Source organism: Stegodyphus dumicola, chromosome 2 (genome assembly GCF_044657685.1).
Source record: "Stegodyphus dumicola isolate Sdum_Otavi_A_Nest chromosome 2, ASM4465768v1".
Lineage (NCBI taxonomy): Eukaryota > Metazoa > Arthropoda > Arachnida > Araneae > Eresidae > Stegodyphus > Stegodyphus dumicola.
The window spans coordinates 184,789,680-185,361,710 of record NC_140769.1 but is presented as its reverse complement, the minus strand read 5'-3'; the positions used below and the strand labels follow the sequence as shown (position 1 = coordinate 185,361,710).

Here is a 572,031-nt window from a genome sequence, read left to right as displayed (position 1 = left end):
GCAATTCGGCTTTTACCGTTTATCTCAGGAGTTTACCCATGAGGCGTTGACTTTGGTTTTTAAGTTAACACAAGCGCTTCCGCTTTTCTAATAAGCGAAATAGTGAAGTACACGAGTACTGACTTAGAGGCTGATTTTAATTGAAAGCCTGTTATGCTGAAATGAAGAATACGATTTATCGGAGACAGTCAAGCGTCTGGCATGAGGGTCTCATCTACAAATTAATTAACTTCAATATTGACAGAGAGCTCATCGTTTCGTACATCACTAGGAGAAAATTTACAGTGTCTATAGGTAAAGATTTGTCTAACACAAAGGAGATCAACGCTAGGGTCCCCCCAGGGACCCGTACTTATTGTATCTGTTATTGGACCCGTACTTTACCTACTCTATGTAGCTGACTTCCCTAGGGAACCACCTAGACAGGAATAATGTCTTAGGATGCTACGCTGACGACACAGCATTAGCTGTAAAGTCCGCAAAAGCAAATCCCGCCATAAGAAAGCTTCAAAAAATTATGCCGGAGATAGAAGCTTGGTGCACCAGATGGAGGATTTCTATTAACGCCCAGAAATCTCAATTATTAACTACCAGAAGAAAGCATACTAAAACACCTCTTAAAAGAAAGCTTCATCTGTTCAATGAGCAAGTCCCACAGATCAATAAGACCAAGTATTTGGGCGTTGTGATAAATAATACACTAGATTGGAATGATCATGTCACAAATGTGCGTTAAAAAGCATATGGTGTGATTAAAGGCCTTAAACCACTCTTAAGCAAATATTCTAACTTGGGCTTACGAAGAAAATGCCTTATTTATATTATGAATATTAGGCCAATAATTTCCTACACATCCCCAGCATGGATCCCGACCAAGAAGAAAGATCTACATAGACTCCAGGTAATTCAAAATACGGTTTTTCGGACTATTACGCATGCCCGCTATTTCGTTAGAAATGACTCTCTGCACAGAGACTTAAAAGTAGACCCAACTGAGGTGCATTTACATAAATTTTAAATAGGAATTTCTATATGAAAGCGTTCAACTGCTGTCACCTACAGGAATTAAATACTCTTAATTTTGTCATCTTAAATGAAGACTGCGACATTCGACCACTTGCGGCCCACCTCACGAAAGACTCCAACTTTCCTTACTTAACACGACGTGTGATACCGTATCATTTCCAAACTTGTAAATAGCTGTACATAGGACTTATTTGCATTTTCATTATGAGTATCTGTTAATTATTTAAATTTTTTTTGTATATTTCCTGAATTATGTTTTTATCTTTGCGCACTCATTAGGATTCTATTTTACCTACCTTGCTATCCATGATCAACTTTGGTTTCTGACCGCGCAGTGTGTCGGCCCTCCTTATCCTGTAGAGACATTAGGATTTTTTCTTTTGGAAGCCATAGAGATGAAAAATATGCAACCGCCTTCGCCGGGAATCGAACCACGGACCTCTGAAATACCGGCTCAGTGTGCAGAACCACTACACCACGAAGGCTCGCTAGGAAAGTGGAAGAAATACCTTATATACTCCCCTTTTTAGAGGGCGACTAGGGTTTTAGGGAACCTAGTCGCCAAATCCTGGGTGCGGAGAATCATCATCCACAACCCTTTTTTAGTTCGGGCGCCACTTGTAGAGACATTAGGATTTTTTTTTTGGAAGCCATAGAGATGAAAAATATGCAACCGCCTTCGCCGGGAATCGAACCACGGACCTCTGAAATACCGGCTCAGTGTGCAGAACCACTACACCACGAAGGCTCGCTAGGAAAGTGGAAGAAATACCTTATAATCCTACCTGCTTTTCTCCCTTCGGAGTTACCATGTCCAGATAGGTGTACGTGATGCGTCTTATGGCAGTATATTATCGAGTCGGAAAAACTGCACTTTGGGCAGTACTCTGGCAATATCGCAACAGTCAGTCAGTCAGTCAGCCAGCCAGTCACCTGGGAGGTTACCCTCCCACGTACTGACCCCGAGAGAAACATCTTGATTGAAACTAAATATGATAAGCATGTAAGTTTATAAAAACAAAGTTCGTAAGTGCAAAATGGGAGATCAGCTTGTACTTCAGTAGGGAATTAAATTAATCCTATTCGTCAACAAACTTCATAAGCGGCATTGCTGCATGGAATCCGGGGGCGAACTTCTTTGCCGTGGAGTGGGATAAGCTCTAGTGCCTTTTTTATGATAGAGACTCACAAAATTAGTGCGCCCGCATCCGCCCCAGTATGGCCATAATATCGCGCAAGGCGCGACGTGTCCGGCTCATGAAACAAAGCCCAGATGGCACATGACTTTAGGAGACGCCGGACGTAGAGAAGTGGAGGTTTAAGATGGGTATAAGGGAACAACAAGGAGTCACAATTCTAAGAAGGCAAGAATATAAAGAAGAGCAACCAAACGAAGCAGAGAGGAAAACTGAAGGTGCATGTTTGTGTTGTGCGAAAATGGCAGAGACAAATCATGACACATAAAACAAAATTAAATATGGAAAATAATTGACATAGTTAAAATACAAATATAGGATACAAAATACCAGAGATCTATATAAATTGACAGAAGCAGTAAAATGTATAAATGAGAAAATAATAAAATCATGAAATCATAAATCTCAAACGATAAATACATGATTAATATTGAAATTAGGTAGGGAAATTTCAGTGACGCGTGAGGTGTGCCGCAAGGGTCTAATATCAGAGTTCCCTTCAAGTACCTCGTAGTTGAAGACATTTAGCTGGCTAAAGTGAGTGCAATCTAGGGCTTTCTTAAAGAAATTGGTGTTTATTCTATGCAGAAACTTGTCAACGGTCTCAGTCTGAAGATCACTATGGAAGGTGTTGTTAGAAACAGAGTAATGTACACGCGTCATCATCCTAAGTAGCTTATTTTGTGTAATTTGACGTTTATGCAGATCTCTACTACTGGCTGAAGCCCAGGTGGGCGACGCATAGTCAGAAAGAGGTCTGATGATGGCGATGTAGATATGCCGCTTCCTCCGAAATTAAGTTTAGAATCAGAAGTAAGTAGAGGCGTGATACTTTGTGTCAGTCTGATCCTTTTCACCTAACACAGTTTATATGCTCTTTCCATTTAAAATTCGATGTGTATTTAACTCCAAGATAAACAGCCAAGCTAAACGTGTATTTAACTCCAAGATAAACGGCCTTGTCTACAATCGGCACTATTTTACCGTGTAAATTTTATTACTATTTTACCGTGTTCGGCATTCTTTAACCGTATTATTTTCCGATGTTTATTTAACTCCAAGATAAACGGCCAAGATTAACGTGTATTTAACTCCAAGATAAACGGCCTTGTCTACAATCCGCATTTTTTTATCGAATAATTTGAGCTGAGTGGTAACTGGCGTCTGTGAGCGCTTTTTTCTAATAATTAGGAGATTAGACTTAATAGCATTTATAACAATTCTGCACTTAAAGCACTGCTCAAATTGAGGCATGATCTTTTGAGGTTTTGCGATAGGAAGATTTGGGCATGCAGACTTGACAGCGATCGCTGTATCGTCTGCGTAGCATCCGATAAAATAATTATAATTCATATTCATAGTGGGCAGATCAGCCACATAAAACAGATATAAAACAAACGGCCGGAGTACAGTCGCTTAAAAAAGTATTCGAACATCCGAAAACAGAAAAATTTCAAAACTTATAAAAAAATTTACATTATTATTAACAACATTATTGCAAATTTTTTCAGTAACTATATAAGAATTCTTACAATTTTTTTTTTTTTTTTTTCATGTAAGAAAAAGTTACTCAAATTTTTTTCATTAACTATGAAAAAGTTAGTGTGAATAAATTCAAAAGAAATTTAGATATGTGTTAAATTTTTGCCTAACATAGTTTACTCTATTATTTTCAATTTTCTTTTACCTAATTATATAAGAAAAAGCTAATGTGAAATAAATTCAAAAAGAAAACATACGTATGTTAAGTCTTCGACTTACAAAGTTGGCCCTATTTTTTTTTTTAAATTTTTGTTATTACCCTAACTTTATAAGAAAAGTTAATATGACAACGAGAAAAGACGTGGGTATTATTAAAAAGTTTTGACTGACAAAATTGGCCCTATTTTTTGTTCAATTATTCTCTTTTCCCTTAATAATCTTGCCATTTTATGGCAACCCTAAAACTGCTTTGCGGGGAAGCTATCTCACCGCGTCTGTACATTTCATAACAATACCATTGTTCTATAAGAGTCAAAAGTGGTTTTAAGACAAATGGGTGGTATCTGAGTATGAGTGTGCATTTAACTACATAATTAATATCCATTTATTGTTTTAAAATGGTTTATACTAATGTTAAGTTCCCAATATCTAACATGTTAAAAAACAAGTCAATTTTGCTTGGTTTAAGGTTAGTTCCTAGGGTCCAATTTAATGTGTTAAGAAATTACCGAGGAAATGTTAAATTGATAAAAACAACTTATTTGTACATAGAAAACAAACAACTGAAATTTTCAACTTCAGGTTATATTTTGTGATTATGCATATGATCAATGTGCATAAACTATTTTAAAATATAGTATTAAAAACTTAAAATTTACAGAGTTTAAGAATTTATAAAAAAAAATTATTATGCAGTATAATATGATGTTTTGGACAATATATATTAAATTGTAATTTATCAATCTAAATAAAATCTTGATTAAAATATCTAGTGGTGAGCTATTAAAATATTAACAAAGGTCACACACTTTATTTTATAAAATTTAAATACCAAATTATAATTAAATGTTTTAATTTTTACAAAAACAGAAAACAAATACGTAACTGAGCATTAAAAAATTGAAATAAGAAATATCACGGAAATTACATAAAATAGCAAATAAATTTCATGATATGCACAATTGGTGCCAGAAGTTGCCACTCACTATTTTCTTCTCTCACCTCAGTTTATTATTTGGAAGGTTTTAACATCTTTAGAAATTTCAAGACGCTTTCAACTCGAGTAATTGCTAAGCAGGTTCATTTCTATTGTAGAACTGATGGTAATGAAAAAGGAGATTTCCTCACACGGAAAGAACAACTTACTAAGTGCATTAAATTTAACTTTCTAAAGCTTTTGAATTTAATTTGTAGACTTTTCATGCAGAGTAATTACAAGTATGTAATTGAAGAACTTGGAATGCTGTTTGAGCAAATCCACCTGTGATTCCAGGTTCTCAAAAACATATAGTTGTCACAAAATTCAAAATTTTTACAGGTCATGAATTTAAAGGTTTAAATAAATCAAAAAAGCTGAGACTGATGTACAGTTTGAATAATTCTTATTAATATCGAGGGTTATCTGATATATGTTCTTCAAAAAGCCAGGAATAAAAACTTTTTTCAATTTTTTTTTAACTGAAGAAGGAGTTAATTCTTAAAACCAACACAAGATTTTATGTTAAGCTGCTATTTTTGCCTTACTTTAATTTTACAGTTTTTTTGTCAGTTATGTATAACACACTTTTATCTGCTCTTGAATGTCAGAAACTATACTTTTTCTAAACCATGGGTTGTATCAAAATAAATTACTTTGGAAGTAGATTTAAGCAAAATAAGTAGTAGTCATTAAGTATATATTACAGAAATATAAATTCTGATAGGAAGTCCTAGAATCGGAAATCCATAACTTTAAAATACATAATTACAAATGTTTGATATATGCATATTTGGTTATATGGTACCTTCCCCAGACTGTTTGATAGAGTACTCTGGTTGATGTCTTTGTGTAATATTTAAACGACACATAACAATTTCACTGGCATGTCGGTTTCCACAGCCACAGTAATCTTGTTTGCAAATCGGATATAATATTGGGTACAAATACTTTGTTTTTCATTTACCATTTTATGGAAAACATCAGACCAGATAAGCTGAGCAAAATATGTCCAAAATCATATTTGTTAGGATATAAACCTAACTAGCAGTGTTTAGCAGTCTTACCACTCATGGGCTCTTTGTTGGATGATTATGAAGTGCATTATATCTATTTTATAATATATTATAAAGATCTTTACATTTTACATTCCTCATGTTATGTTACTGACATTTTTTCTAAAAATAAAAAATCTAATTGTTACACTCATTAATCCCTCACACATGTTATGTTTGTAAAAGTATTGCACCTAGTCTTCTGTGGGAAAATATTATTTTGGAAATCAAATATAAATAAAGTACTTTAATGGAACTGAGATTCAAATATAAAAATTGAAAGACTTTCCTAACATATTATGTATGTTTCTTATGTGTTGAAATTGGGAGAGAATTCCAGATTTTATTAGATAAAAAAGACAATTTAAAAATTACATATTAACCTTGTAAGGATCTTAAGTTTTACTAACGTTTATTTTATTTTAAATCTTTACTATCACTTCTTATTTTCTACTTCCGGCAAGAATTATAAGCGTTAAGGTTTTTATGCAAAGTTTGTCTGGCGAACGCCAAGTATTTAAGTTGTGGCTTTTTTGCCAAGCGAGAGAGAGGAAGCAGTGAGTCGAAGCAGGCCGCTTACCTTAGAAGTTACGCAGTTGCTGTTTCCCTTCCAGGCCAGAGGTTTTAATCCTCTTGATAAATTTAAACGTATTGTAGTGTTCACAGTTCTCTGTACTACATACGCTTCCTGTTAATATAAGGCCAATCTTCCACGTTTATTATTCTAAAGTTAAATTAGAGTTTAGTTTTATTTTTATACTTTTTACGTTTTGACCCCAAGTAGCGGGTCGGTGTATTCCGAAGTACGGAAGTCATTGTACATAGAGAAAAATAAAGGGTTTTGTATACCCTTCTTGTGTATCCTGTTTACTTCCCACAGTTTTGAACATAGCTATAGTAAGCTCTCTGTTCCGAGTCAGGTCCTCGCATGTTCCCGAAGAAGGTTAGAAGGAACATTGACCCTGATAGTGGCGCCCAACGAAGAAGAATAACCATGGCCGTGTTTCAAGAAGAATCTGTGCTGCCTGCAGAAACGGCTCAGAATCCAGAAATGCCAGCTGCCGCCCTGGAAGGATTTGGTTACATCGTCCAGACCATGCGCGCTTCGATGAAACCAGAAGCAACATTTAATGGAAACTCACCGGTAACCAGTTTTTTGGAAAAATTGGATGACCACTTCATGCTCTACCCCGTGCACGAGTTTCAAAATATTACCTTAGCTACCAGCGCTTTGAGGGGCCAAGCGCTTAACTGGTTCAAATGTATAGGCAGAAGTCTCTTGGGTCAAGCAGGAAGTCCCACCTATACTTACGAGAATTTCAAGACTGACCTACTAAAAGCCTTCCCTGTTGTAAGGGATCGTGCGAAATTAGAAACGGAACTTTTCAGTATATATCAACAAAGAATCGAAAACCTCTCAAGCTTTATTTTAAGAAAAATTCACGTCTTCATGCTCTTGTATGGAAACCGTCCGGATCCTGAAATAATTCAAGTGATTTTGCCGAGGTTACTGCCCCAAGTGCAAGACTTTATTGAATTGAGAAATCCGACTACACTGGAAAAGTTATTTGAGCTAGCAATCCAGTTTGAAAGTAGAAGAACGGCGGACGTTGAAAGAAGACGTCAATATCAACAGCGAAACCAATTTGGTGCGCCAAGACTACAGCAAACTCAAGCACACGGCTACGGAGGCAAAGCGAATCAGTGGGCAAGGAAACCCGAGCATTCAAAAACAGCCGGCGAACGTCGACAGTTCAATAGCAACCCAGGAAAAAAGTTTCAAGGCCAGTGGAAAAAGAAGGAAAGCATGGAAACAAAAAAGGATTTAAACTAAAACGGATTTCTGCTGACGGGAGGGTGCGGAAATCCGAAGGCCACGAAAACCCCTCTTCCTACAAGTTAAATACAGTAATGGTGAAAAATCTGACTCTTCCGAAGATTGAAGTGTTGGTGAATAATATCCCAGCCACCGCACTCCTGGATACAGGCGCGCAGTGTTCCTGTGTGGCAGAAGATTTTTTTAGGAAGTATTTTCGGAAATACCGCATATATAATTCGGATAATACGACAGTGTTAGCGGCGCAAGGAGAACTATGTAAGTGCATAGGTAAAGTACCTCTGTATATCCGTATCAAGGACGAACAAGTAAAGGTGATGTTTTTTATAGTAAAGAATCTGCAAGCACATATAATCTTACTGATAGATTTTCTTTCAGACGCACAAGCAACACTGGATTTTAATGAAGCGTCCCTTAAGCTGACAATGAAACCAGTTCGTGTAGAAAAGGCTGAACCGCCAAGGTTAAATCTTGACCACCTGCCTAATGACGAGCAAGGAAGAATCCGACAAGTGGTAAGTGAATTTGCTTCGTTATTTAGTGATATTCCAGGATTTACTCAGGTTACTAACCATAGTATTGACACCGGGGATTCAATGCCAGTTCGTCAAAAACCATACCGGTATGATAAGAAAAAGGAAAAAATTATAGAATAGCATATTACCCATATGCTATGTAAAAAGATCATAACGCCCATCTCAAGTAGTTATGCTAGCCCGGTGGTTTTATGTAAGAAAAATAACGACTATCCTTTGACGCATCCAAAAAGGTGGAGATTCGCTATTGATTACCGTAAATTAAATTCCATAACTAAATATCCGGTATATCCGTTACCGATCAATGAAGAAATTCTAAGGAACATAACATCAACCAAATACATGACGACTTTAGATTTAACGACTGGTTATTTTCAAATAGGGGTTAAGCCTGAGGACATGCCTAAGACTGCTTTTATAACCAAGTCTGGCACTTATGCATTTTTGCGTATGCCGTTTGGCCTTTCAGGGGCGCCGGGCACATTTCAGCGATGCATGGACATTGTGTTAAGACCTGTTCTTGGAAAGTCCACATTTATCTATTTAGACGATATCATTATTACTAGTGATAATCTCGACCAACATGTACAGGATTTAAGACAGGTGTTTTCTTTATTAAATGAGGCCGGTCTAAAAGTTAATGTCGAAAAGTGCAAATTTGCAGCCCCTGAATTAAAATATTTAGGTTACAAAATATCTCAAAAATGAATCGAGACAGACGAATCAAAAATAATCGCTGTACAAAAGTATCCGACTCCAAACACGGCAAAGAAGGTCTCTTCTTTTCTAGGACTTTGTTCATATTATAGGTCCTTTATAAAAAATTTTGCGGCTATCGCTGAGCCATTGTTAAAATTAAAAAGGAAAAAGGCAAGATTCTCGTGGACGGCCGAAGCCAATAGTGCTTTCGAAAAATTAAAACAAGCATTAACGCAAGCCCCTGTGTTGAAATTTCCTGAAAACGATGAGAATTTAGAAATTTCAGCGGATGCTTCGGATTATGCGGTAGGAGCGGTACTTTCGCAAAATCAGCAGCCCGTGGCATTTTTAAGCCGAACTTTAAATCAAACACAAAGAAACTATTCCGCGACCGAGAGAGAGGCACTTGCAGTTCTGTTATCAGTGCAAATGTTCCGAGTCTATTTTGGAAAGGCGCCGATAACAGTGTACTCTGATCATGCGGCGGTAACTAGATTGTACTCAGGGAAAAATTTATCCCCAAGGTTAATAAGATGGGCACTCAAGCTGCAAGAATATAATCTGGTAATCAAGCATACCCCCGGAAAGGAAAATATCGTAGCAGATGCCCTATCAAGAATTAAAATAGATGAACAAGGTAATACCGTAAAGGTGGCAATGCTCACAGCATGTACAATAAATTCCCGAGAAACTGTAATAACCGAACTGGGTAAGGATCTGAGTTTGGAAGCATTTATGAGTATTTAAAGGATCCTGAAAATTTTAGCCACCAAGATATTGTGGCGATAAGAAATAGGGCGGCCCATTACAAACTAATAGATGGTCTATTATTCTATACAAAAACTACGAATTCCAACAACGAATTTCGACCTGTTATCCCAGCTAGTCTTAGATTAAATATACTGCAGGAGCTCCATGACAGCCCTTTAGCTTCTCATGCTGGTATTCGAAAAACTATCCCACGCGTACGCGAGGCAGTCTACTTTCCTGAACTGCAAAGGTTAACAAGGGCGTATGTCCAGTCCTGCCCAACATGTCAAGCAGTTAATTATATTAATTTCCGCCCGGCCGAGTTTCTAAATAGTTCTAAATCCGAATTTCCAAATGAAATAATTGGCATCGATTTATTGGGCCCTTTCCCAAAAAGTCAGTTAAATAAAAGTCGCTATCTCCTTGTTATGGTTGATCATTTTAGTAAATGGACCGAAATTGTTCCCTTAAAACGAGTCTCCGCGAAATTAGTTACTGATTCTATTTTAAATAAATATATTTTAAAATACGGGGCGCCCCTAAAAGTTATATCGGATAATGGTCCTCAACTTGTAAGTAATATATTTGAAGACTTGTGCCAAAAACTGGGCATACGTCATTTAAAAATGGTCCCGTATCGGCCGCAATCAAATATAGCGGAACGGGTCAATAGAAATATAGTGAAAATTATCCGTAGTTATGTTAAAAATTTTCATAAAAGCTGGGATAAGTATGTCAATGAATTAGCTCTCGCCCTTAGGACCGCAAAACATGATACAACGGGCAAAACTCCTGCTGAGTTATTTCTAGGCAGTAAGATTATAACGCCGTTAGATAAATTATTTTATGTGCAACAAAGAGCCCCAGAATTTAAAATGGGTGACATAGAAAAACTAATTAAGGAAGCAAAGAAGAATACTGAAGTAGCACAAAGAAAACAGAAGCTCTATTATGAATTGAAACGACGGGGAGTAACTTATAAAGTAGGGGATGAAGTTTTAAAAATTAAGCATTCACTTTCTTCAGCACCAGAAGATAAAACTGCCAAATTTTTTCCACGATTTGAAGGACCATATGTTATAGAAAAAATAACTCACGCTGTAGTAATGTTAAAAGCCAGAAATGGTGAAACCTGCACCGCAAACAGTGATCAAATCAAACCCTACTTTGATCGTAAGAAAATGCAAATATTTTCAGATCTTTTGCAGGATCCGGCACGGCATACACCGCAGGCACAAGCTCCAGAGGTGGAAAAACGACAAGTACAAGCGCAAGCCATTAAGAGGCAGGAGCAAGTGAAAAGAAAATTTCCCCGCGGAAAAATTGAAGGGAGAAAGAAAAAGAAGCCGTTCCACCGTCCAGAAAAGAGAGTTCACGAACACCCCCAGAATGAAGAAGGGAGAAGGACGACGGATGTGAAGAGAACCAGGAGAAATGACGGCAACTATAACACGGCTCTAAAACGGAAGATCTACTCATCCGACAGGACTCTCCGCAGCAAATGTCGCCGAACTGCGGAAGGGCCATCAGCGGCGGAGGAAAAGTTACAAGGAAAATTTGAACGGCCAGCAACGAGGTCCAAGCAGGAACACGACAGAAGTTTCCCGGTTCCGCCAAGACCAGCTGCCATCAAACGGCCAAGATCACAAGCAGAGGAGAAAAAGAAGGTATTCAAGGGTGACCGAACTGGTGAAAAACGAAAGCTTCCAGAGGAAGGCACTGAAGGGCGAGCCCGGAAAGAAGGAGGATAAATCAAACGACTATCTGCAATACCTTTAAGGACTGGGCCCAGAAAAGGATGTCCGAATATCACAAAGATAAGTAAAATTTTATGTTACTTTGCAAACTTAACTTAATCTTTCATTCTTACTGCAAGTGGCAGATTTCAAGAAGTTTTACCTCATGCGAGGTCTACCTTTATCGCCAAAAGGGCGAGAAATGAGTTGTTACCGATTTTGGTATTATGTTTTTCAATTACTCGCGCGTAAAACTAAAGTTGATGTATAATAGCGTTGTGTAAAGACTTAAATATCGTAAAAAGTTATTGTATAAATTTTATTTAAATCATTCTAGCAAGAAAGAAGTTTTAGTCTGAAAGACTTTTTGAAATGTAGTATTTCAATGTAGAAAGAATTGGCACTTGCTTTGAAAAGAATAGAAGTTAACAATATACTACTAATGTATGTTTTCAAATGTGTAAAATTAACGGCATGTTAATATGTTCTTATATACAATGTGAACTGTAATTTTAAATGTTAAGAAATACCGTGATATGGTAAAAGTGAAAGTAATGTTAAAATTTTTTTTATTCGTGTGACTGTAAACAGACTAAATCATGGTGAATATGTGTTAAAGGTTGAATGATGTAGTTAGGCTCTCTGACGCTACACTTCAGAGTTACACACTTTCAGAATAGTACCTCAGGGCTTAGAGTTGAAATTAGGGTGTGTTAAGAGGTCTTGTTATGTTGAATTTTAACACGTTAGTGTTTTGATTGTAGGAGGAAGTGTGGAACACGTAGACAGAAACACATTCGTGTTTGGTGTTCTTTTACAACACATGTCAGAGAGCACGGGGAGAGATAATTAAAATAGTCATGAATGAAATAAGAATGTTCAGTAAAATATAATTATACATGTTACTTGCCATTTCATTGTGTAACATTTCATTAAACTAGTTTTCCTTCCAGATCTCTGGAAGGAACCAGATTTGAATAAGAGCTCCTGTTTGGATGCAGTACAGATGAAAAAAAGTGTGTATCCTGGGAGCTGCTATTGTAAAAACAAATTTCTTTCTTTTAAATTTCTAGTTTCTAGCGAAAAATATTTGTAAAAGATTGGCCTCGCGTTAGATTCTAGAGCTAAAAGTTTTCAACAAGGTCGTTTTAGACCTCAGTTTCAAACTAATTAACTCTGTCGGGAAGTATGTAAGGATCTTAAGTTTTACTAACGTTTATTTTATTTTAAATCTTTACTATCACTTCTTATTTTCTACTTCCGGCCAGAATTATAAGCGTTAAGGTTTTTATGCAAAGTTTGTCTGGCGAACGCCAAGTATTTAAGTTGTGGCTTTTTTGCCAAGCGAGAGAGAGGAAGCAGTGAGTCGAAGCAAGCCGCTTACCTTAGAAGTTACGCAGTTGCTGTTTGCCTTCCAGGCCAGAGGTTTTAATCCTCTTGATAAATTTAAACGTATTGTAGTGTTCACAGTTCTCTGTACTACATACGCTTCCTGTCAATATAAGGCCAATCTTCCACGTTTATTATTCTAAAGTTAAATTAGAGTTTAGTTTTATTTTTATACTTTTTACGTTTTGACCCCAAGTAGCGGGTCGGTGTATTCCGAAGTACGGAAGTCATTGTAAATAGAGAAAAATAAAGGGTTTTGTATACCCTTCTTGTGTATCCTGTTTACTTCCCACAGTTTTGAACATAGCTTTAGTAAGCTCTCTGTTCCGAGTCAGGTCCTTGCATGTTCCCGAAGAAGGTTAGAAGGAACATTGACCCTGATAACCTTTTCAAAAATACAGTATTATTTGAGATTTTTACTATCAATTTATTCAATGTGTTCATTTCTTAGAAAACAAACACACACAAAAATGCAATACATTTTAGGAAAAGTAAAGAAATTATAATTTGTTAGTATTTAGGAATCTACTGATATATATATATATAAATATGTGCTTTGTTGGCTAAATTTGGGTACCTAATATAAATTACAGAAAAAGCAACATATCTTCTGCACGGACAAACTTTAAAAAGCCTTTTTCATGTGCATTTTTACTTGGTGATAAAAAACTAAATGCTCTCTGTAATTTTCAGTGCTACAAAGTGAAGCGAAATGTCCAATTTACGTATATAATTTTTTCGATACAACACCGTACACCTTTTTTTTTCCAGAGACAGGCTAGAAATTTTATTATACGTATCACGTGAGAATTCACCAAATTTTCCATATTCACTCCGTTGTCTTTTATTGAAATAAAAGTTAAAAATTATTATAAATCAAAGCGAAAAAGACGTCATCGAAAGATACTAAGAGAGGAATCTCAACGGAAAATAAATCCAAAACAAAACCTTTAATTGCTGGTATAAAAATTGGTCGCCAAAAACAGTCTCCGACGGTGGCTTATTCTGATTGGTTGAATTTCTTCAGTTCCCGGCGGGTTTTAGCCTGCCCGCCCGTGTATTGAACACGGCCGATGCTATTCACACCATCGGTGCGATTCACTCTTCCCCTTAATTGCTCGAAACAGCGTTCTATCTATAGATAACAAGTTGCTCATTTACAAATCTATGTTACGTCCCATTCTGAGTTATGCCTGCCCGGTATGGGCATACTCTTGTAAATCACTTAAAAAAAGACTGCAAGCAGCCCAGAATGGGGCAATTAGACAAATTTGCAATGCCCTCTGGTATGTTAGGAATAGACAGCTCTACAAGGAGCTAAAACTTGAGGAACTCAAGGATTATTACAGCCGCCTATCGCGCAATTTTTATGACAAGCAGGAGGCTATTGACAATCCTGCGATAACTAAGTATAACTATGATTTAAATAATCCTATGAATATTAAGCGGCCGCGGGCCATTATGTGTGTTAACCTACCTTAATTTCTGTGTGTAATGACTGATTATTATTATACATATGTAATCTACAAATTTCTGTACTGTTATTGTATTATATATTATTTTTTTAGTATCATGAATGTTGTCAGTTTAGCGGCACCAAAGTAGCGCACTTACCTCTTTTTTTTTTTTTTTGGCCATGTTTATCTATGTTCTCTTTCCAGCTGTACCACTCGACAGCCTCTGTGCTTGACTGGCTTTCTATCCAGATTATTGCTTTAAGTTATCGTTAGGAGATATGCTGTTAAAAATTATGTACCATTACCTGATAATTATGTATATCCACAACATTTTAAGATATGTTCGTTAATGCATTCAGTTATAATTCACATAAATTCGAAACTATAGTATAATTTGTTCGATGAGGGGTAGGGTTAGTGATACCCAGGTACCCTGGTGTCTGGCACCACTTTAGAAGCAGACCATCGATGCGATTATCTGCTTGAGCCATTCACACAGTAAAAATCCTTTCCTTATTTCAATATAACGGATATTGAAACTTGTAGGAAGAACAAAGCTAAATTTTCAGAATGAACAAAATACTTTTATTTGAATTTTAGAGCAGAACAAAAAAATAAATGCAGCAGCTTTTAACTATTAAAATTTTTAAACTCTTAACTGCTATAAAAGTATTTTGTTCATTCTGAAAATTTAGCTTTGTTCTTCCTACAAGGTTCAATATCCGTTATATTGAAATAAGGAAAGGATTTTTACTGGCGCAGTCGACAGGATCGGGGTTTCCCCGCATATAATTACGAACCAAAATAACTCAGATGAGAGCTCAATTTACCTTGTAAACGTAAAATAATTAATTAACAGATTATGAAAAGTTAATTATTGTTTCCGTCATGGAATCTTAGTTTATTTACTTGTCAAAGTAATGAATACGCCAGTGTTCAAATGTAATTTCGTTTGACTCGCCAGAGTAGGTGCACATTAAGTATTGATTCCACTGATTGATTTTCGTGCCGAATAAAATTAAATTCATTGTGAATTATATTTAAATAGAAAAAGAAAAGAGAAAAAAAATTGCCTTTTATAAAACTAAGAGTCTATTGACTGAATAAAATCGAGACATGGCTTTTATGGGACGTGGAAAAAAAGAGGATTTACTGGTTTTAGCTGCTGAATTAGAAATTCAAGTAGATCAAAGTATGAAAATCGTGGCGATAAAAAATGAAATAATTCGAAGTGATACATATGATGAAGCATTTGCTAAAGAAGTGTTTTTAACGATTATTGAAGAGAGCAAAAGAAAAGAAGAGGAACAGCGAAGAAAGGAGACAGAAGAGATTGAGGAACAGCGAAGAAAGGAGAAAGAAGAGCTTGAGGAAAGGCGAAGGAAAGAAGAGATTGAGGAACAGCGAAGAAAGGAGAAAGAAGAGCTTGAGGAAAGGCGAAGGAAAGAAGAGATTGAGGAACAACGAAGGAAAGAAGAATTAGAAGCACGGCAGAAAAGAGAGCAAATAGAGTTTGAATTGAGGAAACTCGAAATTGAATCTCGTGTTCGACTAACACAAACTCCACCAACAAATGAAAATGGACATCATAATTTTGATTTAATTAAGCTTATCAGGTTCAATGTTCCGTCTTACCTTCTTCGGGAACATGCAAGGACCTGACTCGGAACAGAGAGCTTACTAAAGCTATGTTCAAAACTGTGGGAAGTAAACAGGATACACAAGAAGGGTATACAAAACCCTTTATTTTTCTCTATTTACAATGACTTCCGTACTTCGGAATACACCGACCCGCTACTTGGGGTCAAAACGTAAAAAGTATAAAAATAAAACTAAACTCTAATTTAACTTTAGAATAATAAACGTGGAAGATTGGCCTTATATTAACAGGAAGCGTATGTAGTACAGAGAACTGTGAACACTACAATACGTTTAAATTTATCAAGAGGATTAAAACCTCTGGCCTGGAAGGCAAACAGCAACTGCGTAACTTCTAAGGTAAGCGGCTTGCTTCGACTCACTGCTTCCTCTCTCTCGCTTGGCAAAAAAGCCACAACTTAAATACTTGGCGTTCGCCAGACAAACTTTGCATAAAAACCTTAACGCTTATAATTCTGGCCGGAAGTAGAAAATAAGAAGTGATAGTAAAGATTTAAAATAAAATAAACGTTAGTAAAACTTAAGATCCTTACATACTTCCCGACAGAGTTAATTAGTTTGAAACTGAGGTCTAAAACGACCTTGTTGAAAACTTTTAGCTCTAGAATCTAACGCGAGGCCAATCTTTTACAAATATTTTTCGCTAGAAACTAGAAATTTAAAAGAAAGAAATTTGTTTTTACAATAGCAGCTCCCAGGATACACACTTTTTTTCATCTGTACTGCATCCAAACAGGAGCTCTTATTCAAATCTGGTTCCTTCCAGAGATCTGGAAGGAAAACTAGTTTAATGAAATGTTACACAATGAAATGGCAAGTAACATGTATAATTATATTTTACTGAACATTCTTATTTCATTCATGACTATTTTAATTATCTCTCCCCGTGCTCTCTGACATGTGTTGTAAAAGAACACCAAACACGAATGTGTTTCTGTCTACGTGTTCCACACTTCCTCCTACAATCAAAACACTAACGTGTTAAAATTCAACATAACAAGACCTCTTAACACACCCTAATTTCAACTCTAAGCCCTGAGGTACTATTCTGAAAGTGTGTAACTCTGAAGTGTAGCGTCAGAGAGCCTAACTACATCATTCAACCTTTAACACATATTCACCATGATTTAGTCTGTTTACAGTCACACGAATAAAAAAAATTTTAACATTACTTTCACTTTTACCATATCACGGTATTTCTTAACATTTAAAATTACAGTTCACATTGTATATAAGAACATATTAACATGCCGTTAATTTTACACATTTGAAAACATACATTAGTAGTATATTGTTAACTTCTATTCTTTTCAAAGCAAGTGCCAATTCTTTCTACATTGAAATACTACATTTCAAAAAGTCTTTCAGACTAAAACTTCTTTCTTGCTAGAATGATTTAAATAAAATTTATACAATAACTTTTTACGATATTTAAGTCTTTACACAACGCTATTATACATCAACTTTAGTTTTACGCGCGAGTAATTGAAAAACATAATACCAAAATCGGTAACAACTCATTTCTCGCCCTTTTGGCGATAAAGGTAGACCTCGCATGAGGTAAAACTTCTTGAAATCTGCCACTTGCAGTAAGAATGAAAGATTAACTTAAGTTTGCAAAGTAACATAAAATTTTACTTATCTTTGTGATATTCAGACATTCTTTTCTGGGCCCAGTCATGAAAGGTCGTGCAGATTGTTGTTTGATTTATCCCCTTCTTGTACGGGCTCGCCCTTCAGTGCCTTCCTCTAGATGCTTTCTTTTTTCTCCAGTTCGGTTACCCTTGAATACCTTCTTTTTCGCTTCTGCCTGTGGTCTTGGTCGTTTGATGGCAGCTGGTCTTGGCGGAACCGGGAAACTTCTTTCGTGTTCCTGCTTGGACCTCGTTGCTGGCCGTTCAAATTTTCCTTGTAACTTTTCCTCCGCCGCTGATGGCCCTTCCGCAGTTCGGCGACATTTGCTGCGGAGAGTCCTGTCGGATGAGTAGATCTTCCGTTTTAGAGCCGGGTTATAGTTGCCGTCATTTCTCCTGGCTCTCTTTCCATACGTCGTTCTTCTCCCTTCTTCATTCTGGGGGTGTTCGTGAGCCCTCTTTTCTGGACGGTGGAACGGCTTCTTTTTCTTGCTACCTTCAATTTTTCCGCGGGGAAACTTTCTTTTCACTTGCTCCTGCCTCTTAATGGCTTGCCCTTGTACTTGTCGTTTTTCCACCTCTGGAGATTGTGCCTGCGGTGTATGCCGTGCCGGATCCTGCAAAAGATCTTTGAAAATTTTCATTTTATTACGATCATAGTAGGGTTTGATTTGATCAATGTTTGCGGAGCAGGTTTCACCATTTCTAGCTTTTAACACTACTACAGCCTGAGTTATTTTTTCTATGACATATGGTCCTTCAAATCGTGGAAAAAATTTGGCAGGTTTATCTTCTGGTGCTGAAGAAAGTGAATGCTTAATTTTTAAAACTTCATCCCCTACTTTATAAGTTACTCCCCGTCGTTTCAAGTCATAATATAGTTTTTGTTTTCTCTGTGCTACTTCAGTATTCTTCTTTGCTTCCTTAATTAGTTTTTCTATGTCACCCATTTTAAATTCTGGGGCTCTTTGTTGCACATAAAATCTAACGGCGTTATAATCTTTCTGCCTAAAAATAACTCAGCAGGAGTTTTGCCCGTTGTATCATGTTTTGCGGTCCTAAGGGCGAAAGCAAATTCATTGACATAGTTATCCCAGCTTTTATGAAAATTTTTAACATAACTACGGATAATTTTCACTATATTTCTATTGACCCGTTCCGCTATATTTGATTGCGGCCGATACGAGACCATTTTTAAATGACGTATGCCCAGTTTTTGGCACATGTCTTCAAATATATTACTTACAAATTGAGGACCATTATCTGATATAACTTTTAGGGGCGCCCCGTATTTTAAAATATATTTATTTAAAACAGAATCAGTAAATAATTTCGCGGAGGCTCGTTTTAAGGGAACAATTTCGGTCCATTTACTAAAATGATCAACCATAACAAGGAGATAGCGACTTTTATTTAACTGACTTTTTGGGAAAGGGCCCAATAAATCGATGCCAATTATTTCATTTGGAAATTCGGATTTAATACTATTTATAAACCCGGCCGGGCGGAAATTAATATAATTAACTGCTTGACATGTTGGGCAGGACTGGACATACGCCCTTGTTAACCTTTGCAGTTCAGGAAAGTAGACTGCCTCGCGTACGCGTGGGATAGTTTTTCGAATACCAGCATGAGAAGCTAAAGGGCTGTCATGGAGCTCCTGCAGGATATTTAATCTAAGACTAGCTGGGATAACAGGTCGAAATTCGTTGTTGGAATTCGTAGTTTTTGTATAGAATAATAGACCATCGATTAGTTCGTAATGGGCCGCCCTATTTCTTATCGCCACAATATCTTGGTGGCTAAAATTTTCAGGATCCTTTAAATACTCATAAATGCTTCCAAACTCAGGATCCTTACCCAGTTCGGTTATTACAGTTTCTCGGGAATTTTTTGTACATGCTGTGAGCATTGCCACCTTTACGGTATTACCTTGTTCATCTATTTTAATTCTGGATAGGGCATCTGCTACGATATTTTGCTTTCCGGGGGTATGCTTGATTACCAGATTATATTATTGTAGCTTGAGTGCCCATCTTATTAACCTTGGGGATAAATTTTTCCCTGAGTACAATCTAGTTACCGCCGCATGATCAGAGTACACTGTTATCGGCGCCTTTCCAAAATAGACTCGGAACATTTGCACTGCTAACAGAACTGCAAGTGTCTCTCTCTCGGTCGCGGAATAGTTTCTTTGTGTTTGATTTAAAGTTCGGCTAAAAAATGCCACGTGCTGCTGATTTTGCGAAAGTACCGCTCCTACCGCATAATCCGAAGCATCCGCTGAAATTTCTAAATTCTCATCCTTTTCAGGAAATTTCAACACAGGGGCTTGCGTTAATGCTTGTTTTAATTTTTCGAAAACACTATTGGCTTCGGCCGTCCACGAGAATCTTGCCTTTTTCCTTTTTAATTTTAACAATGGTTCAGCAATACCTGCAAAATTTTTTATAAAGGACCTATAATATGAACAAAGTCCTAGAAAAGAAGAGAGCTTCTTCGCCGTGTTTGGAGTCGGATACTTTTGTACAGCGATTATTTTTGATTCGTCTGTCTCTATTCCTTTCTGAGATATCTTGTAACCTAAATATTTTAATTCAGGGGCTGCAAATTTGCACTTTTCGACATTAACTTTTAGACCGGCCTCATTTAATAAAGAAAACACCTGTCTTAAATCCTGTACATGTTGGTCGAGATTATCACTAGTAATAATGATATCGTCTAAATAGATAAATGTGGACTTTCCAAGAACAGGTCTTAACACAATGTCCATGCATCGCTGAAATGTTGCCGGCGCCCCTGAAAGGCCAAACGGCATACGCAAAAATGCATAAGTGCCAGACTTGGTTATAAAAGCAGTCTTAGGCACGTCCTCAGGCCTAACCCCTATTTGAAAATAACCAGTCGTTAAATCTAAAGTCGTCATATATTTGGTGGATGTTATGTTCCTTAGAATTTCTTCAATTATAGGTAACGGATATACCGGATATTTAGTTACGGAGTTTAATTTACGGTAATCAATTGCGAATCTCCACCTTTTTGGATGTGTCAAAGGATAGTCATTATTTTTCTTACATAAAACCACCGGGCTAGCATAACTACTTGAGATGGGCGTTATGATCTTTTTACGTAGCATATCGGTGATATGCCATTCTATAATTTTTTCCTTATTCTTATCATACCGGTATGCTTTGTGGCGAACTGGCATTGAATCTCCGGTGTCAATACTATGGTTAGTAACCTGAGTAAATCCTGGAATATCACTAAATAACGAAGCAAATTCACTTACCACTTGTCGGATTCTTCCTTGCTCGTCATTAGGCAGGTGGTCAAGATTTAACATCGGCGGTTCAGCCTTTTCTGCACGAACTGGTTTCATCGTCAGCTTAAGGAACGCTTCATTAAAATCCAGCGTTGCTTGTGCCTCTGAAAGAAAATCTATTCCTAAGATTATATGTGCTTGCAGATTCTTTACTATAAAAAACATCACCGTTACTTCGTCCTTGATACGGACATACAGCGGTACTTTACCTATACACTTACATTTTTCTCCTTGCGCCGCTAACACTGTCGTATTATCCGAATTATATATGCGGTATTTCCGAAAATACTTCCTAAAAAAATCTTCTGCCACACAGGAACACTGCGCGCCTGTATCCAGGAGTGCGGTGGCTGGGATATTATTCACCAACACTTCAATCTTCGGAAGAGTCAAATTTTTCACCATTACTGTATTTAACTTGAAGGAAGAGGGGTTTTCTTGGCCTTCGGATTTCCGCACCCTCCCGTCAGCAGAAATCCGTTTTAGTTTAAATCCTTTTTTGTTTCCATGCTTTCCTTCTTTTTCCACTGGCCTTGAAACTTTTTTCCTGGGTTGCTATTGAACTGTCGACGTTCGCCGGCTGTTTTTGAATGCTCGGGTTTCCTTGCCCACTGATTCGCTTTGCCTCCGTAGCCGTGTGCTTGAGTTTGCTGTAGTCTTGGCGCACCAAATTGGTTTCGCTGTTGATATTGACGTCTTCTTTCAACGTCCGCCGTTCTTCTACTTTCAAACTGGATTGCTAGCTCAAATAACTTTTCCAGTGTAGTCGGATTTCTTAATTCAATAAAGTCTTGCACTTGGGGCAGTAACCTCGGCAAAATCACTTGAATTATCTCAGGATCCGGACGGTTTCCATAAAAGAGTTTGAAGACGTGAATTTTTCTTAAAATAAAGCTTGAGAGGTTTTCGATTCTTTGTTGATATATACTAAAAAGTTCCGTTTCTAATTTCGCACGATCTCTTACAACAGGGAAGGCTTTTAGTAGGGCAGTCTTGAAATTATCGTAAGTATAGGTGGGACTTCCTGCTTCACTTAAACCAGTTAAGAGACTTCTGCCTATACACTTAAAGCAGTTAAGCGCTTGGCCCCTCAAAGCGCTGGTAGCTAAGGTAACTTTTTAAAATTCGTGCACGGGGTAGAGCATGAAGTGGTCATCCAATTTTTCCAAAAACTGGTTACCGGTGAGTTTCCTTAAATGTTGCTTCTGGTTTCATCGAATCGCGCATGGTCTGGACGATGTAACCAAATCCTACCAGGGCGGCAGCTGGCATTTCTGTATTCTGAGCCGCTTCTGCCGGCAGCACAGGTTCTTCTTGAAACTCGGCCATGGTTATTCTTCTCCGTTGGGCGCCACTATCAGTTCAATGTTCCGTCTTACCTTCTTCGGGAACATGCAAGGACCTGACTCGGAACAGAGAGCTTACTAAAGCTATGTTCACTAACTGTGGGAAGTGGACAGGATACACAAGAAGGGTATACAAAACCCTTTATTTTTCTCTATTTACAATAACTTCCGTACTTCGGAATACACAGACCCGCTACTTGTGGTCTAACGTAAAAATATAAAAATAAAACTAAACTCTAATTTCACTTTAAAATAATAAACGTGGAAGATTGGCCTTATATTAACAGGAAGCGTATGTGGTACAGAGAACTGTGAACACTACAATACGTTTAAAAATTATCAAGAGGATTAAAACCTCTGGCCTGGAAGGCAACCAGCAACTGAGTAGAACTTCTAAGGTAAGCGGCCTGCTTCGACTCACTGCTTCCTCTCTCTTGCTTGGCAAAAAAGCCACAACTTAAATACTTGGCGTTCGCCAGACAAACTTTGCATAAAAACCTTAACGCTTATAATTCTGGCCGGAAGTAGAAAATAAGAAGTGATAGTAAAAATTTAAAATAAAATAAACGTTAGTAAAACTTAAGATCCTTACAAGCTTATTCCCAAATTCAATTTAAGACACGATGATATTGTGATTTATTTATCTTTATTTGAAAGACAAGCTAAAGGGACAAAGATTGATTCTAAAGATTGGGTTTCATGTTTATTGACTTTAATGCCATCTGAAATCATTCAATTAATTGGTAGGGAATCTGAAGAAAACTTTGAAGATTATGAGTACATTAAGGCCATTTTATTGAAGAGATTTAAATTAAATCCTGAAAGCTTTAGAAAAAAATTTGTGATGCACCAAAAGAGCGCTGAAAAATCATGGAGAGATTTTTGCTACGAAATTACAAGTTATTTTGATGAATGGATCAATGGTCTTGAAATCACAAATTTTGCTGCGTTAAAAGACTTGATTATTACTGACCAAATTAAGAAAAGAGTACCCTATGAAGTAAGAGACCATCTTCTTGACGACTGGGCGAAGTTCGTTTCTCCAACCAAATTAGCTGATAAACGTGACGAATATGACAGTGTTCGTAATATCTCAAAACGGACTGGTGGTAATCCATCAGCAGACAGAACTAATAAAAAATGGCAACCTCATTCTCCACTTCCAGAAAGGGCTTTCAGAAATAAATCGCTGTCCGCTGAAAACACGCCAAGAGTGTACCCATCCCGTAAGAGTGACGAACCACAAAAGCCTAGTTTCAAACTAACTTGCTATAATTGTGGAAAAGAAGGTCATACATCTAAGTTATGTACCAAAAATCGAATACCAAGAAGTGCTTCTGCAACAGCACAAAACAACTTAACACAAGCACCCCTTACAGAAAAAGAAAAACCAGAAGTGGTAACTGCCAAGATCTCTATTCCTGTCTCAAAATCAGTGGACGTGTCTAGAAACATAGATGAATTAAAACTTGTCAAAGTTAAATGTGGAGATATTATTCTAAATGGAATCATAGACATGGGAGCACAAATTTCAGTAGTCCGTGAGAAATTGGTTGACAACATACCTTGCGAAGGAGAAAGTAAAATAGAGATATCTTCTGCTTTTGGTGAAAACGAAATTACTCCACTAAAGATTTTCCAGATGAAAATTGACGATGATTTTCACGGTAGAGTGTCCATTACGTGTGCTGTTTCAAAAAAGCTAGTTACCGACTTGCTATTGAGTTCTTCAGCTGATGAAACACTCTATGGAAATATCGAACTGTGGAACTGTGATCGTCATTGGGATGCATCCCCCTTAGAGTACAAAGAGACAGATGATAAACCCTTACCAGTTGAAGAAAATACTACAAATTTGGCTTTTGTTAATCAGCTTTCCCAAGAAAACATAGAGTCTCGGAAAATAACGAATAGAGTAAGACTAGAATTCAAGACACATCAAGAACAAGACGAAACTCTGAAAAAATGCTTCGAATGGGCAAATAAAAATCAAAATTCATTCATTCTTTCGATGATGGCATATTACTTCATTCCGAATATATCTGTGGTGAAAACATTAAGCAAGTTGTGTTGTTACCTTTAGTGTGTATGTGTATTTAATTATGGCAAAGCACACTAGGGCTACCTGCCTATGGGGAGGGATGCCTTCGTGGAGGACTTTCTAAGGGAAACTGGCTCGTATACACGTTACACATGGGGAAAACCACGAAAACGCCTATGCAGCCTGCCCGTTCGCGGGATTTGAGCTTTGAACCGAGCTACCAGTGTTCAGCGACTTTACCGCTCGGCCGCTGGTGGGCCAGTAAATAGATAGGAAGAAAGAGAAGGTTAGAAATTAAATTACAAAGTCAGATTGCGAAAATTGAATTATTAAGTTTCAAATACCCGGCTAACTGAAATAACTTTGAGCTCTACTTTCTCAAATGCTTTCATAGGTACAGGTAGAATTTGGCGGAACACCAGAAATTCACCCTTGATCTTACAGGTACAGTCCCGCTGCACTTACTGTGCAGTTCCGCCCACAATTTGGGGGGGGGGGGGAGAACAACCCAGCGGGAAGGTCTGAGGGTCTCTCACGCCTATTCTCTGCTCACCGAGAGGACTTTCGGCTCGGCTCGTATTTAGGTTATCTACCTTGTCGCACAGACACTATACGCTTACAAACATCCGTGTCTTCTCCGAATCCAGGCCCATCGATACGGCAGTCAGCGTAGAATGGTTTCAGTGTCGATAGCACATGATTGGTCAGTACTATCACTACTGTTTAAGAACTATCACTACTATATCACTACTGTTTAAGAACTTAGATATATTCAAAAATCGTCACTAGATAATTACTGCAAATACAGTTTGCTTCGCAAAAAAAAGGAATATTCTATCAAATGCAAAAATAAGCAAGACTAATATGTATACTTTCTAGTTACTGGATGACAGCACTTTCAGAAAAGAAATCAAACTCAGTTAACATATGTATTGATATGAATAAAGAAGAAATTTGGTGTAAAAAAATAATTTTTCAAATTTTCAAATTAAGAAAACTCAAAACAGTTTCGACATAAATATACAAATATCTCCCACATAGTAAAAATCATTAACAGATTTTACCCTCATTTGATTGTTAGAATTTTTTTTTTCATGTTCTTCAGAGGGAAAAAAGGACATCAAATCTAAAATGTCAGAAAATTACTAGATTTTCGGAATCTGTAATTTTTTTCCAATCTTCCTAATTTTGAAGTATAATTTCTTTTTAAAAATATAACAGTGTGCATGTGAATCATTTGGGGGCCAATCGGAAGGCATTTCATTTGGGGCATATTTTTTACTTATTACGCGCTCCGCCTATCCTCCGTGCTTATTAGGCGCTACACGGGAGAGATGCCCCGTGGAGGTCTTTTTAAGAGAAACTGTCTCGTATACACGTTACACATGGGGAAAACCACGAAAACACCCATGCAGCCAGCCCGTTCGCGGGATTCGAACTTCGGACCGAACTACCAGTGTTCAGAGACTTTACCGCTCGGCCGCTGGTGGGCCCTGTGTTACCTTTAGAAAAAAGAAGGGAAGTCCTAAGAATGGCACACGAAATCCCTCTTGCCGGCCACCTCGGTGAGAAAAAGACAATTCAACGAATCAAGTACTCACTCTTTTGGCCTACTATTGAGCAAGATGTTAAAAAATTCTGTGAAAGTTGTAAAGAATGCCAATTGAGGAGAACAGTTACGTACAAAGATCGAATCCCAATTCAACCTATTGTTAGACCGGAAGCACCCTTTGAAGTATGGAGCGTGGATTGTATCTGGCCATTAGAACCTCCATCCAGGAGGTGTCATCGGTTTGTGATATGTGCAGTTGACCTATGCGCCAGATGGGCAGAAGCCACCCCCGTCAAAGACATCAGTGCGAAAACAACATGCAACGTTTTGATGAGGTTTTTTACTCAAACTGGATTTCCAAAAGTGATTTGTTCCGACCAGGGAACTAATTTCACAGCCAAACTCACCCGAGCCTTTGAGAACTTACTTGGTGTGTCTCCACGATTCTCCACTCCAGGACACCCCGAGAGTATGGGTGCTGTCGAGCGTTGGAATAGAACCTTAAAAGAGATGATGAACAAAAATATCCAAGAACATGTCAGAAACTGGGATTTGAATCTTCCCTATCTCCTGTTTGCCTACAGAGAAGTGCCACATAGCACCACTGGTTTGTCTCCCTTCCAGATGGTATATGGAAGAATACCACCAGGACCATTATCTTTGCTGAAAGAGATATGGACAGGTGACAGGTGACGGAGGACGAGGGCGCCTGATGTTTAACATAGGTAAACAGGCATATGCCCCGCGTCCTCCACTATCTAGTGGCAACAACTCCCTGGAGCCTCATCAGGCTGCCTCGGGAGTATATTTGAATCTTAATGAGAAAGTTACATGGCCATACAAGGGCGGTTGACATAGTCTACATTACAAGTGATGTGTATGACATTTGAAAGTTTTAGGATTACGGACAGGTGAACGTAGCATTCCAGTTACAGCTTCCCGTTCAATTGAAAATTATCTACAGGATCTTTTAGAAAAATTAAGAAAAGCTCATGACATTACATCAGCAAATTCCAAAATATCTCAAGAAGAGTACACTTCAAGATACAATTTACGTTCTCAAGAAAAGACTTTCAATGTTGGGGACAAAGTCCTCGTGTTAATGCCATCATCATCACATAAATTGCTCAACACGTGGCAAGGACCAGCTACCGTGATCAAACTTACCAGGCCACACTCTGCCAAAATCGAAATGGAAAACAGAAGTATTAGAGAACTCCATGTAAATAAGTTAAGGCCTTATATTGCTCGTGTAGATCACGTTGGTATCATTTTTGACCAAGATGAAGAGTTTGGAGATATCCACTATGCACCAGCAGATCTTATGAATAAATCTGCTGATGATATCTGGACCCATTTACAAAATTTGAAAGGCGACTTAAAATATTACCAACGGGAAGGACTATTTAAAGTACTAAAATCTTATGTAGATGTTTTCAGTAGCAAACCTAGTCAAGCCAATGTTGATGGTCATGACATCAAGGTTACAGAAGAATGTAATCCAAAAAGATTGAGGCCCTACCGTGTTCCTGTTTCACTTCAAGAGGAAGTCGATCGTCAAGTTAAAGAACTGTTAGAATGGGATCTTATAGAACCCAGTGACAGTGACTGGGCACATCCTATAGTATGTGTTGCAAAAAAGAATGGCGGCGTTAGACTGTGCATAGACTTCAGGCTTTTAAATAGCTTCACAATTCCGGACGCCTATCCGATGAAGATTGCTAAAGATTTACTATTCGAAATAGGAAAAGCCAAATTCATAACAGTTCTCGATTTAACCAAGGGATATTGGCAAATTCCTATGAAAGAAGAAGCTAAACCCTACACAGCATTTATCACTCATTCCGGCCATTACCAATGGAAAGTTCTCCCTTTCGGTTTGAAAAATGCTGGAAGTACCTTCCAAAAATCGATGGATAAGGTGCTTGCAAACCATAAGAACTACTGCCGTTCATATATTGATGATGTGGCAATATTTTCTGAAACTTGGGATGGCCACATCTATCACATCGACCAAGTGTTTCAGACACTGAGAAACGCAGGTCTAACCGCAAATCTAGAAAAGTGTGATTTCGGAAAGAGTCACGTGAAGTTTCTAGGACATGTAATAGGTTCTGGCACTCACTCTCCAGATCCTGAGAAGGTAGAAGTCATCAGAAATCTGAAGCCTACCACAAAAAAAGATTTCAGAAGTCTTTTAGGGCTAGCAAGCTACTATAGGGATTATATCCCAAATTTTTCTGAGATTGGTTTACCTCTAACAAATTTTACAAAGAAGAGTGTTCCAAATCATATTCCATGGGACTCTAAAAAAGAAGCAGCTTTCAACAAACTTAAAGAAGAGTTGATTAAAATGCTATCTCTGCATACTCCAGACATCAGCAAGCCCTTTCAACTCTATACGGATGCATCTGCTTTCGAAATTGGAGCGTGTTTAGCTCAAAACGACGAACATGGCAAAGAAATGCCCATAGCATTTTTCAGCAAGAAATTAACGCCCTGTCAACAACGATGGTCAACCATCGAACGAGAAGCATTTTGTGTCATCGAAGCCTTGAAAAAATTTGACACATGGATTTTCGGTGCCAAAGTGCAGGACACCTACTTGACCCAAAGCGCCCCTCATGGTGCTAAACTGTCTCATTGGGCCTTAGCGTTACAACGGTATAACATGACTGTGACATACCGCAAAGGAAGTTCACATGGGAATGCTGATGCTTTATCAAGGTTAGCTGTTAACTCTTTCTCTCTCAAAGAACTCTGAGCAGCATTGTCTCTACGGTGACGAATGTGCTTGGGGGACTTGTAGGTGTAGGTGTATTTAATTATGGCAAAGCACACTAGGGCTATCTGCCTAAGAGGAGGGATGCCTTCCGTGGAGGACTTTCTAAGGGAAACTGGCTCGTATACACGTTACACATGGGGAAAACCACGAAAACACCCATGCAGCCAGCCCGTTCGCGGGATTCGAACCTCGGACCGAACTACCAGTGTTCAGCGACTTTACCGCTCGGCCGCTGGTGGGCCTTGGGGGACTTGTAAAGATCGTGGTGTGAATAGCCTCTTAGCTATTCGCACCGTCGGTGCGATTAGCCACTGCGATTGAACACGTACGAAAATGGCATATCTTTCCTATCCTAACGTGATAATGTTCGTAGGTGAGATAAAAATCTCGTGGAAATGCAATGTTTGAGTCTTCAGATACAGCAGGCATTGTGATAGTTCTAAAGGCGGTGTAAATGTAATTTAGCTACCGTTACCCTAAACATGCAATAAGGCATATTTTGTGCGGTCGCGGCCACTTAGCCGACAACCACTTAGCCGACAGGACACTTAATCGACACCAGTTAGCCGACAAGACATTTAGCTTACAGGGACACTTAGCCGACACGGACAGTTAGCCGACAGGACATTTAGCCGACAGGGATACTTAGCAGACAGGACATTTAGCCGACAAGTACACTTAGCCGACAGGACATTTAGCCGACACGGACTTTTAACCGACACGGACACTTAGCCGACAGGTCATTTAGCCGACACGGACACTTAACCGACAGGTCATTTAGCCGACACGGACAGTTAGCCGACAGGACATTTAGCCGACACGGACAGTTAGCCGACAGGACATTTAGCCGACAGGACATTTTGCTGACACAGAGAGTTAGCCGTCAAGACATTTAATTAGGGACACTTAACTATCAACACATTTATTCGACAGGACACAAAGCCGACAGTAACGTTTAGCTGGCACGTACCCAATATTTGTTCAAACTTTCTTATCAATTACAAATTTCTCGACTTCTTCGTAAGTTCAGTTAAATTAAAGTAAATTAAGCAATTTAAGTTATTTTTAGTTCAATTAAATCAAGTAATTTAAGTTATTTTTTCACTATCAGTAAAATTCATTTTTCGATTCTTAAAGATCTCATATATACTTTTAATTATTGTGTTAATTTAGCATTGTTTGATATGTATCCATGGACCTTATCAGAAATAGACCAACCCAAATGTGTTTTCTCCCTTGCCTTGGCGTATTGCCGGCTATCATCTTGACCACATCCGGAGGAGTAGGGACGACTTGCAGAAACTTAACAATAGTTGGCTATTGCAGCGCGTATAATTTTCAAGAAAAAGCTGGTGATAGCACCTCATTTCACAAATTAGAGTTTTAGATATTTTTATTTTTGAAACTGAAATTGATTTTTAAAAATTTAGCATGTTTATCAAGCGTAATTAATGTTCTAAATAATTATAAAGCTGTTACATGCTTTCAGGTCTGGATATTTTTTAGCTTTTCCTATGCTGTAAGGAAATTTGTATCGCCTTCTTTTCAAAAATAATATTTTAAATCTGAACTAATAGAAAAATTCAAACAAACAATTTTTCTCTTAAAATTTTTATGCTTTTTATTGGCGTAAATAAGTGAAAAATACTAAAATCGGGGGGGGGGGGGGAAATGGATTTTTGAAAGTTTTTGCTTAAATTTCTTATTTGTACTGCTTTTTTTAAAAGTATATCTGAATATTATAGCATAATATTCTGCAAAGAAGTTTTATTTCAATAATATTTCATAATACATCATAGTGATTAACACTTTTAACACTTTAATAATGTTTATGCATTTATTCTAATGTTAAAAATTGTATTTAACTGTAATAATTAATTGTGCTAGTATTTTATAGTGATTATTTTTTTTAAATTTATGTCTAGTTCTGCATAAGTTTTCTTATTTATTGCTTATTTATTTTATTAACCCAAAGGGGCGGCAGCTCAGAAACGCTATTAGTTTCGAAAGGGGATTTTGCTTTGTTTCACTATAAATGTCCGTTTCACTCTGCAAACTGTTGCCACCAAATATTATCTCCCTGTATTAAATTTAAAGAAATTAAATAATGAAGAATCTGAATAAATGCATGTATGTTTCTCTCGCACTGTGAAAAAAACAACAGAATTTAAAGTCATAAAATTTTGAATAACGTAATCCTCCACCCGAACATGTTAACCTGGACGGCCTAATTTCGAATTTGCTTTTATCCATTTGATATTTTGTAACTTTAACGAAGTTTTGATTAAGAAACTCAACGAGTTCAAAGCAAGCACCGGCAACCCTGTACAGAAAATAACAATCTCCAGCACGGAAATTCTAAAGATATGTCATTTTCAAATATTTCGTGATATTGTTCTTGAATTAAATTTTATGTGGTTTATTTGCGAAGAACATGATGTTTAATAAATAAAGGTAACACGCAAAACGTTACAAAAACGCTCCTTTGGGCGTAATATAAAATTATATTGCTGAGTGCTTCCAGAGTTTATCCTTGTTTCCCCCTCATTGCACTCAAAAATGTTTATGCTGCGAATTTTATGAATTACTAAAATAAATAATCATCTTGCAATGTTAATAATTAATGATCATATAATCAAATAAATGATAGTCTTGTTATGTTATAATAATTTTAAAAACTACTGCCTGAAAATGCTCATAAAATCAAAGAAAATTATCAGATCTTGTTTAATTTTACCTTATTTGTTTCAAAGCATCATATGCTATCAGTATTCTTTAATTTTACTTTATTTGTACACAAAAGTAAGTTCATAAGTTTTGCGTTTAGAATTTTTACCGTTTTACTAAAGTAAAGAAATTTATACAAGAATTACGCTTGAAAAAAATGCGCAAAATGCAGTAAAAAGTGCTTTTATGAGATATGTTAAATCTTGTTTGCAAAAACTGGGACTTTCATAATCTCATCACTTATACAACGTATCAAATTTAATAATTAAAAACAGTTATGTGATACAAACACCAGCGGTTTCTGTGCTAAAGTAATCCAGATCGTCCCTACTCTTTCTTATGGGCTCACCAGCGGCCGAGCGGTACCGTCGCTGAACACTGGTAGTTCGGTCCGAGGTTCGAATCCCGGGAACGGGCTGGCTGCATGGGTGTTCTCGTGGTTTTCCCCATGTGTAACGTGTATACGAGCCAGTTTACCTTAAAAACTCCTCCACAAAGGCATCCCTTTATAAAGCGCTGAAATTTCTCGTTAGGGAATATGAATGAAATTTCGAAAGGAAAAAAAATTTTTAGCTGATTTTAGCGGTCACTTAATTACATTTTAATGTGAGATCTTCAAAAATTATCCATAAAGCTTCTTCATTTAATCAACTGGGTTCTATTGAACACTTTCACTTCATTACTAATTTTTCTTGTTCACTTAATGATATTAATTTTCCAATCTCGCTCTTCCAAATTTTTAATACCTTTACGTTTCATTATTACATAGTTTACACATCACATCATGTTACATTCTTTCCCTTACTAAATCGTGCGGCCGAGCGGTAAAGTCGCTGAGCACTGGTAGTTAAGTCCGAGGTTCGAATCCCGAGAACGGGCTGGCTGCATGGGCGTTTTCGTGGTTTTCCCCATATGTAATGTGTATACGAGCCAGTTTCCCTTAGAAAGCCCTCCACGAAGGCATCCCTCCCTTAGGCAGATAGCCCTAGTGTGTTTTGCCATAATTAAATAAAACAAAACCAAACCCTTACAAAATCGTTTGGCTCTTCCCACTAAGGAAATTTCCTTTCCCTGTCATGAGAAATCTGAATAATGCAATAAATATTAGTTATTCTTGAATTATACTTTTTATGGAAACATATGGTGGTGAGGGTTAGTTTATCAAATATATTTTATTTTGTTATTAAAAACAATTAAAAATAGTGAATTTTTAAGACAAGCAAAGGTATAAATTATTTGTTACCTCTATAATTTGCAGTTCATGCCACCATTCTTGAGATAAAAATTCTGTAACATTTTATTGACCACGCCTCTCGCTTAAAATACTTACTTAGGTTAATGTTTATAGCCCTAAACTAATGCATAATGTTTAATTTAGATGTAAAATATTCTTTAAGGTTTTGTTTTATTAATTTTCGAGAAATTTCAGCGCTCTTTCAATTTGGTCAATATACACCAAACAGCACGATACATATCAAACAATGCTAAATTAACGCAATAATTAATAACACATATGAGATCTTTAAGAATAGAAAAATGAATTTTACTGATAAGTTGAAAAAGTAACTTAAATATTGAACTTATGGAGTAGTCGAGAAATTTTGTAATTGGTAGTTTAAATAATTTTTGGGTACGTGTCTGTTAAACGTTACTGTCGGCTTAGTAACCTGTTGACTAAGTGTCTTGACAGGTAAGTGTCCCGTAGCTAAATGTCCTGACGGCTAACTTTCTGTGTCGGCCAAATGTCTTGTCGGCTAACTGTCCGTGTCGGCTAAATGTCCTGTCGGCTAAGTGTCCTTGTCGGATATATGTCTTGTCGGCTAACTGTCCGTGTCGGCTAAATGACCTGTCGGCTAAGTGTCCGTGTCTGCTAAATGTCCTGTAGGCTAAATGTCCGTGTCGGCTAAGTGTCCGTGTCGGCTAAGTGTCCGTGTCGGCTAAATGTCCTGTCGGCTAACTGGTGTCGGTTAAGTGTCCCGTCGGCTAAGTGGTTGTCGGCTAAGTGTCACGGACCCTATTTTTGTGCTACGTGTAATCGTCAGAATGGCGAGAGCTCGACTCGAGAGAGTTGAAAGGCCAAGTTCCAAGTTCCGCTGTGAGCAGCGAATAACTGGCTGCAATACCAACTGTATTCCGGCTGTCATAAGGTAGACGCTTCTTCGAGCAGATCAGGTGAGGAAATGCATGACTGTAAGTCCAGAGGACGGCTTTGCAGGTGTAGGGGGAGTAACCATTTGTCACGTGAGAGATTTGAGGTCGTCTGAATGGCTGAGGTAGTTTCAGGCAAGTAACTGAGAATACAGACTATACACAAAATTACATAGGAATAAACAATTAAAAAAAATATATAAGAAAAGTAATCAAGTTCCTTGATGCTACGTACAATATATACGTTATTTACATGCCAGTAAAATGTGTAAGCAATAAGACGAGCTACGAAGTCAGGAGTCCATAATCATGTGATAATCACTTGAGAGGGTTACCCTCCCGGGATGTGACCCATGGAGATGCTGCTTGAAAGTAGTAAACAGTTCTTACTGCTAATGAGCATTCACAATCGAAATTATCAGAGCTAGGTGGGGAAGACTTGGTTTTTGCTTAGCATAAATGCCGCAAAAGGACGAAGGTGTTCCGTCAATATCTCATAATGAAACAAATTGAATTCACTGAGATGATCACACTCTTCTGCACTTTTGTAGAACTTCTCGTTTAGTTTTCGTAAATAGTCCTTGATCGTGTCAATCTTGAGGTCCTGGTGGAGGCGTTTATTTCTTACATAGTTTCTTACATAGTGGGCGTTTGTCATAATCCGTAAATGTGCAATTTATTTAGGTCTGAATCCGTGGCGTCGACCCAGGCTGGAGCAGCATAGGTTATGATGGGAATCGGGGAGAGATAAAAGAGTCTTTTCTTAAATAAATCTAATCTAGAGTGTTTGCCGAAGAGCGGGTAGAGGGATTTCGTTACTGCAGTTGCTTTTTTGCGGATATGGGTGATGTGCGTTGTCCTTGTGAGTCTGTCGTTCAGTATAACACCCAAACATTTTGCATGTGGGACTATAGGAACTCGTTCGTTGAAAAGAACCAGATCCTTCTTGACTGGAACGTGTCGTTTCTTCCGTCTCATGATAAGAAGTTTTGATTTTGCAGGGTTGATTTGAACTTTCCAATTCCTACACCAGTCCTCTATGAGTGGGATGTTATCTTGAAGCTTATTATTTGCGTGATTTACATTTGCAGACTTTACTGCCAGAGCAGTATCGTCTGCATAACAGGCTAGAAGGGAGCTGCCGTGAAGCTGAAGATGAGGAAAGTCGGGAACATAGAACAGAAAAAGAATCGGACCGATCACTGATCCCTGTGGAATGCCACTATGGATACTACCTTCGTAGGAGCCTGCTTGGTTAACAGCGACTGTGAATTTACGGTTGGTTAGGAAGGAGAAGGTATGAGTACGAGCTCCCTTTCAAATTTCATCTGGATGAGTTTGTAGATAAGACCCTCATGCCAGACGCGATCGAAAACTTTCGCAATGTCTAACATGAGGATTGCATCTGTTTGTTTACAATGCAGAGCAGCTCCTGCAAACTCTGTGAACCTTACAAGTTGCTTTGAAGTTGACAAATTTGCCCTGAATCCAAATTGTTCGGGTGGGAGTTGGTTGAGATATATTTTCATTCTTGTCTGGGAAATAGGCAGAGACAAGACATGCATTCAGGATGCTGGTTAATTTGTTTAATGTTAGGAAGGTGTTTAAGTGCCGTATTTGTGATACCGTCCTTTCCAGGAACCTTCTTTGGTCGTAATTTTTTTACATGAGTCTTTACTTCTGCGGGCGTAGCCAATTTGATGACGTTTTTCGCCCTAGGGGAATTTAGCCAATCGTGGACATATAGAAGTATTTTAAGTTCCGAGTCTTTGTTCATTGGCCAACTGTTAGGAGTGAACTGCAGTTACAGGTGTTTGGCGAAAATATCTGCTTTCTCATGGTTTAAAATTGCAATTATGTTATTAAAAATCAGGGGACGGTTGCGCGAGTAGGTGGTCTTTAGATTTTTGATTAGAGCCCAAAATGAACCGTCGCTGATGTCAAGACGAAGCATTTTCTCTGACCAAAGATCCTCCTTATGTTGCTTGATTGATTTTTTAATTTCGCTGTTTAGCCGGTTAAAGTTTTTCCTTTCGTATTTGTTTCTTCTACAATTTTAGTCTGAGTGTTTAGAGTTCAAATCATCCGCTAGAAACGCAGGGGTGTCGGAGGGCAGTAGTAGATCCAACACACTTGCAGTTAACCTGATTCCCAGCGGATTATAGTATGCATTAAACTGCAAGTCCTTGTAGTATGGAAGATTTACACTCACAGTCACTAATTTACTATTATTATTTCTGTTTGTACCTATATGACAGGAGCTGAGGCACTTTTTAACATATATCATGACATCGTCACGGTGACTAATTTGGTCGCATCTGTAGGTTCTGTAGTTCCCAATTGATAAACGATGACACGACTGTGCATGCGTCTCTGTTATTATCCCGATATCAATATCATGCATAGAAAAGAAATGCTGAAGTTCTTGTACACGGTTTGAAGCCCATTGGCATTCCAAATTGTCAGTCTGATGGGAGCAGCTACACGGACGTAATTATCCATTAAGAGTGGGATTAACTGCGGATTCTTCAGGTTGATTATTTTTGTCACTAGTTAGTTGCTTGAAGAGAAGAGGAATTCCTGACTCCTTCATGAGGGAAACCAACATTTTCAGATCACTTAATATTTTTTTGGCCTCAGAGATGGATTCGGGAGCCAGCCCGCTTGAGAGTGCCTGCGAGTATGACTTATTCACCACAATTCTTTCAGCATAGGTCTTCGTTTTCTGAATGCTCTTGGGAAACTTTTCACAGCCGCGAAAATTTGCCGTGTGTCCTTCAGCCAGACAGTTTGCACATCGAGTTTAAAGGCGTTGTCTCTGAGGTACTTGGGTGCAGGGGGCGGAGCTACTGGTCGTCCTGTCCAAAGGTGAACCTGTAAAGGAAGTGCACCTATATTGAAAAATGTTCAATTGAAAAATTCTAAATAATTCTAAATTGAAAAATTTCTCCATTGTGAAAGAAAGTTTAGTCTGGGTGGAATATTTGATATCAGATGATTTTAATCAGTTTAAGTTTTTTTTTTTTTTTTTTTTTTTGTGTGTGTGTGTGTGTGTGTGTGTGTGTGTGTGTGAGTGTGAGAGGCAGATTTTTCTCTCCTTTCACTGAGATAAATATAGATAAGAAAGGAATAAGTCCATATAAAAAAAGGAACATGTATAGCATTAAGAAAAGGAAGAAAGCTTAGATTTGCGGAGATTTTTATATAAAATCCAGTAGGTTTTACATACAAATATATTTTGAGTTTTTAAATAAAGTCTGCGCCAAGCTGAGTTTTTTTCGCTTAATTTAGAAAGCTAATAAATAACTGACTGGTTATATTTTAAACTGACAGAAAACATAATAGCTAAATTTATAAAAAAGAAATCACTCTAACATATAGTGCTCTATGATTTACACAGCCTACGAACATGATTTATGCAGTATTATACAAGTAATAAATAAGAAGTTTCTAATGTAAATGTTACATTTGTTAAATATGAAACATATTTATCATGTGTATGGTAAATTTTCCCCCCCTGTTTTCTTTTACTTTTTCTCAGTTCATACGGTTCTTCTTTTCTAATGTTTTTTGATAATTAAGTGTAATTATAATACTGGTGGCCTAAATTCATCATGAAGACAAAAGTCCTTCTTTATTAAAATTTGCGCCTCCTTATCTTCATTTCCTCAAAATTATTTATCAATACCTGAACGTACATTTTCTCAGCCATCTCAGCTTCAACGCTCAATAGTGACAAGTTTGACAACTGATCTCGTGTTATAGTGTTACTCAAATATGTTTTTATTAGTTTCAGTTTTGAAAATTATCTCTCACTCGTGGCTGTAGTTACAGGTAATGATAAATACAATATTAGTAAATTGCATACCTCCCAATCATTGCTTGCCATATCATAATATTTTACCTTGGTAATCTAGCTAAATCCTTAATAGATTTCAAATTTTGGATTTCTGTTCTGAAAGTATTTATAAATAACAGCAGTTGTACTTCACGAGCATTAGTAAAGTCTTCTTTACATGTTTTTTAAACATTATTAATAATTTTGATAATATTTTTGATTAATAATTATTAATAATGAAACATTGTTAATGATGACAGAGTTTTGGGTTGCAAAAAAGGAAAACGTCATTGCGATTTTTCTCTTTCCAGTCATTCTATATTTTAAATGAGTATTTACTTTATTTTATTTATTTATATATTTTATTACTGCTACAGAATCTCCCGAAGAATTCAAACTTTTTAAAATTTCTCCGAATACCCGTAAATATTTTGAAGAATTTCGAATTACTTACTTAGCTCTCTTACACCTTGCACTGCATCACTTCACGTGCTCACCTCAAGAAATTCGGAACCTGTTCGCACAATAAAATAGCAACAGCCTAGCCCCGGTTACCAGTAATAACTTCAAAGCTGTCCTATAGGAGGAGGGGAATCAAAAGGAAAGCATACAGCTTTTTTGTTTTGCTTTCATTTGAAGTTTGGGTGTGTGCAACACTGAATTTAGCTGTTTCATCTGCTTCCTAGAGTCCCCTACCTGCGTCATATATGTATGGGGCTCTTAAAAACTTAAAAGAAGAAGAATTCTATTGTATATACATGCATATACAATAGAATCTGTGTTTTAAGTTTAAATACGTAAATGTAGTTCAGCAGGACGTTCAAGGGCCTCCTATGCGACGGCATTCCTGGCATACCCTTATTTACGCCACTGCTTCAATGACTCGATACTTCAACTTCAAGTATTTCGAAATTCTTCAAAATATTTACGGGTATTTCGGAGAAAGTTTAAAAAGACTGAAATCTTCGGGAGATTCTGTAGCAGTAATAAAATATATAAATAAATAAAACAAAGTAATTCTTATTTAAAATATAGAATGACTGGAAAGACAAAAATCGCAATGACGTTTTCCTTTTTTGGAACCCCAAACTCTGTCATCATTAACAATGTTTATATAAATAATCATAGAATCAATGTTTATATAAATAATCCTTTTTTACTTCCTTGTACGAAGTAAAAAGGAAGTATTGTAATCGCGAAAAGTTTCAGACAGCATATTTCAACAAAAATATCCATTTTGACCGCTATCGAATGCAATTTAACGAAGTTTTTGCGTGATATCTGTACGTAAGGACAGAATAAAATACTCTTTTCCTTCAAAAAAATTGTAAAACTGCTTTAAAATTAATTCTGAAGAGAATTTTTTGTGGCGTCTGCACGAACGTATGTACGTACGTGCGTACGTACGTATCTCTCATAAGTCAAAAACGAGTAGCCTCAGGACGTTGAAATTTTGTATATAGGACTGCTATAACATATAGATGTGCACCTCGTATTTTGGTTGCAATCGGCCGCACCAAACGTATATAAATATATTTATATATATATCCACTCTGTTACCCGGCTCAGTGATCTCAGTTTCTTTACTCTTATATGTTTGTAAATTGTACATTTTTTTGCTTTAAAAATGATTGTATTATGTTGTTTTTATCTTCCGGTTAAGGTTTTTATGCCTTTAGTAAATCTCTATGCAATATTTTTAGAATTATCAACAATTTTAAAGTTGTCTAAGTGCCGCTAAGTCTTTTTTTAATGGCGGCCATTGATGTTTACATTTGAAACAGGAGACTAGTGGATTTGTTGTCAATCTTGAGAAACTTAGTTTCGCAACAACAAAGATAACGCATTCATTTATTATTGCCAATTAAATCATGCTTAATTCTTTCTGGAATTTTTCGAGGAAATAAGTGTTTAAGATTTACTTCGTAATTTCAATCGTCTGTGAAAAACTGTTTCTTTTTTGTTTTGTTTGCTTAATATCTTTTATACATCATTCTAGCTTTATTATAGTATTTGAATAGAACACATGGCAACGATTAGATAATTCTATTCTTTAAATGATATAAATTTTGTGCTTTAGGAGTTATAATATGAACGAAATATATAAGTTAACTGTTATATAATTGTTGGATTATATAACAGTTAACTTAGTTTCCGTTATATAATTATTATATAAGTTAATTGTTATATAATTATTAATACTCTTAAGTGAATGACTCCAGAGTGTCGCTATGGTAAACAAATACTAGAGTGAATTTTAAAGAATGCATTTATTCTATTGTGGTTTATGCGCTATCGGCGAAGTAGATTTAATTCAATCCAATAAGTTTAAATGAAATGCAAGAAAAATGCGCATAATTTAATATTCCGTGCAAGGAAGTCATGTGGTGTACACATCAGATTTTTTATATAAATAATCAGAGAAGCATCTATTTGTTATTTAACATGCTTCAACGGCTATCAATTGCACTATTTCCAATTAGATCAACCCTGTTCTCTCGAAATATTTAAACAGCTTACGTTGAAATCGTTTTGTTATAAAATTAACATGCAGAGCGATGGCTAATTGAATTTTGGAATTTATTAACAAAAAAAAAAAAAAAAAAGGTAAAAAGAACTTATGTACGTCTTACTGTTTACATGACAAATTTTAGAATGACAAAAATAACAGTGATGCCAGATGCATAAAACATAATAAAACAATGATGCCACTGAAACTGCACATAATATTAATTAAATGCTCGATTCTCAACAGCCTCCTTCGAGCATGAAAATAGTCATTGTTCATACAGATTAACCTTTACTTATTTGACTGTTTTTACACCAATCAACTTCTTCCGGAAATGAAACTGAGGTGCTCGAAGCGCCTTCGTCAAAATGTCTGCTCGTTGTTCATTACTTCTGACATAGCCTAATTGAAAACGTCCCTTCAAGAACTCATCTTGCTCAAACTTGTACCTTTGGTCAATGTGCTTTATGCGTGCGTGGAACATTGGATTTTTGATGTACTTGATAGTACTCTGATTATCAATTTGTAGGATAGGCAAGAAGACATTATTAGCTATCTCATTGAACAAGCTCTTCAACCATATCAAACCATATCAGGTCTTTTGTAGCATCAGCAGCTGCCATGAACTCTGCCTCTGTCGTCGAATTGGATGTGGCCTCCTGTAGCTTGCTTCGCCACGTAATTGCACCTCCACCATAGAAATAAATAACACCTGTTCGAGACCTGCGTGTTTCTGCACAGCTGTTGTTATCTGCATCACTAAACAACATCAAACTTCTATCATCTTCATTATTGTACACAATGCCGTGTCCTATGGTATTGCGAAGGTACCTTAATGTTGTTTGTACGATTTCCCAATCAATCTCTGTAAGATTGTTCAGCTTTCGAGACATCAAACTTACTGGGTAAGCAATATCCGGTCGGGTCCCCATCGCCAAGTACAGCAAACTGCCAACTACTGATCGGTACGGAATTTGACTGCTGAGAGGCTTCGCCTCCTTGATCTTGATCATGCCATCGTCATTCGGTTAACCATAGTCGACCGTGAGCCTCGATTTCTTTACTGGGATGTGTGATGTCTTAGCATCTCCATATCGTTCTAATATCTTTCTTGTAAATGCTTCTTGGTGCAGGAAGAGTGAGTCGTCTTTCAAACGTTCAACTTGTAAACCAAGGAAACAATTTAACGTCGTTACTCGAATATGTTGCTTGAGCTCGTCCATAAATGTGAAGAATGCTGCTTTGTACTGAACAGCGACAATGCCATCATCGACATAAATCGCCATCAGCATCTTATGTCCATAATCATTTCGTATGAACAGGCAGTTGTCAGATTTACTTTGTATCATACCATGTTTCTTCAGCATGTCAGTAAACTTGGCATTCCAACATCGTCCAGCTTGTTTCAAGCCATATAAAGGTCGAAGCATCTTTCATACACGCTTACTTCCGTCGTTATAGCCTTTGGTGGGTTGATACGTGTAAATCTCCTCAGTTAAGTCACCGTAAAGGAATGCCGTCTCCACGTCAATTTAATATAAGTTGAGATTCTTCTTGACTGCCGTTGCAATTAGAGCTAGAATAGTGTCATAGCGACACACCGGGCTAAATGTGTCTTCGTAGTCGATATTCACCATCTGGGTGTACCCTTTTGCTACTAAACGGGCCTTGAATCTCTCGATTGAGCCATCGGGATTTGTCTTCACTCTGTAAACCCAGCGATTGTCGAGGATTTTACGTCCGTTAGGTGGCTCAACAAGTTGCCATATTCCATGTTTGGCATGCGAAGCCACTTCTTCGTCCATGGCTCGTTTCCAGTTGGCGTATTCAGGAGACTTCGTTGCTACATCATATGGTTTAAGCTCTTCCAACTTCAGAATGCTGTTATACACGTCGTAGTCATTAAATCTGACAGGCCGTTGGGTAGTTGAACGGTCTCGCGGTCATCTGTGTTGGTTCATCTTCATCAGTGCACAGATCACCAGCCCCCTGTGTATCTGCGCCATCGTGTGCATCTTCCAAAATAAACTTCATACCGCTTGATAGACCGGTGTTAGATACTAATTTTAAAGGGGTGGGAAGTAAGGCCGATTTGATGTTCATTGAACACTACATTGGCACTTTTTGTTGTATCATTCCTTGAGGGTATGAAAATGCGATACCCATCGTCGTCACAATAACCAACTAAATAGCCCTTTACAGCCTTATCATCTAATTTACCTCTGTTGACATTTGGTACACGTAGAAATGCAGCTGATTCAAAAACTCGAATTCTGTTGATTGCGGGCTTGCGTCCAAACCATTCCTCAAACGGAGATTTTCCCATAGACTTACTTGGTCCCGTACGATTGAGAACGTAGACAGCTGTAGATGCTGCTTCTGCCCATAGGAACTGTGGTAGGCCTGAATCCTTGATCATAGTGCGAACCGCATTCATTATTGTACGATTCTTCCTTTCAACTAATCCGTTTTGTTCTGGTGTATATGGCATAGTGATTCGCAGCTTGATGCCTGTATCATCAGTCAGTTTCACCAATTTATCATTGTCAAACTCACGACCACCGTCTGTGACCAGTTCTTTTACATTTATACCATCTTTGTTGGTCCGAACAAAAACTTCTTGATTTTGCTACCTGGGTATTTCACCTTCAAAGTTTTAGATTACTAACGCATAAAATTATCCTGCGCTTTATTTTCACGTCTTTCTGAGATATTTGTTTACGCGTGTTTTTCAAATTAAAATATCTTCTTTGTAATTTTCAGTAGACATCCTGCTCTTTTTTAATTGATTCGCCTGTGAAACAGTCTGTTCTGTTCCTTTATTTAATTCTAACAAATCACGCTCTTTGTCTGTTAATACAGAAGCAATTCCTCAATCTGTTCAGCCTTCTGGGTAGCAGCATTTATTTTTATTTCTAATTATTTTCATAATTTTCGCTGTAGCTTTCTTAGGGCCATCAGCTTTTATTATTCATCTCTAGTCTATTCATTATCAAACAGAGAAATTTCAGATACCTCTTTTCCCCCCCATTTTCAAATAATTTTTTTCGTACTCTCTGTTGTCCTGGAATTCCGGATTTCAGCACCAGATTTTGGTGGTAATTACATTACCATTCGTTAGATTTCAGTTGTAGAGGGATTAAAACACTAACAAGAGAGAATGCAACATCGCCGGGAATTAAACCACGGACCTCTGGTATACCGGCCCAGTGTGCTGACCATTACACCACGAAAGCACGGTAGGAAGGAGGGAGAAATACCTTATATACTCCCCCTTTTGAAGGGCGACTTGGCTTTTTTAGGGGACCCAATCGCCAAATTTGGGTGCCGAGAGTCATCATCCACAACCCTTTTAGTTCGGGCGCCACTGTAGAGACATTAGGTTAATTGGAAAAGCCGGAGAGATAAATAGCAAACGCCTTCGCCGGGAATCGAACCACGGACCTCTGGAATACCGGCCCACGTGCAGAACCACTACACCACGAAGGCTGGCTAGGAAGGCGGGAGAAATACCTTATACTGTTCAAGTATAAAATGCAGAGGGAAAAAAAAAAAAAAAGGGATCATCGCATTTATTTTGTTTATATACAGGAATACCTCGCATAGTGCCGCTTCACTAGGTGCTGATCCCGCTATAGCAAAATTAGAAATTTGAGTAATAAAATTCACTCAGTACTGACTGACTCGCTGAGGTTTGGAAAGTTTTTCTGCCAAAATAATACAGCCTAAATGTTGTGACTTATGTCACTTGTCTGACAGTAACATCAGAAAAAGCCCATGGAAATTATCGTCGCAAGGAGTGCAAGATTGCGCCTCCCGTTGGCAACAGCCTTGAGCACCAGACAAGGTGACAGTATGTTGCTCAGTTCCGCCCCCAATTTTAATGGAGAGCATTTCGGGGACCGGGTCAGAGGGTCTTCCACCTCTCTTCCCCTACCACCAACCTCTCAATATTTAGATATGCGCCATACTTCACAGACATTATACATTTACAAATGTCCATGCCTTCTCCGGGATTCGAACTTGGGCCCTTCGGCATGTCATTCAGCGTCGCTAACCACTATTCCGGTGGGCGACCAGCCTAAATGCTCCCGCTAAAATATGTACTGCTAAAATAAACGGTGCTGATTAATTATGCTCGCATGGGCATAATTAATCAGCACCGTTTATTAATAATTAATCAGCACTGAGAAACATGACAGACTCACATAACGAACTTACCCTCAGTCTCTACGATAGGCATATATATTACCTGATCATTTGTCATTCTCAGCATCTGATACGTTATTTTTTTTAAAATATTAATAATTCATTCCAAAAGCCATTTATACAATGAATGAAGAAAGAAAATCTAATTCTAGTTGTGATAATCCAAACACGCATAAGTTATGGAATTTACAAGAAAATCTAGAAATTTATAAAATTCATGAGAAAGGTGCATCGTATTTCAAGAAATGTAATTAGTGTGGAACGGCTATAAACTTTTTTGCTTCCAAGAAATTTGTAAGACAAAGAAGTCGTTGATGTTAAAATACGAAAAGATTGCTTTCACTTGAGGACGAAAAAAGACTTCTTTCACCTGACTTTTAATTGAGGACTGCAACCAAAAAGGAATTCCTTAAATCAGCTAGAAATTTAAACAAAAGCATGAAGTCTTTTTTATATATTTAATGAAAAACTGTCTGAAAACAAATCTGATGGAAATTTTCAAGCAAGCCGTGGGTGATTCCTTCAGTTTGAAAAACACTCATTCATAATGTTCGCAGTGTGGATGAAAGAGCAAACATGGACAAAAATGAGTTATACTGAAAGAAGCTGCTTTATAGAAATTATTTGTCATTAAAAGAGCAATTTCACTTAGGCTATACAGCACCAAAGGATCGAATTACCTTATTGTTAGGAGGAAATGCATCTGGTGATATCAAACTGAAGGCTATGCTTGTGTATCTCGCTAAAAATCCTAGCGCTTTAAAGATATATGCTAAATACTCATTACCTGTGTTTTGGCATTCTAATAAGGTCCAGTTTCTAAAGCAGTACTTAAAAGTTGGTTTAAAGATTATTTTGGTTCCTCCGTTGAAAGTTACTGTGAAAAATAAAACATAGCCCTTAAAGCATTATTTTTTTAGATAATGCGCCTGGTCATCCTGGTGGACTTCTAATCTGCGCGATACTATCAGAATTCATTTTCTCCCCCCCCCAAATACTACCTTCGCGCTACTACCCATGGCATTCAACATTTAAGGCCTTTTATTCGTTTTTTATTCGAGAATTTTATTCCAGTTCGAGAAGGACGTTTCACAGGCAATTGACGCAACTTTTGCGGAAAACGTTCCATCTTTAATAACATTTTGGGAAAAAAAAAAAAAAAAAAAATAGAATATTTGAAATGCTATTGAAAATATCCAGATATGCATGGAATGATGTGAGTGAAAATAATATGAGAAGGATGTGGAAATATGTTTTACTTTATTGGGCTAATTATTTTTGCGGCTTTAATTTTCAAATGAATGCAATTTCAGCCGAACTCGTGAAACTCGGACATGATTTAGGTTTCGACTCACTGGATGCTGCTGATGTCATTGTCATGGACTGCATTTAAGCCAAATGTTAGCCTGTTGATGAAGAATCTGTCGCCAATATAGAAGAACAAAGGACTTGGGAAGAAGAAAGTAAAACTGAAAAACTTCTGCGGAAGGAGAAAAGACTTCACAATGAATATTCTCGAAGAATTATTCAATGTCTTTGAAAGAGCATGTAAATTGAATGAAGAAAATAATCCGAATATAAAAAGGAGCCTTGAAACAAAGCACAGATTAGAAAATGCAATTATTTGTTATTGTACAAGAGAAAAAAATGATCGGTGAAAAAAGCTTTGACTGATTTTCTTAAACTTAAAAGAAGTTAAAGAAAGAATTTTTTTTTTAAATTAAAAATTTTTGTCAACAAACAGTAAAAGTTTCTCTTACGTATTGTACTTTTTACTCTTTCATTATTTTTCATGAATTTTAGGTAAATATAAATACTTTTGTTTTAATAATATTTGATGAGAACAAATTAACTAATCCTATAGAAACTAACCCTTTTTGTTGTCCTAATGATTTATTTAGGATTCATTTAGATTAGAGGAATCATTTAGAGCGAACCAATTAACAGTACTAAACGAGGCATTCCTGAATAATATTTTGCTTTACACCTATAATTATTAGACATGCGATATCGATATTATTAGGCTTAAATATTGCACTATATTAAAAAATACCATTTGCACTATATTAAAAAAATTAGCAAAAGAGATCCTAAAGCATTTCTTTTTGTAATTCTTGCAGAAATTTTTTGTTCTTGAGGAAGAGGGTCGTATGTTTGATCTCCCTCGAAATTCATAGAGTTTTAACTAAACTCTGCGCTAAAATAAAGTGCTGTCTTGCCTAATTTTAAGTCTTACATTGCTTGTTTTTCTTCCTAATTAACATTGCTTTATAATATTTTGCATTTATTTTTAAACATTGCGTTATGTTTTTAGGAACAAATGCATTCTTTACTCATACACAACATTTTTCACGGAAAAAAAATACTATTTATTGTTGTACGACATATATGTTTATTACAACCAATACTACCAAGTCAAAATTTGACGATAAATTGTTTGTCTGAAAACAAAAGCCTTTTAAATTTCCCAAAGCCAGTACCAGTGAAAAACTTTGATTTAAAAATGATTGATTTAATTTTGTTGTTAGGGAGAACGTACTCTTTCTAAAAGTAACGTGAGGGACATGCATTTTTGAAACACATGATGAAAAAGTCAAGAAAAACACTGATGTTATCCTTTGAAAAGTACTGCCTATCAGTATCATTAGATATACTCATTCTAAATGTAGCATGGGTAACATATACTTTTTATAACATTTGCTGAACATTTTCTAGAGAATTATCAGTGTTGTAAGTTGAAAATACGCTTTGATAACAGATTATAACATTCACTACAGAACCACTCATATGGAACGTTTTAAACGCACGCGACATGGCCACACACGATCGACACGCTCTAAAATTGCACTGAACGTTCCGGTTATGCTTAGGACTGCAGGATAAAAAAACAAGAACACCGCAAAAGATTAGTGCTTTTAAATGTGTAATAAATTTCATAATACAATGCAATTATAATAACAGTATAATTGTTTTTCTTGAAATTTTAAAATTCTGTTATCAAAATCTCATACGACTGATGAATGCTGAATATTGATCCCCACCAACGACAGAGCAAAGAAAGTCAATACATATTCTTTGGAGAGAACGATAAAGTCGGTGAGCAGTAGTAATTCAATTTTAGTTAAAATTTTGCTGAATGGGTTTCCTAGAACTTTTCTTAGTTTTGCAACTGTATAATATAGATACGAAAGAGGTTCTTTAGAAAAATCTCCCTGACGGCTTCCCTCTCGTTAAAGGATACTCTTGTGAGCGTCGCCGTAGTTCAAATGAAAAACGTTTTGAATTTACGTGATGTCTAAAATTGATAGCTACATTCCAGCTCAGATTTTTAGCAAACAAGATAGTCGCATAGATTTTCTTCTCTTTTCCTCCCCGAGTAATATAACTTATCTTATGATCAGATTTCCTAAAGATATTTTACTACACAAAATAATGTTTCCTAAGCAGATTAGCGTCGTGACCACGTATGTTGACAGTAAAATATAATTATCCGGACTCCAGCTACTCGGAATTTCAATTAGCTAGATCGCTTGCTCTTCCTTTGAAGCCGTTTAAAATAATGCTTTTGTTAACTTATTCAGGTGCAGTGGCGACTCGTAATAAGCACTGTGGAACTGCAGCACCCCTATTTCCACTTATTATTATTTTTAATATTTAATATAGTGTTCCCTTTAGTCTTTAATTCTTTCTTTATACTTTTAAAATACATAATCCATCCTTAACGTCAAGTTTAACGTCAGTAGCCATTTCCCAGTTTGTGAAAAAGGTACAAAAGTCTGTGTTTGGAATTGCGAGCTTCACAGTTCCAGCGACGTGGTGTTTGGCTGTTCTGCGCATGCGCACACAGGAAACAGCACGCAAGCCAGGTAGAGAGAAGAGCACCGTCGTTCTTGCAGGGGCCCACCAGCGGCCGAGCGGTAAAGTCGCTGAACACTGGTAGTTCGGTCCGAGGTTCGAATCCCGCGAACGGGCTGGCTGCATGGGCGTTTTCGTGGCTTTCCCCATTTGTAACGTGTATACGAGCCAGTTTCCCTTAGAAAGTCCTCCACGAAGGCATCCCTCCCCTTAGGCAGATAGCCCTCGAGGCTTTGCCGTAATCACACACACACACGTTCTTGCAGTGCCGCAATTCTGGCGTGTTGTTGAAAAGGTGATTCGTTTTTACTCCGCGCGTGTGGTATTCCTCCACAAAGTGGAACTTCACCATAAACAGAGTTCATGAAAATGTGCAACCTTTAAAAAGTTGCCTTACTGAAATTCAGTCATTATCAAATGCAGATCAAACTACTGCAAAAGCAACAGGAATTTAAAAATATCTAAATGACGATAATTTCAAGTTTTGGTTAGAGCTTTTTTATCAGATTATGCCTCATGTTGAAATAATATACAACTAAATGCAATCCAGAGAAATTAGTGTGTTTAAAGTTAATGAATATGTAACACATTACAAAACTGGTATTTTAGAATTAAGAAACTCAAAGTACTATGAGAATTTTTCAAAGACACTGATGGCAGAATCTAAAGAAATATGCGACTTTATACTATGTATTGATATAATGCGCAGATATTCTTCCACTAAACACTTAGCAGCTGCTAAATTGTTTGATAAGAAATGCTACGCTAGTTTTAGGAATGAACATCCTACAGAAGAAATAGTACTGACCACTGAAGCATTTCCAATGAAAGCTTGAAACTGAACTAAAAGTATTCTATCGTATCGTACTATTGAACAAAGAAAAGCTTGAAGTTGAACTAAAAGTATTCTATCGTAGATCTGATATCCATGAATACTGCAAATTAATTGAACTACTGAAATTTATCTTCGAAAATAATCTAGATGATGTTCTTGGTGAAATTACGAAACTGATAAAAATTCTCTTGAGATTTCGCAAGAATACATCAGAGGCAGAACGCTGCTTTTCAACATTGAAAAGAATGAAAACTTTTCTAAGAAGCACTAGGAATTCCGAAAGACTAATGCGCTTGCATTGCTTTCAGTATAGAAAAATTTCCTCAGTTGTCATCCAGAGATCAAGGAGAAAATTATTGATCATTTCGCGAAAATTAAAACAAGAAGAAAGGATTTCATTTTTAAATGAATAGACAAAGATTGAACTGTAACAATTTTGGTTAAAGTAATTAACAAATGTTTAATTTTTTTCTTGTAAGATTTCATGAAGTTTCAAAATAAATTTTCTTTTTTATACCTGTTCGTTTCCTTTTTCACAATTTTAAAAGAAAGGTTAAATTTTTTTGGAAATGCACCTCCACTAATTTTAGCTACGAGCCGCCACTGTTCAGGTGTTTACTTTCTTATCAATTTAAATGGTAAAAAATATGTAAACGTATAGCATATTTTGTAAAGAGAATATTTTTTTTAGAGGTTTAGATAGAGTACTTTTAAAGATAAAAAAATTGTCTCATTTGCAATGTTCAAGTGTTTTCTAAGATTCAGTATATTTAGGCACAGTTTTGCAGTAGGTATTAAATTCATTTAGATTCCTGCGTTTGAATTTAATTCGGAAACATGTAGGTTTTTAACAGCATATTATTAGCACATTTCATTTGATAAAGATATAACTTCTAAAAAATAATAAAAAAATAAGTTTAAAAGTAAAATAAATAATAAGTTATATATTATACACAGGTTTGCTGTTCTTTTTTCACTGCACGAATCTTTTCCCAACCATTACAAATGCTTTTTTAAAAAAATACACAAAGTGTTTTCATTTTCTTGTTTTACACCGATAAAAAATACTGTACCTCTCTAAATTTAGTTGAATAGATATAAGATTGACTTTGAAAGGTTCTTATGGCAAAGTAACTGGTTATTATGATTTTTATCTTTACTTTAAATTCTTTTTTTCCATATTCCTTACCAGAATGTAAATTAGTTTGCAATGTTTTTAATCTCAAGGTTCTTAGATCTTGAGAGAAAGAGTTTTCTGGCATTAGCGCTGCGTTGTTAGAATTCTGCCAGCTCTAGTGAAGTGCAATTATTTTGGCTTTGCATATTCCTGCAGCCGATATTTTAAACTTACGCACCATTAAATAATTTAAGCCAGCTTAGTATTTAATTGCATAGTCTTAGACCTCATATCAACGTTTAAATTTATTTGACTGTTATTATTGACTTGCATCGCCACAGGCCTTGGATATCTGTAGCAAAAATCATGATCTGTTTTACTAAAAGTTCAGTTTATAAAGTTGTTAAAACCTTTGTAAGTCTTTGTAATGCTATTTTAGACATAGCGATAACTCTCTACCTGTCTAATAAGATTACAGGACTAAAGTATCAGACACAGTATAACCTTATAAGTGGTTCCCGAATCGATTGCATCGATTACGAACCATGTCGCAAGCCCAAGCAATATTTAGCCTAGCTCCCTCAAAATTTCAAGTTCATCTTGCACCTGGAAGGCTTCGATCCTTGAGGTGAAAGATAGGGAGGAATTAGGTGCAGAACTTTTTGATAAATATCAGACTAGGGTAGACGAATTAACTGACTTCATTTTGCGGAAAGAACAGGTCGTAACCTTATTTTATGGAAAATAAATAAATAAATAAATAAATAAAAACCCTCAACTTCAGGATTTGAGACTTTGAAACCCAAGTGTGCTAGAATTATAGAGACATTAGGAATTTTTTTGGAAGCAGGCAAGATGAAAAATTAGCAACCGCCATTCGCCAGGAATCGAACCACGGACCTCTAGAATACCAGCCTCGCGTGCAGAACCACTACACCACGAAGGCACGCTAGAAAAGCGGGAGAAATACCTTATATACTTTCCTTTCTAAAGAGCGAGTAGGATTTTAGGGGACCTAGTCGATAAATCCTGGGTGTGGAGAGTCATCAAACACAACCCACTTAGTTCGGGCACCATTGTAGAGACATTAGGATTTTTTGGAAGCAAGAGGGATGAAAAATTAGCAATCGCCTTCTCCGATTGCTAATTTTCCACCTCGAAGTAGAAGTTTTTCCGAACTACAACCCCAAGGAACGCTAGAAAAGCGGGAGAAATACCTTATAGAATAACTATTTGAATCAGCAGTGAAGTCTGAAAGTAGGCGAGTGTCAATGAATACACATCGATCGGAGAAGTTTGAGCGTATATTTTCGCAGACCTATAGTACAAGAAAAGACAAGGTTTGACTGCAGCTGGCTATTTGATAACCGGCAAAACTTTGAGTCCGCTAATGGCAATTGGGGGAAAAAATTAAAAATAAAATCTGAAATGTTTCAGATTTTAAATTAGTTTAAAGGTACGTTTATTTTTTACATTTTGTGTGTTACATTTATTTATTAAATATCACGTTCTTCACACTTAAATCATAAAATTAAGTTCAACAGCAATATGGCAAAATAGTTTTAAAATGAGCATATCTTTAGAATTTCCGATTCAGAGACTGGAGATAAAAATGTTTTTTCAGTACAACGTTGCCATGGCTCGCTTTGAAAGCCTTGAGTTTGTTAATCGAAAATTCGCTAAAGTTTTACAAAATAGGAAATCGATAATAAAACAAATTTCAAATTTGGGTTTCCACATGCCCATATTCGTAGGAGGATTACGCCATTCAAAATTCGATGGCTCTATCACAATACGAGAAACATACATACATTTATGCAGATTTTTCATTATTTATATAATATAACACAGGGCGATAATAATTTGTGTCAACAGTTTGAAAAGTGATTCAACGTAATGAATCGACGCAAAATCGCAAAACGAAAACAATAGTCCTTCAGGTCCAAAGCCCCTTGGACTACAAATTGCAAAAAAAGAGAATGGGGAAAGATAGGAAATCTTTTAAATTAGGCAGGAGTGTTACAATACAAAGGGTACAGTCAACCAGAGAGAAAAAAAAATCCCTCTCATATTCAACTGAATAGGGTGTTAATTAAAAATTTGTCCCTCAAAAGAGATAGCGGCTCAGGGAGAACATTGAGTTGCTTAGGGAAAATAACTTTGAATGTGCAAGTTAAAAAAAAAAGCCCATAAGGTGTTTTTTTTTTTTTTTTTTTTTTTTTTTTTTTTTTTTTTTTTTGGTAGGAAAACTTTAATAAGCTAATGGGATTGTGGGAATAGATTTTTTGCAGGCTGTTGGCGTGAAAATTAATTTTAAGGAAGTCACGGTGCAGCTGTAGATGAACAAAGAAATTCAGCCGTTGCCCTTGCGCTTGAAGCCGAAAGATAAAGTTAAGTTGGAGAAGTTAGTAAAAATTTTTTATTCTTACTCGATGATATCCCAGGATTGACCCAAGTGGTCAATCATTCGTCAGAAATAGTCTACGTTAATCTCCCACTCACCAATTTTAAAGCATGGCGGTTTGCTATTGCCTATGGAAAATTAAACAGCATAACAAAATTCGATTACCACTTACAAATAACTGATGAAAGAATCAGAAACATTAAATCCAAAGATTACATGACGACTTTAGGCTTTACTGATTTGGTGATAAATGCGGTTTTTGGTCCTTCCTTAGAATGTCGTTTGGCCTACGCGGGGCACCCGCAGCGTTTCAAAGAGCTATGGATATAATCCTAATACCTGTCCTTAGCAGATCAACTTTCATCTCAGATGACATAATACTCAGAAGCGAGTTAATTTCCGAACCCATTTGGGATTTACACGAAGTGATTTCGCTTTTAAAAGAAGCAGGTTTACAGATGAATGCGGCAAAATGTAAATTCTCAACAGAAATACTCCGATAACTGGGATATTAAATTCCTCAAAGAGGAATCAAAACGAAAGATTTCAAAATCGCAGCTATAAAGAATTATGCACCGCCTAACAAGGCAAAGAAACTGGCATTATTTCTAGGCTTGTAGAAACTGGAGCATATGCTTTGGATTTCGAGGTAAAGGCCTGACAGAAGTAAACACTTGTTTGAAAAGTTTAAATAGGCATTAATACAAGCTTCCGCGTTGAAATTTCTTGAAGTGGATTGTAAATTAGAAACTGGAGCAGATGCTTTGGATTTCTAGGTAAAGGCCGCGCTTATGTAAGACAGATAATCGGTTACATATTTAAAAAAACACTTAGTCTCACTCAAATAAATTGTATAGCTACCTTAAGAGAGAGAAGCTATCCGTAATTTTTTTTTTGTAACAGGCCGTAAACAGCCGTAAATTTGAAATATGAACCGTGTTCGTTTGCGCCCACTGCGGTGCATAACTGAAATGCAAGTTGAGATTGTTGATGACCATCAGAGAGATTAAATTAATCAATTATAAGGCATTTAAAAAAGACAACATTTATTGATAGATAAAATGTAATGTAATATATTAACTTATTAGTCTCACACGTAAGTGTAAAGTTACATACCGTAACAGATGTTCTTGCGGCACCTTACATATTTATATATTTTTAGAATGCCAATAGAAGGATAACCAGAACTAGCTGTTGTCACTTTTCCAGTAGACATTCTGTCTAATTACAGTAACTAATTTACAATCACGTTTAATTGTCCTCAATTGAACTAAATCTTAAAATAGAACGACAGCAATTTTACAATAGAACAATAACAAATAAACAAACAGAAAATAATAATACGGATGATAAATTTAAATGAAATATTATTAAAAAAAGTTCTGTAAATCCTACACAAAATCTCTGCAATGTAGTGGTTTTAGGTTGGATGAAATGTTTTTTTAGTTTTTAATCGTCATAGCCATCATCTTCATCTGCATCTCAGAAGACCTGGCTCTAGTATGTAGACCATTTCAATGGGGCCTTTGACGATCCATTCTAAGCCTGTAAGGTGGAAGAGGTCTAGAGCCTTGACCACATGGCTGATATTCTTCTTCATCTACTTCAGCATCTTTGTTACTCCTTCCAATCCGCTTTGGCTGCGCTCAGTGACCCTCCTAGAATAGCAGGCTTACCTATTAAATTATCGTTGATATAATCATCTAGGAGCCCAACGATTGCCTCTTTCATATCTTTTCGTTTTTAATTTCAGTTTGTTCATCTTCATTCCCAATAAAAGACGACGTAACTGTCTACGCATTGGTCTTTGCGGTTGTGGTTGCTGCTCATTACCTACATTCTTCTAGCTTTGACTATCATCACTTTCGTAAATTCACTTCATGCCAAAATACAGAAAGAATGCTGCCTGTGTTTTAGCATAAAGTGCATTTTAGGAAGCCATCGCCCATAGTATTGATTTCTACCTGCAGTATAAGGGCTATTCGCAAAAGTCCCTTTCGGTCCAATCGCACTTGCAGCGTCATTCCCCTTCGCTCTAACAACAATCTCAAATTCATCATATTCATTACCTCGCACATTTCGAACAATCTTCTTCAGATTGTTTTTCTTTATTGCAGTTTGATGAACAAATGTATCTTCTATTGTATCCGTTTTTGTTAAGCTGGTGCATGCTACCAGTGAAATGGGCAATGTGGAAAAATCTCTGTATTCATTCAACAGTTGAAGAAATTCTTGCTTCCTCCCATTTTCAATAATGTTATCAATCTTAATTTCTCTCAAGATTATGGGAAAATTTTCTCTAAAATTATCTAACTTGCAAGGACTTAGGGTATTTCCCTTCACATTTAAACATAACTTCATAACTTCAGCTCTGCTAGCACATTGATCTGTACTACTTCAGAGAGTAACATTAAGTAATACTTCAAAAAATAATAACAATAATAGTGTAGGGAAAAGAGAAAAAGTTTAATAAATGTCGTATTATCGTAATTTTAAACGTACATTAAGTTGATTTCAGACGTATCTCCAGAGACATGTGGCAGTATGAATAATTCACAAGAGCGTATTCTGTGTGTTCAAACCAAGATGCATTTAGGTGTAAAAAATGCACCAATAAATATGTTGTTACGAATTTTGTATATATGTAAATAATTTTAGCAAAATTACATGTACAATTATAGTATCTCTTGTATAATGCAATAGGAAAGGCCTTAAGTGTGTGTAGCTTTCGCCAGAAAAATTAGGTTACGAGGGCTATCCCGCCAATTAGAGAGATAGCGTCAAGCTCGCGATGGTTTTGGGGACTAATTTTTGTCTCGAAACTTTACAAGAAATTGCCAAACATTAAAAAACTTGGCTATATTTTGTCTGATCCTTGTTTAACTTTAATTGTTATGATCCCTATATGTAACTGTACGTGTTTCTAGCCCTATATGTATCCAGTACTTTCGAGCCCTACATCCAGCAATTTCGAGAAATCGAAGGTACTGGAAATTTCTCGACTGACGGCGGAAAAGTATATAAGACGGGAGACAGCATCAGTTTTCAGTTTTAGTTCAGAGTATTAAGACATAACTGGCGAGCTTCGCAGTCACGCTTTCTTTTGCTCTATGTTCTTAGTAATTTGAAAGCGGTAACTACTGATTGTGCTCTATTATATACTATTAAGAGTTGTACGAGTACTTTTGTGAAACGTTCTAGATGTGTAAAGTGTTTCTTTAGAGAAAATTAATTTCACCAATCTATCATCGGATTCAATCCATTTCTAACCTACGCATGTAACAATAGCTATAATTACGTATATAAGTATATAAAATGAATTTAATGTCAAGATGCGTCTCCGCAGGGGAACAATGAGTTAGATGATATCATCAACATATGCGCTTTATAATGGAACAATGAGAAAAATTATCCTGTCAGCATTTATGTTGAGATCATAGCAAAGCGTATGTTGCTTGTCAAAGAAAAAATAATGAAACAATATCACGGCATATTCCATAATGTAATTAATGATGTAATAAATGCTGGATGTTTCACAGCTGGTACTTACAATATTTTGATGAAATAAAAAATAACACCAGGTCAAAATACTATTTATATTGAATATCGGAAGAAAGAATAGGTTATCCTTCATGAACAATTAAATTTAAAGGGTACAGCTTATAAACGCATGACAGACTAAGATTGTTCATGTACTTACAAAGCAAACAAAATTTTATGAAAAGAACCGAAACTTAACATAAAAAATTATATAAAGAAGTAAAAGGAAAATTAACAAAGAATTCAATCAATGGTATTGAAGATATTGTGTACTTCCTGCAATAAGTTTATTTTAGATATTGATGCAATGGGACGTTAATAGATGTTTTCACTAAGACTTCAAAATTTACCCGAAATGCTTACCATCTCATTAAAAATTCTAAATGTTTTATGTTTTCACTTTATAGTAAATTCAGTTCAGTTTCGTAAAAAGGTTATGGTAAAAGAACCAGTAGCAAAAGATAAGCATCTTTATATATTTAATGCTCAGATCAGAAAATTTGAGTTTTTTTCTATTATAAAGCAAAGTTGTATATATGAAATTTTTGCATTTTTCTCTTATGGGTTGGGAACCAATTTTCCTTCGCCCACAATTAGCTTCATTTTCAAAAGCATATAATTCACATCAGCTTACTAAATATATCCTCTTTCAATCTGTAGAAGGACCGGGAAATACAACAGAACTCTTATGAGAATTAAGTTTATTGCTGGTGAATACTTTAGCAACTTTCCTAGGTCTTAAAAAATAATTTTTCTGGAAATGCACAGTTATTCATTCAAATATATTAATGACTTTTAAGAATTTTGAATATTGTTTAAAATATGCAATTGATACTTTCCCAATGCATATTTCGAATGTGTGCTTAACCTTATAAATTTGATATGTATAAACAGTAACCATGAGCTTTATGTTCTAGTAATCACAAGCATGATTCCAATAATGAAAATGAACAGAAAATTAACTCTCATTTTAGCGTGAAGGTGGGGATAAGATCCAAACTCATTTCGAGATTTTACGATTCCGCTTCCACAGAAGCATTTATTTCTTCCTATAAGGAAGAACAGTGATGTATACTACCACAGTTGCATGTGTTTCCTGAAACCGCTATTAGACCTGCTATCTACCTTCAACTATATGTTGGAATAAATATATACAGGAATCTTGTCTTCCAGTAAATCTGCTTGGTTGATCCAAGGGAAGAACTCCTAGAAATATATTCTCTTATTCCTTTCTTACGCGTAGCAGAGTAGCAAGCGTAAATTTCCCCTTGCTTAGTAAAATGCTCGGGGTTACATACGCGCAACAAATCACTGAACGAATTTGTCGACTAGAAACCTTCCTTTAAAACTTGTGCTGGAGGAAACGCCATTTTCGGAAAAATTTCTCATAACATGGCGCACTGTTATAATTAATAATCTCATCACTTTTTTCCCCTCGAATCCCCTCGAAGAGCAGTGAAAGACTGCTGAATAGTGGTAGTTGATGCTGGTTGATGTTTTCACTTTATAGTAAATTCAGTTCAGTTTCGTAAAAAGGTTATGGTAAAAGAACCAGTAGCAAAAGATAAGCATCTTTATATATTTAATGCTCAGATCAGAAAATTTGAGTTTTTTTCTATTATAAAGCAAAGTTGTATATATGAAATTTTTGCATTTCAACATTTGTTTCGAACATAATGGCCAGTCCATGCAGCCGTTAGCCAAACCATACAGCTAGGCTAACGGCCTGGCTGTATGGTTTGTTACCGTGGTTTTACTTATGTGTTGCGAGAATGCGATAAAATTTTTCTTTAGAAACTCCTCGTGAAAGCATTTTTGCTCTTATGCAGATAGCAGATAGCCTTAAAGTTCCAATTCCGTGTCATGTTCCAATAACTTATCTTAACCATACCAATATTAACCTGATTACCAGTTCTTGTATTTCAGAAGCAGTTTAGGGGAATTTGTTAAGCCTTTTAATCCATACTGGACCTCTGTCCTAAATATAAGGCGGCCCAATTAAGTTTCATTAAATGGAAAAGAAAAGTAAAAAATAGATAAACTTTTGCAAAACTCCCTGGAAATAGATGTAACTTTCATATGCAGGCTAAAAAATGACCCTTTAAAATGATTAACTTTTATTTAAGATTAAAATCTACATTTTTCTAAACAGGTGTATACATTTCTGCTAGTAGGTGCTACAAAATAGGAAATATAAAACTGAATAATGAAAAACGATCTAATCAGCCGATGCTGCACAGAATCAATCTCGCGTTGTTGGCCCTTAACTAAGAATCATCGGCGTAAGCTAACAAGCACGTAAAGGGCAGTTCCCACTGGGGCTTATCTGAGCTAAGAGAGACAATTGAGTTTTTTACCATAGGGCAGCAAGTTGAAAAATCTGAACTGCAGGCATAGATAGTCGACACATGGAACTGACTATGTTAGCTCAAATAAATCCCAGTGGGAGCAACCCTGTAGCTCAGATAAACCCCAGTTTGAACGGCCATATATGTTTCTATTAATACACCGCAATACGTGAATTGAGGTGCACTATAAGTTGGATGTTTGCTGTGCCACAAGCGAAGTTCATGTCAAAGCTCGTTGGACTTTAGAGGGTCATTCCCACTGGGGTTTTATCTGAGCTAACGGAGTCAGGTCCATGTGTCGACTAGCTCCGCTATGCTTGCAGTTCAGATTTTTCAACTTGCTGGCCTGTGGAGAAAAACTGGTTTTGGAGATGGGTCGGCTACGTCAGTTGTCTCCGTTAGCTCAGATAAACCACAATGTGAACGGCCCTTTATAGGTACAGCCGTAGAATAGCAATTTTTAACTAGTAGCATAATGTGGCTGAAAGGAAGAGCACTCTCTCCTACTGAAATAATTCAGACCTCAGCATAAATACAAGTTTCTACCCTATTTGTATAAAGTGTAATATTGAAAACTCATTCTGGTAGGAAAGCGCAGGTAGGAAAATGAGAGCGTACAGGAAAGGCTTGTTTTAAAATAAAAATAACTATTAAGAATCGGATCATCTATCTGAGATACTCTGCATGAGTGTACTTTTATTAGTGTAGAATTTGAGTTCAAAGTTGAAATAATTCTGTGAGGGGAAAAAAAAATAGATTCAGCACAGTAGAAAAAAGAAACATGTTCCACTTCATTTCACTGCAAAACTTCACTCTCAGCGTAACTAAGAGGGCTCCCTCTGTCATGAGCTGATACTAGTTGTTTATGCAATTAGGAATGAATTTAGGGATCCGATGCTTTCTATCTTCGCAAAATATTTACCAAAAAAGATATATATTACGTAGCTTGAGAGACTGAAGATCAGTCTAGTACAAGATGATATTTCTTAGACAACTCTTACGGAGACAAGTAGAAATTCTGGCAGCACAGAGCTAAATTTTTCCCAGTTTATGCATATTACGGACAAAATTTGGTAAACTTGGTAGCTTGGAAAACCTGAATACTACATTTTCAGACTGGGCGAATAAGAGCAATGTACATAAACACTATAGTCAAAGCATACCGAAGTCTTCTAGAAATAAATTTTAAAATCTTAAGTATCTGTTTACATCTAGATTATCAGTGTGTATTTGTGAGAACTTCCTGATCAAAAATAAAACCCAGGTATTTAGGATATCTTGAAAATGTCTAACTCCAAAATGAATCCCAGTATTTAGGACACTATTGTCATCAGAATGGCAGAAAAACATTAAGGGATGTAAATCATTAGTTAGCGAATTTGCATACTTAGATTCAACTAATGTACTTAGTACAAGCACGAAATGTCCGAAACATTGTCAACCGAAAACACTCCAGACTATCACTGAGCCGCAATGTTCATGTTGGAACCTGGCACTGGGTCCATGGCTTCACAGGACTGGCGCTACATACTTAGCGTGATGCTGTCGGAATCGAAATTCATTATTCCATGCTATTCCCTTCCAGCCGTCGATGGTGCAATGACGCTGTTCTGTTGCCTGTGCAAGAAGCTGAGAACAGTGGCGTGCAGTGAAAAGTAGAACTCTCATGGGTCTTCAGGTGTTGAACCCACAAGCTGAAATGAGCTGCGCATAGACCGCTTACTGACTGTCAGACTGAACCTTTCATTCAGTTTGGGTGATCACCTGAACTAAAGTTTGGTGTCACTGACTACTTGCGATACGGCTGATAAAGTCTTTCTCGAAGATTACGGCCGAAGATCTTGAAGATGATTCAAAGCGGCCTTTATCTTGCAGTTTCTGCAGCTACTCTTGCTTTTTTCTGCTTTCTGTATACTCCCATCATAGCCTTGATATTAGAGAACTAGAAAAAAAATCTATTATCAAATTATTTTTGAAACATATGCTACTATGTTGCTTTTAAAAATTTTGTGATTTATTTGTTGAACTGCATGCAGCTTAAATGCCGAGGAAAGATGCTTAAAAATAAAGCTAAAAAGGAAGGAGAGAAGGTTAACAGGAGTGAGTGCGAGAGCAGACTGGAAGACTGTGAGCTCAGTGACAGCGTAAAAATCTTAACAAACCCTTTTAATAGACCACTAAAATTTGAAATCTTTCAAATTTTTAAACATTTTAAATTTTATTTATTTATTTATATATTTATTTTTATTGTTTCAGTAGAAATGTTTGGCGCTTGCCTTTACAGGGGCTTTTCCGAGATCCTTCCTTTATAGACGAACAGTATTCTTGGAGCAGTGAATACCATCAAAAGACTCTCTTACTTGTGGCTTAGTGAATCTGTATTGCACTGCATTTGAAATTCACATTGCTCAGTAATCATGGATAAATAATGCATAAATAGAGCAGTTCAAGTAACAGCTGCTTCATTTATTTACAGTTAAATTGCACAACGTTATTTCCTCAAGAATGGGCAAATACTTTGTAATTTTGTTCTAAATTTGCAATTTTGAAAATGGGACTAATGTGACAATTGTACTCACAAATTAAAAATTTAAGATTTTTTTTTGTGAAGTGAAGTGAATATCAAGAACACGTGTGATCCGTAACTTGAATATAAAGGCGTTCAAAATCCGAGAAATTACTTTGAATAATGCTGTACAACATACTCTATAAATTTTTAAGTGCTACATTTTGCATAATATGTAAAAATTTAGTAGATAAAACTGTTTCTTATTATGAAATATTTGTACGAACTGAAAACTTCTTTCATATTTTTAATATACACCATGTCCAGAGAAATCATTAGCCAGATTTTACACTGCTGGCCATTAAAATTGTAACACCAGGAACGCAGGAGGGAGAAACGACATCTGAAGCACTGCGTAAAAGAAAAGTTGCGTAGTGGATTTCTCATTCCGCAGATGCTTTGTAAGGTTGGAGTTGGCTCAGAATATCATGTTATGCCTCGAATAAGAAGATGAAATACTTACGAGCAAGTTTCCAAATTCGATAGAGGCAGGATCGTTGCCTATGGAAAGTGTGGATTATCGTTCCGTGATATCGCCCGTCGCACTGGTCGACATTGAACCATTGCCATGCGAATATGGAATCAATGAGTTGCTGAGGATCATACAAAACGGCATGCAGGATATCAACGTCCTCCCACGACTAACGCCTGAAATGACAGACATATTGTGAGGTCAGCCGTGCGAAACCTTACGACTACATCACAGACCATTAGTCAGGATATTGGCATGTTTGCAGCATGCCCAGTATGAGCTGGTAAGCTGTGTCAACGTTTGCAGCAGCGTGGACTATCAGCAGGGTAATCATTACTTCGGCTTGCCTTGACAATGCAGTATAGAGAGAGACGGCGACTCTAGGGCGCCAAAAGACAAAGCTGGGTACAGGAGTGGCACAATGTCGCCTTTTTAATCGAGTCCAGGTTCTACGTGCGGTATTCGTGTCTGGAGTGTCCGTGGAGACCGCACGTCGCCTCCTTGTATTCGATATCGGCAGAGGGCCCTGCACCTAGTATGACGGTTTGGGCCGCTATTGGGTACACGACACGCACATCTCTAGTTCGGATCGACGTTAATTTGAACGCAGATGAGTACATATCTGACATCTTACGTTCAATGGTTGTGCCCTATCTTAGAGGCTCCCAAACGCCATGTTCCAACAAGATAAAGCAAAATCACATGTTGCACTTTGTGTACTAACCTTCCTCGATACACAGGTGACAGGTGACAACAGGACCGGACACCCGGACGGCTTTCAAAGACTAATCGGGTATAGTCCGGGACCTGCTCCATCTAGAGCATAACATGTTTACAACATAAAACACCTAGCGTTGCATTACCTACACGACAGGTGGACATTGCATGGCGATATAACATAGCTCAGCATAGACATGACATGGCATAGCATTTCGACGTGACATAGTATAGAATATAGTCATTGCATAGCGACATAACAAATTTACAACATTAAATACACAACGTAATGTGAGTTACACGACAGGTGGACATAGTATAGCGACATAGTTAAGCATAGAGAAGACATAGCGACATAACATATTGAGGTTACATATTTATAACTTACAGTTCGCAGTGTGGCATGACCTATGCGACAGGTGGACATTGCATGGCGACATATCATAGCGTTGCGTAGACATAGCATGACACAGCATTGCAACATAATATGACATAGCATAGCATAAGGATTACATATTTACAGCATTAAATACACAATGTAACTTAACTACATGAGAGGTGGATATAGCGTAGCGACATACCATAGCATCTCATAGACATAACATACATAGTATTGCGACATAACATATTGACGCCACAAATTTACAACACAAAATACACAGCGTCATATAGCCTACACGGCGTACAAAACATAGCCTTGCATATGAATATAACATGGAGGCATATATATTGACGAAACATTTTTAAAACAAACAAATAGAAAGTAAATAAATAAATAAATAAACAGCATAACATGACCTGTACAGTAGGTGGGCTTAACATAGCGTAGACAAAAGTGACTGAACATAGCATATTGCCATAGAAAATACATAACTTTGCATAGCATAGATTAGCACATGGTCATAGCTAGGCAACTTAACATCATGACATAACGTATTTACAATAGCAAAAATATACAGTGCTACATAACCTACACAAATTTCCATATTATTATTAAACACTTTGCCGTATAGCATTCTCTGCTTGACATATCGTACACTACGAATACATTTCAAATCATAACGTACTGCTGTATAGTATTAACGACAGGTGGACATAGTATAGCGATGTTACACAACACTGCATACAGAACACTGCATACACAACACTGCATACAGAACACTGCATACACAACACTGCATACGGAAACATGGCTTTTTGTGAATTAGCACAAAAAGACAAAAACAGGACGTCAAGTAGTACATATGGAGCGTTTAGACTTACTAAGCGAATATTTAGCTGCACATAACTTAGCTCATTACTTGGAGCTTTTTAGACATCATTCTGCTTGACACAGCTCTTGTCCAAGCATAACGAGCTTATCCATTATACATTTGATCTTGTTCGTAAATGTTGGTTGCTTTATTAGAAAGCGCTTGAATGGGACCTCAGAAGCACCGAAACTAATGTGCCATTTCTGTTTTAAAGGGCATTCCACAAGATAATGATCGGCCGACCCTTCATTGCCGCAGACACAGATATTGGTGGTAGATATTTGTGGTAGATCTTTGAAATAAGACGGGAAGGGTCCATGACCCGTTATGAAGTGCGTGAGGTAGGGTGCAGAGATAACCTGCTCTGTCGTCACTGTATGTATAAAGTCATGATTTCTCCGCCCTTGTTGGATTGTATTCCATTCTTCCTGCCACAGGCTTAGGGTTGTTTCCCGCGCTTTCCTTTTAGGTGAGATTTCGGCAGCAAAATCGAAAGTTCTGCGTCCTGATTTTGGGCTGCCTCTTTTGCCAATTCGTCTGCTTTCTCATTACCCCGGGTTTCAGCGTGTGCCTTTACCCAGAATATGCGGATCTTTGAAGTAGAGGTGTTTTTTGCACCTCCGTAATAAGATGGGCTGAATGTCGTGGGTTTTTAATTGCATGAATTGTTGAGAGTTGTCAGTGAAGATTGTTGCGTACCGTTGGCGGGTTGTTGTTAGCCAACCTATTACCAGAACTTCCGCCTGGAACACTGTGTTTCCAGGGTTCATATGTCCTCTCCAGGTTGCTAGTACATATCCTTTATTATATGCTACAAAGGAGCATCCCACTTCTCCATCTAATTTGGACCCGTATGTAAATATGATTACTCCTGCGCCGTCTGTGTTTGGTGCGAGAGCTGGGTCGTGGTACGTGAAGACACCATTCCCGTAAAGGGATGGGTGCGTATCCAGCTGGGAACTCTTAAACTCATATTCAGAGATGTCATAAGTGACGTCCCCGAAAGTTTTACATATTTGCAGTAGGAAAACTGAGTCATTTGCAGTCTCCTGCATCGCTTTAGTTGGCAGTGGTATTAGCCAAGTCGAAATATCATGTATTTCGACTTGGCCTTAGAAACTTTTAACTTTTTTCCCGGCACAAATTGTCAAACCTTGAGATAACTTCATTACAATTACTTGCTAGAATGTCTCTGCTCCTGCCACTAACTACAAAGGTTGTATCGTCTGCAAATGCAATTACCTTTGAGTGAGCTGGCCAGTTCGCGTTGAGAGTGCTTCCTCGATACACAGGGTATTGGATTGATGTCTTGGCCTGCACGGTCTTCAGATCTGTCACCCATTGAAAACTTCTGGTTATGTGTTGCTGAGAAACTGGCCCGCCACCCCTCTCCAGTCAATACGTTTGCTGAAGTATGGCATAGACTTGAAGCAATATGGAATGAGTTGCCCATTTCTGTCATCCAAGCCTAGTTTGACTTCATGCTTAATTGGGTAAGGGCTGTTTTAGCTGTTCCTACTAATTTCCCACCCCTGTAAACCTTCAAAATGCTTATAAATTTTATCACTTTGTCCTCATGCCATACTGCTTACGTGTGATAAATATTTTTTTTTTATTTACTTTCCTTCATGGTGTTGCAATTTTAATGGTCAGCAGTGTATTTTCTTAACCTATGGTCTTACACGTTTATTTCCAATTAAAAAATGTTCTAAATGATGCAAATATTCACATTTTGAAAATTTTAAATATAAAGAAGTAAATTTTATAAAAGTTACAAAATCTAACTTTTTATACATTCTTCAGATCCCTGTACTTATATTTAGGAAACTTTTGAGCCATAAAACACAGAAAAATAAGTGAAATTATATAAAAATTATTAATTTAATATTATAAAATTATATAAATATAAATAAATAATAATACAAAGTGTATAGTAAAATGTATAATTGTTAAATGATGTAAAATCATATCAATAAAATTATATAAAACACAGAAAAGTTTGAGTCTTGTATGGCAGAAATTGAACGAAATATTTGGCATTAAAGTCGGGGATCATATTTAGGGTCTGTATACTAATTGAAGAGAGAATTGTTGCCGCCCAAACGGTACAGTGGGAGTCTACTGCATTACTGAAGGCCCGGATTCGAATCCCAGAGAAGGCATAGATATCTGTAAATGCATAGATGTCTGTATAGTGTCTTTGCGGCATAAGGACACTCTAAATATATGGCGAGCAGAAAGTCCTCTCGTGTGGTTGGCTGCTCTCTTTCAAAATTGTGTGTGTGTGTGGGGGGGGAAAGTAGAAGTTCAACCTCCTTGAGGCTCTGGCAATCATTCGTCCATGAAATTACACGGATAAGACAACAATAAAGAGAAATGTTTGCATGTGTGTGGAACTAAAAATAAATTATTAGTTTAGCAAAAGATGTCTACTCCTACGATATTAAACAACGAGAATTTAGAAGCAGATTATTATAAAAAATACTCATCAAAATATTTTTTTTTTTCAAAATTGAGATCTTATTCACGAATCTTCTAGAATTTATATCTTAGAAAATATTGGCAGGCTTTAGTATTGTTACGTAGATAAATCATAATATTATTTGCGTTAATTAAAAATGAAAAATAATTGTACTTTAATGAATTCTTTTACGATTGCCGGATTATAATTATAAATAAAAAAATTAATGAGATAATTAGAAATGAATTTATAAACTTTGGAAACTTATAAATTACTTGTGCGAAAATTCTTTCGACGAGCCAAAGATAAAAAATTATAAATTAAGCACACTGTTAAATAAATAAAAAAAATCGTGGAATTGTATTTAGGGAGAAATATTTGATATCAAATTATTCTAATTTATTTATTAATCGCTCCCCAAGTGAAAACTGAAAATTACGTCAGCAGTCGCCAATTAGACAATTTTTGTCGTACGGGGGTCAAAACTTTCTGTTTTTATTTTTTTATAAGTACAAAAAATTTCTAAAAATAAGTATGAGGTCTGGAGGAACGTATAAAATGTTAGATTTTGTAATTTTTACAAAACTGATGTCGTTGCATTTAAAAATGCCCAAATAGGAATAGTTACTTCCTTTAAAACATTTTTGTAATTGGAAGCATATGTGTAAGACCAAAGGTTACGAAAGTAAAGGCCGGGTAAGGAAAGTGTTTTGGGCACATTTTGTATTGTTAGTAAATAGGAACCTATTTTAGGTATCTATTCAGTTCTCGAAATTGTTTTCTCGTCACAAATTGAGAGAAAAAAAAACAAGATTACAATGGCCTTTTTTACATAACACCTGCTGAAAGGCCGGAATTAAAATAAGTCATACTAGAAAAATATGCATTCTTTTCAGGATTGATGAGACACGTTGAATAACCTTGTGGTACATAAAAAGGCATAATTTATGAGCGCATACTCAGTATTCTGGAGCATTTTACGATTGGCACAGTTAAGTATCATTCTTAAGCATTGGTATGATAATTTACTTTTGAAATAAAATGACATTTTTAATTTATATTTTACGAAATTTTTATATTTATGATAATTGGTTTGGATTTGGTTAGGGTTGCATTTATGATACTTGGTTCTAAGTACTGCTGAAAAGTCGCTGAGCACCGGTAATTCGATCCGGGGTTTTAAATACCGGTAAACATTAGCTGCAGAGAAGGTTTAGTGGTTTTGAGCCAGTTCCCTTGAAAAGACATCTATTCCCTTAGGCAGAGAGCCCTAGAATGTTTTCTCACAATCATATCAAACCCAAACCCATCGTGAATTTAAGCATTTTTATCTTTTACTTTTATTCATTGTATAAAAATTAAACTTTCGTATGTTGTTTCTTAAACGAGTGACATGATCAAAACCATCGTAGTTTGTAAGCTTACCCTATAGTATGAGAGCTCCTTTAAGGAATAATTACTTCCGAATACACATATTGAAAGAAGAACAATATATAACGAAATCTATCCTTTTTTTTTTCTAAAAACCTGCTTTTTCGTTTTGAAATATTATGAAATAAGCTGGAGACATTTGCCATCAATAATTTAAAAGTCATTTAAACCCTGAGGTAGAGATTTAAGTATTTTGTTTTACATGATACATGAAGAATTTCCTCTATCACCTTGAAACATTACTTCAGAATCAGCTTTTATTTTAAAATCAAATTTCTCTCCTTTCCCAAATTAATGGATTGGAAGCGAGTTTTCAAAACCTACGATTTTTGTCTGTAAAATACTATTACTATTTAGAAACTTGAATATTCAAATAGGTAAGGCGTTTTCAAAGTTCCAGCAATTGAGTTGTAGTTAAATTTCTCGAACTTACAGTAAATATTATCGGCCAAAGTCAAGTCTTGGCGTGTTTATGCAGTTATTCTTTGCAGTACTGTTTAGTCAGATTCAGTTGTTTGACTGATAAAGATGCTTTTCTTGTAACACTGCTTTTGCAACTATGGAGGATGCAAATAGTAGTGTTTTCTGTTTTGTGGAAAGAGGGTGGAAAAACTTCAGAATTTCTTCAATATCTGCGATATATTCAATATCTGCAATATAGTCTTGTTTCCACATGTATTTCTAGATATGAAAAAAACCTTTATGCGGTGTTCGATTTGTGAATTTAACTATGTCATAAACGGTTCCCAGACAAAAGCACACTGGATGAAAGCGCACGCGACAAAAGCCCACAAAAAAAGCCCACTGTGATAATTGCCCACGCGACAAACACCCACAGCGATGAAAGCGCAGATTGATAAAAGCCCACGCAGATAAAAGCCCACATTGATAAAAGCGCACGTTGATAAAAGCGCACATTGATAAAAGCCCACATAATGAAAAGGGACTTATGATTTTTATATAAGGGAATAATATAAGCCCACATTTTCAGGAAATCCAAAATAGATATGACATTCTGAAAAATGTTAAGAATAATAATTATTATGATTAAAAATGAAATTTCAAGTGGGATGAAATTGATTTATGTAAAAGCGAAGTTTCAAAATTTAACTAAACTCTTTAAAGGCCGTGCTTTTAATTTACTATTAAAACTATTTATGATAGCGCACGCAGATGGTTTCTTAATCATTAATAGAATACGGTACTTTTATCTTTTTCGTTGAAATTAAAGTTCGGCTTCAATTCTCCATATTAAATTCCTTATATGCAAAATTTTCTGAATTGTTGAATTATTCATAAATTATTCATAAATTATTCTCTGTATATGATGAAAATTCGCATACATTTTACACTGCTTATAATTTTGTAGAATTAAAAGAAGCAAGTGTAGCCAGTATTCTCTTTCACCTCCCTTTGTCGGACTTATACGAGGACACTTCCATTTGTTTCGTAAATATAAAAACAACATGTATAGGTTTTCAATTATATTATTTTGATTGACTCTCTTCTATATACATACAGGATTTTAATTCAGTCGGAGCCCAAAATTAAATGGAGCCCAAAATCCACTACTTAAATTTATTGTTCAATTATTTGTTATTAATATAATTTATTTTTTATTTTATCTTTTTTCATGAATCTGCTTTTGCGAAGCTGAAGCAGAAAAAGTAAAAATATTAATTTTAACGTAGCATATATATCGGTTTTGTTTTGTTTTTGCTAGAACGCCCCAACCCGCCTTATCACAAAGTGATCTTATGGTCCAAAAAGGGGGCGTCCCATTTACACAACATTCCGAGTAACTAAAAATGTTAGTATAATCAACTAAAGAAAACAATAATTATACATACAGCAAGGTTGCCATACGACTATATAATTTTATTTTTTTTTATTTATTAATTCTTTTTAAAATGGCTGGATTAACGACATGCATATATATCGGTGTGAGTTTTTGTCAATATGGGCTTTCATCAGCGTGCGCTTATATCTATGTGGGCTTTTATCAATGTGGACTTTTATCTGTGTGGGCTTTTATCAATGTGCGCTTTCATCCGTGTGGGTATTAGTCGCGTGGGCAATTATCTCAGTGGGGTCTTTTCTGTGGGCTTTTGTCGCGTGCGCTTTCGTCCAGTGGGCTTTTGTCTGGTCATCGTCATAAACAGGTGGATTGAGGAGATACCGAAAATGTTCTTTGAAGAGCGGCATAAAAAATGAGTTTTTAATTGGAGTAATTGCATTCAGTTAAATGGAATTACGTTGAAAAACTGTATTGGAACATTGAAGAAATAAAAAAGATATACCTAAACTCCTAGAATTTTGGAAATATTAGTTATACATTCTTTTCAAAGAAAAAAGCAATGTGTTTGTGTTAACCTCAACAGATATATTTCTTGTGAAATTTCAACTAGAAATATTTCAAAAGCAAACAAAATAATTGCCTTTTGACAAGTATAAATACCATACGAAGTGCTTAATTTATCTAAACATTTTTTGAAAGTTCCACCGGTACAAACTAAAACAGAGTTGTTACAAGATATAAACCTATATAAATGACATACTGCATATTGCATATTCAGTAATAAATGCGTCGATTAATTTTGAATTTTTGAAAATATTATTAAACTAATGTATCGAAAAGGAGGAAATATTATTACTTTTTTAATAGGTCACTGTATAATGTAAATAAACATTTTTCCACACTGCGAGATACGAGTATTTTTTAATAATATGCATAATAAATTTGGTTACTAATGCCTAACTTACTTGAACACATATTTGAAAATAATTACTTTAAATATCAAAATTTTTTCTTTCTTTTTTTTTTTTTTTTTTCTTTGTCCTCTTTTTTTTTTTTTTTTTTTTTTGAAAATTAGGGATATGATTGAAGAGTATTCTGAAACCTCGGTTCACAAATTTAATTCATTCCTGAAAGCCGTTCGTGAACCGAAATTTACTGAAACAATTTTGCACATAAGAGTTTATGCAAAATAAATTTATTTGTTTCCTGGACCACAAACGATTGTTTATTTAAACTTGCAATAGTACTTCGTACATAAGTTTGTAGGGATTTATTATTTAATTATATTTCAAATATGTAATACAATTTCAGGCTGAGAAAGGCTGAAAAATGAAATATTTCATATATGCAATTAAGAGTAGAGTAGCATTTGAAAGTAATGCATACTTTACATTTGTAAAAATACTCTAATAATAACTGAACTTTGAGGCCTACAATTTAGGATGCTTTCAACAGATGAAATTTGCTTTAAGAAACAAGACTATCTTATGCAGGGTCGGTTTAGGGGCCCTGCAGTACCACCTGGCATAATTTCGTACATTTATGCAAATCCGCGCGGTACCGATTGCAAGTTTAGTTCGACTTCATGAAAGAAATGAAAGGTGAATGACATCGATAGAGCACCACTATGTAACATGCATACGTAAATATTTATAAAGAGAGGTTGTTTTCCTCTGAAACAATACTTTTTGATCTGAAACAGTAAGTTTTTGAAATCAAGATTTTAGTTCACTAGTCTATAATGGCTTAACTGATGGCCGTTCTTTGCTGAGTAGACGCCCAAAGACAACTTTTATCCATTTGTCTGGTCTAGCCCAGTTTACTGCCTTTCTTTGGAAGAACGGGAGAGAGTCTGGAATTACTGTAATTTTGAATATCCAAATATGCCACAATGCCCACCGCCACCGAGCGGTAAAAACCCCTGAACACTGGTACTTCCGTCCGGGGCTCGAGTTCCAGCGAACGGGCTGGCTGCATGGAAGCTTATGTAATTTTCCTCATGTGTAACGTGGATACGAGACAGTTTCTCTTAAAAAGACCTCCACGGGGCATCGCTCCCGTGTAGCGCCTAATAAGCACGGAGGATAGGCGGAGCGCGTAATAAGTAAAAAATATGCCCCAAATGAAATGCCTTCCGATTGGCCCCCAAATGATTCACATGCACACTGTTATATTTTTAAAAAGAAATTATACTTCAAAATTAGGAAGATTGGAAAAAAATTACAGATTCCGAAAATCTAGTAATTTTCTGACATTTTAGATTTGTTGTTCTTTTTTCCCTCTGAAGAACATGAAAAAAAAAAAAAAAAAAAAATTTCCAATAGTTTTTTTTAATTTCATGCTCTAAATATTTCTTGTTTTAATTTGTTTAAAATATTATCTCCATTTAAAAAAATTTAAGAAACTGAAAATTTAATTCTCTTGTTTCACATAAATTTAAATTACTTTAATCATTATTCTAACAATCAAATGAGGGTAAAATCTGTTAATGATTTTTACTATGTGGGAGATATTTGTATATTTATGTCGAAACTGTTTTGAGTGTTCTTAATTTGAAAATTTGAAAAATTATTTTTTTACACCAAATTTCTATTCATATCAATACTTATGTTAACTGAGTTTGATTTCTTTTCTGAAAGTGCTGTCATCCAGTAACTAGAAAGTATACATATTAGTCTTGCTTATTTTTGCATTTGATAGAATATTTCTTTTTTTTGCGAAGCAAACTGTATTTGCAGTAATTATCTAGTGACGATTTTTGAATATATCTAAGTTCTTAAACAGTAGTGATATAGTAGTGATAGTTCTTAAACAGTAGTGATAGTACTGACCAATCATGTGCAATCGACACTGAAACCATTCTACGCTGACTGCCGTATCGATGGGCCTGGATTCGAATCACGGAGAAGACACGGATGTTTGTAAGCGTATATTGTCTGTGCGACAAGGTAGATAACCTAAATACGAGCCGAGCCGAAAGTTCTCTCGGTGAGCAGGGAATAGGCGTGAGAGACCCTCAGACCTTCCCGCTGGGTTTTTCTCCCCCCCCCCAAATTGTGGGCGGAACTGCACAGTAAGTGCAGCGGGACTGTACCTGTAAGATCAAGGGTGAATTTCTGGTGTTCCGCCAAATTCTACCTGTACCTATGAAAGCATTTGAGAAAGTAGAGCTCAAAGTTATTTCAGTTAGCCGGGTATTTGAAACTTAATAATGCATTCATTGAGAATGGCAGATATCCATCATTCATTTAATTATCTCATTGCCTAGAACATTTCCCAAGAACCTAGATCCCTTCCAGACAGCGCCACAGTGGACACCACAGTTTGCCTTCTCACACCTAGGAGGGGGGGGGAAAGAAGAAGAAGTTCCGCCTCAGTTAATTTTGATGGAGAATACCCCGGGGGACGGAGTTGAAGGACTCACAGCTATTTTTCTTCCAACCAAACCTCTCGAAAGGACTTTGGGTTCGTAACATTTTAACTGCTGTCTTGAAAACTATAGGTATTAAATCTGTTAAGTACGAACTTAAGAATATAATGTATATCTTAGTAAAGCTCAGAAAAATTTTAATATAGGCCTTCATCTGTTTTAGCGAGACACATAATTTGTTAAAAGAAATCCCAGCATTTAATTCTTTTTACATATATTGTGATCTTGTACAATATTCTTATTCATGTATATAAAGTTAATGCAGTACTTCAAAAGGAAGACATGGAATTAAACGCTGCAATTAAGTTATGAATTCATGACTTCATACATATATATGAAAGAGTCCAAATAATTGGATTTGAAAAAACTAAAAACAAAAGTGAAAATGAACTGGTTGTATCTTTAGGGAATTTGTGCAATGCAATGAAACCGATAGCAAAAGTTTTAAAGAAATATTTTTGCTTTGAAATAGGGATGAATGCAGTTTAAAAGAATAAAGAGTCGCATTAGAATCTCTTACTACACATGTGTTCTACTTGGCTACAGGAAACAACATACCTTTGTTAACTGTTAATACGCTAAATAAGTGCCTGCAATTTTTTATTTCGAAATAAAATGATTAGTGTTAATAAATTATGTGAGAATATAAACGTGTGTAAAAAATGGAGCTATAAAGGAGATCCTGCTAGGAGGCCCTCACGTACCAGATCGCGATGGCTCCAATTACTTAAACCGACCCTGGTCTTAATCGCTCAAAGATACACTGTCCGGATATATTACTAAGATTTTCACAAACATGCTATCAACTTATTATGATAAAAATTTTGGGAGCGATGCACATGAAGAAAGTGAAAACAATGCTCAAACTGGTGATTTTTTTTAGTAACAGGTAGTGAGAGAGTTTCAGACCATTTTTATCTAAACGTAATTTATAGTATATTAAACACAATAAAGCAGTGTAAGCTTTGCGACGCTGTTCAATAAGTTTACGTTTTACGTATTTTCTGCCCTAAAATCTGGCAGCAACAACAACAACGACAACAAAAAGATTGCAGAAGTTGTGTTTACGAGCTGAAAGTTAGCTTTAGGAGAAGAAAGATTAAGTTAGAATGATAAAGTAAAAATTAGTGAAGTTACTTCTCTTCTCAGTAGAGGAAGACAGAGGTGCTTATTATTGGTTACAGTTTTGATTACAGTAAATAAAGCACGTGAATAATATGCATTATGTAATAACTGTATGATAGCTATTATGAATTAATAAAAGTTTTTTTGAAAGTTTTTAAATATGTTAATTTTATTAACAGTTAATTTTATAAACTAATAATTTACTAGTTTTATTTAGATGAGGTAGGGAAAATTCGAAGTTTAAAATGAGACATATAAAGGACACTTAGAAGAAGCTATTACAAATTAAAGTTGAAATTTTATTTTACATATACAACCTATCTACAAAAGTCTTTATACCGCGACTATTTTCGTAACTGTCGCTTATAGAAATATACTTAGATTGACAAAAATATTTTAAACGAGGAAGATATTCATGTGTTGTCATTTTAAAATTTAAACAATGAATTTTGTATAAATTATGAAATAGCATAAAAAATCAATTTTTTTGTATCTCCTGCTCTATTTTTACATCCAGTAAACTTTTTACCTATTCTAAAATTAAAAATACAAAGAATCTGATTCCTGCATAACGAAAGTTGACCAATATAATTAATCTTAAAATTTGAGATCATGTTTAGAGCTCGTACGCAAACCGAAGAGCGAAATTTTCACATTTCTATATAAAACTCAAATACCAGCTCAGAAAAAGGTCTCTGTTGTTAAGAAATTGAGTGACGAACGTTGCTGTGCAGACGTCATTAGAGGATATAACCAATATAAGTTTCTTACAAATGGAGATTTTATTCACAGAATCTAATAAATACTGTTCGCTTTCTAGTAAGCAAAGGTAAATTTCAGTATTGGCATAGAGCCAACACATAGTTATTTGCATAAATTAATAATGAAAAATATTTCTAGTTTAGTGGAATCAGTACAATATTTGTAATTATTATACCATAGTAATTTTGTAAAGTGTTTAGATATTAATCGGAGTAGGAAAAATCAGAGATTTAATCCCCGGAATTCCATCTTTCGACAACTAGCTGAACAAGTATCCAGTTATACGAAGGGACTTGGCAAAAAAGAAGCATATTATATATAAGTAACTAAATTTAAGAGAATATTAATAACGCATTTTAGGCATTTGATAACTTATAAATTTGTTGTTTATCTTCTGAATTAGAACTTATAAATTGTTTGTATGAAAAACTTTAGCATACCAGATATAACAGAATTATAAAGTAAAGAAAGTTACATATTAGTAAATCACAAAAGAATATAATTGAATGACATTTAAGGGTAAAAAATCAACCTAGAATTATTCTAATTTAATTTATAACTGATTTCTCAAGGCAAATAAAAATAGCGTCGAAAGCACCAATTTTTAAAATTAATTATTTCAGTCAAATTTGTTTCATGAGAGTAAAATAGCTTGTGTTTCATTTTTTCTAATGATTATAAACTTTTGATATAGATATAACTTTTATATTATAACTTCCACATATAATATCATAATAATTATAGTATCAAAAGTTATGTTATAATAACTTTTTATATTATAATTATAATGTTATAATACCAAAAGTAATAATAACTTTTCATTCAAGCTTCATTTAAATTTTACTTTCAGGATATCCAAAGTTATAATAATTTTTGATACCTACAGAGGCTAAAGGAACTTATAAAAATTAGGTGTCGTAATTTTTACAAAACTGATTTCTTAAATTTTAAATTGACATAACATGAATGTGCCAGACTTTTAAATGTTTTTGTATTTGCAAATGTATGACTAAAGGTTGCGATAACAAAAGACTTATGAGTATTTTTTGGTCACGGTGATCATGGCGCACAATAAAATAAAATGAAAAAAAAAAAATTGATGTACCTAAGTACTTACAACGTTTTCTTAAATATTATAACAACATTTGGCACATTCTTTTCAAATCGAAGAACCTAAATTCTGTTAAATTTCAGTTTTTAGTACAGAATGTTTTTATTCAAGCTTCATTTAAATTTTACTTTCAGGATATCCAAAGCCTTTAGATATGAAAACCGCAGTGCCATTTCTTATACTAACATTTATCTTGCTTGTTTTGACGCCTGTAAATCATACATCTATCGAAGGTAAATTATAAGAACCATGCATATACATCGTATGCCATAACCTCTAATTAAACTGGTCAAACTGTAAGGATTATGTTAATTTTATTAACAGTTAAATTTTAAGTTCCTTTCCTGTCAAATTATTAACTTCAACGTACTATTTCTGGCCAGAACGTAGTTTTAGAATCACTCTGAATACATAATGAGGAAGAGCGGTATTTAACCGCGAAGTTCCGCTTGCTGAGTTAGAGAGAATTAGAGTTTCTGCCTATTTTGGTTACTCTTTCGTAAAGCTGTTATTACGGCATTATTTCGTAAAGCTGTACTCAGGCAGTACCTCCTACAGTACATCCTGTATATAGGAGGTACTGACTCAGGCCCTTGATAGCTTCGCAGTCAATTAACGTTAAGGGGCCAACTCGCCCCTTAACGCTAATTGATTCTTGATAGCTTCGGCTATATCTCTTCAATTTAAATTAGTTTTAACTCTTAGCCTCTTAAGTTCAAGCCCAAGTGTCGGTTTCTATTGTACATTCCAAGACGGAGTTCTGTTAAATCTTATTTGAATAATAAAAGGTTATTTACCCTTTCATCTTGTTGTTTTTTGTCACACGAACTCAAGCGATTATTCGCTTAACTGTTCTTAAGATTCTTCACGTTCAACAATAACTTAGCATTTACAAAGTGAGGAATCCTATAAAACTAAGCTAAAAATCAGTTACAAGAAAGGAGTTATCTTATATAGGCTGAAATTTACTGTTGAAGTATAGCTCAATTTTTTTAACCGAATGCACTATAAAATAGATTAGTACAATAACGGTATTAAGAGATAGTATCTCTCTGTTACCGCAAAACAATTACAATGCTTTTTAATTAATTCACATTCCATAATTTTTTTTTCAAACTGAAAATGTCTTAAATTCCGATTTCTTTACATAGGGTGTAATATAATTTAAAGTCAAAACTTTAATGGGTGGTAAAAGGTATGAAAAACCAAAAGTTTCGTAGTGCAGTAAGCGGTGGAATTGAAATGCGAATGATTAAGTACAGCAAATAAGGAGAACTTGGAAAACGAAAAGTAATATAAATGACAGATATTTACAAAAAATAATGTTTGATATTTATAAGTATTACTTAACCACTGTTCTTAATATATGCATCACAATGATGACGAATTGATTGGCGAATAACTCTGAAAGATGCTGGATATATCATGTACGCTTGCAACAACGACGCAAATTCTGACGAACGATTTTTCGCTCTCCATGTTCTTTGTATTTGTTATGTTTTCGAGTGCAAATTTTATATTCCGCCATGTATTGCATTATTAAAATTGTTCCTTTTGTTATATTTTATCAATCCTTAAAGTTATAAGCATCAGTTTTGTTACCCCCTGTATACAGCTTTCTCATTTAAGTACTTGCGTATTTCTTTAACTTTCGAATGAAGAATTCAAGAACAACCGTTGCATATCTTGAAAAGGTTTATTAACAGGAAAGCGATTACGAATTATTCCTTCAAAGTTCTTGTACTATTTCTAGGGGCATATCTTATATAAAATTAAAGAATTCCTGTCTCAGAAACGGAACACGATAAGTGAAAATTCTCAAATAAAACATGCTGAAGTGTGTTTCCTGTTTAACATGTACGAAAGACGCACGTCATGTGCAAAATAAGATAAACGAAAGATAATGAATATGTAACTACCATTTTAATAGTAAAGTATTTCTGACGGAAACATCTACAAATAATTGATTTCGAGAATCTGCTTGCTTTGCTGGAGGTTTTGGAATGAACTAAGCACTCAAACCCTACAGCAACCTCAACATGTGGTAGAAGAATCCGGCAATTCTTATTCTTAGGTGACTTTTCCTATCTTGTTTGGAAGCAATAAAGAGAAACGATATCACGTCCTAATGATCCTTAATATAGCCTTAAAAATAACTGTATGAGCTGGGAAACTTTTATCTGCTTTAATTTTTTTTGCAAAGCTTATTGCTAAAACTGCATAGTTCTAAATAATTAAAATTAATTTAATAAATCAGCTTTTATTTTCCATACGCGATTCCTGAAAATTATTTTAAGTATGTCAATAATAGACAAAACATTTGCCTACTTATAGCTTCTTCTTTTTCTTTTTTTTTATATCTATATACATGAGCTATCAGTTCACAAAAATAATGGAACAGTTTAGCTATTGCAGCCAAAATCATATGCAGGAGACATAAATTAAGAAACTTTCCGCAATACTTTTCAAATAATTTCTTTGTTTCTTTTTTTTATAAAACCAAGAACAACTTTTATCATAATAAAAATTTTCAACATTTTTAGAGAAATTTAAAGTTGACCAGTAGTACCAATAACTAAATATATAAAAAAAATCTGAAAGATTTCCTATTTTAACGCTCGTCCAAAAGAGTTTGCTAAGATTTTTTACGCTCTCGCTTTGCACGCAGTCTACCAGTCTGCTGCTGTATTCACGCTTGCTAACCCATTTTTAGTCCAAAAGGTCTTTGTCCCTGAAGGACTATTGTTTTCGTTTTGCGATTTTGCGTAGAATCACTGTAAATGTCAGTTTCACTTTTCAAACTGTTGCCATCATATGTTTGAGTCCTGCATTACATTTGAAGGAAATTTAATAATGAAAAATCTGCATAAATCTATGTATATTTCTCGCATTGCGATAAAACAACAGTACATAGAGCCATCGAATGTTGAATGAAGTAATCCTAATGCGAATATGAGAAGCCCAAAATTTTAAATTTATTTTATTATCGATTTCATATTTTGTAAAACATTAACGAATTTTTGAGTAACAAACTCAACGATTTGAAAGCGAGCAATGGCAAAAATCCACGGGTGAGGGAAACTTTTTGTCTCCAGCGGGCGGATTTGTGTATCGGAAATTCTAAAGATAGGCTCATTTTAAAAGTATTTTGCGACATTGCTATTGAACTGAAATTTATGGTTTAAGTGCGAAGAACATGATATTTAATAAATAAAGGTAACAGACAAAACGTTAAAAAAACGTAAAAACCCCTTTGGACGTAATTTAAAACCTGAAACCTTTCAGATTTTTTTTTTTACTATTTTTTTAGCTTTGTTATTAAGCGCCGTTTTCTTCGCACTTACGTAGTATACAATTCAACAGCAAAATGGCAAAAATTTTAAAAGCAGCATATGTTTAGAATTCCCGATGCAGTGTTAAGTGTTGGCATACATATTTTTTTTTCCAGTTTTTCCTCAGTTTATAATATCAACTAGAAAGCCCGGCGGTCATGCGAAATGACCGTTGTTCTAGGTATTGTAAATTGTAATTAAAATGATTTGTGCAAAGACGTCTGCTAATTCAAACTGAATTACTCAGGACAGGCGGCGAGGACGCCAATTTGCTTACTGCCTCACGGGGTTTTCCCCTTCTACTTCATTATTTGCTTAAAGTGCAACGAAGGAAACCACTGGCGGTACATTTCTAAAGAGCCACCGCTAGCTCAATAAATAAAGGTGATTTAAATAACAAAATGTTAATTCACATGTCAAAGATCTCTTTGTACACAACATTTCTTATGTAGGTCTTTGCATCATTTTTAAGATTGCCTTGCAGAGGACCATCAATTATTTTTAATTTTACGTCCGTTCTTTCACGAACTCTTGAACAAGCAACATAAAGTTCACCGTGTCCAAATGCAGGCTCAGGTAAAAAAATGCTAACACGCTTAAGCATTTGGCCCTGAGACTTATGGATGGTCATAAGCAAAGGCAAGTTTTATAGGAAATTGTCCACATCTCAATTAAAACGATAACCCTGTGCAGTGGCAACTTCACCGCATTGGCTAATACAGTTACGCAAGCAACCAATAAACTATCGGCGACAAACAGACACTCAAGCCGCATATATATATATAGGGTGAACTAACATCATCTTATCCGAAACGACTGGCTCCCGGGATTAGCGAAGCACACCTTTGTATTCCGCTGGTCCGTGGCACGCCATTTTGACTATTCGCGTCTTCGTGGGACTTAAACTAGCCGAGATATTAATTAAAAACTAATCCTACGTTTTCCACTTTCTTTCTTTGGTTTTCCCTATTAGAGGGATTTGGCTAAGTGCCAAATTCTTTTTTCTCGAATATCTGCGGAACGACGTCGAGTTGAAATTCGAGACGCGTATCTTCGGATTCCAAAAAATTCTCCGAATCCATCGATACCGTCCTCATCTTCGTACGACTTTAGGCAACCGAGATATTAATTAAAAACTCCGAAAACATTAATTTCCGCACCCATTTTCCCGAGTGGCAACAATAAATTATTGGCGACACACACTTAAGCCGCTTGCTTATATATATAAAGATGTTCATTTTTTTTTACTAAGATGACTTATCAAAAAAATCGTTTTGTGTGCTAACTTTATTTATTAAATACCACGTTCGCCACATAACGCTTACGCCACTTAAAATTCAGTTCAACAACAAAATCACAAAATATTTAAAAACAGTATATCAGTAGAATTTCTGATGAACACTCTCGCGAGCTGGAGATAAAATTTTTTATTCTGTATAGTATTGTCTCTGTTCGCTTTTAAATCATTGAGTTTGTTAGTAAAAAATTCATTTAAGTTTTATAAATTCCTAACAATCACTGGTGTTCTTCTCCTGAAACATAACGTTTTACTATCAGTGAATATTAGTGGAAATTTTGCAGTTGACCAGCATAATCTCGATTTTTCAAACATCCGCAAAGGCTCTTATCTAATTAAAAAGAACTATACTTAACTTACAGAGGCAGCTGATAAATTATAAAAGGTAATAGAATAAAAATCGAAATTTTATTTCGCTTTTAAATGAAATGTCAACATTTTTTATTTAGGTAAGTTTTTTCGTTTTTAAGGTGACATTGCTTTGGACGAATTAAAAGAAACAGAACGGCAGGCAGGAGGGTACGTAATCAATGTAATTTTTACATGTAATGAATATCTAAATATGCTGTTTTAAAATGTATAAATAATAGGTGAAATGAAACGCAGTTATTGACAAACATATAGTTGAACATTCTTTGTATAGTCATCCAGATATAGGGTCACTCCGCTTTCAGGTTTACATTTTTAAAATCCTGGCTAAATGTCGCGGATTACTTACGGTGCATCGATGGAGGAACGTGAAATATGTACAATGACCTCACCGGGATTCGAACTCCAGACATCCTGAATACGAGTTGAGTGTGCTTTCAGTCACACCACGTTTGGTTTTACGGTTTATTTGATTACTGCAAAGCCCACAAAGGTTATCTGCCTAAAGGGAGAGATGCCTTCGTGGATGACTTTCTGAGTGAAACTGGCTCGATTCGTGGCCTTCGAGATAACATGGCCTGGTTAGCTACGAGTGACGTCACGAAAGGCGTCCGATTCTTCCGTGACTTTCTTTGCTTCAGATTTGAATGCGAGCGTTTCGTTCGATGTTTAGAGTGTTTTGTTTTTAATAATGCATAATAATTAAATTTCCAGAGACTTGAAAACGTATATAAAAGGTCGTATATTCATTTGCAGTTAAGATTAATAACTTAGTAAATATTATTTTTTAAGAAATATTCACGAAATTTTCTATGCCATGTTTAGGTTATCTTGTGCATTTTTTTACACTGTATTGTAATAATTTGTTAAGATACACTCAAAAAAGAAAGTATTGAAATAAGTACATAAAAAGGCTGTTATTTATTAGCATAAAAATGTCTTTACAGTTTGAGAAGGAGAGGAATGAAAGGAATGAAAAGATTTAGAAATATAAATAATTCACTAACAAAAGTAAATATAATTTAGCAAATTAAAAGATATAAAAAATAATTTTTCCTTAAAACTATAAATATTTCAGAGCTTCCAAACATTATGCAAACGTATTTTTAATTCATTTAAATTGCTATCTAATAAAATGAACAGAAAAGCCACAGAAAAAATTTAAATCTCAAAACTTTGTAAATTAAATAAATTACAATTTTGCTGCAACGTTACAGGAAATGAATAATTTACACATATTTATATGTTATCTATAGCAATAATTATAAGAATATTTACATCATTTAATAATATTTACATTATTAGTTATATGTAGATGCATAATAAATAATATATTTGCAAATAAAAGCCATCCATATAATGTTTCATAAAAGCGTAAAATCAATAAATTTGCCAACGAAAACCTCAAAACAACTATACATAGAACAAACCATCATTTCTGTCTAATTAGGAAATACTGTGCAAGTTGTACTAGTATACTGAAGCAATAATTAATCGCAATTGATAATTTTTTTTGAAAAATTATGAAGTATTATCAAATAATAAGGAAACAGCAAAAGGATTAATAAATTTAAATGTAAAAGATACATTATTGAAAATATATTTGAACTGCATCATATTTAGTACACTATTTTTAAAAAATAAAAGTGTCATGTACATACTCATATCCAGAGTCGTAGCTAGGGTTTTCAGCGTCCAGGGACAGCTGAAGATTTCGCGCCCCCTACTGCATGCCAAGGATGGAAAACATTTAATTCTAAAATTTTGTAACATCAGTTTGGCGCCCCTTGAATTCTGCGCCCGGGGACAGATGCCCCCCTTGCCCCCCTCTAGCTACGCCCCTGCTCATATCTTTTCATCACGTATTCTTGATTTTTTTAAGTTTCCTTTCATCGATTTTTGTATGCATATTATTTTGAAGAACTTTAGTATAAATGTTCAAACAAATATTTGAAACGGTGCTCATTATTTTTTTTAATCTGATAGAAAAGGGAATTCCACACATTAAACAAGTTTCATGAACATCAAATATGTTAATGTTTTGTACATATATCTCGGTAAGTTTGACCAGTAAAGAATGCTGTTCAACTTCTTTACTGGTTCTTCTTTACTTTCAACTGGAACAACTTTATCTCCTAGATAAACTGCTATATCTATATGAAGCGATACAAAGATACTCTTTTTCAATTTTAGGATATGGATGAAAACTGAGCAATAAAATATAAATACCAGCAACAGATTTGTGCAAAATAATATTTGACGTATCTGAAATATTTAATTTATTTGGTAACATAGAAGAAAAATCCTCAAATGATGCTATTTTGTCCTTTCTCAAAAATTCATTAAAAATATGCTTCTCCATCTTAGCTCTTTTTTCCTCCCTGCTCATCCTCTGAGGAGTTGGACTTTCAGATAAGTATTTTGGACAATCAGAAAAAAATGCATTGGTAAGCATCGTTATTTAATTTAGGATGCCCTCTACACATCTGAATAAAATACCTTCGTTTGTTGGTAAATAATCATAGCGAATAATATCATCTTTTCGAAATGTTTTTCACACACAACGCTGTGATCACTTGAAATAAAATTTTTCCTTGGAATTTTTTTGATCCATAAATCCCGTTTTACTGTATCTTTTGGAAATTTGAATACTGATACATATTCATTAGTGCCATCGTAATTGGATTTGCATGCTGGAACGCAACATCGTGCAGGCATGATGAAGACAGCTCTACGTAGACGTCGATCGTTATTCTTGTTAACAAATAAGTTAACTAGTAATCTCAATTTAAAAACAAAAATATCCTTAACAACATTACTTAAATTTAGCAATAAAAAAGACACGAATAATAAAAATATACAGCACGCAATCAACGTAATAAGAAGTCTTCGCTAGCAGTGTCCATACAATGCAGTGCGAAGGGTGAAAGTTCAGACGCCTTACGTGACGTCAAATCACGTGATTCTGCTGCTGACCAGGCCATCTAATCTCGAAGGCCACGCTCGATTTCACGTTCGTCACACATGGAGAAAACCATCCAGTTATACCACGAAGACATGCTGAAAGGAGGAAACAAGTTCCTTATAATGTATATAAAATTTAGTGTTTAAGTTTATTGATCACGTAGCATCACTATCGCTAGACATGGAATTTTTATGCTATTGCAGTTGTTAATAGTTACCGTCTTTTGAATTCATTGCCTTCTTTCTAGAATTCAAATCGTCTCTTTGCTCACAAAATACAGCCAGGGCGAGAAAGGGGACAAAATATGATTTTGTATCTTTCTTGCAATGTGGTTTGATAGCAAACGTGTGCCATATATTGAATATGATACAAATCACAAACTATGAAAAGAATCCTTAAAATTGATAACAACTGTAATTTGATCTCCACATTTATATTCCAGTTTAACAACTGAACGCTAAGCTAAATATTACAATTTTTTTTTCGTGTGTGTGTGTGTCCTCTAATTCCTCGTATTCCGCAAAGTATACCACGAAACTTACACAAGTAAGTTATAGTACTAACAAAATAAACAAATGTACAATGGCACTGCAAATGAGTAAAAAATTTTAAATAACAATAAATAAGTTAAAATAATAAACAAAAAATAAGTAAAATAAAAATAAAATAAAAAGCATTAAAATAATGAGAACTCAATAATCTAAATTTAGAATGAAATTTCGAAAAGCAGAAAGTGTCTCTTTAGTCTGAAAAAGCTCATTTTCAGGCCTTACATTTTCTATAGAAATGAAGGCATTTCCCTAATTTCTAGTTTCTCCTTTAGGTGATGTCTCGTTGTTGCCGCGAGCTATTTGTTGATTACAAAGATCTCGAATCTGATCCTACATCAATTTTTCTTCGGTCGTTTTACTACTGGGGTCTGTTCACCATCCTCTTGCTATTCATCTGCCTTATTTCATTAACCGGATAAACCCTCTTCCTCAAATTTCTTAACAGAATTTCTTCAGACTTGGGGTCACATCCTTCTAGGGAACATTTCCTTGCGTTTTGTACTGTTTTAAGTCCCATTTCCTCCAAAACGAGTATACGACGTCTATTGTAAAATAGATTCCATAAACGATACCATAAACGTGATATACCCGATGGTCCACAATTATAGAGCCCCAGCTGGTCCACATTTATGGAAATCATCTGTCCCACCTTGTTCTGGAAAAGCACTGTATTTCTTGTTAAATTCATGATTACATATGGCCCGTCTTCTTGCTTATGCATCTACAAAAGTGTGTGTTTTATTTGTAACACTTTATCCTCGAACTTTCAGATCGCCTTCTCAGTGCCTTTTATCATAATATATTTTAATTTTGCATAATATAATTTTTGCTTTAACTTCGTCTTATTCGAAGTTTTCAGTGCCTCATCAATTAGCTGTTGAACATCTTTTTGCCTGAATTCTGTCTTCGTTTCATGCACATAAAATAATTTATTTAGGGTTATGATGATTTTTCGAATTAAAAGTAGCTTTATTGTTTTATCAGTAATCTCGCTTTTTGCTGACCACAGCGCATATGCCAGCTTTTCAATGTACCTGTCTCAGCTATTATGCTGATTTTTAACATAGCCAAAAAAAAAAAAAAAAAAAAAAAGCTACTAATTTACATATGCCGCATTTGTTATTCCCAAGGTTACGAGGCAGATAGGGAGACGGAGTTTTTATTATTTTGCAGTAACAGCTGTTGTGCATATTCTAGGACAATGGTGGCGAACCTATTTGGCTGTTCACTCTTATAAGATGATCGAAATAAAGTAAGAATGGCACCCTCAAGTGGTTTCATTGATTTAAACTTATTTGGGAGAGAATTTCACGCTTTAAGGATTTCATTTTCATAACTATCAATTGTGCTGTCCTGTGCGATTTCTTTATACTTCATCTTCTTAAGTGTTGCATGTAAATCAGAGAATATTCTTTTCCACGTAGAGCTTCTTGAAATTCCAATAGCTCCATTTCCAGATTTTCAAGATCTAACCATTGTAAGCAAGAAAGATCAAGTTCTTCAAACTTAGATTTATCTGGAGAAGTAAGAAAACACATGGTTGTTTCCATCTGACGAAACTGTAGAATTCTGTCATTAAAGTTCTCCTTTGCAGCTGCTATACTCGAAAATTCCTTGTAGATTTCTTCGTGACTTGAATGATTGTGTGCAAATTGTGTAGCATTTTCTAGATGCATCTTTAGATTTGGAAAATATTTCAGCTGCCCACTTGCAAGATCCCTTTCGAAAACATGCAGTTTTCATGCAAATGTTTTTATATCGCAAAACAACCTTTCTGCCGTTTTTCCCAAGCCTTGCAGTTGCTTGTTCAGTACATTGAAGTGTTGTGTAAAATATGTAAAAAACACAACGTTGTAAATCCATACAAATATAAAATAAGCAATTTTTGTGCAAAATATCAGTCAGCTGTGGATATTCCTGTATTCTTTCATTCAAAAATAGCCTACTTTCTTAAAATCAGCTTATAAATCTCTCTAAAACTCGTTCTCTGCTCAACTATTGGACATTATTGTACATAAGAAAAGTGTTACACTGTGCTTGAACCTCATCAAGAAGTGCTTGAAACTGTCGACAACTAAGAGCTCGAGCCATTGATGTAATTCACCATTTTGGTGACATCTTTGAGAATATCGTCTAATATTTTGAAACTTTTCCTGGCACAAAGAGCTCCTGGGTGAATGAGACAATGAAACTGAATAACTGGATGTTTTGATTCTTTAACGAAGAACTGTATGAAACCAGATGCTGTTCCCAACATGCAAGACGCACCATCAGTAGTAATTGAAACTACTTTTTCTGGTCTTATGCCTTGTTGCAAAAAAGCTTCCACCACAGCATTGTAAATATCTATTCCTTGTGTTCTTTCGGGGAAAGATGCCAATTTAACCAGCTCTTCTCTCATCGTATCACTAACAGCATAACGTAAAATTATTACTAGCTTTGCATGGTTATTTATATCTGTGCTTTCGTCCAAGCACATTGAGTAACAGGCTAAAACACTTATTTAAGTTACATAGTATCATTTTATTGTAATTATTGATTAAGGAAGTAATATTTTAGTCGCGTGCCTGCTGATGAGGCTCTGCGTGCCGACTATGGCATCCATGCCATAGGTTTGCCATCACTGTTCTAGAAGATGAATTATCACCATCAAAACTTCTGTTTCTAAACAAACAGGCAAATAAGTAAAATCACATTAAATTTATTCTACCTCAGCATTTATTATGGGTGAAATTAAAATATACAGAAGTACCAACCAGCTGGGCATGGCTTAAAATACAAGCTTCTTTCACATTTGCTATAATTTCAATAATTAAATCTAAATTAAAGTTGAGGCGCGACAGAATTCAAGCGCATCGTTTACCAAATCTGAATCTATCCTTGCGCACTACAGCATTCAACTCGAAACCAGATTTGGAGGCACCAACAGGTACCACTTTACTTTACAAGACAGCAGTGGCTAGAAGCAAAAAACTGCTATACATCTTAATTCTTCTAAACGTATCGTAAAACTGTTTCCCATACAAATATACATAAATTCCGGAGTGAGCAAATCCCATGGCAGAAGGAGGTAGAAAATGAAGTCGTAAATTAAGTAGCATTACGTTAGTGAAATATAAATTCTCCATAGTGTTGTCCTTGTGGATTAACACTTCTGTTAACATTTTTCAGTTTATTGGTTGTCATCGGCCTTCCTTAATAAACTTTACCTTCAGGTAGCCCTACAGAAGGAAATCACAAGGTGAAGGATTGAGGAAATTAAGTAACCTTAGAATGACACCACGAAGTGTAATCACTTGCTCGGGAGCTAAAGCTTGTTCTTTCCAACTGCATGTTGTTTCTGAAAAAACATGAAGATGCATTAAAAAAATTGTAGTCATTTAATTTTTTAAAAACTGTAGTCTGATTTAATTAAAATCCAGTTTAGAACCTGAAAAACATCATAAAATGATACCTTATAATAAATAATATCAGCTCCCTTCAAAATTTGAAATCGAGTTTTTCTTCTGAGGAGGAGATTGCTTCCTCTTGCCTCAAAAGTGGATTGAAAATTTAGAAAGGCGATTTCTGTTCCAGTTTTCTCCTTTTTTCAGCCTGCTTATCATAATACCTATGAACCAGCAACATTAAATCCATACAAATATAAAATAAATAATTTGTTGTGCAAAATATAATATTTTCAGTGATTCAAATTGTGCAATGATTGTATAATACGTGCGTATGGGTTCGTTATGAAATGAATGCACAAGTCCGAGGAAAAATGAACAAAAATTTATTATTATCACAACAAAAATGCTTAAATTTTCTCAAATTATCATGCAGTATTACAATATCTCACAGTAGTTATCTTTTAACTACTCAATAGAACCAATAGAACTACCAATAGAACGTAATTCAAAACAGCTATAGAACGCTAATCCGCGAATTCGCTACAATCAACAAGAGCAGTTTTCTAAACAACAACAAACTAAGCAACTACTACAAACTGAGATGTTTTCTTCCTTTTATAACATTTTTAAAATCACGCGCTAGAATTTTCCAGTACTTTCTCGAAATCAAAAAGAGATATTTATTTATTTAATGCACGCGCTCTTGTATTTTCAATTTTCCGGCTTAGCTTTCTTTTAATATTCGTCACGCGCTGCACTGCGCTAGAAATAAAACCATTTAATTTATAATTGAAGTAACATTAACTTTTTAAATACCAAATTCGTAACACTGCCCCCTTCCCAAGGACTGCACGTCCCGGGCAGTACAATCCCTGGACAGGAAGCTAAACTTACAACTGTGGCATAAATGCAACTGAGGCATAAACATTACATCACAATATCAAACAACATGAACAATAAATGCAATAACTAACTTAAACAAATCAAATGCTATCAAATACTAAATACAAAACAAATACTAAATACCAAACAAATACTAAATACAAATCAAATCAAATACACATTTAAAAACATAAAGGACCATGGTCTGATACTATTTACAATTATTTACATTATGTACTATGGCCATAGTAATGAGCTAACCTGTCGTAAGAGTTCGAAGATTCACGGATCCGAACCACGACGTCATTCGTGTTCAGCACTGTATATGGACCATCCGAAGGTGACTGTAATTTAGAACTCAGTCCTTTTCGTTGAATCGGGTTCCACAACCACACCTTGTCTCCTTTGTTGGATCTATGTCTAGTAGCTCTTGTGTCGCATCTGGTTTTCATTTTCTCCGTCGCCAAGTTGACTCGCTTTCGTGCAGAACGGTGCATCCCCTCAAACCGGGCCTGGGCGTCTTGGATGTGTTCCTCAGGCGATGAAGGCGCATCCGTGGGGCGACTAAACAGGCGGTCACAAGGCAGACGAAGGTCTCGACCGAAGAGCTTCTGAGATGGAGAATAGCTGGTAGTCTTGCGTTTCTTTTCGACCCTGGTATGGTTTCGGCAGCTTCCCGAGCTGGATCTTTCGGACAAGGCGTCGACATTTCCAGGCGAGGAACCCTTTTGAGGATGGATAGTCATGTCTTCAGATCCTGAAAGCAGTTTGTTGTTTTTCAAGTCTAAGGAAAAATTGTATTTCCTTAAAAAGTCCAATCCGAGTATGCATGGATCTGTGATATCCGCCACATAAGCCGTGTGATGGTAGGCGGCACTTCCAAACGTGATGCTTACGTTTAACTTCCCAGTTATGTCGATCTTATCACCAGACGCAGTCTGAAGGGTAACACAGGATGGCGTCCAAATAAGTTTATCTTTAAACTGTTCAGCTAAATCTTTCCTAATGATGGTAACATTAGCTCCTGTGTCAATGATCATATTGCAAAGAACTCCATCGATATTCCCATTAATGGACATTCCGTTACTGTTGCCACTCACTGTATAAATTTTAAGCGCTTTAAAACAAGGTTTTTTCCTATCTGGCAACCTCTGTTCCTCGATATGTCACTAATTTGTTTACTGCGTCGTTGCTGGGAAATGGTCTTATTTTCCGTACCTCGGGGTGTTTTGCAGTTTCTTCGTATGTGGCCTTCAACTCCGCAGTTCCAGCACTTTAGAACTAGTTTCTTTTCACTTCTGTTCCGTCTCAAGCCACTGACTTGTCTGGTAAAATCATCTGCTTTATATTCCGTACCCTGGGGCGTTCTGCAATTACGTCTTAGGTGACCTCCCCTACCACATCTCCAACACCTTAGAGCCACTTTCTTCTCGCTCCTACTCCGTATCAAAGCGTCGAATTGTCTGGCTAAATCATCTAAACGAGCCATCAGTTGTTCCACTGGCTCATGGACTCGCACAGCTCTAACTGGGTAGCGATCTCTACTAGTTGCTTGCTGGGCTGCCTCGAACTTCATGGCGTACAACAGAGCGCTTTTCAGATCTTTAACATCCGCCATTCGCAGTGCTTTCTGTATTTCAGGGTCCCGGATGCCATCGATGAAATACTGCAGGGACAGGATTTCCCTCGTTTCTCTGGGGCACTCCGTAAAGGCGAGGTGGGACAGCCTTTCAACATCCGTGGCGAGTTCCTGGAGTGATTCGGTGGGCTTCTGTTGACGGGAATTTAATTGAAGCCTGCTGTAGTCTTTTAAACACTTCTCGCCAAAGCGCAGCTCCAATGCGCCGGATAGAGCTTCGAAGTCAAATCTTTGGTTTTCTGGAAGCGTCTGCAGGATATCCGCTGCGTCTGCTCTCAGAGAAGCGTCGAGATGACAGGCCTTAGTTTGGGAATCCCATCTATTCGCATCCGAAACGATAGAAAATTGTGTTTTATACACTTGCCAGGATGTCTTCCCATCATATGTGGATAACTTCAGAGATGGACGAGCAAGCATCGGTAAGAATTTAAAACCCTCAGAATTGTTTCCTACCGTCGCTATGCACTTCTTTAGGCTGTCAACTTCTTTGGCGACGGCAGCAGAAACCCTATCATCAATTTGTTGTTCAAAGGCAGAAACTCTTTCTTCAATTTGTTGAAGGCCGAAACTCTTCCTTCGACTCGTTGCTCCACAGCCGACACTCTATCTTCTATTTCATCTTTGACAGAAGAAACCTTTTCTTCAATTTGCCCGACTTTATTTTCGACAGCTCCTATTCTGTCTTCCATAGCCTCAAATTTATTTTCTATTACGCAGGTTATTTCTCTTTTCATTTCGTCTTGACCTGCTTCAATCTTTTCTTGTACAGCTTTTATGTCTTCTTTAAAAGTTACTTGATCAGCTTCCAACTTTTCGTGAACGGCTTCCATTTCCTTTTTAACGGATCTCATCTCTCCTTTAACGGAATCTTGGCCCAATTTCATTTCTTCCTTAACGGATTCCTGGCCCAATTTCATTTCTTCCTTAAATGAAGCAAAGGCTGATATCAGCTGTCTTAACTGCTCTTCCATCGCTCTTGTGATTGGCATTCAAATCCCACTTCTGACACCAAAAATTGTTGCGTGCGTATGGGTTCGTTATGAAATGAATGCACAAGTCCGAGGAAAAATGAACAAAAATTTATTATTATCACAACAAAAATGCTTAAATTTTCTCAAATTATCATGCAGTATTACAATATCTCACAGTAGTTATATTTTAACTGCTCAAATGTCCAATATAACGTAATTCAAAATAGCTATAGAACGCTAATCCGCGAATTCGCTACAATTAACAAGAGCAGTTTTCTAAACAACAACAAACTAAGCAACTACTACAAACTGAGATGTTTTCTTCCTTTTATAACATTTTTTAAAATCACGCGCTAGAATTTTCCAGTACTTTCTCGAAATCAAAAAGAGATATTTATTTATTTAATGCACGCGCTCTTGTATTTTCAATTTTCCGGCTTAGCTTTCTTTTAATATTCGTCACGCGCTGCACTGCGCGAGAAATAAAACCATTTAATTTATAATTGAACTAACATTAACTTTTTAAATACCAAATTCGTAACAATACGTTTCAACAATGGAATACTTTCTTTTAATTCACTATTTTAATATCTTTAGCAAATGCAAAGTTAAAAGTTGTCGTACATGGGCAAGGGAATGCTGTGAAGAGGATGTATGCCGATGCAATGTGTTCGGGCAGAACTGCTGGTGTAGAAGACGTACTCCTTTAGGCAGATTATTTCGTTGGGTATTTGGCTGGATGGGTTAACATCTCCAATGCCCGATTTTGTCTTCTTAAATGCACTGAAATACTATATGAGAAATAAAACATATATAAGTACATTCTTTGCACTAGTTGTCTTAAATGTAAATTATTTCCTTTCCTACATTTTTAACAATGAAGAATTTGCCTAACATTAATTTTAAATACAATATTAACGCAATATGCAGTTTTTCACAGTGTTTGGAATAATAAAGGGCACGAAAATGTGCCAAATGTGCTTTAGCATTTTAAATAGTAAATTTATAAAGTCCCATTCTTTTTGTGAGCATAAATTAATGAGCTAAATATCGTTACGTTTTTCTTTCTTTTCTGACACCAGTTGTTACTTTATTTTCTTCCTTTACGGGGTTTGTAGATTTGGAGTGAATAACGATGACACTTGATGAAGTATCGAAACAGACTTTATTTAGCCAATATTAATCAGGACAGCTCTAAAGTCACTTTTACAGTCGTCGAACTGTTATAAACAAGCTGACACGTTCAGCGACACAGCCTTCACACTCTCAGGCAATAACGGTGGAGACAGCTTCATCGCAAAGCACCCGAGTACAGCTCCCAACTCTGCTTGGTCGTTCTCGGAACTCCACGTACTCTCGAGACTCTCCACGCGATGCACTCGACGAAACACAAGAGTATAGCTCTCGACTCAGCACAGTCTGACAAAACTCGAAGATGGACTAATTCGCGATGCACTAAAAGACTCTCTCGATGCACTCGACGACCAACCCGGCGCTAGACTTCGAGACACTCGCTCAATGACTGACTATCAGCTCGCTAGACGAGGCACACACACACAAACTGACTGCGGAAATAGCAGGGTTTATATAGCTTTCGGCTTGTGTTCGAGAATATTCTGGGCTAAAGCGGTAAGAATTCGTTCTAGAAGGTTTTCCATCCGTCCATGGTATATCGCCAAATTTGTCGCCAAAGGAACTATTTCTCACCAAATGTGGCAACCCTGCCTTCCCTTGCCATTTTAAGGCAACCCTAAACTGCTTTCCGGGGAAGCTATCTTACCGCGCCTTTACATTTCGCAACACTGCCCCCTCCCAAGGACTGCACGTCCCGGACAGTACAACCATTGGTCAGAAGTCAAATTCGATACGTACAAAACATAATAAAACAAACAAATAACATGACTAAAGAAACAAATATTTACACTATGTACAAGTTATATACACAAATTAAACACATAACAATTTTAAATTTTACAAATTAAAGTTAAGAATGAATTTGAGTCTCCGATTTTTCATTAATATATACCCGGGTCAATACTTTTGCACTGCAGTTCTCAGATGCATTTCTGTTTTGCATATCACAGTCTGTAGATTAGGTTCTTTCAGACTTTTCATCCACAGGTAGATCTGAAACAGTTTTTTTACCACTCTGTAGTTCATTCTCAGCAGGCAAACAGTTAACCTAAGTATTTTTAACAATTGATACATGCTTATTTTCCCCCGTTTCCTGGGAACCAGTTCCGATGTTTACACCAGGGTCGCGAATAGAATCCGATCCTTTACAAGCAGAAGTATTCGGGTTTAGAATCAAGTCCTCGTCTGTAAAACCTGCACTATGAGACCCACACATGGTTTGCGAAGTGGGTGAATTTTCTTGCAATACTGGAGCACTCTGCGTAAGTTGTACATGAGCTTCTCCTACCTCTGCATCACATGCACTTTCAGATGATTCAATACTTGCTAACTGCGACTTCGTAACTTCGCTATCAGTTTCGTTGAACTTAACAGTCGCATTTTCACTTTCTTCCACTTCCACTTCAGGCACTTGAGAATCAGGAATTTTATTTACATGAATTATTTCTTCTTCCCTTTCAGAAGCTTTACAAGCAACTTCGTGTATTTCTTCATCTTTACAAACAGTATTACCACTGTCTTCCAGTTCAGTTTAGGACCCCTGAGGATGAGAAGCGTCTTTCATCCGGCTTTTTCTTCATCTTTTCGTTCTCTTTCTTTAATCTCGTAAGCTGTTTCATCCTTTATTTCATTAGCTTTCTTGGATACTTCAACAGCTACTTCCTTCATTTCTTCATCCTCTGATTCTTCAGGTGCCAATTCTGTCATTTCCGTATCTTCTTTTATAGCTCCAGTTTCTTCTGCAAGCTCCACTTTCACCTGTCGGAGTTGCCCTCGCACCTTTTCTTGGCCGACATTTATTTCTTCTCGTCGGGCTTTCTTCTCTTTCAGTCCGGCTTTGATTTCATCTCTCATCTCTTCGTATCCAGCTTTTATCTCTTCCCGCTCATCCTATCATATCCGGCTTTTATCTCAGCACATCTGGCTTTTATCTCAACATATCTGACTTTTATCTCGGCTAAGAAGTCCATTAAAATCTTCGTTTCCTCCGCCATGGCTTTCCTCTGCAGGCGGGTCACTGGCATTCACTCGCAAATCCCACTTCCGACACCAATTGTTACGTTTTTCTTTGTTTTCTGTCACCAGTTGTTACGTTATTTCCTTCCTTTACGTTCGTACGGGGTTTGTATATTTCGAGTGAATAACGACGACACTTGATGAAGTATCAAAACACACTTTACTTAGCCAATAGGTAATCAGGACAGCTCCAAAGTCACTTTTACAGTCGAACTGTTATAAACAATCTGACACGTTCAGTGACACAGCCTTCACACTGTCAGGCAATAACGGTGGAGACAGCTTCACCGCAAAGCACCCGAGTACAGCTCCCAACTCTGCTTGGTCGTTCTCGGAACTCCAGGTACTCTCGAAACTCTCCACGCGATGCACTCGACGATATACGAGAGTATAGCTCTCGACTCAGCACAGTCTAGGACAAAACTCGACGATGCACTAGACTCTCTCGATGCACTCGACGACCAACTCGGCGCTAGACATCGAGACACTCGCTCAATGACTGACTATCAGCTCGCTAGACGAGGCACACATACACAAACTGACTGCGGACCAGCAGGGTTCATATAGCTTTCGGCTTGTGTTCGGGAAAATTCTGGGCTAAACCGATAAGAATTCGTTCCAGAAGGTTCTCCAACCGTCCATGGTTTATCGCCAATTGTGTCGCCAAATGTCGCCAAATGAACGATTTCTCGCCAAATGTGGCAACCCTGCCTTTCCTTGCCATTTTAAGGAAACCGTAAAACTGCTTTGCGCGAAAGTTATCTTACCGCGTCTTTACATTTCGTAACAATATACTAATCATATTAAAAAGCTTATTAATCTGCCACTTTTCATGTTTTAAAAAATATTTTAAACTTTTCTATCAATAAAAAAAAGCTAAATCTCTTTTTTGTTGAATTTTGACTTCTGAAAATTTTTTCATAGCTTCATCAAAATTAACGTTTTCATCTACTGCATTTTCAATAGAAAAGTTCGCTAAACCATCAAATCTTACCTGGCTCATTGTTGATCCAAGATAGCTTTTAATCAACTTCAATTTTGTAAAGCTTCTCTTGCAAGAAAAACACACTTTCAAAAAAATTTTAGTACTAAATACACTCTAAACAAAAACAAATAAAAATAAAAATAAAAAAAAAAAACGACGCACCAAAAAGGAGTTGGCCAATGGAGATAAAAATTGGTGGTGGACAGGAAATTTCATTCAATTACTTAAATAAAATTCTCATTCATTATACTCAGAGTCAAACAAATGCCATAATTGTCATTCAGGTAAGTAACTGAAGCAAATGAAGGACTTTTTTGTTATTGCTTAATGATGAAACTAGTATTAGGATCATTTATGGCTTCTAGATATTTTTTTTTTGGGGGGGGGAGTGATAACTCATAGTTAAAAACGTTATTTCAGGCATCATTAACAAAAATTTTGTAGATTTACAATTAGATAAAAAAAATTAAGCAGATTATATGAGTATATATGAGTAATTTATCTTTTACTTTCAATAAAATTACTGTTAAAGTTTTATTAAAAGTAAAATAAGTAAATAATTTACTTCAAAAATTTCTATATAGGGAATATTAATCCAAATCTGTTATTTCAGTTAGATTTTGTTGTTACAATCAAACCACGCTATGAAACGAATATTCGGATATAAGAAACGAGCATTTTGGTGCAGTTACTTTATACGACTATAGCGAACGTAAACATGTATGAAAATCGGATACAATTTATGTTATAACTGCGGAAATGCTTTTATGTTACTGTTTCTTTTGTCGTCAGCCCTACATTTTTCTGTGCTTTAAGCGAAAGATATGCGAGGCAGGTGTAACAATCCTAGTTCTTGGAGAATCATGATACACAGTAAGCATATCTTAATGGTCAGACATTATATGTTGTCCATGACCATTGAGTTAAAGACCTTTAACAGTTTCTTTGCTTCAATTCAAGTTCTTTGACTGAGCTGTCAGAAGAAGTTTTGTTAAAGGCTTATGATATGATGAAGATTTTGCTATTCAGGGAAAGTAGTGAATATTGTTATTAGCTTGGGACTGTAGAGATAATTCGTCTTTTAGGGAAGGGAAAATTTTAATGCTTATCATTTCGCTTCAGTTCAGTGTTTAAAATGCTGTCGAAAGCACGCGTTCTGAATTAAGGGTTTCGCGTTTTTTAGATCTTTTACACGAATATAATATTCTTTGTAGAGGCAATTATACGTTTACTTTGCTCATACATATTCCGAGATATATATTATACATATCTTAGGGGAAATTTCACTGGACATTGAACATGATGGATTAGTGATGGAATTATCTTAACTTTTTATACTTCCCAAAAGGATGAAATTTATATTTTTTTACGTAAATTCTCTTCATTCTGTGCTGATGAAAAATCAAAAATTCATCCTAATACCGAGATGTAAACGGACAGCTTTCCGTATTGAAATTAAGGTGAGTAGTATTCAAAAAATACAAAATGGAAGAACTCAGATCGATATCTGCCATGAATACAGTTTATCCAAATCTACAGACGATTCGAAAAAATTGAGATTCAATAATTTCTTTTCACAGAAAAAAAATTAAGTACAAGGAAAAGGTTTGAAAAGTCCAAACATAGGGATGCCGAAGAAGCAACGCTGAAATAGCTCACAATTCAATGAAGCCAAAATACGTCATTATCTGAAAAATATTAATTGGAAATGTTTATTTTAGATCTGTAATCGGAGGATCGAGTTTAAACTACGACTTTATGCTAAAAATTTAGTGTGTAAATTATTAATGTACGATAAAATTGAAAGACAGGGAAAAAGAAATTTAATAATTGCATTCAATAATTATTGTAATAATCTTTTAATGCGAGTGTTTAAAATTTTGTTTATTATTCGTATATTTTGGAAGAGATAACAGTGCTAATCTGTCTTTTTTTGTGAGTCATCAATCAAGTTTTTAATTGTGAAATGATCCACGTTTACTAATCAGATCGAATGTAGCCAACCGAACCAAACTTTCTGTCCTATAGTAAGGAATTTTCTTCCTCCTCCCACGCGCTTTTAAAACACCTTCCTAGATATTGATTTATAGTGAGGTTTTGAGATTGTTACGACAGAGCATGTTCCCCCACTCGTGGCCACGTTACTGGGTTTCTAGTCTAATAAGAGTTCCCATCTTCGGCCTTACAATACAATCACCGATAGTTGAAGCTCACGCCTTAACTTCGCGTTAAATTGCTTAGTGTAGTCTGTGGCTACTAGCTTATTTAAATTTACATTTGACTTACTGTTTTCAAGTTTCTTGCAAAAAAAGCTGGCAGAGATTTAGTTTTAAATAAAGAGTCTTTTACACCCTTCTCAAGTTTCTGTTGTACTCAGCGATACGTAGTTTAACGTCTACTTAGAGTTTAACATTGGATGATAGCCAAGAGAGTTAAACTTCACACATGGTTAACAAAAAATTTTACCGCAGTTTTTGTTAAAGATGCTTTATATGACGAATATGACAATATTTTTTATTAATTAAAAAAATTAAAATCCAAGTACTACTAGATTTTCGTCTCGAACATTCAGTCTGAGCAATCAAATTTTTATGTTCCCTAAATAAATACCACTACTTTACCCGCATATGGATAATTACGTACATATTTCAGTTATTGATGAAATTGTTCAGATAATTCTCTTTGGCATTTCACCTCCGGTAGATCAACAGTAATTGATAACAGTATCATTATGGTATTCCGTTTTCTGTGAAAACATTTCACTGTCATTATCTATTATACTGATGGAAACATTCTGAATGTTAATAATTTTTGGACCTAAGTTCTTTCAGGGGACACTGAAATTTGAATGACTCTTAAAGAGTTCTGCGTGTCAAGGGTTTATATTAGATTTTCAAAATCTCTTTAATTAGTTCTTTTCTATCTAAGAAATTATACTGTTGCGTTCTACGTGTTCGTGGATTTGGAGTAACTGATGTCAACATTTGATGAAGAAACAAAACACAATTTATTCGTTAGTATTCCACAGGAGAGTTCCAAAGATACGTTTACAGTCGTTGAAAAACTACGATAAACAGGCTGAAACAATCAGCAACAGCCTTCAGGCTATCGGGCTACAACGGCGAAGACAGCTTCACGGCAAAACACTAAAGTACAGCTCGCGACTCGGTTCGGTCTTTCACGGAGCTCAAGACACTACTACTGAACTCAACGTACTCTCGATACTCTCCAAGACACAACTCAAGATACACTTCACGATAAAACTGACGATACACTGCTACTTCGGCAGGGTTTATATAGCAGGCAGGGTTTATATAGCTTCTGGCCTGCCTTGAAGAACATTCTGGGGCAAACTGGTAAGAATTCATTTTAGAATGTTTTTGCTCCTTCTATGGAATATCGCCAAACGGACGATTTCGCGCCAAATATGGCAACCATGCCTTCCTTTACCAGTTTCTGGCAAACCTAAACTCGCTTTGCGGGGAAGCTATCTTACCGCGGCTGGGCATTTCGTAACAATATTTTTCAAGGGCTTCCTTGCAGTCAGATAGGTTCTCTTTGTGACTTTATCTCTTTTTGACAATTATCGATGTAACGATGTAAAATTTTTCTCCTTCTCTGTCCGTTCTTTTCGCAAATTTTATTATTAAAAATTGTTTAATATGATTAGTTGACAGTTATCCCGTTTGGCATCTAACTAAGATCTCAGAAACTATTGCTTTAATCCCGAAATGAATATGACAATTCTAGACCAGAAAGTTTTAACGTAAACATTTCTTTCACGCTCACTTTTCATTGTGTGTACAAATTACCATCCAAAGAACAGCGCTGTAACTTTCAGATCTGAATGTATATGCCATGAATATTTCTCGTAATTTATCTTCTGAGTGAGTTTTTCATATTTTAGGGTAATGTTTTTCAAGTCAGCAACGTACACAGTATGGCCCTTTCCATTGGATAGCAAAACAGCCTTTATTTCCTAGCAGTAATCTGTATACTTCAGGATTATTTCCGAAATCTTCCAATAATGAATCTACTTTATAGCAAATATGTAAAATCATCCTATTATAGAAATGATTTTTAAAAGTAACTCTTGATAATTCTATGGAAAATTACGCATATCTATGTACATTTCTGAGGGATTATATCTATTTAATCTTGACATTAATACCTCAGTCTAACTTTGAGATAAATTATTGACGCGAACAAGATAATTTAAGCCAAATTGATTGGAGATAAATGTTGCCGTATCTAGAAAGACAATGAAACTCATCTTTGACATTATCAACAACATAATCTCACATGACTCATTAACAAAAGAATCAGAGAAAAACACAGCAGTAAAAACATACAGCATAATTGAACTAATTCTTCTTTCATCAACACCGAAAAAATATCCATAACAATTATCGATGTTGTTTTCCTTAAAAAAAATCATTGATGATCAATGAAGTCTTTATTGATCATCAGGATAATCTTAAAGAGCAGTGGATAAAGGAAGTGATAAAGTGAGAGCTGAAAGGTCAATAACTTAGATAATAAAATTGGAAAAAATAAATAAAAGCAATGAAGGAAAAACATTTTCTTTTTTCGTTTTAGGTGACATCACTTTGGACGAGTTAAGAGAAATAGAACGGCAGACAGGGCATATTAAATAGTTGAATATTCCGTTTTAAAACGCATAAGAGCATGCATTTCCGTTTTAAAATAAATTTAGAGTTGAACATCATTGTAAGATAACACTAATATAGGGTTACGCTACTTGCAAGTTATATTTTTAAAGTCCTAGCTAACTGCTCTGCTTTAGTTTCCTAGTTCTTTCAATTTGTCTTGCCAGCTAAGTTTGTAGTAAGCTTCGCAAGCATTTAGGAATAAGCCAAAGTTTAAGTGCTCATTTCATATTTTGCATTCTTTCTGATTTGAACGTATATTCTGATAACCCGCAAATTAAAGGAGTTCAAAATCGTGTGCACGAATTTTACTGAAAATGGTTTTCGCAAGGAAAGTGAAAACGATTTCTTTCTTACAGAACACGATAATTTTATTTTTTTAATTTTTAAAAACACCTCTTCAAAAGTTTGAAGAGAATTTGGTCATGTCAAACGATTACTGTCTCAAACAATTGCGGAATTATACGTATTTCCTTCAAAACATTGTAGCTACAGAATCTTCTTACACATGCCAAAAATAACAGAAGGGAGGGACAACTCATTTCATTATTTATGAATGGAGACTATTCTTTTGATGCGAACAAAATACATCAAAAGCTATAGTGTTCTAAAAAGAGGTTATATTTATCCAAGCTCATATATTATATATATATATATATATGTGTGTGTGTGTGTGTAAGATAAAAAAATATCAAAGTAAACTTCTAAATTTAATTCACTATAACCTCCTTTATTTTTTATTTCATTTGGGAACTTCATCCCTCTGTCCTAAAAATAGCGCTTAAGTCTAAACTGCGTCATCCAAATTAATCATTGCGATCTTACGTAACTCTTTCTTGTAGTTTGCAGAGGAAATGAGGGGCATCCTATTTCAGAATCCAGTAATACAGAAAGAACTACAAGGGCATTTAAAACTACGAAAATTTTCACTTTTGGTCGATTATCTCTAAGCCTGGTGGACAGAATTTTATAAAACGTAGTATAAAGATAAACTAACATAATTCAAGAAAAAGTACACTGTATAAGATTCATAGCACATACCGCTTCATCTGCAGCTCAGAAGGGTCTAAAGCAGAGACAGCAAGATCGAAAAAAAAAAAAAAAAAAAAAAAGCTAATTAGGAGTATATTTACCCTCTAACAGTATATAGCTTTCACAGCTTGACTTCATACCGAAAGGAGGTAGTTTATGAGTTCGGTGGCAGTCGGTCCCCTCTCCTGTAGTAACGCTGTTGTCAGGTCCTGGTAGATTCGAAGAGGAGAAAGGAGAGTACAGTTGCTTTTCAAGAACGCCCAAGACATTTTCTATGGGTTATAGGTTCAGATTTCTAGCTAGTCATCCTCACTTTTATGAAAATGATCCATCAGACAAGCCCTATGTGGACGAACATTGACGTTCATAAAAATGAACTGAGCAAAAACGAATTGAACAACTGCACATCTAAAAAGGCGAACATAGAGTTGTACGATTTCTTCCTTTTATCAAGAAACAGTCGCAGAGCTTCAAAGATACGAAGTTTGTACTCTCGTCCAATATGATGCTTAAACCGACTATCAAAGCTTCGCTGCCATATAGTCCCCTTTTCGGATGCTGGAGAACAAGTAACAACGTTCCTGTCTCTCTCCAGATAAAAGTTCTTGAAGAATCACTGATTAAGCGGAATTTGGACTTAGCTGCGAAGAGAAAGATCTCTCACTGAAGTATGGTCCAAAGTCGATGCTCTCTGCAACATGCTAAACGAGCTCTGCTAAAACACACAAAAGTGGGCGGGTTTCCAAATAGCAGGCTTTCTTGCAAATAGACAAGATATTAAAGACCATTCATTCTCAGCTATGGAGTCGATTCCATGTGTGAACTAGCTCCGCTAGACGTGAAGTTCAGATTTTTCAACTAGTTCCGTTGTGAAGAAAAACTGTTCTTTTTCCTCGTTATAGAGTAGCAGAGTGAGCTGTGCCAAATGTTTCCCTTTAGATCAGATAAACCCAGTGTTATCAGCTCTTTACAGCCCCATTTTTACTTTTTCAGGTGTCAATTTACCTTCAGGTAATTTTTATGGATGACTACGTTTGTCCACATAGGTCTAACTTAGTGGATGATTTCCTGGAAAGTAAAGATAATAATTGGATGAACTGGACATCCAGCTCTCCTTATCTAAGCGCTTTAGAACTTCGGATGCTCTCGAGAAAATAATTTTCTCTTGGGAAAAAGCGTCTCTTTTGTTTCTTTTAGAAACCTTTAGGACAGGCAAACAGAGTTGTTGGAAAAGTAGGATCGATTTCAACAGAGACACTTAAACTACCTCATTCCAGTACGAAGTTATATTGTGAACAGAAAATATTCATAAATATCCAGTATGAACCTATGCGTAATAATGAGTGTGAGGGGTGACAATTTGTATCAAATCAACATGCGTTCATACAAAATTTGGTTCATCATTTCCGGGAAAACTGAGTAAACTGAAAATTCTCTTAATTGAGCAAAAGTGTAGCATTAAATACAGTACATGCTGGAATGGAAGTAAATATTAAGCTTGATGTAACAATCAAATTATAGGGATAATTCCATAACATAATTTGTCACCATAAGATGTCACAAATATGCCGACATAAAAAAAATGTGCATAAAACTGGAAAAAGAATGCATTTAAACGAGAAAGTACTTGATCACGTTTCAATGACATTCTTTGAATCATTCGTTCTGTATGACACATGCCATAAAAATGAAATATATGATGAATGAATTTTAATGGCTTATGTTTTTAAATGATAATTTCATTATTTTAATACAGAAATTAACTAAATATTTGCAGTAAGATACTTATTTCAGATATTTTTTTTCTGTTTTTCCTTTTCTTGCTTTTTTCGGAATTTTTACATGGAATTATGTAAGAGAAAGAAAAGTCTTGAAAACTAGTCGTCAAGGCGGAATTTGATTTCAGAACTACGTTATGCGACATTTTGACAGATTTAATTCGTTTGTGAGTTTATGTGTACTATTTTCTCTGCTTAATTTTATTGTAAAAAAAAAAAAAAAAAAAAAAACAGGAATAAACAACTACGTTTCTACTGTTATTATTCCCATTTTAAAAATGATTGTGTCATAATATTTTTTATCATACAAGCTGTCACTGGGTATGTTTCAATTATTCTGATGCAGTTAATAAGTCTTGCATTTTGGTTTACGTAAATTCTGGTTTTATATTTATTTTCATTTTTTGAATAAAACATTTGGAGCAATATAACAGACATTTCTTTTAGGCTAGTCAGGAGTGAATATTTTTATAACGTAGGTGGGTTTAATGAGATGTGGGAGAGTACACAGAATTTTCTTCTTTTTAAATGAATATACTTATTCAAACACTAATTAGTTCTCAGATCACACACACACACACACACACATATATATATATATATAATTTTAATTTAATTGTTTATGTTAATTTATAAAAATATCAACATAAGTTTTCCCTTATGTGCACCTAGAATTTATTACCGAATAAGTTAGTAAAATTAACATTATACGGAATAGCGCGGGCTCGAGTGAAGGAGTGTCATTCTACAATAGCCCATCACCTCCTTCATTCAAATTCAGGACATGTAAACTCGTGGAGGCCAAGCCTTAGTACTTAAGGTTCGCTGCCTATGCGATCTACAGTGAAGTTTTTGGAACTCCACTAACTTCTTCCTACCTGCCTACTGATCTACCTATTTGTCTGGGCATTATTTGATTGTAATGGATTATAATCGGCTCATGGTTTTTTGCTGTTTTATTAACCAATTATCCCTTGATAATTAGATGTGATATAATCTAATTAATAGTAAATAAATAGAAAAAGTGTACACAGAATCTGAACTAATAATTGACAAATAAACACTGAGAGTGCGAATAAATCTTTGTCGCAACAAAAAAACTGACTAGAATTACGACAGTAGACCATGGCAATGTTTGCCCGGTCTAGTCTAGACTCAGTGTCATCGCACTCATACAAAAACATTGACTGGGTCTACTGCACCGTACTCCAGTCAAGCTAAGGTATCCGACTACGTTCGGAGCACCTTTTTTTAAAAAAGTATTATAAGTATACTATAAACACATTTTCTCATTTATCATCTAGAGAGATTAATTATGGAATATCAACATTTAATATATATTGTTATTATCCTGCAAAAATATTAAATTTATGTGAAATTTTAAAAGGCATTTGAAAGCAAATTTTAAAGCAATTTGAAACATTATATATGAAAAAATATTAAAGTTATATTAAAAAAGTCATACAGTAATAAATTGCATGCTTTTATCTAGGGAATGACGTAAAATTTAAGGATATCTTAAATAATAAAAAAAATTCAGAATTTTCAAATTTTTTCATGAGATTTTCGATAATTCACATATTTAAATAACAGGCCACAATTTCAAAAGTATTAAACATATAAATATTCTGATACGTCATTGCCTAGATAACTATGTATATATTAAGCATACAAAGCTTCATAAAAATAAATTAAAAATAATTTGATTTATGTTGCTCCAAGTAAGCAAGTTTTTAGAAAAAATAGATTTTTAGAAAAGTGCATTTTAAGTTTAAAATGCTATATTTTATTTTTAAATCTTCACCCATACTACTTCACTACAAACATGGTTAAATCCTACCTAACCGGTAGACACTTTATCGTTCGCGTCTCAAATACACTCTCAACACGTAGGGCAATCCTTTCTGGGGTCCCCCACAGGGAAGTCTGCTTGGACCTACCTTATTCAATATCTACGTGAACGACATTCCCACCACACAGAACATAAACTCGCAATGTATGCTGATGACATTGCGATCCTCTCACAAAGTGCATTTGTTAGCCCAGCAATACAACGGTTACAGGACTACATAAACATACTCTAGACTTGGCTGACAAAATGGAGAATCAAAGTTAATGTGGACAAGACTCAAGCCATTCTGTTCACCAAGAAGATTAAATTCAACCAAAACCTGAAACTCTTTGGAGAAGTCATCCCATGGGCCAAGCAAGCCCTTTATCTTGGGGTGATCCTCTGTAAAACTTCATCATGGTACCCACACATAACGTCTATCCTTAATACGTTTCGAGTTAGTAAAGTCACACGTCACTCCTTAATTTCTAGAAACAGTGTACTTTCAATAGACAACAAGTTGCTTATTTATAAAACTGTATTGCATCCCATACTATGCTATGCCTCCCCGGTCTGGGCATATTACCTAAAACTCCCCATATCTATAGGTTATACCTTTCTTTTATTCAACTTAATCTGTTTTTCTATTTATATTCAGCCTGTTTGTTTGTTGTGGCAATTTTTACTCTGGGTAGTGAATGATATTTTGATTTACTTATTCGCTTCATGTCGAGCTTACTAAATGTCTCCACTGCATATTCACCATATTCAATTTAAAATATCTAGTAAGCCTAAAAGCCCTCTGTTAAAGTGTATAACAGCCATATATGCACCCAATTTAAGAGTTTGTCATTCCACAATGGCATCCATCGGTATAAATTTCCAAAAAAATGTCATTAAAATTTTGTTCGCATTTCGTGTCTTTCTTTATAAGCACTTTTATAATAGCTTCTGCTCACATAGTTTTATATATACACTCTGAAGAATATTAATTACATTCTTTGGCCAGATCTTTGGATTTGTTTACGTACTTTCTTCCAACTGATACAGGTCTTTGATATTTACAAAAAATGTCGGATCCAACTGGGCACTGACCACGCATACGTAATTTTGCACTAGAGAAAGTGTAAAAAAAATGGAACAATTGTAGCATTTTCCATTCATTGTTCCTGATCCTAACTCCATTCTGAAGTTTGTCATAAAGACATCCATTAGTGAGCGACGTTGACCTTTCCATCAAAATATTTTTGCTTTCCCTTCAGTTTTCTAACTCTGGAACGAGGCTTCTGAATACGACTTATGCGTTCATATTTGGCGAGACTACTTAAATATAAATATCTTTTAAGTCATAAATTACTTTCAAAAACATCTCCTGCCGATGAGAAACATTTTAGTTTTAGTTCACTCGATGGGAATTGCTTTATTAACATTATTCTCAATTTCCTTCGCAACCCGTTTCATAAATTTGTTCCTTACGCATTTACGTTCACAAACACGGCTTCGATTTTTATCACCCTTTATTATACTTTTAACTCGAATGTTATAAAAATATCTAAGACTAAGATAAATCTAATTGCTGTATGGAATGTTTCGAATCAAATCAAACTCATATGTTAGCGAGGACATACGCTTTCAACAGGTAATTAATAAAAATATTGCACTTTATTGGAAATAATTTCATGTTGCTGCACAGATTACAAATAAGATTTTTTTAATTCCCTCTCTTTAAAAGTCTTTACATCACATTTCAAAGGTAAAAAAATTATTTACGTCCATTTCTAGCTCTTTTCAACCCTTTAAATGCGCACTTTCGGTGATTTAAATGCCTATTTCCGGTTTTTGCGTCTTTATGAAATCCTTAAGATCTCGTTTTCTAATTAACGTAGAAACAAAAGCAGACCAGTTTGTGAAAGCTAAATAAATAATCTATCCAATGAACGAATGAAAGAAAATTGCCATTTTTTTGCCAAAATTGGCCTATTCAACGTGTTCAGATACTTTACATTAATCAAGCAAATAACAATAAAATGGGAACTAAATTAAGAAACAAAATAATAGGCGATAAGTTTCAGTATCATGTGTGATTTGTGAAACTATTAAATTACTAAACCTCGACGTCATTTATTGATAAACTTTACTGTAATACGTACTATTTGCGTTAAGCTTATATACATCCGCGGTTTATCTCGCTGTTTTATTTTCATGACCCGATCTCGACATTTGCGAAACGCAGTTCTAAATCTGTATAATTCTGACAGTTTTCACGACCAGTAAGTAACGTACTAAGAGATATATTTTTAAAATCGTCTGTATTAGTACAGTAGACTCCCTTTTGACCGGCTTCCGTTTAACCGTATCTTCATTTTAACTGGACATAATTAATTTAAATATGAAAATGAAAGAACGAGAGTAAAAAAATTACAAAAAAATTCAAAATTGCAAGATTATATGTTTTAAATACGAAATAAAAAAAAATAATAAATTTTGGAAAATGAAACACTGCATTAACGGTATCGCACACTGCCCTGAATTCAAAAACAAAAGGGTCCCGAAATATGAGTGGGGAAGATGAGGTTTAGAATGCAGTTCCAATAACAGGGACGACACGCGTTGACATAGGTACGACACGTCCAATAATAAGGTCGTCAAGTTGCAGATATTGAAGACGTAAAGCGGTGATTGACCGCTGATGGGGATCTTCAGCAAAGCACTTTGTCAGATAACAACGTTGTCAGAGCTGCCGTTGATGTAGTTTCCCATGATGATGACTCCACATCGATGAGAATGCGTCAAAGCACATATAGATGGAGCAAAGTTTTGGAATTTGCTTTATGCTACGTAGAACAATAGACATCTGCTTTTGAAATCTGTGATGCTTTTTAAAAAATGGTGATATTATGCAGCGAGTCGCCAAATTTCCAGCCTTAAGCAGAAAAAAAAAAAAAAAAAAAAAAAAAAAAAACCTGAATTTTTTACATTCCTACTAATGGCATGTAAAACTTAACTATAAATTGAAATATTTAATTAATGCTTGCTTTAACTATGAAAAAGCGCATTTCTATTAATTAGATAGCTTTTTTCATTCTCCGCTTCAAACGGAATTGCGCGTTAATCGGTTTAACCCCGGTCTCATTTAGGCTGGTTACGATGGAATCTACTGTAGGAGCAAAAACTGCGTACTTAAAAGATTCTTTGTGAGAGAGTTTATATAAAAATTTATATTTCGTGTATTTTTACTAAAAGATGAGGTATAACTAAATCAGTCAAATTCTCAAAGCTTAGTATATATATTGTTAAATACTTAATTTGAAAACTTATGTGCTACGATATAGGTATATTATGCATACGATTTTCGCCTTAAGTCTTTCCATTAGTGCGTTGCGAACGCGTAGCGTCATTGAGAGAAACGCATACGCAGACGGACGACCGCGGTCGGAAGTTGTGAAGGGCTACAGAAAAAATGTAACAGGAGGACTGTTCTTAGACATAGCAAAAGCCTTCGATCGTGTATGGCTGGACGCACTCGTCTACAAGCTACATAACCTGGGCTTCACAGGTTACATTACAAACATAGTTAAATCCTACCTAACCGGTACACACTTAGTTTATGAACGTTCGCGTTTCAAATACACTCTCAACACGTAGGGCAGTCCTTGCTGGGGTCCCCCAGGGAAGTCTGCTTGGACCTACCTTATTCAATATCTACGTGAATGACATTCCCACCACACAGGACATAATACTCGCAATGTATGCTGATGACACTGCGATCCTCTCACAAAGTGCATTTGTTAGCCCAGCAATACAACGACTACAGGACTACATAAACATACTCGAGACTTGGCTGACAAAATGGAAAATCAAAGTTAATGTGGACAAGACTCAAGCCATTCTGTTCACCAAGAAGATTAAATTCAACCAAAACCTGCAACTCTTTGGAGAAGTTATCCCATGAGCCATTTATCTTGGGGTGATCCTCAGTAAAACTGTATCATGGTATCCACACATAACATCTATCCTTAATAAGTTTCGAGTTAGTAAAGTCACACGTCACTCCTTAATTTCTCGAAACAGTGTACTTTCAATAGACAACAAGTTGCTTATTTATAAAACCGTATTGCATCCCATACTATGCTATGCCTGCCCGGTCTGGGCATATTCATGCAAATCTTATAGAAAAAAATTGCAACAGGCTCAAAATTGTGTCTTAAGACAGATTACCAAATCGCCCTGGGTCGTTCGAAATAAAAAGTTACATGAAGACTTGGGTATAGAACAACTTAAGTGTTTTTACTGCCGGCTCGCTCGGAACTTTTATGCCTATCTTGTTCATATCAACAACCCAGTTATAAGGATTTACGATTACCACTTTAATGACCCAAATAATAGTAAACGGCTTATGGCCATACTTAGTACCCATATTGTATAACTTATTTAATCTAATATGTACCTCTTAATATTGTGTTACAGATTTAAGGTTTAATTATTACTAGTGCACCAAGAAACTCACACTACTTTGCCTATTATTTATACGAATGTTTTTTCTGCATCAGGCTATAGCCAGCTCATTCCTTCTTTCTCGGCCTTCCCAGATAGCACTTCAGGTCTATTGAAACTTGACGCACACTTTAGTCTTTTTAGAAATTTATCTTTTAATTTATCTCTTATCTTAATTTTTATTCTTATAATTTAAAAAAAAATAAATATGATTTAATTACTCAGGCTTTTATTTTGTAGAACTTGAATTTTATAGCGGTTTTTTTCTTTCCAGCATGGACAAAATGAGATTTAAAAGTGAGATTGTAATCAAGTATGTTACCTAGGTAGGTGACATCCTGTCTCCAGTATAATGTTTCTTCAAATAACATGGGAGCAGATGATAATTTGAATGAATAACCTCTGCGAAAGAGAACTTCGTTTAATTTGTCAGTAAAGTAAGCACCATTAATGGTGTCGCGTTTGTCCTAGGCTAGTTTGATAAAATTAACCGAATGCTAGATAATATTAAAAACGATGAGGAAAATTAACTAGAAACATATAAATAAGCACTTTGATAACATTTTAATTATGAAAATGCAGAAGTTGGTTTATGAATTGCTCATAGTGCATTTAACACTAAACTTACTCAAACTGTCATTTTGACCTCAAACAAAATTAAATTCTTCGTATTTTATTTTAAAAATTTTCTTTTTAAATATTTTGATTTTTTTAAAAATTTTTATAAAATATCTACCAAGATGACAAAACAATTGAATTGATCGGTTTAAAATGATTATTATTTAAATACCTATATACATAATGATTATTATTTAAATATTGCATATACCTAGAATTCCGGCTAGCGGTCATTTTGACTGTTGTTCTCTGCTTAATAGCAGGCTAACGTGGCTTGGGTTATCAGTACTTTGAAGTCTTTTTTCCCCCTACACCTTTCTTGTACAAAATAAAAGAAGTATTATAGTCGCGAAAAATTTTGAGTGTCATATTTTTGAACGAAAATATCCATTTTCCCAGTCCTCGAATCCACTGAAAATAATTTTTCGCATAACATCTCTCCATACAGACACAATAAAGGACTATTTTTTCCAAAACGGATTGTGAAATGGATTTAAAATGGATTCAAAAGGGATTTTTTCGTAACATCTGTATGTACGTATTTATAAATCTCACATAACTCAAAAAAGATTAGCCGCAGAACGTTGAAATTTTCTATATGGAAAATTTCAACAAAAATCTAGTTGTCAACTAGTATCAACTAGATTTTCAAGAAAATCTAGTTGTGAACGGTTTTTCCCTCTTAATTGGCCTCACCTAGCATATATATATATATATATACATTCACACTCTTACCCGGTTCTGTGAACTGTTTTTTAATCTGATATGTTGGTAAATTGTGCATTTTTTTCCTTTTAAAATTGTTTGAATGGTATTGTTCTTATGTTCCGGCTAAGGTTTCTATGCCTTTAGTTAATCTGCATGTAATAGTTATAGAATTACCAACATTTTAAAAGTTTAAGTGGTGCTAGACCTAACGAGGACGGCATTTGTTTTTTACATTTGAAAACGCTTAGTAGAATAGTGAATTAAGTCATTTGGTGCGCCAACTTCAGTGTCTTTTTGGCCCAGCGGGACTCAAAGTTAACTTTCAATTTAATGCACCGAAAATTTTGTTTTCCTGCCCGTTGACTGAATTGTTTATTTTGTTGTAGAAACCCTAATTTTAGTCGTAAAAATTGTTTTTTTAACAATGCTTTTAAGGAGCGGAATATTCGTGTAGCATCAATGATACTTAGAAACAACACCTGATTGAATTATCATCACTGGAAAGCTGCTTTAAGTATCTGCTCCAGTCGAGTTGTGTTGTTTTTTAATAACGAACCTGACTTCTTAGTTAAGGGGATTGATCAGTCGCTTTGTATTCAGGACAGCGAGTTCTTTGCCAGATTTTTCGAGTTCTTTTCCTTTGCTTGATTAATTCTCGTATACCTGGATTTATTAAGAGCTTAGCTGCGGAGACCTTAGCGCAGGTGCAGTTATTCTCCAGTGAAATCATTAATTTAAACATCTAACTCATTCCTTGATTGTATTGTGAGTAATAAGTGCTGAGTGTTGCTTAGAGCTTTGGGATAGTTAATCTAATTCGTGACAAGGGCTATTTTGTCTTGTGAAGTGTAATTATTGATACCAAATTTCCACCATAACAGGGTCATGGCCGGAAGCAAGTTCTTTCAAGCTCTCAATAAAGGATGAAGCAAGTATAATTTTGAACAGGAAAATAGTGTTATGTAGGATGGTTTGGAGCTGCAGTAAACATGTTGGCCTTGTAGGTTAAAATGTGAAATTGATTGTCATAAATATCAGAATGAATGCAGTTACAACATCTGTAGTGAGCGTTAAAGTTTTCACCTGTTATGATACCATTGTTTATGACAGACAGAGTATGAAAATCGCGATGCACATCTCAAACTGATTTTATGTGTAAAAAATAGGCGAAAATAACAATGAATGTACGTGAAGTGTTTGGTGCAATTGTAATACTTCGTGTCTCTACGGCTAAAAGCTGTGGCATTGTTGATGGTAGTGAGGAATGGAGCGTTTTACTAAGATTAACCCTACGTTAGTTGCGCACGTTTGTGTTGCGCAATTAGACGCGTGAGTGACAAGTGTCACCCACCTATTAAAATGTATCTAGTATAAGAAAAAATCCTTTTTGTGTTACTGCAGCCACAACAAACACCAACAGCTAATGTTCAGCTACTAAAAGGCGTGACTCCTAAAATCAGCACACAGTGTTGCAAACTTGCGACAGATATCACTGAGGGACACCTGTCGCCCTAGCGCTTAATCTAGGGTTAAGAGTCTTCCACATGCGTTTCCATTAGTAGCAGATCTACCTTCAGCTGGATGATTCAGTCAAAGAGTAACAGAAGTCAGAAGCAAAGAAATAATTGTTCGGACCAAGCAAGGTATTCTGGGAGGACAATAATATCAGAACTATACTCGCGTATGAATTCCTTAAACTCTTTGCTTTTGTGGAAATGGAAATTTGCGTTTCATGTAACAATTTTCAAAGAATTTGTCTAATAACTTACTGATATTTTCATTCAGCTCAGAAGTTATCTCAGAAAAGTATATCTTATCAATAGGATGAATACATTCTCTGAGCAGGAATACTTTAAATGCATTATTCATTGCAATCGAAAGCAAGATGTTTGACGACTTAATTCCTTACTTGGCGACATTTCTCATGCAACTTGTCAACTTTTCTAATACATATTAAATTTACATAGTGACTTTACTTCATTAAAAAAATATTCTGTTATATTTTGATCACTGCTTAGTTTCTGAATATTTTTATGTCTTATTTTATCATTCTCCAGATGTGACGCTGTCCTCGCGGCAAATGTTTATTATTGTAGATTCATTACTATTTTGTTTTGACTTTGCAACACATATGAAACCAAAAGATAGAAAAATTCAGTATGTATATGAAAATTCGACGAGTGCATATAAAAGTCTAAATATTATTTGTTTTGCTTTATCGTTTGAAAGAAGTAATTCCAGGTAACTATCAAATGAAGTCTGTAAAACTTCAAGGTGAGCTATTTAATAATTATTAATTATCACAAAAAAGCGATATATTTTCCATGCTTTCGTATGACAATGAGTGGGATTTCGGCCGCCTGTGACAAAGTTTAGTGCCTGCGGCGCGAAGGAGTTGTTTATATTTTACCTTAAATCTCAATTGCTCTTGAAGTGAGAAAGAGAAAACTGCAATGGTGATTTGAATGTAGTGAAGTATGATTTTTTCTGCAATCGTAGAAAGAGTAATATAGTGATTCAAAAAAGTATTCAGGCAAAACAACAAGCTGTCACACATTTTTGAAAGAATAATTAAATATTTTATTTTAATGAAACACTTTTATTATATGCCGTATATTAGAGCTGAATGAAACCGAAAACCCTTAAAATTAATTAAATAAAGTTAAATAAATATTAAGATTTATACTTTTCGCGTACAAACTAGAAAGCAATGGTCAAAAAAGTACTGGGGAACGGAAACATATTAAAACACTCGAAAAACATAACATTCTAAAATATTTTACATTTTCTAAAACTTGTCTAATAATGCATTGGATCACTTTTCCTGTTCATGAATTCACTCTTTTCTAAGCATGGAATTCATAGGATTTTGACTGAGGATCTGCTTCTGTTTTTTCCCTTGAGATTCCTAATTTTTTCCATAGAATTTTTCTTTTATTTCTGTTTTTTTTTTTTTTTTTTTTTTTTTTTTTTTAATATAGTTCCAGGAAACCTCGTAGTTAGAGGAAGGAAAAAGAAATCATTTTGTGTAAGTTTTTCTCCAACTACATCTCTGTTAGGAATTCTGATTTCATTAATTTTGTCTTACAAATTACTCCAAATAATGCTCAATGAAATATAAGCCTAGACTGTTAACCAGAGAACAGGAGCTCCATTACCTAGCTGACATGATGTCTGCCTTACACGGATTAAAGCCCCTGCCTCCAGAAGCTATTTATTGTCACTAAGCAAAATAAGTTTATAGTGGCATACAAGGCCTTCAAGAACACAAGGACATAAGTAACATAGTCATTAATAAACCCTAAAGAAATCATGTTACAAGTAGTACCTATAGCATTCAAACAATAAACAGAATATACTTTCATAATTTGTATTGCAAATACGAAATACTTTCAAAACTGAGTCCAACTAAGTTAAATAAAAAAACTATGGTACAAACACACAAAATATAATACATCCATTACTGTATTATACACAATTAATTTCAATTAGATTCACAATATCAAGAAGAACCATTCAATTTAGTAAAAATGCATAAAGGTAAACTAAGACAATAATAAACTGCCAAATAAAATTTCTTCATATGAATTCAGAATTAAGAACCAATAACTTTCATAACTGAACAATATTATCATAAAATACACTGAACCTGAGATATTACTACATTACAAAACATAAATTTGGTTTAAAAAAAACCACTCCAAGTAATATAAAAACTCTACATCAGGTTTGCGGGCAACGCGATAAAAATACAGTACAAGAATAATGTCAACATAAAGATATGAAAAATTTCAAATTCAAAAACCAAATGCATTCAAAAATAATTCAAAGAAAATTATTATAAAATGCAAATTTTACAATAGAGAACTCAAGTAAAACCAATCAAATTCACAAAAACAGGTCAACTATTCAATTCAGAAAAGTGCAAAAAGGTATACAAAATAATTATTATAAGCCTAGACTGAACATAAGCGTTTTGATTGTATATGGGGTTAGGCATAGAAAGTTCACAGATAGCAAATACGAGCATTATGCTTTCGAATCATCGCCCTTTGAAGAATAAAGTTTTAGCTCCACAATATGCTCAGTTTTTGTGCTGTATTCCAAATTTTGCTATAAAACATTCATATACATAAAATTATCGATTTTGCAATTAATAAAATGTAGAATTTAAACTTCGCAAGCTCTCATATAGCCCAAAATCATATTGCTACCTCCAGCATATTTTACTGAAGGAGTAAGATTCTTCATTTGAAGTTCAATATTGGTTTTCGTCACAATAATTTTCTAAATATTCTCTGGCCCAAATAATTTAGGTTTTAGTATTATAATGCATGCTTCTAAAGACCCATATTTCTTCGTGTTCACTGAATTTCCTTGGCTGTCTTGTTCGTGGTTTGTTTTCAAGCAAAATTCAAGTGCCAGTAACTTGACTTTCTTCCTCTCATTATTATCACTTTATCTTTTCTTATCATTGGCTTCTCTTTCGCCATTTTCATTTCTGAAGCTGAAGAGGCAGGTTCTATATTTAAACCTTTGGAAATAGTCCTGCAAATTTATATATAGTACAATAACTCGTGATACTTTAACTCCTCCAATAAACAAATTTGTTTTACAATGTTTAAAAATTAAATGAAGCAGTAGATCTTATTTTAAATTCAAAAGATAATATATTTTTTCCCTTATATTTTTCACGATTCCAAAGAAAAATTGTAAATTTGCCTGTATCAGACTTTAAACTTAACTTTCTAGTTGAAAAACTTTATTCCAGGTGTTTTACCCCCCCCCAAAAAAAAGGATTTGGGGGGGGGACTGGAACTGGCTTTTTATAACATTTGACCAGAATGCCCCAATACCTTTTTTAACCTGAATTTCGTATTTAAAAGCAAGGTATTTAAAATATATCCTTTATTCATTAGTGTTACTTACTATTATTCCTCGTAATTGATTTAGTATGGAATTTAGACGTAGAAAACTATTAAAAGTTTTAGTTTTGGAATAATGGCCTAAGTTTCATTACTAACTGTTTAAAAGATTTTATGCTTCAGTACTTTTATGATTTACTGTAAATAAGCTTTGTCGTTAGTTTTGGGGAAAGTACTATTTTGATTTGGTTATTTCCAGCAGACACAGTCTAAGAATGGAAATATTAATTATTATAATGCAATTATACCCTTTAAGAGGCATATTTTTAAGCTAGATTTTTTTATATTATCTTGTCTTCTAGCTTTACGAGTTTTTAGTTTCCTTATTATGTTCTTTACTAAAGAAGGTGGGGGCGACAAATGGTGAAGGAATGCATAGATAATTGCGAACTGTTTTCTTAACTTATGCAATTAAGTTAGCATTGTAAAGTGCTGGGTTATGCTGAAATATTGCTTTTATGTTCGAAAATAAATTAAATTTGTCTTCCTGACTATAGGCAAGACCAGTGGTATCATAAATTGGGGAAAGGGGTATGTTTTTTGTGTGTAATTTACAACAAATATCATGCAGAGAACTATCTTTTACTAGAAGACTGTTTAAACAGTTGGTCCATTTCTTATTGTTTAAATTCAAAGATATCACTTTCGACTTGGTTGTTTAAAGCATTGTTTTGTCCTTTGTTGTCCTTCTGTTGGCAGTGTTGGACGGATTTAGCCGGTCTGGAAACTGTCAGTTATAATTATTTACTGGAATTTGCTTATTCTTTGCAGTCGAAAGATTGGTGTTCCGAAATGCAGTGGACATAAAGCTGTTTGACGTGATGATCCTTGTAGTTGATTTTCTCTGATGTAGATAATGAGTACATCCTCTACAATTTGCTAGGTGAAGTCTAACAAAACAGGCATATTTCGTTGGTTATCTTTTAGTAATTACACTAATCTAAAAATATCCTTCTCTACACCTGACGCACACTGGACTGCGAGCAGTAGAGCGTGTGCAGTAAAACAAGCTGCGATAAAATTACCGACAGCGAACATATTGCGATAGCCTAGGCCTTAAGGCTTCAGTTCAGGTTTTCAGTTAACCAAGCTCAGTGAGATTAAAGCTATTTTAACTCTGTGTGTGGAAGATATACAGAACAAAGGAAATATATTTATTTTCTCTACGATTCATTAACTGTGTCATTATCTTACTGCCTATTAGCTGTTAATTTCCCTCATAATATCCTCCATTAAGATGTACACTAGAGGCGAAGTGGATAAAACCACTGAACTCTGATAAACCGAGTTCCAGCAAAGAGCTGGCTGCCAGGGCATTTTTGCGATTTTCCTCTTGCGTAAGGTAAATACGAAACAATTCTCTTGAAGAGTTCTTCTCGAAAGCATCCCTTCATAGGCTCCCATACTTTGTCTTAATTAAAATAATCTAATTTCTAAGTATATATACTATAATAAAGACATAAATTGATAAACTGTAGCAGAATACACAGTAGGGTGGGCCGAAGAAACAAATTTGTAAAAATTTTTCTATTGCTATACCTCGGAAAAATTGTCTATCGCCTAGCTAAGAAATATGGGAAAAAAAGTTTCAAATAAAATTATACCTTCTTTCAAGCATTGCACTCAAAATTTGAAAAATAGTGAAATTTTTTTTTCAAATTTTTATAGTTACTAAACTTACTACTATCGAAAGCCTATACGTCTTTAACTGAAGCTTGAAATATGAGAAACGCACCCACATACGAAATAAGACTTGTAATTTCAAATTATTTATTGTTAACTCAAAAAATCATTTTTTTTTTTTTGTAAAAATGGCAGCATTTCGTAATTTTTTCTACATAGTATTTTAGACGGTTTTTATAATTATCATTTATTAACAAAAAACAACATCATAATTGAGATCGTTTTTGAATCTCTGATCGAGCAGCTGCTGCAGTCGCATCAACTGTCCTTGAAGACTATGATATGATAACTAATTCGACAACCCTCATATCATTGAGAAAACAAAACAAGAAGAGAAAAAACTCGTAACTATCTGCATGAACTCGTAAATTATTTGCAGAATCAATCAATTAAGGAAACAGTACGTGATCTATATTTTAATGGAAGAAAAGACAACACGTAGAGAGTTAAAAAAATTAATTCAACGAATTTTCGAAGGATTTAAAAACCGAACCGTTATTCCCTCATACAAGAACCAGGACCAAAATATATCGGCCGTGTTTCTCCCTCTACAGAACTTGCTAAAGTATAGCTTCTTACCATAATTTCCCATTGACTGCATATAAGATTTCCCTTAAGAACTTGATGCTATAGGGAGTGATTGAGTTGTAATTAATACTGGCTTGAAAAATGGCATTATCCAGCAGATCGAATTGCCACTTTGAGAGACCACTGCAATGGACTGTATGTCTCCTACGCTTCAATGAACGACAGTTCCATCACCTCTTATATAACTCGGATTGTGTTATCACAACGCCCAAATCCTTCAGCGGTCCGATGTGGAAAAATTTCACTGCTTGTGGAAAACTTCCGCTGGTTCTCTTTGAACATATTGAATACCCTATTCCTCAAACTGACAGAAAAGTACTGAGCTAGGATCAATTATACTTACCTGATATTTTTGCTATCAGATACGATTTTAGAAGATTTAGCAACTCTTGATCCCGATCTTCTTTTTACACTCAAGATGGTTGACGACAGCAAACCCAGTTCTCCTGCTATACACGAGCTTAGAAAAAACCCCACTGAAGAAATTAGGTAGCTGGTACATTTTACTCATCATAACATCACGATAACTAGCTCAAAATTTACCGCAATTCATCAACCCAGTAAGTCAAAAGAATACTTTTTTTGCTCATCCCGAAAATTTTATCCATGCAATGAATGTAAATGAAGGAAGGCATATGAGACAACTAGGTTTGCACAGATTAACTTGATCACTTTCCAAAGGAAAGACTATTCGAAACTTCACACTTGCAAAATTCAACTCAGAAACAACCGGCTCCGTCAACATGATTTGGTGGTATCTATTCAATATCTCTTCTCCTCCACTATTAAGGAACATTACGGATGAAAACATCAAAAATTTGTTAAGGACTGGTTAATTGATGCTATCAGATTTCCAAAGCTTACCTGGTCACAACCAGGCTGTGTGCGATGTGTCAAACGTGTGACCGAAGCATCTAAAAAGCTGTGCGGCGTTGATGTAAGAGACTGCTTGATTTGGGCGTCCTTCCTATCTAAATGTATTATGCCAGAATTTTCCCAAGAAAATAACTCTCAGGTACTCTCCTTTTTGAAAAACAAAACTTGTTGTTGACTAATGCCTACTTGTTTGACTTATAGTCCTCCCAAGCCCACGGAATTCCTCGAGGCACAAAGCGCAATATACACCTGTCATTGGCAACAGCCTTGAGCACCTTACAGGTGACAGTGCGATTTAGCTCAGTTCCACAGGCAATTTTAATGCAGAGCACCCCGGGGGGGGTACGGGTTCTAGGTTCTCCCACCCATCTTCCCTTATCACCAACCTCCAACCTCTCGAGAAGATTTTCGGCTCGCCGCATATTTAGAGTGCCCTCAAACAATACAGACGCTATAAAGTTACAAACATCCATGCCTTCTCCGGGATTCGAACCCGGGCCGAGCGACGCTTACCACTAAGCCGGTTGCGCGGCGAAAAACAAAGTGATAAATGTATTCACCGTTTTGTACACAAAAAAATGAAAAGTAATTATCAGAAATTACAAAACATTGCTATTTTTCCAAAAAAAAAAAAAAAAAAAAAAAGTGTGTATCTTGAGCTTTTTATGCAAAAAATAAATAATTTGAAATTATCGGTTTTAAAATTTTTTTATGTTCCTCATGTCTCGAAATTCAAATTAGGAACAACTGCACTCCGATACTGATGAAAGTAATCATAAAAAACTGATGAAAAACAGCAAAATTTTGCTATTTTTTAAAATTATGGGCGAACGGAAGACATATTTTTATACGAAAAAAAAAATTTTTTTTTTCATTTTGCATAGCTAGGAGATAAGCAACTTTTTCGGAGTATAGCGATAGAAAAATTTTACAAAGAACGTTATATGTACAGGGATAAAATGTGGATATGGTAATGTTTACATAAACATTTCCATATGAATGCGGTTAAAAGCAAGCCACAAAATTACCTATAAATTAATATATTCGTTTAACAGAACAATATATTCAAGCAACACTAACATGAGATGCATATTGAGGGAGATAAATCATACAACAAAGCTATTATACGTTATTGTGCAGCTGCAGAAATCTTAAATCAGTAAATAATACAGAGATATAAAACACAAGATAATATTCTATACGAAGAGGAAAAAAAATACGTAATAAAATGCAAATGTACATAGCTGCTGCCTTTTTCTTTTTTGAGGGAAGGGGAGGATAGGGAAATAGAAGCGAATTATTCCAGGTTGTTAGGTATACTCTTAAAAATGTCTTATAACGACGGAGCGCATGTTTTTTTTGTTTTTTTTTTTTTTTTTTTTTTTTTTTTTCGGTCCTGACTTATATTTATTGGTAGGTCATGGAGGATCCTTTCAAATGATATATGTGCAGTATATGTTCTTTTAGTATATGTGCAGGCAAACATCACCGACTTTACTGCAAATGCAGAGGTTATTATTTCTGAGACCAAAATGATATAAGCAGGAAATACATGAGCCATTTTCCTGTTAGATATTTGATAAATTGCGGAGAGACGGTAATTGAGCTCTGATCGACATTAGGAAACATACTGTGCCTGTTACGACCATGTTCCAATATTTCTGCCATTATTTAGAGAGTGTGACTTAAAAATTACATTCAGTGAACTTATGAATTACTCTTTAATTACGTTATTCTCAATCTCATCAGTTGTTTCAATAAAAATCCTAATATGCACCTGTACCCATTGAAGCTTTGGTCTCAGACTTCCAGCAAGCAATAGCAGCTGTTTTTGAATTGTCCTAACCAGGAAGCGTCTGCTGCGCTCGCCCTGAATAACCTGCAAACTTGATATAGAATTTCTGAAAATCACTTTATATCTACTATTACTAAAAGTTAAGCCTAAGGCTGCTTTTGAGGTTATGAATTCGCCTGAAACACTGAGTTACTGGTGTTGAGCTCCTTGGTCCATGTAGGAACTATAAGATCGTCATCCGCTGTGTTACATCAGGTTCTTCTATTTACAATAAAATTAATGTAAAATTCCTTACCTGCTGCATCTTCAGTGTTCTCGACGCCAGGCTTCTAATAATCACGTTTTCCAGTAAGAGTTTCTATTACAATTAGCAGGCCATCTTGTCTTTTAATTATTTATTCAAAGAAAACGCTAATATACACTATTTACAAGGTAAGTGATAATTATTTTAAGACAGTACATTTTTAACTCTGAGTCTTTACGCTCCTCAAAGCGGTTCCAATCTCGAGTGGTTCTCGAAACTTAATTACAGCAAAAGTAAAGGAAGAGATGCCCGCCATCTAGTGGCAAGAATGTGACATCCTCCCACCTTTTGATTTTACCTCGATAAGATGGGAAAATCAAAACAAAATTTATCAATAATCAAACAAAAATTCAAGTACAACTTTCACAAATATGAAAAGTAACTAATGCTCTAAAATTAATACTTACAAAGAAGGATTACACATCTAAACATTTTCTGCATTACATTCATACCATATCCAGATAACATGTTCCAATTGACAACTGTTAGGACAATTAAATTTCTAAAATACTGAAAAGAAACAAAAATTAGTATAGCAATTTAAAAATATGTAAGAGGTTTTACAGTTTTACGTCCATATCTAGTTTGATAGTTCATATCACTGTAACACTTATCCGCAGAGTTTTTTATGTTCATGGTGAAGTCACTAAACAAGTTAGGTCTATCAAGTTCGAGAGGATAAATACGTTTCACAGGTCTTAGGAGTTCACCCGTTGCAGTTTTCACTTTGACAACACGTACTTCGTTGTCTTTCCCAGGATATAGTTCTACAACACGACCTATTGGCCAATCTATTCTCTTCTTGTTGTCGCTGCCGACAAACACCAAGTCATTTTTGTTGATAGTCCGAGTAGATCGTTTAGATGGTTTTTGCACTAGGATAGCTAAATATTCATCACGAAATCTTTTGCGGAAATGTTCTCTTAAGTTCTGCAAGAACTTGTATCTTTTTGTCAGATTAATGGTATCCAGGTAGTCTAAGTCAGGCACTCCGACGTCGTGCACATCTTGTAGAAACATTGAAGGAGTTAGTGCCGTAAGATCATTTGGATCTTCTGAAAGGTACGTAAGGGGTCTTGAGTTGATTACTGATTCGATATCACAAAGTATAGTCAACATTTCCTCATAAGAGACACAGGACTTGCCGAGAACATTTCTCAACATCTTCTTCACTGTTTGTACCAACCTCTCCCACCAACCGCCCCACCATGAAGCAGTTGGGGGATTAAACTTCCACTGTATTCTCATACTAGTTGAATTACATTCTATTTCTTTCCAATCTATCGATCTTAAAAGATTTTCAGTTCCAACGAAATTAGTGCCATTGTCGCTGTAAATAATACTTGGATGACCTCTTCTGGCAATAAATCTCCTTAATCCCAAGATGAACGCATTTGTTGATAAACTTTCTATCAGTTCAAGATGTATCGCGCGATAGACCGCGCAAGTAAAGAGCAAGATCCATGCCTTTTTTCCTTTTCTTAAATAAAGAGGACCGGCTACATCGACTCCGGTCACTTCAAACACCAGAGCATCTCGAACTCGATCTTCAGGAAGAGGTGCTGGAACAGTCTCTATATTCTTTGCGCTATATCTTCTACAGCGAACACACTTCATAAGAACTTTACGTACTGTTTTTCTTCCTCTCAGGACCCAGAATTTCTGTCGAATATTGGCTAGTACGAACTGCACACCAGCGTGGGATAGTCGCAAATGGTAATCTAAAATTAACCTATGAACTAAGTCATGATTTGAGGGCAATACAATTGGACAGAGAAAATTTTCTTCTTCCTCTCTTCTAGTAATCTTGGTCTTTAACCGAATAAGGCCATCTGAGTCAAGAAAGGTACAAAGGTTGCTAACTTTAAGTTCTTTGCCAAATGCTTTTATTTGTATTATCTTGCATATTTTCTTTTCTACAGTTTCTATTTCAGGGACCGTGAGTTCTCCTGATTGTTTAGAATCTGGTCTTCTGCAGTTGTTGATAAATCTGCATATCCAAGCAGTTATTCTTAACATTTTATGGTAAGATGAATATTTCTCAAAAAAATGTTCTACCCTTTGCGTATTTAGTGCAGAAATAACTGATTTCCTTTTTTCTGAATTCACTATTTCCATGTCCGGTATTTCCCTTTGTATAGGCCATTCTTCCTGATTTTTCTTCAGCCAGTCGGGGCCCTCCCACCATCTAACTACTAAAAGTTGTTTAGCGGTGCAACCTCTTGATGGGAGGTCAGTTGGATTTTTTGTTCCAGCAATATGTTTCCACGTTTTTGGATCCATCAGTTTCCTAATCTCCCTGACTCTGTTTTCCACAAAGACAGCCCAGACAATCTCTTCCCTTTGAATCCATGTCAAAACTGTTGTAGAATCCGTCCAAAAATGCGTTTCCATATTTTGCCATTGTAAACCATTTAAAACAGAAGAGCATAGTCTGGCACCTATCGTGGCAGCTATCAATTCCAGACGAGGGATCGTAATAGATTTTACGGGAGCTACTCTAGACTTCGATGCCAACAGATGAACTTCAACTCCAGAATTCGTCACAGTTCTCAAGAAAACTGCAGCAGCATACGCATTACTACTGGCATCACAGAATGTGTGAATGCTGCAGAACTTCCTATTGTCCTTGCTGGAATGTATCCAACGTAGGAGGGATATTTCTTTTAAGAGAAAAAGGCTTTTATACCAATTCACAAAATTTTGTTTTGTACTCTCGTCAACTTCAGTCTCCCAAGAAATTCCTGTTTTCCATAGGTTCTGCAACAATATTTTAGGATGCAAGAGAACAGGACTCACAATACCAATAGGATCAAATATTTTGTGTGTTACAGCGAGAATTGTTCTCTTCGTTATTATACCCATTTCAAAATCTTCTAGCCAATTCAGATTCAAAGTTAAATTATCTTTCTGACAGTTCCATAACAGACCCAATACGGGTGAAATAGTTTCCTGTTTCAGGTTATCTTCATTATGTAACCAACCTCGAAGATTAAACTTTCCTTCATTCATTATTTCTCGAGATTTTTCGATGAACTGAATCATCTCGGATTCTTTGTCAAAACTGGCAACAACGTTATCTACGTAGAAGCTACGCAAGAGTTTAGCTATTATCTCCGTATCATATGAAGAATTTTTCATGTACTTTTGTAGATGGAATTCTATAACAGCTGCCAAAAGGAAAGGAATTTTGTGAATTGGTATAAAAGCCTTTTTCTCTTAAAAGAAATATCCCTCCTACGTTGGATACATTCCAGCAAGGACAATAGGAAGTTCTGCAGCATTCACACATTCTGTGATGCCAGTAGTAATGCGTATGCTGCTGCAGTTTTCTTGAGAACTGTGACGAATTCTGGAGTTGAAGTTCATCTGTTGGCATCGAAGTCTAGAGTAGCTCCCGTAAAATCTATTACGATCCCTCGTCTGGAATTGATAGCTGCCACGATAGGTGCCAGACGATGCTATTCTGTTTTAAATGGTTTACAATGGCAAAATATGGAAACGCATTTTTGGACGGATTCTACAACAGTTTTGACATGGATTCAAAGGGAAGAGATTGTCTGGGCTGTCTTTGTGGAAAACAGAGTCAGGGAGATTAGGAAACTGATGGATCCAAAAACGTGGAAACATATTGCTGGAACAAAAAATCCAACTGACCTCCCATCAAGAGGTTGCACCGCTAAACAACTTTTAGTAGTTAGATGGTGGGAGGGCCCCGACTGGCTGAAGAAAAATCAGGAAGAATGGCCTATACAAAGGGAAATACCGGACATGGAAATAGTGAATTCAGAAAAAAGGAAATCAGTTATTTCTGCACTAAATACGCAAAGGGTAGAACATTTTTTTGAGAAATATTCATCTTACCATAAAACCCCAAATACTACTCTTAACCCCAAATACTACCCTAGTATGACGAAATATTTTCGTTTTCCTTTCTTCCACATCATTCCACCAGAAAAACCGAAGCCAGTCTCTATCTTGAGGCCTTACACTGATCTGTAAGAAAGCCTTTTCAATGTCTGCTATAGCAGCAAACTTGCCTTCCCGAAATCTCAACAAAAGAGATGGAATTAGTTCTATCAAATTTGGTCCACACTCCAAACACTGATTTAGAGAAGGAGACGATTGTTTCCTCGCAGACGCATCAAACACCGGTCGAATTGGTGTTGAGCTATTTTCTTTGATCACCGGTCTATGCGGTAAATAATGTCCATAGTCAACCGCAATATTTTCTTTAACTTCTTCGATCACTCCTAAGTTACACCAGTCATTAAAAACTGCATTGTATGAAGAAAATAAATTTTGAGATAAAAGTTTCTGGGTGGTAGATTGTAGACGTTTCAACGCTAAATCCTTGTGGGTGGAAAGTGGTACATGATTCTCCGCCCACGGAAGTGCGACTTCATAACGCCCCTCTTCGTTTAGAGATACAGAATTTTCGAACTGCAATTTTGATTGCAAATCCCTTTCCTCTCTAGCCTTCTTTGTAACTGGATCTTTTATTCCGATAACATCAAGCCTCCACAGTTCTGACAGAGTGGCATCAGAAATATGTAAAGATAACGAAAGCGTGGAAAAGGAATTTTCTATTTCATAATTGTCAGTGTTCGCTTTCCCCATGACTGTCCACCCAAGTCTTGTACTTACAGCAACTAATCTTCCCCAAGGAAGAACTTCGATTTTACCTGTAAATAAATTTGCAGCAACATCTGCCCCTAACAACAAATGAATCTCTTGGGGGTTCTCCTGAAATAATCTGCAATTTTCAAAAACATCACTGACGTAAATTCCTCTTCTTCTAAGTTCCCTAATCCAGTGTATATTTTTGATTTTAGGGACCGAAGAACATATTTTTCTTTCATCCAATACATTGATTTCGCAATTATACCGTTTATCTACGCTACCCAATTTTATTCTATAACGTTTATGTTTTTCCGAAACTTCTATGCCACCGAAAAGTCCGTGGGTTACACTTTGTTCACCTAAGCTTCTTAATTGTAACCTTTCTGCTGCATACCTGCTTATGTATGAGTTTTGACTTCCGGTGTCAATTATCGCTCGAACAAATTGGTCATTCCCTCTTCCATATATGCGAACAATTAAAGTTTGCAAATATACTTCTGAACATCCTGCTTGATTTGAAAGTACTTTATTTTCTATCTGTTCGTCTTTTTTAATTTCCGAAACCTCGACAGAAGGATTTTGTTTATTACACATAATAGTTGCATGTTGTTTTTTACAAATAGAACAAGTTATTTTTGTTCTGCAGTTTTGAGCCAAATGGTGTAATTTTAGGCATTTATAGCAAGCACATTTTCTTTTTAAAATGTCCCTTTTTTCTTGTAATGATAAGCCGGAAACGAAACTACAGTCATGAATCTTGTGGAATTGATTACAGAAGACGCAGTTCATATTTTCCTCTCTGCATTCGGATTTTGTAAACAAATCAGTAGCGGTCGGAATCTTTGGTTTATTATGTCTATTTGAGAAACCATATGCGCTTTTCGTTCCAGGGGGGGAAGAAGACTGTCGCCGATCGGATATTTTTTGCTGTTGCGAAACCGTTGACCTCGTGCGTTCACGGGATGAAAGTTCTGCGTGTAAAAATGACATTAAATCTTTTATGTTATAATCGGTGCCAACATTTTGTGTTCTATGAAATTCAAGCGTTAATTCTGAAGGCAATAACTTCAAAATCATCGGACACAGCAAAGCGCTGTAAGATTCCGATACAACATCTAACGCTTCGAGACATCTAATCTGTGTTTGTACTTTATCATACAAATTACGAAATGTTTTTATGTCATTCGCATTTTTTAATGATTCAATATTCAGCAAATTATTCATGTGCGCATTAATAAGAATGTCTCTCCTTCCAAAACGGTCGTGTAAGATTTGAATTGCTGAATCATAATGTTTCGGCGATAACGGAAGTCCTTGAACGCAACTAGCAGCTGTTCCTCTTAAATATGCTTTCAGGTAATTAAATTTGTCTACTTTGTTCAATGATTCGTTATTATGTATTGAGGACTCAAAACTATTCCAAAAAGTAAGCCATTGACTACTGTTCCCATAAAATACGGGAATCGAAAGTTTTGGTAATTTAACATAAGGTGTATCTTTTATATTTTGCTGTGTGTTCGGTGCATTTAAGTCATGAATAAGTTCCTTAATCCGTTTCTTAAGCCTGCATTTCCATAACGTTATCTTCTCGCGATATTGTTCTGTAATTTCGAATTCATTTTCGAATTCATCTACACTCAGAATTGGTTCAACTTCCACATCGGCATTAGATAGCGTTTCGGTTTTAGCATTAAGCTGTTCTAACAATTCTTCGAGCTCATTAATACTACCTTCAGATTTATTTAATTCACTTTCGATTTTCTTAAATAGTTTTGTAACGGCAGTTCTTAAGATACTTCTTTTCTTTTTTAATTTTTCTACTTCAGCCATTATCTTTCTTAGATTCAAACACTTACACAAAAAATATACGTCTCATGAAAAACAAATATTTAACTCTTACTTAGAAAACAAAATTATTCTTTTGCTGAATACTTCAAGAACAAGTATTAAAATCTTCAATTTTAATATTCAGCTTTTGAATTCACTTTATTAGAACTTTTCAAAAAACCTGGCGTCCCTGTTCGGGCGCCATAAAAATGTTGCATCAGGTTCTTCTATTTACAATAAAATTAATGTAAAATTCCTTACCTGCTGCATCTTCAGTGTTCTCGACGCCAGGCTTCTAATAATCACGTTTTCCAGTAAGAGTTTCTATTACAATTAGCAGGCCATCTTGTCTTTTAATTATTTATTCAAAGAAAACGCTAATATACACTATTTACAAGGTAAGTGATAATTATTTTAAGACAGTACATTTTTAACTCTGAGTCTTTACGCTCCTCAAAGCGGTTCCAATCTCGACTGGTTCTCGAAACTTAATTACAGCAAAAGTAAAGGAAGAGATGCCCGCCATCTAGTGGCAAGAATGTGACACGCTGCATACCAAGCACTTCCTATTGCTGCTGCCCATTTAGAGCCGACCGTTATTAGAATTTTGATTCAAATTGTGATTTGTTAATAATCTGAAAAATTGTTGTCTGTCCGTCCTATAAGAAACAGTTAATTAGCTGTTTCTTATAGTCCTATAAGAAACAGTTAATTAATTCAAATTAATTTGTTAACGTTGTAATTATTGCATCTTTGAGCTAAAGTGATGATAAATGCTTTACTTTGCATTTCACTCTGTTATCAACATTTAAAATACTAAATTTTAAAGATAAAAATGGGTCTGTAGTTCATCCTGCAATCTAAGGGATCATCCTGCAGTCTAAATGAGAATAGGGTATAAATTAAACCAAATTGAGTTTAGCTTTACAGTTACAAATGTACATTACTCTCTTCAAGTGATTTAAATTAAAAAAGGATCTATATACAGAAACTTTACCTATATCCTCTTCAATGTATTCAAAACCAACATTCATAAAAAAAATTATGAGCGCGAAAACGAGCCATTTTTATTTTTAAGGAAAACAAGCCTGACGGTAAGTATCCGAAATTGCTCCGTCTCAATTACGGGTAAGTCGGCTTTTATCACACTCGGAATCCCATTTTGTTTCCATTGTTAAATGGATTCTTTTCTTAATCTCATTCGCAAACCTATGAATCTGCAGTAAAATTTTTGCGGTCCACTGTGTGCTCTTTCAAAATTATTATATTCCCCTTACATTAAAAACAAATTTCATTCAATTTAATATTTCTTAACATTCCATCTTATGTTTTGCTTATCTTAACATTTTTATTAATTTTCCAATTTATTATTTTTATGTAATATTCCATTTTATTAAACAATTCCATTTTCAATTAAACAATTCCATTTTCAATTAAACAATTCCATTTTCCATAATACTAACAATTTTATTTTATTAGAAAGTAAATTTGAGGCAATTTAATATATTTTACTTTTGTTGCTTTTCTCATTCCTAGTATTACATATTAATTCCCAGGAATAAGAGAAATAACAAGAATACTCGGGAAATCTCAGATTTCCAGCGGGAGCGGGAAGAACTATTTTTAAAGTACAAAAGTGAGAGTCCTAGCTTCATTAAACTGCACGTCCTCATACATTTCTCGACGATTCTTTTGAAATTCGTACATGCCTTTTGTAACAAGTTTAAAGAACATGTAACAAGTTTAAAGAACGGGGAGTGGGAACTTGTATAGAAAGAAGAGTTTTAAAAAATAAAATAAAATAAATAAATAAATAAAACGAAACCATTTATCCCAGCTTTTGAAGTGAACCTTTCGCTTACCGAGACTTCGAGGAAACTTTTCAAGGTCGAATGCCTTAGAAAACGCCACTGGAATCGCAGATGCACGCCATTCGCAATCCACTGCAGAAGCTTATAAGAACTCTTGCTTTCCTTTCTCGCTGTTGCGATAATTTTTCGTAATTGATTTCATAAGCCGCCACTCCCTAGCTACAGGAAAAGTTTTCCAAATTAATCCGTTTCTAAATTGAGGAAATAAGTATTGATTATGGATATATTCGACGGTTGCCTGTGGTTTATTACGAACAGTAAATTGCAGTTTTTGGGTTGTTTGTTCACAATACTTAATTGCTTTTCTGCGACTTTCCGACCTATCCGCAGGCTCTATGATTGGATTAAATCCTGACGGGAAAATCCGTTGCACCGTTACCATGGAATGTGTCATTGTAAAAAAAAAAAAAAAAAAAAAAAACCGCTTTCCTCCTTCCCCCCCCCGAGATTTAATCCCTTATCTGTTTGTTACTTTGCTGCAGTTATGCTCATATTTTTGTATTTGTTTATTCTTTTCTCCTCTCTTGATATGCTCTATCTGTTACTTTGCAGTCCTAGATAAGAAACCAGTTGTACGAAATTAGCGTTTCCCATTTCATTAGGAATAGAAATAGGAAACAATGCCATTCCCTTTCACTCAGTCAAGTGAAAGTTTTATTTTTGAGAAATTTCATGTATTGCTCCCTGCCAGAAATTAGGTAGTTAGGCCTTTCAGAAATTTAATTTATTAAGTTGCCAGAAAAATTATAAGTTTGCTCGTGCGAAATATAAAAAGGAGCAATCGAGGAAGCTGTGATCCCTAAAGTATACTCGTAAAAAAGGAATTTATAAGTTACAATGCTGAAAATGGGATACTCTGCTCAGATGTTTGTGAATATCCTTAAGAATGCCTTTTTTTGCTTACCAATAGTCATTTATTTATACGTCCAAGCAATCTTTCGTAAAATGTTTTTTAGCCGTTTTAAGAAAAATATTGATTTAACGGACAAAACTATTCTGATTACTGGAGCCGGTAGTGGTGTGGGGAGATCCCTGGCTATCGAATTTTCGAAATTTTCTACTTGTCTTGTACTGGTGGATATTAACAAGTCTTCCCTGTTGGATACCGAGAAATTGCTGAACCGCATCTCTCGCGTTTTTGTGTACCAGTGCGATGTTTCGAAGCGTGAGGAAGTCTACAAGATGGCAAGAATAGTCAAAGACGAAGTTGGAAAAGTAGATATACTAATAAACAACGCAGGTATTGTCATCGGAAAACGTTTTCTAGATCTGCCGGATGAAGGAGTAGAAAAAACTTTTGCTGTCAACATCCTGTCACATTTTTGGGTAAGTTTACTTTATTTTCTTATTCCTTTTCTTTGTGTTTTGTATCTGTTACCGTGAAAAACCGAAATTGGAGAATGTCGACTTTCACCGGAGAATGTCAACATTCACCAAATACGTCGATGAAAGATCGAATATTGAATTAAATTACTGTACATTCGGACTCTCACCGGTGTATGTCGACAATCACAGATATGCTCTGGTGTAGGTCGAAAAGAGAGGAGTATATGTACACGCTGTCATTGCAAAAGGAAGTGTTCCACAAATAAATGCAGTTGTAAAAGCAAGGGCCTCTTGTGCCATTCAAAGTGTCATAATAGTTTAAGTCGTTGCAATAAATAAGATTTGAATCACATAATTTAGTAAGTTTTTAACTTCTATTATTTTCCTTTCTCATTTTGAATGTACTGTGTGTTTTAAGTTCTTATATTCTTAAGTTCTTATTTTAAGTCTAAAGTGCGTTTTTTCGCGGCTGAATTGACGGAGAAGAAAATATAATATTCTTATATGTTCAACATTCACCATTAGTACATGATGAATGTCGACATTGACCGGTGTAAGTCAGAAATAAGGGTATTTGGAAAATATTTCGGACATACACCAAGCGACTATGTGAATGTTGACATTCACCGGTGAAAGTCGACATTCTCCAGATTTTGGTGTTTCACAGTAACATATCCATATTTTCCAAGCGGCATAATTTTGGGTATTATAAGAAAATAATATAAATTTGCTTGTCTGTACTTTTATTTATATACCATACTAAAAAATAATTTTTTAAAAATGAATTATGTTTTTATATTAATAATTTAAATGTATTTCGTATTTTTATAATAACGAAAACCTCGTGAGAGCTTTTAAATGTATGTTATTGCTATAACAAATTATTTGTACTGTTACCGTTTTATTTAATTTTAATCTCACACAAAACAGTCACTCAACCATTCTTCTACATTGTCGATTTCTTTTCATAATCATTTTATTGCTTTTAAGAACTCTGATGTAAGCTTCATTAATCCCATACAGATCTCATGTACTCCCCTTTAATCAATTATCCCCCCTTTATTATTATTATTATTATTATCACCTTTTTATACATATACTCGGAGAAGTGAATTTGTCATCATCCAACCTATGATCAGAAACTTCGAAAGAAACTTTTTCTGGTGTTTATTGTTTTCCGTACGTGGATTTTGTATCCTATCAAAATAGAAAGTATTGTAATTAGTGTGAAATATTGATGCAAGCTTCGTGTACAAGCGACCCAGTGAAATAACTGCATTGCTACATATTGAATAATTTAGTTTTTTCTTTATTAAGTAATTGAACAAGCCTCTGTGCAGCGTTAGTTTACGATGAAGAAATATTAAAGTAAATTTTTCCCCTTGTATTTAGTTTTGTAATACTAAGCAACTGCTTTTAAATACAAGATTTTTACGCTATATATTTAATGTCTAAGAGACTAATTCTTAAAACAGTAGGTCTCTCGTAACTACTTAGGTTTAAATGATTTCAAGCATTAAACTACAATCTGCACATCATGATCAGATTGCAGTTTCTTGTTAATCTTTTGAATTTTATATTTTAAATTTCTTAATTAGTTTAAAAAAACTTTTTTCACTTAAAAGATGAATTTTTGAGGTGCTGGACTACAGTCAAAAATTTTTGCTTTTTGCTTTTTTCTTTCTTTCTTTCTCTCTCTCTCTCTTTTTTTTTTTTTTTTGGGGGGGGGGGGTTACTTCTTCTTATGTGATGCCATTTGAGAAATATAAATAAATATCTATATTTCTTTTATTTATAAACAGCAACAGAGAAATCCCCTTTAAAAAGGCAAATACTGAATTCATAGACTTCATAGCATTGTAAATACCAAAGTATTATTAAAACTGGCTGTTTCGCATTAGATAGCAACGTAGTGTTACGATTTGGAAGATAGATCAAAGATAAGTCCGGCTAAAAAATAGAGTGACCTCAGAGGAGTTTTGCCGCCTTTTCCTTTAAAGCAGGATTTCAAACCCTTTTCTTGCATTTGCCCCGTTTAAAAGAATGGCTTTCTTCATAGACTCCCTCACATTTTTCTATATAGTATGCAGCAGAATGCATAACATAAATAATTTTGCCTAAATAACTTAAAGATAATAATTAAACTAAGAATATAAACAAAAATTTGGGGGGAAAATTGTTCATTAAATTTATACTTTATTATTTTCGTGCCATTATTTTTAATTTTATAAATAAAAACAAATTTTCAGACACAAAATCAGAGATATTCTAACTGCACAAAATTTCGAATTTAATTGATGTGATGGTTGCCACTGATATACCGATGCAATATTTTTAATATTCGGCATAAAATTGCTTAATTCTTAAATCACTTTGTTCAAGAATATTCAATCTGTTTCTTGTTTTCCGCAAATAATTAATGACTTTTATGTATACTTCAGTTACCAGAGGAAAAATCGGTAATGTTGGTCCGACAGTAAATTTTATTTTGGGGTGTTCCTCTCGAATGACTTTTAAATTCCAAATCTTAGCGTATCCATATGTTTTCTGTAAACGTGGACTTGAACATCCTTCTTCAGTGCAATCCAGGACAATTTTATATTCAATTCAAGTCATATCAAGAGCTTCCAGTTGAATTTTAGGCACTGCAACATGTTAAGTTTAATAAGCTTTAGTTTTGAGATATCATTCTGTCTGTATGCAACCATTATCGGTTATGATATAAATATTTTTAGAGTTCATGCAAGACAATGGAATTTTTTTATTTCCAATTACCTTATTGGCAACATATTCCCTTTTCAAGTTCGTCGAACAGCTCAGGACATCAATACCTCGTTTTTTTTACGTGTTAGAATAATGTTTAGACTTTTTCTATCTCTTTTAACCCTTTTTGTATGTAATGGCCAAACTAGATAAACGGTTTTTATCTAGTGCCCTGAAATTTTATGACCTTTTCAGATACGTCAGGTCATAAATGAATCTTCTTTGATACACTCTGGACTAATGCCATTGGTAATCTAAGAATCGGCTCACAATAAAAAAAATAAATATATTTTCTATGTATACTTTTAAAAAATCACCCATAAACGAATTGAATTCATATGTCGTCTCATATTTCAATTTAGGAACATTGTACACTATTTTTATTTATTTTTACATGTATGTATTACACATATATGTATTATGCATACATATAAATGTGATATTACACGTAAGTTTGAATGACTAGGCTGATTTAAAAATTATGAAATACAATAATGTTTATTATAAAAATTATTATTTCAAGAAAGAAATATTTCATTCTTTATGTTTTATTATTCCAAAAGATTTACATTTGACTTGTTTTAGACCAATTTCGTCTCCCCCCAAAATCAGCTGACCCGTGCAAATGCACGCGTTGCATAACTATTTAAAATCGGCCCTGCTGTTTAATGACACGTAAATTTATGGCGTAATCGTTTAACTGACTGACTTTTTTTTGTCTTTTCAATTTGTCATTTTTTTAAACTTGTATGTATAATATACTTTACATTTAATTATTGGTTCGATGTTACGTTTCGAGTTGTCATTTATATAATTTGTCATATCTTAGATTTCTTTTGTGCGTTCAGTGTAGAACTCTGTAATTTATTTCAAGTGCTAATTTTTAAACTACATGAGATTTCTTCTAACAATTAGTAGCAGAATTTTACATCTTGGAATTTTTCCAAGTACATATCGTCATGCATATCATATGATTTTATACAGGTGAAAGAATTGGTGATCGAAAATTCCTTCGCATACAAAGGTACTATATGTTAACCAATTTTTATGATTTAAACTTTTAGTGTAACTTTTTTTGGTAGGACTCACCAGGATACAAATTAGATGGTAGAGTATCTAAGTTCAGAGCTTTTGAATGTTTTAGATACAGGGATTTTGGCCGTGTTTGTGTTCTGTCGCGTTAGCTCAAAAGGACTGTTAGTCTCAAAACGCCATTTTGCGTCGAATCATTAAAAGCGTTCAATTACTTTTCAACTTGTTGCCACCAAATATTATCGACCTGTATTGTATTTAAAGAAACTAAAAAATGAAGAATATGTATGAATGTATATATGTTTCTCGCACTGTGAAGAAACAACGGTATCTAGACCTATCAAATTTTGAATAACGTTGTTCTGCACCCGAATATGGGCAGCTTTTGAATTTCGAATTGGTTTTATTATTTACTTCATATTTTGTAAAACTTTAAAGAAATTTTTATTTAAAAACTTAAAGATGCCAAAGCGAGCAGTCGCAACAATGTACGCGATAAAACATTTTTATCTCCAGCGCGTGGGACTAGCTATCGGAAATTCTAAAGATATGCTGTTTTTACATATTTTTAGCCCAAATGCTCTCGAAGAGTATATGTGTGCATATAAATGGAAAAAAACAGCCCCTTTGGACGTAATATAAAATGCGAAAGCTGGTTTTTTTTTTTTTTTTTTTTTTAAAGAAAACACATAACACAATTTGTATGAACGAAATTGAAATTTAATTTGAGGGAAGAAAAATCTAGTACTAGTAATAAACTGTTTTGAAACAAATCATATTAAAATCTGTATATGATTTTTATAAATTTAAGCGCAATTTTCATGTATAAATGCATAAAGATTATATGTGCAGATATAAATTAAATCATATTCATGGACCCTCTGAGTTTTACCAAAATCAACTCACCAATAACGTTCTTAAAGACTCTAGACATCGTGGTAACTCTTTCGGAAAACTGAGTTAGAGTTAACATACCAAGAAACAAAAAAATATAACTTAATTAATAGCGATATTTCACAAATTACAAACACGAAATGGCAGATTAAGACTCATTTGAAGAATAAAGATAAAACTGTAAGATTTTATTTAAGCCGCAGAAAGTTTCGATCTTAAAGTTTTTAAGACTTAGAGATTTGGAATTTTTCCAAGTACATATCGTCATGCATATCATATGATTTTATACAGGTGAAAGAATTGGTGATCGAAAATTCCTTCGCATACAAAGGTACTATATGTTAACCAATTTTTATGATTTAAACTTTTAGTGTAACTTTTTTCGGTAGGACTCACCAGGATACAAATTAGATGGTAGAGTATCTAAGTTCAGAGCTTTTGAATGTTTTAGATACAGGGATTTTGGCCGTGTTTGTGTTCTGTCGCCAGCTTTGTCAGTGAATATACCGGCTTTAGCCCTTCTGCTAGCCTACGTTTTCATTAATTTTAAGAACAAATTTCATAAAAAATATGATACTAACAGCAGCAACCTAAGAAAATGTGAAGTGAAAAATCTTCCCAACAATCATGGCTTAGCAACTCACAAATAAAATTAAGGCTGCTATGATTGCATTATTTAAGGTTGCTTATATACCTGCAATTCACAAATAAGTCTTTGCTTATAACAACAATTTAAAGAATCAGTGCTTGCTGCAACGGAAATTTTTTAATAAAAGAAGCTAAAAATAAGAATGAAATTATGTCAGCTATCCAAGATATTCAATTATCCAAGAATTCCGTCACTCAAAAAATTGAAGCTCTGTCTGAAAATCTCAAAGGACAGGTAAAAGATGGTTTAGAAAATGCGTTTTCATCAGTTATAAGGTATTTTCTCTTTCCTCCTTCTGCATGCCTTCGTGGTGCAGTCGTAGCAGACTCGGCGAATATTCGATAGGTCCAGGTTCGAGTCCCGGCGAGGCCACTGCACATTTTTCATATCTCCATCATCAAAAAACCTAATAAATCTGCTGTGACGCTCGAACTAAAAAGTTGGTGGATAATGATTCTTCACCACCAGGATTTGGCGATTGGGTCCCCTAATCCCCAATCGCCTTTAAAAGGGGATTTTCTCCCTCTTTTCTGCATGCCTTCGTGGTGTAATGGTAGCACACTCGGCGTGTTTCCAGAGGTCCAGTTTCGAGTCGAGGCGAGGGCATTGCACATTTTTCACGTCTCCAGCATAAAATACCTAATGACTCTGCAAAGTTTACAGCGTGATGAATCAACAAATATTTGCGACGTTTCTCAAGTAAATATTTTTATAAGAAAGTTCTTTAACCATTGCTCAGTGAAGGAAGATACACTGTCAGTCTTGCCGTTAAAAGGCAATAGACGTGGAGTGGGCACATACCAAGCTATTAAAAACCATGCAACTATAATTAGTCTTCTCTTAAGAAAATTTGTGTTTATAACGCCACACCTAATCTGATTGGTTCTGTTTTTGGCTTCATCACATTTTATGAGAATGATGCTGACTTTACAAATATTTTTAACTACCACTGCATCATCTTCAACAAGCATCGAAAAATTGTTAATTCTATTCGTGCCAGACCACCTTGGAACAGATTGTTGAAAGTACTGTTTGATGAGTCCGTTACTGAGTATGGAACTTCAATGTTACATTCTGAAATTAGATGGTTTAGTAAGAGAAAAGTCCTACAACGATTTTTAGAGCTTTTTCCAGACATAAAACAATTTTTAGAATACAGAAACGAAACGTATAAACAACTTAGTGATGATAGCTGGCAGGAGCGTAGCTAGATTTTCCAGCGCACGGGGACAACTGAAGAATTTGCGCCCCCTTCTGTGTGCCAAGAATGGAAAACATTTCATTAAAACATTTCGTAGCATCAATTTGGCGTCCCTTGGATGCTGCGCCCGCAAACAGATGTCCCCCCTTACCCCATGCTAGCTACGCCACTGATAGCTGGTTATTTGATTCAGCTTTTGTTGGACTGATATCTCACATCCATTTATTTCAGACAAACAACTGTTTCAAACAATTTTTTTTTACCTCCTTTACCACGGAAATAAAGACGCGCTTTTTTTTCCCTTTCTTTTGCAAAAAATTGTTTTGTTTTCAACAACAAGTTGTTTGTTTTCAACACCCAATCAGGCCTCGTCATCAACCAGCATTTGTACCGGAGAACTGGAATAATTTGACCTTTTACATGGTAATCCTCGAAACAATCCGCGGTGATTGTCTGTTTCATACTGTGTGACAAAACAGGAAAAAAAAAAGTGCTTCCGAAAAATTTTCAATGTAATGATGCGACCTTTACAGACATCGCAACCAAAACAAACAAAATTAATTTTAAACTTCAGGGCAAAGAAAAGAATATTATTGAGTTGGTAAGAAGTATAAACGCATTTAAATCAAAATTAAATTTGTGGAAAATATGTTACACAAATAAAAGAAATATAACTTTTGAATATTGATATGAAGTATAAACGCATTTAAATTTAAATTAAATTTGTGGAAAATATGTTACACAAATGAAAGAAATATAATGAATATTAATGAATAACTTTGTAATTTTTGTATTTTCTGAATGTAAATTTTAACTGTGTAAAGGAATATATTTTTGCACTTTATAAATCTGGAGAACTGCATAAAATATAACAAAATTGAAACAATTAAATATTCTGAAAATCTCGTCGAGCTTAAAAATAATTTCGAAATCAGAATTTCTGACTTTTATAAATTTCAGCTCATTGATTTTATTCATTTCATATCCGTTTTTTTCCCTACTAATACTTCGCGACAGATTGTAAATATGTTAAATAAAAATTCTGGAAAATGAAAATAATTGCTTTTCAGTTACAGTTAAAAACAATTACAACTAAAAACGAAAATATCACAAACAGATTTTTGGATACTCATAGAAAGAAAAAATATTCACTCATGAAAGGAAGTTTTAAAGGCTTTGGATTAACTTATATTGCGAAAGTGGTTTCTCAACAACAAACTTTTTAAAACCAAATTTTAACGAACATTTGAATGACTGGATGAATATCGAAGGATGGACTGAATGAACATACGATGTTATGTTAGCCATAACATCGTATATATACCAGGGTACAATAAACTTTGCAGAAGACATGCAATGTCAAGTTTCACATTAAAATATTCTTTTCCTGTATTCAATTAACATCTTATACAGTAATATTAAGAGTACATAATTACAGTTTTTCTTAACTCCACATTTTTATAGTTTATGTATTGTAAACGTTTATGACTGAAGTTATTATAAGTGCAACATGTAATTGCGGTCCTCCGAAATTTTTTTAATTCCAAATTGGTTCAAGATTGAGATTGGGCACTATAATATAGGTGTCCGCCGAAATCATCGCGAAGAAACAACGCAAGGCTAAAACATCGTTATGCAAAATATCGTCGAAAATAAAATGGTTCAGAAACTTTCGCAGTTTAAAAACATCGTCGTCGAAAATATCGCAGTAAAAAATACAGCAGTTACAAGTCATCGCAATATACTATTATCACAGAGTGAGTTTTTCAGGTTTTTAAAAGTTGTAAATAAATATTCGCATAAGCATAATGATTTGTGAGCGCAAAGAGGAAAGTGGAATATTTTTACTGTTATATTTCATCTTTTTGAATGCACTAATAAATATTTGCTGAAAAAGTAAGAAGGAGACTTAAAACATTTAAAAACTGGAAATGAGTAGAAAATTAACACACGTAATAGAATTTTAAATTTATTTCGCTTATTTTAACTAATGAAGGTCATTAATAAATTAATTTTTATAAAGTTTTACTGGTAATTTTTTATGAAAAATATAGTTTACAAATACGAAAGCGAAGATAAGTAACTGCATGAGGTAAACGCATGTTCGCGATGTTATCGTCATGCGATGGTTTTTGTAGGTGCTTTATTTTATACCACGATATTTTCGACGACGATGTTTTTAAATTGCGAAAATCTTAGAACCACTTTATTTTCGACGACAGAATTGCGATGTTTTCTCTTTGCTTTCTTTTCTCCCACGATGTTTTGTACTACGACGTTTTCGCCTTGCGTTGTTTTCTCCGCGATATTTTGCCGCGATGTTTTCGGCTGTAACCCTAATATATGGTATGAAATTATCGTTGAAGCTGTTGTCTTTTCAAAGTTTCAAGTTTGCCAGTATTACCATAAAAAATGTATTTCTCTTATAGAAGCAAAGTTAGTTTTTCTTGAAAAAGAGTATTTTTTTCATAATTAAATTCAAACGAATATTTTTTAAAAAGCGCAGTTTTTTGCTTTAGCATTTATAAAATCTTTCACGAAATTGTGGATAATCTTGTATTTTGCGATAGCTTCCTTCTATAATACCATTTATACCTTAGGATGATTTCAGAGTAATGATGGAAAAACATAACGAGGTTTAATTTTAAAAATAACCAAATTTATTTTAGCAATAAACTTTCATTGTTTTATATCTACAAAGTATTTTGCATGAGTCTGCTTTTATCTTTGAAATTTTAGGAGAAATAATTTCCTACATTCTAAAACCTCACACCAATTTAGTGTTAACATCGAAAAGTTACTAACATAGTGCATCACAAATGTGACTATCTATTTTTCTAACATGAGATGAGTGTTTAAAAAGTGTCTTACTGGCATAAAATAATGTACCTGAAATCCTTATTTATGCATCAGAAACATGACTGGTTGATACTGCAATAACTGTAAATGATTCTATTGACAGATTCCTTCCCGGTCTCTGAATACATATAGATGACCATGATCATTGGAAGCACGTTCACCTGATTTAATATTATTATAGTATCCCTTGCGAGATTTCATTTTGATATGCAGTGGAAGGTGAATTAGTGGTACAATCGAGCATCGAAATCATAACAAGCCGTGCAACTGAAGAAATGCTGGAAACTGTTTAGAGAAACAGTTTAATTCTTTTAATTCTGTTGAAAAGTGAATCATCGCCATTGGAAACAGAGTAAATAATCAACCAGAGCTAATACATTGGTGAGCTTTATTTTAAAGTAAATATGTTTTGTATGCGTTGAAACCGTTTTACATAATTTCCGTTTCATTTTCCAAAATTCGTGAGTTAGAACTTTAATGTTTGCTTGCACTGATATATAAACATCATGAAATGCAACGGGCGCTTCTAGCTTATACCAAACGTTAGTTTGATATCTAACCTACTTTATAATAAATGGACATCCCTTTCAATGCTATGCACATGAACTATGATAATAATTTTGTGTGAGTTGACGGTCTAAAGTTGTGTATCCAAATATTCTCGAACCTGGAACAGCGGAGTTTGGAAATGTAAAATGACGGTCTAAAGTTGTGTGTTCAAATGTTCTCGAACCTGGAACAGCGGAGTTTGGAAATACAAAATGACACTCTATGAGTGTAATGCAATGCATTTACACTTTATGAATTCAATATGCCTATCGTAATTTAGGTATGAGTGAAAGTGTATAACGAAAGGAAAGTCTATAACTTTCAAAACACATAAACAAGCATTATGCAAGGCGTATACTAAACCATTTCTGAACATCGCGGGGAATCGGGAAATATAGTAAAATAAATCAAAACCCAAAATAATCCAAATCAAAACATTCAATAAACATTTAACGGCATAGGATATCTATTCTTTTTGCTTAAATTCTGAGTAAATAAAACTAAAATTATATTTTATTCCACTATGCGCTATTTCTATCAGGTTTCAGAATGAGGTCATCCGTACACTTATATCATGATCTGGGGAGGGGAACTTCGGATAAGAAGTTAAATCAGCCTTTTTCTTAGAGACTTAATATTTGATAGGTTATATAAAAAGCAAATGCAGATTTTGATAAGCAATTTATCAAATTTTGATAAAGAATGACAATAGTCTAATCTAATGTAATGCAGAAAAGTTATCTTATTTATCCTTAAAAACCAGCATTCGGCTTTTTCGCTGGAAATCATTGGGAAATTTCAAACGGCTAAACAGACATATCTCATAAAATTGATAATTCATTGAACTAACCGTTCTTGCAAAATATCCTGTCATTAAACGCTGCAAACATGTGTCAGAATTGACTGTTTTAAATCCTTTCGGATGCTTTTGAAAGACAAATGACTATTTGTTTCTTGAACTTTTGAAAAACGTTTTATAAAGAAAAGGAAAGTACCTTTACACGTTATGTGACATCCAAGGCTTCCTTTTCCATTCATCACTCAATCAATTGAAAAAATTCATCTACAGTGACAGGGAAAGGTCAAACACCACAGAATAAACGAAGCTTTTGAAACTCGAATATGTTAATGAATATAAGAATTGTACACAGAACAAACAATCTTTCACACAATTACAAACAATTTTGTCAGCCTTGACCTATTGTGCACATACCGTATTTTAGCTAAAGGTATACATACAGTCATTTGAATCCAAACTCTGATTTTTACTATTATTTTGCAATTTTAACTTTTAACGTTCATGCCATTAGCATAATTAATAAATGATGTAAACGTATGTTCGTAAATAATTTGAATCTTTCCCTGTCTATGTTAGATAAATAATTTGAATCTTCCTCTATCTACGGTATATATGTTCGCTAAATAATTTGAATCTTCCTCTATCTACGGTATATATGTTCGCTAAATAATTTGAATCTTTCTCTGTTTATGTTAGATAAATAATTTGAATCTTCTTCTGTCTATGTTAGATAAATAATTTGAATCTTTCTCTGTTTATGTTAGCTAAATAATTTGAATCTTTCTCTGTCTATGTTAGATAAATAATTTGAATCTTTGTCTGTGTTAGATAAATAATTTGAATATTACTTTGTCTACGGTATCTATGTTCGATAAATAATTTGAACCTTTCTCTGTCTATGTTAGATAAATAATTTGAATCTTCCTCTGTCTATGTTCGATAAATAATTTGAATCTTTCTCTGTTTGTGTTAGATAAATAATTTGAATCTTCCTCTGTGTATATTCGATAAATATTTATCTTCCTCTGTCTACGGTATCTATGTTCCATAAATAGTTTGGAACTTTCTCTGTTTATGTTAGATAAATAATTTGAATCTTCATCTGTCTACGGTATCTATGTTTGATAAATAATTTGAATCTTAATCTGTCTACGGTATCTATGTTCGATAAATAATTTGAATCTTCCTCTATCTACGGTATCTATGTTTAAATAATTTGAATCTTCCTCTGTCTACGGTATCTATTTTCGGTAAATAATTTGAATCTTCCTTTGTCTACGGTATCTATGCTCGGTAAATAATTTGAATCTTTCTCTGTCTACGGTATCTATGTTTAAATCATTTCAATCTTCCTCTGTCTACGGTATCTATGTTCGGTAAATAATTTGAATCTTTCTCTGTCTACGGTATCTATGTTCGGTAAATAATTTGAATCTTTCTCTGTCTACGGTATCTATGTTTAAATAATTTGAATCTTCCTCTGTCTACGGTATCTTTTCGGTAAACAATTTGAATCTTCCGCTGTCTACGGTATCTATGTTCGATAAATGATTTGAATCTTTCTCTGTCTACTGTGACAAGACAAAAGCATATAATGAGATCAGTTTTCTAACATCTAAATTAAATAATTTTATAATCAAATACGAGAGTGCTTTATATGATAATAATCTCCTAACCTTCGATTTTTCACTATAGATTACTTCTTATTATAGATTATTCCTTACTAGATTATTTCTTAAGATTATTATGTAATATAAAAATCATGTAAATACAAACTTACTAGAAAAGCTACTTTCCAACGGCAATCTCCAGGTAACTCTTAGGTAATTTCAAGCATGTTAATGAAACAGCAGGCATTAAGTGTGATATTTCGCAATCATCCATAACTCTTAGTACAGGGTGCATTAAGTTGCGACTGCTCCTGCCGTATTTATAGTCATAGACTGATAAATGTAATACTCATCGAAGCAAAGGGCTTCTTCTTGTATCACCTCTTCAATTGTACCTCGTATGGAGAACTCTCATCTTCGCACTTCATACGCCAGGCCCAGTCGGGATTCGAGGATACTGGCAAGAGCAGGCACGAATCATCCTGCTGAATGCCAGGAAAAACACCAAAGTATCAAAGTATCAATGTAATACGTAAGTGAGGTCCAGGGCCGGTGCCACAGCTGGTGTGGTCACGTCAAGAAGCATAATTTAAAGGCAGGCATATTTTTAAAATTTGGAGAAGCACTAGGATTCAGCAGTCTCAAAGATTGCACCAGGTGGCAAAAAACCTAGCTTCGGTCCTGGTGAGATGTGAAGTTTCAGTCATCAACCAATGCTATATTACTTACTTTCTGGAATTTACTGTGTAAATGTTAGTGAATTCGTGTCACTTTGTGTTTTATTATATCTGTCTCAAAAGTTGTCACAATTTGCCGCACTTTGTTCGGTGTCGACTTGTGTTTACGGACAAGTGCCGTTAAGAGCTTCTGTTTTCTTCCAACAGCGTAAACTATTTCTCGACAAAGGGTTCGGCAAAATACGTTGGAACATCTACGCACGTTTGTTGGCTAACAAACGTGCGTTCAATTCATCGCTAATTTATTTCAGGGTTATCAATGCCGTACGAAAAGCAATACACTAGCCAGAAATCACACAACAGCGTTGTAATTTACAGATTCATTGCCATATATTTGCCAATATATGGCAATGAATATTTTGGTCACGCGTGCGACTCTGTATCAAGCGATTGCGAAAAAATGCCATACTTTGCCTCTATTGTTATGTTGATATTCTTGATCACTCCCGAAAGTCTTCTGGCGATTTTCGTCGGATGGCTTTTCTTGTTAGATAGATACTGAAAATAAAGAGTATTTCTGGAAATTTTGAATCAAATCATTCATTATTTCATAATTTTTTTCCTCTTTGATAAAACATTTGTGCTCGTCAAAATAAATAACGCTTGAGCAAAGTCCATCATGCACGTACATAAATTCTTGGATAATTTTGCATTCTGGAAAAACAGGATGCTGCTTCCATTCTCTGTAGCTCTCTCCCTTGTCTTTCATGTATATCCTGTACTATAAAAGAACGCTGCTATTGCTTTTCGGTATAAAAAAGAAAGCCATTTGAAGACAAAATCTACTTTTTAATATATGGCAACAAGAGCTTGTAACATTCATGCTATTAGGGTAATTAATAAATGACGTCAATGCAGAATTTATCTCTGTTTTCCTTCTCGTAAATTATCATCTGCATTAAAAAAATAATAAAAATAAAAAATAAAAACTCCGAAAGCTTTCCGATTTTGCATTACGCCCAAAGGGACGCTTTTATCTTTACATACCCATACCCATTTCAAGAGCATTTGGGCTAATGTTCCTTAGTGCTAAATATATTTAGAAACAGCCTATCTTTAGAGTTTCCGATAGACACTCTCGCGCGTTGGAGGTAAAAATGTTATTTTTTTTCCGGTACAGTGTTACCATTTCTTGATTTGAAATCGCTAAGTTTGTTAGTAAAAAATTCGTTAAAGTTTTACAAAATGTGAAATACACAATAAAATATTTAAAAACAGCATATCTTTAAAATCTTCAATAGGCAGTCTCGCACTCTGGAGATAAAAATGGATTTTACTTTACACTTACTTACTTACTTACTTTACACTTACTTACTTACTTACTTTACACTTACTTACTTACTTACTTTACAGTGTTGCCATTGCTACCTTTGAAATCATTGAGCGTGTTAGTCAAAAATTTGTTAAAGTTTTACAAAATATGAAAGGACAAAATTGACATAAAATTGCATTTATATTAATAAGTATCATTTACAAATTTTAATACGATTTGTTTCGAAACAGTTTATTACTTGTACTAGTTTTTTCATGCCTCAAATTAAATTTCAATTTCGTTCATACAAATTATGTTGTGTGTTTTCTTCCCCCCCCCCAAAAAAAAACAACTGACAGCTATCAGAGCTTATATTACGTCCAAAGGGGCGTTTTTTCATTTACACGCACACATACACTCTTCTCCCATATTTGGGTGGAGAACAACGTTATTCAAAATTTGATGGTTCTAGGTACCGTAGTTTTTTTCACAATACGAAAAACATGCATACATTCATCCACCTTCTTCATTATTTAATTTCTTTTAATACTTTAAAATGGGGTTCAGACTAATAGCCCTTCTGAGTTAAAACTCCTTTGGGTTGAATTATTGATAATTCTAAAATTCTGCTCCAATTGTTATCGTCCGGTATGTCCTTCTTACCATTGCTTATCCTTCAATGTCATTTTCAGTAATTCTGGTAATAACGTTCTTTCTTCTGAAAACTGCGCATGGGCGGTGGTCGGATGCCGATTTTTGTGAAATTGCGTGGATGCGTTTACTACGCACACGCACAACAGATTACGGAAGTTGTTCATAACTAAAAACGTTTATGAAAATCTAAATATCTTATTAGTCCAAATTTAGAAAGATATATTTTCTTTGAAATGCTTTTCGGTAAAACATAGCTAGCCATTTGGTCGTCACTTAATTATTTTTTGTTGTGTATGTTCAACTTATTAAGTTTCGATATTTTCTTATTTATATTACCGGCAAAGTATGAAACACCGGCATTCTATACAATGCCTAGGCATTGTATAGAATGCCGAACGGTTTTAGGCAAAGTATGAAATAAGAGAATTATTACATACTTTACCTAGGCCTGTTAGGCATTGTATATAATACCTAGACATTCTATAGAATGAGAAATGCTTTTTTAGGCAAAGTATGAAAAAAAAAAAAAAAAAAAGGTTAGGATAAGGCTATTATTTAAAAGGCGTTCATTCCTCTAAAATACAAATGTTATTTTGAAAAATTAATGAAAGAGTGCCATTAAAAACCTGTTATTCAAAATATGTAAAAAAATATAGTGAGATGACCTTTATTCAACAGAATAAATTTGTATTTTCTATCTGGCTGGCAGTAAGATCCAACTGGCAACGAAATTAAATTCAGAAACAGTCATATGTTCCGCAACAATGCCCTTTTAACACCTTTTTGTTTTTTCTGGTAGGGCCTACAAGGGTGGTTGTACAGTTCAATATGATTACGTGTAACGTTTTTGTAATTGGTTGAACGTTCTTTCGACATTCTGTCACGTCGTTCCTGTGCGATACTCAAATGAGTTTTCATGAAATACGGAAAATAACTCAGCGTCCGTGACGCAATACTGTATAGTACTGACGCTTTCTTTAAAACAGGATAAATGAATGTACTTTTGTTTTGTACGATTCGGAGGCCAGTTGTCCCGTGATTCCTTCTTAGTAGTCAACTTTGGCCCTTTTACGTCATTTCCTAACTTCTGGTAAGTAGTTTCGGTTCTTCGAAACGAATCGGAAATGTATTTTATACTTTGCCGGTTTGTCATTTGGCATTCTATAGAATGCCAAGGAAATGTGTGAAATATGAATCGTTTCATACATTGCTGGATAGTTTTAGGCATTCTATAGAATGCCGGATTTCGTACTTAGCCGGTAAATGTATGTTAAACAATTTTTTTCTTTTTTGTTACTTAAATCACGTTCAATAAAGTGAGCTTGCTTATACGCGAGAACATCTTTTATTCGGGCAGTGTAATGATTTTTGTAGATTTTGATCAACAGTGCAGACTATAAACAATGAAAACAGTTTCCAGTTTGCTACAGTTTTAAAGCGAGTTCAGGTAAAATGGAGTTCCCATTTTATCTGCATAACAGTAATACTTTTAAAGGCCTACCAAATGTTTACCTTTTTTTTATCAGGTGACGATTCATAATAAAAAGCTAACAGTTTTACAAGTAAGCGATCTCTGATTCTCATTTTTGAAACACCCTGTACTATTGCCAGAGTTCATTTTTTACATTACCTATCATTTAATATTTTTCTCTTTTGAGAATTGCAAGCTATAAGACCATGAAGAGTTTTATTTACCTAATGGCATGAATTTCAGTTCTTTTTGTCAAAATGACGCCTTTCATGGACGCAGTTAAAAAGATCAAAGAACGCATGACTCAGTAATCAAGAATAAAAGTAGAGGTCAAACACTTTTCCTGGTATATCCAGTTTAATAATAGCATATACCTTAACCTGTTACCGCATACAAAGAAATAACTTAAACGCGACGGCTTTGTTTGGAGAGAGTCTCTGACAGTTTCTCATTACGCTTTTTCACATGATTCTGTACTTGTTGACAAACGAGGAAAAAAGCGATACTCGCAAGCGCACCTGAAAAGTGACGCGTGACTAAGCAGCGATGGATAAACTTTCTATTTTTTTATTTTTAGAAATTTGCCCGTGAGAAATAGTTTCTCTGTCAGTGAAAAATAATAAAAATAAATACCCGAAGCTAGCTAAACCTGAATGAGATTAGATAAAGACTAGTTAAGTTTGAAAGTGGCTGATATTTGTTGGTGTAGTTTGTGGAATTAGGGGACAGGGAAAACACAAAACCGCTCTTGAAGGACATCGTCACCTTCGATTCTCACAACGTTTGACGTAAGAGGTTAGGTGAAACTGATGCCGCAACCGCGAGACAGGTGAACAGCATTGACGTCGCAAAAATGCAACTTGGAAAATGACGTCATCGAAATGTTTAATCGAAAATAAAGATTTTTTTTATTGCAGAATGGAGTGCAAGAGCATTGAAAGCAAAAAGGGTGGTCGAGAAAACTCACAAATGACGTATGTACATGCCCCTGACACGGTGTTGTTTCAGAGTCAAATAATAATTTATTCAAAGCAACGAAAATACGCAAAGAAAGCATTGCGAAACGAGTTTAGCTACAGTAAGAGGAAAATATTTTTGAATTTATGTCTTTCAGTAAAAGACTTCAAAACGAGTACATATTTCGAAAGCTCTGGTGATGTATATAACCTGCTTTTTTACCTTCCGGAACTATTTTTTATTACCTTGTCCCATATGTGGGAGAATTTATTTCATGAATTTTATTGCAAATATTTAACCAGTATATCAATATATATTTAATTAAATTTCTTGTCCTTGGAAATGATATATAACTATTTTGAGTCATTTTCAAAATTCTCACTTTCCAAGATTAATTACTGTCCCTATTAAGACAATCCTCTTCGTAGTATTTATTCAGGGAATGCTCCCTTTCGTTGCCTTCTTAAAAGTGTTGAATGCCAAAACCGATGGTCTGTCGCATCAAATGGATTTTTCGGTGCTAGAGGTTCGAGTAACTAGCAGATAAGCTGAAAAGCTCCACGGTTTGGCATTTCTTTGATGTGTGAGGCTAGATTTGTCTGATCACACAAACGAGAATATCTGCTAAATATAATTTCCAAAGCTATAACTCACATCAAATGAAACCTTTTTCTGTACTACCTGGTTTCAGACTTATCTGTTCTGTCTGTATAACCGGCAATCAATTAATTAATTAGAGCAGGAATAAACTCAGGCTTGTCATTGATTACTTCTTTTTTATTTTTTGAAATTTTTGCATTTCTTCTCACAGTCTGCTCTAAACATTTTTTTTAAATTTTAATGATTAGCTTCGTATATAGGCAGAACTATAGAACTATTTTCTCCATAGACATAGTTCTTGTAAACAATAGCTAGCTTGAGCTGGAGTTGTTTATATGGCTGCCATAATTAATTTTAGCATCTGATTTTGGAATACTTCGAAACTTGAATTACTCCTTTATTTTAGTTCACAAATGTTTCACAGAATAAGTTACGAGAGCACCTATGTCAATGGACTTACGCATTCTTTGCTGCAATTTGCTTACAGTCGACTTATAGAATGTTGAGTCTCACACCACTGAATGATCGCCTCAGTGACGCCATCGACCATTTGATGTGTGAAGTCTTCGAAGCGAATTCTTCATAGCGAGGAAAAGGTGATGGTGGGTACCATTCGGGTTGGGGAGGGCTGAAATGAAATGGAGAAATGAAGTCACAATAAACCAAAGCAGGATGTGCAATTGCGGCACATTGAGGAGATGCATTGTTTTCGTGCAGGATGATTCCTTTCGTAATTTTTCTCGCCACTTCTTCGTACCATCTCTCAGTTTGCGTATCAGACTGGCAAGGCATTCCTCGTTTAGAATGGAGCCTTTCGTCACAAAATTAGCCAAAATTAAACCTTCTTTTCCCCATTCGTTTTTATTCTGAGATAAAGCTTCTGGGAGGACCAATCAATCGGACACTTTGTTCATGCACCATTCTTGATACATAATGTATCGCACATGTTTGGTCTGAATCTGCAAATGTTCGGAAACTCTTTTCAGAGTCATTTGACGATTGTCCATGATTATAAGCTTTCTGGTTATGAACAGCTTATAAGCTTTCCGGTTATGCAGCGTTGATATTTTCCTGTGTTATTGACGTCACTGAATGTGCTTCTCGTGGTTCATCCAAAATACTTCCAAGTATATGTTTGAAGTCGTAGACTCCATTAACTGTTTTTTTTTTTTTTTTTTTTTTTTTTGTTTTTTTTTTTGTTTGAGAAAAAAAAATCAAATGTGCAAACAGTATTTTTTACTCTTAATAAAATACTATAATATGCTATATTCGTTTCTTTTGACTGGCGATTAACTTGTTGACTGTGTTAAAGTCCATCTTATTTTCTTAACAATACATTTCATTTTCTTAGGAAGGATCAAAACCAAATCATGTGAATAGAGTTCTAACCCAATGTTATGCATTTTCTGCATTTTCAGAAGGTCATTTCATAACAGTGTCTCTTTTCTGTTGCAAGTTATGTGTATGCTTGAATTCAGAAGTACTGCAAGTATACCACAGAGCACAAAATTATTGCAGCGTCAAACTTCTAAATCCATAAACAATTTGTTACCACTTATGCCGCCCCCATTTGTAACTTCAGATTAACCGAATCCTATCTTAAAATATTAAATTTATTTATTGCGTAGTAATGGTAAAATTATTTCAACAAACCGTCAATATAAAACAAAACTATTTTTAGAAAATAAAAAGTAAAGAAAATTACATGGAATAACAGCAATGTTATCCCATGTAATGAAGATGATGTTATAATATTTATAAGTTTCTAATATCTACAAAACGTACGAACATGTCTGGAATTTATAAATACTGGACAGTAAAACACAAAAAGATTTAACCTACTTTTTTGCTGAAGTGTTTATTTTTTTAAACTAAGTGACATTGTTCAAGATCTCTCTCAAATATTATTCTTTAATGCTATTATATATATTTATTCAAGGGAACGCAATACGGTAGAGCGTAGTAACAATTTAGAGAGACGTAGCCAAAAGGCAAACGCGCGCTATTCAGGAATCCTAATTCTCTCTGTCGAAGTCAGTAGAACTTCGACTTAAATACTACTCCTTCTCATTTGCATTTAACGCGATTCTAAAAAGTCATTCTGGTAAGGAATTGTAAGCTGACGCTTAAAGAGATAGGAAAGTGCCAAGAACTCAACTGTTATAAAATTAGGATATACCTTACAAAATTAACCAATTAATTTTAGTTAGGAATTCCGTATTAGTGAAAAGGTACACTCTACACACACAAAAGAAGTGGGAGCAGTTCTACATCTTCCTTTCTACTGCAGCCGATTGACGAAAGTTAGCTTGCGTTTTTCAAGTCTCGAAAGCGTGACTTAGGATTGTTCTAAATAGGTATTTTGACACAAACTCGGATTTTTTATGTATTGAATTTTAATTTGGTGATGAAAGTTTTGGTATAGTGTGAAATTTGGTTCCTTACCATAAGAGCATTCATGGTAAAGAAAGCATAAATTAGCATAAATTTTAATAAGCATAAATTTTAATAAGTGCTTTCTTTGAGCTTAGCAGAACCGATAAACAGCATATGTCAACGTATGACATGTGAGAAACAAACATAACATGAAGAAGGTGGGAGGATGGAATAACGGTCAATTAACTTGACTGGCATGTTCGTAGGTAGTTAATAGCAACAAATCCATACGATACTTCATATAAATGCTGTCAGGAACATTCAACTAGATTCCTATTTGCATTGTAATCCTCGACAGCTTCTTTCCATGTCAGGATGCATAGATTGCCGCACAACGCTGAAGAGAATTAGGACTACTGGCCACGTCGATAATCAGGACCCGTGGAGAGGACACACAGTCTTCTCACACACACAGAGAAATAAATATAAAGAGGTCTTGGCTTCTACTGCGGAACAATATAGCGTTAAATTTTACGCAACTTCAGCATTGGGCAGCCATAAAGAAGAAATCAAATTTCCCAAAGTTATGAAATGACACCAATTTTTCCCCACACTTCGATTTTACTTAAATTATGCCCAATTATTAAATTTTTCAAAAATTGGGAAGAAACTTCGAAAAATTCAAATATTTATCTTGACGCATCTTTTTCACTTTGTGCCAAGAATAATTCACTTTGCGAAATTCCTAATTTATGATAATCTAATTTCCTTTCTCTTTCATTATGCACGAACGGAAAAAATGCATCGTTCATTCTTTCAAATAATTTTCTTTAGTTATTAGTTTTAAATAATTTTTCGCTTTTAGAATTTTATTTTAATTGTCTAAGTTACACGGTTTCTTGCAATAATTGTTTGAAGATTTTCTATTTAGTCATTTGAACTGTGTAGAGTATATTTATAAGTAAGTTTTTTAAGTATATTTATTAATATAGATTTTGAATTTTATTTGTTTATTTGATTTGAATTTCTTTCAAAAGAATACTGTGTGACCTAGACCACGATGTGTTTGAAAATCTGCATATATTGAAAGAGAAAATACTATTAATAGTTAAACACGCCTTTCAATGGGCCGTTCAGAAAAAAATATATGTATGAGAAAGATGTGTAACCGACAATTTTAATTTAGGATGAGTTGCATTTATTGCTTTAGACAGTTTTATCAATGTGTCATTGCTTTACACAATTTTATCATCGTACAATTAGTCTTTTAGAATATTATTCGTATTTTAGTCAAACATGTTACTTTTTCAATCTCAAGAAATAAATAGCATGATTTAAAAAAATTTAAATTTTAAAGAAATGCTAAATATTTTGCAAAAAAATTTATTTTTTCTTCTTAATATCTCGTCATATTTCTTCAGACAGTGCGCATATATATTCAAAATCAACCACCTTTTTTTCTTGTTCGCTATATACCACAAACATTTTCCAATCATCTTCGTATTTCTGACATTCATATAAGTAAAGACATCGCCTTCCGTTTCATCAGTATTTAATAAGATTAAAATATTAAAGCGACTTTTACTATGATACTAAAAGTATTTAGAGACTAGACATTTTGAAGGCAGGAGATGAAAGTAAAGATTGGTTTCATCAATAAGGAAAAAATCCATATACGTCTTTGGATAAATTCTTGAATCTTCAATTAATTCGATTGAGACATCTTGGAATTCTGCGTTTATGATATGAAGTTCTCTGACATAATTTAAATTTATACGACCTTCAGTCGAAAACAGTCGTCTTTCGCTTTCACTTGTGATGATATTTCTTGTATGTATTTGATGGCCTGCGCTATGCAAAAAAATTAGCAAAATATAGTGTAGACCTCCGAGTTATTCTCATTGAACACGCAACTTCTTTGAAGTGGATTTCAGAATGTTGTTCCTTCTTCTAGTTTCCTTCTTTCCTTCTAATTTTCTTTTCTACATTTCTTCTTCTACATTTGTTTTCAGTACTGATACAAGAATATTAAGATTTTTCTACTTTCACATTTCTGTAAATTTTATATTCCTGTCAAATTCTTTTAAAATTTCAACTGCATCTTCAGGGAGACTGCTTTAAATCTTCGAGACATTTTAGGTATATAAAGTTTAAAACGAAGACCAAAGAACAAATATTTGAGTTAAAACATTTTTACCAAATGACAAAGAAATAAAGCATCCCCAAACTTTTCTGGACAGCAGATGGCAGCATTTATTCTATCCCACTGAGTGACACGATCATTATATCGGGTGCAAACAATATAAATCATATCATTTTGATTATTATTTTTAGACAAATAATTTCCATATTAAAAAGGATATTTTTTTACATTATCTGTAATAGTATGAGGGAAGATTAGCTACTTGAAGCATTGTTTGCGAGAGGATTAATGTACAAATTTATATTTCCTATATTTTTACTAAAAGCTGGGATATAACCAAGACTGTCAACTTTTAAAACTTAAATTATCTTCTTAAATTTTAATTTGAAAATATGTGTATGATGAATAAGAGATTCGTTTCTATGAAAAAAAGCAAAGTATCAGTCCAAATATAGTCAAGTTTCAATGAACCAAAAATAAAGGAACTCCCCCTACTGAAAATTCGACTAAATTAGCCTAGAGGCTGAAGATTGCTGAAAACTAATCATTTGTCGCGGATTCCAACTCAGGCGAAAGGGCTAACTGCATGGCTGATTTTTATAATTTTCTAGATTGTGAATACGAGCCAGTTTACTACTTTGCTTAAGCTACGATGAAAAAACATTCTAGCTTAAGCAAATAGCTCCCATATGCTTTGCTATATTCAAATAATTTAACCAACTTAGTTAAAGTTCGGTTTCCAAATGCATTTACTAGCAAAAGCCAAAAATTCTTTAAAAACCAATCAAAGTTTATCTATCCAATCGGTGAAGAATATGAGAGATACGGCTCCAGTAATTGAATTGCCAATACGCTCTTCCTAAACTTAGATTGTCATTTGTTAATTAAGCATAACTAATTTGTACTTCTAGTTGAGCTGAAGGAAAGTGAAGAAGTGCAAATGTTAAAATTTTGATTGATATAAAAATAACGATATTTGGAAGAAAAGGCTAATTTTTGAAATGATTACAATTACTTTATAAGAGAGATTTATTACTATAACAGTAATAATCATTTATTATATTAACGGCTGATTATAACCTAAGTTCTTGACAATTACTTTCTAAATTAGAATTTTAAGAATATAATGAAAGTACGCTACGCAAAAAAATGTATTTTAGAATTAAAAAATTAGCTCAATTTTTATTTTTAAAAATCTTAAATTTATCGAACAAGGATAGTGCCAGTATTGGCGACTCTAAATCCAGAATTTTTTGCGCAGTATTCTACTTATCACAAGACCTTAAGTAGCTGTGGATGATTTCTATATGACTATTGATCTTCCGTAAGTTGATCGATTAATTCTGCCTCTGTAGGACTGAATGTTTGTGTCCTAATTTGACTTTTGTAAAAGTGATTATTCCAAATCTTATGTTTATGTAAAAATATACTGTGCTTTGAATATACGAGTCTTGGATGATACCAGCCATTTTTTCAAATACAAATCGATGTATTGTTTGTTTGGTCGCCAAACAAACAACTTGTTTAAAAATAGACTATGCAGTTGATGATGCAAAATATCTTTAAACATAAAACATCTTCAGAATTATTTTTAATTGTTGCATTTACAAGAAAGATAAAAGAAGAGAAAAAACTTATATTCTAGTGAATTTTGCAGTTAAACATGACTATAATAAATGACAACATGTTTTATTTACAATATTTTTTGTATATAAGTATTCAGAAGCATTTAAATATATGATAAATCATTTTCATATCTGAAAGTAAATTTCTTTGTACATACATCGAGTATAAGGGGCATAATGTCATGCAGAAACACTGCGAATTGATGGAATTTTTTGCAATTATTTTCTATCCAAAAGTGATAAAACCTGCATTTTAAGGTCATGAATAAATCCAAGGAACCTGAACTTTTGAAGCATTATTTTTAATTCCAAAAGATGTAATTAGGCTGGGACAGCTATAGTTGGTGCAAAATATCCTTCTCAAACACAGACATTAATGGAAATCTATGTAAAAATTAGACTGATAATTAGTAATCATACCACATACTTTTGGGTTTGTTTATCCTTCTCACCACACACTTTTGGGTTTGTATGTTCTTCTGAAACACAGCCATAAATGGAAATCCATGGAACGATTAGACTGCTAATCGTTACATAGTTAGAAATATCTACTGTTACGAGTATTTCGATACGTACACTTTTGGAATAATAACAGCAATTTACTGTTGACTTTAAATTTTATTTTAATGATACAATAAACGGCTTCTGAATTAATTGTATAATAAAGCAAATTTAATTCACGTATAACTATTAGTTATAATTTCAGTTCATAAATTACTAAAATTTTATTTAGAATACTTATTTTGTATCTGCTTATTCTCTTCGTGATTATTTTCAATATAATACATTGATATGATTTGTTTTCCTATTAATACCATATCATTATCACATTGCGATTAACTATTTATTTTTAAAAAGTATAATTTTGGGTTTTATAATTTTGGTTTTTACATATGTACTTAATAAATTAATGAACAAACTGTTAATAGATCATTAACCCAAAGGGGAAATTTGCACAGAAGGGCTATCAATTTCGTTTCGGCATTTTGCGTTGGTTCACTATAAATGGCGTTTCACTTTTCAAATTGTTGCGATCAAATATTAGAGCCCTGCATTATATTTGAAGAAATTAAGTAATGAAGAATCTGCATGAATGTATGTATGCTTCTCGTATTGTGAAAAAAAAAAAAGGTACCTACAGGCATCAAATTTTGAATAACATGGTCTCTAGTTGAATATGGGCATCTAAAAGCCCAAATTTGGAATTTGTTTTATTATCTCTTTCATATTTTTGTAAAATTTTAACGAATTTTCGATTTACAATATTCAAAGCGAAAACTGGCAACACTGCACGGGGGGGGGGACCACTTTTATCTCCAGCGCACGAAACTGTGCATCAGAAATTCCAAAGATATGCTCTTTTTGAATTATTTTGTGATATTGTTGTTGAATTGAATTTTATGGTTTAAGTGCAAAGAACATAATATTTAATAAATAAAGGTAACTCACAAAATTTTATAAAGACGCCCCTTTGGCCGTAATATAAAATATGAAAGCTTTTATATTTTTTTAAACTATTTCAGAGCAGATCATATTTTGCTGAGTAAATTTCTTGTAACTATTAATTATCGATGTTGCTCTTGTAAAATTTAAATATCAATGATTAATCATTCACGCTTATAGCAAGCGCAGAAGTTTAACAGCTAAAAAGAAAAAATACTTTTAAATGTAATAAATAAATGCAATAAAAATACTTTTTAATGTAAAGCATTATATAGTTAAATCGTTCAATCTTATTTTTTTTCCTAGCCCAAAAGAGCTATTCGTCTCGAAACGCTATTTTGCATTGTATAACTTTAATGCGCTGTTTCACTTTTCACTCGAGTCCACCTTTCGGTAAAGATATTATTCTTCCATATTTAATCTATCTGTTATCAATTAACAAACTAAATTATTTAAAAGTGACAGAAAAGTTCTTAAAAGAATTGTTTTTAGTTCTAGGGAAAAAAGCCAACAGGAAAAATGCTCACAGAATAATGCTCATAGGTATAAATGCTCACAGGAAAAAAGCCCACACAGAAATATGCCCACATAGAAAAAAGCTCGCATTGAAAAATACTCACTTAGAAATATGCTCACACAGAATAAAGCTCACATGGAAATAAGCCCACTGATAAATAAAATACGTAGAAATATCTTATATTAATCAATCAGTAATTAATAGATTTGAACATCGTACACATACTTAATTTTTAAAAGAAAAATTATTTAGTCATTTAAAAAAATTATTGGACAAATGCTCACATAAACGTTTTCAGAGGCGGTGTATAAAAGAATGAAAACTATAGTAAAATTTTGCATGTACTATAATTTTTTATACCATTGCCTCTGTACGACATTTTATTCCTGTAACTGCCAACAGTTAATTTTTGTTTTTTACTCTATTTTTGTATACTTTTGATGTGTATCTATAGAAATGGATGTTTGAATGTAGTTATTTAAGTTTGGAGCCAAAAGGTTTTAGAAGACCACAGTCAATCGAATTGTGGAATCATTATGAAGCAGCTTTCGAAAAATCTCCTAAAACCACAAATTGTTACCAAAGCTTTCATAAGTTACTAAATTCGTTATTTAGTGCAGCCATTCCAGTATGTGGCTTTTATTTGACGGACTGAAAAAAGATTCAGCCTGTCAACGTTTATTATTCGCTAGTGTAAATACATGGCATACTGAAATAAAAAAAAAAAAAAAAAATGAAAACTTACATTTGGTAATAGCGAATCATGTAAGAAACTATGAAATCGGTGATAAACGATGAAATCGATGATAAAATTAGATATTTACATATATTAGCTAATATTCAGCACGTTTTACGTATTTATAACTTTTTTAAATATATATTTATGATTTAGATATAATAAGGTATTTTACTTAACTTAAATAAAATAATTATTTACTTTTGCTTATTCTTCTAATTGTTTATATTATAAAATGTGTAACTTATATTTACTATTATTTTATTTTTTTAACAATTAAAATTGTAATAATTTCTTAGTTGTATATTCTGTTTCATTTTTCTTTCTTCTCCCCTTTTCCTAACTCAAAACGGCCCATTTATTAATCTTATATAGCAACTGAATCTGCACATAAGTTATACAGTTTTTGATATATATATATGGTATACTATAGATGTTTTGGTATATATATTAGTCATTATATGATATATATATCATATAATTTAAATAATTTTTCTTTGAACAATTCTTTGAACATTCAATCGATTAATTTATTGATTGATTAATCTAAGGATATTTATTTCTACGTATTTTATTTCCGTGTGAGCATATTTCTAAGTGAGAAGTTTTCCATGTGAGCTTTTTTCTATGTGGGCATATTTCTGTGTGGGCTTTTTTGCTGTGAGCACTTATACCTGTGAACATCATTCTGTGAGCATTTTTCCTGTGGACTTTTTTTCGTGTGGGCATTTTTCCGGTCACCTTGTTTTGTCCCTGAAGGACTATTGTTTTCGTTTTGCGATTTCCCGTGAATTCATTCCAAATGGCGAATCTTTTTTTCAAACTGTTGCCGCAAAGTATTATCACCCTGTGTTATATTTAAGGAAATTAAATAATGAAAAACCTGCTTAAATGTATGTATATTTCTCGCATTGTGATAAAACAACAGTACACAAAGCCATCAAATTTTGAATGACGTAATCCTCCTACGAATATGGGCATGTGGGAGACCAAAATTAAAATTTGGAATTTGTTTTATAATCGATTTCCTATTTTGTAAAACTTTAATGAGTTTCTCATTAACAAACTCAAGGATTTCAAAGCGAGCAATGTTAACGTTGTACATTAAAAAACATTTTTATCTCCAGCGCGAGTCTCTATATCGGAAATCCTAAAGATATGCTCATTTTAAAACTATTTTGCTATATTGCTGTTGAATTGAATTTTATGGTTTAAGTGCGAAGAACGTGATATTTAATAAATAAATGTAACACACAAAATGTTAAGAAAAAGCCCCTTTGGACGTAATTTAAAATCTGAAACATTTCATATATTTTTTTTAATTTTAAACTTTTAATCTGATTGGTTTAAATAGAATTGCATTTAATTCCTGATATATATAATAAAAACATTAAATATTTGTTATAGAATTACAGAACATAATTTTTAACTTTTTTATTTAATTTAAATAAATATTTACCTATTTAAAACAAAATTAAAAGATTTTATATATAAAAATTTTTAAACACGCATTATTCTGTAGTAAATGTAAAGCATTATGCAGTTAAATGTTAAATCGTTCAGTCTTATTTTTTCCCTATCCCAAAAGGGCTATTAATCTCGAAACGCTATTTTGGATTGTTTAACTTGAATGGACTGTTTCACTTTTCACCTCGAGTCCACCTTTCGGTAAAGATATTATTCTTCCATATTTAATCTGTCTGTTATTAATTAACAGCCTAAATTATCTAAAAGTACCAGATTCATTTCTAAAAATATTATTTTTTGATTTTTAATCTGATTGGTTTAAACAAAAATGCATTTAATTCATGATATATCTAATAAAAAAATTAAATATTTTTATAGAATTACATAACATATTTTTTAACTTTTTAAAAATAAATATTATGTTTTTTAAATACATAATCATCTGATATCCTATAAAATGCTACGCTATTCCACTTGGACCATCTCTATTGATAATCTCTACCTATAAGCCATATTAAACTTTAAAAGAAGCCTCCTGGGCGGTCGTTAAAATTTGAACCCTTTCAGATATTATTAGCCCCTTACGCCCAAACGAGCGTTTTTTTCATTTATAGACACGTACACGTTTCGAGAGTAATGGGCTAACGCCACATTCGGCTAAAAATATTTAAAAACAGCATATCTTTGGAATTTCTAATAGACAGTATCGCGCGGTGGAGATAAAAATGTTTTATTTCCTACACTGTTTCTTTGAAATTGTTGAGTTTTGAATAAAGAATTCGTTAAAGTTTCACAAAAAATGAAATAGACAATAAAACAAATTAGAATTTCAAAATTCGCTCTTTTAGGTGTCCATATTCGGAGGGAGGACTACGTTATTCAAATATAGATGTATGTAGGTTACCGTTATTTTTTCGAAAATAACCATACCATTAATGCGAAACACATTCACACATTCATGCGAATTCTTTGTTATTTAATTTCTTTAAATATAATACTGGACGGTAATATTTGGTGGCAACAATTTGAAAAGTGATTCAGACTTTTACAGTGATTAGACGCAAAATGCCGTTTTAAGACCCTTCGGGCTAAAAAAAGTATACTAATCTATAGAACTCATTTCAGTTTTTTGCAATTACATCTATAATATAATTTTAAAAAAAATTGGAAGCTATAATCTGTTGCTTATTGGCAACAAGTTAAAAAGTGATTCGCCGTTTATAGTGAACCAACTCAAAATGCCAAAACGAAAAAAAAAAAAAAAAAAAAAAAAAAAAAAAAGGGAAAGAGAGAGATAAATAGCTTTTAGATCTTATATTATGCCCAAAGGGGCGTTTTTTTTAACGTTTTCTGTGTTATCTTTATTTATTAAATATCATGTTCTTCGCTCCATAAACTTCAATTGAACAGCAATATCACAAAATATTTAAAAGAGAATATCTTTAGAATTTCCGACGCCCAGACTCGCATGCTGGAGATATTATTTTTTTCCTTCGTAGTGCTGCCATTGCTCGCTTTGAAATCGTTGATTTTCTTAATCAAAAACTCATAATTGTTTTACAAAATGTGAAATAGATAATAAAATAAATTCCAAATTTGGGCATTCAGATGCCCATATTCGGGTGGAGACGTACGTTATTCAGAATTTGATGACTGTAGGTACCGTTGTTTTATCACAATGCGAGAAACATACATACATTTATGCAGATTCTGCATTATTTAATTTCTTTAAATATAATGCAGGATTATGTTTAGTGGCAACAATTTAAAAAGTGATTCACCGTTTATAGTGAATCAACTCAAAATGCCAAAACGAAATTAATTGTCCTTCTGGACTAACGCCCTTTGGGCTGCTAAAAAAAAAAAAAAAAAAAAAATCTGAAATGTTTCAGATTTTAAATTACGTCCAAAGGGGCGTTTTTTAACATTTTGTGTGTTACCTTTCTTTATTAAATATCATGTTCCTCGCACTTAAACCATAAGATCCAGTGCAACAGCAATATCGCAAAATAGTTTTAAAACGAGCATATCTTTAGAATTTCCGATACAGAGACTCACGCGCTGGAGATAAAAATGTTTTTTCTGCACAACGTTGCCATTGCTCGCTTTCAAATCCTTGAGTTTGTTAATCAAAAATTCGTCAAAGTTTTAAAAAATAGGAAATCGATCATAAAACAAATTTCAAATTTCAAATTTGGTCTTCCACATGCTCATATTCGTTGGAGGATTACGTTATAAAAATTCGATGACTCTATGTACCGTTGTTTTATCACAATAAGAGAAATATACATACATTTATGCAGATTTTTCATTATTTAATTTCTTCAAATATAATGCAGGACTCTAACATTTTGTGGCAACAGTTTGAAAAGTGAACCGACATTTATGAGTCCGACGCAAAATGCCAAAACGAAACTAATAGTCCTTCGGGATTCAAATCCCTTTGGACTAAAAAAAAAAAAAAAAAGAGAGAGAGAGAGATAGAAAGAGAGAGTGAGATAAGTAAAAAAAAAAAGTTAAAAATTTGATTAATAATCTTTAAAATTGAAAAATAATTTTTCATAGAGTATTAACAAATAGTTATTATGCATCATTGTGCAAACTGAGGAAAAACTCCATATAATTAACTCTCCGTAAAATTTTATTCGCAAATTTAAGGTTAAAATTAGCTGTGGCAATTCATTGAAGATTTTAACAAAAACTGTAAACCACATTTGCGTTATTATTGCTTAAAACAAAGATGCCCAATTCTAAAACGTAAATATGTAAATTCACGTACATCTTAGGAAATTTTGAATAAAAAATTTTAATCGTTTGCAGGTGTGCTTAGAAATACATCTACTTTAAGATGATGGTAAAAATTTTATATGTTATAAAATATTTTCGTAAAATTTATAAAAACTACTAGAAAGTACATATTTGAAAACAAATCAGTTATGTAAATTTAATAACAATAAGAGATATTAATAAAATGAAAAATGAGCAATGCCCTCGCCGGTACTCGAACCTCGGACCTCTGATCACTAAACCGCGAATGCATGCTAAGAAGGCTGAAGAAATACCTTATATACTCCCCCTTTTAAAGAGCGACTGGAAATTATGGGACCCAATCGCAAAATCCTCGTGGTGGGGAATCATCATTCATCAACTTTTTTTTAGTTCGGGCACCACTGTAGAGACGTATGTATTTTTTGAAAGTATAAAAGATGAAAATTGAGCAATACCCTCGCCGGGACTTGAACCACGGAATTCTCGAATACGCGGCGAGCTTGCTGACCACTACACCATGAAGACATACTAAGAAGGCGGGAGAAATACATTATATATTCCCCCTTAAGGGCGACTGGGGATTAGGGGACCCAATCGTCAAATCCTGATGGTGGAGAATCATAATCCACCACCTTTTATTTTTATTTCGGATTAGTGTTTAATTCGGTTAGTTAAAAAATCTCACTTTTTTTGTTTTTTGAAATTGCTGTCTGTCAGGTACTTTCGAATTGTGCACTGGCCCGTGTGCAATGTTGTAAAACATCGTTTATGTAATATGTCTTCTTGCGTGCTATAAAATTCATGGAAATGTGAAAGATAGTGATATTGTATTTTATATTTTTCCAAAGAACAATTCGCTTTTGAGAAAACAATGGATACAGCGAACGTTTTCTATGCAGTGACTGTGAAGATGACATGAAAGATTGCTTGCTAGGATTGCCGCAAAAGAAACTGTTAAAATCCAATACCGCGCTAAGAAAAGAAAAACATTGCAGATGCTTTTGAAAGACTACACAAATTAAATTTGAAGAAAATTCATTTTGAGGCCGGATTACGGAGATGATGATATGAATAATAAATCAAATACGAATGATTTTAAAATACAACTCACAAATGAGGATGTTAATATTGCTGAATGCCCTAACTGTAAAAATAAACAAGTATGTATTGATAATTTATAAAACACAAAAGCTAACTCAGCATTTTAGCTAATTTATAATCGTATAAAATGTCAAAATTAATTTCGCAGACCTCTTTTGCCCCTGTTTTGGAAGGTTAAATAATTCTCTTTAGATACTGTAAGTAATATTGTCGAACTTAAGACAAAGATCTTGTGTTTATTTAAATGTAATGTAATGTATGTGTATAAATGTCAGTTAGGCAGTTACTTTGCAATATCTGTAACAGTATCAAATCGGAAGAGAAACACGTTAATGTGAAATTTATAATTAGGTAAAAAAGCAATCTTAGATTACATTAACTTTTGAATAAAACTATCAATTTCAAGGGCCTCTTCTTTAGCTGCAGAAAAACAAAAACTGGCATATAAATTCAAAACTGTTCCAAATTAAGGTGTTTTTCCATTTAAAAAGCTGTTATTATAGTTATCTCAGAAAGAGAAATTAAATTCTCCAACTTGGTATGTACATGAAGAAAAAATAATGAATGCCATAGTTTTTTTCTTCATGATTTAATAATAAATGCATAGGGGGGAACCTAAAACTTTTAAGAAAACGTATAAGGTATTTCTCCCACCTTCTTGGCATGCCTTCGTAGTGTGGTGGTCTGCACGTAGGCGCGTATTCTAGAGCTCCGCGGTTCGATTCCCGGCGAAGGCGCTGTTAATTTTTCATCTCTCCTGTTTCAAAAAATACCTAATGTTCCTACAAACGTATCATGTTTTATCTATTATTTATTAATTATTAAATAATTATTATGAACTTTTTAAACATTATAAATGCTTGCAGTAATAATATCTACTCTTCTAAATTACAGTTTTTTTTTCACGCACAGTTTTTCGGTGGCTGTTTTTCAAAATTTAAAAAGTTTATTTCTTTGCTGCGAATTGCGTCTTTGCAGTCAGCATCAACATGACTGCGTCGTCACTCCTCACCTCCTGTTTCAGGAAAAAAATCTCTGTGAACTAGCCCTTCTCTTCTAAATCCCAAAATATGATAATTCTGTCAGATGCTTGTTACCGAATGCCTTTATTACTGAAGAAAGTGGTCGATACCCTTACATATCAGCTGCAATTTTCTATTACTGATAAATCGTAAATGTAGATAAGTATTCTGTCCCACTGTAAATCCTTGAACTAGCTTGAACTCTTACTTTATCAAGTGAATCATATCAGCTATTCAACAAAAGAAATGTAGTAATTAATAATTCTACAGTTTCGCGAAATTTCCTTGTTTCTTCAACAATATTGTGAAACGCAAAGGAAAGTTAACTTTGACACAGGAACTTGTCACAAGGTGAGGTTCGTAAACAGTTTTTAGTTGAGAAAAAAAAAAAAAAAAAAAAAAAAGTAATTTATTTTCCTTGCGCTCTATTCCTCGTAACGTAATCACATGCGGATTTTCTAGTGGATTCCCAAATACTTCAATTCCTCTTATAGATCCATTCTGATACGCAAGTCTTGTCATTGAGTGAGAGAATAGCTTAATGTATAATCTGAAATATTTGTGAAATAGTAATTTAAAATTACTATTCTTGCCCTTGTGTAAAACGCTTTTAATAAGATATTAATTGCAAAATAGTTTCGAGTTTTCTTCTTAATGTTAACGGCCCACCAGCGGCCGAGCGGTAAAATCGCTGAACATTAGTAGTTCGGTCCGAGGTTCGAATCCCGCGAACGGGCTGGCTGCATGGGCGTTTTCTTGGTTTTCCCCATGTGTAACGTGTATACGAGCCAGTTTCCCTTAGGAAGACCTCCACGAAAGGCATCCCTTCCCTTAGGCAGATAGCCCTAGTGTGCTTTGCCGTATTCTCAATACACACCTTAATGTTAACGTAAATTCTAAAATAAATATTTATCTTCATATTTTCTTATTAAATCTTCTTAATGTTAACGTAAATATCAGCACAGAACAGTAGTTTTAAAATAAACAACAAAACAAGTCTAAAGAAGTAAAACTTCAAAAGAAGCATGACAGCTTTATACGATGAAGACTTTTCATTTTTCTACTGATGTTTATTTGAATACAAGGTTAGATAAAATGACTTAAAAGTGTAATAGAAAAAGCACAGTTTCATTTCAAGGCAAAATTGCGACCCTTTTTCGTAGCAGCAAAAATAATCTAAGATAGTTAAGACACAATAACACGCCGAATAAGTACTAACTCAGAAAAACAACATTCTGGTCACACATAACAGTCCAGAATGTTATGCCGAATAAGTACTAATTCAGAAGTCGACATTCTGGTCACATGTAACACATCCAACTTCAGTACTACGGTTTACCGTAAACCTTCATCGGTTTGCCTTCCACCACACTTTAAATCATGTCATCCGACTAAACAAAAGTTAGCTTCATTTTATTCCTATGTTTTCCGTGCTCTTCAAGTTTGCTCCTCCAAACTAGCCTTTGATGAAGAACTAAATTATTTAAAAGCAATAGCTATCGACAGGGGCTTTTCACCCAACATTATTAACCAAGCAGTTAAAAAATTCTCATCTCAACACACTAAAAGGCATACTCTTGTTTTAGGAGATTATAAAAATTCTGTTGTCATTCCCTTCTTTCCATCAATTAGCTATAAAGTTGCACATATTTTGCAGAAATTTAACTTTCGGGTTGTTTATTCTCCCATCAATAAAATTCCGAGTTCCATACTCAAGGACCTCATTCCGGATATGAATTCTTGGGGTATTTATAGGATTCCTTGCCAGTGTGGTTTAATTTACATTGGCCAAACTAAGAGAGCCTTAAAATTTCGCGTCAAAGTTCCCATTAGCCGCACCATACATGAGATGTATGTCAGCTTTTTCCCTGTGCGTAAACTCACCCATCACGCTCGACATCAAAGTTGCGAATGATCCTCTGATGCATCGGATCGTGGTTTGTCCGACTCACTACCGCCCTCTACCGCTGCGCTGCTAGCCTAATCACAGCTGTAGTTCCTATTATTGTTAGTGTTCCTTTTTTTGAACATTTATTGTGAATACTGTATTGCTGCAAAGAAGCTCTTTGCGTTGATTTTGTACATAAACACATTTTCCTCTGGTGTCTTTTTTTGCATTCCTCCCTTAACTCGTCACTTTATACCCTACATTCTTATACAAAAAATGCATCTTTTAGTACGCTCCACCACCCCTCCAAGTTTATCCCATGATCTGTGAAACACCCTGTATGTAATGTAAACCAGTCTGACTACTGTACCACTATATCGTGGAGGGACAAATACTCGTCGTCAAATTGCCGGGTGCAGGAAATAGAGAAATGAGGTACGAATTCAAAGAACGTATAGGATTCGTTTTTGATAAAACTTTTCGCGACAATTTAAACTCGGATTTTCGTAGATTTCTTTAGTCAAACTAAATAATCCGTTAATTAATCTACTCAGCGCGGATCACTGATTTGATTTTAGTCAATACGGCGGAGGGGGGGGAAAGTATAGTATCACAGAACTCTGAGCTCTTGATGAACGTGACTTTCGACCTTTGACACCGGATCGATAACTATTTCGTGTACACGTAAAAAAATATTAAGGCTGGATCTACTTCAAAACCTGTTCGACAGCTCTTTCGAGAGCAAAATTAAGATTTCGAAACCTGTTTATCAAAATGATATTAAGGCTGTATAGAGAATATACCTCTGCTATCTGAGGGAGCCACCCCTGCTTTGGCGAAATTTTCGTTCTTAGCATACATATTCTTTGGCTTCCATAGATGTAAAGTAAACCAGTTTGAGTACTACATCGCAGTCCAAATTACCAGGTATAAGAAAATTGAGGAGTATGGTATAAATTCAAAGAACTTTCAAGGAGGATTCATTCTTTGCCAAAACTTTTCGCGATTATTTAAACTCGGATTCTCGTAGATTTTGTTACTCAAAATAACCCATTAATTAATCTACTACAGCAGGTCACTGATAAGATTTACATCGATACGGAGGAAAAATAAATGGTGTCAAAGAACTTTGAACTCTTGATAAACATGACCTTCAACACATGTGGAGTAAATAGTGGAGAAAGAGCAGGTCCATCTAGAAGTACTACAGAATGCACAGATCGATGCATACGATGCAATCGAAGCGGTGGCGGAATTCACACATTCGACTACTATGGAAATTTTGCGGAATGTGCAGGGAGCTTTAGCTGCTCCAGTACTTGGGAGAACAGTTTCCCGACGTTAGACTGAAAGCAACTTGCTCTCAAGCCGCCCTTTGGGATTAGCGCCCAACCATCGAAGCGAAAGACTGCGATGGTGTCGTCAAAGAGTCACTTGGACATCTGAATGGCACAATGTGGTATTCAGCTAAGGTCTGGATTTTGTTTATCTAAAGACTGTCACCAGTTATGAGTCTGGTGACATCGGGGAGATTGAAGCAATCCGACTATTACTGCTGAATGTCACATCGCTCGTCAGCGTGGCATAATGGTTTGGGGTGCCAACGGTCATTACAGCAGGTCATCCCTGTTATTGTCAGAGACACACTGACGGTACGACGATATGTTGATGAGGTGCTGCAGCCGGTTGTGCTACCTTACCTTCTGCAGCTGTAGAATAGTATTTTTCAGCAGGAAAACGCGACACCATACACGTCATTGGTTACCCGATTAACCTTGTAGTCTGTCCTATTGCTCTTTTGGCCTGCAATGTCTCCTAATCTTTGGCAAATCGAGCATTTTTGGTCGTCATTTCTCTGCTCTGCTTGAGCCGTTATCGGAGGAGAGTGAAAAAGAGTTCAAAGCATGTGGGCTTCGATCCCTGAGAACACTATCCTCACACTAATTAAATTTGTACCTCGTAGGGTTGCAGATTGCATCGCCGCTAGACGTTCCATATATCTTACTGATTCTCTGTATATTTTACCACTGTATAATTTTATCTTTCCATATATAGCATCACTTATTTACATATGCATGATGTGTCTGTGTCTCAATTGACATCACATTCGACCCAATCTTTCATGGTGCTGCATTTTCTTCGTCAGGCAGCGTAAATGGTATCTGACGTAAATATTTTGGGTTCGAAGCTCAAGTGTTTACTATTTCAATGCGCCACCCAGACGTATAGTGTTTAGGGGAGGTGACTGCGATGCCAAAGGGCTGTGTTCGAATCCCAGAGATGGCATGGTTGTAAGTGTCCGTCTCTTCATAAGAGGCAATGGTGGCCCACCTATTAGGTGCCTCCATAATAAAGTGATCACCACTTATGACCTTAGTAGTGGCCAAGCCGAAGTCGGCTGATGGCCCGCCATCGGATTAAAAAAAAAAAAAAAAAAAAAAAAAAAAAAAAACTATTTCAAAGCAGAGTTTGTACGTAGTTATGATATTTATTTTTTAATAAAAAATTTTCTTAAGTAATAGAAAAACTCATTTAATTTTAATTCTTTTAGATATTTTTGACACAATATTTAACCGGAGGCTGTTATTATGCATGGAGTTCTGCCACAGACCTCTCTGAATTTTTTCAAAACATCAGGAACTGGGGTAGTTAGTAAAAATAATCTTTTGACGTACCAGGTAACGTGCACAGGCGAAAGTACCTTGAAGCCAGATTATTCCGCTTTGTTAGATTATTTTGAAAGTTCTTACTGCTAATCTTTGCTAACCTTTGGCTGATTTTGAAATTTTCATTCTGATTGATTTTTTTCCTCCTATAATTCTTTCATATCCATTGTTGATTAATTTAATTGATTGTTAATCCTAAATCTTTTATGCGATAGTTATTGTAAGCTTTTATTTAGATCATTTACCGTGTTTGTCGCCATGATCAAAAGTTTGTCATCGATTTTTAACTTACTTCTCTTGTGTTGCTTTTCAAAACGTTAAGGGTTCATTAATTTCATTTAATGTAATCACGGATCTTATTTTAAGTTAAATCTGTTAATGTTTGAAGTTGGTAAGTTGTTAAAGTTTTGCCACTTAAAAACTCAGCCTTTATATCTTTAGTTCTCTCGTTAGCTTTTCACAGCAGGAGAGATAGGGGAGACGGAAAATGGAGTGTTCTGAACATCTGCTAGGAGAAAATTTTACAATGGTCAGAGAACGGATGTCGTCTCTTTATTTTACAGTTAAATTGCCTTCCAAAAACTATTTATTTGCGTCATTTTAATGAAATTTCAAATTGTGGATAGATTTGTTATTGGGGTCGAGATTCGTTTATCGGATGAGCATCCTAGGAAGGATCCATTTTTTTATCGGAAGTGGTCCTCTTAATTTCTTTGTAAGATTGTTTTGGTCCATCTGTAATCGGATGAGAATATTTTTTCTCCTTTGTTAATTTGAGATTTTCTCGTCGTTCGCACGGATATTGCTGACTCATTTGCTCGACAGAGAGGCTGACAGACATTATTTAAGTATATAAAGAAAGAATAATTCTATTTACGGTAATTTGCTACAGATTTTTAATACTATATAAGCTTGTAGAAAATTTTATCGTAATTAATCAGTTATTTATTATTTGTTTGTACTATAACTTCTCGTTTCCGTATTCTTCACCAGAATGCAAATGAGTATGCAATATTTAAACTGACAATTTTTTTGGTTTTTAAGACAGAGCGTGTTTCTGGTTTCCTGCCAGCTGTGGATAGTTACAATTATTCGGCTTTGCGTTTTCTCGCTGCCAGAACTTTAATTCTGACGCTTCGGTAGAGTAATGGACCAGGATCCCTAGTATAGTAATTAATTGCGTTGTCTTTAACTACTGTTCCACGTTTAACTTTCATCTACTTAGTTGCATCGCCACGAGTTGTAGTTATATTTTAACTACAACATATTTATATATATTAACTTTTGTTTAAATGAAATGATTATTTTTAACCTTCTCCAGACGTAGTGATAATTCGCTTGATCTCTATTAGAATTAATGGATTAATTAGCATTACCAGACTAAGTTAAACCTTAGAAATAGCGCCTGAATAAATTATGGATCATGTCACAAGACAAGCCAACGTTCAATACGCCATCCCCCCTCTCAAGACTGCAGACTGCAACGGCGTTAGGAAGTTTTCCGGAATGCTTCGGATCTATCGTAGACACGATGCGAGCAATAAAGAAACGAGAAACTATTATCGATGGCAGAAGCTCAGAACTGAACTTTCTGCAACAATCAGATTCTCACTTTCTTCTTTATCCGGCTGCAGAAGTACAGAAATTCACGGTAGCAATCGCCGCGCTTCGAGGCCATGCCCTGAGCTAGTACTTATTGTGTGAACCAGGTTATGAGAATTACAAGTTTGAGATATTTAAGCCCGCCCTTGTGAAAGCATTAACTATTAGCACCGAATGTTTATGTATATGCTGCAACGTACGCATGTGTAAAACAAATATTATTGTAACAACTATATTCCAGTGTTTAAACCTAGGTGCACATAAAATGCGCCACATTAATGTTTAATTCTTAGTGCGTAGTATATATGTAAAATCTACAATGTGTGCATAAGTATATAAATATTGTATTGTGTAAAATGTTCAAATATCAGTTTAAATTGCCCAAATTTCAGTATACAGCATCAACAAAAGTTTCTATTAAGCACCTGACGCCACGCTTCTAGGGCGCCAAAGAATGTTCTCGTTGTACAGTTGCGGATTCCGGACGATATCCGAATAGTCCTAGTAAGTCGCCCCGGGTGTCCGAATCCGCTCTCACCTGTCACCTTGTGAAATCATTCCCAGTGGTGAATGATAATGCGAAATTAGAAGCGCATCTGTTTGGTAGCTATCAAACTGAGGTCGAGGAGTGGACGGAGTTCATATTAAAGAAAATTCAAGTGTTAATTTTGCATGAAAAAAGCCCGATGCAAAGGCTATCCAAATCATATTGCCTGGGTTGTTGCTTCAAAATCAGGATTTTGTTGAATTACGAAACCCGAGTCCGCTAGAGCAGTAATTTGAGTTCGCGGTGAAGTTCGAAAGTAGAGATCGCAGACCATATCAGTGTGCACACTGCGGTAGATGAGCAGATATTCTTATAGATCTGTAGCGGAAGGAAGCCCAAGGTTTGGAGGCAGTAGATGAATTGACAATCGGAAAAAATTTTCACCCGCGTATGGTGATCGCCAAGATAAATCGCGAAAGAGGAAACTGATAGAAGATATTAAACCGGTCCCTCGTAAAAAAAAAAAAAAAACTCTCACATTCAATACAGTATTGACAAAAAAAAAAAAAATGTCGCTACCAGTGATTCAAATTCTGTTAAACAATGTACCAGCAAATTCATAAGTTGACACCGAGATTCAAATTAATTTTTTGTCAGAAAATGTTTTTAGAAAAAATTTTAAACGTTATAGATGTGTGGTGTCGAAGGAACAAGAGCAATCGCTACTCAAGACAAACAGTGTGAATGAGTAGGGAAAGTAACCTTCCATGTGCAAGTGAAAAATGAATACCAGAAGGAGGTTTTCTTTATTGTGAAAACTCTACAGCAAATGTTTAGTTTTTATGTGATTATGGCAAACCGCATTTATAAAAATTCACGAGTTCATGATTTTCTTAGAATTTTTTGGAGCATCCGTGACGTTTCAAAGAGCTATGGATATAGAGTCTATCCTTGGAAAATCTACGTTTATTTACTTAGACAATATAATAGTTACTATTAAGGCAACCGATGCACACACTCAGGATTTACACGAAGTGTTTCCGCTTCTAAAAGAAGCAGGTTAAAAGGTGAATGCGGGAAATATCAATTTGCGGCCAAAGAACCTCGTAATTCGACTAGAAAATATCTCAAATAGGAGTTGAAATGGAAGATTCTAAAATGGTAGTGATAAAAAATTATCCACTGCTTAATACAGCATAAACATTGGCCTCCTTTTGGGGCTTTTGATCCTATTGTAGAACTTTCGTCTAATATTCTACTCATGTAGCAGAGTGACTATTAAACTTAAAGAGAAAAAAGCCAGGTTCATTTGGTCAGCGGAAGAAAACACTGCATTTTAAAAACTTGCGCATTTGAGATTTCTTGAAGCGTACAACAAATTACAGCTCCCCGCAGATGCATCGGATTTTCTGGTAAGAGACTTATTTATGCAAGACGGATTGCCGGTCGCATATTTTAGCAAGTCACTTACCCCAGGTCTAAGAAATTATATCGCTATCAAGACGTAAACGTAAGTCACAAGTCTTTTTGTCAATACAGAAACTTCCAGTGTGTTTTGAGAAGGCACCAAGAAATGCATATACAGACCATGTGGGCATGTGTTAATTTAGAAAAGGTTTTTTTATTCCAAACGTAGCATTTCGCTATGAAAGAAATTATTCAAATAGATAAGTATCCTATATACATAATATTAAAACGGTTGTTCTTTTATATAATTATCAAATCTAATAATCCAGTTCATTTTCTGGAAGAAAAAAGCAATTAAAAAAGACAGAAATAGGAAGGAAAAGTAGTATAATAAGCCAAATAGTTAAAGAAAAATATTGTAAACCAAACTGAACTTTTTTTAAACATTTTTATTTAGTAAACAAAAGGGCGCGTTAAATTAAGAAATATAATTAAGTTTTCAATATGCTATTACAAGAACTCCAATTTTTAATACAGTTTAGAAATTTTGGAAAAATTTAAGTGTCTTTAAATATTAAATTGAAAAGAAAGAAAGGAAAATTATATTGCTTCTGGACAGGTAATATTCAAAAGTATTTGCAATAAATATGCTTAGAAAATGATTATATGATAACTTTTGGATCACATATAATATGTTCTGCATTTGCAGGTACACTATGTTTTATGCAGATATGTAAATAAATCATAAATGGATCACTTTTATATAACCACAATACGATGAGAAAATTTCACATAATTATATTGAATATATTCAATAATTTAAAAACTTCGAATATTCTGAAAATATTTTAATACCTTGAGAATATATTACTTCTTGTTGAACTTAATAAAACTTTGTTGTAATTATCCGTTTTACTGAAGGAACCCTCAAAAATAGGAGTACTGCGGCATTACACTTGTCAATTAGAAAGTAGTGGAATGTTGCGTGATATCCGTTTACATCTGTAGTGACATTTTACATTCATGGTACTTTGTCATACTGCCTTCATGTCGCTGATGTTATATCAAAATCGCAGGATTACATCAGTGCCGCAGTGGGACTTTACAACAACGTCACACTGTGACTTCACAACACGAAGACGTATAAACGTCTCAGTGTGACCTTACAAAAAGCGGACATTAAGACATACTTTCGATGTCATTGTGACGTTGTGATCGTCAATGTGTGACATGTTTGCAACGTCACAGCGACGTCGCGTGCTGTTGGGGTAGTTTTATATGCTTTTATTCTTTTTTGCGTGCAGTATTCCAAATCGTATTTATTATAAATAATTGGAATTTTCAAAACCTATAAAAGAAACTACCGTCCACTTTAACAGAAAAATGATAAAAAATATGAATAAAGATACTTACTAGAATTTTTTTTTTTTTAAACTAGCCGCGTTTTTATAAAATTCAATTCGCTCTTTTTTTTTCTTTTTTTTTTTCTTTCTTTCTTTTTTTTTTTTTTTTTTTTTTTTTTTCACTATGGTCAAAACTTTATCATCCATTTTTTAAAGTACTCCCTGTCGAGCTCACGTTTGCACACACACTCATTGTGAATGTTAATACAATTTGGAGAAGAGATTTTTTCCAAATTTCATTAATTTTTTTTTTTTTTTTTTTTTTTTTTTTTTTTTTTTTAGATTAACCCTGACACGATTTTTTCTCGCATATCTTCGTTTGATGAACTAACTAAAACTTTTCAGAATTTTGCTCTTTGCACCATAGCAGAGGATGGAAAAATCTTTTAAATAATATTTATATGAGATTTTAATATAATTTAGGAAATTTTGGATGCTTTTCAGTCATTTGATACAGGATATTTTTCAGTCATTAGATAATAGCAGGATTGTTATAAGAAAAAAAGAGAATTATCCATTGTTCAAAAATGATTTTACAATTCAGTAATTTGAATAAAAATGTGTCATGAAGACTAAAATATGAAAATAATTTTTTTTAAATGTATAAAATAAGTTTTCTTTTAATCTCATTAACATAATTAATGAACTAGAAGGAGAAAAATAATTTATCATATAGTTTTAATCGTTAGTTTTTAATCTACAGTATTATTTATCTACAATTTTATTTCGCGAATAATAAAACCATGGGCGACTAAATAATGAAATCGAGTAATCGAATTGCGGTGTCAAAAGTACAAACCATTATCTTCATAAATTTATCAAGGGCAGGACATACTTTCATTATTCGTGATATGAAGTTATAAATGAATTTTGTAAAGATAATTATTTAATATCTTATTTCCAATAAACTATATGATAAATTATTTTATAAGATTTAAATAATAGCTTATTTTATTAAAACTTAATTTTTTTTTCACTTGTATCAGATGATGATATATTCTTTCAACTTTACTTTAGATTACTTCGACTTTTGGTATTTTAAAGTCTATTCATTTATCTTTCTCATTGGAATTAAATTAGGAGTTTCTGATTTTCTTTTGAGGTTGCATTTTTATTTTAGTACTACCAAATCTTGACTACTAACATTACAGAGACGATTAGGTTACTTTTTCCTCCAAAAAACACAAGGCGTTAACTGTACCCTCGCCGGGATTCAAATTACGGATCACGGGGAATATGATAATTCGTTATAGTCTCTTCACTTAAAGGAAGAGTGGAAAAAGACGTGAGGCCCAGTCGACCAAATTCAGGTGGTAACGAAATAACGGCCATCAAATTTAGCATCTGTGCAGATGTTTGGACTTTTTGGAGTTAAAAAGCATGAGAAATCAACTGTACCTTTACTGAGATTCGAACTAAGGAATCTTCTGATTGCTGCCTGCACGTGTTAACCACTTATATCAGGAAAGTATATTTGAGGGGACATGATAATTTCTACAACATGATTTATATCCTGCTGGCTTATGGACTGTCAAAAACGCTTAACAAAGAGAAGCGAGTGTTATTTATTGTTTCACGTCCATAATTTCCAGTATAAAAATTCTTGTACAAATACCGTATACCGTAGAGGTTGTTTAAGAATCACTGAATAATAAAATATCTGTTCAATGATTGATCGTAGATACATCAGATCAGATAATTCTGGAGTTAAATAATGGAAGATCTTCAGATCATGAAAACTTTTGTCACGCTATGCTATTTAATAAAAGTTTATAGCGCTCAAATTTTGAGGTATCGCAAAAAACAGGTAATAGTAGGGAAGGAAATATAAAAATTAGCCCAGATTTTTCTAATTAAAAATTTTAAGATCGTATATTCATATAACACCAAAAATAGTCATGCATAAAGTCTTCCAATGTAGACTTATAAAACATACCTATATTAGATAAGTAATAATTTAAAAGTATTTTAGACTATACTGTAAAAATCATTAAATTAAAAAATTTTATATTGTTTATTAAAATTCAGTTTTATCATACCCCTAAATCGACACCGTTTTCTCGAAATGAAAATGGAGTTAGTCATCTATATTTCACAGTTTTGCAAACGAAATGGAACTTTTTATTTTTATTTTTATTTATTTATTTATTTTTGGTAGCTCGAAAAAAAAAATGCTTTTTAAAATTTGATTTAAATTTGAGGCGATTTTTAACGGATTTTTTTCACGCATCCTCGCTTAATAATTGAACTTATTATCTCAGAATTACGTATTTGCAGCACTGGCCAGGTTGGAAAATTGTCTTTGATCTGAAGTTTATACCGTACTTTTACCACCAGGAAACAAACTTAATTCAAACTTAATAGACATTAATTCTAATGTCTATCATACAAATACTTCTGTATTCAAAGTTTATGGGAAAAGTATGCATGTGCGTGAAACTGGCTTTTCCAGAGATCGAGCGGTAAAATCTCTGAATACTGGAGTTCGACACTGGCTCAAATACCTGGCTGTACGAAAGTTTTTGTTTTCTCCGTGAAACCAATGTGGACGTAAGAGTTAAAAAAAAATAAGATATGCGTGCCAATCACAATATTTACTTAATGTTAGTTGGCAACAACAGTGCTATTGTCGTGTTGTCCTTATCTGGTGTGCATTACTGTGGTTGCTCGTTTCCATGTGACTAAAATATTCCCAATATATTTGATTGTTCAACCTGGACTATGTTATTTATTTAACCGACGAATAATTTAAATCTTACACGTTATCAGCACGAAGCTCAAAAGGAAATACCATAATGATCCAGGATTGAAGATCGCACCGAAGCCTAACCGCGCAGATCGCCGAAACCTAACCACGTTGTGAATCTGAAGTGAGCTGGATAACCATCCTTTGGCGAAGTAAATAATTTTTTTTTTCCTGGTGACTTTAGCTCGATATATTTACTTTAAGAATGACATCTGAAGATTATAAAGTGCCGAAACTAAACGGCGACAATTATCACACATGGTGTATCTGTTCGCGTGCCGTGCTGGTGTAGAAGAGATGTTGGGAAGCAGTGGAACCCGGATATGGAATTGAAATGAGTGAAGCGGAGAGGAAAAAGAATGACGAAGCTTTTACTCTATTTATTCCATATAGTTTAAGATTCATTTCTAGATAATATCGGAGATTGTGTTAGATCTAGAGACGCCTGGAACTGTTCAAAAGGAAATCATACAAAATTTGGTTTGCTTCACGTACTGCAACTTATGAGAGAATTCTTTAACATAAATATGAAGCCAAATGAGTCTGTCCAATCCTATCTAGCAAGATTAATAGATTTACATAGAAAATTAGCTAATGGTGGATATGCATTCACAGATAGAGAAGTGGTCCTAGTGATGCTATTGGGACTGCCTAGAAGTTATGAGTCGCTCATCCTAAGTTTGGAAAAAGACGAAGCAAATCTGACAACTACGATTGTGAAACCAAGGCTATTTGTAGAAGAGAAACGTATAGTTAGAAATGAGAGTTCAGCCAAAGTGTATCATGAAGAACAAGCTCTTCACACTAAATGTTTTGCCACCAACCAGAAGAAGCCTGCATTTGAAAAACCGATGAAGAAGTATGCAGCTAAAAGGTCAAATGAAGAAAAAACTAACAGAGAAAGAAATACTAGATGCTTCAGCTGTGGCCAATGGGGGAACATCTCTAAAAATTGGGAAGAAGCCAAATATCAGAACCAAAACAGTGCCAAAACTGCAGTTGACCTCAAGACAAACATTGAACTTCTGGAAAACGAAGAAAAATCAAGGAAAAGTAATCTGTGGATTTTAGACAGTGGAGCTACAGAACATATGACCTCTGATAAAAGAAAATTCTCATACTTTAAGAAGTACACATCTGAAGTTGAAGCTGCTAATTCAGAAAGAATAAAGGTCACTGGACTTGGAAATATTTCATTTTCTGTTGGAGAAGAAGATGGAGAAAAAAACATCACTATTGAAAATGTCTTATGTTCCAGAACTAGGAGGAAATGTATTATCCATTGGTATAATTGAAGAAAGAGGCTTAAAAGTGGAACTTGCTGCAAGAGAAGCCAAAGTGATTGGTAAGAATGGAATATCTATCTATCTGGTGAGAAAACAGGAAGACTGTACATAAAAGAAGAAAAGATGACAACTGCCAACGTTACGAAAACTGAAAGTGCCGACTTGTTGCATCGTAGACTTGGTTATTTACACTCTTGTACAGCAAAAAAATATTATCCCCATCGGCAGAAATCTGAAATCAACAATATTAGTAAATGCACCTTGCCAAGTCTGTATCCAGGGAAAAACGAAAAGCAAGAAATTTCCAAAGGCCGCTAGTACAAAATCTAAAGACATCCTAGAAGTTATACATTCAGATGTCGTTGTTAAAATTTCTCCCCCTTCCTTTGGAGGCTCAAATTACTTTGTGACTTTCACGAATGAATTTTCTCACTATACCACGGCATTCTCTACGAAAGCCAAAAGTGAAGTACTAGAAAAATTTGAGGAGTACCGTTGCATGGTAGAAAATCTCCAAAACAGAAAATCAAATTCCTGAGAAATGACAATGGTGGGGAATATATAAGTGAAAAGTTTGACAAGTACCCCGCTACGCATGGGATCCAAAGGCTACTAACTGTACCTGACACACCCCAACAAAATGGTCTGGCAGAAAGACTGAACCAAATATTGATAAACACGACAAGATGCTTACTTATAGAGTCCGGAGCAGATCATAGGTTCTGGGCTGAAGCAATGGTCACTGCGGCGTATCTCCACAACAAGCGCCCATCTATGGCAATTGATGGCGATAAATTCCAGAGGAAAGATGGTCAGGATCTAGAAGCGAAAGAGACCAGGTCAGAGCTTTCGGATGCAGAGCCTGGAGTCATGTTCGCTCACACTCAAGAGAAAGCAAGCTTGATCCTAAAGCTACAGAATGTGTTTTTGTGGGCTGACCTAAAGGAGTTAAGGGCTACAAATTGTATGACCTGAAGAAGAGACATTTTTTTTGTCAGCAGAGCTGTCATTTTTGAAGAAAATGTTTTCGCTTTAAAACTAAGCAAGTGTGACAATCCTGCAGAAGAAGCTACTCTTAAAATTGAAGACTTTGAATCAGAATATCCCTTGGACCTACCTGAGACAGAAGCTCGTGACTCATCTCTAGGTCACAACTCCTGATGTAAATTACTTGGATAAAACCCAACGTCTAAATACAGATCTGACTGACCAAAATTCTGAAAGACCTACAGCCTAGAAATACTCCAGATTACGAAGATGAAGGCCAATCAGTTACACAGATACAAGACGTTGCTAATAACCTAGACCCTGAAGTCGAAGCATCAGTCAGAAATCCTACCCATGGGAGTTGAGAGGTGAGAAAAGAAACACCAGAATTCCTAAACGTTTCAAAGATGTTTATCTGTACAATGCCCAAGAGATACAACAATCTGAAGAAAAGGACCCAGTAACTCTAAAAGATGTCGTGAAATCACACGAAGCTGACATGTGGTTAAAAGCCATGGAGGAAGAAATTCAGAAGTTCACTCAAGCTCAAACATGGGAACTAACTATTAAACCTCCAGGAGCCAAGGTAATACCATCCAGATGGTTGTTTCGTAAGAAAAAAGACGAGATTGGGCACTGAGCAAATTTCAAAGCCAGATTGGTGGCAAAAGGCTATCTGCAAATACCCGGAGTGAACTTTCAAGACACCTTTTCACTAGTCACCAAACTTAAATCTATAAGGTTACTGCTTGCCGTAGCTGCAAAGATAAAGCTAGAGATTTACCATATGGATGTGACAGCTCCATACCTTAATGGAATTCTAAAAGAGGACATATATATGGCACAGGCAGAAGGCTGCATTGAGAAAGGGAAAGAACACCTTGTCTGCCACCTGAATAAAAGCATTTATGGTCTCCGACAATCAGGACGTGCATGGAATACTTGCTTGAACGACTTCCTGATGAAGTATGGATTGAAAAGATCAAGTGCAGACCCTTGTATTTACTTTTGTCATGAGAAGAACATCATAATTGGAGTTTATGTTGATGACCTCCTGATAGTTGGAAATATGCCAGAGATAAATGAATTCAAGGAAAGTGTCAAGAAAAGGTTCAATGTCAAGGACCTGGGTCCTGCAAACCAGATCTTATCCATGCAAATATGCAAAGAAGAAAATGGATCATACACACTAGATCAAATCGTTTATGCATCAGAGATCCTGGAAGCATTTAAAATGACTGAAGCAAAATGTGCACCCATGCCATTGGACCCCAGCATAAAATATAAGAAGGCAGATGAACAGCAGCGGGAGGAAATCAAAGAAAACAGCAAGGAAATCCCTTACAGACAAGCTATAGAAAGTCTCCTTTATCTAACTTGTGGTACTCGCCCAGACATGGCTTATACTTTCACCTACATGAGCCAGTTTAATGAAAAACACACTGAAAAACACTGGAGAGGTGTGAAGCACATTCTAAGATAAATAAAGGGAACACGACACAGAAAGTTCAGATTCCAGAAGACAGATGAACCACTTCAAGTCTACTCAGATGCTGACTGGGGAGGTGATAGAACTGACCGTAAATCTTACAGTGGTTATATAATGCTACTCGCAGGTGCTCCAATTTCATGGTCGAGCAAGAAGCAACCCACAACAGCTTTATCGTCTACAGAAGCAGAGTATGTGGCGATGTGTCACACTGCCAAGGAAATACTATGGATTAAAAATTTGATAAAGGAAATCTGTAGTAAATTAGCTGCTTCACCTCAAAAAGTGCTAGTCGACAACCAGGGAGCAATATTCCTAGCCAAGAACCATGTTACTTCTGAAAGAAGTAAGCACATCGATATTAAATTTCATTTTCTGAGAGACCTAGTGAAAGAAAATGTGATTGCATTTGATCATGTGCCATCCAGCGCTGATCTCCTAACTAAGCAGACCTCGAAAAAACTCTTACGTGTTGTGAACTATATCAGGACTTGCATGTAAAAATGATCTCCTTCGAAGTTTGTGACTGAACATAAGCCATTGTGGTTCTAACTGTGTAGAAACTTGACTTAAAACTCCAGAAAGAAGCCTAGATACTAGTTTTTCTTAATTATTTCTATGTAAACATTGTGTTTCCTAGTATAACTTAATATGTGTTCATTTAATGATACAATTCATTTACTTAATGTTAGTTGGCAGCAGAAGTGCTGCTGTCGTGTTTTCCTTATCTGGTGTGCATTACTGTGGTTGCTCGTTTCCATGTGACCAAAATATTCCCAACATATTTTATTGTTCAACCTGGACTATGTCATTTATTTAACCCACGAATAATTTAAATTTTAACAGTAAGAACCATGTAGAACCAATTCTTCATGATTCCAACTTGGAAATTAGACAGTTTCCTTTAGATAGTCATTCAAAAAGGCAACTTTTGCCTCAAGCATATAGCTCTTGTGTACTTTACCAAAGCCCAAGCAATCAAACCCACGTGCGTAAAACTTGAAATAATTGTATTCGGTTATTACAGGAAACTAGCGTACTTTATACAGAGAAATGCATGGAATGATAGCATGTCACCATTCGGGACAAAGTAGTTTCTTGCGCTTCAAACAGAGTGAAAACACCTTTCCACTATTAGGCGGGATGTTGCTCATGATTGAACAATTTTAGTTGCCAGAAAAATATTATATTTTTATGAATCAAAGAAAAGTATTATATTTTTATGAATAAATTTTAATAAAAAATTAATGTAATTTACTCATTAGTAACATTAACTCGTGCTCCAAATGTCACCTACCCTTGCATTATAATTTAATGACCCACATTTTTATTTTTACACAAAGTGTCGAAGTTTACCTCTATTGATGTTAATCTGCATAGTCACATTTCGTATTCTGCATTTCATTATTTCATGATTTCTATATTTTGTTTTTGTTACTACATACGTTGAGAAAGATTATTCGCTTGAATACGTTGTTCCGAATGGTATTAAAATGTTTATAACTGCATGAGAAACTTCTAGGTATTCTTTGAAACCAAAAATTTAAGACCTATTGTTGCTTAAATTTAGCTTTTATGTCGAATCTGTTGATATATCTGTAAGTTATTTCCTTTCCTTCATTGGCAAGCCTTCTGATTTATAGTAGGTCTCGAATGGATTTTTTATCCAGGTTGACTTAGCTTTTTCTTCAGGAAAAAATTTCTGATAATTTTCTTGAATTGAAAAATGTATTTCATTATAATTTTTAACACTATCGTCTGAATTCAATTCATTTTCCATTAGAAAAATGTTTAGTTTCGCAAAACATTGCACATCGTTCTTTTTGATATATGATGACCACGTGTTAAGTTTTAAAACTAATAGTTAATGTATCTTTATATTTTTTAATTAATAAATACTAGCCAACTAGTTTGAGTAAATTATAATTTTCTTTCTGAACTTTTGTTTTGATTTGCGAAATTCCGCGGTTCCGAGGTATATAGTTTAAGGACCTTTCATAAATTCTAATAACATAGTTCGGTTTTTACAAGTTTGAGAAATATACGTACTTATTTTTTATTTTCAGATGTGCAAGGCCTTTCTACCAGCTATGGTGATAGATAACCAAGGCCATATTGTGTCAGTGGCCAGCTTCGTAGGTTTTGTTGGATTAGCAAAACTGACAGATTATGTTGCAAGCAAATTTGCTGCAGTTGGATTCGCCGAGACTCTGAGTCTAGAGCTGTTTAAAGAAGGTCTGGATGGCGTAAAAATTACCACTGTTTGCCCAACTTTAATATCTTCTGGGCTTTTTAGTGGGACAAAAGAACCGTGAGTAATATTTCTGTAACTTATGATTCATAATTGAGCACAATTCTTCATTATTTTGTTTGAGTTATAATTTCCAAACTTACCAGTAAAGTACAGTATTATGGAATTTGATATTTATCTCTATGTATATATATATATATAAATATAAATTTTTGGAACAAGGCATTTAATATATATACTTATAAAAATATAAAAATAAAAAGTTCAGATGTAAAATATAAAAAACACGATGGCCTTGCTCTATGCGAACAAGCAACCTTTAATTTAACTTTTAGCAATTTCAGGATCTTCCTCCTAGACCAGTACTTTCGAGAACATTCTAGCCTATTACGGAACCGCTCCTATAAATAGAAAACTCGCGCCATTTTGCGAGGAAGACCGCTTTCTGCTTCCACTGCTGTTAGGATCTATGCTGCTGTGTCAAAGCTATCGAGCGTCAAAATATCCCTTATAATAAATAAAGGATAATTAAATCAACAGTTTCAATTATTATTAAGGATCAATAACTTAACATATTTTATTGCCTTATATGCAATAAAATATGTCAATAAAAGATAGAGAAGAGTATTATCAAAAGTGAAAAAGGTTTCATTGTTACCCAGTTTTACTGCTTAGGATCTTTATTGTTTTATTATTATCGCTTGAAACACAGCAACAACATTGTACACGGTGACACTAATAATAATTTTAAAAAGAAGCGTTAAATCTGTTTATTAGTTTTTAGAAGAAAAGAGGAAGAAACATAAAGAACGTGTAATTATTAGAAACAGCTAATGTTTAATGCCATTTAAATCTGACGCTGAAGTCAGTGAAATATCGAAGCGTTTCTTCAGAAGGATTTCAAAGACATTTACTATTCCCATACTAACATTCAACCTCTTTTAAATGAAAAATCAGATGCTGTAAAAATCCTATAATCTGACCTTATGGCTCGGCACTCTCGATAATTCGTTATGCGTATTTTAGGCCATCTGAAGACACTGAGAGCGTAGAATTTACCTCTATTTGAAATCAAAACTTAACAGTTATAGTTTTTACTACCGCAGTTACTTGGAGATGTGTCAAGCTTTATTGGCTTGCCAAAAATTGTCACCGAATTTTTTAGAAAGTAATATTATGTCGACGAATACGCGAGTACTGATGTTTTGATCAACCATTCTACACTGTTGAACAGAGCTACTAAATAGCTCATATATAAAAAGAACCAGATATCACAAATTTCTCCTCACGGATCATAAACATTTCATGTGTATTCCTGAAATAATGCTGTACCTAGGGTTTCAGACTGTATTAATAAGGCTTCCTTTCTTAAATAGCTCTTGTTACCAGTTCATAGAAATGAATGCTTACTGTTAAATAAAATTAAAATTTATAGAGACTGCACTTTTTTTTTTTTTTTTTTTTTCGGAGCAGGAAATACGGAAAAACAACAATGTCCTTGCTAAGATTCCGATTACGTAGCTGGATGTCCTAACTATATACACCAAGAAAGCACTAAAAGCAAATGGATAATGTCAAATACTATGGCTTCAGGCCTTTATGCAATAACTTACATATCCTCATTCACGTCAACGAAAGTACAGCTATGAATTTTGCAGTAGCTTTATTATAGAAGGTTTCGGGAATTTATTTTTTTTTACCACACTTGCGATATAAAGTTAGGTGTATTGTAAAACGTTATTAGCGAGTAAAGGTAAAACAACTCCTGATAAAAAATCAAAACAGAAGAGACATACGCCAAAGTGAAATATAAAATAAGCAAAACAACAACCTTGTGTTTGGCGCGAATTTAGTCAAGAACTCAATCGATTTCGATGATGAACAGCTACAGGTTCCTCTTTATCATTTGCTCCTGATGAAAAGAGACTTGTACTTATTTGCCCTTGATATCGATTGAGTTCTTGACTAAATCTACGCCAAAGTTGTTGCTTTGCTTATTTTATGAACTGCTGAACGCTTTTACACTATTGTAAAGCCCACCAGCGGCCGAGCGGTAAAGTCGCTGAACACTGGTAGTTCGGCCCGAGGTTCGAATCCCGCGAACGGGCTGGCTGCATGGGTGTTTTCGTGGTTTTCCCCATGTGTAACGTGTATACGAGCCAGTTTCCCTTAGAAAGTCCTCCACGAAGGCATCCCTCCCCTTAGGCAGATAGCCCTAGTGTGCTTTGCCATAATTAAATACACACACACACACACACTATTGTAAATAAAAGCTCTTATTAAGTCGTCGATTAGCAGGAACGCGTTTACCTGTTTCTAATCTTTATTTCTAAAGAACAAAATTTTATCACAAACTTAAAAAACAAATGTGTTAAGAAAAATGACCTGGAAGTCCAGACAATGTGCGTTTTATTTGTTTTGCGTCATTTCTGGATACGAAACTTTTTCTTCCATTACACCAGCTTATTTTAAATTTAATATCTGAAAAGTTAGCCTCCTAATCATACATTAACACTTTATTACAAAAAACAATCGTTTTCTGATTTATGGCACCATGGTGTTTTCCATCCTATAGATCCGTCCTATATAGGTCTTTTGCTTCTGCTTTGATTGTGTAGTGTGACATCAATAATCCATAATCGCACAAAAATAAACGAGTAAGTAGCTGCATAATTAGACTAATAAAATAGTCTTAAAAATTATTGAGAAACTCTCCTGAAATTATTTATTTGGCTGTACTTCTTAAACTCAGTTTAGCTACCGAGACAAATCACTCAAATTAACTTAGTTAACTTCATTCAATGTTATTTAAATTCACTCACTCTCTTTCCATGTATTATGTAATTTTCAAAACCTCGATTCCAAGTATTTTATCCCCAGTATAACATCTTTTGTATTCTACTGCATATAAATGGTAGCGAAAGCCTTCGACCGCGTTTGGCACGAGGGACTCATTTTTAAATTCATCCAGCTGAATTTTAGTAGAGAAATGATTCTTCTCCTTAGATCCTTCATTCAAGACAGGAATACGTTAATATCGGAAATGGCTCCTCAGACAAGAAGCGTATCAGGGCCGATGTCCCTCAAGGGTCTATTTTAGGGCTCGTAATTTATCTCTTCCATGCTTCTGACTTACCTAAAGCACTTAGACAATAACCACTTTTTAGGTTGTGCCGATGATACGGCTTTCGCCATCAAGTCTCGTCCATTAAGCCAGATCATGCGATCCAAAAGCTGCAAAATATATTGCCCAACCTTGAAGAGTGGTGTCAAAAGTGGAGAATTGCAATAAATGCGCATAATTTTCAGCTACTGGTCATTAGACATAGACACCCAAATACCTTAGTTTTTAAAATATTGTACCTTTTCAACGAAGAAATTCCGATTGTGCAAAAGGCGACTTACCTCGGTGTAGCGTTTAATAAATCACTGACTTAAACTGATTACATCAAGAATGATAAAAGGAAGTCTGTGGCTATTAGTAACAGTCTAAATAACTTGCTTGGTAACTACTCAAAGCTCGACTTGAATAAGAAAAGGCATATCTACACGGCTATGATAAGGCCCATCTTTTCTTATGTCTCGCTGGGCAACTGCCTCAAAAAAAGACATCGCGCAGTTGCAAATTATTCAGAATAAATTCCTCCGTACTATTACCAACGCCCATTTGAAATGACACCTTACATAGAGACTTAAAATTAGAAAGTGTTGAGGAATTTCTGCAAGATGAACGCTAATTTCTTTGACCGTGCAATCAACTGTGACCATTTAAATAACTTTCAACTACGAAGTTCTTGAAGAAGATAACACTTTACGTCCGCACGCGGCTTTCCTCACCCGCGATTCTAACTTTCCCACATAGTTTATTTCATAATTGTATTTTGTATATTTTCTGCGTATATTGTGTAAATTTCGCTTGTTTTATTTTAAATGTATCATCTTATGTTTATCTGCATATATGCACTACTTAATTGTATGTACCTTATTTTAAGTTTTGTATGTATTTTGAACTTCTCTATTTTATGTTATGATTTAGCCCGCGCTGTCAGGCCTCTCCATTGCTTTATTGCTTGCTTTCGTTTGCCTTGTGACAGATGGTCACCCCCTCTTACCATTTTCCACCTCCTATTTATACGCCATATACGACTTATCTATGTTATGTAGATAAGTCTGGCGCATAAATATGAGTCTACGCAATAAATTTACTAAATCGGACGCGGCAATACTCGTCCAGAACGAACGAACAAACATTGTACTTTACACATAGTCCATTTTCAGACGTGGTGAAAGCGCAAAGCGTTTTAAACATGCTACCAAAAAATCATCAGCAGAACTGAATGAGTTAACGTTGGAACTCCAGTTTGTGGCAGTCTAATTTAGAATGGATTTAGAAACATTTAAGTATAGTATTTGAAACTAAGTGGTTCCAGAATATTCCCACTTCGTCAACATTTATGTGACACTGGAAAACCTAGATAAATTAGGAACTGCTTATTTGAAATAACAGAAAAAAAAAAAAAAAAAAAAAAAGGAAGAATAGAATTTCTTTTTAACAATCGAAGCTAAAATATATCGAATCTTGAGAGTTTTACCTTTTAAATCTAGTCATGCATTTCCGTGTGCATTCGAAATAACTGTATTATTCCTAATTTAAAAAATTAAATTTGCTTCTAAAAGGAAAGATAGGATTTTAATAAAAAAAAAAATTGTGTGAATTTCTTTTTTGTAGGTTAAACGTCTCAGTGACACCAGAATACGTGGCACAAAAGATTGTATCAGCTGTCCAAAAAGGTAAAGAAGGTGTGATCTGCGTTCCCGGGATACTGAAGCTGATAATCATTTTGAAGGCGTAAGTATGCATCAGTAACTCTGGGTAATAGCCTATTTTTTGGCAATTCGGGGGGCTAAAATTGGCTATCATTATTTATTCGTTTACAGATGCATAAAGTTATTTATGCATCTGTAAAGGAATCCATAAGTAAAATAATAAAAAAGAAAAAAAAAAAAATACTGAAGAATCTGTACATATTGTTGTTATTGAACATATTGATGTTTTTAATTTTATTGCTATACTACGTATTTCGAAGCTTTTATACAGGGTGAATGTAGTTTAAATTCCGATTTCAAAACCTGTTAAAGTAAGAATCAGCGGTCAGAATGATTGAAAATTTGGCTTGAATGTATACTAAAGGAATTTTGCTTAGCAGAAGGAGAAATACTTCCAGAATGTATCGATAGATGGCACAGTACTCGTCAAAGCAACAGTCAGTTATGGTTAAATAACAATTTAACTAACTTGATTTAAGAATTCATTGAAAAATAACAATAAGGAAGTCATGAAACAAGCACCTACGACTGACGCAAGAAATTTTCATAACGCTGTCCCCCCATATTCTGCTATTGATTAAGAGCTCAGAACAGCAAGTTCCACTACACATCATGGTAGGGCAAAGAATCTCTTCGGCGCCCACCGCTACAAATTCACAAAAGTGCCGTTCAAGATAACTTTTTTTTTTATTTCCATTGTCTATAAATGATAGAAGAGAGTTTAGAAGAAATGAAACAACAAAACCTTATTTTAAACAATTAAATTGGATTTTAATCAAAAATAATTAATTAAAAAATTAGTTAAGCATGTGTAAAAAATTAATTAATTAAACAACAAATATAAAAACAAAAAATAAATAATTAAACACTAACTTTTGACACCTCATTTTTTTTATTGTACTGTATTTTAGATGAATAAAATTGTTTCTTTTATATCTTTTCTTTTATATGCATAAGTTTCCATCGCTATCAATGTAAGTTTCACAAATCTTTTTTGTGACATATTCATACGTAAATAAGTCTTAATTAATTTTATTTTGGAAAATGATCTTTCACCGCTTGCAACACCAGCAGGCAAAGTCAAAAGACAAGTTAGAAAATGAATCGCTAGATGTAATTAACAGTAGAATGTAAAAAGGAATTTGAGTTTTAAAATTATCTTTTTAAATATCTTTAAATGCATATATCTTTGGATTTCTTTCCCCCAAACTGTTGCAATGTTTCCGTAGATCTTTTTTATCTATTTCTGATAAATGTATAGGAAATTAAAATTAATACTGCGAAATTTTAGTTCAAAACATTCATTTAAAGATGCCCACCTAGCATTTAAAATTTGACAAAAAACATTGAAGAGCCAAAATATTATGACCACCTACTCAATAATGCGTTGCGCGACCTTTGGCCTGCAAAACAGGTACAACTTGCCTTGGCATGAATGCCACAAGTTCTTGATAGATGACTGGAGAGAGGATGTACCAAATGTTTAAGCAGTGGTCACACAAAGTCAAGATATTCCGACATGATGGCGTTTAAGCTCTGAGCTGCCACTCCAGGGCATCCTAAATGTGCTCTATCTGGTTAAGATCTGGCGAATTAGGTGGCCAGGACGTTAATTGGAATTCATATTTATGTTCCTCGAACCATTCCAACATAATTCGAACCTTGTCCTGCTGGAAGATTCCATTTCCAGTTGGGAAGACAGACGCCATGTAAGGGTGCAACTGATCTGCAGTTACGTTCACATAGTCTGCAGCTTTCGTGGTTTGTTCTACACAACTACGGGTCCCAGAACCGTCCATGATCCTTATCCTTATCCGCGCCAGTACTACCGGAATATCGCGCAAGGCGCGATGTGTCCGACTCTTGAAGCAAAGCCCAGTGGACACATGACGATAAGCATTCATGACGAGTCGGTAAAATCATTAAGGTGGTAAAAGGGGCGTGACCATGCATCACAGAGCCGAAGAAAAGCCAGATTCAGGAGCAGTGAAGTAAACTATGGTGTATGTTTGCGTTGAAACATAGAAAAACAAAGACAAGTCAACGCAAATAACATAAAACATAATTTAAAATTACGATGAGAATAACATATCTAGATACGACGCTATATACAATATGTGACACAGTATGCAATGTAAAATAAAATACAAATTCCAATAAATACGACAAATTGAAATACAAGTTTACAATATGAAATACATAAGGAAAAATATAACATATATACAAGACGGTGAAAGTAATTAAGTGGGAAAATTCGAGTCCCGAGTGAGGTGGGCCGCGAGCGGTTTATAATTAAAATCTTCCTCAAAAACAATATACTTAAACACATTTAAGTCGCCCATGTGATTACAGTCCTGCGCATTTTTGAAGAAATTCGCATTCATTTTATGCAAATACTCTTCCACTGTCTCGAGTTTTAAATCCTTATGTAGCGTCTGATTTGAAACAAAGGAGTAAGCCCTGTCATCATTCCGAGTAACTTGTTCTGTGTTACCTGTAATTTATTTAATTCTGTTTTATGGACAGAAGCCCAGGCAGGTGACGCATAGGCAAAATTGGGTCGAATGATCGAAATGTAAATATGTCTTTTGCGTGGTAAGTCCCGCTTAGAATCCGGAGAAAGAAGGGGAGTGAGGCTTTGTATTACCCACAACATCTTGCTTCTAACATAATTTATGTGATTTTTCCACTGAAAGTTGGAGCTATACTTGATATCAAGGTACGTGGCCTTGTTTACAATAGGCACAACAGTCCCGAAAAGTTTCAGTTGTTTAGCAAGATGGGTGTTCATTCTTTTCTTCTTAATGATAATGAGGTTAGATTTCTCAGCATTTATAGCGATTCTCCATTTAGAGCACCAAATCTCTAACTGTGGCATAAAGCTCTGGAGCTTAGAAATTGCGAAATTTGGCGATCAGACTTGACAGCAAGTGCTGTGTCGTCCGCATAGCAATCCATAAAAAAGTTTTGATCCATGTTATCCATAGGTAGATCCGACACGTAGAACAAATATAAAACGGGCCCTGAAATAGACGCGGTCGAGTGCCTTCGCCACGTCTAGCATGAGCAAGGCTACATACCACTTGTTGTGCAGCGCACTACCAATGAACTTGTTTAGTTGTAGAAAGGGTTTTTCTAAATCCAAATTGCTCTAGTGGAAGTTTATTGAGATGGGGCTGAATCCTGGTAAGGATAATACGTTCTAAAATCTTTCCCATGCTAGGGAGCAGGCTAAAGGGCCTGTACCTTTCAGGTTTTGTCTGATCTTTAGCCGGTTTCAGGATTGCAACCATCTTGGCGGTCTTCCAAGTTTTAGGAAAGTAACTGTTATAGAGGCATGCGTTCAGAATGCCTGTGTACCTAGTTATGATATTTAAGGGAAGCCACTTGAGCGCAACGTTATTTGAATTGTCACATAGGCGCCTTCCTGTTTCTGAGTTTCCTGATAATGTCTAAAATTTTTCGTGTCGAAGTGAGCTCAAGATGATTTTGCACAGGAGGTGAATTTGTCCAGTCTGTAACATAGGAGCTGACCTCGGTCCAGAACTCTTGGTTACTAGGAATGTTGTTAGGGAGGAATTGCTTCTCAATATGATCAGCAAAAATATTAGTCTTGTCCTTATTATTAAGAGCAACTCGGTGCTCCACACAAATTGGCTTATTAACCGTGGGCTTGCTCTTTAATCTTTTCACAAACGACCAGAACGCGTTACTGGGCTCGTTTTAAAGCCTGTGATTTTCTCGTCCCAAAGCTCTTTACGGTGATGAGTAATTTGCTTCTTAATCTCCTTATTTAGTCTATTAATCTGCTTTTTAGTATTAGGGTCCCACGTGATATGAAACCTTTTTCTTAACGTATTTCTATCCTTGATAAGATCCCTTATCTGCCTTAGCAACCTGTCAGCGATCTGCTGCCTAGGTATTTTCCTGGTGGCATTTTTATATGCAGTTTGAATATCCGTGGTCAGTTGATTAAAAGCAGAGCCAATGTCACGTGGCGTCTGGAGTCGGTGCATACTAGTCTGACAGTCATTAAGTAGATTATGGAATAATTTCCAATTCGTGGTATTAATGAGATCCTCCTCGATATCCTTACTAATGCCTAGGTTTGCAAAAACCGGGCAGTGGTCAGAATTGAGCTTCTGAAGAACCCCAAGATTGAAGGGGGAATAAAGTGGTAGACATAAGTCTAAGATACCACCTCTCCGCGGGTTATGTGGCAAGTACGTGTATTTGCTCGGGGAGTAAAAATTGATCGGGTAGTTGTTGATGATGAATTCTAGTAGTTTCTGTCCATTTCTGTTCGTTTTTCTACAGCACCACTCTGAATTTTTAGCATTTAGATACCCCGCAAGAAGAACTTGCTTGTTCGTATCTAAGATCTTGGCCAGATAATTGATATCTAGCGTATTCTGTGGTGGGTTGTACATAGAATTAAAATAGACTGCACCATAGTAGGGTAGGAGTACTGACACAGTGACCAGCTCATGTCCATTGTGACGCTCATCAGTAATCATACAGGACTGTAGGGAGTTCCAGACATAAATGGCGACCCCCCACCTCGGTGACTCAAACGATCACATATATAACATCTATAATTTGGGATAGTCAGTCTTAGACTCGACGTAGCATAAGTTTCAGTTATCATGATCGTCGATATCGTAATTCATTAAAAAGTCCACAAGCTCCGGGATTTTGTATTGAACGTTGCACGCGTTCCAAGTCATCACTTTAATAGGAGCTCTTAAGGGTCTAAAAATTGTCCCATTATCAGTATTAGTTTTTTACCTATTTCTTGACTGGTTTGCTTAATTACTTTAACTTGCTGAGAAATTTGAAACCCAGCACTGTTGATGACGGAAACGAGTTCCGCTAAATCAGTGAAGACCTTCTTTGCTTCACTTAAAATATCAGAGTAAAGACCCGTAGAAAGGGCCTGCGAGTACGATTTATTTTCGATAATTCGGCTAGAGTAGGTATTTACTTTTTCGGGTTTACGCTTAGGAAACTTCTCACACCCCCTAAAACTGGAAGTGTGAGAACCTCCGCAGTTTACACAAAACAATGGTTTATCATTGTTATTACGATCAGGAGAGTCTTTAACATAATGTTCATTACCACATCTAACACATTTGGAGGCGTAATTGCAACCGGCTTGGGTATGATTGAACCCCAGACAACGAAAACATTGCAGTGGTCCTTGACTACCTAAATACTCTTTAAATTTTACCTTCATATCGCAAAGGAAGCGTTGATTAAATATTTTCTTGGACTCTTCCGTTTTTGGAAGCGAAATTAAGAATAATGGTATTTTGGTAACCTCCCCATTTTGCCTTCTAGTCATTTGTTTAATATCCTTAATTTGATAGTTCAGACTTTCTAAGTCAACCTTTATGTTATCAATATCAGTTTTACTCGTGTGACCTCTTAAGACAACTTTTAAATATCTATCCTCTGGTAGGATATACGAGTTGTGTTCAATCCCTTTAATCTTTGAGAATTTTGACTATCGCTCTATAGTCGTTGGGGGGTTTCAGCCATAACCTTTATACCATCTGGTATCTGCACGCCGTAAAACTTGAGTTTTTGTTGATGAAATATAGTGTTAATTTCCTTCCAGGTCATTTTTGTCTCTTTTAACGTCACTGGTGTTTTGCGTTTGATTATTCATGTTAGTTTTATCTGAGTTTTCATTAGCCGGAGGGCTAGTATCCATATTATCATTATTCGGATTATCCGACTGTTCACTGATTACTACATTCGTAGCATTGGTCACTAGAAGTGGTTTCATGAAATAGTGGCATTTGTGGTGAGATTTCAGTCTGATTACTAATTTTCTTAAAATTTGTTCTTTGATTCCGTTTGCGGATTGTTTGATCTCCTTTAGTTTTAGGCAAATCATCATCTGAACTAGTACCAGAACCGCCCCCCAAAACATAATACTGCTGCCACCAGCCTGTGTGTGACCTGCTGTACAGAAGAGGAGGAGCAACTGTTCGCCTGGAAGACGGCGTACCCTGACAAGACCACTTCACCACATAAACCTTAGAACGGTGCGAAATTCATACAAGATAATATTTTATGTAAAATCTGCTAAGGACTTCTTCTCTCAACCCTATATTTTGCATGTTTTCTTTTAATTCTGTATTTTACATGGCATGCTTCTTTCTTCTACAAATTCATTTAAGTATCTGCGATACATCCCTGATGAAAGGAAAATGCCATAAAATTCTGACCCCAAAGCAAATTAAAAACCACCCGAGGAAACTCCAACAGAGACAACGAACAAAGAGGCTCCGATTTTCACTCTTTGTTGACCTAAATACAGAGAAACAGAAAAGAAAAAACTCAATAAGTTTTTTTTCAGAAAAATTTTATAAAGCATTTTCCACCTTGGTAATTTACAAGCATGTGTTTATATTGCTTAATAAATTTGTAGAATATGTGCCTGTAATTAAATGTAACTTGTGGCATATCCTCCAATAAACGTGCAAACGACTTATCGATATGTCTAAGATGAAACAGACCTTAAATAAAAGAGGTGAAAGACCATTTTATTTAAAACTAAGTAAGTTGAACAGAAAGTACATCTGGTGCTTGCAAATCAGCCAGCATTTATGGCATGAATTCATAAGTAGAATTTTAAATTAAAACTAAACCTAAGTATTTATCAGCCAAAGCCTATGCAGAAATATTTAAACGCGGAAGTTGGCTCTTCAGCTTACACTGGCATGACAGCACTATCGAGAAGAATAAAGCAACATCATAGATAGGACAGCTTAACTTAGAATAAAAACTAGTAATGTGGTCTTCAGCAGGCAGAACATGCTCTGTCTAAACAATCTCAAACCCTCGCTTAAATACACGAGAGCTAATTTGCATTCTGGCAAGAAAGGGAAAAAAGAGAAGTGACAGTACGGTTTCGGACCATAAAATAACTGGTCAATTAACATAAATAAATCTTACAATTTATCCAGTCTATAGCAAAATCATTATCTGTGAAAAACCTTTGACCTTTTTTTTTAAAAAAGTGCTGTAATTCTTTGGGAATGAAAACTCAGAAATATTTTTTGCTTAGGGGCCCACGAGCTCTACTTACGCCACTGCTGGAAGATTGAAAACCATCTGAATAAAAGACAACAGTGAAGCCAGAGGGTTAAAAATCTAACCAATAAGGTTCATTGCGTGACAGAAATCTGTTTTTGATCAAAGAAATACACGCTTCTTTGCTCAATGTGATTCATGCCAAAAAGTCAACACATGCTTTAACCCCATTTGCACTACAATACAAACTACATTATTCTGCATTGTACACAGAAATGCTAATGCATATTTTAAACAAATGTAATTATTGCAAGTTTCATGCATGTAACTTTTTCACATGCTTTTCGAACAGCAGAGTTTAATGAAACTTGAAACATTTAAATGTAATCTAAAAAATGTTTTTTCTTTTCTAGACTACTCCCCGATTTCATATTTAAACGGCTGGCGAAAGAATGTGGACTTCTACATGTCATGGACACTTTCCAGGGAAGGATGAATATGACGGCAAAAACATCACATTAAAACAAAGTGAACACCAAGTCTTTGTTATCAACCACGATCAAATATAAAAATAATTCTTAAATCCAGCTATTTATAGCATGGTTTAAAATTTATACAGTTGATCCTTGAACGGTGCAGTTTTGTATTACGAAGTTTTACTTGCATGTAAAGTCCCCCTCCTCACTAAAATATATCAGAAAATGTAAAGAAAATATTACTCTTCTTATTGTATAGTTTTGAGCCTGTAATAACGGGTACAGACCACATAAAATCAAGCAAAAAATTTAATCTAAATTTCTCTCAATATACAAATGATATTTTAAAGAAAGCAAGTTGTGATATGCTAGTTGTACTGCCACTTTTCACTAATTATCACTTACAAACATCTTTCAAAATGGTTGTAAAAATTCTCTCCTAAGACTCTGTAAGATGAATTAATTGTTATCAAATTATCGAAGTCCTGCCTATTTGTATACGAAACCATGAAAAATTTATCGCTTATTGTGATCAATAATTCAGTTAATGTTATCAAAATATTTTAATCTGAAGTAAAGAAGCCAAATAAGATAGAATTAGAATACAGAAATTGTCAAATGGCATAGGAATATCGCCAAGTAAGTCACTAAGCAGCTTGATTTCGATTTAAGGCAAACATTAACAAAATAACTAAGACTGACTGGAATAAACTGTGTAATGCAGTGGAATTCTAGATAACATTGCTTTTTTGCCACAAAATATTTCTTCAGTTGTTTTGATGTCCATTTTTACAAATATCCTGTTCAGAAAACACTCATTTTATTCTGTTTAATGATTTTTATCATGAATTTTAGCAAAAGGCGTTATGATCTGAGGCTAAGGGATAAAGTCTAACTGTTTACCTCTGTGACCAGCTCCATTTACAGACTATCAATTATTAATGACTATTATCCCTAATTAAAAATGCTGTGAAACTAAGTTTTTGTGGTTATATTAAATTAGTTACATTCCACTGATATTTTTTTTATCCTTATTGTTATCAAAATAATCATGAACAAACCCAATTACATTAAGCAATGCCTACTGTATATAAGAATACTGTTTCTATCTTTTTTTACTGCATAAAAATATAATATAGGAGATAATATTAATAAAACAAAATATATATTAACTGATTGTTAATATTTCTAGTCAACAGCATGGTGCCATAGTTCAGCTTCTCTAGAATCAAAAGTTATATGTGGATTTTCATCAGTACTGGCTGCCACTGCTCCTAACCTCCAGTTGTTCAAGGGTTAACTGTACTTTAAAATATATATTTTTGTACAAGAAAAAATGCAAATATTACATTAAATATTGCATATTATCTTGAATGAGTAAATGGAAAACAGTTGACTGAAAAGCAATGACGGTTGTAACTGGTTGATATGGTGATAATGAGAAATGACTTAGATTGGGGTAAAACTTTATGGCTTCTATGCTGGATATACTTTCACCTTATCTTTTAACATAATAATGTTAAAGTTAGTATTGCATATTATGTTTAATTAATGCAAATTTTAAAAGGAAGTTCTAAAAATTAAAATTTTATAATTCCTTTTAGTTAAACAAATTTTTTTTTTAGTTACATGTAAGAGATTCTTGAGTGAGCTTTTACATAAATTATTCTAATAAATCCTCTGAACAAGCATTGATATTTCACTATTTCCACCAATACAAGATAGAGATTACTATTATTTATAAACTAACAATAATCCTTAAAGAATTGTGCTTAATTTGAGTAGTAACTGCCTGACATAACAATGTGGGAAAAAAAATGCATGCAGACTTCAATTAACATTTAGAGCAGCGGTTCTTAACCAGGGAGGGAATTCTCCCGGAATGGAGTTTCATGGTTTTGGGGTAGAAGGAAGTGGTCAATCTTTAACTTTATGAATATTAGAAACGTTTTTCATCTTTATCTAAATCCATTCCTATCTCTCCTAAATCATTTTCCATCTTCATCTATAATCTAAATCTAAATAAATGTATATACTGTGGTACTAAGATATATGTCATCAATCTGTTACAGATCTTTGGTCTTTAACCAACTAGATGTACACCTGATGAACTTTTTTAATAAGAAATAAAGGGAAAATAATTAATCTGTTCTTATATTTAAAAAAATCCTATTGCTATTATTATAATACTGCTCAGTATTAAAATACAAATAGAGAGGGTGAAATTTACAGTACAAAGTGCAAAATCCAGGTATCCAATATTCAGAATCCCTTCTCCCCAAAAATAAATAAATTAAAGAAAATTTTCCTTTACAAAGTCTAGGAAGAAAATATAGTAACAAAAGGAAGCAGGTGTGCCATTATGTGATTTTTCAGTGGACTGATTGAAATTCCTGCATGTCACTCTTAAACACCTGCTGGCTAGGGAATAGCACAGTGGCCAGTAACAATGCATTGATTAATGTTGTATTGATATTGGACAAGCTCACACTTTAGACCCTTGAGTGGTGATAAGAGGGGGGAGACCAGGGCTACACATTTTGCTGACTGCAGCAATCTTTGCGGGTAATAAATTCTGCTGCCGAGCACTTTTCTTAAATTTTAAAAATTCAACCATCCCTGATTTTTGTTGGTTGGTGCTCCTATAACTTCTAAAAGTGTTGCCACCCCTGAATTCTTACATCTGGTTGTAGCCACACCAGTTGCACCTGCTCTGATGCTGTAAAGAGAGGGCTTAACATTTTTCTACCTGACTTAAACAATAAATGAAATCCCAGTGCTGTCATGTCATCTTACTAGATTTAAACTTGCAATCTAAAATTTGGAAATTTCCAAAATTCAGAATCACCACAGTCCTAATGTTTGTGGATCTTGGACTTTGTTCTGTGTACTGTATATAAAAGAAGATTTAACAAATTTATTTATTTCTTTTCTTTTATCAGGTCCCTACTTGGACCTGTTTCAGAATCACCAGATCTAATATTTATTAAAAATCTATCCAAAGAACTTAATTTCTTCTTTCTGCTCAGGATGTTTCAGATATGTAACATTGTTTGGTCATTCTAAACAATACTGTTACAGCTTGTTTGAGCTTTGTTAAGATGATAATTCTCTGTAAAATTTTTAACATCCATTAGTTTATCAAAGATTTGGCATCAGATGTTACCATATATTTATTATTGTGTTTTTATGCAAAATTAGTATTAGCATTTTCTCGAAAGAGGTAAACAAGGATAGCATGTACAGTCCTGTACCATACAAACTATCAAACTCGAGTGCCATACAAAAATTTTTACATCTTAACAACAAGTATACCAAGCATACAAGAAGTACATAAGTTGGGCTTATTCTAAATACCATTCTAGGTAGGTAAATTCTATGTACCATTGTATATATTTTTCAGGTTTCGAAAAGAAGGAAGGGATGGCGTTCTAGCACTGGTGAAAGGGGTGCATAGGCCAAAACAAGTTGAGAACCACTGATTTAGCGATCTGTCATTTTGTTCAAATAAATTTATTTAAAATAACTGATTGCAATTATTATAAGTATTTTTGAAATACTTCTCCTACAGTTTCAGTTGTAAAACCAACATTCAATGTACTTTTTTTTTTTTACCTAGCAATATTTTTAATGCTTACTGATACAATTATGATACTGTTTCATGTATTTAAAAAACAATTTCCAACAGATTTTTTTTTTTTTTTTTTTTTTTTTTTTTTGTAATGATGTTTGGAATTATATTCCTAAAAAAGTATATTTTTAAGCAAAAAACAAAGATGTATCATAGTAACATTTTTATACACAGCCTAGGTTCTTATGTTCAAAATATTCTCTTTAGAAATACATGTTGAATTTCGTTACTAATATATGCATGGAGGTATGTAAAGCACTTACTAATCTTTCATGAAGTTAATGTAATAAAAGGAATCAAATATAATTATTTTTTTTTATATTACAGGCATTAAATACAATAAGAAGTTCATTTTGCTATTGTATAAATAATGTTATTGAAGCATACTAGTAGCAAACACTATACAGCCATCTTTTCTGCTAAATAAATATTCAGTTTCAAAAGAATAATTGCATGTACTATAAACAATGCAGCTTTGCTATGTAAATATGCAGTTACTGAATACAATTATGTATTTTTTATAATTTTTAATGTAAATAAAAATGTGTCATACATGCTTTATGTCATTTTGTAAAACAAATGGTTTTCAGACATCTCAGAGATAAATGAATTTTCTTTTACAAAGATGAAACTAACTAAAATGTAAATAACAGAAGTAAGGTGAAATTACATGTTTGGAAAGTTCCTTAAGTGTGAGAACACTTGATCCACTCAGTTGCTTAATAAAGAATCTGCACAAAATACGTTTCTAATCATTAATGCAAAGGAAAATAAAATGTATGAAATGCTAATGCAAATACAAATTGAATACACACAATAAAAATTAAAATGATAAAACAGTGGTATTTCATAATTTACCAATAAACTAACTCTCAGAGAGAAGAACTTTGTACAAGGTAACCAAAAACCAAAAAAGTTCTTGCCATTTTGGACAGTCAGAAAGAAAAAGTAAGAAAAAAAATAATAATCCCTCCTAATCCTCAAAGTAATCACCGTCGGCATTCAGTGCCTTTTGCCAATGAGTGGCTACTAGGTGTGTGATGCCATCACAGTAAAACATAGGAGTCTTGGATGCAAAGAAGTCCATGAGGGCCTTTTCAAGATCTGGTTGGTTGTTGAAGGTTCCATGAAGATAACCATCTTTATGGGAAATCCTTCAACAGGAAGAAGTACACCCTCATGATTGACCAATGCTGGCTCTTTATGCAGCAGTGCCTGATACACATGTTTGAACTGTACAGTATAAAAAATGAAAAATTAGGAAAATATTTTAAAAATTTTCAGAACCTTGTGTTAAAAAGCTAGGGGGGATATGTGATGTTACACATTATTCAATTCAAACTAGTTTTAAGAGAAAATACAACCAAAAGAAAGGAAGGGAAAAGAAGAAAAAGATACTACATAATAATGAGGTCAAAGATTTTAAAAAGGAAATTTTATATTCTTATGTCTTCCTATACAAATATTTTAAACAGAAATATGTATGAAGATATAAAAAGCTCTTCATTATTCTCAACATTAAATATTTTCATACTTCTCTTAAAGACAATTTTATTTTATAAAATTAATTTCACAGACTTTACATGAACATATACATAACATTTTATAGGTTTTATCCATTTATTTATTTTATACATCAAATATAACACCTTTATATACATTTAATTATGCACAATTTTAAGCAAAGCTTAATAGATTTTCAGCTCATATATAAAAATTTATATACAGTGATACTTTAGGATGCATCTGTAATATACAATGCATCACAATAAATAAAAGTTTAACAAATAATACACATTTTGACTTTTTAGCACATACTTAAATGTTTTAAATTTTAAATTATTTAATAATTAATAAACAGATCTAAGTTAAAAACAAAAGAAAAAATTTGAAAATTATATTCCATATATAATATATGATGACAAACATGTCTCCGCTATCAAAAGAAATTCAGCACTTAATCAACTTTTTAAAGATTAATTTTACTTTTGATTTCAATATTTTTCTTTCATAACAAATCACACATTGTCAATAAGATTTAATAAGAGGTTCTGATTATTCTTCATTAGCAAGTTACTATGAACTATAATTTTTTACTTAAATAAAGTTATTATAAGCACACACTAACACAAACAAGAATAACTAAAATTCAAAACATCTAAATATGTTTATGTATATAAGTTTGTTTTATATTTTCAAGTGAAAAATTTATTGATAACATAGAAAAGTGTCCCATAAAAGCTAATTAATTCCTAATCCTTCCATATTTTAACTGAAATATGATATGATTATTTTCAAGCACTTGGTAAATAGAAAATTTCAAAATTACTGCATTAAAATTCAGGTTTTCCTTATTCTGCAGAAAATAATCTAATATATATATTAATTATTTTGCTTTGAAAAACATACAAATAATAGCTGATATATATTTTGTACAACATATAATCACATAATTAATATTTCACATCACTTCGATCCTGGTTTCAAACTTTGAAATATCTTGTTGCCCCTCAGTTTAGAACAAAGAGAGTACATAAACTGATGAATATGTGTATCTCTGTCTGTCTTTTTGCTCTCAAAAATTACTACTAATGTCATTTTATATTCAATTTTGGACAAAAAGTATGTAGCATTCATTCTCTGAAACAAATTCATATGAAAATACATTAGTAATTCAATAGCAATATTATATTTACATAACGGACTTCACATAATTAAAACAAAACTTATTTCTTTTTGAAAATACTCCAGTTTAATATCCATTCCAAACAACTTCCAAAACCATACATTTCTGAACTCTAAATAATTTCAGTTTACCAAAAAAACTATGTCCATATAATATGTAAAGTATATTTTGGACAAGGAAGCTGCCAATTGCAACTCCAAACGGCCAAAATCTAATAGTTGAATTTTACCATTTATTATAGTCTTGGAGAAATCCATTTGTATTTTATACCTAAATGTTTCACATGTTTAAACTTATTTTCAAATATATACATTTTAATCTCAGTTTCTGAATTGAATGCTGATGCTATTAAAGAGCTGTAAATTGTTATATCTATTTACTTTTCTTTTCATAATTACATGTTAAACTTGCCAGTACAATTCTGTTAGAGCGCTGTCAGTTAAAAATGTGCCAACAACCACGCCGAATGTCTTGGCTCTAGAATTCTTGTTTTCATTTGAAATATCGTCACTCGTTATTCTGAATATTTTTTACTTACTTTTAAAATATCGTATCACGAGAGTTCTAATTTTCGTTTGAAATATCATCACTGGTTATTTTTTGCCATATTTCGCCATTTTTTTAGTACGATGGATTACACAATTTGGCAGTTACCTAATAACAAAAAAGCTGCCATAAGATTCTTTCAGAATAAAGGAATAATTCATAGCAACAGACTTTGTTTTCAAAAATCATCCGATGACGTTAAATTATGACTCAAACAAAGCTCCTATATGGCGTTGTGACATATGTTCTTGCTGTGACCCCTCCCCCAAAAAAAGGACTGAAAACCAAAACATGGTTTTAAGCCTCACATCTTACTTTCCTCGATGCCGTTCGTTTCATCTATCTGTGGTATCAATAATTGACATCGATTGAATTTTGAGAACTTCAATTAGAAATGAGCCATAATATGACAGTAGATTGCAATAACTACTTGAGGGAGGTATGTGCAAATATTTTGATGTCTCATAAAATAATTAAAATCAGTGGAACCAACAAAATCATAGAAATAGAGAAAAGTCTTTTTACAAGAAGGAAAAACAACGTTGAATGTATTCTTCTGGAACAATTGGTATTCGATGGTTTATGCAGGGAAAGGAAAGAATGTTTTCTGGTCACCATTCCTGATCGTTGTGCTATGACATGGGTGACTGCCATTCAAGTAAACATAGCAGATGGTAGCATTATATTTTCAGACTGCTGGAAAGGATATAAGCAAAAAGAACTAAGAAATGCTGGGTATGAACATTTCACTGTGAATCACAGCTATAATTTTGTAGACTCTGAAACTGGATGCCATACCCAAACTATGCACTGGTTGGGGGGCAGGAAAAATAAATGTCAGTGGGACACTGCTTGCCACCATTTATAATCGTATTTAATAGAATTTATGTAGTGTCAATTATATTCAAAAACTCAAAACTTTTCTGCAATATTGAATGATATTTGTAATTTTATGCCACCTGTTTACATAGTATTTCGTTTCGCTTTGATATTTTTTATTTATGTGTAAAATATTCTTAGTTACAAAATTAAAAAAAAATACTTTTCACAGAATTAATTTTTTTATTCTTTTGAACTCTATTATTATTTTATAATTTAATACTTTGTGAGAACTGGCGGAAAAAAAAAAAAAAAGTGGCCCATTTTTAACTGACACCACTTTAATGCAACAGTATTAACTTGCCATTTGATGCAGTTCTGTGTATACTTTTTAAACATTATTAATTTCTTTGCAGATTTTTCATACACAATCATAGTTTTACAGAATTTTATATTCTCTAGAAATATTTTTTAAAAAATTTTTCTGCAATAAAAGTAATGACTGAAATGATCAAATCTGGGGAGAAATATTGAAAAAAATTAATGTTATTGCTTTAGATTTTATATATCTAGATCTTTTCAAATATTTTAAGCCTGAGTTTTCCTTTAATTTTGAATTGGCTTGTTATCACACATATTCACTGATAACAAAGAAAACTTTTGATTATATACCTTCCATGACATTATTGCAAGTTTAATTCATGTACTTTTAGAATGACTGATTGATGCGATAACAAAAACTTGAATTTATTATATCTAAATAATATATTATAGAACAGAATCATCAACAGGCAGCAACTCCAGACACTTTGACAATTCTTAAGGTTATCAAAAGTAATTTTGATGCACAATCCTAATATCAAGGTCAAAAGCACTCAAAAATATTTGATAAAAATACATCAGTACAGTTAAGACACCCATCACTAAAAATATATGCATTGTCAGTGAAGACTAATATGAACTCCCAGCAAAGATTATTATATACAACTGAACTATAGTTCTTTATATACTATTACTGAAGATAAAGCAACCACTGCAGAAAACTTTTTTTTTTTTTTTATGTTTGCACAATATATACAATATGCATTCTGCTTCTTTGAGACCGCACTAGTTTTTCAGCTTTCATTCACAAATAAGTTTACCAGATTCCTGGGTCACTTTTTTAACCCTGTCTTCCAACCTTCTGGACATTTATAAAATGTATCAAATATCTGGCTTTTATACACACACAATTAATTTTGTGAAAGTCTATATTTAACTGCTACTTAATATATGAATTATCTTTAATTTCTGGATGGATTTACATGTTTATAATAAAATAAAAAGATATGTGAGACAAAATCCAGATTTCCTTTTGTAATCCAATAGATATCCTTCATGTGATGTCATTATATTACCTGTTGTTCTTGTTGTTATTGCCAAGCCCTCAAAATCTAGCCCCAGCTAGACCTACTCCAAAAGGCTAGCGTCCTGGCAAAGTCGAGCACCAAAACTGAAAGCGTAACGATATCCTCAATTGCAAAATGCAAAAAATTAAGAATATATTTGGGAGCATGCATGACTTGTTTTGCCCTTATTACAAAGTTGGAATAATATTGCAACCATGTAAAAAAAAAAAAAAAAAAAAAAATTAAATTACCACTATTGAGTTCAGAAAAAGCTGTTTCATTTTGTCTCTCACCCAAACTCCAAGGCATCAGGATGTTTTCAACCTGAATAATAACGGGCTGAAGGGATGAACCAGTCATGCTTTATCTATCCTTGTTTTTCCTTACAGAGAAAACCTCTGGAAAACTAACAGAATAATCAGTAGTCATTGTTGTGTTAGTGCCCATTTCAGCCAGTTATTGAGACTCCATTAACAGATACATTTACATGAGAAGGGATCCACTGAAAATAGATATCTTTAATCTTTGCCAGGTACTTATCGAGTATTTGAATACCCACATGGTATTTAACTTAATTCCACCTTTGTAAATGCAGAATGGAGCTGCAGTTGGCTATAAAGATCCAGGTACTACAGATGCCAAAATCATGAAATGGCCTCCAATCCTTCATTTATAGCAATTAATTCACTCCTGAAAATCAAGCAATCATCTGGATTACTGATGATGCATACAATTAGATGATACATACAAATTACACTGACAATGCATATATTTGAAACTCAATAGTATAATTCTCCACTTCAATGAAAACCACTTCCAGTATGACCAAGCTGTCAACAGTGTATATCCTAATGGCATCTCTTGAAATACTATAGCCTCAAGAGTATGTAGTCAGGGACCTGAAAATTCTTGTTTGTATTAGATATAAGCTCTGTGTGACAACATACTTGGAAAGTTCTCTGCTGGGCGAAGGGCAAATCGGTTAGATAGGCTTCATCAAATGGAAGATAACATTCATTTTCTCTATTTGACTGAATAGATTGAATGGATCAGTAATCAGTGATTAAAAAGGAATATTTTTTTAATCACTGATTACTGATTCATTCACAAAGATATACAGAAGCTCAATTTTAAATTTTATAGCTTTTTAATTTATTGAAATATTTCACCAGGTTTAAGTTTATTCTACTTCACGGCAGTTGAAGATTTGCTTCAGAAAGTACTATTTTGTTTGGACAGCTATTTCTTAAACCCATTATGATATGAGCTACAACCCAAATGAACTCACTCAAATTTTTGACAGTTAGTAAAGGAGGCACTGAAATATACTGGAAACCCATATTTGAGGATAAGTCTTAAAAAGGCAATATATGCTGTCCTAAAGGTTGTAGCATCAGCACCCCAAACTCTATCAGAAATAAATAGAAGAATATTGAGACTCATGCCTCTTTTTAACCAGATCCATGATAGGTCCCTTACTCAAAATCTTCTGGTCCATGACAAAACCTAAGTACTTGGATATTTAACACATGAAAAAGGCTGATCCTTAAAATAAATCTGGGGATGATATGAATGCAAATGCTTATTAGTCGTTAAAAAAACTATCATATGATTTTGAAGAATTAAAATCCAGTTTGTTGTCATTCCAAAATTTCCACATATCAAATAAGGTAAGATTTGTATTTGATTCCATTCAGAACTACTATAATACCTGTAAAATATTAACGTAAGTTTAATGACATTTTCCAACCTGAGGTTCTTACTAATAAAAATGAAATTTAAAGCAAAAGTCTTGTTATATCTCCATTTTAAATAAAGGAAGGGCGATTTAGACAGTCCTATTACTAGCAATGAAACAAACCAAACAATATTCTTTTGCTACATATTCAAATATCAGTTTGTTTTGTTAATTTTTTTAATCAGAGGGAAAAAAATGGGGACAAAGAAGAATTTTGACTTAATTTTACACTGTATAAATAAAGTGTTAACACAGCTTTCAAAAACAGGACAAATTCATTTTCATATACGTATTATGACATTACACAGGAAACATTTCTATATATACTTACTGAGTCATAAACAGAAACTGGATTATCTGTGTTGCGCATTTCTTTTTCTTTATTATTTATTATCATAACAACACTTGGCCAATGAGATAAATGTTTTTCTTGGGTAAAACAATTCTGAAACATAAATATTTACATAGATAAATGCAATGATATAACTTGCAAAAGTACTTTTTCAAAATAATACTGCATTATGCAAGATTATGAATCATGTATATATTAACAAGTTTCAATCTGGAATAAGAGCATTACATACAAATTTTAAAATAAATGATCAAGGAAATGAGGAGAGGTTTAAAAAAAAAAAAAGGGATAATGAAAATTTATTACGGTAAGACATAATAAAAGCAGCCAAATTCTATAAATTCAAAATAAAAATAGTGGAGACATTTTTTAAAATAAAAAACCGATTGTAATTATCACTACAGAAAACCATTTTCATACTAAACTAAGTATCAGCAAAAATATAACTTTATTATTGATAATATACTTCAGTAATATAATTTTAGTTTTTCTTTTTCTTTAATATTTACATTTTATTTTTTGGTAATGTAACAAAATATTTAGGAATGAGCATCAGATACATTATCAAACGGTTTTGAAACTCTTGTTTCACTTAAACAATACATGACTATGCAAAAGGCTTAACAGTTAAAAAGTGCAAAAAGAAGAGTGGACTCCCTCTACCGAGACCTCAGTATGCAAGTGATTAAATAATTATCACTTAAGATTTATTATACTTGATAAACTTTACTATTTCTACTATTTTAATGAACATTTTAATAGCTGTTTCCATATCTATAACACAAAATTATATTATAGGTATATAAACAGATATCTAAATGTTTATTAAATTATAGAAACAGTTTATCATGTGTAATAAATCTTTAATGATAACCAATGCACGAAAATAAAGCCAAAAGTAAAGTCATCATACATAGTTTAAAAATATCCAACTTATTTAGTTTCTTCTTATGCTTAAGTATGAGGTAGCTATTAAAAATTGTCAAATTGGATAACATAAATCTTTTTCCGAAACCAAGCTGATTTTTAAATAAGTGTTAAAAGCAAATAATTTTGAAGACTATCTTCAAATTATAGGTGTTATGATAGTACAGTCAAATAACGAATATCCGCCGACCTGAAATCCACCAACTCCTGAAATCTGCATTGCTTCTCAAGATACAAACGTTTAGTTTATAGGTTCCGGAAACCGCAACATGGAGTACGAAATATTGAAGAAAAAATACTTACTGGATAATGATGTCATAATTACCGAATAATAATGAGTCATAACAGAAATACAAAATTATTGGCGTCATGATAAGAGTTTTCCCCCTCCAATCTGCATCGAGGTAAAAAAAAGCAGACAATTAACTCAAGTCTTCTTTCAAGTTAACGCTTCATTTTGTTGCACTTTCTGAGCTTCGTTATTTCACGAGATTGTTTAGTGATGTTGTTTTTTTTATCCGGATATTTTGTGGATAAATTAAGAATATTTTAAATTTCAGCACTTTTTAATACAATGACAGATAAAAAACGCACTCGTGATTTTACTGCTTGCATCGTTGAAAAACGTAAACACGTTGCATTGACGGTAATGAAAAAAGTTAGGTAATGAAATTGACGATAATGAAATTCTGCTAAAGATGAAGGCAGGTGCTACTGCTCGTTTTATAGTGGAATTGCCATACAGACTGTGTATGGTATATGGAACAATAAAGAAAAGCTGTTGAAATTTTACATCAACAGTGATTCTAACACCAAAATCCGAAACCGGAAATCTTTACATGAAGCGAAATCGGTAAACCTTGATGCTGTCTTGCACGAGTGGTTCCAGCAGCGACGGAGTGATGGGGTATCTATTTCAGGACTACTCCTGAGAGAAAAGGGGAAGCAGATTCATGCTGATTTAAAAATAGAGGAGGCTAATGTAAATGAACAATATAATATAATCAGTTTATATACGTAATAATAATTTAATGAATATAATTAATTATTGTATTAATGTATATAATACGAGGGTTAGAACTTTAATAGTGGCAACTATTTATTTACAAGGAATACAAAAGTGATTCATGTCACCATGTTTTACAGTCCTTCAATATAGTCGCCAGCATTGTGTACAACCCGTTTCCAACGATGTGGAAGTCGCAGAATACCTTTAGTAGCACCTGTTTTGTTAGATCTGGGGAGTATGGTGGATGGTAAAGCACTTCCCAGCCCCATCGCTTGAACAAATCAGTCACAGCTTGCGCTGCATGCAGCTCAGCATTGTCATGCAAAATGAGAGGAGCATTCTGCAGAAAGTGTCGCCATTTTTTTCCCAAAGCTGGTCGGAGATTGTGCTCCAAAAATAAGCAGGATTACTGCTCAGTGACGGTCTGCTGTGGGGGAATGGTATGCGTTAGGATGACACCATCACAGTCGTACATGAGAATGACCATAACTTTCACATTGCTGGGGTTCTGACGAAATTTCGAACGTCGTGGTGACCCGTGATGATGCCATTTGTTTGATTGGCGTTTCAGTTCTGGCTCATACGATCGGGCCCAAGTCTCATCCAGCGTAATGATACGGCGTAAAAAAGCATCTCCTTCGCTCATAGCGCTCCAGGTGGGTTCGGGCAGCATCGTATCGTAGCCATTTCTGCATTTCCATCAAATTGATGTGGAACCCATCGTGAAACAATTTTTCTCATGGACAGGCGTTGCTTCAGAATGTGCAGCACAGTCGTATGCGCTAATCCTGTTTGTCCGGCCAGCTGATGAATTGTTTAGCGGCGATCACTGTCCATTAGTGCGGCAACAGCTTGCATGTCTGCATCGCTGACACTCAGACGACCTGGCCGCAGCATTTCTGCGACGTTTTGGTGTCCTTCATTGAATGCTTTCACCCATCTTGCTACGGTTCTGTAAGGCAATGCAGATTCCCTGCAAGCCTCTTGAAGCCCTTGATGACACTGTCATGCTGTACGACCTCTGGCACATTAAATTTTTATCCAACATCGTTGTTCTTGTTTTGAAAACATCCTGACAACACTTACTTTAGACCGCGAGCTAATATAAGGATCCGTTCTTTGCGTCAATCTGCATGCGCGCGACGTAGGCAGGACGAGTCTTTTTGCTGAGAGGTAAGGTAGGTATGTAGTTCACGTGTGGTATACGCGATATTCTTTGGTTTTGTTGCGTAGCGTTTTTTCAGCTGTGTTGCCACTATTAAAGTTCCAACCCTCGTAATTTAATTAAATGTATGTAATACGCCTTATTTATTTTGCACTTTTAGTCTGAATATTATCTTTTCTGTCCTGAAACCTCTGGGCCCAAGCGTTGCGGATTTCTGGACTTCTACTGTAATATAAGAACATTTTTACTTTTTTTACACATTTTTATAAATGTAAAAATTTTTAATATAACACCATTTAATACATTGTTAGATGATGTATTTAATCAAAGTTTTAAAAATATATAATAATGAATGACAAAATTAATTAAAAGAAAATGTATGCAAACTTACAGGGGGATACGATACTATAGGTGGGAAAGATTCTAGTCCTTTGGGTACATCATAATGCTTATCGGGATAGTTATAGCCATGACCTCTGTATTCTTCCAGGCCATTAGCATCTAACACTATTGCAACACAAGCAACATCATATCTTTTTTGAAAAGTTATAATCCTGAAAGAAAAATGCTTATAAAAATAAATAACAAATAAGACATATTAAAAAAGTACTGTATGCATTTGACCAAAGTTAATATCTCCCCCTCCCTCTCCCTCCAATTTGAAACAGACCACCAAGATTAAAAGAGGTGAATGACAAATTTCTATTAATACTTTATAGTCTTATCATACAAACTGACCTTACAGGAGCAGACATATCAAAAATTTATAGCACCACTTTTATAATGAAACACAAATACAGACAAAGTATCATAGAATGGAAAAAACGTGACATAATTGTGTATATTTAGATGCATCATCCTTCATTACATGCTCACTTTTTTTTTAGCCTACATACCAAACAAAACACTTTCATGAGTACTGCATACTCTTTCTCCCATTCTTTCAAAATTCCATTATTACTTTTGCTTAAGTGTTTTCTTTGCACAATTTAAACTTCTCTACACTTTTTATCACGGTTACCTTGAATTTACGTTAAATTTTAAATTATGGCAAGTTTGAACTTTTCCATTAATATTTAACATAAAAATAGTAACTTAAAACTCCATACAGAATATTCTACACAATTTTTGGCATGAAAATAGAGAAAAACAAAAATTTTATAACCTTCACTAGGAAAATTTTGGCATTATTCACTCACAACTTTAAAAAAAAAAAAAAAAAAAAAAAAAGGGGGGAATTCAGAACATGAAAATCATTGCACAAAGACTTTTACTCATTTCATATAAACATGATAATTTATCATTTGAATTCAATAAGGCAAGCAATGGCTATTAGCTATCTAATGGCTAGGATGGATTAGTAAAAGGTTTTCTAATAATATGATTTTCTAAAGATCATTAGGAACAAACCCAGGAAAAACTAGCAGATTAACTCACTCAGCCACATTTTATGGGGACTTCTAAACTATTTACACACAGCTCTTAGATTTATCTGAATCTCCTTCAGCCTTTTGCTAGTCTACATTATTAGATGGCCCTGAGCCAAAACTTACAGTAAGACTTTGCTGTGTGGTTGTGTTGCAAAGATATGATGTTGCTTGTGTTGCAATAGTGTTAGATGCTAATGGCCTGGAAGAATACAGAGGTCATGGCTATAACTATCCCGATAAGCATTATGATGTACCCAAAGGACTAGAATCTTTCCCACCTATAGTATCGTATCCCCCTGTAAGTTTGCATACATTTTCTTTTAATTAATTTTGTCATTCATTAATATATAGTTTTAAAACTTTGATTAAATACATCATCTAACAATGTATTAAATGGTGTTATATTAAAAATTTTTACATTTATACTTTACATACATACTTTAATTACTTTGTTTTACATCAATATTTATATCCTGTAAATCCTGCAAGAAATGATGAATTTTCATATTAATTATAAAAGTCATGTAAGTTACTAAGTTCTAATAAAAGTTTTTTTTTTTTTTTTTTTTTTTTTTTGAGTTTATAGAAATTTTTGTGGAAGACAGGGTGATAACTCGACTGCCTGTCTGCATGAAGTTAGAATGTAGCTTTGAAGTACACTGTGCCCACAGGAGTAAGGCAAAAATATAATTTTTCCTGTAAGACTTTTAGAAATGCTCTTCCAGAAGCCTTATTCACAACTCTCTAAAAAAGTAAAAATCTTATGCAAATTGATTTTCTTTTAAATGAATTTAACGAAGTTTTAGAACCTGCAGAGGTAAAATCATAATGCATGTATGCAAGCAAAAGCTGAACATTTAGCTCTCAAAATATGGCATTTTTTGGTTTGACTTTTATAATAATATTTTAATTTACTATTATTTTTAAGAAAGAATATATTAATAAAAATATTTTTTAAAACGAAGCAAAATAATGAGAGAGACATATTTTGAAAAGTTAAATTTCCATTTATTTTCATCTTTATTACACCATTTTTTTAAATTTTATTTTCGATTCACAGGAAAAAATTTAACATAGAAATATTCATATCATATTAACCTTCTAAAACCTGGCCAAAATTCTCATAATATAGCCTTCAGACCGGTGCGATCCAAAACACTTTTGCCCCCTCTTTGACATTTTCCTAATGAGAAAAGTCGTTAGTCGACTCCATGGATGCAGTAAAATTTACATGTTTGTCGGATGCTGTTGGATAGTAGATGGGTTGCTAGATTTGCGATTTTTTCGATGATTATTTTGCATTCATTTAAATGAAGTTCTAAATAAGTAGTGAATAAATAGTGCACTGGATATGCATCGAGTGCACTATTTATTTAGAACAAAACATATGAAAAGTTTATATTTCATTTCCTATTTTTGATCAATCTCGGCAATAATTTGGGAATTTAAATAACTTTGTTTTCACACTTCATTTATATTCGCATATTTTTGTATTAGAAATTAGAAAATGAAAACAAAATTTTACAAAATATAATAAATATGAACTAGCTTTGTAAGTCTGCAGGCTGGAATGCAATTTTTAATAACATATTTTCATTAACAAAATAATGGTACTGACTAATTTAATCTTTCATGTTTTCAAAAGAATAAGGGCATACTGGGTGTTGACACTTACAATGTAGTAAATCTGTTTTTCATATTTCTTCCAGTGATGAAAACGACCTGGAATACTTTTAAAGTAAAATTAAGAAAATTGCTTACGCCAAATTTTGCATAAAGTATCTTCTCGTGTATTTTTTATTTAAAGTGTGAATTTTCTCTTTGAAAAAATAAAAAATCATGAACGGAACAAAATTAATTCATGAGAAATAACTCTGAAATGCAATAATTCCATCGTAATATGAAATAGTGGAGAAAAGTGCAATACAGTTTATTTATTCACAAATAATCCCCTCATATGCCTAATTTATGAACTTTTGATTGCGAAATATAGGTTAGTAAATTAAACCGGTTATTTTCAATACTTTTTCTTTATCAGTTTTTTTTTTTTTTTTTTTTTTTTTTACGACGGGCCCTTCAGTAGGTGGCTGAACACTTAAAGCTAGCTCGGGTTTTGAATTCTGGCTAAAGGGTTGGATTCATGGTTTTTGTGTAACATAAATACAAGCCAGCTTCCCTTAAAAAGTCCTCCATGAAGGCATCTCTTCCCTTATACAGGCAATTGTTGTGTGCTTTGATGTAATTCAGTAAACGAACAAAATTAATCCAATCAAACCCGGAGAACGTGTTGATTACATGTGGAGTTTTCCATAAGGAACGCAAACAATTTTCTCTTAAAAAGGTTAACGTGAAACCATCCATCCACTTAAGCAGATAGCGTTTGCATGTTTTTCCGTAATCCAATCCTAATTCTCATACATTTAATAGTAAGTTGACATATGTTTATTAGAGACAAAATAACATTCCTAAAGATAAATTTTTTATTCACTTGTCTGAAGTCCCTTTATCTCTTGAGGAGTATAAGAATTTCAGCAAATAAAACTAGCCGAAATTTTATGCAATGTAACTGATGTTTTGATTCAATTTAGAAGTTACGTGTGCTTCAATGATATTTAAATACTTTTCGACAGATGTCATCCTAAAAAGAGGGTCTAAAGATAAATTGGTTTTATTTAATATACAATGAATGAAAATCATTGAAATCAATCATTGAATGAATAAAAATTACAAAAAACTATTATGCATTCAATTGTCTCTTATTTATCTCCTGATAAATCAGACAAAATTGGCTACATAATAGAAGCACTTTGAAAGAGTTAACAGTTCTTAAGGGTTTTATGCACCCCTTAAAAAAGGGTCAAAGTAACATCTTATTATTCATAAGTATAAAAAGGAACTAAACAATAAAAGCGGTTTTACCTATTTTTTAGAAGGGAATTAAATCTAAAATATTAATCTAATCTTATTTGCTATGATTAAAAAGCATTAAATCTGGTAAGCTTAAACAGCGTGCAAAATTGCTGACGTTTTAATCGTAGCAAAAGTTAGTAATTAAAAAGTTAGCTCTAAAATTTATAGCTAATGCTCTAACATTTGAGAAAGAGATGGCTTCTATTTGATTTTCAAGATTTCAAGTATACTGGTGCGAGACGAAACCTGCGGTTTTTGCCAAAATATAGTCAAACTGATAAGAAGAGGTAAACAATGCGTAGCCAGCAGCTATTCTGAGCAGCGACAATGGACCACCCAGAGATCTACAGAGAGGCGATTCTTTAAAATAGGGAGGGGATGACTGGCACGACAGTTGTACCACAGCCAGCATTAAAGAAAGTCATTTTTCCTGGTACAACTGCTGTACCGCCGGCTTTAGAAGATTAATGTAATTAATATGATTTGAATATTTGTAAATAAAAATAAATTTTTTCATATATTCAATTAATAATAACCTATCAGAATATTTATCTTTTGAGTTTTAAGGAAAAATATATCTTATTAACATTCATAAATATCTATCTTTTTCTAATCTTTAATCTGCTGAATATTGAAATTTATAATTAGATTAAAAGCAGGAGCACGGAAATCTTCTCTTTACATCGAATTCTTTTTCTTTTTATCATTATTATCTAAAATGGTTGCATATCATTACTAATCACTAGCTCACTTTTTAAACAAGTACAAAATGGTATTTAAACAGTAACAGTTACTAATAAGCATTATTTCTGTCTTCAAAGCTAAGTGCTGACAATGGTGGATGAATACTATGCATCAAGAAATTACCTTTTTATGCAAGATGGAACTTCAGCACATATTTCATTAGTTGTGAGATATTTTCTTCTATCAATATTAAGAAAAGGCTGATAAACAAAAGCTCATAGTGCTTTCTTAAATACGAGTATGTTATTCAACAGCAGCAACTTTCAGAGCATCTTAAATCAAGGTTGTATCACAAATCTTCCTTCATTTCAAGAAATTAAATATGTCAGCAATTCCTGGAGATATGTAACTGTGAGGGGTATTATTTCCTACCGATCTTCAATTAACACTGAATAATGCAATAGTATTGAACAACGTAGTAGTAGCACAATGGGCATTGTACTCACCTTCTCAGAGTTACTGTATGTTTCAAAAAATAAACCTAATGTTAAAATTTAAAACTATTATTTATTTACAATCTTAAAAATAAATAAATTAATTAAATTAAAAAAATAACAACTTTTCATACAACTAAATTTCAAAGCAAAAACTTTGATAACTATCTACTACTAATGGTTTGCAAAATTTTATCATCTAAACTTATTAAATTATTCCAAACATTTTTTGACATGAGAGGACCACTATTTAACTACATTTCATTTTATAAACAATAAATTTGTTTATATTATCATTACTAAAAGTATTCTTTGGCATATTCTAGAAACTGACATTTTAACAGCTTTTGTGCTAGTGCAATGCTTAATACAAACAGAAGTCTTGGACATGTAAGGCAAATGGAAATATTTATAGTGATTGAAGAATTGAGTATAAAGCAAAAGCATATCAAAAGTTACAAAAATATCCCATAAAAAGCTAAAAGATACTTTAGAAAATAATCTTCAGTAGCTTTAGAACAAAAATTCTTCATTTCAGTAGCAGATGTCTGTCTACTCAAAATTTCATGAAAATAGAGAGTAAACTGAAAGGAAATTAATATTTTTAGAAGACCATAAATAATACAAAATATATAATAAAAAGAATACATATAGTATATTCGGTATGTAACATATAACATGCATATTAAACTGTACATACATAAGAAAGAAAAATGCATATATTTTAAAAATAAATGTATAAACTGACTAAAGCAGTAAATAAGAAATCTTCATTCAAAAATTAAACAGAAGTAAGGAATATACTAAACAAATAATATAAATAAATATTAAAAAATGCTACATAAGTGAAAACATATTACAACTCACAAATATTAAAGAAACATATTTGGACATCATTCACCATCAGAATTATGTATAAATATACACTGATGAGGTTTTTTTTTTTGGGGGGGGGGAAGACTTAAAATGCACTATACTGACTTTAGTACAAATAACAAAAACATATTCAACACCAGAAATGAATATGTCACTTGAAAATATGAGGCACTGAATTCATTTCTCCAGTACAGCAAATTTCACAGTTTTTTTTAAATACATTTTCCTAACATATTCCAAACATTTTCTGCTGTATTTCAGTTTCAATTGGGAAGAATTGAAAGACTGTGCTGCATCTCTCTAAATAGTTAACAGCAATCTGCACAGGAAATTCCTTCACCTGATGATGATGCTTTAACCAATAAAAAAACAACTTCAAATCAGTTTGCATAAAAGTCCTCAGAAATTATAAAATACAGTCATAGATCCCAATATTTGCTAATTCAATATCTGTGCTTTAGTGTGGCAGCGAAAACAAAATTTGCTTTATGTTTCGTGAAACTGAAGTTTCTGAATTTGCTTTATGTTTTGTGAGTTAAATTACTACCATAAAAGCCTGTAAAAATATCAAGTCTGTAGTGAAGCGGCAACAATTTGCAAAATAGCTAAAATATTGCAATTCAGACCGGCACATTATTATCTTCCAATGCATCTGCATGCTTATTTTTGACTCGTATAATTAAATTCACGAAATGGAAACCATTTTGGTGGAATCTTTTATAGATTTTCAGGTACAGAAAACCCTTTAAGCTTTGCTCACATCCAAACTTAATGGTCATAAATATGCTGGTGAGAAGCTCAGCTGTCAATGAAAAATGAATATTTGACTTGTTTCTACATTCATAGTTCTTTTTAAATTTAATTTCCTCTAGCATTCACCTTATTCTTCTAATAACAGTTATTGCAGATCTTCTGCATTTCAGTTCTTATTTTTTGCAAATAAAGGTCCCATGATTAGCACTGTTACAAGTGTTTGGAAAATACTAAAGTGCTATGAATATTAGGAAGCTCATGGTGTATTTCCATGGGCTTCTGTTGGTGAGATTTCAAATGAAGCTTGCTATAGTCTTTCAAACATTTCTCACTAAAGCACAGCTCCAATGCACCGAACAGAGTTTCAAAATCTATTCTCTGGTTTTTGGGCAGAGTTTGAAGGATATCTATGGCATCTGCTCTCAGAGAAGCAGCGAGGTGAAAGGCCTTAGATTCGGAGTCCCATTAATTTGTATTCACTAACTATATAGAAATGAGCTTTGTAGTCTTGCCAGGAGGTCTTTCTATCACACATGGATAACTTTACAGAGACTCAAGAAGACAAAGATAAAAATTTAAAGCTGTCAAAATTGTTTCCTACTCATATCAGTACAGATTTCTTTAAGATGTCAACTTCCTTGGCAACAGCAGAAGAAATGCTATCATCGATTTATTGTTCCACAGCGGAAACTCTGTTATCAATTTGCTGTTTGACAGCAGACACTCTTTCTTCATTTCATTGTTTGGCAGCTCATCTTTTTGATCTATTTCTTCAAATTTATTTTCAAAAATTTCTATTCTGCCTTCCAAAGCCTCGAGTTTGTTTTTATGGTAGTAATTTGTCTTTTAATTTCCTCTTGACTTGCTTCAATCGTTTGTTGAACTGACATGATAGAATCTTAATTTTTGGCCTACTTTCATCTGTTCTTGAAAAGCATTCATCTTTTCTTTAATGGATTCTTGGCTGACTTTCATCTCTTTAAATGCAGTAAAGGTTGTCAACAGTTATCTTAATTGCTCCTCCATAGCTCATGTCACCGGCATCCAATCCCACTTCTGACACAAAAAATTGCTACATGTGTACAGATTTGTCATGGAATGAATGCACACATAACCAATGATAGCTTGATAAAATTTATTTTTTCCAGAAGAAACAATTTATAGTTCTGGAACTTTCCACAAAAGTATTCACACAGCTCTTCTTGGTGGGGCAGAGCATAATCAGTAGTTGCAAACCGCATCTAAACAGCAAAGCTCGCATGGAACTCTCAATACTTTGAAGACAGCTCTGAACTAAATCTGAAAACTTATGTTGTCTCTGGGCTGATATAGTTTTCTTCCCAGCTGCCAAGAAATCTCTAGTAATTTACTGTTTCTCGAAATTACTAGATATACGGCATACATATAAGAGCTGGATAGAGTTATAGTTACATATAGCGATCAATTACAGTTATTCAATTAGAGTTATAGAAAGACTGGATCAAAACATAACCAAATTTGTCATTAAAATTATCACCAGCTTTGTGATATCTTGCCAATTTAGCAAGATAGCCTGACTTGCCCCTACAACTTCATTTTTCCAGCAGATGCTTCACTTTCTCAAACATTTCATGATACATTATGGAAAAGATACTAGAATTTCACATATAATTTCATTAAAATTATTTTCATATGTACAAAATTCGATTTATGTATTCGATTTATGAAAAAAAAATTTATGTATCCGCACTCATTGATTTGAAAAGTGTTGTCAGTAGCTTTGAATTTTAATACCTATATATATTACAAAATTATTTGAGCATTTAAAGTGGCCATTAATCTTTTGATATTACTTGAATCATTAAAATCATTCATCAAAAGCTATTCAAGACACTTTTTTAATTGATGAGACTGTCTTGGGAGAAATATTTTAATGGTTAAACATTAAACATCCTCATCAAGCATTATCAGCACTAACAAAGTAGTTAGAAGAAAATGCACTTTGGTTTGAAAATTCACAGAGCTCTTCAGATGACCCAATACCATATATGAAATAAAGAAATATATATATATATATATATATATATATATATATAATTCATCCTTAAAAATATAAAGATACAATGGAGCAATAGTTTTTTTAGGAAAACAGATTTAAACATCTTGCTATATATCTTCTTCGTTTGAATAAACAGCAATGAAAAAGCCAGTTTTATTGTGACACTCATTTGTTTGATTTAAAACTTTGAAAAAGATTTCTCAGTCAATTTCATTCCTTTACGATACAGCAAGTATATAAATTAGCAGTTTTGAGTTTTATGTTATGTAGTATAAAACAAGACAGAAATTTAAATAGTATAATAATTCATTTTTTATATTTTTTACTAAGATAAATACTATCTTACTTTGGCCACAAGAGAAGATTTCAAAGTTCTTAACCAGTTATACACAGGAGGAATTCGGTATGTACTTGATGGGGACTTTTTTGCCTATGATAGAAAATATAAAATTTTAGGTATTTAATTCTAAATTAACTTTTTAGTTTGTTATTCTATTTTTAATATTTTAATCATTTTCTATTTTTAGTTTTCAATAAGTGAGAAGAAACTCATATTTTATTGTTTAAATATCCACTTCCACTGAAATCAAATTATACATAATATTATCAATAAACATTGTTTAAGTCTCTTTTTTAAGAAATCATAAATATTAGGTAAGGTTTCACTGTTATGAAAAGGATTAAATTTATAGAATGAACAGCTGAAGGCAACAATATACTAATAATAGTGAGATCCATATAATAGTGAGATTTTATTGAAGTTTTAAAATTGATCCAAGCTCAATTCCAAGCATAGGCGATATAGGCAACTAGCCCCTTAGGGTGCTAATTTGTGGATTGTGCCAGCCAAATTGGTCTAGAAATTGATGATATCTTGGTGAAGCTATAAAGGAAGTCATTAAGCCAGCTAACAAAAAGGTGATTTTTGTACATTCTTATATGAAATTCCAAGAGAAAATTTTACAGTCTAAAGATGACTAAAAGTTCTTGATTAATTACAAGAAAGAGGGATAAAACCATGACAGATGAGTATGGCATTTTGAAAAAATGTTAGATCTTAAACCTATGTTTCTAAATGATTAAACTCTGGATAAAGAAATTAATGCTTAATTGTGATTTTCCAACAAAGGCCCAAATAGAACCAGAAAAGCAGCTTAAAAAAATTTCATCCATTTACAGATTAAGCATTTTCCTTATTGAAGCAATAAGACAGAAACTTACTAGTTGAAACTGCAAAACTTCACTACTTAATTTCATGAAAATGACAACTGAGAGTACAATAAGCAACTTTCAATCTGATATTAATGCTAAAGAAATGACTAAACAATGCAGTTTACAGGATCTCATTTCTGTAATGATAAAGACATCAAAAGAAGTTGTTTACATGCACACTTTCTAAGATATTTATCTACAGTATGAATTATCCTATGAATTTAGGAATACCAGTATTTTAGCAATACCAGTAAGCAGTAGCTGCAATAGAAAGCTTCTGTAAGCAGAAGTTGATAAAAATTCGTTTGACTTTGTTTAAGTCAAAAGAAGTGGAATTTTGTTGTATTTCTGTCTATAAAAATTTAAAGTGGTCAAGAATTACAGTACAGCTTACAGAATCTCATTTCCAGAATGGTAAGATACTAAAAGAAATGGCTCTCTATTTTACATGAATGTTTTTATTTATTTAAAAGCATGGGTTACCTTATGAACTTTTTTGACAATAATATATTATTTACATGATTTAGCTTTTCAAATAAATTTCAGTTTCAGTATAATAAATTTAAATTGAACATAAAAGTACAAGCAGAAATATACAATATAACTATTATATAATACTAGTGATTACATTCTGCTTTAAACTAATACTTTTTAAAATCACCTCTTTGGGTGTACACAGCCAGGCTGCTAACTTTGAATGAGCATCATGCAAACAAAGAAGTGATGGTAAAAACAACCAATTCTGCATGTGTTTTTTAGCCTCAAGAAGTTTCATCAAAATTTCACATTCAAAACTGAAAGTAAAAATAAAACTAATACAGATATATTCAACCATAAAATGCATAAAAATTAAATGTTTAAATTGTTTTTAAATTACCATACATAATTTTTAAAATAACAAAACTAATAAAAAACCAATTTTTTTTTCATTAGCAAACATGAATATTAGAAATGGAAAAAAAAAAAAAATTCACATACATAATCAGTATTATGATTATTTTTATCAGTTTTATCCCAAACATTTTCTCTGAAAGTGCACTTGCCTTAATATGCAATTTTACACTAATTTAAAATCCCTTTTCTCCAATTTTATTTCAAAATTATATATTACTAATAATTAAAATGTCTTTTCCGGACATGCCTTGGAATGTGAATATTACGTTATATTAGTAACAGGTGTACAATTTGTGACAATAATGTCTCTAAATCTTCCATCAATAATTTGGAAAAATTACATATTACCATAAGCACTTAACTCAAAATCTTTTACTCAAAAACCATATTGCTTCTAATAATAAGATTAGATTATATATAATTTGTCTTGATTATTTATTAATAATAAATAATAATGACATAAAATTAAAATTATAAAATTGACAGATAAATATTAATAAAATTAATTCCATAAACATTAATTATTAATACTAATGACAGATTATTTATTAATAATAAAATGTCTTTACCTTTTCAACACTTAATATTAAAAATCAGCATAATTAAAAAATGAATGTCAATTCAAAGCAGATGATACTTAAATAACAAGTACTAACAATATGCATACATTTTAAAACAACAAATACTTTAAAATAAAAGTAAATAATCATTCTCTTACATGATATATGGTATCAGAAATAACAAAATTATTACTTATAATAAGGACATAAAAGCTTAAAACTTTATCAGAGAGATATTTTATAAATTACATTCATCAAATGTGCTATAAAGTTTCACCATAAGATATACTATTAAGATAATAAAATAAGGATATGAGTTACTAAGACATACCTTAATTGCTTTGAAATAGCTCAATTTGTTCAATTACCACAGCTATAATTTGAAATTAATTAAACATCTTATTTCATGTTGAACAGCAATATTCTAAGAGTTGATTGTTGGCTCAGTTGCATGGAAACTAAATCAAAAATATTACGCAGAGTAATCAAATATGAACGAGCCTTTATTGGCTGAGCTTTAAGATGGGTGCTTTAAGATGTGTACTTGTTGTGTTTGGTCATCTGAAATCTTTAGGTGGGGTTGCTAGAGTAAGGGAACCACAGCAGCTGGCTTGTTCTATGCTTTGTGTAGCAGTAGCAGCCCTTATGATGAGTGAGAGGACTGCGCCTATCTCTCTTGAGCAAAGCATAAAGTTCCTCATCCATAAAAATGTGAAGCCAGCTGAAATTTACGGAGACTGCATGCCCAGTTTGGGAAGCTACCCTTCCATGGTCAAGAGTGAAGTTTTGGTGCAATGAATTCAAACAAGGCTGCGAACACAGGGTTCATAGCCACATTTTAGTTAAAAAAATAAGCACCTATAATCACTTTTCAAGCACATTTTAAGAAAAAAATAGGCACCTGTCTAATTACATTATACACAACTGCATAACCTTAAAAGAAAAAATTAGACTTTAATTTAAAATATGAGCAATGCAATATTTATTAAGAGAATGAGCATTACCTCAATAATGGAAAACAATTAACTTTTTTTTTTTTTTAATTTTAAATGACAGTTCAATTTACAGAATTAGTTTACAATGAGAGGAAAAAAAACTATGCAGAACTAAACTATATTACAAAATTTAATGATGATATTTCAGTTGAAAATATAGAAAATAAATAATAATAAGCCATATTAATTGTATTTGTTTGGCACATAATAAATACAATTTATTTTTCCACTCATATTAATATTTAAATAATTTAACTTAAATCAAAATTCTGAACATTTTCTAAATTTTCATTGCATAACAGTTTTTTCTTAACATATATCCCAAGCAAAGTAATTTAAGTAAAAAAGAGGCACATTTCTGAAATCAGAAGATGGGAAATTGCTTCATTCAGTCATCCTTTAACAGTAAAAGCTTAACTAACCAGCATATCGGAAATTCCCGAATTTTCCGGATAGTAACTGGAAAAAGAGGAGTGGGGGAGATTGCAGCCGTTCTTTAGATTTAAATTTAGGTTAAATAAATAATTTTGACATTTCGATATGTGCATCATATAAAAACCAACGGAACTGAGAAATATTCTGCTTAGAAAGCACAGTAAAACTCTTTTAAGTGTTCATAAACAAATCTCAGACTGAACATCAAAATTAATTACCAATGCAAAATACCGCAAACGTTATTGCGCAATACGTGCGGCGTAATTCTTCCATATGTGATATTACGCAATCGGAATCAACACCTGCCGGTATTCGGAGAAAGAACTAAATAAAGGAAAAGAAAAAGACTTACTAATCTGGGGGTGTTTCTGATTCTAATTTTCAACAGACTGTATTAAATTTCCGGAATAGAATCAATCTTCGCTTGGGTTGGGTAGACCGCAAAAACTTTTAGTCCTATACAATCCAGATTGGACAGTGACAAAAAAAAAAAAAAAAGTCCGCTGCTTCAATATTAGAGATTTTGTGGAGAAACTCCCAACCTTCGTACTGTATAATGTATTAGCAAAGAAAATGAAATTATTTTGAGTATTCGATTACTTTCCTTTTATTTAAGCCATTCCGAATATTATTCCTTAGAAAGCTAATCTGTGTAAAAACACACCCATTTTTGGAAGTTTATCTATACTTCAGCAGTTACTGCAATTATATTATTATAAATATTCATATGTGGTGATGGCGATAAGGAGCGCGCCTTGCGCCCTCCGATAAGTGTGGCAACCCTAGAGGAGAAATTTCTTACGAGTAGCGAGCAGAGCGAAACAGGCCGGCTGTCGGGGAATGTGCGCGAAGTTCCTAAATAAAGCTTAATTTTTATTGTGCACTATGTCTTGTTAATATTTATATTAATGCAGTAAGAACATAATCTGTGATATGGAATTCGAGGATTGGTGGTAAAAACATAACCGGAAATCTCCATAATGGTAACCCGGACTGTGTTAAATCGTATAAACAGTTCTCAAGCACTTTCGGTTTTGACTACAAGCCATCACTCAAGATCTCCAAACCAGAAGTAATGGATTACATCGCTTTTCGTCCTCCGGATCACAGATGAGTAGTAATTATAGATCATTTTATAATTCTGTTTTCTACTTATCATTTAATTTCATTTTCTTTAGTTAAATTTTTGCTTTTATTTTGGCTTAAAAACCTTGCACAATGTCTGATGTTCATGCCGTCCAAATTCCGGTTTATAACCGATCAGACCCATCTTTATGGTTTATTATGTGTGAAAGTACTTTTGCTCTTGCCACCCCCAAACCTATCACAGAATCCATTACTAAATATAATTATGTAGTTTCTCATCTTCCTCCAGATATCGCATCACTAGTACGGGATTTACTTATGAAACCAGATCCTATTGATGCATATGCAAAGCTTAAAACTGAGTTAATAAATCGTTCAAGAGAATCTTCTCAGCAAGAAATTCGCCAATTATTATCTGGAGAAGAATTAGGTTCTCGAAAACCTTCCGATTTGCTTAGAAATATGAAACGTCGAGCAGAATCTTTAAATGTTCCTGATAACTTAATGTTAGAATTATTCCTTCAACGTTTGCCTTCGACTGTTCAGTCTATTTTGGCAGCGGTTTCCAATTTAACTGTAGATAAAGCTGCAGAAATTGCCGACAGAATTTTAGAAGTAAATCCAACCCCAGGGACTTGTGCCGTTTCTCGCACAGTCGATCAGTCTCTTGAGGCTAAATTATTTAAACAAATAGAAAAATTAAACAAACGTATTGATCGCATTTCTCTTTCTCGTGGTCGCTCGCCAAATCGCGGAGATCGCAATAAGGAAAGAAGCAATTCCAAAAGGAGAGATTATTCTGTTTGCTGGTATCATAGACGTTTTGGGAAAAAGTGTAGAGATGACAAATGTACAAAACCTTGTTCATGGCAGGGAAACGAAACCAGCAAAGAATAGAGGCGACTTATTCTTTGCCTCAAGTTTCACGTCGCCTGTTCGTTCGTGACCGTAGAACAAACCTTTCATTCTTGGTCGATACCGGCTCTGACGTGTCCTTACTTCCAGCAAATAATTCTCAAAAACGGAATTCGTCCCAACAAACACTTTTCGCTGCTAATTCTTCTACTATTCATGTTTATGGTCAAAAAACACTTTCTTTGGATTTCAAATTAAGACGACAGTTTACATGGACTTTTCTTATAGCAAATGTTAGTACACCCATTCTTGGAGCAGATTTTCTCCATTTCTTTGAATTGGTGCCTGATCTCAGAAACAAATGTCTCAAAGATTTAAAAACGCATTTTAAAACCGTCGGTTGCGTAAAAAATACAATCATTTATTCAGTAAAAACTGTATTTAGTGATACACCATATCACAAAATTTTAAAAGAATTTCCTTCAGTTACTAGATTACCAGATCCTAACCAACCTGTTAATCATAACACCGTTCATTATATCATAACTAAAGGTCCACCTGTGGTTGCAAAACCTCGTCGGTTAGCTCCAGATCGCTTAGAAATAGCAAAACAAGAATTTCAAACTATGATGCAATTGGGGCATTTGAGACCTTCGAGCAGCAATTATGCATCCCCACTTCACATGGTTCCAAAAAAGGGAAGTCTGGAATGGAGACCTGTAGGAGATTATCGAGCATTGAACGCTCAAACAATAAAAGACAAATACCCTATTCCATGTTTAGCCGATTTTACTGCTGCATTGCACGGTACTAAAATTTTTAGTCATGTTGACCTGATTAAGGCATACCATCAAATACCAATTAACCCAGCCGACATCCACAAAACCGCCATATGCACACCATTCGGTTTATTCGAAAGTACCCGTATGCAATTTGGCTTGTGCAATGCAACGACTTTTCAACGTTTTATAGATGAAGTCACGCGGGATTTAGAAGGTGTTTACGCTTTCGTCGATGACTTGCTCATAGCCTCTAAAGATTCTGAGGAACATTGCAGGTATTTGAAAGCTTTATTTTCCAAACTTCAGGAATATGGACTTTGCATAAATGTTTCAAAATGCACCTTTAGTCAAACGTCTATTGATTTCTTAGGTTTTCACCTTAGTGAAAACGGAATTGAACCTCTTCCTGACAAAGTCAAATGTATTTTAGATTTTCCTCAACCTACCACTCTCACTCAGCTTCGCCGATTTTTAGGCATGTTTAACTTTTACAGATGTTTCATACCTAAAGCAGCACATATTCTTTCTCCTTTAATAAAATTGTTAGAAGGCTATATGAATAAAAAGAAATCTTGTTCGCATGTTCAGGATTAATCCCCACAATTAAATTGGAACGAGAATGCTGAACAAGCCTTTATTGCTGCCAAAAATGCCATTGCTCAGGCTACCCTTTTCAGACGCCCTATTCCCGGAGCCCATCTAAGCATCTGGGTAGATGCCTCAGACGTCGCAATAGGCGGCACACTTATGCAGTTGTCTCAACAAACATGGGAACCTATAGCATTTTTCTCTATGAAACTCAATAAAAGTCAATAGAAATGGTCTGCGTACGATAGGGAATTATTTTCAATTTATTCTGCAATTTAGAAATTCCGACACATGTTAGAGGGCAGAAATTTTATAATTTATACGGATCAAAAACCGCTAATATACGCTTTTAAACAGAACCCTCATAAAGGTTCACCTCGACAATTGCGCCATTTATATTTTATTTCTCAGTACTTTACTGATATTAGGCATGTGCAAGGTTAAAAAAATGTCGTTGCTGACGCTCTTTCAAGAATCGAAATTGATTCCATAACAAAATCTCCATTTTTGGATTTAAAAAAATTTTCGGAAGCTCAACGGCATGATCCGGAGGTACAAGACCTTTTCAAAAACAATACATCATCTTTGAAACTGGAATTTAAACCGTGCCAATATTCTGATGGTAATATTCTTTGTGACATATCAATGGACATTCCTCGTCCATTTGTTCCGAATTCCTTTCGCAGACTCATCTTTAATCATCTGCATAATCTGTCACATCCAGGAATTGCAGCTACTACAAAGCTTATTTGTTCTCGTTATGTATGGCCCGATATGAAACGTCATATCAAAAATTGGGTGAAATCCTGTGAATCTTGCCAAAAATTGAAAATTACTAGGCATACTAAAGCACCACTGGGCACATTCTCTCTTCCTGATGCACGTTTTTCAGAAATCCATATGGATATCGTCGGACCATTACCTCCATCAGAAGGCAACGTGTACCTTTTGACTCTAATAGATAGATTCTCCAGATGGCCTGAAGTCATTCCCATCCCGGATATGAAAACGGAAACCATTTGCAGAGCCATCTTCAACTGTTGGATATCTCGTTTTGGCTGCCCATCGACCATAACAACAGACCAAGGTTCTCAAATGAGATCCGCACTTTTTGCAGAATTAACGTGCATTTTGGGTACGAACAGAATCACAACAACAGCCTATCATCCAATGTCAAACGGCATTGTTGAACGATTTCATCGACATTTAAAATCTTCTCTCAAGGCTCACGAGACCAATAACTGGACTGAAACACTACCAGTTGTTATGCTTGGTATTCGGACAGCCGTAAAGGAAGATCTACAGTCATCTTGTGCTGAACTGGTGTACGGCACAACTCTCAAGCTGCCTAGTGATATGATAACGTCATCTAAGATATCTCCGTATGACACACAATTTATCACGAATCTTCGGCATAGAATGCAACAATTGAATCCAATAGCAACATCTGCACATTTCCAAGAAAAATGTTACGTAAGTGCTACCTTAAAGTCGTGTACGCATGTATACTTACGTGTCGATCGAGTAAAGCCACCTCTGTGCCAACCATATACAGGTCCGCATAAAGTCCTTTCTAGAACAGACAAAACTTTCACAATTGATGTTAACGGTCTGAAATCTACTGTGTCTATAGACCGTGTGAAACCAGCCTATTTGCTTTCGGACTCTAAATTGCCTGAACTGAAAACAAATAAAGACTTAAAGACAGTTCAGCAGAATAAATCTGCAAACGAACTCTCTAAGACACAAACTGTCACCAGATCGGGAAGACATGTTCACTTCCCTAAGAAACTTGCTTCTTACATAACAATTTAAAACATTTTTTTTTAAATTCATATCTTAACATATTTCTTGTTATTTCATGTTTATTATATGTGTCAATACCTTGTTATATATTGAATTTCATTTTGATCTCTTCTAATTTTATATTCTAATTTTGTAATCATGTAAAAATACCCGACAGCACGGATACTCTGAGATAATTTCATAACCTATGTCGTTCCTTTGAATAGCCATTAAAGGAACTGGGGGGAAACTCTGTGGTGATGGCGATAAGGAGCGCGCCTTGGGCCCTCCGATAAGTGTGGCAACCCTAGAGGAGAAATTTCTTACGAGTAGCGAGCAGAGCGAAACAGGCAGGCTGTCGGGCAGTGTGCGCGAAGTTCCTAAATAAAGCTTAATTTTTATTGTGCACTATGTCTTGTTAATATTTATATTAATGCAGTAAGAACATAATCTGTGATATGGAATTCGAGGATTGGTGGTAAAAACATAACCGGAAATCTCCATACATACATATGCTCATAATATAAGCATAACGATCATAATAAACACGAATATGAACTGACCACGCGAAAAGAGAATGCAAATTTATTAAAATCTTGATAGAAATTCAAACGTGTGTAGTATTTGGGTGGGAGGAAAGAATACCGAATGTACCGGAATTTTCTACGTTTTCGCAATTCTTTGGCCAATAGAACGACGTGCACCAGTTTGTACTCTCGCGCGTACCATAAGTTACGTTAATGCAGAGGAAGGGGGGAAGCAATTTTCAGGAGTATGATTCACCATCTGACGTTGCATATAAGGAAGAAAAGTTGTTTATTTAGTTTCGGCTTTGATACGGGAAAAAAATGCGCGTTCATTGAAAACAAAAGATTAAAAAAAAAGCACTAAAAGCAAAAAATAAGCACTAAAAACAAAAAAAAAAAAAAAAAAAAAAATAAGAGCTTTAAAGAAAAAGTAAGCACCTATAAGGGCCTTTATATTTTATTTTCAAATATAAGGACTTATAAGCACTTGTAAGGACCGCTACGAACCCTGGAACATGTTGAGAATTAAGGTGATCCCCATTGTCCTGGCAACAGTGTGACTGTACATGTTTGTGAGCTTATCGAACGGGATCGAAGCTGTACAGTACTTCAAATTTCAGAACTTGGTGTCAACTATGGAAGTGTCCAATAAGTCATCAGAAAGCAGTTGGGTTCAGAAAAATCTCAGCCATTCCAGAGTTACTGAATGGTGATCAAAAAGCTGCATACACTGGCATTTCTCAGTTGCATCAAACTCGTTTTGAAAAAGAATAAGAAACGTTCTTTGCCTAAAATTGTTACCTGTGATGACACATGGGTGCATCATTATGGCCCCCCAATCAAAGCTTGCTAGCATGGAGTGGAGAAAGAAAAGCGAAGGAAACCACATGAAAGCCAAAACTCGATTGTTTGTGTCTGAAGTGTTGGCCACAGTCTTTTGGGAGTGGAGGAAGTCCTACTGGTGAATTTTTTACACAGACATCAGATGCAACTTATTACTGTGGTCTCTTAGACCAAATTAGGCATCAGTGTCAATGCAAAAGACGAGACTGTCCCATCCGCCAGGTGTTGATCCTCCATAACAATGCCATGCCCCACAAAGCAAGTGTAACGCAGCAGAAACTGGTTGAAATGCATTGGAAAATGCTTGATCATCCACTTTACAGCCCAGATTTATCACAATGTGATTTTCACATGTTGAAGTTCTTAAAGAAGCACAAGGAGGAAAGCGATTTGAGACCAGCAATCAAGTGAAAACATTCGTGCACATGGGTTACATACCTATCCAACTTCATTCTACGAGAACAGAATAAAAAAATAACCAAAACATTGGAAAAATGTATCATAAAAGGAGAAGATTATTTAGAAAAATAATTTGTAGAAATGTAGATGTTTCCTATTAAAAAATGTTTAAAGAAAAGGCTCTTTATATTTGATTCACCCTCATATGTTACCAACTTGACAAGCCATGTGGATGATAAACGTGCCAGTAACATAATTTATTGGTTCCAAAAAGTAGAAACTCTTATATAGATTTTTCTAATATCAGGAGGTACATTATACATGTACTGCCTGCTCCCCCTCCGAAAAAAAAAACAAATATTGTGACACCTCAGTATATATGACTAGCTCATTCTAGATCGCTGGACATAACAAACAAACTTTTCCAATAAGAAATAAAGGGGAAATAATTAATCTGTTTATTTAAAAAAATCATATCATTATTATAACAACATTGTTTAATAAAATACAAATGCAATGGGTAAAATATATACTATATATCAACAAAATACTGCATGTACATTTTTTTTTTTTTTTTTTTTTTTGTCATCCAGATTAAAACAATTTCTCAGCATGCCCTAATGTTTCTCATCTTTGGCAACTGATTTCACATCCTTTGTAATGTTAGCTATTTAATAGTACTTTTGCTTTAAGCAATTATAGTCATTCTCGCCATACCATATACATTACCCATGTCTCCAATACGCATGCCATCTTCATACTTTTGAACAATTTCTCCCCCCCCCTCCATGATGATTGTAACCATTTTCATTACCTTTCTTAAAACTCATTCCTAATGAATTTACAAAAAAAAAAAAAAAAAAAAATGTAAACAAAGAAACTCAAAATCATGTAAAAATTCAGAGATATACAGCTGGTTTTTAATTGGATAGTAGCACACAAACACTCATGGCCAGTGGTAAATTAGGGTATTGGGTGAAATTGTAACTCATCTATCTTGAGTCCATTTCACAACAAAACAGAACATATAGCAAGTCAGAATTATTTCAAAGCAGACATGTACCATTGTACAGCAAAGCATTTTCTGGGATATTTTAAAACAATTTACTTTCAACTTCATCTGCAACAATTTAAAAAAAAAAAAAAAAAACTTATTACGTATATCATAAAATGTAGTTTAGAAATAACCTTTATAAATTAATCTTGCTACAAATATTTATATATATCAACTGAAAGTTAACAAAAAGTTTAAATTTTAAAAACCGGCTATTAGTTCAGACAGAATTTCTGACATGGCTGCAATTTCAATTCAAATTTGAATACTGTTATTCTTCAAAACACTTATTAGCTGCTTCTGGTCCTAACTGCTTATTTTAATTAACATGTTAATTTAAATAAGCAGTTATATCCCCTAAAATCATTTATTTCAAAAGCTGAATGAAGTCACCTTTAGCTCATTCTTTAATTATATGATACAGTCCATATACAAGCTCTCAAAGTTAAATATGCATGGTCTACATTTACCTTGAAAGATAATCATTGCAAAATAAAAATCATTAATAATAAATAAAAATCTTAGACCATTATTCCAAACCAGACTTTTGTTTTTCAAATCATATATACAGCTTTAAAAAAAAGGACATTCAATAATTAAAAATTCCAACTTCTCACCATTCTGGCATGTCTGCAACCTGAGACTGGTTTGTATTCAATACAGTTAAAACATGCATGCTTTATTTAATAACAGTACTTAAATATGAAATTATTTTAAAATATTAAATTAAAAACAGGAAAGAATATAAATTTCTCACCTAAAAGAGGATTTCAGTGGAGAAAGCATTGGATGATGAAAAAGTTTTAAATTAGTTTTGATAATTTCAGATATTGAATTAAACAGGAGATCAAACTTCATAAATCTTGAAGAACTCATTGCATACATTTTCTCATAACTAAATAACAGTTAAGTTAAAATACATGCATATGGCAGATTTCAAAACAGAAATTGTTTTTCTGACCACTATAAAAACATGCATCTATTATAATATTTAAAAATTATATGACATGACTAGCATATCAATGTTCGCATAGTATTTTTACCATATTTGAATAAAACTGTATCTTTGTTTTACCAGCTTTATATTAAAACAAGCTATTTAATAAACACCAACAAAAAATATCAGTATTTTAGTACCTCAGATTTAAAGAAAGAATGAAGGAATAAAAAGTATTTTGTTAATAATTATGTAAAACATGTCTAATAAATTTAAAAGTAATGAAATTAAAAATAATTTTAATAACATATGATGTTTTGAAAGTACAGTTGGTTAACTATTATGACAAATTTATTTCATTGAAAACTTATTAGATTTAATGCTAAAACTTTTTTCTCATGAGATTATAGTTGGCATCAGTGGTCAGCTATAAAGCACTCGCACTTTAGCTTAGAAAAACAAAATATATAATAAAATAACACAAAATAGCACGAAAATTATTTAAAAAAATGTAAATTTAAATATGCCACATAGTTTATGCCTAAAGTTGCTAACCATTATAGTCTTCATTTTTCACTTCACTTAATCTTTCAGGAGGGTTCTAAGGGTGAGTGGTATTTTTCAAAGGTTTTATAGGAGACTTAGAATTAAATTCTCTTAAAAGTTTTCATTAGGTCTGAACTTTGCTGGATAATCAAAGATCTCTGATATTGTATAAGCAAAGATGTTTTTGAGCTGAAAGCTTGTTTAGTATCAGTGCTACTAATAGTAACAGTCTCCCCTCTGACTTCATTTTGGTAAAAGTTTACAATTGGGTGCCCCTTGTTTATTGGCGATTCTTTTTTGATGCCAAGGTCGGCGCCAGGAAGTCACAATTTCAAGATGGCCGCTACAAAACCAAAATAAGAAGTCGAAGAATTGCATAAGATCTGTGTCCATGTACACATCAATCTGTTTTTACTTAAAAAAACATCCTAGAATTGCACAAACTAGGCATTGCACACTGCCTTAAATGTGTCCATGTACACATCAATCTATTTTCATTTAAATAAAATCGGGAAGCTAAAACAAAGTTAAAACTATCGTGGTAACCAGAAATGAGGTTTCATTGCCAAAATTTTATAAAAAATGTCACCAGTCGAAGGGGCACCCAATTCTACACTAAAGCCTTCATTTTTTACCAATAGGATTAGGAATTTTACAATTACATTAGGAATTCTGTTATGTGGGTTTTCCTGTTAGAGCTATTTTCACAAAATACAAAGAGTAATTAATTTTTATTTCATATTTTAATATAAAAGTTAAATATTTTCAAAGCATGATTATGAAAGGGAAGATATACCTTTTTTTCGAACAAATAAACAAGCAAACAAAAAGAACAAGCGTTCATAATTTAGAGATAAATTTATCAAACAGCTCTACGAGTTTTCTACAGCTCACCAATGGCTGGCATTCCAGTATAAATATCAAAAGCAAATACAGTTCATGCTCTTTATAATGGTTCCCTGTATCTAACAGAAAAAGGATATTATTACAACAGTTTGCTATAATGAAAACTGATTTAATTATTAATAATAGTTAGCTTTGGCTCATAATAATTAGCTTTGATAACATATATCCATCCAAAGAAATTAAGATTCAAACTTGTGAGACAATTTGATACCTTTCCTTTTTATAAATATTTTAGCAAAATATCTTCCCTTATGACATATCATTTTCCTATTAATACTAAGGTTGAGTTTAAGAACACAAAACTAAAAGTTTTTATTTAGCAAGATGATGAATGCTTAACTTTAGATAACATCTGGCTATGTATTACTTAAACAGGAAAAATTTTATGAAACATATTCTGAGATGAACAAGAAAGGACTGAATATCTGGTATCTAATTGATAAATCTGGCGACTTGTTAAATCCAATATAGAGTGAAAAATAGATTATCTCACCAATAAATAAATAAATAAATAAATAAAAATAAAAAATTTGACCGATGAATTGCAAAAGAATTAATTATCATTGTTAGATCTACTAAAGGAGGAGAATAATAACTCTAATATTTTAAAATCATTTAAAGACATAATTACATATATTATTAGGTGCAATTGTTAAATTCGTTTATGATTCTTTTTCAGTTTCATCACACCTTAATAATTTTACATGATGAATTACTTAGCATAAAATTCTCGATTCAGACTTTTTCCTCAACAAATACATATTTTCTACTAAAGTACCCATTTTTACAATTCTAAAAAATCATTTTATTCCTATAAATATAAAAATGCTAAAATGAATATAAAAATATCAAATAATTTACTTCTAACTTCTATTTTGTGTCTAAATAAAAATTCCCTCTGTAATTTTCTGCTGCCATAATGCACACTGCAAGGAAATTTTATCTATATTTTTGTCCAAAAGTTGCAGAGACTCTAACGCATTCTATTCTAAAATTTATATGAATAAAATCTTATTATATATCACAGTTTTAGAATTCGCTATGACATATGAAGCAGAATTTTTGATCATGCCAATCTTCACATATAATTATGTAATCACATGTCTTTGCAAGCTCTATGTTGCATACTGGAAATACTAAAAAGTCACTTTTCCCTAACCAATCTGTGACACACAAATCCTCATCTTCCTCTTCAATGCCTTATGATAAACTAGTATGCCAAAAACAATTTTAGATGGTTGATTTAGTAAAAAGTGGACAGCACTTTTTCAGCACTAATGTTACATTAGAAGTGAAGCATAATAATTGCCATAGTTGTCATACTTCTCCAAAATGAGCTCTTTACATGAGTTACTTTCTATAATGACACTTTAAAATCTTAAACATATTTCAGCCCATAAGTCACAGAATCAAATACAGGAGCAAGAAAATAACTTTAATCATTTTAAGTTTTTGCCATTTGTGTGGGCAGTAAAGTTGTTATTCAACAGTAGAATGCTTTGCTTTTTGGTCAGAATTTCTTCTCACTTTTATAGCTCTTCATATCTCTGACATCACCTGTTTAAGACCAGCTTTACAGAAAAAGCCATGTTGCTTAAAAAATAGATTTTTTTTTTTTTTTTTTACATTTATAAAACAACTTGGCCTTGAAACTTTCCAATCGTCAAAAGCCTACGATGTTCATGATTATTTATACTGGCATATAAAAGAGTTGTGAATCTCAGTTTTGATAATTTTCTCTTAGTGCATTCTTGCTCTTTAAATTTTAATATTTAGTTTAGCAAAACAGCAATGTTTTGCCCGTGTTGTAAATGTCTCACCCCTCTTTTCTTCTAGAGAAATTACCCCAAATACTTTCCCTCCATTCCTTGATAACAAATTTTGAAGCATTCTATGATATTTTGAGTTTTTTTGGAAGAAATATTATACACTTCTACAACATATACAACCAGCCATCTGAGTACAAAAATGGCCTCTTTCTAAAGTATTTGGTAGCTTGATTAGCTTTGTCCTAGATATTATCAGACTGAGGCTTTCATGAATGGTTAATCATTTTAGCAATTTAGCATTTAGCTTCTTTTACATTCTTATGCTCAATCTTTCCATGAGCAGAAATGATCATATCTTCATTTTTTTATCAGGGTAGCAAATACATATATTTGGATAAACTGTATTAATGGAAAACATCAATCAATTTGGTTACATCCATTTTCTATTTTTCATAGATTCCTCATTTGATTTCCAATGCAGAATGATTTATATTTACAGCTCACCATACAGATGAAATTTTGACATAGAAAATTTTCTTTAACATTGAGTAAAGAGAGTTTCAAAGAATATGTAAAGATTTGCTTAACTGGTAGGGGGGGGGAAAGAAAGAAAAAAGAAAAAGGAAGATAATTGCACAACTTATTCCATGTGGAATTGAAATACATTTCTTTTCCTAAAGATATGTAGAGATGTAAAGTAAAGTTGCAGTAAGACTATCCTAAATCTTTCAGGAGACTTAAAGAATGCAAACTCCCACACAGAAGACAGAATTTGGAAAGTGATTTAAATATTGAAATACAACAAATAATAAAAAATTTCCATCTCCTAAAGGATAAATCACATGAAGCGTTATTAGAAGTGTGCATAGTTCCCTGCTTCTAATAATCTATTCTACAAGAATTTTCCCTGCATAGAGAAATTTCAAAATTTCCATCATAGTGCAATGTTTTCAGCTATCTTCTGACGACCACATAGCAATTCTCAGAAGACCTGTAATCAAATACCATTCTTAAAGTTTGGTTTTTCATTGTGGTCCGAAGAAATTTGTTTCATTCCTAGGAAAAATGGGAGTTTGAGAATCCTTCACACAAGGTTCCTATGCAAGGAATAGTACATATTTTGTATAACTCCATGCGTAGGAACTGCCTGTTGCCAACTACTTTGTAGATGTAGAAGCCCAGATCACATTCTAAGTTAGAAAGAATTCTCACAGAAATTTTCCAAGGCCTGTTAAAATTATAACAGCAAGCAATCAAAGTGCCCTAAAAGTTTCAGGCAAACAAGAATTCAGAAAGTCTTTCCAATACACCTATGAAATCCTGAACAAAATAAGAAATGAAAATAAGTATAATTCCAGACTTAGTGTTAATTAATTAGAGAGAATTTCCTCCCTCGTGCCTCTTTTACTGCCTTGTACGAAGTAAAAAGGAAGTATTGTAAATGCGAAAAATTTTGGGTATCATATTTCTAAAAAATATCCATTTTGACCACTATCGAATGCAATTTAACAATGTGCTTGCATGACATCTGTACATAAGGACAGAATAAAGGACTCCCCCCCAAAGAATTATAAAACTGATTTAAAATGGATTCAGAAGGGATATTTTTTCGTGAGGTCTGTACATACATATGTATGTTTCTCGCATAACTAAACAAAAATATTTTTTTGTCAAAACGCTGAAATGTTGTATTTGGGACTGCTATAACATGTAGATGTGCACCTCCCTTTTTGGTTGTTGCAATTGGCCACACAAAAGCATATATATATACCCACTCTGTTACTCAGCTGAGTGAGCTCAGTTCCTTTATTCTTATACGTTTGTAAATTGTGCATTTTTTTTTGCTTTAAAAATGATTGAATTATGTTATTTTTATAGGTTAAGGTTTTTAAGCCTTTAGTTCACCTGTATGTTGTAGTTGTATAATTATTAAAAATTTAAAAGTTGCTTAAGTGCGGCTAAGCCTAATTTTTTTTACCATAGTAGCCATATTTGTTTACATTTGAAACTTAGCAAAATAGTGAATTTGTTGCTAATCTAGAGAAATTATGCTTCGCAACAACAAAGTAACGTCTTCTTTATTATTATGAATTAAATTATGCTTAATCTATTCTGAAATTATCATTTAAGTTATTAATTTATCCCATATATTGATTCAGCATAGCATCTACAACAAATAAAATCAGTTTCTATACCTTCAGTGTCTTTTTACTGAGTGAGACCAAAAGTAAACTTTCAGTTTTGTGCACCAAAAAACATCTGTCTTCTTGCCTGCTGGCCGAATTGCTTGTTTTTGCATAGAAACTGTAATTTTAATTGTAAATTAAAAATATATATATATATATGTTTTTCTATATCTTTAAATTTTTAATGAAGATATTTTGTGTCTTTATCATCTTTGCCTTGGTGCGAAACAAGAACTGAATTAATTGAGTGAGAAATACATCTCTAATGAAATTCGAGGAAATAAGTGTTTCATATTAGCAGAAAATACTGTCGCCAGCCTGTTTTGGACAGAGCGGAATGTTTATGAGTAGCACACAGCACACATGCATTAGATAAGCAGTACTGAATCGTCTGTGAAAAACTGTTTACTTTTTATTTGTTTAATTTCTTATATACATTGTTTTAGATTTATTGTAGTATTTGAATAGAACATGCGACAATGATTAGATAATTCTTCAGATGATATAATTTTTTTTGCATTCTGAGCTATAAAATGAATGATATGTAATGCTGTTAAGTGAACTTAGTGCCAGAGTATCGCTATGGTAAATAAATACTGTAAATTTTAAAAAGCACTTTTGTTCCATTGTGGTTTATGCACTATAGATGAAATAGATTTAATTCAATTCAATAAGTTTAAATGAAATGCAGGAAAAAATGCATACAACTTAATATTCCCTGCAAGGAAGTCATGTGGTGTACACATCAGATTTTTTTTTTTTTTTTTTTTCTAGCTCTGCCAACAGCATTTTTCTGTCTCACTCAAGAACTTATTTTAATTTTTTTTAAAAGAAAAATGTTTATGAAATTTCTGCCAGAATTAACAAATTTTGGAACAATGTCAATTCTATTGAATATTTTTTGGTAATGTTTTTTATACCATATTATTTATTTAAAATGTTTTTTCCTTTCTTTTATTGTTTATTGAAATAATTAAACAAAAGATATTTTTCTTATGTGCAGAAAAATTTTACAGCAGTCAGTGTGAATTAATGATAAAAGTATGTTTTCTCTTTAGAAGTACCAAGTTGACATACATAACTTTTTAAAGAAAATTGTCTGGCATGTGCTGTCCTGCAGTGAAAAACATATGCATTTTTATATACACTTGTGTTATACAATTAACTTAATAATTTCAAAATATAATTTTTTAAAAAAAACTAAGTTTATAAATGAAAGCATTATTAAAGAATTGTAAGATGAAGAAAGCAGAAAAGGATACAATTCCATAAGCTTCAAACGAGCAATAACATAACTTGACAACTGCCCACATAAATGGCTTGCCAAATTTTCTAAGATATCTTCGCCTAAGTAAGTTGGAAAAGGATGGCTGCTACTTCTGACAGAGCTACCAATACTAATAGAACTTGGAACAGAGCTAGATACTTCACTGCATGCACTAAGAAGAGATGGAGATGGTAAATCAGATGATGGAGAAGGAGTTCGACAAGATGAGGAAGGTGACATAGTAGGTGTTGATACAGGTGTGATGTAATGCCTCTCTTCAAGACGCTGATATTCATTCATGAGTCCTTCATACATTGATTTTAATGAACTCTGAAATAATTTATATTAAAACTGATCTGAAAGAACATACATAATAATTAACTGAAAAATCTCTTTTTACTTGTTTATCTAATAAGAAATTACACAACTACAGAGATTCTAGATTTTGATGAAGAGAAAAATATAATTTATACATATTTTTTTGCTGTCTATTTGAATAACCTCATCCATAGTCTAAAATTAGGTCTTCATTTTTAAGTAACATTTAAAATGGCCCTGAAGCAAATTTAAAATATACCAAGTATCATTAATTACGAAAAATCACAAAAATCATGATTACTCAAAAAGTTACATGTAGAATTTAATGAAACTGACCCACAGTATACAACACATAGCGAAGCACAAAATAACATGAACAGAAATTACTACACAATTATGGTGTTATAGAAATTAACATATGTATAAAATGAACAAAGAGGCAGGATGAGTCAAGTTTGGTATAGGGAAATTACCTTCAGTATGGAGAATGATCTTCCCTAAAAGCAATACAGCATATATAGCGATGTGTGATGCTGTCAGTTTTGTGGTTGCACAGGAAGTATCAGTTCCACAGGAAACGAGAGCCAGTGCTTTTGCAAAGCAGTTGCAAACATAGCAAGGGGTCTGAAGAGTAGGAATGAGAGCAGCTATACATGTTCCTAAAGCATTTCAAACATGCTCGATAGGATTCAGGGATGGTGATTGAGCTGACCATTCTATGTGCTGAATTGTTAGCTGCTGAAAATAATCATTCCAAATGTGAGCCCTGGGGGGGGGGTTTAGCACTGTCTTCCTGTAGCAGGAAATCATCACCTATTGTCCCAGTATTAGGGCACACAAAAAATCAAGGATATCAACTCCATAGGCCTGAGCATTCATGATTCCTTGTGCAAAGACATGGAGGTTTGTACATCCATCCAAAGAGATACATCCTGAAACATAGACACTGCCTCTTCTGTATGCATCTCTTTCATGGATGATAACAGGTCCATTGATCCGCTGTTCAGTGGACATGTTCATGTGTCCACCTCAAATGTTCCCTTCCATAATATGACATGAGCGGCATGCAAATAACTGGTTGCTTTCCATAGAGACCTCATTTGTGGAGCCTTCTACGCGTGGTTGATATTGACACCAACCTTCCAGTGGCTGCAGCAAGGGAGAATCTGAGTTGAGTCGGAGTTGCAGCTCTATTCCTTCGTGTGCATTCCTTTGTTCTCTGTACAAATATTGGTCATTGACATTCTTCGGAGCAATTGGCCATCCTTGGCTGAACCTCCTGGATGCTGAATTTGTTGCCAAAATCTATGAACCACAGTACTCACATTTAGCCATCTGGTCACTTCTGTCTGACTTTATCTTCTAATAGTGCTCCACTGCAGTTCTTCAGGCAAATGATGCCTGGAGATCACTGTTACGAATTAGCCATCCCGGATTTCTTATTTTAGTATTACAGAGAAATTTATAGGCTTGCTTTCAAACACACAATTTTATCCTTCTCCCAGATGACATAACCTGACTGCAATGCCACTAATTTGCATACTACAGTTTTACACAGCAACTCTTATTTGACAACATATTCTAATTTTTTATAGATTGTCTTATTTTTGAATGAGTTATCACTATTTTTGTAATTTTCCCTTAATTTTTGGAAATAAGTTTAGTCTTGAAATGATTGTTTTCATTATACATGCCTAAAGTATTGCAAAATGCTTTAGAAAGGAAAATCCAATAGCCACTGTTCATTATACTGATAAACTTTATAATTAGATAGACTTTAGTTATAAAACAAAATTTTACAACTAAACAGACTAAATTAAAGTGATCACATTTTCATCGAGACAAAGCGGGACAAATGGGATGAAATGAGGAATGTAGTTTAGTTATGAAAGCAGACCAATAATTAAAAAAAAAAAATGTACTTTATTGTATACATTTATTTACTTATGATAAATATACAAAAACTACTTTTTAATTTTAAATTACAATTACTTTTTAATTTTAACTATTTGTAATTATAACAATATTTGTAAAAAACTATAATTTGAATATTATGTTTTTTAATTAATTTTAAATTTTACACGGTCATATTTTTTATCCAAGTGAATACTTTGCAATAGATTCTGATCATTTATTAAAATTTCGTGAAATTTCTCACGTGAATTGGTCAAATTATATTTTATGCTTAATACATATTTTAAAGTTTTAATATTCAACTGCGTTTTTTCAATTGTCCACATTTTATTGATACTAGAAAAAACACATTCTATTGCTGCATTTATTCCTGGAAGGTAGAGCGCATGTTCTACAATTTTCAAAATGTTTTCATAAGGAATATTATTCTGTTTAAAATGAAGGAATAACTCCGTCCATTTTTTTGTCTGTTTCCACATTTGCAAGACAATGAACATTTAATTTTTTCTTCAGTAACGTATATTTTTAAAAATTACTCCTCATCAAAAAGATCATTTTTGCAAATATTATTTTTTGGAAAATGGTTACTAACATATAAAAAAAGATTTTTCCAAATATTCCTATAGAATCTCCTTTTTTTAATGTCACCCAATGAAAATTTTTATATCCTCGAATGGAATTGTCTGTTCGTCAAGATATTCCAAGCAGTTATTATAAAAATTTCTGACTTCTTTCGGAAAATCAGGTCGTTTAATGGCACCTTGTTCTTCCAACCTAGTGATGCCCTTTCGAATAATTAAAGAAACGTAATCATTATCAATTCTTTCTCGCAATTTTGTTTTTAAATTATTGATTTCATTTGACACTACCATAATTGAAATTTTGTCCCTTTCAATAATTTTCACAGCATTGTGAAATAATGTAGCTTGGTTGTGGATGAACTGATTCCAAATTTGTGATTTGTCATTTTCAATAAGAGCTGCTAAATATACTTGGACATTTATCTTGTGATAAAAAGTATGATTTTAATGGTTCGTATATTTTAAAAATATTTTCTACAGCTGGTAAAAGAGCTAGCCATTGTGTTTTGCTGTAACCATTAATTCTTTCACTTTCACAAAAATCCTTCAAAATCCTGCACTTTCACAAAAATCCTTCAAACTTTCAACACGCACAGTGTATATAGTATATAAAAATACGAATAGATTTTTGGATTAATATTTTCAAGTTCCACTGGAAGTAAATCAGATGCTGTTTGAATAGTACTGTGTAGAAGGTGTGCTGCACAACCTACTCGAATAACTTATTGGTTCAAATGTTCGCTAAGTTTCGTAAAAAAGTTATTGATACCTCTTCTAGCTTTTCTGCCAAAACTTGCGTTAGTGTTATCCTCAAAACAGGCAATAATTTTATTGTTCAAATTATTATTTTTTAAAATAGTGCTTATTGAATTAAAAATTATTTGTGAAGTTTCACCTGGCAATGAAGCAAAATCTAATATTCTAATTTTAATTCCTGTTTCTGGATCAAAAAGTCTAACAGTTGTGGGAAATAATATTAAATCTTTGTGGTTGGAAGCATCATAATATATGGATATAAATGTCATTTAATCTAATTCTTTCTGCAATTTTGAAAACGAATATAGCGAAAAAACATTACAAATAATTGCTTCAGTTTTTGTCCTTGCACATGCAAATTTTTTGTCGTACAATGTTTTGATCATTTGTGACATACAATTAATTGATCTGAAACTTTGATTGTGGTTTATGGTGTCGAAAGCAAATAGCCCTTTAGCAAATGCTAGCTGTTCCTCTGTTAACAATACATATTCCTTGATGAGACGTAATAACATTAATGATCAAACACCACCGAGTATAGCTAACTCATTACATCGCCTAATTTAGTTTACTCTGCATGCATCTTATGTGTTTTTTTATTTATGTATTTTTTATTTCTTTATATTTACTATAATTATTAATAAATAATACATAATATATTTTTACACTACATTTAAAATACGAAATGCAGATGTTTTCTAAAAAGCTGGACATTTTTAAAAATCGGCAGGACGTGGAACAGTCCTCCAAAAATCGGGACTGTCCCGCCAAAATCGAGACGTATGGTCACTTTAGACTAAATACAAGTTTTATAGTCTTATAATAAAATTGAAACTGCAGTAAGTTAATTTATTTGAAAAAATATTTTAATTCAGTTTTCTCTCTTTATTTAATTTAAAATAAATAGCTTTACATGGAGGTCATTCTGAAATTTTTTAGATATGCGTAGATGATATGCAGCAGAAAAAAATTAATGGTTAGGATTTGAAAATATTATACTATTTTACCCCAGCAGGACTATTTTACCCCAGCATACAATTTTTTACTGGCCAATTGCAAGTAATTTAGCGTAGAATAAGCTTTAGGCAAAAGGAAAAATGGACTCGATGTGAGAAAATTATTGCGCTTTGACTTTCTATGATTTTAAAGTGGGATTAAATCAAGATAATCAATGTCTAGAGTTAGAATTTCGAAATGAAGATCAATCTTGTGCTACTAAAAAACTAGTTTGCCATTCAGTTCCCCATAATTTAACTCAGCATCAAAAAGGGGAGTGTACCAGAACACAGTGTTCAGTAAAGAAACCCTTAAATGACATAAAGATGGTGGCTACACCACATTATTTTTAAAATCATAACTGGTGATGAAACATACATATCATTTTTTGATGTTCCAACATGTAAAGAAAGTAATGTATGAGTCTTTGAAGATGATCTCATGCCCATAATGGTGAAAGGACAATGTGTCATGGAAAAAGTAATATATGACGTTTTCTTCACAAATACAGGACTGGTCAAAGCCATTAAGCTAAAAGGACAAATCACAGTCACAGCTAACTGGTACACCACTAAGTGTCTTCCAAAAGTTCTTCTAGAAGTGAGTGTTAGAGGACTCATGTTCCACCATGGCAATGCCTCTTCACATTCAGCAAGATTTACAGTTGACTTTCTTAAACAAAAACAAAGTTATAGAAAACCCACCCTATCACCCGACCTTGCTATATGTGACTTTTGGCTATTTTTTAATCTAAAAAAGAGCTCAACATGGATGTTGTTTTCATTCTGAAGATGAGATTGATTAGGTTAGAAATGCCTTTTTTGCCATTAACTCCGTGAAATGAATGGCTTGAGGCATTAATTCTTTAGAGAATTTGCCTACAGAAGTATACTGATGCTGAAAGAAAGAAGTTTGAACACTCCTAAAATTTTGTAAGTATAATTTTAAAAACCTATGTGCATCTAAAAAATTTCAAAGTGACCCTCATATTTATGACTATTTTTGGCATAATCAATTAAATAAAACTCAAATTAGTCTTTACACATAATTTTTCTTTTCTTTTATATAATACATGCAAAATGTGGCAAACATATTCTGTAGACTATATTTTATATTCACAGTTAAAGGCAGCTTATTATGCATTTAAAATTTGATATTTCCCCCCCCCTGAAACTATGAAACTCTCCTCCTGGATAACAACCCCTGCTTTTTATGCCACTGTTTTTTCACAATGTGACAAAGTGTTTCAGTTTCATTTGATTATCGATATTAATTATTGATTAGAAATTATTAACTCAAAAAAAATAGTCTTAAGACTAAATGGTCAAATAAATAAGCTATAAGCTGGCTCAACAAACCTTACTAGTGTATAAGTTCAAAACAATTAACTGTGAGAAAATGCAAAAGCACCAAGATATTTACATTTAGATAAAGGTAGCAAAATCTAGCAGTGCAGTGCAACAGCAGAAACTCTTATCTCCATACTGTAGATAAGTATAGATCTAATGAAGATGGAAGCACTGCTTAAACAGTTACAATATCTGTATTTAATTATTTTTCTACATTAATTACTAAGTTTATCCCAGCAATAGTATGCATATTAATAATATTTTCACATTTGATTAAAAAAAAGCTTTTGTTCCTTACTTAGGATTTTATGTGGGACTTTATCATGCAATCCTCTAAAGAGCCACTGGTTCATTGATCATTCTATTAAAACCAGTGAATTATTTACCCTTTCATCAACTGAGTGAAAAAGCAGTTAAAGATAGGATAATCTTGTTTAATTGCATTATTCTCTTTCAAAACTGTTAAAAACAAACTACAAATAATTTGAAACAAATAAAATCTGATATAGAACAAACTGCAAACAAAACATGACATAGATATACAGGGTGTCCCATAAATATTGGTACAAATTTTAAGAGCAAATACAGTACATCAAAAGGAGTGAGAATTGCATAGCAACAAATAAAATGAACTTACATATTGCTACTTTCATTATTCAACAGCAGTCATATGCCTATCATAATTTACAAATACTGATGCTCTTAATGTTACCTATTTTCAGGTTCCGTTGTTTAAAGTAATCCTTTAATTAAAAAAGTTGTTTAAAGTAATTTTTTAATATGCAATAGTATATAAAGATCTGCTTACTCTTAATTTAATTAACTTCTGAAACTAACAAATACTAGTTCTAATTAGCTTATAGAGTAAATAAATCAATATTACTATTTAATAATTTTATATGAAGTTCATATTTATAAGACTGCTGCATCAAAATACTTACATCTTTTCTCAGAAAACCTTTTGGTCCAAGAAACATAAAATTGGCATAATTCTTTTCTGCAGTTGCTAATAAAGCAAAAGCTGATAAAGCAGAACTGAAGAATGGAGCCACAGTGTGGTTTTTTACTGCAATGTCCTTTTCTTTCTCCTAATAAAAGATGAGAAACCAATTAAAAAATAATAATTAAGATTTTTAAGCAAAATTCTCTCATTTAAACTATTACAATAAACAATGAATAAGAATAACGTTAAACGTCTGTAAAAAATAAGTGAAAAACTATTAATTTTTATTTACAACATTTTTAGCAGTGCTATTTATTTTCAGTAAAATCACACAAAGGAAATATAATACACAATGATTAAAAAAAAATAAAGCTACTAGTTTGTTTGATGAGTTATGGCACCCTTTTTCTATGCTCTTCAAAGATCCTTTATTTATATAAAGAACAATGATCAGTTAATAGCATATTGGCCCTTTTGTTTGAAAACGTTTTATTTAACAAGCTTCAGAATTCCTCATTCAGAAAAGAGCATAACTTTATCAGCAAAAAACAGAACAAGGTGCCAATTTATGCCCTCATCTGAATAGAATAAACCCGCAAAGCAGAAATAGAATAACCCTAAACCCGCAAAGCAGGTTTAGGGTTGCCATAAAATAGCAAGGGGAAGTAGATTGCCACATTTGGCAAGAATTCGCCCATTTGGCGACATACCATGAACGGATGGAGAACCTTCTGGAACGAATTCTTACCGGTTTAGCACAAAATGTTCTCGAACACAAGCCAAAAGCTATATAAACCCTGGTGGTCCGCAGTCAGAGAGAGAGAGTGCCTCGTCGAAAGGGCGAGTTAGTGTGTCTTATAACTAGTTAGTCCGTGCGGAGACGACCCAGTTGACAACGGGCCTGTGAGTGCTGAGTGGGTTGTCGAGTGTATCGAAGAGTCTCTTAGTGTATCGCAGTTAGTGCATCGTCGAGAGAGAGTGCTAAGCTCTGGGAACGACTGAACCAAAGAGTCGGGAGCTGTGCTCTGTGTATCGTTGAGTACATCGCGAGTTGTAGCGTGGAGAGTCTTGAGAATATGTGGAGTTCCGAGAAAGACCGAACAGAGTCGGCAGCTGTACTCTGGTGCTTTGCAGTGAAGCTGTGTCTACCATTATTGCCTTCACCATTATTACAGTGTGAAGGCTGTGTTGCTGATGGTTCCAGTTTGTTTACAGTAGATATTCGACGACTGTAAAAAGTGTTATTGGAGCTGTCCTGATTAATATTGGCTAAATAAAGTGTGTTTCGATACTTCCATCAAATGTCGTCGTTATTCACACCAAATCTACGAACCCCGTACGAACTGGTGTCAGAAAAAAAAAAAAGCAACAATATATAGGATTGTTTTATCATACATGTTCTGATATTAAATCAGACTTTTTCTGAAATGACATGCTGATTCTCCTCCCCCACCCCCAAGATTTCAATTCTGTGTCTGAAATTATGCCAAAATATCAACTGTGAAAATTACAAAAGCAAGGTGCTTTTTTTTTTTGTGTGTGTTCTTTTTAATTATCATTCAAAATTTTAGGTTTGTAATATCAACTGAATTTGGCATATGTTCGATGACATTACTTTTTTACTTAATCTTCCTTGATTTTTTTTCTTTTATAATCTGAAATTCAGATTTAATCCAAATAAAACTGAGATATTTTTCCTGAATTATTTAAAAGTTTTTCTTTATTTTTATATAATGTTTTGAAATTTTCGAGAACATTTTTTGAATAACCTATTAAAATTATTGAACCTATTAAACATATTTGAACCTATATAATTATTGAACCTATTTGAACCTATTAAAATTTGCATGCCATCTTATTTCACAAAATTAGAAATTCGTATTAAAACTTTTCATTACAAATATATGGAAATTTACATATTCAAAATTCATGACAATGATTTCCAAATTGGTTCACTATTAAAGGCGACAATGATGTGAAATCAAAGCATCATTCACTTTCAGACTGTTTAGATTTATTTCACTAGAATTTACTTCTGTTCTACTTTTTAACAAAAGTTAACAAATTGATGCTTACCAGCAAAATATTTCAAATATTTTAATGTTAAAAATATCAAATTAAAGTTTTTAAAAATTATAACTGTATGAAAATTTTAAAGAATGTTACTTCAGAGAAAATGACGACCGATTAAATTTGAAAATAGGAATTTTGTTTATTTATCAATAAATCATCTGCATTTTACCTATAGAAACTGAGCAAGTTTTTTATATTGTCCTTTTTTTCACCTACATATACTTAGTTTTCGTTTTTAAATAGTTGAATAATATTTATTAAAAAAATAAATGTGAAGTAAAATAAAACATAAATGTACATAAAATCCAAGATGATTTAGAGCATGAAAGGGTATGCATTCCAAACTTGCATTTTTAATAAGCTTATTTTAATACCAAATAAAATGTGCTTGATATTTTCACTGAAAATAGTGAAGACAATAAGAATCGATAACCACCCTTTAAGAAACAATAACATTTGCCATTCAAAGCATCATACATAGCTTCATAAGGACGAGTCATCAATTTTGAATTCTGTTTTAAATAAGCACCTCTAGATGATAGGGCAGATAGTTGACAGGGAGGATATTCCTCCAACCTAAAATGGAAAAGTGACGAGCTTTTCTAATTGCCTATTAGCAACAAATAAGAATGCTATCTCACCATCTGCAACTCTTTGAAAGGGACACTTATAGAACGAAATACTCTCTTTGACAGCTGCTCACAATTTACTGTGTTAACTTATTTTACAAAGCAATTAGGGTTTAGAAATATAAAGTTTTCTCTTTAGTTTCAGGACTATGAAATTCATATTACTTTAAATTATAAACAGAGGACTTCCAGTTGCCAATAAAGTGAAAACTTTCTCTAAAGAACTTGATTCGTTTTTTGTTTGTTGTTCAAAAATTGGAGGAATAATTCCCCTTACCTGCATACACACAGAAAATACTGAGATCCCCAAAGATATTTCCCAAGCCGATTATGGATTCCACACACCCAAGAAAAATGATTTATTACTGGGTGCAGAATATGTCTTATTAAAATCAGGTCAAGTTTGCAGCATGTCAAAAGCCTTATTATTCCAGAAAATGGCTTTTGGATTCATAGTCAGTGGTGGTGTGCATAATTTACCACATGAATCAAAATACTGTGGTCTACTAATGAATCGAAATACTGTGGTCTACTAAAATAAGTAAAATAACTGAAAAAAACTCAAGAAACACTGAAAAAATGTTGGAATATAGAGAATACTCATTTTCTAGTTTCAGCACTCAGCAATGAAGAGAACTATAGTATTGCAAAAAACATTTTAATAAGACTCATTATCGAGCCTCTGAGGCCTCTCTCAGTACATTGAAAGCATGCCCACGAATGACTCTAATTTATTCAGCAAGCCTAGAAATTTAGCAGAGAAAAGACTTAATCAAGTTAGGCAACAACTCGACCGGAACTCAAACTTGCAATGACTGTACTTAGAATTCATGCAAGAATACAAGGATTTAAAGTATATGGAAGAGGGATCTGGATCTAGAAATGATTCTTCCCATTTGTCTCACCATGGGGTCTACAAACAAAAGTAGTACATGTTTAAGAGTCGTTTCAGAATGTCTCGACTGCCCTGACATCAGAATTGTTATTAGAATTGATTGTTGAAAGGAAGAATTCCACAGCAGGAATTATTTTCTATAAGGGTTAGATTTAGAAAACACTGCTATACATTCACACTGGAAGCATACACACACACACCAAAAAAAAAAAAAAAAAAAAAGGTATCACAAGATTCTAGTTCTCCACCACAAACAAAAAGACTTACTCAAAATTCTATGGAAGGACAGTATTGATGCACCAGTGTAAACTTACAAGCTCAACATGTGAAATGCTCCGTATCTAGTAACTCGAGCTCTTAAACAGTTAGCTGTAGATGAATGTTAAAACTTACCTCTAGCACTGTCCCTCATTCTTTTATGTTAATGACATACTTTCAGAAGAATCATCACTTGAAAGTCTAAAATTCTACACTCCTAATTAGTAGATCTGTTGAAACTAGGTAAAATGGAATTACATACATGGTGTGCAAATTACCTAAATTTGCTTGTGTCTGAAAATAAGGTTAATGCTAATTTAGAAAACACTTTTGATGAGCAACAAGAATGTTAAAAACCCTTGGTGTTCTATGGAACCCTCTGATTGACAACTTTTTATTTACAATGACTATTACTTATTCTAGCAATTATAGCAAACAAGATGTTCTCTCACTAACTTCGAAGATGTTTGATCCACTTGGCTTAACTAGGCCAGTGGTTACAAGGACCACGATTTTCATACAAAGGCTCTAGCTCTCGAAACTCAACTTGAATGACATATTGCAAATGTAATGTACTATTCAGTAAGTATAGAATGACCGAAGAGAACAGTCTGCAACTGATTCAAGTTTTGCCAACTGCTTGACTTTTCCGTAGCAAGTCACAAGTTAAAACCTTATTAAAGTTAAACCTTATCAAATCTCTGAAAACCGTATCAATTTCTAGATTGTAATTGTCAGGTGACTGCTATTACCCAAATTGACGGATAAAGTGATATCGTTAAATGTTAAAAAAGAAAATGTAATTTTTCGGACTGATTCCATGATTTCTCTTGTTTAGATTAGAAAATCACTGCACTTATTAAAATCTTTGTGAACAGAGTCGCTTTAATACAAGAGCTTACAGGGTCATACCAATGGAAGCATGTGCCATCCGAACGTAACTCAGCTGATGTCATATTGTGTAGCCAGGATGCCAATGACATTCTTATGTGTGATATCTAGCAGAATAGACCAGACCTCTTTTATGAGGACATGCAGTACCCAGAACAGCTTCTTGAATCTAGCAATGACAATGACTATGTCATAGAACTAAAATGTTTATCAAAACCTAATTTTGCCCTAATACAAAATAATTCTAATTTAGCCTTTCTCTGAAATTCGACAAATAATTGTATGAAATTAATCAAAATTCGTAGTTTTATTTTTAGGTTCTTCAGAATCATCAGGAATAAGGAAAGGGTTTCCAGACCACTATCATTAGATGAATAGAAGAGGGCCTTGATAATAGTCACTGAAAATGTGTAGAAATGAGAGTTTTGATATTGAGTAATTTAAGAGGGATGGCCAAGTATTTCATAGGAGCAAGTTAAGATCATTAAATACATTCATGAACAATGATGGAATATTACAAGTGGATACTAGACTTGTGCAATCTCAGATAAGTTATAAGTGTAAATATCCAATCATTTTGACAGTTCGACACAGATTGACTGATTTGATTATGTACTATAATCATCTGAAATACTTGCATCCTTGACCACAAGCCCATTGAGTACTGTTAGATAAAAATTTTAGCCCACCAACAGCAGAAATCTTGCTAGCAAAACAGTACATGAGTGTGTACAGAGTTTCAAACGTAGACCTGTATCAATAGATCAGATAATGGGTGATCTGTCTGCAGAATGAGTAACAGTTAAATCAACCTTTAACAAGTGTGGGCTCAATTTTTGTGGCCCATTATTTATAAAGGAAAAAAAATAACAGAAAGGGAGTTTTTCAAAGAAATCTATGCAATGTTCATGTACTTTATTACACAAACATTTCACTTAGAAATTGTCTCGGACTTATATTCATTGATTACTACTGTAAAGAGATCTTTTGCAATGAGGAAGAAATGCTCCACCATATTTAGCAATAATGCCATAAACTTCCATGGAGCTGAAAATGAACTAAACAAGTTGTTTAAATCAATCAAAGTACCAGAACAAGGGTTAACTGACTATCCGTTGTCAAAGAGAGTGAATGGAAATTTATACTCTCTAGAGCCTCACATTTTCAAGGGCCTTGGAAGGACAGGATTAAATACTTTAAAATGCATTGTAAAAAAACTGCTGCAAATTCAAAATTAACTACTGAAGAATTTTTAACTTTAGATTTTCAAATATAGGGAATATTAAATACCACACCAATTTCCCCCCTCTCTTCAGATGCACGGAATTTCAATGCATTAACCTCTGGACAATTTCTAATTGTCCATCTATAACAGCCCCTGTATAGGACAAATTATAAATAAGACTGATAGCAGGTTGTCCAAATGTGAAAGAGTCACCAAAATGAATCAAAATATTTAGAAAAGATAGTAATAGGATTATTAATTGCAGCTTAATGAGCAGATGAAATAGCAAATTAAAAAAGAGAGTGTTAAATCCAGAAAAATGGTTCTTGTGAAGGAAGACAACTTGCTTATCTGCCACTGTGTTTTAGGTCGAGTTGAAGACGTTATACCCCAATGGGATATAAAAGAGTTAGGATAGTAATGTATGCACTGCAAAGAGTCTTTACAAGGCCTGTCAGTATTTTCCCATACAGGACAACAATCAAATGTGAAATTTTCATATTATGGGTAGACATTATTCACTTATTTAATTCATTTTAGTACAAGTGTAATACTTTGCTATGTGTGACATTATTATTCCTATATGATATTGAATTTAATGACAGTTCAAATAAGTTCTGTTAAATTGTACTTCATTGTGCATTTCATATGGCACATATAAGTTTGTTAGGTTTAGGTAATTTAATTATGACAAAGCCTCGAGGGCTATCTGCCTAACGGAAGGGATGCCTTCATGGAGAACTTTCTCAGGGAAACTGGCTCGTACACACGTTACACATGGAGAAAACCACGAAAACACCCATGTAGCCAGCCTGTTCGGGGAAATCGAACCTCAGACCGAACTACCAGTGTTCAGCAATTTTACCACTTGACCGCTGGTGGGCCCACATACAAGTTTGAATTTAAAAGTAAATTTATATATAATTATTGAAACCTGATTCAAAATGTTTGATTTAACGCAGTGCCCTTTTGTGAGAGGAGACAAGTTTAGTTCGGTTAGTAGCCGAAGCACTAACACAGTGGACCTATGGTGTCTTCACTCGTCAAACAGCAATCATATCAGTGCTAATAGAGCAATTAACTTTGCAATACTGTACATTATATAAATAATTAAATAAGTTGTGTGGCCTAACTTAGTTAGTATTACAGTCAAAAGTCTTTAATCCGGATGTCCATAATCCGGAATGATCCATAATCCAGACCTCAAAGCTGCAAACTTTCTGTGCATGCGTCAACGCATAACGTGTTAACGCATGCGCATATGCATTTACACGTTTAATGTATAATGGACGGTATAAGCTAAGCTAAAATTATCTATTTCAGTTAATGTTGCAGATTGCGTTGTTCCTTAATCTTCTAATTGGATCCGGCTTATTATTTTTTGCAGACTGTTAGAGCAATTTTATAAAAGTAAGCTTGAACTTTCAATCATGTCAAAAAGAATTTCCGATTCTGGAGCTACGAAAGAATCTACAAAGCGAGCAATTTTTATAAAAGTAAGCTTGAACTTTCGATTATGTCAAAAAGAATTTCTGATTCTGGAGCTACCAAAGGATCTACAAAGCAAAAGCATATTTTGATGTCCATCAAACAAAAAGTGGAATTCCTGCAAAAAATGGATAAAGGCATATCCTTTGATTCTCTAACCATTCTGAAATATGTTTATCAATTTCACACTGCTCTGTGACGGGGGGAGGGACGCGGAGCGCAATGAACTGGAAGTTGATCTGTCAGCACTATCCTTATCTTCAGAGCAGATGTTTTTATTTTATTCGGCTTATAATTCCTTACTAAATGTAGTATTCCATCTCGATGTACTCTGTCTTTGATATAATTTAAATCAAATTCCTCGTCATTATAAATATCACGAATACACATCAAATAGTTTTCTCATTGCAATTTTCTAATTTCGACTATGCGTAATGTATGCTTTATGCATGCGCGCGTTGAAAGAAATGTTTAATAAAGTAAACAATTAAATATTAAGCTTTTTTTTTTTTTTTTGTAAATTTGGATACCCTTTAGATCATAATTGCTCTTTATTTCCTAAATTATGGTTTCATATTTTTAATTTTATAATTTCTGCATCTCATCTTAACAGATTTAAACTGATGATCTATAATCCGGAAAAACTGATAATCTGGAATCGTCGAAGTCCCGACGAGTCCGGATTAAAGACTTTTGACTGTATTTTGAATCTGTGCCATCATTTCTTGTACTTATTCTGAACAGTAGCTTTAATTAAAAATATGCATATTAAAAGTTGAATACTATTATTATGTTCAATTATTAAACTCCTTTTCACTTTTTTAATTTTCACCATCTGTTAATAATTTTACATGAAAAATTACTTGGCATGATTGTCATGGTTTAAACTCATCCCTCCATTTACAATTTTTAATAAGCATCAACCTTGATGACAGTGCTGTCTGAGAGCTCAGTCAAAGAACCGATTCAGCTCTGCCTCACTAGATCAATGATTCTTTGGCTCAGTATGTGACACAGTAGAACCTCCTAAGGTATGTTTATAGGTATCTTGGTTTTCTGAGTTGAACGCTACACCTGAGCCTTTTATTCCAAACATAGAGAAAGGTTGGGGTGAAGATAAAAGAACAGAAAATTAAAGATGATTTGTTATTCTAATACCCTAAACAGAATGAATTAAAGAATTAGTAATTTTTCAAATGAAAGTTACAGAAATTCTTAATTAAAAAATTGAAAAAGATAAAAAAATTTCAGTCGACAATATATCAACGAAGTTCATTATATCCGATTTTTATATAATTGGAAATTCGTTACTGCCATAACAATTTTTGAAAGATATTGGATGGGCCAAGAAGTTCATTTTCTATAACCAGGGGTTTGTTATAAGTTACATTTCACTACAGTGGGGTTTAACTACGATATAATATATATAATATGTGATTGCTACATACCATATTATATAATATGAGATTACCATATCAATCAAAAATTAAATATTCACTAATTTTTGCATTACATGACAGCTTTATCACAAGAAAATATGCCATATCTTAAAGAAAAATGAAAATTATTCTTTTAGTTTAGTTTTTAGACAGCAGTTTCACCAAAAGGACAACTATCTGAGTTCCACACAATTTTAAGATAGTTCAAGAGCATGACTGTCAATGATGTTCAATGCAATAACTGACACCTCGAAGAAATGTTATTTATTTTCCTTTAACTATATTAATAATTAAGTTTAAACAGTAATTATTTTTGTTACAAAGACTAGAAACACAAAAGCACGATGTTTACAGTTGATGCAATGAAACAATTAAGGAAAGATCAATATAACAGAAATGTTGCTAACAAAATTGTTACTTTGTTCGGTACTTACGTATTATCGCAACCAGGTTGGTGCGGTTTGTAAGTTTGAGTAAAAAAGTATGAATAGAAAGAAAATGTTTATTTATTAATTACAGATAATTTTTAATACAGTTTTTAATATTATTTTGTTTACCCTACTTACGGCAACCTTATGTTAATTTATTAAAGCGAGGTGTGCGTAGTTCGTAGATTCGTTTGTTGCCTACATTGTGCCATTCATAGATGTTTTTTTAAGTTAAAACATGTCGCTGTGTACATGGATTCTTGTCAAATATTTTTGGTCAGAAACTTTACGTTTTTGCTACCTAAATTTTTTGTTTTTGTTTTGGATTTTTAGCTTAAGTCGTGTGTTCAAAACGTAGTTTTTGCATGTGCAAAAACCGCGTTTTTGGAGACATTTTAGGCTTAAAGTTCGAAATATAGACAAGAATCCATGTACACAGCGACATGTTTTAACTTAAAAAAACATCTATGAATGGCACAATGTAGGTTTAATAAATTAACATAAGTTGCCATAAGTAGGGTCGCCAAATTTGGCGATTTATCCGAATTTTGGCCTGGTTGCGTTAATACGTAAGTACCCTTTGTTCTACCAGTTTTACAAATTTAATAAGCTTTTATTAGTATTATTATTAATTTTTAAATTAAAAGGCTACTGAATATTACTCCAAGTTCTTTGGCTGTAACCTTAATGTGAGCAAAACAGAATATGGGGAAATTATAATATATTCCATCATTTGCATCATTAAACCTTTTTTGCATCTTATATGTTGTTAAAAATTTAATCTTTATCTTGGCACATTCTGTAACATAAATAAAGTAAATCATTTAAAAATTTTGCAAAACTTTTTTTATGTACATGATCCAACAGTTATACCATATTTAGAGAAATATTCTTTATTATGACATTTATATTAGAACTTTGTTACCGATCTTACTTTTGTGCTAAATCATATTGTCTTGAGGAATACTCTGATTTCCCCACATGGCAAATCAAAATATCCATCAAGAAGATAAAACATACAACAGCCTGTTTTATTTTATATTTTCTTTTTTCAAACTCATAAGAAAGTTTTTTTCTTATGAGTTTTTTTATGCTGCTATGAATACATCTAAATATTATCAGCCCCAAAAATTTAAAAAAAAAAAATATATATATATATATATATAAATATTTTTAATCTATTTTAAAAAAAATATAAAGATACAGGTATTCGTATCTCTGGTCTTGAATACATGTGTTGATTGAGCAATCAAAATCAGTGAAATTGTTTAAGACATTTTGAAAAATGCTCCACATAGGACTATCTTAATTCGGTCTTTTTAACAAGCTGTGTTCTACAGGATATTATTTATATGAAATGAGTAATGTTATTATTTATGTTAAATGACTAATGATGTTTAACTAAAACTGGAAAAAAATGTGATACTCTCTTTCAAGATATGAGCAGTCAAGAATAAACACAGAGCAAATTGGGAATGGAGAAAACAGACTTCAATATTTTTGCTGAAATACGGTTCTTGAGACAATCTTCATTCCTACTGATTATACTCTAAATTTACTAACAAATAATGAAATAAAAGCCAGTGGAAACAGTTTGAATTATTTCTTTGACCAACGCTTTGAACAATTCTATTGAAAACTGTACCCTATTTAACACTGTAGAAGCCAGTCCAAAAGTATGAGAAACTGAAGCACTTTTACCCCTATATCTTAGCTTTAGGGAGGAAAAAATACTCAGTGGCAAGACAGCCCTAGCGGGCCATGGCCTGTAGTGCCCCGAAATCTGCTTTCTTGACCTTGGGTCCCAGAGTGCATCAGCATATGCCCTAACCAAGTGTCAGCTTGTCGCAAAATTCATTATGAAAGTCTGTAAAGAATCAAGATACATGTACCCTGACTATGACATGCTTTCTGGTTGTGATGTATATTTAAATTAACTACAACTGTAACTGTAACTAAAAATAACTTTAACTTAGCACGATGCACGTGTTACTGTGCTAGCTGAATGTCATGTGAACTGTTTAAAAATGTAATAATAAAAGTTGAGTTATACTCATTAGTTGAGTCTTCTTTTAAAGTACAGAAGTAATTAAATTCAACAAACTATACAAGAAGTTACATGGTGTCAGGAGTGGGGTGAAACTCATACAATATTTTTTAAATTCATAAATTATAAAACTATCCCTACTGATTGGTCATCTTGGCAATATTCTGTGACCTCTGTCTTCTCTCATGATGGTCACAGTCTTCTCTTTAGTCAGTCAACTAGAAGATAATCAACAATGCCAAGGAAGAGAATTGTTTTCTTCCATGAGGCAGCACCAATAGGGAAAGAATGGAGTTCTCCAAGCGAAGTTTTTCCCAGTTATACAACTGGTTAAATATCACACTACATTTCACTTGGTAGCATATCTCCCAAAGTCTATAAATTCCAAATAACCATCTTTCCATCCATTCCAGTAGTACATAATTTAGTTACACCCAATTTGGTCCCTGCATAAATTGTTAAACTTGTTATGGCATTTTGATGTATAGTGTCTAATAATGTATCAACACTGTTTTCTACTATGGCACGTTTATCCATGTCTCAAAATTTCCTCATAGCACTAAAGCCATCAACTTCTCTTTTTTGGGATTTATCTAATTTTGTAACAAAATTCAGACGACCTCCTTCATATCGGAAGAGCACAGGGAAGCAATCATGACCAGCAGCAACAATACTTGAATTAGAAGCCCAGGCACAAGTGAGGTAGGGCAGGAACTGTGTCTTGACAGTCATTAAAGCCATATTTTTTTCTGCATCACAAACTGATATAGTACTGTCATGACTAACCCAAGCCAGTTTGGTACCATCAGCAGAAAAACTAACACAATGAACCCAGCCACTATTTGGAAATTCTGCCATTACATTTCCTAATGGCATTTTAAACCCCCACACAGTGGGTTCAGGTCTGTCATCTATTTCTTTGATATATGTAGAAAAGACCCTTGTCTTGAAATCTGTTGAGCCACATGCTAATAAAACACTGTTTGGATGCCAATCGATACTAGTAACTGTAGACCGTATTGGTTTTTTGATGTGTTTGCTCAGCCACCAATCATTTTCTTCTTCAAAAAAACAGATAGATATCAAACAAGCACCACATCCAACTGCAAATTTTGTTTCTTTAGGACACCACCTCACACAAGTTGCAGCTCTGTTTATACGAAGTAATACTAATGTTGGTTTCCATTTGTCATCTACTTTTGTCCATACGTAAGCATTTCGATCTGCTGAGCAAGTTACAATACGATTTGTGTTAGGAGCCCAATCAATGCTGGTGACCCTTAAGTCATGTTGCGAAAAAACATTGTTACAAGACCATCTATCCCCATCTCTATTATATATGTGAACTTCATTACTATTAGGTGAAAGTGCTACTTGTGTCCTATCATTATTCCAAGCATGACAGGTTATTGGTTCAACACCAAAGCTATGAATTTCCATCATCAGGGCAGAGCTAAATTAAATTGAAGGGACTTCCCACTAAAATTTTGATATGAGATAAATAATCCGCCCCGTGGGTTACTATGATAAAAATCGGCTGTAAACAGCCCCAAGAAAGTGCAAGATATAAGTGTAGGCTTAATGGAATATCGAAATACTCCAATTAGTGGAATAAAATTGTCTCCTGCACAACTGTTACTTAATAGAAGATTAAGGACAAAATTACCTATCAGTAATAAATTGTTAAATACTAAGATAAACAAACCTTATTCTAAATTTCGTGCACTTCAAGCTAGGCAAAAATATTATTATGATAGAACCACACAGAAACTACCTGAGTTAAAACCTGGAGATAGTATAACCTTGTTCAACTTTAGAACTGGGCAATGGGATAAAGGTGAAATAATTTCAAAACATAAAGCTCCTAGATCCTATATTGTAAGAAATTCAAATGGGGAAATATTGCGAAGAAACAGACGCCACATAAAATTTTCAAAATCACCTTACAAAGTTAATAATGATTATGATGATATAGTATTAGATAAAGAGGAAAATTCAAATGGAAGCCCTGAGAATGTTTCTGTGCCTGTTAATATAGGAAATCAACAGAATAATCTATCCAATAGTACAATAACAAGAAGTGGACGGTTGATTAGACAACCTTCAAGATATAGAGACTTTGTCATGGAATAAAATAATGTAACGTATTGCATATATCATTTTTATGTAACTTTTTTTGTTATTGTATGTCATATTGTAAATATACTTGTATTGATATTTTTTGGTATTTTTATTATTGTTTATAAACTGGAGGAAGGAATGTGATGTATATTTAAATTAACTACAACTGTAACTGTAACTAAAAATAACTTTAACTTAGCACGATGCACGTGTTACTGTGCTAGCTGAATGTCATGTGAACTGTTTAAAAATGTAATAATAAAAGTTGAGTTATACTCATTAGTTGAGTCTTCTTTCAAAGTACAGAAGTAATTAAATTCAACAAACTATACAAGAAGTTACACTGGTATCCTCTTCTGTTTCAAGATTTACAACACAATGGACAGTTTTGATATTTTTATTACTAAGATTTTTTCTTGGTGAGTTAATTCAGTTTGATGAAATACATTAAGTTTAGTTAGCTGTTTTTTTACAAAAGAGACTTCTTTTAAAACATTTTTAAGAAATTTTTTTAATGTTCTTTTGTATACAAAATACAGCACAAGTCCATAATCCAGACTCCTCGGGACTTCGGTGATTCCGGATTATAGATCATCAATTTAAATCTGGTAAGATGGCATGCAGAAATTATACAATTAAAAATATGAAACCGTAATTTATGAAATAAAGAGCAATTATGATCTAAAGGGTATCAAAATTTACAAAAAAAAGCTTAATATTTATTTGTTTACTTTAATGTTTAAACATTTCTTTCAATGTAAGTTGTTTAAGTTGCTTCGTTTTTTGTGCTAAACGCGCATGCGTAAAGCATACAAAAAAAAGTTTGTGGCTTTGAGGTCCGGATTACAGATCATTCCAGATAATGGATGTCCAGATTACAGACTTTGTACTGTAATAATAAACAAACAATCTTTAAAAAAAGGTAATTTTTTAATTGGTGCATTGTAAACATTTCAATAACATTAAAAAAATAATTTATTCATTCACGTGAACTTAGAAGCAGAAGCAAATGCCAGATACTTAAAAAAAGAATAAAGGCATTCTTTATGAGCTCTTTTGAATATATACAGAAAAAATGAGCATATGAGCAATATGAAACATTTTTTCTCTCAGCCCAAGCATATACTTTCTTCAGACAGAGACAGAGTCATAACAAAGATATTTTCTCATAGCGAAACACTAAATATAATTAAGTTCAGTCCATTTTCTTTCCACGGTTAAATGAGATGGAATGTGAAAATTAATGCCAGAAATTTTCTTTTTAAATAAGCTGTAAGTTATTAAGCTTCATATTGCTCTATTTCCCAAACTATACATTTAATTACCTTCCACTCACTAAATAAGGGATTTTTTTCCCATAAATAAACCCAGACTTTGAATAAGTTAATTTCTATACATTTCTTTTTTGTTGTTGTTGCTGGTGGACGCATTATTGAGTCATTATGACTGGCAAATTATCTAAATATACTGTTTAATTTTCAATATGAATTTATTAACTACATTCTCAACAGAAGGCTCATCATGAATTGAATAAATCCTTTCTAATAAAAATTACTGCATTAAATTATTCATACATATAAATAATAGTTTTGAGATGTAAATGGCTACATACTAAATATTCTTTAGCTTTGTCAAATGCGAAATTTCCAAGCAAACTAAAGTATGTATCCAGAACAGCCTGTTGTTTGCTAATTATATCATCAGCACTTTCTGACATCTTATAATCTGAAAATAATTATCTTTATAAAAAAATAACCATACATATATTACATAAAACACATATCACTTTGAACATATTTTTTCTTAAAACAAATAAAATTCAATTTCTCAGTACAGAATTTACTGCAACTGTATTTTTGACAAATCTTTTCTGAAAATTATATAATTTTGGATTGATATATTTAGAATATATACTCAATTCTTCATTAGCTGATCACGGGAATTAGAATATTCCGCCCCCCCTCCAATGGTAGGCACTAGTCATCATAGACATTGGCCAATACTAAGGCCAGAAGCAGTAGTCACTTTTTTATGGAGGCACCCAATGTTTGGGCCTCCTTTGCTCCAATGAAGAGATGGACAATTACAACCACACATTCTCTGGGATTCGAAGCACGGCCCTTTGGTATCGCAGTCAGTCCTCCTAACCACTATACAGTTTGGGCAGAATTAGAATCTATAAAAAATGCATATTCAATAAAGGAACAGGACTACCCTGTTCCTTTATAGAATACTACATTTATTTTTTTGCACTTTGGCAGCTGAGGATGATGGTTCGATAAAACCATCTAAACTAGTCCTGTGAAAATTAGTAAATGTAATGTTGATTTTTGTTGTTTGACTTTTAATTTAATACTTGTTTGCCATGCTATTTTATCTTAACCTCGAAGTTGTACAGCTGTAACACTAAACTCTAAAACAATAAATCCTACATAATTCTAGTATGACTAGTACACAATATGCAAATACGAAACACTAGCCCCCCAAAACAAAACAAAAAATTCTCAGCTCCTATTGAGACCTAATTCAGTTGTAACTTCAACTTATTGGGTGCATCTTCACCCCTCCGAGCCTTCATTATCTCTGTGGTTTTGCCACCTATGGCTGAATATTTTATTCCTGTCATGGAAACTTCTTTGTCAAGAGTCTGTTCAATTTTGATATTCAGTTTTTGATTCCAGGACACTCACCTTGAATGAAAATGTTCCATCCAGCACCCCTTTCTTTCCAAATTCTCTCTTCTGGGATTCCAGACAAAAATTTGCCCTAGCGGACCAGCATCCATTCCTTAGGTAAGTTCCGCTTTCTTCTTCTAAGTCTAATGAGCCCACTTACGTCGTGGTTAATCATCTTTTTCGCCATCTTGATTTGTCCACTGCTTGACCTCTTGTCTGAATGGTGAGAAGACTTCACACTTTCTTTGCATCAGGTATTAGTTAAGTCAATGGAGAAACTTCCGTTTTTAATCTGTAAAGATTCCGTAGTCCTCCCTTGACTAAGTGTCTTCACTTATGAGGAAACTATTACATAGGTAAGTTGAAAAATAAGTTTCCCCTGTCGACTGTGGTCAGAGTTGTGTATGAAAGTCAAAAAATAGAATGAGACATTAAAGATATGACATACCTTTATTTTTCCACATAGGTACCAAGTACATTGAGACATTTGTCATATTGCTTGATAAGCTTCAAAAAGCCCTCCAGGAAAAAATCAGGGCTTTGCATATGGAAGAAGCATTGAACGGCTATGGGCGAAAGGCGACACAGCAGGAAAACGCGCAAGTCACTGATACACCATTGGGTAGAAGTCACTGCAAATCAAGCAGATGGCGCTGTTGTGGTGCCTGCACAAAGCGGAGACCAGCCTCTCATTTGAGCCCCGGTAGGTATGGAGAGAAGGTGCGTTTTGAATTCGTGGTCAAAGGAGGAAGTGAGAGCTGTTATCCTCTATGAATGGGCACGTGGAGTATCAGGAACAGAAATTCATAACCGCCTAGTGGAAGTCTATGGGCCAGGTGTGATGTCGAAGCAAATGGTGCGGAGATGGTGTCGCACATTCAGTGATGGACGTCAGCAAGTGGAGGACATACCAAGAGCTAGCCGGACGCGCACAGCCACTACAGATGCAAATGTCAGGAAGGTGGATGACATGATTAGAGTGAACCGGTGTATCACCATCGATGAAGTAGCGGAAGAACTTAAAATCTCACATGACGAGCTCAAAACATCATCCACGACATTCTTTGATACAGAAAAGTGTCAGCACGATGGGTGCCCCGACAATTGACCTTGACACACAAGGAACAACGCATGGGGGTCAGCCTGGAACATCTCGCATGTTACCATGAAGATGACAATGACTTTCTGTTTCAGATTGTGACAGAGGATGAAACAAGGGTCCACCATTTTATGCCAGAATTGAAGGCCGCATCTATAGAATGGAAACATCCGTCATCACCTGTCCGAAAGAAGTTCAAGACAACTCCCTCTGCAGGTAAAGTGCTCCCCACAGTTTTCTGGGATGCCCAAGGAGTTTTGTTGCTGGACCTTTTGGAGGTTGGACTGTGAGAAGGCCAGGCCGCTTTTTCTGCTGTTGGATGACAACAACAGCAGAAATGTTCTGCTGTTGGATGACAATGCCAGACCACATTCGGCGACGGCAACGCAAAACCATATTGCAACTCTTGGTTGGGAGCGCCTACACCATCCATTCATCGCTTCTTCCATATGCAAAGCCCTGATGTTTTCCTGGAGGGCTTTTTGAAGCTTATCAAGCAATATGACAAATGTCTCAATGTACTTGATACCTATGTGGAAAAATAAAGGTATGTCATATCTTTAATGTCTCATTCTATTTTTTGACTTTCATACAGAACTCTGACCACAGTCGACAGGGGAAACTTATTTTTCAACTTACCCTCGCAGATTGTTATGGATTTTGTATTTATTTAGCTATTTTTAATAGAAATTGTAATTAAAATTGTTTTATATTCCCGTGCAATGCAGCACAAGAATTATTTGAAGAGAAAGCTACACCAGACAAATTAAAACACACACATTTAACATTTAATAAGTAGATATTTCACAATTGTACTCTTTTGCTATCCAGAAAAATCGAGAAAATACCAGAATATTCTCATGCACAATTGAAAAGCTTATAAAAGCGGGATCAAAACATCTCAATCGAGTTGTTTCCTTACTGCTGTGATTGATTGTAGCTAATTCGTGGTGAGTTCGAATTAGCTTTCTCTGTTTTGAATTGAGAAAAAGAGATGAAAGTGGGCCAAGAATCCGTTAAAGAAAGATGGATGCTGGTCAAGAAGTGATGAGAGCGGGTTGGAAAAAGATTGAAGCAGGACAAGAAGAGATGAAAAGAGAAATTACCTACATAACAGAAAATAAATATGAGGCTATGGAAGGCAGAATAGACAAGGTTGAAAATAAAGTTGGACAAATTGAAGAGAAAGTTTCTGCTGTCAAAAAACAAATAGAAGAGAGAGTTTCTTCCGCAATCAATTACAGAGTTTCTTCTGTTAAAGAACAAACTGAAGAGAGAGTTTCTGCCATGGAACAACAAATTGATGACAGGGTTTCTGCTGCCATCACCAAAGAAGTTGATAACTTAAAGAAGTACATAGTGACAGCATGAAACAATTCTGAAGGTTTAAATTTCTTACCCATGCCTGCTCATCCCTCCCTGAAGCTATCCACATACGATAGAAAGACCTCCTGGCAAGTGTATAAGACACAATTTTTTATAGTAGAGGATGCCAATGGATGGGATTCCCAAACCTAGGACCGTGATTTCGCATCTTTGAGAGCAGACGCAGCAGATAACCTTCAGACTAGATTTCAAAGCTCTGTCCGGGGCATTGGAGCTGCACTTTGGGGAGAAATGTTTGAAAGACTACAGCAGGATTCCCGTCTTCAAAAGCCCACCGAAACACTGTAGGAGCTCCGTGTTGAAAGGCTATCTCACCTCGCTTCTTCGGAATGCTCGACAGAAACAAGGGAAATCCTGTCCATGCAATACTTCATCAACGGCATCCGGGATCCTGAAATACAGAAAGCTCTGCGAATGGTTGAAGTCAAGGACTTGAAAAGTGCTCTAGTGTACGCATGAAATTCGAGACAGCCCAGCAAGCAACTTGTAGAGACCGCTACCCAGTCAAAGCTGTGCGAGTCTACGAGCCAGTGGATCAAGTGATGGCTTGTTTAGATGATTTAACCAGACAAATCAATGCTTTGATACAGGAAAGGAGTGAGAAGAAACTGAGGTGCTGAGAGCCACGTATGAAGGAACTGCAAAACACGCCAGGGCACGTAAAATAAAAAAAATTCACAAAACCAGTCAGTGCCTTGAGGCAGAATAGGAGAGTAAAAAATCGAATTCTAAAGTGATGGAACTGCGGTGTTGAAGGCCACATACGAAGGTACCGCAGAACACCCCAGAGCATGGAAAATAAGACAGAGATTTAAATAGACAATTAAATGTCATTATGACAGAAAAGGAGCAACAAGAAACCAAAGTGCTGGAACTGCAGAGCTGAAGGCCTCGTACGAAGGAACTGCAGAACATCCTAGGGCACAGAAAATAAGACCATTTCCCAGTAGCAGTGCAGCAAACAAATTAATGACCATATCGAGGAACGGAGGTTGCCAAATACTGAAAAACACCAATTAAAAGCACTCAAGATTTCTGAAGTGAGTGGCAACAGTAATGGACTATCCATCAATGGGCATATTAATGGAATTCCTTGCAGTATGATCACTGATACAGGAGCTAATGTTACCATCATTTGGAAAGATTTAGCTCAACAATTTAAAGATAAACTCATTTGGATGCCATCCCGTGTTACCCTCAAGACTGCGTCTGGTGATGAAATCAACATAGCTGGGAAGTTAAATGTGAACACCCTGTTTAGAAGTGCTGCCTACTATCACACGGCATATGTGGCAGATATTACAGATCCTTGCATACTCGGATTGGACTTTTTAAGGAAAGAAAATTTTTCCTTGGACTTCAAAAACAAGATATTGCTTTCAGAATCAGAGGACATAATTATGCAACATTAGAAGGGATCTTCACCTGGAAACGCTGACTTCTTGTCTGAAAGACCCTGCTCAGAAAGATGCAAAATCATACTAAAGGAGAAGAGAAACACAAGACTACCGGCTATTCTCCATTTCAGACGCTCTTTAATCATGACCTTCTGTCTTGTGATCTTCTGTTTGGTCGCCCTTCGGATGCAACTTCATTGCCTGAAGAATACATCCAAGATCTCCAGGCCCAGTTTGAAGTGATGCAAAAGCGAGTCAACTTGGCGATGGAATAGGTGAAGACCAGATACGACACAAGAGCTGCTGGAGATCAATTCAATGAAGAAGACAAGGTGTGGTTATGGAAAGTCATCTTGGGATGGTCCGCACACAGTCTGCAAGACGTTGTGGTTCAGATCCATAAGTCATCTAACTCTAAACCTAAAATCATTCATTACAACAGGTTAGCTCCTTACTAAGGCCATAGTATGTAGTGCATATAATTGCAAATAGTATAAGTCCATGGTCCTTTTTGTTTCTAAATTTCTATTTAATTTGATTTTTATTTAGTATTTGATTTGTTTAAAGTTACTTATTGCAATATTGGTTTTGTTATTGTAATGTAATGTTTATTATTGCATTTATGCCTTAGTTGTAAGCTTGGCTTTCTGTCCAATGATTGTGCTAACCGGGACGTGCAGTCCTTGGGAAAGGGGCAGTATTATGGATTTTGTATTTATTTAGCTATTTTTAGTAGAATTTGTATTTAAAATTGTTTTATATTCTCATGCAATGCATCATGAGACTTATGTGAAAAGAAAGTTACGCCAGAAAAATTAAAATACAGGAGCACGAGCATTTAACATTAATAAATAGATATCTCATAATTGTACTCTTTTGTGATTGAAATCAAGAAAATACCAGAATATTCTTGTGCATGAGTAGAAAGCTTATAAAAGTGGGATCAAAATATCTCAATTTAGTTGTTTACTTACTGCTACGATTGACTGTAGCGAATTCGCGGCGAGATCAGATCAGCTTTTTCTGTTCTGAATTGAGTTCTGTTAAACGTTTTAGTAGTTTAAAATATAACTACTGTGAGATATTGTAATATTGTACAAATATCTCTCAGAAAATTTCAGCATGCCTTCATATTTAGTCAAAAGTGAATCCAGTATCTCTAAGGATTTTAACACTTCAGATCATTGACTAATCACAGTACTAATATACAATAAAAGCCCCCAGTTGAGGGTACCCAAAATAATAAAATTATTAACGACTCGAGGGCATGGTGGTCAGAGATGATTCTCTGAATTTCATTCATAGCATCTAAGTGTTCTCCATTTTTTGAAGATATTTGACTTCCATTTCTTGATAGCCTTTTCTTTCAAACCCTCATCATTGCGACATATTCTATTTGTAGATTCACCTTTCTTCCTTTCCTTAAAATTAGTTCTGTGCTGTGCTTTTAAAACAAAACCTGTCAACTTTTTTATGGAACTATGCACTGCTCCACATTCACCTAATTTCTTGATTAATTCAGGATAATATATTATGCTGGGTCATTCATAAATGAAGTGTTCGGGAATTTTGCTATTTATGCAACATTTAATTTGATCTGTCAATATAAAGTCTTTCAGCGAATCAAAATCTTGCACTTCCACATTGTTCAACCACTCATCCAGGTAATTTCTCAGTTCAAAAGCAAAATCCTTGTATAGAGTAACTGCATGCCACTGATGCTGAACAAATTTAACATGAAAATCCTCTAGATTCAAATTAAACCATGTAAAAGAATTTTATTTACATAGGTATAATTATCAAGCTCTTCTTCCAGCACCCATAGAATAATAGAAACAATATCCAGTAGCAATACAGACATCAAATGCGATACTCAGTCTCCTTCATCCACATTTGCTTTGTGAGCTTGATGCTCAAACATCGCTAAACAAAGAGAAATATCCAATGATTCAGGATCATATATCTCTGCATTGATTTTGCAATTCTCCTATTGACCTTGGAATATTATTTTAGGAATTTTCTCTGTTATTCTTGGAATTTCTCAGCCTCAGCTGTTCTAATTCAAACTCTCTCTCCCTTTCCTTCTTGAGTCTATGCCTTTAAGCTTCTTCGAGCTTATGCTGTTTGATCTGAGCTTCAATAATTGACTCTAGTACTGCCTTGACAAATTTTTCATCATAATGAGGACTCTTTTCAGTGAGGTTTTTAAGGTCTTGTATTTTTGCATTGGGAAGAACCTCTAAGCCTAATTTTTAGACAGATTATTTTATCTTGTTTCCTGCCTTTCCCAAGATATAACTTTTTGAGATTTATGTAAGAAAACAGCCATACTATTCTAAAAAGCAGTGTTATATTTACCCCCCCCCTGATTTTCACCACCTCACCCGGTAGTGACGCACCGCTAGCCAGTGGCAAAACGGAGCCCCGAACAGAGGAGAAATATTCTCTAAAAGAGTGAACCTGGTTGCTACCTCCGACAAACCAATTCGCCGAGTTACCAGCTTTGAACTTTTATCGCCATTTTTGGCGATGTTTACATTTAACGGATTCTTTGCGGAAGTGCTTCTGAATTCTGTTCCACAAAACCAGTTAGGGTTATGAGTAACCTATCAAATTAAACTTATAAATTTGACAGAAAATAAATGGTTATCAGAAAATAGCTGATGTTACAATATATATACATACACACATATGATTTGGCTGCATACAGAGTTAATATAGCTTCTTTTCTTAGAAAAGAAAACATATATCCAGGCCTTAATTTCTAAAATTTTAGAAATCAGATGACTCTTTTACTCTTTGTATTTAATCATATCATTCCAAAAGGCTCAGAGCTGCTCTTATCTGTGAAAAGTTACCACCCTTGACATCTTTGAGACGTTTACTTAGCCGTATTTTATCCCCTGTTTTAGGGCCCATTGTAACTTGGGGCGCATATGCATTCTCTTCCGAGACGTCAACAAATCGCCAAGGGCCGGTTATCTGAAAACTGCCGCAGAGATGATGGCATGATCAGGGCTATCATATTGTCTATAAAACTGGGTAAAATCCTAGTATACGGTGCAGCCTTGGCGCGATTTTGAAAAATTATCGCCAACTCCAAAATGACCCGTTTAACTACTCATCGTATATGTACCGTTTACTGCTCATCATAAAGTCGCCAAAAGTAGCCAAATCCCTTGTGCACCGGATACTAGGATTAAACCTAAAACTGTGATCTTCTCCTCCTAAATATAAGAATATGCTTCACTTTCAATTATTAAAAAAACAACACACTCAAATTATACAAAAGTATTTTCCAGGCCTTCGCAATTATCCCAGATAGACTGAATGATACAATATATTTAGTTTATTTTTCTAATACTGATTTTGTAATCAACTAATGATATGAATTACAAAAATGCATGTCATTACAAAATATTACAAAAACAGAGACACACCAGAATTTATAAAAAAATTATTAATAACTTCTTCCTTTTCAACTGAAACTTTTAATAACAACCTCTGTATTTCAAACTGTAAACAAAATATCACTTAGTCTGTTGCCATATAATGAACATATCTTTGGCTCGAAAAACGCATTTTCTAACTAAAAACACCATTCATAAGTCTAGCTAATTTACTCTATAAAAATATTTTATTTTATCTAAAATCAATATTTTCTGTACCTTGTGTTTTTGCTTTTATTTCTATGCTCAAGTATTAAGCACAACATTCCCCCACTTTTTTTTTTTATACTTTCCACTGTTTCTCTACCAAGTGGCAGCAGTGATGGCACCAGAATTAAATAGCAGAGCTAAATAAGCGACGTGGTCTCTACCGGGGCAATTGTTTTTTGTTGAATAGTTGTTATTGAAAATTATATAAATATGGGTTCTAACGTTATTGAAGTTTTGTCTGTATTTTTCAAGGATTATAAGAACAATACCCCTCAGAGAATGAAAATTATAGATGCTTATCTTTTGTACATTCTTTTAACCGGTATCAATCAGTTCGTGTATTGTTGTTTGGTTGGTACATTTCCATTTAATTCTTTCCTGTCAGGATTTATATCCTGTGTTGCATCGTTCGTTCTCGGTGGTAAGTATCAATTTATTAAAATGTTCTACTTTATTGTGTAAAAATGTATGAATATAATGTACATTTACATAATATCAGTAGAGGATTGAATGGACGAGCATGCTATAAACTTAAATGCCCTGATTTTGCGTGCCTCATTCTTTTCTTTAGCAAAACCATATTAGTAGTGAAAGGGACATACATGAAGGGGGAAAACCTGCAGACAGTTTCCAATTTACATCTTATTTTAGTTCTGATATCTGATACCATCCTTTATTCATGTTTCTAGCTAGAATAATAGTTTTTTACGTATATGCTATGTTGTGTACAAATCAGAAATACAAAAATTGAAACTTGAAAATGTTGTTCTAAGTAGAGGTAAACACATCATAGCCAGAAAAGACAAAGTTCATAAATTAATTAAAAGATTCTTGGTTACGTTCAACACCCTCCCCAGTAAAATTGCGTCCAAACATAATGCAATAAAACATAATTAAAAAAAAAATGTATACTCTCAAAAAACAGCATTTTAAATCAAACAAGGAAATGGCATAAGAATGGAAATACATGTTATCTAATATATGCAGTACAAAAAGGAAATATCGACTTGCCTTATTTAAAAATTCCTGGGTTAATCTTTGGATTAGGGTAACTTGGCGATTTTTTGGCGAATATTTGGCGACCAACCCTGCTACAGCAACCTGCTAGTTTTTGTTTGGACGCCATTTTGTTTTCACGAAGTAAAGGCATGATTTTTTTTTAATCAACATTTTTTTCCAACAATCTGCTAGCCGAATTATGCTTGTGCTAGAACTTTTATGGAACAAAAGTGCTTAATCATGATGAAGATTAGGTGCAAAATTGGGACAAAGTGCAGAATCGCCCACTGCTTGCCGTGTTTTTAAGAATTGCACATACACGGTATCATCCATGTACACGTCGACCTATTTTCACTTTAAAAAAATCCCAGAATTGCACAAAAATGGCATTGCGCACACTTTTAACTTTATCCATGTACACTGCTAAAGTCCTAGCTAGTAACCTTTATCGCCTTACCAAACTGTCGCCAAACTACCTGTTACCATATTCCAAAGATTAGCCAAGATGGTTGCTATGCAATGACCTACTGATAAAACTGAAGAGTGAAATTCCTAAATATCTTCTTGCAATAATTTTACACATTTATATACACATAAAAATTTAATTTCAATCAGTGTTCAAAATCACTGGCGGGCTGGTGGTTACAGATGGTGACAGCATGAGGCAGTGAAATAGAGGATCTCGGTTTCGAGTCCCGCTCGCTACCAGTGTGTGTGTGTGTGTGTGTGTGTGTGTGTGTGTGTGTGTGTGTGTATAGATATACACACACTGTGTATGTGTATATACAAATACACTATATACATATATGGTTAGTCTATATTTTAGGGCATCCCTTGGAATATTGCCAAGTTGTTGTTTCATTTATGGTAACCTGAGTAGTTGAATGTTATGGAAACCCTGTTATGACACGATTGGTTGTAATGTGCAATTGCAGCGATTTTGGAGAGATAAGAAAATATTTGTAAGGGCTTACTTATGTATGGATGTTGGTTAAGAAGTATGTTGCTTATTTTGTGCTTTACACCACAAAGTGTCTGCTGGTGGTATGATTAAGCTGATGTTTCTGTACTCTTTGGAATGACTGGGAAAGAAAACATTGATTGACTGGTATGTAAATGTTTGAATGTAAATGAAGATTCAAATGGCTTTGTTCACTTTTCGGTAAATTATACAGAGAGATTTATGAATTTAAAAAAAAAAAAACAAGCTCATATTAACACTATGTATGTAGGGTGTGTGGTGATGGCAATAAGGAGCACGCCTTGCGCCCTACAATAGGTGTGGCAACCCTAGAGGAGAAGTTTCTTACGAGTAGCGAGCAGAGCGAAACAGGCCGGCTGTCGGGGAATGTGCGCGAAGTTCCTAAATAAAGCTTAATTTTTATTGTGCACTATGTCTTGTTAATATTTATATTAATGCAGTAAGAACATAATCTGTGATATGGAATTCGAGGATTGGTGGTAAAAACATAACCGGAAATCTCCATAATGGTAACCCGGACTGTGTTAAATCGTATGAACAGTTCTCAAGCACTTTCGGTTTTGACTACAAGCCATCACTCAAGATCTCCAAACCAGAAGTAATGGATTACATCGGTTTTCATCCTCCGAATCAGAGATAAGTAGTAATTATAGATCATTTTATAATTCTGTTTTCTATTTATCATTTAATTTCATTTTCTTTAGTTAAATTTTTGCTTTTATTTTGGCTTAAAAACCTTGCACAATGTCTGATGTTCATGCCGTCCAAATTCCGGTTTATAACCGATCAGACCCATCTTTATGGTTTATTATGTGTGAAAGTACCTTTGCTCTTGCCACCCCCAAACCTATCACAGAATCCATTACTAAATATAATTATGTAGTTGCTCATCTTCCTCCAGATATTGCATCAATAGTACGGGATTTACTTATAAAACCAGACCCTATTGATCCATATACAAAGCTCAAAACTGAGTTAATAAATCGTTCAGGAGAATCTTCTCAGCAAGAAATTCGCCAATTATTATCTGGAGAAGAATTAGGTTCTCGAAAACCTTCCGATTTGCTTAGAAATATGAAACGTCGAGCAGAATCTTTAAATGTTCCTGATAACTTAATGTTAGAATTATTCCTTCAATGTTTGCCTTCAACTGTTCAGTCTATTTTGGCAGCGGTTTCCAATTTAACTGTAGATAAAGCTGCAAAAATTGCCGACAGAATTTTAGAAGTAAATCCAACGCCAGGGACTTGTGTCGTTTCTCGCACAGTCAATCAGTCTCTTGAGGATAAATTGGTTGATCTTTACATTATGGTAACTTGGCGTTTTTTTGGCGAAAATTTGGCGACTAACTCTCTTACAGCAACCCTCTATTTTTTTTTCCAGCCGCCATTTTGTCTTCACGAAGTAAAGACATGTTTCTTTTCTTTTTATTTACTGAACACTTCTTCCAACAATCTACTAGCCGAATTACACTTATGCTAGAAATTTTACCTAACAAAACTGCTTAATCATGACAAATATTCACTGCAAAATTGGGAAAAAGTGCACAAGACCATACTCCTTACGTGTTTTTCAAAATAACACATACACATAAACCATGTACACGCCGACTTATTTTTACTTAAAAAAACATCCCAGAATTGCACAAAAATGGCATTGCTCACACTCTTCACTATATCCATGTACACTGCTTTTTTCTCATAAATTAGAAAAATTTCACGAAAATACATGACAATTTTCTCAATCTTTAAACCCGGTAAAAAGAACATATATGAAATTACCTGATCGCGAAAAAGTATTTACCCTTTCCAAATATGAACATTTCCACATATAAAATAAATAAAATATCCAAAAACTTTTACCTCTAAATCATCTATTACATTATACACATCACCAACGAATTCATACCGCAACCATTACAAATACTTAGTATCAAATATTTAAATTATTTCCATGCACATTTACTTCAACTTAAACGTATACCAAATTCCTACAAACATAAAATTCACAAAAGAATTATCATTTAATTAAAATATCACTAAACCATGTACACGCCGACTTATTTTTACTTAAAAAAACATCCCAGAATTGCACAAAAATGGCATTGTGCACACTCTTCACTATATCCATGTACACTGCTTTTTTCTCATAAATTAGAAAAATTTCACGAAAATACATGACAATTTTCTCAATCTTTAAACCCGGTAAAAAGAACATATATGAAATTACCTGATCGTGAAAAAGTATTTACCCTTTCCAAATATGAACATTTCCACATATAAAATAAATAAAATATCCAAAAACTTTTACCTCTAAATCATCTATTACATTATACACATCACCAACGAATTCATACCGCAACCATTACAAATACTTAGTGTCAGATATTTAAATTATTTCCATGCACGTTTACTTCAACTAAAACGTATACCAAATTCCTACAAACATAAAATTCACAAAATAACTATCATTTAATTAAAATATAATTAAATTCAAAAACACTATTTAAAATATAAATGAGCACGTACATTAAATTAATACATACATAAATACCCATTTCGAATTCACTTTAGTTACGGCCATGGGATCCAAAAATTCACGAACACTGTTTCACACTACACAGAATAAAGCCAAATACAAAATTTCCAGATTTTTTCCCGATTTCCCCCCTTTTCCGATTAAAGAACCGTAATTCGTCCATTAATATCACATGACATATCCCATGATCTCTCATTTCCCTCACACAAAATAATGCGTAATCGGAACTGAGTACTGCTCACATTATTACCAAAGTCCCAGGTAGTAACCTTTATCGCCTCCAAAATGTCGCCAAACTATCAGTTACCATATTGTAAAGATCAACCGATAAATTATTTAAACAAATAGAAAAATTAAACAAACGTATTGATCGCATTTCTCTTTCTCGTGGTCTCTCGCCAAATCGCGGAGATCGCAATAAGGAAAAAAGCAATTCCAAAATGAGAGATTATTCTTTTTGCTGATATCATAGACGTTTTGGGAAAAAGTGTAGAGATGACAAATATACAAAACCTTGTTCATGGCAGGGAAACGAAACCAGCAAAGAATAGAGGCGACTTATTCTTTGCCTCAAGTTTCACGTCGCCTGTTCGTTCGTGACCGTAGAACAAACCTTTCATTCTTGGTCGATACCGGCTCTGACGTGTCCTTACTTCCAGCAAATAATTCTCAAAAACGGAATTCGTCCCAACAAACACTTTTCGCTGCTAATTCTTCTACTATTCATGTTTATGGTCAAAAAACACTTTCTTTGGATTTCAAATTAAGACGACAGTTTACATGGACTTTTCTTCTAGCAAATGTTGTACACCCATTCTTGGAGCAGATTTTCTCCATTTCTTTGAATTGGTGCCTGATCTCAGAAACAAATGTCTCAAAGATTTAAAAACTCATTTTAAAACCGTCGGTTGCGTGAAAAAATGCAAGCATTTATTCAGTAAAAACTGTATTTAGTGATACACCATATAACAAAATTTTAAAAGAATTTCCTTCAGTTACTAGATTACCAGATCCTAACCAACCTGTTAAACATAACACCGTTCATTATATCATAACTAAAGGTCCACCTGTGGTTGTAAAATCTCGTCGGTTAGCTCCAGATCGCTTAAAAATAGCAAAACAAGAATTTCAAACTATGATGCAATTGGGGCATTTAAAACCTTCGAGCAGCAATTATGCATCCCCACTTCACATGGTCCCAAAAAAGGGAAGTCTGGAATGGAGACCTGTAGGAGATTATCGAGCATTGAACGCTCAAACAATAAAAGACAAATACCCTATTCCATGCTTAGCCGATTTTACTGCTGCATTGCACGGTACTAAAATTTTTAGTCATGTTGACCTGATTAAGGCATACCATCAAATACCAATTAACCCAGCCGACATCCACAAAACCGCCATATGCACACCATTCGGTTTATTCGAATGTACCCGTATGCAATTTGGCTTGTGCAATGCAACGACTTTTCAACGTTTTATAGATGAAGTCACGCGGGATTTAGAAGGTGTTTACGCTTTCGTCGATGACTTGCTCATAGCCTCTAAAGATTCTGAGGAACATTGCAGGTATTTGAAAGCTTTATTTTCCAAACTTCAGGAATATGGACTTTGCATAAATGTTTCAAAATGCACCTTTAGTCAAACGTCTATTGATTTCTTAGGTTTTCACCTTAGTGAAAACGGAATTGAACCTCTTCCTGACAAAGTCAAATGTATTTTAGATTTTCCTCAACCTACCACTCTCACTCAGCTTCGCCGATTTTTAGGCATGTTTAACTTTTACAGATGTTTCATACCTAAAGCAGCACATATTCTTTCTCCTTTAATAAAATTGTTAGAAGGCTATATGAATAAAAAGAAATCTTGTTCGCATGTTCAGGATTAATCCCCACAATTAAATTGTAACGAGAATGCTGAACAAGCCTTTATTGCTGCCAAAAATGCCATTGCTCAGGCTACCCTTTTCAGACGCCCTATTCCCGGAGCCCATCTAAGCATCTGGGTAGATGCCTCAGACGTCGCAATAGGCGGCACACTTATGCAGTTGTCTCAACAAACATGGGAACCTATAGCATTTTCTCTATGAAACTCAATAAAAGTCAACAGAAATGGTCTGCGTACGATAGGGAATTATTTTCAATTTATTCTGCAATTTAGAAATTCCGACACATGTTAGAGGGCAGAAATTTTATAATTTATACGGATCAAAAACCGCTAATATACGCTTTTAAACAGAACCCTCATAAAGGTTCACCTCGACAATTGCGCCATTTAGATTTTATTTCTCAGTACTTTACTGATATTAGGCATGTGCAAGGTTAAAAAAATGTCGTTGCTGACGCTCTTTCAAGAATCGAAATTGATTCCATAACAAAATCTCCATTTTTGGATTTAAAAAAATTTTCGGAAGCTCAACGGCATGATCCGGAGGTACAAGACCTTTTCAAAAACAATACATCATCTTTGAAACTGGAATTTAAACCGTGCCAATATTCTGATGGTAATATTCTTTGTGACATATCAATGGACATTCCTCGTCCATTTGTTCCGAATTCCTTTCGCAGACTCATCTTTAATCATCTGCATAATCTGTCACATCCAGGAATTGCAGCTACTACAAAGCTTATTTGTTCTCGTTATGTATGGCCCGATATGAAATGTCATATCAAAAATTGGGTGAAATCCTGTGAATCTTGCCAAAAATTGAAAATTACTAGGCATACTAAAGCACCACTGGGCACATTCTCTCTTCCTGATGCACGTTTTTCAGAAATCCATATGGATATCGTCGGACCATTACCTCCATCAGAAGGCAACGTGTACCTTTTGACTCTAATAGATAGATTCTCCAGATGGCCTGAAGTCATTCCCATCCCGGATATGAAAACGGAAACCATTTGCAGAGCCATCTTCAACTGTTGGATATCTCGTTTTGGCTGCCCATCGATCATAACAACAGACCAAGGTTCTCAAATGAGATCCGCACTTTTTGCAGAATTAACGTGCATTTTGGGTACGAACAGAATCACAACAACAGCCTATCATCCAATGTCAAACGGCATCGTTGAACGATTTCATCGACATTTAAAATCTTCTCTCAAGGCTCACGAAACCAATAACTGGACTGAAACACTACCAGTTGTTATGCTTGGTATTCGGACAACCGTAAAGGAGGATCTACAGTCATCTTGTGCTGATAGGCAGATAGCCCTAGTGTGCTTTGCCATAATTAAATACACACACATCTTGTGCTGAACTGGTGTACGGCACAACTCTCAAGCTGCCTAGTGATATGATAACGTCATCTAAGGTATCTCCGTATGACACACAATTTATCACGAATCTTCGGCATAGAATGCAACAATTGAATCCAATAGCAACATCTGCACATTGCCAAGAAAAATGTTACGTAAGTGCTACCTTAAAGTCGTGTACGCATGTATACTTACGTGTCGATCGAGTAAAGCCACCTCTGTGCCAACCATGTAGAGGTATGCATAAAGTCCTTTCTAGAACGAACAAAACTTTCACAATTGATGTTAACGGTCTGAAATCTACTGTGTCTATAGACCGTGTGAAACCAGCCTATTTGCTTTCGGACTCTAAATTGCCTGAACTGAAAACAAATAAAGACTTAAAGACAGTTCAGCAGAATAAATCTGCAAACGAACTCTCTAAGACACAAACTGTCACCAGATCGGGAAGACATGTTCACTTCCCTAAGAAACTTGCTTCTTACATAACAATTTAAAACATTTTTTTAAAATTCATATCTTAACATGTTTCTTGTTATTTCATGTTTATTATATGTGTCAATACCTTGTTATATATAGAATTTCATTTTGATCTTTTCTAATTTTATATTCTAATTTTGTAATCATGTAAAAAATACCCGACAGTATGGATCCTCTGAGATAATTTCATAACCTATGTCATTCCTTTGAATAGCCATTAAAGGAACTGGGGGCGAAACTCTGTGGTGATGGCGATAAGGAGCGCGCCTTGCGCCCTCCGATAGGTGTGGCAACCCTAGAGGAGAAGTTTCTTACGAGTAACGAGCAGAGCGAAACAGGCCGGCTGTCGGGGAATGTGCGCGAAGTTCCGAAATAAAGCTTAATTTTTATTGTGCACTGTGTCTTGCTAATATTTATATTAATGCAGTAAGAACATAATCGGTGATATGGAATTCGAGGATTGGTGGTAAAACATATAGGAAGTCGCCATAGGTGTAATAAAATGGGATTTTTGAAAGAAATGCTACCAACAGTCCGGAGGATGTTTTTCATTTTTACTTTTGTGAAATAATATAGCGATGGCAGTATACAGATTTTAATTTAGATAATTTTAAATAGTTTTTGTAAGCTTGTACGGAATTTTGTGTGTTACAGATATTGAAGAAACAGAAATTGGCTAATCTTTGGAATATGGTAACAGGTAGTTTGGCGACAGTTTGGTAAGGCGATAAAGGTTACTAGCTAGGACTTTATCAGTGTACATGGATAAAGTTAAGAGTGTGCGCAATGCCATTTTTGTGCAATTCTGGGATTTTTTTAAAGTGAAAATAGGTCGACGTGTACATGGATGATACCGTGTATGTGCAATTCTTAAAAACGCGGCAAGCAGTGGGCGATTCTGCACTTTGTCCCAATTTCGCACCTAATCTTCATCATGATTAAGCACTTTTGTTCCATAAAAGTTCTAGCATAAGCATAATTCGGCTAGCAGATTGTTGGAAAAAAATGTTGATTTAAAAAAAAAAAAAAAAAAAAAAAAAAAAAAAACATGGCTTTACTTCGTTAAAACAAAATGGCGTCCAAACAAAAACTAGCAGGTTGCTGTAGCAGGGTTGGTCGCCAAATATTTGCCAAAAAATCGCCAAGTTACCATAATCCAAAGATTAACCACAGTTTTAATCGTATTTAAATCCTGATTGTAATCAATTTTGGTACTCTTCTGTTATCAGGACCGGATTCAGAAAAGTATCTATATATGCAAGGATGGAATGATGAATGTGTTCGTGTATGGATGTATATATGTACATAGGTATATATGTATGTGTACACACACGCATATTGGGTGTACGAATAAGTTTTGAGGGATTTACATAAAATGGTGTTGCTAGTACAGTCAAAAGTCTTTAATCCGGACTCGTTGGGACTTCGGCGATTCCGGATTATCGATTTTTCCGGATTATAGATCATCATTTTAAATCTGATAAGATGGCATGCAGAAATTAAAAAATTAAAAATATGAAACCATAATTTATGAAATAAAGAGCAATTATGATCTAAAGGGTATCAAAAGTTACAAAAAAAAATATTTATTTGTTTACTTTTTAAACATTTCTTTCAATGCGCGCATGCATAAAGCATACATTACGCATAGTCGAAATTAGAAAATTGCAACCAGAAAACTATTTGATTTGTATTCGTGATATTTATAATGACGAGGAATTTGATTTAAATCATATCAAACACGGAGTACATCGAGATGAAATACTACATTTAGTAAGGAATTATAAGCCGAATAAAATAATCTGCCCTGAAGATAAGGATAGTGGTGACAGATCAGCTTCCAGTTCACTGTGCGCCGCGACGTCTCCCCGCGGAGCAGCGTGAAATTAATAAACAGATTTCGGAATGGTTAGAGAAACAAAGGATATGCCTTTATCCATTTTTTGCAGCAATTCCACTTTTGCTTGATTGACATCGAAACATGCTTTCGCTTTGTAGATCCTTTGGTAGCTCCGGAATTGGAAATTCTTTTTGACATAATCGAAAGTTCAAGCTTACTTTTATAAAATTGCTCTAACAGTCTGCAAAAAATAATAAGCCGGATCCAATTAGAAGATTAAGGAACAACGCAATCTGCAACATTAACTGAAATAGATAATTTCAGCCTAGCTCATATCGTCTGTTATACATTAAAAGCGCATGCTTAAACGCATTATGCGCATGCGTAAAGGTATTACGCGCTTGTGCGACGCATTTGCGTGGACGCATGCACAGAAAGTTTGTAGCTTTGATGTCCGGATTATAGATCATTCCGGATTTTGGGTGTCCGGATTAACGACTTTTGACTGTATTAAATCCTATTGGACAATCTTGTAATTATATTCATGTTAAGGTGATTTTTCATTTCTGTTTAAAAATCAGTTTGTTTCATTTCACTGAAGTGTAAACAACAAATTTTCTTTGTGTTTAACCCATGTCAACCTTTGTACCAACAAAACAAAATTTATGGGAAGAACTTCGTTTTTGTTTTAATTTGAAGAAAAGTGCAGCTAATGGATGTTAATTGCTGTATGAAGGATATGGGGAACATGCTTCATCAATAAAAACATGTGACTCGTAAAGTTTGAAGGCGCTGAGTTGGAGGGGTTATTGGACCAAGATTCATGCCAAACTCAAGATGGGATCGCTGAAGCCTTGTGAGTGACTCAACAAACGATTTCGAAGTGTCTTAAAGCCATGGGTATGGTGCAAAAATAAGGAAACTGGGTTCCATTTGAACTCAAGCCAAGAGACGTCGAACGCCCTTTATCATGTGCGAACAACTGCTCCAAAGGCAAAATTGGAAGAGGGTTTTGCATTGAATTGGGATGGGGGATGAAAAATAGATCTACTATGACAACCCAAAACGCAGAAAATCGTGGGGTAAGCCCAGCCATGCATCAAAACTTCAATGGCTATTCCGAATATTCATGGCAAGAAGTTAATGCTGTGCATCTAGTGGGATCAGCTCGGAGTGATCTATTATGAGCTGCTCCAGCTGTACGAAACCATCACTGGGGGACGTTACAAACAACAGTTGATGCAACTGAGCCGAGCATTGATGCTCAAATGCCCCTAATATGCCAAAAGACATGACAAAGTGATCATTCAGCATGACAGTACACGCTCACATGCTGCAAAAGTCGTCGGGGAATATTTAGAGGTGCTTGGGATATCCTACCCCACCTGCCATATTCGCCAGACATTGTTCCTTCTGACTTCCACTTGTTCTGGTCAATGACTATTGACTTGGCTGAGCAGCACTTCATACAAAGAAGGAAAAATTTGGTCGGTTCCTTGGATCACTCAAAAGATGAGGAATTTTTTAAACCTGGAATCCGTATGCTACCTGAAAGATGGGGAAAAGTCATAGCTAATGATTTACGATACTTTGAATAAAATACATTCTTCCGATTTCTCTGAATAAAGCTTCCAAGTTACAAACCCAATGTTCAGATTTTATTTGTACACTCAATATATGCATATACATACATACACAGATGCATATATACATACGTTTCTGAATCTGGTCCCGATAACTAATTAGTGCAAAGTAAAAAATTATTGTGTATTTATAAGAAAATACAATTGGTTTAGTACAGTGTTTTTTAAACTGTGGGTCACAAAAAAATTTAGCAGTTTTGATATTTAACTTATTATAATAATTTTACAATTACCAAATATTTTTACATGATGTATCTGAAAATAGATAAAGATAAGACAATACAGACAAAAGAAAATGTTTCGATGCATTCATTTTATAATAGAAACGTTCATTTTTCTTTCTTTGCATGTGATGCTGTAATTTTGTGCGTTACTTATTTAAAATTGTTACATTATTCTATGTCTTAAAATTAGAAATTAAAGTTAATGACCTAAAACTGCAATAGCGTATTACAGTACTAGTGAAAAAATGACAGTTTCACGCAAGCGTGTGTCGAATTTGCGCAATGTTTATGGGGTCCCACAAAATTTTCGTAAATATTATGGGGTCCTGAGGATTGCAAATTGTCTCGGTGATAAAAAGGGATCACGACTGAAAAAAAGTTTAAGAAGCCCTGGTTTAGTATATTAAATTTATGTAACTTGTCTCTCTACATTTATTTTTAACTACAGTTATGAAATCCTATTTGTCGTAAACAGATCACATTTATATATAAAAAAAGTTGTATTTAATAGAAAGTGAATATTGTTTCATTATAGATTTTATTAAAATAGTTCGGACATGACATAAAAGAATCCAAGATTTGTTAAAAGTAAAAATTTAATTATTTTAGCTTTTGTCATAATGGCATAGTTGCCAACCTTGAAATATAAGAACTGGGAGTTTTGGGGTGGTTTTTGCACTGCGCAGTTGCCCTCTTTCAAAAGAGCTTCAGATCGATTTAAATTACCTTTATAATGTATCATTCAAGTATTTGTAATATTATTTTGATGTAAAATTTATTAATGTTGAATTAGAAATTTTAAATCTTTGGTTGATTTTTGTTTTGCAGTTTTCTTCCACTATTATAGTGAAAAGGTTCTAAGTAGGGAAGGGAAGCTTAAATTTGTCAAAGTATTTTTAACCCACAAGCATACCTACTGAGTCCAATATATCCATGCGATTAAACAAACCTTTCTCAAAGAACACCTATTTCACGTAAGTTGAGGTCCATCGTAGTCATGTCCTAGGTCAACATCTTTGTTTTCCGAGTTTTTTCATGGGGGCTTTGATTCGGAATCTTGATTTTGATCAGATTGGGTCCTTTAGCCTCAGCGTGCCTATCTGTATTATTATTACATAATTGATTTGTGATAGTATAGAAAGCGGCAAACATGTCATGTAATTTTCTTAACAATGAAGAAATGTTGCAGAAGTTATTAGGTGTATCAACTTGTGAAGAATGTAGTAAAGAAAATGAGAATTTAAGTGATCATGAATTTTTAGTTCACATGGTACTGATTCAGAAACTGATATAGATTTTGAAGACGAGAATGAGAATGACATAAATTGCTTTATTGAAAAAAAAAATGCAATGTTTGCCCAGTGCAAAAGCACAGGAAACTGAAAATGTGTTTTGCCAAATGTGAAGAATGTTTGTATTTGGAACACACAACAACAATTTGTACAATGTGCTGCTAAAATTTGTACAATGTGCTGCTAAAATTTGTTGCATTTTTTTCTCTGTGTCTGTAGTGCTAATAAAGAAAATAGATATTTATTTCTTGTGAAAAATTTACGGGTGAAAAAGTGGTTAAACTTGTGAATTGTGCGACTTCTTAAATTGAATTCATGAATTATGTATAATCGAACTCGTGAATAGGTTCCCCACAATTAATTAAGCATCACTATGGTCAATAGTATTTAGGCTATTTTTTATGGTCTCCCAGAAACGGAGTAGTACAGAGGAAAATTACCCTTAAATTTGAAGGTAGAAATATGCGCTCTGCTGTTGCTCATGCACATACCTGGGATGCCCATAGCAACATATTTCAAAGTCCCCCCCCTTTTTTTAAGGATTGTGGATGATCAGGAAGAAGCAAATAAAATTAATATATAATCTGTTATGCAGATAAACATAGTGATGCACCATAAATTGAAGTTAAACAAAACTAAATACAAATATTAACTGATTAAACAGTGGTTGAATCTAAGCTTTATGAATATCTATAGTAGATTACAACACTTTGAATCAAATAAAATTTAATGTAAGAAAATATATTTAAAATGACTAGGAGCAGGAGAATGGAATTTACACAATATGTTTCATTAATGAAATAAATTTCATTTATTGATGAAAAATACTTTTGGTAGAGAAAAAAAATTAAAAAAAAGGGAAACTGCACTAAGTGATGAAAAATGCAAGAGTCTTTTTGATATAATCAGGAGAGCAACTATATGGACAGCTGTGTGACTGGGTGCTATGTTCAGCAGTAGAGATAAAAAAGATTTTAATTCAAAGCTGCACCTGTTGAAAAAAACTGTCTTTCACAACATGTAATAAAAGCCTTTTCTTCTGACAATATGCCAACATCTCAGAAATTCAGTTAAAAATTTGTGTTAGAAACGAGATGAATTTATGTTGGACTTGGGTTAATATCTGTTTTGTGATAATGAGTTTTCCCTCATATTACAGGCTCCTGGGGGGGGGGAATTGAGTTATCTCGAATAACAGTGCTTAGTGATTATCTGCACCTCTGAAAAGTCACAAACTCATTGCTAATCTTTGGATAGAAATGTTTTTGTGGCTATGTTTATGTCGATTTCAACGAAAGATATTCATTTAAAAATTATTTTGCAATACTGCTGTTGAATTGAATTTTATGATTTAAGTGCAAAGAACATGATATTTAATAAATAAAAGGTAACACAAAAACGTTAAAAAATGCCCCATTGGGCGTAATGTAAAATCTGAAAGGTTTCAGATTTTTTTTCCCCCACAGAATTGCACATACTCGGCATCAAAATCTAAAAAATGAGAAAGAAAAGAGAGATGTTTAATGCCTCTAAGTGTATATTACATTGTATGCATGCAAAAAGCTGAGTCTGACATTTCACTGAAGATTACAAAAACTATTGTAAATGGTTCACCACTATGCTAAAATTCCCATTGGGCAGTCAGACTTATGAATGTCCAGAAAATGGAAATCTATGTGGTAGATGCTGCACATATACCTACCTTCCTACATAAATACTTTTTGGGGCTATTGTGCATTTCCTGATCAATATATTTTTGTAGTTTTTCAGTGGGGGTGTAGATAAGCAAAAAGTACCAGAATAACTTAACTGAGGATTAAAATACAAAAATTTCATAGTATATTGTTGTTTTTGTTAAAATAGCATTTGATTGTTTGTAAACAGAGATGATCTTTTATATATATATAATTATTTATATATTTGTGTATATTTTAGTATGTTTGAGATTACAAGTAAATCCTCAAAATCAGAGCCAGTTCAGTGGAATAACTCCTGAAAGAGCTTTTGCAGATTTCATCTTCGCACATATTATTTTACATTTAGTTGTTATGAATTTCATTGGATAAAAATATGGTAAGTGTATTTTATTGCAAATTGAAATGATACCTAGGTTTGTTAATAATTATATGATTTGAATGATATAAGAACTTTTAGGAAATCACATGTTATGAACATTATATATTGTGTGTAGTCTGTGAGGATTTGAATCGTTTCCAAGCAAATTGAAGATGCACTTTAACAGTATGTAAATTTTAGTTAGAAAATTAAACATTTTCTATAATAATTAATAAATTCTAATACATTAATTATCTTTGTTAACCCCTTAAGGACCAGTACGCGAAGAACAAAGCACAGTCACGGGACCAAACCTGCTGAAATGGATCGTCACCACCAGCCTGCGCATTTTCAGCAGTTAAGCTTAATTTTACAAAAAAAAAAAAAAAAAAAAAGAGGAAAGAAAAGAAAAAAAAAAAAAAAAAAAAAAAGAAAAGAAAAGGGAAAAAAACTTATAAAATCAACATTTTGATATAACGACTTCATAAAATCATAACTATACACACAGAAATAAATACTATTAACATAAAAACGTAATTACAAATACAAAATTAAAAAAAGAAAACTAAGCAAGAATTACTTGTAGGTAATTAAATTCCAATTTAAAAATTCTGCTGTGTGTGGAATATTCAAAACAAGGATCGATACATAGTTCTACTTTGCATTTTTGCACTCAAAATACATTTGTTTGCTTTCGCTTTTCCTTGTTTTTAGTGCACACAACACATCTTCTCCTACCTTTATTACACTTTCCGTCAATGTAAATTTTCGGAAAATGTCTTCAATTACATGGCATCTCAGTCTCTTAGCCATAACTAATGGAATGAAACTGAGTATAACCCCAACATATGTCCCAAAACTTCTTCAAAAGGCACCCACAAATATTTCATCCTCAAACCCTGTGTGACATCATGTTTATATTAGAAAACTTGCTGTTTTTCTAGATCGAAAAAGTGTCCACCACGATGACCGAAAAGTGATCAAGGAAAGATCCCCCATTGGCAGGATATCCGTTACTGATCAAGTCAATATATACATTATATTTAATTACATTATATGCAAAGTAAATACTATATATCATAATATAATGCCTGGGTCATTACATGTAATGACCTATTAAATCGAGTAAGAAAAACCTAGATGATAGACATTCAAAATATATATTGATTGATAATGGGGAATGATGAAATCAACACAATACCAGCAATCTGTTTTAGAAAATGACGAAAATTTGGACTCTTCATATGATACTTTCAAATCAGATTGGAGAAACAACATACATAACAAGGATATGAAATTTGGATCTTTCTCTTCCTCACCTGGACATCTCATGATTTGCCATTTAGATCATCTGCTTTAGATTATTTCAAATTACTTAGATCCAGTGAATACTGCAAAGTAATTAGAGAGAATATAAATAAATATACAGAGTTTTGTAAAAAAAAAAAAAAAAAAAGTGTGTGCGCGAAAAAAAAGCATGGTGTTGAAGATTGAAGCTGGCAGTCTGTGCTCTCCATAAATCAGATATGGGCTTTTATAACTTTTTTTTTTCCTAGAATGAATGATTATTGGTTCCAGAATCCTATATTTGGCAATGAAGTGATAAAGAAATAATGTGTAGAGATAGATTTTTGAAAATTAAACAATATTTTTATATCTCTGATAAAGAAAAGGAAGTAAAGGATAACAAAACCTTTAAGTTTTTGGAAAAATTAGAGCTTATTTTTAGGTAAAAGGGTTGTTTTTAGATTGTTTTAATTTGTACAAACAACCTTCAGTTGATGAATCTATGGTAAAATTCAAAGGGTGTTTAGGAATTGTAAAATATTTGTTTTAAAATCAGATAAGTGCAGGCTTAAAATTTGGATGTTATGCATATCTTATTTGTGGTATACTGTAAGTTTTGAACTATATGAGAGAACATGAGATACAATTGTGAGGTGAGGCAAAGGATTGTGGTAGAATGTTGTCACACATTTGATGAAACCCTTAACAAGCTAGGGACATGAAGTGTATTTTAACCGATTTTTTACGAGTACTCAGCTGATGATTGACTTATTGAAATCTGAAATTATTCTTGTGAAATTATTATGCCAAACAGAAAAAAAGCACTTGCCAGCTGAAATCAAAACATTGAAAATCAGACTTTTCAGAATAAAAAAATTCCATATTTGTTGTGCATGTCTTGGGTAGGCAAAAAGCAAATCTGTATGCTCTTAACCAATGCACCAAATGAGCTATGTCAGTTAAACAAAAAGGAGTAAGAAAACTGGTCTTTTGTCCACGTTTATTTTCAATACATAATATGCACATAGGAGGAGTAGATTTGGCAAACCAGAGACATAACTATTATACAGCTGCCAAAAAAAAAAAAAAAAATTATCCAAATGGTGGATGTATCTATTTTGTTTCTTTTCAGACATCACCATGAACAATGCCTAATTCGGTTTACTACAAATTATCTCTGTCAAAGAAGATAATAAATTTTGTATTATTTCAAGCTGGAATTTATACAAGAAGTAGCAAATGCATACTCGCTTAGAAAACTTGCATACATACTTTAGTGTCATTAGAAGCCCCTCCTTCTCCTCCTATTTGTTCATAAATGAAGAAAAGTCTAAGGTCGTAAAAGAACTTGTGTTAGATATCAACAGCTGAGAAATAAAATGTCACCAAACAACTCCATTCAAGCATATATGGGTATACAAAATTTGCAAGATGTGCCTTCACTGAGGCTGTTTTGATGAATAGAATTCCAATGTCTCTTACTAAATGAAAAATGGTCTTTTTCAGGGCCAGGATATAACATAAAAGGAAAGCTTTTATCTGCTATTTAACCTAAATGTATTTAAAGAAAAATTATTTGATTTTGATATGAAAGTAATATAAAATGTGAAAATAAATTAATTTCTCATATTTCACACATTATTAAAATATTCCTATTTATGAAAAGAAAATTATACTTAGTAAACTATTTAACTGCCCTTTTCTTTTTCTGCACCCTACATTTGAAATTTGAAGGAAGTGTGGGGGTTATTTTAGTTTGAAACGATCAAATATGTACTGCTAATAATTATTTCTCAAAATACAAGTAGAAGTGTGATTTCCTACTAAAATTATATTAATTCATAAACCATTAATTTAGTTCTATATAAATTAATAAAATGTATCGGATAGAATGCTAATAAAATGTATATTATTAAATGCTTATTATTAGTTCTGTAAATGGATGAAAATTTCATAAAGGGATTTTTAGTAATAAAAGAAATAAATACGATTTCCTATAGCACTTAATTTGATATAAATTTCTGTTCAGTAGCATTAAATTGCTGATGAAAATGTTTTTCTGTTTACTAGCATAACGTATGGAAACATAAGATACGATTTCCTATAGCACTTAATTTAATAAAAATTTCTGTTCAATAGCAGACAATAGCAGAAGACAAAGCATTGGGACTGTCACCTTGTATAGAGTGTCTCTTGCATTGGTGACTTGGACATGATTGGCTACTCTGCTGCCTCTCCTCAGACAACTACCCATTTCTTATCATTTGTAGAGTATTCATGCACTGAGAATTATGTATATACTATTAAATTTAACAGCTAGTCTTGTTTAACCACATGTACACACAGTACATAAATTTTTCGATTTATGTATTCTTCACAGATAAAGGAAATGGAGTACTTAGGGGTGAATATGAATCTAAATACTACATGGCCATGTTCTGATCAGGCAACAGCTTTCTGTGCATTTGAGTTAGCATCATGAAAGAGTTTTTAGTTTACTCTTATTTTCTCCTAGGATAGTTTGCTAATAGAACTAACCATAGTTTTCAGAAGATGTTTTGTTGAAATTGCTGTGGAATCTTCTATGAGGTGCTTGAGTTAATGTAGTTTAAGCATGTTGAAATGCCAGTGCATTTCAACATGTAACTATATGAATAATACTTTTAAGAGCCAGTGGATTGACTGTAAGGTGGATTTATTGCTTAACCACTGTGATTACTGCATTTATCATGACTTAGTGAGAATCTTATACACAAAACTAGTTGATTTCACTGAGGATTTCATTGTCAGAATCTTTTGCTATAGATCTGGTATCTCCAAGAAGTTATAAGAATAAATGTATCAATGCTGCAAAGACTTGCATTATGGTTAACAGTTGCTGTTTTGAACACTTATTGTAATAAAATTTTTTTCACAACTTATTTCTTCTCACTTCATTTCTGAGAATTCACATTGTCCACAGAAGTCCTTACCTGGCCTTTATTTTCACAATGTTTGGTCATAGATGTATATTATTTTCAATTATAAAAATAGTTATAAAAGTTGGCTACCATTGAACTGTAACTGATGCCTTTTTATTTAATAATCAGCATTCTATCCGATACATTTTTGCACTTTGTTGATTTCTACTATTTTGTTAGGCTCTTTGATTTTACAGGTAGCTCTGTTTAAAAGGCTAGGAGTAGAAATTTCACGCAGGTAATTGTTCTAATCTATTAGTGTTTTGTTGGCTACATTCAACTGACCACATCGCTAAAGCACTTTTTTATCATATTCCATACTTTTAAAAATAGTCTGCTATTCAATAGAAGGCAGATTCCAAGTTTTAATACTTTTTTCAGAATGCAAGGGGAAAAAATGCAGTAAACAAACAAATGTATATCTTTATTCATAAAAACAAAGTATGTCTTATTGAGAATCAATCAGGGTATGCACAAAAGTATGAGCATGTTGTTACATCCTGCTTAACCATAACTGGCGCTAAATTACTCTGCAAGGTGGCAGTTTCATGGTCAATGGGATAGGTAAGTACCTAGAAATATTTCAAATGATGCCGATTCATGTTTTGCATTTTTAAATTACAAAAAAAAAAAAAAAAAAAAAAGCATAAAATACAAAATCTAACTTTTCATAAATTTTTCTGGTCCCTGTATTTTTTATATTCAGTACTCTTCATAAAAAAATCAAATACAAAAAAGTACGACTTCCACATGACAAAAATTCCCTGAAATATTTGATATAAATTCAAGAATCTCATTCAGAGCCATACACAGATTGTAGCATGAAAAGTTTTCATTTGTGTGTAACTATAAACATTGCTTAGAAAAAGTTTCCTGGTGGTAAAAGATGAGTGATGAGCAGAAAAAAAATGTAAAAAAAAATTTTTTTTTAAATGGAGATCTTCACAGATTTATAGAATTTTTTAGTGTTTTAGAGAACATTGACAAGCTTCAATATCAGCAGGCAGCCAACTCAAATACTATTTGCATTAATTAAAAATATTTATAGTTTGAAGAAAATTTTTGTATGATTATCAGATTATGATTCTTAAGTAATAGAACTTCATGAAAATATTAACATATTTTTAGATTTTAAAAACTATAAATTACTTCTGTGAAAATTCTTCCAGCATACCAAATGCAAAAAAATTATAAACAAAGGAATTAGTAAATCACAAAAGAATGGCATTTAAGAAGAGAAAATCAATCTCAAATTATTCGAATTTATTTATTAATTGATCTCTTTATGTAAATTCAAAATGACATTGGATTTAGCAGATTTTGAAGTTAAATTATTTTTGTCAATTTTAATTTTTTTCATACGAGAGTCAAACTTTTGAGTTTGACCGATTTTTTTTATAACGAGTACTAAGTGTACCACCCTAACTAAAAGAAAAAAAGTTAAATTTCATAATTTATATGAAATGAGATTTTTTAAATACAAAAATATGAAATTTTGCATCATTTAAAACATTGCAGAAATAAAGTCTGGGTAACGACTTGTGGATGCAGTGTGTATGCAGTATATTATATTTCAAAATTTTTATTTTGTTATGCTGTACTGCCCTTTAAATTTTGTCTCGTGATTTTAGAAACTCGCTATATTTTATTAGTAATTTAATTTACATGACTAGAGTTACAGGTTAGCTATTTTAAAAAAATAAATCACATTCTTACTAGACTTGAATATTTAGCCATCAGCAAAAGCTGGTATACAGCAGAGTGTAACAAAAGATACTTATATGAGAATTGTGTATTTAGAGTAAACTAAAATAAAGGTACCTAGTGATTTATTTAGACATTACCAATATTTTAGTGCCATTGAATGTTTGGAAATTTTATTCATATGCCTGTTCTCAGAAATTTTGTCAATAAATTAGTATATTTTAAAAGTTTTCTTTTTTCCCTAGGTCACCTTTCTTTTTTCCTGAAAGCAATTTCATAATGTGGAACTGTCCTAAACTTTTACATTCATCTGTATTTCTTGATTATAACAAAATATATAATGTATTTCTTGATTGTAACGAAATATATAATGCCTATTTGTAGATGTTGTTTCTATTAATTCCATTTAAACAAAACAGCACAGATAAATTCAGAAGCATATTTTATTTAAGCACATCATTAACATTTTAAATAAATAAATTTACAAATTAAAATTCTCATTTTCCAAGTTTTATACAAATTATGCAGTAGAGAATTTGCTCAGTTTTTTATAACATGGAAAGCAATTTCTGAATCTGAAAGGTCAAATATTTAAAACATGTAACTGTGACAAATAATTAAATATACACATAATAATTTATGTACAAGAAAGGGTTTTTCATTCAATATCTGTTAAAATCTTGTATACTGCAATTCTTCCAACTATTTATATTGCAAACAAACCAGTGTTTAAAAGAAAAATTACATATTCCATTGTATTTATATAATTGCAATTTAAAAGTGCAATGTTTATAAATGTGCACAGTAAAACATGACCAAGTTTTTAAAATAATCTTGAAATTCCCAGTTAAAATTAAATTATACTAATTATATTTTTTATAAAAGATGTCAGATTTAGAGCTTTGATAGAATCCCTTCTCAGAGAATAAATCAATTCTCTATCTCAAGATCCTTTTCTTCAAAGCTGGCATGCACATTCTTCTCCAACAAGGTTCAATAATTTGAAATTGACATTAGAAGAAGTGCAATTTTTTTTTAAGCTGCATGTAAAACTAATATAGCTGTGTTATTTTAGAAGCATTACATTTAAATATAATTATCAAAACAAAACCAGTTGTTCAAAAACATAAGATTTCCTAAACTAACTAAATTATTCAATGAGTTGAACAAATTAGCTTTTTTATATTAAAGAATTTTAGCTTCAATGAGATATTTCTAGTTCTAAATTTTTTTTTCTAAAGCAATAAATAGTACATAAGATTTTAGATCTAACATAAAAATAACTCAAAAGTATGAACAATACCATAATCTCAAATCATCATAAGCTAATTTACGATAAAAATATTCTTGTTTTATACATTTTAAACAACCTTTTAATAAAAAAAATCTCAATAGCATGAGCCCAGCAGCATCACTGTACACACTGGATATCCAGATCTGCAGAGCATGTGCAACACTTACTAATTAGAACTTTTCTCCTTGCCATAAAAGCTTCTTTCACTAAGTCATTTATATATATAATGACTGATGATAATGCCAGTAATGAAAATGATTATAAACATACATGATGGCAAATGAAGTTTCATTTTTGTTAAGTCACACTGATGTATAAGCATCTTATGAAAATACTTCAGCTTGTGCATTCAGACTCTTGAGATTTATGTAAATATTTCCTATAGTTAAAAAGAGGGGGAAAAAATGTTAGTTATATATTATGCATAAAATTGTTAGATCATCAAATTTGAAATTGTTATGCTTCAAACCAAAAATTATTTCTGAATTTCCAATTAATGAATTTTAGAAATGGGATAATTTAATTAATAAACTATATGAGAAATTCAATCTCACTTGTTACTACAATAAAACTGTAAAGTAAATACACAGAACTGAAATTTTGCAGATTCAGCTAAAGTTTATAAACTTTTAATGAAAATCTTAAATTTTCAATATTAAAAATAGTTATAGTAAAATGCCAAGTTTTTCCACATATAATCAAACAAAAATAATTAAAATTAAGTTCAATTATAAATGAGGATGTCTTTTTTTTTTTTTTTTTTTTTTTTATTTATTTATTTTTTTTTTATTTTTTTAAATTTTATAATGTTATTCCTTGAAAGGGAAATTACTGCTGTAAGATAAACCAGCAGGAATTTACAAAAAATGATTTTATTAACAAATATTCTCTCATTCGTTTAAAGCTAATTTAAATTTTAAACTATGAATATAAATTGTATACAAATAAAAGATTAATTATTGCTGTATTGAAAGTTACACAAAACCTCCTCCTTTAGCTACAAACATGAAAAAATGACGACAGAAAAATCTGCTTACGTAAAGACAACATGCAAAAAATTTGAGAAGTTCTAGTTAAAGAATAGTAAAACAGCCAATGGCACCATGTGTTAACAAAAAGCAATTAGGAAATAATTGTTTAGAAAAGCTAAGGATATCGAGAAATTAGAACTGGAACAACTAAAATTAGAAAAAAAGATTAAATCAGAAATAGAAACCAAGAGATTTTTATAACTGTGAAGTGCCTGCATTTCGAATGTAATTCTCATGCTCTTTAATGCAAAATACACTCTATAACAAAAAAAAAAAAAAAAAAAAAAAAAAAAACGCACCAAGAAGGAATCGTCTGATTGCATTGAAATTTCGTATGCAAAAATTTTTTGACCAAATATGCAAATGATTCAAATTTGGTGTCGAATGAATGAATAGTGCGATCTCCAAGCCATCAGAACTGCGCATCCAGCAGATGTATATAAGGAGCTGTTCTTGAACTGTTGTTAAAAATTTCTGTTACATTGCAATTTAGAATACCTTTCAATGACTGAAAATATGCCTCGCCTCAGGATTCAAGCTCATTATGAGCAACTGTCAGATGCTGGCAGGAATGGGTGGACAATGGCAGATTTTAGCCTCATGATGGTAACTGTCAAGCTAAGGCCACAACAGATCGTGAGGATGGAGTGATTGTCAGATCAGCTGTCATAGCACCTGATTCATCTTTATCAACCATCAGTGCGACCCGCATATAAGTGTCCACAATGACCATTCAAAGACGACTGATAGGGCAATATCTGCGCTCATACCGACCGTTACGCCACCTGCCACTCATGTCTCACACTGTTGAGCCAAATTACAGTGGTACTTGGCTTGATCAGGCTGGAATAATGCTGACTTGTGATGTATAGTCTTGAGCGATGAACTGTGTCATGCCAATCATCGAAAACATGTCTGAAGACGTCCAAAGCAGCATGCTGATCCTGCTTTCACTATTGTATGCCACACAGGCTCAAACAGGAGTTATGATCTGGGGTGCCATTTCCCTTGATAGCCGGACCCCTTTGGCTGTCATTAGAGGCACACTTTACAGCACAGTGGTACGTTGACAGCATTCTGAGACCTGATTTGCTACCATTCCTTTTGCAGTACCCTGGCCTTATTTTTTCAGCAAGATAATGCCGGACGACATACAGCACGTGTTGCTATGAACTGTCTTACAGCTTGTCAAACAATTTCTTAGCCAGCCAGATCTCTCTCCTAATCGAGCATGTTTTGGATATGATGGGAAGGCGACTGCATTTACCAGGGAATGTAGATGACCTAGCCTGACAATTGGAGCAAATTTGGCAAGAAATACCGCAGGAGACCATCCGGGAGCTTTATTAGTCTATGCTACGCTGTGTGGCAGCTTGCATCCAGGCTAGAGGTGGGTCTACACCTTATTGAGCTTGTTACTTTGTAACTATGTAACTGAAATAAATCATTCAACTGTTCTGAAATTTTAGTAATTTTCTATTCTGTACATAATCTTCCTATCCACCAATTTTTGTCTCCATTGGACAACTCCTTGGTGCATTGATTTTTTTTGTTACAGAGTGTATGTCTTCGTTATGTTTGACTAGAATGGTTTACAGGTTCCCTTCATCATTAAAATGTTACATGCATTAATTGAATTTGTTTTATATTTGAAAGTTATTTTATTGAAGGTATCAGAAAAATTTTCAAGCAGAAAATAATTTTCATTTGGGTTTGTGGTACCTTAAAATGACAAGTTTTTCATATTATTTTAGTACGTTTATAACAAAGTTTCCTTCAGCTACATTTTATTTAGCAAAATGCAAATTTTCTTATTATAAAATATATAATTATTCAATCTGTTGCAATAACTAATCAAACTGTTTTCAAAATTTTGATACATTTGAAATTCTTTCTTTATTGAATTAGTAAATAAATAATAACTTAGTGCAACATACCTTCGAGCGAGGTTTATAAGTTCTTCCTTTCTCTTTGCTAATATGCGCTCTCTTTCTTGTGGAGATTTAGAAAAGCGACATCCAAGAGGAGATGTAATTTGCATATTCATCAAACCTGGAAATCTAGGAAAAGGTAATTGATTTAGAAATTTTTTTTATTTAAATACAATAAATGAAAAAATTATTAAATTATAGATATGAAAGTTAATGTTTTATTAGTTAAGTATATGTTGTTAATGTAAACTTAAAACAGTAGTCATACTCAAGTAATTTTGTGTTATTGGCACAATAATTGAAAAACCACTGTACAACAAATGTATGCAAATTAAAAAACACTAATATTTTTTTTATTAACCACACCTCCATTGAAATGTCATGAAAGTATTAATGAGGCAGAGCAGTAAAGTTGCTGAAAGTGGCAACCCAAGTGTATACGTAGGACATTTGATTTGGTTGGTGCACAGTGGCGAAGTTGTATGAATGTCAAGTTTGTGCTAATTTCTGAGTACATAGGAAGGAATTCTCTCAAATAAAGATGTGTTTTATTACTGATATTTCTTGCCTTTTTAATATGATTGATTGCTCTTGTATGGAATTCTTAGCACAGCCCCATTTTGAAAATGCATGCTGCCATTCAGACATTATCTTAAGGAGATTATACACATTAAATTACGGAGAAAATCAGTTATTCGCCAGCTCACAAATGCTGCATAAAGTTGACAATGAATTTGTAACTTTTCGATGCCTGTGCAGATATCAGGAAGCACACAGATAGAAAAGTCTTCGACACTAGAAAGTTTTCTAATCATGCTACAAGATTAATAGAGAAAAAAAAAAAAAAAAAACTCTCAAAATAGGAAATTTTATTATTAGTTTCACTGCTGGCGAGATGTCTTTAAATGGCCTTTGTAAGAAAAATTTGTTTGTTTTGGTTTGTTTGACTATGGCAGAGAACTTATGCTTAAGGAGAGGGATGCCTTCCTGGAAGATTTTAAGGGAAACTAGCTCATATTCCTGTTACACATGAAAACAGCCACAATAACATCCATGTAGCTATCCCAATCACCATGATTTGAACCCTAACTGAACTATCATTATTCAACAACTTTACTGTTTGGCTACTGGTATGCCTGTCAAGACACTTAAGTAAGTACTTAAGATTTAGTCATTCAAGTAAACTAAAGTAAGTACTTAAGATCATCTCAGCATGGGATAAGCCAATTTCCTACATGCAAAATCTAAACTTCTCCATTAAAATGAATCAAGGTAATTTTTGTGTCATAATCAACCTTATCTTTCAAATAGTGGGCAATTTAGCGCTAATCTGAACGTTAATTATGAACCTATGCATTGAAACTGAACCCACATCCAATAGTTAATACAAATAATTAACTAGACCATGTTAGTACTTAAGATTTAGTCATTGTGCATTTTTCTCAGCATGTGATAAGCCAATTTCCTACAAGCAAAATCTAAAACTCTGCATCCATATGAATTGAGATAATTTTTGTGACATAATAAACCACACCTTTCAAATGAAGTTTGAAAATCTGCTAATGCTGATTAGAAAATGAAATCTATTGGATTAACTTTGTTTTCTGCTGTAATAAACTATTTTGAACAGAAGAAATGATAACTACCATTTGCACATCTGCACTATTATTTTTCATATAAACTATATTTAATGTTTTTAAGGGGTAAAATGGTTCCTTTTTTTTAAGGGTAATTAATATTGGATTAAGTTTCAAATATGGACAGTTTAAAAATAAAACAACATAATATATATGTTTATTATATTTGAATGTGCCCTTTCCCCTAAAAAGGATTATAATTATAGATACAAATAAATTTCAACATATGTAGAACTCATAAGTTGATTAGATGGTTAGAAATAGAAATATTTAATTTTTCTGTCTTGATTAACTGAATGAATAGCACAGATTAGCTGCATTCTATCCAGCATTAAAAAAAAAAAAAAAAAAAAGATACCTGTTTTGTTATTTAATTATAGAACAAATTTAAAAAATGTAATTTTACACAGATTAATAATACTGTTCTAATAAAATGAAAATACCAAAAAAGAAAATGAATTTCTTTAGCATCCATTCAGGATATATATTTAATGGCACAGATTGAACAATGTCAAAACAAAATCAACAGTTAATCATTTGAATTGATACCTTATTAATTTTCTTTAAATCCACAACTAAAACAAATTATATGCTAAAATCTTAAAAGCATATACAGAAGTATCTCTAATACCTATCTAATTCTTGCAAATCATAGCTTTCAGGAGGAAATACAGCATCATCAATATAGTCAAACTGACCTTGGCATGAAGGTGCTACTTTCTGCTTTCCAAAAAACAAGGAAGCTTGACTGTTATTTGATGCCTTTTAAAAGAATAAAAAAATAATTTTTTTTTTAATCCTGTAGATTTAATTATGAGATTTATCCTTAAAATTCTTGAAATAAGCTTGATATAAAAAATTTAGAACAAATTTCTTCAGATTTAGGAGGATAACAAATTACATAAAGTGAAATCTTAGAAATTGTTTATATATTAATCATAATGAATTATGTTTTTTTATAAATTTTTTATTTTGCATCTATATATATTAAAATGTCAAATAACTTAAGTTTTCTGTGATTCTGTATCATAACTCATCAGCCTTGCAGTAAGAGCCATTTTATTCCCAAAAAGGAGCAATTTCACTGTATGCTTGTGGTATGCTTGGTTACATCCATACTATACAGTGTTCTTTACAGAAGTAGTTTTCTAGTTATGTTAATGTACTTACATACCTAATGCATCACGCCAAAGCTTGACACCTGATGTATAAAGATTTAGTGTGCTTTAAGAGAAAACAATTATAATTCAATACAAAAACAGCAACCAAAAGAGCTAATATATAAAACAAATAAAATACAATAAAATTGCAATTTGAATACTTCAAATTATAGTCTTATATTTCAAAATTAAAAGATAATGTTTCATACAGTTTTAGAATTTTTTTTGACAAAGTCGCAAATGTTTATAAAAGTTAACAACTGGATATATTGTAAACTGAAAACATTTTAATTTATATCAATTACATAGAATATTAAAAAAGTAAAGTTACAAAACATTACGGAGTGTTTTGTTATTACTAAATTACTCAGTTTTGTTAATCAGTAATGGACTGATTAATGTAAAAGAGATTATGTGTTTCCAAATGGTAACACGTGGATTGCCTATGCAGAAGGTCATAATGAAGACAAAGGTATGTTTTGGATAGTGGCAAAAAAAAAAAAAAAAAAAAAAAAAAAGCCAAGAACTGCTTTAAGATTCTCTCTATTTTTGTCCTTCAGTTCCAATTCGCCTACATGTTTTATTTTGCAAAGATGTGATTTTATATAATAACCAAAAGTAATATAGCTTCTTTGAAATGTAATAAAAGTATAAGAATTCTATAAAAACAATGACTAAATTATAATTCTAAAGCTTGTCAGACAAAATTCATAAATGTAAGATTAAAAATATAAAACCAAAGCCCATAAATATAAAACTAGAGGTATGAATTCCATTTATTTGCATTCATGGAAAGTAGTGTTATGCAAAAAATTTTATTTTGTTATCTTTCGTTTTTGTTCACAAAATAACAGTTAAAAACAATTTCATGAAAATTAACTTTCAAATGTATTTTAATTTGGTTACCAGGATATATATATAAATTACGTATTACACAGAATGTTTTGGATAAATGAAATACTTTCCAAAAAATAAAAATCAGACCATGATATACTTTCAGATTCATATTGTTCAATTGAATGTACAATATAAAATAATAGGTTTCAGTGAAAATTCTCGACATTAAAGCTAATTTATGAAGCATTTATTAGTCTTTCGTGTTGATGATAGAGTACCTAACAAATGCGGAATGAGATACGTCAAGATTAGACATGGGTTATTTCTCTTTTGAAGAATTTCAGCAATAATCCATTTTGACAAGCATATCAAAAGTGCAGAGTTTTAAATATTTACATGTATGCTCATATATACACACAGAGATACATATCGTGCTGTGCAGCATCCACAGAAGTCTCCACTCTGCCTTTATTTTGGCCAGCATTGATTATAGGATATACTAGAATGTTCTAGAAAAACACTGGCAAGCTTTAGTATTGTCTCAAAGACATCTCATAACATTATTTACATAAATTAAAAATGAAAAATATTTTAAATTTAATAATTTTTCATATCGTTATTAGATTATCATTCTAATTCTAAACTAATAAAACTTCATGAAAATATTATTAGTGTATTTATAGCATTTGAAAACTCATAAATTACTTTTGTGAAAATTCTTTTGGTATAATAATAAATAAAATTAGAAATAAAAGAAATAATCAGTATAAAAATTTTCTGAATATTGGTATATGTACAAAATGTTAGACTTCTTGATTTTTACAAAATTGATTTTTTTAATATAAATAAAAATTGCCAAAACAATTATTTGCACCATTTAAAATATTTTTATAATTGAAATATATGTCTAACCAATAGCTGTGAAAATAAAAGCTGGGTAAAGATTTCTGTGCACATGATATTTATGTGTATGTGTCATTTGTATGCATTAATTCATGTAAAAATAATGAAATTTTTAAGCAAAATTAATTACAAAATTTCTGAAAAAAATTCTTGTTTTTCATTTTTATTGCATTAAGTAACTATAGCTAAGAGATTATATTGTTGTGAAATGAAAAAGGAACAGAAATATGTACAAGCATATAACAGAAATAAAAAGTAAGGATGTATGTGCAGTAGGTGTAAAAATGGATGCTAGTGAAAGCATTTAAGTTTGACTTCTTTTCAATTTATTTATCTTTCAAAAGTCACATTTTGAAAACCTAAAGATAAACAAATAGCAGTTTTGAAATAAAAAAGCATGTTTCTAATTTTTTATTCAATATTATATTTTAAGAATGGAATTTTTCTAAGATTCAAATTACATTAAATATTTCAATTTAAAAAATTTTCCTTTGCAGCAGAAGTCTACTGTACTACATTCTCTTAAATATACAATTGTGATGTGAATTCATTTTCTGCACAAATTCGTGCATCTTTTAGTGATAAATACATATATCTAGAGCTCTGATATACTAATACTACATTCTCTTAAATATACAATTGTGAGAATTCATTTTCTGCACAAATTCACGCATCTTTTAGTGATAAATACATATATCTAGAGCTCTGATATACTAGTTCTACATTATTCTAAAAAGAATTTCCAGGTCATCCCCTTTTATATTAATCACTAAGAAAATAATAAAAATGGTTTAACATGCCTGAAAGCTTGATTCTTGAATGTTCTGGTGATAACTGCCTTGAAAAACAGACTGAAAAATATACACAAGTATTTTCAATATGATTGAATAATATGCACATTATAATATGAATTAGAAGTACAGTTTCTAAAAGGTTTCAGCGATACTAATAAACTTTAAAATTACACTTTAAACAAAGTTGAACTTTTTAAACAAATTATATATCATAACTAGCAGGCCATTTTTAAGATTTCCTGTGTTTTTCTACTATCTTCAATCATCATCTGAAACCTACATGAAAATGTAAGTTATAATTTGGGTATTATGAATTAATATCATGAAGACGTGGATTGAAAATTTAAGATGTACTGAGTAACAACAGCAAGATTTTACTCCATATTCTTAACATCTACTTTTCAATGGCCTTTTTCTGGATAAAAATTCAGGAGAGGGGAGTAAAACAAACAAATAATATTGTCACACTCTCACATTCTAGTTTTCATCAGAATGATGTAAATTAAAACTAACAGCCAGCTGTTATGACTGAAAAAGAAAAATAAGTAAGCAATTTAACTTTCCTAATAAAAATGGGCATTCCTTTACTCATATGAAATTGAAAGCTGGCTGTTAGTATACATATATGATGAAAAAATATGAAACTCAAAATTACTAACTTTGGCTATGTCCCCTTCCTATCTTAAAAATACTAATATATGACTTAAAGGTTGCCATCTGAAAATGTAATCTGTTTTGTGTTTATGAAATCCTGCTGCAATGCATGAAACTCTCAGCCAATCAGGTTAAAGAAATTTTTTGTCTTGTAAATACCATTGCTACTATTGCATAAACTCTCTCTACTTCGCTTGCTGCTGCTTATATGTGTTGCTTTACCACTCTGCTTTGTCTCCATTATTGAAGAATGTAAGTCTTCAAAATTTTTTAGGTGCATATCACACCCAAAATAATAATAATGTAAATCAATATTGTGTCCTCGGAAATGCTTTACCTTGTAATAAAATTAGGTTGAATTCGGCCACACATGTCAAATAATGTCATTCTTGTATGTATGCTATTCTGAAATATCACATATATATAATATCGTTATATTAATATTTCTGGCAATATGTAACAAAATTCTAACAGTGATTATGGCTAGATAAAAATTTGTTTCATATCATTGTATGAAAGACAAATTATTTCACTCTAGCTGTGATAACAAAGCTGCAAAATTTTGCAGTTTATTCTTATTTTTGAATGTATTATTAAATATATAATTCAAAGCTTTCTTATTTTACTTGATTATTCACAAAATTTGTGCTTGCTTGCACTAAATTAAAAAATTTTAATTTTATATGAATTGTATAATTAATTATTGTTCTCAATGCAAGACTCTAATTTCCGATTTGTGAATTACTTCTGTAGTTAAAAATTACTAACCTTATTTTTAAAATTTTCAAATTACATTTTTGTTGATATTATGCATATTTTAAAATTATATTTAAAAATTTTTAGTCCAGAAAGGTTATTAATTTCATTTTCGCATTTTGCGTCAGAAACTTTAAATGTCCGTTTTACTTTACAAATTGTTGCCACCAAATATTATTGCCCTGTGTTATATTTAAAGAAATTAAATAATGAAGAATCTGCATAAATGTATGTATGTTTCACACATTGTGATAAAACAATGGTACCTAGAGCGACCAAATTTTGAATAATGTAATCTTCCACCGAATATGGGCATCTGGAAGCCTGATTTGTAATTTGTTTTATTACCAATTTTATATTTTGTAATACTTTAACGAATTTTTATTAACAAACTCAGTGATTTCAAAGCCAGCAATGGCAACACTCCAGCGTGTGAGACTGTGTATCGGAAAGTCTAAAGATAAGCTCTTTTAAAATTATCTTGCAATATTGCTGTTGAATTGAATTTTATGGTTTAAGTGCAAAGAAATAACGGTAACACACAAAACATTAAAAAAACATCCCTTTGGGCATTATATAAAATCTAAAAGATTTCAGTTTTTTTTTTTTTTTTTTTTTTTTTTTTTTTTTTTTTTTTTTTTTTTGCTTTTTATTTTGCTGTCTAATTATATTTTATTTAAATTTGGTCGAAGGACTTTCTCAATTCCAGCCTGTACAGGTTAGTAGGTGCAAAATTTAAATTTAATTTACATTTACAATTCTCCATTTAGCTTCAATTTAATATCTGAATTGTATTTCCGTTGGTTCAGAAACAGGCTTTTTTCTTTTGCATTTCTTGGTATACCAACATCCTAAGAAGATGTACTGGAAGATGCATAATTCATTTCCCTTTTAAGATTTGCTAAAGTGACTTAACATTAACAACTCAAGTTTGAAAAACTTAACTACAGAGCTTCCTGAAATCTCTACATATAATAAAACGAAGACTCTGTCTGTGTGTGTGTCTTTCATTTATGTTGCACATAAGCTAAAAGACCCAGGACTACGAAATTTGGTACATAGGTGCATCTAGACAAGAGCCAGTGCACCTCAGAGCGATTTTTTCAAAATTTGAATTTTTTTTTTTTTTATGCTTTTTGATGAGATCGTATAATTTTGAGATATAAACTACAGGAAAAGCGAGATTTTACTCTATACATTCCATTTTCCCATCATCGTGAAACTTAGGCACTTAGCTATTATACATACTTAAATTTCGTATTTCAATAAACCGATTAAATAGAAATTTATTTAGCAAAGTGAGCTTAATACCTTTTCAATGGGTTTTTTGTTTTTAAAGTTCATTTTTCTTTGATGTTTGGACACGTTAAACTTTAATCCTTCGAACTCCTTTTAGAAAAAGGAATCTTCAAAAATAATAATATTTTGTAATTTTTAAAGATTTTTTTAAGTAAAGCTTCCGAATACACTTTTCACATCTTGATCTTATTCTGATGCGTATATTTTTCATGCGGCCCAACAAAAAGAATTTCTTTTTTTCCCTAACCCCCTCTTTTTATTAGCCAATAGTAAAGAGATATGTATATTTTGCATTATGTCATCCACAAAGCACAATTTTAATTGGTTATTGCTTTCTGATGATAATTTTATTCTTTTAGAAATAAGGTTTTGAGAACAGTTTTGCATTCAGTGCTTTGAACAGTGGACTGATTGTTTTTCTCTTGAAAATATGAGATAAAATATTGTTAATTATACTTTCCTTTCCAGATTTGTTTTCCATTTAATTCATCTTATTTATTGCTTATTTCACTGTTTTTAAGATATTGAAAAGTTTTACATGTTTTTTTAGGAAACAAAGTTCTTAACTTCCTTTATATCATTTGCAATGGAAAGTTAATTAATTTATTTATTAGGATAATTAATATTTGTATTGAGAGATATTGCTTATTTCACTGTAATTATTTTATATTATCTAGGGCTGCATGCAAGGGGGGTTGGAATCTCAACCAAAAAAAGTTGGAAGAACTTACGGGGTCATCAGTCCCAGGTGTTAGCTTGAGGCATTTTTCTGGTACATTTAAAAACCAGACGAAGGCTGCTGCATAGCGGCTAGTCAATAATATAACATGGACGGTCATAATATCTGGCTGACAAATGACTGACTGATTTCATTAGTTATAACTTGATATTCTGTAAAATAAACATACACTTCTCTGTTTTCTAAAGATAAATTATAAAAATTTCAAAAACTTACTGGTGGAGTGACTAGTTTTCCATCTAAAATATTCTCAATAGTAACTTCAACAGATTTAGTTGACTGAAGGTCATCTAATATTATGTTCAGTGGCATATGTGGGAACATCTGCTGAACCTGACGACCCTAAGTAATCATATCAAAAATACATATTTTATTACCCTGAGTGATAAAAAAATAAAAACATGAAAGTCAAAATACTTTTCTAATTAAAATATACAAGTGAGATATATAAATTTAAAATGCGTACCTGATGTGAAAATGTAAATATGTGAGGTTAATGAAAAGACAACATATATTATTTTTTATATGTATTAAGTATGACATTACACAAAGCTGCTGGCTTTATACATGACATACTAAAAACTAAAAATTACAAGATGGCAAATACAAGATAGCCACCAAATGGACGGAAATAGTACTGGAAAAGTCTTAAGAAAATATTTTATATACAGAAAGGTGTAAATTAATTTACTGCTTTGCTAATGAGATAACAAAGAACTGTAACTTTCAAAATGACTATCACATTTACAAAGTTCTGAAAAGTTTCATGAGATTACTTCATATGCAGGGGAACTGTAAATCAATTCAGATCTTAATTTTTGAAATATTATAAAAATGAGAAGGGGCTTAAAAAAGACTTCAAAATTCCAATGTGGCAGATCAAGATGGCTGCCAATTAAAAAAATATATGATAAATATTTTCACAGTGGCACATTAGGTGGAAAGCAATGCGTAATAACTGTATTTAAGTGGAAGATATGCATATGATGTAATTATGTAAGCCATTAGTTTTCATCTATTCTAAAAGTTCAGTTTTTTTAGTTCTAAGATTTGGCGACATATATTCTGGAAACAGATTACATAAAAAGTTAAATAAAAGCATATAAAAAGAAAGAAGGACTGAACATGACAGCAAAAAAGACAGATAAGAATTCACTGAACATAGTAGCAAATATAATATGTTTTTGTTGTGTACTTTCAGTTAACACAATTCTAAATGTTCCTTGTGAATCACAAAATATCATATGACACTTCAAACAAATATAGCCATTTGAGCAGTAATTTACCTAAAGGAAAGCAGGGAATAATCACTGAGATTTCAGAAATGAATTTCTAATATGAGTTATTAACACACTGTATAACTTAAGTAGCATAAGAAACGAACATTGATGCAGAATATGTTCGTGTTTATTTTCTGAAATCTAAGGATGAGGTTAAAGAAGCTTTCAAAAATTTTAAAGCACCTTTTGAAAATAAACTTAACTCTAAAATCAGAATCCTGCGAACCGATAACGGGCTAGAATATTTAAGGAAAGACTTTAATAAATTTCTTAATGATGCGGGAATAAAACACGAAATGAGCACTCCTTACACGCCAGCCCAGAATGGCGTCGCCGAAAGGTTAAATCGCACTTTAGTTTCAATGGCGCGACGTTTGTTATTGCAGTCCAATCTGCCTCAGAAATTCTGGGCCGAAGCTGTCAATATGGCTGCTTACGTTCGAAATCGCTGCCCAACGCGAGGGTTAAAACACGAAATAAAAACACCTTACGAAGTGATGTTTGGCAGAGTACCAGCTGTCTCTCACTTCAGAACCTTTGGCCAAAAAGCATTTTCGCTAAATAAAAGGCCAGGAATAGGCAATTTTGATATTCGATCTAAAGAATGTATTTTTATTGGCTATTCTGATGAATCAAAAGCGTATAGACTTTGGGATCCCGAGGCATGTAAAGTGATAATAAGCAGAGATGTAAAATTTATTAACGAGTTTGAAAACTGCTGCAGTTATGACTCAGAGCAAGAAATAAATCTGCCTTTCACTCTGGAGGAAAAAATTATAAATAAAACATGTTGTAATGAATCATTACCTCTGGACAGTAGCGAGTCGCCACTTAACTCTGAATCTGAAAAGGAAAGTGGAAGTGATTTAGATAGCGAATCAATGCTTCCTATCCTGATTAAAAAAGGGCCTGGTCGACACAAGAAAATAAAAACAGGTTTGCCAGGAAGGCCTAAAAAGGAATACCACTATAGAGTTGTAAATAAAAATGAACAAACTCAAAATGTTGTTGAGGAAAGCATTAATCCTACGGTGCAAGAAGCATTAAATGGACCATATGCTGAAAATTGGCATAATGCCATGCTGTTAGAATATAACTCGCTTGTTCAAGAAAAGGCTTGGAAATTAGTAAAAAGACCTGAAAACAAGAAAGTTATTGGTAGTAAATGGGTTCTTAAATTAAAATATAATCATGACGGCACTATCGAAAAATACAAAGCTACGCTAGTTGCTAAAGGGTGCGCTCAAATCCCTGGTCTTGATTTCACTGAAAACTTTTCCCTTGTTGCTAGATTAAGTTCCATAAGAACAGTTTTAGCCTACGCAGTAGAACACAATCTCAAAGGTTACCAATTAGATTTTGTAATGGCCTATGTAAATGGAAATTTAGATGAAGAAATCTACATGGAAATTCCTGAAGGTTTTCGCAATGAAACTAATTCAGATAAAGTATATCTTTTAATGACATCATTATATGGTCTTAAACAGTCAGGACGTCAGTGGTACAAAAAATTGGATGAAAAATTAAAATCTATGAAATTTAAATATCTTAATTCAGATAATTGTGTTTATATTAAAAAGACGTCTAACAGTGAAACTATTATAATCGTTTATGTAGACGATCTTATTGTTTTACCGATTCTAAGCAAACGTATGAAACAATTCGCGATAGTTTAGCTTCTGCTTTCAAAATGAAAGACTTGGGGAAATTACATTATTGTTTAGGCATAGAATTTTACCAAAATGAGAATTCAATTAAAATTTCTCAAAAGAAATACATTGATGATATTTTAAATCGGTATAATATGCAAAATGCTAAATCCGTGTCTTCATCTATAGATAATAGCAAAAAATTATCAAAAGAGATAAGTCCTAAAAACGAAAACGCTGACATGAAAAATTTTCCATTTAGAAATCTGATCAGATCATTAATGTACCTTTCAGTAGCTACTAGGCCAGATATCACATAGGCCGTGAATTTCTCAAGTCAATTTAACATTAATCCGGGAAAAGAACATTGGTATGCTGCGAAAAGAATACTTCGATATCTAAAGGAACACAAGATCAAGGACTAATTTATAAGAAAACAGGAAAACCACTCATCGCCTTTGTGGATGCACATTGGGCATCAAATGTCAATGATAGAAAATCTTACACCGGTTTTGTATATATATTAAGTGGTTCAGCCATAACCTGGGAATCACGAAAACAACACAGTGTAGCTCTATCTTCAACGAAGGCAGAATATATGGCTTTGTCTGAGGCCACCAAAGAAACCGTCTACCTATGTCGTTTCCTGAAGGAGCTGGGTTACAACATAGAACACCCAACAACAATATACTGCAACAATCAAGGAGCTCAGAAAATTACGAAGAACTCAGTGTTTCATTTCCGCACAAAGCACATAGACATTCGCCATCATTTTGTGCATGAAGTATATGAACGTGGTGAATTAGATGTGCAGTACATACCTACCAGTGAAATGGGAGCTGATGTGTTAACCAAACCCGACTCCTATTAAACATCAAAACTGTTGTACAATTATAGGATTGAATACTGTTTAATATGTATTTTGTTTTACTTTTCAGGAATAGGAGAATCAACGTCGAAAGGGGGTATGTTGGCAACCGCCGTTGATTCAACTAGCGCATGCGCATGATAAGCAAGTTCTCTGTTGCGTAATACTTATATTCAGTTAATAGGTAGTTAGCCAAAGTCAATGGTGAGTATTGCATGTAAGAGAGAAGTGCAAAGGGCTGTGTAATATCATGTTTCTACTCTGCTGTTTAATGTCTTCATAGTTTAAATAAATGTTTGTCATGCATATCGAAGACGTCATTTCATTCTTCAAAAGTTTCAATAGAGCAATAATAACAAAGAAATTCAAACCTTGAAATGATTAATATGATATTTATAAGTGTAAAACTTATAAATATCATCTATTAACAGACAGAAGTAAATGCATACGTTCCTAACAATTCAGCCATTTAACTTTTGTGTACAGGTTGAAGGGTAATAAATATTATCTGACCTTAAAACTCTTGGAACACAACTGAGCGAGTTTTGCACAAAATGTTTTTCAAGCAAAAGCAATATTATTTTCCCTTACTTTATGAAAGTAAAGTGTGCCTAAGAAACATTTTATAAGCCAAAATGGCATAAAACACAGAAGAAATTAACATTAATTTTTATGTGAAAAGGCTTTTGAGCATTCCCATATTTTCAAAAAATCTATTAAACCATACCAAACATTTCTTAAAATCTAAAATAACTATAAAAAGAATAATGATTTGATAAATACAGAGATAATATAGATAACATGTGCAACATAGATTCAACTTCCAAAATTGAAAAAAAGGCAAGTGCACTTGAAGCTGTTAAGGTGGTAGCAGTGGCGATTATGCTTTTAAACCAATCAAGATTCAGAAGTGGGACATACACAACCTACAGTGTAGAAGAAACAAGATAAACAAAATATATTATTTTATTGTCATTTATGCCACTGAGAAATAATTTCTACATATTTCTGGCACAATACAAAAAATCAGAATTTTTTTGTTCAATGGCTGATAAGAAAAACTTGTTTCGATGCCCACACTTCTTTTTACAGCATAGTTCATCACTTGTAATCAAAACTTCTAGCAAAACTACTTTAAATTTTAATGCTATACACAAAGAGACAATTTTTTATGCACTCATAAAATAAATGCTGAACTACTCTTCATGCTTCTTCACGAAAATAGAAATTATCTGGATTTGCTATCTACAGTATATCATAAAGCCAAATTTTCACACAGCAGATGATACCTGTTCGAAGAAAATTAACTCTTAAATCAATCTCCCCCAAGCAGTGCATATTATGAAACTAGGAAAGTACTGGGAAGACTTGTGGAGTTTGAATTTCTTTATATGAGCATTCTGATTGTTAAGAGTAGGCTTAAAGTTAACTGAATATGGAAAAATTCACAAATGCGATCTGCTTTTATTAAGGAATTTCTGAAGGAAACTGAGTCATATTTATGTTACACATAGGGGAAAAACTAAAAATTCTATACAATCAGTCTATTTACTGAGCTATATGACATCATTTATATCTGCAATATTGCAGCTGAACAACACAACAATTTCATCGCCTGAACAAATACTGATTTGGTACCTTAATTCTGCATAGTCAATGAAAAATGACTTGTATTTGAAAAAAAAAAAAAAAAAAAAAAGATCATCATTAAACTTAAAAAAGGATACAATACGAAATGCAGAATGCAAAGAACAATACTGATTCTTGCAGTATATATATGCATGTGATACACATGACTGTACAGATATATGAAAAATTGTACAGAATTAAAACAGCACATGCAAAGGTTTGTGTATGATTATTTTGACATATGATTAGATTCTTTCAAACACTAGTTAATGCACACAGAAGTACACTGAGAGAATTTTCCCACATCTACATCAGATATGTAAAAAATAACTAAGGGAATTTCTTGAAAATGTGATTATTCGGAACCATCCTCATGATTTCCTACATTTGTCATTTCTATACATTTAAAAAGAATTCAGGATTGGAATTTTGAAAGCTAATAGATAATGACGTTGACATTTCTTGTTCGAACAGAAATAACAAAAGGTCTAGCTATAAAAGTTTTTGTAGAAATTTAAAGCTAGCTTTCAGTCAATGAGAGTTATTAATAAATAGCACATTTGTCGAGTATGAGTATGCAAAAGTCACAAAGAACGAAATTCCTTCACATAAATATAAAATTGTATCACATAATTGTTGGATTTAAAAAACATTATCCAGTCATGTCTCTGAACTACTCAGTTACTGATTTGAGATGCCAGAATATGACAAACAGTTTTACTGTGCCATTAAAGTAGCTTCTGAGAGTGGATTACTACTTTTATGTAAGATTAGTTTTTTCCCAAACATTCCACTCTTCTAGTGAATGCACAATGCAAATTCATTAAGAATATTTTGCTAGAGCTAGTTCCATCACCTAACATAAAAGTCTATGATATTCAGCTTCGGTAATTTCTCGAAAATAACATTAATCAGGATTATCACTGTAATCCACTAAATACATTGTACAAAAGAAGTAGCAGAACACTGAATAATGCAAACTTCGAATTCTTTTTTAAAATGGGGGGAAACCACATGTTACTTATGCTTGTTTCACACTTCTTCTTATAAGAATTTATTATATTTTTCTTGATATTAGTATATGAAAAAATTTCACACCTTTTATCTATATTTTAGGCTCTCTTGTAATTTATTCAGCAATGTCATCTTTGAAGTACTCAATTTCTTTGCTGATACACTATTTCCAAAGCCAAGTGGTTTTCAGAAAGATGCTTTCTCTCTCTGATAAAAAAGATAACCCTGTTTGAAAATTTTCCATTGTATAATCAATCATGTTGAGACTTCATCCCTTAGATGTGGAATTTCATTTTGAAAATAATGTTATGGATTTTGGATATATATATATCAATAATTTTAATGAAATTATATATAAAATCATAGTATCTCTTGTGTAACATGAAATGCATCAAGAGATGAAGCTATGCTGTAAAAATATGGTTACTGGGTTCATTTAACATTGAGATAAATGGCTATCTTGCCAAATTTGTGAGATAATGGAATGTTGACAATGGTTTTGGCAACTAATTTTTGTTAAGAAATCCTCAAATGTCACCAAACTTGGTGACCATTTGCCGACACTTTGCTCTGGTCCCTGTGTAACTGTAATTGAATAACTATATGCAACTCTAACCATATCCCACCCTTATACATAACTTTAATCATATAGGCCTTTCAGTAATATCAGAAGCTGGAAGGTAGTGGAAATTTTTTGCAGCTGGGCTGAAACTATACAAGACCGGTAAGATCATAAGTTCTCCGTTTTTAGTTCAGAGTTGACTTTGGAGCATTGAGATATCTCTGAGCCATCTAAATGGATTTTGGATTGCATTATGTTTAACAGCCTTAGTAGTTTGAAGTGGCAAACACTGACTGAACTGTCCTGTTGAGAAGAGCTGTACGAGTACTTTTGTGGAAAGTTCAAGAACTATCAAGTTTTTCTTTTGGAAAAATATATTTTATCAAGCTATCATTGATTCTGCAAACTTTCAATCTATTAGGAACCCCTATGCATGCAACTATAAGAAAAAGATGGAGATTAGGCAAGTAAAGAGATAAAGGAAGTATGGTTAGCAAAGTCCCACATTAATAGTGATACACGTGCAGATGTGGTGTCATGACAGAAAGACCAGGATTTATTTCTTTACTGCCTGGGTATTTTACTTCAGGCAATTTTCTCCAGGATGTCTTAAGATAATGCTACAATACAAGAGTAAACTGAAATCTGCATATTTGAAAACTGAAATTCATATTTACTAGTAAAAATTCCTCATGGGAGAACAATGCATAAAAAAAACGAGGAAGGGATCTATATCATTTTTACATTATCTTGGTATATAGCAATTTTTAGGTCTCAAAAAATTTTTTCAGTCTTTGCTGCATTTGTGTTTTGTCATGACAGCATAGTAGCTGCAAGCCTATGTCGTATTATCATAATAATAATCTACACAAATTCTTTTATCATTACTGCCCTGAACCAAATACTCCTGATTGATTGGAATATGACCCTGCACTGAAAAAAATCAGCAAACAAGAGATAAACTTTATAGAAATGTTGCATGTTGTGACTTATATGGCTTGCCCAATAGCAGCATCAGAACGAGCCCACAAAACTCATCATGGCAAGCAGAGCACGATTGTATCTGTTGGTTGGTTATAAGCCTTGAAAACCATACAGATGACAGTACGACTTCACTCAGTTCTGCCCCAATTTTGACGGAAAGTACCTCAGGGGGATGGGTCCACGGGTCTCCCACCCCTCTTTCCCTACTACCAACTTCTCGAGAGGACTTTCGACTTGCCACGTAGAGTGCCCACATGCAGCAAACACACTATACATTGACAAACATCCATGCCTTCTTTGGGATTCAAACCCAAGCCCTTCAGTATTGCAGTAGGCTTCCCTAACCATTATCTGGGCAGTTACTTTGTAAAAATACATTACTAATTCTTTTGTTGGAATCTGCTAACACGATTAATTTTAACTATTGCAATCTTTGGTGAATGAGTGCTGTCAATTAATGTTGAAGCATCATGAATTGACTGCAGATCTTTCTCCAAATGGTTATACCAATTAACTTAGGAAGAGAATACCAAAAGTTTATTTCAGCATTTCATGTATCTCCAAGTTTGATGCAACTTTGATTACTTTCTAAGTTAATGCACTGTTCATGAAAAACATTTATTTAAAAAATAATATTCTTAAAATATGTTCAAGGAGTTCTTGAAATGGGGCAATGTAGTGATGAAATCACAATAAAAAGCAATTTCTCTGTTTGTACTAAAATAACAGAATAGATTTAAAAAAAAAAAAAAAAAAAACTTCAGTAAAAGCTTAGGAAATGACAAATTCCAAATGGTTGAGTGTATAAAAAAAAGAATTCATTAGAAAAGCAGAATAGGTGGGAAATTTTTCTGTTTTAAAATTATAAATAAAATCATCTTATTTGTTACCAACTAGAATATCAAAAGCCTCCTCCATTTAAAAGTATGCAAGATTTTTTTTTAAATGCATTTCAATCATAACAGCTGACATATTTCAATTATTATAATCATAAAATCTGCCAAACATGAAAGTTGGAGGAGATGTTGCTAAATATTCCTGTAGAAGTTTAAATGAACAAATTGTTTGTAATTAATTAGATAAAAAAGAGAAACCACTTATGGATGTCATATATAAAAAAGTTAAATTGCTTAGCATAATTTTTCATATTACACTGCCACTGCTGATCTGTTTTTAAAGTTGCTTGTCAAAAACTAATTTGGCTTATTGACAATTAATTGCTTTTATATTAAATCCAAATAAACTTTTTATGATTGTGTTATGACATCATGTTTAACCATTACTGGTGCTAAATTGCACTGTTGGGTGAGAATGTTTATGTGTTAATAATATTACGAGTTATATAAAGGCAATAGAAATCTCTCATTTACTAATTTTTAGGAAGAAAAGGTTTTCTAAAATTCTTAAAATATTCTAGTTAATTAACCTTTCTGGTTAGCTGAATGCCAAATAGTTGGGCATTTACTGCAGTTAATTATTGAATCCATTTCTAGTTCATGCAAAGCATATAAGCACAAAAGTTTATTGCTCAAACTATTCATTTCAGGACATTTTATCATAGGATTTCATAAAGCCAAAGAGTCTGTTTTTTATAAAACATACTGAACCACTTCAGAAATGTATTTTTGTGATGCTGAGAATTTCCTTGAAAAGATTATTTTAGCTTTGTTCAAAAAGAACTGCAGAATCAGAGAGCAATGAAAATTTTATTACAATTCTTGAGAAACCTATAGAACAAATTGGTGAAATGTAATTGCCATACAGTAAATCTGTTTTTTTTTTTTTTTTTTTTTTTTTTTTTTAACAGCGCTTTGATTTGTTACTTTCTAATTTTTCAAAAGAACAAAAATTTCTTATAAGTTTTTCACATGTTCATGTTTGCATTCATGTATATAATAAATTTACTTTCAAATAGTTTTTTAATAACAAATCAGATTTTAAAAGTCAGGTAAGAAGCAAAATATTTTATACTTAAAAATTAATAAAAAAAATTAACTTACCATGCCATCAAGCTGAGATGTATGGCCAGATGAAATGTGTCTCTCATTAGAAACATCATTATGGGTAACTTCTACAAGAAAATTAGGCAACCAACTAGCATACTGAGATCCTATAAGGAATCAGAGAAATAAAACTTGTTAACACTTCAGCATGCAGTTTGCTTAAATAATTTCCAAATGGGAATATATACTGAACACAAATGTTTCCATTAAAGTAATCATTCATGTAACATTATTTTATTACAAAAATGCAGTTTCTGTACCAGTTGCATAACTTAACAGTTGTTTTTGTAATCATTTATTTACATATTATCAATCAATTCATTATCAGTTTGAAAGCAAATTTTTGAAATTACATGGGCCAAAAAGGATTAGCATTTTTTCTATATAATGTCAGTCAGAATGAGAAAAAGCCAATTCTGAGCAATTGACACAATAACCAGATCATCAGAAGTCAAGGATAAGATTTCGATCAGTCAACCTACTGCAAAGATGAGTAGGGCAGAAGAAAAAAAGTGATGGAATGGGGGAAGGAACTCGTGAAACAATCAGATTTTGAGCAAGTTTTTTTTATTCACATCATAGATCATATCTTCCATAATCAAATATCCATACATAATCCTTGGATGTATGCTTTAGTTCCGTGATCTCATGGCCACGTGAGCTGAATTCACAGTCTGAGAGCAGCTACGAGTGCAAATTATTTTTTAACAGCTATACATATAAACAGAGCAAAACTTTGATGAACTGCTGCTTAACTGAATTTATTTGCTTCAGTAAAAATATTATTAAAATATTTTATTGACACTGTAAGACGGATTTCAGAAACTGTAATTTTCCTTTCCTCAATTTCTCTTTAAAAATTTCAAATTTTGCTTTATGACATGTTTTGCAATGGTGAAGTAAACAGGAAATTATATTCACTTATTGCAAATAAAACACAATTTTACTGCTCACAACATTATAAAAGTACAGAATTTCTCATTTTTCTTGAAAACACATTCTACTTTGCTCACTTCTCTTTTTCCTTTTAATAAAGACATGGCTTGCAGAATTATCTCTTAATTAAAATCACTATAATTTTATTTACAACTTTAATAATAATCTAACAAGATGAATTTTCATATGAGAGGAACATTCAAAAGGTATTCACAGTTCTAAACAGTATTGCTATAACGTAAATCTAACAATAAACACAAATAAGCAGGTTTTACAAGCCATTTTAGTTTGTCTCCATCTGCATAGGAATGCGGCATTGCATCTTGCTAACCAACAAGTGAATGAGACAAGGAAATTATATATCGGAAGTACCAACCTCGCCCCCCTCAAAGAGGAAGAAGACACAGAGAGAGAGAAAGTTAAAATTAAAAGGGCTTTTTTTAAGCTTAATATGTTTTATCAGTACAGGTTATCAACAAAAATGGCCCAGACGGAATAGTGAAACATCTTATAGGATATTAGATGATTCTGCATTTAAACTAACATGGGAACATTACATATAATCTGCATATTTTAAAAAAGAAAAAAGAAAAATATGGATTCTTCAAAATATTTTATGTTTTTAATAAGATATATCATGAAACAAATACATATTTATTTAAATCAGTCAGATTTAAAAGTAAATAAATAATATTTAAGATGTGTATCTATACTTTAGTTTATTATTTAACAACAGACACATTAAGTATGAAAGAAAAATGTTACATTTTTCCAAATAGTAATGGACTCAGATGAAAAGTGAAACAATGCAAAATTGTGTTTTGAAACTAATAGCACTTTTGAGCAAAATTCAGAAATACCAGAACACCTGATGCACCATCAGCTGTGGTTAGTGAACTAAATTTACTAATTCTATACCTATGTAAAAAGTTCTTTTACGCTATTATTGTCTCATGGCCTAGCTTCAACTTATTCATTGTCTTTTTTCCTTTCAAAAGCAATCTCACACATAAGCTCAATTCATATCACTATCTCTCTTAAAACTATATCAATTATATCTAGAACAAATGCATAACTGAAATGTTCTCAGACCGCATAAAATTGCTTCTCTGGATGTATGCAACCTGTGAACTGCCAATCTGAGATTCACTGTAAATGCATTTATACTGAAGATTCTTCAGCACAGAGCAGTGTATATAAATACCAAATATCCTGCACTTTTTAAAATTTGGTTAGAATATGGCAGATTTAAGAGAAAATTAAGAGCAATATTGTGAAAATTATGATAAACTTCCCAAGTTGAGGCAAAAGGAACAATTCATGAACATTTTCTCAATTACATTCTTGTAATAAATTGTTAAGTATATTGAAAATTAGATCACAAAAAGTAACATTCTAGAAAAGATGGATTTCTGAAATTAGTTTTTAATTTCTGTATTACAAATACCGATGGGATAATTTTCTCTATTATATATGGAAAGTTATTTTCTAGCCATAGATTATACAAGAATTCTGTTTACAAACAAAAACAAACTCATGATGCTCATTTTTCTGAAGGCCGAATATAGCAAAACAAACTCAAATTATATTTGTCGACCTGAAAGCGTGTATAAGGCCAATGAGTTCAGACTTTATATACTATTGTGTTTTAACAGAATAAACAGATTAAGAACTCATATACTTCAGAGGAAAAAATATGAAAGAATCTGCTATATTCTTATACTAAGTGAATATAATCGAAAAAGAGAGAGAGAGAGAGAAAAAAAGATGATTATTATTGGTCAAATAAAAATCTGCATGCTTTCATAGCTGCTGTGAAACAATGTTGATATTATGCTTACTTTAAGGCATGGATGATAGTGATTTTCAGCAAGTGATTATTAATATGGAATGAGCTGAGCTATGGCATGTCTTCTTATAGATCACTGTTTCATTCATGTTCGCCCACCAAAGGCTAAGTGTTAAAGTTGCTGAACACTGGTAATTTGAACAAAGTTAACTCTCAGGCAAACAGGCTAGCTGCATGGGGATTTTTGTGGATTTTCCCATGTGTAACGAGGATATGAAGCAGTTTCCCTTACAAAGTTGGCTACAAAGGCCTTTCATTCAGAAGATAAACCTAGTGTGCTTTGCCGTATTCATATAAACCAAATCGCACTCATGTAATGAGACTTAGAAACATACTAAGATAGTTTTCTCATCTGCCTAACCTGTTTTATTCATTCAATCTTATCACTAAATAATTATCTGAAAAGTCAAAGTGAATTATAATTTATGAATTATTGCTTTCTTATAGGACAGCAAGTACAAACATTAAGGCGATAGGGGGGGAAGATGGAAGGCCTAGGAGAAAGTATTCTAGCAACAAAAAATAGTGGATGCTATAATGTAGAACAGAATCACCAGAAAAACAATTCAAAATGAATTAATGAAAGGAAGATTAAAAAAAAAATAAAACAATGTTGAAGAGATTGTTACAGGTTTACTTTTTTATACATTATTACACTATATCGACAGAAATATTAGTGCTGAAATGCAAAATATATGCTGATCTTCCTGAAGAAAAAGGAAACTTCTTTCAGAAGTACAAATATTATTTTCATGCATGGATGTCAGGGTACAAAGACATTGTAATGGCCAATTGATGATTAAACTCATATTCTAATTACTAAAAAAGCTAAAAATTTGAAGATGAAGTTACACATGAAGAATCTAAAAAGCATCTGACAGATAAGCAGTAAACTAAACAAAATTTTCAGGCTTTCATTAGATTCAGCTGACATTCAAATGTAATATGAATGTAAAGAACTCATTAAAGATGCACTTTGAAAAAGAAAATAATCTATTATAAATACTAATAATTATATAAAATTAACATTATAAGTAAAACTAAGTTTGTTTTATTTTTGGACAAAATTGTATATTTAATAATATACTAATTAATGCAAACAATATAACAAACGTTTCTGAATATATACAAAATCACACTCTTGATCCAAAAATAACTAATATCCACAACTGATAAAATTATCAAATAACAACAGTTCTTCAAATAATAAATACAGTTGAACAGAATTTTGAAAATAGTCATCAAATTTTACCGTTAAATGCCTCATGTGCAGTATTAGAATAAAGTAAAATAAAGGTAAAATTTAAAACCTCACTCAGTATGATAAAAGTTAAATTTGAAATATACACATGAAATTTCGTTAGCATATGCATACAGAGCAATTATAAAATAACTAAAGATAGGCTGAGGGGACCAAAATAAACAGATTTTGTAATGCAGTGTATGCACAGAAATGATATATGCAAGTTTCTGGCAAGTAAGGAAAGTATGAACAACATATTATATAGATAAAGCTAAAAGAAACCAACATTTTCATGTTTCCAGTCCTTGGTTGCTCAAAAGCATGATACCCAAGAGAAATACAAGATTCACAGTAGTGGTGCATGGCTTGGCATACAACAGCAATGATCTCAGGCATTTCTAGCAGCAATTGACAGTCTGACTACTAGATCTTCATTGCACTCAACGGAACTTTTACATATCATGCTCTTAATGTGCCCCAGAATGAGAAATCTATGCACATCAGATCTAGTGATTACTATGGCCCAGGAACAGATCCAATCTTCAATCTAGTAAGAGCCATAAATAACATCAAGGTAATTTCTGACATTACTGTAGAAATGAGCTAGCAGCCTGTTATGCTGGAACCACATTCATGTACATACAACTGCAAGAAGAAACCTTCTGCAAATTGTAAATAAGACATCTTGTAGAACAATGATGTTCAAGCAACTAAATAGAATATATAACCCTATCAAGTACATTGCTGGCCATTAAAATTGCAAAATCATGAAGGACAGCAAATACAAAGAAAATACTTATTATACACAAAAAGTATGGCATGAAGACAAAATGATTAAATTTGTATGCATTTAAGAGATTTACAGGGGTGTAAAATCAGTAGAAACAGCTGCCACACCTGGCAGCTAAAACAGCCCTTACCCTATTAGGCACACAGTCAAACTGGGCTCGGATGACAGAAATTGGTAACTCATTCCATGCTGCTTCAAATCTATGTCAAACTTCATCAACTGTATTAGCTGGAGAGGGGTGGCGGGGCAATCTCTCAGCAACCCATGACCAGATGTTTTCAATGGGTGACAGATCTGGAGACCATGCAGGCCAGGGCAGCAATCGAATACCCTATCGAGGGTATTCGATTGCTGCCCTGGCGATCTCGATACTGTATTAGGTATCGATTCCTCGATACCTAATACAGTATCGAGGGAGGTCAGAACACGATGTGCAACATGTGGTCTTTCATTATTTTGTGACATGGCATTTAGGAGCCTAGAAAATAGGGCACAACCACTGGACGTAAGATGTCAGAAATATACCCATCTGCATTCAAATTACCATTGACCCAAACTAGAGACGTGCGTATCGAATATGCAATGGCTGGCCTAAACATCACACCAGTTGCACAGTGCCTATGCCAATATCGAATGCAAGCAGGCAATGTGCAGTCTCCTTGGATGCTCCAGACACATATACGACCATCGGAATGCTACACATAGAATTGGACTCATTTGAAAAGGCGACATTCTGCCACTCCTGCACCCAGCTTTGCGTTTGATGCACTAGAATCGCCATCTCTTTCTATGCTGCATTATCAAGGGAAGCCGAAGTAATGGTTACTCTGCTGATAAACTACTTTGCTGTTAACATCGATGCACCTTACAGGCTGATACTGCAAACAAGCCATTTCCTGACTAATGGTCCGTGATGCAGTTGTACAGTTTTGCAGGGCTGACCTCACAATACGTTTGTCCTCTTTGGTGTTAGTAATGGGAGGGCACTGAGATGGAAGCAATGGATCGCTGAGGAATATACTGAATGCATGGACGTCAACCAGTACGACTGGCGATATCATGGAACAATAATTTACACTCTCAATAGGCAACTATACTGCCTCTATCAAATTTCAGAACTTCCTGGTAAGGATTTCCTCTTCTTATTTGAAGCATAACACTACATTCTCAGCAAACTTCAACCTTACAAAGCACTTAGCAAATGAGAAATCCACTACACAACTTTTCTTTTATGCAGTGCTTAAATTGTCATTTCTCCCTCCTGTATTGCCTAAATGTGCTAAAATACTAATCATTTGTATATCCCAACTTCTTTTTACTTCCTTATACGAAGTAAAAAGGAAGTATTGTAATCGCGAAAAGTTTCAGGCAGCATATTTCAACGAAAATATCCATTTTGACCACAATTGAATGCAATTTAACGATGTTTTTGCGTGATATCTGTGCGTAAGGACAGGATAAAATACTCTTTTCCTTCAAAAAAATTATAAAACTGCTCTAAAATTAATTCTGAAGAGAATTTTTCGTGGCATCTGCACGAATGTATTAAGTACGTATCTTGCATAACTCAAAAACGAGTAGACTCAGAATGTTGAAATTTTGTATATAGGACTGCTATAACATGTAGATGTGCACCTCGTATTTTGGTTGCAAGCGGCCGCACCAAACGTATATAAATATATTTATATATATATATATATCCACTCTGTTACCCGGCTCAGTGATCTCAGTTTCTTTACTCTTATATATTTGTAAATTGTACATTTTTTGCTTTAAAAAAGATTGAATAATGTTGTTCTTATCTTCCGGTTAAGGTTTTTATGCCTTTAGTAAATCTGTATGCAATATTTTTAGAATTATCAACAATTTTAAAGTTGTCTAAGTGCCGCTAAGCCTTTTTTTTATGGCGGCCATTGATGCTTACATTTGAAACAGGAGACTAGTGGATTTGTTGCCAATCTAGAGAAACTTAGCTTCGCAACAACAAAGAAAACGCATTCATTTATTATTGCCAATTTAATCATGCTTAATTCTTTCTGGAATTTTTTCGAGGAAATAAGTGTTTAAGATTTACTTCGTAATTTTTATAGATATTTGGAGTTTTTATGTATTTTTGCCTTCTTGCGAAGTGAGAACTGAATTAATTAAATGAGAAACACTCAAACGTCTGTGAAAAACTGTTTCTTTTTTGTTTTGTTTGCTTAATTTCTTTTATACATCATTCTAGCTTTATTATAGTATTTGAATAGAACATGTGGCAACGATTAGATAATTCTATTCTTTAAATGATATAAATTTTGTGCATTATGAGTTATAATATGAACGAAATGTATAAGATAACTGTTATATAATTATTGGATTATATAACAGTTAACTTAGTTTCCATTATATAAGTTTACTATCATATAATTATTGGATTATATAACAGTTAACTTAGTTTCCATTATATAATTATTACATAAGTTAACTGTTATATAATTATTAATACTGTTAAGTGAATCTAGTGCCAGAGTGTCGCTATGGTAAACAAATACTAGAGTGAATTTTAAAGAATGCATTTATTCTATTGTGGCTTATGCGCTGTCGGCGAAGTAGATTTAATTCAATCCATTAAGTTTAAATGAAATGCAAGAAAAAGTGCGTATAATTTAATATTCCGTACAAGGAAATTGTGTGGTGCACACATCAGATTTTTTTTATGTAATTTTGATGTTCATCAGATCATTCCTTCCTGGTGTTGCAATTTTAATGGCCTGCAGTGTAGTAGTGTTCTATATTAGCCCCAACATTAATAGAAAATTGTTAATGAGAGGCATATGATCTTGCGGTATATGAATTATCATATGCCCAAAGGTAAGAATTGTAAGTTATAAATATATTTGAATGCATAACTGTAGCTTCATCAGTGAATAAATATACAAAAGGAAGATTTGTTACAATCTGCTGCAGGTGCCAGGAGGCAAAGTTAATAGACAGATGGATAATCATCCGATTTCAATGCCTGCAATATCAGTATATGATATGAATGTTTTAAAATATTTTTCCTATCCTTTCTCCTTTGAAATCCTACAATTCATTGGTTGACTTATACCTAACAATTCTCTTGCTTGTAGTAGAATTATCCTCAAATGTAGGTATTAACCCTACCTGTACTAGAGGAATTCTTTCCCTACTCGTATCTCAGTGTAAACACAACATGATCCACTGTCACACAACATCCAGATAATAGGCAATTGGTACATGAAAGGAATTTGACGATTCAGCAGCTGTCTACCCAGGAATCTTTCTCTGTAAATGTTTTGAGTAGCTACTCCATTTCTCACCGCAGTCCCATACATTTAATGCATATTTATTAGCTCTGCATTTGCATAGCAATGAAATCTGCATGGGAAATGATGATTTATAATAGCAAACCACTTTCACATAAAATCTGAATAGCATTTCCTATCACCTTAACAAGTCGTTTCCACATACACATTCTATTACAAAATGTTTTTATTTCAGCCCCATCTGTCTACCTTTGCATTTCTACCAGATATTTTAGAATCACAATGTAAAACTTTTGCTCTAGCTCAACAAAAGTTTCACTGCTTTATAATTTTTAATGATCATCTTTTTATTCTATAAATACTTTAGATTTGTTCAAGTATGTCTAAAAGATTCATATTTTTTAATAGAATTACAATTTTTAACTATCATTTCAATCAGTAATCTCTCAAAATGAATATAAATCAGATCTTTCAGTAGAAAAAGATTTTTACATATTTTCTTGAGAGTATATGTTAGCGGCTTTGATGATCCGATGTGCAAATTATTAAAATAAGAAATGTAAAATTTTCCTTACAAAAAATCTACTTCTATCAGTTTTAAAAACTGTTTTTAAAATAATTAAACAGTTTAAAAATTCATAAACATAACCTTTTTTTAAAATTTAATATCAGTACAAAAGATGAATGTACTTCAAGAGACAACAGCATGCATCTTTTTTTTTTTTTTTCCAACTGTTTTAACAGGTAATTCAGTTAAATCTAAAACACATCTAAATCAATCATATATTATTCATCTTTTTCACTTCATATAAAATGCTTCTTGTGTTTTGAATTTGTAAATTTTCAAGTGTGGAATATAAATGAAACTAAAGTGTGAAAACAGCATTAATCCTCTGAGACTGAAAATATTAAAGTTTAAATATAAGACCATCAATGAATGGTAGGGTATGAACTGCGCCAAATTTGATCGAAGATCCCCGTCCCCCTCTTTTCTAATCCATGAACTGCACAACATTTCCTGTCCCCTATTTCTTTCCCAAAAAGATTTGGTGCTACAAAAAGTCATTTATCGCCATTAATGGGACATTCTATTGAGACTGCAAGCCTTTATTTTCATTTATCAATATTGTAAAAACTGTGCATACAAAACAAATATTAATTTAAAGTCAAGGAATGATGAGCCAGATCTTTTCTATTCTAAGAATTAAAAACTTTCCAAGTTGTAGATTTTAGTCTCTGATATATATATATACTGATATATATATATATCAGTTTTGAATAGTAAAATTGATAGATTAATGACATACACAAAACTGATACATAATCAATGCATCAAATATCGGATTTGTAGCTCACCTTAAATAAGCTTCTTGTCTAGATAAATATTAACAAATCTTCTTAGATAGCAGAATGGTTTTAACTTTCAAATTTACCATTTTAGGTAAACAGTTCTAATTTAATTAAAAAAATTCTCTTTATTAAATCTAAAAATTGGACTTCTTAAGTCGTTCTAAATTCACACTAATATTATTGCAATATATTCCCGTATTAAGCTTTCCATTTTTAATCATTGAAGTTATTTTGTTACAAATTCTATATTTTAATACCAGAAACGTTTAAATATTTATTCTATTTTCCACCTGATGTACTTTGGCATACATTTAATTTCTAATACACATTTAATTAATAAATTAATAATTATGAGCATCAGCATAATTTTCATAATTAACAACAAAAAAAAATCAAACTCCCTTATATTCATATTCTGGGATTTTCAGTTCCCCTTTTAATCCATTCCTTTTTCACATATTGTTGCACTGTACTCAAGTTTTCATGTGTGTAGAATTTATATACTTTGTATTGTATTTATGCCAATTTATATTTAAATGTAATTTTTACAAACTCTTGCATCACAACTCTAGTTAACAGAAGATGTTTCTAACACCTTGGCAAAGCTTAATCTTCAGCATATAGCTTATTTTCGAACCTAGTTTCAGGCTGAATTATTTGTAAAATTAATTACTTGAAATTATTTGTTAACAAAGATGGTCGCTAAATCATGCTAATAATATTTCTAACTGTTGTAATTTATAATGCAATGAGTTCATATGCTTTATAATATAATTCATTTATAATTTTTTCAGCAGTATTGAAATTAATAGGAGATACTGATAATGATATACATTTAGATTACAATGATTTAGATTGCCATAGCCTTCTTCACTCATGCTTTTACGCTACATTCCTAATATTTCATAATGGCATACAGATAAGTTTAACTCATTCACCAAACATGTAAATCTCTAATTCAGCCCACTTTTGTTCTTACGTGTGCTGTATCTTCTATTTTCTTTAATATATAGTTCAGCCTAATTTCAAAAGGTCTTGCGGAAATGTCACTAAACATTGGTAGTTCGACCCGAGTTTCTAGTTCCAGTGATCCCCCAGCTCTTTCTTTTTTTGTACTTATTTACTGTGTAAAAATGTAGCGTAAAAATTTCAGTTAATGAATTAAAAATACTTTTTAAAATTTATTCTTTAAATATATTGCAAAAATTTTCACCTTAGCATATCTTTTTACAAACCCCTCTAATAAGAAAAAATAAGGAAAGAAATTAACTCGGTTTCTGTGATTAATACCTCGGTGCAAATTATATGTAACTTTTTTCCAAAAGTATAGAGTTTAAATGGATATCAATAAATTATGGATTATTTCTCCATCTAATTTTCTTAACGTGTTTATTCCAGAATTTTCTTTTCATGCTGTAGCGCTTAAACTTTATGAGTTTTCTATAATCATTCAATTTCTCTAGCCATGGCAACTTTGCATACCTTCTGACAAGTAGTTATGTTTTTAACCACTGTCTGTTGACTATCAGTACATTATTCACTTGCTTCAAGAGTGCAACTTTTATTTTATACGCAAATCTACGTAAAATAGCATTAAAACTTAAGCTATGCGGAGCTCCTGATCGATTGCTTGTTTTAGATTGAATGAAATTAAGCTTAATGTTATGGTTAATTAGCTTGTTATTAATTTAGTTATACATTTCTAATTAATTATATGTTCAGATACTTCCAAGTATATTACTCAAACATTTGCATCCTAATTTTTAATTTTGGGTTAAAAAAATAAACTTTTATTTATTGAGAGGCCTGATTGATTATATTAATTTACAGTATTGTTTATGCAATTCCTTTCTTCGAGATAAATTTTAGAAAAAACTTTCAGCATAATAATTTAAATTTATTTACAATTTATACGTCAGTGTTCCAAATGCATAGTGATGCTGTTATAATAGATTTTATGCTAAGATTTTTTAAAATTTAACTAAATTTAATTTCTGCAAACATTTACATGATTACTTTAATTAACAAAAAATATATTTAGCACACTTTAACACACTTTGATATGGAATAATATTTTGCACTCTATTAAATTTTCCAGTCAAGTTCAGACATCTTGACTATTATTGATGTAATTTATTAAAAATTTATTTGTATATGTTATAATTATTTAATTTATGATATTATTATAATAAATGAAAGATGTTTGTAATGCTAATATGTTATGTTTATCAATACCTTTTATTTTCTTTGTTAGCTCTCCCATTTATTACTGTTATTCAAGTAATTAGCCTGCTTGTTAGATATTTCTTACTTGTTCTTCTGATATGTAATTCTATTTATTTATTTTTATTTTCCTCTTGGCTACAATTGGCTTCGAAAAGTTAAATTGTAACCCTGTAGGCAGCAGGAGGAAGAAATTTTGATTGGCGCAGTTGGACTATAGCTCGACCCGGGGGATTTTCATTAGCACAGTTGGAGTACACCCCAATGAATAATATATTATGAGAAAGAAAATTTCTGGAGTCAAAAAACTAATTACTTTGGCATCACTCGTAATCAATCTCATATGGAATGAACATACAGTCAAAAGTCGTTAATTCGGACATCTATAATCCAGAATGATCTATAATCCGGACCTCAAAGCTAAAAACTTTCTGCACATGCGCGCGCTGACGCATGCGCATAGGCGTTTAAGTGTGCGCGTAAGATCTTTACGACTGCGCATATGCGTGTGCGCAAGCACAGAATATGTTTTCGCGTGCGCGTTTAATGTATAACGGATGGTATAAGCTAAAATTATCTAATTATCTATTTCAGTTAATGTTGATGATTGCGTTGTTCCTTAGTCTTCGAATTGGATCCGGCTTATTTTTTGCAGACTGTAAGAGCAATTTTATAAAAGTAAGCTTGAACTTTCGATTATGTCAAATAGAATTTCCGATGCTGGAGCTGCCAAAGGATCTACGAAACGAAAGTATGTTTCGATGTCCATCAAACAAAAAGTGGAATTGCTGCAAAAAATGGATAAAGACATGAAGAAGGTGACAGAGAGGTTAGTGAAAACGAAAAAATTTCGATTAACAAGTTAGTTGATATTCTCAGCACAGCAATTACAGGACTTGAAAGCGGAACTTTGTAACTAAACAAGAGCTTATGTCTGTTTATAGAATTAAAGAGAAAGTATTATCACATAAAATGAAGCAACTTAAACAACTTACATTGAAAGAAATGTTTAATAAAGTAAAGAAATAAATATTAAGCTTTTTTTTTTTTTTTTTTTTTTTTTTTTGTAAATTTTTTTTACAAAAAAAAAAAATTTACAAATTTTTTTTTTGATACCCTTTAGATCATAATTGTTCTTTATTTCATAAATTATGGGTTCATATTTTTAATTTTAGAATTTCTGCATGCCATCTTACAAGATTTAAACTGATGATCTATAATCCGGAAAAATCGATAATCCGGAATCGCCAAAGTCCCGACGAGTCTGGATTAATGACTTTTGACTGTATTAAGAATACTAATTGAAAAATGATTTGTGATATCTAAAGACCGAACCTTTTCACTGCAAGAAAATATACTAGATCTCAACTAGAAATGGCACATTTAAATGTTAATATCATTTAACCTATTACAATTGGTGCTTTATCTACATAGGAAATTTCAGTAGAAATGATTTCAGGAAATTATACAGCCTACAAAACAACACTCTGAGAACTACAATGGATGGATCTTACTTCACATGCAATAAAACTATACATTGGAAATTCTCAAGCTTAAGAGTGTTATTTTAAATGCAATCTGAACTTCTTTGATACAGATATTAAATGTATTTGCTTTGATAAAACAAGTTACATTAAAATAATCATAAATATTAAACCTTAACAGAGGCACAACAGACCTCTGTAAAAATAGCCAGTTTAACTTCTGAAACAACATTTTATTTCTTATTCTGTTTCCTCAACATCTGGAACTGGTATTCACATTTTACAATTCCTTTATATATTGCATACATAATATTTCAATTATATCTCCACATCTTTTCATTTGCCTTTCAATTCTTTTTACACTGAATAATGTAATCAAAAAAGATTTCTGCTGTCAGCATTCCCCCCCCCTTCTTCAAAAGACTCCCCCCCCAAAAAAAGAGTACTATTTTTGTTTCTCCATTCTGATTTTCTTTCAAATTAATCATCTTACAGACTTTTCACTATATTATTTTTTTTAAATTTCTATTGTGCTTTTAGTACTATCCAGATTAAAAAAAAAAGCAGCACTAAGCTATCTCGTGAAATAACAAAGCTAAAAAAATACAAGAATGTGAATCATGAACTTGTAAGAAGAGTTGAGTGAATCGTCTGCTTTTTTACCTCGATGCAGATTGGAGAGGAAAAACTTTTATCATGATGTCAATAATTTGATATTTCCATTATGACTCGTTATTATTCGGTAATTATGACGTCATTATTCGGTAATTATGACGTCATTATTCGGTAATTATGACGTCATTATTCGGTAAGTATTTTTTCTTCGATATTTTGTACTCCATGTTGTGGTTTCCGGAACCTATAAACTGAATGTTTATATTTTGAGAGGCAATGTGGATTTCAGGAGTTGGCCGTTTTCAGGTCGGCGGATTTTCAGTATTTGACTGTATTACTCCCATTTTGCTAACTTTAATTGAAATGTAATCAGATCCCTATAATTTTTTACTTATTTTAAGATATAATTCGAAAAAGAAAAAAAAAAAAAAAAAAAAAACTATGATGTTTTCATATCACAGTATAATAAGAATTCTGAAACTTGTTACCTTGTAAAACATAACTAAATTGATATACTGCATAGTTTATAACCCACCTTTTTTTGCTTGAAATTATTATTAAATTTTGAACTGATATAAAAAGGTTACTTACTTATTATCGCAACCACCTTGGCGCAGTTTGGCAAATTTTACGGAAGAAAAAGAACAATTACTTTTATTGTAAAAAATTCTTATATTACATACATACATATTATTACATAAACATTCTACATTTCAACTACATATTTATTCCAAAAGACAACCAGTGAACCTAATTAACACAGGTTTTTTGTTGTGGTGGATATTTCGTAGTGAGAATTCAAAAATTGTTCTTTTAGCGATTCTGAGCCAAAAAAAAAGTGTATTCCTGCAGAAATTTCACCTCCTTTTCTTCTATTATAGGAAAATCCTACAAGCTAAAAAAAAATAAAAAACGCATACAACTGACGACCTTGGAAACTGAATATTTACTTGAATGATTGTTATACACATGGTTTCCAGAATTTGGTGTATCCTTAAGCTTTGGAGATTTCTACTAAGGTGGTTGCGATGACATGCAGGTAATGTAAAAAGAAATTATAGTGATTCACATTTGCTTTCAGATGCTTATATTACAAAGATTTATTTGCTTAGATCTTATACTGAATATTGAAACATAAACTTGAAATATTTTTTTAATATGTTACTTTTTCTCTATTTTAAGATATGCTTGTTTCAAAAAATTCTTTGTAATAAATAATTTATTCAAAATGGATTAGTCAGTAACTCATATAATAATTCAAAAACTCAAATTTTTTGTTGAGGTATTTTAACAGATGACGTTTCTTGTCATAATTTTTGTTTTAAATGAAAATACATTACAAGAATTATAATCTGCATTTGGAAATTATTACTTGTTTAGCAAAATATATTTAAAGTTCCATATCTAAAGTGAACAAAGCAGAATGCTACAAACTAGTTCTTTTAGAAATTACTAAAGATTTACAAAAATATTAAAAGTTCTGTTAGAAATTTAACTGTTTCTCATTTTTAATACGATAAAAGTATCTGAAACATCTAAATAATCTTTCATGTAAAGCTGTCGCGAACGACGCACGCTCCGCTCTTGGGGAACGGATTGAGCCTCCAGACCGACGAGAATTGAAAAAGAAATTTTGTTTTTTGAAAACTGGCTACGATAAGTGACGCAGTAGACTAATGACGCTGTTAGATATGTAGAACAATGATGCTAAGTAGTTAGAAGTGTTTTTTGATAGTGTAATGATTTAGATATTGTTCCTCTTTTGTGTCAAATGTCAAATAAAGTGATTCATACAAAATAGTGCCAATTTAAGATGAGTTTGGAACCAAATCGGAGTCTACTAAAGCGGCGGACCAGAATCGAAGAAAGCGGATCATAAAGGTAAGCAACCTTTCTTTATTTGCTTATCTAAAATTTTGAATGATCTGTTTTTTACTGAATTGAAACGATATAAATTTTTTGGCGCCCAACGTGGGGCCGCCGATGTAGACTATATTGAAGTGAAAGATTTAGGAATGTTTAAAAAATATCTCCTTTTGATTTGAGAAGTTTATTTATGATTTGAGAGTACTGATTTTTAATTTGAAATATTTTCTATCTGAAATATTTAAACATGTGTACTAAAATAGAAGAATTAAAGAAAAGACAAACTGTAGTTAGGAGTATGACAACAAAGTTGATAAATAATTTTAAAGAATACCTCCAAGAAGCAGAACACGATTTGTGTATTCTTAATGAAAATATTGCTTTATTAGATTCAAAATATAACAGCCTAAAAGAATTAGATAAACAAATACAAGAATTAATTGAGGCTACTGAATATGAATCGGAATTTGAAACTTGTGAAGTTTATTCCGAAAAAATAATTTCCATGAAATCAAAACTAACATTTACGTTAAAAGAGAATAGGAAACCTGAAATTCCTGTTTCGAATACAATTGGTAATATTGTGAATAATGATATTTCAAATATTTCTGTATCTCATTCAAAAATTAAATTGCCTAAACTATGGATCAATAAATTTAATGGCGATCCTGTTAATTGGTTATCATTTTGGAACCAGTTTGACAATGCGATACATCAGAATAGTGATTTAACAGATACAGACAAATTTAATTATTTGATATCATTTTTATCAGGTGCTGCTTGTAATGCTGTTAGTGGTTTTGCATTATCAAGTGAAAATTATTTTGCCACAATCGAGTTACTAGAAACACGCTTTGGTCGAACAGATTTAATTATAAATGCACATATGGGAAAACTGTTAAATTTAGAACCTGTTAGGAATGCTAACAACATATTTGCATTACGTAAGTTGCATGATGATATCGAAATACAGATAAGAAGTTTAAAATCACTTAATGTAACTTCTGGCACATATGGCACGTTATTGACACCAGTTTTATTAAAATTAATTCCGAATGAACTGAATCTTGATTTCCAAAGAAAAAGGAAATCGAAAGATAATTTCGATGTAAACGAATTATTAGAGTTCTTGAAAATGGAAATTGAGTGCCGCGAATCCATGCTACAAATTCAAGATAAAATAAACAAACATAATTCGAGCCACTTTCCTAAAGAAAAAAGAATAAATAAAATTTCTATTCCAATGGCTGCTGTGTTAAAGGTTTCAATTAACAGTTGCATATTTTGCGAGGATTCAGAAAAAGAAAAACATACTTCCGAAGCTTGCCCGAAGTCTGTAACAGACAGAAAGGCGTCACTTCGGAAACTCGGAATGTGTTATTTATGCCTTAAAAGGGGTAACCATTTGGCAAAAAATTGCTTTTCGAAGATAAAGTGTGATTCACGTGGGTGGAAACACAACAGTTTAATCTGTGACAGAAATAGTTTAGATGAGAAAAAATCAAATAAGAAGGATCTCAATTTGACAAACAAAGCATGTTTAGAGAAAGTTTTATTACAAACTTTAGTTGTAAGAGTGCGTGGCAATGGTCCAGAAAAATACTGCCGCTGTTTAATTGATTCTGGGAGTCAATAAAGCTATGTATCTAAATTCTTAGCTAATGCTATGCAGTACGAATGTATTAACAAAAGCAATGTGATTCATAGTCTGTTCGGAGGAACTGAAGTTGTTGAAACTCATAAACAGTTCGTTGTACGTTTAAGTAGTATCAAAAACGATTATCAGTGTAACTTCAAAGCGTTTGATCAAGCGAATATTCGTTCTGTTATTCCACAATTGAACATCAAGTCTTATTTAAATGAGTTAAAAACCCATAACATATTTTTGAATGATGTTGAAGGTAGGCATAAAAAATTGTTGTTCGAGCATTCTCCTTCTGAAATTCATATCCTCATAGGCGCAGACATAGCGGGAAAATTGCTTACAGGGAAAATAAAGAAGTTAGAATGTGGATTAGTTTGCATTGAAACTTATTTAGGCTGGAGTATCATGGGGAAAATTCCCGTAGAAATGGAAAATAAATATGATTGTTTTTATGCATTTTCTATGTTAGTATCAGATAGTAAAATTTCTGATTTATGGAAACTTGATACTCTTGGGATATTAGACCCTTCAGAAAGTCAAACTAAAAGGGAATTAGAAAAACAAACAATGACACATTTTCTTTCCAATGTGAAAAGAGATGAAGAAGGAAGGTTTCAAGTTTGTTTACCTTGGATTGAAAATCGTTCCCTACTTCCAAACTATCGAGAAATGGCAGAAAAGAGATTAAAGAGCACAGTGAAGAATTTAAGGGATGGGGGATTTTTAGAAGATTATAATGCAATTTTTTAATCTTGGGAAGATGATAAAATAATAGAGATTGTTCCTGAGGAAGAAGTTAATAACCCCTCTCATTATTTACCCCATCGTGCTGTTATTCGAATGAATTCCACCACGACAAAAATAAGACCGATTTTCGATGGATCCGTAAGAACTAAAGGATCACCTTCCGTAAATGACTGTTTGGAAAAGGGTCCAAATTTGCTTGATACTGTTCCAGCTATAATAAATAGATTTCGACTGGGAAAAATTGGCGTGAGCGCTGATATTAAGAAGGCTTTTCTGCAGATAGCACTTAATCCTAAAGACAGAGATTATTTAAGATTTTTATGGTGGGAACAGGGAAATTCTGAGCGTTTGAAAATATACAGGCATAGAAGAGTGGTCTTTGGAATAACCAGCAGTCCATTTCTCTTAAGTGCAACACTAACGAAATTAATGAATGAAGTACCAGAAAATTATCGTGCGAGTGCTAATAAATTAGTAGAATCCTGGTAATGTTAATAATTTAGTTACAAGTGTGAATGATGAATCAGAATTAAAGAAGTTAAAAAATGATGCCACTGAAATTTTGGCAAGTGCTAAATTTGAATTACAAGAGTGGGCATATAACTATCCTCGAAATAAAGGGGATGCATTTGTTGTTGAACCCATTTTAGAACAGTCGAAGCTTGATAAATTAAATGAAAATGAGTTTTTCGATGATCCTTGTGAAGCTAAAACGGTCAACATTTTGGGACTTCTTTGGAATTTGCATGATGACACATTAAGTTGTGATATTAAGGGATTAAATGAATCAAAAACAAACCTGATACTAAAAGAACAATTTTGTCTGAAATTCATAAAATTTATGACCCTATTGGATTCACCTGCCCTATAATTTTAATTCCTAAAATTCTGTTACAAAACTGCTGGGAATTAAAAGTAACTTGGGATGAAGCTCTTCCTGAAGAAATTCAAAGGAAATACATGAAATAGAAAAATGATGCAAATCGTTTAACAGAAATAAAAATTCCTCGACAGATGATGCTTAATATTGATTCTGAATTGAAATTATCCTTTCATATATTTTGTGATGCATCCCGAATGGCATATGCAACCTGCGTTTATTTAAGAAATGAAAATGAAAATGAAGTTTCTTGTCATTTAGTTCAAGCACGATCTAAAGTTGCTCCTCTAAAACCCACATCAATTTGTAGACTAGAATTATTAGCTTGTGTTGTTGGTGCAAGATAATTGAAATCTATAAAACAAGATTTGAAGGAAGAAAATATACCTACGTTTTATTGGACAGATTCAAGGAACACATTGTACTGGATTAAGAATGAAGAAAATTGGGGTGTATTTGTTATGAATAGAGTGAAAGAAATACAAGCTCTTACTAATCCTTATATATGGAATTATGTTCCTGGCAACTTAAATCCTGCGGATATTCCGTCAAGAGGATGTTCTGTTGAAACTATTAAAGCCAAAATATGGCATGAAGGTCCAGCATGGTTGAAGTTGAATCCAGACTGTTGGCCTACTTGTGATATTTCTCCTGACAAAGATATGATTGATCGAGAAAGAAGAAAAACAGTTGTATCCTCGTTAACAAATGTAGATGAAAAATTTTCGCATTTCTCACGAATTTCTTCTTTTGAGAAAATAATTAGAGTTACAGCCTGGATAAAAAGGTATATTGATAACTGCAGAGATAAAAACAGAACAACGTCAAAGAACTTAGAAATCGAAGAATTGAATGCAGCTGAAGTCCTTGTTTGGAAAATTGTGCAAAGAGTCTCCTTTAAAACAGAAAAGGATAAACGCTTACGAAATTTAAAACCATTTGTTGATTCATCTGGTCTTTTAAGAGTAAAGTCAAGAATATTAATGAGACAAGACTTTGAAAATTTTAGAACACCTGTAATCCTACCTCCTGAACATCCAGTTGTCTCTAAACTGATTATGGAAAAACATGAACAACAAATGCATTGCAGAACTCAGACTTTAATGGCAATGCTACGAGAAAATTTCTGGATTTTGAAAAGTCATAAAACTATTTGTAAAGTGTTGAAAAACTGCACTAAATGTAGAAGATTTGATTCGAGGCCCTCTATGGTACAATCCGCACCTTTGCCAAAGGACCGTGCTAAAGATTCTTCTATTTTTGAAGTGACAGGTATCGACCCCTTTGTTTTTAAAAAATGGATCGAAAACGTGGATCGTTTTATTTACATGTGCTGTACACAGGGCAATTCATCTTGAACTTTTAACGTCTTTGTCAACAAATAACTTTTTATTGGCTTTCCGACGTTTTATAGGAAGCAGAGGAAGACCTGAAATTGTCTACACTGATAACGGTAGTAATTTTATTGGTACAAATTCGCTCTTAAAAATGATTGACTGGGATAAACTTATTAAAAATCATGTTGTCAACCGCATTAAGTGGAAATTTATCCCACCAGTTTCTCCCTGGTGGGTGGATTTTGGGAAAGAATGATTGGCCTGATGAAAAACATTCTCAGAAAAGTTTTAGGTAATGCCTCACTGAAATATGAAGAACTCTATACGATCCTCTGTGATTGCGAAAATATCTTAAATTGCAGACCATTAACTTATATTTCCAAGGACTTGGAACTGGAACCCTTGACACCTGCAATGTTTTTTCGTGATCTAAAAGAAAGTGGCGGTCCAGATCTAGATATTATTGATGCCAAATACTTACAAAACAGATATGCATATCAGATGAAGGTTAGGGAAGATATAAGAAAACGGTTCAGAACTGAATACTTAGGACAACTGAAAAACCATATTTTAAAAAAGGAGAAATATGTTAAACTATCGGTTGGAGACATTGTGTTAATAGAAACACCTGAGAAAAGAATTAAGTGGCCTCTAGGAAAAATTATAACACTCATCCCAGGAAAAGATGGTGTAGTTCATTTAGTAAAATTACGCACCAAAAGTGGCGAAATCCTTCGACCCATACAATGAATTTATCCGTTGGAAGTCCATTTACAAACGGATAATATAGGAGACTGTTTGAGAAAGAAGCACTCTGATCAAAAAATGTGTGATTAGCCTACAACTTCTATTGGATTTACAGAGTTTCGTGCCACTGACAAAGATCAGTCATATGAACTCAATCAGAATCCCCTCAAAACAACTAGATGTGGACGAGTGATTCGAACTCCTGAACGATTAAACCTCATGAACTTTCAACCAGACTGTGGCTGAGTTTCAACTTGGTGAAACTCATCGGGGGGAGTGTGTCGCGAACGACGCACGCTCCGCTCTTGAGGAATGGATTGAGCCTCCAGACCGACGAGAATTGAAAAAGAAAGTTTGTTTTTTGAAAACTGGCAACGATGATGCAGTAGACTAATGACGCTATTAGATATGTAGAACAATGATGCTAAGTAGTTAGAAGTGTTTTTTGATAGTGTAATGATTTAGATATTGTTCCTCTTTTGTGTCAAATGTCAAATAAAGTGATTCATACAAAATAGTGCCAATTTTAGATGAGTTTGGAACCAAATCGGAGTCTACTAAAGCTGCAGACCAGAATCGAAGAAAGCGGATCATAAAGGTAAGCAATCTTTCTTTATTTGCTTATCTAGAATTTTGAATGATCTGTTTTTTACTGAATTGAAACGATAAAAGCTTCAACTATTTTTGATGTTACAAAATTATAAAACTTGCATGAAACTATTGAAAATGCATTGACAGGGTTCGTAGCCACATTTTAGTTAAAAAAATAAGCACCTATAAGCACTTTTCAAGCACATTTTAAGGAAAAAATAAGCACCTGTCTAATTACATTATACACAACTGCATAACCTTAAAATAAAAATTAGACTTGTAATTTAAAATATGAGCAATGCAATATTTATTAAGAGAATGAGGACTACCTCAACCATGGAAAACAATTAACTTTTTTTTTTTTTAAAATTTTAAATGACAGCTCAATTTACAGAATTAGTTTACAATGAGAGAAAAAAAAAACTAAGCAGAACTAAACTATATTACAAGATTTAATGATGAAATTTCAGTTCAAAATATAGAAAATAAATAATAATAAGCCATATTAGTAATTGTATTTGTTTGGCACCTGATAATATATATAATTTATTTTTTCACTAATATTAATATTTAAATAATTTAACTTAAATCAAAATTCTGAACATTTTCTAAATTTTCATTGCATAACAGTTTTCCCTTAACATATATTCCAAGCAAAGTAACTTAAGTAAAAAAGAGGCACATTTCTGAAATAATAAGATGGAAAATTGCTTCATGCAGTCTTTAATAGTAAAAGCTTAACTAACCCGCATACTCGGAAATTGCCGAATATTCCGGATAGTAACTGGAAAGAGGAATGGGGGAGATTGTAGCCGTTCTTTAGATTTCTCGGCTAAATAAATGATTTTGACATTTCAATATGTGCATCATATAAAAATAGACCAATGGAACTGAGAAATATTTTGCTTAGAAAGCACAGTATGCGGCATAATTCTTCCACATGTGATATTACGCAATCAGGATCAACAGCTGCCGGTATTCGAAGAATAAAGAACTAAATAAGGAAAAACAAAGAGACTTACTAATCTGGGGTGTTTCTGATTCTAATTTTCAGCAGACTGCGTTAAATTTTCGGAATAGAATAATCAATCTTTGCTTGGGTTGGGTCGACTGCAAAAACTTTTAGTCCTATTCAATCCAGATTGGACAGTGACACAAAAAAAAGTCTGCTGCTTCAATATTTGAGATTTTGCGGAGAAAGGGGAGAACTTCCTAACCTCCGTACTGTATAATGTATTGGGAAAAAAAAAAAAAAAAGAAAGAAAAAAGAAAAGAAGAGAAATTATTTTGACTATTCGATTACTTTCCTATTATTTAAACCATTTCGAATATTAGAAAGCTAATCTGTGTAAAAACACACCCATTTTTGGAAGTTTATACTTCAGCAGTTACTGCAACTATATTATTATAAATATTCATGCATATGCTCATAATATAAGCATAACAATCATAATAAACATGAATATGAACTGATCACACGGTACGAGAATGCAAATTTATTAAAATCTTGATAGAAATTCAAATGTGTATAGTATTTGGGTGGGAAGAAAAGAATACCGAATGTACCGGAATTTTCTACAGTTTTCGCAATTCTTTGACCAATAGAACGATGTGCACCTGTCTGTTCTCTTGCGTGCACCATAGGTTACGTCAATGCAGAGAAAGGGGGAAAAGCAATTTCCGGGAGTATGATTCACCATCTGACGTTGCATATAAGAAAGAAAAGTTGATTATTTAGTTTCAGCTTCGGTACGGGGAAAAAATGTGCATTCATTAAAAAAAAAAAAAGGATTAAAAAAAGCACTAAAAGCAAAAAATAAGCACTAAAAACAAAAACAAAAATAAGGGCTTTAAAGAAAAAGTAAGCACCTATAAGGGCCTTTATATTTTATTTTCAAATATAAGGACTTATAAGCACTTGTAAGGACCGCTACGAACCCTGATTGAAGTCTGGACCACATTCCAAGCTAATATGAAGAACTCAGAGATTTATCCTATGAAAAATTAACAAAACCTAAATATGAATGCCATGAAACTTAGAGAGGATTTAAAAGAACAGCTTTCAATAAAAGTTAACACTGAAATTGTTAGCGAGCAATCAGCGAGAAGGAAATTCTTCATCAACAAGAAAAATATGCCTGATATTCACAAAATCTATGGTAAGAAAAGGTTTATTATATTAAAACAATGTTATATTTGCAAATGAGTCACAATTTAATATGTTTAGGTCAGATGGACGAATTGCTATGTGGTGAAAGCTGAATGAAGAACTGGATCTGAAAATCTAATTGTCTACTGTTAAGCATAAGGCTTGAGGCATAATGGTTTGAGGACGCTTTGCTGCCTCTTATAAGAAATATATTTTCTATAGAAAATAATACAGATGAGTATAAATACATAAATGTTCTTAACCTGAAATAATATGCAAGAAACTTGGAATGCAAAATATGTTCGGGTTCTACCAGAATAACAATCCTAAACATACAACATTATATGTTCACTTGTGGTTATTACATAGTTTTCTTGAAGTTGTCAAAATTCCTCCATATTCTCAGAAAGTGAGTTTGAAAAAGAATAGAGAAACATGGCATTTCTTCAAAAGTATTATTAAAAGCTATTTTTATAGGGGATTATTAACATTCTTAAGAAAATAATAATAATAATAATTGAATCCATGAAAAGTGTATTTTTAGCTAAAGGATATCTAAAAGAATTGAATGTGCTATTATTTTCATGTTTTTATTAAATATAGCCTGTTTGTTCAAAGTGGCCAAATCCTTAACATGATTTCATTTTAAGAACTTTTTGGATAAATTATTTTTTTGATCAAACACACTTTGAATGATTTTTTCCAAAAGAAAAAGCAGGTTTTAAAAAAGATGATCAATGGTATATGTGAAAAAAAAATAGTTATTTTGCTAGTATTTAGTAACTGATATTTTCAAATAAAACTGGAAAACCAAAGTGCCTGGAAACAAATGTGAGCCCCTGTATTTCATGCAGGAAATAAAAACTTTTTCATTAAATTTGTAAATAAAGAATATAAAAGTCAAAATCAAGAAGAGGAAATTATTCATATAATAAAAAATAACAGAACTTAATTAAAAATGTATATTAATGGCTCAAAAAAAAATTCTTGAAAAAATTTTAATCTTAGAACTCTAACAAAAAATTTCTTAAGATTTTTCACTTTACTTTGTTTTTTGTACTTTACAAAGAGAAATCGAAGCATAACTTGCTTACCATCAAAATGAAAAAACTGATTTCTTGACTGATTGCTTGACTGGTTTCCAGCTTCTTGATCTAAAATATCTACATGATTGAAGTTATTTACAGTATTATTACAATCCCGTTCTGTGCTATCACTTAGAGCTTTACGACAAGTTGGACATGAGGTGTCTTGTTCCAACCATGAACGCAAGCATGAACTAAAAGAAAAATAAATATGTGCAGATTATTACAAAAAAAAAGTTAAATTTGCAAGCTAACAGTTTATTTTCTTTCAAATAATTTCAAATCTCACTTTCTACATAAAAAACAATTCCCAGTTTTTTTTTTTTTTTTTTTTTTCATTAATCTGCCCCTTGGAAGCTTATTTACATAAATTGCACCCTTCATACTATTAAAATATCTACAGCTAATACAACTATAGTTATTTTAAATTTATGTACTATAACCATAAATTCAGAAACCAATAATGAGACTACAAAGCAATCAAAAAAGAAGGGGAAAAACATATACAGATTTGCATTCAAAACTTGAAAAAAACAACAGATTCAAGGAAATAGAAGGCCTTCACAATAAAAAGTGAAAATATTGTTAAAAAAGTCAGTTTTTTTTTGTTTTGGACTTTCATCCTGATTAATACACCTGTGATAAGTGGTTTTCCAACATTATTCTTTTTTTAGACACACCACTAAATGTGCTGCTTCATAACAAAGATTGGAGAGCATTGATTTCAAACTAAGGTTTATATTGCATTGTGCAAGTAAGGAGTGAAATATTTTATATTAACTATCATTCTTTTATTATTATTGTTTATTATTTTATTTTTCTGTAAATCTTAAAGAACATCAGGCAATCTAGAATTCATTGAGATGGAAATAGTTAAGCAAACACAAGATCCTTGCTATATTTTAACAAGTTTTTTCATTTACTACATAAAAAAATTTCTTAAATATGCAGACAATACCAGAAATTCCACAGCCATTGCTGATAATATTCTACCCAAATTGCTCAAGAGATAACAACATATATATTTCACCTAACTTATCATATAAAAATGTACTACAAGCAGTTCATATTTATCATACAAAAATCTGCTACTAGTAGTAATAGCATAAGATACAATTTTGTAAATAGCCATAACTTTCAAAACAAGTTATCTAACCAAATACATGCAACAATAAAAATATTTTATTCTGCTTTATGAGACATCTCTATTAAAAAATATCTTTATCATGCATTATGAAGTGTATATTGCAGTTACACTAGTTAGAAGTGGCACTTGAACAGACATCTATAAACTAAACATAAACATTTAATTTAAATTAATGCACAAATAATACAAAATTAAAATTGCATTTTTGATTCATCAAAGATTAACATCCTAGGTTTTTTTTTTACAACAATAAGCAAAGCATTTTTGCCAGCTCTATATTGAGTACTAAATTAATTCTAGATGGGTATACTTAGTTGAGAACCGAGTTACTTCTTCTAAATGGGGTTATTTTCATCAAACACTATATACAGTACAAAGTCCGAGATTCAGACTCGTCAGGACTTCGGCGATTCCAGATTTGGGATTTTTCCAGATATTAGATCATCAGTTTAAAACTAGCAAGATGGCATGTAGAAATTTTAGAATTTAAAATATGAAATTGCGATTTATGAACAAATTTTACAAAGAAATTATGAAGATTAGAAAAGATTTATGAAGTGTAACAAATTTTACAAAAGAAAAGCTTAATATTTATTTGTTTACTTTATTAAACATTTCTTTGATGGAAGTTGTTTAAGTTGCTTTTTTTGTACTAATATTTTCTTTTTAATTCTATAGACAGACATAATTTCTTATTCAATTACAGAGCTCTATTGATCAAGTCCTGTAATTGCTGGGTCGAGAATTCCGAGTAACTTCTCAATCAAAATTTTTTCGCTTTCAATAACCTATCTGCCAGTTTCTTTACTATCAGTAGTGGTATTTTGTGGATCTAGAACCACGCTACAGATTTCATCGTCCGTTAATTAGTTGATGATTGGGTCGCTGTCATTGCATTGAAAAACTGCACTTATATCATCTTCATTTATTACCATTTCTCTACATTTCTTTAAAAAATTCATTTATTAGAAAATTCACCATTGGTTTGTGACATCCGAAAACCTTCACATTCGCAGCTATCATTTTCATCATCCTCACCATGAAATATAGTAATTGGCCATAAATTATGCCAAGCATATTGTAAAGAATCTGAGGACACATCCTCCCATGATTTTGTGATACTTTAACCACAAAGCAGATTTTATGCTTAAATATTTCAAACATTCTTGAACAGTCTTGTCATTTGTCATTATTCAAGAAATTTAACATTTTAATTTTTTTATTTACAAGATTTTGAAAAAGTCTATTTGATATTTATATTACAGCGCGTGCACTATTCCAATATCCACAGACTGATGGCTGTACAATTTGGAGAAAAATATAATACAGATACATTTTCTTTCACTAACACTTTAAGTGATGTATCAGCCGAACAGTTTTCTACAATCAGGACAATTTTTGTGTCCTCAAGTAAAATAACCAAATTATGCCAAGCCTTGGGTATGAAATGATTTTCAAACAAATCATTCGTTAATACTTGTGTCAACCATGCTATTTTATTTCCACGTTATATAAAGGGGAAAATCTTTACTCCTTTAAATTCTTGAGGCCACGTATCTTTTCTGACTACAAAAAGTTGACACTTGCAGCATTTGCTCATGCTAAAATTGTTTGTCTCACTTTGGAATCTTTGACACCAGTTGAAGCCTTTTCTGTAGAGGTTGCCAAGGTATTTTGTGAAGCATATTGCCAGGGAAGACCAGTTTCATCAGTGTTGTAAGTTTGTTACAGAGATAACTTTTCACTATTGATGAATTCAATGAATTCATCCGCAAATAGTTCAGCAGCTTCAGTATCAGCTGAAGCTTTTTCTCCTGAAATTCTAATTTGCCTTATACCATGGCAATTTTTAAATTTGGTTAACCAACCTCCTGAATATGTGCACTCAGTTAAGTTCATTTTTTAGTGAAATATTTTAGCTTGAGCCATTAGCATTGGACTCATCAATGGCATGTACTTGCTGCGATGATGTCCAGAACATTCAAGTCATGATCTTCACTTTTAGCATATCAAATAATTTTTCTGTTATTCATTGTGAGTGGGGTGTCAGAATCTACAAAAAAAATCACAAAGTTCCTTTTTTTGTTTTCTTATGTCGTATAAAGTTGACTTTCCAATGTGATACTCCCGCCTAATTTTGAGACGGATATACTGCTGTATACTTTTTGCAGCAATTCTACATTTTGTTTAATGGACATCAAATGCGCTTTTGCTTTGTAGATCCTGTTGCAGCTCCTGAAAATTTTTTTAATAATAATTTTTTAATAATAGAAATTTTTTTTTACTTTTAAGTTCAAACTTTAATTTTCATAAAATTGCTGTATTAAAAACAGCCTGCAAAAAATAATAAGCTGGATCAAATCAGAAAGTTAAGAAATAGTGTAACCTCCTATACTGAAATTTCTTCAAATAAAAAAAGTATAATTTTAGCCTAGATATAACAGCATCCGCGACACATTATTGACTATGTATCATGAGATTGGCGATGAAAGACAAGTTGTCCCACTAAATTTTGTCTTTCTTCTATTGCACACTGAGAGAATTAAGCCTGAATTATATTAGTTTAGTTATTTATTATACTTACATCTCTTTCTTCGACATGCTTAAGGCATATCTATGTCCTGAACAAATAAATTTCTACGTATACTTAAGGCTTATCGAAGGCCGTGCAAACTATCTTACCGCCTGATGCTGTCTCTGTGGGTACTAAATTCTGCTACCAAGTACATTCCTAAGTTCTAAACTTTTGCTGCCCATAAATTTTGGATCACAGTGATTTCCTTAAATTCGAAAAATTGTTTATCCTTTGAATTTGTTGCTCAGTGTTTCTCTAAAATTCCAAAAATTTGTCTTACCTAAATTCTGTCGCCCGGTGCGCCCATATGAGCTCTGGAGCTGGTTCTGGGTTTATGTGAAAAACAAATCAGTTATTCTTAATTTAAAGAACACTAAATTTAATCTTTTGGCCTATGAGTATCATTAACAAAACCTGTTTTTAGCATATGGAAAGAAATGCTTATTAAATTTTCCTCGTCAGCATTTCTTAAAGAACATTTAACTCAAACCTGTAGTCATTGCCACATTCTTTGTTACTAAATTATTAGTATAAAAAATTGTTTAGGCATTGCTGGATGAGTCATTATTCAAGTTGCTTTTATCACTGCATTTATAAACATGCAGTGATGAAAGCAAAATATAATAAATAATGATTCGCCAAGTTGGCGTCAGGAATATAAAATATTAGTAGGCGTAAAATCAACAATGTTTGTATGTAGAATGTTTCAGTTTGAGATGTATGCAAAGCAAATACGCAGCCAAAATTATTGATCACACAAATTTATGAAAAACTATTATTTCTTCAGTAACGAGGCATTTATTTAGCGTCAAAGTAAAATTTAAGAATAGTAACTCTTCACACATTTTATTGTGGGGCAAAAATCAAATATGCATGCTTGAACCATACAAAAAAAAATGTTGTTCATGGTTTTGAGGTCCGGATTTTAGATCATTCCGGATATTGGACATCTGGATCTCGGACTCTGTACTGTATTAAATATATAGTGTTTGATCCAAGTATATCCATCTAAATGATCACTTATTTTCCTGCAAGACACAGTACTTTTAGCTATTATAAAACTACATGGATATTTTAGAATTTTGAGATGAAAGAACCTGCTTTTAGTGTACAACTATTGGAAAATTTATAGTGCTCACAGCAGTGATGGAAGGAAGTAATAAAGTACGATTCTGACAGTACTGGCACATATAAAGTTGAACCTTCACCTTACCACAGTACAGTCAAAAGTCTTTAATCCGGACTTGTCAGGACTTTGGCAATTCCGGATTATCGGTTTTTCTGAATTATAGATCATCAGTTTAAATCTGGTAATATGGCATGCAGAAATTATAAAATTAAAAATATGAAACTGTAATTTATGAAATAAAGAGTAATTATGATCTAAAGCGTATCAAAATTTACAAAAAAAAAAAAAAAAAAAAAAAAAGGCTTCATATTTATTTGTTTACTTTAGTAAACATTTCTTTCAACGCGTGCATGCGTAAAGCATACATTACGCATAGTCAAAATTAGAAAATTGCAACCACAAAACTATTTGATGTGTATTCATGATATTTATAATGACGAGGAATCTAATTTAAACCATATCAAAGACGGAGTACATCGAGATGAAATACTACATTTAGTAAGCCGAATCAAATAAAAACATCTGCCCTGAAGATGTGGATAGTGCTAACAGATCAACTTCCAGTTCATTGCACGCCACGATGTTGAGACATTTACGCTGTCTGTTAGTTTTTCATCAGTTACAGTTCTTTGTGTAAGTAAATATAACAGTGCTATTTGAGAAATTTCCACTTTAAATGCACCTTCTCTTTGGCTGCATTTATGAAAAAGCATCATAATCTTTAAATTTTTTTTCAGGCTTTAACCTTTTGTCTTTGGCATTTTTGATAGATACAAATTACACAGAGCAAGTTAAAAAATTCTTTTTCCAACGATTGGTTCAAATTCAAAATTAATGCTACATATTAATATACAATTAAAATATAGCATTATTGGCTGGAAGAAAGATTGCACTTTGCCTAACAACTAAGACGATCCTCATGATTACATGTATAACTAATGTTTCCTTTACTTTTGTTAAGCCTTCAATGACCACTCTCCTTTTTCATTCAAAGACAGATAATGTATGACAATTGCAAGGAAGCACTAATAAAATTTTCAGAGAACTTTCTGAAAACTTAATGTGGGTATTCCTTACAGAAAGATTTTTAATGTGGCAGGATGAAGAAGTTATATTTTTGTCCCCTATTAGTTAGCATTCAAGATGGAAAACTAGGGCTCACTTAAACAGCAACTTTAATAGGGAGGAACACTCTCTCATTTACAGTGCCTCTAGAGAACTGCTTTTATTAAGATAAAGAAGTTCTGCCACTCCGAGACAAACAGATTTACAAAAAATGACAGATACCAGGAAAGGATAGAACCAATATTCCAATAGGAGTATTAATAGGTCCACAGTGGACAAAAATTTCTGATAAAACTCTTTTATTGAAGCAGTACATAACTGAACGACAGCTTTGATAGGTGCCAGAATGATATTCTAACACTGAGGAATCAGTCTTTGCCAAACCTGAGTTTTATAACCCAGAGATGAATTTAATAAATGACAGTTTTTCTGCTGATTAGTATATATATATTGGTTCCCAAAATTTCTGAAAGTAATAAGCATCTGATTTTATTAACGAGTTTAATAAGTGGCAGATAATACACATATATACACACATATAGTTCCAACAACTAATGAAATGATGTTAATAAATAATAACTGTATTAATTTCATGAATTTATTAGCTTTGAATCAAAGTATATCTGTATTTGCATTACACTAATACATAAAACTATGCATTAAATAAGAAAATTTAAGTATTCAAAAATATTATATTGTAACCTAGTATATTTAAGTTCAGACATAATAATGTAACAAGACATTTTTCACATTATTCAGGCTAGTTTAAATATTTGGTCTATTTTTGTAAAGATATTTTTTTCATTAAAGTTACTAATGTAATAAATTTTTTTCATTCATTTTACAGAACAAATGAATCAAACAATTTCCTGCTCTGAAGGACTTACTTATGAAACAGATGACCACATGGAAGTTTTCTGGCTAAATCTAAATGATCCCAGCATATGGCACAATCATCATTATTCTTATTCAGTTCATTAGCTGTTGCCATTGGATAGCTAACAAAAAGTATTTATCAATTAATAACACTTAAAACTCTTGTGCAAGTAATTTGTAAATATCAATAAAAATTAAACCATAGGAATAAAATGAAGACCCATGTTCCTTACTCTCGAATTGCATTCTTTAAATAAATTTTCAGACAGATTTTAATAAATGATAAGATTAGACAGATATTGGTAATGAAGACTATAATAGTGAAGTCATGTTTACAAAAGTATTTAACATTTTCATTTTCTTTCAATTGCTTTTATATATTGCATTTATTTCCATATGTATTTATATATAGTACAAAGAAATTAGTTACATGCTATTTTTCTTGTACACCATCTGGATTAAAAATATTAAACCCAGACATGCATTTCCAATCATCACCTTTAAAAAAAAAAATGCAGAATTTTCTAAAATCATATTGGAAAAAAGAAAATTCTACAAATAAAAAATAGTTGTGTTTTTATGGTCTCATAGAACAAAGGTCCAAATAGCAAAATGTTTCTTCTGCTTTAATAAGATAAACACAATGGCGTAGCTAGGGTGGGTCAAGGGGGGACATCTGTCCCCGGGCGCAGCATTCAGGGGGCGCCAAATTGATGGTACGAAATTTTAGAATAAAGTGTTTTCCATTCGTGGCAAACAGAAAGAGGCACAAAATCTCCAGTTGCTCCCCGGGCACTAAAAATCTTAGCTACGCCTCTGGATAAACACACCACCCCTTACCTTTAAAATTCAAAAAAAGAATTATAATTTATCTTCCATTTCTTTTATAATTCCACACAATATCAGTTTTTTAAAGCATGTAAATATTTAAAAAGTTACCTTTATATTAAAAGTATATTATTTCAATACACTTTAAATATAGTTTTTTAATACATCAGAATTCCTAAGTGGATGCAGTAACCTTGAGAGATTAAGAAACAATGAATGTAATACAGTGCAGTTGCCAGCATCTAATAAATCTGAATTAGAACAACCGAATAAGGTAATGAACAGAAGAAATAATTATAGTTCTTGACGAATTATTCATAATACTCATAAATTTTATTATTTACTTAACTATAATTATTAATGCCTGAATTTTTTTTATTCCCCTTATAATAATAAAATATAATGTACAGCTGCTTATTACCTTCAAGTTTCTAAGATGAACTTCAGTAAATGAAATAAATTATAATATATGCAGGCTTCTTGATACAGCAAACACTCAAATCATACATTTATCAGTCAAACTGCGTTCAATCATATACTGATGCACTCAAGGGTTCATTTTGACTACAACAGGATTAATGTCTCACTTGCATTTTAAAATTACTATAACAATAAAAATTGCTTTGAAATTCATTGCATTATGTCTCAGTTGTAAAACAAGAAAGGCAGTACATATTTCATCTTAAGTTCCCTGGATGGAACTGTCTATTTTTCAGTTCGAAACCATTGTTTAGTGAAAATTTTTTTTTCTGTGAACTTGTGCTCACTGATCTTAGCAAGCATTGCACATTTTTCCAATAAAAATGATTAACTATTCTCAATACATAAATAAGCTTTCATTACTAAAGATAATTAAGTTTTATGCACAAAAAAGTAATTTTATGTTTATGGGACTACTATGCAGTTTTGTTCTTCGAGATTCACATATTGCATCTCTATTTTATGTATGCCTGTTTAAAACTTTATCAATTCTAAAATTTATAACATTTTTAGTTCAAACTGCCAAAATGATCTTTTATCAACAGGAGATTAAAAATTATTATTATCAGATTAAGACTGATGAAGATCTGACAGTCCTCATTTTGGAATATTGAAAAATGGTTTGTACCTCTGGATCCAGTGAGGAAAATGAAGAACAGCAGATACAACATTTCATTGATTTAATGAATTTAACAAACTCAGATGATCAATTCAAAAGAATCAAATAAATGTGCAGGCTCGCAAGCATTGGATGTCATTTGGAATCATGTCATCCCTGCCTTTATTCCTCGACTTTCAGTCTCAGAAAAGAAGGACCCTGTTATTTCATTTGATGTAAATCATTTAGCAAACGAATTAAATGTCTTTGAAAAGCTTTTTACTTCAAACTTATTGGACTGAACTGCTCAATGCACAAATCTGTTGGAACTTTTCATAGGATAGAGGGCGCTGTTGCGCCAAAGGAATACTGTTTTTTTTTTTTTACATTATGTAACTGTGGTTCACCATTGTGATGTGTGTGTATTGCTGTGATATATTTTGGTACTTTCATTAAATATAAATGAAAGATATCGTCATGAATATTTTGTAACCAAATCAAGATCAAATTTACCACTGATGCAAACTCGTTTAAACAAAATATAGTTCGAACAAGAATAGTCAAGTTATTACTAGCCTTTCGAACTACGCATTAGATATCGTTATTCGCTTCGTAACATGTGGTGCTGTCGCCGGGAATTATCGTAATGGTGGGGTGAGTAAATAGTTTTGTTGAAAATTTGGTTGAATAGAATATTTTGTAATTGTTGAAGTAGTAGGGTTGTTTGTGGAACTTTTCATAGGATAGAGGGCGCTGTTGCGCCAAAGGAATTCTGTTTTTTTTTTTTACATTATGTAACTGTGGTTTGCCATTGCGATGTATGTGTATTGCTGCGATATATTTTGGTGCTTTCATTAAATATAAATGAAAGATATCGTCATGAATATTTTGTAACCAAATCAAGATCAAATTTACCACTGATGCAAACTTGTTTAAAAAAAATATAGTTCAAACAAGAATAGTCAAGTTATTACTAGCCTTTCGAACTACGCATTAGATATTGTTATTCGCTTCGTAACATGTGGTGCTGTCGCCGGGAATTATCGTAATGGTGGGGTGAGTAAATAGTTTTGTTGAAAATTTGGTTGAATAGAATATTTTGTAATTGTTGAAGTAGTAGGGTTGTTTGATGTTGTTGATCTTGTTTGGTAAAAATTTACAACTTTAGGTTTCGCATTTACTGAATATTTGCATTGGTATTTTTGCAAGTAAGAAAATGTTGTGCTTTCTTAGAATTAGAATTTGTTGTTAATGCTTGAAGTGTGATTTGTTGTTGAAAATTACAGTTTGTTTTCTTAGAATTCTAGAATTAGAATTTATTGTTAAAGTATTTGAGGGGTAAAATTTTTTGCTAGAAACTGTGAAAATGGCTAAATTGTTAAAGCTTCGTAATAAATCAAAGTATTAAAATTTTGTATTACAAAACTAAAATGGCATTTGTAATGATAGATCATGTGGAGATATTGATGGCATCAGGTTTCAATTTAAACAAGTGCTGCAATCGAGTGCAAAATATTTTTAATCTTGATCACAGCATATATCTTTGAGAATTACTTTTATTACAAGAATGCCATACATCATGGAGAAATTCCAGTTAATATTGTTATGGATTTGGTATTTGAATAGCTAATGTTAGTTGAATTATAAATAAAATTGTTTTATTCCAGTGCAGTGCAGTGCAGTGCGTGACGAATATTAAAAGAAAGCTAAGCCAGAAGATTAAAAATACAAGAGCGAGTGCATTTAACATTTAATAAATAAATATCTCTTTTTTATTTTGAGAAAGCTACAAAAATTCTTGCGCGCGATTTAAAATCTTATAAAAAGGAGGAAAACCTCTCAATTCGATGATTTTAGTTAGTTTGGTGTTGTTTTAAGAGTTTGCTTAGAAAATTGCTCTTGTTGACTGTAGCGAATTCGTGGATTAGCTTTCTCTAGCTGTTTTGAATTAAGTTCTCTTGAATGTTTGAGTAGTTAAAAGATAACTACTGTGAGATATTGTAATACTGAATGAATATCTGAGGAAAAGTAAGTATTTTTGTTGTGATAATAATAAATTTTCTTCATTTTTCATTGGGCTTGTGCATTCAATTCCAAATAAACCCGTACGCACGCAACAATTTTTAGTGTTAGAAGTGGGATTTGAATGCCAATTACAAGAGTGATGGAAGAACAACTGAGGCAGCTCATCAGTGCTTTTGCTGCGTTCCAAGAAAAGATGGAAGCTAGCCAAGCATCCTTTAAAGATGAGATTAAAGCGGGACAGGAAGCCATTAAAGAGAAAATGGATGCTGGTCAAAAATCCATTAAGGAAGAGATGTAGGCCATTCAAGCTGGTCAATTAACTTTTAAAGAAGAAATAAAAGCTGTAAAGTAAAGATTGAAGAAAGTCAATACAAAATGAAAAGAGAAATTGCCTGCATAATAGAAACCAAATTCGATGCTATGAAAGGCAGAATAGATGTGGTCGTGAATAAAGTGGGACAAATTGAGGAAAAAGTTTCTTCTGTCAAAGAAGAAATAGAAGGAAGAGTTTGTTCCATTCAAAAGCAAATTGAACAACAAATTGATGACCGGGTTCTTCAGTTGCCAAAGAAGTGGATACTTTAAAGAAATTCGCAGCGACAGCAAGGAGCAATTTGTATGGTTTTAAATTTTTACCAATGCCTGCTCATCCCTCTCTGAAACTATCTACATATCATGGGAAGACCTCCTGGCAAGTGTATAAGACACAATTTTCTATCATAGCGGATGCCAATGGATGGGATTCCCAAACAAAGGGCTGTTATCTCGCCACTTTTCTGAGAGCAGACACAGCGGATATCCTGCAGACTCTTCCCGAAAACCAGAGATTAGACTTCGAAACTCTATCCGGCACATTGGAGCTGCGCTTTGGGAAGAAATGTTTAAAAGACTACAGCAGGCTTCAACTAAAATCCCGTCAACAGAAGCCTACCGAAACACTTCAGGAGTTCGCCACGGATGTTGAAAGGCTGTCACATTAAACCTTTTCAGAGTGCCCGAGAGAAACAAAGCAAATCCTGTCTCTGCAATACTTCATGGCATCCGAGACCCTGAAATACAGAAAGCTCTACGAATGGCGGATTTTAAAGACATAAAAAGCGCTCTGTTGTACGCCATAAAATTCGAGGCAGCTCAACAAGCAACTTGTAGAGATCGCTACCCAGTCAGAGCAGCATCAGTTCACGAGCCAGTAGATCAACTGATGGCTCGTTTAGATGAATTAGCTAGAGAAGTCAATGCTTTGATACGGATTAGGAGTGAGAACAAAGTGGCTCTAAGGTGTTGGAAATGTGGTATTAAAGGGCACATACGACGGCATTGCAGAACACCCCAGGGCACGGATAATAAAACGGATGAGTTGACAAGACCAGTGAATGCCTTGAGACGGAAAATTGGTGAAAAGAAACCGACCCTAAAGTGCTGGAACTGTGGTGTTGAAGGACACCTGCGAAGGAACTGCAGATTACCCCAGAGCACAGAAAATAAGGCATATGATTTAAACAGACAATTAAATGCCATGGGACGGAAAAGGATTAACAAGAAACTAAAGTGCTGGAACTGTGGAGCTGAAGGCCATGTACGAAAGAATTGCAAAACACCCCAGAGTACGAAAATTGAGACCATTTCTCAGCAAGGACACAGGAAACAAATTAATTACCATATCAAGGAATGGAGGTTGCCAGATAATGAAAAACCTTGTTTTAAAGCGCTCAAGATTTCTACAGTGAGTGGCAACAGTAATGGTCTGTCCATCAATGGGCATATCGATGAAGTTTCTTGCAATATGATCATTGACACAGGAGCTAATGTCACCATCATTTGAAAAGATTTAGCTGAACAGTTTAAAGATAAACTTATTTGGACGCCATCCTGTGTTACCCTTCAGACTGTGTCTGGTGACAAGATCGACATAGCTGGGAAGTTAAACATGAACATCACGTTTGGAAGTGCCACCTACCATCACACGGTATATGTGGCGGATATTACAGATCCATGCATACTCGGACTGGACTCTTTAATAAAATACAATTTTTCCTTAGACTAAAAACAACAAACTGCTTTCAACATCTGAGTACATGACTATCCATCGTCAGAACGGATCCTCACCTGGAAACACCGACGCCTTGTCTGAAAGACCCATCTCAGAAAGCTGACGAAATCATACTAGGGTTGGAGAGAAACACCAGACTACAGTCTATTCTCCATCACAGATGCTCTTCAGTTATAACCTTTGTCTGCCTTGTGATCTCTTGTTTGGTCGCTCTCCGGATGCTCCTTCATCCCCTGAGGAATATATTCAAGATCTCCAGGCCCGGTTTGAAGTGATGCACAACTTTGCACGAAACAAATTGCACGAAAAGCGAGTCAACTTGGCGACGAAGAAGATGAAGACCCGATATGACACAAGGGCTACTGAACATCAATTTCACGAAGGAGACAAGGTGTGGTTGTGGAATCCAACCCGATGGAAAGGACTCTGTTCGAAATTACAGTCATCTTGGGATGGTCTGTACACAGTCCTAAACAGGCTGAATGACATCATGGTTCGAATCTGTAAGTCTTCGAACTCTAAACCTAAAGTCGTTCATTACGACAGGTTAGCTCATTACTATGGCCATAGTACATAGTGTAAATACTTGTAAATAGTGCAAGACTATGGTCCTTTTTGTTTCTAAATGTGTATTTGTTTTGACTTGTATTTAGTATTTGATTCGTATTTAGTATTTGATAGCATTTGAATTGTTTTAGTTATTGCATTTATTGCTCTTTTTTTTTTTTTTTTTTTTTTTTTTTTTTTTTTTTTTTTTTTTTTTTTACTGTAATGTAATGTTTATTATTGCATTTATACTTTAGTTGTAAGTTTGGCTTCCTGTCCAGGGATTGTACTGCCCGGGAGGTGCAGTCCTTGGAAAGGGGCAGTGTTACGAATTTGGTATTTGAATAGCTAAAGTTAGTTGAATTATAAATAAAACTGTTTTATTCCTGTACAGTGCAGCGTGTGATGAATATTAAAAGAAAGCTAAGCCGGAAGATTAAAAATACAAGAGCGCATGCATTTAACATTTAATAAATAAATATCTCTTTTTGATTTCGAGAAAGCTACAGAAAATTCTCGCACACGATTTAAAATCCTATAAAAAGGAGGAAAACCTCTCAATTCGGTGATTTTAGTTAGCTTGTTGTTGTTTTAAGAGTTTGTTTAGAAAACTGCTCTTGTTGACTGTAGCGAATTTGTGGATTAGCTTTCTCTAGCTGTTTTGAATTAAGTTCTCTTGAAAGTTTGAGTAGTTAAAAGATAGATCATTAAAAGATAGATAGGAAAAGTAAGCATTTTTGTTGTGATAATAATAAATTTTCTTCATTTTTCATCGGATTTGTGCATTTAATTCCAAACGAACCCGTATGCAAGCAACAATATCATCCAAACTGCATTATGCTGATTGCAAAAAGCCTTCTGATCCACCCCAAAACAAACTACGCTGAAAAAGTTTTAGCATATCTCAAATCATTGTCCCTAAACGCAAGAAATGAAAGCTCGAAAAAAATTAAATGAAATTAAATGAAAGCTCGATGAAAAAAGTATAATAAAATATTTTATCATTACAAATTTAGTGCTAAAACTACTAGCAGCAAGCATAAGCTTCTGTGAGGAATATATAGTAAATTAGGTATTAAAATCCAATTTGATATTTTATTAAACAGTCTGAAGAGAGATATTTATATATTCAATACCACTGAATGCCTAAACCACATTAAAAATACTGGGTACTTTTCTGCTCCAGCCATACCATGCATTTTTAACACTACACCGGCATATTTGGCTTATTTTTTATCCTTACTTTTGGCTTGATCATAGAGGAAATGAAAGGATCTGGAACAGCAACACGGAAAATTCTCTAATTTCATGAAAATAAATCCTCAAAAAAAAACTAGTTGTGCAGAAAGAATATGATCTAGATAATTTTTTTACTTTCTCTGAATAAGTTTATATCAATTTCCACAATTTTGTTGTGACCATCACTTTTAATATTAGCATAAGATAACAAGGAATCGACTCAAACTTCTCTTATATAATTATTATAATCTGCCCCATTATGATTCATTTGAAGCAGGCTATGGTTTCGCACAAAACTCAACAGATGATAGCTTCTATCACATGTAAATGACTGACACAGCAATGAAAAGAATGCATGGCATAACAAACTGCTCTCACGTTCGAGCATCTTTTTCCAATTAGTATGAGGGATCGTTGCACAGCAATTTTGGCTTTCAGTCGCATTTAATTTCACGAGGCTGTTATTTGAACAGTCCGTCTTTGTGAAGAACATTTTCTTGCAAAAATTTAACACTAACTTTTCTATTTTTTTAAGTTAAGATACAGAAATCATTGTTATAAATAAATAAAATAAATGATTAGATAAAAAATTTGCACAAGTGATGATTATAAAAACAACTATCAATTATTGCAGGAAAGAAGGCAAACCAAACTCGCAACACCTGACATAAAAAAGTACACCAAAATGAAAACAAGCCGAGTGAAATAATGAAAAGTAACAAACACTGATTATACATTTTATTGAATTTCTGTGAATATCATTGAAGAATCATTGCACAATTACAATTTCAGTTCACTAAAGACTAAAAAAAAAAAAAAAATGAATTAGACAATGCACAATTCTATACTAATAATATTTAAACGCAAATGATTCCCCTCCCCCTGAGCTATAAAACATTCTCTGATACTTTCCTTTAAGCCTTTTTACACCAGGTTAACCACTTACATCAATTTAACCTAGGGTCAGAAACAATGGTTACTAACTTAAAATAGCAGCTGATAATAAAATTCCAATACTATTTATTCTCACTAAAAATTTAAAAAAAAAAACATGTTCTTTGTACTAAAAAAAAAAAAAAAAAAAAAAAAAAACTCACTAAAAATAATGTACAGAACATCTTTAAAATAAATAATAACATGCTTGGGAATTATAAAGAACTTACTTGCATTCCATATGTTTAACTATCCTCAGGTAATTCTTGTACTTTTTCAGACGATTCTTAATTTCATAAAACAAACACCGTAGTTGCATAGCAATAACTAGGCTTGCCATGGATAAGAAAATATTTCCCCATATCTATTACATGAAACAGAAATTTTATCAGAGATACTAAATTTTTATACAAGAAAAATTCTTCAGTATTTATTAACTAAAAGAAAAATTATACAAAATACATTTTACACAGTATTGCCAACTGCTAAACAAATAAAATTACCTAAAGATATATATTACTAGAATGTGCATGTAATACTTACTAGCATATGTAGATGATGACAGAAGTCAATAATAAGTGCAGCAAGTTCAAATCCTAACTCTGTGTAATACACATAGGAAGCTCTTTTCTCCCAAGCACCTTCATGTGTGGCATCTAATAAATATATTGCATACCTGAAAATACAGATTGGTTTATTTGACTTAATGTGTCTCATTTGTAAATTCTGTTCTACATATATGTATATTATTTCTATAAAATGTAAAGTGCAGGGTGCTCAAACAGTTATGTTAAAAAAAATTGATATATTATAAAAATGGTAGTTGTAAGTAGAAAAGAATTTTTTAAACTTTTCCTGAACATATGCAAGTCATTTACCTTAATTGGCAACACTTTTAGAATATAAGCATTTTGCTTAAGCTCTGTGGGCACTGATCTTATCTTAATGAATCAACTTCTTGTTTATGTACAAAAAGGTGATCAAACATATCACTACTCCCGAGATAATTAGTACTGCATATTCTTTCCCTAAGTCATACATCAAAAGTCACTCAAAATGTTATGAAAAATTTCACAGCAAATTCACAACTACAAGTGGGCAGAGAGTATATGCCATTGTATTTAGTCTAACTAATGATTGCATTAATGCACAAATAGGTTTAACTGAGAGATATTTCAAATCATATTCTTGCAATAAATATTAGTATATTTAGTATTTAATATTAGTATATTTTTAAGCTGCTTTTTTTAAATAGTGCATCAAACAGATCCAGAGCATGTCATTTAAATATCTGTATTTGAGAAAAGGAAATTTTTTTATGGACTCTGGAAATTATTTGAAGGCTGTGTTTTCTTAAAAAGATAGGTGGCATTGTTTGAAAAGCCATTCGCACAATGGCTTTTCATATCGGGTCAGTCATAAGTTTGTGCCCATTAAGAGTATGCATGGAATTCAGTATGACACATTTACTAAAATAATGCAATATTGAACCTGTTGAAACTTGTCATCGTTTGACTAACATATTATTCAGTTCATCACCAACTTTCATAAATATCGAACGCATTTTAGTACCCATAGAAGATGAATATAGATAATCAGTACAAACATGCTGTGCTATATTTTTTATTTTTGTGTGGTGAATCTGCTAGGTTTGCAGCGATAAAAATTAATAGTGTACATGGTGAACACACTATTACTGTAAGGACTGCCCGAAATAGTTTTAAAAATTTAAAGTTGGAAAAAGTAGCATTGCTGATGAACCCCCTTCAGGACGTTTTGAACTGTTAGAACCAAATCAAACAATTAATTCAGAAGTTTATAGTGAACAACTTTGCCATCTAAACTCAGAATTGATCAAAACATGCCCACGACTGGTGAATATCAAGAAAGTGTTGTTTCATCATGATAACGCTAGATCGCATACGGTTTGAACAATGCTGCAAAAAATTAGTGAATTTAATTGGGAGCTTTTGCCACATCCTGCTTACTCCCCAGATATTGCCCCAAGAAAGTTTCATTTATTTCATGCCTTCTAAATTTTTTTACTGGGAAAAAAAATAAATTCTAAACAGGATGTACACAATGAACTTTCAAGTTTTTTTGCATCAAAACCTACATAGTTTTTCTACAGCAACAGTATAAAAAAGCTGCCTGTAAGATGGTGAGACATTGTAGATAATGGAGGAAAATATATAACTGATTAAAATGTTAAATTGAGTTTTTTATATTATTTAAAAATTTACCAAAAAATGTGCATGAATTTATGGACTGATGCAATACAATGGAAACAAATTTCCTGCTGTGCCAAAAGCTTATATAAAGAACATGAAAGGAATGCATAAAAATGTAAAATAAAACAAATGATCAGATCAAATAAGAAACACAACAATCACTGTTATGCTTTTTTACACTATTGCTGCTTATGATGGTTTCAAAGTCATTGCTTTGTAAAGGGCATTGCAACTTGCATCTCAAATGTTTATATGTTTTGTCATATCTCGTGCAAATGGAACAACAAAGATTCCAAGCCATAGCAATAAATAAATAAAAGTTACATATCTAATAAACAACAATCTGAATTTTCTACTATTGTTTCACATAAAGTCATGCTTTTCAGAAGCTTTGTTGTAGCAATATAATAATGATGATTTCATTATTTGAAGGAAAAATTTCATTGCATAAACAAAGCTAAAATCAAGGAAGAAATTTTTAGGACCACTATTAATAACAGAATTTTTAAAAAGCTCTTTAGCCAAGTTGAAAACTGGGATATAAGAAAGTGAAAAGTGTTGCATATACATATATTTTTTTTAATCATAAAGCCCCCGGAGTTAGTATAAAACTGTGGTGTAAATTGTCATAGTCATATAAAAATTGTGGTGTCTTTAAGATATATCTCCTAAAATATATTTCTTGTACTTCCATCTAAACACATGTCTAAAATTTAAGGATAAGCAGCATTTTACACGAAGAGAAAAACTAATATGAACAAATATGACAAGATGTTTATTTCCAGGTATTAATACACGATAATAACTAAGAATTAAAAGTAATGGCGGCAGGTCTTTTGCAGAAAAGTTTCACATAAGAATTGATCATAGGCCAAGAATGGATAAAAAGTACAGTGGTGCCTCACACAACGAACTTAATTCGTTCCAGGAGCAAGTTTGTTATGCGAAAAGTTCGTTATGTGAAATGTGTTTTCAGATAACAATACATGTTAAAAAAATAATTCGTTCTGTAGCATAAAATATGCTAAGATGACATAAAAAAAGATAAATTTTTTGTCATTATTTTTATTTAGATACATCTAAAAACATAATTTAATTTCTGCTCGGCATTCTTTTCCAGAAAAGACCCGTTTCATCGGCATTGAACACTTGTTGTAGGCAGTATCCTTCATCCTTAACCCTTTAACTGTCAAGTTATTTTGATGATTTGGGTACACAAATTGTCAAATTTTTTATTGGAAAATTTAAATGTTTAGTACAAAATAAAATATACTTATGTAGTTAAAAATTGATATTTTGAAGTACATGGGTAAAATTTTAAAGTTTTGTAGCCACTGCATATTTGCTTGAGGCGGCTGCCACTCAACATGGCAGTTATAAAGTTCGCTTCTAGTGAAGCATTATTTTCTGAAAATGAAAAAAATTAATTATTTTCTAAAAAATAAATAAATATAAGCGAATACCTATTAGTAGTTCAGTAATTCAGTCTTGTGGTACAACTGGAAACACTTTTCCAAGCACAAACCAACTCCATAATCACTACACCAGAATCGTGTTTCCTTCCTCATTTTTTCTCAATTTTTATCCTTTTTCAAACAACACACTTTGCACTGTCTTGTAGGCTCACGTTTCGCAGGAGTAGGAGGAATATGGGATATAAAATGTCGTTCAGTAAGACGGGCAGGGTTATCTATTGTAGGTGGTCTGCCAACATTCTTTTGTCCAGAAGCTGCATCATCATATTTATGTAAAAGCTCTTCTACAACTTGGATTCAAAATTCTAAAAATGTAATACGTTTCCCAACTACATTTTTATAGGGCAAATATGAGTTCCAGAGTACCTTGTCTAGTAAATGTAAAAATATCTTTTTATAATATTTTTCTGACGTTTCCGGATTGTTGGATGAAAGGATATTTCTTGATTACAGCGATCTACACATACCATAGATAGACTGTAATTAGAAACAATCTTCGGCTTGAGTATATCTCCATTTTTTTATTTTTGAGGCTGACCATGGAAGTATCATGAATACTACTCATCAAACACACATCCTTCATCTTCGGTTGAGGAATCTAAATCATCTATATAACGTTTCAAAGAACTGGACGCCATTTTACAACAAAAAGATCCCGTGCACTTTGAACCAAAGAACTTATAACCTCTAACTTTTGAAATCTTCAGTAAAGTGCTGTCATCTATTGAATTGAGCGATATTCAATTGAGCAACATTAACTTTTCCCGAGATACAGTCGGGTTTGACAAAGAGATGAAGCCGAAATAAACGTCTCTCGATATATATTCGGGTATAACAATACAATGCACTCAAAAAAAAAATTGCCCCGAGCAATACTCGGGCGTGACATTTTCGAACACCAGTGCTGTGCCCGAGATTATCTCGGGCTTGACAGTTAAAAGGTTAATATATTTTTGAAAGTTAATAGAGAACTTTTCTGCTTCTTTCTTGTCAGCACTGCCAGCCTCACCATGCACAGTAACGCTGTGGATTCCACACCTTTTCTTAAATCTAAAAAACCACCCCTTGCTGGCTTTGAATTCTTCTTCATTATCTTGATTGCTGCTACTTCCAGGGACGTTTTTCTTTAGATCGTCATAAATTCTCTTGGCTTTGTGACAGATAATATCTTGGGTTGTTACGTCACCTTTCACCTGCCGTCCTTAATCCAAATCGCTAATAGCCTCTCCATTTCCTCGTGGATTGAAGACCTATGTTTTTCATGAAATAGTTTTGATACTCCTTTGGCTACTTTGGCTGATTTGATTGCATCCTTATTTGTCAAAATGGTGAAAATGGTGGTTTTGCTGAGGCCAAACTCTTTGACGAGGTCCCACTATTTCACCCCACATTCACTCCTCCTAATTATTTCCTGTTTCATTTCAACAGAAATCACCTTCCTGCTTTTTTTAGAAGCCATGATATAGAAAAAATATTGATTTTAACTTAAAAGGACGATATTGAGTTTAACTTAAAAGGAGGTATTGCTGCGATACGTGCTTAAGTTAAGCGCAGTGACTAATGACTGCCTACAGTGCCAGCGCGGAAGGATGCAATACATCGGCAGCGATCGTGGAAGCTCGGGCGAAGCAGTCGTGGAAGCTCGGGCAAAGTGGTCGTAGTCGTGGAAGCTCGGGCAAAACGGTCGTGGAAGCTCGGGCAACTTCATTGTGTGAAACGAAGTTCATTGTATGAATCATGAAATGAAGTTCGTTGTGTGCATTGTTCGCTGCGCGAGGGGTTCTTTATGCGAGGCACCACTGTAAATACCATTACGTAGGCAATTTTACCTCTCAATTTGGAATATGTTCATACTGAGCTGTCAGTCATTAGCTAATAATCTAGGAGTTCCTATAACAGATTATTTTACTCCTCCTTTAGAATATGAATCAGGCCTTGTTTGTTCAAATAAAGGACTGCAAATTGAAATTATCTACCCAAAATGTCCCATATAGACTTAATACCCTCATTTTCCAAGAAAGTCTTCACTGGTCTGTTTCGATGGGTAGTAGATAAAAACAAATGCTTTCAATGGCATCATGGATCACAAACACAGCTATCAAGAAGCTCTTTACAATTGCAGCTTTCCATCATAATGCCACTGTCCAGCACCTTAATATGTCCACCAATTCTTGATGAACATCATGCGAATACATCAATACTCCATAATGGTATCTTTCATGTGTACTTTTCTGAAAGTATATCATGAACTTTTCATGTCACATGAGCCGACATCTGAAATCCAACTGCAAATTGAATAGTATTTTACAGGGAGAGAAGACATTAGCCAATTAGATTGCTGTATCAACCCATTCCAAAGAATCTTTCACTATTTCATATATCTTGTAAACAGCTTTCTGGATTATGCTACACAGATGATTGGTCAATGATTATATAGTTCCATGTAATTCAAACATCAAACCATAACCTGGAAAACTATCCTCATTCTTATGCTACAACACAGGTGACTTGCAAATAGCCTGGCCATGCAAGATGACTGCATTTAACTCTTATTGCCAATATCATTGTTCTCGTATAATCAACAAGGAACAGCAACCTGAGCATAAAACACATTCTGTGTATTTGAAATGCTAGCCAAACCCGGAGACATTTTCAATGAATCTAAATTCAGTGCACTTTTGCTAATTATGAGGCCTTCTTGCAACTTTCCTGCAATCCTTCCTCAAATAAAAATTATCAAAACGATGTCTTTGAGACATAGTGAAAATTTCATGTTTGTAGATTTATTCTTACATTTTATAATACCCAAGAAACACATTTTATGAATAGTGTTAATTTCTTTTTCCCTTGCTTTTGAAATACCTTGACCATTAGGCTTCTCAACAGAAATTCCCTCAAAAACACATAAAGCTTTTCTACAAATCAAAATCAGGGGTAGAGCAACTAGTACATCTGGCACTGGGTAGCAACATTTTAGAATTTAGGGATAGCACAGAATGGCAGAATTAAGTAGTCATGAAGACCGCACCAGGTGGCAAAAAGTCTAGCAGCGATCTTATTAAGATAGATTTTTGTCTTTAAAATTTGCCTAGCTAATCAGCTGGCTGAATATGACACCCAGAATTAAAGTACCTATATTTAATGCTTTCATTCATTAGTTCATGGTAAGTATATTTATTAAACTAGCATTTAACAATGGTTGAACTTTAACAGTCATAAAAATGCTCCTTAGTTACAGCAATATTCACTTTTATTCTTTTAGCAATACTCACTCCAATTCTTCCAACCTCTAAACCAGGGGTTCTCAACCGGTGGTACACAAGAGAAAAATAGGTGGTATGCAAAGAAGCAAAGTATTTTTAACTATTAAATTCAAAAACAAAAATGCCAACATCCCGACCGAGTTTTTTCTCAAACACTCGTAAATTTACACATCATTTAAATCTGAGCAGTGTTCAGGGTCAATAGCCACTTACAGACTTTAACAAGAGGCGAATGCAACAGACTTTAACAAAAGGCAATAGCACTTTTTCTGCTTCTTCCATGTTGTACATTTCACAAACATTCTTTTAGCCATAGACATAACAAAGTTTGCCATAAATGATGTTCTTAAAAGCAGTAATAGAAATGGATTCTCTATTTATTAAGAAATAAAAATAAAATCCTATAAAAAAGATAATAGCATCTCCTTAATTCTCTTAGAGTTTATCGATTTATTAGCATGTCAGCACTTTATGTCACCATTTCCGGGCTCAAATGCTCCATTTTCAATGAGAATCATTTTTTATGCCGTTTTGCAGGTATTTTGTCTTCTTATTGCTTTATATTCCTTACTTTTCTTCATATTTTATTTGCTTTATATTTTGATTTGAGAATACCATCGTATGTTTTTAAAAAACTCATAATATATTGTGCCTTTGAATATTTGTGAAAAACTAATAAAACAAACTTAGATTTTCAAAATAAAAAATGGCTAGGATTGACTAAGCAGAAAAATGACGATTCACAGGTGATGGATCCAGGACAATCTACTAGCACTGAAAATATTGAAAAAAAAAAAATCTTTCTAGGGGGGGAATGAAAGTTACTTATCATTTGAATTTACTTGGAATGGAGATGAAATGGACCCTCAGCCGTAATGTGTTGTTTGCAGTGAACTATTATCCAATCAATGTATGAAACCATCGTTCCTTAAAAGACATATTGAATCTAAGCATGCCAATTTAAAGGATAAATTAGAAGAATATTTTAAGAGGAAATTATCGGAGTTCAAAAATAGTAGACAAATAATGAAGGGTTTTGTTACTTCAAGTGAAAACGCGTGGAAGGTAGTCACCTGGTAATCCTAAGAATTGCTATGGCCGGGCAGGCTCACACTACTGGAAAAAACCTTATATTACCAGCAACTAAAGATAATGTTTTAACATTATTCAAAGAAAAAGTGGCTAATGAACTTAACAATATTCCGTTACCAAATGATACAGTAAGCCGACGAATTGATGAAGTGGCAGATTCCATAAAAGAGACACTTATCCAAAAAATAAAACACAGCGAGTATTTCACATTGCAATTCGATGAAAGTACTGATATAACAAACTTATTCAATTATTAGTTTACATATGTTTCGAAGAAGATAAACGAGTTGCTCAAGAATATTCATTTTGTGAATCTCTTCATGATAGAGAAACTGCAAGTGAAATTTTCAAAGTAATTGACAATTTTATGTCTGAGAATGATGTTTCTTGGAATAAGTATATTGCCGTATGCACAGACAGAGCTCGGACTTTAACAGGAAAACATTCCGAAGTGATTTCTCAAATAAAGAAAGTCACACCTAAAACTAAATTTACTCACTGCTTCATCATGAAGCTTCAGTAGACAAAACATTCCCCAAAAACCAGAGAATCGTTTTGAATCAAGCTGTGAAAATTGTTAACTTTATTAAAAGCCGAGCTTTAAATTCAAGAATACTTACAATTTTATCACAATTTTATGGCAAGAGATGGGTAATGAGTATGAAATGCTTTTGTTACATGCCGAAGTAAGGTCCATTGGCAAACTTTTAAATCGTGTTTTTGAACTTCTATCAAAAATTCAAATTTTCCTCTCTGGTTCAAAATTTGAATTGCAAATATGTTTATTTGGTAAATTATGGTTGCCGTGTTTGGCATATTTAGCTGATATTTTTGGTTAAATGAATTAAATTTAGAAGTACAGTCAAAAGTCGTTATTTCAGACACCCATAATCCGGACCTAAAAGCTACAAACTTTCTGCGCATGCGTCGCGTTGACGCATGCACGTAAGACCTTTACGGCTGCAAATATGCGTGTACGCAAAATACATTTACGAATGCGCGTTTAATGTATAACGGACGGTATAAGCTATAAGCTAAGCTAAAGTTATCTAATTCAGTTAATGTTGCAAATTGCGTTGTTCCTTAATCTTCGAATTGGATCTGGCTTATTATTTTTTGCAGACTGTTAAAGAAATTTTATAAAAGTAAGCTTGAACTTTCAATTATGTCAAATAGAATTTCTGATATATATTTACTAATATGTAAAGGATCTACAAAGCGAAAGTATGTTTCGAAGTCCATTGAACAAAAAGTGGAATTGCTGCAAAAAAAAGGATAAAGGCATATCCTTTATTTATCTAACCATTCCGAAATCTGTTTATCCATTTCCCGCTGCTCTACAGCTGGGGGGGGGACGCCAGTTGATTTGTCAGCACTATCCTTATCTTCAGGGCAGATGTTTTTATTTTATTTGGCTTATAATTCCTTACTAAATGTAGTATTTCATCTCGATGTACTCCGTCTTTGATATGATTTAAATCAAATTCCTCGTCATTATAATTCGCTTCCGATAGCGAAGAAAGTGACACAGAGTTTATTGAAAACAAAAAAATTTCGATTGACAAATTAGTCGGTATTCTTGACACAGCAATTATAGGACTTGAACAGCGGAACTTTGTAACTGAACAAGAAATTATGTCTGTTTATAGAATTAAAGAGAAAGTATTATCACATAAAAAACGAAGCAACCTAAACAACTTACATTGAAAGAAATGTTTGATAAAGTAAACAAATAAGTATTAATTTTTTTTTTTTTTTTGTAAATTTTGATACCCTTTAGATCATAATTGTTCTTTGTTTCATAAATTACAGTTTCATATTTTTAATTTTAGAATTTCTGCGTGCCATCTTACCAGATTTAAACTGAGGATCTATAATCCGGAATCGCCGAAGTCCCGATAAGTCCGGATTAACGACTTTTGACTGTATAAAGTTAAATGAATTAAATTTAGAAGTATAAGGATAAAATGTTAATTTGTTTACTGTTAGAGATAAAATAAAGGAATGATAAAAAAACTCCAGCTAATAATTAGAGAATTGGATAGTAATATTTTAAGCTTTTTGCCACTTTTAGAAAGTTTCCTAACCGAAAATAATTTGAAAATAGAAGAAGAATTAGCATCCAACATTAAAAATTGTTGTTTTTCATTGGTAAATAATTTCTAAATGTATTTTCTTATGGATTATGAAAAAGAAAATTGGATTAGAAATCCATTTTGTTCAAATACACCTGAAATTTTATTTCACGAAGAAAAAGAACAACTGACAGAAATTTCCTGTGATGGAAATCTAACTGGAGATTTCAAAAATAACACACTTGTTAATTTTTGGCTTAACTGAAAAAAAGAATTTAGAAGCATTTTAAATAAAGATCGTAAATTTTTATTTTACTTTTTGATAAACCTATATGTGTGAACAAGGATTTTCTTCCATGTTATATTTAAAAAATAAATGCAGTGTAAAATTAAATGTGGATTCTAATTTATGCTTAAAACTAACTGAAATAAGAGCAGACATAAAGAAATTGATTTCTCTTACACAGTCCCAAATTTCGCACTAAATTTTAGAATTAAAGCAATATAAATTAAATTTTGATAATTAAAATGGTAACCAATTTTTAATCTAATATTTTTATGTGTGCATGTTTAATTCAAATAGTCAAAAAGTTCTGCAAATGGCAAGATATTTTTTAGCCCAGAAGAGCTATTAATTTCAAAACAGCATTTTGCATTGATTCACTTTTCAAACTGTTGCCACCAAATATTACCACCATGTATTATAGTTAAAGGAGCTAAATAATGAAGAATCTGCATGAATGAATGAATGAATGTTTCTCGCACTGTGAAAAAACAACGGTACCTAGAGCCATCATATTTTGAATAATGTAGTCTTCCAACTGAACATGGCCACATGAAAGCCAAATTTTGAATTTGTTTTATTATTGATTTCAAATTTTGCAAAACTTTAATGAATTTTTTATTAACAAACTCAACGATTTCAAAGCAAGCAATGGCAATACTGTACGAAAGGGAAAAAAAATTTAATATCCAGCTTGCGAGACTGTGTATGGGAAATTCTAAAGGTATGCTGTTTTTAAATATTTTGTGATTTTGCTGTAGAATTAAATTTTATGTATTCTAAGTGAAAAGAACATGATATTAAATAAATTAAGGTGTTCTATCCTTAGTAGATTAGTTGATAGATGGCACTATCATTGCACAAAAAAGGTTCAGTTAATTCTTGTAACTCAATGTACAGTCAAAAGTCGTTAATTCGGACTTCCATAATCCGGACCTCAAAGCTAAAAACTTTCTGCGCATGCGCCGCGTTGACACATGCGCATAGGCGTTTACGCGTGCGCATAAGACCTTTACGACTGCACATATGCGTGTGCGCAAGAGCAGAATACGTTTTCGTGTGCGCGTTTTATGTATAACGGGTGGTATAAGCTAAAATTATCTAATTATCTATTTCAGTTAATGTTGATGATTGCGTTATTCCTTAATCTTCAAATTGGATCCGGCTTATTATTTTTTGCAGACCGTAAGAGCAATTTTATAAAAGTAAACTTGAACTTTCGATTATGTCAAATAGAATTTCCGATGCTGGAGCTCCCAAAGGATCTACAAAACGAAAGTATGTTTCGATCACTATCAAACAAAAAGTGGAATTGCTGAAAAAAATGGATAAAGATATGAAGAAGGTGACAGAGAGGTTAGTGAAAACGAAAAAATTTCGATTAAAAGTTAGTCGGTATTCTCGGCACAGCAATTACGGAACTTGAACAGCGGAACTTTGTAACTGAACAAGAAATTATGTCTGTTTATAGAATTAAAGAGAAAGTATTATCACATAAAATGAAGCAACTTAAACAACTTACATTGAAAGAAATGTTTAATAAAGTAAACAAATAAATATTAAGCTTTTTTTTTTTTTTTTTTTTTTTTTTTTTGTAAATTTTGATACTCTTTAGATCATAATTGTTCTTTATTTCATAAATTACGGTTTCATATTTTTAATTTAAGAATTTCTGCATGCCATCTTACGAGATTTAAACTGATGATCTATAATCCAAAAAAATCGATAATCCGGAATTGCCGAAGTCCCAATGCGTCCGGATTAACGACTTAGACTGTATTAAGATGCCTTCTGGGAGCGTGAAAAGGGCAAAATCTTGTAGCCCCACTCTTGAATATGTATTATTCTCCATAATATTGTATTGTGTTCATCATGTAATAAGTGCTGTGTATATACTTTGGTAAATCCTTGGAATAGCTTACCAACCACACTGCATACTTAGAGCTGAATCATGATCACTCAAAAGGTAACACACCAAACTTTTGAAAAAAAAATATTGGGCGTAATATAAAATCTGAAAATATACAGGTTTTCTTTCTTTCTCTTTCGCCCATAGAGCATTAACCCAGAAGGGCTATTAACTTTGTTTTGGCATTTTGCATTGAAGACCTAAATGTCCGCTTCACTTTTCAAATTGTTCCCATCAAATATTATTGCCCTGTGTTATATTTAAATAAATTAAATAAAGAAGAATGAGCATAAATGTAGGTATGTATGTTTCTCGAATTGTGATAAAACAACAGTACCTTGAGCCATCAAGTTTTGAATAACTTAATCCTCCACCGAATATCAGCATCTGGAAGCCCAAATTTGAAATTTGTTTTCTTATCGATTTCATGTTTTGCAAAACTTTAACGAATTTTTCATTAATAACTCAAGGATTTCAAAGCGAGCAATAGCAATGTTGTATAGAAAAAACACTTTTATCTCCAGCATGCAAGAGTGTGTATCAGAAATTCTAAAGATATGTTCATTTAAAAATTATATTGTGATACTGCTTTAAAATTTCATTCATTTGTAAATAAGCTTTAACACTTATGACTACCTGAATTTTATTGTTTAAGTGAGAAAAACATGATATTTAATAAATAACGGTGACACACAAAACTATTTTTTTGTATTTCTATTCAGAAATTGAAAAATAATCATTTCAAAATGTAGTGGTGGTACTTAAGGTCTTCAGTATTTGTTTAAATGGTCAAAAGTCAAAAGGTTAAATGGTCATTAGTCAAAAGGTTGAGAACCCCTACTCTAAACTAAAGTTCGCTGAAACACCAGACATTTAATACTTAATGTTATGTTTCTAAATTTAAATTTTTTCCATTAATTTCTGTGGACAGCCAACTAACTATTAATAACAAGCTGAGGCTTTATAATTCCTATTGTGATAAAGTTCAGAGTAAAAGTAATAGAGCTTCAACACAGTTTTCTCATTAGTTTTTTATAAACACCATTAATTCTTTGCTCTTAGAATTAATTTCCTCACACTAATCACATATTTTTAATAAGGTTACCCAACAGGAGCTCATAACAGTATTTCTAATATATTTATACAAACAACAAAATACTATCCATCAAAAGAAAAAAATGTGCTGATAAATACTACTGTCTAATGTCCTTTTGCAAGAGGGTTTCATTGCCTCATGCAGTTTCCTCCTATCACACACATTGTCCACTAGAAACACACGAAATTAAAATTTATTAATAACATGTTATCAGACTCGAAGTTCCATTTTTCATGTTCTTCAGCACAGATGTAGTGCAGTGTATAATGAGTTTGTAGTAGTTAGATTAAGTTTCTCGCATTTATTTTTAAGTTTAAACACGTTTTACTGTCTATTCTCGTTTCCCATTTACTATTCCCTACCAAAATGAGATTTTAGTATCACATTGAATGCAAATGAGTTAGAAGAAGTATTTAAAGAAGGTTCAGCTAACTTCAAGAAGAGAGAGTTTAGGAGTCCTTAGTGGTGCATGTTTGCCATCTTCATTCTTAAATCTGCTACACTCAGCCGTACTCTTTCATTCTTAAATCTACTACGCTTGGCTGTATTGTATGTGCCTGTTGATAATCACGGCTACGTGAAATTAAGGATTAAATTTAGTTTAGTATTACATTAGGTTCTTGATTTAAAGCTCGTGTGGAGGCTTTCCTATAAGCCTGAGAAGGGGCCATCTGTTATTATTTCTTTGAGTGAAATAAAAGGGTATTTTATCCCTTCTATAGACTTTGTTCTTATACATGCGAATTCAGTAATAAGTCACTCTACAGTTTATTAAGTTCCTTTATATTCAACATGTTCTTATACATGCGAATTCAGTAATAAGTCACTCCACAATTTATTAAGTTCCTTTATATTCAACATAGACCAAGAAGTGAGGAACATTCTAAGTTAAAAAAGGGGGGAGAAAAGAAAAAGAAAGGAAGAAAGAAAAGAAAGAGCAAGGCTCAAGTCAGCTCAATCAATACACTTTAAATTGTATTTTTCCTGTCTCTAATGTGCAACTTAGTTTATATATTAGACTTGTAATAATAACATTTCTCTAACTCACATAGTTTGACATAAAACCCAATTCCCCCCTCCCTGAATGATATACTCCTTTTTTTCCTGTAAATCTCTTCTAAGCCTCAAATTATGCAGAAATAGCAAATTTTGTTAAAATCAGACAATTTAATATGTTAATTTAATATATTAATGTTTAATATGTTAGCCAATTTTCATTTCGGTACGAAAAGAGGGATAAAAATTACTTGCTGAGCTTACAGTTAATAGTAACCCTGATCTTTTTTTTAAAAAATTTTCAATTAATGATTCCATGCTAAAACTTTTTAAGGCTTTTACACTTAAGTTATTAATTCTGAATATTAAACATAGAGTTCTTGCAATCAAAAAAAATATTAAAATTTTCTTGAAGTTGAACATTTTAAAGATAATTAAGATGTTGAAAATTATTTAGACGGTTTTCTAGAAACGAAACTGCTTTAAAATTTCATTCATTTGTAAATAAGCTTTAACACTTATGACTACCTGCCATATTAAGAATTTAGAAAAATATCAGTTTGTGTAGGAAAAAAACAATATGCAATAGTATGTGAGAAAAGCAATTTTAAAACAAATCAGAATAGTTATCATAGCTCATTGAATATTTTTAAAGTTGGGTTTTAAGCACTGATGAGTTAATAATTATCAATATAGCCTTTATATATTACTTAGAATAATGCAAAACTATATAATAAAATCTAACAGCAAATATATGTACCGTATTTGACGGCATATAAGACACACTTTTTTTCCTAAATTTGGTCTCAAAAAAGTTACCTGCATCTTATACGTGAAGGAAACGGGTTAACTTTCAATACTGAACGCTATTTTTTGTCCGGATAAAGGTCTAGACACGCATAACTTTTTCTACATCTGACATAATTATTTTGCGCATGCATGAAATATCTGTCGCCAAAAAGCTCCAAAGTTCGAAGCTGATGTCGAAGTTCGAACGGGTTTGACGGTCACATTACGTCTATGGAGCCTTTCCTTCTTTGCATAGACTTTCTCTGACTCAGCCGACACACGTGTCGTTATCGGTGCTTAAAACTGTTCGTTTAAAAAAATATCCTGGAAAATATGACTACAGGAAACAAAAAATTAAGCTACACAATTCAGTATAAACTAGGGGTGTTAAACTACGCCAAAGTGCATGGAAACAGAGCAGCAGCAAGGGATTTCGATCCAACACCTACCGAAAAAAAATAGCTTGCTGTTTGTTAATTTTCCTGAATAAAAATATGTTTGGTAATTGCATTCAAAGATTGTTTAATTGGCTTTTATGAAACGTCAGAACTAAAAGAAACCACATTTTAAGTTATTGTGGCACCGCGCTGTAGCGCGGACTATTGAAACTTTTTTCCTTGTGTGTGGCCTTCTAAATAAGGGTGCGTCTTATATGCCATCAAATACGGTATATCTCACAACAATCATGTCTCCAAGGTATCTTTAGATTACACCTGAAAATGATCAGTAATTTTCAAAAAATAATAAAAATAACTTATAACCTGAAAATTTCAGAGTAAGTAACTCAAAAAAGAATTAATGTTTCAAAATTGTTTTACACTTAAAAATATAATTAAATCATTCAAATGCCTCTATGCTCAATTAAAACTAATATCAGTATTGTAAATTAACCCCCCAAAACGTATTTAAAAAGTTCTCTCATTTGTGTCTGCACTTCTTTTCTGAACATAGAATAGTACAGACAGAAGAATATCAACATATAGAAAACTATGTGAACAAAATATAAAGGAAGATACTTGCAATATACATGCTCTTGTAAAATTTTACCATTTTCTTTAGATTTAACTTTGAATGCAGATACTAATATGCAAAAGAATTAGAATTAGAAATTTTGAAGTTAATAAATAGAGTGTTACATAGGGTATTAGAAACACTTGCTTAAGGAACTAAATAAGGAATATATCATTTTTCATATTTTACACATGAAAATATACTTGTTTCAAAATTTTGTTCAAAAATAGAAATAATTTGTTTCAAAATTTTGTTCAAAAATAGAAATAAATTAGTCAATAATTTTTTTAAATGGGTCATTTTCTTCAGAATTAGGGCCAACACTAGGTTATCAGTGCCACTTAAGGGGAGGGGAAAGGAGAGAAAGAAAACATTGTCACTCAGTAATTTGTAATTTTTACTTTCTCTCCCTGTTAAATAGATTTTGTAGGAATGTCCTAGAAGAGAAATTATGAAACTTCCTTGAAATTTTTTTATTTTCTTCTTATGGCCAAGAAATCATATACAGAATTTTCATTTACTAATCATGCAAGATTTACAAATTAATTTGTGAATCAGAAGTTGAAATTTGGTTATCAATATTGGTTTCTAAAATGTTTATTCACTAACTGCAACATCAACTCACAAAATCAAAAATACCTTAGAATTTATAAGTTATAAAACAATAAATTATTAAATGCCATTAACTAAATAGCGTCATAAATTTTACTTCTACTACTCAACTAGGAGAAACAAGCAGTTTTCCCCCTATCATTTTAGGTTTTAATTCATCTGTGTTAGAGCTACTTCTTTGTTCATATATCTCATCGTAGACTTCAATATATGTATGACTTTTCTATTACCATTGTTCAATAGATTTTTTTAAGTATAATATTTTTTTTGTTTCCAATTTAGTGTCATTACTTATTTCAAACAGATTTCATATGAAATAAATAAGATATTCAAAATGTTCAGGTAATAAGGTGCATACATTAACCAAAAGTATGTAAAATATTTTAACTGTAAGTTTATTTGTTGTAATTCAATATTACAGTTGTATTGAAATTGTCATGCCATTTGGTTTCACCAAACTTCAATAACAGAGTAAAATTTTAATTTTTTCTCTAACTAATATTACTAATACATGTTGCCCTCAGTTTCAAGCTCACTTTTATAGTCAGAATCTATTCTGTATTCTAATAGAGTTTTGAACCTTTTGGTGCATAATGAAACTTAATTTTTTTTAACTTTATAGTGATATTGTTTCACTGACAAAATTTATTCGGTTAAGAATATAGTGTCAAATTATCAAAAATACATTTTCTTACCTTCTAATTCAAATTATCATACAATGAGCCATAAATTTCTTGTAGATATTCAAGAGGTGCTTCAATTTTATTTTCTTATGGAGTATATAATACACTGCTGATTAAATTAAAATTGTAATACCAGGAAGGAATAATCTGACGAATGTCAAAACCACATGAAAGGAAGAAGTGGTTGGGATATGCAAACGATTAGTATTTCAGCACATTTAGACAACACATGAGGGACAAATGATATCAAAAGCACTGCAAAATAAAAGTAGTGTAGTGGATTTCTTATTCAGAAAGTGCTTTTAAGGTTGGGGTTGCTCAGAATATCCTGTTATGCCTCGAAAGAAGAAATGCTTATCAGCAAATGTCGGAATTCGATAGAGGCAGGATCGTTGCCTATCGACAGTGTGAATTATCATTCTGTGATATCGCCTGTTGTACTGGTCGAAATTCAACCACTGTTATGTGAATATGGAATCAATGGGTTACTGAGGGTCATACTGAATGGCATGCATGCAGAATCTCAGTGCCCTCCCATAACTAATGCCCAAGAGGACAGACATACTGTGAGACCAGTTCTGCAAAACCATACAACCAGTCACGGACCATCAGTCAGAAAATCAGCTTGTTTGTAGCATATCCAGTATCCTCTCATACAGTGCGTTAATGTTTTCAGCAGCATGGACTATAAGCATGGCTACCATTACTTCGTCTTCCCTTGACAATGCAGCATAGAGAGAGATGGCTGCTCTGGTGAGCTGAACAATAAAGCCGGATATAGGAGTGGCACAATGTCATGTTTTCAGATGAGTCCTGGTTCTGCGTGCAATATTCTGATAGCTGTATACATATCTGGAGGATCTGAGGAGACCGCATGTCGCCTGCTTGCATTCGATATCCTCATAGGGGCCCTGCAGCTGGTGTGATGGTTTGGACAGCCATTGGGTACATGACACAGACATTTCTGGTTCGGATCAACAGTAATTTGAACACAGATCCTTAAATTTTTGACATCTTACATCCAGTGGTTGTGCCCTATCTTCAAGGCCTGCCAAACGCCATCTTCCAACAAGATAATGCAAGACCACATGTTGTGTTCTGACCTTCTTTGATACACAGGATATTAGGATATTTGATTGCTGCCCTGGCCTGCATGGTCTGTAACCCACTCAAAACATCTGGTCATGTGTTGCTGAGAGACTGGCCTGCCACCCCTCTCCAGCTAATACGGCTGATAAAGTGTGGCACAGACTTGAAGCAGCATGGAATGAATTGGCCGTTTCTGTCATCCAAACACAGTTTGACTCCATGCCTAACAGGGTAAGGGCCGTTTTAGCTGCCAGAGCTGTTTCTTCTAATTTCATCCCCTGTAAACCCCCAAACTGTTTACAAATTTAACCATTGTCGTCATGCCTTACTGTTTATGTAAAATAAATATCTTTTTTGTATTTGCTTTCCTTCATAGTGTTGCAATTTTAATGGTCAGCAATGCAGTTTGTGCAACATTAAATCAGATTTACTCTTCAATATACAATCTGCACATGGAAATTACGACTTTTCTAGGGCATTTAAGGACCATCAATGAAAGAAATTAAGGAACTATCAGGAAATAGGAAATTTATAAATTAAAACAAGTATCTGTGCTACCAATTTCACTTTTGTAATACCATTCTAAGAATAAAATAGAAGTGTATGCAAGACACATTTTTTTTAACCTCTAACATAGCTGTAAGTACTATTAAAATCACAATCTAAAGAAATCTGTATTTTAAGTAACAGATAATTACATACATAATATAGTACAGTCATTTCAAAAAGTACTGGAGCAATAAGTAACAATAATTACATATATAATATATTACAGCGCTTTTAAAAAGGTATTAGAGCACATATACATTAAAAGCTACTATTAATACCTTTACAATTTATGTATATATATATATATATATATATTTAATTTCGAATTCAATTACATATTTTAGCCCATTTGTATCCATTTCCCTCTTTTTAACAGTTATCTAAATTCATCTGCCATAATAAGAAAAATAAGTTCTAGTCTCTCTGTATCGTCTACTAATTTTTAATATCTTCAACAATATCCATTTGAAAAACAATTTTTTGTTTTTTGTAATCAGTTTCTTCCTCAATAAAGTTTCTGCTCACAGTATCATCTTTGAATTTCCAAATTTAATTCCAGATTTTTGTTGCATGCATTTAGAATGTGCAAAAGATTTAAATTTTATTTCTTTAATAATATCAATACTGAGAATAACTTCTGGAAAATTTCTAAAATTACATATGATGCACTTGATGTGATATGTGGCATATAATGTGAATGTTAGGGGGGCTGGGGGAACAAGAAATGCATAACTGAAAGACTTCTAGAATAAAAAGCACAAAATTTTAATAACTTTGGTTTCATTACTTTCAAAAGAATTTTCCCACAATTAATTTATGAGTTTTTCAACTCTAAAAATATGTTATTAATATTCTCATTAATTTTATTATCTTAGAATCATAACTGGTAATCGTATCAAAAAATCCATTAAACTACAAATATCTGGTTTTAACGAAAGTTTCCCACCACCACAAATATTGTCGGTACAAACAGCTCGTGTTGGTATGTTTAATCACATTTTGTCAAACGACTTTTGGAATTTGAAAGAAAGAGGCTTGCTTTAGAACACTGTGTTGTGAAAATTGTAACAGAATATCGTTATTATTAAATACAAGGTGTCTGAAATGGAATTATCACACTACTAGGATTAGAATTTACTTCCAGTTTTGTTGCAAAAAAATCAGCTACAGAATGTCACCAAATCATATATATATATATTAATCTAGTACAGCTTTAGGCTCTAATGTTCTATCATATGATATTGTAAAGGTTTGGTAACAAAAGTTCAAAAACAAGAACTATGATATTCAAGAAACAGACTGCTCTAGCTGGCCTACCCATGTTGATGAGGCCAGCCTGCGAGAATTTGTAGATCAATATACAACCACTCGCGAGCTTGCTAAGGACTTAGACATTAGTGCTATATTCATTAGTCGCACTATACATCACATAAACTTCATGTACAAGTTCAATCACTGGGTACCGCATAAGCTGACTCAACCAGAAAAGGACAGATATTGGGGCTGCACTAATCTGCTCGAATATCAACACAAGAACAAAATCTGGACCAGATCGTCACTTGTGATGAAAAGTGGATTTACTTCAACAACACAGGCTGAAAGGGGGACTTGGTCTGCGCCTTATAAACCTGACAGCAGTGTTGCAAAGTGCAATTTGACTAACAAAAAACAAAACAAAAATCACGCTTTGTATCTGGTGGGATTGCCGTGGTATTCATCAAGATAATACAAGACCACGTGTGTCTGCATTCACCAGCTGGACTCTGTATGGACTTGAATAGGACCATTCGCCACACCCCCTATAACCCCCACATCGGTCCTTCGGACTTCTACTTTTTTTCACACCTGAAGTTATATCTTGTTGGTGTTAACTTAAATTTTGCCCAGGACATCTAAAATGAGGTTGATCTGTTTTTGTACTTGTAGCCACCAAGTTTCTGGGCTGAAGGCTTTGTACCCAAATGCTAGCAGAAAAATCATAAATTTGGGCGGTGATTACTACCCATACTAAAGGTACTGCTTTCCTCTTCCCCCTAACTTTATTAAGAAAGATTTTTTGGAAGAAAACTTTAATTACAACAAGATACTTTCTATTTTTAAATAATACAAATAATATTGTTTGTGATGTGCCAATACTGAAGCCTACTATTGTCTTTTAGAACATATATTCTATAAGGTTCTATGAATAAGATCTCATTTATACTGATCAATACTTTTCACACTAATTTACACAGAAATGCTTGTTACCTAAGCTCTTAACATCAGAAATATTTTTCATACTGATATTTTATTTGAGGGCCGGTGGTGCAGTGGCTGGCGTATAACGCAGCAGCACCACAGGTCCGGGGTTCAAACCCCGGGCTGGGCAAGGTCGACTCAGCCTTTCATCCCTTGGGTCGATAAAGTGAGTACCATGTTCACTTGGGGACTAAACACTGGGAGTCCTGAGACCAAGCTGACCACTTGTTCAGGGCATATGCTTATGCACCTCGGGGCCCACGGTCAAGAAAGCAGATTTCGAGGCATTGCAAGCCTTGGCCCATTAGGGCTGTTTGTGCCACTGAGTTAAGGTTTTTTTTTTAGATATTTTATTTATTGTTATGGGCACAAGCAAAACCTTTTTCCTCCAATTTGTGTATGATCCCTAAACATACTAAGTATCTCAGTAAATTTTTGACATGTGAGATTTTAAAAAATAAAACTTTTTATGTTATATTTTTTAAAATTAGTACAAAATTTTCTTAGAGTAAATATAGGACCAAAGGAATGTATAAGAAGGTACATTTTGTAACTTTTACAAAATTGATTTCTTTAAATTCTAAAAAATGCAAAAATATGAATATTTGTATTATTTAAAATATTCTTGTAACTGGAATTATATGTCTATGACCAATGGTTGCAGAAATAAAGGCCAGGTTAGGACTTTGCAGACACAATGCATATTATGAATACAGTTTTGCAGAAAAAATTTTAATGTTTTATTTTACAGAGCATACCAAGGTTAAGATTTAATTGAAATTAAATATACTGGTCTTCAAAGTTTAAATCAAGAAAATAACAGACTGTGTTATCAAGTGCCCCAGCTCAAAAACTTTGAAATAATGCACTGGTTATCATTAATTAAGGGAAAATCACAAAAATGCTGATTACTCCAAAAGTTACTAGTAAAATTTAATGAAACTGATCCACAGTATAAAACACATAATAAAGTATAAAATAGAAAATTAAGAAAAGAAATTACCAGACGTTTATGGTGTTACAAAAATTAGCATTTGTATAAAATAAATAATTCGGATATGTCAGTTTGGTATAGGAAAACTGCCTTAAATATGGAGTATGATCTACACTAAAAGCAATATAGCACATATACTGATGTGAAATATTTTCAATTATATGGTCTATCTGTTTCGTATGAAGTGATATCCATTGCTCTTACAAAGCATTTGGAAATGTGGCAAGGGTCTGAAGAGGATTGAGAGTAGCTAAAAGTCTCCCTAAAGCAACTCAAGCATGCTCGATAGGCTTTAGGTCCGGTGATCCAGCTGGCCACTCCATGCACTGAATTATTTGCTGCTGAAGATAATCATCCATGATGCGAGCCCTGCACAATCTAGTGTTATCTTCCTGTAGCAAGAAATCATCAAATATTGCTCTGGCATAAGGACACACATAAGCATCAAGGATATTATCTCTATAAGCCTGAGCATTCAAGGTTCTATGTGAAAAGACATGGAGGTCTGTGCATCCATCCAAAGAGATACCACCCCAAACACAGACAGATCCTCCTCCACATGCATCTTTTTTACGGATATTTGATGAGTGATAACAGGTTTCAGGTTTTTTCTATATCAAATACGGCCTACTATCATTTTGGAGGCTAAACCTGGACTCACCCATAAAAAGAACAGCCCTGCATTTATCAGCCATCCAATGATATACCGAAGTGTCCACCTCAAACATTCCCATCTATGACGTGACATGAGAGGCATGCAAATAGCTGGTTGCCTCATATACAGACCTCCTTCATGAAGCCTTATACACATGGTTGACATTAATACATTAAGACCCCGCTTAACGCGGGGGATACGTTCCATCGAAGTAGAGCATAATGCAAAACAGCGCTAAGCGAGGCTATCTTAACATGTAAATAATGGGGTTAGGGGAAGACGGATAAAAAATTGTTAGGCATTAAATTTAATAATGTTTTTTTAATAAAAATAAAATCAAACATTTATTTCTTACAAAAATAAAAACAATATAAACGCATATACTTTTAAAAACAAATAAAATTCTCAGTCAGATCATTCAGTCTATTCTGGGTTTCCAATTTTCTGCCTTTTTGTCAAGAAGGCATTATGATAGATTGGCTTAATGGCATATTGCGTTCAATTTCGTCGTCAATCCATATAGACATTTTCCATTTCCTCTATAATGTTATTTCTAGAACGGGTAATTCTAGTTGCAGAGCTTGATGTAGTTGCAGTTGCCGATGACAGTATTTTTTCTTTATTCTTAAGAATTGTCCTTATTGTTGAAGTTGCCAAAATCAATGCAGCACTAATTTGAGATTGACGTTCACCAGAATCTAATCTTCTAATCACTTGCATTTGAGTTTCCAGTGAAATGCTTTTTCTGGTGGCTTTCTTTTCTTGTTTTTTATTATCACCCATGATAAAAACTAAAGATCATAATATTTGTCACTGTATTAATCGTTATAGTATTATACAAATTTAAACTTACAATAATGTCAACAAATGTTTCAAATGATAAAAATGCATCCACAAAGCAAGAAACACAACTACACTGTTTCGGATATGTTATTTGGAAACCTAGCGCTGCGCACAATTTCGGAGAATCCCTGGATTGAAATAAAAGAGCGCTAAACTGAAACAGCGCTACACGAAACAGCGTTAAGCGGGGTCTTACTGTACCAACCTTCCGGTGGCTGCAAAAAAAAAGGATCTGAGTTGAATCGAAGTTGTGATTCTATTCCTTTATGCACATAACAACAAAGGTTAGTCATCGGCGCTTGTCATAGTGGCTGGCCGTTCTTGGCTGACCCTCCTTAATGCTGAATCAGTAGATAGAAATTGTTGCCAAAGTCTATCCTCCACAGGACTCATATTTAGCCATCTGGCCACTTACGTCTGACTTCGCCCCTAGTCTCCCAATAGCTCTCCATGCAAATGATGTCTAGAGGTCATTATTACAAATTGGCTATTCTAGATTTCTTATCTCAGTACCACAGCGAAATTTGCAGGCTTCCTGTCAAACATGCAATTCTATACTCCTTACAGATGATGTTTTCCAACTGCAGCGCCACTAATTTGTGTACTGCTGTTTCACTCAAAAACTCTTATTTGATAACCTATTCAAATTTTCTACGAACTGGCTAATTTTGGAACGAGTTATTGCTATTTTCGCAAATTTTCCTTAATTTCTGGAAACCACTGTGCTTCAGTAGCCTTAAAAAGTATTAGACTCTATCATATCATGAATTCATAACATTTAATTTTAGCTCTTTAATGAAGTAACTATCAGAATAACTATTCCAGCCATTTAGTTATAATATAGCAGTTTTGTTATAATGCTTTTTTTAAAGAATTTTGTCATGCTAATCGCAAATGTTGTGCTTTCATGTTTTGGGTTTTTATTTGTCACAGACATTATTTTATTGCTGAATGAAAACAAATTACTGTTTTTAAGATGTTAATAATTGCTGTAACTGATAATCATGTTCACTAACTACACAGGAGCTAAAAACTGTCTGGAACTCAAGAGTGGTGTTCTTTAGAAGAAGAAACTGCATAAAAATCAAACTAAAAGCATGATTATTATAGCTCTTTTAAGATCTGATACAATTGCTTGCTATAAATTTTTGATGTGATGTAAAAATTACAGAAATTTAGCTTTTAACTGGTATGATATGAAGAAGTATAAGTATCATGAATATTTTATATTTCTTGGGGAGGTACAGAAATCATGTGCCTTGCCGCCTTTATTACTTTGAATGAAAATATTATACACATTTTTCTACAAAACAAAATTATTAATCTTTAACTTTAAATGAATACATTGAAAAGTATCTTAAAAAATTAATTATTTAGTTTTAATGGTTTTTGTAAGACCAAACCATACCATCTACAATTGAATTTTCATTATAGCAGTAAAAGGGGGTGAGTGAGTGAGTGAGTGAGAGATTATGGCGCAAAACCAAAGATGATTATAGTGCGCCAAACATGTGATGGGGTGAGTACAATTGATGAAATTAAAATACAATAAATAAAAACAAGTAGACAAATGTATCAAATCCATAGGATGAAGTCATATAAGAACAAGTTAAAACCACACATTTAAAATTCAAGATACAATCTTTAAAACAATTTACATTAGGTGATAAAAGCCAGTTTCTTTCAAATAATAAAATTAATTACAATTGACCTCTCTTCCGATTAAACGGTCGAGAGGTAAGTCACAGCTATTAAAATATTTCTGGCAAAGACTATTAAAACATGGACACTCAATTAAAATATGACGAACAGATAAACAAACATTACAATTAAAACACACAGGCTCATTTTCAAATTTGAGAAGATAGTTATGTGTCACTCTAGTGTGACCAATTCTGAGGCGAGTCAAAAGAGCTTCCTCCTTACGATTTTTGGTTGATTCCCAATGCTCAATTCTAGGTTTTACATGTCTTAACTTGTTTTGAAGCTGAACATCCCACATTTGCTGCCATCTTTTCCGGACTTTTCCCTTGATGACAGCAGATATCTCTAAAAGGGATAAGGTGACTAGTCAGGTCATCAGCAGATTTGGCTGCAATATCTGCAAGCTCATTTCCCTTTATTCCAGCATGTCCAGGAATCCAGCAGTACAGGACTTCATATCCGCGAATCGTTAAATTTATATGAATTTTCAGGACATCCACTACCACAGGATTCTGAGTTTGGGAAAAGCTTCCAAAGATTTAAGAGCACTATACGAGTCTGTATAAACTATGAACTTCTTGTGACAGAGCTTCGAGATGTACAAAAGAGCATAATATATTGCAGTTAGTTCAGATGTTAGGACTGAGCAAGCATGGTGTAGGCATCTGCCCTCAATGTAATCTTCAAATACAAAAGCCATCCCGACATGATCATTTGACTTTGATCCGTCTGTGTATATCGGATAATAACTGCTATATCTGTGCCTGTGCTCAGCGAAGAGTTCTCTGTAAACGATCTCGTTAGTGCTCGCCTTCACGTGATGTTTGAAAACATCAAGGAGCTGAATCCGTGAAGTTTCCCAAGGTGGAATTTCAAAATCCTGTACTGCTTGGGGGTGCATATCAGAGAGGGAAAGTTTCTCAATGACAGGGCGAACTCTTAAAGGAAAAGTAGGAACAGAGGATGGACGTGTTTCAAATAGTGAGTTACACTCATTATCAAGTAAGCACAGCTTATTGGGATGTTCAGGTTGGGATAAAATATTAAAATATTGTAAAAGGGACAATTGCTCACGACTCAGATAAAGTGATGGTTCGTTAGAGTGAACATATAGGCTCTGTACAGGAGAAGTCCTGAAAGCTCCTGAACAAATCCGCAAACCTTGATGGTGAACAGGATCCAGTTTTAACAAAACAGATGAGCGAGCGGATCCATAAACAACTGAGCCATAGTCCAATCTAGAGCGGATGAGCGCTCTGTAAATGCGAAGCATGGAGCAACGCTCTGCACCCCAGGAGGTGTTCGCCAACACTTTTAAAATATTTAGTTTTTTTAGACACTTCTTTCTCAGGTTTAAAACATGAGAAAGGAAAGTCAATTTCTGGTCGAACGTCACTCCTAAAAATTTTACTTCGGGTGCAACTGGAATAATTGTACCATTTAGATATAACTCAGGTTCAGGATGGAGACCTCGCTTCCTACAAAAGTGCACGCACACAGTTTTCTGTTTCGAAAAAGTAAATCCCTGTTTGTTTGACCATTCTTGGATCTTATTCAAAGCCATCTGCAATTGCCTCTCTATGTATCTCATGTCTCCTCCTCGACAGCTAATCTGTAAATCATCTACATATAGTGATCCCAAGATAGTAGGAGGAAGTTCTTTTAATACAGAATTTATTTTTAAACTGAACAGCGTTACACTAAGCACACAGCCTTGGGGCACACCCTCTTCCTGTTGAAAAACATCCGAAAAAACAGAGCCAATCCTTACTTGAAAAGTTCTACTCTTCAAGAAATTCTGAATGAAAATTGGTAGGTTGCCGCGCAAGCCACTCTCGTGAAGATCCCGAAGTATACTGTATCTCCATGCCTTATCATAAGCTTTCTCAATGTCGAAGAATACCGAGACAAGGTGGCTTCTTCTTACAAATGCTTTCCGAATGGAAGTCTCTAGGAGGAGCATGTTATCCACGGTTGTTCTCCCCTTTCGAAAACCACTTTGATAAGGCGATATAATATTATTCTTTTCCAAGAAGTAGACTAGGCGGCTGTTTACCATTTTTTCAAACAGTTTGCAAACACAGCTGGTAAGGGCAATTGGCCGATAATTCGAGGGATTCCTCGGGTCTTTCCCTGGCTTCGCAATAGGAATGACAACAGCTCTCCTCCATGCACTGGGAAATGTACGCTCCTTCCACACTCTATTGTAAAGTGTGAGAAGGGCACTCAGTGACTTACAGGACAGATGCTTTAGCATTTCATAATACACGCCATCCAGACCCGGACAAGACCTATGTGTTTGCAACAAAGCTCTCTTTAATTCAACCATAGTAAAGTCTCTATTGTACGGCTCAAAGTTGGAAGAGTTGAAAGCGATGGGATTTTTCTCAGAGCGTTGCTTGATAGAAAGAAATGCAGGTGAGTAATTTCGGCTGGAAGAAACGGCAGCAAATGTCTTACCAATTGTATTTGCAATTTCTTCTATGGAGCTAATCACTCGGCCATCTTTTTCCAGAAAGGAAAGTGAGTGGTCTTTATACATTCCGCATGCTTTCCGAACTCTTTCCCAAACCCGCTTACTAGGCGTAGAGGATGTTATTGAGGACACATATGAAATCCAGGAATCCCTCTGGCTCTGCCTTCTTACTTTCCGTGCATTTGCTTTGGCTCTTTTAAAAGCTATGAGGTTTCGCAGAGTAGGATATCTATGAAAAATACCCCATGCTTTTTTCTGTTTTTTCAGTGCTTCATGACAGTCGCGATTCCACCACGGTTTCGAATATTTTAGTGTTTTTTCTGATGTTCTAGGAATCGAAAGCATAGCTGCCTGAATAATAGTATTAGTAACAGCTTCAACAGCGTCATCGATATGCAAACCTTCTACCATTTCCTCCGTCAGCTCTGCAACGGAAGAGAAGAGTTCCCAGTCTGCCCTGTCCAGGATAAAACGAGGGACTCTCGACACGGGGTTTGCTCCTCTTCGTGCAAGAGACACAAAAATAGGATAATGATCGCTGTTGTACAGGTCATTTCCGACACTAAAAGTGCAAAATGGCAACAGAGATGGTGAACAGATGGCAAGATCGAGAGCGTGGAATGTCCTTGAAAGCTCATGGAAGTACGTATCTTGCCCATTATTTAGTCGGCAATTTGTATCTTTACTTCCCCAGAGTGGACTATGGCCGTTAAAATCTTCTATTATGATAAAAGGCTCAGGCAGCTGCTCTATTAGATTATTTAAATCTTGCTGATAAATGTGCTCATTTGGAGGCAAATACAAAGAAACAAATGAAACAACAATATCAAAATTTATTTGAGTAGCGACAACTTGGAGGGATGTCGTCAAAGGAAGTACATTTGAGGGATAGTCCAGTGAGGTGAGGAGACCTACACCTCTTCTGGCACGCTCACCTGTAAGGTTATCCTTCCTGACGAGAGAAAACCTCCGAAGTTTTGCATGTTGATCTGGTTTCAGATTTGTCTCTTGTATTGCGAAGCACACAGGATGATAAGCATTTACTACAGCTTTGATGTCAAGCAAGTTTCGGTGGAAACCGCGACAGTTCCATGAGACGAGGGTGGCCATTGTGATTGGTGTTTGTTTTTCCTGTGTTCCCTTTTACTTTTGCGCGGAAGTAGATGCTCGGGAACTTCCATTCCCTCCTCCACTTCCATACCGTCTGAATCTAGAGATTCAGAATTCATGTCATCTACAGATCGGCTTCTATTTTTGGATACTATTTTTGGAGGCACAGTTTTTCATTTGCTCAAGATTGTTATTTCTTTATTTTGTATTGTATGTGTTGGATTTTTTTTTCTTGCTTTCAGGCTGCTGGGTTTTATTTGGTGGAGTCTGTGTAGTTATATGGAAGTTTGGGTGGCTATAGTGCGGGTTGATTTCACGGCATTTGCATATGATTTGTTTGATTGAGGCTGTGTGCTTTGAACTTGTCTCCTGGCTTCGGAATATGAAATATTCCTAGAAACTTTTATGGTCTGAACTTCCTTTTCAGATTTCCATTTTGGACAAGAGCGAGAAAATGCTGGGTGATCACCCTTGCAGTTAACACACAATGGCGCAGCGGTGCACTTATCACTATCGTGGCCAACCAACGAGCATCTGGCGCACGTAAGGGTGCCACGACAGGATGTCTTAGAGTGACCAAATCGCTGGCATTGGAAGCATCGCATTGGGTTGGGAATATATGGTCTTACGGGACAGTTAAGATATCCAGCCTTTATATTCTTCGGCAGATCAGGCGATTTGAAGGTCAGGATCACGTGTTTCGTGTCAATCAACTGACCTTCCTTTCGCATCTTGATCCGCCTAGCACCACAGACATTTTGGTCAGCTAACTCGGAGACGAACTCTTCTTCTGAAACACACAGAAGGTCGATCTCCGAGATCACGCCTCTACAGGTATGAAGTGTTTTGTGTGCTGACACTGTTACAGCTACTTGTCCAAGTTTGGTTTGACATAAAAGTGAAGCAGACTGGGTGGCCGAAAGGGTATCAATGAGCAAGTCTCCAGAACGGAGACGCTTTATGTTCCTTGGCTCACCTACACAGGAATGAATGTATTTGCTGACCAGGAAAGGAGACATCTTTTGCAATTCTCCAGAGGCACTGGAAACAACAACAATCAGCAGATTCTTTGGCATTTGCAACGGTACAAATCTTCTTTGTAATGGATTTGTCAATAACTTCAATATCTTTGGTATTTTCATCGGTCCGGATCTTTTTGTTAATGGATTTCTCAACGATTTCTATATTTTGGTTGGTATCATTTGAGACAGGTTTTTTAAGAATGAAAAGTGAAGCCATGTTTGTAAGAGAAAAGATTCGGGTCCGACGGCCCCGCCCACCACGGAGCCCAACAAGGGAACACAGATTCCTGTGTTAGGGCTAGCCGGACCTATACGCAAACTGAAGCCCCACAGTCGGCTTTCCCGAAAGCAGGTACTCCCGAGAGCTTGACCCCAAGCCACTGACACAAGGACTAGTGACCAGCCGATTGACACCCGTGAGGACGACTAAGGTGCCTCCCGTTTAGCTGAAGCAGAGGCCAAAGCAGTGTGTTGGGGACAGTACCTCGCCCCTCAACTACCAGGACCCTCCTTTCCAGCGACACGGGTCTCCACTCACGGCAAACACGTGGGCAGTTTTCTCGCCACTCGAAAACTAGAAATAAGGTCTGTTCCAGCCTCTCGTGACGAGCCCCAAACTCCGTAGAGAGAAACCACAAGGGAGAAGGGAAGGGAAAAAGTTCCAGCCAAGAGGAGAGGAGACGGAAAAGAGGATAGATCACTGGGGCTCCAGGATCGTGACACCCGTCTCATCAAGAAGATGATCCCCTGAAGGGCTAGGGTACCTCGGGATTGCCACACCCGTACTCACAAAAGTGAGCCCCTGAGGGAAGCAGTAAAAGGTATATTTTTCAATGAAATATTAAGGACCTTTTATTGATACTGGAAAATTGCCGGCTGAAATATAAACTAAACATTTGACAAAACTGGGGGGGAGGGGTCTAATCAATAAAATATTTCTTTGAGATTTAAGAAGCTGAAGTTTATTAAAACCTGCACTTTTGTTAGGCCTACCGTTTCATATCATAAATCATTACTAATTTTAAGTAAATATGATAGTCATTATCTTTTAATTCTACTATACTTTTATCTTTTAGTAAGTAATTTCTAAGAAAATATAAATGAAAGTAATTTTCAACTTTGTCAGACTATTTAAAAGCTAATATTAAACATAGTTAATTTAAAAGAGAGCAACATAAAAAATTGGTTAATTTAAAGTATACCTGAAATAAAATACAGATAGGTAATTACAATTAGAGTATTGAAAAAACTGTTAATTTGACATTAAAATATCATAAAAAAATCAATGTATTAAATTTGTTGAAAATAAAGTAGAACAAAAAATGAATTCAGATGAAAAGAACCTCAACAAGGCAAAATGAAATGATACTCAAATTTAGCAAGATTTAGCAATTTTATTTTTAATCCTATGCCAGTTTTGAAATAACATAAAATTTATAATATTTAAATTTACATACATCTCTGAAAATTTTGAATAAAGTATTTAATTTTTTTGAAACATGCATATTTTAAAATGGCATGCAAGTATTTACAGCAGAGATAATTTAAACTTTATTTTCTTAAAATTTACATTTAAAGACTTTAAAAGGTTATATTATAAATATATATCAAATTCAATTTACATTACTGAGTAAATCTTAAGTGCTAATTTTAACACATTCATTACCAACATGTGAAAGGGAAATGTCTCCCAGAGACAAATCATATATTTTTGTATTACACTAAACTAATTGCAATGTGAGAATTCAGGGTTGCTTTGTTAAAAACTATGATTTTAATATTATTTTTAAAATTATAATATTATATAATAATTTTAATAGCATTTAAGCAACTAGAACCTATGCATTACAAATATAGGTCACAGCTTCTTATAGATCACTATTTTATACAAATGCAGTTGCAATGGATTTCAAAATAAAATTATAAAGAAACTGCAGCTGAAATTACTGTTCACCTACACATATACTGTTTCACATATGAATCATTGGTCCATTTGAGGAAATCATACAGCTCATATATGAGCTGGTCTGTAATATGTGCTACTAGTGTAACTAGCACTACTATGGCTAAACTTTCAAGAAACTTTTTATCCAGTTTCACTATTTAAAAATAATCCTCAAATAATATAATCCCTTTTTCACAATTAAATGCTTCATATCCATTAAATTCTTTAAAACTATTGTCTCTCCATGATGTTCATAATGTGGAGCTAGAGGGTGAATATGAGTGGGCAAAACTTTACGAAGTGATAGAGCACAGCTATACAAGCAATATTCATCATGGGAAGGCTGGACAGAACAGAAACAGCGAGCCGCTAGATGGCATTGTAAATGGTATAAAACGGCATTTTCTGCCATGGACTGCTGAGATGATGTCTGGTTATACGAACCACAAAATTTCCAGGGTTCTGGATTGGTTGAGATGGTTCCATAGCTTAGCCACCAAGATCACCGAACCTCTCATGTTTTGACATTTTTCTGTGGTGCATTGATAACAAAGAATGTTCCATCGTCTTCATGCTGTCAGAAACCATGAGTTCAGAATGCATACTTGCCCATAAAGCTACAGCTAGAACTTCTTGGCCATAACATTATAGTGAGCATGGATCTGTAACTTCCTTTTTCTGTTTATTTTATTCAGCATTTTGAAATTTTGAATTTGTTTTCTCTTTTTTTTATGATGCTGCTTTACAAGAATATTTAAAATATGGAATTTTTGAGTTCTCAATTTATAAAGTAAGTTTATCATGGTTAGACTAAAGCTGGTAATACTTATTTCGCAGCTTCTGTCAGCATAAATATTGGACAACAAGTGATTTTCCTAGCTTCAACAAAAGGTAAATTTTTGGTAACCATGGTGTTCAGAATTTATTTTTGACTTTGATATTACCTAAAATAGTTTTGAATCTTGCCCTGACAATTTATACACAGGGTGTGCAATACTACAGATTTATTAACTGAGGCCTGCAAAAAGGTGTTGAACATGTGTAAAGCCACTTTGCTGTGAAGTATTTCTGCATAGAGTCCTCTGATTCTGAAATCATTAGAATGAGTTTGGCATAATGAAGCTTACCTAAATAATTCAAGTGTTGTACTAATACTTTGGAAGACATAATGTTTAGAAGATAAAAGGGTTTTGCAACAATCATCCTTCTTTGAGTAATTTAATTCTTTAAGCAAATCTGACCTTTAGATTCTACAGTTCTTCAATGAATTCTCCACCCAACAGAAAAAAATGGATACTGAAATAACACTGAGATGAATTCAAAATGATGTGGTGGCACAGTAACAAATACAAGTCCTACTTTGATAGTTTACAGAAGAAATGCAACTCTGGAAACAATTGCTACTAGAAGATCTTCTAGTAATAGTTCATTATGATTTTATATTCACCAACAGCAGTTCAGATGGTATTTAAACACTTTTTTAAAAAATCTGAGCCTGCTTTTGCTATGATGTAGGACTTACTTTCATTTATCTCATTAGTATGAACATATATTCAAAGGTATAATATCCAATTCATTAAAGAGGTTGAAGAAAAGAAAGTTCCATATTCTGACTACCCCATCTACCACAGAACCCTAGTATGGCAATGTATTCTATCTGAAAATTAAATTCTAACTATAAAACTCATGGGGTTTTCCTAATGCAGAAATATTGAAATCTCTGCCAAGGCTTTGACATTACATTGTCCCTTTACACCAGGCAAAAAGACACTGTGAAGTGTTTCTTACTTGTAAAAAGCACTGTATTAAATACAGTATATCACTCATCACCTGATACAACTCTCCTTTTCAAAGGTATAATGATTAATATTGATAGTATTACTCTTGCTTTTCTAACAAATCAAAAGTTTCTCCCTAATTCTTAGCTACACTTCCAGAACTAATGGACTTGGTTTTCTGGTCTAAAAAGTAGAACTCAAAAAATGGTGATTTGGAAACCAGACAAACAATTATGTTTTTTCTAAACCATGTAATCATGTTTACCTTTTTCTCATTAAATGAAATACAATTATGCACCTGAATCACCAAATCATTTCAGAACAGCATCAAGAAAATCCATAATTTATCAAACATCAGTTACAGACAATTCACTGTTCAATTTCATACATGATATCAAATCAATTCATAAAAAATAATTAATATTATTATATACATTAAATGTGAGACACAATGTGTTTTACACAAGTCACTGGTTATTCTCCTTAATACTTTAGAAATTATGTGTCAGAGATGAACAAAAGTATTCAGTCACTATGAATATCTTGGAAACTAGTTTGACGACCTTGGCGTTATTTACCAGAATAAGTTTTATTGTTTGCACATGTATGCACATTCATTTTACAGCATACTTAAATTCATGTTGTACTGCTATTATACTCGGTAGAAAAGCAGGCAAATGAAATAAATTAATTGGAATAATTCAAAATAGATAAGAAAACTTAGCAGTACTGCAATTTTATATGGGTTTCATTCATTGCATTATCCTCAAAAAAAGCCTTCTTTTAACCATTCAAGCAATTCCTTCTGATAAATCATGAAGTTTAAAACAAAATTTTACATAGCTTTGTTAATTTTGCTCAATCACTGTGAATATGCTGATAACACAGAATATGACAGTGCTTACTCACCATTGCCTGACTGCTACTGATCAAACACGTGGATGAGTGGCTTTACAAATATATGTCCTAATGCTTATTCTAATTCTGTATCTTATTTACATTAAGCTATATAATTGATTTCCAAGATATTCAGAGTGTCTGGATATTTTTCAGATAGCCATAGTACTGATATCAGAGGGGTGATAATTAGAATGTGCAACATGTATAAATTTTTCTTTTAATGATGCATTAAATCATCAAAAATGTCAGCATTTTTTCAAGAGAAAAGAATATTACAAAACATTTTCAATCTATGTAATTGAAAAGTCTAGGTTTAAAAGTGCAACAGAATAAATTTTTTTCAGAAACTAGCAAAAATATCATGCTTCACATTATTTTAACATTTAAGAAAAGTTATTTATCAGTAAATATAAAAAAAACTTACCTAGTAATAACATATAATGTACGAACAGACACCAAAGAACACTACAAAAGAGAAAATGTGTAATTAAAATTTGTAGGTACATAAATTTTTTTTAAATTATTCGCCAACTATTTATATAAAAACAGAGATTTTTTTAAGAACAGAAATATTGTCAAATAAAACAATAATAAACTTCAAGGGATCAAAAGTTTGATTTCCTCTATCTGATAGCTTCTTGTATCTTATCCAATATGAAAAAAGAATTATCTCACAAAATACGAGTAATCTAAAATTTGACTATAAAATGGGGGGGAAAAAAATCTGATTAGCATTCTCAAAGCTACCAAAAGAAGATAATAATAAATGTTAATTATTTTTAAATAATTCAGGATTATTTATAATTACTAGATGCAATTATTAAATTTGTGTTTCATTCTTTTTCAGTTTCACCATATGTTAAAAATTTTGCATGAAGAATCACTTATCATAAAAGTAATGGTTCAGACCTTTCCTACAATATATATATAATTATAATTAGTTAATATTATGATTATAAATAATTATTTTATTCATAAAAATATGCCCAATGAATAAAAAATACTGAAAATGTACCTTTAATTTTTATGCCTTATAAAGTCATTAGGTTTTTTTGAAGCAAGTGTGAAAAATGTGTAATGCGCTCACTGGGACTCAAACCCTTTTAGCTCTTGAATACACATCGAGTATGCTTCCAATTACACCATGAAAGACTGTGGGAAGGTGAGAGAAAATACCTTACACACTTTGCCTTTTAAAGCACAACTGGGGATTAGGCGACCCGATCACCAAATTCTAGTGGTGATGAATTATCCTCCATCATCCTTTAGTTGGGATGCCACTTATATAATCAAAAGGTGGTTTTTATTAGGGGGGAGGAGATGTGAAAAGTGCAATGCCCTTCACTAGAACTCAAACCTTGGACCTCTCAAATACGTATTGAGTATGCTTCCAGTTACACCATGAAGACATGTGAAAATGAGGGAGAAAATATTATATAGGCTCAGTACAAAAATAATTTGAATTTTCTGCAGGCATCATGCAAAGTGAAGAAAAAAAAATTATACATATTTTCTCCCACCACTTTTGGTTCTATAATTTACGCAAATAAAAACTTATTAATGGCATACACTGAAGCTCTGGCATTTGCTGTAATGAGGAGTTAACTTTCTGTTTATTGCATTTTCTTTAAAATTTGCATCAACATTCAAAGACGAATCTTGGACATCAGCATTTTTCATCTTAACTTTTGTCAGAATATCTTCAGACTCAGGTCTCTGCATATAATAACAGTGTCAGCACATGTTTGGAAAAACTCTATGTGACATTCTGAAAATACCAAAACATCCGTTTTTTCAACCATTTACCAATATGCAAATGCTTGTTTTCATAACCTTCCTCTTCAGTACCTTTACTAGTCTGTTACTTGAGAATAAGTCCTTCAAGCTAATTTTTTTCCCTTACTGGCTTGTCTCATAACCATGACAATGATTGCAGAAATGACTGAATCCTCTAATTAGATAGAATGCCCTAATTCTCTCTGTACAATGATAACAACACACATGTTTGAAAATAAGGGTAGCATTGATATGGAGTTAATAAAGTCCCTATTTTTAAGTAATTGACTACAGATGAATGTGCCAAAAATAACTTCAAATGATTGTTTTAGTAACAAGTTTTCCTAACATTAGCATTTAATCAAGAAGTCAAATATTAAAAATCTGCATATTTTCAGTACTTCTCCAAAATGATAATAAAGAGCAGTTTTCTGCAATGATACTTCAAACTCCTGATCATACCTTAATCCAGAAATTATCAAATCTCACTTTTTCCCTGCAGCACAAACTGAAGATTTTGACTGTATTCTTGTTAGGTACCAACCTAGCTATACACATTCTACATTTTTCAAATAATGCTCACTTTATCTTCGATGCAAAATGCTTTAATTTTTACAGCCTGCCATATGGCTGACTTTTTTACACAAGAAATTTTCACTCGTATAGACTGAAGAATCTTGTTCAAATATATGTGAAGTTATGCCTATCTTGAAGCTCGCAAAAAAAGATAATTTTATTTTTAATCTGTACTGTCTGATGTCCAAAGAGAATGCAGTTGTTTTCTTCAAGATGTGTATAGCACATACATAGACTCCTAAATCTCGCTGATCTGAAATATGTGACCTTCACTCCTATTTAGGATATAGTTTATATATGATCAATTTATTGGAGAATAACCTTCAAGGTTTTGAAAGCCATATATACGTGAAATCTATTCAAAGGACAGAACATGGAAAGTTAACTTTAAATAACTTTAAATAAATAAACAAAACACATAAACAAATAAAAATTAAAAAAATAAAAAGTCGTTTGAATAGCTCCCTGCTCATAAGAATCTATTCATTTTATATCTTTTCTCCATTTATCTTATAGCAAAAATTTTGATCATGGCATCAGCCTTGAACAAAGCTCTGTCTTACAGCTCAATCAAAAAACTTGAACAGAAACAGACCATGTAGGCTCAGTGGTTACTCAGTGACACAGTATGATAACCTAATACATTTATTGCACAATATACTTATTATATGCTCCAGTTTTTTATAAACTAGATGTTACCTAACAAAGAATTTGTTTAAAATACAGAGAAGGGGGATGAAGATAAAAGAACAGTAATGTAAAATGATATTTTCTATCCTAATTGCCTATATATGAACGATTTTAAAGATTAGTACAGTCAAAAGTCGTTAATTCGGACACCCATAATTCGGAATGATCTATAATCCGGACCTCAAAACTAAAAACTTTCTGCGCATGCGCCGCGTTGACACATGCGCATAGGCGCTTACGCGCGCGCGTAAGACCTTTTACTACTGCGCATATGAGTGTGCGCAAGTGCAGAATACGTTTTCGCGTGCGCGTTTTATGTATAATGGACGTATAAGCTAAAATTATCTAATTATCTATTTCAGTTAATGTTGATGATTGCGTTGTTCCTTAATTTTCGAATTGGATCCGGCTTATTATTTTTTGCAGACTGTAAGAGCAATTTTATAAAAGTAAGCTTAAACTTTCGATTATATCAAATAGAATTTCCGATATATATTTGTTAATATGTAAAGGATCTAAAGCGAAAGTATGTTTTGAAATCCGAAATCTGTTTATCAATTTCACGCTGCTCGGCGGGAGGAACGCCGCGCGGCGGGCGCGTAATGAATTGGAAGTTATCTGTCAGCACTATCCTTATCTTCAGGGCAGATGTTTTTATTTTATTTGGCTTATAATTGAAGATCAGATGTTTTTATTTTATTTGGCTTATAATTCCTTACCAAATGTAGTATTTCATTTCGATATGCTCCGTCTTTGATATGATTTAAAACAAGTTCCTCGTCATTATAATTCGCTTCCGATAGCGAAGAAAAGTAACAGAGGTTATTGAAAACGAAAAAATGTCGATTGACAAATTAGTCGGTGTTCTTGACACAGCAATTATAGGACTTGAACAGCGGAACTTTCTAACTGAACAAGAAATTATGTCTGTTTAATAGAATTAAAGAGAAAGTATTATCACATGAAACGAAGCAAAACTTAAACAACTTACATTGAAAGAAATGTTTATTTAAGTAAACAAATAGATATTAAGCTTTTTCTTTTTGTAAATTTTGATACCCTTTAGATCATAATTGTTCTTTATTTCATAAATTACGGTTTCATATTTTTAATTTTAGAATTTCTGCATGCCATCCTACGAGATTTAAACTGATGATCTATAATCCGGAAAAATCGATAATCCGGAATCGCCGAAGTCCCGACGAGTCCGGATTAACGACTTTTGACTGTAGTTTGTCAATTAAAACTGGCAGGAAGTGTTGCAAAATTTTTAAAACCGGGGGAGGAGAATTTTGTTACAGACATCCAGAAAGTTCATTACATTATATTTTCAAATGTTTGTATGTTAATTATAGCCATATAAAATAACAAAAACGTACGCGAAATTTGGGCTGAACCGAAGTTTGTTTATTAAATCCAGGAGTTTTTGTTAATAACAGGATTCACTACAGCATGGTTTGACTATGCAGAAATAAATTTCAAGACATTTAAGTCACTAATAATGAAACCATTCATCTGGTTTACCTAAAAAAAGAGGAAGAAAGTATTTTTAAATATACATTTACCAAGAATACTCAAAATGATTCCTCTTTAAAAATACTTTAGTACAAAATATCACGATAAATATATTGCTGCAACCTTTTAAAAAATTACAGGTGACGATACATTAACTTGTTAGCAACAGAGGTGGTATTAGTCTCAAATTTCACTTTTTTGTCCATATCACTTTTCGAACTTTGCCACCAGAAATTACTGCCATGAATTATTTTAAAAAAATAATTTAGCAAATATAAAAAAAGGTATGGTAATACATATAATCACCCATGTGGTGACTGACCAGTGCTGGATTTCTGCCTAGGCCTACAGGGCCCTGGCCTTCGGCCCCGTTGATGCATCTTTACATAAGCTTAAAAGTTATGAAGTTATTGTCACTGAAGCTATACAAATACTTATCGAAAAAAGGCTTTTGGGACATTTATCCAAACATAGGAATTAACACAGGAGCACTCCGAATGCTGTTGTGTATACCAGCATCAAACTGCTTAGCAGAACAGTCGTTTTCAGCACTAAAGAGAGTAAAGAATTACTTAAGATCTAACATAGGAGAGAACAGGCACAATTCACTCTCTGTAATGTACATAGAGTCAGAAATAATGCAGTCAATGGACTATGATGTAATCATTCATTCTTTTGCACAGAAGAAAATTAGTCATATGATTCTATAAATTTTTACTATAGTTATGTTATTCTATAAAATTATAGTATACACAGACTGTATTATTCTGAATTCTGATGTTTATTAAAGTCATTAAATTAAAGTTAATTAAAGATTGTATGTTCTGTACTAGTGCACTTAATTTGCTAAATTTCCAAAATAGCTTCGAGATGGTGGGGGTGGCCCCAAAACGCATAGGGGCCCTGGGTCTCTCTAAGTCTGGGCCTGGTGGTGACCGGGTGTGAAAGATTTGTCTCAATGTAGCCCATGCATGTTGTAAGAGGCGACTACCTGGGGATTATATCAGGGACTGGTTTCCCAAGTTGGGGGTTGAGCGTGGGGTTAACAACCCCACCTTGTATAATCTACCTATCCAGAAACATCTTATGCTTCAACAAATCTCTCTAAAAATAAATTCTTAAAAATCTAAAAATACATTCTTATCTTATGCCTCGACAAATGGCAACTAACTAGTCTGTGTGAAAATTAAAAATATATTAAATTGAATATCTTTAGAATTCCTATGTTGCCATATATTTGTTTTCTGTTTTACATTCATTATAAAGTCAAATATTTTTTAATAAACACTCTATTTTATAAATTCCTCTATTCAGTGAAGTACTTACAGGAATCTGCCTCAGATGAGAATTTCCTTGGATGAAAAAACTCCAAATACACTGTCAAGTACACTGTCAGATTTTTAGAGTTTTTTCTTTCTACTTAAAAATTTTTATTTATTTGCTGTGACACATTTCTACTTAAAAATTTTTATTTATTTGCTGTGACACATATGTGTATGTAGTTGTGGTCCTAAAGAAAGGCAGATGGCTCAGTACCTGTACCCAAATTCCATTCTACTTGAGAGATGACAGAGGGATATGAGGGAAGTGCACAGATTTAGATTCTCTAATGAGAAATAAGTTAAGTCCTCTATTGTTAAAAATTTCCAAAGCAATCTTCTTTCACAAACCAGTTTAAGATTAAGCAACAGCTGCACATAATTTTTATTTCTGTTTTTCTTTGTTTTACACTGCAAATCGTTTTGAACATTAGTTGTGTATTGAATGATAAAATTGTTGAAATGGTCTAATACTTGAATAAAAAATGCTGATTCTTTAACGTGGATAACAGTGTAAAGAAGGAAGATATTAAATACTGCCATAAAATGCAATACAGTCAAAAGTTGTTAATCTGGACTCGTTGGGACTTCGGCGATTCCAGATTATCGATTTTTCTGGATTATAGATCATCAGTTTAAATCTGGTAAGATGGCATGCAGAAATTATAAAATTAAAAATATGAAACCTTAATTTATTAAATAAAGAACAATTATGATCTAAAGAGTATCAAAATTTGCAAAAAAAAAAAAAAAAAAAAAAACTTAATATTTATTTGCTTACTTTATTAAACATTTCTTTCAATGTAAGTTGTTTAAGTTGCTTCATTTTATGTGATAATACTTTCTCTTTAATTCTATAAACAGACATAATTTCTTGTTCAGTTACAAAATTCTGCTATTCAAATAATATAATTGCTGTGTTGAGAATACCGACTAATTTGTCAATCGAAATTTTTTCGTTTTCAATACCTCTGTGTCACTTTCTTCACTATCAGAAGCGAATTATAATGACAAGGAATTTGATTTAAATCATATCAAAGACTGAGTACATTGAGATGAAATACAACATTTAGTAAGGAATTATAAGCCAAATAAAATAAAAACATCTGCCCTGAAGATAAAGATAGTGCTGACAGATCAACTTCCAATTCATTGCGTGGCGCCTTGGCGTCCCCTTCCCCCAGCAGAGCAGTGCGAAATTGATAAACAGATTTCAGAATGGTTAGAGAAATAAAGGATATGCCTTTATCCATTTTTTGCAGCAATTCCACTTTTTGTTTTATGGACATTGAAACATACTTTCGCTCCAGCATCGGAAATTCTATTTGACATAATCGAAAGTTCAAGCTTACTTTTATAAAATTGCTCTAACAGTCTGCAAAAAATAATAAGCCGGATCCAATTCGAAGATTAAGGAACAACGCAATCTGCAACATTAACTGAAATAGATAATTAGATAATTTTAGCTTATACCGTCCGTTATACATTAAACGCGTATGCCTAAACATATTATGCGCATGCGCACATGCATATGCGCAGCCGTAAAGGTCTTATGCACATGCGTAAATGCCTATGTGCATGCGTCAACGCGACGCATGCGCAGAAAGTTTGTAGCTTTGAGGTCCGGATTATAGATCATTCCAGATTATGGGTGTCTGAATTAACGACTTTTGACTGTATTTTGAAAAATAGTTTATTGACAATCCTGAAAAATCAAAACAAATTTTGTCAAGCTTTGATTCTACCGATCCAAGTGCCAAATGTAAAAAAGGTGCATTTATGAAGATGTTGCTGAAACAGCATTATAAAGACTAGGCACAGTAAAAGAAAAAAATTACTGGTACCAGAGACATTGAAATAGAAAAAAGCTATGATGTTTGCCAAAGCAAATTTCGTGCAAGTAATCAGTGACTTGAGAAAAATAAAGAAAGACATGAAGTAACTACAAAAATCATATGTGGTCAAAGCAAAGATGTTAATGAAGATGATTGTGTGATATGGAAAGATTGAAAATTAAAAGAAATTTCGGATATGTACAAGCCAAAATATATATTCAACAGCGAAAAAAAAAACAGAATTTTTATCAATGCTTATCACAAAGTACATTTGCATTAAAAAAAAAAAAAAAGAAATCCTTTAAAGTTGAGCACAGGTGATGGAGGACTGGAACACCTGGTGTCTAACAAAGTTATGCAGTTATATATCCCACGCCCTCCATTATCTTAAACCAGCAGTTCTCAAGTCCCAGGAGGAATGCCTCAAGAATATATTTGCTTCTCTGTCAAGTAGCATGAACAAAGAGGGATCTGGATGATGTCACATGAATGCATTAGCTGCATGAATATATAAGCATCAGCTGTTAGAACGCACTGGTGATGTTTAGCAAAGTTAAATTTATTGTACTACAACATGCAAATATGGAAAAAAGTGAAACCTATACTTCATTTTTGAAAAGTGGCTAAAATAATGGCAGTAAAAAAATGAAAAATTACTCTCATGATACAGTGCTCACCCTCGAGATATCAGAGACAAGTACAAAAATGTTAAACGTTTTTTCTTTTCTCCAAAAACCATACTGCAGCATATGGATCCAGAGCTAGTTTTAGACTTCATAAGGACCCAAGTTATTTGAGATATGGGGCCCTCTATAAGTCTGTTATAATATAATTTAATACGAGGGCCATCCAGGAAGTAGATTACGTTTCGGTCTGTGTCCGCTAGGGGCGGGGCTAGCGCGGCCATCTTGGGGTCAGAGCGTTGCGCAGCTCAGTCTGCATCTAGCCGTGCTAGTGAGAGGTTCGTGCTGTGCTCCGTTCAGATACTGTGACGGTTTGAAATGTCTGCGTTAATTGAAAATCCCGCGAGCTGCGAGGTGCGCTCAGTAATAAGGTTTCTGACTGCAAAAAACTGTAAACCGATAGAAATCTATCGGCAGCTTCGTGAAATGTATGGGGACAACATTATCACTGAAGGTGGAGTGCGTCAGTGGGTCATAAGATTTCAAAATGGCCGAACCAATGTTCACGACGAAGATCGAAGTGAGAGACCCAGCATAGTGACCGCCGAACTTCTCGAAAAAGTCGATGCTAAAGTCCGTGAAAATCGAAATTTCACAATAACGGAACTTTCTTTGAGTTTTCCACAAATTTCGCGAAGTTTGTTGCACGAAATCATCAGCGAAAAGCTTGGTTACCACAAGTTTTGTGCAAGATAGAAGGCAAGAAGAGGTAACGAAGTGGTTGAAGGCGCAGGCGGCCGAATTTTTCGACGAAGGAATTTCCAAGCTCGTACATCGCTACGATAAATGCCTTAATTTGTATGGTGACTATGTAGAAAAGTAGTATTTGAGTGTGGCTTTCATCTGTATATAATAAAATTTGTTTCCTATACTTTGTTTATTTTTTTATTCCAAAACGTAATCTACTTTCTGGATAGCCCTCGTACTTGTTATACTATATTTTAATTTCTAGGGGGGGCCTGTACTAGTTTGTAGCTTATATGTAAATCCGACCCTGTATAGATCAAAGGGTGATAAAAAGCACTAAAACATTATCACAAAAAATTTTTGAAGAAGGTCCATTCCATTCACCTCTGTTATACTGGACTTAGCCTGCGTGAATTTGCAGACTTTTTGCCAGTTGTCATCAAATATGGGATCCTGGAAGTATATAAATCATTATAGGTGTCACGGAGACAAGATGTGAAATAATAAAGGGAGAGGTGGAACTTTGCCACTTTAGAGTTTTACATCGTGGGGTGAAGAAGGTCCTAATGGGAATCAGCCTTTATGTGAAGTAAGCTTACATGACTGTGCATCTGAACTTGCAAGACTATGAAATTATGATATCACTGGAAAAAAAAATATTCACAGTTGCTTCAAAAAGGCTGGATTTATCATTAAGACTGATATTTCAGATAATAGTAGTATCAATGACAATGACGGACAAGATAAGGAATTTAATATAATGGAGAAATTCAGCAGCTGAAAAATAAAAGACAATTTAAAAATAATAAATAATTAAAAGATTATTTATTCATAGATAACAATGTTCAGACCTCAGGAATTCCTACTGAACAGGACATAATGAAGAGCATAAAAAATAGCAGAGAAAAAGGCTACTGATGAGCATGAAAAAAATGAAAATGAATGCGCAAAATCTTTGCCAGAAGTTATGTTAAATGCATTTGATACTTATGACCCAGGTTTTATTTTGAAGAAATTATACAAGAACACATTTTTTTTAGCATTACAATGATGTGAGCCTTATTCTGGCATAAAATATTGTTCCAGACATTCAAAACAACTAAAGAGAGTGATCAATTTTTTAAATCATTAAACTTAAATTTTCATATGCAACATTGCTTAAATGGACACACTAATATATGTAATTTTACATTTATATTTTACTACTATTTTATCTTTCTAAATTAAAATAAAATTCTAATCTTTTAAATTTTGTTTCATTATAACCTCCATTTCTGCACAAAGCTATTTGCAGGATTCTGCGACTTTGTTAAATACAGGTTGTATTATTTCTTTACAAAAATTCATCACAATAACATTTAGAGGCAACATTTGAAAAGTGATATGGGCATGAAAGTGAGATTTGAGAATGAAATTGGTGCTAAAAAATTAATGATGATGCTTAACACTGTACTGGAAATTTTAAACATACGCTGCTCTTTAAAGTTCTCTGATTTAGCCATTGCTTTTTATGTGGCTGTTTAAGTGTGAAGAAAGTTAAGTTTAATAATAAAGATAAAAAGACAAAAAAAATCATGTAGGTCATCTTGTTAAGAAAACTGAATGTTGATATGATGAACTGAGAAAAGACTAAAGAAAAATAGAAAAATATGTGGCAACACTTGACACTTTTTTTTTTGGTAGGGGAGCTGAATTTTTTGTGGCATAAAAACGAGAAAAACTGTGTTTAAAAACAAAGTTAAAAAGACAAAAAGGTTGCATTAATTTAAAAACAAAAAAGACAAAAAAGTTGTATTAATAAGAGCAAGAAACTGCAAGCTAAGTGAGAGCATAAAATGCTTTAACAAACTCTCTGCAGTGTTAATATTTGAATCTTTTCAAATTCTTTCTTAGATGTATACAAAACTAATAACATGCATGTAAAACTAAAAAACTAATATATGCAGATAAAACTTTTAGCAAAACAATATACCACATTTATAGCAAATTTTGATTGAAGACACAAATTGTATTATAGTTATTTAACATTTCCTGTGTGCATGTTGCATTAAATTGAAGATTCTGAATTTCTCCAAATTTTTCATTTCAGATATTGTCTTTTTATAGATATAAATTCTTCTCTTTTTACTTCCTTGTACGAAGTAAAGGAAGTATTGTAATTAGGAAAAATTCAGGGTAGCATATTTGAACGAAAATATCCATTTTGACCAGTATCGAATGCAATGTTTTTGTGTGACATCTGTATGTACGGGCGGAATAAAGGACTCCTTTTCCAAAAGCAAATTATAAAACTGATTTAAAATGGATTCAGAAGAGACTTTTTTGGTGGCATCTGTATGTATCTCACATAACTAAAAAATGATTAGCCTCAGAACGTTGAAATTTTGGGGTCCGTGACACTTAACCGACACCAGTTAGCCCACATGGACACTTAGCCGACAGGACATTTAGCCGACAAGGACACTAAGCCGACAGGTCATTTAGCCAACACGGACAGTTAGCCAATAAGACATTTAGTCGACAAGGACACTTAGCCGACAGGACATTTAGCTGACACGGACAGTTAGCTGACAGGACATTTAGCCGACACGGACAGTTAGCTGACCGGACATTTAGCCGACACACAGACTTCGCTGTCAGGGCATTTAGCTACGGGACAGTTAACTGTCAAGACATTTAGTCAACAGGACACTAAGCCGACAGTGATGTTTAGCTGACGCGTACTCAATAATTATTTAAATTTACAATCAATTAAATAATCTCTCGACTTCTCCATAAATTCAATATTTAAGTTTTTTTCCCCACCTACCAGTAAAATTCAGCTTTCGATTCTTGAAGATCTCATATGTGCTTTTAATTATTGTGTTCATTTAAAATTGTTTGATATGCCGTGCGGTGGTGTATTTAATTATGGCACAGCACACTAGGGCTATTTGCCTAAGGAGAGGAATCTATCATCCCTAAGGAGAGGGATGCCTTCGTGGAGGACTTTCTAAGAGAAACAGCCTCGTATACACGTTACACATGGGGAAAACCACGAAAACACCCATGCAGCCAGCCCATTCACGGGATCCGAACCTCGGACCGAATTACCAGTGTTTAGCGACTTTACCGCTCGGTCACTGGTGTTTGATATGTATCATGCTGTTTGGTGTATATTGGCCAAATTGAAAAAGCGCTGATATTTCTCATCAGAGAATATGAATTAAATTTCCAAAGGAAAAAATAATTCTTTTAGCTAAGTACGACGGTCATTTAATTACAATTTAATGTGGGATCTTCAAAAATTATCCGTAATGCTTCTTCATTTAATCAACTGGCTTCTTATGAACACTTTCCCATGATTAATAATTTCCCTTGTTTACTTAATGATAATAATTTTCCAATCTCGCTCTTCCAAATGTTTTCAAATTTCTAATATCTTTACGTTACATTACTATTTTGCTCATCACATCGTGTTACATTCCTTCCCTTAAAAAATCGTTTGGCTCCTCCCACTAATGAAATTTCCTTTCCCTGTCATGAAAAATGTTATTAATGCAATAAAAATTACTGTTATTCTCGAATTATACATTTTCATAGAAACATATGGCACTGAGGGTTAGTTTAGCAAATATATTTTATTTTGTTATTAAAAAAATTTTAAAAAACTGAATTTTTAAGACCAGCAAAATTATAAATTTTTTGTGACCTCTATAATTTGCAGTTCATGCCACCATCCATGAGATAAAAATTCTGTAACATTTTATTGACCACGCTTCTCGCTTAAAATACTTACTTAGGTTAATGTTTATAGCCCTTAACTTTATATATTATATATAAAGTGTTATATATAAAGTTTATAGTGCATAATGTTGAATTTAGAAGTAAAATATTCTTTACGGTTTTGTTTTATTCATAAGTGAAGCTGCAGAACGAGGCGACCACAAACCAAGTAGGGTGGAGCAAAGCGTCTGATCGTGATGTAAGGATCTTAAGTTTTACTAACGTTTATTTTATTTTAAATCTTTACTATCACTTCTTATTTTCTACTTCCGGCCAGAATTAAAAGCGTTAACTTATTTATGCAAAATCTGTCTGGCGAACGCCAAGTACTTAAGTTGTGGCTTTTTGCCAAGCGAGAGAGAGGAAGGAGTTAGTCGAAGCAGGCCGCTTGCCTTAGAAGTTTTATTCGGTTGCTGTTTGCCTTCCAGGCCAGAGGTTTAATCCTCGTGATAATTTTAAACGTATTGTAGTGTTAACAGTTCTCTGTACTACATAGGCCTTCCTGTTAATATCCGGCCAATCTTACACATAGGCCCTTGTTGATTATTCCAAATTTGAGTTTAGGTATATTTTTATATTCTTACGTTCAGACCACAAGTAGTTGGTCTCTGTATTCCGAAGTACGGAAATTATTGTAAAGAGTGCAAAATAAAGGGTTTCGTATACCCTTCCTGTGTATCTTGTCTACTTCCCACATTTATTGAACATAGCTTTAGTAAGCTCCCTGTTCCGAGTCAGGTCTGTGCATGTTCCCAAAGAAAGTAAGACAGAACATTGAACCTGATAGTGGCGCCCAACGAAGGAGAATAACCATGGCCGAGTTTCAAGAAGAACCTGTGCTGCCTGCAGAAGCGGCTCAGAATCCAGAAATGCCAGCTGCCGCCCTGGAAGGATTTGGTTACATCGTCCAGACCATGCGCGCTTCGATGAAACCAGAAGCAACATTTAATGGAAACTCACCGGTAACCAGTTTTTTGGAAAAATTGGAGGACCACTTCATAATGTGTCCCGTGCATGAGTTTCAAAAAGTTACCTTAGCTACCAGCGCTTTGAGGGGCCAAGCGCTTAACTGGTTCAAATGTATAGGCAGAAGTCTCTTGGGTCAAGCAGGAAGTCCCACCTATATTTACGAGAATTTCAAGACTGCCCTAGTAAAGGCCTTCCCTGTCGTAAGGGATCGTGCGAAATTAGAAACGGAACTTTTCAGCATATATCAGCAAAGAATCGAAAATCTCTCAAGCTTTATTTTAAGAAAAATTCACGTCTTCAAACTCTTGTATGGAAACCGCCCGGATCCTGAGATAATTCAAGTGATTTTGCCGAGGTTACTTCCCCAAGTGCAAGACTTTATTGAATAAAGAAATCCGACTACACTGGAAAAGTTATTTGAGCTAGCAATCCAGTTTGAAAGTAGAAGAACGGCGGACATTGAAAGACGACGCCAATATCAACAACGAAACCAATTTGGTGCGCCAAGACCACAGCAAACTCAAGCACACGGCTACGGAAGCAAAGCAAATCAGTGGGCAAGGAAACCCGAGCATTCAGAAACAGCCGGCGAACGTCGACAGCTCAATAGCAATTCAGGAAAATGGCTCAAGGCCAGTGGAAAAAGAAGGAAAGCATGGAAATGAAAAATGATTTAAAACAAAACGGATTTCTGCTGACGGGAGGGTGCGGAAATCCAAAGGCCAAGAAAACCCCTCTTCCTTCAAGTTAAATACAGTAATGGTGAAAAATTTGACTCTTCCGAAGATTGAAGTGTTGGTGAATAATATCCCAGCCACCGCACTCCTGGATACAGGCGCGCAATGTTCCTGTGTGGCAGAAGATTTTTTTAGGAAGTATTTTCGGAAATACCGCATATATAATTCGGATAATACGACAGTGTTAGCGGCGCAAGGAGAAAGATGTAAGTGCATAGGTAAATTACCACTATACATCCGTATCAAGGACGAACAAGTAAAGGTTATGTTTTTCATAGTAAAGAATCTGCAAGCACATATTATCTTAGGAATAGATTTTCTTTCAGAGGCACAAGCAACCTGGATTTTAATGAAGCGTCCCTTAAGCTGACGATGAAACCAGTTCGAGAAGAAAAGGCTGAACCGCCGATGTTAAACCTTGACCACATGCCTAATGAAGAGCAACGAAGAATCTGACAAGTGGTAAGTGAATTTGCTTCGTTATTTAGTGATATTCCAGGATTTACTCAGGTTACTAACCATAGTATTGACACCGGAGATTCAATGCCAGTTCGCCACAAAGCATACCGGTATGATAAGAATAAGGAAAAAATTATAGAATGGCATATCACCGATATGCTACGTAAAAAGATCATAACGCCCATCTCAAGTAGTTATGCTAGCCCGGTGGTTTTATGTAAGAAAAATAATGACTATCCATTGACACATCCAAAAAGGTGGAGATTCGCAATTGACTACCGTAAATTAAACTCCATAACTAAATATCCGGTATATCCGTTACCTATTATTGAAGAAATTCTAAGGAACATAACATCGACCAAATATATGACGACTTTAGACTCAACGACTGGTTATTTTCAAATAGGGCTTAGGCCTGAGGACGTGCCTAGACTGCTTTTATAACCAAGTCTGGCACTTATGCATTTCTGCGTATGCCGTTTGGCTTTTCAGGGGCACCGGCAACATTTCAGCGATGTATGGACATTGTGTTAAGGCCTGTTCTTGGAAAGTCCACATTTATCTATTTAGACGATATCATTATTACTAGTGATAATCTCGACCAACATGTACAGGATTTAAGACAGGTGTTTTCTTTATTAAATGAGGCCGGTCTAAAAGTTAATGTCGAAAAGTGCAAATTTTCAGCTCCTGAATTAAAATATTTAGGTTACAAAATATCTCAGAAAGGAATCGAGACAGACGAATCAAAAATAATTGCTGTACAAAAGTATCCGACTCCAAACACGGCGAAGAAGCTCTCTTCTTTTCTAGGACTTTGTTCACATTATAGATCCTTTATAAAAGATTTTGCAGCTATTGCTGAACCATTGTTAAAATTAAAAAAGGAAAAGGCAAGATTCTCGTGGACGGCCGAAGCCAATAGTGCGTTCGAAAAAAAAAAGCAAGCATTAACGCAAGCCCCTGTGTTGAAATTTCCTGAAAAGGATGAGAACTTAGAAATTTCAGCGGATGCTTCGGATTATGCGGTAGGAGCGGTACTTTCATAAAATCAGCAGCCCGTGGCATTTTTTAGCCGAACTTTAAATCAAACACAAAGAAACTATTCCGCGACCGAGAGAGAGGCACTTGCAGTTCTGTTAGCAGTGCAAAAGTTCCGAGTCTATTTTGGAAAGGCGCCAATAACAGTGTACTCTGATCATGCGGCGGTAACTAGATTGTATTCAGGGAAAAACTTATCCCCAAGGTTAATAAGATGGGCACTCAAGCTACAAGAATATAATCTCGTAATCAAGCATACCCCCGGAAAGGAAAATATAGTAGCAGATGCCCTACCCAGAATTAAAATAGATGAAGAAGGTAATACTGTAAAGGTGGCAATGCTCACAGCATGTACAATAAATTCCCGAGAAACTGTAATAACCGAACTGGGTAAGGATCTTGAGTTTGGAAGCATTTATGAGTATTTAAAGGATCCTGAAAATTTTAGCCACCAAGATATTGTGGCGATAAGAAATAGGGCGGCCCATTACGAACATATAGATGGTCTATTATTTTATACAAAAACTACGAATTCCAACAACGAATTTCGACCTGTTATCCCAGCTAGTCTTAGATTAAATATCCTGCAGGAGTTGCATGACAGCCCTTTAGCTTCTCATGCTGGTATTCGAAAAACTATACAACGCGTACGCGAGGCAGTCTATTTTCCTGAACTGCAAAAGTTAACAAGGGCGTATGTCCAGTCCTGCCCAACATGTCAAGTAGTTAATTATATTAATTTCCGCCCGGCCGGGTTTCTAAATAGTATTAAATCCGAATTTCCAAATGAAATAATTGGCATCGATTTATTGGGCCCTTTCCCAAAAAGTCAGTTAAATAAAAGTCGCTATCTCCTTGTTATGGTTGATCATTTTAGTAAGTGGACCGAAATTGTCTCCGCTAGATTAGTTACTGATTCTATTTAAATATATTTTAAAATACGGGGCGCGTCTAAAAGTTATATCAGATAATGGTCCTCAATTTGTAAGTAATGTATTTGAAGACATGTGCCAAAAACTGGGCATACGTCATTTAAAAATGGTCTCGTATCGGCCGCAATCAAATATAGCGGAACGGGTCAATAGAAATATAGTGAAAATTATCTGTAGTTATGTTAAAAATTTTCATAAAAGCTGGGATAACTATGTCAATGAATTTGCTTTCGCCCTTAGGACCGCAAAACATGATACAACGGGCAAAACTCCTGCTGAGTTATTTTTAGGCAGAAAGATTATAACGCCGTTAGATAAATTATTTTACGTGCAACAAAGAGCCCCAGAATTTAAAATGGGTGATATAGAAAAATTAATTAATGAAGCAAAAAAGAATACTGAAGTAGCACAGAGAAAACAAAAACTATATTACGACTTGAAACGACGGGGAGTAACTTATAAAGTAGGGGATGAAGTTTTAAATATTAAGCATTCACTTTCTTCAGCACCAGAAGATAAAACTGCCAAATTTTTTCCACGATTTGAAGGACCATATGTTATAGAGAAAATAACTCACGCTGTAGTAGTGTTAAAAGCTAGAAATGGTGAAACCTGCTCCGCAAACATTGATCAAATCAAACCCTACTATGATCGTAATAAAATGAAAATTTTTAAAGGTCTTTTGCAGGCTCCGGCACGGCAGACACGGCAGGCACAAGCTCCAGAGGTGGAACAACGTCAAGGACAAGCCATTAGGAGGCAGGAGCAATTGAAAAAGAAAGTTTCCCCGTTGGAAAATTGAAGGTAACAAGAAAAAGAAACCGTTCCACCGTCCAGAAAAGAGAGCTCACGAACACCCCCAGAATGAAGAAGGGAGAAGTACGATGAATGCAAAGAAGGCCAGGAGAAATCACAGCAACTATAACCCAGCTCCCAAATGGAAGATCAACTCATCAGACAGGACTCTCCGCAGCAAATGTCGCCGAACTGCGGAAGGGCCACCAGCGGCGGAGGAAAAGTTACAAGGAAAATTTGAACGGCCAGCAACGAGGTCCAAGCAGGAACGCGAAAGAAGTGTCCTGGTTCCACCAAGACCAGCTGCCATCAAACGGCCAAGACCACAGGCAGAGGCGAAAAAGAAGGTATTCAAGGGTGACCGAACTGGAGGAAAAAGAAAGCTTCTAGAGGAAGGCTCTGAAGGGCGAGCCCGCACAAGAAGGAGGATAAATCAAACGAGAATCTGCGCTACCTTCCAGGACTGGGCTCAGAAAAGAATGTCCGAATATCACAAAGATAAGTAAAATTTTATGTTACCTTGCAAACTTAAGTTAATCTTTCATTCTTACTGCAAGTGGCAGATTTCAAGAAGTTTTACCTCATGTGAGGTCTACCTTTATCGCCAAAAACGCGAGAAATGAGTTGTTACCGATTTTGGTATTATGTTTTTCAATTACTCGCGCGTAAAACTAAAGTTGATGTATAATAGGAATGTGTAAATACTTAAATATTGTAAAAGTTATTGTATAAATTTTATTTAAAACATTCTGGCAAGAAAGAAGTTTTAGTCTGAAAGATTTTTTGAAATGTAGTATTTCAATGTAGAAGAATTGGCACTTGCTTGGGAAAGAATAGAAGTTAACAATGTACTACTAATGTATGTTTTAAAATGCATAAAATTAACAGCATGTTAATATGTTCTTATATACAATGTGAACTGTTATTTTAAATGTTAAGAAATACTATGATATGGTAAAAGTGAAAGTAATGCCAAAAAATTTCTTTTATTCGTGTGACTGTAAAAAGACCAAATTATGGTGAATATGTGTTAAAGGTTGAATGAATGTAATTAGGCTCTCTGACGCTACACTTCAGAGTTAGCCACTTTCAGAATAGTACCTCAGGGTTTAGAGTTGAAGTTAGGGTGTGTTACGAGGTCTTGTCATGTTGAATTTTAACACGTTAGTGGTTTGATTGTAGGAGGCAGTGTTGAACACGTATACATAAACACATTCGTGTTTGGTGTTCTTTTACAACACATGTCAGAGAGCACGGGGAGAGATAATTAAAATAGTCATGAATGAAATAAGAATGTTAAGAGAAATATAAATATGCATGTTACTTGCCATTTCATTGTGTAACATTTCATTAAACTAGTTTTCCTTCCAGATCTCTGGAAGGAACCAGATTTGAATAAAAGCTCCTGTTTACATGCAGTACAGATGAAAAATTGGGTGTCCATGGAGCTGCTATTGTAAAAACAATTTTTTTTTTTTTTTAATTTATAGTTTCTAGTGAGAAATGTTTGTAAAAGATTGGCCTCGCGTTAGATTCTAGAGCTAAAAGCTTTTAACAAGGTCGTTTTAGACCTCAGTTTCAAACTAATTAACTCTGGCGGGAAGTATGTAAGGATCTTAAGTTTTACTAACGTTTATTTTATTTTAAATCTTTACTATCACTTCTTATTTTCTACTTCCGGCCAGAATTAAAAGCGTTAACTTATTTATGCAAAATCTGTCTGGCGAACGCCAAGTACTTAAGTTGTGGCTTTTTGCCAAGCGAGAGAGAGGAAGGAGTTAGTCGAAGCAGGCCGCTTGCCTTAGAAGTTTTATTCGGTTGCTGTTTGCCTTCCAGGCCAGAGGTTTAATCCTCGTGATAATTTTAAACGTATTGTAGTGTTAACAGTTCTCTGTACTACATACGCCTTCCTGTTAATATCCGGCCAATCTTACACATAGGCCCTTGTTGATTATTTCAAATTTAAGTTAGAGTTTAGTTATATTTTTATATTCTTACGTTCAGACCACAAGTAGTTGGTCTCTGTATTCCGAAGTATGGAAATTATTGTAAAGAGTGCAAAATAAAGGGTTTCGTATACCCTTCCTGTGTATCTTGTCTACTTCCCACATTTATTGAACATAGCTTTAGTAAGCTCCCTGTTCCGAGTCAAGTCTGTGCATGTTCCCAAAGAAAGTAAGACGGAACATTGAACCTGATAGTGAAAAGTCACCGTAATGTGGTGCCATCTATCTGTGCTAGATTTAAATAGATCTGTCATGTAAATAGATAATATTATGTACTATGTTTTGAAAATCGCGATGTGTAATTTTCGGGGCAAATCTTGCCAAGCAGACTCTATTGGCGACAACATAAACATAAAAAATTTTAGCAAATGATAGTTCTAAGAATTTTTCATTTTGAAGGCATAAACATTGTAATATCATTTATAATTTTCTAAAAGGCCAATAAATAAAGACAATAAATTTGTAAAAAGACATTAATTTAAGAATTTACTATGCTTTCATGGTTCAACATCCTGATTCACCGGTTAATATCACCTGACCCCAAGTGATCTCATCTCACGCAAACTACGCTACAAAAATATAATTCTCTCTAATTATCTACATTTATTTCAAGTTAACTCTTAATTTGGAATACAAGTTAAAAGGCAAGAATTACTTCAATTTGTATGAAAAGTTTATTCAGAAATTATGTTAAACCACAGTGCTTTACTTCGCTATTGCATTCTCAATTAGAATTGATGAACCTAAGTATGTATTTAATCCTTGACCTTGCCTTTTCTATATTTTCGCCTTCGGATGAGCGGTGTGATTGCAATATAATTGATTTAATTTCTGCAAATGGCCTTAGGGCATAAAATTATACTAGCTGATAAAAATTCTATGTAATCGTATGCCAGTATTGAAAGAAACAATCAATCTGATAAGTAATGGCTGCGACTTGCTTTGAAAATGAGGTGTAAAAGGTTACCAGCGAGGATATTCCGTTTGGCATAAGTAGTACCATTATTGGTGAATTTATTGGTTGCACTGGCAAAACGGAAAAGTATCGTAATATGTTATACAGTCAAAAGTCGTTAATTCGGACACCCATAATCCAGAATGATCTATAATCCGGACCTCAAAGCTACAAACTTTCTGCGCATGCGTCGCGTTGACGCATGCGCATAAGACCTTTACCGCTGCGAATTTGCGTGTGCGCGTGCGCAAAATACGTTTACGAAAGCGCGTTTAATGTATAACGGACGGGATAAGCTAAGCTAAAATTATCTAATTATCTATTTCAGTTAATGTTGCCGATTGCGTTGTTCCTTAATCTTCGAATTGGATCCGAATTATTATTTTTTGCAGACTGTTAGAGCAATTTTATAAAAGTAAGCTTGAACTTTCGATTATGTCAAATAGAATTTCCGATATATATTTACTAATATGTAAAGGATATACAAAGCGAAAGTATCTTTCGGAGTCCATTAAACAGAAAGTGGAATTGCTGCAAAAAATGGATAAAGCCATATCCTTTGTTTATCTAAACTTTAACGTTTGTTTATCTAAACTTTGTTTATCTTTAACCCGCCCCCGGGTGCAATGAATTGGAAGTTGATCTGTTAGCACTATCCTTATCTTAAGGGCAGATGTTTTTATTTTATTTGGCTTATAATTGCTTACTCAATGTAGTATTTCGATGTACTCCGTCTTTGATATGATTTATATCAAATGCCTCGTCATTATAATTCGCTTCTATAATTCGTTCGGATAGCGAAGAAAGTGACAGAGGTTATTGAAAACAAAAAATTTCGATTGACAAATTAGTCGGTATTCTCGACACAGCAATTATAGTACTTGAACAGCGGAACTTTGTAACTGAACAAGAAATTATGTCTGTTTATAGAATTAAAGAGAATGTATTATCACATAAAAAACGAAGCAACTTAAACAACTTACATTGAAAGAAATGTTTAATAAAGTAAACAAATAAATATTAAGCTTTCTTTTTGTAAATTTTGATACCCTTTAGATCATAATTGTTCTTTATTTCGTAAATTACGGTTTCATATTTTTAATTTTATAATTTCTGCATGCCATTTTACCAGATTTAAACTGATGATCTATAATCCGGAAAAATCGATAATCCGGAATCGCCGAAGTCCCGACGAGTCCGAATTAACGACTTTTGACTGTATTAATGTTTTTCTTATAAAATATAACTTTTCTCAATATCTGTTAAAAATGTATAAATTTTCATTTCATTTTTTTCTCTTTCATTCCTTTTCTTTTTCGTTTTTGGTTTAGCTACATGGTAATGGGAAAGTTTTTGGTGCCCATTTTCCTGAATGTATTAATAAAGTTCTAGCCTAAAAAGGCAATTTTCATTAGAAGAGACTGGTTAAGTATTAAGTAAAATGGTCAGTTTATTTCTGTTAGACTCAGTAACTGCCAAGCGGTAAAGTCACTGAACACTGGCAATTCAGTCTGAATTTGAATCCCGCAAACAGACAGGCTGTTTTCATTGTTTTTCTCATGTGTATCATGTATGGGAGGCAGTTTTTCTTAGAAAGTGCTCCACGAAGGCATCCCTCCCCTTAGGCAAATAGCCCTCTGCCTTTCCGGAATTACATAAACCAAACTTACTTGTGTTAGGTGGCCGCTAAACCAAAAACGAGAAAAAGAAGGAATGAAAGAGAAAAAAAAAAAAAAAAAATTAATGAGAAATGAAATAAAAATTTATACATTTTAAACAGATATTAAGAAAAGTTATATTTTAAAAGAAAAACATTAATTTAACGATGTTTTCTTATAAAATATAACAATGTGTCGCTTTGCTCCATCCTACTTCCTTCTGCAGCTTCAGTTATGAATGAAACAAAACCTTAAAGAATATTTTACTTCTAAATTAAACATTATGCACTAGTTTAGGGCAATAAACTTTAACCTAAGTAAGTATTTTAAGCGAGAGGCATGGTCAATAAAATGTCACAATATTTTGGTGACATGCAAATTATAGAGGTCACAAATAATTTATACCTTTGCTTGTCTTACAAATTCACTTTTTTTAATTGTTTCTAATAACAAAATAAAATATATTTGCTAAACTAACCCTCACCACCATATGTTTCTATATAAAATATAATTCAAGAATAACAATAATTTTTATTGCATTATTCAGATTTTTCAGAACGGTCTACTCCTACTATGCTCAGGACAGCAGCCAGTTAAGTCTAGCCTACGATGTCTCTCAAGTAACTGCGCTTCGTAACACGAAATGAATGATTCCACCTCACTGCGGATTCTCGCACGATATTCCTACAACCAAGCCTAAACAGTATATGCCAAATAACTATAATTGCTCCCTATGAATATAATTGTTCATCCCCTCCTACTTCGCTAAAATGGGATTTGAATGTGTCTTTCTGAACTTAATGCTAGCACAGAGAAAGGTTATGCTCAGTAATTTCATTTGCTATATACAGGGTAAGGCAACGGCTGGATACCTACATCTGCGACTGCGTTGCTTCATAGGACAGGGAAAGGAAATTTCATTAGTGGGAGGAGCCAAACGATTTTTTAAGGGAAAGAATGTAACATGATGTGATGAGTAAAATAGTAATGTAATGTAAAGATATTAGAAATTTGAAAGCATTTGGAAAAGCGAGATTGGAAAATTATTATCATTAAGTAAACAAGGGAAATTATTAATCATGGGAACGTGTTCAAAAGAACCCAGTTGATTAAATGAAGAAGCATTACGGATAATTTTTGAAGATCCCACATTAAATTGTAATTAAATGACCATCATACTTAGCTAAAAGAATTGTTTTTTTCCTTTCGAAATTTAATTCATATTCCCTGATGAGAAATTTCAGTGCTTTTTTAATTTGGCCAATATACACCAAACAGCACGATACATATCAAACAATGCTAAATGAACACAATAATAAAAAGCACGTATGAGAACTTCAAGAATCGAAAACTGAATTGATAGGTAAAAAAATAACTTAAATATTGAACTTATTGAGAAGTCGAGAAATTTTGTAATTGATTGTAAATTTAAATAATTATTGGGTACTGGTCAGCTAAACGTCACTGTCGGCTTAGTGTTGACTAAATATCTTGACAGTTGTCTGTCCCGTAGCTAAATGTTCTGTCGGCTAACTGTCCATGTCGGCTAAATGTCTTGTAGGCTAACTGTCCGTGTCGGCTAAGTGACCTGTCGGTTAAGTGTCCGTGTTGGCTAAATGTCCCGTCGGCGAAGTGTCCTTGTCAGCTAAGTGTCCGTGTCAGTTAAACGTCTTGTCGGCTAAGTGTTCGTGGCGGCTAAATGTCCTGTCGGCTAAGTGTCCATGTCGGCTAACTGGTGTTGGCTTTGTGGTTGTCGGCTAAGTGTCCGCGACCAGAAATTTTGTATATAGGACTGCTATAACATGTAGATGTGTACCTCTCTTTTTGGCTGCAATCGGCTGCACCAAAGTATATATACATATACCCACTCTGTTACTCAGCTCAATGAGCTCAATTTTTTTATTCTTATATGTTGGTGAACTGTACATTTTTTTGCTTTAAAAATGATTGAATATTGTTGTTCTTATCTTCTGGTTAAGGTTTTTATACCTTTATTTAATCTGCATGCAATAGTTGTAGAATTATCAACAATTTAAAAGTTGTTTAAGTGCGGCTAAACTTTTTTTTTCTTTATTTTTTTTTTTAAACCATAGCAGTTATATTTGTTTACATTTGAAATTTAGCAGAATAGTGAATTAATTCTTTCTGCACCTTCAGTGTCTTTTTGCCTAGTAGGACGAAAAGGAAACTTTTAGTTTTGTGCACCAAAATATCTGCCTTTTTGCATACTGGCTGAATTGCTTGTTTTTGCATAGAAACTCTTTTTATTTTAATTGTAAAAATTAAATTAAATTTTCTCAATTGCTTTAACTGTATTTGATGTTTTATGTTTTTCTATATCTTTCAATTTTTAATGAAAATATTCTGAATTTTAATGCAATTTTGTCTTGCCACAAAGTGAAAATTGAATTAATTGAATGAGAAATATATCTCTAATGAAATTTGAGGAAACAGAATTTATGTGATCAGTTTATGTAAAAAATGTATTTGTCCACACTTACGCTTCCTTTCAGACATATGTTTGTTCATATCAAAAACAGAGATAGATTATTATTAAAAATAGTACTTGTAGAGACTTTTCTGGCACCAAAAATGAAAAATCCCAGTACAGAAAGATAAGCTCACGAGCATTAATAAATTGAAATGTCAGTAGTGTTACTAATCTAACTGCCCATGCAAATGTAATGGTAAAAATAAACTGGGATTAAATTTGTGGGAAAACTTTACTACAAGGGTTTTAGCAGACAATGTAATTAATTAAAATTAGGAAGAGAAGTGAGATTAACACAGATTTGAATAAGATACCAATTTCCTTGGCTCTTGTTTTCACAAGCAAAAAAAAGGTAAAGGAGGTTAAGTATTTATTTATACCACAAGACTTTAGTCAGATATGGCTTTGGACTTGCATTAATATTTAATCTTTGAAGTAACATATAAGATGTAATTGTATGATTTTAAATGTCATATGTAGTGCTGCTGTAAGGCAAAATCAGTCTAAAGTTAATTAAATTAGTTTTTAAATTCATACAAAATTTTGAACTCATGTCCAAAAATTAGTCTGATTATTGTTGCAATCTGTGGATAATACAGAGGACACACACTTTTAGAACTATTCTGAAAGAGAATTTTTAAAAAGCAAACAATTTGCAATAAACATTTTTAGGCATCAGCTTATTATTCGAAATGAGAAATAGCATCTGCTACTTTTACATTTATTCTTCTTTTAAAATATCACATGAGCCATAGATTTAAGTATATGTTCTTATGTTTTCCGAAGACTTATATAATATTCCTCCTACATAATTCAAAAAATTTGAAACGCATGGTATTAAAATAAGTGCAAAATAAGCAACATTGTTAGCTGGAAAGGGAAAAACCATCAATTATTATTGCTTCATGGAAAGAAAACTCCAAATGAATACCCCAAAAAGATACATACTGTTTCTTATGATTCTTAAGTAAAATTGCTAAAATCTGCCAATACAGAAATCAACTGCAAAATCTTTGAATACATCTGTAACAACAATAAATAAAATAATAAACAAAGATTTACAAGGTAACAGGTAAAACAGGCAAAAACCAATGTTTACCAGCCTTTGCCAACGCATGTGGCTAAAGGAGAAAAATTTGAAAAACTCTATATGAAAACCATATAGCAGGAGATAAATGGAAATATTTTTACCCCTGATGAAGCATGTTGTTCTCTAAATGATTGCAACAAACAAATGTTTTATTGGTTACTGAAAATGATGAGCAAATAATGTGCAAAACTGGTCCCATCGAAGCAAAGAAAGTTTCAATAAGGTAGGAGTGTCGCAGCATTCTCTTACAATGGGAAACTAAAAGTATCAAGAGTAGAAAAAAATTTTCAAATCACCTCAACATATCAAGAGAAAGTGTTATGTCCAATATTTACAGATGAAATTTCTTTTATGTACCCCAATGACTTTCGGAGAGTGAAACATCATCAAGAAAACTACAAGTCGTACTTCAAAAAGTAATTCTACATTCCTTGAAAAAACAAAGACTGGTATGAGTATTGCATATACACCTTTACAACAGGTTTCTGCAAGTCCCCCAGAGATTTTACTATGGAGTATTGTGCTTTTAGTCTCTTGTTAGGAGCTCTCTTTACGTGTAAACCTATCCCGACTGATGGACTCTCAAAAATAATGCAAGACGAACCGAAATCAATACCCCTAGAAACTTTACATAAAGCCCCTCCATCATGTAAAACACAATGAAGATCTAATAATCCAGAAAAAAGGCTATCAGATAGAAAATTTTAAAAATTACTCTTTACATTTTAAACATTAATTAAACAGCTCTGAAACTATTCCAAGCATGTTTAAACATCCTCCGTAGATGTAAAGTCATTACATTTATTTCAGAGTAGAAAATATAAAAAATTAACAGTTCCCTCATTGGTATTCAAATGCTGAACATGCTTTCAGATACATCATGAAGGCATGTGATGAGAAAATTTCTTAAATTCCCCCCTCCGCACCACACACTAAACAGTGACTAGCAAAGAGAGAGTACAGTGATCAATTCCTGGTTGCGATAAATTATTGCCCACCACATTTTAGTTTGGGCATTATTTGTAGAAAGATTCAGAATTCGTTCAAAATCATGAAACATAAAGAATCATTGAAACCCTTGTTGATATTTGATCTCCAGATCTCTCAATGCTAGTCAAGACGTGCTTTCAATTATACTACAAAGGCATGCAGTAAAAAAAAAAAAAAAGTATTCCTCTCACAGTTCCAATTATTTCTCACATATTGACTAAAATTCTAAAATAAAAAAATTAGTAATGATTGCTGTTACTAACACAGTGAAATAAATATTCTAAGTCCTCATAAATTTGAAATGAAGAATAAAGTCATAAATACTGAAGCTGGAATTGGTTGTTACAACCAATTTTAGTTAAATGGTACAAGGGCATTTGAATTGTTACCCCATAGTTGCAGAGTTTTCTTATTTAGCCATAACTAGAATCATCAATACACTAAAAAAAGTCACGTGGTGTAATGAGAATGGAAAGAATTCATTTTTAAATTATTGTGGATTTGAGAATTTCTAAAACAACTACTTGACCACTGGTAAGGTGTAGGTGGGAAAGAAAAAAGAAATAAAAAAAACTACTATATGCCATTCAATAGAAAATAACAACATGTAGCCTTTTGCACAGCTTCATATGTGACAAGAAAATGGGAAGTGAATATAAGTATGCAGTAATGTTTACAAACATATTCAGCTTTGCTATAGCCCGTTCCACACAGTTGCATTCTTGGGCATATTGGCATATAATCTATCACATTAAATACGTCATTTTTAAAAAATTTTTGAACAATTTATCTATGTAGCATGTATGTAATCAAAACTTAACTACAAAAAAGAAGAATTGTGACAATACACTGAAGTGAAAAAAACTGGTACAGTTTAGGCTATACAAAATACTGAGTAATACTACAGATGGCATCACTCATGCATATATATAAAGGGATAAGGCTTCTAGAACTGCTTAAATCCAAAGGATAAATTATTATAATACATGCAATTTTTAATGCAATTCTAGTAGAACTCACAAGATGGATAATAAAATTTCAAAAGTTGAAGGCATGTTTAGAGTTTCCCATATGACCATTTCAAGAGTGATATAATCGGCTTCAGCTAGCAAAAATTATTTCACATGATAAGTATAAACACAGGGGCATTCCTAGGCCATTGGCTGCCCGCGTATTTTCCTAAGATTGCCGCCCCAAAATTTAAATAAAAATGCTCAATGATTAATAATATTTTTATTTCATACTCACCAAGTACTTACACATGACAAATTGTATAAAAAGTACTTAGATATGACAAGTACTTACAATAACTTTAATTAATGTTAAATATTTAGGCATAGTATCGCAAGAGTCCGGCCACCCCTGATTTTGGCTGTTCGTGTACTTTTACATGCTGCACCACCGCTAGGAACGGCCCTGTTACAACAAACCTCAAGTAACATGAGAATTTAATACTTTAGCAGTAACAAATATCAGTGTGATGACTCTCACAGTTTCCCTTCCCTATATGGGTTTTTAAAGTGGACATTAAATCTGAATACGCCCGCTGAATACATGGCACAGAGTTAAGAAGCTTGTGTGGGTTCAGCAGCTATATACTAGATGACTGAAAATGAGTTGTCTGAACAAACTGTTGTGGACACACATCCATAGATCAGCAGAAAACTATAAAGAGTTTGTGGTTCTTAACAGTCTGCTGGCGTTTAGTAGGGTCAGAGATGCAATTATGAGGTTTGTAAACAACATAAAACAGTTTTTTATTATTAAAGATGCTTATTCATATAAAATTTCATCTCATACTATCTCTTTCAATGTAATCACCTTGGGAAGTTACAGAGCATTAGATACAATTTTTCCATTCTTCAAAGCAGTGCTAGAACTCGGATAATGAAATTGCCTTCAGCTGGTCAGTTACAGCTGTTTTAATGCTTTCTAGTGTCCCAGAAAAGGTGCCAAAGTAATCACCTTGGGAAGTTACAGAGCACTGGAGACAATTTTCCCATTCTTCATAGCAGTGCTAGAACTCAGATACTGGAATTGCCTTCAGCTAGTCAGTTACAGCTAATGTCTTCTGGTGTCCCAAAAAAAGTGCCAAAGTAATCATCTTGGGAAGTTACACAGTATCGGAAATAATTTTTCCATTCTTCATAGCAGTGCTAGAACGCAGATACTGGAATTGCCTTCAACTGGTCACTTTTCTGGTGTCCCAGAATGACACCCTTTAAAATTAATTTTCAATCGCAGGAGTCCAAAAAGTCACATGGACTCAAGTCAGGGGAAAAAAGGCGGCTTAGCCCTCAGAGGGATGCTTTTACATGCCAAAAACTCATGAACTGAAAATGTAATGTCAAAAAGCACACTGCCGTGAAGCAGTTATCAGCTGGTCTTGCTTCTTGGCCATATGCACAATAACCCTTTTCTGAAGTCTTTTAAAAACTAAAGTATTAGTTCACTGTTTGGCCAGGAGGCACAAACTCTTTGTGGACAACTCCCTGGCCATAGAAAAAGAAGCATGTCAACATGCATTTGATCTTCGATTTGCTTATTTTTTTATCATGGTGAGTTTTAAGAATACCATTCCTGGCTCTGGCACTTTTTTTTTTTCTGGGTCATAATAGAAAAGCCAAAAATCATAATCAGTCATTACAGATTTTAGAAAATAAGGATTGTTTTCAATGTGCTCTAAGCACTTTTCTCCTTTTGTTGTTCTTTTATTCCTGCAAAATGTTTCTCAGAATAATTTTCATGTAGATTTTCCTCATCCCCCCAATTCATTTGCCAAAATTTGATGAATGGTGGTGTAAATCAAATTCAACTCTTCTTCGATCAGTTTGACTGTCAAGTGATGACCAGAACACATACAATCCCAGGCTTTGGCAACATTTTCATCAGTTCTTGCAGTTACAGGTACTACCTTCTGAAGTTCCTCTACAATCGATTCCCTTTCTTCTGAAAATGTCTTAAGCCACCTAAAAACTGGTGCCCCTAACAAAACATTATCTCCGTAGGCCTGGGAAAGCTTTGCATATGTTTCTTTCACATTGTACTTAAGTCTGAAGCATAATTTAACAACACAACTTTGCTCAAAATCAATGTCACTCATATTCAGAGCACACTAGGGGGAAAACTATGTGAAAAAAGTCCTATGGACTTTTATATGACTCTACATAGTTCAAACTCATACTGACAGTGCAGAATGTTCCCTCCAAATGGGAAGTCCACAGCACTGCCAGATTGAACATTATCTTTCTAGTCTCATTATTGTACTTAAATACCTCATAAAAATGTCTCTGACAGATGAATGCTATGCACTCATCCTTTCAGATGAGTTATCGTTGTTAATGCCCTATCCACTATGATGGGTTTGGCCTCTTCTAATAGGACAATGCAAAATTTAAAGACGTCAAATTACAGTCAGAATACTCATGTGAGTTTGAGTCTTATGCATGGCCAAATCACCACATTTCGATATCATCAAATATGAAATATCATATTGTATTGCATATGAGAGATGCAATGCAATATCCTATGAAAAACAGAAATCCTATACTTCTGAATGCAACAAAATTACAGAATACAGGACGTATGATGTTCACTCATCATAGAATACACTTGCATGCAATAAATATTTCTGAAATTCTATACTTCGGTACACCTACAAAATATTAAGTTGGTGGACCAGTTTTTTTCATCATGGCTTCAGTGTATATGTTGCAAAGAAATTTAAATACATACAACTTACCTCAGCTGCCATGAAAGCAAAAGTGTTGATCCCAGCATGCAGCCCTACAAACACACAGATTCCAAACAAACAAAATGACACAGACAATATTCCAAACAACAACATCAAAACTCGACAGTGTGTCCATTTAGGAGTTGTTGGTGAAAAAGATAACTAAAAGAGGAAAAAAAAAATGGACGATATAATGCTTCAGTTATTAAAACATTCAAAGAACATATATTTTTAAATACCTAATGAATATGACTGAGAAAAATAAATTTCACAAAGACTAACAAGGCACATGCCTTTTATATTCTTGCAAGATGAGTGTACACAGATTCAAATTTTGATAAAATTAAAGCATATGCAAAGCATAATAAACAATACAGTACAAAGTCCGTTATCCGGACGTCCATTATGCGGAATGATCTATAATCTGGACCTCAAAGGCCCCAATTTTTTTTTTTTTTTTTTTTTTTGGTATGCTTTATGCGGGTAAAGAATGTGTGCTCTACGCATGAGTCCGTTGAAAGAAATGTTTAATAAAATAAACAAATATATATACGTAGCGTATTCGAAAACTAAGTACCATTTTATTCTAGCGCTGTCGCAGCACTGTGGTAGGCGTCCCGTGCATGCGCACTAGTCTTTCTTGTTCACTGACTTTCAATTGTTGCCATTTGGGTTGCTCTATGTTGTGTTTTCAGTTTGCTGTGCGCATTCAAAATGTTTAAGACAATTAGTTCTCCCGCTGACTGTAAGATTTGTGCCGTGATTAAATTTTTGAACGCGAGGAATGTTAAACCGGCCGAAATTTATCGTCAAGTGACAGAAGTTTACGGTGAATACGCGATAAGTGATGGAATGGTGAGAAAGTGGGTAAGAATGTTTAATGCAGGTCGAATAAACGTCCACGCCGAGGCTCGGAGTGGTCGGCCTTCTGTTGTCACTGATGATTTGGTAAGGAAAGTTGATAAAGCAATTCATGAGAACAGACGCTTCACAATGACAACTCTTTCAGAGGCACTTCCACAAATTTCACGTACTGTTTTGTTCGAAATTGTGTCTGACCGCTTGAATTATCGCAAACTGTGTTCCCGATGGGTTCCAAAAATGCTCACTGATGTTCACAAAACAAAGCAACTTGGTAGTGCCCTGACATTTCTCACGCGGTACAGTGATGAGGGAGAAAACTTTTTAAACCAAATTGTGACAGGTGATGAAACTTGGGTGTGTCATTTCACACCAGAATCGAAACAACAATCGATGGAGTGGAGACACACTCATTCTCCGAAAAAACAAAAGTTCAAAGTGACAATGTCATTACAAAAAATCATGTGCACTGTCTTCTGGGATAGGAAAGGCGTTTTGCTTACTGAATTTCTTCCCAGAGGTGAAACCATTAACGTGGCACGATATTGTGAGACTTTAACAAAACTAAGGCGTGCCATTCAAAACAAACGAAGAAGAATGCTCAGTAAAGGAATTGTGTTGCTCCATGACAATGCTCGGCCCCATACTGCTGGTGTCCCTCAATCGTTAATTCGACAGTTTCATTGGGAGCAGTTCGATCACCCGCCGTACAGCCCGGACTTGGCGCCATCCGACTATCACTTGTTCCTGCACATGAAGCGCGAGCTTGGTGGCAAGCGCTCTGGATCTGACGATGACACGAAAAATGCTGTGGAATCGTGGTTATCGAAACTGGCGGGAAGTTTCTTTGACGATGGTATACAAAAACTGGTCACCCGCTGTGACAAATGTTTGATCATAGGCGGAAACTATGTTGAAAAATAGTTTAAGACATGTATTTTCATGTAAAAATAAAATTGGATTCGAAAAAATTGTTTTACTTTTTTTTTTTTTTTTTTTTTTTTTCAAAATGGTACTTAGTTTCCAAATACGCCTCGTAGATCATCAGTTTAAATCTGGTAAGATGGCATGCAGAAATTATAAAATTAAAAATATGAAACCTTAATTTATGAAATAAAGAGAAATTATGATCTAAAGGGTATCAAAATTTACAAAAAAAAGCTTAATATTTATTTGTTTACTTTATTAAACATTTCTTTCAATGCGTGCATGCGTAAAGCATACATTACGCATAGTCGAAATTAGAAAATATCAACCAGAAATCTATTTGATGTGTATTCATGATATTTATAAAGATGAGGAATTTGATTTAGATCATAACACAGATGGAGTACATCAAGATGAAATATTACATTTAGTAAGGAATTATAAGCCGAATAAAATAAAAACATCTGCCCTTAAGATAAGTATAGTGCTGACAGATAAACTTCCAGTTCATTGCGCGCCGTGACGACATTGTCAACTTACATTGTCAGTGAGATTCCATAATGGGATAAGATGTTTTAGATACTAGCATATAATTAAGGTCTGTGAATATATGTTGGTTTTTGTGTCTAATTTTTCTTTTTTCCCTCCAATCTAACATAGCATTAAATGTACGTTTTTGATATTCAAGCTGATAAAAAATAAGGCAACTGTTTTTTTAATTTTAAACCAAAATTCTCTTCTTCCATTTATTTACTTTTCCTACCATGAACTGCACTTTTTATATGCTCAACTATCCAGAATTTTCACTTATCGAGCATTTCTCAAGCTTTTTGGATAGTCGAGCATTCACTGTACATGTAATCCGATGTAATATAAGACCTAAGATCCATTCTAATTTTTTATATATCAATTTTGATAGCAATTATTTTAATAACTAAATAATAATTTTATATTCAAGTATTAAATTGAATATTTTCTTCATTCATTTTCTTCTTATTTTATATTTAAATATTATATACATTATATTTTTTTTCATTTATGAAATTAATTACCCTGTTAACAATCATTATCATTTTTTATAATTTCTTTAACTATATTAGAATTATATTATCCAATTTATTTTTGGAGAAAAAGACACAGAAGCTTATTATATAGACTATTTTCAATTTTAATTGAATAAAATGATTCAATATCAATGAAAATTAAATTCAAACACTACTTCTAAAAATATTTACTATAGAAAGATTAAACTTACATATTCACATCTGTCTTTGCATAACTGAGCAAGAAGATGTAAAAATCCCAGGATAGAAAACCAGCTGCACCACAATACTACTTCATCCATAAATTGAACATTCATCACACCAAATATAAAAATAAATTTGTAGAACACGAAGTTCCAAAATTTGTCCTTTATATGCTGAAAAGAAAATTGTAATTTGAAATTACTACACCAATTCAAAGTTCAAAAATCACATTTAATTTACAGAACACATTCACATTACATTTACATAATAGTACATTCAAAGCGCTATAAATTTTGAAATATTGCAATTTCTGTTCTAAGCAGAACCATGAATGTAAATATTACTAATATTATTATTTTCATTTCAGTGCTAAGAAATTATGAAAACAAAGAACTTCTCTGGTTAGTTCAATAAATTTATGCATTTTTTAAAATTCGTAGAATTAATAGTTATATTAAAATATCTTTTTCATTATCAAATATGCTGCTTTTTCATTATCAAAGTTATTTATTATAAAAATAACTTTTATCATATTAGAACAATTTAAATGTCAAATGCTTTACTAGGTACCATAACTGAATTAATCATATAAAAGAAATATGCAAAATCTAAATTTAAATGAAAGAATAATTTTCAAATCCATTTGAAATTTCGTTTTTTGATTCTATACATTAATATGCATAATGCTATTTTATTCAACATAACGAATCTTTAAATCCACAATTTTTATTAATTATGAAAATTTTTATAACACTCAATAACCTTAAGATAGCTGGGTTTTACAATCTATAGTAAAAAAATATGTGGATTTCTGAAATTGAGCTATAATATAATACTGGACCATGTAACAATATGATAAACTACATTAAATTGTTGCTCTCTCCTAGACTGGATTGTCTTAAACTCTGTAATAATCTGCCACATCTTAAACAAAATAGGTTTCCCACAGCCTGAAATGCTTTGTAATGTCTAAAATATTAATAATTTTTTTTTTTTTTTTTTTTTTTTTTTTTTTTTTTTAAAGGCTGTTCTTTATGCTGACGATCTTGCTCTGTAGTTACTGATAAGAAACACTAAGGGAGAGATTCTCATTAATTCGAACTCATAAGGATACTCTTCAAATTATCTATACTATGAATTACTGATTATTTATTCTGCAGAGTAAATTTTAAAATGTGTGTGGAGGAGGAGCAATTTTCTTCTCATAAGGCATTTGCAAGTAGCTCTACATCACTACAGAGCTGATCAAGAACTTATTTTAACCATTTCATTCTGATTTATAGCAAGCACCGTATTTCCTTTGAATGAAGGCTAAATAAGAGTGAATGTACACTGCGCCCCCTCGCAAAAAGACAGTTCTATATCTTGTGTTCTACTGGGCCGATTATGAAATTCAAACTGCTTTGTCATGTCTCGAAAGCGCGACTTATGATATATTAGATTTACACATAGCATTTTTCTAATATAGGTAGTTTGACACAAAAGCGAACTTTTTTTTAAATGAATGCCAATTTTTTCCATATTTCGATTCTACGACTCAAATTTCGTTTAAATATTAGATTTTTCAAAATTTGGTGCGAAATTTGCGGAGAAATTCAAAGATTTATCTTGCCGCATTTTTTTCAGTTTGCGCCAAGAATAATTTGCTTGGCGGAATTCTTAATTTATAGTAACCTACTTACTTTCCTTCCCCCCCCATCAAAATACGAAAGGAAATAAGGTCCATCGTTTCTACTTTCAAATAATTTTAACAAAGTGCGCAAACAACATTTTCATAATTATCGGTTATATTAAATACGCCAAATTTCAAGACGCGCCAAAATGTTATTTCACGTACATCTTCCGAAATTTTAAATAAAAAACTCTAATTTTTTTTCAGGTGTGCCTAGAAATAAATCCACTTTCAGATGACGTTAAAAATTTTATAAGTTATAATGCAAAATTGTTTTCGAAAAATTTATAAAAAATAATTTAAAATACAAATTTTAAAATAAATTATAAAAAAATGTGCGAATTATATTTGGATTAATACTAAATTTCGAATTCTGGAATAAGGAATCAAGTAAGTTTCATAAAAAAGTATTATTATATATATATCAAATTCAATTAACACGGAGGAGCTGAAATTTTGAGAGCTAATTTTTTAAAAACTACTCATTTTTCTTCCTCCATATTGACGGATATAAAATCAGACATCAAACTGCAATATGAATAGTGCAAGTTCAACAGCCAGTGAAAGTGAAACTTTACCTAATTTTCTTTTTCATCTTAACCCGTGTTCCTCGATTTCCTGTACACGTGATGAAGGAGAAAAATCTCGGCCACGTCCAGTACATCACAAAGGGGAAGAAATTCTCGCCAACAGGTTCCGTCGCCAAATCCCTTCGCGAATTTTCCCTCTTCTTTCTAGCGGCGTGCATATTCACAAAGCCTACAGACCATTTCCCTACGGGCTGCTCTCATTGGAGGAAACATCTGCTTGGTGGTCATGTTTGGAATGGCGAGTTATCGCCCTGTAGGCGTAGTAATTAACGCAAAACAAACGTTATTTCATTCGATATTTTTTTAGTTTATGAATGAAAGCTTAGAGGAATTGTGTGGAATATATTTTAAATAACCTACTGATCTTATTAATAGTTTATTTGTATTTGAATTTAAACTTTTAAAAGTACGTAATTGTTTTATAAGAAAAAGGTGTTTACATGGAGATAGCATATGCACTTTTTCGTCATTTCTGTTGTGTAAATTTCCATAGCGCATTAATTTATACAAATAAAGGAATATTAGAAAATTAACCAAAGGAAAACATTCAGTAAACATTTAAGGGCGTCGGATACCTATTCTTTTAACCTAAATTATGAGTAAGTATAACTAAAATTATATTTTATTCCATTATGCGCTATTTCTATTGAAATGCTTTTCGGGATCTTGGATAGTAATCTTGCTACTGGTACCTACTACAAAGAGTACATACCAGTAAATAAAAATAAGAAAATTTAAAATTAACAAAAATAGAAAAAATAGAGGCGTTTAATTTTTAACATCACATCCGAAGGCGAAAAGACAAAGTCATTCAATAAAGTTAGAATAAAAACAAATTCGTGCAAAGCAGAGTTTATGAAAGCTACGAGCGGGGATAGAACCGGCGATCTGAAGTCTGAGCTTTTCTCCCGCGCTCGTTACCGCTGAGTTGCGGTTTCTCCGATGAATTATGCTCACTTTTTGGTACACTACGCTGAAATACAAATTGTAAAGCGATGAACCAAAACTCGCCAGCCAAGCACTACATTCTGTAACCCTACGTTTCCTGTTTTAAAAAATCGGAGCAAACAGCAGCAGAAACGGTCTGTAGGCTTTGTGAATAAGCTAGCGGCGTAGAACAAACAAGATTTGGGCTTTCCCTGCTCCGTGAGCTCAGTCACACTACAGGGCCACTCCCGCTTTGGGCATTTCGTGGAGGTTCAACCTCCACTATTACCCTTCCAGGGGAGCAGCGCACCACCTGGATGACACCAGGCAGCAGTGGTCGTCAATTGCTCCTGCCAGTCGTATGGACGAGCCCATCACCCAGCAAATCGGGAGAAAAAACCCCAGCTACGGATTCAACCGCTCAGGACATGCCAGACCCCGAGGCCGGCCAATAAGTGACTTTACCGGGGGGTCTTCAGAACGACCAGGTTCATAAATTTTATACCCCCGTGGCCGAGACTGCCTAGGTACAAATCCTAGCCAGTAGCTTCGCAGAATTCTCTACGTCGACCCCCGGAGGGGGAATTAGCGGCGTAGGAGACAAACTGGTTTACATCACGTCTATGGAGCCTTTCCTTCCTTACATAGACGTTATTTGATATAACTGTTCTCTCTCCCCCCCTCGCAGTGTACATAAATATTCAATCAATTGTGCAAGTCACTTTTCTGTTGGCACTAAATATGCTTCATAAGCACAGACCTATTTCCAACATTAGATTTATTTTTCTCATTGAAATTACACTGAAGAGCCAAAACATTATGACCACCTACTCAATAAAATATTACGCAATCATTGGCCTGCAATTTGCCTTGGCACGCAGTGGCTAATCGCATCGACGTAGCGAATACCTAAGAGGCTATTCACACCACCTACGTTCGCGCATGCGTACAATCAGCCCAGGTACCAGCATTTTACGCCGATTTCCGTAAAACAGGCGGTAGCGAGAGCGAAGATTGTTAACCCTAACTCAGCAATAGAAAGGGTTGTTCATCAGCATGAGAATAATTTGCAAGTAATAATTATCAGTTACAAAGACGAGGCCAATCTATAAACATAATGTTCAGGAAATGATTAGATAAAATAGTGATTTAATAATAGTTTTAATTGCAAGCGAGGACGTTTAATTAGTTAAAAAAATCTTTAATATATTGACAAAAAGGATACAGAAATTACTTAAATTATTTTACAGAGGAATTTTTATGCAAATTCAGGCCCTAGTTAGTTAGCATAGGACTATCAGAATTTATTATTCAATAAGAAAACTTACTGAACATAATAATATTCTTATATTTATGGCTTTCGTCTATGGTTGCCATTTTTGGGTTGCTGTGGATAAAACGATGATAGCTTAGCTCGATGATTTTTAACATTTTTATTTAACACTAGAAAAAGGTATATACTTTAACACACATTCACTGATACACAGTCACAATGATTACAGTTCGCACGGTAAGCATTTTTATAGTTAGCAAGTCCACATAGGTGAAACATCATGAAAGTGAAGCAGAAGAGAGGTGAGCGCATGCTTCACCGACGGCAGCCAGGAATAGAGCAAAGAATTTCTAATTATCTCCCTTACAAATTCTTTGAATAGAGTAACCAGTGCAAATTTTGCCCTAGTGGAGAAGAGGGAGAAAGCTGGTAGCGCCCTCTCTTGGGCCAGTGAACAAATAATAATAATAATAAAGAGTTCTCCACATATTCATCACTTTTCAGTATCCACACATGTTTATAGGTTCAAATGCCGTATTTCAAAATCAAAGTTATTTATGAAATAAAAACCTTATAAAATCTGATAAATCATTTGTGTGTGCAAACTTTTAAATCTAAATCTCTTACATTAAATTATTTCTGTCTTTTAAATTACATCCCATTGTTTATTTAAATTAAATTTATTAATGTGTTTGCACTAATATTTCAAAGTTCTTCGAAATATTTTTTGTGTCCTGAAATTGCCAAGTATTTCCATAAAAAAAACAGGCATACAAAATTGTTAATAACCAGTATTATATGATTAATTATTCATTTAACAGTTGGTTTAATTGCTTTTAACTTATTTCCTGTCTAAATTTTCTACACACAAATCCTCTATGTAATTTTTATTATCTTTTCTCAGACGAAAATTTTCAAAGAGGAATAACTGTGCAAAACCAAATGATTGTCCAAAAAGTCTTGATTGTGCAAAAACACATTTTTGAAGCTAAATGTAAACAAGATTTTGTCCCTCCAAAAAAAATCAGTCGTTTAAACTATTCCAACCGTTCAGGAAAACGATAAACATTGTGAACATAAAAATCTACCCTTTTTATATATACTTTTATAAAAAGAAATGTGTTCCTCCTTTTTATAAGAAAAGGTACACATTTTCCTTTCTAAACTTTTAAAAGTCGCCAACGCTTAAAAAATGATAAACTACGCCAAGGTAGCAACCCGCCTCTTAAAAACAAAAAGAGGTCTGTTCTACTACAAATAGGATGGGTACAGGCCCATTAGCCTGCTGCCCAGTATGGGAAAAATACTCGAGAGAATCGTCCTCAGCAGAATACAACCACACCTGGATAAGTTACCACTCGAACAGTTTGGCTTTAGAAAAGCCCTATCCACGACGAAGCAGCTGGTTAGGCTGAATGAATTCATAGGTAGTGCTCTGCATAACAAAAGATATGTTGCCTTACTCATGCTGGACGTGGCGAAGGCGTTCGACCGCGTCTGGCATGAGGGGTTAATTTATAAATTAATCAGCTTGCAGTTCAGCATTGAGTTAATCAAAATTATTCACTCGTTTCTTTCGAACAGAACATTCAGTATACATATTGGTGAAAACACTTCAAATAAGAAGCAAGTACAGGCCGGGGTCCCTCAGGGATCTATTTTAGGGCCCGTGCTCTATTTATTCTACGTGGCAGACCTACCTGCAGAACATTTAGATCAAAATTTCTTAATGGGTTGCTACGCAGACGACACAGCTTTTGCTGTCAAGTCTGGATCACCAGATTTTGCTGTTAAGAAACTTCAACGATTTATGCCTAAACTTGAACTCTGGTGTGCCAATTGGAAAATCGCAATTAACGCTGATAAATCCAAGCTTCTGATTTTTAAAAAGAATAAGATGAACCACCCCTTAACTGCACAACTGTTGCTATTTGATACTGTCGTACCAGTTGTAAAAACTGCTACATACTTGGGATTAAAATATAGTGCTAATTTCCTCTGGAATGAGCATATAAAATGTGTCAGAGGAAAGACTATCGGGGTAATACAAAGTCTTACGCCACTCCTGTCAGCGACCTCCAGATTAGATATCAAGAGGAAGAGGCATATTTACAATTCCATTATTCGTCCAATTTTTGCGTATGCTTCTCCGGCCTGGGCTACAGTTCAGAAAAAGGAGTTAAACAAGCTGCAAATTATTCAAAATAAAGTTCTTCGAATTATAACCAATGCACACTATTATGTCTCTAATCACACTCTACACCGTGACCTGAAAATGGACTCCGTCGAGACATATCTGCATAATGCAAATAACAAATTCTTTAAAAAGGCTCAGGAATGTAACCACATGACTGATCTTAATGTTTTAGATTATGTGATTCTTGATGAAGATGCTTCGTTAAGACCACTCGCGGCCCACCTCGCCAGAGACTTAAATTTCCCCACGTAAAATCTTCATGAAGGGTATGCACTGCTCTTGTATATATTGTATATAGTGTATATAATTTTATTTCTCAATTGTAATTTGTATGTTTCTTTTTACGCTATCGTAGTATTTATGTAATAAAGTATGAGTATGATTAATTATTATGAAGTGTTTTAAATTCAGATGTCAAGATTGAAATCGTTGGATTTTGTCTGTGTTTTCTTTGATGATACAACACAAACATTTCATACAGTTCCTCACGGCTTCTACTTTGCGAATTTCTTGATGCGCGCGCCACTCTTTGGCCTTGCGACTCATGGTCACCCCCTGTAACCACCTTTGACCTCCTAAAAAATTGTCATGGAAAATTCAATGTCATGCGCCCTTTGGGCTCAATTTTTCAAGAGCCGGATAAGTTGCGCAGCTGCGCGACACTTCGGCAATAGCTGTACAGACTAGACTAGACTCTACTACAAATAAGGTTCCCAGAGCCGCACATGAGAACGTCCCCAAAAGCATAATACCACTACTACCAGCCAGTTTATGACCTACTGTACCAAAGAATATGTATTGCTAAGGAAAACTTCTCCGCAACAGGACTGGCTCCGTCCCAACGCAGAGGGAAACAGCTGCACATGTGCGAAATATCTATCGCCAAAGCAAAGAACGTCATATTCTTTGGCCAAAGCTCGAAGCTGGCGTCGAAGTTCGAAGGTCACGTTTATCAAGAGTTTATAAAACGAATATCGTTTCAAATTTAAACTTTAAAGGAAAAGAAAATATTTTTTCGAGCAAGTAAATTAATTAATGGTTCAGTTATTGAGCAAAAAAAAGTATAAAAATCCGAGTTTAAATTATCGCGAAAATTCAAAGAAACATTTTGTCGAAGAACGTTTCTTCTTAACACGTGTTTCTCAATTTCCTGTACACATAGCGAAGGGAGAAATTCTCGCCTGTCAGGTTCCGTCGCCAAATACCTTGGCGATTTTTTCCTTCGCTTTCTAGCGGCGTAATAGCAAACGGGTTTACATTACGTCTATAGAACCTTCTTTATATAGACGTTCTTTGGCTGTACAGGGGGAAGCAACTTTTTTGCTTGGAAGAGGGCGTACCTTCACACGATCATCGACATGATGAGTGAGAAATTCTGATAACAATATCAAGCACTTCCGGCATATTATGCGGACAAATAGCGTAGTGAAACTCTCGACTTAAATACTCTATCACTGATTTCCATTTCTGGAGGAGAAACGAAAAGAAAAGGTAATAGTAAAGGCTGAAATTATAAATAACTGGTCAATTAACACTTTACCGTCCACTAGCGGTTCAACAGCATACACATGTCCGACCGGCCGCTCAGTCGCAGATTCTCGCTGTCCTGAATAAGTGTCAGGACAATCTGATAAATCATCTAAAGAAAACTCTCCAGTACCATTTTTTTCGCTCATTGTGAACGGAAATTTTTTTAAAACGGTGTGAAAATGTGGGAGTTTACGAAGCAATGCACTCAACGCAAGTGAGCAATAAACCTCAATACTAATAATAAAATTCAGATGATATAGCAAATGGCAATTGCTTATCACCATGGCTACCGATTGATAGGCTATTTTTAGAATAAATAGAAAGAAAAAAAAAACGATTAATAGGCTATCGTTTGGTAGGCGTTGGGGGAAAAAAAGCCGATTAATATGCGATTGGTCGGTAGGCGTTGGTGATAAAAAGCCGATTAACAGGTTATCGGTCGGTGAATTAACGGGGGCGCAGCCCTCAGCCCACCCAACCAAGAACACTTGGTCATATGACTTATCACAAGGAGGTTATCGGTCGGTAGGCGTTGGCGATAAAAAAAGCCGATCGGTCGATAAGGTGTTAAAATACACTCATGTCCATAAATTAAGGATAATTCGAAGTCACGCGGAAATCGAACTCTAAAATAAATATATCACCTGTAAAATCACTACACACATCTTCAAGAATCGTATGCAAATTTCAGGAAGTAACCAGATGACATCGATGGTACGTTACAATAACGAGAGTGTAAGAGAGTGATATATAAGGAATACAGGCAAAGAAGTAAAATTGTTCGCAGGCGCTTTATAAGCATTTCAGTGCAATAACCGAATAGTTATGACACAAAGGACGCATTTGGATGATTTTTTACGTGGTAGAATTATCGGCCGTCTGGAATGTGGGCGTACCCAACTGGAAGTATCAGACGAACTTGGAATTGCCCAGAGTGTCATCTCCACGCTTTGGCAACGATTCCAAGATGATGGTAATGTGAGTAGACGTTATAGCACAGGTCGCCCCAGAGTTACAACGCCGAATGAGGACCGGTATTTGGCAGTCACTGCCAAAAGAAACAGACGGAGGAAAGCCTCAGATTTGTCTCGTCAGCTCTCTTCAGCCACTGGTACGACAATTTCAAGACTCTGGGTCTGTCATATCTATCCAAATCATAGTTAGCAATATGAAATGAATATTGAGGGCCCAGGATGTGTTCTTGCATGAAAATAACATCAGGACTATGCTCATTTACAAACTCCTTCAACTCACTACGTATATGATGATTATTTCCTGGGTACCCTTAACGGCGCTTACTTTCGAATTTAATGATTGATTCAGGAGGCTTTAAAGATGTAAATCATAAATTTTTTCCTATATTTTAAACCTTATTATTTCCTATAGAATCAGAATTTTAACTTTTTTCTTAAATTTTCTGTTCACGATACCACATTTACTTGCCGTAAATTACATAACTCATTTTTATTATTTATTTCATTTTACACAGAATTTTTTCTTACCTTTTAACCAGTACTTATAACTAATTTGTTACATTTCAAGAGCTTAATTATTCAGATCTGCATTGTTTATTATATTATTCAATGTTAGATGTAATTTTAAACTTTTTTCGCACTTTTTAACATTACTGATCTTCAACATATTCTATATTTTAACTTATTTCTTGTATTTTCTGATCACACATGTGGCCTTTACTTAAGTTTAGGTGTAACATTTTTAGCTTGTTTTGTACATTTTAAGCTTCATAATATTCAACGTACCCTAATTTTTAACTAATTTATATTTTCACATTATATACATGACTTTTATTTGATTTCTTTCATATATTTTAACCTTCATAATTTCCAATATAGTCTTAATTTTAACACAATTCCTATATTTTCAGATCATATACCTGACTTTTATCTAATATTAGTTATAAATTTTAACTTTTCTACTTTTTAACGTTTTTAGCCTTCAACATACTCTGATTGGTAACTAATGTGCTATTTTTACACTATGTTTATCCCTTTCATTTAGTTTTTAACTAATTTTCATACGTTTTTAACCTTCCTAATTTCAAACATGTTCTTAATTTTAGCTTAATTCCTCTATTTTCTAACCATATATGTGAGCTTTATGTAATTTTAGATATTATTTGTAACTTGTTTCGTACATTTTGAACCTTCATAATTTTGAAAGTACTTTAATTTTAAACTTATTCATCATATTTTCTTACTATATACCTAACTTTTACTTAATTTTAGATGTAAATTTTAACTTCTTATCTTTTTTTTTTTAACATTTTTAGTTTCCAACATACTCTGAATTTAACTAATTTGCTATATTTTCACACTATGTACGTGACAATTTTTGACTACTTTCATACGTTTTAACCTTCGTAAATTCAAACAGTATCTTAAGTTTAGCTTAATTCCTCTATTTTCTGACCTTATATTAGCTATATTGAATTTTTAAATGCTATTTTCAACATGTTTCATCCATTCAAACCTTCGTAATTTTTAAATTACTCTAATTTTGAAGTTGCTTATTTCATTTTCCTACCATGTGCTTGAACTTTAATTAATTTTAAATGTAAATTTTATACTTTTCCGACACCTTTTTTTTCTTTCTAGTTCCCAACATACTCTAAATTTTAACTATAATTTTCGATAATTTTTTTTATAATTTCGACTGTAATCACGCTTTAGATTTTACCATTTCAGCTAAATTTACATGTTTAAATGACTTAAATATAGAGATAGTTTTCAATTAAGCATTTTATTTTACAACTCATAACTATTATTTATATCCAATGCGTTGAATAGCCTTTACTTAGTCTATATTTTATAGTACTATTTTAATTTGCCAACTCTGCAATTTATCATTCTGTAGTACTGTTACCATGACTGATTCTACTACTATACTTCATTATTAACTCCATTTAGTTTCAAACTTTAACCCTTCCTGCATATTCTGGTATTTCATTATATTTTTTACAGCATTTATATCTGAATATATGTTTTTAAGCTCTTCAGTGTTAACAATGTTCAGTTTTAAACCTCGATTCTCATTAAGTTAACTTGATAGATTCCGCAATTTTCGAATTAAATCTAAGCTTTCATCCACAATTTTAAAACCATACTCACTGATTCATGTACTCATACAGAAATCTTTCGTATTATTTTGAACGCATAATACCTTTTAATTCAGTATTTTTTGATAATTGACTACACTGCATACTATTATTTTTAAACTTTAAATGTAACCACTATGCAAATTTTCAAATTATTACCTTTTTCCTGCACTAAGTACGGATATTTCTGTCTTCTTCGACATCTTTCATGTGAAATTATATACAAAAGAAAGTCCTAAGATAAACATTTCCAGTATCGAATCAGAGGTGAATGACCATCGATTTTAACCATTGGTTATCATTTCACCTCTTGAAATTTTGTTTAATTACTTTAATTTTATTTCTAGCCATAATGTTAACACATTTCTTCGAGCCTGGTTCAGTTGCAACTTAATTTCCTTAGACAATATCATAAATAATCTGTTTTTTAATTTCTTATACTAAGATTTTTTTTTCGTGAATGTCAGTTTTCATTAATTAATTTACCAATTTATTCTCTTATGAAAGAAATCTTGTGAAACACTATCATATCTTTACGCAACATGTATCTTTACCAATATACATACATTTTCAGAAGGAACCAAAGAAAGAAATAGTAAGAGACATTTTACCCAAATTTCCACTATATTTTCGAATATTTTAACGTTCATCGAATACAGAAATTTATTCATAAATACTCATTATATCAGTTAAATATTCCTTCCTAATACCCATTTAATGAGGAATAACCCCTTTAGAATGTAAAATTACACCCAAATAAGTGTTCTATTTACCCCATAATTGTACATATAAGTTTACATTATAGGAACTTTTTATGCATGCTCGAGAACCAACTCGAAAGGCTATTTAAATCATTTATCTTCTCCTGTAGTATTTCCTCAGCCCCAAATACCTATCTTAGAACTATTTTCTTAAGAACTAAATACGAAAGAAGCATTGTCTACTGTAGAATATTTACTGTTTTATCCAAAATGAGGATAGAACCTTTACCAAATTTATGCTTTTTAGCCAGAATTCCACCAAATTTTAGAAAATGTGCTATAGAAAGCAACTAATTTACCTAAAAATGAGTCTTAACAGATTCTATCGGCTTCAGATTTACTATCAGTGACAAAAACCTGAAGTTCACTTTATCTAGCCTAAACCAGGAATCATTGTGTAGTACAATCAGCATTTTAGATAATTTAATACTGATTTAACTAATTATACTTAACTTTCGATTAGGATTTTTCAACGATAAACATATTTTATACTACATAGTGTTAGATTATCCCCAAGCATTATTTGTGGAAAATGCAATTAAATATCCACGTGCACAATACTTAAATGAAATGTGAAATCTTGTAATGTATTAGCATAAAACCTGAGTAACAAATTATTTCCTATAAGCAATATACGGTTAAAAAGAGTATTCCTATGATAACTTTACAACCCTTAAGCAGTAAGAGTAATGTAGAGAGATATTCATTTAAAACATAATATGAAACCCGAGTACAGATGCCCCCTTTTGCCCGCCTCTAGCTACGCCGCTGGTTGACAGGTAAATATACATTCCAATGTAAATAAAACACTTTTTTTATTAAAATACATACTTACTAAAACATTTTTTCTCACAAATTTTCTATTCTATCACATAAAGTTGACAATGAAATATTCTTTTAAATGTCATCACTGTCATAAATACAACAGCGAGTGTTCACATAAAGTTTTTCACCAAGCCTTTTTTAAGTTCATTGATAATATAGCTGTATAGTCAGTATTATTCATAGCTTTTCTCGAGTCGTCTCCATTATACAGGGGTGGCGACACTGACTTGGATGATCGACTGCATATGCCTCACAGATAAATACCTCGTTGAGACTGGTTAAGTACTCCTCATAAATAATATTGTTAAGCTTCTGCATGCATTGCTCCCTAGTTAAATGTTTCAGCTGCTGGCATTTTGATCGCTGTTTTTTTTATCTCATGTGGTAACACATTTTCAAACAGAGCAGTATAATATCTTCGTAATAAAAGAAAATAATGCAAATGAAAATAAAATGCTGAATCTGAGATAAAAAAACATATTAAGAATAGTCATTACTTAATTACATTAGCATTGGATTGGGAAATGTGTAACCTCAACAAACCATATATAGTCGTTTTTTCGTACAACTTTATGTAGACTGTGAGTGGCAACTGTAAGAAACGAAAATAATCGTAGAATGATGTCGGTTAAAAAAGAACGTTTTTTAAAAGGTGAATAATAAATTAGTATTGTAAAGTAATTCTTAAAGCAGAAAAATAATGTTTATGATTGTGAAAAATTGTATCTTTCAAGTATTTACCAACGTAAGTTATTACTTTGTTTATATTTTATTTTTATCTTTGAATAATGCGTGCTGAATTTCATTTTTTGACGTATTTGTAACTGCGCGGTTTTTCAGTAGTTAGGTTCTGGCAACAGCAAAATATTGCTAAATCTGTTCTATTCTTTTTTAATTTTAAAAGAGTAATTTTTTTATGCTGTGTTCTTGAGTTATAAGAAGAAAAGGCATCTTTATATAATATTTAAAGATGCACATATTGAGTTTCGATGTGCTTACGTCTAATAAATGTGTTTTATTAAACAACTTGGAGTCTTAATGAATCGTTATTGACTTTGGACTATTTTTGTGAGGCAATTATTTGTCAACTGGCATCCGCAAGAAAGGACTGGAACTGCAACTAAAAGTAAGCATATATTGTTTTCATTATTTTTAAGTATGGAAGTTTTAAAACTAGCACGTAAGCAACATCGTAGAGTATTTTCTAAATCGTGTAATGAATTTGATCAAAGAGAAAATAATTTAAGTGACGAAGAAAAAATTTTAGAATTAAGGGTTATTCAAGAGAAATCAAAATTAATGATTCCAGCTGAAAACGATTTTAAGCAAGAGCTATTTAAACAAGTTGTAGATGAAAAAATTATCGAAAAAGAGGTTTATGAGTCAGAATCATATATAGATAGATGGAGAAAGTTAGAATATAAGATGAAAAAGTTATTAAAAGCGTCAGAACAGAAACCTGGTTTGTAGGATGTGCGTCAATTTCGCAAATTCCTAATACAATGTTACATTATCCTAAGATAAAATTACCAACATTTAATGGTGATTTAAAAAATTGGCTCAATTTTTGGGGACAATTTAAGAAAATTGATAAGGACCCTAATATTGATAATCAAGATAAATTTACATATTTATCCCAGGCCATGCAACAAGGTTCTGTTGCAGAAAAATTAATTAAAAGTTTCCCGCCAAGTGGCGAAAGTTATGAGAAAGCTGTAAAACATTTACATGCGCGTTTTGGAAAGGATGAACTGTTAATTCAAGTTTATGTAAGAGATTTATTGGCTTTAATACTTCAAAAGCAAAACACACCGGGGTGGTCTTTAAGAAAAGTTTATGACCAGTTGGAATCTAAGCTTCGTGCTTTGGAAGTTGTAGGGGTTACTAGAGATAAATATGCAGCCATGCTTTTTTCTCTTGTTGAGTCTTCTTTGCCTGATGAGACAGAGCATGGGAATGTTACCGAGCAGTTAATCGTAGATCTAGAGATTTAAATCCACAAAAAGAGGTAAATTCTGAGCAGTCAAAAATAATCGAGAAAAGTGATCTAGATTATTTACTTGAATTTCTTCAAGATGAAGTAGAATCGGAAGAGAGAATATCTCTAGCTTCCCAAATATTTGATCAAAAGAAGCCAGGAAAATATGATAACAAATGCAGTGTTAAAATACGTTTTGAAAATAAAATCAGGAGTACTAAATAGAAATTTGGCAATCCATTGCCTATGCTTAGTACTACCGAACTGTTTACATGAGCCCAAGGGCAAAAATTGTGCATATTTTATTCAAATCCTCATAATTCTTGGGATTGTAAGAATGCAAAAAATATACCTCTAAATGAGAGAGAACCTATTGTTGGGAAATCGCGTTGCTGCTTTCTCTGCCTGAGACATGGACACCGAGTAATGAAATGTAATGAGAAATCAAGTTCCGTACTATGTGGGAAAAGACATCATGTACTTCTGTGCAGAAATATAGATAAAGTAAGTGCACAACATTCTAATAAAAAGGAAACCGAGTCTATTAAAACTGATTTAGAGAGAGATCAGACACTTGCTAATGTATCAAGTGCACCTAATGTTATGTTACAAACATTAACTGTGATTTTAAGATGCAATGGTGAAAAGCGTAAAGCCCGAGCCATTATTGATTCTGCTTCTCAGAGGTCTTACATTCTGAGTAAAACAGCTAAAGAGATGGGGTACAAAGCCTTAAGAAATGAATACCTTCAACACTCATTGTTCGGAGGAAGTAATAATACTAAAGTGTATAAACATGATGTGTTAATGATATATTTATCAAATATGAAGTGTACATATAATTGTCATTGCGAAGCATTAAGCCAACCTGTAATATGTGATACCATGCCACCAGTAGCATCGGAATTGTGTCTAAAAGAACTTGCAGACTTAGGCATTTATCTTGATGATAAGAAATGTGGGCCTATTGAAATTTTGATTGGAGCTGACATATCGGGCAAGTTGATGACTGGCAGTTATAAACTTCTACCCAGTAGTCTTGCAGCCATTGAAACAAAACTAGGGTGGACGATCATAGGTCGTATCCCAGCAGCGTCGTGCAGTAAGAGTACAACTTTAATTTCAATGTTAAATAAAAATGCTTGTATAACAGATTTGTGGACATTAGATAGTTTAGGTATCAGAGACCAATCAGAAAGCAAAACAAAATCAGAACTTGAGGAAGCTGCTAAGTCCCAATTTTTAAATACCGTGAAAATCGAGAATGAATGTTTTATGGTAAGTCTACTATGGATTGAAGGTCACCGTCTACTTCCAGAGAACTATGACTTATGTCTCAAAAGATTGAATTCTACATTGACGAAATTAAAAGCTGATGGCTTATATGAAGATTACGGAAATATATTTCAGGATTGGTTGAAAGAAGGTATCATTGAGGAAGTACCATTGAGTGAAAAAGATGTTCCTTGTCATTATCTGCCTCACGTATCTGCCTCAATACAGACATATTGTTAAAGAAAACAGTACGACACGAATCCGACCAGGATTTGATGCTTCAGCAAGGGTAAAAGGGTCACCCAGTCTCAATGAATGTTTAGACAAGGGCCCAAACCTCATAGAGCTGATTTCTTCCATTTTTACTAGATTTCGTTTAGACAAGACAGGTGTCGTTGCAGATATTCGAAAAGCTTTTCTCCAAATCAGCCTTTATCCAAATGATAGAAATTTCCTAAGATTCCTGTGGGTAAATAGCAACAATGAATTGAAAATTTATCCTCACTGTAGAGTTGTGTTCGGAGTTTCAAGTAGTCCTTTCCTCCTTGGAGCTGTTATTCAGCATCGTTTACAGACAGTTCTAAACAAATGCGTAGAAGGACAGTCCAATTATCCAAAAGAAATTATACAGAAACTTCTTAGTAGTTTCTACGTTGACAATTGTGTCACGAGTGTGAAAGATGAATTTGAATTACAAACTTTCATAACAGTGGCTTCAGAAGTAATGGCAGAAAGACAGTTTGATTTGAGAGGATGGGAAAATACAGATTCTTCAAGACTTTCTCTTACCTCTACAAATGTTCTTGGATTAATATGGAAAAAAATGAGCGATACCCTCCAAGTGAATATATCCAGTTTCGAGAATCTGTGTACAGAGAAAATAACGAAAAGAACTATTCTAGCTGCTGCTCACAGAATTTTCGATCTTCTGGGGATTGCTTATCTAATAACCTTAATTCCCAAACTTCTTTTGCAACATTTATGGAAAGCAAACGTCATCTGGGATCAAGAAGTAGATGCAGATACAAAGAAGGAATTTTTAAAATGGACGAAAGATGTACCTTTTTTGTCGTCTAAAGTTGAAATCCCAAGATCGATCAAATTTGGGAAAGTAAATGATAAGTATTCTTTACATGTGTTTTGTGATGCAAGTCAATTTGCATATGCGACAGCAGTCTTTCTTCGTGTTGAAAACGAAAACTCAGTGTACATTCAACTTATACAGGCTAGAGTAAGAATTTCACCCTGTGGAAAAGAACTAGCATTGCACGATTGGAGCTTCTTGGTGCTACTATCGCTGCACGACTTTTGTCAAGCATACTAAAAGATCTTCCAATTAAAAAGGTTTACGGATGGACCGACTCAACGGCTGTGCTCACTTAGATAAGAAGAGAAGATTCGTGGGGCGTTTTCGTCCATAATAGAGTAAAAGAGATACGGTAGACTCCCGATTAACCGCACCTTTTTTTTACAAGCGTAAAGCAAAAAAAAAAAAAAATTAAAATTAAAATTAAAATTAAAAAGTTCACAAAACTGAGCGAAACGTTAAATTTGCTAACAGCGTGCTTATTTATAGCAAAAATATCCCAGGCCTTCTCGGAACCTTCCCCTCTGTGAGTAAGTTATTTCTTACTCACCCTTGCAGTGCCCGCTCCACTGCCCTCTCTCATCTTAATCTTACTGACACGTCCACTTCCTCCCACTCGCCATTGTTAGTTTAAGCCTGATAGTGTTTGCGAACCGGTCGGAGTTAATTTCTTATCTTTTATTGTGTTCAGTGCTTGTGCTTTTTGGTTTTGTGTTTTTCGTTACCGATTTAAAATGCCAGGAAAACGAAAGAAGGTTGTGTTGATGATTGCGCAAAAACTAGAATTAATTTCCAAAGTAGCAAACGGCGCTACAAGGCAGCAGATAGAATTGTATTACGGAATCGCGGAAACAACAGTGCGTGACATTCTAAAGCAAAAAGACAAACTGGTGAACTTTGCATCAATGTCGGACAGTGCTTCAGCAATGAAAACCCGAAAAACTATGAAGAGTTCTACCTTTGATGAGCTAGACACGACACTGACAGAGTGGTTAGCTCAAGTTCGAAAAGAGGGTACTTCTGCAAACCCTCAAAAAACCTCAAAAACATCAAAAAAGGTTTATGGCTTCGCTGCAGTGCCATAAACCTTGAGTTGTTAGGCCTGAAAGGAAGTTTTGATGCGTCTTCTGGCTGGTTGACTCGTTTTAAGCAGCGACATGGAATTCGAGAAATTGGACTTCACGGGGATAAACTTAGTGGTGACCAACAAGCAGCCGACGATTTCCACCATGAATTTGAAGAATTTGTTTTAAAATAAGAGCTATCTTTTGAACAAATTTACAATGCCGACGAATCGGGACTTTTATAGAAATGTCTTCCCACTCGCACTTTAGCATTTGAAAGTGAAAGTAAAGCGGTGGGTCATAAAAGAAGCAAGGAAATAATTACTATCATGTCTTGCAGTAACGTTACCAGTGGACATAAACTTAGACTTGTTGTCATTGGAAACTCAAAAAAACCGAGATCTTTCAAAGGTACAAGGATAGAAAATTTGCCCGTTGATTACTTTAACCACAAAAAAAAAAAAAAAAAAAAAAAAAAAGGATGGATGAACCAAAACATTTTTCAAGTTCGAAAAAATCTTTGTTCTTCAAGTGCGTAAACATCTTAAATCGAAAAACCTGCCTGAAAAAGCTGTGCTATTAATCGACAACGCACCTTCTCACCCAGCGTCAAGCGTGCTAAAGTCTTCTGATGGACAAATTTTTTTCAAACTTTCTCCCCCCAAACGTTACTGCGCTAATCCAACCCATGGACCAAGGAGTGCTTGCAACAATGAAGAGAACATACCGAACCAAGCTGCTAATGACCAAAATTGAAGAAGGTTATGATCTGAAAGAGTTTTGGAAACACTACACAATCTTGGACAGCATCTACGATATTGCATCTGCATGGGACTCAGTGAAACCGTCAACCCTCATAAAATCATGGAGAAAACTCATGCCTAATGTTGAAGCCAACAACAACCTAACCCCTTTGATTTGTGAAGAAGAGAATGAAGGTGTAGACACGCCCACGGCAACTCTTGCCGATATGGTGAAAACAGTTCCGGGTGGTGAGAATGTCGATGCTGAAAACATTAACGAGTGGTCGGAGTGTGACGTCAACGAACCTGGCTTGGCTTCGAATGCTTGACAGATGACGAAATTGTGAAGAAAGCAAAGGGAGAGACCGAGAATGAAGGACAGCGAAGTGAAGGCGAAGAAGAGCCCATTGTGCAGATGCGGAACACTCACGAAGCGGCTTTGCAACAAATCGTCGGACTGCTGAGCTATTTGAAAGAACAAGACGACGCGGAGTTGACCGAGAAACTTATGCTACGAAAAATGCAATCTCGGATCAAGAGAAAATGCTTTCAAAGCAAGAAGTAAACACAAATGACTGATTTCTTCAAAAAGGTGTAGTTTTACAGTTATGCTATTGTAATTACATAATACATTACAGTATTAAAACAGTACATATGTATTAATTTTTCTGTGTATCCTTGACGACTCTCGTAAGTACAAAGCACTTATCTGTTTTCATTAACAAAATGCATTTTAGGTTAGTTTTGGGTGATATACTAAAATATTAAGCGTTAGTTAAACATTTCCTGCTGTTTATTTTACGTTTTGTACATAAAACGATTTTTCAAAGTTGGAATGACTGCTTTCTCTTTTGCTATAACCGTTTTTAGCTTTTTTCGGATTATCCGCGATTTTTGTTATCCGCGGCGGCCGCGCCACCCGATTCCGCGGATAATCGGGAGTGTACTGTATTAGATTTGACATCTAAAGAAACCTGAAGATATGTTCCCGGTACAATGAATCCAGCAGATCTTCCTAGTAGAGGTTGCTCTGCACGATATTTTGCGCCTTTGAAATGGTGGGAGAGTCCTTCGTAGTTCTATCTACCAGATGAAATGTGCCCTGTCACTGAAGATATTACATGTGAAAAGGAACGAATGAAGAAAATCGTATCTTCTATGTTGACTGCTGGAGTGAGCACTTTCCCAAATTCTCATCTTGCGGATTATAAAAAAGCAGTAAATATCATGGATTGGATAAGGAGATTTGTCTACAATTGTCGACATAAGCAAGAAAAGAAAAGAGGGAATCTCAGTGTATCTGATATCGGTGAAGCAGAGAAAACAATAGTGTATTTAATACAACAAGAATCCTTCGGTAGTAAACGATTACAATCTTTAGACACATTCCTTGATAATAGAATTATACGATTGAAATCAGCTGTACTCAGAAGAGATGATCATGAAGAATTTAACACGCCAGCAATTTTACCAGGAGAACATCCACTTGTAAAAAGTTTGGTGTTAGAAGATCACCGGAGAAATGGGCATGCTGGTGTCTCAAACACTTTAAATTCTTTAAGAGAGAAATACTGGCTTCTCTGCGGAAGGAAAGCCGTTAAATATGTATTGAGATCTTGCATTATTTGCAAGCGATTTTTAGTTAAAGGTAATAATCCTCCCACCGCGCCATAACCAGCAGATAGAGTTCAAGACGCTGCTGCATTTCAGATAACAGCAGTGGACTTTGATGGCCCAGTGATTCTAAGAGATAACTCAAAAGCTTGGATTGCTCTTTTCTGTGCGGTGTATCGTGCCGTCCACCTCGAATTAGTGACATCCATGTCAACGGAGACATTTCTACTACCTTTTCATCGTTTTGTTGCTCGCAGAGGGAAACCTTCAGTCGTATACAGTGATAATAGAACTAATTTCAAAGGAGCTGCCAGTGCTTTTTCGTTCATTGATTTTGAGAAAATTTTCCTTGAAGCAAGAGAAGAACATATAACTTGGAAGTTTATACCACCTAATGCTCCTTGGTGGGGAGGTTGGTGGGAGAAACTTGTAGGAATGATGAAAACTATTTTAAAGAAAACTCTAGGAAGAGCCAGTTTAAGATACGAAGAAATAATTACAGCTTTATGCAATTGTGAGGCTATTTTAAATGAAAGGGCTTTAACTACAGTATCATCTGATCCAAGTCTTACACCTCTTACACCAGCAAATTTTCTCAAGGAAATCAAAAGTCGTACCTTAAAATGAATCCAAATCCAGACCTTAAAATGAATCCAAATTCAAATAATTTACGGCGAAGGTTACAATATGTTCAAACAGTACGGGAAGCATTTAGAAAAAGATTTCGTCAAGAATATTTGGGAGCAATATTTACAAAACAAAGGCATAAAAATTTCAGCCCTCTAGGAGACGTAGTTTTCATTGGAGACGACGATAAAAAGAGACAACTTTGGCCACTTGGTCGAATAGTTAAAGTACTACCAGGAGTTGATGGTATTGTTCGTCGTGCTATTGTAAGGACTCAAAGTGGAGAACTGGTCCGAGCTGCCCAAAAATTATATCCTTTAAAACTTTCTGCACTAGAAAACCACACCAGAAATAATACAAAATGAAGTAAAAAATAAAAGAGAAAACGAGAAACAAGAAACTGCTGGCAAAGTATTAAATGAGGACTATCCTGATCGAGCTAAAACAAAAGTAGAGAACCCTGTGACAACTAGCAGTGACCGAGTAATTAAAGCACTCATAAAACTGCCCCTTGAACCGAATAAGTTTTTTTTTAACTTTTTAATATTAGCAACTATATTTAAAAGTTAACTTTCTATACTTTAGTTAACTTTGGTGGGAGTATGTAAAAAATTGTATCTTTCAAATATTTACCAACGTAAGTTATTATTTTGTTTATATTTTATTTTTATCTTGAAATAATGCGTGCTGAATTTCATTTTTGACGTGTTTGTAACTGCGCGATTTTTTAGTAGCTAGATTCTGGCAACAGTAAACTATTGCTAAGTCTGTTCTATTCTTTTTTAATTTTTAAGAGTAATTTTTTTATGCTGTGTTCTTGAGTTATAAGAAGAAAAGGCATCTTTTTGTGATTTTTAAAGATGCACATATTGAGTTTCCATGTGCTTATGTCTAATAAATGTGTTTTATTAAACAACTTGGAGTCTTAATGAATCGTTATTGACTTTGGATTATTTTTATTTCGTTAGGAGTATTTTTGAGAGGCAATTATTTGTCAATGATGTAGCAAACCGCTACAAATGTATCTGTATCGGCGAAAAAAGCAGACAAACGATGATGTAGAATTAGTAAACGGTATTATTTATTTTACATATAACTGTTTTTAAAAAAGTACAATTTTAAACAATTAAAAGTTTTATATGTATTATAGATAAGTTGATATATTTATTAATAATAATATAATATTATATACAACGAGAATATAATATTACTAAAGAGAATATCATACTACTGAGAATATAATATTTTACAGAGAATATAATATTTTACTGAGAATATAATATTACTAATTAATTGTAGTTTAATAATTATTAATTTTAAATATATTTTTCAGAAACCAATCAAAATAAAAACTGAAATTTTCCGAAAAATCTTGTTTGGAGACCATTTGGCGCCTCTCTGCGAGCGGCGCCAGGGGCATCATACACCCTCTTCGCTGCGCCACTGGTTCCAGGGTATTTGAATGTAATAAGAGTCTGAGTTCATAAACCAGTGAGTTAACATACATAACAAGCGTTATACATACAGGGTGACCCTAAAGTCCGGTATCACTCGTTTAACTGCCGAACGGCTGCAGCTATAGTCATAAAATTGGTGTCTAGGTAAAGTGGCTACTAGATGAGGTAGCTTACAGCGCCACCTGGTGGAAAACGGTGTAATTAGCGTCCCTATCTCGAAAACGATGAGAGATAAGAAGAAAAAGTGAATTACAAAGTTGGAAGAGCATCGCCGACTTAGTACAAAAAAGACATCTTGTGGATATAAATGCTAAAAACAGAAAGCTGAAAGCGCACATTTGTTTCTTCGAGATTTCCGAAACTGTGACGCTACGAAACTTGAACGAAAGAACAAAAGATTATCTTTTGGACGAAACACGAGCCCTTATCGCGGCACAGTGGTATCGCTTGTAATTCACAATCAAGAGGACTGTAGTTCAAACCCCACGGGGTGCATCCTTATACTGATTGTCATTACAAACAAAGCAGACAATATGCAGATCGTGCACAATCATGTGGCAAAACGCATTAAACTCAACGCAACTTGAGCTTGGTGTGCGAATTTGTGTATGATGCAAATAGTGTATGAAAAATCCCGCCTATTCACCTGAGACAGCTATAAAAGAGACATCTCCTCGAGGTTATATGTTGAAGTTCATGGTCATGGAGCGATTTTCAAAGAATGATTAGTGTGAGATGGTTCTACATTACGGTGAATTGTGGGCGCAAAGCACGATCGACAGCGCGGTTGTATCGGCAAAATTTTCCTGCAGGCCCTTCACACAAAACCATCCTACAGGTTGTAAACCGTTTAAGGAAGACAGGCTGCGTGACTAGCTGACTTTGATCCGGCATACCAACTAAGGTAGGGCGGAAAGTACAGCCGGAAGATGTCATCATACGCCCTCACATATCGAAACATCAGCACAAGAGAGATAAGTGAAAACTGTGGCCTCTCAAAAAGTAGCGTTTTGAAAGTCCTAAATAAATTAGGTGCTCATCTACACCAGCCAACATCTAATCAGGCGTTACTGGACGTTTCGCGTAGTGCAACTTCATCATTAATGAGATAGAGATCCAGCCAACATTCTTGTCAGATACAATGTGGACGGATGAGGCATGCTTTTCGCGGAATGAAATGTACAATATGCAGAACACCCATTACTGGGCACTGTAAAATCCATCATGTTATGCCGACGTTCGACAATCAAATACGATTTTCGATTAATATTTGGTGTGAAATTTATAATAACAGGCTAATTGGTCTAATATTTTACCAGAGTACGTTAACGGACGCACGATATTTATAACTTCTGCAAGACATAATACCCTATTTTGTTGAGAAACTGCCGTTGCTTCAACTCCCGAATGGATGGTACTAACATGAAGGCGCGTCTGCGCACAAGACGTCATAAGTGAAGCAGTACCTGATGGAGGAATTCGGAGGATGAATTGTCGGGTATGGTTCTTTCGAAGAGTGGCCTCCACGTTCACTCGACCCTCATTCCAATGGACGTTTTCCTGTGTGGATATACCTTAAACAGCAGGTGTATGCGACTCCTCCACAAACATTGCAGGACCTTCAACGACGTATTACAGATGCTTGTGCAAACATGTCACCCGCTATGCTACAAGGCTTGCAACATGAAGTTCCAATGTGCTTTTCAGCTGACGTAGAGAAGTTTGAATATCGAAAACAAAGATAGCTTGTGATAACTAGTTGTGTTTTTCTTTCAAAGATGGTTTTCGTGACGTTACATTGTAGGAAATCGCGAACAAGCAAATGCACGTTTAAAATGTTCTGTTCTTAACATTCATGTCCACAAGTGTCTTTTCGTACTATAAATCGACGATGCTCTACAACTTCGTAATTCAATTTTTCTTCCTTATCTCGTATCGTTTTCGAGATAGGGATGCCAAGTCCGCTGTTTTACACTGTTTTACACCAGGTGGCGCTTATTATGACTATAGCTACAGCCGTTCGATAGTTAAACGGCTGGTGCCGGACTTCAGTGGGCACCCTGTGTATAGTACCCACCGCTTATTAAAGTCACCGTTAATAAAGTCAGCCGCTAACTGCGTTCCAATTTCCAGGAACAAAAACGAATTATACTAATCAATAAAAAGAAGGCATTTATTAAACTCATCTTCGCCGCTTATAAAATTCAAACTGGCGAAAGTCTTATTATTCAGATCCAGAACAAACTGTTTGCGGCTGATAAAAGATGTTTGTAGTCCATCTTTCTATTATATAATGCTTCAATAAAAAGGGTTTAGCAGAAATTAATTTTAGCCAGTGTAGTTAGAATCAAAATTCCCTGAGGTATTGTGCACACATTCCTAATTCCTGTCAGACACTGCTTGCAAATCTCTTTGTTGGGACTACCGTTGAGAGCAACAGAATACTTTTATCTTATAATTAACCAAAGCAGTCCTCAAAAGACATTTAAGCAAGTTCTTTTGTTATTCTTTTGTTATCAGTTTCCCACGGGATAACCCTGGGTTCACAGGGGATGGACGTGCATACAAATATAAAGCTTGCAGGTGTTCTCGGAAAACATCATGAAATGTTTCCTTCCATTATTGTACATTATCAGTCTTTGATTGAAAATAGAAAAACATTGATTACGCCTAAAATAATCATGAACTGACAAGTCGACTTGACACACGAAGCTAAAATCTTCCTCTTATGAAGAAACTAAAATGTTGAATTTAGACAAATCGCTGGGAGAAAAATTTTTACTTCCTTGTACGAAGTAAAAAGGAAGTATTGTAATTGCGAAAAGTTTCAGGCAGCATATTTCAACGAAAATATCCATTTTTACCTCTATCGAATGCAAGTTAACGATGTTTTTGCGTGATATCTGTACGTAAGGACAGAATAAAATACTCGTCTTCTCAAAAAAAATTATAAAACTGCTCTAAAATTAATTCTGAAGAGAATTTTTCGTGGCGTCTGTACGAACGTACGTACGTACGTATCTCGCATAACTCAAAAATGAGTAGCCTCAGAACGTTGAAATTTTGTATATAGGACTGCTATAACATGTAGATGTGCACCTCGTATTTTGGTTGCAAGCGGCCGCACCAAACGTATATAAATATATTTATATATATATATATCCACTCTGTTACCCGGCTCAGTGATCTCAGTTTCTTTACTCTTATATATTTGTAAATTGTACATTTTTTGCTTTAAAAATGATTGAATAATGTTGTTCTTATCTTCCGGTTAAGGTTTTTATGCCTTTAGTAAATCTGTATGCAATATTTTTAGAATTATCAACAATTTTAAAGTTGTTTAAGGCCGCTAAGCCTTTTTTTATGGCGGTCATTGATTGTTTACATTTGAAACAGCACACTAGTGGATTTGTTGCCAATCTAGAGAAACTTTGCTTCGCAACAACAAAGATAACAACGCCTTCATTTATTATTGCCAATTAAATCATGCTTAATCCTTTTTGGAATTTTTTCGAGGAAATAAGTGTTTAAGATTTACTTCGTAATTTTTAATATAGATATTTTGAGTTTTTATGTATTTTTGCCTTCTCGCGAAGTGAGAACTGAATTAATTTAATGAGAAATACTCAATCGTCTGTGAAAAACTGTTTCTTTTTTGTTTTATTTGCTTAATTTCTATTATACATCATTCTAGCTTTATTATAGTATTTGAATAGAACATGTGGAAACGATTAGATAATTCTATTCTTTAAATGATATAAATTTTGTGCAGTATGAGTTATAATATGAACGAATTACAATGCTGTTAAGTGAATCTAGCGCCAGAGTGTCGCTATGGTAAACAAATACTAGAGTGAATTTTAGAGAATGCATTTATTCTATTGTGGTTTATGCGCTGTCGGCGAAGTAGATTTAATTCAATCCAATAAGTTTAAATGAAATTCAAGAAAAAATGCGTATAATTTAATATTCCGTACAAGAAAGTCATGTGGTGTACACATCAGATTTTTTATTTGTTGTGTGCGTGACTTCTAACATGTCGAAAATGCTTAAATGAAATGATCTAACGCTAAAATAAAAAGATGCGTTTGGTAATGCTTTAAATGTAGCCAAACAGAAATCAGTTTTTAAAACGGGGATTTTCTTAACTTTAACACAGTTACTTAAACAAAGAAATAAAATTGATAAAGAACTAATAAAAAAATGCAAATGTCTCAGGGAAGTGCAAAAGAGATGGAAAAGAGACGTTCAAAGCGCTCTTCTAGAATGTTTTCAAGCTACGAAATTAAAAAATAAAGCTGTTTGTTGTTTTCAAACTATGAAACTAAAAAATAAAGCTATTTCTAGAGCTGTTTTGGCCACAAAAGCTGTATAATTTGCTAAAATGCTACGAGAAAATTTTTTGCCATTTCATGGATGGCTCACAAGATAGACTGAGAGAAAATAATATTGCTTTAATGGAAACTACATGGTAAGAAGTAGGGAGCAGATAAGCATTCGGATGAAAACCCGATAGAAGACATTCTAAAAAAAGAACACAACATATTTGATGAAATTCTAAACTTTTACAAAGAACTCTTCCATCCGTATTTGTTTCGTACTGTTCATTATCAGTCTTTTAATTGTATTTTCAAGTTCGTAAAACTCTTGTTAGCGTTTTCTGAACTCCACCTTTCAATTCAAGATTTCTCAGTTTGCAGTGTATTCTTGATTCGGCTGAGGTTAGCATGTAGTCTTTTTTTTTTTTTTTTTCCTCCCCATTGTTCACTGTCAGTTTCAGCGGCTCTTTTAACACTTTCTGTAATATGAATGTTATAATCAATTGTAACTTATTCCAAAAACGAATCTTCGTAATTTCCATCATTGATGTCCGAAATATTAGAAATAGTTTTCAGTTCCTCTGTAGCTTCTTCTAAATAAAAATTACATTTTCTAAAGCAATTTCTAGCCATGTTTTGGGAGACTGCTTCCCATGTGATGATTATAATATGCATAGCTTCTAGCAAAGATATCGACAAAGTTATCGTCTTCTAAGTGCACTGTAAAAAAAAAACCTCGAAGTTTACAGACAAAAGTCTTGTATAGTTACAGAAATGCGAACAATTACGAAGGAAATACCTGTAACGAACACAGAACCAAACGAAACTGTAAACTCTACAGGAATTTTTCAAGAAGTTTTGCTTGGATTTTATCCGTAGCGTGTGATCACGTGGCTTAAAACGGCTGAGAGAGAAGAACCAATCAGGAAGAAGGTGGAAAAACAGCGTCTTAGCGGGAGAGTTCAACGATAGTCGCCATGTTAGCCATTATTTTTGCTATGGTCGAGGTAAGTTCGAAATAGTGTTTGACGTGTATTTTACTAATTTTATGTAATGTATTTGTTATGTTCTTTACACTATCTATAATTAAATTCTTTTAATGTTTAGCTTATAATTCTAATGCTCCTAAATAAACCTGTGTTGAATTATTGTTAGAGTTCAAATCACAGAGCTTGTGTTCCATTTAGTAAAATAACAACTTTTATTCGTTACATCTGCAGGTGTCTGCAGTTAAACTGCTCATATTTATAAACAGAAACAAATTTGTTAATATATTAGTTTAAAAACAAATAAGCTTAATATTAATGTTCTATCTATAGTCTAATAATTTCTCATGTTAAATATTTATGTATCTTTTAAAACATATCGCGTTAGAATATTCATATTTTTCATTTTGTTGACAGCGTAACATTATTATTCCATACATGTTATCATTAATCCCAGCGTGAACTGCTTTAGAATATTTTTCAGAGCATTATTACACTATGTATGTTATTATTAATCTCAACGAAAAAGAAAAAATAAATGTAATATATTTAAAAAATTCGACAAAATAACTTAACATACATTAAAAATGGAATATCATTTCATTAATACATGCGATAAGTTCGCCTTAAAAGATTATATAGTCGGATAGCAATTACATATTTGTAAAAGTATTCAATGTATATTATTTTTTGTGTTAAAGATAGTTTTAATCCAGGACAGTCTTTACCAACTTATAAAGCATCTATTAAGTTACATTATAACCAACATTTACAAAAGGCAATCGAAATGCCGTGACTTTGACATATTTTTAACTATGATGTAACATACTAGGAACATTAAAGAAAAAAAATTCTATTTTTTCCTTTATGCTTGTTGAAAAGTAAAATATTAATAAAACGGTACAACATTCATTCTAGTACTTACAATGTAAATTTACATATAAATTTACTATAAATTTTGGTGCAAAGTTCATTATAAAATGCATTTGCTAATATTTAATAGTTATAGCATTCAATATCAAATCATGGAAATATTAGTAATGATACGTCACTTGCATATATTAATTTCAATACTCAGCTCAATGCCAAATTTCTTCTATATCTGAGATAACATGTATTTTTTGAAAATAATTATTTTGTGTCATCTTTTCATTTAAAAATCTCTTTCAGATATATTTTAATGTGAATTATTTTCAAAATTATCCTCATTAGAATGAATGTTGTTCTCTTTATTATGTTTGAAACTGCCGTTACGCTAAAAAATATATTCAGAAAACTATTTATTGCTGAATGTTTAAAATAAGTTCTACTGCTCCTTTTTGACAAAGAGTATCCATTTGAATTGCAGTTGGTTTTAATTAATCGTTGGTTGTATTTTTAAGAACTACTTGATAAAATTCAACAAATTAGTTCAATCTATGAGTTCATCTGAAAAACCTAAAATTTTTATTCCAATTCTGTCATGTGTATATATTTCAAGAATGAAAAAGAATTACAAATTCACTATCCAACAATACTGAGTAATATGTTGTTGATATAGCCAAACTTAAAATGACCCATTTTAAAACCAGATTAAATAAATCATCGTGTATTTTCGGTCATCGAATTTCTTTGGCGTTAAAAGTGTCATAGATTTAGCAAATCCAAGGGTCAAGGTAAGCTCAAATATTTTTTTTTCATAGTTCATATTTGCTAAGTTATAAATTTTGCTGATGCAAAAGTTATGTAACTTATGCAAACATATGCTTAGAGTATTTGAACTAGTGTTGAAAAATCACTGGAATTTAAAATGTAATTGACAGTATGCCTTAAAGCTTGTTTTGGTAAAAGCATATTTATGGGTGCCCCTTGGCAAAATTTGGCGATTTTTGCAAGTACATGGATACCGAGTTTGTGCAATTCTTTGACCATGTTATTTTGGCTTGTGTAGCGACAATTTGTGTGCCAAAACCGCCGCTACACGAAGACAGATTGCACATACTCGGTATCCATGTACACATCGACCTATTTTCACTTAAAAAAAAATCTGTGAATTGTACAAACTTGGCATCGCGCACTCCCTTGACTTTATCCATGTACACATCGACCTATTTTCACTTAAGAAAACATCAGAGAATTGAACAAACTTGCGCTCCCTTGATAATACAGGGAGCACCCTTCAATATACTCTAACTGCTGTTTTTCATAAATTAAAACATTTTAGGCATTTAAGATATCTTCCTGTAAGTTACAACTAAATGAATGACTCTTAAGCATAAAAATTTCAAATTTTTATGCTTAAGAGTAGAAGGAGTTATACACTTTTTAAATAACTGTGTCAGAAAAATATACTTTTTAAAATATGTAAACCATTGTTTGAAGTATAGAAAAACCTTCCTTAGCAACTATACCTCTTTAAGTGATTATGTCAAGTATTCTGGTGATACAAACATTGATATTAATTATCACTGAGAATCATGCTTTGTGAAGTAACCACCTCCATTAAATATCAAAATTGTACAAAATTATGGAAAAGTTATAGAGTGGTTTTACTGTATACTTAAAGTATATCATATCACTGTTAGATATTGATGATGTAAAAGATATTATCTAATCATAAATATTTCAAGCATTAAATAGCTTAGTGTAAGTCAATAAGTTTTCAGATTCTGACTTTGTACCCTGTCTTTCACTATGTAATATTTTTCTAGCAACTGTGTTAAGTACCAGTAAGTTAGTTTCTGTCTTAAATACCACTTAATGTAATCAGGTATCATCTGTTCTGTCTGTAAAACTTAATCGTAATAAGTGAACAAATGAATATCTGTAAAACTAAAAATGACACTCTATGTAAAAAATACAAGTATTAAAATGTCTATGAGAGGAACATTTTAAAATATTAAATCCACGATCAATTTTTGCGACATCTAAGATAGAAAATACCCAAACTGACTAGTTAATTCAGAGGATGAATGCATGTAACATCATTGTTCATGTGTTTGTTAATTGTGTAAGTATTGAAGTTCATGCATTAATTGTTGATAACTATATTATTGGCCTTATATATATATATATACTTGCATTTCAAAATTTTGTATATTTTGCCAGTGAGCTAAGTATTAAATGCTGTTACGTATAAGTTCATATTATGTGGAAAAGTAGTTTTTGATCTAACACTTTCTGAGAATTTTTTAATGTTGATCATCAAGCTTAAAGCATATGGCTGAAATTACCAGTATTAACCATAATTTAATTATTCTCCTGTTTCAGCGTTTCTCAAACTTTTTTCGAATAGAGATTATGTGAATTATCATAATTTGTGAATCACCTTACTGCTGTTCCCTTCGAAAGCAATTTTTTAGCATATATTACTACTAGTACACTTATATTTTAATATATAATTAAAATCCGTTATATTTCATAATTAAGTCCATTGAAGAAAAGTTATATTTCTAATATTTCAAGATTATTAATGAGAAGGATGATTTGTAATTCTTGCATGGCTCTTCTATATTTGGATATATGATGGTAAGACCACAGTCTTAGTGGATATATGATAGTATATTTGGATATGTGGTGGTAAGTACCACAGTTATAGTGCTTTAAATCCATCTTTTACTGCTAAGACTGAGTGGGAAGTCTGTAAGTAGGGTAACCAATAATAAATTTCATAAAATGTCTATCTTACGAGAAAAGGTGATAGATGATTGTCATATGTAACTTTTTAAACTCTGAGATTTTTCAACTAAATTTTTTTGTCTCCTTTGGAAACTTCGGAGGACGATGAGGGCAAGCTGTATGATCCACAGATTGAGAAGTGCTACCTTAATACATTTCAATTTCTAGAGAAATTAATCTTAAAAAAAATCTGATCATTATTAAAACTACTTTACAGATTTATTTTATATTACAAATAAATATAGTAAATATCTAATAAACCTCAAATTATTTTCTGCAAAATGAATTATTTAAATTTGTACTGTTTTTGCTTCAAAAATGGATGATACATGCAATTTATGATTTCATGAAAGGACCAAAAGGAATCTTGTTTGCAATTTAATTATTTAATTGAAAAAAAAGATTTAAATCATTTGGAATATGTGCAAGTGCATGCAATTATTATGAAGAGATTCTAAATTAAAATGTCACATAACAAATTTAGAATATGTTATGTACTTCTAACGAATGTGATTTTTTCTTTATTTAGGAGCCATGCTTTGAATCCTAAGAAGAAGAGGACTGCACCTTCACAACTAATAATAATGAGAAGAATAATTAAAAATAACAATAATATAAATTTTACCTATTTTTTTATTTTATTTTCCTTTTGGATAGTTTTCAAATAAAAATAAACCTATTTTTGTTTCTATATTCTGTGTATTGGAATAAAGAGTCGAAATCCATTGCAATATCCAATATTTTCAAAATATGATATTTTTTGAAATAAAATATATGATTATGGAATATTACGTTAAAATGAAATGGTTCCTTATGTAACCTGTATGTTACACTAAAAGGCTTCATCGAATACTTGTAAAGTAATAAGCAAATACTAAGTTAATATCTTGTGTGAATGAATATTATCTTACAGAATTTTTTATTCCATAAAAATCTATCTAAAAATATAATTTTGTTGAATGAAGATTTAAACATTTTTCCCGAAGATTTAAAAAGTCGTTTGAAATAATGATAACAAAAACATTAATCTGAACCATTTAATAAATGAATAGAAAATTTTGAGAACAATTAAATCATCCACAGGAATTTTGAAATAATCATCGTATTTTTGACATCAGTTAAAGAAAGAAAATCTGAGTCATTTTGATTATAGTGATAAATTAGTTCCATTAATAGTAGGATAGAAAATTAAAATTTTAAGGAGCCATTATGCATTATCAATTTTTCATTAAAAAATTTTTAGTTTATTACTACTATCATATCAATTATTAATGCTGAATTCTTTATCTTCAGTTTTTACATTCTTTTCTTAATTTTCTAACCATGAAAATACCCATACAACCAGCCCATTCGCGGGATTTGAACCTCGGACCGAACTACCAGTGTTCAGTGGGGGAATTCTAGAACATTACTAATTTATTGCCAAAAAACCATTAAGTCTAATACACAAGTTTTTTTTCCAGCTATTTTGTGATGCATATGTAACTTTGAGATGTCTTAAAATTCAATAAAGGAAAGTAATGCAGATGTAAGAAAAACATAAAATTTGAGCTTCTTTTTAACATTGGGAATATTTTGAAAGAAAATGTTGTATATCTTTTAGAAAATCTAAGGTATTTTTCCTTAAAAAAAAAAAATTAATATTTAAAGTTACATAACTTCCCTTTCCCCACAAATAAATAAAATGCAGCATATTTTGTTACAAGCAGTAGCTGTAGACATTTCACATAAAACATATGTTCTACATGTGTAATTATTTATAGTAATATTACAATCAAAATATTTAATATTTAGGAATACATCATTTTTGTATTTTGTATAAGACAAATATGTTCTATATGCATAATTATTTGGAAGAACTTTTAAGTAAATTATCTGCAACTTTTACATATATATCCTTTAAAATTTCACATGAAAATACATGTTCTTACATAATCACTTGCAATAACCTTACAAGCAGAACACTAGTAATCTACAAATATTCCCTTTAGTAATTCACATTCAAAAATTACGATCTACTTACACTATTATTTCCTGTAATCTTTACAGATGTTTACATTGGTAAATCACATATGAAAAACATGTTATACTTACACGATAATTTCCTGTAACATTACAGATCTTTGATCTGTAACCTTTACAGGCATATGCTTCGGTAATCAACATACAAAAACTTTGTTATGCCTACAGAATAACTTCCTGTAACATTACATGTCAAACATCTGTAACCATTACAGGTATAATCTCTGTAAAGTTACTAAGAAAATTCCTGTTTTGATTACTCAAATAATCCATGGCATCCCAGTTTCCACGACTTTTCTTAGTAACTTTACAGATTTTTTTTTACAGTGTGGTTACATTTTCACAAGACTGAATTCTGTTTATCTTTTTTAAGCGACACCTTTTCTGTAATTATATATTAAAGCTATTATAATACCTTGGTCTTATGGCTAAATGACTGAAGTCGTATTTGCAGGAAGAAACACTAATTTAATGTTTTTCTGAACGAAGTCAGAGAGTTAAAATATTTTCATAAAAAATTAATAATAAATTTCCAAGTTTCCCGAACGGTTTAATTTTTAATCAATATTTTGCATTAATTTTTAACTAACAATTTAGTTATTAATTATTAAAAAAATTTAGTTACTATCTTAATATATAAGTTTAAAACTAATACCGTAATTTACAGTACTAAAAACCGCCGTGTATTAATGTCGGTAGCTTAATAAACTCAAATATGTTTCGAACGCAAGTGACTTTTAATAAGCGAAGGATGCAGTGTGATTCTATCCAACTAAATTTTAAAAATCCCATGTGTACACCACGACTTCCTTGTACGGAATATTAAATCATACGCATTTTTTCTTGCATTTCATTTAAACTTATTAGATTGAATTAAACTTACAGTGTCTCACAAAAGTGATGGGACACTTGTGCTTTACAAAAGGAAACTGTAATAAAATTAATTAAAAAAACATGTAAAACTTTTTTGTGGGTGTGTTTCATACTTAAATTTAGTAACGATTATTACATAACATACATTTTTTCAAAATATTAAAATAATAATTTAATAAAAATACAATTGTTTAGAACGGAGCAAAGAATGGCTCACGTAAGTGATGGGACACCATTAGATACTACTACGTACTACAATAAAAATATTTTTTGGGGTTTTTATTTTTACTCAAAAGCAATTAGCAATAATTTATAAAATTGTCTGCAGTATTTCTCTCCAGTTTGTTTTGGAATTTTTGTGTTTTTTTAGCTCTGTGCAGCCATGAATGCTAAACGAAAAGAAACTTTGCCTGAAATTCGAAAATTAGTTATTAATTTGCATATTGAATGTGGAAATTCTATCAGAGAAACTGCTGAAACAGTTAACCTGAGTCATTCAACAGTTTTCAATATCATTAAGCAATATAAAAGGAATCATATGATTCAGGATAAAAGAAGACCTGGCCGACCATCAAAGCTATCCAATGGAATAAAGCGAATTATCGTTAGAAATATTAAAAAAAATCCAAGAATGAGTGCTCCTAAAGTTGCTGCTGATTTACAAGCATTATATGGAGTAATTGTTAATCCTGAGACTATTGGAAGAGTAATTCGATCTGCTGGATATCACGGTAGAGCAGCCAGGAAAAAATTCTTCGTGAGTGAAAAGAATAGAAAACTCAGACTGGCTTTCGCAAAATCCAACATAAATAAGAATTCTGATTACTGGAATGAAGTTATATTTGCTAATGAGAGTAAATTTAATATATTTGCTTCTGACGGTAGAATCTTGGTGTGGATAAAACCCAGGGAAGAATTTCGTGAACAGAACTTGGTGCCAACAGTAAAACATGGTGGAGGAGGAGTTATGGTATGGGGGTGTATGTCGTCCGCTGGAGTTGGTAATCTTGTTTTTATTGACAGTATAATGGATCAGTACAAGTACGTCTCACAAAAGTGATGGGACACTTGTGCTTTACGAAAGGAAACTGTAGTAAAATAAATTTAAAAAACATGTAAAAATTTTTTGTGGGTGTGTTTCATGCTTAAATTTAGTAATAATTATTACATAACATACATTTTCTCAACATATTAAAATAGTAATTTAATAAAAATACAATTGTTTAGAACGGAGCAAAAAATGCCTCACATAAGTGATGGGACACCTTTTATATCAAATATTTATCCAAAAATTTTACTTCTTAAAATGTTTTAATATTTTTTTGGATTTCCTTTTACTTTTAAAACGTGATTTAATCTTCTTGGGATGGATTCGACTAATATTTTTGTGATTTCTGGAGTGATTTTACCCCATTCTTCCTGAAGCAATGATTTTAATTGTTGTTCTGAAGAAATGGTGTGTTTACGAATTCTTGATTCCAATTCTTGCCAAATATTCTGTGTGGGATTTAAGTCTGGAGATTGTGGTGGTGTATTTATTATTTCAGGACAGTTATATAGCAGCCAGAGTCTAACGTTCAAAGCAGTGTGCTTGGGGTCATTGTCCTGGTAGAATTTAAAATCGTTATGAAGGGTCAATTTTCGTGCTGAAGATTTCAAATTTTGATTTAAAATGTCAATATACTTGTACTTATCCATTATACTGTCAATAAAAACAAGATTACCAACTCCAGCGAACGTCATACACCCCCATACCGTAACTGCTCCACCATGTTTTACTGTTGGCACCAAGTTCTGTTTGCGAAATTCTTTCCTGGGTTTTCTCTACACCAAGATTCTACCGTCAGAGCCAAATATATTAAATTTACTCTCATCAGCAAATATAACTTCATTCCAGTAATCAGAGTTCTTCTTTATGTTGGATTTTGTGAAAGCCAGTCTGAGTTTTCTATTCTTTTCACTTACGAAGAATTTTTTCCTGGCTGCTCTATCGTGATATCCAGCAGATCGAATTACTCTTCTAATAGTCTCAGGATTAACAATTACTCCATATAATGCTTGTAAATCAGCAGCAACTTTAGGAGCACTCATTCTTGGATTTTTTTTAATATTTCTAACGATAATTCGCTTTATTCCATTGGATAGCTTTGATGGTCGGCCAGGTCTTCTTTTATCCTGAATCATATGATTCCTTTTATATTGCTTAATGATATTGAAAACTGTTGAATGACTCAGGTTAACTGTTTCAGCAGTTTCTCTGATAGAATTTCCACATTCAATATGCAAATTAATAACTAATTTTCGAATTTCAGGCAAAGTTTCTTTTCGTTTAGCATTCATGGCTGCACAGAGCTAAAAAACACAAAAATTCCAAATCAAACTGGAGAGAAAGATTGCAGACGATTTTATAAATTATTGCTAATTGCTTCTGAGTAAAAATAAAAACCCCAAAAAATATTTTTATTGTAGTACGAAGTAGTATCTAATGGTGTCCCATCACTTACGTGACCCATTTTTTGCTCCGTTCTAAACAATTTTATTTTTATTAAATTATTATTTTAATATTTTGAGAAAATGTATGTTATGTAATAATCGTTACTAAATTTAAGTATGAAACACACACACAAAAAATTTTACATGTTTTTTTAATTTATTTTATTACAGTTTCCTTTTGTATAGCACAAGTGTCCCATCACTTTTGTAAGACACTGTATATTGACATTTTAAATCAAAATTTAAAATCTTCAGCACGAAAATTCAACCTTCATAACGATTTTAAATTCTACCAGAACAATGATCTCAAGCACACTGCTTTGATCGTTAGACTCTGGCTGCTATATAACTGTCCTGAAATAATAAAAACACCACCACAATCTCCAGACTTAAATCCCATAGAGAATATTTGGCAAGAATTGGAATCAAGAATTCGCAAACACAACATTTCTTCAAAACAACAATTAAAATCGGTGCTTCAAGAAGAATGGGGTAAAATCACTCCAGAAATTGTAAAAACATTAGTCGAATCCATCCCAAGAAGATTAAATCATGATTTAAAAGTAAAAGGAAATCCAACAAAATATTAAAACCTTTTAAAAGTAAAATTTTTGGATAAATATTTGATGGAAAAGTAAGTGTCCCATCACTTATGTGAGCCATTTTTTGCTCCGTTCTAAACAATTGTATTTTTATTAAATTAATATTTTATTATTTTGAGAAAATGTATGTCATGTAATAATTGTTACTAAATTTAAGTATGAAACACACCCACAAAAATTTTTACATGTTTTTTTTTTAAATTTATTTTACTACAGTTTCCTTTTTGTAAAGCACAAGTGTCCCATCACTTTTGTGAGACAATGTACTTCGCCGACAGCGCATAAACCACAGTAGAATAAATGCATTCTTTAAAATTCACTTCGTTTATCATAGCGACACTCTGGCGCTAGGTTTACTTAACAGTATTATATTCCATTCATATTATAACTCAGAATGCACAAAATGTATATCATTTAAAGAATTATCTAATCGTTGCCGCATGTTCTATTCAAATACTATAATAAAGCTAGAACGATGTATAAAAGAAATTAAGAAAACAAAACAAAAAAGAAACAGTTTTTCACAGAAGATTGAGTATTTCTCATTTAATTAATTCAGTTCTCACTTCGCGAGAAGGCAAAAATACATAAAAACTCAAAATATCTACATTGAAAATTACGAAGTAAATCTCAAACGCTTATTTCCTCGAAAAAGTTCCAGAAAGAATTAAGCATGATTTAATTGGCAATAATAAATGAATGCGTTATCTTTGTTGTTGCGAAGCTAAGTTTCTGTAGATTGGCAACAAATCCACTAGTCTCCTGTTTCAAATGTAAACATCAATGGCCGCCATTTAAAACAGGCTTAGCGGCAATTAAACAACTTTAAAATTGCTGCTAATTCTAAAAATATTGCACACAGATTTACTAAAGGCATTAAATCCTTAACCGGAAGATAAAAACAACATAATTCAATCATTTTTAAAGCAAAATATGTACAATTTACAAACATATAAGAGTAAAGAAACTGAGATCACTGAGCCGGGTAACAGAGAGGATATATATATATATATAAATATATTTATATACGTTTGGTGCGGCCGCTTGCAACCAAAATAAGAGGTGCACATCTACATGTTATAGCAGTCCTACATACAAAATTTCAACGTTCTGAGGCTACTCGTTTTTGAGTTATGCGAGATACGTACGTACGCACGCACGTACGTACATACGTTCGTACATACGTACGTACATCTTCAGAATTAATTTTAAAGCAGTTTTAGGTGCTACTTTGGTAGACGGTTGCACGGATTTTTGGCGATTTACGTTGGCGGAATTGTTGGCGCGATTTTTACAAACGTCAGTCATCTTGAAAAACGCTGTTTTTACGCATAGTAAAGTATTCGAAACTTTAAAAAAAAATAAATATCATTAAAAGTAATGGATTAATTTTTTGTTGAAAATGTCGTTTTTTAAGATGGCAGGCAAATGTAAATACGAGTAAATACATTTACTATGAGTATAAAATACTAAAGTAAGGTTATTATTACTTTCATATAGCAAAGAAGAGAATAAAAACACCGCTATAAAAACATTGGGCCAACGTTTAATTAGATTAAAATATTACTGAAATTGAATATCGAATTAAAAACCATCATACCAACATTTAAAAGAATTAGAATATTATTAAATTCAAATACTTTAAAATACGTTATATAGAATATAATTAACATTAAAACATATGGAAAATAATTATCTCAGTAATTTCTGAAAATAGAGTATCAATTTTTTTAACAAAAATTGAAGTATACGATTATAAAATAAAAGAAAAATATGTACTTACATTTTTTTGAGTATTAGCCTGTTGTTTATTGATAAGTACCATAAAAAAAATCAGAATCATAATTTAGAATTCGAAGATATGAATTAAATTTTAAAACGGCGCGGGAATGCACAAATTGTCAGTAACCAATCAGGGAGCTGATTACAGCTCGTTAATGCACAAATATTCTATAACCAATCAGAGAGCTTATTACATCACGGCTAGAACTAAAATTATTTAAAAATTCATACATAATAAAATCATTTTTTAAAAAAATGCAAAATTAAATTGTATTTTAATATTTAACAGCCATAAATAATATTTAAAGCAATAGATTAAATTTATACATATTAAAACGAATTACTTTTAAAGTAAGGTGACGTCATTGATTACATCATCCACAACATAAAATTTCATAAAATATGATAAACAATAAAATTTTTATTTCAAATAAAAATGCAAAATTAAATTGATTTTTAATATTTAAAAGCCATAAATAATATTTTAAACACGGAACTTATGCACAATAAAACGTATTTTTTTAAAATAAAATGACAACAAAGTATCGGTTACCATAAATAACTTATCCAGCAATGGGTTTACTATAAGTTGTATTACTCGCCAAAGGAAAATCGCCAAAAAATCGCCAAAATCCGTGCAACCGTCTACCAAAGTAGCACCCAGTTTTATAATTTTTTTGAAGAAAAAGAGTATTTTATTCTGTCCTTACGTACAGATATAACGCAAAAACATCGTTAAATTGCATTCGATAGCGGTCAAAATGGATATTTTCGTTGAAATATGCTGCCTGAAGCTTTTCGCGATTACATTACTTCCTTTTTACTTCGTACAAGGAAGTAAAAAGGAAATCTTTAAAAGTTGGATTTCCTTGTGGAGAATGTTCACGAATGGAATATGGATGGTTTATAGGAAGGATCTGCCGAATTTCTGAATTAGTAGCGGTAGAAACTAATTGGGATGGCTTGCGAGCAGAACAGCAAATCAGATAATCAATAATTAGTATCATACAGAATATTTATTATCATAAGAAGCATTTAGTATCACACAGAATTTCAGAATTTGATACAAGTTAAAAATAACTTAGAAGGTGATTCGACGTTCGAATTGTTTAAAAATCTATAGCAATCGAAAGTTTTCGGAATTTCTTATAAATCTAATAACAATAATAACTTAAAAGACGATGTTATCGTTAGAAAACTTCGGGAATCCAATTTTGTACAACTTGAGGACAGCAAATACATAACTTATTTGCTATTGCACGCATGTAGACGGATTACGAGATAATTCTGAGATAGAAAAACGAATTGGTTTGCTGTGGGGCAGATTTAAGAAGCATCGGAGGTTTTATAAGCATTACCAATCTAAGATAACATTTGCAGATTAACATTTACAAGAATATATCGCGGAAGAATCGAAATATTTAAAACCTGAAAAAGAGCACTTTTTAACGCATCAAAGCTGTAGCTGGAAAAAACAAAGACAACGTGAAACGCGTTGTCTTCCACGCGGTCATCCAATGCTGAATGCTTGTTTAGAATTTAATTCCCCATTTCACTGCTTCTAAAATGATATAAATATGGACTTGTGGAAAATCTTGTTGTGGCTGTCAAACTTTTCTGACTTTCAACATGCGGCGTTTACTGGCATGAACTTGGTATAAAATTTTACTTAATATAACAAAAGTGTTACATTACAGTTTAATACAGCTGTATTACATGATTTTGAATATTATTCAATAGCAAAAAATACATTAATGATATTCAAAAAAAACTTTCGAAATAAAATGATTGGTGATAACAATTTACGTAACAGTTCTGACCGTAGAAAGTATAATTAAAAAAAAAAAGTATACCGTACCTTAAAGGGATCTTGTCGAAAAAAGGATCTTAAAAAGATCTCGTTTAGGAGGCCCCCCCCATCTTCCAACTTGCATTGGGTCCCGAAATTTCTTTTGCATAAGCATACCGTATCGACCTTCACGCATTCACAAAGGTACTCTAAAGGCAGAAAGTTCTGGAACGAAGACCTCGAGTCCCCCATAACATTTTTGTTTCAGAATTCAGTCCATAGTCGACATAGCTTGATCACATAGACCGAAATTTGTGGAGAAGCACTTTCACAGTGAAAATATTGAAAGGACGTTGATGGCAATATATGTTGTTAAGATTCGGCACAACATTTCCAGGATGCTTCCGAGCAGCTGCCTCGAGCCATTTACCTACTCTCACAATAATGCATAGCAAAATGTCCCTTACACAGGATTAGTAGTTATCCTCAATTACCCATCTCATCCTCAATGCATCAAAATCAATTAGTACCATATTCTGTATTAACTTTAAAATGATTTCATTCAAATGTGCTAAGAGTGATGTAAACATTTTAAGATTCATTCAATTTACCTTTCACTGTGAAATCTAGTAAAGTAGTGTGTGTGTGTGTGTGTGTGATTATGGCAAAGCCTCGAGGGCTATCTGCTTAAGAGGAGGGATGCCTTCGTGGAGGACTTTCTAAGGGAAACTGGCTCGTATACACGTTACACATGGGGAAAACCACGAAAACGCCCATGCAGCCAGCCCGTTCGGGGGATTCGAACCTCGGACCGAACTACCAGTGTTCAGCGACTTTACCGCTCGGCCGCTGGTGGGCCTGTGAAATCTAGAGCCAATCAAGGAAAAAAATCTATGAAATACATGCAATTATTTATCTATATTTGATTTGCAGAGACGTATATTTTAGATTGTGTCATGAAACAATATAATTTTTGATCTGGCTGATTAATTGACTAACTGGTTACGGCAAAACCCACAAAGACTATCTGCTTGGATAGGAGGCCTTCGCAGAAGACTTTCTATGATAACATTTGAGATATCTTATATCAACATTATATACAAAGTAAACGCGAAACATGACATACAGCCAGCCTTCTTGAAATGAACTACAGTGATCAGGATCTTATACATTCCATCACAATCAGAGAACGTTTTACTTTGAAATGTGTACATTTCATACAGCTATTATGCATTCAGAACCATTCAGTATCATCAGGTTTCGAATTACTTTTCTAAATATTAAGTTAAAATTTAATACTTGACATTTAATACAACAAAAGCATACATACTTATATTTAGAATTTCTCCTTCGTATGTTTTGCGTTGTTTATCAGCTCCTGAAATCGAGATATGTAATTGAGGAAACCTGGAAGCTCTTTGCCGGAAGTAAAATCAAGTGCTTATTTTAGAAAATTCTTTTCCTTTCCAGAAAATACATATAATATGAAGAAGATGAGAAACTAGGGATGTAGAGTAGATCTGCTTTTCGCGGTACACTCTTTTAACATGATTTTCTTGAAACACAGTGACATCCAGTACCCAGTCCAATATGTCACAGCGAAATTTTTTATGAAAATTTCAATGGAATGTGAAAGCCTGATTCAGCCTAAGAGAAGAGCTTTTATAAATTTTGAAAGCATTAAATGTAAAACATTTTTTTACAATGAAGCCATTCTCTTGATCAAATTTAGATTTTTTCCTTTCAACGGACATACTTCTTTTTTAGTCTTACAAATCGTAGATAAATGGCGAGTAGTATTCTTATAGATATAAGAATGGATTTCACAACTGATTTTAAAATTGACAAAACTATGAGCTATGACGCTGATAACACTGACATTAATCATAGTTGGTAAGACCCGCCTAACGCTAGAGGGCGCTGAGAGCGTCATTGAGTGTGTTCTGCGACTCGAAGGAAATTACTCGATGGATGATTGCGATTTCTGAGATTGAGATATTATTATATTTAATTAAATCAATTTATATTTTATTGATTGGTGATTATTGATTTTGATTTATTGATATGAGATGTGATATTATGTTTTGCTGAATCACCATACTTTCGACAAACTTGGATTACCACTGAATCTTAAAACCACCGATGCGCAATAGTAATGCCTGGAAAGAAAAGTTTTTTTTGGGGGGAGAGGACATGTCTACAAAGATATAAGTGATGCTACAAAATTGTAAAAGATTTTCTTGGTTCAAAGACTTCCGATATGGTCCACAATCACCTTTTATAAGTACATGTATTATAATGACACACACATTAAAGAGGGGGGGGAAGAAAGAGATGCCTAACATCCTAATGGCCACTTCCATTACATCTACATTACATTTGGCCACTTCCATTACTTCCATTCCATTACAGATCTACATAAGATATGTTATAAAACGTAAACTAATCGACAATCCTTGTTCCAGTCATTAACAAGTTATAGCCGACAATCTTAACTGCATTTCCTTTACCATCATATACACCAGCCGAAACCAGCCTAGAAAGATGCCCAAAACTTTTAGAGGGCAGGCTGGAAGCTCTTTACTGAGATTCTGGAGTAAAATGTCCACCCCGAGAATGCAGATTTTGATATACATTAAAGCTATCCTCTATAGAATATTATTTCTAAAATTATTAACAGTGTCGAAAGGTGCATTCCAAAGGATGAATGAAAAAATTAAAAATTCTTCTGCAAGGAAGAACTTATTTTAGGAACAATTTGTCATTCTCGAAACAGAATGTTTCTCATGTCTAGGTGAAGCTTTTGATAGTAAACTAATTTGGAAGTGACATCACGAGAAGATAGTGAAAAGGGCCTTAAGTAATATGAATCTCTTAAATCGTCTTTCATCTCCAGATCGTTTCAAATCAAATTTAATAAACTACATCTATAAAAATTTATTTCCCCATGGATCCGTTTCTGTTTTTGAAATTCTGGTTTCTTTAAATAAACAACAAGAAACTCCGAAACCAGAAGCAGTGAAAGAATGTAATATCGATACAAGTACCTAAGTGAGATAGACATGAAAAGACTTCTTTTCTCTTGAAAAAAAAAAAAAAAACTTATACAGACATCAGGTAGCTTTGCAGTTCGAAGACGTAACTCTTTAGTCTACGATTGAAAGTTTGAGAGAAAGCATGCATTTTACAAAACATTATAAATATGAAGGAAAGTTTTGGTCTAATCAACTGATGAATTCTTAAAATGCATCTATAGAAAAGGGTTTTCGGAATTACACTATTCCTACTCCCCTGCCACTAAAGACCGGATACTCATAGGAAACATCATAACTGAATTTCGACTGTGCCAATATGGCGTTCATAAACTCGACCATAACTTTACACAAAAATCATAGAATGATTGCATTGCTGTACAATTATTCAATGATTCTGGCATTCTTGTCTAGTTGGTATATTTTAAGGTGCACGAGTTTAATCCATTCACTGAGCAATGAATGAAAATATCACTATACTCAAGATGTATCACTATAGTTTAAGAAGTAGTTTAACACAACACGAATTCCAATTTATCCTTATCGAACATCACTTTTATCTCTGGGGGGGGGGGTAATGTTGCCCGTGTCCGTTATCATCTTTAAGTCATACCTGCCCCCTGGGTGTTGCTAAATGGGTAACTGCCACAAAGTCCTGTGGCATACCAGGGTTTAGTGGCATGAGGTTCGGTCTGATGATGAATAATCTTATGACGACCCAACGGACTGCTCCTCCCTGGAAAAACCGGCGCTCGGGGAAAGGATCTGAAATTCCGAGGACTGCCATGTACAGGATACAGGAGAAAAACTAAGTTTTGCGTCTCAGGCCGCCAGATAGTACAGGAACTTGGGGCAGCCTAACCAGCATGTCCTGACTGCTCTATCAGCTGGTGTATAATCTCGCCTGCTTTGTAGTTCCAGGTGGTGCCAGGGTGAGGACCTGCATGGCAGAGCGGGGGGCTCTTCCGAGGCTCTTCCGTGGCTGCTGAATCCGGGGCTAGCCCCACCAAACAGGCTCTTAGAAAATCGGAAGGAATTTTTCTTCCCCTTTCTTCAATCAACTACCAAGATGGATGTCAAAAAACAGAATCAGATAAAAACGCATCCTCTAAAACCCACACTTTAACCACTGTAGCTCCTTCTGAGGAAGTGAATGCGCCTTTGAGTGCGGACGCTTTTCTCTTTAGGACTATAGAAAACGGAACCGCTGGTAAAGGGGTAAATGTGCTTTCGGACACGGACGCCTTGAACCCGATGGGGATGATTCTGACTCCTCTGTCAGAAGTGCTGCGTCAGATGCGCAAGCGGATGACCAGTCACCAATGATAAAGGTTGTAAATAAAGGAAGAGAGAAGAGACATCGCCAGAAGGAGCAGAAACGGCTGGAGAGGGCCCTGGAAGGGATCTCAATCACCGAGGAGAAGGGAGCGAGGGAGAAAACAGCTAAAGCTGGGACCTCTGGAGTGACCTCGAAACTGGTGATAGAGAGTCTTCCAAGCAATGAAGATTCTCGTAAGAGAGGACGCATTGCTGGTGACACCCCGGAAATGGCCCTCAAGAAACGACGGCTTTAAAGTCAAGCTGTGAGGAAGGCAATCACTCTGCGGGCCGTCTGCAAGGACGACTCCAAAAACATAACGTCGGCAGATGCGGACTTCATCACTTCTGTGATTGATGGCCGAATTACCGACGGCTCCACTACCACCTGTAGGGTCCACAGACCTGCATCTGAATGGACTCAACATTGCGTATGAGGACCAAGAGACTGTGGACTTCCTAAAGACCCTAATCAATGATCTACCTGGCCTTGTAGAAAACCACCCCGGCTATCACGCCATGGCTCCCGGGGACAGACCCCCTGAAGAGGTTTTTGCTTGGTTTCCTGGTAACAGGTCACCAAAAGATAACATCAAGCTCCTTGAAGCCTGCAACAAGGGCCTGGATGCTCAAAAGATCGCCATCAAGGCAGTCATCGCTGGAGACGGAGGTAACACTCTGGTGCTGGGAGTGGATCCTGAACTTATGGATTACCTGGAGGCCCAGAACTTCAAGCTTTCCTGTGGCGCCCGCGGCTCTGTACAACTGAAGGAGCCGAGACAACAGGGGAAGTCAATTCCTCCACCCAAGGATCCTCCGAGGAAACAACTGAAGGAAGAAGGGGAGACCGAAAAGCAGTCAGAACCAGAGCCTTCTTTGGAGGCTCAGGGTAAGACCTCTGAACAGGTTTTCCATGTCACGACTTCAAGGGAAGTCGTGGGTTAAGGAGGCGGCTTTTAACCAAGTGTCTCCTAAAATCCTTCAGTGTAAAATCTTAACTCTCATCTAACCTGTCTTAAAGGTTAAGGATAGTCACAACTAAACCTACAACGCAGTAGAGAAGCTTCATACAATTTAGCTGCACAATTAGGTAAACAAGGCACTTTTGTTGCCTTAACTCAAGAACCTTGGGTCTACAAGGGTAAAATCCTTGGTAGGCCCATGAACGCACACTTCTTTTCATCAGAAGGACCTAATAAAAGACCTAGAACTAGCATTTACATTTCTTAAAAATACGTATAAAGGCTCGTATAAAGGCTATGAAATTATCTCAATTCACTTCAGAGGATGTGATTGCTATTTTAACCAAGGACATAAAAAGTTCACTAAGAGGAAACATTTGTTTCTGCTCGGTTTACATAGCTTATGACCTCAACATTCCGCAAGAAATTATAGATCTTGTGAGTTTCTGTTAAATCAACAATATTCCTATGATTATTAGTGATGTTAACGCCCCCCACCTATCGTGGGGCAGTTCTGATACCAATCCTAGAGGAGAAAAACTCATGGAACTTATAATGAACACTAACCGAACTTGGGTAAACAGGGGAAATCGCCCCACCTTTGTCAACAGAAGAGAAAAGGTCACTGACCTCACACTAACTTCATCTGATATCTATAATCTTATTGAGAATTGGCATGTAAATGACAATCCCTCACTTTCAGACCATCGCCTTATACAATTTCGTATTAGGGATCAAATTCCAGGTGAATTTTTCAGAAACATTAAAAACACAAATTGGGACTTTTATAAGGACTCCCTGGTTTCTAATGTCATTAACATTAATTATTTAGTAATTTTTCACGTGAACTGCAACTGTATTCCTGCACTATATCATTTTATTGTTATCTGTATTTATTTATATGCGTCATTAAAATGTCTACTAGCGATCCTCCAACCGCTGATGGCAAATAAATGATTCGCGTGTCTATGAAGCTAACCCCGTAATGACCCCAAACTTTGCTTTCTTTCAATTTAACAAGCCCAATTCAAGCTCGGGGGTTTAACAAACGACGACATATTATACCGCGGTTTCTGCCCTAGCCACCGAGGTTCTGAAGTCAGTACGCGAGATAGTTCTGAAACGCCCTCAGAAAAAAATATTAGGAATTAAAAAATAAATTAATTTCAATATATCAGGAGTCTGGAAATATCAAAGATGTTTTCCGAAAGATGTTTTTAAACTCCGAAGATTTTCAACCGCTTTATTTTTGACGATGATATTTTGTACCACAATGTGCGAAGTTTTCTCTTTGCTTTCTTTTCTCCCACGATGTTTGTACCACGACGTTTTCGCCTTGCGTTGTTGTTTCCGCCCGCGATGTTTTCGTCATGATGTTCTACAGCCATACGCAAGCAATCAAATTCAGCATCCCAGTGTTGATATTTTATTGCTCCAGTAACAAATACAGAAATGTCATTGCAGGTCGTAGCCTTACACACATGACGTCAGTACCAACTGCCCGGCAGAGCCCGGAACCGCAATAATAGGGAATATCAAAGCACAGTACAGTAAGCAAAATTTGTTTCTATCACTCCCGATTTAAAGCGCATAAATGTACACCTCCATGCAAATTCCAGCAGACTTCTCTGAGTGGGCCATCATTCAAAAGTCAACAGTGACAAAAGCCAGTGTAGTCGAATATTCGTATCTATTAAAGGGTCAGGCGCGCGCTTTCTTGTTGATACAGGTGCTGATATTTCAGTCGCACCTCTTTTGCCGAATCGAAACAGCCGCCTAGAAAATTATTTATTTGCAGCTAATGGATCAAAAATTGCAACAGTTGGAGAAATATCAATGTCTTTAGATTTAGATTTACATTACAAATTTCAATGGCCATTTGTCATAGCTGCGGTTTCTCACCTAATAATTGGTGCAAACTTTCTGCAAAAATTTTCTTTGTTGATCGACATTAAAAAAATCGACGCTTATTGGACTCAATCATAGTGTTTTATGTGTTTTATTGGACTCAATCTCAATCCGCTGTAGGTAGTAATGTAATGTACGAGTGTGCTGTCCGCTGTCGGTAGTTTGTTTATTTTTTGTTTTGGGACGCAGTCCGGCCCGCCTAACGAGCGAAGCTCATCTTATGAAGCAAAGGGGCTGTGCCCATATTACACTACACACCAAAAAAAAAACCATGTGAATAAAAAATACAATAGTAAATCAAGGTTACAAAGCTACAAAAATCAGTAAGACGTTACATTACGAGACAATATAGAACTAACAAGTAAATTAGAGGTTAGTACGACATCACGTAAAAAAAAATAATAAATAACGGGTTAGTACGGCATCAAGCAAAAACAATATAAAACACATAAAAACTAATGTCAAGCAAGTTGTCAAAGTTGTACAAAGCAGTCAAACGTTGAACTCAAGCCACAATTCCAATTCTTTCTCTATTTGAATTAATAAATTCCATGATCTCTCCAGCAGTCTTAATTCTTCCTTTCATATAAATCTTCCGTAGAAGTAATCCTAAAATCTTGATGAAATGAAAAAGTTCGACCACATCCACACAAAAAATGTTTATTATCTCCTAATGCTTTGCAAAAATGATAATTCTGATTTTCCTGTATACGAAATCCGTGCAAATAAAACCGAAAACGACCATGTCTCGTCGTCTCTAATCAACTGAATAAAATCAATGCCATTAATTAGCCACATTCTCCCTTTTATTTACAAAAACATTTGAAAAGTTCCTTGTTTCTATTCGAATCATTCCAGATATTGCTCCAACTATTAATTACCATATCTTCTAGGACGGTTAGAGTCAGCCGCTGTAGGTAGTATCGGAAATGCCACTCATTTTGGAATTAAATTAATTCCCGGCAATACGAACTTTCACAAACTACTTGAGCAGAATCCTAATACCATCCGCTCGGAAACCGGCAAACCGCTGCTCACCACGGTATTGTACATCGCATAGAGACCACTTGATCATCAATCTTTGCCCACAGCAAGGTGGTTGCCTCCAGAGAAATTACGGGCCGCAAAATAAAAATTTAAATGCATGCTGGAACAGGGAATTTGTCGGCCTCAAAAGGTTCATTAGCCAGTCTACTCCGCACGGTACCCATGTAAAACGGCGACTGGCGGTTATCGACATCTTAACGCAGTTACTTTACCAGACAGATATCCGGTTCCTCATATTCAGGAATATGAATATGCATGCAGTCCTGAATATGAGCGAGCAAAAATATACGGCAAAAATGTTTTTTCTATATTAGATCGGTCTTGCGCTTTTCATCAAATTCCAATCAATTCATCCAACATACCAAAAGAACGCGGTCATAACACCTTTTGAATTATTCGAATTTCTTGTTATGACTTTCATGTTGTATAACGCCTCACAAACGTTTCATCATTTCATAAACGAAGTCTTTCACGATTTAGATTATTGCGTTCCATACTTCGATGATACTCTTATAGTTTCAAAAAAGAAAATGATCACCTTGAGCACCTTCGTTTAGTCTCTGACGGATTTCATTCCTATGGCGTAGTTGTCAATGCATCAGGAATGTGCTTTCCGAAAATCTTAAGTGTCGTTTCTTGGCCACGAAGTTTCCATGAAGTGTGTTCGCCCGCTTAGAGACAAAGTCACGGTAATTCAGAATTTCCCAGAGCTAAGAACTGTCCAGGAGTTGCGCCATTTTCTGGCCATGTTAAACATTTTATTGTCGTTTCCTTCTTCATGCCACTGCAAAGCAGGCGCCTTTAAACGCATCTAGCCGGCAGCAAGAAAAAATTATATGTGGCCAATTATTTCGTCGGCCGAATCTCGTACAGGCTTGTACAATGTAAGAACGACCTAGTGTCGTCAACAGCTTTATCTACCCTTCTAAGCATACTTTAGCATTTATTATCGACACGCTTAATAAGGTCATAGGCGCAGTGTTGCAGCAACTGGTACACAGAGTATGAAAGCCATTTTTCTCAAAAAATTCTCTGCATCACAATCAAAATACAGCACGTACGATCGTGAACTTCTTACTGCATATGAGGCAGTTAAACATTTTCTACAAACATTTCTACGGTGGAAGGTCGAGTGTTTTCTATACACATCGATCGCAAGCCTCTGATTTTCGCTTTCAAAAAAAAAAAAAAAAAAAAAAAAAAACATGACAAGGCCTCTCCATAGCAAATGCGTCACCTCGATGACATAGCACAGTTTACAATTGATATTAGTTATGTCGAAGGCCCTCCAAATACGATTGCTGATGCTCTGTCCAATCTTGCAGATGTTCAGTTACCTTCAACAGCATACTTCTCCGCCATTGCAGTGTCAGAAATGGGATTCAGAATTGCAAAGTCTTCAGCCTGACAAATCTTCTAATGGTTATAATTTACCAAGGCACTTGGAACGAGACGTTTCACTGTACTGCGATGTGTGGGACAGTGTGGTACGGCCATACATTTCATTGAAATTCCGACATAGTATTTTTAGAAGCCTCCATAATTTATCCCATCTTGGCATCCGTGCTTCCCGCATATTAATTTAATAGCATTTTGTATGGCTTGGTATGCAGATGAACATCGCCATATGAGCTACTGCCCTTGTACACTGTGAAAAGTCATAAATTCACAGCACACTCAAACTCCATTGCAACGTTTCGAGTTACCATCTGCTCGCTTCAGCCACGTCCATATCGATTTGATTGGACCCTTTCGCCCATCATAAGGTTATACATACCTTCTTACGTGTGTCGACAGGTACACAAGTTGGCCAGAGGCTATTCCTGTTGTGAAAATGTCAGCTGATACGGTGGCCAAAAAATATTTTTTTGTGTGGATTTCACGGTTTGGGGTACTCGAGTCCGTTACCACGGACCAAGGATGGCAGTTCGAGTCCCAATTATTTACGAAATTCTTGGGGGCTAAGAAGATCCCCACATCACCGTACCACCCGAATTCCAATGGCCTTGATGAGAGGTTTCATCGCTCTCTTAAATAAGCCGTTACATGACATACTTTTATTCACTGGGTTAATGTTTTTCCCATAGTGTCGTGAGAACAGCAACTTTTAAAGAGGACCTGGGCTCTTTCAGTTCTGAAATGGTCTACTGTGTCAATTTACGTTTGCCTGGAGATTTTACAAACCCCACAAAAAACTTAAACAATGTCCAGCCTCATGCGTTTCTCAGAGACTTGGGCGAAACCATGGTTACATTATTTCTTACATCCACTAATATACATTCTTCAAGACCTGTGTTTATTCCCAAAGACCTTGCTACATCCTTGCATGTGTTTTTAAGGTGAGATGCATCAAAAAAGTTTTTGAGCTTACTTATACCAGCCTACATCTAGTTCTAAGTCGCACATCCAAGAACTATCGTTACTTATCGGAAACAAAGTGGTGAGCCTTGATCTTCTCAAACAAACTTTTATCTTTGCACCAGAAACTGTCACGAATTATACGTCAGTCATACCCCCTTCGTAGGCTCCTACACCTTCACTCCTGGTATCTACACGTCCCAGTCTCAACTGCATAATCACACGTGCCTGGACGCCAGAAGCCAAGTGTTCCCCAGCATACACATTCTGGACGTACGGTCCGATTTAACCCTCGGTACCTTTAATTTCGTTGACACTGGAGGAAGAGTACTGTGGAGACACTACTTGAACTTAAGTTAACTCGCCAACCTTTGGGAACAGTAAGAATCAACATTAAAATTATCAAAAGCCTTTTAAATAATATTTATTTTAATAAGATAGGCTACAGATAAGCCTTACAAGTGACAAAAATAAATTAATGAAACTGCATTATCTCAGGTTTGACATCCTCACTCAGACAACTAGTTTGACTGGTTAATTAATATTTTAGTAAATATTAATTTAGTTATAAAGAATATTTGACAGTAGTCTTATATGCCTACTAAAATTATATTTAATAACAGCTCCTTTTTACATACATTGTGACCTAAAATCATTTTCCTAAGTGTAACAGAATATAAATCAAAAACTTAAACATGAATATGTATAGCACAAAACTACATAAAACAAATAAAAATGAAATCATATGTGGAACCGAAATTTTAGAAAAAGTGCATACGTGCATGTTTTTATATTAATAATGACAGTGATATTTCCCAGCTTGTACGCCAATATCACAACGCTATATCATGATTTCAATATTAGTCCTTATTTAGAATTTTTTACTCCTGGTCTTCAAGACTATAGATGAATTTCGTCATACAAGAGATCTTCCATTAGCGTACCAAGAAATTTAAGGGTCTCAACAGTTCTTCCAACAGCGTTCCAAGATATTCAAATCAATAGATTCGCTGCCCCTTTATTTGCTCAGTGCTTTCAGTTTCAATCACTAGCTGATTCGCCCAATCTACACGCATGTTAACTATAGAAGAAAGTCAGATTCACACATACCACTTTAAAAACATTCTACGCACTGTTTTTTATCTCGATATTCCCAGACGATATAGATACTGCGCCGAACATGTACAAAATGTTATATAAAGTGATCATTATTCCTTCTCACACTATCGATCGTAATCGATGAATATATGTCGCACTGATAGTTTTTGCTAAATGTATAGCACATTTAGAATCAGATTTTAAGCTGAACTTTCGAATCTTGATTAAACAGAACATTTTTCTTTTAGATGCAGTCTGCAGCGGCATAAGATTTCTAGTTGCAGCTCTAAAGTTAATTATCTAATAATAATGTCTCAACTGATACAGGAATTGGGCACAGAAAACCGATCCAGAGAAATAATTTCTTCTATTACGACTCATTTGGGCTTCTTAGAAACTGTTTATATAACTTTAAAATGATCACAAAAGACAAACACAAAAAAAAATTCAGATGACATAAGATCAGTCAACTTGCTCAGTCAATGGAAATAAAAATTGAAAAAAGAAACCAGTTTTCAAACCTGAAAAGACAGCAAGCACATTAAGAGACTTAAAGGTAATGTTGCGCGGTAAGGCAATGTGTTAAACTGACGTTTAAAGTGTGTATAATACATATCCTAAGACGTAAGACAAAGATACCCTTTTAATATATTTAACCATTGGGTACACCGAGTCATTCGGTTTACAATTTCCATGCCTGCTTAGCCTAATATCAAAAGTGTGGAAAAGCTCTTATTCCACCCTAGAAAGACCTCAAGGGAAATACCTCCATTCCAAAAGCAGTCTGATGAAATTAGATTTAACAATGATAGGTCTATCTTTTGCTCATTCCAAAGAAAAAAAATACATCAGACTAATTACTTATGAAGAGGCACTGAAGACACGTGTAATTTCAAGAAGTAAATGAAACATAAAAAGTTGTGGAATATTGTTTTATATAAAATAAATAAACTGACTGATTATCAGTGCATATAATGTAATTCCATTTTCAAGACTTTTGAATACACATTAATATGCCATGCACTACAATTTTATCTGACAAATATTGATGAAAGAATCTCATACCTGTTGTTCAGACACTCGCAGATCACCAAATACTAACTTCTGAATTGTCTTTCCAATCAATATAAAACAGCAGTATGCCATATTTATCAAAGTCTGAAAACGGAAAAAAAAATAATAATTAAGAATTTGCAAAAATAAGCAAAACAAATTTAAACATAAAAATCGCTTACTAGAATACATACTTATATGTTTTAGGGTACATCCTCATATGTACTTTATTACATTTTAATTACTTCACAAAATCCTTTAAAAATTAAAAATTCCATAGTTTTAAAATATCCAACAAGTTGAGTGCATTGTTATTGTTTTATTTTATACAATTCTTCCACCAATATATGGTAGTAAATTTTGCTACCACATATTCTAAAAGTTTCCAAATAAATAGCTGAAAAGTAATGAAGCTTATTTAACTTTGGTTTAATCTACAACTGAAGAAATGGTTTGTGACTTTTTAATGGAAGTTCGGGAGAATTATGCCAGACCGCTGCCCAGTTATTATATATCTAAACGCCATGTTTACTATCGCATGCGTATTTCATGAAAAGGATTATACAGTGGTGTGCAAAACTTAAGCAACAATGTAAATTATAATCAGATAGCCTTGAAATTGCAGAAAATGGGTTCTTGCGATCAGTACAATGAACACGCAATTCAGTAGAAAGGTCATGCGTATGCAAATGTCAGGAACAAACGTCACAGGCTACGTGAGCGTACGCAAAATGCATGCGGTCGGAGCGCTCAACTCAAGACTACAATAAAAGGAAGGACGGAGACGTAATTAAAGACATTCGCTACAAGTACAGGTGAGTTCTTTCGTGAAATATGGTAAGAAGAAATCACCTGGATGACTTCACACGTGGAAAAATGATCGGAAAGCGAGAGGAGGGACGTAGTGTGACCTATATAGCTGAAGAGTTCAGAATCAGCAAAAATGTCATTTCGCGCGCTTGGAAATTTTTCCAAAACATAGATACAGCTGTTAGAAAGGTTGGTGGTGGCAGCCCCAAGAAAACAATTGCAGTATATGACCGATATATCATGCTGCAGGAGAAAAGAGCCGGAAACCAGTCAGCAAGCGCCATAGCTCAGCAACTGTGTATAGCAACGGGGAGACAAGTGTCACTGTTTACTGTGTCCAGCCACCTTCACAAAGGTGGCCTATTCGCCCGCGGTCCTGAACTCTGCATTCCTTCGAAAGTTCGCTATCGGCGCCATCGTTTAGCGTGGTGCAAGAAGCATACAAAATGGACATCTCATCAATGGAGTCGTATCCTTTTTACGGATGAGAGTCGTTTTTAGTGCCAAAAGCGATTCTGAAAGCCAGCTGATTTGAAGAGAGGTCGGGGTACGGTTTCATCCCAATAACATCACAGAAAGAGACCGTTACAGTGATCCTGGAGTTCTCGACTGAGAAGTCATTATGCTGAACGGGTGGACAGAGCTTCACGTTTTCGACAGAAGTTCTGTAACCGAAGATCGCTATTGTCAGGAGGTGATCCTTTCCATGTGCGTCTGTTCCGAGGTGCCATTGGAGCAGACTTCGTTTTTATGGATGACAATGCACGGCCACAACGGACAGAAGCTACTGGAAAGTGAAGATATCACTCGAATGGATTGGCCAGCATACTACCCTAATTTAAATCCCGTGGAAGATGTGTGGGATGCTTTGGGAAGACGCCTTGCGGCACGATTATATCCTCCGGGGAACATCCAACAACTGAAACAGATGCTGATTGACGAATGGGCACTCTTACCTCAAGATCTGTTGGACAATCTGGTACTGTGTATGGAGAGACGGTGCGAAGCAACCATTGTAGTCAGAGAAGGGCATATCCCATACTAAGGAACATCTGCTTGTTGTTCTTCCTCTTGTACAGACAATCATGTCTAACGATTCTATGAGTTAATAAAGTCTATTTTTGTTTGATTCCATAATGTATGCATTGTAGTCATTTTTACTCAACTACGCTTTCGTCATCGTTTAAATACAAAATGTTGTCTCTCATTTCTGAATTTCATGTCTTTCAAATGATTTTTCGTGGAGTTATGGAAAAAAAAAAAACACCTGTTGCTTAAGTTTTGCCCACCAGTTATGCAAAGCCTTGAGCGGACGAAAGCTACCTGTCCGCTCAAGGCTCTTCAAAGAGATTAAACGCGAGAATCTCTTACTCCCTTTTCATACAATCTTTAGAAAACTTTTGGCTCGACAGATTTTAAGGGTTTCCCATGATGCAAAGACACTACAGTTACAAATGTTAATCTGGGATTTGAACTCATACCCAGATGCGAGAGAATCTATCAATCTGCGTTGACCACAATACCATCTGCGATTGTCCACACATTTCACGGGAAACAAAATATCTTATGAAACCTTTGCCTACTTATGCATATACAATTTAAACTTTTCAGTTTTTTAATTCAGTGATTTTTAAAACGAATAGCTGAAAAAAAAAATCTGATGTGTACACCACATGACTTCCTTGTAAGGAATATTAAATTATACGCATTTTTTTCCTTGAATTTCATTTAAATTGAGTGGATTGATCTAAATCTACTTCGTCGACAGCGCATAAACCACAACAGAATAAATGCACTCTTTAAAATTCACTATATTTGTTTACTATAAACGGCACTCTGAACGCACAAAATTTATATCCTTTGAAGAATTATCGTTGCCACATGTCCTATTCAAATACTATAATAAAGCTAAAACGATGTATGAAAAAATTTAAGCAAACAAAACAGAAAAGAAATAGTTTTTCACAGACGATTTAGTATTTCTCATTCAATTAATTCAGTTCTCACTTCGCGACAAGGCAAAAATACATAAAAACTGAAAATATCTATATTAAAAATTACGAAGTAAATCTTAAACACTTATTTCCTCGAAAAAATTCCAGGAAGTATTAAGCATGATTTAAGTCACAATAATAAATTAAGGCGTTATCTTTGTTGTTGCGAAGCTTAGTCTCTCTAGATTGGCTACAATTCTGCTGTTTCAAATGTAAACAAATATGTCCGCCATGTTATTTAAAACTTAACCGCACTTAAACAGCTTTTAAATTGTTGATAATTGTACAAATGTTGGTTCCAGAATTACGAAAGGCATAAAAACCTTAACCGGAAGATAAGAACAACACAATTCAATCATTTTTAAAGCAAAAAATGTACAATTTACAAACATATAAGAGTAAAGAAACTGAGATCACTGAGCCGGGTAACAGAGTGGATATATATATAAAAATATATTTATATACGTTTGGGACGCCCGATTGCAATCAAAATACGAAGTGCACATCTACATGTTATAGCAGTCTTATATACAAAATATCAATGTTCTGAGGCTACTCGTTTTTGAGTTATGTGAGATACGTACGTACGTACATACGTTCGTACAGACGCCACGAAAAATTCTCTTGAGAATTAATTTTAAAGCAGTTTTTATAATTTTTTTGGAGGAAAAGAGTATTTTATTCTGTCCTTACGAACAGATATCACGCAAAAACATCGTTAAATTGCATTCGATAGCGGTCAAAATGGATATTTTCGTTGAAATATGTTGCCTGAAACTTTTCGCGATTACAATATTTCCTTTTTACTTCATACAAGAAAGTAAAAAGAGAAGGGATCTTATTTCGAACGAAAAGTATTTGAATCTGTTCTTCACGGTTGTTTTTAACTTTAATTTGACGGTATTTATAAAGATTTCATTAAAGTATACGAAAAGAAAATTTTCGAGATATATTAGTTAAATGTAATAAAAAGAAAAAAATAATTTTCTTAGCTAAAATAACGCTTTTCATCATATAAATAAAATAAAATCGTTCGGTTGCTATAATAACGGCGGATTTTAAAACAAATTTCAGAGAACTAAATGCAATCACTCTTATATATGTCAATTTTATACTTTCACTTCTATTATTTTTTCAGATCCTTTTGTATATTCTAATACAATTAATTCTTACATAGGCGACGTATGTTTTAATTTTCAGGCACAGATTAATAGAGTAATTGTCGCAATGGGTGGGATCGCTTAAATCATAATCTAACTTTGCAAATAATTATATGTGCATATTTTACTTAAAGTTTTAAAGCCTAGGGCTTAAAAAAACGCTCATTTCAAACAAAAATATGTAATAAAGAATACATGAATATAAAAAATTATTAAAAGTGAAGAGCTCCATAAAACGAAGTTATTCCAATGCCGGTGATTTCATAAAATTTAATACACTCGTCTAACTCAATTCATAAAGTGCAAAATAGAAGAACAATGAATATCAAACGATGCTCTTCGCTTTATCTATGAGAATGGGGTTTGGTAAAGCTCGATGATTTGAAGCTCGGTTAAGCTCGAGCTCGAACTTGATTGTTTTTTCGAGCTTTCGATCATTTGAAGTTGACATACTTACATTATCAAAAGACTTATAATGGACTTATAATTAAAATAATATTTTTTAGAAATTTAAAAGAAACTTTTTCTTTACTTATACATTTATTTATCCATTTATATTAATGAAAAAATATTTTAAAAACACCAGTGCATGTCGTGATTTATCTGATAGCTTCGACCTAATTTTGGTGCAAAAATTGTTGGCCACGGAAAATGCCCTCTCAGAATCAATCCAAGTTGGTTTGATACTGTAAATAGCTTCAAGTAACCACTTTAAATTTACAGTCAATTCACCATTACTTTTTGACAAATTCTTGACTTAATTTTTTAAAGCGGTCACCTTCCGGTAGTTTGTTGGTTGGAGCTTCTTTAGTACTCTAAGTTGTTCTTCAAGGAGAAGCACCAACTTTGGTAGTTGTTTTCTGCTTAAGTGTTTGATTTTTCATTTGATGAATTTGGTGATGGAAATAAACGCTTCATCAAAGCAGCTGCTAGTTCTATAAAAGCTTTTGATGGCGTTTTATTTAAGTTGTTTAGTGAATTCATCAAATCTATGATGTTTTTGTTCATCCTGCTATTGATGTAAAAATCGATATTTTCAGAATGAGAACTACTTATTTGAGATTCTTGTTCAGTTAACTTCTCTGGCATAACGTTGATAGAAATATATGCTGTTCGTAAAGTGGCTTGTTTTTCCACCCATAGCGTTAACTGCCACTTCAATTGGTTTTAACGCCAAGACTATAGATTTTGTTAATTCCAGGTTTAAATTTGTTAAAAGACGTTCAGATCCAAGTTCAATGAGTACACCCTTTGTAACGTCATACAATTTTACAAATGTTTCAAGCATTTTCTGCACTGAATTCAATCTGGTTTTACAATCTAGAGCGAGTTGTTGCTCTATCTGTAATTTTTCTCTACAATTAGACTTGAAGAAATCTGAACGCACAACAGAATTTTTGAAAAAAATTACAACTTGTCTCACAATATTTATGTTTTCCTTGAACGATTCATTCTGTAATTCAGTTTCATTAATGCTCAAACCATTATCAACATCATCAGACTCTCCTGAACTTTCGTCTATACTTTTTTCTGTCCCTGATATTTCTTTATAAAAAGTTTTTGCAACAGCCAAATGCAAGGCATGTGCAAGTGTGTCCGCCGATAACATCGCGGACGAAAACGTCGCGGAGAAAACAACGCAAGGCGAAAACGTTGTGCTACAAAACATCGTGGGAGAAAACATCGTGGTACAAAACAACGTAGTCGAAAATAAAGCGGTTCAAAAACTTTGCAGTTTACAAACATTGTCGTCGAAAATATCGTGGTAAAAAATAAAGTATCTACAAATCATCGCATCACGATAACGCAGACAAGCATTTTCCATACATGCTTTAATAACTGTAAATGAATATTCCCATAATGATTTGTGAGCGCAAAATGTAAAGAAGGATACTTTTTACTTTCACATTTTTTATTAACTAATAAATTTTTGCTGGAAAAGTAAGAAGGAAACATAAGCATAGAAAATTAAATGCAACTTATAGCTTACACTTTTCATGAAAAATTACCAGTAAACACTTTATAAAAAATGATTTATTAATGGCCTCTGTTAGTTAACTATGTCGGTTTAAAATTCTATTAATTGCTATATGTAGCATTAATTTGCTATGCTTCAGTTTCCTTCTTACTTTTTCAGAAAAAATTTATTAGTTAATAAAAAAATGTGAAAGTAAAAATTATCCTTCTTTCCATCTTGCGCTAAAAAATCATTATGGGAATATCCATTTACAGTTATTAACGCATGTTTGCGAAAAGCATGTCTGCGATGTTATCGTCATGCGATGATTTGTAGATACTTTATTTTTTTACCACGATATTTTCGACGACGATGTTTTGTACCACGATGTTTTCTCCCCCATAGCACAAAACATCCTCAGGATGTCCTATTTAAGTCGCAATATCCCGGGACATACTTAGGATGTCCTAAGGATGTTGATTCTCAGATGTCCTGAGAAGATCGTAATTTAACATCCTGAGGATGTCTTATTTAAGTCGCTATGTCCCGGGATATGACAGGATGTCCTGAAGATGTTGATTCTCAGATGTCCTGAGGAGTTCACCAATTTCACATCCTGAGGACATTATTCTGCATTGTCCGGAGGACTTTCGTTGTCAAACATTTTGAGGATATTTGTTCTCAAATTTACCAGTTTTAATTTTTTGACATTGCACATCTGAAACTTGCATATTATTTTATTTTTCATATGTATTTTACTAAGTTGTTTCTAAATGCTGTACATTAAACACCCATGCAGCCAGCCCGTTCGCGGGATTCGAACCTCGGATCGCACTACCAGGGTTCAGCGACTTTATCGCTCGGCCGCTGGTGGGCCGAAGACACGCTAGGAAAGCGGGAGAAATACCTTATATTACTTCTCTTTTTAAAGGCCGCCTTTTTTTTTAAGGGGATCCAATCACTAAATCCTGGGTGTGGATATACCTCATCCAACACCTTTTTAGTTCGGGCGCCACTGTAGAAACATTAGGATTTTTTTGGGAAGCCGTAGAGATGAAAAATTAGCAACCGCCTTCGCCGTGAATAGAACCACGGACCTCTGAAATACCGGCCCAGCGTGCAGAACTATTACACCACGAAGGCACGCTAGGAAAGCGGGAGAAATACCTCATAAGGAAAGTTTTTTTCCTCTAATTACAGGACAGAAAATGTTTTTCAATCGCGCGATCTGTTATTGATATTGAATTACAGTCGTGCGATAATTTCGCAGTAAAGATACATCTCCGATGACTATCCAAGATTCTAGAAACTTTGGTCTTATATAGAGATGGTCGTCTTATAGAAATAATGCTTAATATCAATATTTACTTATAATCTCAAAACTATTGGTCACTTTCAGAAGTGGTCGTTTGAGAGGCGATATTCTATATATTTATTTACTGATACTCTCAGATTCCAAAATTTGTTTATATTCTCAGAAATATTGGATGGAAGGTGGTCGTCCCATACATGCAAAATTTTAAATTTCATTAAAAATGAATTCGGCATTATTTAACTATTTCCCTATTAATTAATTAATTAGATAAAGAAAAAATTAGGAAATAGTACTGTTTATTACGGAATAATGTAGGAAGTTCTACAGAACTATATTTTTTCGCGTCATTGCACATTGTATCCGGCAAACTACTAGTTCCTCGTATTCTTCCGCAAATCCGTAAACATCTGTCTGATTTGAAACGAAATCCAAAATGGCTGCGCCATGAGGTTAACTTGTATGGATATTTTTAGTTGCGTGAAAGGTAAGTTCAGTTGCAATTCTTGTATGTTTACGTTTTTTGCTTTTCGAATTTATGTCATTTTGACAGTTAAATGTTTCACAGCTTTATGAATTGTTACCATTCTGTCGTGAATTACGTGTATCTCAATGGCTGGCTGTCTTTTCAAATATCTAATTTGCCCTGCTATCCAAATGTTTATGACTGAATTTTTTTTAGTCTAGTTTATGCATTCAGTTTCAAAATAATATGTGTGATCAGATTGGTTATTATTTTATTGCAGCAATAAATTTATGTTAAATAGTTTGAACAATTGTATAAAAATAAGAGTTTGCATTGTTTTGTCCAAAATATGTATGGTTGAAACATTATCTTAATCTAGTTTGTAATTCAAGTTTTTTTGGGGGGTACTGTTCTGTTATTGGGACCAGAATCGGAAATGTATGAACCTGTGTTCGTAAGTATGTGCATAGATGTGTATATGTAGACACACAAACATACAAATATACAAGCATACATAAATACAATTCTGAACCCGGTCCTGATAACAGAACAGTACCATCTTTTTTGAATATTTTATAAAAGGATTAAGCATTTTTCAAACTGCATATCATTTTAAGATTCGACTTGCAGGAAGACAAAATATGGTCATTCAATCAAATGCTTACGATTGCTTTTAACATTTTCTCATAAATATTGTTTGCATTTTTATTGTATTTTAGATACTTTAGTTATGTAAAGTGAACATGAGAATATTAGGAAAGCTGAAGAATATGAATAGCTACCATAATACATGTATTTTTTCATCGAGCCCATTGTTTTAGAAACCAATGCACCATTATTATATGCTGGCTTATTTTATAGTTATATGCAGTTTAATTTTATGTTCATGTTACTGTAGTATTGTCATTATAATAAAAGTATTGATAATTTTTGTTGAATCTTGCAAGTTGCCTAACATTCAGAATTATTACTACCGAATTTTACTGATAGGTTTTTTCGAGTTGACATAATCTGTCTGATAAATAAAATAAACTGGTGTTTAAATTATATGCATTTCTCTTAATGTTTCATTGAAAGTGAGATGGAAATATAAATGCTATCCAGAAAAGTGAATTCTTTTTGCCTGAAATAACAAACTGTACTAAATGATTAATGTTTATATCATTTTAAAAATGTCAATATTAAAGTTTCTCCCCCTTCTCTTCCTTGATTTTGAAATAATTTATAATAATATATGCATAAGTGTAATTAATGTAAAGTGTCATTCAATAATATAATTTATTTTTACTGATATTTTTATATTTCTTATCTGGGTTTTCTTTTGGTGTTAGAAGGAGGAAAAGACTAATGTTTTAATTAAGGAAATAATTAAAACATTACAGTCTTTTAAATAACACAGTTACAGTAATGTTTATTGAAGCAATCAGTACTGCTTCAGTATTGCCAGTGGTTGAATAATGTTAAAATGCATTGTTCATAAGGAAATTTGCTTATCTTTGTGTTATAGATTTTATTTTGACACAAGCTGAAATTTGAATTATTGGAAGCACTTTGAAAACCCGAATTATTTCCTGAATCATTAATCAGGCCAATATATAACATACAAATTTTCATACAAAATTATTTCTTTGGGCATATTATAAAGAGCTCATTTAATTTTATTATTTGTACAAATTTTTAGACAAAAGTAGCATGTAACAGTTAAAGATTTATTGAAGCTTACTTGTTACTTGTGGTAACAAAGAAGTGTGAAAGATATTGCCACATTAGCGAACATGACGATCATTGATGCTTAGTTTAGTAATTTAATAATATATTGAGAAATGCTGGGAACTTTCAGAAGTAGACATTTCGGAAATGATGGGCTTGATAAGAAATTTACATGGTTTTATTATTTATTCTTTAGTTAAGAATGGATTTTAGATGTTCATGTGAAAGAATTCTGTTTAATTATATGTGAAAAATTGTTAAAGTTTGGCATTTAAAAAAATGAATTTATGCAATTATCTTTTTATTATACATATATTACTATATGTTTCTAATGCACTATGTAAATGTCAGTGCTAAACAATTGAGATACTTGTCAGGGCAATCTTTTCTTATACATGAAAAATTCTGATACTTTCTTATTATCTGCCCTCACAGCTTCAACTTATGCTAAAACAGCAAGAGTATGCACGCGATAATAGCAAACTATGAATATGCATACCACACACATGTATTTACATGCTTTATATTTAATCTTTATTTCTGAATAGTATTCCATTGGATGAAAAATATGTGAATATTGACCCAATGTATATATTTTTGTGTTTGTGCATCCTAAAATTTCTTGTTTCTTATAAAGTGCTTATTTGAATTACTACTTGTGAACAGAGCAGTAGATATGAACCATAAAAAAATGCACTATGTAAATGTCAGTGCTAAACAATTGAGATACTTGTCAGGGCAATCTTTTCTTATACATGAAAAATTCTGATACTTTCTTATTATCTGCCCTCACAGCTTCAACTTATGCTAAAACAGCAAGAGTATGCACGCGATAATAGCAAACTATGAATATGCATACCACACACATGTATTTACATGCTTTATATTTAATCTTTATTTCTGAATAGTATTCCATTGGATGAAAAATATGTGAATATTGACCCAATGTATATATTTTTGTGTTTGTGCATCCTAAAATTTCTTGTTTCTTATAAAGTGCTTATTTGAATTACTACTTGTGAACAGAGCAGTAGATATGAACCATAAACTAACCATTTTGCCAATTTTCACAGCTTTGCAGATAGTCAGAAAGCACCAAAATTTGTAATAATGTTAAATTTAAATGATGTTCTATACTTTTGTGTTAATTTTTCTATTCTATTAATTCTATTACTGTGTTATCAAACATTCTGCAGGAATTTCAACTGGTTAAGATGTTATTACCATGTGGAGAAGAATTTGGTTTTCAAGCTAGAAAAAATTGCAGCTGAAGGATTTTGTAGAAGGTCAGTCAAACTGGTTTTAGTTAATTATAATTTAATTTTGGGTGAAGAATTCTCAAATTTATTTATCATAAGTATCTAAAGGTCTTCTAAATTAAATTCTGCTTGTTTTTGAAATTTTTCATGACATTCATTCTTTGATTATTATTATTATTATTTTTAATTTACTAACTTATATCCGGGCACATAATGTTGCATTTAATGCCATACCTTAAATATTGTAAAATGTTAAAATAATACATTTCACTTAGAAATGTGGTTGTGACAGTAAATTTTCTGTTACATTTAATCATATCTATAAACATTGGTATACATCATTTTTCAATAATCTGTATATTATTTTGTGCATTTCTTTTACATCCAAGATCTGGCATATGACTTGCTTTTCAAACTGATAACATGGTGTAATAATCTAATCTAATGGTTAAAGTTTACTATGGAATGGCCAAATTTAATAAATTCTTCTTTGATAGAAATTTATTCATGTGTTCAGTGTGTCTCATCTCTTTAAATTGCTAAAGTAAATTTTATGTACTTGCATTTAGGAATTTTGACTGTATCAGAGTAATTTTGTTTCAGTTATTATAACATGCAAGGGAAAAAATTCATTCATAGCTCCGTATTTAAAATTAGCTAATTAAAGTCCTTAATAAAGAGGGACGTTTTGTTGTTTTTAATGTCGATAGAGTTTAGTTCAAAAATATGCCACATTAAGGGTTACTTTTTAACCTAATTTAAAATTTTCATTACTTTAACATGTCCAATAATTGTTATTTTAACTCCGATATTGTAATAATATCAAAATTCCTTACTTTTTGATAGGTAATCCAAATGTAAAACAAGAAAAGAAAAAATTAAAATCTAGAAGTATATTTATTTCATACCTCTAACAAATAAAAACAACACAAGCACTTTTTACTGTCTATCTGCATAGTGTAGCATGTCCCGTAAGATTGAGATTTGTATGGTCAAATCCATGTTTCAGTTAAAGGAAAATGCATGCACAGTCTTCTGATTTTCCCTTCGATTACGGATTCTGTATATACTAACATAAGAAATATATTAGTTAATGCAGTGTTATACATCAATATTTATAGACAATTATTGTGGCTATGTTTATTATAATTTTGTTCACTGTAATGGCTGGAGTGCCTAAACCATCATGCTGTGTAAACAAAACTCAAATCTTCATCTCTGCATACTGCTCCACTAGTGTTTAAACCACTGAAATGGTGATTATGGTAGAACATCTTTGGTAAAAATTTACTCTACTGTAACCCTTGGCGAATCGTTTCTTTTTTTTTTTTTTTATATCAAGATCGTCACCTGAGAGGATCGGCACCAATTTCAAGGTGGCCGCTACACAAAACCAAAATAAGAAGTCAAAGACATACACAAACTCTGTGTCCATGTACACATCGACCTATTAAAACAGAGAACTGGGTATTGTGCACTGCCTTAACTTTGTCCATGTACACATTGATCTATTTTCACTTTAAGAAAATCAGAAAGTTAAAAATATCATAGTTACCAGAAAAAATTCGCCACTGTCTTAACACACAGACAACCAAAAATACACAAACAGAGAGGAATAAGTTACCAAAAATACATATTTCCTAACATAAAAACATTAAACAACAAATCTTCTAACAAAAATTAACACACAGAGACAAAAAAATAAATGAAACGTCATTTTTTTAACATACCTTTTTTTTCACATGCATATGTTTAGGCTTCCCACCACCATCCTCCAGGTAAGCAATTCAATTAAATTTTTCGTCTCTTAGTCACCTCAGACATACTCAAACGATGGTACCCACACCAAAATAATAAATAGCATGTTCAAAATACAAGACCATACCACTTCCGTGCAACCAAACACAGCAATTGAAAAGAATGGTAAGAACCAAAAACCTGAGACCGTACAAAAGGTTTACTATTAAAAAAAGTAGCCCGAAACTAAATTTATCACAGCACGTTGGCAATATTTGCAGAAATAACTCCTTTTTATTAACAAAAAAAAAGTTTTTTTTTTTTTTTTTTTTTATCCCAAAAGGCTACTTTTGCCAACATTATCAACATTAGGGTTACCGAAAAACTTATTTGACGCAATGGGCTTCCACATTTCACAAACAACCAATACCACTTTGCGATTTTTTTTCAGACAGAAACAAAGGTGTACCATACAGTAAAGATTAGCCACATCTTCATTTACTACCGTTACAAGTACTTCTTTGGTAAATTTCTGCGGTTAAATTCAAAAGTTTAAAATTGCATTAACATGATCAGATTCAGAGTCATAGCTAGGGTTTTCAGCGCTCAGGGACAACTGAAGATTTCGTGCCCCCTACTGCTTGCCAAGGATGGAAAACATTTAATTCTAAAATGTTCTAACATCAGTTTGGCGCCCCTTGGATTCTGCACCCGGGGACAGATGCCACCCCTTCCCCCCTCTAGCTACGCCCCTGATCAGATTTTATTTTCTGCACGTAGCTAACAATTACTTATGTGTTGTCAGATAAATGTTACCAGATGCAGTTAATTATTTTTTACTTGCCAATCTCATGAGACAAGTTTTTTTTGCTCCTGCAAGACTTTACTTTGTGTTGCAAAATAAATTCATTCTCACTCTTTTTGGACTTGCCTACACATTAATTTTAAAATAGTTTTATGAATAGGTAAGATGTGATTATCATAATTTTGTTTCTCTCTTTATCTTGGCAACTTTATATGTTGATTCAGTATCCAGGTTACCTACCAGTGGCTGATTGATAAAACTGCTCATATGTTCAGCTGGTGGTTTGAGTTTATTTTCTGACATAAAAAATTTTAAAAGGCATCCCCCATGTTTATTTTACTATAATCGAAAAATCAAATAATTGCTACTCTGTTTATAGGTACTAAATGTTAAAATATTTTAAATGCTTCCTTTAATTTGCGTTCTAATAGTCATTTGTTTAAATTTAATTATGAATTATATTCACATATAGTAATTGTGTGTGTTTTTTTATTTTAGGTGCTGTGAAAGGCAATGACAGAGATCCAATTTATCAAGAGTTCTTATATACATAAGAATACATGGATATAAGATTGTTTTTCATGAATTCAAATAAAATGTGATAAATTGGATTAATAAAAATTATTTTGAATTTTGAACAGTGTTTTTCCTCTGTTAATCTTAATATAGTGCTATAAATTTCAGAATGTGTTTATTTTTCATCCAAATAAATAGCTTTACAAAAATTTGTCATATTAATAGATATTGCATAATTTAGCATTATTATAAATATTTATTATAGCAGATTTAGCTGAACTACTTTTTTAGTCTCTTTGCAGCTGAAGTCACAAAGGTAAGTGGTTAGATATTTTTCTGTATTTCCCATTAAGTAATTTTATCTGGTAAATTACCATTACTTATATACTAAAGGTGAAAGAATAAGCTTTCCTTGAAGATACAAAAATTTGCAGATATTTCAAAAAATTGGTATACGTAAAAAAGTTCTTAAATTGCCACATATGCGAAACTGAAAATGTTATATATGAAATAGTTCAGAAATATAAATATTTTCACTATTTTTTAACTATAATTCACTGCATTTGTTATATATAATCACAGTTTAAGGTAGCAGTGCTTTTCTCACTGTGATTTCTCATGTATTTTGATTCATAAATACATGTACATAAATCCACGTATTTTGATTTCTCTTTTGAGACCGAATAAAAAATGAACTAAACATTCTCGTTGACATTGAGAGTTGAATAAAAGCTCACCTCAAAATAAAATGAATTAATAAATTTATGGAAAATTTTACATTGCATATATTGAGCAGAAAGAGTAAACTGAATATACTTAATGGAATTAATAATTGGTAGAGTTGATAGCAGAATAAAATGCCTTAATTGCATGGTAAACAGTAGATCTTTTGAAGTTTTTCTATGTTGCGTAAAATGCGGATTTAAATTTTTGATATTGATTGTCATATAAATGGCAATTACTGTTTTATTTTGCTCTGAAATGAATAATTAGTAATAAAATTCTGGATGAGACAACCTTTAACATGCGCTACAATTTACAAAGTTTAATTTGGTGCTGATTTCAACGGGTAAATTTCATTTTACTGAATTTTGCGTAAAATAATACCAATGAACCATTGCAAATTATTTTCAGAACTTTTTTTTTTAATCTAAAAGGGCTATTGGTTTTGAAATGTGACTTCATATTGTCAGTCGTAAACTTGTTTCGCTTTTCATTCAAGTCTTGCCATTTGGCAAAATTTAATATATTTACCTTTAAAATCTAATATATTATTGACTAACAAGCCAAACTATTTAAAAGCATTACACACAGTTCTTAACAATGCTTTTTTTAATTTTTAATCTGATTGATTTAAAATGCATTTAATTCATGATATATCTAATTGAAAACATTTTAACATTTCTTCATTTTTCAAATATATAGAAGATATATAACTTTCTGGTATCAGTATCTTATAAAATGTTTTGCTATTTCCACTGCCCCATCTGTATTGATAATCTATGCATTCGTAAACTTTTAGCCTTTTTGAGTGACTGCTAAAATCTGAGGCCTTTCAGATTTTTTTTTTAATTGTGTGAGCAGAAAGATAGAATTTTAGAAGAGCTTCTTGAGTTACCTTTTGAATGATATAAAGAATTGTTAACATAATGTCAAATTTTTACAACTAAATATTAAATATATAAAAAAGCCTGCAGCATTCTCATGTTACGAAAACATATTTATTTATTCTGAGGCTAGGAATTGATTTAGTTTTAAAAATACAATTTATTCCTTTTAACAATTTCCCAACAGTGTTATCAAAACACTATAAATTCCTTACATGTTTTAAAGAAAGATGATTCATTTATGTAAAGATTATTAAATGGGTAATTTTATTATTCAATTTTTAATACAAATTAACTGAAATTAGAAACTGATTTTGTAAAATAATTTAATTATGAATAATTCAATTTGGGGGCTATTGGATGTTTAAAAATGAACAAAAGATTTTTAATATCTTAAAAATAAAAGCAAAATTTTCAGTTTTAATATTTTGTATTAATAATTCATTTTAATTTCCTTGCTCAGTTTTAATATATTCACAAATTCAGATTTAAAAACAAAATAAGTTGTATAAATATTTTCAACATTTCTGATTTTTCCATAGTAACCATAGGAGAACGATTTGAGACTATATGTGTTAAAAAAAGTAGGTTTTAGATCATCACACCTTCACATACTTTCACTGGAATTTTCCTCTGTATATATACTAGGATGTGACACTAAGCAGTTGAGAGTATATATTTAAGAGGTTAAAGGGATATTGTAACTAGTGTTTCAAATCCTGATAACATCCCATATGCTGTCGGTGGGACGTAGATAGGATGTCCTAAGGATATACTGGGATGTGACATTAAGCACTCGGAGGTGTTTAGGAGGTTCGCGGGATATTCCGGGATGTCCTGAGGATGTGCGCATATCCCGCGAGCAACATCCTTGGGATATCCCAAGGATGTTTTTGTGCTATGTGGGCTCTTTGCGATGTTTTGTAGCACGGCCTTTTCGCCTTGCGTTGTTTTCGTCCGCGATGTTTGCGGCTGTAACCTGTGCAAGACATGTTTGATAAAAAGCAGGCGATTCTTTTCCGAACTTGATCATAGCACTTGCTCCATCCCCAGTAACGGATACAATATCGTGCTTAAATGATAGATCAAAACATTCCAGGTGCTCTTCTACGAGTTTTTTTTTTCATCGCAACTTTCAAAAATTCTTACCAGTCCAAGATTGATGTTTTTTTGGCAGGCAGTATGTAGATTTATATTCAGAAATATCCGGTTACCGATGCTGGTCCATTCATCCATGGTAATGGAGAATTTCTTTTTTGATTTTTTGTTTCACAACTTCCATATGGTTATAAACAAGAGCCATTACAGATTTTTCGTTGGCTGGAAGCTTCATACCTCTTAAGGCCAATGATTGTCGAATAAACTCTGATTGAGTGACATGAAGAACTGATAAACCATTTACTGCAGCCATTTTTGCAACAATCTCTTCAATTGATGTTTTGATTACGAAATTATCCAAAGTTTTTGGCTTTTTAGCTGTCGTTCCTGCCTCTGCTTTGTCAACGTCAATGCTGCTTAGATGGCGACGCATTGTTGACGTACTGCCATTTAAAATGGAAATTTTTTATTGCATTCATTGTCACTTGTGTCGAATGAAAAAAGAGTGATAGCGCGCGATAATTTTGGTCTGCCTTGGCGAAATGGCTCCAAACGGTTGATCTTTTGTTTTTCGGCATGATTACTATTCTAGAAAAAAATAGAAAATACTATTCTAGAATATGCGTGTATTCACGGCTTAGCTCCAATAATATTAACCATTTTTACCAAAATATTGCTAAAATTTCGACTAAGTTTTGTGTTGAGATATTTGTAATCGCATTCTTATTGGTTAAAAGGAAGTATAGCTTTCTGTCAGGTCCGAAGTATTCCGAAACTTAATCCCATTCTATTTATTTATGATTTGTTAAAACATGATCTGCTTGTGTCTCTAGAAAGTGTCTTGTGTCTCTGTTTGTATTTCTGCTTGTGTCTCTGAGTGTATTTCTTTCATCCCAAATTCATATATTCACAGAAACCTTCAAATTGATATTATACAAAATTATATAAAAAAAACTTGCAACAATTTTTTTCCTTTCTGTATTATTACATTCATTACATCTTTCTTCGCTGACTGATGGCGGCTAACTGAAATAATCCTTTCTACCATCTCGATTCTTCTTATCATCCTTTTGTGGCTCCAGACATTCTTTTATCTGATGCAGAGTAAAAGCGCGCTGTCACACTCTTTCCATTCGACACAAATCAAGTAAGGCGTGCATTTTTCTGCGTATGACTCTGTAACAAATGTTTGTTTAGCGAAACACGGCATTTTCAATGTTCAACAATTTGTAATTTTGTTTTTTTACTGATACTAAGAAAATCATTATTTAATATTACATACACGTTACTACTTAAAAATTAAAAGTATATTGTTTTTATCGGTAAAGATTAAAAATCCTTGCATTTCTATAAACTGTACTGTAGGCGGCAACAAATTCATCTCTTTACCAACACAAGTTTCAACACGGTTCAGGTAAAAGTACTATTAAAGTAAAAGCATTATTTTACTGTATATATTTATAATCCTTTTATTGTTTAACTTTACTTATCCGTAATACAATTAAAAAAGTTTTAGTTTTTATGTACTTAAAAAGGCATCATAAAATGTCTCCTAAAATTCTTAAGAAATATGTTGACAAATTAATTAAAAATAAAATGCAGAACGAAAAACATTTTGTACGTACAGAGCTCAAAAGCTCGTCGGGCTTTGATTCAAGTATTGAGTACTCGAAAATGACCAAAACTTATCAAGCTCGATTCCAAACTCTAGCTATGAACATACTTAATACGTAAGCGCAGTTTTTGAAGAAAAGTATAGACTTTTACATAACTTTTAGCATTTTAACATAAACTTTCAATGAAGCACTTAACAAATTATTATGCTTTGATGCATATTTTTTAAAGCTGTTTACTATATATACAGACAGAGAAATGTTTTGTTTACCGGCATCTTCTGAATAACTGACAATTTTAGATGCACATTAATTACAAGCATAAACATGTAAAATTAAGGAAGGAAAATAATGAATTGATATCTTCCATTTCGTGTAAATCGGGGTATTAACAGTATCGGAACAGAACAAAAAATTATTTTTAACTTTTTAGTGCATCTATTTTAAACAATGTAATTTAAATTTAAAAACTGTTTATATTTTTATTCTATGTTATATATCTAATGACTTTGGGGGGAATAATAAAAGAAGAAAAGAAAATCATCACCTCTGAAATAGTAAATTTACTCCTTTTAATCAACTTAACAATGAAGTACGCGTGACACATCATTGTTTCTTAAGATTTTCCTGTACCAAGGCATAAATCTACATTCAATTCATTTAAACTTCCGTTCATACACGCAAGTCCAATCTCATCATCACTAAAATCACATGGCTTCTAACGGCGAATTTTTTTACAGAAAAATCCATCGTAAGCCACCACATGGTATTTCCCCCTCCCCCTCGCCACAGACACTCAAAAAACTGAAACTTCGTCAAACTTAGGAAAATTGTGTTAGAAATTCCTACAGAACTCAGTTTGGAAGGTTATTTCTTTTTACATTTTTATTTCTTTTTCTTTTTCTTATCTTTACTTTTACTTATTTGCAATAATTTATTTCATCTTTAAACAAGGATAAGTGAGAGAAATTTAAATAAAAATACACGACACTTTCTAGAGTTAAGGAATTACTGGTAATATAATTTTATAAAAAATGTATATTTTATCAATACTGTATTCTTTCCTTTTACTAATGAAGAGCCAACTCTTTTCAAAAGTTTGAATTATAGCCCGAAATGAGTGAAGATTTTTATCTAATTTTTCTAATTTCCTTACCTTTGGCCACTATTTAGTTAAAGTCTTCATTGAACTTATAACTTCAGTTTTAAATATGCAGCCTAGTACAAACAATTTTTTACAATAATTTTCTATTTCAATTAGTAATTTTCTAATTCAAATTTAAATTAATTCAATTAAAATATTCGAATTTTTATTTAAAACCATTTTTTCAAAAAATTTTTATATCTTTAGTAGTTTGCAACGTCTGTTTTCACAAACAATAGTAGTTCATATTTTTTACTTTTTACACTTTCATATGACTCAAAGTTAGCAACATTTTTGCACACAAAACAGCATATTACATTTTACATTTTTAAAATTTACAGTATAGATTTTTACAATAGCTCTCATAGGTAGCAGCTTTACACTCAACTTTACATTGTGACCCCCCTATTTTTACAGTTAGCAGTAACAAACTACTCAACTCAACTAGTTTAGCAAATGCTTGTACAACTCAGAAATTCAAATTTGTAGATCTAGGTAAGTTAAATTAAAACTTTCTATTTACAAGCCTTATTATTATTATTATTATTATTTATATATATATATATATATATTGGAACATCAGGTAATTGTCTCCCTGTGCATCTTTATTCAACTTTTCATTGTTTCTTAGCACCACTCTCACTGGGCCTTTTTTCCTTCAAAAATCTATCACATATGATTTGTTGCTGTGTACATTTTAAAGTGAGATATGGCGTTGTAGCTGAAAATGCATATGTTGTAATTTGCTTCTACTTTATCAGAGAGATATCTTCAAGTGAAAACTTTGCAGCTTGCCCCATTATGCAAAAAATTTTGCTGCTCAATTAGGATCATCTTTTTCCTCCTTAATCTTCCATTTCTGTCACAATTTTTTGTTGCTCCTTCTGAAGTTGTTATAGTTCTTCTTTTCTTGAACTCATTTGTAATGTCCTTCAGTTACTCCACATATTATTCAGTGTAAAATTCTAAATCCAAGTCTAGAGAGACATTAACAACCATGCTAAGCATAAAAGCCCTGAAAAGTGTAATACAGTTACTGCTTGTATTACAGCCTGGCCTTAATTTTCTCCAGGCCGAATTCATGGCTTAGTAAGTCACTTACATTAATTTTTTTAGGTTTACATGCATAATTCGTGTTCGGGAAGTTTCCAATAGACAAGAGATTCTAAACTACTTTGGTTTTCTAAAAAATTTGTTAAAGTTAAATTGTTATATTATAAGGTATTTTCTCCTTCCTTCCAGCATGCCTTCGTGGTGTAACGGTAGCACACTCGGTACGTATTCGAGAGGTCCAAGTTTGAGTCCCGGTGAGAGCATTGCTCATTTTTCACATCTCCTGCTACAAAAAACATAATGACTCTACAATATATGAAATGCTTAAACGAAGAACATAAAGAAGATAAGTAGAAATGGGTTAAAATTTATTTTCAAATTTAACACAAATAATACAATTCGATATAATGCGAATTCATTTATAACATGTTCACTTTGTAATGATTCAGTTACAAGGGCTATCAGTCTGGAAGGTGGTGTAGTGGTGTATTTAATTATGGCAAAGCACACTAGGGCTATCTGCCTAAGGGGAGGGATGCCTTTCGTGGAGGACTTTCTAAGGGAAACTGGCTCGTATACACGTTACACATGGGGAAAACCACGAAAACGCCCATGCAGCCAGCCCGTTCGCGGGATTCGAACCTCGGACCGAACTACCAGTGTTCAGCGTCTTTACCGCTCGGCCGCTGGTGGGCCTCAGTCTGGAAGGAGGGATGCCTCTTCGTAGACAGCTTTCTAATGAAAACTGTTTCACATTCAGATTATTCAGATTATTGATTATTTCGTCTTTTATTTTATTTTTATTTTATTTTATATTTTTTTTTTTTTTTTTTTTTTTTTTTTACGTAAGGCAGGTAGGTGCCTTTTAAAAAATAAAGTGATACAAATGCCAGTTAACATTTAACAAATTTATATATCGATAAATTTGTAATACACATTGAAATAATAAACACAAAACTCATAAAATTATGAAGTATTTTTAGTAGAATATTTACTGCGTAAATTTTTTAATTACGATTAGATTTACTAGATTTCTTAACTTTGGGTTTCTGAGTATATGGCTCAATTCTGATCCTATCGCTGTCATAGGGCATATTCCGCTAAATTACTGTGAAACAGCGTTACAAGGCTCATTTTAAAAGTTTCCTACCTAACATAAAAAGGAAAGCATACACACAATACACTTTCAGTATATGATAAAAAGCGGTTCTTGAATGCATTTAATTTGCAACTAAATAGCGTGATTTAAATACTCTTTCGATTGTTTTACCATAAGTCACGAAATTCTAGCCGGCAGGCCAAGAGGTCAATAACCATGATCCCCCCCCCAAGAGTGTAATTGTGAATACGAAGGTTAACGACTGATGACAATATGGGTGAACAAAGTTCTTAATATAATCAAGGAGTGGGTTACTGCCTTAAGAAAGGGAGATTATTGATCGAACACGAGGTACGTTTAGGATGACCAAAAACTGCCCTAATCAAGAATATTGATTGTGTGCATGAGATAAAACTATACAGGAATTGAGCTGAAGAGGATTGCTTTTATATTTACGGAACATGGCCATCTATATTAGTAACAAACTAGAAATGAGTACATAAAGAGTCGAACGACGATCAAAAACACCATAATGTCTTTGCTTCACACGCAATGTTGGAATGAATGGAATTTCTTAAACCGTCCGATTTTATGAGAGGTTTGATTATTGACAATGAAATAGCACTCCACCACTACGATCCAGAAACCAAACAGCAATCAGTGCCGTAACGACATAACGGGTAAACCAAAGTATAAGAAAATTTGACAGCAGACGCTGCCAAAGCGATGGCGATCATGTTTTGGGATGCGGAAGGAATCACCTGTATCGCTTATGCTCAACAAAGATTTACAATAAATGTTAACTATTAGAGCGATATTCTACATAAATTGCGTGCAGCAACTGAAAGAAAAGGTGGGGGGGGAAGCTGTCGAAGAGAATCATGTTTCTTCAGGACAAAGCTCCCTGTCACAAACAGCAATAACACAATGTAAAAACTGAGCCAGATAAGCTACGAAGTGACAGACCATCTATCGTATTTTCCGAACTTCTGTCGAAATTTTACCTGTTTTCCAAACTAAAAATGGATTTGAAAAGATCATATTTTACAAACAATTATGCTGTAATCGATGCTACAATCACGTGGCTTAGAGATAAGAACAAATCATTTTTCTCTAGCGGTTATATTTGCTTCAAGACTGTTGTCGAAAATTCACAGAATTGCGAGGACGATGGTGTCGCAACTGGTATAACTGGCCTCCTTTCATGTTCGAAGCGGAAAAACTTTTCGAAATCCCCACTTATTTCTGACCTGGAGAGGTAAACCAACGGATTTTGAGCCATTCATACGAGATGGAACATCATCCTCTTTCTCCACGTTACTTCTGCAAAAACTCTTGCTCTCATATTTTGGAGAGGATGGAGCAATAAGACATCAGTATGAACGGTCATTCTGATCTCTAGATCTTAAAACTTCATCCTTCCTATTATGGGATACTAAGATCACTCAGCATCATAAGCAATGTTAAAAGATGCTCTATAATATGGTATGCATCTGTAATGATCCTTATAAAAAGTTGATCGAAGCGTCTTTCAACAATGCTGGGTAATGATGGCTAGCACATTCAACATTTAGAATTTTTTTTTTTTTTTTTTTTTTTTTTTTTTTTTTTGTTCCAGTGAAGAAATTCCATTTTCTAAACATAAATGTAATTTTAAAAAAATACATACCAAAATTTCTTAAAAAGAGCGATAGCAAATCTGATTCTATTGGATTCAGTCCAAATTTTTCTAGCAGAGTTGAAACTTTTTTTGAGGTCAATGCCTACAGCTGTATCATATCCAGTTCATTAATTTCACTACGGAGAGCACTCTTCAGCTTGAAAATTAGGTATTGTTTCCAACACGGCTGATGCTGCATTCACAGACACTACTCACAAATTTTTGTCAAAGAAACATGAATCTTTTTCAAATATATCTCAGAAACTGGAAATATTTTTCAAACAAAAACAAATGAGAACAGGAACTCCTCTCAAAATATCCTGCATGAACATATCTCGCAAACGCCAACAACTGAGCACACGACGATGTAAGTCCTTGCTCTAAATGTGAACATCCTTCAAATAATGCTTGAACTTAGCTAGTTTTATAGAACCATTTAGAAAAAAATCTTTTTTAAGTTACATACTGATATACTTCGCTTCAATGATTGACAACAGATGTGAATCCATAATCAACGGTATTTTTTTAAAGCACGTGATTGTTTTCTACATATAAATTTCATAAATATGCTAAAAATATTTTTAAAAAAATTTCTTCTAATGCCTAAGTTTTTTTTTTTTTTTTAATGAAAATAACTTTGCCACAATCATCTAAATTTAATGACCTCAGAATTATTTATTTACATAAATTAATGAGAAGTTCTCCGAATAAATAACGGTAAAACAAAATGCTTTTGTACAGGGTTAAAGAGTGAAGCAGAACGACGTCATGTCGCCATACTGCAGACACTTGAGCATACGGCATAATAAGCTTGAAGCATACGACAATATAGCAAAAACTAAATTATGACTATGTATTGTGTCTAAAATAAACTATAATACTATGTGGGCGGGGGGAGGGGAGTGTTAATGCGACAGCATTTCGGAGCAATAATTTTGGACGATTTTCTGGTAAATCTGTCGCCACAGGGAAGCTAAAAATGACTCACAGTATAAATAATATTATATTAATATCGGAAGTACAAATAAGTCTGTGCCTTTTTTTTATCAAAAATTGGGCGTTTATTGTAAAAGAACGGCACGTATCGGTAAGTATTCTTCATCGTCAGCCACTACTTTTTCTCATCTTTCTCGCAGTATACAGATAATGCTTCGGAAGAACGCTTCATCTATCGAGGCTATCCACAAATCAACGCCATTTTTTCGTATCTTCATATGATATGAAACGCTGCTCAGATCATGGACCTTATAAAAGATAGACTAACCCAGTGGGCGGGGCGCGCGTCACCAACATGTCGGCAAGAAAGAGTAGGGACGATCTGGTTTACTTTAAACACTGAAACCTATGGCGTTTGTATAACATAACTCTTTTTAATTATTAATTGTGATACGTTGTATAATGACGAGATTATGAAAGCCACAGTTTTTTCCAAATAGGATTTAATACATCTCATTAAAGTACTTTTTACTGCATTTTCGCGCATTTGTTTCACGCGTAATTCTTGTACAAACATCTTTACTTTGGTAAAACGGTAAAACTCTAGGCACAAAATTTATTAACTTAATTTTGCGTAAAAATAAAGTAAAATGAAGTAAGATTGATAATACGTGATACTTTGGAATAAATAAGGTAAAATTAAACAAGATCTGATAATTTTTTTTTTTTTTTTTTTTTTTTTTTTATTTATTTAATGAACATTTTCAGGCAGTGATTTTCCAAACTATAATGACATTACGAAACGATTATATTTATTTGGTTATATGATCATTAAATTATTAACATTAAAGTGGATCAGTTATTTTAATAATTCATAAAATTCGGAGCATAAAATTTTCTGAGCGTAATGAAGTGAAAAAAAAAAAAAAGATAAAATAAAATCTGGAAGCACTCAGATTTTATATTACGCCCAAAGGGAACTTTTTTTAAAGCTTTGTGTGTTACCTATATTTATTGAATATCATGCTCTTCGCCCGTAAACCACATACATTTGAAAACAGAACATCTTTAGAATTTCCGCACCGGAGATAAAATTGTTATTTTCCGCACAGTGTTCGCTCTGCACACGTTGACTTTGTTAATCAAAAATTCGTTCAAGTTTTGCACAATATGAAAAAGATTAAAACAAATTCGAAATTCGGTCGTCCAGATGCCCATGTTCGAATGGAGGATTATATTATTCAAAATTTGATGGCTCTAGATACTGTCGTTTTTGTCACAGTGCGAGAAACATACATGTATTCATGCAGATTCTTCATTATTTAATTTCTTTAGATATAATACAGGGCGATAATATTCGGTAACAACAATTTGCAAGGAGACATTTATAGTAAAACAGCGCAAAATGCTGCTTCGAAACTAACAGCCTTTCTAGGCTACCGCCGGTTTGGGCTAATAAATTACATTAACAGTAAATAAAAAAAAATCTTATGCGGAAATAAAAATAAATTTTAAAAAATAACCATATAAAATACAAGAAAAATTAATTATTACGGTTAAATACAATTTTAATAATAGAATTAAATGTATAAAAATTTTTAAAAAGTCAAAAGTGTTTATCACTATGATGTATAATGAAATATAATTGAAATAAATTCCTTTATAGAAATTGTGCTATAATACTCATCTATAATTTTAAAAAAGCAGCACAATTTAGAATTTTAAACAAAACTTTCGAAAATTCGTTTTTAAATATTTTAGTATTTTTTACTTATGTACACCAATAAAAAGCATAAAAATTGCAAGAGAAAATTGCTTGTTTGAAATTTTCTATTAGTTCAGATTTAAAATATTATTTTCTAAAAGTACTAGTTACAAATTTTCTTACAGCATAGGAAAAGCTAAAAAAATATCCAGCCCTGAAAGCATGCAATAGCTTTATAATTATTTGGAACGTTAGTTATGCTTGATAAATATGCTAAATTTTTAAAAATCAATCTCAATTTCAAAAATAAAAATATGTAAAAATTCTAATTTGTGAAATGAGGCGCTACAACCAGCTTTTTCTTGACAATTATACACGCTACAACAGGCAACCAATGTTAAATTTCTGCAAGTCGTCCCTACTCCTCCGGATGTGATCAAGGTGACAGCCAGTAACGCCTCAGACGAGAGAGAAAACCCGTTTGGGTTAGTCTATTTCTTATAAGGTCCATGGCTCAGATGGACTTGCGTCATCAATCGGCACAAGTAGTAAATTAGAAGGAGTAATGTCTAGTGAATACAACCGGGAGGGGGGAAACTTCTCAATTTGAGTGTTTCCAAGCAGGTGCTGACCGGCGTCGCAACATGTGAATGAGCGTTATCATGCAGAAGAATAATTTTGTCATGTCTGGAGTAGTAGCGAGCGCATTTTTCTTTGAGTACCCGGCTCAATCTCACCAAGTGTGTTCGGCAGAGGCCCCAAGAAATGGTTTCAATGGTTTCGTTCGGTTTGAGCAACTCATAATGCATGGTATCAAGTTGATCCCACCATGTACACAACATAATTTTTATTTTTTATGAATATTCGACTTAGTTGTCGATGTTGAAGCATTGCCTGGCGATTCCCATGATTTCTTCTTCTTTGGATTATTATAGTGGATACATTGCCTGGCAAACAGCATTCCAAGTGTAAAAAGTCAGCGTTCAAGTTTCCTCGGCTTCAGTTCACATGGAACACAATTTCCTTGGTGTTGAATCATTCCCAAGATTTTTTTTTTTTTTTTCCTTCCGAGTCACTTCTAATTGTAAGTGCAAGTTCTATTTGCGTTTGGCAGAAATCTTCACGCAATAAATGCTTTTAATTCCGCGTCTTCATACATTTTTATCCTTCCGCTACGCTCTTTGTCTTCGACGTCAAATTCAGCATTCATAAACTTTTGAAAATACTCATGACAACTTCTCTCACTTAAGGCAGCCTCAACAAATGCATCTACAAGTAATCGGTGCGCTGCAGATTTCTTCAAATTAAAGAAGTAAATCAAAAGTTCCCGTAATTGGCGCTCAAAACTCGACATTTTAGAACAAAAAATGATACTGATAGAAACAAAATCGCTAATATTTCAAAGTTATGCTGTTAGCAGATGTCCAAACAGGTATGACGTTTTATGTCAAGTTTTAACCATAACTTACTGTGCAGGATTTCCCTGATTTTGCGTAACAAATTATTTTAAGTTTGGCCCCTTTCCTGAACCTCTCGTTTTTCCCTCGCATTACCTTGCCAGGATGTAAATTTAAAGTTAAGTGAGTATTTAAACGGGTGAATACCTGAGTTTCGTCAGAGCGTGTTTTCAAGAGGCTGCGCACGTTTCGTGAATTGATTTATATATTACACTTGAATTGATTTATATATTACATTTAAGTTCCACCGCAAATTGTGGATGTTATTATAAAGCACGAAGAACGTGCCTTTTTCTGTTTGTAGTTTGAATTTAATAAAGGGTTATTTTTCACCCTTCTTCTGTGCTGGTATTTATTTGACGTCTGAGCGAGAATTCACAGGTTCATTGTAAGATCTGGTTTAGTTTATGTAGAAAAGAAGAGATAGATCTCATAAGTGACGCCCAACTTCCGAGCTCATGGCTGATAACGACGCTGCAGTTGAGACGTTCATCTACATCGCAGACGCCCATCTACATTGCAAACGTCACCGGCTCTTGGTAATATAATGGAAGGTTTTTGGCTACCTTGTTGAAACCCGCAGTGACATTCGACGGAAAAGCGTCGGTCACTAGCTTCCTAGAAAATTTAGATAACCATTTTTTACTTTATCCCGTTCCAGAAGTCCAGAAGATTACGATAGCAACGACAGTCTTACGCGGACAGACATTAAGATGGTTTAAAGGAATCGGGCAATTTCGTCTGAGGAAATAGGCAGCCTTACATATACATTTGAAAATTTGAAAGATGATCTGATAAAAGCGTTCCCCGTGGTCAAAGTCCGATGCAGAGATTAATTCGGGTTATTTTGCCTCGACTTCTGCCGCAAGTCCAGAAATATGTCGAAGTGAGAAACCCCAGCACATTAGACCAATTGTTTGAGCTCGCGGTGAAATTCAAAAGTAGGAGGGTTGCAGAAAGTATGCGTAAGAGAAGTTTTGGCAAGACACCAAACAGGCAATTTTCTAGGCCGTCAGACAATCAAAGACATTCAATACCGGGAATAAATTTCAAGATAAGAAGAAAGGTGATCGCCAAAATAGGCCGTAAAACTCTAAAAAGGGGGCAGTGGAAAATGAGTTAACTTAAATAACTACTGAATACTGATTACTATCAAAAACGACATTCGCCTTAAACAACACTAAAGACCGGAATTCCAACATGTTTCCATTGCGCACAGCAATTATCAGTCACCGAATTTGCATATTTCCGGAGCTAACGTACGTTGTTTATTTAGACTGTTAATTCCCCTTCCATCAATATTTTTATTCCCTTAATACGTCTCATAATATTTTATCACTCGTTTTTGAGTATGCGAGGTACGTACGTAGGTAAAAACATTGCGAAAAAATTTGTTTTGAGTACAATTTGAAATCCGTTTTGGAGAAAAGAATTCTTTATTCTGTCCGTACATACATTCGTTCAAATGGATTCGAAAGCGGTCAAAATGAATAGTTTCGTTCGCATAGAAAAGTAAAAATCCCTTCTGAATCAATTTTAAATCCGTTTTGGGAAGGAAAAAAAAGAAAAAAAGTCTTTTATTCTGTTCGTACGTATAGATGTCAAGTAAAAAAATCGTCCAAATGGATTCCAGAGTGATCAAAATGGATATTTTCGTTGAAATTACTTCCTATACTTCGTACAATACTTCCTATACTTCGCACAAGGAAGTATTAGATCGACACGTTAACTCTGTTAAATATTAACGCCTTTTACGCACCAAGCTCCATCATTTCGTAAATCATTTTCACCACTGCGGCCACCAACTTATAACTTAATACAGTAATTCAAGTCGACAGGATTCATGTGTGTCGGGACAAGCCCTACTTCACGGAAAAAATCGTATGCGGAATAGGGAAATGTCTTTATCCTCAGCTGCAAGTTCTGAATTCTTCAACGCAATGTTTTATGCATAATTTTTTTTCAGCCTTTTTTTTTTTTTTTTTTTTTTTAAATCCTCGCTTAATATACAAAAATATATGTTCAATATCCAGAACTGAAAAACAAAGTTTGCTGCATCAGTCGAGAATCACACAAAGTTAATTCTGAGATGTGCTTGAAAGTTTAATGGTAACTAGTGTTCACACAAATGTTAAATGCAAATGCACTATCAAATTTCTATATCTAACCAGCGCTAATGCGTAAAGTACTAGTAGGGCGGCTGTTCTATCATCGTCTGCTGTGCATTCCAGTACTTCAAGATTTTTTAAACCTGGACGTTCCGATTTAGCACCTGAGTTTTTGTCTATAAAAATCATATTTACTGCACAACCTGCTTTTGCAAGCGCGTCAACTTGAAAGTGAACTTAATGGTCTTGGGTACTGACCCTTACATAACCTACTAATTTTGCCATATTGTCTCAAATATACCAAATATAATGAGTTTACGGTATTTTGTTTTTTAAGACCGCATGCAATCCTATAAAGTGATTTAATAAGTGAGAAATTTTTTTATGTGGCCCAGTTACAAAAATTATTAAATGATTATATGTCATTCATTTGCACAAATAAATATGATGTGAGTTGTATTGATACAATACCTTCCAAAAGCAATGACAATGGTATTAAAAAAACAAATAGAAGAATTATTACATGCAAGTATCATAAAACCATCATCTAGCCCACTGCTGCATCTTAACTGTAGCATATAAGAGAGATGAAAATGCAAAAATGAGATTATGTATTGCTTGCCAGAAGTTTAACAAAATAATTAAAAAGTTTCAGAACCCATACCTAAAGCAGCTACAGTGCTAGATCAATAAATAAATGCTAAAGTATTTTCTGCTTTAGGTCTCTGATTATTGACATTTATTGGCATAACAAATTAAAAAGATACTCAAAAATAGGCATTCATAACAAATTTTGATCCTCATATTATCGACAGTTTTGGTTGGAAAAATTCTCCAGCTTTTCACGAAGAGATTTTACACAAATCATAAATAAATATCAATTCAATTTGCTTTTAATCATTTTGATAACATAATACTGTTTTTTAAAACTGTTGGAGAACAATTAGATTATCTTAAAATAATATTTGATATAGTATGTGAAAAGGAAACAAACTAATGTACTCAAAATGCCACTTTGTTAAAGAAAAGATAAGTTTTCTACGATGGGTAGGCAGATTGCCCTGGAGGCTTTGCCATACTCACAAATTTTTCACGATATGAAAATTTAAATTCAAAAATATCAACCCAGTAATAGTAATGAAAATAGTGAAGTTGTAAAATGTTACCCCTTCCCATAGAGACACAAAAAAAAAAAAAAAAAAAAAAATTTAAAGAACTAAAAAGATTTCTTCGAAATACTACTGTATATCAAATTATGCAAAAATAAGATCACCTTTAACAAATTTACTTACAAAAGGCACTCCATATAGATAGACACCTAAATGTAAACATGCAGATAGCCATCATAAGCTTTGCCAAGTAATTGAACCTTAGCTAAATTGTCAAACATTTCAAAACTTAAAGTACGCTTAAAATACGAAATAAATTTTATTGTTTAATCCAAATTACCCTCATCACGTGTTTGTACACGTCTTACGAATTACATTTTAATATTATTTAATCCAAATTACCCTCATCGCGTGTTTGTAGACGTCTCTAAAGTAACTGTGGTGCAGTTTTGAAACAAGAGCACCCAGACGGTTACACCCTATAGCTTTCCATTCTCGTAAATTAATACCTTATGAAAGAAATTATTCAATCGCTGAAAATTAGAAGGCCTAGAAATTATAGATACAGTAGATAAATTTTATTACTATTCGCAGTTTACTGTTGATGACGCAAAAAAGAACTTGATTTACGGAATGACGAAGCGATCTTATAGACTTAACAGTCTCGATAAATTCTTGTGAAGCGCATTCTTGATTTAAATTAATCGTCACGATGACGGCAGTCTGCGTGTTCGTTCTTGATCACATCTATATCACTTTTACATCTTTTAAAACAGTAAATTTTGATGGAGAAACGAACAGCAGGCAGCAGCGAACTGGAAGAATGTATGCGATGTATTATTGGAGATGAAATAACCGCTCAGAATGATTTAGTTTTAAGGTTTATATTGATTGGTTTATTTTCAGGTTCCATTCCTAAATCTGAAATTATTATTGGCTGAAGCGTTATGTAAAAATCATGCGATAAGGATTCGTTTTGAAATAATGCAGTTTACACAGATTTATTATAAAAAGTCACTGTTTTTTAGGTTAGAAATAGGAAAAACCAAATTTAAATGGGGAGTTAAAGAGCTTTACATAATTATCATCCAGGGGCGTAGCTAGAGGGCGGCAAGGGGGGCATCTGTCCCCGGGCGCAGAATCCAAGGGGTGCCAAACTGATGTTACGACATTTTAGAATTAAATGTTTTCCATCCTTGGCAAGCAGTAGGGGGCGCGAAATCTTCAGTTGTCCCTGGGCGCTGAAAACCCTAGCTACGACTCTGTTATCATCTCATAAATATATAAATGTGTATCTTATTTTATATATATGCATAAATACAAGCATCGATTCAGTCAGCCAGCAATAAATTTCTTCCAAGAACATGCAGTGTAAAATCCTGATAAGTTTTTAAGCCCTTTAAACTTTTAAACGATGATTTTTCTTTGTTTGCAGCCGTATTCCTGCGTTTTAGGCTGGGGATTAAATTATGAACTTCGTTCGTGTAAAGGAATTTCATCTTCTACAATAATATATATATATAAAGGGAGATAATTTTTCGTTTTCCTATGCAACATAATGATGACGCCATTCATCATTTTGTAAGCAGCTGTACAAATAATATTCTTCGATATTCAGCGATGTGTAGAACAGGCAGCCTGATCCACGAACCAAAATTTTCACTTCAGAATAAAATCCCATACACAATTAAATTCAAAATGTAATCGGTATAAAAAAAGGGGGGTAGATTAGAACTATTTTAAAATGCTAGAAAAAATTATGCTGAACTTGTGGCTCCATCTTTTGACTAAAACAGTAACTTATGGCGCAGATTTCGTTGAAGTTGTCACCGTACCCCATATGATGGAAGGAACAAGTATGTAAATTTTAAAACATATTATAGTACGGCAGGAAACACATTAAAGAAAAAAAATCTGCGTATATAATACGTACTGTATCAAAATGCCCACCAAATTTTGATAACTACTAATGGCAACCTTTCACTAATTTAAATGCAATTAAAAAACATACAATATACAGTTTTTTTGTTTCCCCCCTCCCTCCCCTTGGAAAATCTGATTCCTCGGCAGCGAAATTCGCTTTTTATTCTATAAAATTTCTGCAAATTTTGGATTTGTTTCGAACAATAAAATTGCTTTCTAATTGAAGTCCAGAATCTTTCCTTTTTATATCGTGAAGCTTTCATTTTCCAAATTATGACTGTATGGAGAAATACACGATTTTAATTACTATTGCTTTCTTTAATCCTTAACACGTACCTTAAAAATCTGATGTATAAACCACATAACTTCCTTATACAGAATATCAAATTACACGCATTTTTCACTGCATTTCATTTAAACTTATTTTCCTCGAAATTTCATTAGAGATATATTTTTCATTCCATTAATTCAGTTATTACTTCGCGACTAGGCAAAAATACATAAAACTTCAAAATATCTTCATTAAAAATTGAAAAATATAAAACATAAATACAGTTAAAACAATTTAAAGAACAATTTTTACAATTAAAATAAGAGTTTCTCTGCAAAAACAAACAATTTGGCCAGCGCGCATGAAGGCAGATTTTTCGATGCACAAAACTGAAAGTTTTTTTTGGTCCCACTCGGCAGAAAGACGCTGAAGGCGTAGATTTAGGTTATTTAATTAACTACGGCAAAACCTCGAGGGCTATCTGCCTAAAGGGTGGGATGCCTTCGTGGAGGACTTTCTGATGGAAACTGGCTCGTATACACGTTACACATGGGGAAAACCACGAAAACACCCATGCAGCCAGCCCGTTCGCGAGGTTCGAACCTCGGACTGAACTACCAGTGTTCAGCGACTTTACCGCTTGGCCGCTGGTTAGCGCTGAAGGCGTAGAAACCGACTTTATTTGTTGTGGACGCTATGCTGTGTCAATATATGGGATAATTTAATAACTCAAATGATAATTGCAGAATAGATTAAGCATGATTTAATTCGCGATAATAAAAGAAAACGTTTATCTTTGTTGTTGCGAAGTTTAGTTTCTCTAGATTGGCAACAAATCCACTATTCTGCTAAGTTCCAAATGCAAACAACTATAGCTGCGATGGTAAAAAAAAAATTAAGCTTAGCCGCACCAAAACAACTTTTAAATTGTTGATAACTCTCTAGCTATTGCATGCATGTTAACTAAAGGTATAAATACCTTAACTGGAAGATAAGAACAACATAATTCAATCATTTTTAAGCTAAAAATGCACAATTTACCCAATATAAGAATAAGAAAAACTGAGCTCACGGAGCCGAGTAACAGAGTGAGCAATCATTCACTTATGCATTTTTCTAAATATTTTTTAGGATTAAATATGTTTAAAATTTTATATTTATGAATGATTTTGATATTTGCACTTGATTTACATATGCTCTCAGAATTTAAATGATATTGTAGATTAGTTCGCAACAACATTAATCATTTATTTGTTTGCATTAAATTTAATTTATATTAACTTTAAATTTGCTTTTTACGAATAGAGAATGTTTTCTAAATATATATATATATTTATATATATGTTTGGTGCGGCCGATTGCAACCAAAAAGGGAGATGCAGAACTATGTGTTATAGCAGTCCTACACGCAAAATTTCAACGTTTTGAGGCTACTCGTTTTTGAGTTATGGGAGATACGTACATATGTTACAGAAGTCACGAAAAAAGCGCTTCTGAATCCATTTTAAACCCTTTTTGCAACCCGTTTTGGGAAAAAAAAGTGTTTTATTCTGTCCTTGACAGGTGTCACGCAAAAACATCGTTAAATTTCATTCGATAGCGGTCAAAATTGATATTCCCGTTGAAATATGGTACCCGAAAATTTTCGCGATTACAGTACTTCCTTTACTTGTACAAGGAAGTAAAACATTGCCAAATGAATAGAAATCTTAGTTAAAATACGCCAAAGCACCTACTGTCTTCACCATAACATATATATAGTTCAGAAGCTTTTTCCAACGTATTAACGGGTATTTACCACGTCTAGTGTTTTTCTGTTATTTCTGGCACCAATTTAAGTATTAAAAATTCCTCGCCATCCTAGAATTCTTCTTTTCCTACCTATTATGTATGCGGATTTATAATGCTTAGACATTTTATGTAGCTTTAACCTTTATGTATCTTTTGTTGTTCATTTTTAATCATTTCTAATGCCATCTTATGAAATATTCTTAACTAAGTATTAAATGAATTTCTTCTTGAACTTCTAACTGAACTTCAAGAGCTTTCTTAACTGTATATAATTATTTGAATGGTCTCTTGTTCTCATATTAATGGTCTTTGAAACTGCTTTACGTTGAAAATGCGATATTGATCTGATTGTAATAGTTAATCACATATCTCAACAGCAAATACATTTATATTCCACAACAAAATAATGCAATTTATCAGCAAATTATTTTAAGACCTAGAGTACAACTAGATTAATAAATATCAGTTTCATTTAATTTTAAAAAACAATGTTCATGGTAATTAATCAATATATGTTTCAGTTAAAGTCGCAAATGTTCTAAATACTCACTAGTAACGCGATAAACACACAACGTTGATAAAAACAAACAAAGGAATGCCGCAAATATTGTACTGTTGCTAGGGTGAAATATCAATAAAAACGAGTGTTTGTTTCTGTCTCGCACCATGCAATCACATTATTTTGTTTCTTTGGCCAATTTATTTCTCTAAACTTTCCTAAAACAATTCATGTTTATGCATTAGACGCGTTTCCCGGTATCATGACATGTGTCAATTACATGCATTTATTTATATAATAAATACACGCATACCATATCCACAAAGTCCTTTCCAGCCTTTATTTTCGCAACCCGTCAACCTATATTTCGAACAGCAAAAAAGTGATAAATGATTGAAATGATTTATACGTAATGCTTAATTTTTTTAAAAAAAATGGAAAAAATTATGAAATTTAATTTTATATACGTTTCCCCCGGGCCCTATACTTATATTTAGAGAATCTAATATCTCTAAATATAAGTATAGGGATCTCTAAATATAAGTATAGGGCCCGGGGGAATAATATCTATAATATCTAATATAATCTTTAAAGGCTGAATCTAATAATATCTAATATAATCTTTAAAGGCTGAAGGCCAATCCATCTTCGCCTTCAGCCTTTAAAGAAATTATGTTTTAGTTCTGGTTTAATCAACAGATGGCGCCAGTGGCTTATATCCTGTCCAGGCTTTCTTTTCTTATCTTATCTAATCATTATACCTTATCTCGTTCATTTGCGTTTTTGCAGCTGAGGTTGATGGTTCGGTTAAACCATCGAAACTAGTCCTGTGAAAATTTGAATATATAACGCTGATTTTTGTTGTTTGAATTCTGAATTAATAACTTTAACAGTTATTTATTTATTCACTAATGCAACTTAATTTAGTCTTAAAATTTTTTTAAAATTTTTTACGATTAATTTTTTGGAATATTATAATATATTTATTCATGGTTTTAGATACTTGCACTTAATTTACATATTTAGAATTTAAATTACATTGTAAATTAGTTCGCAGCAATAATTAATCATTTATTTGTATGGAATTAAAATTTCATAATTTAAAATTTTAATTTTAATTAACTTTAAATTTGCTTTATATGAATAGATAATGTTTGCTAGCCCTTTGCACTCGAGCGGCCGGCCAACCTGAGCGGCGCAGCTGCGGCGCTCGACCGATTTGACGTCTTAAATTGAGCGACGCTGCTACGCCGCTATGGTCTTTTGTAACTCGACCTTCTTACTTACGATGTGCGATAAGATATTTTTTTCGGAAGTACTTTCGTGGACTAGGCTTCGCTGACATTGTAGTCAAATCTTAGCTCTGTTTAGTTAGTCTCAGCGTAGCATTCGCCTGAAACAGTCTTAGCAGTAAATAGGATGAATTCGATTTTGCTGCTTTGGATGATGAACTTACATCGATTTCCAATGGATTACGCCGCGAAACGAACGAATTCAGTGGAGAACACAGTGATGCAGTAAGAGGTGTGAGACGACGGAAAATTAAAATTATAGAGAACGACAGTGTGATGTTGAAAGAGAAGCTGAAAGTGAAACTGTCGAAGGTGCAAGAAGTCCAACATGGGTACTTTGCGGAGACTACGACAAATTGCCGCCAAGCGTACAATTTATACATGCCAAAGCCCCACAGCAACACGAATAATTTACATAAAACAACCAATAGATTTTTTTTAAACTGTTTTTCACTAATGACCTCGTGAAAAAAATTATTTGTGAAACCAATATATATACAAAAAGAAAATTGGAAGAGAAGATGCTATCTGCAAATTCGATTTTGGCGAAGCTGGCATGATGTGACCAACGAGGTACAATTACTCTCAAAGAACTTGTAAAGTGTTTGCCGAATTTGGCCGAAATCGTCTCGAGTTGCTGGTTCGCGCAAGCGAAAAAGGCCTCGAGTGCAAAGGGTTAAATTCAAATTTCATTCCTTGAAGCAATGGCGCAAGAGAATTATTTAAATTTAATTTAACTTTATTATTTATTCTTATGAAATAATTTAATTTGCTGGTATAAATCTATACAATTGGGTCTGCACGTTGTTTTAAGGCTATACAGCAGACATCTGAAATTCGCAAATTTAAATGAAATTCACAGTCTATTTAACTGAAAAATCTGAATTCTGAGATTTTGAAACGCCATAAATGTCCAAGGGAAGTTATGGTACATCTAAGTAATTTCCGGAGGAATTACGGTTGATTAGGAGAAGTCCCAGCTGTTATATGAATTAGAATACGGTAAAGCACATAATTAGGGTAATGGATGCCTTCGTGGAAGACATTTTAGGGTAAATTGGCTCGTATTCATGTTACACATAGGACCAACTATGCAACAGCCCGTTCGCCCAGTACTGAACTCGGGTCGAACTCCTTGCAGAGGACCTAACAACCACTCGGCCACAGTGCGGCCCCGTTATCAGCTGAATAGACTAGCCCTAAAAATGATTCAAATTTTGAATTTAAAATAATTAACATTTGAAAATAATGAACGTTTGAAAGTGAATTCGCTGTTGCTTTGGCAAATAATGAATTTGTGCGAGAGGGAGAGGAAGCCTCAGTCATGTTCTATGAGATTATAAAGAAAAAGGCAATACAATTCTTACCGTAAAAAACGCTTACAAAAATCGAAATGTATCATGTAATGTGGCCGAAATAAAATAGAAAATTTACTGAATTTTTATAAAAGATAACGAACACCTTTTCAAAAGAAATGGATATTAATCCCATATTAATTACAAGGAAAACATCCATGTTAGCAGTTCGTCTGCCATGATTCGAAGCAAAGTCTAACTGCGAGCGGTTCGGCCGTCGGTGGTCTTACGTTCGCTAATTGCAACTAGTGTAAAACAACTTATTACTTCGATTTTTTAAACTGTCTTTATATGTATTATACATTCAATCCGTAACCAGCTTCTTTATAATCACGTGCAATATATTTTTTTTGTATCAGTGAAAATGACTAAAATATCAGAAAACTTTCTAAGGTAAATTGATTTCCAACGTTTCTTCTAATCTAATTTTTCAAAGAATACACTCTCAGTTCTACTTAAGATTTTATATTATGTTAGCGCAAATTAACATTCAAAATAATTCATTTCGATTTTTATCTCTTCGTTCACTATTTTGTATTTTTTTCCGTGAACTGATCAGCTTGGCGACTATCCAGTTTTCAAACCTTTACGCCGAAAATTTTGAGAATCGCCAGATATCGCTGTATTACCAACTCTCATTACTTACGATGTTTTAACTGCTTATCAATAGAATATTAGCAGATATTTCTTACTATTATATTTCCCAATAAACAGATTCAGATACATATTTTTCAAAAAATTTGAAAGCTTGAAAGACTCGCTCTTTTTGCTTTACTTCAGCAGTCCTGAGCATGCGTGACCAACCCACGACCCACTGATCGCAAGCAACTCTCAGAAGTCACTGACGAAACCCATACTGTATAATCGAAAAAATGAATGAAGGATAAACGCAAGCAACCATGAATTTGGAAAAAAATTGTCGACGAGTTTAGGTAGATATGGCCGTTTCCTTAAATGATCATGTTTCCTTAGGATAACAAACAAATAAAAATCTGATGTGTACACCACATGACTTCCTGTACGAAATATTAAATTATACGCATTTTTTCTTCCATTTCATTTAAACTTATTGGATTGAATTAAATCTACTTCGCGGACAGCGAATAAACCACAATAGAATAAATGCATTCTTTAAAATTCACTCTAGTATTTGTTTACCATAGCGACACTCTGGCGCCAGATTCACTTAACAGTATTATATTTTTTTCATGTTATAACTCATAATGCACAAAATTTATATCATTTAAAGAATAGAATTATCTAATCTTTGCCACATGTTCTATTCAAATACTATAATAAAGCTTGAATGATGTATAAAAGAAATTAAGTAAATAAAACAAAAAAGAAACAGTTTTTCACAGACGATTGAGTATTTCTCATTCAATTAATTCAGTACTCACTTCACAAGAAGGCAAAAATACATAAAAACTGAAAATATCTATATTAAAAATTACGAAGTAAATCTTAAACACTTATTTCCTCGAAAAAATTCCAGAAAGGAATAAGCATGATTTAATTGGCAATAATACATGAAGGCGTTATCTTTGTTGTTGCGAAGCTAAGTTTCTCTAGATTGGCAACAAATCCACTAGTGTGCTGTTTCAAATGTAAACAATCATTGGCCGCCATAAAAAAAGGCTTAGCGGCCTTAAACAACTTTAAAATTGTTGATAATTCTAAAAATATTGCATACAGATTTACTAAAGGCATAAAAACCTTAAACGGAAGATAAAAACAACATAATTCAATCATTTTTAAAGCAAAAAATGTACAATTTACAAATATATAAGAGTAAAGAAACTGAGATCACTGAGCCGGGTAACAGAGTGGATATATATATAAATATATTTGTATACGTTTGGTGTGGCCGATTGCAACCAAAATACGAGGTGTACATCTACATGTTATAGCAGTCCTATATACAAAATTTCAACGTTCTGAGGCAACTCGTTTTTGAGTTATGCGAGATACGTACGTGTACGTACATACGTTCGTACAGACTCCACGAAAAATTCTCTTCAGAATTAATTTTAAAGCAGTTTTATAATTTTTTTGGAGGAAACGAGTCTTTTATTCTGTCCTTACGTACAGATATCACGCAAAAACATCGTTAAATTGCATTCGATAGCGGTCAAAATGGATATTTTCGTTGAAATATACTGCCTGAAACTTTTCGCGATTACAATACTTCCTTTGTACTTCGTACAAGGAAGTGGAAGTAAAAAATGACAACCAATTACGTCCTAATAGGGTTTCCATAGCATTTAACTACTCAGGTTACCATAAATGAAACAACAACCTGGCGATAATCCAAGGGGCACCCTTAAATCTACTCTAACCAATGATTGTACTCTGTGATACTGAGAAGAGGTATACGAATATTTTTGTGGAAAGTTCCAGAACTGTATAATATTTCTTTTGGTAAAAATAAATTCCATAAAGCTATCATCGGTTCTGTGAACATTCAATTCATTACCAACCTGTTCGGATGCAACAGTTATTATATACCTTCTGTTGTGATATAAAAACTTGAAATGACATGCGATCGCACTTTACTATTGCAATTATTTTAAAAACAATTATACGTGATTTTCGCTACATATTGATTTATTTTGTCATTAAGGCTAAAATAAGGGAAACAAGATCAGAAGAAAGAAAATTAGCTATTAAGTTGGGTGAAAAAAGGAAACGCTGCCATTAAACTCCCCCAAAAATAGGTAAGAGCTTTACCACAATTAAAAGCATGCAGAACTCTTGCAAATAAACCTCGCAGTGAAGGTCCTGAAGAAATAACGCCAAGAAGTAAAAGATTTATTTTGAAAAAGTATAATATTCATATTTCAGCCTCATTACTGACCCATGCTTCATATTTCAGCCCCTCTGCAGTTTCTAGCTCAACGCTCAGAATGACATTAAGTGAATAAGATTTTCACAGGCGACCTGCTCGGAAAAAATTGTATGCGTCTGCTCTCAATACAAAGAAAAGACATTCTTTTGCAAACAAATACCAAAATCGATCTCTAGAATTTTGGAATTAAAGTTATACTGATGGATCAAAATTTAATATTTTTGGACTTGATGCAAATTCTAAAATATGACGTAAGCCAGGAACACTTCAAAGAAAACACTTATAAACCACAGTAAAATATGGTACTTGTTTGGGGATGTATGTCTGCTTAAGGAATCGGTAAATTAACATGGAAAGGAAAATACATAGATTTCAATATACAGACAATTTAAAGTAATTTTAAATACAGTGTTCAAAAAATGAGATTGGAAAGTGATTCTGTATTTCAGTATAACAATCCGAAGCACACTACTTGGGATATTATATTGTGGCTTTTATACAATTATCTTAATTAAATACACCTACTCAGTCACCATGGCTAAAATGGCTAGTATTCGCGTTGCACTCGGGAAAAACAATGTAAACGCTTACCCAATCAATCCGTTCGCTGGGATTCAAACTTCAACAAAATTCAACATTCTAATCCACTCGGCCGTTGGCCAAAATGGCTTTCAAAATATCATTCATTTCTAATGCCGCCCGTATGATTCCGAAAAGGCCCACTTTTCTGTAGCAATTATATTTTTATTATTTTCAATTACACGAATGTATCGTTTTACTTCTATTTTCGAAGCACTGGAAAATTATTATTTAAAACATTGAACAGTTCACCTTATCTCAAGCCTTTAAGCTTTTTTCCCTGCACATTATGTTCATCTATCAACTGACCAAAATCCAAAATTTTCATTCCAGACGCTCATGGAGTTCGTTTAAATTGTAGATATCATCTATTTCCCAAAGCAAGCATATAAATTTGTGAGACAACCAATTACACGCAAGATTACCCTTCCATAACTTTTTAGAAGCTTCTGCTAGAGTGTGAATGCTCTTATTATAGCTTAGGACTTGACCTGTGTGGAGAAAACACAAACATATGAATCAAGATACGCCTACATGCAGCTTTAAATTTAAAAGCGAACGCAAATAGCAAGCTATTTGTTCAATCGATTACGGTAAAGTACACAACAGACTTTAATATGCGTTTAGGGATCAGTCACAAATATAAAGCGCATGGATCGCGAGATCAAAAAGTTTCAGTAATATTGCTTTATGCTTTTCTTAGGTAAAACTAGTTTTCCTATCAAAAACGAACTTCAGTGTTTAATGTCAATGAGGGAACCTTTTCCTTCAGTTTTATGAATTTGTCTAACATATGGAAGTTGTTCGTTTTGAACACGTTGATTTTTTAGGTAAGCAGTCAACAATTTATCGCGTGCACACATACCACTTCAAGGATCTCAATCGTTCCACTTCAAGAGGAATTTTTCCTACTGGTCAATAATTTATCTAGTTTCTAACTAGATGACAACGTTCGAAAGTCCAGGGTATAATAAATACATGTTGATCAAAATTCTTAAAATAGTAATTCCAAATAATACTTGTAAACAATCTTGCAGATAGAACAATACCGATCTCAAAAGTAAAATAACAAAAATGAATCCAGAATTCCATCTGGAATGCACTTTTCAGACAAAAATATTTATGTTCTTAAACTTCAAACGTGAAAATATAATACATGTTAATGAAAGCCCTTAGATACTCAAGCGAAAAAAAGTTTGTTAAAAATCCATTATCAATGGTATTTCAGTTAATTCGTATTTAAGTCTTGAAGATAATTTGCTACTTACGTATTAACGCCACCGCAGCAGAAGTTGCGGTGATGCGCCAATAAAGAGCAATCCTGTTGTTCGCCCATAATTATCTTTTGCATTCTTTTTTGCCTTGTTGTTTGCTGATTTTTGACGCCATTTTTTAATGCTACGTAAATGCGTCTTTGGGACTTGCCAAACACAGAAGAAGATGCAATTTATTTTTTCAGGAGCGAAATATTTTACCAAAAAAAATGAAAATTTACCAATTTGCATGATATGAAACTTTATTTTGTTTAACATACGTTTTGGAAATGTAATTTAAGACAGTGTGATCAGCAAGTGGGACTTAGAAAAGACAACTGGTTTGAAGGAAACAGAATTCCATTTTGTTTAGCTTGGAGATTCATATACTGTTGGTGCGAGGAGTTGAAGTCGATTAAATTTTTTGAAAAGCAACTTGATTTATCGGATAAAACTGATATAGATTGGAACAATTACATGCGTAAATTATGTGTCTTGGATATGGAGAATAAACCAAATAAAAGGCAGGTGAACCAGATTGCATTGTGGAAATTGATGAAAGTTTGTTTACTAAGCATAAAAATAATTGTGGTCGAGTATTACCTGAACAGTGAGTGTTTGGTGGTAGTGGTGGTATATGCAGAGAAACAAAAGATTCGTTTGTTATCACTGTTCTTAATAGAACTGGCTCTGCCCTTCTTAATAAAATTATTAAAAACATTGTAGATGGTAACACAAAATTTATTCTGACAGTTGGAGAGGTTACCAAACAAATAGAATCGAAAAAGAAGGATTCCTACATGCTAAAGTTAATCATAAATACAATTTTATTGATCCTAATACAGGAGTTCATACAGAAACAGTTGAGAGAATGTGGGGCAGTGCTAAATGGAGGAACAAGAGACATCATTTAGAATCTTATTTAGCAGAGTTCATATGGCGACAACATCAGGTCAAAGAAAATATGACTGTTTTGAATCTATGTTAAACTCTATATCGGCCCATTTTCCACCGAAATCCGATTGACTACTTTGATTTTAAAGTGTTTTAATTTATGATTTGTAGCAAAAATTTTAGGTGTAGATTGACAGCACTTAAAAATCGCCAAATCTGCAACTGCGATGGCGTTAATAAGTATCGAGAATTTTAAATGATTTAAAATATGAATACACATATATTTCAGATATCGGTGATCACTAATAATGAATTTTGTTAGCCTAACCGCTGGCCATCAATGAACAAGAACTTCCTTTATCAGTTAACGGTCATGTATAATTTTAAACTAATCCTCTTGACTACGGCTTTAACCGCTTAATGAACCGAATTTATATTAAAAACTACACCGATAATCCCTGATTTTTGTACCATTTTTATTATCTACAGATATAGCTGCTCACTAGATGTAGTTTTGAAAGACGAAAAAAAAAGATACTTATTATGGTTCATGACATTTACTCGAGTTAAATCGGGCTTCAACAAAGCAGCCAAAATAAAACACATCTAGCCAAAAGTAATACAGAACTGCAGTCTAATAATAGGTAATAAGAGATAAAGTAAAAAATCAAATAGATACATTTTTACGATCTATAAATTTCATTGACAGTATGGTACAGTCTGAAACATACATAGCACCACATCACAGTCTGAACAATAAACACCGCTCGAGGGTAATAACTTCGAGCGGGTAATCACAAAAGCCGCTTGAACCCTTTCCACAGCTCAGAAATCATGTGCATGGCAGAGTGTTGATTGCCACGCGATATTAAGGGCGATAGCATTAAATATCCGTAAAATTTGCAGCCCCCGAGTTAACTCGTTCACACGAAAATCGAAACGGCATCTATTCCCGAGATAACGCGGGCGCGGTCGTTAGGTAGTTTATTATTATTATTATTATTATTATTGTTATTATTATTATTATTATTAAATCTGAAAATGTTATATTTTTGTAAAATAAAATATTTAGTTAAACTAGAAATTTCAAAAATAATTTCAACTTAACGTGTTTACCTCTTTATTCCTGAAATATTTTTAAGAACTGATAATTTCATAAATTTTTTTAATTACATAATATAAAAAAGTATCAAAATATATATCACTCTGAACATTAATATCACTTTTTATGAGAATTTTAATATACAAAATAACGAACATTAAACAAAAACCATTCCAAAGAACGATTCTCAACATATGATATGCTGCATAATTTTGACAGTTTAGTTTTAGGTCTCTATATAAGACAGTGAAATATGTATTTTCTGGAATACAAGGGGATAAAAGTTCGAAAGCATTACCTCCTCTTAAAGAAATATGTCTCAAGAAACTTTAACCCTGCTCGTCTAAACAAAAAAACAATGAAAACAAAAGTAAAGAAAAATAAAAGTTCATGGGTGAGATTGATTCGATATGGAAACAATAAGCTTACGAAACAGCACAGTAATTACGCTGGAGAAAAAAAGCAGTCATTCAGCACTAAGTTTTATTAAGTAAAGCGATTCTGATGATAGATGATCTCTTCGAAAAGAGAATAAATATAATTGTTATATATTATCGTTTCATACATCAGTAAACGAAAATCCCAAGTCTAAATAATAATAATAATAATAATAATTTGGAAAAATAATATGAATTATGTGCATACATTTGCTAATCAATAATCATATATGGTTTCTAAAATTTAGCAAATCTTCCAGGAAGTCAAGTTAGTTTATCGACATTATTAAATATACTCGCTTTGCGTTTCTTTTCAAATTGCTTTATCAATGTTGCGTTATAGGATTTGAGTATTGTCAAAGGCCTTGCCAAATTTCGCACATTGAGCGCAGACTCTTTAGTCACAAATTGAACTAATGACTCACGCAACACCTAGTTGAAGGTCACGGAAGGATTTTAGGATCGAGGATTTCACACAAGGATTTTAGGCGTCAAATACGGACATAATTTGTTTTTCATCAAATAATGAGATATATCAGCGGATATACTACATTACTGTCAAATTATGTTGTAGAGCACGAAAAAGAAAAGCATTGGTGCATTCATAAACTGGTACCGTTCGCAAGGATTCATACTCTGGCAATGCCATGAATCCAATGCATCTCAATGTGTTTAAGGGTTACTATGCACATTTACAATACGCTCTAAATGTTTAATCACTCAAGTATACTGTTAGCGAACAGAATACTACTAGTAAGGGCCCGATTTTCTAAAAAAAAATCGAATTTACTACCACACTGAATTCTGCCAAGATGCTGATATCACTGTTAACGCTGGAAATAATGATTGATCTTTAGATTATGGTAACTTGGCGATTTTTGGCGAAAATTTGGCGACCAACTCTCCTACAGCAACCCTCTATTTTTTTTTCCCGCCGCCATTTTGTCTTCACGAAGTAAACACATGTTTCTTTTCTTTTTATCTACTGAACACTTCTTCCAACAATCTACTAGCCGAATTACACTTATGCTAGAAATTTTATCTAACAAAACTGCTTAATCATGACAAATATTCGCTGCAAAATTGGGAAAAAGTGCACAATACCATACTCCTTACGCGTTTTTCAAAATAACACATACACATAAACCATGTACACGCCGACTTATTTTTGCTTAAAAAAACATCCTAGAATTACACAAAACTGGCATTGCGCACACTCTTCACTATATCCATGTACACTGCTTTTTTCTCATAAATTAGAAAAATTTCACGAAAATACATGACAATTTTCTCAATCTTTAAACCCGGTAAAAAGAACATATATGAAATTACCTCATCGCGAAAAAGTATTTACCCTTTCCAAATATGAACATTTCCACATATAAAATAAATAAAATATCCAAAAACTTTTACCTCTAAATCATCTATTACATTATACACGTCACCAACGAATTCATACCGCAAGCATTACAAATACTTAGTATCAAATATTTAAATTATTTCCATGCACGTTTACTTCAACTTAAACGTATACCAAATTCCTACAAACATAAAATTCACAAAATAACTATCATTTAATTAAAATATCACTAAACCATGTACACGTCGACTTATTTTTACTTAAAAAAACATCCCAGAATTGCACAAAAATGGCATTGCGCACACTCTTCACTATATCCATGTACACTGCTTTTTTCTCATAAATTAGAAAAATTTCACGAAAATACATGACAATTTTCTCAATCTTTAAACCCGGTAAAAAGAACATATATGAAATTACCTCATCGCGAAAAAGTATTTACCCTTTCCAAATATGAACATTTCCACATATAAAATAAATAAAATATCCAAAAACGTTTACCTCTAAATCATCTATTATATTATAAACGTCACCAACGAATTCATACCGCAACCATTACAAATACTTAGTGTCAGATATTTAAATTATTTCCATGCACGTTTACTTCAACTGAAACGTATACCAAATTCCTACAAACATAAAATTCACAAAATAACTATCATTTAATTAAAATATAATTAAATTCAAAAACACTACTTAAAATATAAATGAGCACATACATTAAATTAATAAAAATTACCTTACAATCCTAATTACTTTAAACTAAATCATTGCTAATAACAATTTTCTCAATAATACCAAATTCCTTTACATTTAGAACAATGCATAAAAATAATATCCTCAAATAATTAAAAATACTAACTTACCTTATCTTCTTCAGAATCTTGATTACGTGTCCGATAAACTTTTCTTTAGTTACGGCCATGGGATCCAAAAATTTACGAACACTGTTTCACACAACACAGAATAAAGCCAAATAAGAAATTTCCAGATTTTTTCCCGATTTCCCCCCTTTTCCGATTAAAGAACCGTAATTGGTCCATTAATATCACATGACATATCCCATGATCTCTCATTTCCCTCACACAAAATAATGCGTAATCGGAACTGAGTACTGCTCACATTATTACCAAAGTCCCAGGTAGTAACCTTTATCGCCTCCAAAATGTCGCCAAACTACCAGTTACCATATTCTAAAGATCAGCCGAAATGATAACAATAAGCGATACCTAATGTAAATAATGACTAAAGTAGGCAACTCGGGCTTTAAAGCTCATCCAGCTCATACTATCTTAATACTGACATCAAAACAATGCACAAAATGCAAGTCATAAAATTAGATCATAAAAATAAGAGTTATAAGTACCTAATGACTGTATTATTGGATTCGTAAAATTCGCAGCATTAAATAGATAAAAATCACACCTTCCCTGTTTTCTAAAATAAAAGTCTTAAAACTTAGGATTCCATTTTAAATTGATTTGAAAATCGTTGCTTTTCTCAGTTTCAAATTAAAGAATAATTAAAGTAAACATTGAAATTTTTCAGTGTTTTTAACTACATGCATAGTAACTTTTGAGTGTTAACAGATCGTATAAACTTTGTGATTAAATAAGCCAGAAGATCAAAAATATTAATAAAAAATGTTTAACATTTTTCACAAGACAAATTCAGATATTTTTTATCAGCTATATCCCAAACATAAATAGTATTTATTAAAGAAAAGTATGGCAATATTTAACACATTGTAAATGTACACATTGATCAGTTGAGTGCATCAACGCCCCACACACACTTTTCTCTTTGCCTTTTCTAACATAAGATAAGCCCACCAGCGGCCGAGCGGTAAAATCGCTGAACACTGGTAGTTCGGTCCGAGGTTCGAATCACGCGAACGGGCTGGCTGCATGAGCGTTTTCGTGGTTTTCCTCATGTGTAACGTGTATACGAGCCAGTTTCCCTTAGAAAGTCCTCCACGAAAGCATCGCTCCTCTTAGGCAGATTAGCCCTCGAGGCTTTGCCATAATCACACACACACACTAACATAAGATAACTTGCCACCCAGACGATATAGTGGCTAAAGAAGCATAATACTGCAGTACCGAAAGGCCCGGGCTGGAATCCCGAAGAAGGCATGGCTGTAATTGTCTGTCTCTTCAAAGGAAGTAATGGTGGGCCACTTATTAGGTGCTTCCACAATAAAGTGACCGTAACTTCCGGTCTTATTAGTGGCCAAGCCTAAGTGGCTAAGCTCTATACACAGCTGAGGTTGTCCACGAGGAGGAAGTCGCTACCCACAGCACTTCTAAACAGACGCATTTATGACAAGAGAACCTCGTTACAATGGTGGGCACCAGTGACTGAACCTCATAGGAAGATATGGAGGTCAGTAGGGCTACCAAGTATGACACCACACGAAACGAGAATTCCGGCACTTCCGAAACGGTCCCTTTCGATGATGTTGGAAAGGTGTTGCGTATTCCCCTCTCTTTGCATATATGTATGCCTCCAGAATCGCTTCACTGCTGAACGCACAGGGAAGCTGTTCCTGCCGTTTAAATGCTCTTTAGGTTAATGAAACAATGCTGTGAATGATCCCGGGCTCCTCCGCCACACGTGTAACACTTCGACTTTCTTCCAGCTTCCCAATGACGTCACTTCATCCAGATGACGTCTCTCGGATTGCCTGCCGTCCATACTACACGGTCGTAGCAACTCGACGTCGATGAAATCACTTACACGTGCAAGAGGTTTCACTAAATTGCTCAGTGAATGCCGCCCTTTCGATCGACAGTCCTTCCCCTATGTCATGTGCCATATATGCGCATGCCCTACTGCAGTGCTCCGCAACCGGTGTGCCGCGGCACACTGGTGTGCCATGAGTAGGATATAGGTGTGCCGCAATCAAATACATGTATTTGACATTTTGCAATTTTTATCATGTATTTAATACACAATAACAATTTCTTTCTCCTTAATAATGTCTATTTTAAATGTTTTTATATATTTCACTGTTGTGTGGTTGTGTGTGTGATTATAAGTGTGTCAGCATTTGAATTTTTTCGGCACTTCCTTGATAACTCGGAACTCTTTGGTGTGCCACGAAATTCCAGAAAGATTTTTTGTGCGTCGCAGGTGAGAAAAGGTTGCGGAGCACTGCCCTACTGTATCGGTTTCAAATCTATCTCCTGATTTGGTCTTTCAATTTGTTCTGTTGCCTCCTTTCACTGTTACTGTAATTTCTCCTTCTCGATCTTAATTTTTTATACCCAAGTGTATAAAAACCATCACTACTCACTCCTTTTCCAAGCCTAGTACGCTGTCTGAGACGAAAGATTTTTTTTTCGCTAAACAGATTGAGTTGATTTGTTTAGTTATGGCAAAAGCATGAGAGGATTATCTGCCTAAGGCGAGGGATGACTTCTTCAAGAAATTATTTCGTATCCTCGTTGCACACAAGGAAAACAATGAAAATGCCCATGCAAACAGTCCATTTGCTGGAACGAAACCCAAGTCGAACTACCAGTGTCTAACGACTTTACCGTTCTATAGCTGGCTGGCACTACTTTACGATGAAGAAGAATATTCTTACGAAATATGCTTGGAATGTTTCAGGTATATTTCCTTCCAGCAGATCAGAAGAATATTCCAAATCGAAACATGCAATTTCGGAACATTCCTGGAAAACTGTAAAATACTTCCTGGGAATATGTTTGGAATACTCTAAATCAGTTGCGATGGTTTCAAGAATACTGAGGGATGATACGGAATGAAAATGGAATATTCCTTGGACTCCGAGCAATGTCAGGCAAATAGCGGCTATTTTTTTACTTCCCTGTATATCTACATAAGTAGATTCATATATACTTTTTTAGAAAAATTTAAGGCTGGAAGACCTTCCATGTTAAAAAAACGCAAATCCTAGAATTAGGAATCTTTATAGTATCTAAATTTCTATTTAGTTCACATAACATACATGCATACCAGTAAATATTTATACTTTAAACAATACGATTTCCCTATCTTACTTTACAAGTAACGTACGTACAAGTAAATACGGGAAAAAAAGTCTGTTTTTGCAGTTCAGATATTTTTTAGTGCGAGATTTTCAGGCTTTAGATCCCAAGGTTTTTCATGAACTTTTTACGTTAACTTGGAATCTGAAGGACTACAAATCTCTTGCGTGTAATGTTAGTTCTTAATATAATATTCATCGACATATATCTCATCAATACATCGATTTTCCGGTTAACATTAATATAACTGTTACTTAAATAGTAAAAAGGTCTTGCGAATTCATTTTTCCAATATGCATAAGCTACTCGTATATTCACTACTTTGAAACTTTAAACTCTGTATAATCTTGCACAGCTAGTAAACTTCTACATTGACAAGATAGGTTATTTTTTATTTTTCACTGTAGAGTAAAGAGTCTCGGCAAACAGGTTTCAGAAGAATGAAAGTGGGTGTATCACATATTCAATGAGCGACTACTCTAGCGTGATCTATGTGTCAGTGAAACATCGATCTTTTCCAATGACTGGAAATCTCATTTTTAAAAAGGTATGACAAAGACAGTCAACAATATATGTATTTACACGGGGGAAAAAATTATCTTACTAAAAGATGCTAAAGAATTTCATGTCATCTACTTAGCCATAAAAATGAAGAACTACAACTAAATTCATTATAAAAAAGAAAAATTACATTCAAAGAATGGATATTTTTTAACGTGGTATCGAGAAAATAAACGAAACCAAGATAAATGCTTTCTGCTCTTACCTTATAAACGAAGACAGCGCTAATCTGCGGTATAAGACGACTGACTGTACTTTCGTACTGGCTCTTACCACAGCTGCAATACGTTTGGATTATCCCTTGGAAGTATGCGAAATGGAGTTTTATCTTTTCACTGCAACTACATGCGGATATAACAACCTATCATCGACATATAAGAGCTATTATAATGCCAATAATTGCTATTTACTACAAAAATATGAATTGCCAGCTACAATGCCAAAGAATTATGTTATGCATATCCAAACATATGCACAAACTTCAAAAAACGGCGATGGCCAGGAACCTGAATCGTGACCCCGTCACCTAATGAGACTATACTTTCACTCTTTCCCCAGTGTACGAAGGCACCGGCATTTTTTAATAATAATAATAAAAAAAAAAAAAAAGAAGCCTATTTAACTTACTTGGTTGATCTTTACAATATGGTAACTGGTAGTTTGGCGACATTTTGGAGGCGATAAAGGTTACTACCTGGGACTTTGGTAATAATGTGAGCAGTACTCAGTTCCGATTACGCATTATTTTGTGTGAGGGAAATGAGAGATCATGGGATATGTCATGTGATATTAATGGACCAATTACGGTTCTTTAATCGGAAAAGGGGGGAAATCGGGAAAAAATCTGGAAATTTCTTATTTCGCTTTATTCTGTGTTGTGTGAAACAGTGTTCGTGAATTTTTGGATCCCATGGCCGTAACTAAAGAAAAGTTTATCGGACACGTAATCAAGATTCTGAAGAAGATAAGGTAAGTTAGTATTTTTAATTATTTGAGGATATTATTTTTATGCATTGTTCTAAATGTAAGGTTGAAGTAAAGGAATTTGGTATTATTGGGAAAATTGTTATTACCAATGATTTAGTTTAAAGTAATTAGGATTGTAAGGTAATTTTTATTAATTTAATGTATGTGCTCATTTATGTTTTAAGTAGTGTTTTTGAATTTAATTATATTTTAATTAAATGATAGTTATTTTGTGAATTTTATGTTTGTAGGAATTTGGTATACGTTTCAGTTGAAGTAAACGTGCATGGAAATAATTTAAATATCTGACACTAAGTATTTGTAATGGTTGCGGTATGAATTCGTTGATGACGTTTATAATATAATAGATGATTTAGAGGTAAACGTTTTTGGATATTTTATTTATTTTATATGTGGAAATGTTCATATTTGGAAAGGGTAAATACTTTTTCGCGATGAGGTAATTTCATATATGTTCTTTTTACCGGGTTTAAAGATTGAGAAAATTGTCATGTATTTTCGTGAAATTTTTCTAATTTATGAGAAAAAAGCAGTGTACATGGATGTAGTGAAGAGTGTGCGCAATGCCATTTTTGTGCAATTCTGGGATGTTTTTTTAAGTAAAAATAAGTCGACGTGTACATGGTTTAGTGATATTTTAATTAAATGATAGTTATTTTGTGAATTATATGTTTGTAGGAATTTGGTATAAGTTTAAGTTGAAGTTAAACCTGCATGGAAATAATTTAAATATTTGACACTAAGTATTTGTAATGCTTGCGGTATGAATTCGTTGGTGACGTGTATAATATAATAGATGATTTAGAGGTAAAAGTTTTTGGATATTTGATTTATTTTATATGTGGAAATGTTCATATTTGGAAAGGCTATAAACTTTTTCGGGATCAGGTAATTTCATATATGTTCTTTTTACCGGGTTTAAAGATTCAGAAAATTATCATGTATTTTCGTGAAATTTTTGTAATCTTTATTTCTAATCCATCACTATGTGTATTATATAATTGTTAATTAATTATATTATATGCATTATTAATTAATATGTTATCAATCTTTATTTCTAATGCATCATTATGTTGTTCAGATCAATGTCCAAAATATTTATTCATATTTTTCATAAATGGAGATTTTTTTTTGAGTGCATAGCTTTATTATCGCTTTAAAAATGTAACAGCTATGTAACAATTAAGACCAATTGTATCTCAATATTCTGCTACTTCCACCTTATTTGAGATCAAATTTCCAGTTTTTATTTCTTCAATTGGCACAATCAAATGCTAAGAAAAATATAAAATGTTTTCACAAATAAATATCTGTAAATATTTTGCTTATCTAGTACACTTCTTAAAAATATTAAAGTTATTAAAAGTATTCATACTGATTTATTAACAAAATAGTCCTAACAGGAACATATATATTAATAAGTATAAAAATAAACTTAACTTTTTAAGTATGCTAATTATAATATTAATATTTTAATAGTTTGTTGCTTAAGTGATAATAAAAGGAATCTACAATTACATCTTCAACCCTTTCAATGAAAATTAATTCACACATTTCTTCTCATTTTTCATTTGTACACTTTTTCAGGTACTTTTCTCTTATGGAACCAAATTCAGGAATGTATATATATATGCATGTTACATGTGTGTACAAACATGTATATACATGTATTCCCGAATCTGGTCCTGATAATAGAAAAGTATCCTTTATGATTAAATGAAGGGTTATACATAGAAAGGCACAGCTAAATATTAAAATTTATATTGCTTTTTCTCTAATGCATTTATCCTGATTGCATTTCTTTACTACATACATTTCTGTCTTTCATAGTAACACTCAAATATTATTCAACATAAAAATATTAATTAGTGGTTACAAAATTAACTAATTCAAAACTAGCATACAGTTTGCTTTTCATGCATAGCTGAAGTACGTACATTAAAAATTATAGCATAACATACAAAATATGTATAAGGTAGATACAATATCACTGTAAAATTAAAATAATTGTACTGTCAATTGAAAACAAATGTTATTTTTAATAAAATGGCAAAAAACTCAGCTTATTTCTTATGTGCATTTCCCGGAAAATTAAAACTAACTAGACATTTATCTTCCCTTGGTGATAAGCTTCATTTCAAGAAAGACTTCTGAAATACAAATACTTCAGAGAACATATATAATGATACTAATCCCACCTAATACTTCAGAGAACATATATAATGATACTAATCACACCTGATGTTCTCTAAGATGACTATCTACCTAGCAGTTCAAAATCACCTGAAATCTGGATAGTAATTTTTCAGATGATTCACTTGGTTTTATTGGATTCTCAAATGTTTCACTTGGTCCTACACTGATCAAAATTTTGTGATTTTAATCATTTCACTATCTATGGGTAAATATTGACTTTTTTTTCAATTTTGTAGCACGTAACACATATTGTGTATACAAATAATGTTTCATGTAACACAAATTAGGTAACAATATAAATAAGTGTAATTAATCCTAATGCATATTTTATGTATTTACTTTGTTCAGGGAATATAAATAAAAAATAAATCACCTGCCCTTCAGAATAATTACAAAATAAGGAAATAAAATTCATTGTCTTATAACAGTTTAAAGTTTTTTGATTAAAATGGAAACTCAGAGCTGATACAAAATAAAAAATAAAAATAAAGTTGTCAATTTCATACACAGAAACAATTTCCAAATTTAATTAATAATAATTGCATTAAAGAACAAAAATTACAGAATACTGAAATGGAATACACAAAGATTAATTTCTTTACAAGAAACTTCTAAATATTTTACACTGTCAATTTGATTACACTGTATTAAATTATTTATTTAAGATCTTAATGAGTTTAAATTTAGGTATTGATTTTATTTAATTACTTTTATTTATTAAAAAAATATTAAATCTATGATAAAATCACATATTTGTTTTAGTCTACTTCACAATGTCAGTCAATGAATAAAAAACAAAAGTTTAGAAAATTTAAAAAATCATAAAATTTCATTACACTTCTTGTTACGAACATGAACTTAAAAGCATCAGTAAATGCTGTAAGCACGAATAAACTACCATTAAAAACAATTTGTTCAGGAAGTAAATTTAAATTGAACATTCTTTAATAATTTCTTTTCATATACTGATGAATTATTCTACTTTCATAATTTACAGCATAAGATACATAAAACAATATGCTGATATTAAAAGTTTATCTTAATTTAGTTAATATAATATAATTTCAGTTAACTTTTGGAGATATTTAACTACTTCTAGATTGTTTTTTTTTCCTTAATGTGTCACTGTGCTGTCAGATAACAAAATACGATCAGCTTTAATACTCAAATACCATTTCCCTACATTCTTACCATCTATAAAATCCACTCCAATAGGCTTTCAAATTAAATACTAAAATATTACTCTTAAAATATGATAATGCTAAAAATATTATTAATCTTAAACATTTAATACAAACTCCAATAATTAATAATAATAGATATATCTAGATCACAAAGTTTACATGGAAAAAAAAAAAAAAATCAGAACTAAAAGATTTACTTGATTCTTATCATTAAATGTGGAAAAACTACATAACAGCTCATGCAACTACTTGAATACTGAAATTTTGCTTACCTTGCATCACTGTGCTAATAAATATGAGAAGAAAACTTTATTTCAAACTGAAAATAATTTACTTGTTTGGAATGAGGGAAAAATAAACTATAATGTACATTATTAAAAAAATCTCTAGCCTTGTGGCTTTACCACAAGCAGTCAATAAAAAGATATGCTAATAAATACATTATTATTATCAGACAAAGATTTTAAGAATATATAAAACATAAATATGTTTTAAGATAACCAAGGAAAACATTTTAAAGTTGATTCCACCATGCCCGTTTTTCACATCATGCTTTTTTAATACTAATTTTATTACTAGAAATTGCCCTCTACTAATTAATATCTTTAATGTTTGTCATTTAAAAAAAAAAATCTATTCCAAATAATACCACTGAACAGAGACTGGCATAAAAACATATGGAACAGAAATGCATTTTGCAATCCCTAACACTTCTAATTTTGTTGAAAATTACATAAGTTTTAAAATCTATTAATTCTGAAGCACAGTTAAAAGGTCAGTTCCACCACCACCATTAGATATCTAACTTAAAAAAAAAAAAAAAAAAAAAAAAAATTCAGTTGCTTATACAGATATTTTTTAAATATTACGAAATATTAATACTAACATATTAACAACCGGTTTCATTTTTCACATAATCGAATCGATCATCTTGAGCTTCCATTTTAATATACACAAAACAACTGTTATGATTAGGAACAAAATTTAACGACGAACTAAATGGAGTTATACTGATTTCATAAAAAGTAATTAATAATATTGGAAAATTTAAGATAAATTTTAAAGCATGATTTTCCTTTAAAATATGAAAATAATTAAAATAAATATTGAAACATACCCATATGCACATTGGTTCCTGAAGCATGAAATATAGTACTTCAATCGATCTCCTAAAAAATACACGTTCGAATATGACATCCCCAAACGAAATATCGGGTCGTATTCCAGGTGTGGAATTTTTAAATGTAAAACCATTATCGCTTCCAACTTCAGTTCCATTGAAATTTAATCCCATTTGTGAAGTAACTTGAACAGCATAATGCACAGAACAGGCAAGCAACAGCACACTGCCTACTGTGTATGCCTGTAGGCTAGGAAGCGGTAACCTGTCCAGCAAAACTGCGGGCATGATTGACTGTCTTCACGCCATTAGAAAATCACTGTAACATACTGTCACTGAAAGTGAACACAGAGAATCCCACACTTCACTGCAAAGATACCAAGCGGCGAATGATGCAGAGCGGAACTTTCATCAGGCGAACCATTGCCATCTGCATCATTAAGAGCGCATGCGCACTCGGACACTTTCCTCGTGCTGCAAGGTGGAGGATGTGAACAACACGTGAGTGACTGGTTTCCGGTTTACATTTATCCTCATTTTAATTTTTTGTTAAGTGGCGAGAAAATTCGGTTGTAATCGAGGAAGTAAGGGCTATAATATAAAAAAATCGATATAAATAATTATAAATAAGAAGGTTGTATAATTCATTAATTCGTTATTTCATGAAAATATTTTGCTTAATGTTAAATAAAATCTAAGTTTGCTTTTAGAGTATTGATATCAGTTTGAATATAAATATATAGAACTTTCATTTTAATTACATAGTTCTGAGATAAAGTCGTAATAAATGCAAATAATTTAAAACGATCAGCTACTCGGAAACTAAATTAAAATGTAGTTTTCAGAAATGAACTTTATATTTTTCTTGAAAATATTTCTTTTTCAACATCTGGCAACAAATATAATTTAAAATTTTAAAGAAACAAAATTATCTGTTGATAATTAGTAATTTATCCATAATTTCTGAAAATTTATATCTTCCCCTCCTCCTCTTCAGAAATGATTGATTAGAATTCCTTCAGAATAATTATTCGTATGAATTATTCATTTAAAAAAATTTAGTTAATCAATCTGTTGATAATTGGGAGTTTATCAAAAATTTCAGCAAATTCGCATTTTGTTTGTGATCATAATTAAATGACATTAATAATGATTATTATTAACAATTATTATTTGTTCAATATAATTATTTTTATTAATTAACACAGTATAGAGAAAATGCTTACAGCAGGAATTTTACATGCTAATGAAGATCAAGCAGTATTATTTAGTAGATGTTATTCCATTAAATTAAAATATTAAATAAGAGAGTGTTATTCTATTAAAGGAAAAACTGTAATTTGAGCTTTACCTAAAATTTTCATTTGGTTACTATCACACTTGTAATTAAATTAATGGAGAACATGTGCGAGAAAGTGTGCTAAGAATAAGTGCACTTTTTAATAACTTGTTTTCAAATCTTCAGTTTTGCAACTACAGTCGAACCCATTTATTCGAACTAACTGCAAAGCCATTTTGATTAATACTTTTTTTTAAATGATAATACATTCGCTTCCGAATTCCGATAATACATTCGCTTTCATAAAGAAATCATTTGGCCGAATTTAAAATGGTAGTTTAGGGCAAAGATATTTTGCCTACATTAAATCTTTTTTAAAACTTTTTATTTTCATTTAAATCAGAAAATGGAAGTTACAGGTATCAATTATATTTTTTAATGTGAATATTTATTGTTTTATTGATAGCTATGATTTTTAAAGCCTTGAACCTTAGATGAGGTTGGTAAAACACATGTATAAAGTTAATAGTATTGTACTTTAAATGCAGTAATACAATGGCTTACATTAGTTTGAGAGCACTTGTGTTTTTCAGTTTTATTTACAGTTACTAATTATAAGTTTATCAGTTACTAATTATAAGTACTCAAACCATAAAATTCAATTCAACAGCAATATAGCCAAATAATTTTTAAATAAGCATAGCATAGAATTTCCGATACACAGTTTCGCTCGCTGGAGGTTTTTTTTTTTTTTTTTTTTCCGTATAGTGTTGCCATTGCTCGCTTTGAAGTCGGTGAGTTTGTTAATTAAAAATTCGTTAAAGTTTTACAAAAGATGAAATAGATAATAAAACAAATTCCAAATTTGGGCTTCCAAATCCCTATACTCGGTACGTTATTCAAAATTTGATGGCTCCGTTACCGTACCGTTGTTTTATTTCAATGCGAGAAACATACATACATTTATGCAGATTCTTCATTATTTAATTTCTTTAAATATAATTACAGGCTTGTAATATTTGGTAGCAACAGTTTGAAAAGTGAACCGACATTTACCTTGAATCAACGCAAAAAGGCAAAACGAAATTAACAGCCCTTCTGGGCTAACGCCCTTTGGGCTAAAGAGGTTTACCTTCACAAAAATTTTCGAATTTAAAAGAAATTTTTAGAAATTAATGTTAAAATATCGTAAAAGATGGAAAAAATAAAAGTCGATTATATACCAGTTAATGTAACATAATGTAACATTAAGACACAATAACACGCCGAACAAACACCAATTAAGAAAGACAAAATAACACGCCGAATAAATACTAATTCAGAACTCAAACAACAAAAATCAGCGTTATACCTACAAAATTTTCACAGGACTAGTTTCGATGGTTTTACCGAACCATCATCTTCAGCTGCAAAACCGCAAATGAACAAGATAGGAAATAATGATTAGATAAGATAAGAAAGCCTGGACAAGAATAAGCAAGTGGCGCCATCTGTTGGCGAAACCAGAACTAAAACATAATTTCTCTAAAAGCCGAAGGCAAATTTGGATTGGAATTAGGATCGTTAACTAGAACAGAAAGATTTTTATGAATGTGAAATGCCTCTAGAAAATCCAGTTCTCCAATGGAAGATGTTTTTTGAATAATTTTGGCAGCAGAAAAATTGAAAGTGTGATTTTCGGACCAACAATGTTGAGCAACAGAAGACTTCTGTGTTTACTTTTTTCTAACATATACCTCATGTTCTTTGACGCGAAATTTTAAGGCTCTCTTAGTTTGGCCAATGTAAATTAAACCACACTGGCAAGGAATCCTATAAATACCCCAGGAATTCATGTCCGGAATGGGGTCCTTGAGTATAGAAGTTGGAATTTTATTGATGGGAGAATAAACAACCCGAAAGTTAAATTTCTGCAAAATATGTGCAACTTTATAGCTAATTGATGGAAAGAAGGGAATGACAACAGAATTTTTATAATCTCCTAAAATAAGAGTGTGGCTTTTAGTGTGTTCAGATGAGAATTTTTTAACTGCTTGATTAATAATGTTGGGTGAAAAGCCCCTGTCAATAGCTATTGCTTTTAAATAATTTAGTTCTTCATCAAGGGCTAATTTGGAGGAGCAAACTTGAAGAGCACGGAAAACATAGGAATAAAATGAAGCTAACTTTTGTTTAGTCGGATGACATGATTTAAAGTGTGGTGGAAGGCAAACCGATGAAGGTTTACGGTAAACTGTAGTACTGAAGTTGGATGTGTTACGTGTGACCAGAATGTCGAGAAACGGAAGAGAATTGCAAGTCTCAAGTTCAAAAGTGAACTGAATAGCAGGATCAATAGAATTCATTGTTGAAAGAACTTTATTTAAATCATCTTTATTACCTTCAAACAGGGTAAAAGTATCGTCTACGTAGCGGAACCATGCCGGGAAGTTTAAAGTTTCAAACAATTTTGATTCATAATAATGCATGTAGATATCAGCCAGGATGGGACTGAGGGGGCTTCCCATGGCTAATCCCTCAGTTTGTTTGTAATATTTATTTTGGAAAACAAAATGTGTTTGTTTCAAACAGAGTTGAGTGAGAGAAATTAGCTCCTCAATTTCGATGCAAGAGAAATGAAATTCGCGAAGTCTGGTTTCTAGACATCTTAATGCACCCTCCACTGGGACATTGGTGAATAATGATTTTACATCAAAAGAAACCATGAGTAAATTACCAGGAGAAATGTTTTTAACCTTTTTTACAAACTCTATTGAATTTTTTATGGTGTAAATGTTATTGTCTAATAGAGTGGAAAATCTAGAAACCAAATATTTAGCTAAAGGATACGAGGCAGTACCTAAATTTGATACAATAGGGCGGAAAGGAATACCACTTTTATGAATTTTGGGAAGAGCATATAATCTGGCACAATTCGCAACAGATGGGATAAGCGAATGTTTTAAGTTGCTTGAAATGATTTGCGAAGATTTGATCGCAGTTTTTATTTTGGATAAGTCCGAAGGTGAAGGATCTTTAGGGATCGGATTATATGGTCCTTCGTTTAAGAGTTTAGTGACACCATCGATGTAAGTGTTCTTATCCATGACGACTATCTGGCCGCCTTTGTCGGCCTTTGAAATGATAATATCCGGGTTAGAATGAATTTCGCGCATTGTAGCTCTTTCTCTCGCAGTTAGATTTGGTTTCAAAGGTTTATTATTGAATTTCACATTATGAGCGATAAGATGCCTAATCATTTCTTTCTGTGAATCTGAAACTTTACTGAACTTGAAAGCTTTTTCGATAGGAGCCAAAATCTTTGGAATAGAGGGTTTACAGGTTTGTGAGAAGTTAAAATTATATTTTAGAATTCTCTCTTGTTCTCTTGTTAATCGTTTCACTAAATTACGCCTGAAACGGCAAAAATTCCTGTATCATCTTGACTTTTTACTTAAATGTAAATGTAAAAAATTGATCCCCAATTTTATTCAAATCAAATCTAATCAAAAACCTTCGAGTCGCGTTTCAAGAATTCTGTTAAATTGCAAGCTTGCCTTACTTCAGTCCGTGATAAGGGATACACGTCAACAATTGTCCAAAATTGAACATGAACTCTATAAGCTTCATCTGGAACTCGCTAAATCATATCCAAAATTCACTGCCCTTGAACAAAAGTCTTGGTCTAGAACGGAGAACGCAGTTAATCGTCATAAAAACACCCTTGCAGTTAAATTCGAAAAACTTCTTTTACAGTCTTCCAGTTCAAGTAGTTCAAAAAATCTTCCCATTGTAAACATCAAGCCAATAGTTAATATTTCTAATGTTAGAAGAACAAGAGAGAATTCTAAAATATAATTTTAACTTCTCACAAACCTGTAAACCCTCTATTCCAAAGATTTTGGCTCCTATCGAAAAAGCTTTCAAGTTCAGTAAAGTTTCAGATTCACAGAAAGAAATGATTAGGCATCTTATCGCTCATAATGTGAAATTCAATAATAAACCTTCGAAACCAAATCTAACTGCGAGAGAAAGAGCTACAATGCGCGAAATTCATTCTAACCCGGATATTATCATTTCAAAGGCCGACAAAGGCGGCCAGATAGTCGTCATGGATAAGAACACTTACATCGATGGTGTCACTAAACTCTTAAACGAAGGACCATATAATCCGATCCCTAAAGATCCTTCACCTTCGGACTTATCCAAAATAAAAACTGCGATCAAATCTTCGCAAATCATTTCAAGCAACTTAAAACATTCGCTTATCCCATCTGTTGCGAATTGTGCCAGATTATATGCTCTTCCCAAAATTCATAAAAGTGGTATTCCTTTCCGCCCTATTGTATCAAATTTAGGTACTGCCTCGTATCCTTTAGCTAAATATTTGGTTTCTAGATTTTCCACTCTATTAGACAATAACATTTACACCATAAAAAATTCAATAGAGTTTGTAAAAAAGGTTAAAAACATTTCTCCTGGTAATTTACTCATGGTTTCTTTTGATGTAAAATCATTATTCACCAATGTCCCAGTGGAGGGTGCATTAAGATGTCTAGAAACCAGACTTCGCGAATTTCATTTCTCTTGCATCGAAATTGAGGAGCTAATTTCTCTCACTCAACTCTGTTTGAAACAAACACATTTTGTTTTCCAAAATAAATATTACAAACAAACTGAGGGATTAGCCATGGGAAGCCCCCTCAGTCCCATCCTGGCTGATATCTACATGCATTATTATGAATCAAAATTGTTTGAAACTTTAAACTTCCCGGCATGGTTCCGCTACGTAGACGATACTTTTACCCTGTTTGAAGGTAATAAAGATGATTTAAATAAAGTTCTTTCAACAATGAATTCTATTGATCCTGCTATTCAGTTCACTTTTGAACTTGAGACTTGCAATTCTCTTCCGTTTCTCGACATTCTGGTCACACGTAACACATCCAACTTCAGTACTACAGTTTACCGTAAACCTTCATCGGTTTGCCTTCCACCACACTTTAAATCATGTCATCCGACTAAACAAAAGTTAGCTTCATTTTATTCCTATGTTTTCCGTGCTCTTCAAGTTTGCTCCTCCAAATTAGCCCTTGATGAAGAACTAAATTATTTAAAAGCACTAGCTATTGACAGGGGCTTTTCACCCAACATTATTAATCAAGCAGTTAAAAAATTCTCATCTGAACACACTAAAAGCCACACTCTTATTTTAGGAGATTATAAAAATTCTGTTGTCATTCCCTTCTTTCCATCAATTAGCTATAAAGTTGCACATATTTTGCAGAAATTTAACTTTCGGGTTGTTTATTCTCCCATCAATAAAATTCCAACTTCTATACTCAAGGACCCCATTCCGGACATGAATTCCTGGGGTATTTATAGGATTCCTTGCCAGTGTGGTTTAATTTACATTGGCCAAACTAAGAGAGCCTTAAAATTTCGCGTCAAAGAACATGAGGCATATGTTAGAAAAAAGTAAACACAGAAGTCTTCTGTTGCTCAACATTGTTGGTCCGAAAATCACACTTTCAATTTTTCTGCTGCCAAAATTATTCAAAAAACATCTTCCATTGGAGAACTGGATTTTCTAGAGGCATTTCACATTCATAAAAATCTTTCTGTTCTAGTTAACGATCCTAATTCCAATGCAAATTTGCCTTCGGCTTTTAGAGAAATTATGTTTTAGTTCTGGTTTCGCCAACAGATGGCGCCACTTGCTTATTCTTGTCCAGGCTTTCTTATCTTATCTAATCATTATTTCCTATCTTGTTCATTTGCGGTTTTGCAGCTGAAGATGATGGTTCGGTAAAACCATCGAAACTAGTCCTGTGAAAATTTTGTAGGTATAACGCTGATTTTTGTTGTTTGACTTCTGAATTACTAATTAAGAAGTCAAACAACAAAAATCAGCGTTATATTTTCAAATTTTCACAGGCTATTCTGTCTGTGAAATTTTGAAAACATAACGCTGATTTTTGTTGTTTGACTTCTGAATTAGTATAATGTAACATGTCAGAAACATCTTTCATTAATTGTAAAAGAACTGCAAATCTTTAAAACCTCATCAACAGGATGTGTTATAAATTAAATATATTTTATTTTAATTTATTATAAATTAAATATAATTTATTTTAATTTATACCGATTAGATAAATGTAAAATAAGGGTTTAAACTCATATGATGAGCGTTTATTTCTTTTACGTCGCTCAGTTGCTGTGCGTGGAGACTCGCGGAAGATACAGTTCTAATGTTTTGCGCAATGTTAGTGTCTTTAAATCGCTCGGCTAGTTAATCATCAATAGAGTGATTCAGTTTAAAAGATATTAAAAAATGTGTGCTTCGCCGAATTGCAACAATGTAAGAACTAGATATGCGGGAGGAGCATGGAACGTAAATTAAAGATCTTAGGATTCTCTTCACGGCAACACGTGACAAGGGATGATAAATTATTTCCATTCTTCTCCTCCGCCGCTCACCAGTGGCCGAACGGCAAAGTCGCTGACTACTGCCAGTTGAATCTGGGTTCGATTTGTGACGAAAAGGCAGGCTGCATAATTTTTCCCATGTGTAACACAGATACGAGCTAATTTACCTTAGAACAAATGCATCAACGGAAATCGCTCTTCTCAGGCAGATAGTCGTAGCGTGCTTTGCCATAATCAAATAAACCTAACCAAATCTTCTCTTCCGCCTATTTCTGAAGGTGGTTATGGTTATGGTTATGGTTACTGGAATATGGCAAAGAGCAAGAAGGCTTTCCTGGGAAGGATGCCTTCGTGGAGGATATTCTAAGGTAAATTGGCTGGTATTCATGTTAAACATGGGGGGGGGGGGAAGACGAAAACCAACCATGCAGTCTCCAACAAAGGACAAGCTACCAGCATTCAAAAAACTTCTTAACCACTCGGCCATCAGTGGGGTCATTTTTCGAAGCATGATCGCTTCTTTGGATTTTATTTTGCAAGAGAGAATTTTATATGCTAAGGGAAAACGATATTCCTCCCTCAAAGTGTAAAATTTACTTTAAAAAATCTGATGTGGACACCACATGATTTCCTTGTACGACCTATTAAATTATACACATATATGATTGCATTTTATTTAAACATATTTCCTCAATTTTCATTCGAGATATATTTCTCATTCAATTAATTCAGATCTCACTTCGCGGCAAGGCAAAAATGCACAAAAACTCACATCTTCATGAAAAATTGTAAAATACAGAAAAACATAAAACACCAAACACAGTTAAAGCAGTTAATTTTTGTTTTCAATTAAAATTAGAGTTCCTACAAAAAAGCAAACAATTTGGCCGTCGTGCAAGAAGGTAGATTTTTCGGGGCACAAAATTGAAGGTCTAGTTTTGGTTCCACTTGGCAAAAAGACACTGAAGGTGCAGAAAATGACTTAATTCATTATTCTACTAAGAGTTTCAAATTTAAACTAATTGCAGCTTCATTAGTAGCACTTAAACAATCTTAAATTGTTGATAATTCTGTAAGTATTGCATGCAAATGAACTAAAAGCATAGTGATTTCAGGATTGCCACCTCTGCATCTCTTAGCTCAGCGCGAGAGTTCAATAGTGCGTGTGCTCCGACTCAAAGAGACAACAAGTTTGTGGGACAGGACTTATGTATATACTTACTATGAGCAAAGCATTCTCGAGCCACCTTGTCACCCGGCCGAATTCAATATTCCGATTAACTGTAAGTCACCATCGTGGTTCAAAGCCACCGCAATCTACACCGGTGGGTCCAAAAGCGATTGTGTCACCGGTAGCGGTTATTGTGTTCTACATGGGAATCAGACCTGGGAAAGAAAGCTTAGGCATCACAACTCAGTTTTTCAGGCTGAACTGATTGCATTAAAAGCTGCACTTGTCTATGCACCGGAAAATAACTATTCCAGTCTTTATTCAGGCTCCGCGCCTCTAGCCTTCAGGCAATCCAATACACATGCAGTAAAAGTCCATTTGTCAGGGCCATACAAAAACTCTTAATAAAGACACCACAATATTATAGGCCCAAACTCCAGTGGGCACGTGCTCACACCGGAATACTGGGTAATGAAATTGCAGATGCAACAGCCAAAAGAGCAGCAACTGACCCCACGTTCGCACTATGGAGGTAGGAAGTAAAAAGGAAAGGCCCTAACCGGTTCCCCCCAGTATACAGCTTTGAAGCACTGGCGATCCCTTCGTGGTGACTAAAACATTGGGTGATTTACAGTCTGTCTACGAGAAAAACACTCGCCACAGTGTCTGGCTAGTGGCGGTCGCTATAGCAACAGGGCTAGTATATTTCAAATAGGGGTGAACTAAGGGTTGCCAAGTCAAAATAGACTTTCTTTGGCCAAGTCATCTTTAAATACGCCAAGATGGCAAACTGAAAAGTAAATCTTCAAGACACTCCTACGGAAAATGGGCCAAGGCTCGTTTCTACGGCAACAGACAGCTGCAGACTAACTGGCGAGAGCTTTTCTTATGATAAACAGACTGTGCCATTAACTTCAATGGGTTTTGACACGATCGAATGTAAATATTTTGTAATTACGTCGTAAATATACATATAAATGTATATATTTTCTTTTTCTACAATATTTCAGAGTCCTAAGTATATGAACGAATGCATTTTTAAACAACATTTCATTCTGAACGGAAATAAATGCTATACTTTTCACAGAACAGTTTACTCAGAACGGTTTAATTTGAATGAAATATTTCCGCAAATTTTCGTTAATTACATTAGAAAAAAAATTTAGGATAATTCGATTTTGTTCGTTTAAGGATTACAAAAATTAAAATCAAAGTTTATTGAATTATTAATATTTAAATTATTATTTCTTTTCTGTTTATAGAGCTTCTTCCTAAAATACTTTCTCAAACATGACATGATTTTGTAGCTTCTGAGGCATCTTTTAAATCGAAAAATCTTAGTCAATTTATAATTAATGCTCTATTTGGTCCATTTCAAATTAGAGCACCTTTTATTTTAACAGTGAAATACGCTAAATAGTACTTAAATTTCTCCGAATATTTCTGAAAGGGAATAAAAAAAAGATGATTTTTTTTTTTTTAAATATTATTTAAAACTTGTAACTGAGCTATAACAAAATGTAAGAGACTAATTCTCTTAATTATACTTATCAGATTTTTTTACCCTTAATTAAAAGACTTGCGTGAGAAACATTTAGCAATATGGAATCAATAAGATGACCATTCATGATCGGACCTCCTTTGGTAGGATAAACAAATCTTTTCGCTTCCGTTGATTACCTTATTTTCAAGTCCTTAATAAGCTGATGTGGCATTTTCACTTGGTCACATCACCTTGATCGCACATGATACTTCCGCCGAATTCGCAAATGTATCCGTCTTCTGTTCCACACATTTGTGTAAAACTGTACATAATTTTACACAATAGATAATTTTACACTGTACATAATTTTACATTAATTACATTTGTGTAAAACTGTACATAATTTTACACAAATGTGTGGTTACAAATCAAGGAAAAGTTGACTTATTGGCATATTTATTGATTTTGACGAGGATTGCAGTATTTGGTGGTAATTTATTTTTTAATTAACCCAAATAAGTAAAAAGTGTAAACCCAAAGAGATTATTTTACAGTTATATAAAAATAAAATGATGAGTTTAAAATGAGCAACTATAAAAGCCTGTCCTCTAAAAATTTTTAAAAAGTACAATAATAATGCTAAAATAATATGTGGATGACAAAAAAAAATTAATTTTATTTAAAACATTTTGGCGTTTGAAACATAAAATAAAATTAGCGAATACTCTATCAAGGGCATCGAAAAACGCATACAATTTTAAAGGTATCGTAAGGCATTTTTCATTCTTTAAGCACAACATTTTCGTTAAAATCTATATTTTTGTAGCTCAACAGCTTAGAATTTTACAAAACAAACTCATAATTCAAATCGCTGTTATTAGTTTTCGAAAAATAGCCAAGATGTGATTTTTGCGAATGTTAGTAACCTGTGTCCAAATCTTGTAAAGAATCTCAGATCTGTCTCTTTAGTCAGATTCCACTTTATTCCTGGCTGATTTTGTTTGCCAACACACGTTCCTCTTCCCAAATTTGATCTTTCTTAGATAAGCTGACCCTGACATCTTGACCGCTGACGCACTTCGTCAGGGATAGCCAGGAGCGAAATATAACCAAAGAATATGTATATATAAATACATGTCCTTCGGTTGAGAGCGAAACTCTTCCTATTTGTACTGCAGCTTATTTTAAACATTATGAAAAGACAGGCGCTGTACTCTTAAACCGCATTCCAACGCCACACAGAGGAAGAGAGGAAAACTGGTATAAATTACTCGGGCCCGATTTTCTTACGGGCCCTCTTTTTTAAATAGAGTTTTAAGTTATGAAAAGCTTTACTCGGGCGCCAATTCGTTTTTAAAAAAAATATGTTACAATAAATAACAAGCAAAAAACTGTTCTTGTACATTGCTTACAAGATAAGATGTATAGTTTGTAGCATTTTCAATAACATGTTTATTTTCTGCTTAAATAATTGGTTCAAAGTCAGTATTTTGTGCTGTTAATTGGTCAGCTTGGACGACTGTTTTCTGCAAGTATTGTCACAGAACATTGCCATTGAAATTGTAACAGAAAGTTGCTATTAATAGAAACCATATTTCAAGACCAGATGATCTCGAATAATTTTTTCTTTGTAGCCTATTGTATTGCTGAGGGACCATTCTATATTCTAAAGGCATTTTCTACCTCCTTTGCGAGTGCCTTCGTGGTGTAACTGGAAGCCCATGCAGGGCGTAATCGGGAGGTCCGAAGTTCGAATCCCAGTGAGGGCACTGCTGGCTTCTTAAGTTTCCTGACATCGAAAAATTCATAAAGACTCTACAAATGGCGCCCGAACTAAATGGTGGTAAACGATAATTCGTCACTACCAAAATATGACGAGTGAGTCCCGCTCATCCTCAGCCGCTCTTAAAAAGGGGAAGTATATAAGGTATTTTTAACCCCTTTCCATGTGCCTTCGTAGTGTAGCTGGATAGCACGTCTGGCTAGCATCAGGAGGTCCAGTGTTCGGATCTCGACGAGGGTATTGCACATCTTATCGAGAAATCTAATGACTCTACATCTTGTTATATTATAATTTGAGTACAGCAGGTTATAATAGAGGTAACTTGTGAAATAAGCTAGCTAGCCTTATATTTTAGACGAATCATATGAATGGACGATGTGTTTCTTTAAAATTCAGTTTTTACAACAGCTTTATTTCTGGGAAGTGAATTCAGTTATGCGAAAGGTAAATGACACAAAAAGCCACCAGCTTTAGGTTATAAGAAGCGGCATAGAATCGTAAATTTTAAAGCTAATGTTTATGTTTATTGTTAACAAGAAGTCCAGAGCAGCATTAGTACACTGCGACTCCGTGCATGCATTCATTGTATGTAAATGGTATCTTAAATTGTGCATAATTATTGCATTTTAGTTTGTTACTATTACATCAGTACTTTTATTTCCAGTTTCCGGATCCTGAAAACTATGCAGTAAGATGAAAGGCTATCAACATGTGCAAAAATTCAGCTTTAAGAAGAGACGAAAAAACGATTAAAAGAGAATAACATAATAAAAGGTTAAATAATAACCAATCATATTGATACAACTGCCAATCTCAGCATAATTCAAAATAAGATCTACAAACCAATTTATATTAATCGCTTCATTTTACTTTCATAACATTATGTGGAGAATTAGAAATATCTTTCATGAATTATGTTAATAGCATAAATATAGTAATCATATTATTAAAGCATGTTTATTATTTTTATATTGGTTTGTTGTAAGCAATTTAATATTACTCGTATAATTTGAGAAATAATTTCGAAATTTTATACTGCGTAGAAAAACTACAACTTGTATAATTAGTATCTGATAGACCTCACTGATGATTAAACGAGTGCACGACACTGTATTAACGCAATGTAAAGTGATACGAAACATGGTAATATTATACATATTTATATCAAAATATGAGATCTTTACAATCTAGCGAGTGGCTTAACTACGATAGCTAACGGTCCGTTTTTGGAAAGGACGGTCCTTTAATCAGCTTTCCTGTCCTTGTTCTTTCTTGAGTTTAGAAAAAATGCCAGATATCCTTCATTTCGAAATTAAAAATCTACGGCTCAATGATAACATTGGGCGTGTAACATTTTTTTTTCAAGGTTTCTGTGTTTTATGAAGCACTAGTTCTTATGTAAATATTCTCATCAAAAGTCCTCGCATTTATTTAGCAGTATTCTAAATAAATGCTAAAGAAATTTGTTCAATTAGCAACACGGCCTGTACATGCACTTTACATTACAGTGTGATATGAAAGATGTGTTCTTTCACACGTTCGAAACTCTGGCTTTTCGAACAGCTTTACCCTAGATACAGTCGAACCTCGAGATATGATTTTAGTTCGTTCCAGCACTGAGCTCGTATGACGAATTTCTCGTATTTAGAAACAAACTTCCCCCCTGAAAATAATAGAAATCCAGTTAATCCTTTCCGCACCCCCAAAAATATCAACATAAAAATCAATTTTTCTAATAAATAACACTGGTAAATAATATAACCGTAGTTTACCTTTATGATAACTTCCTACAAATGATAGCTTCCGACACTAATCTTAATTGCTTCTTGTTAATCCACACCAACAACAGCTTCTCAAGAGCTTCTAGGAGTTTTGGGTGGTCCTTGGAAGTAGCGGTAACTCCTTTGCGTACATCAAGTTTCTTAATCTCTTCTTCCTTCTTCAGAATAGTGCAGATCGTCGATGTCGAAAGGAGGCCGTAAGTCTTCGCCAATTCCGTACTTCTTACACCATGTTTATGTTTATCTATGATTTCTTTCTTAATTTCAATGGCCATGGCTTCCTTATTTTTCTTTGCAGCACTATCTGAGGCAACAATCTTCTTGGGAGACATCGTGAAATAATTATTTTCACGTTAAATGTAATTAACAATTAACTCACAAGCGAACACTGGTAGTTCGGTTCGAGGTTCGAATCCCGCGAACGGGCTGGCTGCATGGGCGTTTTCGTGGTTTTCCCCATGTGTAACGTGTATACGAGTCAGTTTCCCTTAGAAAGTCCTCCACGAAGGCATCCCTCCCCTTAGGCAGATAGCCCTAGTGTGCTTTGCCGTATTCTCAATACACCACCACACCAATACACACCACCACAAGCGAACAAATACGTAGATCAAAGAACACTGAGTGATCTGACAAGGGGATTCCCCGAGTCGAGCCGGATCGGGAAATGGCACCACGCATACCAACTGTCTGGCTCATAGCTCGTTACTTGAGTCAATACTCGTATTTAGAGACAAATGTTTTGCTCATACTTTCCTCGTATCTTGAATTTTTCGTATATAGAGGTGCTCGTATCTCGAGGTTCCACTGTATACGCATAGGCAGAGCTTGAATTGTGCCGGAGCACACCGGAGCCCATCTTCGGTACTTCTGAACGCCTGATATAAATCTTTAAATCTAACCGGATCGCGCCTGACCCCTAAATAAGAAGGCTCCGACACTTCTGCTATGTAACTGAGCCACAATTTCAGCACAAATTCTTTTGATCTCGAAAATTTCTTTTTAATGACAAAATTAAATTAAAAACGGATTCTAACTATTGAATGCAAGCCCTTTTTTCCCTGGGAACAAGCCCTTGTTCAGGGGTTCAGACTTTTATGGAAAGAAAAGCCCCTGCTCCCATTTCAAAGGCTTATTCTCCAGGAAGTGCAATGAATTTATGACGGCGGGTATAATTTTCATTCCACCGGTAATGTCTTCCCGCGAAAAAGCACCTGCAGATTATTTTGGAAGGATATAACCAAATAGCTTCTTTGTTCTCAGCTAACCCTCAGCTTAGAGAACATTTTTTTCGCCTACGACATTCTGCTTGATAGCTAGAATTATATTGACAAGAGATCGTGGGCAGAAAGTGGAATCTTCTCTCTTTGTTTTCATACATACTGCACTAAAATTTCCTCCATATTCTGTTACTGTTTATAGCATTTATCTCCATTCTCATTGTCATTAGGATTTTTTTAGATTGTCAAGTCATTAGGATTTTTTTAGAGGCAGGAAAAGATGAAAAATTAACAACCGCCTTCGCCGGGAATCGAACTACGGACCTCTGGAATACCGGCTCAGTGTGCTGACCACTACACCACGAAGGCACGCTAGGAAAGTGGGAGAAATACCTTATATACTCCCCTTTTTAAAGGGCGACTAGGGTTTTAGGGGACCTAGTCGCCAAATCCTGGGTGCGGAAAATCATCATCCACATCCCTTTAAGTTCGAGCGCCACTTGTAGAGACATCAGGTAATTTTTGGAAGCAAGCAAGATGAAAAATTTGCAACCGCCTTCGCCGGGAATCGAACCACGGACCTCTGGAATACCAGCCCAGCATGCTACCGTTACTCCACGAAGGCACGCTAGGGAAGTGGGAGAAATACCTTATATCATTAGTGACGCTTTAACGGTTTTTTTTTAATTGGTGTGCTGGAAAAAGAATGGCTTTTCTTTGTTTCTGTCGCTCCTTGACACTGTACATTGTATTTTCAGGGCTTAAATTCAGCCGGAGTTCGTTTGAGCTATTTCTTAGTTTTTGAGTGAAATTGTGATTTCAGCGTGAGCTTCGAATAAGATGAAGTCCAGCACTTTATTTTATTATTAACTATCTATCATTTATTTAATAATCTATTAAATTGTTTTTATCTTTTTATATTTAATTAATTTTTAACTAATTTATTTCAATTGTTAATTATTCCATTATATTAATAATTAATTATTTTACTGTTTTATTGGATATTTTATTTATTTTTGTTCTTTATTCCTGATGATTTTTCATTGGGCTTCCGCACTTCTAATTTTAGAAATTAAATCCTGAATACAGATAAGGTTTCTCCCCTTCTTTCACCACCTGTCAGTTCGCTTCATTGTTTAGAACCCGCAGCTCAGGACTCTACCATCAGGCCAGCTCACCAAGCTGAAATTTAGTTACGGTGGAAAATGGCAGTTAAGGCAATCTAGCGAATAATCTTAGATTCAGTCACCAAAGTCACTCCTTTAAATTCACTTCGTCTTTCTCGCTCAGCCTCCGTGTAGAGGTGTAGAAGATGCATCTTTGCTTGAATTGTTTGGTTCGTTCTAAACTATTTACTGGTATCTGTAAAGATGCCTGGTTATATATAAAATTCGCCCTTTCAGTCTGGCAATTTTTTGTTTAAATAGCTGTATGTATGTTTTCTCTGTTCACAATACTACATTTTATCAAATGCTGTTATCCCCTTAAATAAATTATGGAAGGGACCAGACAAAAGATCAACGATTATGTTCGTAATGTAAAAACTGGGAAAACGATTATGAATGGTTGCGGCAACCATTAACGCACAAGAAGAAAAGTTATTATTTATCGAAATATTTTTAAAAGTGGATATAAGAGTGTTTCATCGATAGGCCAGCATATACATCCAGACAGTGTTGCCAGATCGTGCGATTTTGCACAAATTTGCGACTCTTGACAAATTTGTGCTACTAAAATTTTAGTGTTTGCGATTTCTGCGACGTCCATCATTTTCTTATGCTACTTTTTGCGACTTCAATTTTTTTTAATACATCGTAAATTGTGTTTGTTTCAAAATAAGTTATCAATTAAATATAATTTATATTAAAAAATAGTTTATTTAGGAACTAGAAGTTGACAGCTGGCAATCTTATTTAAATGTGGGCTATCCTTTCCAAGGCTGCACAGCCTGATGCCGGTATAACAAGAAAAGAGTAAGTAAAATGAAAAAAAGTTAAAAAAAAAAAAAAAAAAAGCTTCGGGACCTCTCACTACCCTTCCTCGTCTCCGTACATTTTGTTTTTAAGTCAGTCCCCCCCCCCCCAGTTCTATGGTGATAATAAATCGAACCAAAGAACTTGCAGCTTGCGCTCCATATATTGGATACCCAAACAGAGAAATAAATTAAATTCATACTCCTGGTTATAATATTGCTAAGGGCTTAGCAATGGAGAGAACTTGAAAATCAAACCTATTTAAACAATTGCAAATAGTATTCTATTAAATACAGACAAAAATGTCATTGACCGGAAACGTCATGTGTATGCAAGAGACGAAGCAAAAACTCAAGTGCAAAATCAAAAATGGATTTGATTTAAAAGACACCGGAAAGAATTAACAGCCATTCTGACTATATATAAAGAAATTTTTAGCTCAGAAGGGCTATTAAGCTGGAAACGGGGTTTTGCGTTGAATTACTGTAAAAAGTTGAATTAGCAAGGAAATAGACTAGAAGAGAAACACGCTAATGTGACAATCAAAATCGTAAAAACAACCTTGTATTTAGCGTAAGTATATTATCAGCACTGTGCACCTAAGGACCAAGTGTTTCTGAGACTCCTTACCCTTTATTTTTCTTCTTTCTAGGTATTTCTTTCTCCTGATGAGGAGGGACCTTTAGCTGCCCTCGAAATCGATTGAGTGTTTCAATATACTTAAACTAAATACAAGGTTGTTTATACGATTTTGATTAGCAAGGAAATGTTAGCAATGGGATGTTAAGTCTTATGGCCGCCATACAACATAAGGATAAGACTATGAAATACATTGTTAAATAAAATTGCACTGAATTTGAAAGCAAATATCAACGTCCTCAGGCTCAAAAAAAAAAAAAAAAAAATTGCTTTTAGGCATAACTTGCATAAGGTGCCACTGAAACTTCCAGTGATCTTCCAGGTTTTACAATGTATACATTTGTGTTACAGTTACCATTTACTCATTTTCATGTAACTAGATTTTAATAAATTTGAAAAACTTATTTGGAATCTTCTTTATTTTTCTGTATATTAAGTAGAAAATCTTTTATATTAAGTATTAAAATGAGAACGGGAAACATTTAAACGTTCAATGACGAATAGCTAACATGCAAACAACGCCGATTAGAATGTAACCAAAGTCCGCTTATGACAGAGGCCATGATAAGTGCTATGACGTTTCATGGCTTCGTTTTCATTGCACAGGACATAGGAGAAGGCTTACTCCAGCTATTCTAACCTCCATGGGAAATTCTATATATATGCTGTTATTATTTTTAGCCCAAAGGGACTTAGCCCAAACACTCTCGAAACATGTATGTGCGAGCAAATGAGGGGAAAGCCCCTTTGGGCGTAATATAAAACCTGAAAGCCTTCGGGTTTTATTTTTTAAATTAAAATTTTTTTAATGTTAAAATAATTTTTTGACAATTTTCCGCACATATTTTCTCTTAATGAACAAGCCAAAATTCTCAGTTTATTTGAGTTCATCAAAACATTCGAGAGCTATCTGCTTAAGCAGATGCCTTCGTACAGTCAAGAAACTGGCTGGTATGCTCTTCACACATGATCAAAATCAGGAACACCAATTATGCAGCCAGCCCTGTCATGCCTGGGTTTGAACCCAAGAGGAATTACCAGTGCTTAGCAGTCTGTAACGACTCGGCCACTGGCGAGGAACTGAAGACCTCAGAATTTTACTATTTGCGCCATCAGGAAACATGGGAAACAAATCCTTTAAATCAAGTTATAATTTTTTTCAACGAAGTAATTTTTTTGGCGATTTTTTTCTATCTTTTCTTATCCTCTCTCTCTCTCTCTCTCTTTTTTTTAACCTTTTGTTTTCCTCACGTGTAACGTTAATGCCATTTTTCCCTTAAAAATATCCTTTACGAAGGCATCCCTTCCTTTAGGCAGAAACCTTCGGGTGATTCGCCATAACCTAATCCGATTAGCATTCTGAATTTTTTTTTAATATGCTGTAATATGATTTTAAGCATATGGGGAAGTTTCCGCTCTTCTCTCGGGCTCACGTGATTTCCCTTGGAAAATGGTTTCGAGGATATGACGTCATTATACGTCATATTATTTTGTTTTAATATAGATATCTTTAAGATTTATTTATTTATTTGTCTGCTTATTAGAAATCTTCTGCCTTAAAAGAATGAATCTTAAAAGATATCTCCTGCCAATCTCTCTCTCTTTTTTTTTTTTTTTTTTTTCTTTTCGATTTACTGTATAAAGCTATAGAATTGAGGACTAACTCATGTGAAAAATTATTTTCAATAAAATCTTCCGCGTCATTTACAATTTTTTCCATTTTATAAATTTACGTACATTTTTGCCGGCATGTCGACACGTAATATTATATTCTTTTTAGGACTTTTAAATTCCAACATCCAAAAACTTATGTTGCCAAGTCTTCAAATTTTCAATTATAAAAAAAAGAACAATTCTCAGTTATAAAACAGAACAGTTTTCAATTATAAAAAAAACACTGTTTTAGAACAAGAATGATTCTTCAAAAATAGTGATTATGCGATTTTTCTAGAACAATCCGCTTGCGCGGCCAACCTTCGCTGTAGTCTGCGTTAATCACCAGACTAAATGTATACGAGACGAGACTAACCGCGAGAGCTGTTCATTTAATTCTGTATTGAGGGGCCAGTTAATAAATAAATCAGATGATTATTCTAGATTGATTCTCTTCCCTTAAAATACCATTCAATGATATTGTTTTGGGATTTATTGATTAATAATATTGCTACATTTGGTGTAAAAATATATTAATAATATTATTATTAAGTTTTATACAATAATCTGCATAGAACTACTCAATACTTCATCTCTTAACATTAGAAACCTTTTTCTAAATGATGTTTTTTAGTTACGTAGGAATGCAAACATTTCTCTGTTTAATATGTGCATGACTCCTAAACTGATTCCCGATTTTCATGTCAAATATCTCGGGGAACTTCCGCCGGAAATAAAACTTTTTTTTTTTTTTTTTTGATGAGTTGGGGAGCTAGGGGCTAGTTGCAACAATTTAAAAAAAAATGTTTACATTTTTAGCCCAAAGGGGCGTTAGTCCAGAAGGGCTATTAGTCTTGAAACGACATTTTGCGTCTGTTCACTATAAATGTCAGTTTCACTTTTTAAATTGTTGCCACCAAATATTATCGTCATATATTGTATATAAAGATATTAAGTAATGAGGAATCTGCTTGAATGTATGTATGTTTCTCGCATTGTGAAAAAACAATACCTAGAGCCATCAAATTTTGAATTATAGTCCTCGACCCGAACATAAGCTCCTGGAAGCCCGACTTTAGAATTTGTTTTATTGTCTATTCACATATTTTGTAAAAAAAAAACTTTAAGGAAATTTTGATTAAGAAACTCAACGATTTAATAGCGAGTAATGGCAACACTATACGAGATAAAACGTTTATCACTCCAGCGCACGAGACTGTCTATCGGAAATTCTAAAGATATACTGTTTTGAAATATTTTGTGATTTTGTTACTGAATCGAATTTTATGTGGCGTAAGCGCCAAGAACGTCATATTTAATAAATAAAGTTAACACACGAAACGTTAATAATAAAAAGACGAAAGTTTTATAAAGACATCTTAGTGAAGAAAGTGAACGTTGATTTGATGAACTGAGAAAAGGCTGAAAAAACAGAAAATGAATGCCAACACTTAACACTGCATCGGAAATTCTAAACGTATGCTGCTTTTAAAATTTGTGTAAATTTGCTGTTGAATTGGTATATGGTGTTAGTGAAAAGAAAATTATATTTAATAATAAAGCTAAAAAAATGTAAAAAAAAAAAAAAAAAAAAAAAAAAAAAGGAGTTTAGTAGGAGTGACCGTAACAGCAGACTGGTAGAATTCAGCGAGAGTGTAAAAAACGTGAATAATTAACAAATTCTTTTGGGCGTCAGTTAAAATCTGAAACCTTTCAGTTTTTTTTTAATGTATTTAAGATTCCCTGATTGATTATAAGTGCTGCGTTTTATTGGATAACTATTCTGTTGGCAACTGCCGTTGATTTCCCTAGCGCATGATAAGCAAGTTCTCTGCTGCGTAATATTTTTCTTAGTAGTTAGCCAACATCAATGGTGAGAATCGCATGTAAGCGAGAAGCGCAAAGCGCTGTGTAATCATGTATCTTACTTACTATGTTTCTACTCTGTTGTTATGTCTTCATAGCATAAATAAATGTTTGTCATGCAAATGGAAGACGTCATTTTATTCTACATATCCATTCGTCATAGCACCTAAAACAATCATCATACACCCAAAACAACTATTTTGTTGATTTTAGCAGAAGTATTTTTTCAAAACTATTCATATGTTACTATTTGCCCCGTACTCAGGGTAAATTTTAACATGCTTGGGACAAACAGTAACAATAAAAACGACCATATTTTTATAAAAATTTGAGGATTATTATTAGTTAGCTGAGAGAAAACGAACAATATCAGATGGTTTAAAGTAAAACAAAGACAAAACTATTTAGCCAATGAACATAAAAGTCAGTCTTAATCAGAACTGCAGTTAACACAAACAAATGATAATTTGTTTCCACTCAAATATTTAACGTATTCCCACATTTAGCAAATTAAGCATTGCACCCATTCTTCATGAGAAACGCTGTAGGCTTTCCATTCTTCCTTCACGAGAATCCTCTTCTTTCCCCATTTTATCTCCTTATTTTCTTTATGGATTTTTCTTTAACTATCCTTTTCGTTCGTTTTTTATTTATTTATATTTATTTTTTATTAATTAGCTCTTCGTATTTTTTTTCCAGTGCTTCTATTTCGGGTATGTCAGTTAGAATAACAGATTTCTTTTTGCATCGACGCAGTTTCCTATGTGACTGTTTCCCATGTGAGGCCTTGAGGAGAGGTCGAAACTTTCATCGATCAATAGAAAAATCAATTTTTCTATTTGGGAAAAGAAAACTAGATAGAATAAAGTAATTTGCGTGATAACATTTAGAAAAAAGGGTTTGCTGTTGTTGCATGTTGTGACTAATCTAACTTGACTGACAGTAACATCAGCACAATCAGAAATTCATTGTGGCAAGGAGTGCGTGATTGCACCTGTCGTTGGCAAAAGTTTAGAGCACTATACAGGTGGCAATACGACTTTGCTGAGTTCCGCCCCCAAATTTGATGGAGAGCACTCCGAGGGGAAGACAGGTCCTCTATGCCGCATAGACACTATACATTTAGAGATATCCATGCCTTCTCCGGGATTCAAACCCGAATCCATCGGTACGGCAGTCAGCATCGCTAACCACTATCTCGGTTCGGCGTGGTGGTGGTGGGGAAACCGGTATGAATCAAGATCTCGGGTACCGAGATTCTGTTACACCTTGACCCATCTTAGTTATATCGTTTTAGATATTTCTTTTGATTTATATAAAAAAATGCGATTTGTAAAAAAATTAAAGCAACATATTAAAACATAATGCATAGACAAAAATAAATAGGTAAAAACATTATTAAAAACTATCGATTAACTTACCTTAAATCAAAATTTACAAGTATTAGCCCAAAGGGCGCTAGCCCTGAAAGGCTATTAATTTCGTTTTGCCATTTTTCACTTTTCAAATTGTTGCTACCAAACATTATCACCCTGTAATTGTATACGGACGGCCTTGTTAATGACAGTTCTCGAAGTGGCATTTATTTTAGATTTCGGGACCAAGAAATAAGAACTTAAAGAAGAAATCCAGACTTCTGCTCGGTATTTCGAAGCGAGCTTATTGCAATTCTGGAGCGTTTGGACTCCATCATGTGGCTTCCTATCTGGATCTTTTCGGATAGTAGAAGTGCCGTCCAGCACTTGGCTGATTGGCATAATGAGGGATAGTACAAGTACAGACATCCTCAGGAAACTAAAACAACTTTCCCTGCCTCCTCGGATCCACTTTCAGTGGATTCCGTCCCATGTCGACGTTGCTGAAAATGAAATTGCGGACAGCTTGGCTAGAGCTGGTGCTAGCGAGACCACAACGTCTGCCGCTCCTCTTACTTATATGGAACTATTTTCTAAATGTAAGGCAAAGAATAAGGCCGTTTGGATGGTCCCACCAGTGCACCCATGGTATCAGAGTAAGTGCTCTCGTGGCTCTTGGTTCGGAGCAGCAATAGACGAGATCAAAATGCACTTTCTAGATTCCTTAGTGGCCATCTGTTGGCAATGACTTTTGTCGGTGGTAATAAACACTTTGAGATAGGCACTAAGTGTTCCTACCGCACAGGTCTCTCCTGATCACATCTTATCTCGTCTGTGGCTTACCACACAGGATCTGGTTCAAGCCCACCTTTTTGTACTGGACTCTTTCAGCGTGAATGGGCTCATGGACCTGATCTAGCTCTGCTAGTCACGGGGATGAGAAACAACAACAACACATCACCCTGTATTACATTTAAAGAAATGGTACTTTTCCGTTTGGCCGGCGCAAATCTCGCCAAGCAGACTTTATTGGCGACAACATACAGTATACACATAAAAAATATTTTAAAAAATGTTAGTTCTAAAAATTCTTTTTTTTTTTTAAGGCATAAACATTTTAATATCGCTTAAAATTTTATAAAAAGCCAATAAATAAAGACAGTAAATTTGTAAAAAGACATTAATTTAAGAATTTACTATGCTTTCATGGTTCAACATCTTGATTCGCCGGTTCATATCACGTGACCCCAAGCGATCTCATCTCACGTAAACTACTCTACAAAAATCTAATGCTCGCAGTAATTATCTACATTAATTTCAAGTTAAATCTTAATTTGGAACACAAGTTTAAATGCAAGAAATATTTCAATGCGTACGAATAGCTTACTCAGAAATTATGTAAAGCTGCAGTGCTTTACTTCGCTAATGCATTCTCATTAGAATTGATGAATTTAACCCTTGACTTACATTTTCTATATTTTCGGCTTCGGGTAAGCGCTGTGATTGCATCCTGATTGACTTAATTACCGAAAATGGCCTTAGACATAAAACTGAACTATCTGATAAAAATTCTATGTAATTATATGCCACTATTGAAAGAAACAATCAATCTGATAAGAAAAAGCTGCGACTTGTTTTGAAAATGAAGCGTAAAAGGTTACCAGCGAGAATATTCCGTTTGGCATCGGTTGTACCATTATTGGCGACTTTATCGCTTGCGCCGGCAAAACGGAAAAGTACCAAAGAAATTAAATAATGAAGAATCTGCATATATGTATATATGTTTCTCGCACTCTTTTTTGACAGATCGGGTGTCGGACGATACCCGATCTGTCATAAAAATCCTCCGGGTATCGGCCCTGCATTCGCTTGCCCACCTAGAGTCATCAAATTTTGAATAAAGTACGTTTCCAAACAAATATGGGCATCTGAAAGCTCAAATTTGTAATCTGGAATTTGTTTTATTATCTCTTTGATAGTTTGTAAAGCATTATGAGTTTTTGATTAATGTTACTCAGTTGTTGCGTTTTTCTTTTCTGACACCAGTTGTTACGTGATTTTCTTCCTTCACGTTCGTACGGGGTTTGTAGATTTGGAGTGAATAACGACGACTCTTGATGAAATATTGAAACACACTTTATTTAGCCAATACTAATCAGGATAGCTCCAAAATCACGTTACAGTCGTCGAAGAACTATTATAAACACGCTGACACAATCAGCGACCCAGCCTTCAGACTGTCAGGCAATAACGGTGGAGACAGCTTCACTGCAAAGCAACAGAGTACAGCTCTACACTCTGCTTGGTCGTTCTCGGAACTCCACATACTCTCGAGACTCTCCACGCTACAACTCGCAATACACTCGACGATACACAAGAGTATAGCTCTGGACTCAGCACAGTCTAAGACAAAACTCGACGATGCACTCACTAACCACGATACACTAAGAGACTCTTCGCTGCACTCGACGACCAACTCGGCATTCGCTGGCCGGCAGACAACTCGATCGTCTCCACACTGATTAACTAGATGAGATACAATATCTCGCACTCTATGCGAGGCACACTAACTTATCAGGTTCAATGTTCCGTCTTACTTTCTTGGGGAACATGCAAGGACCTGACTCGGAACAGAGAGCTTACTAAAGCTATGTTCAATAACTGTGGGAAGTAGACAGGATACACAAGAAGGGTATACAAAACCCTTTATTTTTCTTTCTTTACAATAATTTCCGTACTTCGGAATACAAAGACCCACTACTTGTGGTCTAAACGTAAGAATATAAAAATATAACTAAACTCTTAACTTTGAAATAATAAACGTGGAAGATTGGCCTTATATTAACAGGAAGCCGTATGTAGTACAGAGAACTGTGAACACTACAATACGTTTAAAATTATCAAGAGGATTAAACCTCTGGCCTGGAAGGCAACCAGCAACTGAGTAAAAACTTCTAAGGTAAGCGGCCTGCTTCGACTAACTCCTTCCTCTCTCTCGCTTGGCAAAAAACCACAAATTAAGTACTTGTCGTTCGCCAGACAAATTTTGCATAAATAAGTTAACGCTTATAATTCTGGCCGGAAGTAGAAAATAAGAAGTGATAGTAAAGATTTAAAATAAAATAAACGTTAGTAAAACTTAAGATCCTTACATACTTCCCGCCAGAGTTAATTAGTTTGAAACTGAGGTCTAAAACGACCTTGTTGAAAACTTTTAGCTCTAGAATCTAACGCGAGGCCAATCTTTTACAAACATTTCTCACTAGAAACTAGAAATTTAAAAGAAAGAAATTTGTTTTTACAATAGCAGCTCCAAGGACACGCAATTTTTCATCTGTACTGCATCTAAACAGGAGCTTTTATTCAAATCTGGTTCCTTCCAGAGATCTGGAAGGAAAACTAGTTTAATGAAATGTTACACAATGAAATGGCAAGTAACATGCATATTTATATTTCTCTTAACATTCTTATTTCATTCATGACTATTTTAATTATCTCTCCCCGTGCTCTCTGACATGTGTTGTAAAAGAACACCAAACACGAATGTGTTTATGTATACGTGTTCAACACTTCCTCCTACAATCAAAACACTAACGTGTTAAAATTCAACATACCAAGACCTCGTAACACACCCTAACTTCAACTCTAAACCCTGAGGTACTATTCTGAAAGTGGCTAACTCTGAAGTGTAGCGTCAGAGAGCCTAACTACATTCATTCAACCTTTAACACATATTCACCATTATTTGGTCTTTTTACAGTCACACGAATAAAAAAACATTTTTAACATTACTTTCACTTTTACCATATCACGGTATTTCTTAACATTTAAAATAACAGTTCACATTGTATATAAGAACATATTAACATGCCGTTAATTTTATGCATTTGAAAACATACATTAGTAGTACATTGTTAACTTCTATTCTTTTCAAAGCAAGTGCCAATTCTTCTACATAGAAATACTACATTTCAAAAAGTCTTTCATACTAAAACTTCTTTCTTGCCAGAATGTTTTAAATAAAATTTATACAATAACTTTTACAATATTTAAGTATTTACACATCGCTATTATACATCAACTTCAGTTTTACGCGCGAGTAATTGAAAAACATAATACCAAAATCGGTAACAACTCATTTCTCGCCCTTTTGGCGATAAAGGTAGACCTCGCATGAGGTAAAACTTCTTGAAATCTGCCACTTGCAGTAAGAATGAAAGATTAACTTAAGTTTGCAAAGTAACATAAAATTTTACTTATCTTTGTGATATTCGGACATTCTTTTCTGAGCCCAATCCTGGAAGGTAGCGTAGATTCTCGTTTGGTTTATCCTCCTTCGTGTGCGGGCTCGCCCTTCAGAGCCTTCCTTTAGAAGCTTTCTTTTTTCTCCAGTTCGGTCACCCTTGAATACCTTCTTTTTCGCCTCTGCCTGTGGTCTTGGCCGTTTGATGGCAGCTGGTCTTGGTGGAACCAGGACACTTCTTTCGCGTTCCTGCTTGGACCTCGTTGCTGGCCGTTCAAATTTTCCTTGTAACTTTTCCTCCGCCGCTGGTGGCCCTTTCGCAGTTCGGCGACATTTGCTGCGGAGAGTCCTGTCTGATGAGTTGATCTTCCATTTGGGAGCTGGGTTATAGTTGCTGTGATTTCTCCTGGCCTTCTTTGCATTCATCGTACTTCTCCCTTCTTCATTCTGGGGGTGTTCGTGAGCTCTCTTTTCTGGACGGTGGAACGGTTTCTTTTTCTTGTTACCTTCAATTTTCCAACGGGGAAACTTTCTTTTTCAATTGCTCCTGCCTCCTAATGGCTTGTCCTTGACGTTGTTCCACCTCTGGAGCTTGTGCCTGCCGTGTCTGCCGTGCCGGAGCCTGCAAAAGACCTTTAAAAATTTTCATTTTATTACGATCATAGTAGGGTTTGATTTGATCAATGTTTGCGGAGCAGGTTTCACCATTTCTAGCTTTTAACACTACTACAGCGTGAGTTATTTTCTCTATAACATATGGTCCTTCAAATCGTGGAAAAAATTTGGCAGTTTTATCTTCTGGTGCTGAAGAAAGTGAATGCTTGAATTTTTAATACTTCATCCCCTACTGTATAAGTTACTCCCCGTTGTTTCAAGTCATAATACAGCTTTTGTTTTCTCTGTGCTACTTCAGTTTTCTTTTTTGCTTCTTTAATTAGTTTTTCTATATCACCCATTTTAAATTCTGGGGCTCTTTGTTGCACATAAAATAATTTATCTAACGGCGTTATAATCTTTCTGCCTAAAAATAACTCAGCAGGAGTTTCGCCCGTTGTATCATGTTTTGCGGTCCTAAGGGCGAAAGCAAATTCATTGACATAGTTATACCAGCTTTTATGAAAATTTTTAACTTAACTACTGATAATTTTCACTATATTTCTATTGACCCGTTCCGCTATATTTGATTGCGGCCGATACGGGACCATTTTTAAATGACGTATGCCCAGTTTTTGGCACATGTCTTCAAATACATTACTTACAAATTGAGGACCATTATCCGATGTAACTTTTAGGGGCGCCCCGTATTTTAAAATATATTTATTTAAAATAGAATCAGTAACTAATTTCGCGGAGGCTCGTTTTAAGGGAACAATTTCGGTCCATTTACTGAAATGATCAACCATAACAAGGAGATAGCGACTTTTATTTAACTGACTTTTTGGGAAAGGGCCCAATAAATCGATGCCAAATATTTCATTTGGAAATTCGGATTTAATACTATTTAGAAACCCGGCCGGGCGGAAATTAATATAATTAACTGCTTGACATGTTGGGCAGGACTGGACATACGCCCTTGTTAACTTTTGCAGTTCAGGAAAGTAGACTGCCTCGCGTACGCGTTGGATTGTTTTTCGAATACCAGCATGAGAAGCTAAAGGGCTGTCATGGAGCTCCTGCAGGATATTTAATCTAAGACTAGCTGGGATAACAGGTCGAAATTCGTTGTTGGAATTCGTAGTTTTTGTATAAAATAATAGACCATCTATTAGTTCGTAATGGGCCGCCCTATTTCTTATCGCCACAATATCTTGGTGGCTAAAATTTTCAGGATCCTTTAAATACTCATAAATGCTTCCAAACTCAGGATCCTTACCCAGTTCGGTTATTATAGTTTCTCGGGAATTTATTGTACATGCGTGAGCATTGCCACTTTTGCAGTATTACCTTCTTCATCTATTTTAATTCTGGATAGGGCATCTGCTGCTACGATATTTTCCTTTCCGGGGGTATGCTTGATTACCAGATTATATTCTTGTAGCTTGAGTGCCCATCTTATTAACCTTGGGGATAAGTTTTTCCCTGAGTACAATCTAGTTACCGCCGCATGATCAGAGTACACTGTTATTGGCGCCTTTCCAAAATAGACTCGGAACTTTTGCATTGCTAACAGAACTGCAAGTGCCTCTCTCTCGGTCGCGGAATAGTTTCTTTGTGTTTGATTTAAAGTTCGGCTAAAAAATGCCACGGGCTGCTGATTTTGCGAAAGTACCGCTCCTACCGCATAATCCGAAGCATCCGCTGAAATTTCTAAGTTCTCATCCTTTTCAGGAAATTTCAACACAGAGGCTTGCGTTAATGCTTGCTTTTTTTTTCGAACGCACTATTGGCTTCTACCGTCCACGAGAATCTTGCCTTTTTCCTTTTTTAATTTTAACAATGGTTCAGCAATAGCTGCAAAATCTTTTATAAAGGATCTATAATTTGAACAAAGTCCTAGAAAAGAAGAGAGCTTCTTCGCCGTGTTTGGAGTCGGATACTTTTGTACAGCAATTATTTTTGATTCGTCTGTCTCGATTCCTTTCTGAGATATTTTGTAACCTAAATATTTTAATTCGGGGGCTGCAAATTTGCACTTTTCGACATTAACTTTTAGACTGGCCTCATTTAATAAAGAAAACACCTGTCTTAAATCCTGTACATGTTGGTCGAGATTATCACTAGTAATAATGATATCGTCTAAATAGATAAATGTGGACTTTCCAAGAACAGGTCTTAACACAATGTCCATACATCGCTGAAATGTTGCCGGTGCCCGTGAAAGGCCAAACGGCATACGCAGAAATGCAAAAGTGCCAGACTTGGTTATAAAAGCAGTCTTAGGCACATCCTCAGGCCTAACCCCTATTTGAAAATAACCAGTCGTTAAGTCTAAAGTCTTCATATATTTGGTAGATGTTATGTTCCTTAGAATTTCTTCAATAATAGGTAACGGATATACCGGATATTTAGTTATGGAGTTTAATTTACGGTAGTCAATTGCGAATCTCCACCTTTTTGGATGTGTCAATGGATAGTCATTATTTTTCTTACATAAAACCACCGGGCTAGCATAACTACTTGAGATGGGCGTTATGATCTTTTTACGTAGCATATCGGTGATATGCCATTCTATAATTTTTTCCTTATTCTTATCATACCGGTATGCTTTGTGGCGAACTGGCATTGAATCTCCGGTGTCAATACTATGGTTAGTAACCTGAGTAAATCCTGGAATATCACTAAATAACGAAGCAAATTCACTTACCACTTGTCGGATTCTTCGTTGCTCTTCATTAGGCAGGTGGTCAAGGTTTAACATCGGCGGTTCAGCCTTTTCTTCTCAAACTGGTTTTATTGTCAGCTTAAGGGACGCTTCATTAAAATCTAGCGTTGCTTGTGCTTCTGAAAGAAAATCTATTCCTAAGATAATATGTGCTTGCAGATTCTTTACTATGAAAAACTTAACCTTTACTTGTTCGTCCTTGATACGGACATACAGCGGTAATTTACCTATACACTTACATCTTTCTCCTTGCGCAGCTAACACTGTCGTATTATCCGAATTATATATACGATATTTACGAAAATACTTGCTAAAAAAATCGTCTTCCACACAGGAACACTGCTCGCCTGTATCCAGGAGTGCGGTGGCTGGGATATTATTCACCAACACTTCAATCTTCGGAAGAGTCAAATTTTTTACCATTACTGTATTTAACTTGAAGGAAGAGGGGTTTTCGTGGCCTTCGGATTTCCGCACCCTCCCGTCAGCAGAAATCCGTTTTAGTTTAAATTATTTTTCATTTCCGTGCTTTCCTTCTTTTTCCACTGGCCTTGAGACTTTTTTCCTGGATTGCTATTGAACTGTCGACGTTCGCCGGCTGTTTTTGAATGCTCGGGTTTCCTTGCCCACTGATTCGCTTTGCTTCCATAGCCGTGTGCTTGAGTTTGCTGTAGTCTTGGCGCACCAAATTGGTTTCGCTGTTGATATTGGCGTCTTCTTTCAATGTCCGCGGTTCTTCTACTTTCAAACTGGATTGCTAGCTCAAATAACTTTTCCAGTGTAGTCGGATTTCTTAATTCAATAAAGTCTTGCACTTGGGGCAGTAACCTCGGCAAAATCACTTGAATTATCTCAGGATCCGGACGGTTTCCATACAAGAGTTTGAAGACGTGAATTTTTCTTAAAATAAAGCTTGAGAGATTTTCGATTCTTTGTTGATATATGCTGAAAAGTTCCGTTTCTAATTTCGCACGATCCCTTGCAACAGGGAAGGCTTTTAGTAGGGCAGTCTTGAAATTTTCGTAAGTATAGGTGGGACTTTCTGCTTGACCCAAGAGACTTCTGCCTAAACATTTGAACCAATTAAGCGCTTGGCCCCTCAAAGCGCTGGTAGCTAAGGTAACTTTTTGAAATTCGTGCACGGGGTAGAGCATGAAGTGGTCATCCAATTTTCCCAAAAAACTGGTTACCGGTGAGTTTCCATTAAATGTTGCTTCTGGTTTCATCGAAGCGCGCATGGTCTGGACGATGTAACCAAATCCTTCCAGGGCGGCAGCTGGCATTTCTGGATTCTGAGCCGCTTCTGCAGGCAGCACAGGTTCTTCTTGAAACTCGGCCATGGTTATTCTTCTTCGTCGGGCGCCACTATCAGGTTCAATGTTCCGTCTTACTTTCTTTGGGAACATGCAAGGACCTGACTCGGAACAGAGAGCTTACTATAGCTATGTTCAATAACTGTGGGAAGTAGACAGGATACACAAGAAGGGTATACAAAACCCTTTATTTTCTCTCTTTACAATAATTTCCGTTCTTCGGAATACAAAGACCCACTACTTGTGGTCTAAACGTAAGAATATAAAAATATAACTAAACTCTTAACTTTGAAATAATAAACGTGGAAGATTGGCCTTATATTAACAGGAAGCCGTATGTAGTACAGAGAACTGTGAACACTACAATACGTTTAAAATTATCAAGAGGATTAAACCTCTGGCCTGGAAGGCAACCAGCAACTGAGTAAAAACTTCTAAGGTAAGCGGCCTGCTTCGACTAACTCCTTCCTCTCTCTCGCTTGGCAAAAAACCACAAATTAAGTACTTGTCGTTCGCCAGACAAATTTTGCATAAATAAGTTAACGCTTATAATTCTGGCCGGAAGTAGAAAATAAGAAGTGATAGTAAAGATTTAAAATAAAATAAACGTTAGTAAAACTTAAGATCCTTACAAACTAACTGCGGAGTAGCAGAATTTATATAGTTTTCGGCTTGTGTTCGGGAACATTCTAGGCTAAACCGGTAAGAATTCGTTCCAGAAGGTTCTCCATCCGTCCCTGGTATATCGCCAATTTTTTCGCCAAATTGGCAGTTTCTCGCCAAATGTGGCAACCTTGCCGTCTCTTGTTATTTTATAGCAACCCTAAACCTTCTTTTCGGGAAAGCTATCTCACCGCGCCTGTACATTTCGTTAACATTAAGAAACTCAACGATTTCAAAACGAGCACCGTACGGGGGTGGGAAATTATCTCCAGCGCGGGAGATTGTGTATCGGAAATTCTAATAAAAGGTATGTCTCTTTTAAATTATTTTGTGATATAGTCGTCGAACTGAATTTTATGGTTTAAGTGCGAAGAATATGATGTTTAATAAATAAAGGTAAAACACAAAACGTTAAAAAAAAGCCCCTTTAAGAGTAATATAAAATCTGAAAATTCCAGTTTTTTTTTTTTTTTTTTTTTTTTTTTTCCCAGTTAAATAGCTAAGACGAAGCAATGCACACAATCTCTCACAGCCTGCTTCATCGGGCTGTTGACTGTGCTTACATCATCATGTTTAATGCAAATTCTGATAAAAAATTTTCAAAATTACCGTGTAATTTGCATGTTACTATTTGTCCCTGTTATAAACAGCTCCTAGTTGCCTGGCATAATTTTTCTAAACAAGTTCTAGTAGGGACACTAGAGACCATAAAAAGTTGTTACTTATGCTGACTTGTCTGACAATAACATCAACCCAAGCCCACGAAATTCCTCTTGGCAAGGAGCCCAAGTTAGGCCTTTCGTTGACAACAGCCTTGAGCACCTTACAGGTGATATTGCGATTTAGCTCAGTTCCACGAGCAATTTTGATGGAGAGCAACACCAGGGGGAACAGGTCGGAGGGTCGACCGCCCCTTTCCCCTTCCACCAAACCACACGAGAGGACTTTCGGCTCGCCGCATATTTAGAGTGCCGCCATGCCGCATCGACACTATACATTTACAAACATCCATGCCTTCTCCGGTATTCGAGCCCGGGCCCTTCGGCACGGCAGTCAACGACTATACCGGCTAGCTAACCACTATACCGGCTGGGCGGCTGAAAAATTAGATTTCGTAGTTCGTTTGTTTTTAAAATCGATTTCGTTAAATTCAAAAATGCCAAAGCCATGAATCTTTCCATCATTTAGAACATTTTAGTGATTGGAAGTATACGTCTTCGACCAATAGTTGCGAAAATAAAGGCCGGAGTTTTCTGAAAGTTCAAAATCCTTCTCTCAGGCCTTGCTTTCAAATTAAGTTTACGCGCGAAGATGTAATTCTTCCAATATTTTGTAATGAATTTCGTAAATGTGGTTATTAAAAGGACGTTCATCCACTTTTTCATTCTTCAGTTCTAGAGGTCATCGAGTCGATGAACAGCACGTGAGGTCCTACCTGCCGTCCTTGACATCTCAGCTGTTTTGCAACTGAGAAATAAGTATTTCAGCTATAGAAAGAAAAGACAGTTGCAGCTCGCCGTGTTCCACATTTCATGCAATCGATAAAAACTACATTTAGCGAATGATACTGTGTCCTTAGCCCAGAAGAAAAATGCATTACAAAATGTTTGGAACGATTGTTTATTTTTACGAAGTCTTCGTGTACTATGAGTTCCATTGAGGAATGATGCATTAAAAGCGAACTAATTAAAATTTCAAAGCAAAGAAAGTGCTACTGAGTTTACCATTGTAAGGTAAGAGTATTGGCAAATAAGGCATTCTTGAAAAATGGGAATTTGGATCTGGACCCTTCCGAAAGAATCGTTGAATCCGTGATGGAAGACAATTCTTTTAAAAAGTGAGCACAAAACATTTATAATGGCACTGAAATGAATTCATTCACACTTTTGCATAAAAAATTTTGGTCTTTGGAACCAGCTGTATATGGGTGCGAACATGTCACGTCTAACAATACTGCAAATAGTGATTCGGAATGAATATTCATTTGGAGAGGAAAATGACATCACGAAAGGACATCTGCAAAATGGCTGTTGATGTCATCCTAGAACGAAACGAGATTTATTTGCTGAGTATTTATGTTCCTCTAAGAATATTAAGTACTTTCACAGCAGAAAAAATAATAAGTTGTTTTTCCGTTTCTGCTACTATCACAGAAAGACCTTCCTTAACGGCTCATATTGTGTTTGAGGAATACGACATCGGAATTTTGATTGCAATTATTTATCTATTATTCATGCGTTAAGATAGCCGTGGAAATGTTTGCAACAATACTACTTCATAATTTCCGATAAATTTGCTTCAGGAAATTCTGGATAAATTTGCTAGTATTCCAAATGGAACTATTCTGCTTTAAGTAAATCAATTCACTTGATGATTTAGTAATTAAATAGTTTATTTCAAAAACAACAGGCAGTTAATTGTAGGTAGTGTAGTTTTTGAATCTTAGTTCAATGAAATAGTATACGAAAATTTTAAGACTTTCATCTGTTGCAATAATTCAGCAAATTTCAAAAAAATACAATTATTATACAAATTGTTTACAAGCATTTAAAGTTTTTTTTTTTTTTTTTTTAATTTTTACTAAGCACAACTATGTATTAAACATACACTCACATTCAGGATCTTCGGTTTTACAAGAGCTATAAATAATCTTTGAACGATTATAAATATAAATTTTTTTACATTGAAACATTAAAAAATGATTTTATATTACGCCCAAAGGGGTGTTTTTTTAATGTTTTGTGTGCTACCTTTATTTATTAAATAACATGTTCTTTGCTTTTAACCCACATAAAATTCAGTTCAACAGCAATATCACAAAATATTTAAAAACAGCATGTATTTAGAATTTCTCATAAACAGGGCACACCAGCGGCCGAGCGGTAAAACCGCTGAACATTGGTAGTTCGGTCCGAGCTTCGAATCCCGCGAACGGGCTGGCTGCATGGGCGTTTTCGTGGTTTTCCCCATGTGTAACGTGTATACGAGCCAGTTTCCCTTAGAAAGTCCTCCACGAAGGCATCCTTTCCCTTAGGCAGATAGCCCTAGTGTGCTTTACCATAATAAACCAATTCTCATAAATAGTCTCGCGCGCAGGAGATAAAAATGTACTATGTTGCCATTGCTCGTTTTGAAATCGTTGAGTTTGTTAACAAAAAATTCGTTAAAGTTTTACAAAATATGAAGTAGGTAAAAAAAAAAAAAAAAAAAAAAAAAAAAAAAAATTCGAAATTCAAAATTCGGGGTTCTAGGTGTCCATGTTCAGGTGAAGAGTTACGTTATATATTATTACGAAGGTTGTCGCTTTTTCATAGTGCGGGAAACATACATACATTCATGCAAATACATCATTTTTAAATTTTTTAAAATATAATACGGGGCGATAATATTTGTTGACAATTTAAAAAGGTGATACCCTGTTTATGGTGAACATACGTAAAATGCTGTTTCGAGACTAATAACCTTTATAGGCTAACAAGAGTAATAGTAATAATTTAAATAAGAGCAAAACAATATAAGCAGATAATAAAAAATTCTATAATGTAATTTTCTACGAAGATCTAATATTTCGAATAAAATAAATTGGAGATTTCTTGCTAGCAAAGTTATAAGCTTTATAATAATAATATTTATATAATTTATAAGAATTTAGATGCAATTATGAAGCCGGTGGCGCAGCGGCTAACGCATTGCTCAGCAGCACCACAGTTCCGGGGTTCGATCCCCGGGCTGGGCAAGGTTGACTCAGGCTTTCATCCCTTGAGAGGGTCGATGAAATGAGTAGAGGGTCGATGAAATGAGTACCAAGTTCGCTTGGAGACTAAACGGCGGGGATCCTGCCACAAGCTGACCACTTGTCCAGGCAATATGCACAAGCAGCCCGGGGCCCACGGTCCAGAAAGCAGATATCAGGGCACTGCCGTCCATGGTTCTCTAAGGGCTGTTTGTGACGCTGAGTTTAGTTTAGTTTAGATGCAGTCGTGACCTAACACAGATAGGTTAGCTTAAATGTGAGGAAAGAAACGTTTGGTTTGATTTTGCTTATTTAATTATGGCAAAGCACGAGAGTGCTATCTGCTTAACGGTAGGGATACCTTCGGGGAGGTCTTTCTAAGGCTAACACCTACGTAGCCAGCCCGTTCACCTGGAATCGAACAGGAGGAATTACCAGTATTCAGCGACTTTACCGTTCAACCACTGGTCGGCCAATTGGAGTGAAAGACAAAAAATATTATGCATGAGTATGTTGCAATAAAACAATAACGAATTTATAGTTACTACAGGTTTCAGTATTTGAAGAATTTTCAAACAAATATATTGAATCTATAACAATAGGTTTTTCCTAAATTTTAAATGCATCTAAATTTGCATACATAAAATAAGCAAATTATCCAAAATTTTCTTCACCATTTAAATTTCAATCTTCGACCATAAGTTGCAATCTAATTTCGAAAAGGAGATACAAACAAGCTATAGTATTTTATTTGCAATGATCCATTAAGCATGAGCTTAGTTCCTGCATTGCTATTAGAGAAATAAAAATCAAACTCGAAATAATTCATAACTTCTAAAACTTTTGTAGTCTTACATTAATGTTAAAAGGAATCAGGATCTAGCCATTGTTATTTTTTAATACGTAGTATGTAAATACCAAATAACTGTCTTTAGATGGCATCTAAAAAATATATACCTAAATTACAAAATTCCGTTTGCTTTAACAGGTGACAAGTGACGGAGGACGGGGACAGCTGGTGTCTAACAAAGGTAAGCAGGTATATATCCCACGCCCTCCACTATCTTAAACCGGCAGTTCCCAAGACCCAGGAGGCCTGTCTCGGGAATGTATTTGCTTTTCTGTGAAGACGAATGCACAAACTGGAACTTGGATGATGTTACATGAATGTGTTAGCTGCGTGAATATATAAGCATTAGCTATTAGAATGCATTGGTGAGGCTCTTGGGCGCACGTTGCCATAATTCTTACATACACCAAATACTACTGAGAATACTAATTAAATATGATCCGTCAAACTAAATACATTAATAAATTGGGTACATTATTAAGTTACATGGATACGTTGGATATGTACTTGAAAGCTTGATTACAGTAAGGCACTTGAATACATTAAACCTGTTTACATTCATTATTTGAGAATTTGCGATATTTGAGTCGTTTGCTGTAACAGAGAGACACATTTTAAATGCATTACATAGTAACAATATAAAAGCGTCTTTAAGCTCATTTTTGTGAAGGTAACGGATAAAATGCCTGGCAAATCCTGTTTTTTAGTCCAAAGGGGCTTTGTCCCTGAAGAGGATTGTTGTTTTCGTTTTGCGACTTTGCGTCGGAACTCTATAAACGGCGTATCACTTTTCAAATCGTTGCCACCAAATACTATCACCCTGTATTATATTTGAAGAAATTAAATAATGAAGAATCTGCATAAATGTATGTATGTTTCTCGCATTATGATAAAATAACGGTACCTAGAGCTATCCAATTTTGAATGACGTAATCCTACTGCGAATATAGGCATCTGAAAGCCCAAATTTGAAATTTGGAATTTGTTTTATTATCGATTTCATATTTTGTAAAACTTTAACGAATTTTGGATTAACAAACTCAATGATTTAAAAGTGAGCAATGACATCATTCTACGAGGGAAAAAAAAAAAAAAAAAAAAGAAAACTTTTTATCTCTTGTGCGGCGGAACTGTGTATCGTAAATTCTAAATATATGCTCATTTTAAAATTATTTTGCGACATTCCTGTTGAACTGAATTTTATGGTTTAGGTGCTAAGAACATGATATTTAATAAATAAAGGTAATACACAAGACGTTAAAAAACGCCCCTTTGGACATAATTTAAAATCTGAAACTTTTTTTTTTTTTTTAAGTAATACCAGATAGATGTTTCTAAGAGTGTTCTACAGAACATCTCAGATCTAAATTAGAAAATTTTATGTCTTTTGCCATATTACTACGCAATTAAAATTAAAGACATTATCTCAAGACCAGAAAATCAGATTTTTTTTTTCGTCTTTTGGAAATAATATTGCAAACGCTTTTTCTTGCATTAGAAAACCTATCTTAAGGGATTAGTAGAGTCGAAACAAGGGGGGACGCATGTAACGTACTTGGCACAAAGTTAGCTAAGAAAATTTAGAAATTAATTTTAAAGAAAGAAAATTAAGTTATTAAATTTCAGCTTTAGAACACATGAAGAAGTATCGAATGAATTTGATGTAATAAAAAATTCGGTTGAATTAAGAAAAAAATAATAACATTAATTTATTGCCAAAGGAAGTTTTACACTGCTACATGCATTATATTCTAACATTAAAATTTATTGTTGGAGCTAATGTATTGAAGTTACGCTTACACTAACGTTTATTTACAACATAAAAGCTGATTGGAATAGCATTGGGAGGGATATAATAAGAATATTTAAAAATTAACTATACTCATATTATTAGTACTCTTCATCATTATTTTACATTATTAACATTTACCATTGAATGAGACTCATACTTGAAGTATCCATATTTAATTTGAGCGGAACTATACAGATGGTTCTGTCTGCAGTTATTTCTGGAATAGCAACACTTGGTACTAAACAGATTACACGAATATGCACATTAGTCAATATCAGTTCTTTAAAAAGACTGGAATGTAAAGATATAAGAAAAAGTATGAATTCTTTTTTTAAGTTCTTTTATTGTTTATAGTAAAATAATAAAATTAATTGTTTAGTATGAATACCAAATAAATATTATAATTTTGGATTTTTCGTAAAAGATTTAAGACAAACCTTTCTGCTACTTCTAATATAACTGAATTTGTATAAAAGAACATGTTTTGAAAAGTTTTGCTTCGTTCAGTTGATCCTAAGGTAACCGATAAAAAATATATTTGAAAAGATATGTTTTTTACAAAGTAAATTTAAAAAAAGAGTTTCTAAGCATGAAGGGAAAGAAAAAAAAATTAGAGCTGGATCAGCTTTGTTCTGTTTTCTTTTTTTTCTCTTCCTTCTCTTATTGTGTTACAGTTCGTGAATACTATATGTATATTATTTTTGATAACTTCAGCTGTTGATTTTAAGTTTAGAAAAAACTGAAATGAAAACATCATAATAAATTAGACCAGGAATTGCAAACTTGTTTATTGGTGCGTATAAGAATTAACTCCAGGCATCTATAATATTCAGCAAAGTTAATTGATGAGACGGGGTTAAAGCAAAAAGAAAGCAGAACGCATGAATTGACATTAAATCTTAATAATTTTAAAATTTTGCTTATATTGTAGTTACCGAAAGTTAATGATTTGAAAGAAAATTTAGAAATATTAAAGAATAATTTCGAATCTCTTAAAACTGCTGATACAGAATTAGAAGCTTTTTTTTAAAGTCCAAGAATTTGACGCTAAATTGCCAAAATCAGAAGAATACCGTCAAAAGGTCGTTAAATTCAATTTTCGTACCTCTAAAAGAATCGACGAATTAAAACGCAAATGGACGTTTCCTGGGAGAGAAAAGGCTTGCTTTAACGAAGGCTTCGACAGAGGTTCTTCTTCCAGAACCTGTAGTTCTTGCATATTTTAAATCAATACATTATACCTTTTCTCTGCATTCTTGAAATACCTTACTTTACTCTATGCATCTCTTGTTATTAATTTTGAAAATCTCTTGTTTCTTTTCACTATATATATTCGACAAATAACGCTGATAAAAATTTCAGATTCCGTCTCATCCTGAATGTAAAGGATGTTTATCCTCAAAAGACTGTCTTGAAAACTATAACATCTCATGTGATTGCAGTTTATCATTTAGAAAACGTATTAAACGCATTATCACTCAACTTTCATTTAAAAGAAAACATAGTTACTTTCAAATCATGGAGTGGCATTTAGACCATTAGCTTTCCTGTATAATAACTTCAGTCCTGAAACTCGCTTACGTAAGAACATCTTTTTTTGCAAATATTTTTTCTTGATGAAGCATCTTCAGAAATGTAGTGTCACCATATATGCGAGGCCATCTTCTATTTGGGTCAGTACAGTATTTTAGCAACAGTCATGAAGGCGAAGACTGTGAAATTATTTTAAATCAGAGGATAAGATTATTTTTCCCTCTCGTTAAAATGCGGCTATAAGGAAAGAAAATACACCGAATATTCCTCATATCGCCCCCCTCCCTTTTATATGCCATGTATATCTTAAGTAACAGCGAGTTGATTGTACCTTACAGAACAAATGAGATCATGTTAAGTAACGAAGTTGATATTTATGCCTTACGTTAGGAGCGGGCCCCTCATATTTTAGTTGCAACACCACAAGAGGGGTAGAAACTTTAGCAATGTTTCAGACCATTAAGGCTGAGCTGACAGTTTTAGATACTATTCCTAAAAGAAACGCCCGTCTCCCTTGCAGTCTGTTCCCCCTGCAGTCTAGTTTCGAAACACACCTTCTCTTGTGCATTGCACAACATTCTACTTCCACTTTCCTCCTACAAACACAGCAGCTGGCGTCTTGCCTTCCGTTTTTTCCTTCATCATTCGAATCCACACGTGCCGTAACATTTCCCGACGCTTCAACAGCATGGAATAGATATGCCCCAGAGGCATTGATGAAAATATAAGCGCCATCTTACCTGGAAATGAAAGTCTTCATGCTGATGAGGAAATCGGTAGATGAAAATAGAAAAGCAGTTGATTAAACGTCATCTGAATCTGGGTCACTAAAAAAGAAAGTGTATTTTCACTTCTGCTCTCAAGAGAGGCTCGAAAGGGGGAAGACTTGACCCAGTTTTGCCTTAGGCCAACGACCGTGGAAGAGTAGAGATAGTGATAATTACGATCCACTGAACGTCTTTCTAAATTCTACTGCAATCTTAGTAATAATTATCGCTAGAAAACTGTAGTGATTAAATTTAAAGTATACTTCTTATATTTTAATAATGTATAAAAATGTTTAGAAATCAAATGATGTTTCTTGCTTTAAGACTGATTATGATTGATTACTCTTAACAAAATGTGCGACATGAGTAATTAATAGGATTTCATTTAAACTAAGAAAACTTGATTTATTTCATAGAATATAGTACATTGCTTATTATGCAGTTCTTAAAAATGAAAGACATCACATATTTTTTCTTGTTTTTGAAGAAATGAATTCAGTAACTTCGAAACGATGTTTTTGTTTTCAGGCAAAGTAATCTTGCAAGGATCGACTTTCAAAACAAATTTCATTACACTAGATAAGGGAAAATCGTTTGTTAATTAACAGTGAAATTCTGCTTTTCGTTGAAACCATTTTTCAAAGGAAACGCCAACCAAAGTTGAATTTTGTAAATCATTAAAATTCTGATATTTATTAGAATACCTTGTATCGCTGTCTTGTCTCTGCGCTATATTTTAAAATTAAGATGTAAAAGTAATAATTAATCATCTAATTAAAGTATAGTAAAACGAATTAGTTA

At 33.6% G+C, this 572,031-nt stretch overlaps 4 protein-coding genes, 2 long non-coding RNA genes and 2 pseudogenes across 11 annotated transcripts; 3 read left to right on the top strand and 5 right to left on the bottom strand.

The window, feature by feature from the left end:
- Positions 1 to 40,476: 40,476 nt before the first annotated feature.
- On the bottom strand, positions 40,477 to 40,932 carry LOC146998678 (uncharacterized; annotated as a pseudogene).
- A 72,008-nt stretch (positions 40,933 to 112,940) lies between these two features.
- Positions 112,941 to 128,633, bottom strand: LOC146998677 (uncharacterized). Its single transcript, XR_015039674.1, has 3 exons — positions 128,498 to 128,633; positions 120,593 to 120,695; positions 112,941 to 114,562 (listed from the first exon to the last, which is right to left on the bottom strand). It is a non-coding gene; the product is annotated as an uncharacterized LOC146998677 (long non-coding RNA).
- On the top strand, positions 128,586 to 197,805 carry LOC118180419 (epidermal retinol dehydrogenase 2-like). The gene is made up of 4 exons (XM_035349527.2): positions 128,586 to 129,832; positions 181,086 to 181,330; positions 186,000 to 186,119; positions 193,555 to 197,805. Exons 1-4 carry the CDS (start codon positions 129,344 to 129,346, stop codon positions 193,661 to 193,663), a joined length of 963 nt encoding a protein of 320 aa, XP_035205418.1. The 5' UTR covers positions 128,586 to 129,343; the 3' UTR covers positions 193,664 to 197,805.
- Positions 197,756 to 267,194, bottom strand: LOC118180378 (KICSTOR subunit 2-like). Of its 6 annotated transcripts, XM_035349483.2 has the most exons (12): positions 267,038 to 267,120; positions 263,710 to 264,017; positions 258,653 to 258,765; positions 243,545 to 243,691; positions 236,685 to 237,019; positions 229,836 to 229,973; positions 218,937 to 219,069; positions 217,410 to 217,493; positions 213,886 to 213,980; positions 208,270 to 208,432; positions 204,757 to 204,870; positions 197,756 to 198,481 (listed from the first exon to the last, which is right to left on the bottom strand). In XM_035349483.2, exons 2-12 carry the CDS (start codon positions 263,741 to 263,743, stop codon positions 198,278 to 198,280), a joined length of 1,560 nt encoding a protein of 519 aa, XP_035205374.1. In that variant the 5' UTR covers positions 263,744 to 264,017; positions 267,038 to 267,120; the 3' UTR covers positions 197,756 to 198,277. The 6 variants fall into 6 exon arrangements, with proteins under 6 accessions (XP_035205374.1, XP_035205388.1, XP_035205368.1 ...); XM_035349497.2 differs by lacking the exon at positions 263,710 to 264,017 and having other exon boundaries at positions 267,038 to 267,194; XM_035349477.2 differs by lacking the exons at positions 263,710 to 264,017; positions 267,038 to 267,120 and adding an exon at positions 266,283 to 266,700.
- On the bottom strand, positions 255,008 to 256,471 carry LOC118180409 (actin-related protein 2/3 complex subunit 1A-A pseudogene; annotated as a pseudogene).
- A 181-nt stretch (positions 267,195 to 267,375) lies between the features above and the next one.
- Positions 267,376 to 288,897, top strand: Dad1 (dolichyl-diphosphooligosaccharide--protein glycosyltransferase subunit). The gene is made up of 3 exons (XM_085811515.1): positions 267,376 to 267,677; positions 282,444 to 282,581; positions 288,760 to 288,897. Exons 1-2 carry the CDS (start codon positions 267,467 to 267,469, stop codon positions 282,572 to 282,574), a joined length of 342 nt encoding a protein of 113 aa, XP_085667641.1. The 5' UTR covers positions 267,376 to 267,466; the 3' UTR covers positions 282,575 to 282,581; positions 288,760 to 288,897.
- Positions 288,898 to 288,939: 42 nt separating this feature from the next.
- On the bottom strand, positions 288,940 to 530,827 carry LOC118190196 (E3 ubiquitin-protein ligase AMFR-like). Its single transcript, XM_085811513.1, has 15 exons — positions 530,404 to 530,827; positions 474,436 to 474,528; positions 420,399 to 420,563; positions 417,365 to 417,517; positions 387,078 to 387,118; positions 352,379 to 352,511; positions 352,066 to 352,199; positions 343,148 to 343,258; positions 336,354 to 336,538; positions 311,536 to 311,645; positions 301,766 to 301,891; positions 298,108 to 298,158; positions 295,039 to 295,169; positions 292,777 to 292,899; positions 288,940 to 290,187 (listed from the first exon to the last, which is right to left on the bottom strand). Exons 1-15 carry the CDS (start codon positions 530,692 to 530,694, stop codon positions 290,145 to 290,147), a joined length of 1,890 nt encoding a protein of 629 aa, XP_085667639.1. The 5' UTR covers positions 530,695 to 530,827; the 3' UTR covers positions 288,940 to 290,144.
- Positions 484,653 to 488,271, top strand: LOC146998675 (uncharacterized). Its single transcript, XR_015039346.1, has 2 exons — positions 484,653 to 485,118; positions 488,132 to 488,271. It is a non-coding gene; the product is annotated as an uncharacterized LOC146998675 (long non-coding RNA).
- Positions 530,828 to 572,031: the final 41,204 nt, after the last annotated feature.

Bases quoted from the DNA above. Each gene is read 5' to 3' on its own strand.
- LOC118180419 (XM_035349527.2), top strand. From the start codon at position 129,344: ATGCTGAAAATGGGATACTCTGCTCAGATGTTTGTGAATATCCTTAAG. The intron at 129,833-181,085 runs GTAAGTTTACTT...TTTTATTTTCAG, and splicing joins ACATCCTGTCACATTTTTGG to ATGTGCAAGGCCTTTCTACC. The intron at 186,120-193,554 runs GTAAGTATGCAT...TTTCTTTTCTAG, and splicing joins CTGATAATCATTTTGAAGGC to ACTACTCCCCGATTTCATAT.
- LOC118180378 (XM_035349477.2), bottom strand. From the start codon at position 266,343: ATGTTTTCTTTTCTAAGAAAAGAAGCTATATTAACTCTGTATGCAGCC. The intron at 258,766-266,282 runs GTATGTATATAT...AATTATTTTCAG, and splicing joins TGCAGCCAAATCATATGTGT to ATTATAAGATGTCAGAAAGT. The intron at 198,482-204,756 runs GTAAGTATATAT...TATACTGTACAG, and splicing joins CAGTTTCTGTTTATGACTCA to TTCAAACATGTGTATCAGGC.
- Dad1 (XM_085811515.1), top strand. From the start codon at position 267,467: ATGGGTTCTAACGTTATTGAAGTTTTGTCTGTATTTTTCAAGGATTAT. The intron at 267,678-282,443 runs GTAAGTATCAAT...TGTATATTTTAG, and splicing joins TGCATCGTTCGTTCTCGGTG to TATGTTTGAGATTACAAGTA.
- LOC118190196 (XM_085811513.1), bottom strand. From the start codon at position 530,694: ATGCCCGCAGTTTTGCTGGACAGGTTACCGCTTCCTAGCCTACAGGCA. The intron at 474,529-530,403 runs GTATGTTTCAAT...TTCCGTTTTCAG, and splicing joins AGGAACCAATGTGCATATGG to ACTTTGATAAATATGGCATA. The intron at 298,159-301,765 runs GTAAGTTTTTGA...TATATTTTTCAG, and splicing joins GAAAACTAGTCACTCCACCA to TCTGTTTTTCAAGGCAGTTA.